Source organism: Simochromis diagramma, unplaced genomic scaffold, assembly GCF_900408965.1.
Source record: "Simochromis diagramma unplaced genomic scaffold, fSimDia1.1 OVJJ01000816.1, whole genome shotgun sequence".
Taxonomy (NCBI): Eukaryota; Metazoa; Chordata; class Actinopteri; order Cichliformes; family Cichlidae; genus Simochromis; species Simochromis diagramma.
Window position 1 is genome coordinate 11785769 of NW_024386908.1, and position 572207 is coordinate 12357975.

Sequence of the window (572207 nt, forward strand, 5' to 3'; positions counted from 1 at the left end):
ACACAAACACACACCCACACACGCACACACACGCTCGCTTCACGCACACACACGCTCGCTTCCACAAAGGCACACAATGCAGGCTGAATTGAATTCTGTGGTCTGAAAAGTTAACTGCGCTACTTTTTCTGTCGACATATGTGTCCGTTTAACATAACAAATGTGGCATACATGTGCTTAGCAGTTATTTTGAGACATTTTTCCCGAGTTTTGTCTAGTCCAAATGCGATGTTTATTTTCTTTTGCGTGCAAAAGTTTGGTCTTGGGGTAATACCTGGCTCTTTAGTGGCAAAAGGTTCTGCTATGTTGACCATTTATTGATTAACTTTGTTTTTCCTCTCTTGGGCGAATTTTTCGAAAAAAAAAAAACTTACTAAAACAAGCTCTTGTATGTTATAGATCATCAGCGCTGGATGCACTGTTTTTCATGCTGTACTAACAGAGGAAACCACAAAAAGAAAAAAGAATATAACAGGGATGTTGTGTTTCAAGGTCAACGACTTGTTTTGCAGTGCTGCAGCGTACCTAATAACACTGGAGAATAGTTAACTGGGCCCAATGACCCACATCACCCGGCAAAACACTGTGGATCCATCTGTCTCTGTGTCCCGCTTTAACAATACAACTCCTTTACGCTGTGTGCACTTTTTTCCACCCACATTTTTGACACCTGTTGCCTGTGAGGACAAAGAATCAATCCAAGCTGCCCTTGAGAATTAAAAAGATTTTAAAAAAAGCATATACATTTTAAATGCACAGAGCCGAATATGTATATACATGAACTGACACATGCATTGTGCGGCATATGGTGAGCTTTTCTTGGCTGATGGCATCAATAACAGCTGTCAAAAGTGGCTTCGGTAACATGAGTCACTCTAGATGAACAAAGGGGTATTTTAAAGGACAAAAGCATCCGCTCTGCTACAGTGCTTCAGCATTGCTTTTGTTTCATCTTGCAATATGTGGTAGCCAAATGTCAAAGCTTCTTCAGATTGTTGCTTTTACACTCTATTTTTCTAAAAAGAACAAAAACCTAATGGATAAGTTGTTTTCTCCATGGGAAACATCAATTTCAAGGGTGTTTGTAAAGGCCTGTACATGTGAGTCTCTGTGTGTAAGCAATCAATAGGCCTTCTGAGTTGTGTTGCTGTTATAGAGATGAGTCTTCTTCAACAAAGGAGTGGGAATGTAAAACAATTTCAAGGTTGAATGTCTAGGGCCATAAAGAAAAATCTGCTAGTATGAAATTGCTGTTCCCTCTTTTCCCACAAGTTAATGAGTTACTAATTCAAACACAGTATAAACCCATGTTGAAACCCATGTTGATGACTTTCTTTGAGTTAGCAGTGCCCTTGTCATTTTAGACCTAACTGTGCTTTGATCAGTCTGTCCTGACCGTTGATGTGATGTTTATGAAGAACTGACTGACCCACAGGTTAGATAAGCTTCATTAACACTAAAGAAAAATATGTTTTTTGCCAGGGTGAGGCTTTCACTTCAAAGGCCTTCTTCCTTCAACTTCAAATTAAAGTGTAAGGAAAGAGCCAAAGTCCTACTTTAATCTATGTTTTTCTGCCTCAACCTCCTGTTTTACTTTCTAAATCATTTTTATTCTTTATCCTCATTTCTCCAATGCTTCTTGCCATGTTGACACAAGAACTAAAACAAAACCACACATTTCATTTGGTGAAGCTATTCTAGGCAGGGTTAAGACAACAGTGTTGTGGGGTGCTCATGATTACTTCTATCCTTTTTGGCCAGAAGGACGAGAAAATATTTAGAAATTCTTAAAAAAGTATGCAAATGGATAACTAAAGTACAATCTGTGCACTTCCTGTTTTCATGCTCATGTAAGCTCATGATTTTCCTGAAATTCCCCTTTTCTTTTTAGTGCACTTTTTATATCAGGAACACAGTCTGGAATTTTTTAAAGAACAATCCATAACCTTGAAAAATTCCAGTCACTAAAAATCATTAACCATCTACGACAATATCAGATCTTCATTTTGGTGCCAAACAACTGAACTGGACTAGTCAGTGTGTTAATGTTTACCTTATGTTCTTCTGCCTGATAACAGAACTGCTGACATTTATAAAAGGAATAGGAAATACACCACAAAAGGCACAACCTTCAAACTGTTCTTTTCTCAAAGTTTTTCTGCAAATTAGTTATGTTAATGAATTGGCATAATATAGCAATAAAAACATCACATTATATTTATATCCAAAATACAACCAGATCTAATACTTCCAAGAAGAAGTATCGGGGTTGGTGCCAGGGGAAGTGAACTGTGCGGTCAACCAACTTTGACAAGCAGTACTTGGCTCAACTTGCTTTACTATTTCATTTAAAAAGAAAAAAAATGAGGGGCTTCGTGCGCACACTTGCACTCAGACTATGCCCATAAAACAGAAGTTATAAACTAAGATGCACAGTCACAATATACAAAATAAGAGAGGCAATCCTATAATTCTATATAATAACCTATACACTGGGCCACCGTTACAGGCGACACAACAAATTTAAGGATAAACAACCTACTTTAAACCACACCATGAACGGGTATGCATAATTACAACCATACACGCACAGTATGCTCATAGTTTTAAAAGTTTAAAAATATCTGTCTCAGAGGCCATAATATGCAAAAAAGTAGACATTTTTCTCAACTGTTAGCACAGAATATCCTCACCACCTTGTGAATGAGTCTAGCACTAGCTCTAATTATGGATACTCTGGTGGTTGCATGTATGACTTGAGCAACTAGAAAATCTGTGCTCAATTTTTTTGTGAGTGAAATTCTAGTTGGCCTATTACTTCAATGATTTATTAACAAAAATTAGCAGATATGTATGTGTCTGTGTGCTAGCTAGACATGCTACTTATTGTTAGCTTAGCACTCCACCCTGTTGACCAAATGTGTCACTTCTGGCTGCAAAACAAATAAGATGGTTAGCCTACGCTAAATATGCTATTAACTGTGCTAACTTTCAAAGCTGGCAAATAGTGACCCCCAACAAATGAATGATGAAGGAATATAGCTTGGATTCATCCTATTTTTATTACACCATCATAGAGGTGAATATATAACCACAGTATATGATCCTATACATTCAGGTAGTATAGATCCAAACACATGCTAGGTTTACACAAGTAATATCATTTGCCCTTGAAGGATAAGAGTGAATGTCAGTTGTGTGTTCTCCATTGCGTCATGCACACTGCACAAATATGGGTGCGACACATTTAGTGGACAAATTGATCACAGTCTGTGTCCTTTGCCCTTTTTTAACCCCCACCCCACTGGTGCTACTGCCAGCAGACAGGCTCCAAGCAGATGGGATAGTTTGAGGGGGGAGGGTTTATTTTTAACAGGCTTGTTGTCACTCAAGACTTTTTCTTCTACTTCTTATCTCTCACTATTTGATTTTACTTCGTTCTTCTCTCTCTTGGTCACTTTCTCCCTTAGTTTATGTCCTCAAGTTACACAGTATTGATGTTTGGTCTTTTTATTGTAAAAGAGACTGTGCACTAGTAAAAAACTGGGTTGAAAACTGGGTTAATATTCTCATCTATCACATGTCCAGTTGTCAACCAAGATCAGAAAAAAGTCCACTGTGGCTCTGCACAGAGAATGAACTGAAATCATACATCTTTATATGTGACATTAATTCAGTCATATCTGTGACACACATGCAACCATTCAGACCAATACCACACCGGTCTGTGAAGCTGATCTCAACTGTTTTGAGACAAATACGTTACACATACCTGTCTTTGAGTTTCTTCTTTTCCACTAAAGCCAAATTTAAAATAAATAACTAAAAGGATAAACTTCAAACCAAGCATCTGATCATTTGAAACCTTATAGACGTTAAAATCCGTGACAAGGTTGAAAAAAGTACGATTAAAAATGGTAAATTAAAATGATATCTGAACATCTGTTTTTCATTTGCTTCTTTGGGATTTGGAGCATACAACAACAGTAAGGAGTAACTGGTGAGGCTGATGGGCGGCTTTGAGGATACACTGGGGGAACAATCATTCAACTGTAAAAGTGATTTAGCTAGGAGGCAAAAGTCCAGACAGACAGATTGTGGAGTATATCATACGCTTTGTCTGTGAAAGGGATTTTTGAAGCTGTCGATGGGAGAGACAGATAGAGAAAGGCTTTGAAATCAGTTGAAAGGGAGGAGGGGCAATGTTCTGTATAAAATATCATTTCATTTAAACACATACACGCATACAGCAGGCCCACATGCTGTACAGTGAAACACTCTCCCATATTTATAGCCTAAACAGGTGCAACCCTACGATACCACCTCCACCTCTGTTCCTTCCAGTATTGCTGCTTTTCACACCTACTCTCCTATACATTACGTCACCTCTGACAGGAAATGAGCCACTACTATTCAAGCAGCTGTAGAGACTGCTCTCTTCTTATGGGCTTTCATTTAGGTCCCCTTCCATGTCATTTATTATTCATGTGTATTAAAGTCGATATTGTTTTCTTCTCATGATCCAGAAGAACAGAACTGATCTAGACCCATACAAAACATTAAAGCCCATCTGCTGTGTTTTTTCAGTGCAGTCTTATGCAATAGGAGGCTCTTTTGGGGCAACTTGAGCAGTTATGTGTGAACATGCTGCCACTTTGTGGCCTTGCAATGCAACTACTATCAGATTGTTCTTTCACATGACATATTTCCTACACTAGAGGTCAGCATTTTAAAGGCGTGCTTGTGTGTGACCATAATAAAGTAGTGAAACTGCTTTGGTTTGGTACAAAAGGGCATAGTCCACATTTCAAGTGTTTTTGGCTTCTAGTGAGGAAACTCAGTAAAGCTGTTTCTCACATTTGGATATTGTTTTTGAACAATAACCAATTTGTAAAAAGTTTCATCATTTATTCTATCTTGTCTAGTGTGGTTCTATACTCGTGGATAAAACTGACTGAAAAGCATTGTTTGTCAGCTCGGCCTTTGTGTATTTTCATGACCATTTGTGTATCTGTTTTTTTTTTAAAGATAAACATAAATACTCACATTCCCACACATAATAATTCAATGGAAAACTGAAAAGCAGTGTTCACGATGCAACAAAAACACATTCACAGATTATGTGTTTTAAAGACACACATCTAAATAAATAAATATCTGAACACCGAAGGGGAACGAAACCATCTGTTTGACATTTGCAGTTCGGTTTTCATTATTTTTAAGATGTGTTTTATACGGCATGGGAAAATTCTGTCCAAAATATTTACAGCATTGAAAATTGGCCCTGATTTTCAGGCCCTCGCTGAGCACGTTGTGCTTTAATCCACATGTTCTTAAAAATAGTCTGGTAATGAATGGTTGTTTTTGCACAACACAACTTTGTTCAGCTAAAGAAATAACACAACACAAATTGTTTATTTAACTGTTTCTATTTGAAATACACATGTAGCCTGATACAGCGCTGTTCTTCTAAATGTACATTAATTCCAGTGATCGCCAGGACAAAAAAACTGCATGTGTGGAATTGTTTGTCAAATCTGATTAACAACAAAAGCACAAGCTCCATGATTTGTTGCTCCCATTGCAAGTGAGATTTCTACTTTTTTGACATTTAATGAGTTGCAGTTTTTTCAGGGTTGATAGCAGTTTAATTTATACTGAAAATAATGAGTTGCTGCCCTTATCAGCACTCATGCTGCATACCTTAGAGAGTTATTATCTCTGTGCACTGTGGGGCTAGGGCATGAGTCATGAATTGGGTTGTTTTCTGTCTAAGCTAACATTGTTGCTGTTAAGGCAAAACCTATCATGGTCTACTACAGCAAGTATACTAGGACATCTTAGCCAAGTTCAAAATGAAACCAGACCAGACATTAATTTATTAGAAGTTTGTAGGATAAAGCCTTGATTAACCCTTCATGTCTTTATATTTTGCTGGGGAAAATAATATGCACGTGTGTTTTGTGGCAGGCTGCTCTTAACAAAATGCCTAAAGATAAAATTTTAAATCGGATCTTTCCTAAGTTGTGTGTTATCTGTAGAGAAAGGTCCATCTTTTGAGTTAGGTGATGTTTTTATGGTTGAATTATGTAAAGGTCAGTGTTAAGTGGCTTAAGAAACATTAAAACATTCCTCTAAAATGGTCAAGTACACAGAATGAGTGAAAAAGCATCCGATGTCCAAAGAAAAACTTTGCTAGACCTCCAGGATACCTAGAGAGTTATTACTCTAGACCGAGTCGCAATATAATCTGGCTCCTTGGCTGCAAAACACAAGAACTGAAGGCTGCAACAAGACTTTTGTGCAGTACTGTAACCTAATGCTGAAGAAGAGAATAATACATCTAACCATTCATCATAATCAAATTGCTATAACTGGTTTTTGCACTCCTGGAGTACTTCAAAATATTAGCATATGAGTGAAAGGCCAAGCAGTTTCCAGGATCCACTTCTCACCCTCATATAACCTCTTAGATGCAAATGCCTTCGCGTGGCAGATAGTAGCCACTGTAAAGCGGCCATCACCTCTGACCTCTCTTCCTAAAGTTGCCCCATTTTCCCACTATTGATCCTTCAGATTCCTCTGACATTGAGAGTAAGTGTGACAATCCTCTTCCAGATAAAGGCATTTTAGGAGTTATTACCCATGGCTTACCCAGAGCTTATGTGTGAAACCTCTCCATACAGAGAGGGGCACTGAAATGGACCATTAAAGTTAACTATGCCGGGGTAGTGTGTGGTTCAAAGGTTGCACTCTTTCTCCTGGAGTATTCTGTTCAGTAGCTTTTAAGTCTGATGTCTGAAGTCTGATGCTACAGATAGAGGCACGTGAGGGTCAACTGGAAAAGGCAGACAATAAGGGAATTCAGCATGATGGGTAAGCAACTCTCATACATCAGTTGAGCAATGTCTTTGTTGTGCTGTCCTTAACCTTCATTATTTTACTCTATTATCATATTTAATGTATTATTTTACTGTATTCATATTATCCCTTTATAATTTTGGGATTCTGCATTCTATGTGTATTTAATTAATTTATTTAATTTTTTAGTTTTTTCACCAAAAAGTTATTTAAATATGAAGATGTGTAAATTGTTATTATTTGATATCGGGGTTTTCTTAGAATGTGTTTGAAGCCAGAAAGAGGTCAGACCTGTTAAAAGGGAATGAAAATCAAAACCAAGTACATGTTATGGGACCTAAAATGTAGCACACATACACATGGTCATTTATTATATTGTATTACATACAGAAGCCATTCGTAACTTTCTAGGAAACTGGAGATTCATACAATCAGTTCATGTTTTTAAACCTGTTAAGGTTTAAAAGCTACTGGTCAAAAATAAATGTTTAGCACACTTTAAATATCTGTGGCTCAGGGTAAATTTATCAGAAGGGGTGAATAAGGCTTGTACAAAGAAGTGCTCAAACAGATTAGAAAAGTGCCATTTATTGATTCAACAGGTTTATAAATGTAACCAGATTTTATTTTTAACGCTGAGAATGTTCTTATGACTCTTGTCTGAAATTTGTTTTACTGATATTTGTCCCTCAACAGAGAAAATAGAAGTGCTGACACTCACACTTGTCCTGCTGTGCACTGTCTCTGGATTTTCACAGAGTACGTATTACATTCCAGTAAGTTAAAGCTAGAAAGTTTTTAGCATTTTTGAGTTGACATTCTTTCAGTAAAGATAATCGTTTACAGACCTAAGCCCTGACATTCCCGTAAACACCTTTCATGTTAATTATGCTAGTTGTTGTAACGTGAAAGTGTAGCTTTTTAGTGCTTATTTAAATGTATGAACTTTCTGTCATTGCATTGTACAACAGGACTGACTTTCGCTCAGATAGACGGATGGAACAGCCATGACCAGTCTGACTTGAGAAATAAGGAGCTTAGCGATGTTTTTACATCTGCAGAGATGAGAAAAAATGGCGCCGAAAATATTACTGAGGAATCCACTCAAATGACAAAAACTGAGGAACAGAGGGGTGAAAGGAATACCTCAGAGAGGAACCCTACTAGAGAGCTTGTCGAGAAAGTAAAGACTGTGAAGGAAAGAAGGGGAGATGGACTGACTTCACAGATAGAAACAGAAATGGAGGAAAACACAGAGCGTGAAACGACCACAGCTGGCAGTATAGAAGGACTCTTTGTAAAGAAAAGTGATGAAGGGTACACCCCTGAGACATTTCTCACAAGTAGTCTTTTACAAGAAGCAACAAAAAGAGAGATCTACTCTGTACCAGACACAGCTGAATATGTAGATACAGATAAAGAGGTTGCATCGAAAATGAGAGAAAATGGACCGAGTTTGGACCCTGCCTCAAAGACAGAGATACACAATGAGAGCAGGAGACTGACACGTACTGGGAAAAAATGGAAAATAGATCATGATCATGATGCAGTGATACCAGAGGAAGCAAATCACAACAGGATAGATGTGAAAGTGAAGAGAAGTGATCAAATAGAGAGGCTAAAACAAAAAATGGTTGAAGAGGAGCAAGAAGGAGAGCTAGTTGCAGGGATCAGTCATCAGGAGAAGAGAAGAGCGGCACAAACTATAAAAGAAATAGGAGACAAGGAGAAGGGTGCAAAAAAGAGTGAGGACATAGCCCATGCAGTCTATAAGGAATTAATAGAAAAAGAAGATCAGGTATTAATTAACAACATTGCATCTCCTTTAAGTATATTTCCTGCTCAGGTAGAAAATGCCACAATTCAAATTATCATCCGTTCTCAAAATAAGCCTCCTGCTTATCACATCTCCCCTTCACTTCCTGTCACACCCACACAAATTCCTCCAGACTCCTCTCACCCTCCCACCCTTTACACCACGGATAGTTTTCAGTCTCCTTCTGTCAATATTCACATTCCTAACTCAGTCAGTCACATCACAGACTTAACAGAGAGTCTGGGGGGCCATCTCAAGCAGAAAGAAATGGAAGTGAAGGCTGCCTCAGTTATAGAAGATGTAATGGCTAAAAATGTTTTGTTGAAACCAGCATGGAAAGAGGTACAAACACACAGAGCAGAGGACAAGGGGGAAATAAACAGAGTTGTGCAACCATATGAGGGTGAATTTATCTTCTTGGTCCAAACAGCAACAACACAACCCAACGAAGCAAAGTTTTTCACCAGAGAGCCAAACTCAACATCAAAAATAAATGCCGTTTTATCTGCTGAAGTGCCTCGGCTTGCACACAAATCAAACACGTTGCAGTCGATGGGAAAATACCGAAATGTTGAACTGATGGAGAATTACACCAAACTTACAGGGAAGCAAAATAAAGCATCTTCTCCGCAACCACAGCTGAACAAACCTTCAGCCAAACCACAGCTCGGAACTGCCAAAACACCTTCACCGAGGCCAGTGAAAAACAACAAGCAAAGCAAAAATAAGACCATCAAGAAGTCCAAGGAAAAGAGAAGGAAGAAGAACAATAAAACCCAAAAGCCACCAAAGAAGAAGAAAGAAATCTTCCCACCAACGCAGTTTCCTTACTTTATGGACAACTATTGTCCAATCGAGTGTGCCTGCTATGGAAGGTAAGACAAAGGATACTAAAATGAGACTAAGATACCCTTTCAATATTCTTAATATTAAATCACTAATGATTCTTTAATTGTATGTGTTGTTTTTAGAGTGGTCCAGTGCTCAGACAAAGGTTTGGATAAGGTTCCTTATGGTATCCCCTATAATTCCCGCTACATCCTCCTTATGAATAACTACATCAACAGCATCCAGCTGGACCTGCTAAATCAATATGACTCTATGGAGTTCCTTGTACTAAGCAACAATCGTCTCACAGATGGTTCAATTGAGGGAGCTTTTGAAGGGGTCCCAGCTCTGAAACGCCTCTACTTGGATAGGAATCTCTTACAAAGGGTGCCAGCAGACCTTCCAGCTTCTCTGGAGGAGCTTCGTCTGGACAACAACCGCCTGACCGTGATGTCGAAGGCAGCCTGGGCATGGTGCCCTGGCCTCTTGGTTCTGAGCCTCAGCAACAACAGCCTTGGGAATAATTCAGTTCCTAATGGCGTGCTCTCCCCTCTAGGGAACCTGCGCACTCTAAACCTGGATCACAACATGTTGATCTCAGTACCTCTGGGGTTACCATTGTCAATCAAAGAGCTCTATCTTAAGGGTAACGTCCTTGAGAGTTTTGGCCGAGGAGCTTTCAACGGGAAATCAGGGTTGGTGGTGTTGGACCTGAGTGCAAACAGACTGATAAACAAAGGGCTAGATAGGGATTCCTTCCTCAATACAACGTTCTTGGAAAGCATCAACTTAGAGGGGAACAGACTAAAACAGGTGCCACAACACCTTCCTCTATCTGTTAAAACTCTAAATTTGGAAGGAAACTTCATATCTTCCATAAAGAAATCAGCTTTCAGAAGTTTGAAAAAGCTAGAGCACCTAGGCTTAGCATGGAATAAAATCTTTAAAGTGACAACAGGTGCATTCAGGATGCTGCCTGTACTGCACCAGTTAGACCTGAGTCACAACACACTGAAGCAGGTGCCCAGACAGTTACCTAAAGGTTTGCACTCAGTAGCACTCAAGCACAACAAGATTCGGTCAGTGCCTCGCGATGCTTTCTGCTGGGGCAATAAAACTCTCAGCGGACTTGTGAAAGTGCAGTTGGAGCACAATTTCATTGATATGGCAAAGCTGGATGCACATGCCTTCAGATGCTTACGGGGCTTCCAGGTGGTGCACTTCTATTGAGCATCTGAAAAGTTTCATAGGCTTGGATTTTTTTATGCACACAATTGAAATAAAAGTTTATAGTACTGAATCCTGCTTTGAAAGTTTTATCCAAGACCTGAGGTGAATGCCACTATTACAAGAAACCAATGATGAAACTCAAAAACAATATTTATTGTGTGTGAAATTCAGTTTATTGTGTGTGACCCACCAAAGTCTCAGTGTCCGACTATTTTTATGACTCAGGCTGCTTTTCCCAAAAGCCCTTATATGGTAGGAAAACATCTGTTTGCATGCAGCATGAGCAGCCTAAGGTACCTAGAACCAGAATTGTATGACTGCAAATCATCATGTTATTACTGACAGTTTTTATTTCTGGCAGTTTTTCCATGACCAACTAAAGCAAACATTATTATTTTATCCTACAGTAATTAGGTTTAAAAAAAAAAAAAGCTGCTCTGTTTTATTAGGCTAAAAGTTAAATTAAGACTACTTATATGAAGGTAACTGAAGGAATGAAGGAATTAGAAATTTAAAAAAAAAAAAGAAAGAAAAGCAATTATGTTGAATGTATGTAAACTTGTTTAATTTAATTATTGGATCCAAATTTACTTTTCTTTTTAACATTGTCAGCATTGTTTTCATTTGTCCTAGTTTCTAGAATGTGGATATGTCAGATATGCTGACAGTGAGAGACTCTCTGTGGCCTATGGATTCATATTTGTTTTGGGTAAAGTGTGAGCTCACTGATTGCAACCATCTATTCTTTCCTCTGTGTGTACCAACAATATGTTTTATGAGTCACTGAATAACAAAGATTCTACTGATTATATGCCATTGTCATGACACTCTCTTCGCCTTTTCGTCTCCACTATAACATCTTACTTAACTAGATGTCTGTTTTCCTCAAATCTTCAACGAAAAAGTTTAATCATATAAATTTGTCAGACTCAATAAAAAACAAGTTAAAATAAAGAACTCGTTTGCTGGTGTATTTGATTGTTTGTTGCTTTTTCCCTGTTTGTAACCATTCCAGCTTTCTGGTTCTTAGTGAAAGAACAAAGACAGTGTGATGGGGCAGTTTAAAGGTTCAGTCTTAGTTATCCTGTCGGTTGACTTATTGTTCCACGGTAAATACATGGCCCAAAAATGTAAATACATTCCTAATAAACTAGCCACTAGATGGCAATAATGTATAGAAGAACGTTTCCAATGAGGACAGCCTTGGGGTATGTGTGCAAAACTAAAGACAGAAATGTGTTTTTACCTGGCACAAATACAACACTGTGGCAGTTTAAATGCATATGCTTCAGGAAGCTCATCCTGTCAGGAAAATTATATATTTAAGGTTATTTATGGCTTCAAGGCTCACACTACAATGGGAACTTAATGTGAGCATCGTGCACAAACACAGACAGGGGCAAGAGTCATAAAAAGATTTTCACTCTGAAGCAAATGTGTTTAGGATTTCACTCGCAAAAATTAGAGAGGATTCAACCTGACCACAGGCCTGGAAAAAATATACATGAGAGAAGATAAATGAAGAAGGGGAATCTTTTCTATTAGTGAAAAGTAAGACAGAAGGCAAGAATGGGGTAAAAGCATTAGCCCACGTGGAGGTGCTTAGCACTTTTCTCCTTTTTCCTTCTTTCCCTCAGTCTAATAAGTTCAGTCAGCAACGTGGCACTGCACCCATAGGGCCTGGGAAAGAGGAGCAGGAGGAGGGGGCAAGAGGGAGAGCCGGGATGAGGGGGGAGAGAAGTAGAAGAGAGGCTGAAGGAGAGGAGGGAGGGCTCGAAGAATGGATCCAGGCTCCACTGGTTCAGTGCGTGTCCAGAAGGGAAGAGTTTTGGCTGCAGAGCTTACCAGCACCTCCTTACGGTCCAGCAGGACCCTGACCCTGAATCTCACCACCATATCTACCTGGGTCTTCTAGAAATCCTACTTATTTCTTTTTATACCTTTGTGCCTTTCTCTCCCTCCATCTGTCTCGCTCACTTTTTTTTCTTTGTTGCACATTATGTTCCTGCACCCACTCACCTTTAAACCAAAGTGCATATCAATTTATGCATATGTGCATGCCTGCGCGCATGCATTTTTCTTCTCTGTACTTGTGTGGGAGTCAGATACGTCATGGTCATGTGAACTGCTCCCTTGACACAGTCTGAGCCCGTGTGCTCATTTAAGCAGTTTGGCAGATGGTTGATTTGGCAGATTTGTGTACGTCGGTATCCTGTGCTCGATGCTATCTGATATTTAAGCTTATCCTAACAGGAGGAATGCAGGAGTAGTAGTAGTAGTAGTAAAAGTCGGGGCTTTGCCATTCTTTATTAAGAAAAGCTTTTGCACTGATTGATTTTCATTCAAACATGACTTATAAGGCAAAGCAATCATGTAATATTTGACTAAAGCCCCAACACCACATTTACTGACTTAAACATTCTTTCTATTTAATTTAGCATTTCAATTTTACACTTATGTACAGATTTCACTCAAACAGTCCCATAGGTACAAATGCTGTGACTGAGAACACAAAATGTGCAATTTATTTAATTTTTTTTTTCACTCTAATGCTGACCAAAGTCATGAAACTCCTAGAGGAATCTGACCACAAAAGAGAGAATAGGAAGACAGAAAAGAACAGACTGAACAGGATATTAAACCACACCCTAGATGTGATCCAGCCAGACAAAACACACAGGCTGACTGGACTGAGTTGTGGTACTATTCAGCTGTTCAGTCTTTTCCTTTCCCATATTTGTAAAACTTATGAAACTTGTATAAATTATCAGATGATTTATATTTTATGCTAAAAGTTTTATTAGCTACAGCAACAATTTTATGGAATACGTATAAACGAAGTGATGAAGTGTTTCAGTGATGGTTGACACTGACAGCATATCATTTGTGGCTGGCCTTTTTCACATACAGTAATTGAATGCAGTTCTAAGAAAGACACACATAAAGAAATCATTTTTGCTGTGTATATGTGCTGGGTTTAAGGGTGTCTTGCACAAAGACACACATACACATACACACCCATCTCTCTCTCTGTTTATCTTGCTGTTCGGCACTATACAAACCAATGGCTGAATTCATCCCCTAAGCCGAGCTCAAACTCTAGACTCCACTATAATTCAACCCCTGTCAACCCTTAACCTTAAATCAAAACAAAGATGAATCCTAACTCTAACCTTAAGCCCACACTCTGAAGATAAGATTGACCAACATGACCTCAGTTCTAAATCTCAAACGTAATCCTAAAGAATATAAAAGTCCTCGTGGAGATTCAAATAGCAGCTCGGTCCAAGCACGGTGACATTTCAAAAGCCAAAGGTAGGTGGCGCTTGAGTTAGCCCGGAGAAAGGGAAGGCAGAGGGAAGTAAAAGAGGGAGGGCAGCAAGTGAAGGAGGAGGCGATACAGAGAGAAACCATGGGAGCCAGAGGGACCTCTAGACACACACATACACACAAATACAGCCCATCATATGGCTCTGCCTCAGGCCTGTACTAACAATACACACAGGCATGAGCACAGAAGTCACACACGCACATATACAAAATGCTAATCTGCTCTGCACCATCAAATTTTAGTTACACAAAGCTACTAAGGAACATTTAACGAAGACACCCATTGCAGGGCATTCATTACTAACACATGTGTGCACACACTGTGCACATATGTTACTCAGACTCCACAAGGGGGCCTGTGAATGTTTATCTTCTGGAGCGAGACCGAACATCTTGATCTAAAGCAAAGCACAGTGGTATAAGCAGTCGTTACACTCCAAATGGGCCACATAATGTTATCTAAAGTAATTCATTTGTTGGCCAGTTTGAGAAAGCAGAGAGTGGTTTAGGTGGGATGAGGGAGTCTCTAGAAATGTCACACAACAGATACGAAAACTTGCAGCAGGAAAGGATTTCCTCTTCTCTTCTTTGTTACAGTTGAAAACGTGTCTTACATTTGCTATCATTGATTTAACATTTTACTACTGGCATTAAATCCACCTGATACAGGCTTCTGACCAAAAAAATACTTTGCAGGGTTGGAGTATGCAGAAATATAATTGCCTGTGAGTTATTCCCAGCCTATAAGTACTCAGGAAACATGCTCACCATAACCTGATTTATCAAGTCTTCTTTACGTGTTCTATCCCAGACCTAAAAAGCTGGTTGACAATTCATTTCACATAAAATAAATCTTCCAACTCAGTCTCCTAGCATTAAACTTGATGGTTGTTTATCATCAAGTCAATGCCTGTTTAGCTTTCAGCTTTCCTGTAGCTGGCCATTTGTTTGAAGGTGTTTGCACAGGGATTCATGCAAATAGCAATTACTGTACGTGCATGGAGCCAATCAGGGGTCCCTATTCTCTGTTCACAGTGAGGAAAACTTTGATCTTTTCCTCCCTTTTATCTCTGCCAAATAGTTAATAAGCATATTCCATTGCATCTTACATATTCCCTCAGCCTTTTTAAAGTGATCCATATGATCCTTCCAAATAAAAGTAGAGACAGCACGGACTTGTAAAGTTGTCCAATTTCCAAGCTGTTCTGTTTTTTGAGAATTGTAAAATCACCAGCCAGTAATCTCCTGCAGGATTTCCTGGAGCACACAACTATAAGACCCTGTAAATCTGGTTTTGGAGCCAATCAAAGCACCTTGTTTGTCTCATTCCCAGTTTGAGGAGCAATAAACAGTCTGACTTCATATCCATTCATCGAAATAAGTTTGAAGACATTAATCATTGCTTACTATTACAACAGTGATAACTGGGTTTTATCCAAAAGGACCTCCTGGAATTGGTGTTTGTCAAATAGTCATGCATAAGATACAAACCAACCAGAAGCCACTTTCGCACAAATACTGCAGCTTCCAAAATTTGTATTATCTGATGCAGATGCAAGGGAGAATTAAAATGTCTGACACAGATTAAACTCTTTAAGTTGCCAGCTCACCAGTCGAAGGTCCATGTGAGAATATTGCAGGTACATTCACTTGGATCAATACCAAGTGAATGGGTGCCATGCTCAGCCTCTGCTTGCTCTAACCAGGCGGCACCTTACCTAAAACCACACTGAGTATTTCCAGTATTTGGAATGCAACCAACCTAGACTATTTCATGCTTTGCGCTTCATGTTAGAAAGGGCATCTGCAAGCAGCTAAATATGCAATTTGAAACATACACTTATTACATACGTATACATATTTTGTTTCCAAATGCGACATGGCTTTATTTCTTGTAATCTTTTAATCCTGGACTCAGACCAGTCCCATAACAATGATAAATATTGAGATTTGAATACATATTATAATGCAAATGTGGAAATATTTATTCTAAAGCCCAGCTACATTTTCTACATTTCTGTGGTCTAAATCCATCTTTTTAGGTGTCTCAGAAGTCTGTTGTGCTTGGTTCTACATCAGCAGCGATAATTTATTCACCAAAGCCCACAAAGCAACCTAAGAATGCACCTTTGCCTTCAGGCCTCTAATTCAGTAAAGAGGCAGTAACACTCACGTTTAGTTCATGAACTGGAATCTAACTGAACTGACTTTTGTGTTTTCTCTTGGTTCAGTCTTGGGTTTCGATCATTAGGTTGGTGAGTCAAAGGTTAAACCTGACTCTTGGAAAATTCCTCATTTTAAATTGAAAACCCGCTGAGCTTTCAGGTGTAAAGTAAATGAAAACAAGTCAAAACCACAGACAGGATGCAATGGCATTCCACTTGGAGCTTGTAATATAGTTTAAAGACTTCATTAGGGGACAGACGTTTAGCAGCTGAGTCATGTAAAGATCACTGAATGACAAGATTTGTGCCGATCATGATACTCGGCAACCCATCAATCCATCTACGGTTCCAGTGATCTTCTGTGTCTCACTTTTTTATTGGTCCTGAACCATATGTCTGCCATCAACATGGGAAATCTATAAACCAGGTCACCCTCAGGAAGCATGTCGTTTGTTTCTCCAGCTTCCTGTGTGTTGGCTTTTGACATGGGCTTCAAACAGGTTTGTCTGAGGCAAATCAGGTCACAAAAAGCAAAAAAAAAAAAAAAAAAAAGTAATTCAAAGAAACCTTAGAAATATCATGGGCTAAAAAAAAGCCAAACAGTGACAGCTGGCACTTTAAATAAATAAAGATCAAGTAGAACATGGGGTTTTCCATGGTAGCAGACATTACCTAAGAAATTGTTTCCCCACCCCAATTTTACTGATGTCTGTTTTGAATGTCAATGAGCAGAAAGTACGACAGACAAAGCCAGTGGTTTTATTAAAGGGCAAGTAGGGAAAGAACTACTAGGAACTCTCCAAGGCCACTTAGTGACATTTTTCTGGACCTAATCCATAACAGCACTATATTACATGACGCAAATACATTCAAACAGTAGTCAACAAATCACCTGACACCACAAATCATCAACCAGCATTAAAACATCTGATAACGCTGTTTCTCCACTTCCTGTTTTGCCTCTAATCTAACAGCTGTAAAGTAAATTAGTAACACTAGCAACAAGATGTTAAATTAGAGGTAAGTTCATTCTCAGCAGGTATTACACAGCTTTAATGTCAACAGTGGGGGTTGTGACACACGATTGGATGTTTTAAATAAGAGGCAAGTCTAAACACATGACGATGTGATGCAGACGTGGAGTAGAGCGGTGTGTATAGACACACGATTGGTGAGTGCTCAAAAACACTGTCACAGCTAATTTATCTCCCTCGCACACTTCGGTGAGATTAACAAATGTGCCACTGCACGAACAAAAACATGACTGACAAATTAGATCATCTGATTATGTTAACGTGACAGCAAGATGAGTTGGCTGGATTTCAATAATCAGTTCACCGCTCATAGCAGACATTACAGTCAAAGAGTGACTGGCAGAAATGATTCAGACATTATCTGTGTTCCCTGCAGTGTTATTGGCACTTATAATCTAAGTGGCATCTACTATTTTTATGTGAGAAACACTAAGGATCTAAGGATAACCATACTGTTCAAAGCTGTACTTGAGCAGCATCCTAATTGGTTTTGCATGTATTTTTCTCATAAAATATCAAATAGGTTATAAATTTGAACCCAATAAAGAAAAGACAAGGATTAGCACGTACATTATAATTGACTTTTGGGAGAAAAATGATGTTTGTAAACAAATATCATGGCAATCAATCAAGTTTAAAGTTTATTATTAAGTATTCATGTTAATATTTCATTAAGACCCCAAAATAATCGCTCCCATACACTCTATGATTCATTTCCTTGCAATCCATAAAAACGTTGTGTATGTTTATAGACTTGCTGGACCCTTTCTTAGGTGCATCTTGTTAGTACTAAGTTGGACCCCCGTTTGCCCTCAAAACTGCCTTAATTCTTCATGGCATACATGCAGTAGGCTGGAAACAATGGTAAATGGCCTGTATTTATATATAGCGCTTTACTAGTCCCTAAGGACCCCAAAGCGCTTTACATATCCAGTCATCCACCCATTCACACACTGGCGATGGCAAGCTACATTGTAGCCACAGCCACCCTGGGGCGTACTGACAGAGGCGAGGCTGCCGGACACTGGCGCCACCGGGCCCTCTGACCACCACCAGTAGGCAACGGGTGAAGTATCTTGCCCAAGGATACAACGACCGAGACTGTCCAAGCCGGGGCTCGAACCGGCAACCTTCCGATTACAAGGCAAACTCCCAACTCTTGAGCCACGATCGCCCACAATCCACAATCCATGCACACCCTTGATGAATCTCTTGTTCCATCAGATCCCAAAGGTGCTCTGTTGGATTGACATATAGTGATTATGGAGTCCTTTAGTGACATGAATGAATAAATTAATTAATTAATGTACTGGGATCATAAAGAGATGGACTTGGTCAGCAACCGTACTCGGATAGACATGCCTGTTTACATGCATGTCCATTTCAAGTTTTGGAGAGGCGAAGCGTGAGATGGACACCCTTGCAGAAGTTTCATTGCTGCATGCAGAAATTGCATTACCAGCAAGGGGAGATAATGTATTTAAAGCTATGATGTTGGTAGTGAGCAAACAGCAAGTTAAGTATATTCCAGCGTGTCTATTACATGCTTTGTCGTGATGTGGAACCATAAATGTCGTGACATGGGTTGTCATATCACCTCAGACCGGCCATCCTCCTCGAACATTTGTGAACAACCAGACATTTTCGTCCATAGAACGGCTATTCGCTGGCTATTTTCTCCTTCCTGGTGCTGTACAATTCCAGCAGATCAGCAGTTTCCGAAAAATCTATCTGGAAGGTTCAAAGTCATTCAAATCACCTTTCTTCACCATTCTCGCATTCAGTTTGAGCATTGAGTTGGTGCCATGTGACTGGCTGAGTAGTTATTGAACTGAACAAGCAAAGGCTTGAAGAGGCGTGTCTAATAGGGTGATTCTAGTTATTTCAGTTGTAACCCATATGCATTATTGACAGTCTAGATGCATTAAAGCACAATTTTTAACCAAATGTTTAGAAAATAACAAGCAAAAAGTTTTGTCTTACACTTGACACCGTCACCCTAATCAAGGTCATGTCGACTTTGGTCTTCAAAAGATCCCTTGTCCTGCTGCATCAGCAGGGACTGAAACAGCATTTGGCAACAACATAATACACTTAATTCCTCGATCCAGGGCAGAGTTTCCCGGAAAGAATGAGCTGTTACATAGAAAACAGATGCACTAAATTTGTGACATTGAACTCTGATTTTCCACAGTGAAACAAAGTTATCCATCCGGGTTTAATTAGTTCGATTTAAACTTAAGAAACAAATTGAACCATTTAAAAAGGTGGGCAATAGTTTCTCTTATTTTGTTTTCCATAAAAAACTAAATAACAATGGAAATTTCCACACAAAAATGGATTACGATCATGTTTTTTTGTTTATTTGTTTGTTTTTATAACAGCACTATGACATACAGTTATTAAAACAAAGTATTGCATCTAAATGTAAAATCCAAAATCCAAATAAAGAATATGCAAACTATAACAGTTACTTTACCAAAAAGAAACAACTCCAGTTAGCATATTTTAAAAAAGGATTTATGGACCAGTCAACTGTTTGTGCCAGGTATTGTGAAACAGTGACTTCTTTGTTGCCAGATATTTTCAGTTGTGCAACAGTTCAATGACTGTTACTTAAATCAGATATTTCATCCATGTTTTTGTGTGAAAATACTACCGCCAACTTTAACATCTGCCCATTTTTCACTGCCAGGGTCATCAATGTGTCTGACAGAGAACTACAGAAGGATTATGGGAAAACACCCCAGTGGGTGACTTGGATCTGTGAACAGCTAACACCGATGAATCAGTGAATCTTCCTGACTGTGACTTTGATGTGGTTCAGATCCAGTTTTGTAGTGAGTGCTACATGTGTTGTGTAATTTCAGAAAGATATTATATATTCTTGTTGTAATACAGATAAAAAGAGGACTAGTGTCTGAAACAACATCAGATTTGGTTTCCTTAGAGAACTGCTTCCTCTTATTGCTTGAGCTTTACAGACTTTATAAACAGTCATAACTGAAGAGGCGGAGGTCGAGACGTCCTGACTTTGAATCCCTAGAATGGAAAAATCTTCAAAAGAAAGAATTGCAAATTCTGTGACGCAAACAATGTGATCTTTTGTTCAACCCAAGCTTTTAAATGTTTTGTCGTTGAAACATTATGCTCTTGCCTATCAAAGACTTTCTGCAGTTGCCAGCTTCAGACTTCAGCAAAGCTCGTCTAGAACCTTTTATACAACAGTCTAAAGGCAATTATGCTGACATTGGCAAGTTATCGCTGCCTGGAAACTGGAAAATCCCACCACACAAGTCGTTCATTGTTGTTAAAATTTCTGTCTGTATTAACAAATGAGAATTTTAGAGTGATATTTGCGGAAAAAAGATCACCGTGTCTGTCAGAACACAACATTAAATGATCTTCTTCTTACTCTAATCAGCTCTTATAGTACATTTCCAAATTTTCTTGCATTTTAATGAAAACATGATGATCTGTGACTCAGCTCCAAAGCCATCAATCACCCGAAACTCTATGGTCCAAGGAGCTCTCATGATGCACATACCTGGGAAACTGATTCATTTAGTTCAATAATATGACTTGCTTATATTTATGTCAAATGTGTTAAGCTTCTACTTGCATTTGGTTGCCATGTGGTTACATACTTTACAGGCTGGCAAAGCAAGCCTGCATATCTGACATTAGGCTTTCATTGCCAGGGTTACTAATACAGACCATTTTAAAGGTGGAAAAGTGGTTGTGACTACACCCTTGTTTTTGTGTGGTCATCTTTCCCATCAGTAGACTCGAGACACTGTAAAGCTATGCAAACCTGGATGTGAAAATGTGAAGTATGTGGAAAGAATGGGGGCAGACTCTAGAGTAAACTTCAATTGATCCAAGAGTAACTGAATGATCTTTTGGCCTGCTGGTAAAATATCCTGGTTCAATCAGTCAGGCAGAGGTTCTGTACCAGAAATGATGGGCTCTATTAGTACAAGATTAGGCTTAGACACAGAATTCTGACCCTTTGCCACAGGTTTTCTGCTGCAGCAGCATTTAGCTGATCAGACATGGCCACTCCAAGAACATTTCATTTCATCCTAGAGTGAAGAACTCCATGAAAGAGAGGTTTTTCTCTTTTCCTTTTTTGTGTTTTTTTTGTTTTTTGGAGAGTTCAGTGCACTTTGGAAAGCTTCATGAGAATACTGGGGAAAACTCCGACCACATCTCATCCGTTCCATGGATAGCCGGTCTGCCATTAACCACGGATAAATTATCAGAGTCTGGGAGAGAACAGATGTGGCCAACACCTAATTGGCTCCACCAACACTCTTTTTGTGTGTTAATCCTTTTCTCCTGTCGGTCTGTATTGTCCTTTCTTCGAAAATCAACTTTGCTTTCTCCCCTGCACATAAAAGACAAACACAACAATATTCATCATTGTTTTGAAGTTGACCTTAGCATGTGTTTTGCACATGACAGGTACTTGAAAGCATTTTCCATCTTTCAGTGAATGCTCCCTTCAGTTCCTGTACAAATTTTTCCAATCACCTGAAATGCATTCCCGTGGAATATCAAGCATTCATGCCAATTCTATTTCTGCTCCATGTGATTTGGGCAATCTACGAATGCTGACGTGTGTGAAGCAATAAGTGAGATAGGATATGTTTACATAGTTATGCTATGAGGTTATTGAGGAACTGGGAGTGAAAAGTAAATGTCTCATATGTCATTAAAAAAACAGAAATAGAGGACTACTTCCTTCAAAACTAAAACATACAAACAGCAGTTTATTTTGTCAGTTTTACTAGCAATAAACAGTAAAATTAACAAAAAATCTATCCACCGAAGTAGCAAGCAACAATGTTTGTGTTTTCTTTCACATTCTGCCTTTTTCTGTCACATCTGGTCCAGTAACAAAGTACATGTTCCTACCACACCTCGATGAAATAAACTTAAACAGCTAAAATGGGAAGTTGGACTGCAGCTCCTTTTGGCACACTGAATTATAAATGTGGATAGAACAGAAAAACATTTCTCAGGAGGCAAACATCGCCATTAGTCTGTTTTACTGTCATTCTGGTTGGGAACTGCCATCCAACATATACAAAGGAAGTGTTTTGTCTGGTGAAGAGACAATTCCTCTCAGTTTAATTACAATCCACGTTGGTACTTGAACTTCATCTGGCCTGAATTCTTGGTGAAGATAGATGGTTGACCCACTATTCTACAAAAGCCCACATGCTGCTGCCAAAGTAGGGTGTGGACACTGTGATGGCTCATGAGGGACAATGTGGAGACATAACACATGTAAGTGTTTTCTTATGGACGTGTCTGAAAAAGGGGGCAGGAAATAGGTCAAACAAAGTTTCCAAAGACACTGTACAGCTGTTACTGAATAATTACTAATGAAAAGCAACACAACAAGATTTAACACCATGCTGCTCCTTTACAGTAACTGTTCTTTGTTCCAAGAGCACACTCAGTTGTTAAGGTCAATGAATAGATTAAGACTCTTTCCCTGTTGTGGTGATGTTCAAGAATTTTCCACTGGATCTGCTAAAAGTTGCACCAGTTATGTCCAGTACTGGCCCAAGTTGGTGATAAAATCAATAGAGCCTGTAGCGGTCTGTTTGCAGTAACTGGGTAGGAACACTTAGTCATGGCAAACACACAGAAACCCAAGTCTGAGGTTCCCAACAATGTCAAAGTCCGAGCCAAATGAAGGGAAGGTATTTGAAAGTCCTAACTGCATTCCAGACTTTAAACCTGTGGGCGTAGACCTGGAAAACGTGATAGCCGGAGGATAGATTTAAAGTAATAATCAGATATTTTGGGAAAAGCATGTATTTGCTTTTTTGGGCAACATTTTTGTGAGTTTACTTTAGCATAACTACTAAAACCACTGAAAAAAAAATCACAGAAAAAGGTGGAGTGAGGGCGATAACACTAGCTTTTAAGGTTTGCAAGCTGCACCTGTAGACTGGGTGTACCACATAGATCTATAGTTCAACTGAAAGTGAAGAAAACTTCAGCAGGGACTTTTTGCAAGGTGTTAGTACAATTAAAGGCCCAGAAAGTGATATTATCTGTTAGTTAGTCATATTAAAATGCTCCAAAAAGGACTAGTAATAAGGGGTCGATTTTAGTGAATTAAAATTAGCTAACTTAAGTCTATAAATGCTAGCAAAAATATAGAGAGGGATAGTAGCTACATATCGGCTATTTTACTCAGTCAAAGGACTCGTGTTGGAGTTGGCATGTCAATATCTGTGGTAAATTTTGTAAAAAATTACTTTTTTTAAAACCACCAATAAAATGCACGCAACTGATTGGCTAGTTACTAGTGTTACTTGATTAGGCTGTGTCCTTCAGGAAAAAGTAAAAACGCCATTTTGAAAGCTGGCAATGAGGGAAATGGATACACAACAGCAGCAAGTATACCATCGACTCAACGTCCTCCTTTGTTGTAGCATTCATGTTGCATACCAATGACATTATGGGACGTTGCTATAACGACCCATTAGGTGGTAATGGAAAATGATGAAAACTGAGTCAAGTTGAGCCACATTAAGTAGGTACTAGTGGAAAAGGGCTACTAGGGCTGCACCCTCTTTCCAACTAATTTCACCTAGCAACAGCTAGCAACCACCATCCACTTGCCAAGTTGCCAAGACGTCACTGACCTTTCCCTAGTTTTGTGTGAATCAGACAGCAATTGGTGAGTTTTGGTGTGAAGTGGATGGATTTTGAGGCAGAGTGAGGCTCACAGTGTGTGCAAAGCTAAAACTGTTGACAAAAACCAGCTGTTTTTGAGCAAAGCAGTGTTCCAGTATATACTCTGGACCAAATGAGAACGAGTTGCCCAAGATTTTGACCTGAGGGGAGCAGTGGGACATTTTTCCATTTTTATTGTAATCATGTTTGCAGCCATTTGGCTTCTCTGCACAAATAGTGTTTTTCTCTATCAGCATCCTGCTGTGTTTGGGCCTCCTGTTGTTCAGATTCAGGAACATTTTAGTCTCATCTTGCTGACAGCTTGTTTATAATCTGCCCTCCACTGTCTGGCGATGCTGATGGAGATACTCTATTTCACGTAACGCTTTATTTGGACTATGTTGAAAAATACTAAAGATATTTGACATTTTGGGAAATAACTGACCCCCCATTCACATGTGCGCTGGTCAAACAGGATCTGCTGCATTAAATATTGCTACTATCCATTACTGTGTCTGTGTATGTGTCTCAACATCTGTTTATCTCATTACTTTGCAGATGTGTTTTCTCCAAAGTAACAGAGTTGGCTGACTAACACCCAAACTTAGCTCATTATGTCCTGTTGTAAGTTCATATTCTGTGTTTTCAGCTGATGAATCACTTTAAAAAACTACATCCTCGGTAACTTAGAATTTTCTGTTTTCCTAATATTGCTATATTAGAGCTCTTTACAGCTATAAACACTCTTCAAACGAATACAGTGACAGTCAGGCACAGACTAGTGCTTATTAGGTGGATTGTCTCTCCCATTCTAAGCTGACAATGCCACGGCAGGGTTTGACTGTTAATGTGTTTCCCATGCACACACTTTCTGCTTCAGCCTTACCAAATGACACTCGAGAGCCCTGGACTGCCTGCTGAATACATCACCCATTTTACAGCCACTCTTTTCCACTAAAACTCTCATACTGATATTATTTTCCAAGGTTTCTAAGTATTAATCTACATTTAGTGTGAATAAATACTGCATTTATACAAAATAAGTTAATGCAACATTTGAGAAGCAAGTAAGTTAGACATGGCAGGATAAAGCAATGCAATATGTATGGCATTATTATTAGTTAGCATCTGAAAATCAACATTTTGTTGATGGATGGCTTCAAAGCTGATACACATTGGCAGTGCCTACTCTTGTGCAACAGGACAAATTCCAGTTTTACAAAACACACCTAAGGAAAAATGTCATAAATCTACCAATCTGTAGCCCGATCCATCCCGGCCTTGCTTTCTTTTGATATCTAACCTTAACACAAGCCAAGTTTTGTGTTATAAACACTATTCAAGCATCAACTGCGCCAACATTCCCTTCAGTCGCATCAAACCTTTACCTTAATTCATCTCATGATAGCTGTTAAGAATACACTGAAATGTTAGGACAGATTCACCAGCTCTTAGGAAGAAAGACTGACAGGGCAGTTTAAACAGATGGTGCAGAAGTCCTGGACACTCCCTTCAATTTGGTTTGGACAGACATCAAAATGGACCGTTGGGAACATTTGAATTTGTAATGTGGTTGTAATCGGTTTGTACATCTTCACTGGTCATTGAATAATTCATTTAGTAAGAATTCTGCACATCGTGCCTCATACGCTCCTAGTATTTTACTCCCGATATGTTTTTTTGTTTGTTTCTTTTCCTAGAGGAAATTAACAAATCTTCGCATGCAAACATTAATTCTTGTGCTGGGATGAATTGCAAAGTGCACTGCCATGCTTATTTGAAATGTGATGTGAGTATTTCTGTCAGAAATACTTTTTGTGGTTTACCCATCCTCACGAATTGCTGACTATATCTTCTGCCATAATGGATTACTGGAACATCCCAGTGAATTACCATCATTGGATTCAGACCATTAGAGATCATGTCTAATGTGCTGCTTCTTTGGGGGAAAATTAAAGGCATACATTTAAGGAATAAATGTTTGATATATATTAAAAAAAAAAAAAAACTGCTAGATAAAGCTATTGCTGCTGTTTGTATTTCACCCACCATTAAACCTTTTTATACTAAAAAAACTTAAACTTTACTATAACTGCCTTCACTTGCTGCTTGTTTGTGGGTCTTTCTGTATTCAGTATTGTATTTAATAAAAGTATGCTATATTATGGGCTGAATTTGAGCAGCCCTGTATACTTCATACTTCCCTGCTGTTTCTATCAGCAGTCACATCATCGATATGTGTTATGATGTGTTATTCATCAGATCATAAGCTGTTTCTCTCCTTCTCCATTACAAGTTAATCTTGGTTTTGTCTGTCCAAAGAATTCTTTGCATAATCGTGTGGCTCTTGTAGACGTTTAGTGTAACCAGTGGTTGGCGCCTAATTGTAAACCCTCTGTATTTCATCCATGGAGGTACTACCTCTTGATTGTAGACCTTTACAGTGATACACTGTATTTCTTCAAGAGTGCTCTTGAGTTTGTAAAGTTGTTTTTTTAAGTATGAAAATCGGACATTGTGCACGTTAGTTGTCTTCTGTGGTCTTTCAAGCCTTTTGGTGGTACTGATCTGACTATTCCCTCTTCTTGATTTGCCCACTCCTGAAGTTTTCGTGTCTCTCCTGTCAAATTATTTTTGAGACTCTGAAAAAAGGAAATGCATTAAACTGGTTCTAGTACCTAAACAGTTAACCTAAAAAAAAAAAATCTGTAAACCCCCAGTTTACAGATTAAAGCTGAAAGTCTGCACTTCAATCACATGTGGATTATCTGATTTAAAATCTACAAAAAATTGTTTCTTTGTCCAACACTTTTTGGGCCTATCTGTATCCCAGGCTACTTGATGCTGTAGTGTTATGAAAGGTTTGTCCTCCATGAATATTATCTCACGCACACATAGTAATCGAGTTGATGAATATTAGTCCTGTGGGCAAAATAATGAATTTCAACCAAAGGTAGAACAATATCGGCAACATACAGCCCTTACACATTGTCTGGTGTTGTGTGAGGTTAATGGTATATTAATAGAGCTGTCACTGAGACACACCGGCATGTAGTATTTAGCTCATACAGTGTTTTGTGGATCATCTGACTCTGTAAATACACCACAGTGTTAACGCTTAACTTCATTTTGTTTCCATGAATTGAAGGTTGAGCGGAAAATATTTGTGTAGCTCTCAAAGCTTGGTTCACTATAAAGCTTGGCAGCTAACATATCTGTTTAAAAGCAAGCGGCTCTGGAAGGGTCAAACTTCGTTGGCAGACAAGAGAGCTGCTTGGCTGCTCACCTCAGCTCAGTTAATCAAAAACAGACTGAAATGGAAAGAAAAAAATGCCCACCAAACACATGCAAGCCCATACGAAAGATTAATGAAGTCTCTCAAACACCCAGTGGCCATTTGTACTTTGAGAAAAAACATTCAAGGCGGGACGCTTGCACATAGTTAACCCTGTATCCACTGCAGATTTGTGGATGTGAGTAATAGCCACTTATATTCCTTCACCATTATTTAAAAGCAGCACAGATTACACGCCAAAAAAGTGTTCACCCTGTGAAAATGTTGCTAATAGTTGAGCAGAAAATAAAGCAGCTTTGGTCACGCTTTTGTTTAAGCTCACAATGAACTCAAACCAAATTCGACAAAATAAAAGTTAATTGTGTAATTAACGAAGAAAAACAATAGGTCAGCTTGACCTCCTCACCACCACAATATTTTATTGCCTTTTTAATGACACCACCTTGATACACTGGTGTGGTTTAAAAATGATAAAATCTTTTCCTTTGTTTTCTACCTCAAAGCATTGGATCAGAAAAGTGTTTTTTACTGTTCTTTTGTGGTGTTCCACAATAAAACACCTGCCAACTGATGGGTGTATTTTCTTCTAATGAGCTTAAACTCTGCTGAATCAAACCACTAAAATCTAGCCATCGTTGCTATTGTTCTCACTTTTTGCTGCAATAGTCAATTTAAAACTGCTGCCTTAGTAGAAATGCATTGGCTTTTTAAAAAACATCAGTGTACATTTGTTGAGACAAAGATATCCTGTCATTTAAAATACAGTTTACAGACAGGCTTGTCAGTGCTTTTGTTTTTAAGGAAAAACAAATAAATTTAGTCTAATCCCACACACTGTCAGGAAAAAAACAACAGTAAAGTTCATTTTCTATCCCTACAGGTGCAATTTACCCCCCAGGGATAATTATTATTGAACAACAATCTTATTTTTACATTTCCAAAGGCTAAAAGGGCAAATATTTTATTCCAAGGCAACAAATGGTACATTTTTGCATTATTTCTTTTAGCAAAAAATCAGAAGAAAAATCAGTCTTTGACTTAATACAAAAGAAATAAATAAAATCTGTTAGTTTTACTCTGAAATGATCATTCTTTACAGTAAAAAGAAAAGAACTGAATCCATAGCAAGCTTTTGTATCTGTCTTTTATATCAGTGGCCTGTCAGCTCACAGCACCGTGTTCGTGACTTGATGAAGTTGACAAAGTGTGATGATGTGAGAGACATAAAGATGTGATAAATGTGAATCAATTTCCAAGTGTTTAAATTATATAAAATCAATTATAATTAAATATTTTTGATGCCATTTGATTAAAGACTTGGCTTTTTGTAAAGTATAAACTGTAAGGGAACAAATCAGAATAGTAGCGGAAAGTGTTTTGCCCACTGGTAAGCACCTGCACCCCTAAAAGTATGGTGAGGTTCCTTATTTTCACAGATTTCTCAGCACATCAAACATTTGTAGATTTACTCATTAGCTGAGCTCAGCCACTACATTCATCTACCATAATTGATTAATGCTCACCTGAAATTAACAGGCTGTGATTTGGTTAAATTCTGAAAATGCCTTCAGTTCTGGTTGTGCTGATAAGACTGGACGTGTAGCTGGAAGTTCCAGCCCAGCCTTGCGGCAATACAGCCGGCGTGCCCTTTTAAACCTCGAGGTTCAAATTCAGAATGCATAAATGTTTAATTTGGCACGAAAGCAAACTGAAAACACAGCAGAATAAGCTTTGTTAAATATCAAAAGATCAAATCAATTAAAAAATGGATTTGTTCCCAAGGTTCCATATGAATAATCCATTTTTTATGCCATATGTTGCACTTCCTTAACCTAATTCCGCTTCTTTCATTTAAAACTGTGTAATGCAACTGAGTCAATATTCTAATACAAAAGCTTTCAGCAACTTTGTGACAACTTTGCAACTACAATACACGAATGATTTTATAAATCAAAACCTGAGCAGTGCAGAGAGTACTGAATCTCTGCTGCACATCAACTCTTATTTGTCCTTTTTTCTCCTTTATTATACAGAACAGGTTAGTAAAGGCTTTTTAACCTAAGAAACAAAACTATGAATGTTTTAACAGCACTGCTCAGCAACCAGGCGTCTGTGTTTGCCGATTCCATCGTATCCCTCTCCTCTATTACAGGATGTGATGTAAACTTGGCTGATCGCGTGTTCCGTCTTTCACTTCATTTTCTGCCACACAGGAGTCTGTCTCCATGGACACCGAAAGTCCTGCCGGCCCTGAATGAGCACGTTTGTATCAAAACACTTCTTGAGCATGTTTCCGTTGTCTGTGTGACTCATGTGAGGGCCGAGGTGAGATGCAGAATGAAGGAGACATCTATTTGAAAAGACTTGTGCATTGTTGTGACGATAGGTGGCTCACCTTAATATGGACTAATTTGCAAGGAACATGAAAAAAAAACAAAAAACAAAAATCTGATTTAGCACCCATCTCTTCTTTCAGTTTGTATTCATCCATCTTAGTTTCAATTTCCCACAGTACTTTGAGGAACAACCTCTTACCAAGAGATGATAAATGACATCTTCCCTCTATACACTACCAATGCCACAGTTACTCACTATTTGTGCAGCGGCACAGCACCCATCTCACCATTAAGGCTGGCAACTGAGTTGCCCAAGCTTTGTGTGTAGCTCAGAGGAAAGGGTGCAAACAGTGAACCAAAGTGACAGGATTCCTCCACAGCAATTATCATATGAATAAGTATCAACACACAGCCTTGCTTTGATTGTACCAAATAAGGTCATTTCCCACAGTACTGCTGACCCACAACCCGATTGTCTGCCTGTCACTGCCATCACTGGTGCCTCGACTCTCATTCGTGTGTGTGTGTGTGTGTGTGAGACAGAGAGCATGCATGTGTGTGGAGGGTCTGTTTTGTCCATTACAGCTGAGATACTCCATTCAGAGCAATAGGAATGACAGCTCTCCTACACCTCACTGCTGGTGAATTACTTAGAGAACCTGGGATGGGATTTGTGTGTTCAGTCCTGCACTTTAAGGACTTCCGTTGGTTTGTCACTGAGAATGACAGAAAAACAAAACTTTATTTGAAAAGGAATGTCACCAATGTGTACAGAAGCTGTAAATCTATAATGCAGGAACAGGTACAGTATTCAATTATTTATTTATATTTTCTCTACCATTCAGAAGAATTATAGAAAAAAAAACTATTTCATGAATTCAAAAGTTTCCTAATTTGTTGTATTAATTTCCTTAAAAATGTAACTAGAACCACAATGGTGCCGGTATTTCACTTCGTGCCATCTGGTTTTGTAGTTTTACACATGCAGCGATTCAGTCCCCCCTCCACTTGTAAATCAAGCCACATTAAGGCTTACTGAGCGCTGGCTCTCTAAATGAAACATAATTTTAGCTCATTATGGTGAAGCAGAGTTTGCTGTCCAGCTGACCACAAACGACACTCAAGGTCATTCTCAGTATGTGAGAACATGACAAAGATTTTTCTTCCCAGAGTTGGTTACGTGCAGGTTACACACATCTGTCTTGTCACAGAATGTAATATAAAAGCCACTTTGGTGGCAGTGGCACCATAAGAAGCCGATAAAATCTTGGAACGATAAAGATATGTTCCTTTACCCAAAACTTCCCACCAGAATACCCCTCATTAATGCTGTAAGGTTGCACTGTAGTGTAGTGCATTATAATTTCTATAACGCAATATCCATCCAGCTTCTTACAAAATATATCTACTAAACCGTTTTCACTATTTTATGACAGTAGAAATTTCTATACACACCTACTACTACTCTTCCTTGACAGACAAACACAGTGGAGCACTATCAGTCATGGATTGGCCTCCCCAGAGCCTGGACCTCAACATTTTTAAAGCAGGTTGGGATCATCTTGAGAGAGAATGGAAAAATAGGCAACCAGCATCCAAAGAAAAGCTTTGAATGTTCTTCAAAAAGCCTGCAGAACTATACCTGAAGACTACTAAAATTACAAGAAAGCTTGTTTAAGAAAGTTTAAGCTATGTTGAAGAATAAATGTCATACAAAATACTGACTTTCAAAGTCATTTGAATTTCACAAACTCTGTTTTTAATATACTGTATTTCCAGTTATGTTTCAACGTGTTTCAATCAATCAGTCACCACAGCAATTTCTCATTTTCTAAGAAAAATATAAAGAAATGTGAGCTTAGCCAGATAGTTGAAGTGATACCAAACAGCTTTTTTTTCTAGTACTAAATACTTATGCTAAGTACCTAATAGGATAAAGTTCGAATGGACTTTTTCGTATTTTCAATTTATTCTCAAGAACAGGAATAGTGACCGCCACATATGCACTTCTTCAAGTTAAAAGAAAACAGTACTCAGGAACTCAGTGTGTGATAAGCAGTGATCTGGTAGCCAGATTAAGCCCAGGTTCAATCAGCACTGCTGTCAAAGTACAGTTGATAAAATGGCAATCATTCTAAACATTAAAAAGGCAAGGTGTTTAAACAAGTTGTTCATCTAGACATTACCCAAGGCTACATTTCTTGCTTGAACCACACCCAATATCCATCTGTCATACTTGGCCAGACTTAATGATATAACCTAAACCAGCCTCTTAGCAACAATATTAAATGTTTGCCTTTAACTTTATCACGCATATTCGTACTTTACAAAGTCTGAGACTTTCAGCACAACCCTTTGTTACCCACTAGCAGAGGTAGAGTACGTGTAAGAGAGGCAGTACATGTAAATGGTGTAGACTCCCTGGAAAATGTATTTTTAAAGGAAAAAATGACACAGTGAACAGGTTGCATGAATGGTTGGTAGATTGCCAAAATTGAGAGAGACACAGTAAATACAGAGAGATGAAATAGAGCATATATTTAGCCTCCAGCTCTCTGCAGCAGATCACGTATGTGTGTGTTTGTTTGGTGAGTGACGGATCAATGAATCATCACTCCCGTCACTGAATATGTTAGCACAGGCAAACAAACCTTCACATGCCTGTGTAAAAAAAAAAAAAAAGTAAAACATTTCTAATGCCATTGAAATGTCTGGAAATGGTGTTCAAACAATCTCTGATATGAAGGGAACGAATCCAGCCAGTGGCTTTCTTTAAGACGGAGATCAACTTTTTTTCTGCCCAGAGAATTACAACTGTGAACGGTTATTATTGTCTTGGAGAAAGGCATTGTTCTTTTGTTTTTGGCAAATCCTCTATGATTTAAAAAGAAAATAACCCACTGCTGAGGTCACAACTTGATGCTGAGCTTTTGACCTTTCTTTCTGACTTCTCTTTACAAGAGATTAACCTGGCCACCTTCCAATCTCTTTTTTAGACACACATATATAAAGCTATAGGCTACCTGAAATCCCACTTGTAATAGTGTATGTGCTTTCTGCACTCCTCTTCCTTAAACCTATCTTCTTCCTTCATCTCTTTTTTGACTGCTCCCAGCTTATTCTTACCTCTAAGTCCTATCAATATTTCTGTCTCATGAAACTTGTTCTTTTTATTTGCGTCTGCTTTTGACTTTAATTAGTGTTTGTAATCCGACCCTCCTTTGAGCCTGCAGAAGTATACTGTAGTCTGCCTGAGGGAGGTCGGATTGAGCTGCAAGGTTCAGCGTTCTATATCAAAGCAGAAGACTTCATCAAAACACCCACCCTGTAAGCATAAGGTCAGAGGTTAAATCTTCTCAACACATCCACATCTCCACAACAGCCACGTGTCACGGCAAAACCACCTTCTGTTTTCCATCATCTTCCAAAGATTGAAGGCCGCAGACAGGTTGTTTGGGGTTTTTTTCCCCTGTCTTCATCCAGTTATTGCTATATGTGCCAGGTATGATCTCAGCTTTTGTGCTGGACACCCGATTTTTTTCAGTTCCTCACACAATGCTGTAATCTTTCTGGCCTCTGACCTTTTTCCATGCTGGTGTTTGGCTTGTGTCCTTCCTCTCTCCTCTAGTTCAAGTCTCATTAGAGCATAGATCGTGGATTTTAGTTAAGGTCATTATTTTGTACAAAAACCAGAAAAATCATGGTGCTTCTTCCTCCAAAGTACAGTGTTAAGACAAAGATGGACCATTTCAACACACTTGGGGGCCGCACCATGTGTGGTCTGCCCTTTGCCTTTTGCAGTGAGAGAGTAAGCCAGACAGGATAGAACTTGCTCCTCTGCTATCTGATACTTTTTCAAAAGGAAGAGCCGGAGACAAAGAAAAGGCACAGGAAGAGTGTAGAGCTGAGATGGTGGAACTAAAATGTATCCTCCTAATGTCTTTTTGATTAGCTGAGTTTTCACAATAAAGACTTCAACAAAGACACGAGAAAAGAAGAGGAGAGACATGAATTTGAGAAAAAAGAAAAGTAACAGCTTCAGACCTTCATTTAAGGTCTTCCCAGATGTTCATCTCTGCACTGGCTTATTTTACTTAATAATATATACTCACTTAAAAAAAAGAACTGGGTAACACCTGAATAACACCAAATATAGTCGTATGAATAAAAAAAAAGTACAGTACAGCCTTGAGTTATGTCTAGATGAACAATTCAAACTAAGCCAATATACAGAAGCAGTGTGTAACAAATCAACATGGTTTACAGTTGGTGTTTGCACTGATATGCTGTATTTGGTTTTCTGTGCATTATGGCCACACATCTCAACTTCGGTCCCAGACGTTTTGTGGTTTGTTCAGATGCAACTTTGCAAGCCTAAGCTGGGGAACACTTCTAAACAAGCCACTTCAGCTTTTTTCTAATTGTTTCCAAACGCATTTTAAAGTTTAAAATGCTACCTAAGGTCTGTAGTCTGGCAGTCGTATCTAAGATCATTGCTCCCTTCCTCAATGGGTTTGTCTTAACAAACTTGAATGCTCCAGACCAGCAAACTCCCAAGATTTCTGCTTTGTAGGTGGACTTACTTGCTGATAATCAATTATTCAAGTGTATTTAGTTAGCAGCACCTGGCTACTAAATACCCTCTTAATTCCTCCCTTTCATTTTTCCATGGTGCTGTGGTGTACTTGTGTATGCATGAAAACCCAATTTATAAAAAAGCGGGAGAGAAAAAGGTGTGTTTTCCCTTTTAAATGAGAGATGTAAATACATCATCTTAACTTATCTGCACTCTCAGTAAATCAGGTTATGGCACCGGTGAAGCAAGGCCTGGTGCCATAAACTGATTTTGGAGGGAAAATTGAGATTTCATTATTGCAATCAAAGCAGAAATAACTCTGCAGGGATAAAATTAGTGGCATAATGCTTTTATCCATGTTTCATCATTTCCATTCTAAGTACAATAGCTACTTTTATGACCCAGAGTAAATTACTACAAGGAAGCAGATAGAGGCTTGCCAACTGAACACATGGCTGCACATGGAGATATTGGGTAATGCATAAGTTGAACTTAATGCGACCTTCCTACAGCAGCAATACACTTTCTCTAAACACCACATTTCTGCCTTTCAGTCATGATTATAAGATGACATCTGCCTCACCTGAAGTTGAAAAACTGAACCGCTCAAGCCCCGATGAGAGCATGCTTACACTCATCCAATCAAACACGAACAAAGGCAAGATTTAACACAACCTCACTTATTAGAAGTTTTCTTGAACCTGATGGCTGATTTGGCACTCAATGCTCACCACCCTCTGCCAATGGTCAGTGCATTGCAATTTGGGAACCAATGAGTTCGTCATCTCACTCAACGTTTGGATACTAAAACCAATATTTCAGTGTTTTAGGTGTAGTCAGCAGACATCAAGGCCACGACTTCACCTTCAGCTGACCATTCTTTGCTTATTAAAACAATCTGAGAAGCTCAGCCCACAGCTTTCGGGTAATTTGGGAAATGTTATATCTCTTTACTGTGATTATTATTGACTTTGTAACAATTACCCTTCTCATGGTTTTTCCCTTGCAATGATATTGAGTACTTATCGACTAAATGGTAAATGGACTGGTACTTATGTAAGGCCTTCTGACTAAGTTTGAGCACTCAAAGTCTTCCTGCAACATATCTCATTATTGCAAAGGTTTTATTTATGTCTAAGTGCTTTGTCTAACTTTCACACGTTCACACTTTGATGGCATGCTTTGGGGGCAGCTCGGTATTCAGTATCTTGCTCGGGGGACACTTCAACATGTGGACTGGAGGATACTGATCCACCACCTGGGACACAGTCGCTCCTGAAAGAGTGAAATAGTTCAATATCTACTGGTTGGATTTTGTACAGACATTTGGGTTTCGTTGCTAGATAAATGAAAGCTAATATGTCCTTTACCTCAGTCTTTCCCCATCCATAACCACAGCAATAGGTGGGCTGCTGTGGTAATATTTTAAAATAACACTATATGAGTTTCGGGGTATTTTTTTGTTTTTAATAAAAATATATTTTAAAAATTTAATTTTTTTTTCTCCAAGGACTAAGATTGGAGGGCTCCTCCTCTATTTTTGTCTGGTAAAGCCCAACACACCCTGATTCATGACGGCAGCCTAAACAAACCTCATTAAGATTTGGGCAATGGGGTTAAAAAGGAGAAAGAGGTTTGTGTGTGTGTGTGTGTGTGTGTGTGTGTGTGTGTGTGTGTGTGTGTGTGTGTGTGTGTGTGTGTGTGTGTGCGTGTGTGTGTGTGTGTTTGTTTGTTTTTCCTGGAGGTAGTCAGTGGAGTTTGAATGAGAATGAATGACAGAGCGTGAAAGAGAGAGAAAAAGAGTTTGTGTGCAGTGTTCTCTGCTGAGCTCCACAGACGACCTATCATTACCAGATGTCTCAGTAGTTTGCTTCCAGACGAATCCCTGCTCACCGCCTTTAATTCGACTCTGCCTCTTTCTCTTTCTATCTTCCCTTCTTTCTTCCTTTCTGTCTGCTCGCCCTCTTTTTCTCTCTCCTTTTTTTCCTTCTTCCCTTCTCCATTCCCAGCTGTTTTTGGAGCACACGAGCACGAAGGAAGTTCTCCACCAATTGTTTCGGTCCTGAGAGGAGCTCCGCAGTTGGACCCCTCCCCCTTTCTGTCTCACTCCCCTTTCCCTCCTGCTACTCTTTTCCTCTCTCACCCTCTCTCTCTCTCTCTCCCCTCCCCTTGTTGTGACAGAGCACACCTGCTTGATCTTGGCTGCATGCGCTCCGAGTCCAATTACCCCATAGGCCCTCTCAGCCACTTCACAGTCTCATCCCCTTGCTCGACTGGATTTTGGGAGTCAAGCTCATCTCAACCACTCTCTTTGCCTAGCTTCCACTGAGAACAGGTAGGTTAATCTTTTAACTCTGATAAAGGATGAAAATCTGAGGATGAATGAGTGATCTTAGCTCAAGAACAACGACTTAGGCTTGACTGTGAACAGATTTGTTTAGTTTGAGAATAGTTTTGAGATAACTCTTCAGATTTTTGTATCATTTAATGTCTTGCTTACACATATAGGGATGAATTAGGAACATCTCTTTGTCCATTACATAAAAGTGACATTATTTGCTGACGATGTTATTTTCTAAACATGTGTCTACATGTGAGGCAAAGTGGGTTTAAATGTGCCTCCTTTCATACTTAATTTTGCATCTGTGTGCATGTGTGTGTTGTATATATTCCAGATTTGTTGCCAAGCCTTGTTCCCACAGCACTCTTGGCTTTGTGATGAGACTTTAATCATTCCCAGTCCAATCTCCATACAGCTCTGAAAGCAGCAACTAGGGAAGGGGGTGTGGTAGTGCTGTTGATACCAGTACCTCGCTTGTCTGCCAAAAATGTATTATTTTTTCCCCGTATTTGATCTCCAAAGTATCCACCAGTGAGGACTGTGTGAAGTTCTCTCACTTTACAGTTTTAACTTGCATTTCTAATTTGTTGGTTTTTGTGGCAGCTGACCAGAGAAGTGTTTGGCCACTTATTTGTTGACTGTTTAGATGTAACCCATATGTCAGGGGATTATTCAAATGTGTTGTATTTTTACATGGCAATAGAATCAGATTTGCAATGCTTATGGAAGGATTTAAGAGAGGAAAAGGGAGAAAACTTGGGCTTTCTTTCTCCTTAACTTGTTTAATTCTTTTTGTCATTATTTGCTAACGTCAGTGGAAAAGATTCTGATTTGTTGCATTCATTTTTCCCTCTCCCTCTCTCTTTCTCTCTTTGTTTAGCTTTCTTTTTCTCTCTTTTTTTCCTTTCCCTGTGGCGTATTGGCCAGTCTACAAGTAAATGAGTGGAGAAAAAAAGTTGAAACGACAACAATGAGGATTTCTTTGTGTTTATTCAGCCCATTACTGCATGTCAAGATGTTGATTGGAAAGGTTGTTGCTGGTGCTTCTCACAGTTTCCATTTCAGTGACTCATTTCAGGCCATTTTAACCCCAATCCCTTATCTGTCTGCTCAGTGAGCCTGTTTCCTTTCAGTACATACCTCCTCTGTCCGCCGTGGCATTTGCAACTGTGTTTTCACAGAAGCAGAGCAGCGCCCAAATTGCTAGGGGCAACTTAAAGTGAGAAGAGGAGATGAAAAAGGAGGAGATGAAAAAAACCCTCTACCTGGCAACACACAGCACCATTAATCCTGTAATGGTACAGCTTCCTCTATCAAAGAGGTCTGAAGACTTCCCGGCAAGCCACCACACAACTCTGAGCTAACTCATTACATCCTTTCTTTGCCAGCAGGGAAAAAAAACTTAATAAGGCTCAGCTGCACTGAATGACACTGAATGGAATGGAGTAAAACTGGGGAAAACTTAGAAACAACACAGAAAGAAAAATGTCACTTAGAATAGAATCGAAGCCAAAAAGAGGCATACACATTGTGCTAAAATACACCCAGAGCAATAAAAGTACTCCTCCAGATCATAGTTTCTTGGGCTAAGCAGCTGTTTAATGTTTGAACCAGAAACCAGAAATACCAGATTTTAAACTAAAAGCTGGACGGCATTTTTTTCCATTTGGAATTCAATTGTTTGGGTCAAAAAAAGGAAAAGAACAATGGAACTTGAATGGACATCAGCCTTGAAGTATTTTCCCCCTGTGTGTGTTGGAATACCAGAAAGTTCCACATGTCAGTCCTTCTGGCCAAAGTTAAGGGGTCAGACAGAGAAAGAAAATACCAAAAGCTATGAGAGAAAGACTTGGGAAGGAAGGAAGAGAGCACAGAATGGGAGGAGGAGATGGAAAGAGAAGAAAGGTGGAGAAGGTTGGGCAGTTCGTCCACGTCTGTACAGCACAGACGTTTGATAATGGGACTGAGGCTGATGGCAGGTTGACAGCTCTTCACATGGAACAGCTGAAATGTGGTTTAACCACTCACTGGCTTTCTCATACTTTGATTCCAAACACCAGGCAAGGTTTTAAGACCCAAGAAGTTCTTTCAGTTATATTTTTTAGTCTGAAACTTTTAGTTTCTCTATGAAGAAACTACTTTGAATCATAGTGGTGAAAAACCCCTGGGTTTTTCTTGGAGCCTAAAACATCCCATCATGCAGATATACACGGAAGGAAAGACTGATTTGGCTTTACTCATATTAATTTTAGAGAACTCGTTGGCACTGACATTGTTTGTTGGCGGTGTCTGTGCATATTTTCAGATGTTCATGTTCTCCCTCACAAAATCCCCCCAAATATGTATCAGAAATTCGTTGACTGTAACGACCACTGACTTGTTGGGTAACTGCTGAATTAAAAGTTCTCAGTAATTTTATCATAGTCATCAATCAAACATATGTGTTTGTGCAATCATGTGGGAGGGGGAAACATATTCATTTGCTGATAGGTTAAAGGGGCCACATGTGTTTTAAATGTCCTGTGGCCTTGTAAATACCTTCCAGTGATTCATGGCCTGCAGACACTCTGCTAAGTCAGGAGCAGGCCTGTGGAGAGTTAAGAGGAGAGGAGCGAGGTAGCAGACAAGGGTCGAGAGTGGCAGTTAGCGTCTGCTTTATGGTGATTGGTTCATCATGGTTTGATTTGTTCAAATTAAAGCTCTGTGGTGTTTAAAGCTCGAATCTGTTTCTGTTCTGCTGTTGCACTTTGGTCGATCGAAAGTGACGAAGCATAGAAGGGAAAATTGCTTTACTCCCTCTTGCAGACTCCGTTTCCTGTCTGGGATTCATTAGTAATGCTGAGGCCAGTTTTGGGGGAGAGTGGAGGGAGGGAAGGGAGATGAGACAAAAGTTGAAGACAGGAGAACTGACAAGGATGCCACCGCCACAGGAAATGTCAAACCCTTCCCCCCCTTTTTTTCATCAGACATGGACTGATGAATCCCAGGTTTCAGATACGTAAGAAAATATTGTTGAATGGTAACCTTATCGATTAAAGCTTTTCACAGCTGCCCGAGCTTTTCACATTGCTATACCTAGTTTGATTCTTTGGCCAATGCTTTGAGAAGCCTTTAATGATCACTGGAAGGCCTTTCAAAGTCTTTGGAAGTCGTTAAACCATCAGTTAGTTAGTTAGTTAGTCTCAGTGCAGTAAAATACGACGATTAAAAATTGCTACTACACCAGTATCTTGATCCAAGTGTGTTTTAAATCTCACTATAAAGCCAAACATATTTCTCAAGTTAGGTTCCAATGACTGGCTATATATCACTTCTGCACATGCTAATCTTTGTTTTACTGATGATGACATTTTTTGCAGCCCTGTTTCTCAAACATGTGTTTGTTTTTAAAGTGCAAGTGTTTGCTTCATAGCTCAATAACAGGAAACCTTTTGTCTAGCAGCTTTTGCCAATTAGTTTCTGTCCACTTTTTGTCAACAAAGAATTTCTCATTGTCACCTTCTAAGCTGGCATACAGCCACACCATCAACAATATTCGTCATGTTCCTCGAATAAAGCCACTCTGACCTGAAAGATCAAACAGGGAGGTTTGGAAGTTTAATGCGGTTACTATTTGTTCACACGTTCATGTACGTTTAATTTGAAATGTAATTTAGAGATTTTACAAACATCAAATCACTGAAAAAATATATTAAAGTTGGGGTTTTTTGTTTTTATTTTAATAGAAATAAAAGATGTTTTCTGCATTTTAGGAACAAAATGATAAAATTTTCTAGTGTTATGTTTGTATCTCCAGCTTGGTGGTGTCCTCTGTAAAACTGGAAGTGATAAAGTGAATCACATTTATCCTGTAACAGAAAGCTGTATCTTCTTAGAGGGAATTAGAAATGCACACACTGGTGTGATCTGGGGTTTTGCAGGGTCAAGTCATGTTCCTGCATGCTGTTCAGGGCTGACAGCCCTTCGGGTTGTTTGAGAAGCCATATTTTAGATTTGCAGGCCAATCCTTCGGGGCCTGTAGATGCATCTGAGCAGACTGGTAATTAAGGAAGCAATGCCTGGGGTGCAGCAGGTTGAATTTTAACTTTTTCATTGTGTCTGTGGGTTTTTAGAGTAAACATTAATGCTTACAGAAAGACTTTGGGTGACCAAAATTTTTAGTTACTAGTTACTAGTTTATAAATTTCTACACCTCTTGATCCAAAAACGCCTAACTTAATAATGCTAATACCACTTAAAGTTTATTCTGCAGCTATGGTTCCAATTTCTTAGTTAACGTCCCAAACAACAATCTCTGTCTGAAAAGCTTTTAGTTTTATTTTTCTTGGGTTTGTTTCAAATAATTTTACTCTCATCATCAGCAACTCCTAAATCTGAATATAACTGAAGTAGTAAGCAGTAAGCTTTGTGTTTGCAGTATTGCTGCAGCGGTTAAAGGCTAACAGAGCTCAGTTTGAGATTGCTCTCATCTCGTTCTTCCTTTTGCATGTCTGGCTTCCATTAAAAGATGCTGAAGTGTTTATGGACACTGTCTGACAGATTGATGGCAGGGAAACTGAAATTCTGCACCAGTGAACATGTTCATGTATATCTAGTTGTGTGTTTTTGGCCAGAGGTCAAAGCAGACAGATAAGGTTCAGTAGTCCTTGGTTATGTGTGCCCATTTCTGTTCTGTTCTGTTTAATAAACCTGGTTTTGCTGATTAATTTGAGTTTTCAGCCTCTGAAATGTGCCAGATGTAAGGAGTTTGCAATATCAGTAGTTCACTGAAAAGATTGGCAAAGTGGCTTGAAATAGTTAAACTATAATGCTTTAGCAAATGAATTATCATGCAAAACAGGTCCATCCAATTTGACATAGATACTTTGTTATAGATACTGTGTCAACAGCACAACATGATGTTGGTTATAGTTATTTTGGTACCATATGATCTGGCATCCACTGGCTCACAATACTCATAATACTGGCCTACGAGTGCCTTACATCCCAAAATCCAACAAAATTAAAGAACACTGCATTCAGTTTTGTAGACGAGGTTTTTATTGGATTGAATTTTCTGCTTTGATTAGATATGAGAGCCTAACACAGCCAAGATTACGCAGCCCTTGGAAGACTGGAACAACTTGTCCTCTGGATCAGATGTTTGCTGAGACCAGAGCTTTTTCATTCAACACATTCAAGTAAAACAAATGCAACATGTTTTTAAAGCACAGAAAGTTGAATCTGGACATCAAACACATGATCATGTGACACAATTCCAGTTTCTCATTTCCAACCTATAGAATCAGCTGCTTTGTTTTGGGGGGGTTTCTGGTTTTTGCACTTCATAGCAAAACAAGGAAAGTTAAGAGGCAGAAACGAACCTATCGAACTTGATTCCCCTCTGAATGGATGTGATTTCAAGCTTGGTCACACTGTATGAAAGCACTGTAACCGCTGGACTGAAGCTGTACAGTGTGTCAAATCGGTGGCTGTTTTGTGGACAGAGACTATAATTACTGCTCATGTTGAGAGTCACTTTGAGCCGTGATCCCCATGACCCAACACAACCTTAACCAGGATTTGCACTACGTCAGCACTCACTTTCACTCCCATTCTCACAAACACGCTCTAAAAAGCTTACAAAATAGTTTAAGCAACAAATCTAGTATTTTCATTGTGACATGCCTAATAATAGAATAGAAAAAGTACTACAGTACAAAAAAACAACACAGGCACCTGTGTTAACACACATTAAAACAAACTTTTTGTTTCATCCACACTTGAGAAGACCTTAACATGAACCCAGTCACACAAAAAAACCCCAATAAAATAAACATATGGGCCACTAACATCCTATGTGTGCTCAGAGGCCATATAAGCAACCTCGGAGTCGCTTTTAACCCTGGCCAGCTGATGGTTTTTGTTAAGTTTCATCATCCTGGTCATGATGCTCAGGTCAAGGTCGGCTGCAGACCAGCAGCTCCAAAATTGTTTGTTAGCAGCTGTGGCTCAAAAGCGCCCTTCAATTATTGTGGCACCACGAGGGAAGGAGGAACGTTTGGCTTTAAGGTTGACAAGCAGATTGCTGGGTCTTTGAGACTCTGCATGCATGTGTGTGTGTGTGTGTGTGTGTGTGTGTGTGTGTGTGTGTGTGTGTGTGTGTGTGTGTGTGTGTGTGTGTGTGTGTGTGTGTGGTTATCTTTAGAAATAGAAAAAAAAGGAAGTAGGATTCTCCCAGCGACTCCACTTGTACTGTAGATATAGACCCATACAGAAGATGAAGTGTTCGACAAGCAAACGCTCATTAAATATGATATACAGCTGCAGCCATGAAATTTCTTGTCATGCATCTTCTTTGAATTACTGTAAAAACGCAAGCAGCTGTTAGCTAAAATGGTTATTAAAAAAAAGAAACAGGTGCATAAAATATGAAACATGCTTAATGAAAAGGTAAAAATTAATGGAAAATGAGCCTGTAGAGGTAATCCAGGACTTCTTTGATGCTACATACTGGAACCAGAGTACTTGGTTCACCTCATGGACAGGACATTAACAGTTTTGCTGGCAGAATCACAGAACACATTAAATTTTGTGACCACACTATCTCCCCAAAAAGGATTTCATGTTGATTTATGAACAATCCTTTGGTCATTGAAAGAAATGCTTAATGAAAAGATGAAGTCTTCATGTCTAGGGATAGGGTGGAGCTGAAGGTTAAGTTGAAAATGTAAGAGCTCATAGAGGAGGAAATTCAGAAACTCTGCCAAAGCACAACAGACAGCCGACCAGTGGGCAGGCTGGAGAAAGCATATGTCTTGGCCCACTTGATGCTGCTCATGAAAACATCTCTTGACCCTCTGTAGTTTGCATATAGACCAAATCTGGGAATGGATCATGCAGACATCTGCAGTATGTGCTGCAGAAAGCATACTCCCATCTAGATAGCAACAGGATCACCTTCTTTGATTTTCCAAGTGAATTTATCATGAGAAGATACAGGAAATGTCAGTAGACTATCTCAGCGGTCCCCAACCTTTTTTGCACCACGGACCGGTTTATGCCCGACATTATTTTCACGGACCGGCCTTTAAGGTGTCGCGGATAAATACAACAAAATAAAACTAGTACCGGTACCGAAAAAAAGAAGATTTATTCATAACACACGTGAAAAGACCCAGGAAAACTGAGTTAACGATAAAAACGATAACAAAATAAAGCTGAAAACCAATAAAAAACCCTGAAAAAAATACATTTCACACCTGAGCCTCAACTCTCGCGGCCCGGTACCAAACGACTCATGGACCGGTACCGATCCGAGGCCCGGGGGTTGAGGACCGCTGGACTATCTGACAGCCAGGACTCTGTGTGAGTTTGGGTAGTGCTCTGTCTGAATTGGTGATACAGTATGAAAGAGACTATATTGTCTCCTGTTCCTGTTCACCTTATACACCTCATAATTTCAGCAAAGTTTGCAATACAACCTACAGAAATACTGACAATTCTGCAGTGGTTTGCTGTATTGGTGATACAGGAGGAGAAGCATGGAGCACTACTGGATGTTTTTTCTAGAGTGGACTGGGAGGTATCATCGTGTGAATATGAAAGGCTACGTGGGCCATGTTTATGCTGGGATAGGATGTTGATGTGGTGTAGGTGTTAAAGTACCCAGGGATCCACATGGATTACACAAAGGCTCTATGTAAGAAGGGGATAAGTGGATGATTTTCTCTTACAGACTGAAACTTAGGTGCCAAAAGGACAGATAAAGGAAATCTTTCATTTCATTTCATTTGTATTGTATATCTCATTCTATAAATGTTTAAATGTTAAGCCTTCTCTAGTTCCAGCAGTAACAGTAGAAATGCAAACTTGACCATGGTCACAATAAGGCTGACACGTGGATTGTAACAATGTAAAAAAAATATTTATAAAAATATGAAAATGAAAATATATTATTTTATATGATTGTTATTTTTAACAGTATCTGTAAGGGAACCCTCAGTCGGATGACCCTCACTAATCTCTTTAAACTAAAGGTGTTTTTACTTCTACATTTCTTATTCTTTTTCTTATAAACTGCATTCTTTTGTCTGCTTTTGACTTATTGCAGCATTCAACAGCATCCAATTCAACAGAATTTGGTATTTTCTAAACTTATTTTCTAAACTAAAAGACTATATTCAAAGTGTATCCACCCAAAACCTTCTGTGTCATTTCAGGCTCCCTACTATCAGCACCATGAGGTCTGCCTGTCTCTCTCTGCTCCTGGTCACCGCCTGCTGGGCTCTGCCCTTTCGCCAGTCTGGCTTCTTAGACTTCATGATGGATGAGGGGTCAGGGGACCCTGTTACTCAGTCCCCATTGCCCCCCGTGATTGGAGGCCCTAAATGCCCCTTCAGATGCCAGTGCCACTTGCGTGTGATCCAGTGCTCTGACCTTGGTAAGGCAATACACTTCCCAGTGGTGGTTTATATGGTTGTGTAGACTTGTTTTCTAGCACTGATTAAACAATATGAGAATTATCCATGGTTAAAGTCCAAAATCTGCAAGTTTCAGTATATATAGACAAACAGAACTCCATCACCTGTAAAGATATGCTTTGCATGTTTCTTTTGGATTTGCTTGAGCACAGCTAACATCTATTTTAGGGCCTAATTCCTAAACATTTGTGAAAAGAAATGTTTTCTTCATTCAGTCCTTCATTTGCAGTCCTGTTCTAGACTCAAAATGCCTGAGCTTGTTCCACTGTACCATTCATGCCATTACATTTTTTAACTCTTTTCCTCCTCAGACACCTACTAGGGGTAACCATAGCTTCTCTTTTCTGTCATATTTCAGGCCTGCTTCCTAAAAAAAGATTGGGTGTGCATCAGGTAGTGATGGTTATTTCTCCCTGTACAGTTCACTAGTGCTACCCTATTAGTTGCCAAACCACATCTTAATTTATATATAGAGGTGTGAAAACTCATCATTAAGGGTACTGGAGAGATCACCAAATGTTCTTTATGGGGGAAGGAGTTAAGAGCCTGAAAGAAGTCACTTGCTTTCCTCGCTCCGCCCAAACCCAAAGGGTCATTGGAAGGGTGTATTGTGTTACTCATTCTTGCACAGTCCTCCAGAGAACTTGTTTTGATACATTAACTGCTTCCAGATGCTGCAAGTCTTATTTCATTTCTTGTAACAACAAGATTATCTTCTTTTTCTGGATAACAGCTTTTCTTTAATTGCAGCAGAGATTAAAGGTTAACCTGGACTTCATAAATATATTCTAGTACCTTAAATTAACCAAAAAGTGCTTCTATACGTTTACATGGTTTATTTACCAAGGTTAGAACTACTATTAGTTGGGTCTTTCATTCATCACACTCACAACAATTTACTCAATAGTCATCTTCTTTGTTTGGACCTCATCTGCCATGTTTGTCTAATCTCATGTATGGCATACACAAAAGGTTCAGTCATCTTTCAGAATCCAACACACAAAAGTCCCTGACCTCATTTATATTTGGTTATTATGTAAAAGTGCTTGACTAGGCAGTTCGGTTTGACAATTCTTTGGCCCTGTTTTTGTTTGGAAAGTATGAGCTTCAAGAAGGAGGAGGACAGGGAGGAGTGTCACTAATGGAGGATACTAGGATGAGGAGTAGAAAGACATCGCATAAACAAACAGAAGATGTTTCAGATTCTGGAAAAGAAGCATAAGGAGACGGGCAAACAAATACGAGCAGGCGACTCAAACGGTTAAGGGACAGACAGGCAGTCACAAACACAGACGGTCAGAGAGACCAGTTCCATTATGTCATTACTCCAAGAGGGGCCGTGAGCAGCAGCACTTTCCCCAAAGATGCAACTCTAGTCTCCACTCTTGCATCAGCACTATTTTCCAGATCCCCCATCTGCTCCGCAGATCTGCTGGCACATCCACAATAGACATTCAAATGCTCAGATACACACACACACACACAGGAATAAACATTACATGTGTTTGGACACACACAAGTCTGGCCATAAAATGTCTGAAAGAACTCAGAGATTTGGATTTTTCTCAGTGAGGCTGATTGCTGCTGGCACGATGACAGTTAAAACATTCAGGGGGAAAACCGGTGTAAGGGTCAAAAGTTGCGATTATATCTGTGAGAAAGAGGTTTTGCTGACAGGCTGCAGAACAGCTTTTCTTTTTCCATTACAAGTAATAAAATGGCGCAATCCCCCATTAAACCTGTAAAGCTAATTGTTTTTTAAAAATATATGACGGTATAAAGTGAGCAACTTGAGCATCACACCCTTCTGAACAACCCAAAAAAGTCCCAAACTTCCCAAGAGCCATTTGGTTCTGTGACAACTCATCCTTCCCAGACACAGTTCCAGAAAACGACAGGAAATTTCATAAATAGTGTCATTAATTCTTTGTAAGGCTCCAAATTAGTCCAGTCTACTCCAAAGCAATCATGCACTTGAGATTGTAATCACTCTGATATAAAACTGAGTGATTAGTGAAGTGAGGACAAGACTCGAAGCCCAGTTTTTTCTTGCTCATTTCCCGATTGCTAACAGATGAAAACCAAGAAATGAAACATTCAGTTAATTTATGCTGTAATTTTAAACATTTTTTAACATTAGACTTTTGCTATTGTGTAATGAGGCGTTTTTCTTTCAAGCTTTGCTTTCGCAGTACATTTGACAGCTTGGCTACAGTTCATTAACCACATGAGGTTAACTTAAAGTCTCCAGTCACACAGGCTTAGAGAACGATCAGAGACCCTCCGGTAACCACCTGCTTCTAGGGGAAAATGTTTATTCCCAAGCTAGTTGACCAAAACTTCCTTGTTTTGGTCGCTAGCGTATTGGTGCTCTCATAGTATGAATGGAGGTAATAAAGTTGCCTACTGGCCAGCTACTGTCCAAGCTGTAGTGAAACTGTGAAAACTAACCAGAAATGAAGACTGTTTGCCTTCAAAGTTAAAGCTGCAACTTTTGAAATGTTTTGGCTGCAATGCCGGGGCTCAGATTTTATTTTTAAGGCAGCTAGGCAGCGAGTATTTGCAGACCAACATGAAAAACTACAGAAAACCACGCCAACTCATTTCACCCACGAGAAAGCCAGCAACCTTCAGGAATCACTACTAACCAGTCCGGGGATACAGATTTGTCCCTAGCAACCAGTGATTGTATCACATACAGGGCAGACAGCTCTCCAACAAAGCGTGCATGACATCACATGGAGAACATTAATTAAGCCAAACTTCGTGTCCAGAAAACAACGCATTTGTTGGGCCTTATGGAGTTCATACTCAGGTCATTTATGGCTCAACTACTTTGAATCACATCAGATTGCATGATTATTGCACAACGCCCTTTATCTTGAATGTTTTTGAGTTTCTTGCGAGATTTTTTTTTCCACACATGAGAGGTCAAATCATTATTCACACTCAAATAGAAAACATTTCTTTTTAGCCAAGTTTTAAGTTAAATGTTTTGAAGGGGTGGTTTTTAATTAATTTGACACTCTTATTATAAAAAATGAATCTGCAGATGAAACATGCCGTCATAAAACCATGTATTTTGTTGGATAGTCAGCACCACATGTTCCACCCATTTTTCTTCTAAACCTCCGGTTACATGGAGTACTTATTAAGCTGTATTTGTCACCAGATAGTTGAGTGTAAATTGTAATAAATAGTATCTAGCTGAGGCAGATGACAGATGTTGGAAACTAGGTTAAGGCCATATTTTTCAGCAGTTGTCATTTGCCTGACATATTAATATATATGGCGTATTTTTTGCTTCTATTAGAAACCACAAACACATCCTTTTGAAAGTTTTTCCAGCTGGCTTTCTACAAAATTGTTGCTTTTACAATAGATGCATCAAAAAATGAGTTTTAGGCCCGTGGAAGCAGGGATATTTTGACTTTTTAGAAAAGAATAATAAAAGGTGTGTGTGTGTAAGACTAGAGCTATACAGTGCAGTGATGTAATGATGACCACAAACTGCTGTGTTAATGTGTCATGCACTGCCAAGTTGGAAAAGCTGACAGAAAAACAAACCAGCAGGAAATAATGTTTGGGTGAGCCAAACAGAAGTAGTCACAAGTTATTGAGCCAAAATGTGTCAAGACAAGTGGAGAAACAGAGTGTAACCTTTTTTGTTAAACAGTTTATTCTACGCCTCTTCCTCTCAAATGTAAACTGCCCATTAGGAATCTCGCCGTATGTTTTTTTGTATCACCACAGAAGCATAAAAATCTCCTAGATGTCTTCATTCAACTTTTTTGAAAACTGTCTTTCACATCAGATGCCTTTTTTTTTAATTTGCTCATGATGTGCCGCGCTAAAGTCCAAGCAAAAGGATTTCATGTGACCTCAGTGTCCAGGTATGCAGTTGCATTAATGCCAAAGGAAATTTGTTTCAAGGTCCATTTCCACCATGTGTGCCTCGCAGCACATCAAATAGTTTTTCTGTCCCTTTGGAATGTCTGTTCTTAAGATCTTAAAGTCAAAGCACCATCCTGTACTGTTAGATATTCCCAAGCCAGTATGCAACAGACATCATGGAGAGGCTTTATTCAGTAACACTGCAAGGCAGACAAACACACAACAGTTATCACATGTGGATTTGTAAGTTTAAAGGAACTAAAAATGAAATGTGTGAAATTGTGAAAAATTAGTTTTTCTTGGCTGTTCAAATTAAAAACAAATCATCAAATCAGCTACACCTGTTTTTGTTTATTGCTTTGAAAAATCGAAATCATCGATTCATCCACACTATCAAAAAAAACTGAGTGATGCTCAAAAAAACATGTTTTTCAGTATCAATCTGATTATTTTTATGGGATGGTTTAAAAATCCACACATGTTACCTGACAAAAAAAAAATCCTCCTTCCCAGGATGAAGACCAGTAACTCAAAACATCGAATTCAAACATCTGCGTCCAAACTGTCTTTCCTGCAGCTCATGCTGAGCACACATTGCCTCTGGCAACAGCACAAAGTTCCACAAATACACACTACACATTTTCACACAGTCGGACAAAGGCGGACAGAAACCAGGGAAGAATAGCGGGTAACCGTTTTGTATCCATTTCCTCTTGGGGTCAGAGTGTGGTTAACCTCTCAGCACCTGAACCACCACTGTCACCGCCTTACTTCAAACTCCACCATCCATCATTCTGATAGGTTTATTGCACTTGTATGCTGCTGACTGTCATAACCACACATGCAGTTAATCAGGTTCTTATTGAAATCGCCTCCCTTAGGCCTGAAGGCTGTCCCTGAGGATATTCCAGATGACACCACCCTGCTGGACCTGCAGAACAACAAGATCACTGAGATCAAGGAAAATGACTTCAAGAACCTTAAAGGACTACACGTAAGAGATCATTCGCTTTCACAGGGTTGCGTGCCCATGAACCATTTGTTATTCCCAACATTATATAATGTCTGAAGTTATGTAACTATAAAACTCACCACAGCTGTCTTTCAACATAAAACTTGATTATCCACACTGGGAAACATCTTGTCCATCCATCCATCCATTTGCTTCCGCTTATCCTTTTCAGGGGCGCTGGAGCCTATCCCAGCTGTCATAGGGCGAGAGGCGGGGTGCACCCTGGACAGGTCGTCAGTCTGTCGCAGGGCTAACACACAGAGACAGACAACCATTCGCACTCACGTTCACTCCCGCATTCATACCTATGGGCAATTTGGATTAATCAATTAACCTAACCCCACAAATTGCATGTCTTTGGACGGTGGGAGGAAGCCGGAGTCTTGCATTAAATCAATTTTTTGATGTTGGATAGATCCCTCCATAAAGCACCACCTCCATTTCCCTATACAAATAGTAAATACCACGACTGCCCCTCTCACAGTCCCCCAGTCCATGGAAAGTATTATCCCTATAGGCCTCACAGCCTTACACCTCTGAACTCTCGTAGCTTTCCTTCTCGCAATAAATGCCTCAGTCTGACAGCCAGAGCTGTTTCCAATGTAATGTAACTGGCCTCACAAGGGGATTGGTCCACATACCACATATTGCTTCATGTCTGCTCCAAGAGAGGGCAACAGCAGGAGTGAGATTCCTCTGAAAATGCATTAGTAATAACACCCACCACCACAACATCTGCTGGGTTCAAAATATCTTTTGTTTTTGTTGCGGTTTTATTCGGAAAGTACGATTTCTTTCACAGTCCTATGGTGCATATAGCCATGAAACTTTCTCAGTGGAAAAACTAGAAGCCACCAAGGTGTAAAGTTTCAAATAAATGTTCAAATTCCATATAAATAAATATCAAACAGTGATCTGGATGTGAAACGCTGCTGCTGTATTTTCTAGACTGAAATGTTGCTGTTAATGCCTTGAACTCATCATTTCATGCATTTTTAATTAACTTTAACACTGTTATAGACACTAGACAGCAATAAAAACATTTTACAGTCAAGAATATCATATTATTTCCCTTGTATTCCCTCTTACAGGCTCTGATCCTCGTGAACAACAAACTCACTATCATCCACCCCAAGGCCTTCAGCCCTCTGACCAAGCTGCAGCGCCTGTACCTGTCAAAGAACTTGCTAAAGGAAATGCCGGCTAACATGCCAAAGAGCCTGCAGGAGCTTCGCATCCATGAGAATGAGATCACCAAGATTAAAAAGGCCTCTTTCCAGGGCATGTCCCATGTCATCGTCATGGGTATAAAAATTTACTGATATAGTTACTACATTATATTTATAGATATTCTTTTGCTCTTCCCTCAAGTAATTACATACAGAGGAATAGCTAGCAGGTCTGATTTTCATTTGAAAAGAAGCAAACTTGCTCATGTAAACACACCCAGTATGCAGCTGGTGGCTTGACGGCCCCTGGGAAGGTTGATTTAATGTTTTGTGTGTGACCTTAAAATACAACCCCCACTTCTTTTGCTGAAATGTACAGTTTACAAATCAAATGTGCATATTTGGGCAATGAGCTGTACTGCTGTTTATCCATCTAGATTGTTTTGCTATGAATTGATCCAAATTTTGGAGCTAGTGTCTCCATTCTTCTGAATATTCTCTGCAGAAGGATCTGTGCTTTTCCCTTGGCTCGGTTCTAATGTTAGCTGATTGCACGCTTGTGCAAATTTCATACATGAAATCGCAAAGTTGTTCAGCATAGTGAATCCTACAAGCAAGATAAGGCAGCGGCCCTACCATCATATAAATGTAACAAAACTCCCTGCGTTCTCCTAAAATACCAACACATCTTCCCAATTTGGTGTGACTCTTTCCCAATCATATATGTAGAAAATGATGAGCTTACAGTTTTTATAGCTTAGAATTTGGTGTTTAGGTTCAATTATCAATTCTTCTGCTGTAATAATACAATATCAAACTTAAGTTGTTTGATTAAAATGTACTGGAACACGAAAAGGCAGGAGTTGTTTATCTTCACTATATTTGCAAGATTAAAGAGGTTTTCACTACTGAAATCTCCAAATCTGGGCAACTAACACCAAAACTTGCTGTGAATTGTCCCATTAATTTCCTCCTCCCTTTGATAACTCATATCTAACTCTTAAAATTCCCTGTCCCACAAATAAAGTATCAGTGTGTCACTGATTAAACTAAAGCCAGCGTGTGGATTCAATCAGCTGAAATACAGTGAAAGTGGTATGAGAATGATGCTCCGTGACAAACCAGGAAATCTGGCATGGAGAAAGATGACTGTGCAAACAGAACTATTTCATAAGTCAGCCCTTGTTGTTCCCGTAACACATCCAGGGAGGAACTAATTTGGGATCCATTTCTCTTTTTTCGTCATGTGTCCTCAATTCCATCTTTTTTTTTCAGAGCTTGGATCCAATCCTCTGAAAACTGCAGGAATTGAGGCCGGTGCTTTTGCTGACCTGAAAAGGGTGTCTTACATTCGCATTGCAGACACTAACATCACAGAGGTCCCCAAAGGTATTGCTCTCATCTATTACCACAAATAACTCCTAAAAGAAGATTTGTGCATGCGACTGGGTTTTAGTTTACAGTGAAACACTTGGTTTAGTGTAAAAAGAAAAGAAAGAAGGAATACTGCATATTCCTAGACTAGAAATATCCTCTTCTTGCTTTTGTTCTGTCACAGAAGATTGAAGAAGTCATAGAAGTTGCTACCTCTTAATACCACTTGGTTTTTGATGTGCATCTATTGTCTTGTGGGTTCACAGGTCTGCCCAACTCTCTCTCTGAGCTTCACCTGGATGGAAACAAAATCACCAAGCTGACAGCTGATAGGCTCAAAGGCCTAAATAACCTGGCAAAGTAATATGCATATGTTTATCATTTTAAACTGTGATTTCCTTTGCATTTTGAGCTTTAAAGTGAGTGCAGGTGGGACCACTTCTTCAATGCAGTATTAACCACTTGCAACTACATGGCTGTGAGTAGTTGTAGTAGTTGTAGATTTAATGCCTTATGCTTAGAAAAAAGGAGAAAAACTTGACTATCCAGAGTCCTGAATTTAAAAAAAAAAATGCAGATGCCCAAATGGATTTAAGAGTAGAGCACTGGCACATATTTACGTGTAAGAGGGAAAAAGTTTATTATGGGGTTTGTAATTGAATGATAATTAAGCTGAGGGTGCCTGCAGTCGCTTGCAGACAGGCTGGAGTGCAGTCAGAAGGGAGCCGAGTGAGTGGGGCACTCACTCTCCTATGGTTTGGAGTTGGTTGAGTTTTGCAGAGCTAGGTTTTTCTGCAGTACATAAAGAATAACAGTCTGGGGAGGTTCACTGGAGACTGAAGTAAGCCTCTTAAGACACGCACTTTTTTCCATTAATCCTAGGTCATCTGAATTTGTCAGCTTCAGGTCTGAATGTGCACATTTTGTCACATTTCTCACATTTCTCTGCAGTCACTTTTGCATCATTGCCGCTCCCTTTAGGCAGCTTTTTTCTGATTGGTTGCCACTCAAAAAGGTTTGGACAGCTGGTGGGCGTGGCTCCTTGAGTGCAGCTCTATTCCTGACATGAGTACTACATCAAGAATATCTGCTATCCCTGATATCATACAGAGCTACCAGACATTTGTACAGCAGGCTGAAGTCTAAGCTTGTGGCTCATAATTTATGATACTGTACCTTTCTGAATGAGTTACCTTTTTGAATTGTGTTTCCACTCTTTGGTTTGGCTTGTTGACCTGGAAAACTAGCTGCAGTGTTACTGTTTAAGCAATTTTCTGTCTGGAAAACCCTAAAGCCTAAACAGTGGTTTCTGGATAATCAAAATAAATGGTTTGCTCATAAATTTGACTAGAACGTGTTTATAAGATCACTGCTCAGATTATGCCAGGGATGGCATACCAAACCAGAACAAAGAACACTTTGATGCAGAAGTTGGGGGAAGAGGAGCATAAGATGCTTTTTGTTTTCCATTCTCTCATAATGAAGTAATTGAGTGGGAGATTCTGGGCTCTGCAGCAGGTGTGGATATTTTCCTGCATGCGCATTTCCTCTGGTAAATCTCTCTCACTTCCTTTCAGCTCATTTTATTAGCTATTGAGGACTTTGGAGTGAATGTCACTGGCTTAGTTTGCAATGTACTACTTTTTTCTACTTCCTGATTTTTCTTGCAGGCTGGGTCTGAGCTACAATCAGATCAGCTCTGTGGAAAACGGCACATTGGCTAACACACCCCACCTGCGAGAGCTGCACCTTGACAACAATGCTCTGACCAGCGTTCCTCCTGGCCTGCCCGACCATAAGTACATCCAGGTACATACTCATCTGATTAACGTTAGGATTATGGCACTTTTCCAGTTTTCAATACACATCTTAATCAAAGGAGCGTTGTTATTGCAACCACTTATTTCCAGCACTGTAGTTATGTTTCTCATTCTCTTATGGTTTGATCACACACAGCTCCTTTTCTCTGATGTAAACCATGCTGAAAAAGTTTACTTTGCTGCGTTTTTTCATTTGGGTTGTTTAGGTTAACAATGCTCGATTACAAGTCAGCCAAGGCTTTCATAACTCAAGTCATATGGATTCATTTTTTGTTTGTTTATTGACTGTTGGTAGCTTACACTGATACAATCTGATCTGGAAAGTAGGGGGAAAGTAGACGGGCCATTTAACGTTTAGTTTGGCACTTTGATATCTCAAATGTGGAACTACTGCTTCAATCTTATCTCAGAAGGCTCCTTCATTTAAGGTAATTCCCTGAATTTCTCAATAGATCAAAAAATATTAGATTACAAACTACCTTTTTCTGTGAATGTTGTCAAGAGCAAACATCCCAGACTTTTGGAAGAAATGAACCAGATTGTTGATATAACTTTCAAATTTGGAAACTATGCACAGTCTGCACAAATCCTTTACTTCCAGCACAGATTGGGACACTTCCATTCTCTGAGTCAAAAAGGATATTGTGTGATTCATCTGCAATTCCTGTTCCTGGACATCCCACGCAAGTCTGTGGAAAGCCCAAAGTGGCATGGTAATAATTAAATGACGATCAGATACAGTATGAGAAGGAGAAACTTGCAGAGGCAGCAGCAACTGTAAGCATGCTGGAGCACATTAAATAGCACACCCTCTATGAGATTTACCAATAGAATGAGCAGAAATGTATCAGCCGATGGGGACTGATAGAAGTTGCATAACAGAAGGTTTTATTGCAACTGTAAGAATATCTACACTGCAATATTTAGGGTGTTTTTTACATAAAAAAAACAAAGAAAGGTGGACAACAATATTGTTTTTAGTGAAACCAGATGTTTAGAAAAGGTGCCACATACAAAGAAATTATTTATAGAAGTCTCTTTCATGCTTTTTGTTCTGTCTTTTGACTTTTCCATTGTATATGATGACATATTTAGCAGGGTGACTCTGAAGTCTGTAATTAACATTATAATGTTATGCCACTTTCCCGCCTTTGCTCCTAGAGCCTAGCAGCTTTGTCATTTTCCTGAGTTCTCCATATTTTTCACACACCACTTGATTAGCATGTATGCAGTCCTTTTCTCCACTGTTTTTAGTTAAACATTCTGAAGAGAGAAGGAAAAACAGCCTGGCTTGGTTGTTGCTATCATTCATTTTGAGACATATTATTTTCCTCTTAATCTGCTTTATTCTGGAAAAGCCAAATTATTGCCATGCACGTTCGGTGACCGAATGTTGTTATTATTTTAATCCCTGCTCTAGGTGGTCTACCTTCATGCCAACAAGATTGCTGCTGTGGGAACAGAGGACTTCTGTCCTCCCGGCTTCAACACCAAGAAGGCCATGTACTCTGGCATCAGCCTGTTCAGCAACCCCGTGCCTTACTGGGAAGTTCAGCCAGTCACCTTCCGCTGTGTCTTTGACCGCTCCGCTATCCAGCTCGGCAACTACAGGAAGAAGTAGAGCGTCCTACGTGCCACTGCAAGGAAGTGTGTGTTTGTAAATGAGTGTGTGAGAGTTTTGTATGTGTGAGTGTTTGACAACAGCCCCACAACACTGACTCCCTACCAACACTGCCTTTCCACAAATGATGATACAGTTAATTCGCATACTCATTTCAAAACTCTGTGGACCTCAAACACAACATATCAGATTCAATATTCAGCTTCAAGGTTTGTGCAACGATAGTACCCACAGCTTACTGCAAATACTAGCACACTACGGTGACGCTTTCGTGCACAGGGCACATCATTCACGGGACCAGTTACACAAGCATTAATATTGCATATATGTTCACATAAGTGCTGTAACATATTAATGTGTATAATATGTGCAATTTATTCAGTGGACAACAAATTAAAAGATGAACCCAAACCAAAAAAAACACCCAACAACAACAAAAAAATCTCACTCAGTGGAAATCTCAATTTAATCGCCTTTTAGACCTGTAGCATTGTATGAATTAGCTGGCCTGTAGAGCAGGCAGCAATGGGTTAACTTGTGTTTTACCCTTTAACAACCGGTATACTAGAATGTAGTAGATATTGCCTGTGTACTAGGAATAGACTTCAAAGTGTAATATTACCAAGCTGCATTTCAAGAACACAGAGTGTCTATTTGAATTGTTCTCAATCCAAGTAGAGATAAAAGCAGCAGTGATTTCATTTGCTTTGTGATATCTTGTGCTTCCTTCCATGTTGTTTTAGCTCTGGATCTTTTTATATATTTTCTCCATCACATTCCATCTCCTGTTCTGTTCCAAGTGTGTGCTTCCCATAAAACAAGGTGAAAATAGCTTGTTAAATGTAGAATAAATCATATATGTTTTAAACAGAAGCCATGCCCAAAGATTTATATGCATGCTCTTAATTTTTCCTTTCAACTTGAACCTGATGCTTTCTTTATTGTCGTGTTAATGCGTGTATGTATCTACTTCATGTTTACCTTCCCTTTATTTTTATTTTTTATTCTTTTTGTTGGAAGTTGGAGGGTCTATGTAGACTGACATGCCAGCAGCAACCATATTGGTGTGAATGTTGTATGTATAGATGCTGTATATAAATGCTGTATAAAAACCTCTCATTGCTTAAATGCACAAGCACTTACCATAGCTCAGACTTAATATATCAGCAACAAACGTGTTCCTCTTTTTTTCGGAGCAGGGGCTCCAGCTAAGTTGTCATGAACAAAATAAAAATACTAGTGGAAACAGTAGCAGTTTTTAATGGTTACAATGACCAGAATTAGCATTATTATCTTTGGTGTGAATGGAGAGTTAGCTCCAAGGTCACTGGATAGCACAAATGATCAAGCGAACGTACTAAACATGAGAAATCTTCACTTACATAGAACATAAATTCACATCAAATTCGAATGCTAACAGGAGGCATGTCATTGAGAGAGAACCTTGGCAAAGACTGGATATGTGCAATGAAAGCGCGATGAGTTATCAAATGAAAAACACGTGCACCCAAACACTAAAAATTTCAATTTCATTATTTCAGCTGACTGCATTTCAGAATAAAACCAGACTAATAAGCGATCTAGGTTTGACTATGTTTCACTTTCGATTATTTAAAAGTCATCGATTGCTTTCACTTTTATCGCAGCCTTTATCTGCTCGCGCTAAACATCAATGCTTTCTTGCCATCTGGCAACAGTAAGTGAGTCACACCATCAAAACTGTACTTCTCTACAGTTTTAATTATTTTAATTATAGTATACAGGCCTGCAAGAGCTCAACATATCATGACAGAATCAGGTGGGTTTTAGTGACTTATTACATCAAATTAAAACAGCACTTTTCATTAAAACAGTGATTTTGAACTGTTAAGTATACTGTGTTACTCACTGGTACAATATATTACCAGTAGGGTATGTAATAGGTGTTTTAGTTTATTTTCTACATTTACTTATGCTGTGTATAGTTCCGGGGGTTGAAGACATTCCCAACAAGACACTTTGAGCAGATCATCAGTCGTTATATTTACATGTATGCTGCAAATGTTGCGTCCAGAGTGCACCCAGCCTCTTGCCCTATTACAGCAGGAATAGGTTAAAAATCCAAACTGCAAATACTACACAGTGCAATCACCATAAAGTCTCCTGTGCGGTGTGTTTGATTCTTCAGAGGAAACCAGAGCTCAGACACAAACACATCACGTACACTTCACACAGGTTACCAGGTTTGATAACGGAGCTCTATAATCACCATCACACAACATCCAGATCCCAAGGTGAGTGAAAACACTGTGGTGAAGGCTGTAAAGAGCCTTAAAAATCTAACTTATGGTAGATTAATTTGCTTCGAGCTACCCCAGCAGGCTCTAACTCATTTTGATGGGTTTTGTGGTCCGGGATGAAAAAAACAGTATTTGCAGAAGAAACATTTCTGGCCTGGGAGCCATCTGAGATTTATAGTCAAGGAGTCATTTGGGAGACTTTAATGGGAATATTTAGGTTGAAGAAGAAAAAAAACTGGCCTCCCATGAGATATATATAGTGGTTAAAATTCCTGACTCCAAAAAAGGCTGTGACAAGAAGTTTTTTGTTTTTTAATATAGTTACAATATCTTATTTAATTCAAAACTGTGGTTTTATCATTATTTTTTGGCTTTTTTGAGCACTTTTCTTGTTCCTACTACACACACCTTCAATTCATTCAATTCAATAATGCTTTTTTTTGTACGGTATTGACAGTAGAACTGTCATAGCATTAGCAGCCTGCCTTTTTTTATGATCAACACAGTGCAAAACGTCTCGCATCTTTTCCATTCAAACAGCCGTCACTATCATACCCAGTAACATAATTAGTAAATATGAAATAAGCCAGAGAAGGCCTTTAGATCATCGGATATATTGCAACGTATATACTGCTGTATTTCCTATAAAGGGAACTTACCCATGAAGTTCCCAAAAATGTAACACAGATCAAGATTTTTTTTAATTAATCCACCTTGCAGTCATGTGTATCAGTGGAAAGTCTACTTCTGTCATACTTCTGTTACAATCAAGCCAAAAAAGCAGTTTACCATGCCTTTACACTTGGACTGCTTATTGTAAAGGCAACTCTGAGGACATACATGGGAAAGTAGCAGCAGCAACAAATGCAGTGATCCCTTTCATTGGATAGTTGTTCAGCAGTCCATGTAAAATAAACACTGAGTGAAATGTATTCAATGACTGAATGAATATGTTAGAACAGAAAAAAAATATAATTGGCTTAATGAAGTAGAATGAAACATATAACTCAAGAAACACAATAAACACAATTTTGTTGTACATGTACGATGACAATAAAAGACTATTCTAATCTAGTCTTCTGTTCTAAAACACCAGACACTATTTAACCTGATGAGTTATTCAGTTTTCATGAGATCATCCAGTCATGAAAATGTTTGGGGTTTTATAATAATTTCACTTGGTAAATTAAATTAAAAACATGTTATGAAAAGCAAAGTATTAACGAGTTGCCAAAAGCTCAGAACTCTCTGCCTCTGATATGGCTTGGTTCTTCTATTTTCTTTAGACAAGGACAGAAAGCATCAGTGTTTGAGCTCTGGCGCTCATCCCAGGACCTCAGAGCGGGTTCAGCTAGACAACATGAATGCTCTTCAATCTGTTGCCCCCATGTGGTGGCTATCGGTAGAGCACTTTCTATTTTCCATCCGCCTTTCTCCCTCAGTCTCACACACACAGACACATGCCAGAGCAGCATGCAACTTGATCTTCTGCACAGTCGTCTGTCTTCTCGTTGCCAGGACTTGTGTGTGTTTAGGCATGTGTGTCTGGTGCTTTACTTCATGTGCTGGAGAACTTGAGAAGCACTAGTTGGGCTGTGAGCATGCACAGATCACACCGATTGCTAAGAATAAGTGTCTAGTGTTATGCAATTGAAGTAGCCTGTGCCCTTCACCATGTTATGAGAGGAGAGTCGTGAGATCCTGGTGAGAAGCAGATGTGCCAATGATCCATGCAGATGTTTGTTTGAAACTACATTTATCAAATCCAGTTTATAGAAAAAACCCTGAGCTTATATCTGTCTGACTGTCATCAATGTGGTATTCTCCTTAATCTACCTATCAACACCTTAACAATGTGTTAAACCCTGTTATTACTGCACGAGGTATTTTACACGAAATGTGCCTAAATTGGTCTACTTTACACTAAATCCTTTAATTTAGGGATTTAAAGAAAATTAAGGCATGTTTGTGTGTTACAAATAGACGCGCAAAGCTCTGTTTTGTTAAGTAGATCCTGTCATCTAATTTTGTTGCCGGGTCACTCTTGGAGCACATGTGAGCCCATGAGACACCAGGTGAGAGAATCACTCGGGCTGCCAGGGATGAGTCTCTCTGTGTTAAGCACAGCCACATGACCACATGGTAGGAACAGAAGGTGGTGTCTGAGTGCTGTCTGAGACTTTATTAGAAGCTTCTGTGTGTCGGTGCCAAGAAGTCCAAGAATATCCTGTTTGCTAATATGCTTGCTTGGATCTCCATCCGTGTACCTGGCAGTCCATGTGCATATGTGTGTTACTTTGTTCAGTGTTCTCTTATTTTCCTATCCCCCTTTATTTTTATGCAATTATCTGTCTGAGTGTGCTGTTGATCAGAAATAAGGTCTAACATTAAGTAATGCAAATCTGTTGATTAAAAAAGAGAATAATATGCAATGTTTTGTATACAGAAAAAAAGGTTAGTTGAAGGTTAGATGAAGTAAAAATGTGCAGACTATATTATATGGTGCACAAATGCTGTGTAAGATCCATGTGGGATTCAAAGCAGTTAGGTGTCCATTAAGGTCTCTTTTTATTGCAAAGCTTTCAAAAAAGGTCATTTGCACAAAGTTAGCATATGTACCATTTGGAATTGCATGCTATTTTTGAGAGTCATGCAGCAAGTACTTTTAAAATCTAGATCTACCAATATCTTGCTAAAAGACTGAGGCTAGAGTTATATCTTCATTGCAGAAAATCCAGCTTCATCCCCAGTTAGTCTGAGTGACTATAGCCAATCTATGATGCTACTGTTGTAGTGAATGTATTTCTTTTTTGTGTCTATTTCACATTTAATGTTAAACTAATGTGCTTTACCAGATGCCAAGTGAACTATTCACTAAAGGAAAAAAGAAGGAAAAAGGTTGCCCAGTGAATGCTCTACTTTGCAAACCGCTAACTCATATATTTTTTGTCAAACTACGTTGTCATCATTGAGCAATTTTTGCAACTATCATGAAGAAATTAGCTTGATATGACAAACAGTATAATTATGAGGAAAAACAGTGTTAAAAGTCAACAAGAACATGTTTTATAGGAGCAAGTAAGCTGACTAAGGATAATAACAAAACAAGAGCATAATTTCAGATTGGTTCATAAAACCATTGACAGGAACACAGCAAAGACAATGAGCAACCAAAGAAAAACACTTTTTCTAGTTAGATTTGAAGAGTATTCTGTGATTTGTATGTCCATGTTTGGATGCCTTCTTCCTTTTTGTGATTTATCTGATTTTATCTGTAAAAAGAATCAAGTTCCTGTTTTGCTGCCATTTTTACTGATTCCAAAAATATCCTAAACCTCAGCCATATGTAATTTACCATGAAATTAATTTCAAACATACTAATAGAAAACCAACATTAGGATATGTGCTATGTGTGAATATTTCAATATATGATCACTAAGGTGGACTCCATCTTTTGAGCCTCTGCCATTTGAAGCATCAGTATTAGAGCTTTGTTACCACCATATTGACTGCTAGCAGTGACCAGAAAATAGAGTGTTAAGTTATTGGCTAACATTAACTTAACTGACTGCAAGCACTGAACTTATGATCTTGTTCCGTTTGATATGGTGGCTTCAAAGATGGGGACCAGGTCTGTTCACAGCCAGTAGCTGTCTTGATGTCAACTTTGGTGCATTAAGACAGCAACGAAACAGGAATAAGATGCAATTACATGCACTTTGTTTGTCATAACGCAGCCGTTAACTGCGACAAATGAGTAGCAATCCCATTCCTGTTACCGTCTACAGTACAAAGAGATTAACCTTGGGTGGTAACAATAAAGGTCAAGGAGAATTGCTTTGTCAGTCTAGTTACACATGTCCGCCAAGGCCTAGTATATTGTTGCGAAGTTTGAAGACGATCCATAAAAAACTGTAGGCAGGTTTTCACATTTTGTGTGACCTGGACCTTTAACTCCACCCAATTGTCACCTAAATTAAATCAGCTAGAACTGTTATTGGGATCTTCCATCACACAACATGTGAAAATTATATCCTGAAAATTGTGGACACTAGACTGCTAACAAACAACTTGAACTGATTAGATACTCCCTTCCTTCAAAGGGGGAAAAAAAAATCACAATAATTGCTTACATTCATCTAGATTTGTAGATTTGATAGATAAATTCCTCCACCAATAGTAACATAGTTGCAGGATAGCAGTATAAAATGGCTCAGACACTCTGCAACTTCACATTTACACAGGAGTTCAATTCGATTTTATTTATATATAACCACAACAACAGTTGCCTCAGGGCACTTTATATTGTAAGTTTGAACTACTCTTTTTCCAGGGTGGAATGATTACACAGCATACTTTTGTAATGACTAAAAAACATAAGAATAAGGTGCACAAGTTTGAAGTTAATTTGGATGTTCTCTAATCCACATGGCGTCAAAGGTATGTGTACAAACTGAGTGTCATTTTGTAGTTAAATAACCATCCTGCAGCAACTATATCACTATTTGTGGAGGAATTTCTGCTTCTGTTGATTTCTACTGTGGGCACAAACCTGGTCCCCCTTTTCAAACCAGCCACTTCAAATGTAACAAGATTGCAAGTTCATTGCACAGAGTTGCAAATAAATTTGGTTGTGCCATATTGTCCAACCATTGTTTTCCCTAGTGTGACTCTAACATAATGTGTGCGAGCATTGTGACTGGTACGTCACTACCACATGGGCGTAAAGTGCTCCTAGGTTTCTCAGTCAGTTTCACCGCTCTGCCATCATGATCAAAAGACCAAGATGGCAACCAGGAAAATGCTGCGATAAAAGCTTCACAATAGGACCTTACCAATTGGATGATGTCGGGTTGGTTATGGCCATCTTTTACATATAGTCTACCTCTGGGAACCAGTCTCAAGAGGCCAGTAGAGGTTTGTAACACTTTCATGTTACTTTCATTTTCAGCCCCAGCGTTTTACGCTTTGCCATTAACTGCTTGCATTCAGTTTTACATCTGCATCTGTTCTGTCAGACACACATGGGATGTATGAATATGTCATCCAGGTTAGAGTGATTCATTTTTAGCTTAAGCCTTTAGATTAATAAGTTTTTAGTCAATATATCAATATATAATATTTTTGGAGGAAGTAGGGATCACGGTGGCTTTTAAATGTAGGAAAGGTATGTTATTACATTGAGCTCTGAAAGAAAAATGAAAAAAAATAAAAATAAAAAATACTTTGGCACAATCTTGTCATTCGAATTTGATGAAGAGAAAATTTATATATGTGAGCCATATAGATAATATTTCACATAAAACAATGTGTTAATTGGAATGATTACTTAAGAGTTACACAAGTTACAGTTAATAAAGCATTAGGAAAACTGTGGTGAGAGCCAGTGTCAGTCCTCTGGTCTAATGGAAAGGATAGGACAGCATAAGGCAGACATCAACACATTCAAAAAGAGACATAGTGACTAAGCAAAATGACTAAATGTCTGTTTTCCAGCCTCAACTAAAAGAACAGTCTGGAAAAACTTGAGTCTGAGTTCATACAAAACAGTTCCAATAACAGGGGTAAAAGTACAAACGCCTCAAAGAAATAAACATTTTGGGCAGCTTGTAGCAAATATGTCAACTGTGCTGAGACCATTGAAATAATATTTTTATTCAGTATATAATTTGGAATATGCAAAGACAGTTGTTATTATCAAGAGGTTTTATTGTTTGTGCACATTAGACTATTGGCTCCAATTTGCAGCAACAATGAATTAAATGTGAGGTGGGAGGAAAGTCACTCATAATGAGGAAACCAGTGAGAGGTTTTTTTTTCGTATCTCAGCAGAACTCCTCAGCATTTAAAGATCATTGTTTAGGTTTTATGGCCTACAACTTCTACTAATTTGCTTTATTGTCTACAGCCACTGTTTCCAGTAACAGTAACAGTGTTTTTACCTGACGCCCGTCGCACCAAACGGACAAAAGTTACCGGCTCCTGAACATTAACTGAAGCTGAGCAGCTGCATGGCTACATAGTAGTGGATATACATCTGTCACTTGGACACCACTTCTGGTCTGTGTCCACCTAAACACAAAAGATCAGTGCAGGTTTCTTGGGAATTGGGTTCAAAATCCAGTTGTTGGGGGTTTTTTTGTTTTGTTTTGTTTTTTTCAAGGGAGTATGGGACTGTAATACATAATGTGTGACAGATAAATCACAATAAAGCAGTTAATAGATTACTCTTCCAGCAGCACAGAGAGCATCAGCTAAAATATAGTTTATAGTTTTTGATCAATTCTCTGTTCTTTATAGATTTATATCACCTGTTCCTCTGCTGTTGTCTCTGGTTGGGGTAGGGGAGGCTCTGTTGATGATTTTTGTGTGAAGGATGAGTCAAATAACATGTCAAGTCTTCCCTTTTATGTGAGTGTGCACAGTACCTGAAGATGAAAGCCTGTTGTTATGAAGAAAGTTGATAACCACCATCTGGACATCTCTTATCTCTGTCTGGAGTTTGAGGTTTTGCTATAACAGCTAAGCCATTTATATCTACTAAAAATATGGAGGCTCTAAAAGTAGCCCAAATTTACTGCAAGTTTTATCTAATAAAAGAACATTAACTGGAACTTGAAAGCATCATTAGCTGTCATCTATGAATCATCTGTGTAAAACAAAGATAATCCAGACTTTTGTGAGTTATGTCTTTCTGAATTTAGACAGGTTCATTCAATTTGTCACATGTTAAACTGGGTTGTTTTGTCTTAGTTTTGTTTACTGAGTGACCTATAGTAGGATTTTTAGCATTTTGGCATTTCAGTGAAAACTTAAGTACACCATTTGTGACTTTAATTAAGAGGGTATAACACAGCGCTGCAATCTTCTCTGCAGATGAATATCCCAGTAAATTGTCCCATGCAGTGCTCAGAGAAACTTAAAAAAAAACATCTTAGATTCTACTTGCCTTAGTCAGCATTTTAGATGTTGAATTTCATGAGTACAATTAGAAAGACTGAACAAGGATGGCTTTTTTTGGAAGGTCTGCCAGTAGAAAACTTCTTGTCTCCAAAATAAAAACATGGCAGCATGGCTTAGATTCACAAAATTGCATCTGGACAAACCACAAAACTTCTGGAACAGTGTCTTTTGAATAGACAAGACCAAAGTGGAGATATTTGGCCAAAATGCACAAACCGCGTTGCAGTCATTGAGTCGAGCATTCTACTCTAGGGGGAAATGTCAGGCCATCTTTCCGAGAACTAAAGCTTGGTCCAAACTGGGTCATTCAACAGAACAATGAACCCAAGCACAACAGCAAAGTCCAGACCTCAACCCACCTGAAGATCTGCAGTTGCATCTTAAAAGAGCTGTGCATAAATGAATGCCCCCAACCCTCTGTGGACTGAAGTAATGCCGTAAAAAACAGTGGGCCAAAATCCAATGTGAGAGACAAAAAACAATTTTTTTCACGTTATTGCTGCTAAAGGTGCTTCTGCAAGCTTTTGAATCAAGGTTTTCACAGGACTGTACCCTGACTCTGACCCCTTGCTAGAAAACGTGATCCCACTGTAGGTGCAAAAGAATTGCAGGATGTTTTTTAATAAATCACATGGAGCGAGTGCCTAAACATAGTCGTAAAAAATATCATCCAATAAACATTCTGTTGGTCCCATTTCCTAGGTCCCATCAAACCATTCAGTATGAGCTCCTTGGAGACACATGAGGACCCTCTCCAAACTCTGCATATCTGTAATGCCTCATTGGCCTTTTAATTTCTTAAATTGCATACAGTTTAAGAAACTGCATACAGTCCTTTGCATTAATTGTAGAACCACATAGCTTTGTGGAAACCTTTGCATGTCATTATGTGTAGCGAGGATCCAACTGTTAAAAAGAACTCTGTTGTTAGAATTTAAAGGTGGGAGTTTTCTCTGTGAAATTTAAGGGGTGTGTCAAGGAAGGTGTTTATGATTTATATGCGAGTCGGCTAACAGGCTGCACTGCAACCAATTAAATCCAGGTGCCAATTCCTGGAATGCATTGATGGTATGATGGATGCCCACCAACGAATGAGAGAAACATTTGGCCCTTTACTCCCCTAAACCTCCTTATTCAGCTGCAGTATTTAGAGAAGTTATGGCCACCACGGGCCGCATTCTTCTTTTGTCTTACTGTTTGTTTATAAATGAATATGACACAGAGATTCACTGTAAAAGAATGTGGCGAAGCAAAATAAAGGGTGCAAGAATGAAAAGTACAATAATTTACATCGTAGACATATGGGATCAATTGGATCTGCTTTGACCTGCTTTTTTGGTCAAAAACAGAGGAGAAGAAATATTTACGTCAAGTGTTATGTAAGTCTGTTCTGGCTGTTTTTATCTTCTTGGTCAAATTTTCCAAAGCCTGATTCACAGCTCGAGGAGAACAGCTGAATTTATTCTTTTTCATGACCAGTGTCTGCATTACGGGTCTGCCAGAGATTGTGTTCACATTTTTCCAGACCTAGCTTCTCCTGCCCTTTGAAAATTTCCACGCACAACCTACTAAAATTAAAGTTTGTTTTTTCCAGTGTGAATAAATGCAATGACATGGTTTGACTGTAATAGTGACAGGTAACAATAATAAGGGAAAACTACTTTTATTTTCGTCGTATATGGTGCAATATTTCTGTTACTTGATGCACCTGCTCTTGGTTAGTTTACAAAACTTTTTGGATGATGCTCTTTCAGAAATTCATTTTGATGACATCTTCAATTTATCTGATGCCCGGACTCCAGTTATTTGAAGAAGCCTCCTATCAACCCTCCCTCGTCCCCTCGTCTCCTCTCCTCCCCTTCCTATTCCCTCTCTGTGTCTCTCCATCTACCCCTCTCTCTCCTCCCCCTCTCTCCTTCTTTCTCTCTGTGTTTTTCTCCAGAGACTTCCAGTTTTTGAACACCAAACTCTTCTTACCTACTGGCCCTCCACCCCACACGCACACTGAGAGAGAAGCACAGGTAAGCTTGCGACTGAGGGCATGGATTTGTGATTTCCTGTTTGAGTATTCTTCCATATTTCTGGGATTACCAAGTGTTACTACAAGGCTTTAGGGCACTGGCTGGTGCTGCAGCAGAGAAGGAAAAAAATACATGTGCACTAACAATTAATGAGTAGAAGTAGGAGTTTGATCATTTCCATTTGGGTGTGTGAGCCTTAGTTTGTTACTTGTTTACATATGTCTGCAATGCATTTTAAAGACTGTGTGACAGACTTTGGTGACTTTAGACTTTGGAAAATAATCTTCTGCTCTTGGATCCAGTGTCTGCATTTTTCATGGGTCTGGATTCAATTATTCTGGTTTTCCTTTGTCTGCAGACTTGAGTATGAAAAGCCATGATTCTGAACGAATATAGATTTTTGTTTTTATATGTGTTAGAGTCATTAATTATGTAGCCAGAAAGCATGTATTTTTAAATGTTGAAAACGTAAAGCGTGCCTTCGAAGCATCTACATCGGCTTTTGTGTATTCTTGGAACATCCACATTATGTTGCTGCTTCAATTCATGTTTTAAAAAACCTCTATCATCCAGTTTGGCTTGTGCTGCAGCTATAATGATGTGATTCAAACAGATTATTAAAATAATCTAGGGTTCAGTGCTCTCCAAATTAGTAATGTCTTCCTTGACTGATCATATAATATGCTTTAATACACTGGGGAGTGGGTGTGGCATTCTCTTGGGTGGGTGAAGAGTTATCCTAACAAATTTTCAACTTCAAAGTTTACATTTTATTCTTACTTTTTTTTATTCCTTTTTATATATTCAGATTTTCAATAATAACATTTTGATCTTATTTCCTACCTCCCCTTCCTTTCTGTCTATTGGATCAGCAGACACCATGTTGCCTCTGCGTGTACCCATCTTGGCTGTGCTGGTCACACTGTCCCTCTGCCAGTATTATGACTATGATTACCAACCTAATCCAGTGATGGGGCCCTCATCGCCCAACTGCAATCAAGAGTGCGATTGCCCATTCAATTTCCCCAGCGCCATGTATTGTGACAGCCGCAAGCTCAAATTTGTTCCCATAGTTCCAACAGGGATCAAGTACCTGTACCTCCAGAACAATCTGATTGAGGAGATCAAGGCAGGAGTGTTTGATAATGTTACTGACACACTGCGCTGGCTGATACTTGACAATAACCAGATCACTAATGCTAAAATAGCAAAGGGCACAATTGACAAACTCTCAGGCCTGGAGAAGTTGTTCATCAGCTTCAACAACCTTACAGAGCCAACCATTCCTCCCTCAAAGTCCCTTGAGGAGCTGAGAATTATGAACAACAAGCTGTCCAAATTTCCTTCTGGACTCTTGACTGACAAGGAGAATTTGACCTCCATTCACCTTCAGCACAATGACCTAACCTCTGAAGCCATTTCAGGGGCTTTCAAAGGGCTAAAGAAGCTGCTGTCACTGGATGTAAGCCACAACAAGCTGAAGAAGCTCCCAGCTGGTGTTCCCAGTTCACTGGTAATGCTCTATGCTGACTACAATGTCATTGAAAGTATTGGAGCAGGATACCTGAACAAGCTGCCCTCACTTCAGTACTTGAGAGTCTCACACAACAAGCTGGTGGACTCAGGGATCCCTGCTGGAGTGTTCAATGTGACATCACTGCTGGAGCTTGACCTCTCTTTCAACAAACTGCAGTCTATCCCTGAGATCAACGAGCAGTTGGAGCAACTCTACCTTCAGGCAAATGAAATCAACAGTGAGTGATCAGCATTTTAACATCACAGGATTCTAAATGTTTTGCCTTTTTTGTTAAAGTTTTTTTAGAACAGCATCAAAGTTCGAGTTCCTGTGTTCTCAATGAAATATCTAAACATGTGAAAATATTACGGCCAAGGTTAATTGGTTAGTTAGGCCAGTTTTGTGCCAATTATACACACATGACTGGAAAGCTTAAATGTGGGCGTGGCTTAGCAAATATAAAACCAGAGAGAGGTTCTAGGTTGAAGCCATTTAGTTTGTTCATGGGTATTGGCATTACCATTTTCCAAAAGCAGAGTAATTGATACAAAGTTCAGAACTTTCCAAACGATCCTTTTTAAATGTTTTCTAACCAGATGAAAGATTAACAGGCTAGCATGTCCAGTTCTCTGTGCCAGTCATGTGAAACCCAACTATGCTAAACATCCATATTATTAGATCAGGAGGAAGGGAGTAATTTAAACTAACTAACCAATTTAAACTGTAAATATAAATAACTTATTTTCAGCTGAAATCTGAAAACAAAAACATTGTGTAAAACAAAATGACATTAAGTAGGATGCTGGCTACAGCATGAGTGGTTTTACATGAAAAGAAGGGTTAAACTGTGTATATTTATGTGACCTGAAATGGAGAAGAAATGGAGAAGAAGTTTACATTGCTAACACAAGGCAATGTTTTGTTTTGTTTTTATTTCACTTTATATTTAAAGCCACTGATATTTAACATTATTATTATTATTATTATTATTATTATTATTATTATTATTAAAAGTGTGATTCTTAGTAGAAGCAGCAGTGTGATTGCAAATGCACAATTCCAACTCTACAGCATGTGCAAACAAGCATTGTAATGCAAATGTTCATCAAGGTTCTTTTAAACTATAGACTGCAGGCATGTAAAGGATGGACATAGCGACTATGGCATCTCTGATTAGTTATTGACAGTTCTGAAGTCTTGAAACTCTCGTTTTTAGTCATATCACTTTGGCTTTTTAAAAACTGACATAGCCAAGTTTGGGGCTAACATGCTAAGGCTAGCACTAGCTTGTTAGTTATATATTTTGGGATGCCAACTTTAACTAGCTAAAAAAAAAGCTTAAATGTACTTAACATAAAAACTGAACAGTATTGTGTTTTAAGTATCTTATAACTCAAATTAAGGGGTGGATCTGAGCGACAAAGCAAAGGCAGTTAATGCACATATCAGCAACATGTCAGTTAAAACGTCGCCATACCCCAATGCATTCTCTGCTTTATCATCCATTTTTCTCTCGATATAGCCATAATTAAGAAAAAGAAAATTCCCCCTATGATGAGGGGGAAAAAGCAATTGAGGAAAATGAAGGGTCCTTTTCTCAAAGACTTCAATGCAGGTGCAACCAGAGCAGTTGAAGGAATGGTGATTTGGCACATCTCCAAGGCACTTTTGTCATTCTCTTTACCAGGTTAAGGGGTTGAAAATGTAAAAAAAATATATTAAAAAAATCCCTACTGGCAGCTATAACGATCTCCACTTTTTATCATTTGTAGAGTTTGACCTGTCAAGTTTCTGCAAGCACATGGGACCTCTGAACTATTCACGTCTGAAGCATCTGCGTCTTGATGGAAACAACGTCACTCACAGCAGCATGCCAGCTGACGCTGTCAACTGCCTGCGCCAAGCCTCAGATATCATGTTCGAATAAGGACCGGCTCTTCTCTATCATCATGACAAAGCTCAGCCCATAACCTTCTGGATTCACATGTCCTAATAATACGTCTTTCGTAGTACTGCCATGCCTTTGCATGTCTGACATAGGTACTAGATAATCTGGGAAACATTGGCCAAGCTTTAGAACAAATCTATAGCTTAGCCAATGTGTGATACAAAAGAAGGCATGCACGTGCAATCAGATCAATAAATTCAACAGGCATTAAACAAATATTCCAAATAACTCATTGTCAATATTTCTACATACCAACCAATACTAAATCACGAAGTTTAAAAAAATTGAAATGCACACAATCTAAAAATAACCGAAAACTCCATGAGATGAATAATTATTATGCTTTGGTTATAACACACACTTTAAACATTCCAAACTTGTTTTTGAGCACACTGAATAAAGACACAATATAATAATACCGAGAGTTTTCCAATGTCTTAATTCAGCCCTAGTGTTCTCTTTTTCCTTGTCTTGTATGTTTCAGTGTCTAGCATGTATAATATAATCAGGGGGATTTTATTATTAATAATAATCCATTGCTGTGCAAAGGACCAGCACATAAGGACTGCATACTTGGATTTAATGTGTAGAGTAAGAAGAAAATGGGGGTGGGTGGGTGTATAATAGCAGCTACGTTGCAGTCGTGTTTTCATCAAAGCGGTTTTAGGGAATATATCAGTGTTGTGAACGTGTCTGCCTTTATATACTGCATACTTTAAACTGGTTTGAAACAAATTTTTATGAAGTCCCAATGACTGACTTTTGTTTTGTTTTTTTTTACTGAATAAACGATAATCGACTAAGAAATGTCTGTTTTCTCCTAATAATTAACTAGTTCTTCAAAGGATTAGAATTCTGTTCAGAATAAATTACTATTAAAGCTGATATGTTTCTCTGTTTAGTTGTACCTTGTGATGTTAGAATGATGTAATCTTGAGATTGTGTTAGATTGTTTCTGTATACTAACTAAAGCCTAACTATTTGCTGTCATTCACATTACTAATTTGTATACAACATTTTCTTTACTTGCATGCACCCTTTGGTGCCACTCTTTGAATAAACTACAGCTTTTGCAGTTAAGGTGCTTTCATTACTATGTTGTTGTTGGTGGTGTTTAATACTGATAAATGTTTCTTACCAGCATTACATCAAAATGGCACCAATTTCATGTTGATCGAATGGTGTGTCTATTTTATTAGGTTACTGCATCTGTCTAGTATTTTCTTTCCTTTTTTCATGACTTCTTTTGACACCTTTGACTCAGTAACTGTTCATGGATTCACTGTAAGAAAATTAAACACAGTTGAACGAACTATGTTTGAACATATTTTCATGATATCATTGGTAAGCCTGCCTATATGTAAGCCTATAAATAACTTACAAGTCTTACTTAGTGTAAATGTAAAGAATTGAGTTAACTAATCTGACATCCTGTATTTGGGACTTATTTCCTAGAAATGCTGGGGGTGTGTCCCAGCAGCAAGGGCAAAAGGGGAGTACATGAACTGGTTGCCAGTTTGTTGCAGGGCTAATACAGGAAGACAGATAATCATTCATACCCACATTCACGCCTATTGGCAGGTTAGTCTAAATTTCAATTTTGTAACACTTGTAAAAAATGTATGAGTTTTATAGGACTCTTTATAAGTAAGTACATGACCACTATTGAGTTATGGAACTGCAAAATGAGTGGAAGAAGAAGGACTAATGAAATAAACCCTTAAATAACATCTTATAAGATTTCTATACTAGTCAGAAGATTCTTTATTTATTCTCTGAGGCCTGCTAGTGTTCTTTAAACATACTATTTACATTCAACCTTTTTCAAAGCACAGTGCATAGTGGGCTTCAAGGTCATCTTGTTTCAGCAGGTTTCTCTCTAGCCATTAATTTAAAGGAGCTGCACAGTCAACCTATCGTGTATATTTCTATTCAGCTGTGCAAAACAGCTGTGCTGGTCCACGAGGTATGCAGGGGTTGCAGGGTTTTGCTTGATATAAGCTTAAGTAGAAATAATTTTTGCTGTAAATCTACCCTCCCAGCTGTCTCAAATAGAAACCACAAGTGGCTGAAGATTTCAAAATTATTGTTTTTACAGTAAAGGTTCCTTGTGGTCCTTCAAAACAAAAAGGGAGGACTCACCACTCTTACTTATCTCATTGTTCAGTAAGGTCTATTTTTAACTTTCTATTTTCCTATCAACTGTGATAAACATGATTATTATTGTTATTATTATGATTACATACCCTCTGCAAAGAAACTGTAGAGAACAAAATAGGCATCACGTTTTATGTTCATCTTAAGAATGATGTGCTTTCAGACTAACAGTGACTCAGAGTCTGAGAAATGTGGGATTAATGGTATGAAGGAGGAAAAAAAACATAAAACCCACACATTCCTTTCCAGAGAGGTACAATCCATTTAAACATGCTGACTGAATGTTAATATAAAGTAGATGTGTTTGGAAAGTTGTATGCTTTCTTTTCCTTCACAAGAAAATGTATCATTATTAAATATGAGATTACATATACAGTCATGTGATAAAAACTGGACTTTATTCAGTCCTGTGAAAAATAAGTCCAACCCATGATTCAGTAGCTTGTAGTACCACCTTTAGTAGCAAAGACTTGGAGCAATCCTCGTCTCTAAGACTATCAGTCTCTCACATTTGTCGTGGCGGAATTTTGGCCCGCTCTCTTTACAATGTGGCTTCAGTTCATTGGTTTGTGGGCATTTGTTTATGCATAGAGGTTTGTTGGCATGCACAGTTCTCTCATGGTCCCACCACAACATTTCAACCATACTGAGGTCTGGAATTCAACTGGGCCATTGCAACACCTTGATTATTTTCTTTTTCAGCCATTAGGTTGTGTATTTTCTGCTCTGCTTTGCATCATTGTCGTGTTGCATGACACAGTTTTGGCCTAAATTGAGCTCTTGCACGTTTGACTGTATACTTCGGTATACAGAGGAGCAATGACTGCAAGGTGACCAGGTACTGTGGCTGTTGAACAAGTCCAAATCATCACCCCTCCACCTTCATCCCTGATATTGTTGTGCTGATATCCTGTGTTTGGTTTTTGTCAGGCATAGAGCAAACGTGTCCACTCTGGTCTGGTGTGTCCAAAAGACATTGTTTCAGAGGCCTTGTGGTTTGTTCAGATTCAACTTTGCAAACCCAAGCTGTGCTGCCATGTTCTTTTTAGAGAAAATAGTCTCTTTTTTTTCTGGTGACCCTTCCAAACATACTCATTCAGTCTTTTTCCTTGTGCTGTCATGAACTTTAACATTTTGCTAACTGAAGCCTGTAGAATCTGAAGTATAGCTCTTGGGGTTTTTTGCAGTTTTTCAGGTTCTACATGGTCTGACCTTGGGGTGAATTTGCTAGATGCCCAGTACTGTGAGGTTGTGGCATTATATTAACACAATTCAATGCTCCATACCATCAAACTGACAAAGCCTCTATTGTCATTTAGGTGGTCACACTTTTAATTAATCAAATGCATTTGATTAGCTGCTACTTACCATCTTAATTTCCAAGGAAGCAGTAAGGGTGTGCCTGTAAAGTCCTTCTTTTTCGCATGAATATATGAGATGTTTTCAAGGCGTCAAAGACACAGCTACAAAGTACACTTATTAACATATTTACTTTGTATCTAATTCAAACGGTCGCTTTAATAAAAATGTAACCTTAATTCCTCAATTACTTAATTGCATATTGTGTTTGTATATTCTTCTCACCATGAGGTTAAACTGCAGATCTTAAAAGGACCAAAAGGTGCCTATATCACCAGAAAAATTATCCTCAGAAGAGTCTTGTCAGAGGCTAAAATGCCAATTTTCATTATCTGTTCCTGTTTTAGAAATTAAAAAAGATTGTTTATAAATCTCTGCAAGCCTCAACACAGCAGAAGTTTCAACATGTACAAAATATGACATTTTTTTCAATTCAATTCAATTTTAGTTATATAGCACCAAATCACAAAAACAGTCGCCTCAAGGCGTTTTATTCTATTGTAAGGTAAACCCTACAATAATACATACAGAGAAAAACCCAACAATCATATGAGCCCCTATGAACAAGCACTTTAGCAACAGTGGGAAGGAAAAACTCCCTTTTAACAGGAAGAAACCTCCGGCAGAACCAGGCTCAGGGAGGGGCGGCCATCTCATCTCATTTTATCTGAGAACATATACAGTTTACAGCCATATTTTTTTTTGCAAACAACACCTACGTGAATAATAATTTAAATACATCAATTTAACCGTTCTGGGTAATAATCAGGTCAGAATTTAGTCAGATTTTAGGTTTGCATCTACAAAATTAACTAATATTTGATTCCACTTCATTCTAACTGCACATTCTGCTCATATGAGATCGTTAACATGGCAACTATTACAGCTGCTAAATATCATTCTGAACATGTTGTCAGACTTAGATTAAGCCTGAGGTTTGGCTGTTTTTTTTTTTTATTTTGAGCCTTGCTTGAGTAATAAGCAGCTGTAGATAATTTCACAGTGATTAACTCTCTCATCTATAATGTATATAATGCACACACCTCATTATCAATGTGCATAATAAATTAGTAACACGCATACTGAGTCTAGGTATGTACTTAACATTCACTTATTACAACTTACACAGGATCACCAGCGCCTTTGCAAAGCTTTACACGAACTGTAACAACACTGCTAATCCTGGCTGATAAGCACCATATGCGCTGGAACAACGTCTTTCTTGGTGCATTAGTCTAGGTTTTCTTATTAGATCAGACACCATTTAAAGAGAGTAGATTAGTTGATTATACGTGGCACTTATAGCTATTATGTAAACTGATTCCAGATGTCCCATTTGACTCATGCTAGGCTCTTATAATTCAATCCTGCTGTAAACGTCAGTTTGACCCAATTATGAAAAGTTATCTGTCTGTCGTTGGGTGCTGGAAATACACCACCTCCCAATGTCATCCAGTCTGTTTTAGCTATTTTTGCTCAGGTAAACCTGATACAAGTCTGGAGGTAAAAGAGTTAGCTGTTGCCTCACCGCTACCACCATTACAAAATGTAACATGTTTACTTTAACAGCTTTTTCACATCTCTAATGTTTTTATACAATCATATTCCAAGTGTAGGACAATTTCCTCCTTTTCCTCCTGTGCCGCCCCTATTTAAATCTTAGGTAGAGCTCCTGCTGCCTATGTCTAGACAATAAAGTCTTTTATAAAACCTTAAGCCTAATATCTTCCTGCTTGGGATGGAAGGTGAAAGTATAATCAGCTGTTGTAGCCTGGCGACCCAGTTTCATAGATCATCCTTCAATCCAGACTGTCTCCAGCTGTTCTTTTTGTTTATCGCTATTTTTACTCATAAACTGTGTCAATCAACAATCACCCCAGTTGTTGTAATTTCCACTAAGCTTACACACTATAGTTCTCTTAAAAAGGTTTTTTTTTTTTTTCACCTTTTGCCATTTAATAGGAATAAATAGAACGAAGTAGCATACCTTTTCATGGAAAGCCTAGTATTGCAAAAAAAAAAAAAAAAAAGAAGAAGCCCAGCTAGAACTGCAAGAACAAAGTGAGTTGAAATGTGCACACCTTTTGTTTGATTTAAGTCTTCATGCTTGGTTTGGATACCCATGGATAAATATTTGCCAACATCACAGTGAAAAATGTACAAATGCTTGCATTAGAACAATAAATTGATGTGTATTATGTCACATTTACTAAAATTACAGTTTTCCCTGCAATGTCTTTCTACTTTGAGTGGTTAACTTTAATTGCGGTTTGAGACACAAAGAAAATCTTTGTCTTCTGCAGTTGTTTTTGCAGTGAAACAGTGTAAAATCTTCTCTAGTACAATCTAGGTGAGTAGAATTGCTGAGTGTAATTATGTTATTTTTGTAGATAGTGCCAACAGTTGCATCAAGGTACTTTATAGTAAATATCCTATAATACCCTATAATATCCTATAATAATACAGACAAAATGTGTATGTGCTTGTATCTGATTGTATGAGCAATGTAGGGGAAACAAAAACAAGACTTTTTCTGTGAAAGGCTGGGTGTAAAGTACCATCTAACCTTGCACCCTAGAAAATGTACCCCAAGGCATTTGAGCTGAAATGAACCATAACTAATCATGTGTCCATCCCCCAGAGTTATGAGTAAAGAGCAAAACATCCATTTAAAGGTGGGGTGACATCAGCTTAACTGTCAATCGTTCAAGCATGACTTCATGTTCTATAAAAAAAGGAAAAAAATGGGGGGAAGACAAAAAGATGCAGAAAAAAAATGCTGGGCTGGCAAAAAGTAGGCAACACAGACTTCTGAAGGGACATCCCAGCTCGCACACAATCGTCCTCCCACCAACAACACACGCTCCATCTTCTCGGTTGCACCGGTGACCAAGGTGCAGCCTTGGGGGAATCAAAAGAATAACAATACAAGAAACAGGGCTAGGCTGGGCTTTTGCTTCAGACCACTGAGACTGCAGACAATCATCAAAGCTAATCATTGGAGGAGCACAAGAACCAAAACTCACCTGGTCGAATGAAAAGCAGGTAAAGATGATTTTGGCTTTCATTTACAATGAGTCTGTTTGAGACAGTAGTGGAAAGAGTTCAGAGAATTTGCAGATTTCTGATGAGATTGCTCTTTATCTTTGATATGGCTTCACTTTACTAACCTCTATTTAAAAACCTACACTTATTATCTCTTCTTATGATCATGATTGAGCTGGGCACTTTTTAAACCAATTTAAAGCCGTTTTACTAACACACTCACACCTAGAAAGGACTGAACCGCAAAGAAACAACTGTGGTACTTTTGAAGTTTCCAAATAAACATCTTGGAAAGTCGCATTTACTGCCAAACCTGTTTTTTTTTCACGTAACAATTACCCATAAAAACATTTTTTTTGTCCTTTGTGGACACAGAAAGTCATGCCAACTCTTCCAAATATTTCAAAGTCATGAAGAGGATTTCAACAAATGGAAATAATCATGCAAAACTCATACATTGCAAATAAAAGCCATTGTGTAATTAACATAGCTGGCTCTGACACAAAGCCCCTGGCAGGAAATAAGCATTATCATATTCGCCTGCATGTGTTTCCCCTTAGTCTGTCGGGCAGATATTACCCAACATTTGTTTTTAGTAAATACAGTTTCCATTTTGCAGATCTATGAAGCCATGACTCATTAAAAACTAAAAACAAAATAACAATAGACGACCTCTTAACCTTTTAATACAGAGAGCATTTCTGAGACCTTAATGTGTTTGGCTTCTCTCTCTTTGGGGGATCCTGTAAAATAGCACATTTGTGTGTAAAATGAATGAATCAAATTGACTTTATCCCCATGTTGCTCATTGGCCATAGTAAAGTAGCACAGGGAAAGCATATTTAGAGTACAACATTAACAGACTGTGTCGCACGTAAATCAATTTCAATGTCTGCAGTGTGTGCAAACACAGTAGTCTGACAGAAATGCATCGAATTGGACAAATTGGACAGCTCAACATGCCATTATATGTCTTTTATCACAAGTAAAGGAGCTGCTTTTGGCTAACCCAGCAGGACAGTAAAGGCACTGCTAAGGCACTGAAATGTGTGCCCTTTCAACTATTCTAGATAGCAACGTGTCTTTTATGCATAATTCCTCCGAATGTGCTTGGGACAAATGTCTGGCTGTTTAACTGATCGTAGAGGATCACAAACATGTGTTAAGGAATAATCACTGTGCACAGGTGCACACTGGCAAACACCGGAGGAGCTCTAATGGGTTTGCATGGCTGATCATGGATGAGCGTTGCTCCTATCCTCACAAGTGAGCTGGGATTATCTTGTTGTATTCGAGGCTCTGCCGTCACTGCCAGAATTGAGCACAGTCTTATGCTCGCATGTTGAAAGGTCACCAATTCTGATGTAAGCGAGCTTCAGCAAAACATTTTGCAAGGCCAGCCTGCAGTAGAATCTCCTCAGCTTAAGTATGACTTCCCTCCCATAACCTCTCATGTCTTCCGGCAAGGTTTTGTACTTAAGCAGAGTGCGTCAGCTTTGTGCTTGATGCTTTAGCAGTAACGCAGAAAAACGTGCCTCCCTCTTAATAATGTCAAATTTGCTCAGGAAAATCCTCATGTTTTAAAATTCAACTGGATTGTGGCATTTTCTATGAGTATCACCTTTTGTTCCTTCTCTATGGTAATTTCAAAGAATTGTCCGATTCCTGCAGGTTTTTTAGATAATGCTCTGTTCCATCCCAGTATTTTTGATTAAACTATGGATATTTCTATCTTAATAAAGGAGCATTATACTTCCTTGAAGTCTTATACTACTTGAATTATTCAGAATAAGTTAAACTGAGATTTATATCCCCAAGCAATTCCCTCCCACATTCTTTTTTTCTGCCATCTGTGCAGACAGGGTTGACAACTCTTGACTTTCTGTACTTATTTTAAACATTGATATGGAGGTGGAGATGATCATTTGTACATGACAAATATACTGAGCTGTATGTGTGTGTACTTTTTGTTTATCCCACTAACTGCATTCACATAGTGGACAACCAATGAATAAAATTAGCACAAAAGGTTGATTAAGGACTCTTAAAGTGGCATTAAATCAATTATACCAGCAATGGTTTTACATGTTGAAGTCAGCAAACTAAGGACAGGTATATTTGCATTCTAAGTGTGCCATGGCTCAGGTACTGAAAAGGCTTAGGACAGTACACATCTATTAAGGATTATGACCATTGATCCTGGGAGACTCTAGCTGGCCAAGAGAAGCTTTAACGTCATCCTGAGTGACAGGCTTGCACACCATGAATGAAAAAGCCAGCAGTACAAATAGAGGGACGTAAAAGCCATCCTCATCATTTGAGACCACACTTGATAGGACTCCACAAAAAGAAACTTTACGGGCTAAAGGTAAGATAGACTGGACTGCAAGGCAAAGACATGTATACTGTCTGAATTATAGGGTTGGTGGTTGTTAGTTGTTAATCTTGCAGCTTTAGTAACTGGGTTTAAACTTTATAAAAGCATGAATTACATTGCTGCCAATGCACTAAGTATTCTACTCCAAAGCTAATTGACAAAGCTTTGGCTTTTCTACAGTGAAAAATGAGGGGCACATCTCCGAGCAGAGGTTATCCGCCTTTGTCTTTGAAGTGTGGCCATCTATGGAAAGCAACCCGAAATGAGTTCCAGACAAACATGGAGTGCATCAAGAATTTAAACAAGCACCAGATGGTAGCTGAGAGGAATCAAGTTGTGGCTTAGAAGATGAGTGGATAGAAGATGGCAAAGCTGACTTTGGATTTTTGTTTGTTCTTGTTTTCATTTATTTTTTACTTCTTACTTGCAGAGCTTTCAATCTATTGCTTTTCTGCAACATCACACCTTTAATCTTCCTTTACGCCTGTCAGGGGTTAGCACCATTTGCATGTTTAGTTGAATATGTTTTTATCTGCATGCATCACTGCATCAGATATGCAGACTGAAGCTGGCATGCATTGACACCTTTACACCTGAGCTTCTAGACTGGCCTAATACAATTAAAGTTGACCTGGATTTGCTTCCGGTGTTTTGAGACTTAATTGGAAGGCAAGTAAACCCCCGGATGAGTGGACTACTTCTCAGCTGGCTGCTTGCCTTCATAAATGAATTAATGATGGAGTAGGTGGTGGGGACTAATTTGGGATTTATTTCAAACACTTAGTACACTAATCCAAATGTATTTGATGATAGCCATGATTTATATATTCTACCTGTTATTAGACATATTGCATCAAACATCTTACAAAGACCGTTGCTAGTAAAGGGGGTCAGAAGTTACTGCATTCTTAAGGCAGTGTGGAATAACTGCTCAACATTTTTTAAAGGAAAGACATTTGTCTGTAGGGCTTCCTGACTGTAATACTCTCTTCTTTTTTAAACACTTCTAACGCAGGCTGAGCAGCAAAATGGAACTTCTACTGAAGCTTCTCAGCATCTGGTGCCTGATTGGGCTAACTGTCAGCCAGGACATAACTTACGAGGAACATATTGCCCAGATTCAAGCCTGCCCTAAAGAGTGTCGCTGCCCAATGAACTTCCCTCGTGCTGTTTACTGTGACAATAAAAACTTGAAGAATATCCCTAAAATCCCTCCATACACATGGTACCTGTATCTGCAGAGCAATATGATCGAAGTGCTGTCAACAGATGCCTTGCAGAATGCCACCCAGCTGCGTTGGCTGAACCTTAACCGCAATAAAATCACTAGTGAAGGCGTGGAAGAAGGTGTCCTCAGTGCAATGACTCACCTGGTGCACCTGTACATGGACGATAACCTCTTGTCTTCAGTGCCATCACAACTCCCAGCCAGCCTGGAGCATTTACGTCTGTCTCGCAATCGAATCTCCAAGATCCCTGCAGGTGTCTTCGTCGGCCTGGATAAACTTACTCTTCTGGACCTCCAGGGTAACAAGCTGATGGATGACGCTGTGACTGAAGTCAGCCTAAAGGGTTTGAACAACCTGGTACAGATCAATCTAGCCAAGAACCAGCTGAGTACCATGCCTCTTGGGCTACCACCTTCTACCACCCAGCTTTTCCTTGATGGCAACAACATTGAGAAGATCCCAGCTGGCTACTTCAAAGGTTTGCCAAAAGTGGCATTTCTGAGGCTCAACCACAACAAGCTTGCCAGCAGTGGAGTCCCCAAAAATGTGTTTAACATCTCCAGCATTTTGGACTTGCAGCTGTCCCACAACCAGCTGACTGATGTTCCTCTCATTCCCTCAGGCCTTGAGCATCTTCACCTTGACCACAACAAGATCAAAAGTAAGCCTAGGTGTATTATTTTCTGCTTAATCAGAAATTAATTTAAGCTGGAGTTACTTAAAGGAAAGTTCTTTAGAATTTTTCATTTGGAATCTATCCATTCTTATTACATTAACTCCCTTTTTTTTTTTAATTTACAGCTGTAAGCGGCTCAGGTGTCTGTCCCGTGTCTGTCGAAGATCTGGGCGATTCACTTAATGAAAGTGCTCCTCGACTCCGCTACCTCCGACTGGACGGCAATGAAATTCAACCACCAATTCCCAGAGATGTCATCATGTGTTTCCGTCTCCTTAGGTCTATTGTCATCTAAACAGAAAAACGAACATTGTTTCTTAGGCCGATTCTTATTTTCCACAAATGATGACTTGACCTTGAAGTTGATTTGGTAAATAAGAATTGTGAAGCCATACATATTTGCATGTTTGTAAAGTATCTGACATTAGTTGGCATGAACTTATTGTATTGTTGTGTCTTGGAAACAGCTTTTTTAGTTAAGTCTGAATAAGATCTAAAAGACACTACTGATGGGTTAGAAGCTTTAATTGTGGCTATTGACCACTAGCTGTGCCTTATGCAGGTGTAAACAGCTGCATGAATACTTCTGAACCAAAATGTAACTGTACATGAATAGGAGGACAATATGTATTTATGGCATGTAAAAAGCTTGGAGACTAATTGTCATTATGCAATATTGAACAGAAGCTAAAGCTTCTAAATGCAAAATCAAAATACAACTTTTATTTTTTTTTTCTATGACTACTTTATATCTTTGGGCTTGAAGCCAAATAACTGGTCTTGTGTTCTTATAGGTGTGTGGTCTTGATTTTCTTCCGAAAATTACTCTATTCTAGAAATTTGCATATTTACTGTAGGTAATTTATTTTTATTTAATACTGGGGGAATAAAAGTGAAATCCTGTGAATATTCCTGGCCAACAGTCCTTAATGTTTTGTACACAACAATGTGAGAACTGTTTTTATAAAAAAAAATACCAAGACACTTTTTAATTATGGCCACTTCTTTTTCTGAATAATTTGAGATAAGATGTCATTTGAATTGTCTTCAATTTAAATAAAACTTCTAAGAACAAATTTGTATCCTGGTGTTCCGTTTAACATAATATATCAAGCACTTTGGATCACTATAACACTGAAACAGTAATAATAATATATCCGTGCAAGGGTTTTACGTAATAAAGTTGCTAAATTTAGTACGTGAATACCTAATATAGTAAGACAATGGTTATGGGGAAAGATGAGACATCTCATTAATGAGGCATTTTGCACAATGTATTTGTCATTGTTAGGAAGGTTAAGTCTGCTAGCATGAAAATAACAAAGGTTGACATGAAAGGAAAATGTTTCTTTTGCCTCATTCTGAGCCACATTATTATAGCAAGACATTAAGTGGAATAGGGAAATAACGAGTTTTTAATTCTTTCCTCATCAAAATGTCACCAAGGTTTACCAACCCCTGGATCCAACAGGGCTTTGAGGGTAAGTCAAATGAGAGAGATTAGGAACCACTCACATAAATGTTCTAACAGGAGACCAACTTCAACACTTTTTAGGGTACTGTCCCATGCTCCCTGTGTGATAAATCATTGTCTCAGGTATGATATTTTGGGTAAAAGTTCATTGTGTTCTTTCCTCTAAAGAGTGCTTGGCAGAACAAAAGCTGTAGATATAAATCCCAGCATATATGGCAGGTTAGAGGTTTGCCTGTCATTCATCATAAGGTCTAGAGCTACCTCCTGAGGGAGAAGTGGACAGGTTCAGACAAAACTATGGCCAAATAATGCTGACTTGCTCTCTGTGTTTGCATGTGTGTATGTGTCCCATATTTATTTTAACAAGGGACATTAATGAGCCAGGCTGTCTTTGCAATGTCAGTAGAATCCCCTTAAATCTACATCAGGACTTTAGAAGAATCACTTGCCTTGGGGGTCTGAACCCTGATCAGAATATTTTCCATCAGTTAAGACATCCATAGTTCTCCTACAACTAAAATCAGGCTTGTAGTTAAAGCAGACCACTGAGCAGCTGATGGTGCAAAGAGAAATTTTCTTCAACCCAAAAGGAGGACAGAGGCCTTCCTTAAATCAGGGACTTCCTCTCAGCACTATGCTAACAGGGGCTTCTTACAGAGGTCCCATTGTGTATAAGGTCCCCGTGGATCCCCCTCATACATGAAAGCAACACATGCCAGAGTTTCACCTGAGGAAAACACAGGGAAATATTTCAATCTGACTGAGCCAACTTCTTAGAAAAATAATGCATATTCTTAAAAGGGATGGCCGGATATTTTGCCAGTGGTAGGCCTTTACTCTCTGTTTCTTTGTGTCTGATGTGTGCGTGTGTGTGCATGTGCGTGTATAGTGTGTGTAATGTTTGAGAGGGTTGTGCATGTGGTTGTACAGTGTGGGGTGGGTGCACTCTGAGTGACCAAAAGCAATCTGCTCTGGTCCAATCAGTCTCAGTGCCTACCTTCACACATAAGCGGCAGGGCACTCAGGTCTGCCAGAGCGCACAGACCTATACATACACACACGTCTACACACTTGTCAAATTCACACACACACACCTTTCACACACTTCACACACGCACCCTCCCTCTTCAAGGCACCCTGTGCGACCTCTCACCATTGGCCAAGTCCCGGAGCCCTCAGCATCTCCATCACGGCTGACGGGACCATTCGGGAAAGCAGGAGACGGAGGTAAGAGTTTTTGGTGCTATCTTCATCTTGCTGGTTGAATGGCTCTTTGGTGCAGAGGATTAGGCAGGAAGAGTTGCTCAGCTAAGCCTTCCAAAAACACTCCTATTCAGGGTTTTTAAAATGAGCTACAACACAAATAAGATGGTGTGGCAGGGGCTTTAATTTCTCTCCTGGGTTTACTTTTGAAGATATGCAGGTGCTTTCTAAGGGATTTTTTGGGGGGTCCATAATGTTTTACATGTTTTTCAGTTGTGTTAGACAGGTGTTTCACAGTATCAATTTAAGGGTTTTGATTTTTTCCTCGTTTCTTCAAATGTCGTTACGTATTCCTGTAGTGTATGTATTTGTGAAAAATGACCTTAGTCTGTGAAATAACAGCAGGTGTTCATGAAAAAGTGCATAAATAGCACCTTTTCATAACATCTTTTGCTCAACTTCTGCAGAAAACGTCTTCTACTTTGCTGAGAATCTTAAATAATTGAAAACTTTCTGCAAATATTCTCCCTCAAAGTATAGTTACATACAAGTGCATACCATACTTTTCTCACTGCCTAGTCACCTGCTTTGATAGAGGATTTTTTCAATGCAAATTAAACCTTCTTGCAGTCCAAATAACCCAGATTGTTTTGCACCAACAGCCAAGTGGGCATCACTTATTTGCTTGTGGGTTTTGAGGGGAAAAGGCAGAATCACTGAATATCAGGAATGCCCAATGCAAAGCCAAGCATAACAGAGAAGTAGTCTGGAGGCTCCAGTCTTACATACATACAGTTTCCACACACTGTACACTGTGATGGCCTGAGTAAAAGCACACCTCTGTCTTTAGTATAGTTCGTTCAGTCTAGCTGTGCTGGATTGCATAGCTCCATGACGGGCGGTTTGTTTAAATAGCAATGATAACCAGTCAGATCAAGTTATCTCAGCAGAGTGCACTAAGTTGATGTTGGAGGGACAACGAAGAGACTGATTTGCATATTAACTCTGTCCCTCTCATACTGACAAGGTTAGATTCATGACTTAAATAACCTAGGAAGCTGTTTTTTTGGTTTTATATCTGTCCTCATCCCAAAATAGTAGCAGCAGAGGTTTCTCAGTTTTCTCTCACTGAAAGATAGGTGTGTTAAAACAGAGTGTGCATCTGTGAGAGGATTGCGTCTTTCCAAGTGTGTGCATGAACGTGGATCTCTGTGTGTGTGTGTGTGTGTGTGTGTGTGTGTGTGTGTGTGTGTGTGTGTGTGTGTGTGTGTGTGTGTGTGTGTGTGTGTGTGTTTGAGTGTCGTTGCTGCTGAATGAAGCTTTTCCTTGCAGCTGTAACTCGCTGCCATCCTGTCCACAAACCTCGGTGGAATTTGGAGTTTGAGTGCTGAGACAGGCAGCGACCGGCCCTCATAAAGGCCCTCTGTGAAGGGTGAGGGGTCGAGTCAGCTTAGAAACCTGTCTCTCTCTCTCTCTCTCTCTCTCTCTCTACACACACACACACACACACACACACACACACACTTGTTGCTCTCTTGCTGCTCTCTTCTACTCAGTCCTTTCCTCGCTCTCTCCATCTAACCCTGAGGGCCAACATCTTGTCTACTCTCTTCGTCAAATTCTTCTTCTTCTCTTCCCTTGCGCTCCTTTTCTCTGTGATAGCCTACAGGACTCTCTTTAATCTGTAAAAATATATCAGTTCCAATGTGACTACACCTGCTATTAGTGTGTTTCGAACATTGACACACTAGCATACTGACAAACGATTAAAGTCGTAAGCCCACTGTCTGTGGTGCCAGCTAATTAAGCACTAATTAGCATATGTTAATCTTATTAGTGCTTCCCACTTTAGAATAATACTTAAGAACTGACCAACCTTGGTGAACTAAGTAGACCTGTGCAGAAGATTATGAACAGCAGCTATCGTATCTAGGCCAGGGCTAATGATAAAAATTACACATACTAATTTTGATTTTTAGAGTATGGGATACTTTTGGAGTATCCCATTATATGATCAAATATCCCCAAAATCTTTACTTCAACCATAAATACCACAGGCTGAAAGTGAATTTCTAAAATTCTTTAGCCTTAATGAGACTAAACAAAATCCTCTCCTGGTTCATTATCAGATCAACTCTGACTTTTGACCTTTGACATACCACAGACGAGTACCTATTTAAGCCAAGATGATTGCTCCATGGAAAAGAAAGCCTCTGGCTAAAGCAAAGCAGGAGGCCCTCATATTTTGATCCCCTGAGCTGTCTGCACCATGATAATGAATTCATTGACCTTACAGATGGAACCCAAAGTCAAGCTTTGGTGTGCAGCACTGTAGACTGGTTATCTTTCCAGTATCTCGAACTGGTTATGGAGTAAGGTTCAAAGGCATGCTCTGCTGTGCACCGACAGCATATGGAACTATATTTTACTACACACCATGTTCACATTACTCACAACAGATGTCTTTGTACTGTAAAAATGAACCAGTTTAAAAGGGTTTTATTTAAGGAAACCTCTTAAAATTTGCTGTCCACGTCTTTTTTCGTGTCATTTTTTACATTTTGCAAGTGACAATAAACTACTAAGTAAAAAAAGTCACCATGTGAATGTGTAATTTCCCTGTAATGTGCTATACTTCACATACGTCTGTAAAATCTTTTAATCACACATTCCCCACTGGCTTTGTGACTCTGCCCTCGTCAAGGTGGACTATGAGGATGCTTGTGCGGCTTCTGTTCGGACTCTTCGCCCTCAAAGCGGCGGTGGCCAGCCCCAGATTTTCCCGGCAAGCGCACTTAGACACATACAGTAGCACTAACTATGATGACAATTTCAATTTGGAGAGTGACTATGAGGATGTCCTGACAATTGGTGAGCCTCAGGTAAGAAACACAATTTCTTTTTTGAGTTTATGCAAGAGAAAATGTATGTTTCTGGTTTTTAAACCCCTTCCAGACTCTTTTGCCTTTAATCATAAAAATAAATAGGTCACCTTAAACTTTTTACTCTAGAGCAACCGCTATAACTATTTTAACTAAAGGCATTTTCACAGACATGGAATTTATTTCATTTAGCAGCATGTGGTCTGTTGAATTTATTGCCGATTCTCAAAAACATTTAGAAGACACATGTCCTCTAGTCTGTGTGTAAAGATTGTGCGACAAATTTTATGCTGATTGATTACTGAAAAAACTTGAGAAGATAGACAGAAAATATGAATCATATTTTATCACATCAACATGACAGACAGCTGATGTTTTAAAATATAAAGGCTGCTGGGACAATTTGATTTGAGGTCACCAGGTTCACTGAGCACAGAGGGAACCGGCTGCTGCCCAGGAGCCACTGGGAAGCTAAATGTTTTCCAGATTTATGCGTCCAAAATAATTTTAGACATTGCAGCCACCAGTTTTACTTACATATTACTGATGTCCAACTGCAGCTGATGCACTTTGAACTGATGCACTGTTTTGCTTATTCAAGGTTCAAGGTTCAAGGTTCAAGGTTCTTTATTTGTCACATGCATAGTTATACAAGTATAACACACAGTGAAATGTAGCCTGACACGCTCCTCGACATGTGCAAAAATTGGGGGGGGGGGGTGTAGAGGAAGAACATTATATATATATATACAGACATATAGTATATACACTGGGTGAATGTGCAGTAGTAGCAGCAAGCAGGTGAATTTTGTACATTAATATGAATAGATATCTGACTATTTTACAGGATAGACAATATAAACATATTTAAAATTAAAGGAATTGAAGCTGATTTCAACCTTATTTTATGTTTGCCTTTTCAAGCAGATACATGTAAGTAACAGGTAGAGGGAAAGGGCAAACACAGCTAAAGCTTTATCTGCTTCCAACAGATCTTCATACAGATTTCGCAGGTGCATGTCAGTCCTCTGGAGGCTAGACAGCTGGAATCTTTACTAAAAGCAGTGACTACATGACCTTCAGTAACGAGAAAACCCCTAGGTGTTTTCTCGTTACTGGAAGTTTCTATGCGGGAGAGCGGCTTTTAAAGATGAATGGAGATCGGTAATGGCTACAAAGGAAAGAAGTGAATTCAAGAAGTGCCCTTCAAATCTCATATCACAGCTCAAGCTGAGAGTGATGTGGCAAGCCTTGCAGACACAGTGGGATTGAAAGCTATAGCCAGAATTCATGTCAATTTATTGTTCTTTGTGACAAGGAAATTAGTCCAAGGCAGTGTCAAAATGACATCAGATTTTCAGCTGGCTCCCTCTGAGCCAGTGACTTAAATCAAACCTCATGTGAACTGCACTTACAAAACTGCTCTTATCTAAGGTCTGCTCCACAATCCAGCTTATGAAAAGTTTTTTGTCATCCACCTCCACAGAAACTAGTGCCACCCAAGCTTTTTAGCCTTAATCAACTTCACTGGCATATTTTATGTGTAGTTTTACAGCTCAGAGTTACATATGGAGCTGCTGGGTGTGAGAATGTTTTCATGTGTTGTAAGAGAATGGCTTTGATAATGTCTGCGTTTAATAAAATCGGAAATTACACAGCAAGTTTCAAGAGGTTTTGTGGAAGTCTGCGTGGGTAGGAAGAGGAGAAGCAGTACAAAGTGCATTTAGAGTAACTAGAATCTTTTTTCATGCTGTCCACGCTGAATAAACATAACGCTTTGACTCATAATTGCAGTTTTTAAGGGTCTCTCATTTAGTTTTGTTGAGAGGGCAGATCATCTGAGAGAGCGCTCTTCTAAAAAGAGTGAAGATTTAGGAGAGGTTTTTGTATTTTTCACACAAACATCAGATCTCATGGGAGAAATGGAGCGATGATGAGCTCCATGCCTCTGGAATGCTGAGTCTTTACTTTCCACGGCCAGCTCTCGTTTGGTATTTCTCTCCTTTCTCCTCGGGGCTTGTCTGTTTTGAGAGAAGTAAAGGCTCATCTACTTTGTTATCCAAGCCAATCTTGTTCAGTCTGCTGCATTCAAATACTCTGGACATGCTTTAATCACCAACTTTGGATTCATGCAGGCACATTAGTTTCATCATGATCTTCAGTCTGCCTCTTATCTATTTTCTCTTGAGTTTTATAACATCTTAGGAGCTGGATGGTTCACTTAATTAGAGATTCTATTTATTTGTTTTGTTTTTTGTTACCATCCAGAGGTTGGATGTAAGTTTTTAACAATGGTAAATGACACATAACTGTTCAGAGTGTAAAGAAAATATGACTTATTGCTTTCATGTTTCATGTAAGGTAAGAAAACCAATGCCAGGCTAGGGCTTAACCGATTTAAGCTTTTTTGGCTATTGTCATATATTTTTTTAAAAACCATGGAACATCCTGGAATATGGAAACAACATAGTGAGCAACATTTTCTCATTGACGTCTAAACAATCAGACCTCTTTTGGCAGCCAGAGGTTTGACCCCTGCTGGCCATTAGAAACAAAGCAGGTTTAATTGAATTTTTGAATGCACTACCTTGCACAACCTGTGTTCTCTCCACGTTTCAGACCCCATGTCCATCTTTAATATACAGTCTATGTGGCGCTCCCAGCAGCTTGTCAGGGCAAAGACGACAATCGGAAGAGTAATAGATGGCATAGATAGCATAGCTCTGTCCAAAAGTAGCACAGTTTTACCAACCTGCACTCTAGAAGTAACTATATGAAAAATGATTGATTCAAAAAGTGTAACTAAGATGGAGTATTATCTAAGCTTTAGAGAATAATCCAATTTCCCAGAATGTGACTCTGCTCCTTTAATAGACATTCTGCATGTAGACGGTGTGCTATCTTTTTCACTCAGCAAGAGTTTAAGTGAGTTTAACTCATGTGGCTTTTCGAAGGACTAGATATTACATACATACATATATATATGCTGCACCCCATATGACTAAGAGCCTATGGCTGGTGTCTATGGAGTTTTCAGTACTTTTCCAAACTGCTCACTTGTTTTGTGTCGATAAGCTGGAGGACATTGGTGAAATTTGTTTGGAAAGATTTCATCTGACTCTCAAACATGTTTTACTTGCCTATGAATATATTCATATATACTAATATAACAGTAATACCCTTAATTTTGGCTTGGTCGGTAATTTTATACATTTTGGTTTTGGTTTAACGCTCCACATTTCTCCTTTCACATCCCTTATTCCCCAAAATCCAGGATTTCAGAAACTTTTTTTCAGTGTTGTTTGTTACCCCCTCTTTCCCCTCGGGTGTATATGTTTGGGGGAAAGGGGGGGGGGGGGGGGGGCAGCAGTTGGATTTTTCAGTGCAAGACGTTTTAAAGGCCTACCTCATTGTAGTATCCTCAGCTTTTTCTCAGGCAAATTTTAAAATGCAAAATATATGAATGAATAGCTTTTCATTGGTACAAGCCTTTTTTTCCTCAGTTACATTTCAGGTAGTTAATTATTCTCATTAATTTGACTGCATTCACTTGACATACATTTCCTTTGATGCCTCTTAGCTTACAGATATCTGATTACTCTGGTTAAAACTAGATAAAAAGGCTGAGAAATGGATCTGTGCAGCTACCATGTGAGTCTTGGTTCCACAAGGACCATTCCCTTTTTGGAGGATTGACTCAGCCTTGAGGGGCGTTGTACAGTGTCAGGTACTACCTGTGTGAAGTGTGTGGGAGTTCACTGCCCTCATCTGGAGAAGGATAGAACTGCAGGTTTCTTGAGCTGTCAGAAGAGCAACTGCAAAGACTGTAAATATAATTAAAATAGCAAATGGCTATACCCGAAGCCTTTAATGAAGGAATCAAAAGGCACAGCTGTGTATAAAGCTTTCTTGGTTTGACAGAGCTGTATCATTTTTATAATTTCCCCAATTAAAATTGCCTGTTTGATCAACAAAGGTGCTAAGTCTTGGTTTACAAAGTAATTTGGTATTGTGAAACTTGTGACATTTTCAGAGTTGTCGCTGCATGTTCCTGTTTCAGTGTTTAAGCTGCCCAGTGTGCTGGATTATGTAAAATATGCAGTGCCTTTTTACCATGATGTAGTATGTGATGTGTGTGATGTAGTATGTGATGTAGTATCGCTGCTTTACTGGTCACTTACTAGCAGATATAAAACAGAGTAATTGGCTGAATCTCTATAAAGTCTGAGCAAAGGTTATTTTGCATTTTACACACTGGACAGCACTGGATGTTTTTTAGTTTTTTTATGAATCGGAGCTAGATAAATAGTGCACGCTGTGCAGTGGATAGTTTCTTCAGCACAATTTGCTGCCATCTAGTGGTTAAAATTTAAGGTTATGAATCAAAAAATACTTTCCTGTTCATGGAGATCTTTGTTGGTGTCTTTTCTTAAATCTTTGGATCATTATTTTTTTGTCTGCTCAACCTCTCCTCTAAGTTTCACAGAATTCGACACTGCTGTCTTTACGCAGTCTTGTTAACAAACAGGCAAACAAACAGCAATTATCAGGTGCCTGTGCGCTGACTCTGAGCTTAGCACAGGAGTACTAAATGTGAAAGTAACTGGGAAAAATATGAGTGCTGAGATAGTAAACAGAGCAGGGTTTGCACATCACCAGTGCTGAGGCATATTTTGTATGCTAAAATGCCAAGTACAGTTAGGTCCTTGATTTGTCCACAACAGTTGTAGTTTTGCCTCTTTACACGGCCACAGTGGAATTTAAAACAAACAGTCAATATGTGATTGCAGTCCAGACTTTCAGCTTCTTTTCAGTAGGTTTTAGGAAAATGTTTCATTTAAATTTTATGAATTGCAGCTGTTGTTATGCATAGTTTTCATAGATAGGCTCAGAAATCATTAGAAAATTAACTGATATGTGACAAATGAAGAAGAAAAATAAACATGATCAAGAAAGAGAGAAACAGCTCATGATCCAAATATTACAACATTATGTTTCAAACATGGCAGAGGCAATCTTATGCCATGGGCCGCTAGTTTGTATTGATGATGTGGCTGCTAATAGAAGTAGCAGGATGAATTATGAGATGTAAAGGACCATACTCATTGCTCATATTCAGACAAATCCCTCAAAACTGGTTAGACAGTGCTTCAAAATAGACGAAGCCTCAAAGCATAATTCAAACCAAGAGTTTCCCGAGGCAAAGAAATGGGATATTATTTCAAACGAACACGGTATGCGTTTCAGTTATTAAATACAAAACTGAGTGAAAACCCCACAAACAAGCAGCAACTAAAAGTGGATGAAAAGGGGCCTGTAGATAATCTCATGGGAGGAAACTGCAAATGATTTTCATCCAAGCATTCAAAACTATTTTTACATTTAAAATGATGTATGTTCTGTCAATTATATAACTATGCATAAGGTGACTGTAAAATTCCTGCACAGTTAATATAAACTTTCTGTTAAACCCCCTGAATTAAAGTTGTCACATATTGATTGTTTGATTTAAACTCCAACAGCTGATGTAAAGAGGCAAAACCTGAAAAAATTTGTCTAACAGCACTGTACAGTTTTGTCCCCATGCAAGTTTTTGTCACATAGAGCAATAAAAATTAACTTTTCTAATGCTTTATTTCATCTTTTATCATGTTTATTTTAAAATGCAGTTCTCATATATTTTTAACTCACTGCTGTTGTCTTTCCCTCAGATAGAGATTGGAACACTGCCCCCACCTGAATATGAGGGCTCACTGGAAACACAGAACGAAGTGGAGCAGCCGAAGGAAGAAGAAGAGTTGCCTCTAAAACCCCAGCTAGTCCCTCAGGGTTCGGGAGGATCTGGGGTTCTCATGGGCCTAGACACACAAAAAGGTCTGAAAAAAGGAGAAAAAGTCTTTATCATAGAACTACTTCATGAGTAAGTTCAGTAAATATGAAAGAGAAAGGGTCTTGTCCAGCATTGGGCCGTTGGATGTGTGAAAGCAGCATTACTTAACTTAGAAAGAAGGCACTAATCTTTCCTCGAAACACATCATCCTCATCGTCTACCTGTGATAATCAGTTCCATGTGCATGTCATCCATTTAACTTGCAGTCAGTGGTTAAATGTGCCCATTTGTCATCTACTGTTGCATCTAATCATCATCATTGTGTACTGTGTTAATCTCATCTATCTGTTCATTAATACCTAATCTTGTCTCTAACAAGAGGTGGAGCTTCGTCTGACACCCACTGATAGACCTCGTATCATTCAGGATTTCTGGATCTCTGTAGAGTCTGGGGCCTCTGGGGCCTCTGGAGCTTCTGGGGTCTCTGGGGCCTTTGGAGCTTCTGGAACTTCTGGGGCCTCTGGGGCTTCTGGGGCTTCCGGAGCTTCAGGGTCTGGAGGCTCAGGAGAGATTCTGGTCTCTAGCACCTCAGGAGGCTCTGGAGGCTCTGGAGGCTCTGGAGGCATTGTGCTGATCTCCGGAACCTCAGAGGAGCTCCACATCTCGGGAGAATCCAGCCAGTCATTGATATCTGGCAGTCTCTTGATATCTGGGGATCTCTTGGGATCCGGAGATTTCATGGGATCTGCTATTTCTGGAACCTCGGCCGATTTTGCCTCTGGAGGTTCTGGAATTTCCACTGAACTCCATTTGGGTTCTGGAGGGTCAGGAGACCAGTCTGGCTTTGAGGTATCCGGAGATCTTTTGAGCTCAGGGGCTTCTGGAATATCTGGGGTTTCTGGGGACTTTGAGTCCGGGGACCAAAGGATAACATTTATATCTGGAGGTTAGTATCGTTGCACCATATTAGTATCTAACTTGTCATTCTTTGTGGGATTTATGTTGATTGTCCTAAATTTCATTTAACTGCTTTGCTTTTTAATGTAGTTAAATGTTGTTCATAATTATTTGTGCTACTGGACTTTTTTACTCATAATCACTTTCTTTCTAACATTTTATCTCTCAAGAATGATTGATTGGTTAATGGGTTGATTCATTGTCCATCTTACCTTTCACCTCCCAACGTTACCACTCCTAACACCAAACATTGGCTCTAACAAGAGGAGGAGCTGCCAATCACTCCAGACATTATTGCCCAGGAGACACTAGGTACTTCTGGGGAGTTCTCAGGAATCCCAGAGGTTTCGGGAGATGATGGAGTCTCTGGAGAAGTATCCGGAATCTCTGGGATTTCTAGTGTCTCTGCATCTGGAGAAACTGAGGTCCCTGTAACTCTGCTCCCCACCACTTTTGAAGGTCAGTACCAAATCTAGACTTGGGGAAGACAGGCAGTGTAGGTACTAAAGGCTATGTCTCACATTATCAGCATTCTCCGAAAGTTGATTCTGTTCATCTGGACTTAGCGTTTTGTGGGAGAAACGTTTCGTCACTCATCCAAGTGATTTCACCAGTCTCTGAAACGTTTCTCCCACAAAACGCTACGTCCAGATGAACAGAATCAACTTTTGGAGATTTACTTTCCTGGATGACTGAAAATGCATCAAGACATTATCAGCATTGTTTTTAGGAAAAGGATAATTATCAGGGCTCAGAACCCCAAAGCAGAACAGAAACAACAAGGATATAAAAGTTTACTTTAATAAAAAATGTTCAAGGTTCCCATAAACTATGCAAGGTTATAAAAAAATGGGCACAGTTGTGCAGAATGGGAAAATCGATTATAGAAATACTTCCTGTGGCTTTCCCTGAACGTTCTTTCCTTCATAGCTTAGTATCCCACCATAGAAGCCATCTGAATTTGTTTCTGTCGGTTTGTTCTTTACTAACACCCACACTGTTTGCGACCACTCTGCAAATCATATTTCATGTTATTAACATCAGAGTCTTATTTTCATTTGTCATTTAAATGTCATAAACTCTTGCTTAACACTGCTAAAACACTGCGGCAAACCATGGGCTACTGTTTGCCAGATGTCTTGTCCCATGTCTATGATCTAACCTTTATTTTTAACACCTAATCTTGTCTCTAACAAGAGGAGAAGCTGCTTCCACCTACAACACAAAGCCCTCAAGAGGGTGCTGGCACTGTAGAAGGGTCAGTGAGCTCTGAGCTGCCAGAGCCCAGTGAGCCTGATGAGCCAGACAAGCCTGAAGAGCCTGTGGTTGACAGACGAGGTCAGTATAGAACAGATGGGAATGTTATATAAAACCTATATCCCCTTTGGACTTGGAAAGTTCTGGTGTGCTTGGACCTGATTTTTATTAACTTTGACCTGTGGATTACAACGGTTGTCTCTGGAGGATTCGGGAATTTTTAACAAGCTACTATGGCATGTCTTCCTTTTTCTGTTTTCCTTCTTCTTGTCCATGTATTCCAGGTATGCCCATTTGCTTGCTGTGCACATGCCTTGGTGGTTCAGTCTACTGCGATGACTTGAATCTGGATAGTGTGCCCCCTCTCCCCAAAGACACCACTCACTTCTATGCTCGCTACAACAGAATCAAAAAGATCAACAAGTCTGACTTTGCCTCCATGAGTATGTTTCCATTTTGAATAAAAACACATCAGTATTAGTTCAGAACCATACGCAAACTTAAATGCAAGCTTAATTTTTCTTCCGATGTGTTTTCCCACCTTCCTTCAGACAAACTGAAGAGGATTGACCTGACCCACAACGAGATAACATCCATTGAGGACAGAGCTTTTATGGGTCTGCCTGAACTGGAGGAGGTGGTGATTCGAGAAAATCACATCTCCCAGCTGCCGTCTTTACCAGAGACTATGACCCTAATTGATGCCAGCCACAATAACGTTGGCTCAAAGGGTATTCATAGAGAGGCATTCAAAGTACGTACACCTCTTTTATTTACAGTTGGACTTTCACATATCAAGTAAAACTGTGTGTATTTGCTCACGACAAGAAATGAAAATAACATTTTCTTAGTCATTTGGAAGGAGCAATAGTTTGTCAGCCACACATGTATTATCTCAGCTGAATGCAGGAAACTGTGTTTTTGGATGGAAACAGAATAAAAGGAAGATAGCAGGATAAGAGTACAACTAAATTAGCAAAATTCTAATGTTAAGCCAGTGTTTGAAATCTAGTATTGTCATGAGTGCCTTAAAATGTCTTTCACAAAGGTAATATCTAAGGTTCTTTGCCATTAATGATTATATTTCCTTACATTAAACAGGATATGACAGGCCTGCTGTACCTGTACCTAACAGACAACCACATTGATTATATCCCAGTGCCTCTACCAGACACCCTGCGGTCTCTGCACCTCCAGGTATATCTTCTGGCCAAACCAAAAAATCCATCCATCCATCCTCTTCTCTAATTCAGCAGTTTTAACTCGCTGCTTCTGCATTTTGACTTTGTTCATGCTCTTGTTGTTTATTTCAAGTAATATTTATCTAATTTTAGGACCTGATCCCAGTGTAGTGTAGCTCAATGACAACAAATCACATCTTTAAAAGTTAACACTCATACTAAACTAGTACTTAAACCACCAAAATGAACTCTAAGATTATGCTGTTATTTCTATTTTTAGTTCTATTTCTATTATCTTTATTATAATTGTTAGCTTTAATATGCATAAAGATTTTATCTTAGTTAAGGGAATTATTGACCGTTTAAAAAACTCTGTTTACGACATTCTCCCATTTCGCATTATTAAGGAGGGATTTAATGTAATTGGGCCTAGTATATTATCACGAATCAATCTTTCTTTGTCACTGGGTTGTGTTCCGGCTGCCTTTAAACATGCCGTAGTGAAACCTGGTCTTAAAAAGTGTTCCCTAGATCACTCAAACCTCGCTAATTACAGACCTATCTCCCAACTTCCGTTCCTGTCAAAGATCCTTGATAGTCCTATCACAACTTCAGACCTATCTGAATGCGAATAACATCTGGGATCAATTCCAATCTGGGTTTAAACTGTGCCATAGTACGGAAACGGCACTCTTGAGGGTCTTCAATGATCTTCTTTTAATTACTGACTCTGGGCGCACCGTGGTCTTAGTTTTGTTGGACCTGTCCTCTGCTTTTGATCTGGTGGAACATAATATCCTCTTAATGAGGCTTGGACATCTGGTTGGCATTACGAGTATAGCCCTTAGTTGGTTTAAATCTTACTTATCAGAGAGGTCCTTCTCTTTCACGATGGGTACCTACTCCTCTTCCATTGCCCCCGTTACCTGTGGTGTCCCTCAGGGGTCTGTGCTGGGTCTCTATGTTACCTCTTGGTCGTATTATTGAAAAGTACAAACTCTCTTATCATTGCTATGCAGATGTTATTCAAATTTATTTTGAATTGACTGAGGATGATACTTCATTGATGCTTCGCTTCTTCCATTGTATAAGACAAGTTAAATACTGGCTGCAGAGCAATTCCCTTATCCTTAATGACAAGAAAACGGAAATTGTAATCTTTGACAGTCATACCCCTAGAGCCCATCTAACTGGTGTCCTCGGGCCCTTCACTGATTATCTTTCCGACTCTGCGAGTAATTTGGGTGTTTACCTGGACGGCTCCTTTTAAGCTTGTAGAGCATGTGTCCTCTGTGTTATTAAATCTTGTTTCTATCAACTTCGTTTAATTTCTAAGGCCCAGACATACTTACCACGTGAGGATGTAGAAAAGCTTATCAATGCCTTTGTCACATCCAGGTTAGACTACTGCAACTCCCTATACACTGGGCTTCATTCTGCCCTTCTTCATAGATTGCAACTCGTCCAAAACGCCGCGGCTCGCCTTCTAACTGGTACTCGTAGGGTTTGAGTCTATCACCCCAATTCTCACTGGCCTCCACTGGCTTCCAATTAAATACCGCATTGATTTCAAAATCCTACTGCTTAATTATAAAATCATAAATAACATCGCACCCAGCTACCTTATTGATCTCCTTAGCGTGTATACCCCCAGTAGAACACTGAGATCGTCTGACTAATTGCTCTTGGTGCAACCTAGGTCACGGCTGAAAACTTGTTTTTATCGTTAAGTCTTGCTTGCTTATGTGCGTACTTGTGTACTTGTATGCTCGGTTAATCAATGCCTCCCAGCTGCTAGCTTATCTGCCTTTGTACTTTACTACTGTTAGATTGGATTATGTGAAGCACTGTGGCTACCTGTAGTTTTAAATGTGCTATACAAATAAAGTTGTATTGTATTGTGTTCTTCCCTCTGTTTCAGCGTAACAATATTCAAATGATGCACGAGGACACGTTCTGCAACCTCCAAGATTTCAGCTACATCAGAAGAGCACTGGAGGACATCCGTCTGGACGGCAACCCCATCAACCTCAGCAGAACCCCACAGGCATACATCTGCCTGCCCCGTATACCCATCGGGGATCTCATTTAACCACACAAATACAACCACACGCACACATATTTGTACATATTAACAGCCCACATACGATTCATTCACTCGTCAATCCAAAATCTCATTTACAACAGTGCCTTACCAATAAACTGTCATACATGCTGCTGGATATAACACCATTTAGATTAATTATCAGCCTTAAAAAACAGAAATTAGTGAGTGTAATTCTGCTGACCAAGCACATATTCACTGCTCTACTCCATCTTCATCCCGTTGTTCGGATATTTATCCCAGGGCACACAACAGCACGCGTACACACCAAAAGATATGGATACTCATATCCATATCCACACACACAGACATTCACACAAGAATGTTGTCAAAAGCCAAACTGTCCCACAACTTTATTAAAAGTGAACAACAGGCAGTATTCACAGAAAAACAAATCTGTTAAAAGCCCTCAAATGTCATGTATGTGTTCGTTTTCACAGTTGGCAGAAAAATGACAACATTCTTTAAATGTATTTGTTTTGTAAAAAAATATAATGTTATTAATAATAAATCTAATAACTTTCGGCAATGTATACTAGAATATAGTTATCAAAGCTGGAGCTTGATAAAAAGTCAATTGAGTATCTAATGCAATAAAATGTGCATTTTAAACACACTCAGTGGTTGTAAAGTCTGTACTGTAATATAAAAAAATATATATTCTGATCATGAAAAAGGTGTTTTTTTTTAAGTGAACTGCAATTTTTCGGTATATTACACTACAAAAAAGTGATGTTTTAACCATGCACAATAGCTGATACCAACAACTCTGATGTGTAGAGTCAGTCAACAAAACACTATTGTTTAATATGGGGATGGGAAGCTGTTGATTTTGATTGTGGATGGGGTAAAGAAAAATGCTAACAGGTTGCTATTGTGTGCTCTGTATGGAATAACCACAAGTGAATAAAGTCATTTTGAAGACCTCTCCAAACTAGGAGTGGCTCAACGTTTTTATTGATAACTAGTAGGTGAATTATTAATGTGGATCTTTAGTTTTATGAGGGCAAATGAGAACTGGGAACTGCTCAGAAATGTGCCAAAAAAGGGGGAATTTTTGCAGATAAAGCCAGTGTATGCAAGGATTTTAGAGCTGAGATTTTCTCAAAAATTGTCAATAAGCTTCTCAAACAAATGAATTAGCCTCTGTTTCCTGTCCATATCGTTTGATTCTTTCACATTGCTGCTGTTGCTGTTGCTGCTGCTTTCTTCTGTAACCTCTTCCTCAGACCCTTCTTTTTCTTCGGAAAGGCTCATCAGTCTAGCTTTCTCCCGCTCCAGAGCCAGCCGGTCCCTGCGCAAGGCATCCCTGTCCCTCTCCACCATCGCCCTCTCCCTCTCCATTACTGCCTTTTCTCTGTCCAGCGCCGCCCTCTCCCTCTCCAGCACGGCTCGGTCTCGATCCAAAACTGCGATCTCCCTGTCCAGCACTGCTCTCTCCCTCTGCAGCACCAGACGCTCCCGTTCCATCACTTCTTTCTCCCTTTCTGCCACCTGTTGCTCACTGCACGTCGTCCTCCTCTCGTCCTCCACCTCTTGTAAGATGCAGTCTATATCCTGAGGTCCCTCCTGTTCCGCCACCACCTCCCCATCCTCAATCCCATTAAGTGGAAATTCAATCTCAGTTGGAGCAGCCACAATAGAAGACTTCACCATTGCGGCTAACTTCTTCTTTTTGGGTTTGATCAAGAACTCCCCATTGTCTTTGTTGTGGGGGAAGGCCTTGAGAATGGGGGCGCTGCCCTCCAGCCGACCCGCCATTGCATTGTCCATCAAGGAGAAATAAGGCCATACATCAGGAAACACTTCCACCCCTTCTGGGGGATGCTTTAGCTCCTGAGGAGACAGAAAGAGGGCAGGAAGTAAAGGGAAAGCTTTGTCAAAAAGCTTTATTTGTCCAAGTGAAAAGAAAACAAACAAACAAGATACAAGATACCTTGTATCTCTTCTTCAGGTTTTCCCATTTTTTAGACGCTTGATGATGGGTCATCTTACGGTGTAAGCCCATATGTTTCAAAATGGTCCTAAAAATATAATACGCCACGTCTTGTGATTAAAACAATTTTTATACTAACATCAAAAGCAACGATGAACCATTATCACAGGTAGTAGTAGTAAGATGGGGCAAAGACAAAGGTGCAATTTTTTTTTTAAGTATTTCTGGTTCCGAAATCTATATAGTTGGCATTTTTCAGTGTCTGGGAACCTGAAATTATTGGCATACCTCCATGCCCACATAGAAGTATTTCTCTTTCCAGAGAAGAGGTAGGTATTTGAAACCCTCAGCTTTACAAAGTCTTCGATTTCTTTTTTGCTCACTGAAAACGACAGAGAGAAAAATTATATAAGTTACAAATGAATATATGAGAGTGTGTGAAAAATGTATAATACTATATCACTATTTATTAATTAAATACACCTATTATTTAATAATATTTAATAGTATTATTAAACAGACTTTTTATTTTTATTTTTATTTTTTTTTTACAAATGCTGCATTCATGTTACATCGGAAAAGGTAAGCCTTTACTTGGACTTACGTCATTTTAAACGTTCGCTGGAAAAAGAAAACGTGGCTGCTACCAGGATTGCGTTATTGATTTTCTACAAGAAAAACCTTGTCAACAGACATGTAATTCACTTAACAGAAAGAGGAAAAATAATCGAAAGGACGCAAAAATCATATCAATAATATTTCAGCCTTTCGACTCAATGATGAAGAGAAACAGAAATATAAAGTGCCGAAGTCGTATTTAAAGATCATCTTTATTTTGGTTCTTCTATTAGTCGGAGTTCTTGAATTCACACCCTTTTCAGTGTCCGATGAAGGCAGCATAACTTGTACTTCTCACTTCCTACGTGCGCAAGCTAGCTCCAAGCTATAGTTAGCTTATTTAATCACTTTCTGTCGTTTGTCCTTACTTTTATATGTGAAATCCACGGGCGTATGCATATCGCAAGTGCTGCTGGTGTACTCGTGGTCTGCGTACTCCATTTTTCCTATTTCTCGTACTTGGTGTCAGCCCGTTTATCGAGCGTTCTTTGTAGGAAAAGACTCCTTGCCCCCGTTGTTGGTTCCTTGCGAGGGACCCTACATTCTTCCTCCCGTGTTTGAAAAGAGCGTACTACCGCCACCTGTAGACAGGGAGACTCCAGGGACAGAGTCAGCTCACTTTTATTTTATTTTATTTTATTTTATTTTATTTTATTTTATTTTATTTTATTTTATTTTATTTTATTTTATTTTATTTTAGTTTAGTTTAGTTTAGCGTTAACAAAATGTATCTCATAGTACACCATAGGAAAAAAATCTATGATGTTATGTTGCAGATTTTAATACAGAGATAAACATTTTGCACAAGCAAAGATGCTGTTCCATTGTACAATAGATCGGGAGAATTGCATATTATTTCAATTCCGCACCTATCTTTATAGCCTTGTAACGGTGTTTGTTTATTGTTTGTTTCTCATCAGTTATCTGCTTCCCAAAGTGTAGAAAATACCAACACATGTTTACTACTGCCCATTAAACCTAATTCTCAAAAGCTGCTTAACACGTTTACTCTATTTTTTGGCAACTTTGTTGCATTGGGTAGGCCTTATTAAGATCACATTATTATTCTAGCCTAGTATATATAGTGCCAGCCTCTTGGCAATCAGACGTGGGAGAGGCTCTTCCAAAGGAAAACGAAAGTGTTTTGCAGAAAGCAGAATGGCCTCCTCCTGCAGTGAGTATCTTTCGCGCTATGTTCCTTGTAACATTTCTATATTTTACTGTTCATATATTTTATAAAGTCTGGTGGTATTTTGTTTATTGTTTGTTTATATTTCCCTTTAAATCACATGCGAATTATTTTTAACAGCTCTCATTCTATCAGAGTTTCCATAAAGATTTTCTGTGAGGTCAAACATGCCTAAAATGTGCAAATGTGCAGCATATTTAATATTTTAACAAGACCAATAGTCTAGATTTGAACTCTTATTCTGAGACACTGATTGTCATTGTATAGAATTAGACGTTTACTTTCTGTTTCATTTACTGTGAAGCTCGATTGCATAGAATGCCTACATAAAACCTGAAAGCTGGACTTTAATAGTTATGTTTTAATTCCTCATTTACATAATTAAATTAAAGTTAGTATGCATTTTTTTTTTATTTATACGTTTTTATAAACGTATATTATTAACATGTGTGAAACTCTTAATAGCATGTTTAACTAGCCAGCAGGGGGCAGCAGATAAACAAGTTATTAATTTGCAATACAAACCGGCACAGAAACTTAGTTTTCAGATTTGTAAATGTTATTTTATACATATATATAAAATAATTAACATACATTAGATAGAAAGGTGGAGCAGGTGAAAAAATAATAGCTAAACATAGTTCTAAAGTGAAAGGGACAAAGCAGCTCAACAACAAGTGAGGGAATGCAGCTTTACAAGTTTTCAGCCTGCCTTTATTACCAACATATCGAAACTATATTGTCATACGTTATTTCAAAATAAAAAATACCGTAGTGTACAAAATTATTGAGCCACCCCTCACTTCTCAATAGTTTGCTTCCAAGGAGCCAGGCTGTTAAAGCGGTATTGAACAATGCTACTCTAGACTTTCTGATGGTTTTCCTTTGGACATTGGCTGCTTTATCACTCATTTACAGTCCAGGGCTTGTACCTGACCATTGTTTTTGTTTGTTAAGCCACAAATGGTTTCAGTGGAAGAAGAAGCCATTTTTAAAGAAGGGAAACAGTGAGAAAAGCCTGAGGTATGCCAAATTACATAACAACAGGGACTGAAAATCAGTGGCAACGGGTCTTAGAGAGTGATGAATCCAAGTTTGAAATCTATGTTTCTAATCATCATCAATATGTGCAAAGATCAAGAGAGAGATACAACTGTGAATCTGTAAAATATGCCGGAGGCTCTGTCATACTTCGGAGCTGCATGTCAGCCAGTGGTGTTGGGGATCTTGTCAAAATTGTTTCATCAATTTGAATTATGAACATAAGAAAAGTGCAGTCAGATTTAAATCCACCATGCAGTACCAGCTGATTGGCACTGGGTTTGTTTCTCAGCATGACAAAAAGCCCAAACACACTCAGTGCAGTAAAAGCATAGCTGGATAGAAAAAACACACAATAGACCAGCATCCCCAGAGCCCGGACCTCAACACTTTTGAAGCAGTGTGGGATCATCTTGACAGAAAATGGAACAAAAGGCAGACCAACATCCAAAGAAGAGATGTGAATGCCCTTCAAAAAGCCTGGAGAGCTTTTCCTGAAGACTATTTAAAGAAATGAAAAAAAAGCCTTCCTACCAGAGTTAAGGCTGTGTTAAAGTATAAAGGTGGTAAAATCAAACATTGACAATTTCCATGCGTGTTTTCACACATTTCAATAAGTTTCTGGAACAATTTCCCCACTCTACTAGCAAAAGCTAAACAAATTAGGGGTAGCTCAAGACTTTTGCATAGTATCATATGTACTTTAACATCCTCAGCTCTGACAAGAAAGGTCTACCACAAAGCCCTGAGCATTAGTGAGATCAGATGTTGTTTCTGTGCCTTCAGAGTCTGGCTCAGAGTTACCCTTTGTAGTTGAATTCAGGGCTCAATGCAGGTCGAGTTCCACGGTGAACTGTATGTTTTGTTATGCTTTTCCATTCTTGTAGCAAAGTTGCCCAAAAATATGTACCTGTATTTGTTCATATTACTTTATATATTCAGGGATGTATCTTTAGTAAATAAAGAATTTAGCTGTATATCGAAGGAACAAAATATGAAAGCATATCATGCATTTTTTGTTGTTGTTTTGTCCAGAGGCTGACGATGAAAGCACTTATGGTTCTGATGTCAGCAATGAATCAGACAGCACTGAACCATCAGATGAGGAAGACAATGAGGAAGACGATGAGGAAGACAATGAGGAAGACGTTTTACCCTGCAAGTTTTACAACAAAGGAAACTGTAGGGACGGAGAAAGGTGTGCTTACCTACACGTTTGCAAGTATGCTCTTAAAGGAAACTGTCGTTACGGCTCCAAATGTAGACTAAACCACACTGTAAGTCAAGGTGTGCCCTCCAGTGCAAGCGGCAGGACTCCGGATCAGTCATCATCTAGTCATGGTGAGTATTTGCTTTTGGAGTTTTTAGTTGTTTGTTTTATCGCCACAAGACGTTTTTTCTTTTTTTCTTTTTTTTTTAAATTTAAGTGAGAAAGATTATTCACAAGTGAAAAACATTCAAGACAGTTTTTAGTCTTCCCAGGACAGGATGTTCCACTAAATTTCCCACAATGTCAAACTGTGCAATGCTCAAAGAAACCAAACAGCTACATTTCAGGCTTGCAGGCCTCTACAGGCCTCAGTAAGCATGTTAAATGTTAAATTTCACGAAAGCAGAATTAGAAAAAAACTGAATAGTATGGGCGTTTTTCAGGAGAACTTCTTCTCCTGTGGTGGAGGGCTGATAATTTGTTCTTGTTTTACCGCCACGAGACCTTGGGCGCCTTGCAGCCCCTGAATCGACCATGAACTCCTCTGTTTATCAAAGTATTTTACAGTCCAGTGTGAGGCCATCTAGCTGACAGTTAACACTTTGGTCTCCAACAATATCAGCTAGTTCCTAACAAATAGCTGCAAGAGCCACATTTTACCTTATACGGTACATATATTTACATGTTCGAGCCATATTAGAGCAGCTTTAATGTGCAGTAATAAGTCACCAATTACAATGTAACATATAATGTCTTTTTGTTTTGTTTTTCTAACCAGACCAGAGGCTTACTGATGGCCGACGCTACCAGTGGCAGCTCAATAACGGAAGAGGCTGGAAAGATGTTGAAAATGATCACATCCTTGAGGCCCAGTATTCGCTGCCCCACACCAAAAGCATCAAAATATACAACACATCATACGGGTAAGCAATGAGTTTATGAAGAACTTTTTATTTCCAGGCACACTGTAGTCACTACATGCTTCAACTTTCCTCTCTCTACAGGGCGGTGAGCATAGACTTTAAAAGGATGAAAGTTCTTGGGAAGAAATTGAGAGTGAGACGCCTGGATGACGGTAACACTGCGTGGATTTGGTACTGCATGTTGGGTCGTCGTTGGATCAAGTATGGAGCCAAGGTAGATAGCAACTAGATCTTTGCTTAAGTTAACGGAAATTGTTCTCCTTTGTCTGTTTGGTAATGATTCTTCTCTCCCTCGCGGACAGGATTCAAAGGGCGTCTCCACTCCTCTGAAGAGCTCTGACATAGAGGAAAAGTTTCAGAGAAATCCAACAAGCTCCTTTACTTTTAACGTCAATGGTGAAACTTTGGAGCTCAAATTTAAAGGTGAAGTGTATTCACTAATCTGTAAATTTGTAACACCCTTCCAGCTAAATTCCAGCTTTTTCTTAACAGTCATTGTTCCTTATTTCTGTTTGTTTGCTTAGAAATGCGACAGGTGAGTAAAAACAGAAAGAGGAAAGTCACCCGTCGACCTACGTACCGGCAACCACAAGCAGTCGGGGGGTGAGTGTTCATTTTCCTCAAGGATTTTTGTTCAGTTAAAAATTGTCAAGAAGATAAGATGAGAGAATTTAACATAGTTTTCTGTTTTATGAAATATTTTTGATTTTGTTGTCGCAGAGTTGCTCTAGCATCCTCAGGTTTCCAGAATCTTAGCTTGGGCACTAAGCCACAGTGGGAATTTGAAGGCGACAGTGGAAGATGGCACAAGTTCAAACACAGGGTATGTCATCTGTGCAGTGGATGTTATTTTTAAGATTATTAAAAGTACAATTTCTGAGTTATTGCATTGACATAAATCATCACAGTTTGTCTGTGGATTTTGTCTCAACAGAAAAGGACTTCCACTGACTGCTCAGTAACCAGTGATGACATTGAGAGCAAGTACCAACAAAACAACAAAGGCACCATGCTCTTCACAGTGGCAGGACAATCCTACAATCTTGACTTTGGAGGTTGAGTTTTTATATTTTAATCCTGTAGTAAAAAACTCAAAATAATAATTAATTGTTGGCTCTTAGAGGCATTTTAATAAACAACTGACTATCCATATCTACCTGTTCCAATATGAAAAAGTGATGTAACATTTATTTAACATTAGACTTTTGTTGATTTGTTTATGATTTTCCACAGCAATGATCCAGACCAACGTCAGGACCAATCACACACGCAGGGTGAGACGTGTGCTGGTGTGAGCCATCAAGATGATTTCCTGACCTCCAGAAGACTGTGCAGCAACGTAACCACGATGCTGCCGCGTCCCTCTAACTTGAGATTTATATGAGATTTATTTTTGGATGGTTAACACATCCTTTTTATTGTTGAATTTCAGAATTTACCTCATTGCAGGCCTTGTCATGGGTGAAGTTTACAAGTACACTTTTAAATGCTGCCTGACAATCTTCCACTCCAATAATGCATTCTACCAACTTGCCTTTTAGCATCATGGTTGTTTAAATTATTCATCTTATCAACTCAGGTCACAGTGAGCATTTTTTTTCCACACTTCCATATGGGGATGGAGGGGAAAATTTGTTCTTATAGCCAATAATTAAACAAAAGGAAGTGTATAACAAACACTTTGAATTCATGGGATATGATACATTTGCCTTTTTTTTAATGTAGAAAAATGAGATGTAACTGAGCAATACTAGTTCGAGGTCTTTTTGCACATTACCTTTGAGGTCTTTTTATGCTTTTAACACACAAACTGCCTTGAAAAGTCTCCGTGCCTCTTTGCATTGTGCCACAATTTTTGCTTTTTGTGGTTTATTTGGCTTTGCACAAATGCACCAGAAACGGGTTTCACTGATTTGGGAGAACAGACTACTGCATCTTTGGTATTCTCTAAATGTAATAAAAAATGTTTGAAAATCACAACACACCAAGACTTTCCCCTTTTTTGTATGCAAGTAGGACGCCAGAACCTCAATGACCAGTTCTAAACAAATACTTTTTCAACAGCTTGCTTACATTTACATTTACAGAGGGCGATCGTGGCTTAAGAGTTTGATGGGAATTAGAAATGTCTTATTTTCTAATTATAATAAAATTTGGATTCATGTTGAGTCAACACTAAATTAGTCAGAAATGTAAATGAATATAAATATTTCTTTGGGGTAGTGTAGACCAAGTGGTGAGGAAGGTGATAAGTAGACAGCATCAGCATCAATTTCTTTTAATTGTACTTTATTTCTGACATCTCCATTATACAATTTTTAAAAACACCCAGGTAGGCAAAACCTCACTTGCTTTATACAGGACTTTACATACACCTGAATCTCATTACTCTCTACCATTGAAAAATAGGTTAGACCAAACAATATGATCTAAACAAAAAACAGGAATAAGATTATGCATCTAACTGACAAACTCATTTACACAGCTAAATGGTTTGAAACGTAAAACACTGCATACAATACAACTCAAAATGTTACTTTAAGGAAAATAAACAATTCTATACACAATGAAAAACCCTGCATTTGGTTGCACCCTGTGATGCAATCAATGACGCTATATAAGTAGGAAGTACTGGGGTGGCCCCTCCCACACATACAGAACCTCAACAAATGGACAAAAATGGTAAGTATAACCAAAGCAACGTAACCAAACATAATTTATTAGAAATTTACCTGTGAATAGAAGAAAATTCAAATGACCTGATGGTTAGTAGTATTTGCTTTAAAAACATATGCATGGATGTAATGGATGTAACTAATGCTACCACAAACACACCCGGGATAGTATGTCAAGCAAAGTTACACCAGCAGTGTCTAAATTAAAGCATTATGGCCAACTGTACAAAAACAAAACAAGAGATTAATTATCGATATGATCAAGAGACAAGTGGTAAATGAGTAACTTTCGTCATAATTTATGAATAACTTATAACAGAACACCTATATAAGTGTACAGAATAGGAACTGACCTCACAGCCCATTGTCCCTTCAATGGTGCTAGTTTCAGTCATTGTGCAAATGTACCAATTTATAAGGTTGGGGAAACCTGCAGTCAGCTGAGACTGAAGAAGTCGCTCCGATGCATGACGAAACGTTTCACCCACTGAAAACGCAACGTCCAGATGAACAGAATCAGCCTTTGGGAGCTGACAGCGGGGGGTGTGACATATAAATGGGGAATGTTACATATGACGGCACTCACACATAATTAAGGGCACATTGTACCAGGCCAGTGAATTATATTTTCAGGCATGAACGAAAACGTTTACGAAAATATGTTAGTATTATAGTAAAATGTGTTAGTGTATATTAAAAAAAAAAAAAAAAAAAAAAAAAAAACCACCACGTGTAGGTTGCCGCTCAATTTTTGGCATTTAACATGTACGGTGAATGTAGCTACACCCATCAGACTCTCTGTACTCGAGTCAACACTCCCCTATCAGGTTTTCCCAGCCTGACGTAAAACAAATGCTAGGACACTGGGATATATTCAGGCAAAGCGAGCAGCAGGCAAACACTTACAGATTTTGTCTGTGAAGGTAAGACAACTCTAAGCCATTGACAAAACTCAGAGGGTGGGGTGTTGTTTACAGGTAGGTGTTAGTGAGAGAAGAGATGGGCAGCAGTGGGCTGACAGAGTAAGGAAGGGAAACAACGAAGTCTCATGCACAGTTAATTGATTAGCAAGGTAAATAGCAACTGGATGGAGAGGCGCTGTTTCATAACAGTCATGTTAATTAAACAGCATCACAATATGAAAGAGTCAAAGAACTCAGTCCTTCTGAATTTCTTCAACAACCAGAGCCTTTTTGGTAACATGTAACTTTCTCATATCTCAACTTTGTAAAGCAATAGGAATATTTTAAAGTTCCTGTTCCTTAAACTTTGCCACATTAAGTTGCAGGTAGTTTTGTTCACACCAAATATCAGCGTTGTCTACTCTTTCTCATAACATTGTAGGCCACAGGGAAGTACAAAAGGGTAATTTTGCGGTGAACTGTTCCTTTAATACCATGAAAGAGCAACTCTACAGTCATCTGATGGCTTCACTGTGCTTTAATTTTTGTCGCTGTGAAAAGAAACCAAACCACTGGAATCAGCTGTAGTGTACACTCTCCAGAGACAGCCTTAGGGGAGCGTCATTATCGGTACTTTAGCTCCACCTAGCATTTCCTATGTACGCGCTAAATTGCATTAGCTGAAGCCCAGAAACGAAAGTGTAAGCCATCGTTTCAGTGAAACTATCCGCCGGCTTCGGTCCTCGATCGCAAGTAAATACAGCGATTTAACGAAACTATTTTTTTCAAGTTTTAATCTGGAAGTGGCTTTTTAAGACTGACTGATTGTGTTTTTTCTGCTTTCATTCTGTCACAGTGGATTTTTATTATGAGATGACGGTAAGTGTGTGTGTGCTATGTGGAGGGGTTTGACAGGGTCTGGAAAAAAACAGGCGAGCTTGTGTTCATGGCATCATTTCTATTAATTGCTTCCAGGACAATAATGAGGAGGAGCAGATTCCCCAGAACACCCCAGGTCTGTTTGACGTGACAGTTTAACTTCCTGCTATACTGCCTCTATCACTAGAAGGCCATAGTTTAGAACACAGAAGACAGTAAAATGAGAACATGTAGCATTTTAAGAACAAAAAATGTCTAGTTTTGAATTTAATGGCACTAACACATCTCAAAAGTTGGGATAAGGCCATGCTCCCCGCTGGATGGCATCTCCTCTTCCTTTAACAACAGTCTGTAAACAACCAGCTGAGTGCTGATAACAACCCAGACCGTCCATTTGTTTTTTTAGGCTGATGTTTTCTAGAAAGAATTTTAAATTTTGACTAGTTCGATCACAGAACAGTTCTCCACTTTGCCTCAGCCTAAGAATCATCTTAGCATCCCACACTGATTTCAGACTTGATTTCTCTAGATTCATGTCACTGACATGTTGCCATTTAAACTAATTAATTGCAAAATGTTCCTCCAGCAGTTTTTTTTTCTTTTTAGTACTACTTAATTTTCCTTTTGTTGCCCTCATTTGAAATGTTTGAAATGTGTTGGTGTCTTCAATTTCAAAATAAGCTAATATTGCTCTTAAAACAGTACATATTCTCTTTTTAAACACTTGATGTATTGTGAGTAAGATATTGGTTTATGAGATCACTGCATTCTGTCTAACATATCTTTATTTCAACAGTCAATGGGAAGTATTATGAGTGGCAGCTGTCAGTTGGCCATCAGTGGCTGAAAATTGAAAATGACCATGTGATTGAGACCCACTACTGCCAACCAGGAGCCAAGGGAATCAGTATCAATACAAGCCATGGGTCAGTATGTTGTGATTATATCTGATAGTATCAGCAACTTTAACGAAGTGAGAGTTGGTCAGGGAAGGGAAATGGAAATGTGTCAGATGCCATTTGAAATTTTACAAAGGTAAACCGAAACTCAGTTTTTGGGCTATTATTATAAATTAACTTTTTACTGTAGGGTGGAACAGTCCTGTAAATCCTGTACGCTTACAAGAAAAAGGGTTCAGTCAAGTTGAGCCATAAAATGAAATGGATCAGCTGATCAAACACAACATCACCCAACATCACTGGAAGACATCAGTTCTTCTATGCATCCTAAAGTTGCTTTAGCCTGCACATATGCAAGCCACTTTTGAACCCCTCCTCACGCCATGTTTACGCCATGCAAGGCCATCATGTTAAATATAAACGTTTGACCACAGAGGTCCTGTCTATAGAAAAAAATATTATTTTATCAACAATAAGTGTTGATACAGATACACAGATTTTGTGTCAGGACAATGGAAAATAAATTATTGCATCAATAATCTTTTTTAAAAGGAGCACATTCAGAGAAGTACACTTTTCATTTTAATCTTTTATGTTTCCACAGGGTGGTGTTCATAGATTTTGATACGTTACAGGCTAATAATCCAGGTATAAAGGTGCAGAGACTAAGCTTCCTTCCTCGGGGGCAGGCGGAAGACATAGGCTGGTACTTCAGAGATGACCAGCTGTGGTGTGAATATGGAACACAGGTGAGGAAAATTGCAGGAATTAACTCCTTAAATTCACTTGAAGGTTTTCTTTGAGTATTCCTTGTCATCTTCCTCTTCAGGGTTCCAACACCATGTCATCATCAGTCAGCAGTAGACAAGTTGAACAGCAGTTCACCACGAACCCTCAGGGAACCTTCAGATTTACAGTGGGCCGTACACCCTACTTGATTGATTTCTCCAGTATGTGGTGTTTATAGTGATATATTATTGTGAGCTTGCTCTTTTATACAGCTATGTAAATGTGTTTTCATTTCACCTTGTAGCCATGACACAGAGAAACCTCATCACAGGCTTACAAAGGAAGCTGCGCAGGCGTCCAAAATTATCCTCCAACACTGGAGCGTAAGACTTTTTTTCTTTTATTCCTGTAGTTTAGACAGTCTTTGTACACTGAGCAAGCTTAGTATACAGAGATGTCAGTAAGAAAAGTATCAAAAATCCCCAGAGAATAAATAAAAAGTTTCTCTGAAGAAGGCTAATGGATGTCAGGGGAAAAGAACACGAATGATAATCACTTCTTGTCTCTGCAGAGTTGGCTTGACCTCAGACTTGCCTGCAGCTTCCTCCTCGCAGACCGGTTCTGTGGGCTACAGGTGGGAATTCATGGGAGTCAGAGAGCAATGGACAGAATACCAAGCACATGTAAGTAGGTCATCCAAAAACTGCATGGAAAAATTTTAAAGACTTGCACTAAGCTGCATAGTAGCATCAAAGATATGTAACTGTCCTTACCTCTGCAAAGGAGGTTATGCTTGCATGGCACGTGTACGGATGTCTGTAAACAGCTTGAGAAGTTTTAATGAATTCTGATAAAACTTTGTAGGAGTATAGAGTGGGGTCATGTTAGCAATCCATAAAAATTTGGATTACATCGGAAGAGCTCTTCAAGGTCAGATTAATGATTTATTGGTCGAAAATTGACAGAAAGCCTTGTAACTCTGAACTTATGATTCTTACAAGTGTACTGTCAACATATAGAAAGGGCTGTAAGATTTCAAGTATCATGTCACATCTGACCTCTGACCTCTCATTAAAGGAAAGGAAAAGTTTCCACAGGACTCTATAGAGTCCTCTTGAAAAACTAAGTACACCCCAGTAGCTTGTAGAACCAATTTGAGCACCAATAACTGCTTTCTATATGTGCTGTGTGCAGATATGTTCATTTGACAGCGCTGCTATTGAGAGACAGTACCAGCTGAACAAACAGGGCACACTGAACTTCAAGATTAACAGATATTCATACACACTGGACTTTTCAGGTATTGTACACACTTCAGAACTGCTCTTCTGTTAAGCCAAACAATTCATGCTTTTTTTTTTTTTTTTTAAGCAAATCATATGGCCACTGAGACATTATCTTCATTAATTTATCATAGGTATGTACCAAGTCAACAACAATTTAGGGACAAGAAGATCAGTTAGAAGGACTCCTATATATGGTGTTCAGCAGAACATCAGGTAAGGAGAAACATTTGGCCACACAGTGACCACATCTCTTATTTTGTGCTAATTAATAACATGAATTAGGTTAAATATTATATTTTGAGGACATTTACTGATGTTAACACTAAAAGATTGACTAATGTTAAGATTGTTTTGCCTCAAACACACCAGATATGCACATAAAGATGTATATGCTGTGAACGAATGAATTTCAAATCTTTTGTTGTTTTTGTTTTTTTTAGTTCAGGCCCTCAGGCACAATGGCAGTTCCTAGATATGGATGGATCATGGAAAGATTATTCCAAAGTAAGCCACAACTTTCTTTTTATTCATGTGTAGACGGTGCTCTAGAAAATCCTATAGAGTACATTTAGTGCATTCCATCCATCCGTCCAGCCGTCCATCAATCTTCTGCCAGGTCTGGGTCATGGGGACAGAGATGCTCAGACCTACCACTCCTCGCCTCCTCCTCTGCCTGAAAGTCATGGCCTTGAAGTTGGAGATGCTAATTATCATTCCGGCTACTTCACACTCTGCTACAAACCATCTCGGTATGAGCTGGAAGTCATGGTTTTATCAACCCAATGAAACCATGTCATCTGCAAATAAATAAAGAGATAAGAACCTGTGACCACTGAACCTTCTGGCTGTGCCCAGAAATTCTGTTCATGAAAAACAGAATCAATGACTAAGGACAGCCCTGGCACGGTCAAGCTTCCTCTGGGAATGAGATTGTGTTAGTGTGGGCAATATGAACCAAGCTCTCATTGTGGTTGTACCACAATACTCTATACTCCTAAAGCACTGTCAAAAATGCCCTTTTTAGATCCACAAAACACATCTAGAGTTGCTGGGCAAATTCCCACATACCTTAAAATTCCTTGGTGTCTTTTTCGGGTAGAGGGAAACTACCACTCCAGTCTGCCAGTAAGGAATTGGGAAGTGTGTCAACCAAGAGAGCTCCATAACATCCCGAGCTTTTTGAGAAACCTGGGGCCTTGTCCCTTAGAAGCTTCATGTGCCTCAGTGAGCAGAGCCCCAGTGGCATGAACCATAGTGAGTTCTCATCCTGGTCCCCATAGTCTTGTTACTTTACAAAAGGCCAATAGTGGGATTCAGGAAAATTTCAAACTACTCCTTCCACTACCCCACAATATCTTCAGCTGAGATCAGCACTCCATCTCTGCTGCCTCCCCCTCCCAAGTTGTCTGACTGTATATATGTATAATATAATATAATTATGGTTATTCATCTATAATATTTCTGTTGAGATGTTGTAGGGTTTGGGGTTAATTCCAAACTGAAACACAAACAATCCCTCGCACAGTTTACATGCTTTAACATGGAATTATGGTAATTTGAGCAAAGTATTGGGTGACCTAACCAGAATTTAACAACATTGCCTGACTGTGTTTTCTCTGATGTGTTGTTGCTCTGTGTTATTCAGGGAATATGCAGCACATCCAGTCAGGAGATTGAGTTCCAGTACAAACTAAACCCATCAGGAACTATGACATTTTCCACCAGGAACTTTAGCTATGAGTTAAGCTTCTCAGGTGAGCAGCAAACATAATCAGAAACCTTTAAAGTTAAAAGCCATATTCAAAGATTTGTATAATTGAAGTTGTGAATAAATGCACTTTTTGTCTTTTATAGCCATGACTCAGAGAAACCTGAGCACGGGCACAACCAGAACGGTGAGAAGACTTAATCAGTGACTGAGCGGACAACAGATTTGTAGGTCGGGGGTCAACTTAATGATGATCCTACCAGTTGTGTCACTGCCCACCTCAGGTTGGCTCTCCTGTCAGAAACTGCCTCCTGCCTTCCTCCTTCCTTTAACTTAACACAACTGATAGACATCTACTTTGTCCCCTCTGAAGACATGTTGTTTTTAATGCAAGCGTTATAAATTTTATTTTTCCACATTTAAGATGACACTACGTCTAGTGTTAAGCAGTAAAATGTATTTCCTGTATCAGTTTTCTACATTTCTGGGTTTAGGGCTGGTTTTAGCAGATTATTCCATATTTAAATAAGTGGAATCGTTTACAAATAAATCAGTGGGAGGAAAAAAAAAAAACTCAGTTAACTTTAAGCCTTTTGTTAACTTAACTATGGTTTCATAAAATGCAATATGCTTTAGTAAATCTTCAAATATTCACAAGTTGTTGTAATGACTGGAATTTTTAAAAGTTTCCCCTTTTTATCCTTTGTCCTTAGTATGCATGTTTTTAAGAATTTATTAAAAGTGCCTTTTAATCAGTGCACTTTGCTTGTGTTTACTTTCCTTAATTGAGGTTCCTTACATTTACATTCCAAAATCTAAATTCGTGTTTTAAAGTCATCAAAGAAATAACCACCATATATGGTGTACAGATGTGTATATGTAAAAATCTTCAACCTAAGAGACCAGCACTGTGACACATAAAACAAAGCCGTATTACACATGCAGGACAGCAGCTGTATACAAATAATCTTGTGGAAGAATAAGCTTTCGGTTTCTCCTTTGAGCTTCTGCTAGGATGCATCCACATGTTGATCGAAGTATAACAAACGTCTACTTGAAGACATTTTTAATCTTGCATGGGAAAAATGGGGAAATTAACAGAACACAAAGATTCAGTTGAACAATTAAGACTCCCATTAGTAGCATTTTATACAAAAAAAGGTAGTGTAATAAAAGAGAACACATTTCAAACTGTTAGCAACAAATCATCATCTGAGGAATCGGTGTGACAAAGGTCATTACAAAATGCTTATGTCACATAGCATTCTGTAATAACTTTTCCTCAAATATTTTATATTCCATATTTGTTTTTGGTGTTTATAGGGATGGCTCATTAGCTGTTTACATATTTGCAGGAACATATCAATTTAAGGAAGCAGGAAAGACCAGAAAACCAACACAGAATACAGCCTTTGTGCATTAGCGTAGTAATAATATATCCTAATATAGATTATGTAAATGTTGTAGTGCAGGGGTGTGAAACTTGCGGCCACCCCTACTTGCAGCCCGTATATAGATCTTGAAGTTACTTTTTTTGTTAGAGAGGATTTGCGGGGAAAAACTGCATTCACGTTTGCAGTTTTGTCTTATATAATACTTGAAATTTAAAAAAAAACACAAAACACTCTCTTTTGGAAATATTTGTGGGTGTTTTCTTGTGTGTTTCTTTTAGAGTGGCCCTCCAATGAGATGACAGTGCCAACAGTGGCCCACAGCTTAAGTTTGAGACCCCTGTTGTAGCGTGTTGCAATGTTAGAATATAAAGCATCTGCAGAAGGCTGTTGCTGTGTAAATGAAACAAAAACGATTTCTGTTCATCTATAAACTTATGTTGACAAAAAGAATACATCTACAATGTGATGAACCTTACCATTGACTTATTTTATTGTACTGTGGGAGTTTTTTTTATTTTATTTATTTCATTCTATTTCTATTACAAGGATACTCAATTCTGCACTTTAATAAAGAAATGCCCTAAAATTTCTGTTTTTGTGTGTTTTTGTTTTATTCACAAGCACTCATACAGAGTCTTGCCCTCTCTCCATTCTAGACTGGCACATACAAGGCTCTCTAAAGGGTAATTGCAGGTAACTAAGACAGCGATAACAGCATTAGTACGTCTTCCTCATAGGCAATTGAGGGAAATTTTATCTTCTCTGAATCATATGGACCAACCAAACCCTAGTCCACACACTGGATGAACTTTAGCCCACCAGCAGAAAGTGAAAGCAGTTGTTTGTGTGGAATGGCACGTTTAGGTCTGTCTTCGATCATAAGTAAGTAAACCGGTGTTTAACAAAGTTATCTAATTACATTTTTATCAACAATGCAGAGAGAGGTGATTTTCTTCTTTTTTGTTTTCACAGGTGGTTTTTCTGAGTTGACGGTAAGAGTGCTGTATCAGTCTAAGCAGTGGGGGGAAAGGGGATAAAAAGGTTTTGACCACAATATGTTTATTTATTGTTATTCTAGATTAATGAAGGAGCAAAGGTCTATTGGCAGGAAACTGTAGGTCTGTATGACACATTTACATGCATAGTCAAAGGAGCTTGCAAAGAAAAGCGTCTGGACTTCTTTAAGTTGCTTGAAGACGTTTCACCTCTCATCCGAGAAGCTTCTTCAGTTCTAAGGTCAAATGGTGGAGAGTCCCAGATATAAACCTAGTGGGAGTGTCCCCCCACAGAGGGACAAAAGGACCCCCTGATGATCCTCTAGTCGCCTGAGCCAAGGTGTGAAACTGGGCGTGGGTCCAAATCAGCCAGAGTTTCGGGTGTGTTCATTGTGAAACCTGGCCCCACCTTATCATGCGAATTCCTGAGGTCAGATGGCCCAGGATGTGAGTGGGCGTTAAGGCGTCTGGGAAGGGATCTCAAAACTGGATTATAGATGGCAGAGAGTTGGTGTCGTAAACCCCCGCCTCTGTTCAAAGATGGTCGCTCACAGTGGACATAGATGGCTTCTTTCACTCCTCTTTCAAACCATCTGTCCTCTCTGTCCAAAATGTGAACATTGGCATCCTCGAAAGAGTGTCCTTTATCCTTAAGATGCAGATGGACTGCTGAGTCTTGTCCTGTGGAGGTGGCTCTTCTATGTTGTGCCATGCGCTTGTGAAGTGGCTGTTTGGTCTCTCCAATGTAGAGGTCTGAGCATTCCTCGCTGCACTGTACAGCATACACCACATTGTTAAGTTTGTGTCTTGGCGTTTTGTCCTTTTGTCCCTCTGTGGGGGGGAAACTCCCACTAGGTTTATATCTGGGACTCTCCACCATTTGACCTTAGAACTGAAGAAGCTTCTCGGATGAGAGGTGAAACGTCTTCAAGCAACTTAAAGAAGTCCAGACGCTTTTCTTTGCAAGCTCCTTTGACTACAATGACCTGGATGACTGAGAACCTTCACAGACATTTACATGCATACATTCATTTACATAGGATTGCCTTTTAGTCCTTTGACTTAAGGACCATTGATTTTTCTATCTCATCTGACTGTGCCAACAGCAGCTACTTAAAAAGAACAATATGGCCTAAAATAACAACTAACCATAAAAAATAAATACACTACACACGAAGCCATAGCCTTTGTGCAGATTTGCTCAAAAACACATATTAATAAGTGGAGTGCGTACGATAACATGATCTTTGCTTGTGTTTCACAGTCAACAGGAAGAATTATGAGTGGCAGCTGTCAGTTGGCCATCAGTGGCTGAAAATTGAAAATGACCATGTGATAGAGGCACACTACTGCCAACCAGGAGCCAAGGGAATCAGTATCAATACACGCCATGGGTCAGTGTGTTGTGAGCATATCTGATAGTGTCAGCAGCTTTACAAAACTGAAAGTGAGCATGTCATTGGTCAGAAAAGGACCTTTAAGTATTTATATGGAACTTTTTACTGGGGGGTGGAACAACCTTCAGAACAGTGTTATAGAGTTCAGTAAAGCCATAAAATCAACAGATCAGCTGATCTCAGTGCCAGCCCACATTACTGGAACATACCACTTCCTCGTCCATGCATCCAGTATGCAAGCTGCATTGGACCCGCCCACCTTAGCTCCTCCGTTTGAGGGTTTCCCCTTTGTTATATGATGTAGGGAAAGGGAAAGGTGGGGAGGTCACAGAACATCATGTCAAATATAAACTACTCCTACCCATGTTGTTTAGAACATTAACAAGCTTCACACAGATGACTGGATTTTGTGTTGTCTTTCAACAGGAAGGTGTTCATAGATTTTGACAGGTTACAGACGAATGACCCAGGAATGAAGGTGCGGAGACTAAACTTCTTTCCTCAGGGGCAGATGGAGGACATAGGCTGGTACTTCAGAGATGGTCAAGTGTGGCGTGAATATGGATCCCAGGTGAGAAAAAAAATTCTAAATAAACTCACATTGAGTTTTACATGAAGGTTTGATCCCTTGAGTGTTCCATGTCATCCTCCTCTTCAGGGTTTAAGCATGTTGTCGCCATCAGTCAGCAGCAGAGAAGTTGAACGACAGTTCACCCTGAACCCTCAGGGAACCTTTGCATTTTCAGGCTACGTGATCGATTTCTCAAGTATGTGCCATTTACAGTGATGTGTTCTTGCTCGTACTTTTATACAGTGATATTTTTATTTATTTATTTGGTTCATTTTGTAGGCATGACCGAGTTCCACACCTTTACAGGCTCTTATAAGAGGGTGCGCAGGCGTCCAAAATTTGCATCCAACACTGGAGTGTAAGACTTTTTTTTTTTCCTGCAGTCAGACTGCAAAGTCTGCAGCTAGCTGAGTAAAAATAAAGACTTTAATCCACCGAGATGTCAGTAAGGAAAGCAAAACCTCTGTATGATTGTGTATGATATTCATTTCTTCTGAACTGCAGACTTGGCTCCACTTCAGCCCTGCTCACAGCCGCCGCCTCCCAGACCTACAGGTGGGAATTAACAGGAGATTGCCCAAATTGGACAGAACACCGAGCACGTGTGAGTAGGTCGTCCAAACATTTCATGTTGTTTTAGCAGAAATGTGATGCACTTAGAGTGGACTTGAAAGATAATTAGCTGTAATTGCTTGGGTTCCCACAGACCTGGCGTGTCCACCACGTCCAGGGGCCAATCATGGCCCTAGGTCAGATTTTATATGTATTTATAGCCCTCCACTGCAAACAGAATGAATAAAGTGTAATTCCTCTTTCCATCTCATGGGCGTGAGTTTTTTTATACACTCACGCAATACACACAAAAATTAGTCAGATTTAAAATTAACCTGAGATGACGATCTTCAGCAGCTTCACTGAAGTTTCAGGTGTTCCAAACAGCTTGATCTTATTTTTTATTTCACCCTCCACATGTGACAGAAAAGTAGAAAGGTGAGAAGGATTGTTGGCCCCTGGGTGATTTTCCATTAATAAATATGGAAATCTTGGGGAAAAAAGTTTGGACACCATTCTTTCTAATAGTGTGTAACTCCTTCAGTTATTGTGACTGTAAAGATTTCTATAATTACACTATTGTTCAACAGGCTAATAGATGAAATCAGTAAACACTTTCCTGATATGTTTATGGTCTCAGTGGGTTCAAGTCCTACTTATTTCTCATAAATTATGGTCCTGTTTAGAGAAGAACAGATTTATCTTCGTTTGTCTTAATTTTTTTAACTTTTAATCCTTGCCCCACTGAATTTGCACTAAATGTACAAAGTGCATTTCTCTCTTTGTGTTTCTTTCTATATGTGGTGTGTGCAGATATGTTTATTTGACAGCAGTGGTATTGAGAGACAGCACCAGTTGAACCAACGGGGCACACTACACTTCAAGATGAACAGATCCTCATACACGCTGGGCTTCTCAGGTAATACACTCACTTCAGAACTGTTAAACCAAACAATAAGGCTTTTGTTGAAGCACATATGACCACTAGTATATCACAGGTATGTCTAAGTCGATAACAATACTGGGACAAGAAGGTCAGTTAGGTCTCCTTTATATTCAGCAGAACACCAGGAAAGGAGAGATATTTAACTTAGTCACCACATATCTCTTATTTCTTGAGTTGTTAATGTGGATTAGCGTAAATGTTACATTGGGAAGTGAACGCTGCCCCCTTACACACTGATTACTGATTAATAATTTGACTAGTTATTCTTTCTTGATAAGACACCTGCGTAAAAGCTGAATTTCTGTGAAGGTGTATATGCTTTGAATGTTTATAGTTTAAATCTACAGTCCTGGCTAATACACCTTTTGTATTTTATAACAGTAACTCAGATAAACCTGAGCACGGGCACAACCAGAGCGGTGAGACTTAATCAGTGACTGAGGGGATTTGTAGGTCAGGGGTCAACTTAATGTTGATCCTACCAGTTGTGTCACTGCCCACCTCAGGTTGCCTCTCCTGTCAGAAGCTGCCTCCTCCCTTCCTGCCCTCTTCACCTCAACAGGCTGATCGACATTTATTTATTCCTCCGCTGAAGTCATTTTGTTTTCATTGCAAGTTTGAATTTTTATCAAGCTACACTAACATGCAGAGATGCAGTAAATTAAGCCATGTACGAGTTTTCTACATGGCCGGGTTGAGCACTTGTGATAGTGGCTAATGTAGCCTATTCCATATTAAATAAGTGGAATCCTTTACAGATAAATCTTTGGAGAAAAACTACTTACAAATCTTTTAACTTAAAATCAGTTATTTTTACCAGTTTACCATAAAATACAAGTAAATTCTGTGTTTTAGTAAATCTTCAAATATTCACAGATTTGTGTAATTATTGGACTTTTTAGATGTTTTCACTTTTTTAACCCTAGTTAATTTGCTTTTTTCGTGTCATCCTGATTGTCTACAAGCTGTGCAGTGTAAATCTTTTTAAGAATTTATTAAAACTTCCTTTGGATTGTGCTTCTCCTTAATTTCTTAAATTTACACTCAAAAATCCAGTCAAAGAAATAAGCACCACCCTTTGACAAGATTAGATTGTGCACTTTCCTTTATATGTACAGATTTCCACCCTCAGAGACCAGCACCTTGACACATGAAACAAAGCCCACACTACACATATAGGACAACAGTCATATATAAATGATCTTGTAGAAGAATAAGCTTTCAGTTGTTCCTTTGGGGTTCTGCTAGGATATGTGAAACACTCCAAAAACTACATCCATTTAGCAATGAAATAATATGTGCCACATGTCGACTCAAGGTTGAAAAACATCCATTTGCAGACATTTTTAGTCTGGTATGTGAAAAGCAGAGGAATTAACAGAACCCAGGGATTCAGTTAAATGAGTAACACTGCCATTTGTGGCATTTTTATACAAAACCAAAAGGGTTTTGTGATAAAAGATAAGACATTTTAAACAATCATCATCATCATTATTATTATTATGGAAAAAAAAAAACAACCTGTATGACCAATGTACACCTAAAAACCCTAAAATTCTGTGATTCTTGAAAAATGTAGCTTTAGAATGAGCACACATTAATATCTAATTCTTTAGAAAATTTCACAGACCTATGTTATAAGAGGTCAAAACAAAGTTTTAGTTAAGGAGAGAGATGTTCGAGCCAATCGATATGCACCCTTAACAACCGACAGTGATTATTGCACACAACTCAGCTAAGGCCTCTTAAACATTACCACAACAACAACAAAAAAATAAAATAAAAAAAAAAAAAATGGCAAGGCCCTCTCAGAGCAACCCACTTTTAAATAAACTATTTATCTACACTTCATAATATGCCACCAGTACAGGTCTGCTGATAGCTGAAAAGTGCTACAATCAAAATATATTGTGATAATCTTTATTTCATAAACTGATCAACATAAATGGTAGCGCAGAAGTCCCTTAAAGATCTCATCAGTAAAAACGTGTTAATATATTTTTTCATTGGTCACTAGAATCATGAGGAATCATAAGAAAAGATGTTAATTAAACTTCAGATCTTTTGTGGTCAAGGAGAGTAACATGCAACAAAGCAAGTGGTTAGAGAAGCAAGTGCCAGACAGCTGATAAAGATGGAAAACATTAATACTTGAGTAACAGATGAGTGCCGTCTAGATTTAAATATGTACCCACGTAAGGCACAATAGCTAAAGCAGTGCATATGCTCTTTTATGTAGTGCCTTTTTAAAAAGGACACTGCTTCAATGGTTACTCCACACATCCGACACAGGTTAGTCACCCATACTGCAGTTACAGAAACTGGTCTTGTTACAAAAGAAGGTGCCTGGGCGGTCAAAACTGTTTACTTTAATGTAGCAGCAGAGAAACAGACTACAGAGGAGCTACTTGGTTTTCTTAGCCTGAACTGCAACGGTGGGGCTGTCAATTCGACACCCTCTCTCAGACTTCCTCCACAGAGGAGCCTCTTGGATGCAGATCAGAGACTGCATGCTTCTCAGAGCCAAAATTCAAGCTACTGCCAGTCTACATTTAGATTACATTTTGTTGTTTGTGGCATCTGTTTCCGAGCCAGCTCTCTGATCATTTTAGACTTGCAGCAATTCTAAAAAACAGTCTGGAAAAGCAGTATAGTTCGCATGGATGTAATCAGCCCACTGACAAGCCATTATGTGTTGTAATCAGTCCCATAAATATAGTCAGCATGCACCCATCTCCACCTACTACCATCATATTGGCAATAAGCAGAAAAGGCCTCAATTATGCAGGAGCTCTCTAGTGACTGTGTAAAGAAGTGCATTCCTTCTTTTCCTACCCAAGTAGTTTTTTAACTTAATATAATCAGCACAAGGACGCCAAGAAGCAGCAAATTCAAGTAAAAAGTAAGTGAAAGTAAAAATCAAGCCTAGAAGAAATGAGAAGAAGAAGATTATACCCCCACTTTCCTGCCTGCCTCTTTATGCACTATTTTCCTTTTGAGCAGCCCTGTTCTACTGAGCCCACTAGCAGTGAGGTGACTACCTACCATTAACAGTCATAGGAATAATAACAACCGATAACGGCAAATTAACGGGGTGATTACAATCCAAACAGGATTAAAGGTACAGAAGCCTGAAAATGACCAGATGAGAGACACAGTAACCACTTTTTTAAAATATTTTTCCGCCAATTGTGTTGACTCAGACGTCACATGTTCAAGAAGTGAATTGCAGTCCATCCACTCGATCATTCATGTTATAAACACAAACCCTTCCTGAATAATCTGAGTTGGAATTCAAGTCAACCCATCAAGAATGTTAAGTACAAAAGCAGTAGGAAACCCCCAGCATAGAAGAAGAAACTTCACCTCGATAGTCTGTCCTTCTAGTCAAGTAAAAATGGAATTCAGGTTAGTTTGCCAACAGAGAGAGTCAGAACTTAAGCCAGGTCAGATTAAAAATGCCAACAGTTAAGACCCTTGAAAGGACTTTCAATCTTCACATTCAGTCGGCCTTTCTGTGAGAATTCAAGGCTCTTCTGTCCACAGTCATTAAAAGAATATACTTAACCTGGAGTCTCTCTTTAATTCTTGTTTAGCCAAATAAGTCTTTCAGATCATTGTTGACAGATGCACTATGTTTTATCCCACTTGGGTTCATGCTAGGGGCAGCAGCAGGTTGAGCAAAGTTCTGAGGGCTGAAAAAAGGGTTTGCTTGCATCCCAAACCCACCGGGCACCCCTCCCATACCAACTGGCACACCCTGCATCTGAGTCTGAGGGTTCTGGGGTGAATTAAACTGACCAAGCCAAGGGCTGCTGGTTCCAGATGGAGCTTTGGGACCGATCTGGTTAAGAGTGACTTTGGGCTTGTTGGATGTAAAAAGATTGTCCAATGCTGACATGTCAGGAGGTTTATTTGTTTGTCCAGTTGTTCCTTGATTCTGTGTGAGGGATCCAAAGTTTGGGGTGCTGGTGGTGGTGGCCATTCCACCGTAGAGGCTGGGACCTGCGGGTCGCATGCCCATCCCCATGCCTCCTGCCTGGAAGCCCATAGCTGGGTTAAAACCATTTGAGACCGAGGTTCCCATGGAGCCGACCATTGGACCGGAGGAGGGGAATGTAGACATGGTGGATCCTTGCACTGGGGCTGGTCGTGCTGTGTTTGCCATGGACATAGATGTCATGTTGCTGAGAAGGCTGCTGGTCAGATCCTTAGTCTGTAACATAACAAGTAGTATGATTAGTGTTTGAGCACGAGTGTGTGTTTGTGTACGCAGATATTGTCAGGATTTACCTGTGAGTTGGAGCCAGCGGTGGCTGCTTTGATCGTCTGTGGCGCTAACGGCTGCTGGTTCCTCAGTTTGGCTGCCTGTTCCTGCTCTTTAGCCAATCGCTGCTTCTCTTCTAGCGTGAGAGACACCTAGAGGTGTGCAAAGGAAGAAAGGAAATAAGCAAACCAGGCTGCATGCTAAATGAACAAAGAAGAAAGCGGGTGGAAATTAATCAAAAGAATTAACTGCATACTCTGCTAGGCTGTGAGACTGGTGCTGCAGATCCATTTTCCTTCCCATTAACCCCTGTGCCACCAAAGATGTCATCAATCTGAAAGCAAAAAGAAGAGATTTTAAGAGAGGCTAACATTTACAGTCACGTTGTCAGAGCCGATGACTGTCATGAAATCAAGCAATCACCTGGTTGCCAGAATTAGGTGGGCTCTTGGTCTCCTCTGCTTGGTTGAGTGGATTTGATATGTTCATGCTCCTGTTAAATGACATTTGTAAGTGCTTATTTAGTCATAACATTACCAACAGTACTGTCTGTTAATTGCTCTCTATTAAAGATTAGAGGTACTTTAAACATTCTAGGACATTTGTAGTTTTAAAAAAAATAAAAATAAAAAAAAAAAAAATAAAAATCACAATTAATATTCACAGTCATTTAATCAAAGATAATTAGGAGGAGTTTTACTGTACGTGGTGAACTAAATTAAGAAAGACACCTCTGCTGCTCCTGCATGATGTGTAACTGCTCCAGCTTGGTCTTGTGCTCTGTCTCCATGCGGCTCAGCATGTCACGGATAACCATCATGAAAGAGTTAAACTGGAAGAAAGCATATCAATTACCCTATGTGTTATATTAATATTTATATAAAGTTTTCTGTTGTTTTTAGAAAGTTACAGTTAAATAACACAAATATTATATCAGTTTGACTGTGCAGTACTTGATTGAGATTGAGGTTGTTGTCTATACTGAGGGAGACGAGGTGGGGCAAACTCTTGGTAGCAAGATGCTCTTTGGGGATGCCCAGCTTCTTGTGGTTGAATGTACACTTATAGATCCCTAAAGTAAAGAGGAAGCACGTCAAATAAAGAATTCTTAAGAAAAACAAAATGTGAAATGATATGGTAATATGTGTAACTTCCTCTGAGGAGGGGAGACGCTACGGTTTGTTTACCTAAGATGCCCATGAGTACTGCTGGTTCTCTAGAGGGGATCTGTTGCAGGAAGGGCAGGATCTCATCAATGACAAACCACTTGTCTAGATATTCTAAAATCTTCCCCAGGCACACGAGAGAGTTCACTCGCACCTACACATCGAGACAAGACACACGGTGACACAGCAAATTACAGAATTAAACAGGAAACACATTTATGCATTTCAGTCAGTAGCTAACAACACTGAAAACAAGAATGTGGCATTTTTAGAAAAGAAAAGGCAAAGTAAAGACTTTTAAAAAAAAAAAAAAAAAAAAAAAAAAAAAAAAAAATCATTTTATTGGAGGCAAACAGCTCGAGAGCAGAATGACCGATGTAGACTCACAGCAAGTGAGGATGTCTGTAGGCAGGCTGATTTGATCCGAGGGATGAGAGAGTTCTTCATAGATGGGTAATCAATCAGGTTTGCAAAGGTTGGGATGATGTTGAGGCACAGCTCCTGCTCAGCGAGAGATAATGTTATTAAATGTGACATTTTGATAATGAGTTGAAATGCATTCTTACTGTGCTTGCAACACTAAAAGGAGAACTAAGAGTACAGGCAAAAATGAATGTCTCAAACTGACAAAGCACAATTCTAAAAATAAACACCAATGAAGTAAAAATTAGCAACTACTCTTATAAGCTGTGTCCCAATTCCTAGGCCGCATCCTTCGAAGGACCCGGCCTATGCGATCTACATGGGCCGAGTCCTTCGAAGACCGAGAACGCTGGAAGTGCGAGGCTGTGAAATGGGACGGTCTAGCCTTCAGATTTGCGTCACCAGCTGTCTCGGTAGAGTTCAATAAACTCAGCTGTCAGCTCCCTGCTTCCTAAAATATAACAGGACACTGGAGTAAATTCTCTACCATCTCACACTTCTGTGAGGTCTTAGGAGGTTCACCAGTTTTCTGTTTGACATTTATTAGGCTGTGTGAAAACTATAACTTTAATCTCAGCCAAACCGATTTACTCAGGAACAAATAAAACACTGAAGAAAGCCAAACAATAACATTTTTAAATGATCTAACACCTACATTCACTCCTGAAAATATGTTGAAAGTTTATTTTGTGACCCAGAAAGAGTAAAATTAAAGCACAGTAGCTGCCGCCATTGTTGGAAATAGGTTGGGCCACGAAGGATACACTAACCCATCCTTCAAATCCGGTGAAATGAAAGACGCATTTGTTGGGCGCACTGGGAGCAGCCTTCGAATTGGGACAGCCATTGTCACCAGGCTGTGACGTAATAAGCCTTCAAATGCGGCCTCCGAAGGATGCGGTCTAGGAATAGGGACACAGCTATAGTGTTTCTAATTTAGACAAAGGGTATCTAAAGCAAAAAACAGAACCAGACATACCAAGAATATCTTAGAATGTTTATAAAACTGCATCTATGTTTTTTCACAAATTATGTGCACAGTAACTCCTTGAATCATAATCTATTTCACCATTCCCGTTTCCCCTCTGTACCTGGATCTGTACTGAAGGGGCTTCCAGAGCTCTGTAGACCATGGGCAGCACACTATTCTTTATATCATCTGGTGGCGTTTTAGTCAGCAGTAGGTCCATCTTTTGCAGGAATATCAGCAGAATCTGCACAACACAGAGACTCAGTTAAGAAAACAAGAATGAGGAAATACTAGCCTATGTTCAACAGGTGAGTACAGTGGAAGATGGAAGTAAGAGACTCATTCCAGTGGTTTTAGTACAGCTTTTAGTATCACTAACAACATAACACATACACTAAGCCGATGCGACGAGAGAATATTCACAGCAGAAAAACCACTCACCATATTGCTAGCCTGAAGAGGCATGGGAAGAAAAATACAGAGAAGTCTTGATAATGCGACAGAACAAGACATAAAGCACCATGCGTTTAAGGCAGGCTAAATACAACTGTTCAATCACGTATCAAATATTAATTACACACATGTCTCAAAATGGGAAAAAAATATATCATGCAAACAGAGTTTTTAAAACAGATATACCTCCATACCTGAGGATCCATCCTAAGGCGATGTGTATATTTCAAAAGTGACGTTTCTTAAAGCACCAGTTGTTGCAAATGTGCACAAGTTTAAATTAGTGTATGTGTCAGGTTACATTTCTGTATACCTGAATAGGCTCTTGCTGCTTGAAAACAGGCGTGAGGTCAGGCAGGATGAGGCGAACATATTCGTCCTTGGTGCACTCTTCAGCAATCAGCAGCACGTTGGGAAGCACAAAGGGAACCATGTCCGGATTGACGAACTCAGAGGTCAAAGCTGGCAAGATGCGATATACAACCACTCTCTAAAGAGAAGACACAACAGAATAGGTAAAAGATGAAATGACATGACTAATATGAGTCATAAGATCGAGTGTAACACAGTGATACTGCTAACTCAGGCGTAAACCAACGTGTTTATACAAATCCTGAAAATGAAGGTGAAATCTCCAGTATTCACACTGCAAACAAGTCTTTGGGGGGGACTTGTTTGCAGCATTTACCTTTGGTAGCTTGGGTAGGACTTTGGGGAGTCCTTTGTAGAACTGGGACTTCTGTAGGTTGTCCCTCTGGAAGAGGGAATCAAAGTACTGCAGAGTGACTGCACCAACATCATCAAAAAATGGGATCTGAAAAACACACACAAAAAAATATTTTTCCTCAAAGGGAGGCCTATGGACGATGGAATGATATTCTTATGCAAGCAATGAATATGCAGACCTTAGTCATCTGGTCGGCATCAGGCCGGACATTAGGTGTGACACTGAGCAGCATTTTGACATGCTCCCGCACCTCCTCTGGGATCTTGCTCAGCACCGCTGGACTCATGCTGCTCAACTACAATTGAAAGATAAGAATAAACCCCATAACAGTAACATATACCCAAGTTATTTGTATTATAGCTGTAATGTATTCCATAATTTATCAATACATTAAGTCCACATTAGTTTAGAGGAGCTTTTCTTGGAGTTTAGACTGTTACTGTCATGGTTCTCTTGTGCCTGAACTATGAGTTGGTAAATGACTCAGATCTCAACAGATGACAGTAGCTGAGCATAAAAACTAAACAAACCAGGCAAGCTGGAGTTTACATCTATACTGCCCATACTAATATTTGTGATGAAGACTTTGAAGGAATAGCTGGAAACCAAATAAGTGTATTTGTTCCCTTTATTATGGTCCACTTTTATTCTCAAGGCAACATTGTTATCTTGGCACAGCTGCACATCATTTTTTGTTTACTTCAAACATCTGCTCTCTAATGACTGGTGACAATCAAATCCCGTTTCACAGGGAAATCAGCTCAAGTGGAGGGCATCAAGGAACAAAGGCAAAAATAAGAGGATGGAGAAAGACTGATGCACATGCCACAAAAAAAAAACAAAAACAAAAACACAAATGCCTACAACAAGCATTTTTGAAAATCAAAGCCAAAGACTGTGCAAAGGTTTGGTTTTTTTTGAGCAGCAGTCATTAAAAAACAAAACAAACAAACAAAACAAAACAAAACAAAACAAATAAAAAACAAAACAAATAAAAAACAAAACAAAACATGTCTACAGTACAGCTTCACTTACCTGGTCCAGCTGCCTGCTGAAACTCTTAAAAATGTCATGCTTGTTGACTTGGAAAACAGGCTTCCCCTCATTGAAGACAGCATGCATGACCACGCCCAGAGAATACATGTCAGAGGCAGCGTCACAGCTAACTGACAGTATGTACTCAGGAGCCAGGTACTCTGGGTTGGGTAGGCAGAGTGGAGGAAGGTTGGGCTGCCACTCTTTACATGTGTACTTGGGCTACAGGAAATTAAAGTAAGACGTCAAAAAGTTGCAAGATGTTATTCTGGTAGAGCTTCATCACGGCAATAAGCCAAGCAGGCTGAAAACATACCTCAGCATCTGACGGGTTGTTAGAGGAGATGCTGAAGTCAAAACCCATGATCTTCCACGCACCACTCTTGTTGAGGATAATGTTCTCTGGACACAGATTGCCATGGACCATTTTCACCCCACTGTGGAGAAAGGACAAACCCTCCGAGATCTGAAGAGAGAGAAAACTGAAGTTATTGGGATATCTGAACAAGATAAATTAATTATTAATCATGGTTTGCCTCAAACAACCAAGATACACCAGTATTATCAGTTTAACTGGGTCAACATACATTTTAACACACTGTAAATGAGTTCCGGGTCATAAAGTTTAAACACAATTCTGCACTGCTGCAGTAAAAGTTGTGTAACAACCAACTGATGCTAAACACTGCAGGCATTTCTTTTAAGGTCTTTCAGCTTCAATCCCCTGCTTTATATAACAGATGAGAGATGCTCTGAGGGAAAACAAATAGAAGAATTAGGACCAATGTGGGTGACAGAGACAATAACGGAGGTGGAGGTGAATGTAAAATGTTCCCTGGTATTACAACCTGTCATAAAACATAATTCTATAAGGTGACAGGCAAGGCTTGGCATCAAGCAGGTTCAACTGGCTTTGAGAAGAAAGAGCATAGAAAATGTTTTGGATCTCCAAGCATAGTACTAAGAAAAAAAAGAGAAGAAAAAAGAGAAGAGGAAGTGTGCACTAAATAAACACCAGTATTTCTTGCTCTGTAACCTGTAAAGAAAGCCTGAGAAGCTGATTATTGCAACTACATTAATAACCAGTACTGTTGTGTAAATAAATGCTTAATTAAAAGCTTTAAGAGTCTAGTTTGCCATGTGCTTTGCTCAGTCTCAAATTAATATAGTGACTAGGGATGGATATGGCACCGGATACCGGTGCCATTATGTCAGATATCTGACAAAAGTACCGGTTTGGCACCGGTATCGAATGAAACCTAAACAATACCCATCCCTAATAGTGACAGTAAATTGATCCCTTTACTGTTTAAAAGTCGTAAGCTACCCTTCATTCCTTTATATTTTAATGGGAAAATGGGAAGCAGATGTAGACATTTATTGATCTATTGTTCTGATTTATTGTTCTGTACTCTGTTAAGATGACCTCCCACTGCTTCAATAAAGTTTAGGTCTAGCCTCTGGGGAAGCTAATCTATGACTGATAGTGTTTATTGTGGGGGTTTTTCTATCCAGGTATGCTTTTTTTTTCCAAGTCATTGCCAACCAGATGCTTTCCAGAAGGTGTTACCTGGTGGATAAAAATCTGATGGTAATGCTCTGGGTTTATATTTCCATCAGTTCTGACAAGATCCCCAACACCACCGCCTGAAATGCAGCCCAAAACCATGACAGAGCCTCTACCGTGTTTTACATACATCTGTAAACACTCATTATTATACCTCTCTCCTGACCTCCTCCATACATATTAACAATGGCTTACAAACATTTAAAGTTTGAAATCTACACTTCACCAGACCAGTTGCTAACAATTTTCAGTTGTGTAATTTGGCATTCTTCAGCCTTTTCTCTGTTTTTCTTCCTTAAGAATGATTTCTTGACAGCTTCACTTGGATGATCTGATATCGTCGTGTTGGTGTTGTTCCCAGATCATCATGAAAATGTTGTTCCAGGATCAACATCGCAAGTGACCAATCACATTGTTGTGACGTTATTCTTTTGCGCGCCAAGCCATTTGTGCATTTATGAAATTCCAATGTTGCAAGGACAATATCAATTCTGCTTACCGTTTATTAAAGGGTTACGGTTAGGGTCAGGGTCCGTTGATTGGCGGACAGAGGCGGTTTCTCGCAGCTTAAGTACAGTTTTTGGTTTTACGGCGGTTTTTCCTGAAGTCGCAAAAGTATGACGTCACAACATTCTGATTGGTCACTTGCAATGTTGATCCTGGAACAACATTTAGTATGATGATCTGGGAACAACACCAACACGACGATATCAGATCGTGCGCTTCACTTCCACTGACACCATTTCTGATGAGGCTTCAGTGAACAGCAGATGGATCAAGTGAAGGGACACATGAGTCTCTCAGGTCCTGTGTCAGGTCTTTCGGTTTATTTATTTTTTCTTAAGGATATAGCTTTCAGATACTGACAATCTACTGTACATAGTTTTTTGTTAGGAATGCTACTTCTTTTGTCCTCCACTTTCTCCTACTGGGGTGAACTGAAAATAAATGTAAAAGCAGCTTTGACTGACCTTTTTCTTTTTTTTTTTCTTTTCTTTTTTTTTTTTTTAATTATTCATCAAGAAACATGCAGCCATACAAAAAGAAATCTATTCTGCCTACATGCTCACCTGTAGCAAGCCATACTTTGTCTCCACATCATAGAGCTTGTACTCCTTGATGTCGCTGGGCACAGGGCTGGGCAGGTTGTCCCATTGGCCAAGCACGTTGGACAGGCTGGCAAACACCGGCTCTGTACAGAATGCCAAGCAGTCTCTGAGGGCCAAATAAATAAATGTCATCAGTTCAATTCAAAGCAATAACAGACAGAAAATAAACAAAACAGAAAGAGTAAAAACAGAAGGAAGAGAATTATGAATTTAGAGCTGTCATGGATGAAAAGAAAGAAAGCACAAGGCCTTAACCTTTACTTGCCATGATCCATTTTCATCTCAAATGTCAAGATATCCTCTGAGCAGTGACTCATTCAGTTTCATCCATGACATACATACATGTGTGAATTTGTGTGTGTGTGTGTGTGAATCACCGTGATTCTTCCAAGGGATGCTGAACAGTCAGGAGTCGAGGGTGACGCAGTCTGGTTAGCTGTTGCACTCCTCTTTTCAGTGAATCGATGATTTGGTCCTTCTCAAATTTCTGATACTTGTCAATCATTTTCTTGTCAAAAACAAAAACTGCTACTTCCTGGAGGGTAAAAGACATACAACAACATGGTGACAGTGCAGTTTTCAGTCTCAAATTAATTCCTTTTCCCCTTTTAGCAAAAGTCGGGTAAATCATTTATGAACTTGGATCAAATCTAAACTTGTGTCAAGAGGTGGTCTGGTCAGAGAGAGACACTGACACACACACACACACACACACACACCTGTTTGGTGGACTTCTTGGTGCCATTATAGATCCTCCAGCTCAAGCCGGGACCTCCACTTGCAATGTGTCGCCCCACCTCAAACTCCCGTGTCACAGGGTTACCCATAACAGCACTAGTGACATCGGCTGTCACCTTAGTGACAGTGCTTTTCAATTTGTTCAGCATGGACTCCATGTTCAGGCTCGACCTGGCAGCTGAGATAAAACATTGATGATGATCATTAAGGAATGATCAGAGGTTAAAGACATAAGCTACAGTCAGTCAGATGAGGAAATTCTTTGCAGTTTTTGCAACCAGGCACTATGTTACATGCACAGTTACAGTATACTCCACTGTTATTCTTAATATAGCAATTCCCCAAATTGCAAGTTGGCCATGCAAACTGTAAATTCAGTTTGTATATCACGCATCAGACCTTATTCTGATGATATAATTTTTCAATAAAGATGTGGAATATGGTGGTAATATTAGATTCAGTACATTCAGCATGTACTGTCTGTGCTGTACACAAACCAACAATAGTTTGGCAGACTATAGTACAGATGCATGCCCAAAAAAAGCCCACAACTCTGGTCAGTAGGAGAAAAAAAAAGTTTCAATGATATAAAGTTTTTTATATCATTGAAACTTCTTTTCAATGATATAAAAGCCTTGTATATCAACAGGTCTTTGGATTTCTGCAGATACTGAAGAAGCACCTTTTAGAAAAAAAAGACAGTGGTTAAAGAAATTAAATAGGAAGGCTGTGTTTACACAAAACCCCCAATAATGAGATTGATTAAATCAGTTCCTTTTGCAAAAGATTATCAGTAAACTGCAGCCACATATCAATAATTTAATCAAAATATGAAGCTGTTTCAAATGCGTTTCCTTTTCCTGTTTCAGAATAGGCCTTTATGGTGACCCTACTAAGAAGCCTCTAAAAATGCGAGTGTGCATTCCCAAACCCGTTCCCTGGCTTTCACCCCATTCTCCTGTTTAGCAAAAACTTCTACTATATTAAGCTGAAACTGGTGGAAGGCTTCGCAAAAAGGTTATTTGCTCATTTTGTCAGCTTCATGGGACTTGAAACACAAATATTCTGTGTAGGTAGTTGGTGAAAGAGACATCTGTGTGCTTCTGGCAAAGCAAAAGCCTTCAACAAACCATTAGACATGCACTAATGCACCTGCTTGAAAATTTGCACATCAAAGTCCCCACCAGCATCCTCCCTGTGCTGGCTGAGGAGAATAAGCATAGTAACAATCCGCGCTGTCCCCAGAAATATAAAATGACTCAGAGCAAACTGAGCCACACCACATTAATGCTCTCTTTCAAAATAGTCTAGAGTAAGAGCAAGTTAGGCAACAGAAACCTAGACAAAAGAGCATGACCGATGATTGTGAAGCAAGTTTTTTTTGTTTGTTACGTTTGTTTTTTTAAAATGCAAAAACTTCCTTCAGTGTTCTTAATCTTTCTTGAGAAGCCTTCTAGACCTTTGATGTTTGAACCGAATAAGCTCCCAGCAAATCCATACATTGCCACGTAAGCTGCAGTTTTAATAATTAATTCTTTACAGAACCCTACATTTAAAGTGTTATGGATGGGTTTGAAATGTTCAAAATACAGTGAATCTTAATAAAACGTTTTTTAAATGCTTTCAAACTTAAATTCAATTTTGACTTTGCTGTGGTTTGCTGGAGGAGCAGCATCGGAGCTGCTGACACCAACAGACTGAATAAAACAACTAGGAAAACCAGGGTCTGTGACTGACTGCAAACTGGATGTTTTTGAAGCTGTGGTGGAGAGATGGTCACTGAACAAATTTTTATCCATCCACGGATAATCCAGACCAGCCTGTTCACTTCCTGGACAGGCAGCTGCCAGACAATATTATAATTTCCTCATCATTTCAACTACTGTAACAGCAGAATTTTCCTATTAAGGGATAAATAAAGTATTTCTCATCTCATTATATGCAGCATCACATAGCATCACCTACTTTTGAAGCTGTTAGCGTTCTAGAATTTGTCCCTCAGTTTAAGAATCGAAACCCTAAAGCCCTGATGCTTCATTTGAAGATGTGGCAGTGCTCTGAAAAATGCTGCAAAACATCTAAAGCACTAAAGGCAATCAGATTTGAAGATTTCATAGAACAGGCAGCATCATAGCCTATTTTACCACGCCACTGCTTCTGCCTGGAAAGAGTGGAAAGGCCAAAAAACAATGGCAAAAATATCAGTATGCATGAATAGAAACCCATGACCCTGTTTTTCTTTGCAACAAGCGTCCTGACTGTCTGCTGACGAGTAACTAAATTGAAACGCGTGATTTACTTGACTGTAATCTATATTAATACCAGTTGCTAACCTAATAAAGTCGTTAGCACCTTAGCAGCTGGTCCCCAGAGAGCCTGTTAGTATCATGGTGGAATTGTTTATGAAAACTGGACGTATCTAATAACAAGTAAGTAACGTTGGCAGGAATTAATAAGTTCTTCATATTCGACACGATCAAGCCACATGTTAGCATGGGTTTCAAAGTGTTATGGGTCACTCGGCGTGTCTGTCAGATCTGATTGTGAAATACCTTGATGTTAGCCAAGTTAACCATCTTGTTTAGCACACAGCCAATGCAAACGAGTACTGAAAGCACGGCTGGCAGTCAACAGATATCTTTCCAATTCTTCTATTAACCCTTTGCCTACCTATGTCGCAGACATCATCGTTGCAATATGTTGCCTTTTTCCCCACATGAACACGGTAGTCACCTGCCCAAGCTAACTAGCCAACAATGCGCAAGTAGACTGACGTTCCAGTCAAACAGCGATTATTTCTATATAAAACTTTCACTCCGAATGCCTCCAGCTACTTACCTTAATATTAAAAAAGGGTCTCCGCTTTACTTCCTATTGTAAGTGGGCTCTCAGCCGTACCGCTGTCAGTAATGGCTGTGAAACACAGCCCCCATGTCTTCCAGTAGCATACGAAATGAGTTAGCTTGGTACGCTAGTGAACGAAGAGCTCTACTTCCGGGTTTGTTAACGGAGTCAGGTGCGTCAACGTCATCAGGTACTCTTTTTCTTTTATGTTTTTTTTAAATAACCACTTCGAGGTCGGTTTTATTTTAACTAAGTTAAAACGTAACTTTTATACACGGTCATTATTTCACACTTTGTCAATTTATTCAAACAATATGTTTATAATAAATTATTAGAAAAATATAAACCTATGACTACAAATATGAATTTTAAGGATTATTATGTAGTTAGAGGATAATTTAGGCTTCAAACGTGGTTTAAAACGACAGGAATCAATTTGTATTATGTATTTGAGAATAATAAATAATAAACCATCGATGTGCGGTGCAACCCTGTTACCAGTATTCTAAAAAAGTAGATTTCAAAAATGTTTTTTCATAAATTCTTGACCAATAAGTCAAAGAGTCACCCTCATACTGAACACTTGAATATTTATTAAATTTCAGATAGGAATTAACTTAATGACAAAACATTTGCAGTAATAGTAGTGTTGAAAATCCTAATCAGAAACAGATGAAGTGTGTCAAAAAAAAAATGATAAATGATAATTTATATTTATCCTCACTATTCCATTACAAAACACTGACTTCTAGTTTGCACTGTGGTACATACACTGCAACATCGAAAGTTTTAGAAAGGCTTTATTAAACATGTTAATCTGAAACAAAATAAAGTATGTTTCAGCATCATAAAGTGCATTTTTTAGATGATTTCAGTGTTTCTGAAAATAAAATGAGACCACATTTTTTATTACGACCATGTCTTCATTACAGTGATGCTTATAATTTTTAAAGAAAAATTACATCAGTAGCATATCCAGTTAGAGTACCGCACTTTTTCCAATGAGGTCATAATGTTTATCTTTCAAGTAAAAATCCTAAAAACTTCCAATTAGAATATTTAAATTATGGCACTAAATACAGTCATTAACCATAAAATTATACATAAGGATAGTTATCCTAACACCCTTCCTGCTTTCATTTAATAATAACATTTTTTAGAATGTTCACAGAAAAAGAAATTATTACAACAATTAGTATTTTTCTTTCAAGTACAGCTACCAAATCAAGGCCTCAAAATGGATAACATCTTTACATCTTTTTGTGATCTAGAGAAATTAATGCTTAATTAAAATGTACAGCCCCAGAAAAGCACAACACTATTCTTAAGGCCTGATGCACAGTGAAAAAATAGTTTAGTATTACACATACAAATAGAGCACTTCAATCTAGAAGCACAAGCTGTTCACTTAATGTTGCCTCAAAACAACCATTTGATGGCTGTGAGAATTCATTTAGTACTGAAATTTAAGTATTCCCTTTACACCCTTTTAACACTTGATTTTATCCTGCAGTAAAGCTAAATTGTAGAACGTAAAATCTGTGCCAACAATATAGTTTTCAAACTAGTGCAATACTTTTTACAGCAGTTGTTGACCAGATGTACTGAACTAAAATTTCATTGCCTTCAAGTTACCAGCAAATTTAAAAATAAAACTTCAGCTATCATTACCTCGTGATTTATTTGGATTTGGAAAGATTACACCCATGGTAACATGCCGTTTGAAAAGCATTTGTAGTATGTATCCACCTCAGAATGCCATCCCCACTCTGCATACTACACATTAGAGGTGTAACCATATGCAAGTCAGTACTTCCTTGTTAGTTAGAATCATAAAATGCATTCAAGTTTAACCTTTTTTTAAAATCCTGAAACTACGTGAATTTGTAGGTACACCCATGAAGTCAAACCAGTCCCAGCTACTTGTGTGTTTCAGAAAGTGCTAGAAAAGTGCTGCAGGAAGACCACGGGGTGATGCTTTTCAAACTCTTTGAGCATCCTCCTCTTCTCCTTGGCAGACATCCTCTTGCTCGAGGAAATGTCATGAAGAAGTTGTTTGAGGCTCTCCAGGGTGGTAGCCTCGCGCTGGTCCTCGTATTCCTGTGGAGTCACCTGCTGGCAGAAGGTGAACGCTGCAACAAAACATGAAGAGGATTTCATGGTTTTCATGGAGGATGCACAGTGCTCAGGAACAAGTGGGGTTTTTGTTTTGTTTTTTTATTGTGGATCTGGAGCAACAGTGTTTCCAAATAAGATAGGTACACAAAAAACTGAAGTACAGTGTATCTATACATAGTGAGCTGTTATCTCATCTGATGGTGTACTGTTTGATGGTTTGTCAGAGTGTAATTAACATTGAACTTACTAGCAAATGAGTCAGGATCTTTTCCCTGCTGCACAGTCCTCAGTGTGCTCCTCACAGCTTCAATAAGGGTTGTAGGTGTCTATCATTATTGCAAGATAAGACCAGAGAGTAAAAGGAAACACTGTAACAACTATCAGGTACTTGTAGAGACATTAAAAAGTAAACTTAAGGCTGGTTGAAATCCAGACGGAAACGCATGTTTGTCTAAGAAGACTATTTCAATGTAGTTCTGAGAGCACAGAATTTTACCTTGAAGAGCTCAGAGTGATTGTCCATGAGAAAGAACACCAGAGCTTCACTTTGTGATCGAGTCAATTCATGATTCTGAACAAGAGCTCTCTGAAATGTGCGGCACACCAAGGATCTGTTATCAGTCTGAAAGGACAAAAAATAGGTTTCAATTCAATTTCATTTATAATTTTACAAAATAAAGCTACGGTACTATCAGATTATTCAGTGAAACAGATTCAAACATGTTCAGTTATTTTCTATATGGACTCTTTGCCTTTTATTATTCTATAAAAGTGCAAAAAAATGGAACTGGCAGTGTGGTTTAGAGGATGCTGCTGACCTGTTTCTGCAGACGGCAAGCATCTGAGCGAGCTGCTATCGCCATGAAGGCCAGAAGTCTTTGCAGTTCATCTCTCAGACTTGTTTCCAGCAGCCGCAAACACAATTGAGATGCTTTGATGGCATCCTGTAGCTTCCCTTCATCTGGAAATTAAAAGACACAAGCAAAGTATTAACCTTCATGACTGGAGAAAAAAAAACAAACAAAAAAAAAAAAAAACTGTGGTACAGATCACAGCCCTATCACTTAATGCTCCACACCATGAGTCAAAAGTCACTATAAACTTAAACTTAGCTCTTTTGGTTCTTACCCAGTAAATTCAGAACTGCAATATGTATGTCCAGGTAACGCCCTGAAATGAGTGGAGATTTTTCTTGTCCACTGTAGTATTTGGCGATGGTATCAAACAACAGCCTCTTCTTGCTTGTCATATGTTCTGCACTGGGATCCTCCAAAGACGCATTTCCACATTGCAGGCTTAGCTGTTCTCCTGCAACCACGATCAGCTGGTCGGGAAAGAGTTCCAAACAGTCTGCTGCTGCTGACAGCCACTCATCCAACCTGGAAAAAAAAAAGTATGAAAGAACATACTACAGGTGTAATGGAATACATGAACAAATAGGTCTCAAGCCAAAGTGCATAAGCCTCAAGGGATGAATCAGAGGACTGACTGGGGTAGGGGAAGGGTGTCAGACAGCTCTCGTTCCAAGCATGTGTTAGAGATAACCAGATCCTGGTTGGCCAGAGGAGCTTTGCAGGTTTGGGGATGAACTCTTTCAGGAGAGGTAAGAATGCAGTCCAACACTGGCAATTCTACTAACTGCAGCAGCTGCAACACGGTTTGCTGCTTCCAAACCTGATCTGACACTATGGAAGGAAGAAAGAGCAAAATAAACAAAAACAAAAATATCTGTCCACTCGAAATTACCCCCCCCTTACTATACACACATTTGCTCATTACCGGTTTTGGAAAGAAAGGTAGAAGATGTGGTGGTTCTGTTGTGAGCTGCAGACAAGGATGGCTGCAGATTGATGGCCCTTAGCAATCTTTCCACCCTTCTGTCTGAAGATCCAACAGCAAGAGGATTGGCAATTGTTCTTAATTCATTCAGCCTCCTGAAAGAACAGGAAACATTTGGATGATAACAAACACTTTGGTTCTGTGTATATGTTTCTTTTTTCTAAATAAAAATCTAAATACAAAATGTTGTAATACTTAGCATGAGTGTTTATGTTTATAATGTCTTAGCTATGAAGAAACTGAAATGAGAACATTAAGATAAATGCAACAAATTTACTAAAAAAAAAAAAAAAAATCATAATACACCTATTCTGCAAAGATGAGAGTTTCAGTGTTCAGATCAGCACTTTCAGTGGTGATTCACATGCTTTAATACTGGAAAATAAAGGTAAATTAAGCACCAATGTAACAGAACAGAGAGGATTTTATGTAAAACTTACCTTGAGCTCCTCTTCTTTTTTATCTCCTGTTGTTCTGGCAGTATGTTTTCTGCATCAATGTTTCCCTTCACATCAGAATTCGAAAATCCTTTGTATTCCAGAAAACGGTAAAGACTGCAGCTGCTGTCCTCAAAGGCCACCTCCTTGTCCCTGCGAAACAGCTTTGTGCCTACTGGTTCAAATACCTTCGCCTCCATCAAAGCCTGACAGAGCCGAGCAGCTTTGAGACGAGAAACTTCACTTGTGCAAAATGCCACGTTCTGCATCAAGTAACTGAGAACTGCGTCCACAGCGTCTGAGCCTGTGAAACATTCAGCGTAAACACGTAAATGTCTCCTGCAGCTGCGTACTTCCACTTGAGTCTGTAGGGCTTGGATGATGTTGTGCCACAGCTGGGTGGCACCAAAGGGCCCAGAGAAGCCTGTTGGTAATTAAAGAAACAGAGGTTTGAAGAAAAAGTGACTCCAGTAAGTTTAAACTAGAACTTGCTTAATTGTATCCAAAGGTAATTGTTGGATGTTAATGACTTGTTTAAAAGTTTGAAGGATAAGGGGAGTTTGTAATATTTCCTCCATCTAATTAGAAAGGGTTAGGGTTACAACTGTTGTTGTGATGTGGCGCTGTATAAATAAATTTTGAATTGAAATGAAATGAATTGAACTAGTAAGTAAAAGCTACACTGCACGTCATTATCACGGTGTTTATGTACTACGTTGAAGTACTTCACGAGACTATTTCAATTTAATACTTTATTTTATAAAACTACAGTTGAAAGTTAATTTACAAGCCCCACTGATAACGACGTGTTTGTGGTGGCAACCGTATTTATAATTATCGCTAGTTCCATCTAGCATGTGTATTAATTGCTATGCTATGTTTGCATAGTCATTTCTGTAAATGAGAAACTCGTTAAAACGAAACTCATATCTTACCATGCTGTAGATTTTCACGAAAGCTTCGAGTTTGGCTGTTCAACCTTCTAAACCGAGGAGTCAAATCAAGCGCCATCACGAAATTCTATATGTGACGTAATCACGTTCTTCTTCGTCTAAAATGAACCGACTCAACCCCGCTGCTGCCCCCAAGAGGCTACAACAGCCACACGTGCAAAAGACCCCGAAAGGTTTTTGTTTTATTTGTTTTGTTTCGTTTTTAAATGAAATTTTTATAACAATGCCTAAAGTCGAATAAAAATAAAAATTTTGCAGTTTTTATATTTAAGATGTGCTGCCATTGGAAACATGCTGAAAAGACTCAATTTGTCACAAGTTAAGCATCTGGATCTTTTCTCAAGATGTCATATAACCACACAATGACCATACTGTAGTATTAATATAATAAAAACCTCCCACCTAAGACCCGTATATTTTTAGGGGTCTTATGTTAAGGGAAATAATAGCGAGCACAGGCGTCCACAGTACCACACAATACTGTGAAGGTTCTGAGGTTACATCCGTAAACAAAACAACCCACGTGAACACAGACGTTTTGGAAAAGCAGGGCGGGGTGTACCATTTTTCGACAGCTGTAATAATACGGGCTACATTTTAGCCCGTATTATTACATTACCCTTTTCTGAACTAAATGTCTGCATATTATTGTATCTGCTCTCTTTAAATTGCAGATTCTTTTTAAATCAATTAGATTCTTTTTTTTAAAAAAAAGACAATCCTTAGAATCGCCTTTATTTTTGCAGTTGAACACACCCGTGTGTAAAATGGTTTCGCCCGCTAGTTCTCAGAGCCAGCTGGGCTACTGAAGGACCTCTAAACAGAGAGGCAAACGCAAGAGGAGACAACTTTATTTTCCTCTTTTCTCGTTTTTTTCTTTTTTTTATTTATTATTACTATTATTGAACACTTGAATTCCCTTTGCACAGCTCACTAATTCCAGTTGGTGCTGGTAATGCACCATTGCCAACCACCATAAATATAATCAGAACAGGACCTTTAAAAAAAGGACGACGGCGACTTTTCTCTTCAGAGCGGGGCTGTTTTCGCTGTCAGCTTCACCTTCTAGTGACTTGAATGAGGTAAACATCGCGTTTCTCGAAGACATTTGTGCTTGTGACTTAGTTTATGGTGTCTGCTGCTAAGTTATCCGTCGCTTTGTTGAGAAACAGGAAGAAGAGTACAGTATTTGACGGTTCTGACATTTAGCATACCAGTGACAGCTGGTGTACGAAATTAATGACATTTATGACTCATATTAAGCTGTAAACCAGGGGATTTAGTCAAGTAACAAAGACAATTATATAACACTGACATAGTGCTGAGTTTGACGGATGCATCAGATGTATTTTGAAGGGAGAGCGTAACGCATTATTGTTTCCGCACTTCTTTTTCTGTGGATTCTGTCATGATCAGATACAATATACTATTTGTAATGTACACGGAGTTCTTGTTTTGGTCTGCACCTCGGATCACGTGTACCCACTTCTTACGCGTGTGTGGATATTTTTTTTTATCCACGTTTGTAGCTGTGCAACCAAAGAGTTTCCATGTAGGGCTGAGAGACGGGGAACTGCAACCAATAAGGAGAGTTCCCGTGGATCTAGCCCTGCCTTCCTGATTCACTGCTTTGTTTACATTATACCGCAGTCAGATCTGGACCCCAAAAGGCTGTCTTTGTTCCTGCAGAAGTTGATGTAGCAATATGCCTGTAGTGTGTGTGTGTGTGTGTGTGTGTGTGTGTGTGTGTGTGTGTGTGTGTGTGTGTGTGTGTGTGTGTGAGAGAGAGAGCGCCTGTACCTCTTATTCGATCACATATTCGCTCAGATATGTTTCCAAAACATCTGGGAAAATTATACGATATGTTCATTTATCTTAGATTGCATCCTTCTGGTTATAACAGGACAATGCATTTTACTCTACCTAGCATCTGAACTGCTTAAAGAAGCTTTCTCATAAAGAAGCTGCAGATGACAGAGTACACCTAATCCGTAATCAGTTTTCTGGATCACTCTGCTTTTATCCCTCTGGATAATCTCTGAAAATTGGCCTGCTGCATGGCTTTGACCTAGCTGTCAAGTCTAGCATATGATGTAATAAAAGGGCTCCCCACACCCATTTTCCTCGACCCTTGAGCTATCTTTAAACTGCAAGCGCTGCCAGGGAGTGTGCATTCATTTTTGGCAGCAGATAACTGAGCCAGAGGGTAGGAACACCTATGGGTCCTATCCTGCCAGCACTGTATGTCTTAGGCTATATTAGAAAGGCCTGCAGGCTTAATTTAACCTGTTACAGTACTCAAGTAATGTTTAAGTGGGTTACTCTTTTTTTTAACAGTGGTAAACAGTCTTTACAATAATGTTAAAAATGTGCACATCCGGTCATCTTTACCTTTCTTTCCTATGTGTATTTGTGGAAAACAAACAACAGCACAGTGAGAAGTGTAACACGATCATCTTGACAGTTGCGGAGCCCTCTGTTGTCCCATGTTGCCCTGGAGACACAACTGACATTGGATAGACAGGCACAGGCATAAAGGCTTTTGTGTAAACCTATATGGAAATGTGTTCTGTTTATGTCTAGACTTTGTATTGTGATTTAAACCCTGGTGGCAGTAAACAAACACTGAACCACACTATACACTATTATTATTTCTTTTTATTTTTCAGTGACTTACGTCATGCACCATCATTGACTTTAATAATATGTTGAAAGTGTTTGCAACAAGGCAGCTTTGTCTGTTTAATGGTGCCCTCCAGCTGTTTCACTGAGTATGACTGGTGTTTTTGTTACACTCTGCCTTGGTAACAAAAACTGCAACAGTCACACACTATCTCACTCTCAGACGAGCTCAGGTAAAATGATGGTAAGATTGTGTCATGGAAATTTTGGTTTTCTAATGAGTACTTTGAGGATAGTTTATGCAGGATTCCCTCGAAAGTATCTCAGTAATTATCATTTAAATGTCTGGATCTTCTGAACATATTGAATTAAACTCTGTGGTAGGAAATCCCTTTTAAGTTATTACTGACTTGTTATTTGCAGCTATAATCCAAAATGCCTTTAAATGATGAGCGGCCTAACTCCACATCCAGCGGTGAGGACCAAGGCAGTGATGTGGAGTCATCGTCAGAGCGCTGCGACAGCATGACATTGAACAGCGACCTGGAGTGCTCACGTGATAGCTTCACCAGTGACTCCTCCAGCAAGCATTGTAGCCCATCCTGTGAGTCTGTCCCCCTCCTTTCTCATTGATCTATGCATAAGCTCACTGCATATAATAATAATAATAATAATGGATTGGATTTATATAGCGCTTTTCTAAGACTACAACCACCATTCACTCTCATTCATCATGGTGGAGGCAGCTAATCTGCCTGGGCACTGACAGAAGCTCACTCACCATGATATACACATTTTTTTTTTCTTTTTGGATGACCCCATATCCGCAGTGGCACCCAGATATAAATATAAACACATATACAGTGTGTTTTTTCTTTTTGATGACCCTGTCTGAGTGGTAAAAAGAAAAAAATACATTTAATCTGCTGTTTTGTTTGCAGTTGTTGTTAGGGGTTAATGACTGTATTTAATATAAAGGCTTGTAAGAAAGCTACCACCCTCTACACCAGGGGCATCAAAACATAAGGCCCGGGTGCCAGAATAAGCCTGACAGAGACTCCAATCCAGATATAACAAATAACAATTGTATAAGAATCTAAGATTGAATAAGAATATCTAACATGTTCAGTTAATGAACTTTCTGTTTTATAATTGCAGGACAGTCTGGGAAACTTCATCTGTCATTTTACATATTCATTTCTTACAGTTTAAGTCCAAAAAGTCGTACTGTTCTTTTACTATTGCATCATTCATTCTTCTTCATCATGTGGAAAAACTGAAACATGCTTATTATTATTATTAGACTTCTCTTTATTATATTAAGAAAAAGAAGTGTGAAATGCCAAGGATTAAATGTGTTGTTACACTTCAGTTCACTGACATAAAGACGGACTTTTACTGGTTACCTTTAGTGAGCTGTATGTATGAACAGTGTAAATGGAGTTTGACATCCGTGCTCTATACTGTCATCTTTAATAGTCGGACATGCTTTTTTCCCCCAATTTATAAATCAGCAAATATTTGATTCCCACAGCAAGCCCACCCAAAACCCTAACGCTGGACGAAGTCATGGAGTCTGCAAGAGACCTTTTCAATCTCAGCCTCTCCCATGAGATTGTTATGAACCGCAATTTCCACCTGGAGCCAAATAGCCTACCTCAGGACAGGTAAAATATGACAAAAGCCTGTGCTTACTAATGTGAAGTTTTGCAATATTAATACCACACCAATACTACATTTCAGATTTTTCCATAATGAAAAACATGTTAGGTATCAGGGAGAGCTGATGCTGCTTTCTGTGCTTTGTACAAACATAGAGATTTTGCAGTGTTTAAAAATCATGTTTACCTTTTTAAACATGGTTATAAACTAAAATAAATGTGAGTCTTGTTATACCAACTGTCTGTGTCTGATGATAATATGCGAGAATTTAGAGTTAGAAAAGAAAAGGGAGATCCAAAGACTCACTGTTATTTATTCTCAAGCTCCCAGTGGGTAACACAATTTTAAGTTGACAAGTTTATCTTCAAACATCATAGCATCCTGTAACAAACACACACTTTCTGAGCAGAAAGAAAGATTTGAATTTGATCATTGAGGACATGCTTTCATGATTTGCATCTACAGTATATTTGCAGCAACTTGTCTGGGAGTGTTTATGATTGGTGTACAACCAGAAAACACCAAATGTTGCACTACTGTTTAGTTACTTACTAAATAGTAGTGTTACTTAGTTATATCAAAAGAAAGGAAGATCCAAGAAAATCATTTTAGTTCCTTCAGAGAAAAAAAGTTAATTTACCAGTCTAATACTCTCAAGATAAGTTAATAAAATAAAACTCAAAATCAAAGTGTGCTTTATAAATGGCAGTTTTACTCAGATAAACCCCCTATTATTTATTTATTTTTTTTCTTTTAGTTTATTAAAGGCAGTGAGAGATAATCTTCAGAAGGCCTTCTGGGATATCCTGGAGGCTGAGCTGAATGACGACCCTCCTGAATATGGACAAGCCATCAGATTAGTGGAGGAGATCAGAGAGGTCACCACATGCATTCAAATATTTTTCTGTAACTAGTGAATATATATAGTGAATATATATATATATATATATATATATATATATATATATATATATATTCTAAAACAACTTTTTTTTTCCCCCTCTTGACGAACAGATCTTATTGTCATTCCTTAATCCGGGTGCCAATCGGATGCGGACCCAGATCATGGAGGTGCTGGACATGGACCTGATTCGTCAGCAGGCTGACAACGATGCTCTAGACATCCAGGGACTTGCCTCTTACATTATCACAACCATGGGCAAGATGTGTGCACCCGTGAGGGATGAGGAAATCAAGAAGCTACGAGAGGGCACAGATAACATAGTGACGCTTTTTAAGTAAGCGCACACATATACATTAACAGTGACTGTATTTACTGTCTGACCTGTTCTGTTTAATAATAATATTTTTAATTATAAAAGAAAAATTTTCATAGCATCTTGGTTATTTCTACACATTAGGGAAATATTCCGTGTGTTGAGCCTGATGAGAGCGGACATGGTCAACTGTACAATTGAAAACCTGAGACCTGTGCTGCAGAGGCAAAGTGTCGAATATGAGAGGGCAAAGTTTCAGAGCATCCTGGACAAAACACCCAGTGAGTGAATAACACTACATTCTTCTTTATATATAACCTTTAGCACCCTTTTATACACACAAAAATACAGAAAATATGCCACAGTTTTATTGAGGTCTACATTTGAGAATTTTTTTTTTTTTTTATATTTTGTGTGTGACTTTCAGACTGAAATGAAGCAAAAACTGTCATATTGACCTCCCAGTACATCTATTTATAACAAAACAAACTCTAACTGCTCAACTCAAAACTTTAAAAAGAGAGTCCAAAGTCCAGTGGAGGATGTCACAGTGGCTATGCCATCTTTTCTTTACAGTCTGTGTCAAAGTGAAAAACTGAAACCCTGCTAGACTTGCACTAATATGAAACTTTCTCAGGTGCTTTAGACCGCACTACCTCCTGGATCAAGTCTGCACTGGAGGAGCTGCAGTCATCCATCGCCCCTACAGAACAGACTAATGGTCCTGGAAAAGGACAACCAGTGGTGCCTGGGCCATTTCAAGTTCTCAACGCTGCCTTCATTCGCATCCTCACATGGGACTACTCCAAGAGCCCACCGCCTGAGGTAGTGTGTTGTAAATGTAGTTAAGAGAAGGATCTTACGTTTATGTCAGCTTCTCTCCTTGTTATTTTTAAAAAATATTTACATAGCTGAGAGATTAGAGATTTTACAGACAATTTGTGCTTTGGAGATTTTATTGGTGCAATCTTCTCCATTAGACGTGGATGACAGATGAGATCCGTCTCCAAGAGATTCAGTGGCAGCTTCAGCAATGTCAGGCTGTGAATGAGGTGCTGCTCATTGTCTACAGCACAATTGGGGGGCCTATCCAGGGTCTACCATCCTTGTCTGACCGCCTGAAGAGGATGATCAGTGTGCTGCTGGATGGGATGCACAGATCGTCAGTACCTTTGTGTCAGACTATTTTCAGAAATATCTGTCTCAAACTCCATCTTAAACTGATTTTTTTTTTTATACCTATAGGGACTTTAACCTAGAAGAGTCACTAGAGGGCATCAGTGCTCAGATCTGCTGTGAGCTTAACAAGTCTTTAACAGAGAGGAGCTACCCTGCACTGACCCCAGCGCTGCAGGGCACCCTCACAGGCCAGATTTGCAACATTACCCAAAAGGACAATCCCATCCGAACCCTAGTTGGTAAGAGAGAATAAGTTGAAAGACTAACTTCTTAAAAAAAATTTAGTTGAGAAATTGATGTAATTGACTAAACGCTTGCTGTGGTTTTTCTGCAGAGGACCGTGTGCAGCAGTACTTCATGGCACTCATTTCTGACCCAAAACCTCAGTCCAAAATTGAACAAGTACCAGCTGGTTTGACTGCTATCAAGCCTGAACTAGCAATAATTGGGGCAAAGTTCATCTCCCTGGTCAACTACAACAAGACAGTCTATGGCCCTTTCTATGCTGACATCCTGAGGAAGCTGATGTTCAGCAACAGCCAACCAGCAGCAAACCCTCCTCAGAACACAGCTCAGGACTCTGTCACCCACAATTAAAATGAAAATATCATGCAGTTGAAGAAGACTGTTTTTCTACTAGACATAGGTAAAGCAAAGGAGGTGGGGAGTATCTGTGTCGACTACAATGTATTTGAGCAGCATCAAGCTGGTTGTTAATACACAAAGAAAACAAGAAAAAGTCGAAGCTATAGGAGGAGGAAGAGAAAGATTTTCAGTAATGGGATGTCAATGCATGGAGTGAAAGAAAAAAAGAGAAGAGGAAAGTGGGTCATTGTGTCATGCAGGTTCTGCAGCTGTGGTTTTGTCATTACATTTGGCAGTAAAAGCACAGCAGTGTATTTATCACATGCTCAGCTTTAAATGTGACTCCTTACTTTGCGAAAATGCTCAAACTTATTTTTCAGCAATATTTGGACAGTAACACAGTTGTTATAATTTTACCTCAGTACCCAATCAGTTTAATTTTATTTTCATTATTTGATTTTTTTAAAAAGTGCTGACCTAAGCTGAGCTTTTATTCAATGGCTTGAACAAAAATATAGTGTTACTATATTACATAGCCATATACTTAACAATTAATCCAGCTGCTTATGTCCTTGGTCACTAAAGCAATAAACACTAGTGACCCAGTGCCATTGGACTGCCTCCACCATGTTTTACAGATATAATAAACTTTGGAAAATGAGTTGTCCACAGATTGACTTCAGGTTCAGCTGTCCAAACAATACTTATTATATTTATTACCAAGCTAAATTCCTGAACCCTTTCTCCAGTTTAGATGTAAAAGTTCCGTAAATCCTCACTTGAAGCCCGGTAAACAGCAAAAATAACAAATACCTTGTCAGTGCTTCCCTGTGAACATTTAGGACTTCAAACCAGAAAACCAGTATTAGCTACAATAATCCATTTCTGTACCTAATGTTGACACCCTCCATTTGATCATTGTGTCTGTAGTCAAACTCCTTGAATTTTGGAGGCAGTATATAAGAACAGAAGGGCATTTTAATATGTATAATGCATACAGCAAGCTTTATAAAACACAGATGGAGAGGTTTATATAGAAAAGTAGCAGAGTAGAATTTCAGATTCTTTACATATAATGTTATCACCGTTAAGTACTAAGGTAACAGTATAACTGTTAACTACAGAAAAACTGACAATAAGAAGTGCCACACTTGAAGGTAATGCAAAACATGAGCCCTTTTCCTTGGATTTATTAGTTTAGTTGTTGTCTCTTACCTTTTTATCAGCCAGAAAATGAAACTGTTTGTATCATTTTTAATCCACACTTAGCTTTGACTTCTGAAAGAAAGTAATGTCAGTTGTCTGCATGAGTTTCTTTGTGTTGGGATTTGTGCATTTTAGTTGTTGCTTGAGTAATTTGTTGGGGTATTTGTTGCTTGTTGTATGTTCTGTAATTTTATTTGTTAGCTGCCAGTGGAATATTAGTTATGTTGATTGGTTATATTGTTATTTGCTTGTTACATTTTAACGTGCTGTTTTGTTTACAGTACATTTGCGCTGGATGTAAGAACACAATTGTGAGATGAAAGGTGCTGAACACAGAAATGAATTTTGTCTCAAAAAGTTTCCAGCGGACATTTGTATGCAGAAAGAAAAACATGTGTAGTTTTACATCAGTTTACATAAGAACATGGAGAGTTTTTGTTTCCCTCTGTATCAATGTTAATATAATAAAACAACAAAATTGAGCATGTGGTGTTTATTTAATGATGAAACCTTATATACAGGGTGGGCCATTTATATGGATACACCGTAATAAAATGGGAATGGTTGGTGATATTAAAGTCCTGTTTGTGGCACATTAGTATATGTGAGGGGGCAAACTCCTCAAGATGGGTGGTGACCATGGTGGCCATTTAGAAGTCGGCCATCTTGGATACAACTTTTGTTTTTTTCAATAGGAAGAGGGCCATGTGACACATCAAACTTATTGGTAATGTCACAAGAAAAACAATGGTGTGCTTGGTTTTAACATAACTTTATTCTTTCATGAGTTATTTACAAGTTTTTGACCACTTATAAAATGAGTTCAATGTGCTGCCCATTGTGTTGGATTGTCAATGCAACCCTCTTCTCCCACTCTTCACACACTGATAGCAACACCGCAGCAGAAATGCCAGCACAGGCATCCAGTATCCGTAGTTTCAGGTGCTGCACATCTCGTATCTTCACACCATAGACAATTGCCTTCAGATGACCCCAAAGATAAAAGTTTAAGGGGGTCAGATTGGGAGACCTTGGGGACCATTCAACTGGCCCACGACGACCAATCCACTTTCCAGGAAACTGTTCATCTAGGAATGCTCGGACCTGGCACCCATAATGTGGTGGTGCACCATCTTGCTGGAAAAACTTGGGGAACGTGCCAGCTTCAGTGCATAAAGAGGGAAACACATCATGTAGCAATTTCAAATATCCAGTGGCCTTGAGGTTTGCATTGATGAAGAATGGAGCCACTATCATTGTACCCCATATACCACACCAAACCATCACCTTTGTTGTTCCAACAGTCTTGGAGGGATCCATCCAATGTGGGTTAGTGTCAGACCAATAGCGGTGGTTTTGTTTGTTAACTTCACCATTCACATAAAAGTTTGCCTCATCACTGAACAAAATCTTCTGCGTGAACTGAGGGTCCTGTTCCAATTTTTGTTTTGCTCATTCTGCAAATTCTGTGCGCCGATCTGGGTCATCCTCGTTGAGATGCTGCAGTAGCTGGAGTTTGTAAGGGTTCCATTTGTGAGTAGCTAATATCCGCCGAAAGGGATGTTCGACTAATGCCACTCTCCAGTGACATGCGACGAGTGCTACGCTGTGGGCTCTTGCTGAATGAAGCTAGGACAGCCACTGATGTTTCTTCATTAGTGACAGTTTTCTTGCGTCCACATTTTGGCAAATCCAACACTGAACCAGTTTCACGAAACTTAGCAAGCAGTTTGCTAACTGTAGCATGGGAGATGGGTGGTCTCGTAGGGTGTCTTGCATTGAAATCTGCTGCAATGACCTGGTTACTGCGTTCACCAGATATCAACACAATTTCGATCCGCTCCTCATGTGTTAACCTCTTCGACATGTCAATGGCTGTGAACAAAGAGAAACTTGTAAATAACTCATGAAAGAATAAAGTTACGTTGAAACCAAGCACACCATTGTTTTTCTTGTGACATTACCAATAAGTTTGATGTGTCACATGGCCCTCTTCCTATTGAAAAAACAAAAGTTGTATCCAAGATGGCCGACTTCTAAATGGCCACCATGGTCACCACCCATCTTGAGGAGTTTGCCCCCTCACATATACTAATGTGCCACAAACAGGACTTTAATATCACCAACCATTCCCATTATATTACCGTGTATCCATATAAATGGCCCACCCTGTAGATATATTTTTTCAAAGGGGTATTAATAGAGGAAACCTAATAGTTTAGCCCACGAATAGGAAGAAAACCAGGTTTGAACCTTTATCTTTAATTTTGTGTTGCTTTTTTCTCTTGTTGCAAGTTGAAAACACAAAGCTATAATGTATTATTGCTATCATTTGGCTATCTGGGGAATGCATGAGACTAACACACAACTGTTAAGAAAAAAAGCTATTTAAGTAAGGATGAAAATTATAATCACCAACCTGCATCCTTAATTAATTAAATACAGACAATAATTTGTATAGATAATAATTTTAGCTTGCATATACTTCATTTGAGTCTCATTGCACGCAGGTCTGACAACAAGCCTATATGTCCACAGCATTATATAGGTAATCTATTCACAGCTACTTATAATTGTATTATCAGGGCATCAATGTGTACTGGAGTAAACAAATGCTCTCATCACTTGCTGTCACCAGGCAGTAATGTTGCCTTCAAGTGCGGCCTGGAGGTAGATAAAAATAGAGTTGTCAAAGGATTTTTAATTCATAAATCTAATTTCGTCTAATGTGGCGTCTAATTGTGCAAAGTGTTTGAACTGTATCATGAATTTAGTGGGTAATACCACACACTAAAGTGTTTTTGATTAAACAAGACAGAGAAAGTAAATGATGGTCGTTTCTATGTTATGTCTTATAGTAACGCATAATAACTCTTATGTTACTCAAATTTACCATGAAAACACCGCCGCTGGAATACATATTCATATGACTTTATCGTTGGAAAATATTTGTAAAGCCTAACCGTTTTAGCTGAGCGAACGCAAATATTTACAACACACGAGAAGTACATAAACGCCGCATCAGTTTGCCCAGCTACACATTCTTCCAAAGCGTGAGCTCATCGGTCACGTGAGCTAGAGCTTGCCAAGCAATTGGCTGCTTCACGCCGAGGCAGTTGTTTTTGTTGTGAATCAGGAAGCTCTTCTTTCAAAATTGGGTGTGTAGTAACACATTAAGACAGAGAATTAAAACCTCTGTTTAGTGACTGGGTTCTTAAATTGTGACCTGATATCGAAGCCGCATACAACTAAACAACCACCTTCTTCGCTGAAGACTAGACGATATTCGTAAGTATCAGCTAGTGGCTACCTGACTTTCTTTGTTTCATTTACTTCAAGCAGTCTGAGTAGGTTGAACTTCCTAACAAGTGCTGGATTGGGCTTGGTTTGTGAATATAACGCTAGAAAAGATGTCGACTAAGAATAAGAAGAGTCAAGTTTAGTCTTCATTAGCACTAGTGAAAGTTCATTTTGAGCTGTCAAAACTAAGTACTCCTACTATTTTTAATAACAGATGGTAACCTATACCCCAGTGAATGCGTTATCAGCTCTTGTATTTTCACTTTTGATCTCTTCCTGTTTCGTATTGGAACACAGATATCTGGAGATTAAAGACTGTTTTCACACACTTTTGTGGCTTTGAGGGTATTTTTAAGGTTTTAGACTACATTCTGCCGTTAAAGCCTGCTAACAAATTTTATTTTTAAACAGCAGGAAACCTTTAAAGCTTGACGAATACATAACCTTCAAGACTGATCAGTTCACACATATACACAATCACAAATACATCTGTATATAGCAGGGGCATGACGTATTGAGGACATATGTCAGGCGAGTTATAGGAAAAACAGTACATGTATTACAATAGAAACCAGTTGACTCACAGGCTTGTAAACATCCAGTCTCATTAAACATGTCCATCAGTGCCTCTACAACCATGATGTGATTTTTTAAAATTTTTTTTTTATTTATTTATTTTTTTCCAAACTAACAAATACTAAAACTAACAATATTTACTCTATGTTTCTACTTTAATTCTCCTTATTAAAATATATATATTATATATATAAAATATATATATTTGTATTCCCCATGTAAATGGTACAGTACCAGTACTTGGATTGGTACTTATTTAATTTAATTTAATTTAAACTTAATTATTATGTTTGGAGGGGAGGGGGGCACTATTGGATAGTTTGAGTAAAGAGAAGATGGCAGAAAGAGGAAGAGGAAGACATGCAAGCCGCTGCATTTGGCCTTGTAGCATGTGGTTTCCTGCTCAACCACTGAGGTAACCGAGTGCCCCCATAAGTACTGTTTAACCTAAAATTCATTCAGTCACATTTACATGAAAGAGTTGCGCAAACTCTGGGGTTAGTATCTTGCTCAAAGATATTTTGACATGCAGGTTGGAAGAGTTGGAGATCTAACCACCGACCTTCTGATTAGTAGACTACCCACACTACCTCCTGAAGATGGAACAATAAGAAATACATGCCATGCCAAAAAGGATGGACAGATCCACAATTTATTAAACGCCGTATTTTTTTCCAATAGCGTGCAGTGCACCGAGATCCTGTATGGTTGGTGTGTGGCGCAGAAATGGCGCTGGAGGAAGGGGCACGGAGCTGTCTGCTGCGCTTCCGCCAAAAACTGGAGGAGGACATTAAGCCCACCTACCTGATGGATCACATGATCAGTGATGGTGTGATGACTGTGGATGAGGAGGAGAGGATCAGGACTCAGGTGAGCTTCTGGTGGTTTCTACATTTTTTAGAATTAATACTGTGGTCAATGAAAATATTGCTCGACATTACTGAAGCCCTGTCCTCCTTTCCTCCTCTCAGACTTTATTGTCCATGTATTGAGTCACCCTCCTCCTACCTTTATTTACTGAGTCAAGTCTTTGTTTTCACACTTGTGTTGACTTTGCCATTTTCTGTGGACACAAGACATGACGATAACTGTAGATAACTCATTTTCCCCTTAAGGTTATTTAGTAATACATTACCTTGGATTTTGCCATAGAGAAGCAATACTGTGTCATTAAAATGATGTTCCGTTAAGTAACTGAGGCATACATGAACAGAATGCTTTTTGGCTGCTGTAGAAATCAAACTAACAGCAAAACCAATAAGTGTGTACAATTTTAATGTAACTTTACATTCTCTTTTTAAATGATTAATAATAAAACTGTATTCCAACCTTTGCCAACATTTTGCCAACATGGGATTTTCCCACTAGATGATGCAACTGGTTGATTTCTAGAATACAGCTGGCTTAAACCATGCACAAATGTTGTAACATGAACAATCTTTTTTGTGGAATGTATCTCAGACTCTTAACATTTATTCAAAACATCATCTGGTATGGTTTCTACCAGATCATAACATTTCACATCTCATCTCTGATGTTTCTGTCTTCAGCTTACCAGGAAGGATCAGGCTGGAGCACTAATAGAGCTTTTGTTAAGAAAGGACAACCTTGCCTACATTTCTTTCTACAACGCACTGGTCAGAGAGGCATATGACGATTTGGCCAGTTTGCTCCATAGGGACCTGCCACACATCTCATTGAATCCACATAAGGGCTCTTCTGATGGCTCTGCAACTTATGGTAAGAAGTAGGAAGCTGTGGGTGAGGATGGTGGAGGTTTGATAGGTTGTGCTGTTAGTGTGTGGGAGTTCATGAGTGCTGGCAGAAAAAAAAAAAGGATGTGCAGAGTCTGCTTGTTGTGTGGGAGTTGATCTTGATCCTGACTGAGCATCTTCTTAGTATTAAACTTAGTGTTGTTTTTTGTATGATAACTCTTCAAACACTCACAGTTTTGCTTTGTTCAACAGTTCAGTCAATGCTTAGTGAAGGTGGCATCCCACAGAGGCCCGTAGTGTTTGTCAGCAGACCAGAACTGGTGAACAGGGCCAGGGAGAAGCTTTACCGGCTCCAGAAGGAGCCCGGCTGGATCACTGTCTTTGGCATGGCTGGCTCGGGGAAGTCCGTCCTAGCTGCTGAAGCTGTTAGAGATCATGGAATCATTGAAGGTGAATATTTGACTGATATAAAGCACTAACTATCAATATGAATTAGTTTGAGGCAATGAATGAAACTGAGAAAGGAAAAGCTTAAAACAAAAAAGTTTTTGTAATCGTTGATGTACTTTTCTGGGTCTCTTACTATCATAGATTACCGATGGACTCAGCTAAGATGATGTTGTCGCTAATGATCCACGAACTGACAGATAGCAGTTACTTCTCTGTAGTTTGACAACTCTTGCTCCTTTAACTCTTTCTTCCCTCTTATTTCCAGATTGCTTTCCTGGAGGCGTCCACTGGCTGTCCATCGGCCAGGTGGACAAGCCAGACCTGCTGGTTAAAGTTCAGTCATTGTGTTTTCGTCTGGAGCAGAGCCTTGATTCTCAGCCCCTCCACCGTCCCCCAAACTCTCTGGATGAAGCCAAGGAGCGTCTTCGCTTCCTCATGCTGCGCAGATATCCAAGGTCACTATTTAGTAATTATATGTGATCTCCCAATTTTTTATTTATAATATTGAGTTTAACATGAAATACTTTAACTTTAATCAATCAATATGACAGAAGTAATATGTATATAGAATAAGTTAGTATATCATTTACATTAACCATGCCATTCTAATATCAACATGTACAAGTAAAATAATAAAGGATGTAAAAAATAATTAAAACAGAAAGATACAGTATACATGTAAAGTATTTTTAAAGTTACTGAACCAGATGAATTGTGTCGGTCAACAACGCTAACATTATTATTTAAGTCAAGTCAGATGTAGTTTATTGGTGAATTATGTTTTATGTATATACCACTGATTTAAACACAGCAGGAAATATAAACTGAGACATTTGAACTGCAATAATGCATTAAAAACAATTCAAATTTAAGTTAAAAGAAAGTTTTAAAAAGTTAAAGACAACAACTTTAAAAATTCGACAGACATTTTAGGTAAAGATGAATTGTTTCGACGGGGTGGGGGAAATAAAATAACTGTGTAATAAATGTATCCTATGTCACCAAACAAAATACCTTGGAAAGTTAAAACTTTTACTAAAGAAGAAACTTGGTTACATAGAAAATATAAAAAAATGATGTGTTCAGTAACTCTAAATCTGCGTATGGAAAAATAGAAGCTTAAAGGTAAAAGGAATGCAGATGGTTTCATGTGCTGAATGTTGTCTAACTGCTCTGCTGCGACAGATTGTTCATATGAAAGTGAGTAAGTGGTGCAGCCACAGTCATTTGGATGGTATCTACGTCAGCAGACGTAAACAGTCAGCTGATTTAAAAAGCAGCAGCTGTGACAAATTCCTTCTTTCTTTTGTGTTTTTTAGATCTCTGCTGATTTTGGATGACATCTGGGATAGTACAGTGTTGAAGGTGTTTGACATCCACTGTCGTGTTCTTCTCACCACCAGAAATAGAAGCCTCACTGATTCTGTTAGTGGTATGTGCTTTGTTGTTTTTCTCTGGTCACTGTACAGACTTAAGTGGGTGAAACTTCTGCGATTACTTTTCTGTATACTGAAAAATACTCTGTATTGACTGTTTTTGTAGGTGCTAAGCACGAGGTGGAAGTTGAAAGCGGGTTGGATGAAAACAAGGCCTTGGAGATCCTTGCTCTGTACACTAGAATAAAACTGCAAGCGCTACCCGAGGAGGCTCGCAGCATTGTCAGAGAGTGTAAAGGTATGTATCTTGACACTGACTAATAAAGAAATCTAAGAGAAGCCTAGAAGATGTCTTTGCTAATATGGGTGATGTTATTTTTTATAAGAAAACATGGCTAATTTCGATTTAGTTGTTGCTTTCTGGGAAAACAAATCAAGCTTTGTGACGATTTAGGTCTCATATCATTTTTAGGGTCATGTGCTTTAAAAAAAAACACACATTTCTGTTTCCTCGCCCCTCATGTCAGGCTCCCCTTTGGTGGTGTCTCTGATCGGAGCGCTGCTCAGAGAAAAACCAAACCGCTGGCGTTACTATCTCTGCCAGCTGCAGATGAAGCAGTTCAAGCGTATAAGGAAGTCATCATCTTATGACTATGATGCCCTGGATCAGGCCATGGCTGCTAGCATCGAGGTACTTCCTGATGAGCACCGAGACCTCTACAAGGATCTTACTGTTCTACAGAAGGATGTCAAAATCCCCGCTAAGGTTTGTCTGCACAAAAGGAGATTGTTTATGATCCCTGTATTTTCTGACACAGTGACATGACATTTTAAATTTTAATGATTTTTGCAGATTAATAGCATATTATTCTACCACAGAAGGTGAAGAACGGTTAATTGTGTTGTTCTTTCTTCTCCCAGGTGCTGTCTGTTCTTTGGGATCTGGAACCTGAGGAGGTGGAGGACATCCTGGAGGAATTTGTTAACAAGTCTCTGCTTTTCGTGGACAATAACAGTAAACCCTACCTGTACTACCTTCACGACCTCCAGATAGACTTCCTGTTGGAGCAGAACCGAACGCAGCTTGAGGTCAGTCTAAAGGCATCCTTCAACTGAAGTGGGCAGTGATTGTCAAATTAAGCTACAAGTTTTAAGAGGCCAGGCTAACTAATTAGCTATATTAGGTTTAAATTAGCTCTAGCATAAAATCAAAGCTATAAATCCAATGTCATTATCTTTAACCCAGCAAATATGGTTGTTTGCTGTTGTGTGTGTGCTTATTTGGGTTTTCTGTGTTAAACAGAGCCTTCACACTAAGGTGGTGCGTCAGTACCAGCAGCATTACAGAGACGGTCCCCCCACTTCAGGAGACGAGGAATCTCTTTACTGGATCCGATATTTGACCTACCATATGGCCAAAGCCAACCTTACCCAGGTAGAAGTGATAATTATTTTCTTTTTCTTTTAAGTGTGTTTGAACCTAGTAATTCATTACAGTGCTGAACAATGAAATGGCTTTCTCATTTTCTGTTCTACGGTATGGGAAACCATTTTTATTATATATATATATATATATATATAGATAGATAGATAGATAGATAGATAGATAGATAGATAAGTTAAAGTAGACCAGACTGCACAGCCCTATGCAGTGTTTTAAGATGACGTATAAGTGAGAAATAATAGCAGGGTTTTATTTCTTCAGTCTACCTTTTTTCTCACCATGTCTCTGTCTCTCTGTGTCTTTTTCTCTTTTGGTTTCTGATCATCTCTGTCTAGGAGCTCTACTCCCTCATGTTCTCTCTCAACTGGGTGATCATCAAGGCCAAGATAATGGGTCCAGCTCATCTCATCAATGACTATGTGGAGTATGGATCCATTCTGGACCAAGAGGTCAGGACATAAAAAAATGGCCACTGTGTCTATTGCCCTTTTCACATATGGGATACACATATGTGTTCGGATATGTGTCACTTTAAACTTAATATTTATCACTGCCACACAAACCTTTGTTTTCTATGTATAAGTAGTTTTTCAAGGCATAAGATTAGTTGAGTAGCATGACGCAGAGCCTGAAGATAATTGTTTTTTTTTTAAATTTCCAGTCATATTTTCAGTGAGCGAAGCAACTCACAAAGATGCATGAGAGATATGTGCAGACTGCAGGAATCATAAATTTGTGCATACCTATCTGTTGCATCAAATTAGTGAAAATGACAGTGTCCTTGATGCTTAAATTTCTGATCTTCATGTACAAAAAGAGTAATTCAACAAAGAATGAGAGTGCAGCTCATTCTACCTCATCCCGAGGAAAAATACAGGTTTAGACTCCGTCTGTCTTTCATGTACTTTGTGAATTAAATAAAAAGGTTGACCTTTAATTTTCCTACCTTCATTTTCTTTTTAATTATCACATTTTCACTTTCTAATTTTCATCTTTGCAAGAGAACATGCCATGGTGCATAATAGCAATTACTTACCAATCAAACTTTTGCGATTTAAGTTCTTAGTGAAAAATAGTTATGATAACAAGCGACAAGCTTTGGGTAGTTTCCCTTTAATGTGACCTGGTGTTTGCAGTGGACTCAAGTATGCTTGTGTTTTCTTTGCTTCCAGAACAGTGAAGTGCGCAGTCAGTTCCAGGAGTTTCTGTCTCTGAATGGCCACCAGCTCGAGCAGCGTCCTTTCCCTGATGTTGTGCAGCTTGCTCTGTCTCAGCCGCCCAACTCCGAGGTCTACAAACAAGCTCAACTGCAGGCACAGAACCGGACCAAAGCTGGGAAACTCTACTTTGACTTGGTGTAAGAAAGCAAGCGTTTAATATGGTGTTCTCTTTATAATGGAGATATTTCAAGTTGCTTTTTACATCTCATTATTAGTTAGTTTGTTAATGAATTATATGATAACTAATTTTCGTTGTTAAATCTGTACTCCCTTCTTTAACATGTAAGATTTTAGATGACATTTGCTGTTACAATGCAATTAAAATGAATATTCAATATATAATATATCTGAAATTGTTATTATTTCCATTTTAATGGTGTGTACAAGCTTTGAACTCCTGCTTTTACTGTTTTGTGTGTGTCGTGTTTTTGAATACAGGAATAAGAGCGGTGTAGACAATCTGTCTCGTTTGGTGATTCACCCCCACCAGGGCTCCATTTACTCAGCCTGCTTCTCGCAGGATGGAACCAAAATTGCTTCTTGTGGAGCTAGCAAGACACTCAAGGTACCATTTCACCGGCAAAGCATCAAAAGCAACAGCAGAATGGACCAAAATGCAATCATTAACTAGAATTGTTCAGCTCTCTGGAATCTACAAATAGCTTCAGTAACACTTTGTCGTAACCATTGTTAAAAGCTGTAAATTCATAGTTTATTAAACTTTAGTCAGGAGTTTTTAGTGTTACATGAGGAACTCAATATTGTACTGATGAAACGTGGCTTCGCTGCCATCTTTGCAATGGTGTGCAGGTGTTTAAAAGTACCTCAGGTGAGAAGCTCATGGAGATCCCTGCCCATGATGACGAAGTGCTTTGCTGTGCCTTCTCCCCTGACGGCCGTCTCTTAGCAACCTGCTCTAGTGACAGAAAAGTCAAGGTACACAGTCCACAGCACCATTATGACTATGTTATGATTAAGAAATAAGCGAGTAAAATAACACAGAAATCTGCCATGTTATCCTGATGTTCTTGACACTGCAGGTGTGGAATGGAGAGCGAGCAATGCTGCTTAGGACGTTTGAAGAGGAGCACGAAGAGCAGGTCAACCACTGCCAGTTTACCAACACATCAGGGCGCCTCCTTTTGGCCACCTGCTCCAATGACGATATTCAGAACGTCAAGGTTTGTCTTATTTATGCTTTCGATTTTGTTTTTAAACTTCTGACCTTTCGTGTTCTACTTCCATCAATTCATCTATTAATTTTCATTGTTTATCCAGTTCAGAGTCTCATTTGTGTTAGAACCCAGCTGTCATAGGAAGAGAGGCCTGGACAGATTGCTAGCTAACACATGCACATAAAAACACAAGGAAAAAGGGGGCTAATATGTTATGTAATGTGTTAGCCATTTTTTTTAATGCCACATGCATTTTCTTTGCTTCATTAGTTGTGGAACCTCAATAAGCCATCCTCCCAGAACACCATGTTTGGTCACTTTCAACCAGTCAACCACTGCTGTTTCTCTCCTGATGACAAGTATCTGTCAACTTGCTCCAACGATGGTACCCTTAAGGTGACTGCCATTAGTCCTGATACTTGCTTTCTTTTTGATACGGTAACACACACTGAACTAGAAATAATTATTAGCGGGTGAAGTGCTCTGACATATACACTGTTTTTGTTTAATTAAATCTGAAGTGACGGATTTAAATGGTAAAGATTTGTTTTTCTTAAATACGTTTTTGTACTTTTGTTGGACAACATGTTTCCTAGTCATGAGTTTACAGTCCCAATAGTTTTATAATCCCTGAATTAAAACATTTGATTCTAGAAGAACTTTACTGCAACAAAATAGGCAAATGATGGTACTCGCTTTCTATTTAGATCATTTATTAGTAACTAAATTTAGAAATACTAATATGCTTTACATACCTTGGTCTTGTAATGCACTGACATGCATGATTCTGCATGTTTGCAGGTATTTGAGGTTTCTTCTACCAATGAATGGAAGACGATCAATGTAAGTGACATGTTTACAGACAACAAGGAAGACGTCTTTGTCAAGTGTAGCACCTGGACTGCCGATGGCAAACGCGTCATATGTGCTGCCAGAAATGCTGTTTTGGTGAGCATTTATCATTGTAAGCATGCTGCTGTATGATCCTGTACGCTGGGTTTTTTTTGTAGGTGGTGCTAAATGTTTGATAAAATTGGGTGCATATGGTTTGGATATTGTTCATTATCTTAACACTTTCTCGCTGTACTGATTAAAAATTGAAAACACATTCACTCTATCCTCTTTGCCCTTGATGTTGGTGTGCTGTTTCATTGAAGGAGACAGGAAAGAGAGCTTGTTTGTCTTCTAGAGAGTCTAAATAGTGTGTCTTGGTTATAAATGTGCATATCCCCTCCTCTCCTGAGCTTTCCAAAGTCAGCCAGTCTTGTCTTGTTATCAGCCTCACTCTGTTCCCTACATCTTCATTTATTTGTATTCTGGGAACCCAAACACAGTGAAGATTGGATAGGTTCTTTTACTCTAAGGTGACTGAAAGGAGAGGCTTTATAAACTTTAACATTAATCCTAAGGCATGAAGAAAATCTTTTTCTTTTTTTTGATGCAAAGCACAGAGTTATTGTAGAGCACATTAATACCTTGGTATACTTGATATTGTCAAATGACCTTTGAGCTTAACACAAGTTGCGTAAGTTGTGAGTTGGGGCCTCCATGGGTCGGACTTGTTTGCCCAGCACATCCCACCGATGCTCGATTGGACTGAGATTTGGGGAATTTGGAGGCCAGGTCACGGACCAGCCTTCGCCTTCTAACATAATGTTATGTTTGATTGGTGTAGCTTGTTCCCCAATAGGCATTGAGTTTGATGTTTGCCTAGACCAGGGGTGTCAAACTCAAATACACAGTGGGCCAAAATTCAAAACTGGAACAAAGTTGCGGGCTAACGTTAATATTTATTGAAATATATTTATTCCTCCAGATAAAAGAATGAATTTTTTCTTATGTACTCAAACACGTTTTGCTGAAAAACTGAATATGGAACAAGCAAAGCTTAATACTAAACAATATATATATTGTTTAGTTCTAATAGTAATTAGGTGTGGCTTTGCGGGCCAAATGTAATTAGGCTGCGGGCCAAATTTGGCCCGCGGGCCAGAGTTTGACACCTATGGCCTAGACTGAATACTAAAGATGGCCATGGCCACCAATTGACTTGTCTTAAGCTTGGCATTTTGGCCTTTGCTGTTTTAGGTTTTTCGAGCCGGGCCTGACCTATTTGTACAAATTGGTCGACCGCTAAGTTCTCAGCTATTTTTAGCATTGCAAGGGATGCATGTAGGTACACTGCAGAGATACAAATATTTGCTAATTAGTGCTAACATATAAATGAATGAAATAGTCAAAGAATCAAAGAACTCACTGAGAATAAAACCAGGAGAGACAAATAACTGGGAAAGCCACGTTTTGTGCTTCTCCTTTCTTTTAATTTCAATGTGTTATTTGTACAGTCGTAACAGCTTTTGGACATGTTGATGAGACAGCAGGTGCTGATTTGTTGTCTGTCTTTTATTGTTTCTCAGGTCTTTGATGTAGAGACATCAGACATGTTGTTTGAAATCAGGACCAATCGAATGAGCACAGTTCAATACTGTCACGCCTGCCCCACCAGTAACCTGCTGGCCATTGCATTTTCAAACTATGCTGTTGAGGTATCTCACTATATATTTAATGTCTCCTTTTTTTTATATAAAATTCAAAATTTTGTATGTAAGTATGTAAAGAAAATTCTCAATAATACTACTACTAATAATAAAGATAAATAAATGTTTGTGTTCCAGCTGTGGGATCTCGAAGCCAATAAAAAGATGGCAGACTGCAGTGGCCACCTAAGCTGGGTGCAGCGTGTCCAGTTTTCTCTTGATGGCTCACAGCTGCTCTCCTGCTCTGATGATCAGACCATCAGGGTAAGACTGAGTGTGTGTGATAAAGCTACAGTATAACAGTACGGAGAGAGGCTGTCAGTGTTGTTCTAATTGCTTATTCTGACAGTAAAATTAACTTCACAAGTTGACTAATTACACTATGTTCCCCCTTGCCAGCTGTTTCAGTTCTTAATGAGCAGTGCTCAGGGATGGTGATGTAACTGTAGTACAAAAGGTATCTGGTCTTTTTTTTATGTGAATGAAATCAATGCATTTAGGCCATGGCAGAAATAAAGATCTAACAGTTATTGTGCTGTTTTATGAAAGAAAGAGTCCTCTATAGCTGTTGCTTTGACTTGCTTTTAAATTACTTCTCTGTTATTTGGGTTACATAAAGATGGCAAAATAAATTATTTAACAGGTTTGTCTTGACTCATTGCTCTCTAAAACAAAATAATATGTATCATAAACAGCTTGAAGACAATGTAACATGAAATATCTCTGCAGTTTAGCCTTTTGGGTGGTTTTTTTGTTTGTTTGTTTGTTTTTTTTACAGTTTTTACAGCTGCTGTTTTTCAAACAAGGTGGCAAAACTGTCCCTGACAGTCCACAACTACAGCAGAGCCTTCTGTACATACTGCTTATTAGGGGTGAGAGAAAAATGTCGATACTGCAGTACATCATCTCACTTCAAACTGAGATCGCTATGCTGGCACCAGATATTGATCGTGACACACAGCCACAGACTCACAGCCACAGACTCGCAAGATGAAAAGCAGTCACTCCTGTTGTTATAAACTTAACAGGGCAATAAATTGCAGGTCACACTAGGGAAAAGGTGGGATAAACAGACGTGTTTACAGTGTCCTCTTTCATCAAAAAGAAAAATCCTGACCTGCCGTGGCAAATATCCTGCAAGAAAAAAGAAAAGTACTTTGTGGCTATGTGTGGATTTGACTTGTTTTCACCAGAAACCCTCATCTTAACTGCAAAGAAGATTCCAGTGACTTAAATATTGCCACAACCGTCAATTTATTCAGTTTTCTTCTTCCTTTTTTTGTGGTGATATTGCATATATTCAACTCTAACTCTGGGTTATTATGTTAGATTTGCATATCTTGTTCGTTCTGTTTTAAGATATGGGAGACCAAGAAGGTTCACACATCCTCAGCCATCTGCCTGAAGAGAGATTCTGACGTTCTGTTTAATCATGGGGAAATCATAGTGTCAGCTGCAGATAATTGCAACAGACTGCAGGTGAGTTGTTAGGAAAGTGGATATATCAAAGTGCATAGAGTTTTTTTGTGGCAGGAACGTGAAGCTGTAGTATTGTTGGTTGGTACAGTGATTTAAAAAAATATATATATATGCGTGTGTGTGTTTTAGGTGCGTGATGGTAGAACAGGATCGGTGCTGTTCCAGTCAGAGGAGAAGTCATCCAGGATCCGGTGTACCTGTATCTGTCGGCAGCCCTCTGCTGTTGTCCTGGGGCAAGAAGATGGCACTGTGCAGGTAGATTAGACAGATTCTTACATTACTGAAGGACATAATAAATTGCACATAAAACAAGCATATCGAAAGTACGCTCACTTTCAGCTTTATTTGGTACAAATTGCTAGTTCCAGGTTGAACTCTCTTTTCAGAGATTTTAGTATTCATAGCTGACCGGAGTGGCATCCAGTGTGGACTTTTGCTGCTGTAGTCCACGTGCTTCAAGTCTGGATGTGTTGTGTGTGGTCCTTTTTTGAATTCTGTGTAAACCCTAGAGGTGGCTGTGTGGGGAAAATCCCAGTGCTGTCATGCACCAACAACCAGTCCACGCTGTGTAATGAGTAAATGAAATCACCTTTCATCAAATAATAATCTATAGTGTAATGTTTACTAAAAAGTAATGTTTCTCCTCTTTAAAGCGAGTATAAGTACTCAAATACTGCAAATTTCCTATATCTTTTTTTTCCTAATCAAAGAAGCACATACATGTATGGGCAGGTGTGCGTGTGTCTGTACAGATGTAAAAATGTCGAGCCTTTGAGTTTAATCTTCCATTCCACATCGCTGTAGGAGGTGTTCTTTCAGGCCGTGTTGAGTCATGAGATCTGACATTATCGCTGTCACTTTTTTTTTTATCTGTCCTATCAGCGGTGTGACAGGTCAGCACCTCTTTCATCTCCTTTTCCCTTGACTTGTTTCAATTTTTAGCCTTTCCTTTTACCTGTAATTTATATTCTCAGTCCTTTTCACTCCTGCTCTCTGTATTTATTTCTTTTTCTCCCTCTTTTGTTTTATCTATCTTTTTTTCTCCTTTGTTCTGTCTGTCCCCGTTCTCTCCTTGCTCCACTGCTCTTTGTCTAGCTGATAAATTGCTGTTTGCAAGCAGAGAATGAGATTGTAGTCTGGTGCTGGTGTGTGTGTGTACTTAATGCATATTCTGCAGCAGTAGAGTACATCCCCCAAAGTTACTGTCCTATATTACAGCACAAACACTCACTCAAACAGGGTCCCCTGACACATCAGAACTGAGGCCAGTCCAGCCCCCTGCAGGAGAGAGCAGCTCTAATTAATTAAGAGGTCCTGCTGTCTTAATGAATACAGGAGCTAACGATTTTAATTACAGCTCCTCTCTGGCCCTTCATATGTCTCCCTTCCTGTCTCCTGGGAACAATTTTTCAACCAGAAAGTAAAGAAAGAGCGATGATTAGTGATCCGAGACAATACCTGGAGAGAATTTTGATAAATGCAGATGCATACAAACAGTGATATAAACTATATTGCCAAAAGTATTCTCTCGTCTGCCTTCGCACTCATATGAACTTGAGTGATACGTCATTCTTTATCCATAGAGTTCAATATAATGTGAGCCCGCTCTTTGCAGCTGTAATAGCTTCAGCTCTCCTGGGAAGGCTTTCTACAAGGTTTAGGAGTGTTTATGGGACGTTCTTCTTCCAGAAGCGGATTTGTGAGGGTAGACACTGACAAAAAGGCCTGGCTCACGGTCTCCACTCTGTCATCCCAAAGGTGTTATTCCACACCAAACTTGCTCATCCATGTCTTTATGGATCATGCTTTGTTTACTGGCGTGCAGTCAAGTTGGAACAGGAAGGGGCCGTCCCCAAAATGCTCCCACAAAGTTGGGAGCAACCACCGCAACTCCTGAAAAACGACCCTACACTATAATCCTCCTCCAAACTTTACACGTGGCACAGTGCAGTCAGACAAATACCGTTTCCCTGGTAACCGCCAAACCCAGACTCGTCCATCGGACCGCCAGATGGAGACACGTGATTTGTCAATCCAGAGAACTTGTCTCCACTTCTCTAGAGTCCAGTGGCGGCGTGCTTTACACCACTGCATCCGATGCTTTGCAATGCACTTGTTGATGTAAGGACTAGATGAAGCTGCTCACCATGGAAACCCATTCCATGAAGCTTGCTGCGAACTGTTCTTAAGCTAAACTGAAGGCCATGAAGTTTGGAGGTTTGTAGCGATTGACTCTGCAGAAAGTTGGTGACCTCTGTGCACCTCAGCATCCACAGACGATGCTCTCTGATTTTTACATGGCCTACCATTTTGTGGCTCAGTTGCAGTCATAACCAATCGCTTCCACATCATATTTATATATATTTAGCATCTTTTCACAGTACCACGCAGGAAATTACTGTGCCCCTGAGAGCGACCGATTCTTTCACAAGTGTGAGTCAGTGGGTTGGGCATTATTCTGAACACTGAATATAATCCGATTCCAGAATCTCTGTTGCAGACATGTTTTCTATTCTGACACATTAAGAAATGAATGATTTAGGGGTATTTTATTGTTGCGGTTCTAGCACCAGGTGGAGCCCTAGTGTAAGCTGGATAAAATCGTGGCTCCTCAGACTGCTGCAGCTCATTCATATTTTTTTTCCTTAAACGTGTTGTTTTATTTATAGCCAGCGTACTGGAGAAAAATTAGCAATGATCTGTCAGTTTGCAGCATTGTGAGCTGCCAGCTTTGTTATGCTAATGTAAAAAGTTGAAAGTTTGTGAAATACGTGCAGGAGAGAGAACATAATGTCACTGTGTGTTTCTGTATGATTGAAAAGTGCAAATGTGTGTTTGTGTGCACGTGTGCATTGTGTGCCAGGCGTCAGGGCTGACAGTTAGTCATCTCCTAAGGATGCTTGGCTGCAGGATCCGAAGACTCCTGACCTCCCACAGGGGGTTGGTGCTGGCAGTAGCTCTGTGCACAGGCAGCGTGCAGGTATGGTAGGGAAGGAGTATGATCTGTGTGTGAATGTGTTTGCACTTCAGAGTGTTCAAGAATAACTAATTGCTGTTTGTGTGTGTGTGTGGCTGTTTGTTTACTTTTTCAAAGGGCTTTTAAAGCTAATAATAGAAAAGGCAGATTATTGTTGTCACTGTGCGTATCAGCTATCACATCTCACCATGCAGGACCAGGCTAATTATTTGGCCATCTCACCACTTTTGTTCATGTGTCTTTGACCACATGAGTCTTAAAGCGAGTCAGTGGCTTGTTTATGTCTTTGGTGATGATATTAAAATGAGCAGTCCCCCTTTTTCCCTCTTTACATATTTCCCCTTATATATTTATTTATTCTTTTACCAGATCTCCATGGACATTTCCATTAAAACCCTAGCCCAGAAATACTTGAGCCTGACGTTTAATGCTTGCCTAGGTGTTCTCTCACAGGCTGTGAAGCTCGCGTGTCAGAACATGGAGCTTGACAAACATGGTCAGCACACCCTGAGGCTTGTTCTGCTCAGACTTTTCAACCCTTTCTCCTGAGACATAAATATTTTAGTGCCTGCTAAAAACCCCAGGTGACATCAGCCTTTACTTTATACCTTCAAAACCGACAGGTGATGGGATGGACTGAAGTTTATTTTGTGCTCTAGGTCTTTAATTATTTATGTATTACTTTGTTGTTTGCGGTTTATGAGGTTTCGCAGATCGCAGATTCCATAATTTATCACAATTGTTGGATAGCTGCAGTGGGGACGGACAGAGATGGGGCAGGAGGGGAGGGGAGTGACATGTAGCAAATGTCCGGTCTGTTTGGAGTCAAACTGGGGGACTTAGCTGCTGAGGGCATTTCTTTTCCCCATGTGGTGTATGCCCCAATCACATAGCCATCTGTCTGCTCCAAATCTGAATATTTCTTCTATTACTGGATAAATCTGTCAGATGGTTAATTAGAAAAGTAAAGTTTTTGGATTAGTGTTACAGTAGATAATAAATCAAATTTCACCTCAAAATATCCTAATTAAAATTCACTTTGTTAGTCCTTGGCAAGTAGAATAATTAGCTTTGGTGATCAACTAAACATGTATTATATTATACAGTTCTGTTCCACTTTTTCAGTGTTGCCTAAAACCACAACAGTTTCCCAATCAATATAATCTGTGATAATGATCTTTATTCTGATGTGATTTGTGATTGCTGATCAGTCTCAGTAACCAAACTACCAGTTTTGTGTTGTACTTCTATAGCACAGTCCTTAGTGCTAACCTGCTCGTTTAGCCCTTACAGTCCTGTGCAAAAGTCTTTAGCCAGTCATTTGTCATCTGTCACTTGTTTATATTCTGCCAGGAAAATGGGAAATGGGTGTAATGACTTACGGAAACATCTGCAAATAAAGCTGAAAACCCCTCAGTATATTTTGTACAATTCTAATAACCTTGAAAGTCAATATTTGGTATGACCACCTTTATTCTTCAACACAGTCTGAACTCTCTTAGGAAACTTTCTTGTAATGTCTTCATATAGTCTTCAGGAAAAGTTCTGCAGATTCCTGAAAGACATTCTTTGGATGCCGGCTGCCTTTTCTTTGCGAATCACATCGTTAGTGCAGAAATACAAATTTTATGCCCGTCTTTCTTATACTTGCTATGAATAAGTAAAGAAATGGGTAAAAATTGGCTCTTGGTTCTTTGCTAAGATGTTGTTTATATGTAGACACAACACTGGTTCATCTCTTAAGTTGGGGGGTTCTTTCATTTTTGAATGATTCATAGGTCGGTGTTCAAGCAAAAACCAACATTCCTCTGAAAATGGTCAGATACAAGATGTAATTGGAAAATGAGTGAAAAAGCAGCCGATGTTCAAAGAAGGACTTTCACAAAGCCTGGAGAGAGAACTGTTGTTTAAGACCACAGTAACAAATCACACACCTGGGTGCTTGGAAGAAAAATACATAAAAGTTGGAGGTGGCTTGAGACTTTTGCACAATATTGTATATTTTGTACGTTTCAATCACAGTTGATTGATACATCTAACAACTAAACACAAAGCAGACTGATATGAATGTGTGTCATTGTTTTTACAAGATTTTCATCACCGAAGTATCTAAGACATTGCCAAAAAGATAATGAAATGAAATAAATGGATTTCAATTTTTTATAATGTCTGCTGAGTACACTCACACTTCACTGAATCCCAGAAATGTCACCCACACAGAGGTGCTGGAGGAAAATAGTCCAAGTCTTAAGGACTGGCATTTGTATTTCATGACAGTTTCAGTTATTATCTAACACCTTTCTCACATTGGTTTACTTACCTGTAAACTCATTATGGATCTCTGGAAGCCTCCAGGATTTAATGTTCCATCCAGTTGACCTTTAGAGGGCACTCACAAAATCTTATCTCTCTCTCTCAAATCCAGCTCTGGCTATTCTGTGAAGGGTCTCAAAGTTTTATTCAGAACTCAAAAGTGACAACACACGGTGATTTTTTTTTTCTCCTTGAATTGGAACTTTTGTGCATCAAAGCTGTTTTTGCCCCCCCCCCCCCCCACACACACACACTCTCGTATCGACGGGGCTGTCAGACCTCCAGCTGCCCTTCATGGTCTTGACCAGACTTTGCTCAACTCTTTCCCAAACTCCACTTTCTTTTTGATGTGCTTATCACTGTTAAGCCAGAAGTGGTGCTTTACATCTCTTCTTTTAAGTTCTCCCTTAAAGTGTGACTTTCTATCAGGATTTATTTTTTAAAGAAAACCTTCAGAGACACTTTTGCTGCATAAGTGTATCTTTAGACCCGTTTTGGAGCAAGCCATTAACCATTAGGTCTTACTGTTTACTTGATTATTTATGTTTATTTCTTCCTTCCAGGTGCTGGAGGTGCCCTCTGGGAAGCTTCTGGCCACTCTGCAGGGGCACACTAAGACTGTGCTGCACTGTCAGTTCAGTCAGAACGGCCAAACACTTATCACTTCATCTGAGGACGCCACCATAAGAGTAGGTTCCTCCTCTTTCTAGGTTGCTCTGTTTTTGTCTTTATCCTGTGTGTCTGTCTGCTTTACATTTCTGTTTCTCCTAGTCCTATTCATCAGTATGTTCTCCATCCTCACCTTCTTTTCCTGCTAAGCAATGGCAAGTTTCTTTCACCTCCCCTGCCAACCTGCTTCCCATTTTTCTTCTCTGCTATCGATTACTCTTTCCCCATTCCCATTCCTCACCTTGAGTAAAAATGCCTTCCATGCTCAATCTTTTAACCTCACAATATTTCAGGTCCCTGTGGTGTTTTCACTTTCCCCTACCTGTTACACTCTACCAACTTCTCTGTCGGCCTCTGCACCTCTCCATTCTTCATCCCTCTTTTTTTTGTGTCCTCTCCTTCCTTTTCTCTTTCTCTGCCTCGGGCTGTGCCGCTCTCGGTAGCTCTTTATCTCCGTCTTGCTCATGTGTTGACCGCGTGCAGCTATCTGTTATGTGTTATTGTTGTGCAGTGTGTGAGTATGTGTGTATTGTTCAGGCCGTTATGCTCTGTCAACTCCCAACGTTCATGCTCTGCTGCTCATTTCCCCTTTCCTCTCATCTCCCTCTTCTTCGTCTATTCCCTTTGCCGACAGACCTGTCCACTGCAGCACTTCCTTCCCTCACCGACAGCACAGCATCTAATTCCATATTCATACAGCTACTCTCTGCACTGTTCTCAGTACTCTCAAACAATCCCCACTTATTCAAAAAGAAACTGAGATTTATGCAGTTTAATATGTGCTCACAAGAAGATGGATATCTGTGTTTAAATGTATGCCGATTTAGTGACACTGATCTTAGTTAAAAGTTTTAACCTTCACACCAATGACAGATTCTTTGCGGGGGGTGGAAAGGCAGCACCTTGCACACAAGGCCATGATTGATAGGATTATCTGGATGCTTCTCTCTGTCCTGCCCTCCGTCTTTGAGCTCAGTTGGACTCCTGTTTCAGCTCATTTCCTGTAACTCTCTGCTCACATAAAACAAACACTCTGTAGACTCATGCACAGGTCCAGATTTCTAACTTAACAGATTCATCAGCATTTAGTGAGCACATTTAAAAGGAAGGGGAAAGGAAAGTAAATCAATTAAGTACTATGATATTATGTTGTAAAGATGGATTTATCCACTTAATTTTATGGGGCGCTACACTGAGGAAAAGACTGCTTGAAAATACTTTCCTATGTTGTGTTAGTTAGAAATGTGTTTTTTAAATTCAGTTAATTCTCTTGAGTTTGACCAGTTTGATTCTTCCTTCATGTATAGATACTTAAGAAACGCATCACCGATTCAATTACTCATTAAATACATAGGAAAGGCAAAAATGGCAACAAGGGGTGAAAAGTGATTTTTGATATCTCTGTCACAAAGTGGCTGAAAGACTTTTTTTCTGTTGTCCCCCGTAGTTGTGGGAGTGGCAGTCAGGAAAGTGTAAAGTACTGCACGGTCATAAGGAGCAAGTCAGATGCTTCTCTCTACTCTCCGACTCACCAAACGACTCAAGACTGCTGTCCTGGTCCTTCGATGGTACTGTGAAGGTAAAACTCGTGCTCTTGCACATTTATAATATTACATTTAACAGCCGTGTGAGATCAAATGGTAATTTTTTCTTCTTTGCACACTCTTAGGTGTGGGACACCGAGAGCGGAGAGAAACTGCAGGACATTGAGGCTCATCATGGAACCATTCTGTCCTGTCATGTCTCGCCAGACGGATTCTTCTTTGCCACCACCTCTACTGACAAGACTGCTAAGGTTCAGCGCTCTCTCTCTCTCTCTTTCTCTCTCACTCACACACACACACACACACACACACACACACACACACACACACACACACACACACACACACACACACACACAGAGAGAGAGAGGAGATGAGACATATCTGTTTCTGCCTCCAGTAACAACATGACATATTACTCATCTTCTCTCAAGGCTCCTTCTTACAGCACAAACACATGGATGCACTGCTAGAGGTGATATCTTAAGAAACAATTTTTTTTCCAGCAGTTTGGTAAAAGACCTTAGAGGTTGGTACGCAGCAGAATGCCCCAATGGCCTTGGAGACTTAGCATCAGATCATCAGATCAGTCTGTCGTTCTGCATCCATGTCCAGTCTAGCTGGCAAACTACCCTGGCAGACTGGCAGGCCCACAATCAACTAACATCCCTGTCAGGATATTGCGTTTGCCAGGTTCCCGTTTGCCGACACCACTGCGCCTGACTTTGGCCTGACTTTGACTGACTCTGTGGACTAGAGGTTTTCTGCAAGCAGCTCTTAAATCATCACTTTCCCTACTCATCATTCAAAGAGCAGCGAACTGCACCGCGTAATACAAGCTGAACAATCCTGAGATGTCATGCTCTTTCACATCTTTGTGTGTCATTCCTTTTCCTTTCCTTGGATTCTGAATACAGCTGTGGGTTCAGTGTTAGATATATACTATCAGTTATCCACTTACAGACAACTGGTGTTCCTGAGTGTGCACCATTAGCAACTATTCAAAGCCACTCCGTCTGGCGTTTGTTGAAGCCGGTGATCAAGAGTCACTGCCGCCGAGTTTCACACGGGAATTTGGATTCGGTTGACACTTACTGTAGAGAACAGGCATTGGGTCGTCAGCCAACCTGGCTTCTGTCAGTAAACGCCAGTGAGAGAGAATGTGTGTTTTATGGATTTGGCAAAGATCATAATTGAGGTGTGTGTGTGTTGTGGGGCTGGTTAGAAGCCAGTGACATAGTGCTTGCTCTCCAGACCGAGCAGGAGCTAAAAACACACACAAACACTGAAGTCCCTGGCTTCCCTCTATCTGGAGGTCAAACCAAAAGGCTCAACCATGACTTGCTTTGTGGAGCACCACAAAAAAGGAAAGTGCTCTGTTCTGTCTGTTCCTTTCCCTCCACCTCTTTCTCTCTCCATCCCCCTTTTTTCTCCTTTCTTTTCTTTTCCCCTGACCTTCAGATGAATTGAACTTTGTGTTCAGACGTAGCTAGTCGACTGCCAAATGAAGTGTCTAATTATGAGGCGTGTTATTTTCAGTGCAACGCAGGATGTGGAGTGAGGAAGGAAGGAGTATAAAAAGAAAAGATGTGGAGGAGGGAGTAAAATATGAGAGACGGTAGCAATGAGGGAAAGATTACTGATGAACAGATAATGTTATTGTAACAACATTAGCTCTGCATTTGGCATGATTGTTTGCCGTCATAAGATCTATCAGTGGGTGATGATTTTTCTGAGCAACAGAAATTAAACTTCTGTGTCATTATTACTGTGTTCAATCTTCAGTATTTACAACAGATTCTGTTCTGACAGATTATTGCTAGGCAAACATTTCTGAACAGAGAGATTTATATTGAACATAAAAAATATAGCAAATGTAACACACTTTAGCTTATTCATCACCTATAAAGCACCCTTCAAGGTTCAAGGTTCAAGGTTCTTTATTTGTCACATGCATAGTTATACAAGTATAACACACAGTGAAATGTAGCCTGACACGCTCCTCGACATGTGCAAAAATTGGGGGGGGGAGTAGAGGAAGAACATTATATATATATATATATATATCAGACATATAGTATATACACTGGGGTGATGTGCCGTAGTAGCAGGCAAGCAGGTGAATTCTGTACATTTAATATGAATAGACATCTGACTATTTTACAGGATAGACAATATAAACATATTTAAAATTAAAGGAATTGAAATGTTACATTGGGCCTTGGTTTAGTGGTCTGAAGAGTCCTGTCTCAGTCCATATAGATGATGTGAGAGGGCGGGTGTGTGTGTTTAGGGCCCGGATGGCTTGGGGATAGAAGCTCCTCTTGAGTCTCTCTGTCCTTGCCCGGAAGATGCGGAACCTTCTACCAGATTGCAGAAGTTGGAACAGTTTGTTGCCAGGATGGGACGGGTCCTTCAGTATCTGCGCTGCTCTAGTCCGGCATCTCCTGGTGTAGGTGTCCTGAAGCGGGGGGAGAGCAATCCTGCAGCAGCGTTCTGCTGTACGGATCACTCTCTGGAGAGCTTTTTGGTCCTTCACACAGCTGTTCCCAAACCACGATGTCATGTTCTGTGTGAGGATGCTCTCCACAGCGCCTGTATAGAAAATCCTGAGGATCTTTGGAGAGACCCTGAACTTCCTCAGTTGTCGTAGGTGATACAGGCGCTGCCTAGCCTTTTTGGTCTGGACCTGAATGTGGGCAGCCCATGTCAGGTCTGAGGAGATGTGGACACCAAGATACTTGAAGGACTGCACCCTCTCCACTGGAGCTCCATTGATGATGATGGGCTTGTAGTCTCTGTGCTGACCCCTTCTGAAGTCCACCACCAGCTCCTTGGTCTTGCTGACGTTCAGCTGGAGGTGGTTGTCCTGGCACCACGATGCCAGATTCTTCACTTCATCCATGTAGGCCGCCTCATCGTTGTTGGAGATGGCACCCAACACCACTGTGTCGTCAGCAAACTTCACAATGGTGTTGGAGCCATGGGTGGCCACACAGTCTGAAGTGTAGAGGGAGTAGAGCAGTGGCGAGAGGACACATCCCTGAGGTGCTCCTGTGTTGATGGTGATGCTGTTGGAGAAGCACCTGCCCACCCTCACCACCTGAGTTCTGCCAGTGAGGAAGTCCAACACCCATGCACACAGACGGCTGTTAAGTCCCAGATCCCTTAAACTGTGATTTAGATTTCTGCAGGAAATCTACATCCTAACTTGTGTTGCAACTGAACACTCCTTTTATCTCTACACCGCAACCTTCCACGCGATTCAAATTGTTGTGGTATTCATCGACCCAACGTGTACTTAAATTTCTCAGTAGGTGTGCGTCAGGTTATGTAGAAGGTTGCAGCATAGGGTTAAAATGGGGTTTCAAGTATGGCGTAAGTTACGACATAGATCTGATGCAGAATATATTTCACATAAAAACCGACACAAAATTCAGAAATTTTCAGATCTAAATTTACTTTATGTACAGACCGAACAAGTAGCGTTTTTGCCAAAAATTTGTCCCCAGAAAATACACTGTGGAATGAAGTCAGTATCAAGCAATGCTGGTCCTAATGTTTCTACACAAGAAAAGGAAGAAACGGACAAATGGTTTCATCCAGTTGTCTGGAGAAGCCAGCAGCAGGGAGAATTTCATGGTTTGATCCAGGATCTGAAGCTGTATCTCGACTGCTTTCGTACATATTTCAGGATGTCAGTGTGGCAGTTTCGAGATAGACTGGGTCAGTCGGCTCGGAAATTATTGTTTTAACTGTGAGTACGAGGTAAAATAGTATTATATTACTTCCATATCATATATTTACTTTCCATAACATTGTATTTGCAGTACCAGTGCACATTTTGATGCATAAATGTTGCCAAATGCGACATTCTAAATGTTGTGTTTTGTTTATTCGGATCTGAAAAATGGAGCTTGGTTCAAAAAAAAAAAATGTCGGCCACGTAAATTACACGGTCGGTTTAAACGGCTGCATTAAGAACAGCTGAGTCTAAGAAATATTTTTAATGCACGAAACATTTGCACGGATTTTACGCGTCCGATGTGTAAAGGCCTTTGTCTATCTTGACTAAATGATTTTTGGTCGCAAACTTGTGTGTGAAAGTGTGAATGTTAAGTTTAAAAAAAAAATTCTATATGTTTTTCTTTTCTTTCTCTTTCATTCTGCTCTTAGTTGTGGCACTGTGAGTCCTGGCAGTGTGCCAACACATTGATCGGCCATCAGGAGTGTGTGAGAAGCTGCCGTTTCTCGTGGGACAGCCAACACCTTGCAACGGGAGATGACAACGGAGAGATCCGGGTGTGTTTTCAAAAATACTCAACTTTTGTTTTGAAGTCCTTTTATTCTGGTTGCTGTTCTAGAAAGAGACTAGTTAGGCATCTGCTGCTGATGTAAATCAATCTGATACACAGAGCCACACAATGTTTTGTTGGGGAGGGATGATGCAAAGTAATATGGCGGTGTCAACACACTAGCCTGCTCTATGTTACCAATATGACAACGCATTAAACCACCTAATTTGCTGTGGAACATACAAAAAATGCAATTATAGCAGTCGACATTTATTCCAGAAATCACTCTGTAATTACGTCTCATCACTCATTTAGATAAAGTGCTTACTAATGCATCATGATTGCTGCGGTGCACAGAGGAGGGGTGAGATGAAAGGGGGGAGCTAGGGCTCCCTCTCACGAGGGGGTGTGGGAGCTGGAAGAGTGTGTAAGAAGTTGGGATGAAGATAGCAGGAAGAGGAGGAGACGTCTGACAGTGGGAGGTGAAGGAGAGGACTCAGGCTGCCAAATTGGATCTCTAAGGCTTTGGAAAATGAAGCACTTGTACACAATGTACACAGAAACTCACACATCCAAAGTAAATATGAAGCCATACTGTGTGAGAGGTAGAGGAGAAGATCTGCTATTCAGCCAGCAAGCCGTATCTGGTTAATAAAGGGTTAATGCCCTCTAGTGGCCTCTGAGCAGAGCAGCTCCATTATTTAGAAATGACCGAATCCATCAGATTCAATTACGTAAACTACAGCGAAATCTCGCCCCGGTTTCTATAGAAACAAATGTGAGTCATTCAGCACAAAAAGCATGCAAAGTGTTAAATATAGCGGTACGTGTGATGTGTCACTGTCAAATGAACATGACATGTGAACAGTTGCATAACAGCTGCAGTAGACTCATCATTTCATTATATACTGTATGTTATATATTATATGGTTTTACTTCAAACTATACACAGAAATGTCACATAAAGAGCAATCCTCATACTCTTCTGTGTTTCCTTTGTCATGTTTTTAGGCTCAAGAGAAGCTTATAGCATCAAACCTTAATATTGCCGTTTCAACAGAATTCGTGCACATCATAAAGTCTTAGTGGCAGGGGGCCTAGAGAGTGCAAATAATCCCAGATATACGTGCATATTTTATTAGAGATGTTTCAGTCCTCAGACTGTCATCTTCTAAAGTTCTTACTTCACTGGCATACATATATATACAATCATGTGCTGCTCTTAAAATACTGAGGGGAAGCCAAAGATCGGCTTAGTACGTATAGCAATGAAATTAATGAGAGTATAAACTACACAACATAGTTTAAAGCCGTCAAAGATTTAGAAAAAGATGCCACAAAGAGAATAGAGAATACTTGAAATAATGTCAGTACTCCTGTGTCAGCCTGAGAAAAAGTGTATCTCAAAGACAGCGACTTAAAGGTAAAGAAGCTTACCTCTAAATCTAATGAATGAAATCTACAATTTTACTCTACCAGCCACTACATCTGTTTTATTACATAACAAGAAGGAAACATGTATTTAAAACTGACAGCGTAAAATGTGTGTTAGTTGTTTATAGGCCCTAACATTTGTTTATTGGATGATTTATAATGTGTGACTGTGCACCACAGCTCTGGAGTGTCAAGGATGGGTCCTTGCTGAAGGTTTGTTCCCGGGACGGTAAGGATGGCATGGACTCGCTGCATGGAGGCTGGGTAACAGATCTGCACTTCTCCCCAGACAACTCTCTTCTGGTCTCAACTGGAGGTTACATCAAGGTATGCTAATGCATTCTGCACATTCAAACCCATTTGGTTTTCACAGCTGGCAATGGGTGCGTCTGTTCTCAAGGGAGTGAAATGCAGTTAAGTTGAACTGAGCTGTTCAAATCCATGCCGTCTTACTTGTTTTTTCTTCTGCCTCTGCATGGACAAGGTTCTCAGAGTTGTCCGTCCACCTGACATTGTTAGATATACGCCAATAAGTGTCATTCAAGTGACAGAATCTCTTAAACACCTTGTGGAAATGTATTCAGATCTAGCACAAACATTCACTCGAACCTAAAGAAGAAATTATTATATATGATTGTCAAGATTCTAAGGTCAAATTGACCTCACTTTTGCCTAAACCTCAAGAATCATTATTAATTTGGCAACCTTTCAAAGGATAGATTGCAAACTGATGACATTTTAAACTGAAAAGGTCAAAAGTCAGTCTCTCAGTGACCTTATGTAATTCCCAAACTGCTTTGTGGGACATTATTTAATGCCATAATTTGTGAGCAGGAGAGATTTTGATCCTGTTAGTCCTTGGTGAATTAATGACAGGTCTTTGATGCCCACTTGTTATTTTTCCTCTGTGGTTTCCTTTACTTTACTACATTTGTCGTATAAATGTGCACAGACATGGATCTAAACTTCAGCACTACTGGCCAGCAGAGGCATACAGTCACTGGACATTTTATGTCTTCATTAAAACACCAGTTGGAAAGATGACAGGAAATAAAGGGAGAATGAGGTGGTTGATAATAAGCAACAAATGTCTCCATGAGCTTGAGATATTGCAGTTTATGGCGAGTGCTGAATAATCACCTTCATTTTTTTACATTGTGGGTCGTTTTTTTTTTTTTACGTGATTTTTCTGGGGGATGAGAGGGGGGCAGTGTTTCATTTTCATGGTATGCAACCCCGATGCTGCCAGGACACTACAAAATATTTACTTTTATAAGGAAACAAAATTAACAGTGTTGGCTGGTCACAAATCCTTTTATTAAGTGATGAAAACCCCCACAAATAATAACAAAGGATAGGTAGTAATTTACCTACTATCACCCTAAGTAGTAATCACATCACACACACTCTGTGTAATGTGTATTTTTATTGCCTTGTATTGAGGTATACATAGGTATTGTCCTGCTTCCTGCTTACTAATAAACTTGAGTATATTTCTTTATTGAAAATCTGTTTATGGATGTATGCAGAGTGCATTTCTTGATGCCTCTATTTTCAAAAATGTAAGGTAGGTAGGTAGATGAACGCTGATTGAGAATCACAGTAAAATCAATGGAAAGATGCTTGCCAGCATGTGTCATCTCTGCATTCACTAGACAGCTGTTGCAATGCTGCAGGTTTACATAAAACACAGAATGCCTTAGAGAAAGATATCAGTGTCTCCTTGTGACGTGACTGGAATGTTCTAGGTCTACGGTCTCGTTCTTATTGCCTTTACTTTACAGCAGAGGGGTCACAAAGCGGACAGTCTCAGCTGAGCTCTGATTGGCCATTTGTTCAGCAATGATGTAATTCTCCAGGGAGAGCACTTCTGATCCATGAGGCTTTATATCTCGGATTACTCCTGATACTGTGTGTGGGGTAGTGCCGTGTGCACGATTGTGTACAAGTGCGCATTTGTTTATACCTGCATGTGTGGGTCGACAGAGTCGTTTCTGTCGAAGGCAGAGAGTGCTGCTGTTCAGACTTTATATAGACAGATGGCCAAAACGCATCATAATCTCATCTGGTGCAGATTGCTGTTGACAAGATTATAAAACTTGGAAATTATTTCAAAAGTTGAAATAATCGTTGAATGTACTCATTTTAATTAAGAGTCTTTGGTATTTAGAATATAAACATTTAAAAAAAAAAAAAGCTCTTTCAGACGTATTTTTGTGTCCTCGAGGTATAAAGTGAATGTGCAGAGTAGTCGAAGAATAAAAGTCCTCACCAGGCGGTTCCAAAAGACCATGATTGTAGCATGACATCATACATGAGAATATTTATGATCTTTAGATTTTTTTTTCTGGATTTAGATAATAAGGGCCATTTTTGGATGTTGAGTTATTCTGTTGCAGCTTTTGGAAACATGACATAAGAAATCACAATAATGGGAGTCGAGCAGTATCCACTATAGTAAAGATCAGCAACTGAACAATAAAAAAATAAAAATAGGTTCCTCTGTAAAAGTCCCTTTCTTTCTCCTTGCATTTGTTTGTGTGCTGTGGAGAGTGGGTAAATACCCCTCAAAGTGGCAACCCATCAACTTGCACTTTGGGAGAGAGGATCCCAGTCTCCAGCCAAATCACTGGTAAATAGAGTCTGTAACCCAAAAAATCCTGCATTTTAAAGACTTTGAGTTATTTTCAATGTTTTCCATCACATTGTTGGCCGCTTGATGTTACAGTAGAACTGGACAATCTGATCTGGGGGTATGTATATATTCATTGTGGACAACTTTGTGTATGTCAAAAACAACTGTAACACTCCTGAAGTGATGCACTTCCTCGTAGCCTTTCTTGTAGCTGGAGACGCAGTTTTCATCATCTGGGGTAGTTTTCGACATCAAAGTCATGATCAGTCGCAGACATGTGCATCAAACCATGATCGGAACGAGTCTTTCATTAAGTGTCCAGAAGTGCAAATTGTTATTTTAATTAATTGATTTTTTTTTTCACCACCTGAATTTTAAATGCATAAAGGCCTTCCACTAAACTGCAAGTATAGGTTACTGAATTACTGAATTGCCTGATTTATTACATCAGTGAATTTAATTTCTTCTCTGATGGCACAGCATATTCCAAGATGGCAATGCCAGGATTCATCGACTCAGATTATCTGGTTCTGGATATTCACACATGGATGGGCAACAACAGCATCCAGACCTTAACCTCTTGAGTCTTTGGAGTGTACTGGAAAAGATTTTCATAGTCCAACTCTCTTCATAAATACAGTTTCTGAGTGAAATATTAATACATATTAAAACAAGTCGTGCATAGACGGTGAATGTGCGCCACTATCTAAGCTAAAGGCAGTTTAATTAAAATATGTGTATGTGATTTTTTTTTTTTTAAGTACTTATTTTTAAGCTGGGAAGAGAACATTTGTTATACATTTATGAATAGATATAAACAATATTCAATAGATTTTTTACAAATAAATAGCTATTTACTGTTATCCAACTACTTACTCATATTTAACTACTTAAATATTTCTTAAACCAAACATTTCCTTTCCCCTACAGTTGGCAAAAATTTGCATGATGTATTTGATCATCCAAGATTTGTGTGTGTGTGTGTGTGTGTGTGTGTGTGTGTGTGTGTGTGTGTGTGTGTGTGTGTGTGTGTGTGTGTGTGTGTGTGTAATTTGTGTAATCCACATAAAGACAGAAGTGTAAAAGCATCTAGCTAAGCCAACTGATTATCAGCCTGAACTTCACAGTTGGTACACAGACATGATAATGGTCTCACACCAAAATTCTGGCAACAAAGCCGTTTCCTATATTTTCACCAAAATAAAAATATTCCTGTGATCATGGTTTGCTAGCAACAGATTAAAAACCTGAGAAGCAAAACAAAAAACCCCAAAATAAACTTGTTTAAATCCTTTTTTCTTTCTTTATCTCATCCTCAAACTTACCTGCCAGTGAAAATCTAATAGTCATGTGCTGTAATCTGCTTATGTCGCGCTTAAAACTGTGACAAAATTATTAAGAAAAGCATTAGATGTCTACTAAAACACCCTTTTGCTTGTTTATTAATAAACATATACAGACAGGGGTGCTCTACCCGCAGCACTAATGCAGACCTCATCTGCTTCATCTTGCGTCACATCAGGATGATGGTCATAATTATTCTGGGAATCGGATCACTCTGTTACGCCATTTCATAGACCCTCTGTCTTCTTCAGCGAAGCGTGTTGACGTGATAGATCAGCGAGTGGATTTGAGGAGAGGCAATGGATTACTCTGCCTGTCTTAAAGGGTGAACCTCCCTCAGCCTCAGGCTTTGATTGATTAATCACATAGTGTGTCAGCTGGACAGCGATGAGAAGCCATCCCGTCTGTCATAGTAATTACCCTGACAGAGTGAGTATCTCTCATGACAGATAATATAGCCCACAGACTGAGAAAGCACAATAATAATCTGTTTTAACGATTATTGTCAGCGTGTCTCCACGCTCGCCCATTCTGCAGCAAATGTCTTCAATTTTACATGGAAACTTATTAGTAAGTAAGCTGATATTTAAAACCTCTGTTTCTGACATCTGGATCTGACAGTTATGAATAAATATAAAGCCAGATACTATTTACTATCACTCAACTATTTTCTCAGATTTGAGAATGATTCATGGAGTCTTTTTATGTGGTAATCATTCTTCTGTCAGTCTTGGAAAAAGGCCTGGCGATCATTTGAGCGTCCTCATAAGGGTATTTGGTTTGTATTTCTCCTCAGCTGGTGTAAGGGAAAGATTTCATTATGAGGGATCAGTGGGATTGTGTAAGATGTGCGTTTGGATCATAGATGTAGGCTGATATCGAAGTCTGGCTTGAACACCACAAAAGCTCTAAATAAAGGCTTAGCTGAGGAGCATGAGGGCTGAGTAACTTGTTTTTTTGTTAATTAGAATTTAGAATTAGAGTTTATAACCATCAAACCTGATAACAGAGTAAAGAAAATGACAATGCAGTGTACTGTAAAACTATACCTTCACCATAATAACAAATTCATTCTTCGTGGTTTCAATAAACAACTGTAAAATGCTTAAAACGTTCCTAATATGTTTGGTGTCAGAAGTCGACCAATTTGATTAACTTGGCTAGAAAAAAATCTGATCCAGAATCAGGATGTGATCGCAGTCTTTATTGTTTACGAATTTGAATAATAATCAGCACATATAAATAGCATTAAGGGCTCGGAACTCCTCTGACTCGTAATGCTACACGACAGATCTAAACCAATGTGTTTATGCAGAGAAACAGCAAACCAAAATTTAAAGAATGCAGCAAATGTATCTTGGGGGCAATATTTGGAAGTAGTATTAGCATAAGAACAATTTAGATTAGGTTTGATATAAACCAAAATGAACCCTTTAATCACTGTTTTTGTTAATTCTGCTGATTCGGATCGAGATCGGCTCACGTTCACACCATAAACAAACCGCACTGGAGTTTGTTTAGATCTGCAATGAGATCACCTCCTTTCAAAGGGTCTTGGTCCGGTTGTTTTGGTCCACACCCAAGTGCGATTACTCAGTTCCTATCTGAACAAACGAACCAAAGTTCAGTTTAAACGGATTAAAAACAGCAGGTGATAACACTGCTAAGACCGAACCACGTTTCATTTGTGCGACAGCGTTTTGGAAGACAGCTGTCATAGTAAGCAAAGCGGAGCACACCCGAGAATGTTTTCCTTATCGCGATGTGATTCAGTGGAGAGTTTTCAGCTATCAGATCCTCTCTGATCACAGCTGTAAACATGAGAAGCCCTTCCACGGTGTGACTCGGTGTGTTGATGCTAGCAGAATGATGATGTTGCTGGCCGGATAAGAGCCAGAGCAGTGACAGCGGGTGACGTCTCCCATGGATCTCTCTTAGACGATGGCTTGATATGATACAACACGAGCCTTGTAGCTCTTATTGTTTGTCTCCTTCTATTTGTCTCCTTGGCCACCTGTGCAGAATGATGTTTTCTTGTTTGTCCTGGTGCTTTTGTGTTTTCTTGTCTCTGTCAGTACTCCTTCCTTAATCATCTCTCAAGCTGCTGTTTTTCCACGTCTGTGCTGCTCTCATTCTGTGCGTTTTATCACGCCCTGCTTCTCTGTATGCTTGGGTGAATGATGCGAGTGTAATTAAAAGCAGCAGGCCATTGTGTGAGGGTATGTGTTAGTCCAGTCCCCTGTTGTGGGTAGATGCCGGTGTAGAGTGTTTAATTAAACTTCTCGTGCTCCTTGTCACCAGTGTTTCTTTTTCTCTTAAAAAAAAAACAAAAAAAAAACAACACATTAAATTGCTTGTATTTCTTACAAAACAAACGCCTTCAGGAATTGTTTGGGGTGTGTGTGTATGTGTGTGTGTCAGGATTTGATGTAGTGGCGTGGTCCAGCCCTCAGAGAGAGGCCGTTACATTCTACAGTGACTCCCATCATCTCTCCCTTCTGTTCTGGGTCCTGCCAGGAAATGCTGTACCTGTCTCACACCTGGCCTTGATACACACACGAACACACAAACTCTGCAAACGGCAATGAGACAATCCGTCACAGTGCCATGGTCCAACAGGGAGGCAGCAGGTGTGAAAAGGCTCATCCTGACTGCAAGAACACACACGCACCCCCACCAGCCCAGAATAATTCACACCATTATGTTACAAACAAAACAAAAGCACTCAAGTGTCTCTTTGTAAATACTGACTCAAAAGAAAAAGGCCTGTCCTATAGTATTGAGCCCTAATCAGTAACTGTGGGTACTCTTTAGGAGATTTTATACTTTCTGCATCCGTGAGTCAGCTTACTGGACGGTGAGTTTAAATTACAGTCACCAGCTACGCATGCACCCGGGCAGTGGACTTCAAAGAAGTATAACCCAAATGAATACTAGGCTGTTGGGTCCCCAGCTTTGCGTGTCCATATCCTCAACAGAGTTTAACCCAGGCTTCAGGTTTGTTCTGTGTTACTAAGCGACCTGTCATAAACCAGGCTTAGGAGCCATGTCGTTAGCAGGGATCTGAATCCTGTTTGGTTGATCATCTTGCATCAGTTGGATCAGACTTGTTTTAAAATTAGAACCCAAGAAACTCGTTGGATAATCTAGCAGGCCCTAATGAGAAGTCTTCTTCCTATTTCAGCTACTCCATTTAGGGGTCGCCGCATCAGATTATCTGCTTCTGTCACATCCCATCCTTCGTTTCCTCTTCTGCCACACCAACCCTCTGCATGTCTTCCTTCACTACATCTATGAATCTTCTCTGATCTTCCTATTCTGTTCCTGCCCAGCTTCAACAGTTCTTTTCCATATCTTCATGATATGGCAGTTCAGCCATATCCCCCTGTAGTTACTGTAGCTCTTTCCATCACCCTTGTTCACCCAATCTCCAAGAGTCCTCTCTCCCAACCATCTCTCTACCTGCACAGGTATGTCATCTGACCAACCACTTTTCTACTGTTCATCTGCTTTGTACCACGAAATGATAGGAAGTAAGACTTCTGTAAAAGGCTACTAATGTGAGAAAATAACCTTCAGCATCGAGACTGCGTTGAAAACTCATTGAATGTGATTTTTTTTTTTTGCATTATTGGGCGGTGATTGTACCAACTAACTTTGATTAACTAACTAAATTCCACCTTAAATTAACATAGTCTTCACTAGAACAGGACAATAGCAGCACAGAATTGCCAAACACATAGTAAATCGCACACAAACATACATATATACATACACTTCTAAAAGGTGTAAGCCCAGATGGATACGAGTATTTCAGGTGATGGTTCTCCCCTGCTACTTCTGTTGTCAGCCATCACTTATCAGGCGAACGTGTGATGGAGGAAAAAGGGATAAACACAATTTCACCTTTTTACTTTCTTGGACTCCCCTTGCTTTCAGTCCCTATTTTTCTTGGGTTCCCAGAAGACCTGTTCGTCCTGTTTCTGTTATCTCTGTTTTACACCTTCCTTCAGTTGTCATTAGATTTTTTTTAATACAATCACACACTGTGGTTATCAGTGTGCCTTTTTAGCTTTCATCCATCATATCAAAATCCGTCTCTTTGCTGTTTCATCAGCTCAAGCCAACATTATTAAGCGTCCTAACAAGTCCTTGGCGGCCAGTGAATTGTTAGAGCCAGTCATCACTCCAAGCAAGACTCAAAGTGAGGTAGGAGGGCGGGGAGACTAGATGAAATGAAGGAGTGAAGGTTGCGCTGACCTTCCCTCAAGAGACAGTTGATGGATGAAAAATGTGTCAAAGATTGAGAAAGACTTGCATAGCAGCAAGTTGCATAGGTCTGAGCAAAAAGAACTGTCCAGAGTAATTGCATTCACCTCTCCCGGGGGATGGGTGAGGTATCGAGCAGTCAAGACTCTCGTATAATGAGGTTGACTAAGCCATGAGTAAATGTGTCTCATGTTTCCTCACCGGCAAAGCCGATCTTAATGCTTTCTCTCAAGGCTAAACATTAGTCATTACAACTATTCATTCTTCTGTCTCTAGATCCTGTTGTGTAAAGTCTTTTTTCTTCTTCTGCATAAATAATACTTGTTGTATATGTGATTTTTTTTTTTTTTTTTTTTTTTTGATTGGCCATAAGAAAAAGGGGGCGGTGTGTTTCAAATTGTTTAATATTTTAGAATTCACGTGTCACCAAGTGATTTAGTGAGCCTCTATCCCAGCCATTATAGAGTATGGGGACGCCACTCCATTACAGGACAGACCTCCACACACTCACATCCACAGCTGCTTCCAACTTAGAATCACTTGTTAACATGGATGCCTTTGGACTCCAGATGGTATTGCATTGTGGATCAAAATTTGACTGCACTTTTTTGTTTTCAAAATTTCACAATGACAAAATCCTCAACAAATGCAGCTCCAAACCATGAAAGCACCTCTACCGTGTTTTACAGATGATGTAGACTCTCACTGTTGTCCTGAACTTCTCCATACATACTCCCGACAGTTTTATCCAAAAATTGGAAATTTGGATTCATCACTCCATCAGACCTCTTGTCTCTGATTTTTCAGTCTACTTCTTTTACAATTTGGCAATTTTCTTATGATTTCCATTATTTAAAAATGATTTCTCACAGCCACTGAGAACATTTCTGATAATGCTTTAGTGAACAGCACATGGATCAACTGATGAGCCAGATACATTTTTCTATCTCTTAAAGACATAACTTTCTACAGAGTCCTGCAAGGGACATGGGAGAAAAAAAAATTACGATGAACTTTTGCGAGATCTCGCAAAACAAACTCGGGATCTCGCAAAAGTTGAATTCCAACAATGGCGGCAGCTACTTAGTTGTAATATTACTCTTTCTGGTTCTTCAAAATAAACTTTTAAGATATTTTGAGGCGTGAATGTAGTTGTGTAAACGTCGAATATCTGCTCTGTTTACAAGACATCACATATTTGCAAAAGTGCTGCGACGTTTTCGGAGATCTGACACCCACCATCTCGAAGCTAACGGGAGGTCGAGACCTACTACAGCCGGGAGGAACGCCGCTCTCCCGGCACATCGTGCCTCGACCTCCCGGTCGGCTTCGAGCTGGCGGCCTCCGAAGAATGCGGCTAAAAGTTTTGCGAGATCCCGAGTTTGCTTTGCGAGATCTCGCAAAAATCCGTCTTAATTTTTTTTTTTCTCCCACGTCCCTTGCGGGGCTCTGTAACTTTCAGATCCTGTTCATCTGCTGCAGATGTTTTATTCTGTCCACTATTTGCCCAGTTTCCTTAAAATATTTTGATGGTACACTCCAAACTGTGCCAGTTAACTTTTAGCTAGTAAAGGGTGACCATAATTTGAGGGCACTTGTGCCAGTCATGAAGATCTTTAATAATACTGTTTACTTAAAGAAAACTTTAACATATTTAAACGATGCCTTCTCTGTGCGGTAAATGAATGGTGAAATAAAATATGTCATATAGGCTTTTAGAAGTAAACAAGTGCAAGAGGACGGTTGGTTAACAACTGTGTTGTTTTGGGGATTTTTCCTGGATACAACTACAAAAAAAATGTTTCTGCAACAGGCAGCCGATTGTCTGTTATGTGTATGCACAACACTGGTTCATCCCTTGAGTAAGGTGCTATTTTAAATGTTTGAATGATTAACAAACCAACGAACAAAACAAACATTCCTCTGAGAATGATCAGAAAACAAGGGCTGGTACAAACCAGCCAATGTTCAAGGAGACCTTCAGAAAACTTGGAGAACTACTGCTTAAGACCAAAATATAAATAGAACAGAATAAGTGGGCTCAAGTCTTGAAAATGTTGTTTACTAAGTGAACTGGCACTCTTTGGCACCTTTCGCTGCTGTGTCACAGGGACCAACGCTGACTGAGGAGCTGCTATGTTTATTTCCAATCCTAGTGTGTCACAGGTTATTACCTCTCTCCTGTGATTCTAATTTCAGCCCTTCATCAAATGTAGGCCAACAAACAAGTCCCTTAATTGCGAAATGAACTGCAGTTCGTGATGTTTTGTCTGTGTCCTTTATTCTGACACTGGAAGCTAACTCTGTTACACTAATAAATCATGTAGAGCTCACTTTGGTGCTTATTCGGATAGAAAAAAAACACTTACATAGGCTGCCAGTCATACTTACAACTTTTGAAACAAAAGCAGGCCTAGACAGAAATCTGAAGATGGCATGACTACATCCTGAAAGAGAACAATAAATATTTGGACTGAATGATGCTTATCGTGAGAAAAAGCATCAAGATCTGCTATGCCTGTGTTTTTTGTTTTATAAAAGGATGGGATAGGCCCATGGGAGAGCGTTCACACTTGCCACAAGCCCTTGGTCAATAATCTATTAATACAGTGAATCGCAACTTTATTTACAGCTGCAGTTTGTGTGGCTGTGACTTTCTGGTTTTCTCTTTCTGTCGTTCCTCTAATATGCTTTGAGGTTATGTTATTTGCAACAACAATGATAACAATTAATTTCTTCATGGGGTTCATTTTATCTCCACGCAACGCTTGTGTGTACTTCGAATCTTTCTTTTTTTGTGTAGCAACAAAAAGACAGCCACCTTTAGTATATTTGGAATTTGTTGCACCCCTTGGCTTTCACTTTGATCAGTCCACTCCCACTCCTTCAAAATTGGTCCAGAGATGGAAATAACACATTTTTATAGCCTTCTAAGAGTCAGTGTAATAGGCCACCATGTTGGTTCAGGCAGCGTTTGCAGCTTTGCTTTCATTCAGTGGGTTCGTGCTTCATGCTGTTTCAGAAATAAGCATCCCGCAGTGCTGCTCCAACGTAGAAGCAGACCTGGCTCTAAAAATAGCTGCACACACTCACAAGATGCAAAAGACCCCCTGAAAGCCGACTATCGTTTTCTTAGACAGAACAACAGTTCTCCTTCTTGTTTTTTTTAATGCATATTTTAACATGCACATGCTCTTCCTCATGTGGTCAAAATACATCCAGAGCAGACACGTACTCCCTCGACTGTCTGCTTGGGAATTTGTTTCTGTATGAGATAAAAGAAGAGCGAAGAACTTTAGAGAGAGTTGATATCGGAATGAAGATGGCCTGGTTTCTGTACTCGTTGTCAGGCTTTGGGTATGAACACAAGCTGGTGAAATATTTATCTGCCTCTTGGAGGCGGTTGTTTCCTCTGCGTTGCTCATTAAGCCAGGGTTAATTGTCTCGCTTGCTGTAAAAGAAGGGTCTCTGTTTGTTGTTAAAAAAAAAAAAGGAACAGCAAGACGAAATGAGGCAGGGAAGATGTGTTAGATTACTGATAGAGGGGGAAAGTAGAGCTAGGTGGTGTGTGCTTTTCAAAATGCAAAGACGCTCGCTCACAAATGAGCTTACTCAAGCTTGTTCTTTAAAGTAAGCTTTCATGTCACATATATATACTGTTACTGTGGTGGGTGCTCATAGGAAACAGCCAACGTTTCACATAATGAGGTCGGCATATGTGCAAGTGATCCCTGTGAGCCAAAAACTCAGCTTCAGTCTGCAGTTTCTTCCTACTCTTGGCTCTATATAACGGCAATAAGAGCAAGGTAGTTAGTTGGTCATTTTCATCCCATGTGGGTCATAAGGCTGCAACAAAGAGAGTGGGTATACGTTATGTGGTCGTCTCCCAACACACAGCAAGGTGGTAAGCGCAGAAGCCCCACCACCTCGCTGTTCAAGTCTTCTTTTTGCAAGAGAGAAGCAATCAGGCGAAAGTCAACTAGAAAGGAACCGTTTGTGTTAGACAGGGATGTTCTGAGTGGCTACGGCAAGGCATAGATACAGAAGGATTGTTTTGAACTGTGAATCATGCAAAGCTATTGTGATGTCAAGAAGAAAAATACATTTTGAAATGGCGCATTCCTACTGATTTTATTTATTCTGTATCTTGATATGTTTTTGTATTCTTTTTATTTTGTTCTTTATTGCTTTCACTAAGGAGGTTATGTTTATTGTAGTGTTTGTGTGCATGCGTGTTATTCTGTCTGTTAATAGTCCATTCACATTGGCTTCTATCCACCAAGGTCTTCAAGGTCAATTTAATAATTTTTGGATCAAAAATTGACAGAAAGCCTTTTAGCTTAGAAACTATGATTCTTACCAGTGTGATATTGTCAACATATAGAAATGACTGTATAAATATAAGATCAATCGATTAATCTGAAGGTCAAAGTGATGAGACTGCCGTATGAGAACAGGTTATCACGCTGACAAGAACATATTGGCATGGGATACTTTGTGAGTATAGTTAGGACTTTGTTATGCACATCAGAGTAACAGGTTATAACAATTTAAATGCATAGAAATACGAATATATGTAGAATATTCTGAAATAACTATTATTGTTTATAACTATTATATTGTTTTATTATTTTTTATTTATTACTACTACTACTACTACTTTATTACTAAACATTTAAACAAATTTTGCCAAACAGTGAAACAAATGCTACACATGGATCATGTCCACATAATTAAATCAAAGAATAATAAACAATTATGCTTTAAAACGGAGCAAAAAACAAAAGCTTGCACATTGCTCTTGTTTTCACTGCTCTAGAAAATTCTTAGAAAGGAAAAATAACAAAAGTTAGTTCAGTCTTTTTTATCTTGTTTGAATCACAGTTATTAACACCATCTGTCCTTCCAGCCCTGCTGGTTGGAGCTATGATTTCATTGTTGTTTACTTTTTCTAAATTAAGTGTGGCCACTTGTTTCTGTTGCTGTAAAATCTGATTTTTATTATTTTTTTGTAATAAAATCAAGATTTAAATGGTCACACCTGCCCTTTCCTTATAAACCCAACAAATGATTTATTATAAATGTATAAAATAGCTGTTACATGTATGTGTTGTAAATGTAACAGTAATTTTATGATTAAATCAAATGAAGCTCACTCGTCACAGCTTTCTAGCTTTGGGCCAAACTGTTAATGTGAAAACAAGATTTTCTGTTGAAGTTAGCTCTCCTCTTTTCACTCGGTGTTTCTTTGCCAGTTTCACACATAATCTAAGTGTAAATTATATATTTGTCTTCTTTTCTTAATCCCCAGCTGCTCTTTTATCCATCAAGTACATTTTTTGTCTCTCACCATTTCTTTTGATGTTTCTTGTTCTTTCCCTGTTATGGAGTCTCTTGATCTGCATATATATTTTTTTCATTTATCTTTGCTACATTTTTAAATCATAAAATCGGGGAATACATGACAAAGAACAATAAGACACTGAGGATGAAAAGAGGGGAAAAAATTCAAGGATGTGATGTGTCTTTGTTGCTTTTCATTTTTTTCTCTGCAGAATCCATATTCATTTCCATTTTTTGGGAGGGGGGGTGGTTCTGGTTTATCTGCAGTGAATAAGGAGTAGCTGGTGGGATTGCTGGTGAGAGAAAAGTGAAGGAAGAAAGCCAGCGTGTGAGGGAGAGATGTGTAGAGGATTGTCTGAGCATCAATATTTCAGCAGCGGAACCTTGGATAAATAATTCAGCCTCAGAGTCGCGCTGTGTCCCTCTCTGCTAGACTCATGACCTGCTCACACGCTAAATCCCTCACTTTCTCTTTATGAAATGGAGGTGGCCTTACAAAATCACCTCTGGTTGGTCCCTTTTTTTTTTCTTCTTTTTTTTTTAATCTTCTTCCTCTCCAGCGTCCACTCCTTGTGGTCTGGCTCTAGATATTTTCCTTCTTATTTCTACTTAGCATAGAAACTGTACTTATTCCCCCTGGACTCTATTTATGTAAGAGGAAGATGAATTACCTCCTTCCTCCCTTCTAAAAGACCCAACTGTGTTCACACATAAGCATCACTCTGGTCCTCAAATGAATATAAAAACTGTTTTGTTTTTTATTACATAAGCAATCCTGACTTTCCCTCAGGTAGCCCGAATAAGCAGACCTATTTAGAATCACCACAGCTAATGGTGAGGGCCTGTCTGAGCCAATCTGGTTCTCCTCTGTTGTTGCCTGAGATGAACTGGGGTTACTCACATTCACACAGACGGTATCAGGCCTTCCCCAGATGTCATTCTGACCTCTGTGTATGTGAGCTTGACACTATCTGAATCTACAGAATGCTTTGGCTGTATTGACAAGGGGATCAGTGGCCATTGTTTTGACATCACGTTTTAGTCAAAGGAGATGCCATAAATATTTGTGCTTTTCATCCAGTGCCATTTGTACTCCCTCCGATTGTTGGTATAACTTCTATCATTTGCTATCAGGGATAATAGCTTTTGGACTGCTGCTTCACTTTCCCTTGATGGTTACAGAAGGAAGTTCTTTTTGTTTTATGTTCTTTTTTGAGTTTTTTATTTATTCATTTATTGCATAACACCTTCCCCCTGTCCTTCTCTGGCAATAAAAATGTACTACAAGCTCACCGGTTTTACCCAGAAACTGATGGTTTCTGCTCCTGTGGCTGCCTAAGGCCCTCAGGGACTGGAATGAGACGTGCCAGCTGAGTCCCTTACCATGATTTTTTTGCTTCACCTAACACAGTGGTGTAAGAAGCCACGGGATGCCAACTGAGTTCCTGATTTCCAAAAGCTATTCCAGAAGTCAGTCATTTAAAGTGCACAGTTTACAATATTATACTGTACTGCACCACCACGGCTCTCTTCTCACATATTCTAATGTCAGGTGATGCTTTATTTGTACCTCAGCCCAGTAAAAAGTGACATGACAAACCCAGGATCTTACCACAACACCTCCATGTTGGCCTTGTTTGGCAGCATTGTTTTGTTATAATTTTGTCTTCAGTGTAGATGAAGGTGGTCTCCCACTAGAAAACTTTGTTCTTAGCCTGCAGGCTTTCTTGTGGTTTCTAGAGTTTTTCGAAATAGAATGGGAGACAGAGCTTTCAGCTATCAGGGCCCTAGTTTGGATTCAGCAGACAGACACCTTCTCTAAAGTAAAACTAGGCTTAAAACTTTCCTTTTTAATAAAGCTTTTATTTTAGTGAGAATTAAAAGGGAGGTTTTTTTTTTATTTTCTTCCCATTGCCACCAAGAGTTCATGAGGGATCGCCTGATTGTTGGGATTTTCTCTCCAACATTAAAGGATAACATGTGATTTTATGCTATATAAATGAAATAAAATTAACTGAATACAAATAAACATTGACAACTGAACCTGCTGCTCCTCCAGTATGCATAGCAAAGTGTCCTTGGGGGGGTTCTGTGTGATAGAAAAAGAAATATATTAATGTGTCTGTGGTCGAAAGTGTCTTCAAACATTGCTAACCTCCTTTTGGCACAACACTGCCTTCAGATCATAATTCTGCTTGCTAAGCTGCCTGGCAGGCGGATGCTATATAAGTGAAGTCCATTATTAGTGAATAATCCCCCGTGTTTTTAGTTGTAGTATTTGTGTAACCTACACTTGGTTTTGCTCGTATATTATTTCCATGTTGATGCACTGATGCATTCTCTGAATACGCTGAATTTCCACTTAGCCTCACCTGTGCGTTGTCTTCTTTGCATTAGCATTCACATATTGTACATGCAAACATTGTCACAAACCCATTCTCCCTCCGCTTTCAGCGGCTTCACTACAGACTGCGTTGTCTTACATCTCAAAGAAGACCCAAGGTGGTCACCAAACACACACAGAACACCCAGCAAGCAACTCCAGTTTAGTTATTTAGCATCTACACGCATCACTAGCTGTCTCCCATATATCAGTGGTCTCACGGAGATGGTGTTTATGTCAGCACATCAGCCATCTGCTCCGAGGATATGGGCCCTCCATGTGACACACGAACGCAAAACCCAGCTGCATATTCCCACGAGAGAGAATAAACAGTTGTTATGACAAATGTGAAATATGTTTTACTGTTTTCAGCATCTTTTATCTGTCTGGATTTGCTCACCTATCATTTACCTTTCTCCCGTCTGCAGCTTTTGGAAAAAGCTCACTTTCCTTCCTGTCACATAAAACTATAAATATGCATGCCACCCAGCATAGTCTCATCCTCATCCTCCTGTGTAAATGATTAAACATAGCGATTTTCTGGCTAAGTTTTTTTTTCCTCCTAGTAAATCTAGACTCACTCTGAAATGATTTTCACACTTTCACTCCACACATCTCCCGTCGTCCTTCCTCAAAGCCAACGGGCTTTTTTAAACATTTATTTTGCACCAGCTCTTTTCTCCATACATTGCATCTCTCTGCTAATCCCCTGTTTATAACCACTTGGAGTTATAGAGTTTTTACTCCCCTTATTATCAATTTCGTCAAAGAGTTTCATCATTTGTCTGCAGCTGTTGTTTGCTGGGAGGCTCAGTCTTGTTTTTTGACTCTGTTTGCTCTCTTCCTCGCCTGTTTCAGTCCATCTATTGGTCTGTTTATTTTCATATATGTGTTTGTGTGCTTGCGCAGCAGGCGTCTCAGTATTATTTCTTTGTTTGAGCTGTCAGCTCTTTGACAGGCAGCAGCCATCTTTGTTTCATTTCAGATGCAATTAGGCTTTAGCCAAGTGTGTCTCTGCCCTCCTCTGGTATCTGCGGTATATACTCAGTTTGTCGCCTCACCAATCAAATTGATCCCACCTCTATCGTGTTTTTGTGTTGTTTCATGGCTGTATTGTAGGCATCATGGTTTGACCTTGAAAATCTCTTTGCTGAGATACAGGATGAAAGGTCATCGGTACTCGAGTTTAAATCTTGTTAGCCAGACTCTCTCTAATGGTAATTTTCCACCAGTTTGCTGTAGCTGACCTTTTTACACTAAGATTCCACATATACAGGGGTTTCCTGTCCTGTAGTGTAGATTCCAGGCGTTTTTGGGGGGTAGTGTGATAAGCCCATCATTAGATAAATGTGTTGGGATCTGACTGATTAAGCTGTATTGATGATTGAATGACAATTCTGCTAAGGCCGCCTGATTTTTTTTTTTTTTTTTTTTTTTTTATAAAGTGTTGAGTGGACTGTTTGAGGTCTCACTATTTCGGAGAAGTTTGAAGTGGGTCAAGTACTCTGGCAGCTTTTTGTAAAATGAAACCTAACAGTCTTCTGTCAGGCGTCTTCTGTTTTTTGCCTCCTTAGAGGTCTCTAGCACAGCCTGGCTGCTTGATTTCAAGTTTGGGAGATAACTAAAGAAAACTCTCTGAGGAGGGATAACCTGCACAGTGGGGTTGATCGTGCCCTTGCAATCTGGGAAGCCATCGGGCAGTCTGCCGACTTGTCTGTGGGGGCAATTTTTCTGGGCCTCTCGTGTATAGAATAAAAAAAAAAAAGGTAAATAAAAAGCTGAATTATTGTGGATGATAGCAGACAGTTTTGGGTGTGCAGTCCGGCAGTCAAAGCCCCACTTAAACAGGGCTTTGGCTACATGTAGAAATTGTAATTTGCCTACAGATTACATAATTTAGAATGCAGATAGCTGCTTAGAAATATGATTCCTGCTGTAAAAAATGTGCCCAATAACTTCACCTTGATTTTAATACTTCCCTTTATTATATACTTTCTGTTTCTCCTGACTCTTGTCAAAGACAAATTCAGTTTGTATTGATCATCATCAAACCTCATTTTATTCAACTTAAAAGCTAAGGTCAGGCCACACTTGTAGCTGGCCTTGTATTAAATACACCCTATATGCATATGCATAAACTGCTGCCACTGCGTATAAGAACAAAAATAGGAGAAGCAAGGCCGTTGCTCCACATTATATTGATGATATACCTCCATGACCTCTGTATCAACTTCAGTTTTTCTTGTGCTATCTGAGAGGAAGGTATTTTGCATGCTTATTCCTGTCTCTGACTATTCACATTCATTCTTCACATTTATGAACCATGTAGGAATTAATTGCTTTGACATAAAGTCATGTTTACTCGCAGGTCACGTTTAGCCTTGAAGGCTGTAGCAAATTACATAGCATAGCTTTGAAGTTCAAGGTAACAAATCTGTACTAATAGCTTTTATGTAAAGCAGCCTTTGCATGCAAATGTTTTGTTAGACAAAGTATGTTTAATATTATATGTTGTGAAATATTTTCTTGTCTGATTTATGGCTGAATATAGCCGAAGGAGATGGAGACATTATTTCCATTTCCATAAGGGTTCCTTGTCAGATACGAGCTGTGTAATGATGTGAAAACCACAAAAAGGGGGGCTTAAAATAACCTAAGTGTGACCCGACCTGCTTTTTGTTCCATTTAAACTCAGTAGAAACCGTCTCATATTCACCACAAATATTTCATAGTAGTGTGTCCAGGTGCTGGGCTACCAGGAGAAGTCTGGGCATGAGAGAGAAGATTATTTTTAGCAATTAAAGAAGGATGTTAATGGAAAAATGCACCACACTGCACTATATTTAAAAAAACATCTTTAATCTTCTGGGTCACAAATAACCTAGATTTAAAATTATTCACCCTGCAGACAATAAGTTTGTTTGTTTGTTTGTTTGTTTGTTTGTTTGTTTTAATACCAGATACTCCTGTCTCCATTTCCCCCAGTGCTAAAGTAGTGGATACTTTTTCTTTTAAAGTCAAAATCCTGACACGGGGGCTTAGTTAAGATGAAATCATCTGCCTGCACCATATAGGACATTAAGTAGGACATTAACTAGTATAGGCAAGTGTCACCAATTTAAAGCAACTGCTTTGATTATAAATTATAAATATGACATTTTAGGCGACTATTATAGGAGTCTTCTCTGTTGTCTTTTCTACCAAGATCTTAGCAGCCAATAGTAGCGGTGAAGGAAGTCTAGTGAACAAGTATTGCCAGTGCCTTGAAGCAGCAGCAGCAACAACAACACACACACACACACACAGTGGTACAGCATGAAAATCTGAACAAAAGGAACCTTGCCACATTTTTTTTGCGATGCCTTTTTGGGGGGTATGCAAATGAGCTCACTTTAAAGTTGCTGTAGGGTTTGTGTGATTAATGGGCTGTGTGTGTGCGTGAGTGTGCGCACCTCCTATAAGCCAGCAATCTGCTGCTGCCACCTCTTCTGTTGCAGTCTGTCTGTCGATAGACTTAGGGATTGGCCTGCTTTCCTTTATTAACCCACACTCAGAGCAGCTAAAGGTTCATAACAAAAACATGCTCAGCTACTAAAGATTAAACCTATTAAAAAAGTCACGCCGTCTTTATTTAGCTGGAAGGGGCATCGTTTCTTGTTTTGATGTGTCATCATCGTGCCTAATATTGTAAACGTTGAATGCGCACACGCGTGCACACACACACACACACACACACTCGTGCCAAGCTATTAATGATTGACTTGATGTGCCTTTGATGATTCATCCCAGTGAGAAGGAGCTTCAATGGAAAATGTCAACTTTAAACTGAGATTAAAGGGAATAACTCAAAAAAGCTGCAGGGGGTGGTGTGTTTATGGGTCTCCATCGAAGTATTTGAGAGAGCCTGTGAGTGTGTGCGTGAGTTTGAGTCTGGAGATTTTAGAATATTAAATTCGAAATGGTCTTCTGGGCAGCCATCGTAAACTACTGAGTCTTTTTAGTTTTTGTTGTTGTCTTTGTTTCATGAATCAGACAAATCATAATGCACATTACACGACTTCTGCCTTGATTTACTTGTTCCAGAGAAATGTAACTAAATACATATTTTCTTCAATGGTTTGTACATAACTTCTTGTTCTTTCAGATACCCTTGGGTCAAACGTAATGATTTTAACATGTTCTTGTTTTTTTTGTCCTTCTTCTTTATATCAAGTGGTGGGAAGTGAAGACAGGCAAAGCTCTGCAGACCTTCTATACAACGGGAAGCGCTTTAAAGAAGATACACGTGTCATCTGACTTCTCCACCTTCGTCACTATCGACAATATCGGCATCCTCTACATCCTCCAGAGAGTGGTGTGACGATAACGCCGCCGGCACCGCTCCAAAAGATGACAGAAACAGACACCATCATCCAGCTTATTGCAAGAACTGCTCAATTGCATAATGTATGCAGACTTGTCCAACGCTAAACGCCCTGCGCGTCTAAGAAAAACAGTTTACATTTTCACTTTGCACAGTCAGTAACAATAGCCTTGAGAGCATTAGACAAATACACTTTGCTGGGGTCACATGACTAGTTTGCGCCGGCTTTAAATGATGCACTGTGAAATCTTCTTCCTTGAATCTGCATTACACACATCTTTTTAAACACAAAGAGGTGCATTTAAAAGGTAACACTGATTTCTAAAAAGCCAGCAAACCTGATCATCGGTTCTTCTCAAACCCATTTTTTTTCTATCACTACTATTTACCAACAGATGAAAGATTTAAATGAAAAATATGTGTTTTTTGGGGTTGAGGATTGCACATGTGCAAGAGATTTTCCACTTTTGTATGTATGTATGTAATCGTAAAAGCTATCATAGACGTCCTATGATTTGTTAGAAGTGATGAAGTGAGTTTGGTTTGTCTGTGCTGTGATGCTTTCGAACTTCTGCATTGGGTCAGTATTCATCATTGACAGTTTTAAACCGTTTCTAGACACTGCAGCCTTTTCGTGAATGCACATACTGTGGGTAACAGAGGGTATGTGTGCTTTGTGTCAACACTTTCTAAACATACCAGCACATTTGGAGCTTTTGGTGCACTTTGATGAGCATTAAAAATGGATAGCATGATAAAGTTTTTATAAAGTAAATTCTTTTCAAAGCTAAAGAGACTATTTGTATGTCAGAACTGTTTGTACTTTTGAACGTGGATCAAAGGAAATGTTTTCTATAAAATATAATCACAGCATGTGATTTATAATTTATACTCGAATTTCATGTTGCCAGTCTTAAAAGACATTTTTCTGCTTTAATTGCCTTTTTTTTCATATAACTATATAACTGTTTTAACTTTAGATATTACTTATTACTGCACGCTGTCTTACTACTGAGCCTTTACTTGTTGAGAGCACTTGGAAAAAGTAGTTACAATCTTTAAGGATGCTTTTCTTAATGTGACTTGAAAAACAAATCCTTAATTTGAGTGAAAATTCTGAGGTTTTACTGAGAGAGGCAAGTGTCCCTGTACCTTTATCGAAACCACTCACGTCAGTGAGAAAGGTGTGGACTCCATGTGCAGCTGGAGCAATAAGCACAAAAAAAGAATAAATCAAAGTAAGGATGAAATTCAATAATGCTTGTGTTATTCTCACACTGTGCCCTTCCTGACTGGTGCTTTTTTAAAGTTGCTGTTCAATCATCAAATTTCCTTCTAACTGATATGTTGATATCAGCTCAGGATGTAAACTGTTATATGATGTGGTTCAATGGAAAATGTAATTTATTAAGAATAAATCACATATGCTGTGAAGTTGTATGTGTGTGTGTTTCCCCTTTCTTTTTAGTTGTGTTTTGTTTAGCAGGCGCTAAATTTATGGTTAAGACCTGGTGTGCTCTGCCCTATAAAACCTCCTCCTTCCTGCCGTCTGACGCTCCCCATGAGGAGCGAGAGCCCTGCTCTCAGGCACAGTGACAGCATGATTCACATGCACATCCGCACATGGCCTGCATTGTAGGGACGAAGGATTTGCTTGACTTGCTTTCCAGAATGATTCAAAATCAGCTTCTCTTTATTCAACTGTCTGGAATCACATTTATTTACCCATTTTTGTTTTTCTGCTCATCTGGGGGGGAAAAGTACAAATACTGGTGATTTTTTTCTTAGCAGAAGATATGAAATCTTCCTCTTGAGTTCATTATTTTTCATGTGCAGGAAAAATTCCCATCTTTATATCTAACAGAATAACAAACTGGCTCAGTCTACCATTGTCCAGAATCTTGAGGCATTGTAGTCAGTGAGGGACAGGAGGTCACTGAACGAACCATCACCTCTCCATTTCACACTGTAGAGGTAGCAGAGGCTGGTTCTTATTCGACCGTGCTGCCATAAAGAACGCTGCAGGAAATCATTCCAGCCGCTTTCTATAACACTTCACAAGAGCTCTTCTTATGTGACAGGTAAACACACCTGTCAGGACATAAGACTCCACAGACACTCCTGTATCAAGCCTCTTTGCTGCTCTCATATTTATAGCGCATATGTTATGAAGGACCTTTGCCAGAATTCTCTTTTTCACAATCTCAGTTTTATTTTATTTTATTTTTTTTATTTCTTTAACCTTTTTATTATTTTATCACTGTTGTATCACTATATACATTTTCACACAGCCTTACATTATAAGACCTTCAGTGTAGACCTGTAGCACTTTTAACAATGTTGTTTTATAAAAGATTATACAATTTTTATGATTTATGCTGCTCCTGTATCTATCTGTTTTGGATTTATAGATCTAAAACCTGCAGGACACCGGCCCTTGAGGCCTGGAGTTGGACACCCCTGCTTTAAGATTTCCATTCATCAGATGACTTCAATTTTACTGAATGAGCTCAGTTTTAAAAGTGGCTAAATACTAGATAATTAATCAGAATCAGGTGGATCAGGTAGAATATGTACTGCAGTTAATAAACAGTGAAACCTAAGAGACTGGAGTTAGAGGACTGGCTGTTCATAATATAGTTGGTAAAGCAAATGTTAGCATCATGCGTTAAAGCGCTATTTTATGCAATCAAATATTCTCTCTTTTCCCAGCGTTTCATGTCTGCTTTAAATATATTGAGTGCACAATAGAAGCATTTTTGCTTTTGTTCACATCAATTTCAAACTCACCTCTCAGAAATTTTGCTTTGCTACATAATAAAATCATTCATTTTTCTCATTGTGCTGTAAATCAAATTTGTAACAGTTTTTAAAATCCAAAACTAATCTCTGTTGTGAAAGACACGATGCACTGAACTCTATACTTTTTCTTTTCATTGAAATCTGCCTGTAGTCCCGGTTGCATAGAAAAAGCAGCAGTATATTTCTACATAACTTCCCTCCTTCACAGAAATGATGGAGGTCATTCGGTCTCTGTGGTTATATCTACCGATTACCTTTCATCACTGAAATCCAGTTCTCAGTTGCGTTATGTGCAATAGATAAAGCTGTAGGATGATTCATCAGTGTTTAATTAATGTGATTTCTCTGTGATGACAGATGTGCATAGAGGGCTAACATGGGATTTTACCTTACTGGACTGTGTGTTGTCAAGGTTTGTTGAACATTTTCAAAGTTCAGGACATTTTGCCTTCAGGGAACATTATTTTTTATGATTCCAACACTTCTAATTATGCTAGAAATTTTTTCAGGGTGTGTAATTGGTACTAATATATCTTTGTTGGGATAAATCTGGCATAACCTTTATTATATATCTATATATTTTAAATGTGTTCATTATTTTTTTCCTGCCAGAACTTTTTGTGCATTGAATATGAGTTCAAAAATGCATCTTAGTAAATGGAAATAGAGTTCTTGTTTCAATGAAAGCATTTCAGACTACAAGCCACATTTCAACATAAGTTCATGCAGTTTTTACCTCACATCCATGGCCAGTTTAGAATAATCAGTTATCTTAACAAATGTGTCCAGAGACACCACCAAGACTTTTTTGTACTGATTGTGAAACGTGGGATTTCAGCTTTTCATCAAACTAATTGGAAATATTTAGTCAGCATAAAATCGATGTGGTACAATAGATAAACATCAGCAGTGGTTAATGAAAGAACTCAAAGCTGATGTTAGCAATACTGACATTTGGCCAATACTGGTGCGCACATCACTCAAAACGCATGCCAAGGTTTCATAGGATGCATTTTTTGGCACACATTTCTTAGTTTAAACATCAATGTGTTCTGATGCAAGGATGTAACTGAAATATATCATGTAAAGGTGGGCAAATTGGACAAATAACTGGATGGGCAGTTACATTAGATTTTTCAGCTGAAATCCCCCCTCAAGTTGAACTCTGGTAGGTGGAAAAGTCACAGAAAAAACATAGCTCCTGTATCATCACCCATTGGTTTGTGCAGTGCAGTCTCGTGTTCTGAAGTCTTGACACGAGCATCAACTTTGTCACTGACATGGTGTTTTCAAATCGGATGTGATGAGCAAGAGGTGTGTGACTAAGATCATGAACTCAGAAAGAAGGTTTTTACAAAAGGTCTAGACCAGGGGTGTCCAACTCCAGTCCTCAAGAGCTACTGTCCTGCAGCTTTTAGACGCATCCTTGTTCCAACACACCTGAATCAAATGAATGGCTCGTTACCAGGCCTTTGCCAAACTTGATGGCATGCTGTAGAGGTAATCCAACCATTTGATGGTCTATAGATTTAAGAGCATAAAGTCTTTTTGACCCCTGCTGGACTTTGTAAATAATGTAGGTGCAAAAGACTTCCACTTTGGCTTCACTTTTTAGATCAGAAAGTTAGGATTGTCTTTTATATTGTATTTAGAAATACTATTCACTGTAAAGTTGTTCCACACACTCATGTGGAAATAGGTCGTAATTGTTAGATATTTCAAAATATGTGTTCCTTGCAAGAAAGAAGAACCCACAAAAAGCTCTGTATTTTAAGTTCACCTTTGCCTCCTTGAGTCCAGCATTTTGGGTCCTTTTTTCCTGCCTGCCTGCACACAGCCATGACGGTTCATAAGTTAGCTAATTGAGAAGTTGAAGTTGATGTAAGTGCTGTCAAACAATTACGTCAAATTATTTTGAGCAAAATAAAATGAAAATTAAATCGTAAAATAAGGCAGAGGCAGAAACCATCAATTCAGTTTGGAGGTCATGAAACATCCTCCAGCCATCTTTTGCCAAGTTCTGTTCATTGGGTAAATTTTCTCTGCCATGACTTCACCGCCTGTTTTTCATCCTGAGAACCAGCTTTGAATACTCATAGTAAATCTGTCCTGTCTATAAATTTACTGAGCTCTAGCTTGACACAAACACAGCCCTCGTTATCTGGCCAAAAACATGACGACATTACCTACTTATATCCTGACTAAACTTGAAACCATTTGTCTCTGGGTGCTCAGTCATTCCGTGTGCTGCAGTGCATCACGGCTGTCGTTTAGATTTGGGAACAGGATCAGTCTTAGAGCAGCCATATGACATGCTATAGCATCGTTGGCAGCTGTCTGTCAGACTCCAGCGCTTTCTATTTATATGCTGTCGTTTTGTGGGTGATGTAAACACTCGAGTTTTCTGCTGCACGAGCCTACTTATCAGGTTGTATATTCTCAGCTAACCCTGAGCTGGATATTTCCAAGAGAAAGACAAAATTATTTGGAGAGGGTTTTAATCATGCTCAAACTGCAATTACACGCATTGTCTTAAGAGCCCAACTGTCTGAATTTAGCATTCAGTGAGCTATAGGCTAATGGGCATCTTAAATTGCTGTCGATCGTATCTTGCTCGCAATTACACCTGGATGGAGTAATCAACTGTGATCCCTATGCCTTCAAGTGCAAATTAAACATTCCTGATACTGTTAGCCCCTGAAGGTAGGATTACGGTTGGGATTAGGTCACTGCATGCTTTGAAACAGCCTTACTTTCCCTCTGAATGCATATTTATGTAACAACAAAATGAGAAACGGGGAAATATTAGTGACTCTTGCAGTCTCTACGGCAGTGGTGTGAAGTTTTTAAAGTCTGGTTGAGGTGTGTGCTAACCTCATTAATTCTGCTCCCTCTTGCTTAATTAATCTTTGTCGTCTCCTGAAGTAATTACAGCTATCTGGCTGTCTGAGTGTCTACAAACCACTGACACCACCTTCCCCCTCATGGTTGCAGCAAGGCCGGGGCTTCCTTTCCATATTCTTGATGCCTGTCATGCTGTAAAGTACTAATTCGATACAGCATGACTCGGGGTAAAGAAAGGCAAGTTGAGGCGTCATTCTTTTTCCCCTGAATACTGGCTGCTTTTTAATGTCTCAGGAGCTAAAAAAAAAACACTCTCCCGCTGTGCTACTGAGCATGAAAAATTGTCAAAATCTCTCAAAAGTGTGTCCTTGCGTCATTTTATTTTCACATGCATTTAGATTTAATTAATTTTGAAAGGAACACAAAGAAAAGATGTGATAAACCTGATGTGGATATCCAGATTCAGTAAATTGCGCCCTGAATAACATTATCTCCTTTAAAAAGCCATTCAAATGTAAAGTTCATAGTCCTACAGGCTATATCTCCTTAAGAAGCACTAACTATTCAGAGGTGTAGGCCAATGTGAGGGTGATATTTAACCCCCCCAGTTCCCCAGTGAGAGGTCTGCAGTCGCACGTGGACTCCCAGGAGATTTAAAAAGGGTCCGTTTCAAAAGAACCAAGCTCCCCCCCGGCTTTCTGTCTGCTGTCTGAGACTTTCATTTTGTTTTCTTTCTCCCTCTGTTCTCTCGCTTTACACGTCTTTCATCTCATTAATTTTCTCTGTTTGCTATTTTTCAAGCTGGTGGCTTTGCAACGTGCAATTGTGCATGCAGATTTTTTGGGTAGCCAGCCAAACATACGCATGCACACTCGGAAAAGTGAGGAATGGGGTAGCCTAAATAAAGTCGCACATACGTCCTCGGGAAGGGAGGTGTGAGGCACGTCTGAGTGTCAGCTTGTGTTTGTAGGCTGGAAATGTACGTGTGACTGTGTGTGTCATAAGACTTAAAGTGACCACAAGTTGCTATTTTAGAAGCTAATTATGTGATGTTTTTATATATATATATATATATATATATATATATATATATATATATGATAGGGTGAAATATGGGATCCCATCTTTCACCAGTTTCCTGCATTAGTTCAAACCACATGGTTGACAAAGTATTTAAAATCTGGTCACAGATGTGATCAGAAGTTTACCTGTGCTTCTCAAGGAGGTTGACTTTTATGGTAATTTGGGGCTTTTAATAATTTCTTTGCACTAAAAAACAAGATTTTTGGCTGGATGTTTGATATTTTTATTTATCTATGTATGTATTTCTCATTTTTGTGATGATATGAGAGCAAAATTGTCCAAAGCAAATTTCTCCCAAAGACGACAAATAAAGAGACTTTTAAGTGTAGTCCGCATATTCTCAATAGAGTTTAAGGTGGAGCTTTGCAAAAGTCATTTTAGGAGTTTATGTTTTGGACTTTCTGAATCTGGTTAAAATGATATTCTAAGCTGTGTTATATTCTCTGTGTGGTTTATGTTTGGTTTGCCTATGAGTGCTTATTAGATCGTTTAGTTTTTGTTTAGTTTCTAGCTCTAAGTTTCTTGGTAATTCTTTCTTTCTTCATGTTTAGAGTGGGTTTCGGTTAACCTTCAGTCCTTACTGATCATCGTTCTCCCTTCCTCAGTGTCTAAGCATCTCCTGTGTTTAGTCAATCTCAGCTCTGTGTTTATGCTTGTATACTCAGTCTCTCAATCAAGTGTGCGTGTCTTGAGTCTGGGTTTCTGTCTGTGTGTTTCTTGTCTTATTTTGATAGTCTCTTTTCCTGTATGCATCGTGTTCAGTTTCACTTCCCTTATCTTGTTATGTCTGATTTATTTCTGCTGTTTTCCCTCCTGTTTCCAATCCCCTCGTTATGATGATGATGGGGTGGCTGTAGCTCAGGTGGTAGAGCAGGTCAGCTATTAACCGGAAGGTTCGGGTTCGATCCCAGGCTCCTCTAGTCTGCATGCCAAATATCCCTGGGCTAGATACTAACCCCATGTTGCTCTCCGATGCATCCATTGGAGTGTGAATGAATGATAGATAGTAAGCTTTTAACGTGCTTGTGTGAATGGATGTGATTGGGTGAATGAATTAGTTGTATAAAGTGCTTTGAGTGCTCAGGGTAGAAAAGTGCTATATAAGAACCAGTCCATTTACCATGTGTGCATTTCATCAACCCATCAGTCTTTTCCTGTCCATTGTCGCGTCCTCCACCTTAGCTGCGTCTAATGGTCTTGGGTTCCTTAGTTACCAGAGCCTTTGTTTCTAGTTTATCTTATGCATGCTTCTTTTAGTGTTCCTTTCTTTTTAGTTTGTTTTCTCAGCTGCTGCTAAAGTCAATTTTTCCATCTGTAAGTCCTGCGTTTGGGTCCTACCCCTGCCTGCCACACAGCTCAACCTTAACACTTTATTCATTCCAAAAGTTCAGAGTCCATCCAGTTTTGATGTGTGTTTGGGATCATTGTCCTATTGTAGCACCTAACTCCGCCCAAGTTTTAACCATCTAACGGTAGATTTTTAAGGGGAAATTGAGGAATTTGGAGGTACTTGTCATTAGTCATGATTTCATCCAAATTGTGCTATGTAAAAGCAAAACAGCCCAGAATCTTGATGCTACCACCACCATGCTTAGTTGGGCAAATAGCTTAGTCTTTGTATTTAGAAATAGCTCCAAGAGACAACTTCTGTAGCTCTAAATCTCCTTACATCTTCGCTGAGTTCCTTGGACTTTCTCAATATTCTGAGTGCTGTCAAACATTTTTTATGTTGGCAAAAAGAAACTAGTTGTAGTCTTGTTGTTGATCATTAATTGGTTTTGCCAAGTTAGAAGATAATGTAAATCCTTCAGCACCACTTATTAAAAGATGTATATTTTTTGAGTATCCATATTAGCCCTGTGTGGGTTAGACAGAATCCAAAATCAATAAAAATAGTGAACACAATTCTTCTTTTGTTATCATTGGTGTACAATTATTTCACCTTGGAAAAAGAACACGAGTGTATGTAAACTTTGATCACAGCTGTACGTTAATGTTACTGTGAAATTTGTTTTCGCTACTGAAGATCATAAATAACAGCAACACAGAGTACTGTAAATACTGCTATTTACATGCAAATAGTATACTGTGTATCCTGCTCTGAGACGTCTCCGGGGCTTCTGTGGATCAACTCTCTGATTTTTATTGCTTGATCATTGTTTTCCCTCTTTTACTTAGAAAAGAGAGACAGATGGATCACATGATTGCATGGAGCTGAACTGTACACAGAGTGTGCATTTTCAATCATTTTTTTAACTAACATAAATAAAAACCAGCCTTGTACAGCCAGGAGGAGTATTTCCTGTCTGCCAGATGGGCCAGAACCTGTCCTCCTGTGCATTGCTAGATTATGCATTTGCAATGTTATCAGCAGGGGAGCTGTTAGTCCTGTGGCCTGGACTAGCTACCCTGCTGTCAGCAATAGTGCTTCTAGCATCCTAGCCATTGTTGCCAGATTTAGGTCTCATTTAAAAAAACACTTTAACTATACGTTGGAGATTAGCTGGGAAGTGTTTGTGTATAAGCTGGATAAGCAGCCTGGAGTGCACACATAATTATATAAATTATCAGTGAAATATGAACATGGGTTAATAATTAAGAGTAGCTATTAGCAAGTTGGCTGTTATGGGTGTGAGCATTTCTAATTATTAGCGCATTATGTATGTTTAGATCTACATTGTCATTCCATCTACTTGAAGCTGATCAGTCAGAGACTGGTTATGGCCAGTCATTCTACAATTTTTAGTCTTCCTCGTTTATCTTGTTAGTGAAATTAAAAGAAAAAAAAACAGTTAAACGGTTATAAAATTGGCTTTTCAATTCAACAAACAGTCCAAATTGCTATGATTATTTTACTGAAATTATCTATATTTACTTTGACTGCTAATTTATCAACTAATTGCAGCTTCTATCCTAATAATTTTCTTACACGAACACACCAACATTTAATTGCTTTTTTTGTCATTATTAACACATCTACAGGAAAAGACAAATGCTGGTATAAGCTAAGGTATAAGCCTGCCACTGTTCATTAATGTATTTTTAAATAAGTTTCACACAGTGTGTTTAGAATTAATCTTGCACACTGAAAAGCCCTTTGTATTTGTTTCTGTGTGTCGACTGTACCTGCCAGCAGAGCTCGTAATGTCTGCCAACAATAGCAGGTATGCTGATTACATGACTCTCTCTGATGCCAGTGTTCAGACAGACAGACAGACAGACACACGCACACACACACACACACACACACACACACACACACACACACACACACACACACACACACACACACACACACACACACACACACGTGTTGTCGTTCTGCTCTATGACCCTTAGGTGTCTGACACCCATTGAGTACTGGGTCACCACAGTCTCATTCCCATGTGACTTTTGACCCTATTTTTCTGTTTATTCTCTTACCCTATGTGGATGTGAGTGGTTTCATGTGTGTGCTCTGATTTTACTGACCTTGGCCAAACATTGGTTCCTGTTCCTGTCAGCTGTTGGCTCAGCTGCGTGCCACCTTTATTGCTTTCCCTCGCTGAGCCAGAGGGCTGAGAGCCAGATCTCGTTCCTTGCTGGGCCTCTTCCCATCTCTCCTTAACTGCTTCACCTTCTCTCACCTATCTGCCCAGTTGGTTTAGGTGACTTTAGGAAACGCAGATGTGGCTACGTAATGGGGAACTATGCTGGTTAGTGGCATAAATGCAGACTTAAGTTTTCATTTTTAAGGAGAGGGTTTGAATTTGAAATGGAAGAAGGCCCAGAAACAGCAGATGCTGTGGTCACCCGAGCCTCACCTTGTCCTGCTGATCACCCAGCCAGACCAGCAGCATCCATGCTAACAGTCCACAGGAAAATGGAAGCGAGGAAGAGGAGGTGGAGGAGGAAATTGTTAACTCTTCAGCCATTGAGCTGAAGAGCATCAGTGAATTTAATAACCATGTCTGTCATAGTTTAAAAAATATCCACTGTAAAGTCAGACTGGTGGTGATTTTCTAAACTTTTGCAAAATTAATTAGGATTAAACTGGAGAGAGGACACAGGATTGTGTAACAGGAAGTAGCTCTGGATGTTTGATTTGGTTTTAATGAGTTTTACACAATGCAACCCAAAAGATTTGCCTCCAAATGGAATTGAACCAGTAAGGTGTTGCACACTCAACCTCTAGTTGCGCAGATTTCAGATAATTGTAGCAATCAACTGGCTGGTTACTGAAACTACTTGTTATTGATCACTGATCGCAAACAAATAGATCCACTTGTGACTGAGCCATGAGATGGCACTCCACAGTAACATGGGGGTAAATGGTAAAGGGCCTGCATTTGTATAGCGCTTTTCTAGTCCCTAAGGACCCCAAAGCGCTTCACACTACATTCAGTCATTCACCCATTCACACACACATTCACACACTGGCGATGGCAAGTTACATTGTAACATGGGGGTGTAACGGTGTTATGAGACCATACTGTCTGCATTTAGCTGGAATCTTTCTGTTAATTTTGTGAGATTGTCATTTTCTTTTTTTTTTTTTAAGATTAATTGCCTCTTATACTCAACATGCAGACATTTTACTTTATTCAATAAAGGCATGTTCAAAATATTAGATGTACTTCCTGTTTGTGTTTTTGGGGGTTTGTTGTTGTTTGTTTGGTTTTATAGTGGGAATAGGCTATGTACTGGTTGGGTTGGTGAAACCGTATGGCTAACATAGACACTTAAGTATTTCTTTAATCACAAGTCATGTGGTCATTGCAGATTAATGTCATTGTCAGTTTGTCAGACCTCAGTCTGGCTCCTCTATATTTAGGGGTGATTAGTAGAGTGTAAGAACATTTATTTTAGCGTGTGCTGTTTATGTGTTGGATAATAATAATAATTATTATTATTATTATTATTATTATTTTTTTTAACTGTAAGTTGTTGGTGGTCTGTGTATCTGACAGGTGGCAGGAGGGGGTCCTGAAACAAATTATTATCCAGAAATATATTGTCAGGGCAAACTTATTAACTGTTTTGGGTTTTTTTCAGTTTACATGTTTTCACTAACAGTAAAACCTGTAGTTGCTGTGACTGCTGGAAGTCTAGAACAGGCATTATGAAAGCAGTGAGAAGTAGACATTTATGATCTACTTGCCTTGTGAAAAAGTTCACTGTGTTACTCATTTCTACTTCAACCAGCCCATGGATGATGCACCACAGGCTAAGCATTTCTGCTTAGCAACATAACCATAAAATGACCAGACATTCAACGTGCTCAGGTAGCAGATAAACCACCTTGCTTGACAGGCCATTTGTCCCTGTCGAGTCAGTCTCCTGTCACCACATGTAGTTTAGCCCAGATGTCTTGAATTATAATGCAGGGATCATTCAAACAGTCAACAGAGCAGCTTTTGGGATAGTGCTCCCAGAAAATAAGCCCTGAACATGCACACAGGTTTTTTGGGTTTTTTTTTAAAATACCCCAGTCTACTCTTTAATGCCTTGAATCTTGTTTTGCACCCATGAACAAAATTCATGGCACCTGGGAAAGTACACGCCAACAGAAGTTAAGCAGCAGTTTTAAAAGCCTCTTAAGGCAGAGTGCTGCAACAGTCAGTTTTATCTTACCAGCATTATGGCTGGAATATGCATATGGTGCACTGATCAGATTATAAGGTCCCAATTTACAATCCCCAGTGTTTTACAACATGTGTGTCATCTCAGGGACAGATAGACAAAACTGCACTTAAAATCCAACTCCCACATAAAATCTGACCTCCTTAAGCTCTGTATAGTAGTTACATAAAGAGTTTGGTGGGATGTATAAAAATGTTTTATACCTACAATCAGATACTTGGATAGGTTCAGTTACTCAAAGTAAGTCCAAAATGTAATTTATGCATTAAAAAGAGAAGTTGTAGCCCTATAAATGTTTAATTTACACAGATAACACACTGACAGGTGAAGAGAATAGTATTTATAATTTCAGTAGAGTATAACTCCGTCCCACAGACCAAGAGACCAGTCAGCAGCCCCCTAGCAATCACCTGTCACTGAGTAAAAAAAAATACATTCTCAAACTTACTGGCGAGTGACTGCTACCTGTCACTGGGAAATTGGTTGCAAAGAAGATGTTGCACGAAAAACCGCCTCATAATTGCTTTGGTCACTAGCTCGGATTGCCATAGTGGTCCATAGTTTGCATGAAAGAAGCCAACTTCTCTGCAACCACTTGCCACTATTAAGCATTTATACCTTAGGGCTCAACCAACATTTGTCAAACGGGTAAACTTTTATTTTGGAGGATTTATCTCCAGTTTGTGTTCATTTAATGATTTCACTACAGCTTGGTGAGCATATGGTGAGTATTTGCAGACAAGTTGGTGTCTTTAATGGCAATCTCCTAGAACCAAAGCAATCGCAAGGAGATTTTTGGTGCAGCACTAGCAAACGGTTTTACCTAGCGACTAGCAGCAACCTTCACCAACTGCTCAAGGAATGAACATTTTTCCCTAGCAAAGTGTAGTGTCACGGAATCACTAACTGTGTGATTGAATCCTTACTCCATTTAAATGAGTGTATTTACCTTCATTCATTCTCGTCTTTGAGTTAGCTTCCTTGTATTAAGTTATCAGCACTTTTTGCCTCTATCTTTGTCTCAGTCTTTGTGAACCACACTGGCAGCTGTGCCTCTAGTATCACGACGGAGTATTGTGTTCATCAGCTAGCGATACACTGGTAAGTTTTACCAAAGAGACTTTGTGGCAGATTTGTTCTTTCGTGGCTAATGGAGAAATCTGAGTTGGCTTGATGCTGCCTCGTGCAATACAGGGTCTTCTGCTGTTGAGTAACAGTTTTGATGGTTAAATTGCTGCAATCTCATTAGATACTGCAATGGCAACTTCAGATACAGTCTGTGTGCGTCTGCTTTTTGTTGTCTGATAACAATTCAGTTTGATGGCTTCTTTATAGACTCATTCACCGTAAAATATTTACACTTTTTAACAAACGTAAGGGAAGACTCGATCATCAGTGTAAAAATTGTATAAAACCACTGTGTATCAATTTCACCTGTCCTTAACACTCTGCGTAGCTTTGGGTTGTTACCTGCAGCCCTTTCAGATTGTACAGGTAGCCCGGCACATCCATAGGCATTTTGTCGGAAGGAGGTTTTATTTGTCTCTGTTCAGTCTCAAGAGTGTCATAGAGATACCAAGAGATGGGCATGAGGAGAGGTGGACAGAGCCGTAGAAGGGTCTCAACTTGGCATCGGGACCAGTATCTGCTCCTCTGTGTAAGGAGAAACAGAAGGAACACTGTGAGAGCCCTACAAAGTGACCTCCAGCAGCCTATTAATGTTTATGTTCCCAACCAAACTATTAGAAACAGACTCTATGAGGGTAACCATATGTTCCAGTTGTCCTTTAGTGGAACCTGTGCTCACAGCGCTGCACTGTGTAGCTCAGTTGGTGTTCTCCAGGGAACATCAGAACTGGCAGCTCTACCACCGATGTCCTATTCTCTTCACACAAAGAGTTTGGACACCTGTGCCAAATGCTGTCTGTCTGTACATGGTGCACTTATTTTTCTGGTAGCGTTTCATTACGATGCCTTAAGAGGCTCTGACTCGACTGACTCCACTGATTGTGGGCACACTAAAAGCTTTCAAGAGAATTTCTTAGAAATGTCGCAGAATTGTATTTTTAAATGACATTTAGAACATGAGAGGCTAAAGCCGTCATCACAGCAAACTTTTCCGTGGAGCTGGTTGGTGGTATTGAAGATGAATCTTGTTTTTCTGGGTTACAGCTGAGAGAGAGCTGCTGTCTGTGGCTGTTAGGTTGTGAGGCAGATTTTCCTTTCTTGTCCTAAATTTTGGATCCAAAGAGTCTCTCTTCATCTCACATCACTACCCAGAGTTGTTTTTTGTTCTTTTTTTTATCTCCCTTTCTCTTATTTGCAATTCTTTATTGGTGTTACTTTTATCTTCTCACTCTTTTTCCAACTCCATTTACCAGCGGATCGCATTTTACAGTATTTATTTTGTGCTACACTTGAGCTCTGATTACTGAATTTGTGTAAACTGACACGGTGCTTTGTGTTTGATGGGGTTTTGTTTTATATTAGTGCCATGGCAGTATCTGAGCTTCAGTATCAGTGGCAAAACAATACAACAGATTTATTAGAGGCACCAAAATGTCCTGAACCTTAACATAGCCTTACTTTATGCTAGTACGAGTTTACCCAGCCCTACTTGCACAAAATTGTAGAAAAAAAACAAAACAAAATTAACATAGTGAAATTTTAAACCATAATTAAACTAGCAGGGAATGAGAAGCACCAGACCACATGTGGTCTGTCCCATAAAAATTACATTATATAATCATCCGGCTTCTGGTCTTCATTGTTGTCTTGGCTACCTTTTCAGTTTGACACAAAACAAACAAGCTTAGTCGTGCATAACTTGGTTTTCTAAGGAAGAAATGACCAGATTTACTTGTTCTAACTTTCTCGCAACATTTAGCATTAATCATTGGTTGTCCCAGTCAATTAGTGTTGCTGCTGCAGAGCTCAAATAAAGGCAGACAGATCTGGAGCAGAGTGACAGGAGCAGGCTGATGAGCGCTGGGTTTGTAGTCTGTGTAGCCTCAGGAAAACTCTGCATCTGGGCTTATGTGCACTTTATCTGGTTATTTTCTTATGAGATTTTATTTTTATTATAAAATAGTGAAAACAAACCCCCTGAAGACAGAAACATGCACACAGGCTTTGTACGTGTGTTGTTTTGGAGGATTGAGAGGGGATGGAAGTCATTAAGGTTTGTCACTCGCCTGATACTCCTTTTATGGGATTTAACAATTTAAGATAGCAGATGGCTTAATTTTGCTTAAGTGCTCTGAGGAGTTTGTCTTTGAATATAACATCTTTATGCGTCAGCGACTCTGAGTGTTCAGCAGATACTTGCCCTTAAAGTTGTTTAACAGCATTGGACTGAGAACTAGAAACACAATACTGAGTGTACTTATTAGTGGTTTAATGACCGCCTCCACTAATCAATTAAGCAGAACAGAAGGTTGAGACAAGTGTACGTTTTAACAGAGCATAATGGAAGGTGTTATGTTATATTTGTTCTTATGAATACAAGTAATACCACGGCGGTGGTTAAAAAGGCCCAGCAGCGTCTCCACTTTCTGAGAGTGCTCAGGAGGAACAACCTGGAGGAGAGGCTGCTGGTGACATTTTACAGAGCCACCATAGAGAGCATCCTAACGCACGGCATGACAACATGGTATGCAGGGTGCTCAGCTGCGGATAGGAAAGTATTGCAGAGGGTCATCAACACAGCCCAGAAGATCACTGGCTGCTCTCTGCCCAGCCTGGAGGTCATTGCAAACTCTCGGTACCTCAGCAGAGCTGGCAATATCATCAAGGACCACTCTCACCCCAGTAATCAACTGTTTGAACTATTACCGTCAGGCCGACGGTACAGGTCACATAAAACCAGGACAAACAGATTCAGGGATAGCTTCTTTCCCAGAGCTATCACCGTAGTAAATAAGCACAAAACAATTGAACCTGCTTAGCTATACCATACCGTCACTGCCATTATATTATGCTGCTATTCATACTGTCATTATATTAATGCTGCTATCCTGTGTATATCTTACTTACTATTGTTTGAATACTTGTTTTATTGTACTTTTTATATTTTACATTTATATTTATTATTGAATCTTGCACCAAGGGAGTGGCACTCCAATTTCGTTGTACTCTGTACAATGACAATAAAGGCTATTCTATTCTATTCTATTCTATTCTATTCTATTCTAATACAAGGTGTGATACAAATAGCCTGATATTCAATATTATTAAGAATTAGTCCTGTGGTTTTTCATAGCAAACCAATTATGAAAGTCCAGTCCTGCAAATATCTTGGTGTGCACACTGATAGCACCTTGAGTTGGCATATTCATATTGACTGGGTATGTTCTCAACTCCTGCAGAGGCTGTTTCTTACACATACTGGATGTGTATGGAGTTGAGGAAAAAAATAAGTTTAATAAGAAGTGGGATAACCTGCATGGTTCAGGTACCTTTCTGTGAGATTGAAATCAAAGTTAACAGGCTTGGGTCAGGCTGCAATGAAAATGATTGGTTCAAACAATATTCGACCAGCGTGCATTTTAAAAATCCTTTTGTGAGCCATTCTGCATTTGGCACTCTCAGTATGAAGTAGTATTGTTAGACATAGGGTGCAGACCTCAATGCAAACTAAACCAGGTTACAAAATATAATAAGATGAGGCTATAAAGGTTGCAGGGGAGTCGACTATGTGATGTCTATTGTTTTATTTATTTTATTATTTTTTTTAATGCCTGTGTCTGCTGGTGTTGTGTACCCATATGTGATGATAGGTGTAGCTTCAAAGTCAAATTTAACCACGGAGGTCTGTCTATAGCTATCTATGACCCATTCAGATAAAAACTGTATGTCATCGTCTTTAGTGTACTTGTGAATACCAAACTCTTGTGCATGAAGTAGTTTCACTGACGGTGTTCTTGATAAATACCAGTTTGTCTCCCTGTGGCAACAGTAAGGCCATGAGATGCTACTGCACCCCACTTTTGTTCATTAAGAAACAGCTGGGTTAGGAGTTTATGAGCAGACCCTATTTTCAACCTGGTATGCTAAGATAATCCCCTTTGGGCTTAGGGTCTGTATGTAAATGATGCAATGTTTGCTATTTTTAAAAGCCTCTAGAAACAATAATCTGGTGCCAGTATTTGCCCAAACATTCCTTGTCTCCATGCTGACCATTATGACGTCCCTTTCCGATGGGCCTTCCAATAAAAGTGAAAGCTGGAAAATCCACAGCTCTCATTTTGTCTAAAAATGTATTTCAAAGATTATCTAAAGCGATTCCAAGGCTTCAGCTGTCTTTTGGAAAATTGGATAGAATTACAAGTTTGATTTCTTCTTCTCTGTTGCCGCTCCACTTTAATTGAGGCCAAACAGATGAGTAGATTCTTATATAAAAAGCTTTTCTAGTGCAGCTTAAACCTCTGATCATCTTTCTTTCATATTAACGTCTGTTTCTCTAAATTCTTTATTGTGTAAAAGGTATGTTTGTGATCTCTGCTTTACCATTTTGGGGCATAAGAAAGGTGACATAAGAAGCTTTCTGTGATGGTTTGGTGTCACAAAATCATCATCAGCTGCCTAACAACTTACTAGGAGTAAGTTTAAGGTGTTTTGGGAGTAGACATCAGACTCGGATAAGTAAGGCAGGCCGGAACGTCAACGAGAGCCTGTCGGCTCTTATCGCAGTCGTGCCAGTTGTATTTTTTGTGCTCTTCAGGGTAGGTCTCCCACATGCTTTAAAAACCACCTACCTTGCGTGAAACATTTCCGTTCTTCATCCAGTTGTAGAAAATTGTTATGTAAAATACTTCCTCTGAGCCTTTTTGCAGTGCTGTCAAATCTCATTTTGCAGTAGCACTTAACCTACATGCTTATCCTCTGCCCCGTTCAGCACTCTGAGGAGATTCCAGCAAACAAACACAGATTTAGTTTGTCTGGTGCTGGCTTTTAAACAAATGTAAACATTTAACTGAATACAAAGTTGATGCACATCTAAAATTATTTTCCTTCATCTCCACCACCACTAATCAGGTCATGCTTCAACTCTGTTTCAAAAAGTTCAGTATGCAGAGCCTTAGTCTTTGAGCTGTAGTACAGATGATAAACCATATCTTGTATTTTACTTTTTAGGCTTCATTATGAGGTTCTTGCTTTATCTTAGATTTGTGTAGTCAGCTTGGTAAGTATTTGACCACTGCTTTTGATTTTTGTAATTTTGCCTTTGTACACCACAACAATGGATGTGAAATCAAACAGGCACGATGTGATTGAAATGCAGACTTTAATCTTTAATTCAGGGGATTTCACAAAGTATTGCATTAACTGCTTTTTATAGTTTATATAGTCCCCTATTTTCAGGGGTATTTCATGTCTTTCTTTGGGAAACCTTTCCAATTCACAGGCTTTGTGTTGTCAGACAAAGCCTTCATCTCTCCTTTCCAACTGTCCACCTTTGTGGATAGTTTGACTTCTGTCTTTGGGCCAAGTTAAGAATGCAGGGTTTCCACCAGCGTGTTGAGATTTCTCATGTGACATCATAAGCACAATGCTCAAGAGTTATCCACCATAATCGACATAATTAAACCATCGGTTGCTAGGGGAAAATGTGTATTGTGTATGTATTGAATCAGGCCCATAGATGGATTGTTCTCAGTCATACTTGCCTTTTCATCAGTCAATCAGGCCAAGCAAAATATAAGACTGATGCTGCTTTTTAAGGCAAATTTAAGTCTAAATAGATGGATAAACATAAGATAAGATAACCTTTATTAGTCCCACGTGTGGGAAATGTGTTTTGTTACAGCAGTGGACAGTGCAAAGTTGCATAGAAAAATAAGAGAAAAACACTGGAATAAGATATCAATAAGATAGAATAAAATACTATATACAATCGAATAAAATAGAATACAAATGCTATATACAACTGAGTATAATGCAACGATGCCAGAAAAGAGTATTGCACTTAGTGTTATTGCTATTGCACATGTGTGGATGTGTGTGTTTGATCAGTTGAAGTCTTTGTTGTGGAGTTTGACAGCAGTGGGGAGGAAAGACCTGCGAAATCTCTCCGTCCCACGTCGTGGGTGCTGCAGCCTGCCACTGAAGGAGCTGCTCAGTGCTGTCAAAGTCTCCTGCATGGGGTGGAAGATGTTGTCCAACAGGGATGACAGCTTAGCCACCATTCTCCTGTCACTCACCACCTCCACTGGGTCCAGAGGGCATCCTAGAACAGAGCTGGCCCTGCGGATCAGCCTGTTCAGTCTCTTCCTGTCCCCAGCAGAGATGTTGCTGCCCCAGCAGACCACGCCATAAAAGATGGCTGAGGCCACCACAAAGTCATAGAAGGTCTTCAGGAGTGGGCCATTCACTCCAAAAGACCTGAGTCTCCACAGCAGGTACAGCCTGCTCTGCCCTTTCCTGTAGAGGTCGCCTGAATTATGAGTCCAGTCCAGTTTGTTGTTCAGATGAACACCAAGGTACCTGTAGCTGTCCACAGTCTCAATGTCCATACCTTGGATGTTCAGTGGTTGCAGTGGAGGATGTTTGTGCCTGTGGAAGTTAGCAGTCTACACAACTGCTTACGTCAGTTACCTCATATTTCAGGTGTAGTCCAGGTCAAATTATATGTGAGGAAAGGGCATTCTGTTTTGCCTATAGTTGTGTAAATGAGTGCATAATAAATATTGAGGTGAAGATTACATTTACAAAACCTTTTCATTTCTTAAATATAAAATTTTATTTTCATTAAAAAAAAGAAAAAGATTAAACTGGAGGCTAGCTCTGACTCTGCCTAGCTTTAGCTTTAGTCATAGCAACTTTTCCATTGTCAGCTTGTTCATAATATGCATGTTCAGCTGTTCGAAGGTGGTTTAAGTAGATTAGGTCTGTTACAAAAGGTTTTGCAGTGGTTCCCTTCGCAGTTTAGTTTGGTTAAAATTGTGTCATAAGTCACTAAGAAGAGCTTTTACCATGCTAGCCTGTAGCTTCCATGTTTCTCCTGAGGTCTGTATTTCAAAGATTTTTTTAAAGTACATTTCTATTCAGATAATCAGCTTTTTATTTGGATAAGTACATTAAACTTTAACTTGTCAACAAATGCCAATGTCAAATCCCGCACTGCATTTGTGTTTTTCATTTTGAGAATCCAGGTTGTTCGCTCGGGTGTTTCTGTGTTAAGAGAAGGTGATAGTCTGTTTGGTTTTTGCTTCTTTGTTTTTTGGACCAACACTCTTCATTGTGTCCAGCTTTATCATGTTGACATCACAAGCTGCTGCTTAGCAGTGTCTCTCTGTGTGCATGTGTGTTGATTCACCTTTTGTTCAACTCTTTTGCAAAACCAGTTGATTTCTCTGTTGCACACTTTCTAGCAAGCCCATTTCTATGTTGAGCTCATCCAGGACATTATGTTAATGCCAGTGTTGCTGCAAATCTGCACAGGTGTAAAAAATGTGTTTTGTGCTCAGCCAGTCATTTACCACAAGCAGCAAATTGTCTTTTATGTAAAACAGTTTCTCAAGGCAGATACTAATCCAATTTTTTGGTTCTGTTTGCATATTAGAGGCATGGAACGGTGGATTCAGGTGTGTCCAAGGAGCTGAATCTAAATGTCCACACAGACCTGTTTCTTTTCTCCCTCATTTCCATTCATGACTCCGTAATCTTGCTTGAAGCCGTCTCTGTTTAACGAATGCCAGATATAATTGTGATTGTTACATGAGTTGTTTTTCTAAAGTATTCTCATTTTAGTTAGTGGCCGTGGGAAGAACACACCATCTGGGATTTTGGCCCTGTCCCACAGTCTGACACAGACACTGAAACAAAGCGTGCACTCTTCCTGCTTAACACTTCGTTGCAGACAGTACAAAATTTAAAAAATTGGTGTCAACAAATAGAACCATTTTGCCATTATTGGTCATTTTCTCGTAACAGCAAAAAAACCTGCCATGCTTGTCCATGTGTTCACGTCCTCCCCCATTATTGTGTCCTCGCTGTATCTCTTTGTGCTCGGTTAAGTGTCTCCACCGCTGCCAGCAGTAGAAATAAAATTGAGCTAGTGGAGATTTGGGAAGCCTGCATACAGCATCCACTGCACCACTTCCTCCACTCTTAGTATAATCTTCCAGAAATAATATCTTGAATTAACTCCCACTCTCCTCCTGCAGTAGTGTCCTTTTATAAAAACAATATAATGCATTGTCAGTTTTCAACAGAATGCACCAAATTGCAGTTTGACAGTAAATCTTCTGCAAACGAATGTGCCACAGCACCACGCCTTTCTCCTCCGATCTCTGAGAACGGCCCAGCGGTCTGTCGGCTTCTTTCGGCTGCAGATTTGAACTGTCCAACCTGCAAACAGATTGCGAGCCATTTTGCTCTGAGGTTTATAGCTCATGGCAAATGCTTGTTCAGCCTTTCACAGACTTGCTGTAAATGTCAGTCCTCTGTAGTTTCATAGATAATAAACCACATCCACTCATCCATACGTCTACATGAGTTGGTAAAAGACGTTGACAGTGATGTAAACAGTGCACTAAGCCCTTGTTTATATATTTATGGAGCATCCCGTTGTTTATTTTTAACGTTTTTTCTGAGCCAGCACCAACATTTATGCAGCGTTGGGATTTAAAGCAATTTATATCCCTTAAAATCCCCCATTAACTCTCATTTTATTCTGCTTCTAACAGCTTCTAGGTTGTAAATTGCAAAAAAAAAAAGACTTTTAGACACCTTTTGCTGACTGAGAAGGCAGTTTAATTTTCACATTACTGCAGCCTCAAAATGTGGGAGATGGCACACAAGAAATGCCAGTTAATTACACAGATCAAATCTATCACTTATTTTAAATAGTGTCTCTCCACATAGAGACAGTATTTCAGCTAGCATAGTGCTACAGAGTCAAGTTACTTTACCTCTGATTTCCCTGAAATTGATAAGGTTTACAATTTGGACATATTATATCATGTTTACTGTGAAATTTTAGCTTTATATATTTAAAAAAAGACTCATCTACTGACTCTCAGGCTTTTTATTTTCTTGCACATTTAAATCTGAGGCAGTGTTTAAACATTCACTTTAGTTTCATTTATATAGTGCCAAATGACAACAACAGTTCTGTCAACGTGCGTTATATTTATAAGGTAAAGACTCTACAATAATACAGAGAAAACAAAGAAAACAGCAACAATCAGATGATGCCGTATGAGCAAGCAATTTGGTGACAGTGGGAAGGAAAAACGCCCTTTTAACAGGAAGAAACCTCTGGCAGAAGCGGGCTCAGGGAACGGCGGCTATCTGCAGCGACGGTTTGGGAGTGAGGCTGAATTTTCTGTGAATAATTTGGAGTGATGCTGACTGTATTTGGATACACCATCTACTGATATTTGTTTGTGATACAACTTTTTAGTAATATTTTCAGGATCCAGCATGAAAGTTGAATGTAAATCACATAACTATTTAATTTAATCTATTTGTGAGGCTAAAATTGTAATAAAGCTTGAATAATACATAAAACATTTTTGCAAATCAGAGATTGTCAAGCAGACGGCCCACGATGATATGAAATGGAGTGACCGAATACTTACATGATTTGATATAAATGTAGCAGGTGGCTCATTCAAATAGTACTTCTTGATCAGAAATACACTCACCTTCAATAGAGCGGATCTTTGCAAACAGCTGCAGATCCAAACCCTACCAGCCTCTTCATGTAGATTTTCTTTTTTTAACTGCACAGTTCTCGTCTTTTTGTTCTTTTTGAAAGACTAATGTTAACATGTGAGTTTGAACAATAAGGTGAATATTTTATTTTTTCACCTGAAAGCATGTGGTGCACCTCCATTCCTTCATTTTGCACCTTCAATTTTGTGTCAGATTTACAAAAAAGGAAAGACATCGGATAAAATCATGGTGTGACTTCAGAGACGTACCTTACTCAAATAGACTGCATGTTTCTCTTTAACTGCAAAATTTGTCTGACACGATGTGCAGAACGGTAACTCAGTAATGGCCAAAGGCCTTTGCCTTCCTGTCACAATCTATCTGCCTCCCATTCAGTGGTTGGAAAACCAGAAAAATGCAAATGAAATGTGGTTAATCAGCTGAGAAGTGAATGTAATTAGGAAGCAGAGGGGAGCGGTCATTTTTGAAAATGATTGTTTCTGTTGTATATGCAGAGATTTGTTGCTCGTTATGATTTCATATTGTGAACACTTTACAATAGGGAGTCTATCTGCAAATACACAGCAGCTGCAATGGTTCACTGCAGACGTGTCGTGTCAGTGTGTGTGCGCTTTTTCTACATGCAAAGAGGCACGCAGTAAAGTTCGATGATTTGGTTAATGAGGAGGCAGCTAACTGCTCACCCTGCAGTGACCTCAGTGTCAGAGCAGGAAGTTGCTCATCTGATCAGTTCTGAGCTCATCTGCGATCTGTTTTTAGTATACTAAAAGATTCCTATATATAATTGTATACACCTAATTAGAGGTTTGTAGTGCACAGCAGTGGGTTTTGTTCTTTTTCTCGAGTACAGCTTATGTCTTTTCACTACAGTCTTGATGCTGAGTATAACTATCGGTGAAAGTACACTTTAACAAACTCTTGGTCTGTTTCACTACTGTCTCAACATCTTTCTGTCCAGTGGATTCACAATTGTTTTCACTTTCACTAGCTCCTTTTACACGACTGCCCTGAGACCTCAGTGATTTTCACCACCTGAAGGTATAAATAATCCACCAGGATTCTGTGAGGAACTTTCTACAAACCAAAAACAAGCTGGTGGAGGAGAAAGTAACTCTGAGAGCTCTGCAATCAATATTGTACTGATTTATTAGCTACAGCTTTTCCCATGAGTGTTAATTTGTGTTCAAATTGTTGAGCAAGACTAAGAGAAGAGCTCTTTAAGAATGAATACAAAGAGAAGATTTGTAGAGATCCTTAATGCTTTGAAGCCTGGAGGAGACAAATGATTCTCCTCTCTTTCTCAATTTCCTTGGTAGAAAGCGGTGAAGTTTTGAAGTCCCTGACATCACAGCTGGGCAGCAGGTCCAGTTTGAGGTATGTGAAATATTACACACACTATAATGTGCGAGTAAGTTCTGAGATGGTGATTGTTGTGCAGAAATGGGGCAAGACCCAGATGGTAAAAGTACATTTTGCAAATGAGAATCAGTGCAACGTGATTTGTGATACTTGGAGATGCATCCTTATCATCTGCAGAAGCTGCACCAAGGGTTAGTACTACAAACAGAGTAGGATTTGCAGCTAAAGCTTCATTGAAATATTCAGGTTGAAAAGTTGCAGACACTACAACAGAGGAACATTACTCAAATATCTCCATCTTTGCTCTCAGTCACAGTGGTAACCAATACCAAAATAAGCCACTATTGTCAGATAATGTGTGTCTAGGAATGTTTATGTTTACTCTGGTATTAGATCTTCTATGCAGTGATTGAGAATGGGGGGGGAAAAAAAAAAAAAAAAGATGTAATAACAACTTCATCCCATGGATAAATATGGTTGTACAAGTCATATTTTATTTAATGTGATTTACAAGGATATAAATAATGGCCAAAATTACAAAAATCAGTGTGCTGGAAGCCCAAGCCTATGTACATTAGTTGGTCAGCAGTGATGACACCAAATAATTCATGTTAGTTTGCACTCAAAATACAGTCTCTACAATCTACCACTTTTTTTTAAATGTCCAACCTTTATTTTGGTACCATGTTTCCAGTGCCATTTGCTGCAAATCCTTTATTCTTTTCTTTTACATGTATGAACAATGAGTTGGCAAAATATCTATGTACACTTTATAACTGGATGATTTCTCATCCAAATAATACAGTAATACTGCGTTTTTAAAATAGTACATCTGCTAGATAAGAGTAGAGCCCCGTGAGAAATGATGGAGAGTTGACCTGACCTAAAAGTTAGCTAGCCACCTGCGACATTCGCTCTCTGTGTACAAGTGTGATCGCCTAGTTTCGGATTTTATTTTATTTTTTATTTTTTTTTGTTAAAGGATTGCCATCATTCTCAGGCCCAAGGTTTTCATTTCAGCATATCATAGAAAAATAATGTAACATTAAGACAACAGTAGACAAGAATTGCACAAGTATAATCATAATCCTCATGGTAATATAATACTCTCATATTAAACATTAAAATGTCAGGCAATACGAATAGAATACTTTTTTTTTTTTTTAGACTCTAGATGCTTTGTTCACATAGGCTCTTCATCCATTATGAGACACCCGTTGCATCTTGAGCGTGTTGCAGCTAGTCATTTACACACTTGTGCATATATCTCTTTATTATTTTCTGACATTAAAGAAAAAACAACAACAAAGAAATAAAATAAAGAGGACCAAAAGAGCCAGCCAGACATCGTGGAACTCATGCCAACACTGACACATGCCCGGGGATGCCCTTTAGTCAGCCCGCCGTCTATTACCTAAACATGCCCTGTAACCATACTCACAGTCTCCATGGAGATGCTGACCTGCCAAAAAGTTCGAAGGTCATGCCTCCCAGTTGGGCGCATAAAACGGATCCTGCTGGAGTTGCAGAAAGTTGAGGCTGCTTTCAAATAAGTGTACATTCAGAGCAGACGGTCGTCTGTCAAGATGCAGTCCTGTCAGTGTGTGTGTGTGTGTGTGTGTTTAATTATTAGTTGGTCCGATGTTTACCGTGTCTAGCAACACGTGGATGAATGACGTTAAAATTTTGTAGTCAACTTTAAACACTGTGGAGTAGCATCCATGTTTGTAGTCCTTTTGAAAAGTGAACAAGAGGGTCCTTTGTAGTCCTTTTTGCATTGTGTGTGTGACAAGGTCCATGTTTAGGGCTGGCTACATTCTTTGCATTCCACAGTAATAGACATGAGCATCCGGCATTGCCCTGCAAATGAGATGACATCACTTATCGAGAGAGCCCTCACACCCCGCCTCTCCACTGGCCCCCCTGCTCAGCAAATCCAAAATGGCCACCATGCGTTTCACAAGCCACATGCTAAACCTTTTACATACAAGATTTATTCCCCCAAATAAAACAAGGTTTATGGGCTGGGAAAAAAAATGAAAACAAAGTAAAAAAAAAAAAAAAAAAAAAACTCCACGTGATTAAAGTAATTCTGAACATATACACAAACATGTGCTGAAAAAAGGTGCTAGAAAAGCAAAAGTTCACCTAGATCTTCCTGTGTCACAGGTCAAGTTTAAAATATAGTTTGTCAAAGAAATTTACAAGTTTATCTCCAAAAAATAATCTGATATAAAGAATCAAAAAGTTGAAATACATTCTAGTAGCCTGCTGGATGAACCAGTTTGAGTCAAAGTTAGACTGTGCTACATCACCTCTCCCAAAGTTCAGCTCTCCTCTTTGATTAAAAAGTGTTTAAAAAGTCTAAATTTCCCTCCAGTTGTCAAGTTAGGACAACATCCCTCCTCACTGTCAGCTCCCACACGGTGCTCAGAGACAGCTAAAACACTGTTTCGCCTCTTAGCAGTGCTCTGGTTTCAAATCTTGTTCAAGTTATCAGGGGCAGTTGGACAAAAGGGCTAAAATGAATAGTAAAGTGAGGGATGGAGGCAGTTGGAGGAGAAAAGGAGGAGAGAGACGAAGCCAAATGGTTGCACCCATAAACAGGAAGAAAAAGAAACAAAAAAAACAAGAACTGGAAGCAGAATAACCGAGTGGTTGACTGCTGACTGACCGACAAACATGAAGTGGAAAAACAGAGCTGACCATTCCCCCTACAGGTGGAGACAGAAGTGCACCACAGCCCTGGGTTCAAAGGTCATGCGCCAGCCCTGCAGGCAGGAGGATGTGGCCCAGGCCAAAGAGAGGGGGGGAGAGCAGAAATAAAAGAGAGAAGAAGAGACAAGGAGAAAGAAGAGAGAGACAACGCAGCGCCAAACGTCATCATGCAGTGGACAGGCTCGGCTATCGGGGGCGGGGCGAGATGTTTTTTTTTTTATTAAATTTTTTTATTTTTATTTTTTCAGCCGGTGAGGTGGCGCGGCGGCGTGCGTCGCTCGTGCCCAACTCCGGGGCGGGGCCCCGGTACAGGGCAACCTCTGAAAGGCACACACACACAGGATTGGACAAGGCGGGTGTATGTTAGAAAATAGTGGTCTCGTACTTGGTGTTGACTCCTCTTTTGGCCTCCTGACCTGGCTCCACAATCCACGGCACGTTGGCATGGCCCTTCTGATCCATGGATGGCTGCTCCATCTGACACAGAGAGTCGGAGGAGGAGGAGGACGGGGAGAAGCAGAGTTAGAAAAAAAACAAGAGGGGGAGAAGCAGGACAAACGGCCAATTTATTATATAGTATCGCTGTGTTGAATGATTTCAAACCAAACAATGCAAAAGTCTGTGTTGTAGTTTTAAAAAAATCCTCTTGAGGTGCAATTTTCAGATATTATTTCATGCTGATAGTCGGTGACATCAGAGTGATACAGTAGAATGAATGAGATGGAGGTGGAGGATCGGCTGCTTACAGAGAAATGAGGTGGCGGGAGAAAATATTACAGATGAGAAAGCAGAACTGAGAATATACACATTTTTTTTAATATGAATAAATGTCATGTCTGTGTTCACACTGAGGCAGTGCATCACCTATAAGCTGTACGAATGGTAAATGAACTAGTTCTTATATAGTCCTGTCCCACTCTAAAATGCTATACAACCTTCTTCATTCACAAGCACTTTGGCCTTGGCTTACCCAAGGATGCTTTGGCACTTCCAGGGATCGAACCACAAACCTTCCGTTGAGCAGACAACTTGTTCTACCTCCTGAGCCACTTCCTGCAGTTTTGAAGACTTTTAACAGAGATGCTGTCTGTAACTGCAAAGCCATCGTGGTGGCTGAGAAACAAACCAAACAATCTAGAGCGCTTTCAAAAATAACCCCAAGGCAACAATCAAGAGGCGTATTGCCGAGGGTGGCTTTCCTCCAGTCTGTTGGTTTGTTTTCAGATGGTTTTGGGGGATGGCAGCGGCGGTAAAGTTGACTCGGTACAGGAATACGCGTGTTTGTAAACTTGAATTGCAAACACATATGAGCAAATTATTAACTGCATCTCCATGTAGTGTTAACATTTTATAATAAAGCCAAAAAAGATCAGCTTTGAAAGGTGTCGTAGTGTTGTTGGAGGAAACTGGATTAACTCTGCGGTGCACTGACAGAGCCATGGTTCTGTTATCTTCTCTTAACACACTGCTACAGCAACAGTACTGAAACTAACTGTAATTTTAATATGGTTCTCTATCCTCTTCTTTACTTACACACACACACACACACACACACACACACACACACACACACACACACACACACACACACAGCCAGAGCAAGACCATATAATCCTGTTTTGGGGTTATAGGATTAGGGCAAACACAGACACACTTTCGATCTCGCGGCATCACAACATATCACGCTCAGTAAAGAGCTCATCCAGAGCATCACCAGTATCAAATTCATCAACCACACATGAAGACGCTGAATGAATCGTCTGCCTTCAAAATGAATTTTTCCCAAGGAAGGGGTGGGAAGAGAAACTTTAAGTGATGCTACCGGGGCGTCCAATGTTTGATTTGGCTCCGAACTCAGTGGTCCAAACCGATGTAAAACATGCTCTTTGTAGTGTGGGTCTATTGAACTTTTGAATAATTTCTTGGCGCACTACGTACACTGTGGAACGGCAGTCGTTCTTTAATGACCCTTTATAAAAATCATATGCTTTGTGTGATAGATGAAGATGTTTCTGGGCGAGTGTGAGGTTGGGCCAGAAGTGAAAGCACTCCAAATATAAAAGTTCAGTGCAAGCATTTAGTTCTGGAAGTACTGAACCTACGTGGTTTTAAGTGTGTTTAAGCATTTAGCTCATTTTTAAGCATTTGTTATAAAGGGTAGGCAGTGTTTTAAAATGCTCCAGCAGGCCACTCTGAGTCCAGCGTTTGATTTGATGATTCGCATGAAAATGACTTGTGAAGTTTTAACTACACATTCATTTTCCACATGAAATTAAATGAAAGAATCTGTCAGCACTCTTCAGGCTTAAACACGAAGGAATAAATCTGTAAACTGCAGATTTATGCTGTAAAAAAAACAAATAACACATTTCTGTAGATGTTGAAAAAACCCAGAAACTTTTCTCCCATTTAATTCTTTATTACCTAATTACATTGGTGTATGAGTATGAAGGGACCCATGGGGATCTTTATAAAGGAAAAATACAGTTAAAAGTCCAAAATTTGTCCCTTGTTATCATTTTCCAAAGCTATCCAGTGAGGCAGACTGGAGTCTTTGCCAGACCGATTCTGGCCCCCGGGACTTATGTTTCACAGCCTTGATCTAAATGAAGTGCAGCCTCTAATGTTACAATCAAACTAGGGAAAACCATAGTTGGAGACTGCAGGACGACTACAATTATTGTGAACTTCCAGCCCTATTGCCTTAGTTGCTTCAAAGAACAATCTTCAAAGTAAATTTGACATGTGATAAATTGGCAAGAAGACAAATTTGCTCCAATTGAATGGAGTCAAGTTGTTCAACTGTAACAAATCAGTAAAAAACGCAAATCTGTTGCCATCTATATACACAGAAATTCACATAAAATTCTAAGTCCTGCCAGACCCTCATAAATTTAAAACAGAAATTCAGAAATTCATTCCCACATAGTGATATAGTTTCTGCAGAACGGAAATGTAACTGCAAAATGCTATAGGCAGTCTAAAACCTTACTTTTATATAGGAATATAAACGGAAAATAACCAGTTGAATCAAGTCCCCTATTGCGATGCTTTCCTGCTGAGTTGCACTTGTCGGTGAAGACTGACTCAGGGTGATTACAATATGCTGGAAATCTGTCTCCATTTATAAATTAGATGGAAATTATTTGCAGACTGCTGCTAGTCTATCTGAGGGTGACTGCAGTCAATCTGAGTCATACTGCGATGGTGTGGAGACAGGTTGCCTTCTGCCAGTTGACCCAAGCAATCACCATGTGATTGAAATTGGTTGCCCAGAATTTGAGTGTGTTGCACGTTCAACACACTCAATATAATATATAATATACTATATAACTATAAATAAACGTAGTCTTTGGGCAACCACCAGTTTTTTCCAAATCGGAAAGAGGTTGCGGTCCTATTTTCACTGTAGTATGACTGAGCCATGAAAGAGCAAGTAAATGGGGAAAATTTATGCAATTCAGTATTTAGGCCACACAACCTGCAGCATGTGCCACTGAAAGGCTGACAACACTTGTCGTAGCTGGCAAGCTAGGACATACAAGGTCACTAATGATGAGAATCTTTGGCAACTCTAAGAATTTATTAAACACAAAAAAAGAAAGGAAGGAATTCACGAGATAATTATTGACCGAGTCGAATTCTCAAGAGCCAGACCCTTTAATTAGCATAATTTAACAAAATTTAAAAAAGACCAAAAAAAAATCCCTCATCCTTCAGCTCGGTCCAATTACTGTTAGCTGGTTTATACGTCCAACCGCTCAACTCTACTGTTTATTGATCAAAGCGCTTTATTTATATTAATTTACCATCTCAAATATACCACAAAGAAGGAGGCGGTGCATCTCCATCCAGAGGCTGAATTGGTACAGACAGACACGTAAAAACTGAAGCACTTATGAAATGGATTGGCTCTGCAAGATTGGCTGTCTTTTTAATACCAGCGCTACTAAAAGTGATATGGAGCCATGGGGTAGTAAATGAAGAAACACACACGCGCACACACACAGCAAAGAGGACACACAAGGATGCAGAGTCAGTTGAGTAAAAGCAACAGAATTCAAATGGAAGCACTTACAGATGGCGCCTTCTCCTTGAATAAATGAAAAATTATGTGAAAACAAAGGATTTGAGAAGGAAAAGCGTGGAGGACCTGTGACTGAGCTTTGTGAGGAAGATGGAAGAGTCGAGAGGGAGGAAGAGGAGGGTGAAGAGGAGGCCGGTGAGGGGTGTAAATGTGGCCCAGTGACCAGCGGCTGGAGGGGGGCATGATGACCTACAGGGAGGCAGAGGTCATACACAAGTCAAAGTCGGCCTGCTCCAAAAGCAACAAAGCAGCAAGGCAAAAACCACAGCCAGGACAGAGCAGCTACATGGCAACAGAAAAAAGGCAACAGCGGTCTAAAACCAAGAGCAAAAAAACCATGGCAACAACATGGCAGCAAATTCATTGCCCTGGAAACAGCGGGGGACAGCAGCATTACCACAACACAGCAAAACTCAAACTGGAGAAGGCAATGTTACGCCACACTTATATAGCAACTCCTGCATGGCAACAACACTCCCACTAGTATGAATATGCCACAGCAACTGTACAAAAAAAGCTCTGGAAAAAAAAATGTCTCTAACACTCAGGCTTAGTTTATTCAAATGGATTTAGACAATTTTCCCCAGGTTCATGACGGGTTTCCAGTTGTTTTAAAGGTTGTTAAAGGGTAAGGGTTTCCTAGTCTCTCAGTTTGTCAGTTAGATTTGTCTGGTTAAGTAACAAAAAATATAGCAACAGCGAAAACACTTAAAAGCCCGATTTTGCTAACCAATTAGTGAAACCACGACTGCTATGTCCATCTTTAATATACAGTATATGGGGCGGAGGCATTTTTCTACACTCATAGTCTCCATCTTCCATAAGGACTTCTAAACAGCTGTTATAATCTGATACGGCCCAGGCCTATTGTAGACCATCTAAAATGAAATCTGTTGCTTTAAAAGTGTCACATTACAGTAACATACCAGTCTTGGTTAGTTCAAAGTTCACCTTTGTAAGTTAAGTGGAAGTTGGGGGGGGGATTTGCAAGCTGATATGCTCACAGGGGAAATATGACAATGGGAGGTTGTGGAGAAACTGTTACTGGTGCACAGAGAAACAAAGCTACTGTATTTTAAAGGACATGGGTTTAGAGGTGCTGGAGGATGGAGATCATTGCTGGCGGGTGGCAGGAATATTAAATGAATCCTGCAGTATCTTTGCCCTGCTGCACACCACAAGCCATTAACTACATCACACACACATACATATACATGAAGCAGGCAGGAAAAAAGACAATTAATGGTTAATGTAATGGTTGCCGACTAAGCAGATTGTGTGTACACATGCCATCATCCATCATCTCTGTAGGCACTCTCCTTTCCCATCTTTCCTCACCATCTCACATCTCACACTAACTTTAGAAAGCGAGAGCAGTCCTATGAAACTGCTGTTCCACTCAATCACCTTTTTTTTTTTCATGACTCACAGTATGTAAATTTGGTCCAAGCACACCGTTACAGCAGCAACTATAACTCTGTACCAGGCCTTTTGGACTCACATGTGTGCTGCTGAGCCTGAGCTGGTGTTTGTCAGTGGAGGAGGGTAGTGAGTGCAGAGTGGGTTAGGGTGACTATTTTAATTGTCTGTTGTGGGGTTTATGGAAGGGCTGCAGGTTTATTGATAGACTTTGTGACGCCGTATTTGATGGAGGTATGACACATGCTTTTATGATACCGTTTGGGAAAGAAGCTGTTAAACAGCGAGGGCTGGGTATTGATTACCATAATTTATATGTATCAATATAAGTTGCATAACTGTTAGGGGCATATAGAGTCCACTAGAAGCATGACTGATAAATTTTGACTTGTCTGAGACCTATTAAGCTCATTTCAGCTTCAGATTTTCAGCCTTGGACTCAACTCGAGAGGCTTTGAATGAATGTGTCCAAAGTAACTGCTGCAGACTCTTAGTTCACCACCTGCCTAAAACAGGCCATTTTACTTCCTCTCCTTTTTAAAGCCACAATCCCTTTAAAATTTCTTCTCTTTGCCGTTTGCAAACAGGAGGTTTGACCAGTGGGTGGGTGCATGAGATAATATCCTCGCTTTGGTGTCATACAAGAGTACAAGAGTACATCCAAGAACAGAAAAACACTCTGAAATTGAGCCATTGGTGCATCTGCAGCCTGAGCTTTTGGAACACTATAACTGTAATATTTGAAACCTTGGACACTTTTAATATGACCATCCGTCATTGTAGCTTTTGCCTGGGCTCAGACGTTGGACTCATCCCGATTATCGAGTTGACACAAGACATGAAACAGTTTTCGTTTGCAGAACGATCTGTTCAATAAGCACTATTGAAGGGCTATCTTTTAGCCCATCGATGCTACAAGCTGGACTAAAGCCATTGTCAAGCTACTATACAGCCACCAACGAGGATATCTATTACACTTCAGGGAATGTCAGGCTAAAGGAGGAAACAGAACAAGTTCACAGTTCTGAATGATATCTGTGAGCAGAAATAAGGGCAAAAATGGAGCACTTTGCTCTGCTTAACCATCATCGTTCTCTAAATCCATTACGGTTACATTCAGGTGCTTTCCTGCAGGTTTGAGAGAAGACTAGGTCTTTTCCTCTTTTGCTCTGTATGCACTGATGCAGCTTAAGTGAAGCTCCTCAGCTTATCATTTAAACCATCAAAGCATTTGTATATCAGCATTTGTATTTATTTCTTATCATACCCAGCCCTACCTTAAGCAGATTACTGCACATGAGCGAAAAGCTCTTCCCTATAATGCAGTCCTCCACATGAGAATTCTTTATCTTCTTTTACACAGAACCACACACACACACACACACACACACACACACACACACACACACACACACACACACACACACACACACACACACACACACACACACACACACACACACACACACTCTCATGCACACCCGGAGAGAGAGCGGGCAAGCCTCCCTGGAGCTTTATGCAAACACGCATCATCAATCAGCCAAGTGTGTAAGAGACTGCAGGGACAGTAAGACTGAGTGAACGCTTAACAGATCAAATATCCACCTACACCTCTGCCGCTTAGTCCGCTGGGCCAAGGCGCACGCAAGCAAAGAACATGAGCAGATAGAGCTAGAAAACCAATCTCAGATGTTTAGAAATAATGTAAATGAGTGAGGATGATACTGGTAGGGTATTATGGACAGAGTCCAGTGAAAATAGGAGTGCTTTATTGGAATGAAATTCAAAAAAATTTGAAGCTTTTTCACTTTAGACCAAAGCAATCCAATCTAGACCATCTGGAACATGTGGCCTCACTATTGTGGAACTTGACAGGGATGGATTTTTTCTTTGAACAGTAGTGCAGCTGTGCAGCTGCGTTACTTACAGACTTGCGGATGTTGATGCGTGGCTTAGGGACGGGTTTGCTGGGTTTGCTGTCGAAGCTTTCGGGCAGTGTGGATGATCCGTGGCCACTCTTCCTAGCCTGTAGGGCTAGCTGGTAGGCCACCTCGAAGGCCTGTCCAAGCGTCAGGATGATCTCGTAGGCCAGGTTCTGATAAAAAGGCAAAATCAAATAGGTTAATGTGATCTTGGACAGTGAGTCTGATGTTCGCCTGTGAGCACAGCAGAGTGTCAATACTGACCACATCAAAAGCAGTGAAGACATGGCAGTAGTGGTGACTGGACTTGAGGTCTTTGGTGATGTAGGCAAATGTGGACAGATCCTCTGGATCCTGAGCTGCACACGAGATGTTACGAATCTCATGCTCCGCTATGATGTTCTACAGAGAGAGAGCGAAAGATGGAGAGGAAGAAACAAAAAGAGAAAACACAGAAGCAGAACGATAAAGAAGCGCACAGAGAGATCGCAGATTATCTCCATTGAGCCACTTCACGGAAAAACAAATCTGATTTATTATTCATCTCAAACTCATAATCACTGTAGCACACTTTTCAGTTTGAGACGTTTCTGGAGTCACTAAGTTGGAATTTGCCCTCTGGTAATGTCACTGGAGAACGCTCAGACTTTGTGTTGCGTTAATTAAAGCACATCTCAGCGCTGTGAATTAAAAAAACATCAAAGCCCAAAGAGAAGTTTTAGCGGGGGCCAACATCAGTAAACATTACATTTAAGTTAGAAGTTGCTTTGAGCTATTATAAGAAAATATGCTGAAAATGCATTAAACTTTGATCTAGAAGAAGTGGATTTTTTTTAAGGGCATGAAAATGAAAACATTAAAACGACATATTGTAGAGATAAAAAAAAAAAAACGGTGCAATGCAGATGATTCCACCTGAGAGAAATCAAAAAGAAGTTGCATAACATTCAACCAGTGAAATGCCAGGTTAGTCATACAGGACAGAGCTGTCTCTCTGCACTGATTATATATAAATAGGCATATTGATTACTTGGTTTAAGCTAAGAGAGGAATCCTCTCCTTGTAGTTGTTGTTTTGGGTGAACCCACACAGCAGGTAACCACAGAGGACTAATAATGACTTACTATATTTGATCTTCCTAATGGATTTTGTACTTAATACTGTTTCTTTCCGTCTGTCGTTCGCGGTTTAGTACATTAGTGAAAATCCACGAGGACGGCTGCACAGATAGTTTTATTATTACATTTTAAAAGATGTTTTGAGGATGCTTTTTATACATTAAGCGCTATAATGGTGTCAACAGGAAGACGCATAATCATTTTTCCAAAGTCTGTGTAATTTCCCTCCACAAATAATTGCACATTTAATTATCTTTATATTGTGTTGGAGACAATCGCAGATATACGTAGCAGCGGACGTCTTCACGCAGCCCATTTTAGTTTCCAGGGCGTGGAGGAAACCTTACACTAGCCTAACGCAAAATGAGTTGTGGCGTGCCGTTGTAGAGGGAGCTGCTGCACATTTCATCTCCTTCTGTGTTCTATAACAACGCAGGACCGAGAGAAGGCACAAGCATGTCTGTGTGACTAATTGGAGAATTGAATTGCCAAATACAGATTTACTTGGGATTTTTTTTTTAATTAATTAATTTTCTGGTAAGAATCACCAGCTGGTCTCCTTCTCATCACTGTTGGGTAACTTTAATATCTAAAACTGTCTCTGTATATTTCAGTGTGGATGACCTACTTGAGCATACTCTGTTTTAGTGCAATTCAAACAAGAATCCGAATATGTACCTGATTCTTTTCTTATATATGTGCACATGAAACTCAAATACTTCCATTCTGTTCTAGACTTTCAGCTCATCCCTTTTCATCCTGATTATTGCTTGTTTGTGCTCTGTGTACATACCGTTGTAAATCAGCGAGGCTGCAGCAGCACAGAGCAGACACGAGCACTGCAATGCTGTGCGGGCTTTACACTCGGTGTGTCATTTACACCGGGCCTCACAGGAAGCGAGCCGTGCGCATTGCTGTACCTTATTTGTGGCGTCGATGAACTTCACTCCTTTGTAGGACACGGACAGCACGATGGTCGGCACTTTCTTCATCTGTTCTGTCGACTTCTTGTGCAAAAATGAGAAGGTAGAGACAAAAAAAAGAGGAAAAAAAACCAGCAGTGACTTTGGAGGCAGCTCGTGAAAGTAAACTTGACAATTTAACTTGGCGTATTTAATGAGGATTTCTGTTCTGCTTTGATTGCCAAACTCTAGTCGCACCATTCTCAAAGGTTACGAAAAATAAAATAAGAAACGACCTTTCTACACTCAAGTCACTGCAGCGATTCAATTCAATAAGTCTATTAACTTTTAGGTCATATCGGGCTCTGACAGTATATCTCTCCTCACTCCTTGTAATTACATACCTATACTGAACTCATTATGCCGAGAGGTGCTGTGAAGAATTGTGTGATTTACAGCGATGTCAGCGTTACCCTCCCAGCTGTCATTCTACCTGACAAAAGGTTTAATATATTCAAAGCTTCCTTCTCTGAACAACTTTGTGTTCTTCATCACTTGTCATCTCCTCCTCCTCAGCATCCATATTCCTATCACAGCCCGTCCTTTCTTTCTCCTCCCTTGTCGAACACGCGAGCTGCTATCCCATATCTGTTTGTCTTTGTTCTGTTCTTTGTTCCCTTCCTGCAGCATGTTGCTGCTACAGTTCGACCCTGTCACTATCAGGTAGTGTTGAAAAACTGACAAAGGCAGTTCGCTGGCAGTGAATCCGAGCCGAGAAGTGAAGTTGGATCTTAAACATCCAAAACTACCTCAACCGTGGAGGGAAGGATGAAGGAGTGGTACGTTAGCGATGTTACAAAAGCTGGGGGTAATATGACGTGCATCTCTTTGCACCTAATTACAACCACAGTGTGCAGGAAAAGGTTGGTAAAACTGAGGAAAATGAGAAGCAGAAGAAAAATTTCCCTCTGATGATGGTGGCATACTGTAAATATAGAAAGTAAGAAAAGAGAGAAGAGGAACGAGAGCTTTGCATACGAATATTAAATTTCTTCTTCACACCGCAGCAGCTCGGGGTGAGAGCCGGGGGCCAGAGGAGTGAGAGAGTCAGCGTTAAGAGTAAAATATGGAAAGAATGAGCAGGATGAAAAGACATGGATAGTAGGGCACATTCCTCTTTCTCTTTGTCAGTAAGAAACAAAGGAAAGGAGGAATGAAAAAAAGAGGGAGCAGCAGAATGACACAAGGCGTGAGGAAGAGATAAGGTGATTAGAGGTAAAAGGGGGATTGTGAGGAATCAAGCAACCCAGGCAAGGATATTAAAAATAAATCCCTCAACACACTTAATCCACCGCTATGATATTTTAAGTTTAAGTTCAAGTGAGAGCGTGAGGGCATTCAGACTGTGTCCCAGATTTAAAGGTTTAGTAAGCCTGCTCTCATGCTAGCTGCTATAGTATAAGCTAGTAAGCATAGCTTGGTAATAATTTTACTTAAATTTGACTTAGTTAGTTTGGGGCCTTAGTCCATGGGGGACTAAGGCCCCCATGGACACATGGGGGCCTTAGTCCAAAAAAGGGACATGGGCCCATGTTATTGTAGGCCCACCACCCACAGGAGGCGCAGTAGGGGTCAGGGGTTAGGTGCAATGTGCGTCAGGCGGCAGCCAGGAGCAGAGGCCCTGGCAGGGCGATCCCTAGCTATCAAGGCTAAATTTGGTCGAGTGAGTTTTAATAAATCAAAATTATCCAGATGTTGGCTTGAGGTTCCAGTACCAGAAATAAAGTTAGATTGAGCTTTACCCTCATCTTGGCGCAGGCATCTTGTGTGGACTCCGTCCCCCTCAGCTCCTTCACCAACATTGAGCCCAAGTACTGTTGGAAACACACAAACAACACGATGCTAGGTAAATACGTGAACTTTTGCATCAACTTTGTGACTGCTTTTAAATTTCCAATACCAGCTAACTCAAACGGAAATGATGGAGACGAAGTCTAGCAGCAGGAAGAGTCATCTGCTGTCAAATTTCTTAGCCGTTCTGATGGTGACTGATGAATTAGTCAGAGCCATCCTCTCAAAGAACGAACAGACCATCCTGCTGCCATCAGTGCTGCTCAGTAGGACATTGCTGTTTCTACCATTACTGCTCCTGTCTAGGTCGGGACTGGTGACAGCTGTTTTACTGCCTCAGCTGCTTGCAGCGGTGACCCTGCTCTATGGCTTGATTATGATAAAATGGCTTGAGCCAACCTGCCAAATGATCAGCAAGCAGTGCCGTAGCTGAACGCTACACTGATCTCTGCTGAAGAGGATACCACAACCTCCAACAGCAGCCCTCTCTAATCACGTCGTAAGTTAAGACACCTGCTTCATCAATGTATTTGTAGACTGTATATCAAAGACAGAGCATCTGGGTCTGAAAATCGAAACTGATACATAGTTCCTTAAACCTGCATTCTTAATGATAGCTAGCCTGGGGCAACTGGTGTCTCTCCTGATCCATGACCTCAGTAAAGGCTTTCCCAATCAGCTTAGTCATAATCAAATAATCAAAGTTTTATTTAATTAACATTAAATAAAACATCTTTTAAACTTTTCTTGTGAGAAGTGTGCAATGTCTCTACGTAGCTCAGTCAAGTCCACCCCTCAGCTGTTGTATCTAGTTTTAAAATGCCAAGATATGGCTTCCCAAGAGGACATTACTAAAACCAGTGTCTGATGTCCCAGTGGCTAGTCAAGCTTGCATATACAGTTTATCTGCAGATCCTTTTTTTTTTTTTTTTTTTGCTGATAAAAAGCTAGTTCTACCCTTTTCTAGTAGCAGAGCACTTCATTTTCAGTTTTGCAAATGAGATTAGATCTGGAACCTATTGCAGTTTGGGGGAACATTATAAAAATTATATTTTCCACTAAAGATAAGTTGACTTAGTTTTAGTTCTTAGAACAAAAATCCCATCCCATTCATTCATTCTCAGGATAAGCAAAATTAGGGTCACGAGGGGCTCAAGCCGAATTGGCAGAAATCGGTATCGGCCAAAGAAATTGGAATCTGTGCATCTCTACCTCTAACCATTGCTATGTGTGTCTAGTTTAGCAGCTGGCCAGGTCTTGACTGTCAACCAGCTCAGCCTGGATGTAAACAGCATAAACAATGCAGAAGGCACTGAGTGGATGGCTTCCTACATGGCTCATATGGGGTTTCATTAAAGGCGCACAGCAGTGATTACATCAACCTTGAGTGGCTCCCTGAGGTACATTAACATTGCTGTCTGGTAGATCCTTCTGTCTGGATGCAGTTAGTAATTTTGCACACGTAGTATCAGATTTAATAAAGAAGCTACTAATGGTGACGGTGTTTTACAGGGACAATGTTTATGTTGGCATTAGAGCACTTAATGGGCGTGACATTCACTGCCTCACAATGACTGACCAGCTTCTTGACGGGGCTTTATTCCCCAAAGTGGGACCTTAAGCAGGCTTTTAGTGGATTAGGAGAGAAATATTTACAGCTTCATTTATCTCATCTATTTAACTCTACAATAAATGACTCGAAAGTCAAGGACCACACGTGATTTGTCTTGAATCTGATGGACAATATATTTGCTTAAAGTCACGAAACATCATTCTGGGCCAATTGCTTTGCATGATGAGTTGCTTTTTCGCAGCACAGACACTGACTCAGTCATATTTTCATAGTCTAGTCCTTGGCAGATCAGAAAGAGGTCGTCTGGGCATGTTAATACTTTGTCTTGACTCAAGCTAACAACGTTAAATCGCTGTTATGGCTGGCTTGCTGGCAGTTATCTGAGAAATTGCATTATAGTTGCACACAAGACCAGCTGCTGTCTCCTATACCATGTCGCTGGCAGTAATTTTTGGTTTTTATTAGTTTCAAATAAAATTCAAGGCATCATAACAAAGCTAAGACTCTACAGCCATGCTACTAGCTTTGTAAGTCTGTATCTGGGTAACTGTAACATCCGCATGCAACGATGAACAGAAGGACATTTTTAATGTTTAGCATAGTTTGATGGTTTTCATTACATGTTAAGTGGACAGTGGACCTCTAAGCCTGCTGGGATTGTCACCAACAAATGTAAACTTCATGTTGGTGTTGGAGGAAAAGGTCGAGAAAACTCTGAATGACAGTACTGTCCAACAATCTTGAGCCACCTCCCTATTTTTTTATATTTTGCTTCCAAGGAGCCAGATTCTTCTTGCAATTTCTTTTAAAGTGGTCTTGAGGAACAGAGTTCTCCAGCCTTTCTAATCGTCTATCAAAGCCTTTCTTTGCACATTTGTTGGATTTCACAGTCCAGCGCTAACCCCTGACCATTTTCAGAGGAATGTTTCATTAGAGGGGCCCACATCCTCATTTTAGAGGTTTGACAGCGGTTTTTAGTGGATAAAGTCGAATGGCTTAAACATGAACTGAGCTGCGGTTTGGGGAAGGCCTCGGAGGGGACCGGCAGCGACTTTTGGGCCTGGCAGATCCCCATGTACTAATGGGAAGTGAAGAAGTGAAGGGATTGAAAATGAGAACAAACTGCTTGTAGAACTGAGGATGTCATATATAGATAAGAACTGGAAGTGTTCAGAGGCATAGTCCCACTCCTCTAATTCATATAATTAATCTCCAATTAATCCACTTAACACTGACCTTTGAATGATTCAAGCACAAAATACGCACCCAATGCAAGGAATGAGTCAGTGCTGTCTACACATAACAGACAACTTAGCATTTAAAATGGATTATTTCCTGTCTTTATCTTTCGTTGATAGAAGCCTGTCACAAACAAATTATTTGTTCTTCTTTTTTTTAACTGAATCTGTGTAAATGTCAAGGATTTTTCAAACACGGTTTGAAAGAAAAGAAAAAGTATTTTGCACCAACAAGGTGATTTTCAAAGAGCTACAAGCAGAAAACTTTTATCTCAACACGGTGCCATCGTGCTCTTAAAAATTTGAGAAAACTAATCAAGTAGAGGACAAAAGAAGAATTGTCACGCCTAAAAACTCAGATGAATAGTACCTGAAAGTCAAGTTCTTAAGAAATGAGAAACGAGGAGTAAGGGCTGAGGTATCCCAAATGACACAAGAACTGAACTGAAAATCACTGGCAACAGGTCTTATGGAGGGATGTGTCATGATCGAGCCACAACAGTGAGTGTTTACAGCCAAACATCCCAAGAGGAGCTTTGAATGTCCTTCAACAAGCCTGGAGAACTTTTCCTGGAGACTATTATAGACATACAAGAAAGCTGTGAAGCATTAAAGTGGTCACACCAAATATTGACTTTGAAGGTTGTTAGAATTGTACAGACTTTATTTGCCTTATATACTGAGTTCCCATTTGTGTTTCCAAATGTTTCAGTAAATCACTGCTTCCCATTTTCCTACTAAATACAAAGCAACATGAGCAGGTTTAGCTCACCAGGTTGACCCATATGAAAGAGCGACATCACAAAACATTCGTGTCTGAGCCCTGAGTATTACTCAAAGATATTTTGTATTTTCCTATCTTCAAAGTTTTTTTTCATTAATAAGAAAGAGTAGGCAGTCTGTGCTGAGATAATATTGGCTGTTAATGATGTTGCATGTTTGGTAATAATGTCAAAATGTCTGCAGGGTTTTGCGGGAAGTGGATCTCTAATAACTTCAGATAATAATTTCAAAATCTAGTTGTAAAGCTGACATAATAAAGTTGCAATGTTACGCGAGGAGCCGCTGAAAGTAGAGAGAATTTTGTTTGTTTGCAGTCTGAGCTGAAAATGAGAACACCGTTGATGCATCGCATCTATTGTTCTGCCCTGGTTGCTTTCTTCTTCTTCTTTTTTTAGCAATTCCTCTTTTTTTTATTAAAACAAATACAATGCGGTCCCCTTCAGTGTCTTATCCATCTAATTTATTCTTATTCACTCTCCAGCTTCCGTCACCTTGCCAGTATTCACACTGAGCGCTCTTGCCTGGCGCTCTGTTGAGGCTCTCCCTCATTTATCTCACTCTCTGAGCTTTCTGGAGCCTGTTGTCCTGGGACAGATAGCATTAGAGATCTTGTCATAAATGGCTCCATGAAAGCACAGCCACCACTTTTCCCCGGTGGCCCACCCGTCGTCGATTCCTCCCATTTTCCCAAACACATTGCTTGTGTAGTTATACAACTGTTGGAAGCCTAATGGTCCAAGCTTCTGCTATCAATCTTCTAAGGTGTAAAAAATAAGAAGGGTGGGTTTCTAACAGAGGGATGACACACTCTTGGGAAACTTCTTGCACCTCTTTTTCACAGCCTCCATCTCATTTTTTTCCCTGCTTTTTTTTTTTTCAAATTAGACATCAATTTAATTTCCCAGCTTCTTTTTTTCCCCCTCTGTTACATAATAACCAAGCTCATAACTACTCTGTCTTCATCTCACTGCCATCAAACCATCCAGTCTAAGAGATCCATTTATATTGCCTGTCAGTGTTTCTGAAAGCAAATGGCAAATTGGTTTCTGGTTAGCAAGTAAGTAATCGCTTCAGCCTGGAAGCTCAGTATGTAACCCGTGAGAGGTGCGAGGCTGTATCTGTGGTAACGTGGATATGTAACATCCTTTATGTAACTGGCAAAGGTCTAAATTTACCAAAGTACTGAGAATAACCGAGTGCATTATTGACTGAGAGGTGAAGCTGAGGGTCACTGATCTTTAATAATGTTATATGCAGTAGGAATTGACAGCATTCAAATAGAACCGAAACATTTAGTCAGTTAAGCCACGAATCAATCAGCAAAGATTATGACTAGTTTTTCAATTGGTAGGAAAAAATATAGTTATTTATAGTGCTTGGATTCAGGGATTTTACTGCTACATTATAGAGAATTTATAAACCAAATGATCAATAAAAAGGGAAAATTTAAGAATGCTCAACAACAGTGTATGACTCACATAGGCTTCGTAGTCGCAGGACTGAAAGATGAGCTTCTCGGGGTGATGCTGCCAGTACTGCACCGGAGTGGATGAGGTGGCCTCGTTTGGCGGACGCAACGTGATTGGCTCACACCACTCGCCTGCCTGAAAACACAAGCAATTGCATGTCGGGATTACACAGGAGTAAAAGATGAGGGCATGACATTGCGGTCTGTGCTGCATATCCCGTGTTGACCTGATAAAAGTGTGTAAGTTTGTAATACAACAGCTTTCATGACTGCGTGTGGACACGCCATCAAGGGGACATGCTTTGGAGAGCATCCAAAAGGAAATTAAACTTGGATGAATTATGCTCGGCTCCTGCATGTTCACATGCTTCAGCTGAGCCGCTCGCTGCTTTTTCACCCAGTAAAGTATCCAGCTTTTTTTTTTTTAAAACAGAAAGAAAATGCCCAAATCTTGCCTTCATCCTTCTCGAATGTGTCAGGATAATAAGCCTGTTTTTTTTTTTTTTAGTCCTCCTTTTATAAATGAAACCAGATGATTTTTGCCTGAGGAGGTATTCACACATCCTCTGCCAAACACTGCATTTTTATGTGTCTGTTCACATCTGACTGTTTTTGTTTGGCGGAAGGCTGATGGACCGCAGAGGTGAGATCTTCTATTCCAATGCAAGAACTGTTGAATAAACAGCTCAGGGACGAACCTTTCGAGAGAGTCCGCGAGAGTCAATTCTATGCTATACGCCACCGGTTTAACCACATTAAACTGTTTTTCCCTTCTGAGAGAGATGATTCAAAATATTTAGTCGGTAAAAGTTTGTAGTTTTACCACTTTAATGGCCAAATGTGTCTAGAAAGAAGCGAGCTGCAGTAATTGTTCTCTGGGGAGGAAACAAGGAGAGCGAAAACAGACGGTGAGGGAAGAGCTGGCGTGAGAAACGTTTGCGGCAACCAATCATGGAAACATTGTGACAGCCAGAGAACAAGGGTAATGACACAGAATAAGGATGTTTCCTCCTTCCTCTAACAGTTGTCCTTCTATTCTTGCAGAGATGATTCAACAGAGATTTGCTTTTGGAAAAGGGGGGGATACACTGTGACGCAAACACACAAAAAAGAGATTTATCAGGGCAAGCATACCGTGTGCTAGTCTGCACTGATGGGCTCTCTGATTCACACGGAGACACCAAAAGACCCCAATCATACTGAACCAAAACACAGCTGCTGCTGCCTCCGATGTAAGCCGGGATGTGTCTGAATCACTGTGCTGCTACTGATTGAAAGCCATAATGTTCTAATTTAGCATTTCACATGAGATTACAAGTGGCTGAATGGACGAGATGCTTACTTCTTAAGTCTATATATGTGTGTATATATGTGTTTGGTATTTTTAGTGACGTGTCTATGCAGCAAACACTGCTTAGATGGTCTGCTGTAGATTATTAATGATGACTTATGTTAGAATAACTAAGCAGACAATATTTTTATCTCCCATCTCATATTTTAAAGATTGTCATTTGATTACTAATATTTCATCTGTAATTAAGATATATTCTGCTGTCCTGATTACAAAATGCCTGCCATGAAGCTCATTTGTTTCTAATAAATAATAATAGATTACAGCTTACATGTAGACCTGAAATCAGATTTGCATTTATATTACTTTACATAAAGAAACGCATTTTGGTATGAAAATGAGCTTTTCTACTATTTCTTATTCTGTTTTCTTAACTCTCACTGTTCAACAGTGAGCAACACAATAAACCTTGAAAGGTTTTGATGAGACGTATTCGATTTGATTCAGTGTTATATTTCGGCTTTTAATGCAACTATCAGAATGCTTATGTATTCAAGCAGCCAGGTCTGCATCTATGATTATGACCATTCATAATACACTCCTTGAGTCCATCCCTCTCTCCCAGTTCCCATCTTCATTCATCCCTCCATCCTCTCCTCCCTTCCTCACCATGCTGACTTGAGCCATCTGTCGCTCCAGCTTGGATCGCGGCACGTCCTCAAAGTAGTTGTCATTGCTGCGCTGCCTGCGCCGGGCGTCCGCCTGCATCATGAGGTGCTGCACGTCCAGAGATCCACCTGGGACCCCTGCTGTGTACGCTGCCTGGCCTACCGACGGGCTGAGCTGGGGAGGAGTGTGGTTTCCTCCGGGCTCCTGGTGCAAAACAGACGTGGGCAGATTGAGAGGGGTTAAAGGAAGCAAGTCAGGTTTTGTATATCATATTATAATGTGCTATGTCACCGCTGCAAGTGTAAAAGTAGGGCAATGCAGTGCAATGTGTCACATTACATTTTTCAGCTACAGTGATGCTTTTCTGCTGACTACCCAAAACCACTTTGCAAACTTGAGGACGAACAGCAGTGTCCTGTTACCAGGAGGTCTCAGTAGATCCATCAGTGTCCTTAATCACAACAGTGAACCCTTGCCTGCTCACTGTAAGTCACTTTAAGCGAAAGCACCTGCTAAATCCCTAAAGTGGAAAATGATGTTCATTTAAGAGGTTTTCAAACTTGAGTAGAAACTCAAATCCCCAAAAGAATTAAAACTTCCATTGGCACAAGGGTCTTACAAAGTAAAAGGTCAGTTATTTCTCCTGAGAGGCTGTTCACTTTCAGCTGATATCGTACGAGAAGACTCTTGAAGAAGCTTGGTAATATTTTCTTGCCTATGCAAGCTCATGCATTGCATCTCAGTTGCTGTCTAAAGCTTTGCTGTGTTCCTTCACCCATTTTGTCCATCACACAAAACTATCTGCTCCTGTTTGTGCAGGATTACTGAGTAAACACAGCCCTCTGCTCACACACTGGAAGAAAAGGGGCTTGAATACATAATTTTTCCCTGCACTAAGCCATTCAGTATCATCACGCTTTGCTTTAATTACACATCATTGTAACACCTTTAGGGAATTTTGTGAAATTAGGACTGATATTAAAAGTCTGAAAGTCTCGTTTCAGACTAGACTATTTGCTTGCTCTAGTTTGGAACTTTTTTCTGTTTTATATGTCTTGAAATGTGGACTTTAAAACGTTTAAAATTGTTACGACATATTCAAGCAATACCGCATACTATACACGCTGGATCTAGCTGAAGCTAACAGCGCTTGTGCCTGGTTAAGCATTTCAAACTTTATTAAAGGAGCCAAACAAATTCCTTTCCCCCTGGAAACTAACAAGGATTATTGTTGTAATATTTTTCAACCTATTTCATGACTCAGTGGTTTACAGGAAGACGTGTTTAGGAACAGCGGGCTGTTTCAGCACTGCCTCCAGATTTTCAGGCTTTCTCTGGGCTTGAAAAAACCGAGATATAGGAGTGTGGCTGTGATGGGAGAGGGAAAGCCAATTCATTGTGAGTAGCATCCAGGACAAATCAGCAGGGAGGAAACGGCGGTGGGACGGCCATTTTGCCTCTCTCCGAGAGATTTGGGTAATCATTTGGGTGGTAACTGCAGCAGTGGGGAGGCTGAATTTCCCTCAGAGAAATAGAGAGCCATCTGGGAAGGGAACTACTGTCTTATAGAGTCATGATAATTTGAATCCTAATTGGTTAAGATATTGCTCAATATCGTCATGGGTAAAACCGCATACTGTCAGCTCGCAGAGACTCACTCACCCGTAAGGAGATGGCCCGTGGAGGTTTCTGTGGGGTGTCTTCGTGTAGCCGGTCCCCCAATGAGGCCAGAATCCGTTTTCTGTGGCCGATAAGGTTGATCTTCAGTACCTGATGAACACAAAGATATTCGTTTTCATGCATTGTGCACAAAGATCATTCATCGTAGGAGACCTGAAATAGTTATTTGACGCATGTCCAAAACATCTGTGTTGGGGACAGACATCAACAGCTCAGGGATTTCTACTATAGGTCTTCTCCACACCAAGTTTTATAATGTACTAAAACACAATAAGTGCATCCCCCACAAACGACTCTGCTGGCAAAAAACGATGACTCTCCCTTTCATTTGCATAATTTAAAACAAATTTTAGCGACAGCAAAAGAGTTCAAAGACTTTTAGTCGGGATGATAACAAGATTATGTGAGTGTTTAAAAAAAAAAAATGCAAAAAGGTAACAGATCATCATCATTAGCCTAAAATGGAGAATAATACTAGTTTTCAGAAAAGGGTTTCGGAGACAAAACCATTGGAGAGCACTAGCAGAGCACTCAGGGGTGCGCTAATGAGTGCATAATGATATAAAATGCCCCCGAGAACACGCATGTCATTGTTGTTATTACATAACCAACATGGCTTGGATGGCTTCATTCAAACTGGTGCCTTTACCTGAATAACAGCACAACTGTACCTTATATACAAAGAACATCAGGTATGTATGAGACTTACGCCTAAGAGAAACGGTGAGAGAGACAAGGGTATAAAAAAATACATTTGATCAATTAATTATTGCTCTTTTGTAACGTTGATCACATTGGTCTGATCAATCTGAGAATATGACCTTAAGAGTAGCCACATCTGGATCACGGTTTCCATTTTCATCTACCCAGCTTTGTTTACAGAAGCAGGTTTATTTTAAAAGGCTAATAAAAACCCAAATCCTCATTAGATTGTAGCTGATGGTTATTCAAAGCATTTTGACAGCAGCATATCTCTTGCAACCGAAAACTGCTGACTCTCAATCGGTCTGTTGCTCGGATGACAAATGGACAACAAACAAAAAAGCATAAAACAGAAATCTTCAAATTTTGTCTTTTTTAGAGATTACATTAATGGTAGATGAAAACAAAAAGCTGTTTTTGAAATTTTAACTTGTATGATTCTTCTTAAAATTATATATAAAAAAACAGAAAGACAACAGCAAAAGGTGAGTCTCGTACATCTTCATTAGCCCTTGATCCTGAAAGGACCTTGAAGCTATAGGCACACCTTTTGTTCTCATGTACATCATTTACAGATCCAACCTGTGCTCTTATGTAAATAACACTGTTTATATAACATCACAAAGAATTAGCTGTTTCTTTGTAATTCTAATGGAAGATAGGCTAGCTATAGCTTTGTATGTGAGTTATATCAGTCCTCATGTCTGACAGCTAGCAAAAGAGTATTGAACAAAATGTTAACCTATTCTTTTAGAGAGCTTTGAAAAGAGGCTAGCTCATCGTTTCAGTGACTAGATTTGTCTCAAAGATTCGCTTTATGAATTCTAAAGATCTTTTAGCATTCTTTAAGCTAAGCTAACCATTGCCTACCTGCACCTCAACAGCAATTCATTAATCTTCCCTTCTGATCACAAAAGCAAATAACTGCAAGTCCCTAAACGCCTGTTCTAAACTAGTACTACTGCTTAACAAAGTGTTGTTAGTGACAGCTGAGAGTGTACTCTGAGATTTTGCTCTGACAGCAAGTAATTGCAAATTCCACAATGAGATTGTGGCAAGTTTGTAACTGTCTATTGGGTTTTTTCCTTTTTTCCCCCCAGGTTCTCATTACACAGTCACAGAGAACAAAGAAAAGAAAAAAAAAACATGCACTTGGACTCCAATGAAAGCGTTCATTCTTTCTCTGGTCACCAGGCGTCCACTGACTGTGCCAGTTACTGGGTTTTCTAAAGAGGCGGCCTGGAACATGGCAGCCTTCTGCAGGGATGTTCTCTTTGCACCTTCTGGTACCAAACTTCAGTACACAACAAACTGCAGGTTTTATAGAGCTGCCTCTGGAGAACTTCGAGTAAACGTATTTATGAACATGAGAGAATTTGAATGTGTCCTCAGGGCAAAGGGTGGTAATTAGCCTCATGGCACGGTCTTGCTGTCAGTCTAATGGCCTGCCTCTGTTTGAGTCAGCACAACATAAAATCTCCCTCACCAATTACTGCTGCACATCTGCGGAAGAAGCATAAAAATACAAAGAAACAACCAAACAGGCGCTTAGGATGCATATGGTACGATTCTACCTACGTGAGCGCAAACCTAAACAATCAAAGAGAGCATAAATAAAAAAAATCATATTCCTTGCATAGTAAATGGAGCAGATATGCAAACAACTCTTGTATAATTTATCAAGCAAGTTCAGAAGTGGTAAGTAGGTCTTATAACTTTTATTTCATTTCATAAAATAAAGAATACACCGTGGCCAGCAATGTGTTCATCTCCACTGGTCTTCACTGGATGCAAACATGTTTTAATTGTTCATTTTAGACCGATCAAAGGGCAATCAAGAGCACACAAGCTGATATTATGTAGTAATAATAATAATGGATTGCATTTATATAGCGCTTTTCAAGGCACCCAAAGCGCTTTACAATTCCACTATTCATTCACTCTCACGTTCACACACTGGTGGAGGAAAGCTGGGGCAGACTGACAGAAGCGAGGCTGCCATATCACACCATCTGCCCCTCTGGCCAACACCAGTAGGCAGTAGGGTAAAGTGTCTTGCCCAACGACCAGGATAGAGAGCCGGGTGATCGAACCGGCGACCTTCCGGATACAGATACGCTTCCCAGTCCCCTGAGCCACTTAGTGAATTTAGTGCAGTAAAAATCAAGTGATGTTTGTCCTTCCTTCAAAGTGTCAGTAATATTAGAAGCAAAAATAATGTGGGACTCAAATAATAATAATGAACGCAAGTGCAAATATGATGTATTCTCAGCTTTTTAACTTTTGGCTTTTTTTTTCTTTTTTTGACATTAGAGATGATGATAGAGAAATTCTGGCCAGATACTAATGTTAAAAATAACGGTAAAAAAAATCTAAATTTAAAGTCCGTTTTGCTTGTTTTCATTTATTTGTGCAAACAAAGAAATCATCAGTATTAAAGCCCTGCTGATGTTGAATTTTTAAGAGCATTGTTGGTGGCTTAAAAAGTATTATTCATTCATTTGTTGTTTCGACATATTGGCAGAGATTCTTTGTTCTCTCCCTCAGATACATGAAAATATGAAAAAAAATGTTCCTTCCAAAAAGGTGCTTTTCTAACAGGGAAGCTGCAGAGCGCCCTCTGGAGGACAAGCTATGCAACATCAGCACTTATAACACAGCTGAAGGGTGTTTCTTTCTTATCTTCTTTGCGTTTATCGTCCTATTTATCAGCTAATTATTATAAAATAACTGACTGGATTTTTAGTCTTGCAGCTCTTCACACTGTTTCTGAATACTTAACCCAGAACTGAACACAGAAACATCAGCCCTTTATGCTGGTAAATGCCAACTTATTTGCTGATGTCAGCCCATACAGTTTTGATGGCCTTATTTTGGACTCTTGACTAACTGACCAACTGTTGCATTGCACATTCAATAGTATGGCGCCATTATTCTGCATTGGTATTCATTTTTGCTTCTTATAACTGACTTGCGTAACAGTAAATAGTCATTACATAAAAATGATGACTCTGCAGTGTAAAATGTGACATGTATGTGAGTTTTCCTGCTATACGGAAAAAGTTATGAAATATTCAGCCTCCTGCCGATCTCCTGAGGGGCAACAGCGTGGCACAGTCCTCACATTGCTCTTTTGTCAAACACGCACACTCGAGAAAGAGCGCAGTAATTGCCTTGCATGGTGCAAATCTGTGTTATACTTTACCTTATGCAACAGCATCTACTTCAAATACAGTAGAAGCCTCAACCTCGGCCTGAAGTTCAGCTGTCACCATAGCAACACAGAGCTGCAGCAGCAGTTGCCCACTCACGCTCATCCATGAAATAAATAAATAAAACACACACACACGTGGATGAGGATGTGTACTCACACACACACAAAGAGCCCAAACAGCTGTTTCAGAGCTGCTGGGGAAGATGATTATATTGTTATCCCTCAATGGATGCGAATTTAAACGAAACCCAGCCATTATTGTTAAAACACACACTCACTCCCTTCCTGATGGTTGACTGCAACACCAGCCCATTTGCATTGAAATTATATTCAGAGCAGGTGTATATATACTGTCAGGAAAAGTGCTGAGCTACCGCAGCATATACCCTCTTCTTCCACTTCTGTCTTGTGCTATTGCGCCAGATTAAGCATTCATTTAAGCACAATTCTATTCAAATCAACTCAAACACAGAGCTCAGATGATATAATCTTGATAAGCCAATGCTTGTACATTCTGTTCCAACAGCACATTGAAGGTGGGAAAAAATGCTCAACAGATATAGACAACATTTCTGTCACCGCAGGTGCAGCAAACATTTGATTGATGCTGACAGTAGAATAAATCTGGCATTATTCTCTATTTTATCACTGTCAGCAGATATCCTGAAAAGACCCAACCTAACACTGTCTTAGTCCACCTCTCAATCATTTTCTCACTCCATCATCTGGTGTAATTTTAAGAATACTGGTTCTTATTGATAAATAGTAGAGACAAAAAAAAATTGATTCATCCAAGACTTTATTGACAGTTTACCAGTTGTCATTTCTTGATTGAGCTGTGGTAGATGCGAACTAGAAATAGACTTATTTACTGGACTTGTGACTGGCTGGGTCAGACTAATGCACGCGCATCAACAGCATAGCCAGGTAGTCGTGCACTCACTAGCAGCGATAGACTAAGCTGTTACGATTAAAGTGAAAAAATACAAAAAGTTCACTGAAGTAAAACTGTGATAGAACGCGCAAAAATGCAACAACAAAACCAATGAGACACTTAAACACGGACAAGTTAAAGAAGCTAACAAAGGAAAAGCGGCTAAAGCGGAAAGTGCCATCCAGAGCTAGCAACAAGCCAGCAGCCTCGGTATCAGCAAAAGGTCAAAGCAGTGAGGAAGATTAGGAAGACAAATGAAAAAGAGAGAAAGGCTCGATGGGGTGTTTTCTGATAAAATTATAAAAATGATGGAAAATGATGTCCGTGCCTGACATTTGTTTTCTTCTATGAATCTGGCGCACCTACACTTGTTTTATAAGCAGCGTTGGGCAAGTTACTTTGAAAAAGTAATTAATTATAGTTACTAGTTACTTCTCCAAAAAAAGTAACTGAGTTAGTAACTGAGTTACAATATTCTAAAAGTAATTCATTACTTGAAAAGTAACTATTGCATTACTTTAAAAAAAAACGTTTAACCCTCTGGGGTCCAGGGTATAATTGGCCATTTTTAACTACTTTTGATTTTCCCTCTACATTTCACCTTTAAAAACTATTTACTTTGCCTTGTTTGGCATCATCCTTTTCAGCACAACCCCACGTGTCTAAATTTACAGTTATGTTTTCATTTTGACATACTGTATTAACACAATTGATCTAAAATCAGACAAAAAACATAAAATCAGACTAGAAAAAGTTCTATTTTTTTACTGAAAACTCATTTTCAGTCAAGTATTTATATCACTTTCCAGCTGTAGAACACTTTATTTTCAGCTGTTTAAGAGAGCAAAGATCCTGCAACGTACTGCAGTCTGCGGGAAAATTTAAAGTTTAACAATCTCTTTGAAGAAAAGCGGATTCCACGGGAAGAAAAACTAGTATGTTCAGGCAACAGAGAAAATCTTGAAGCACCCCATAAACTTGCTTTGGAGATACTCACAATTCACTTCAGTGTGTTTTTAAACTTAGATATAATTTAAGTTTTGCACTCCTGGCAGACCAGAAAAGCTCAAAACTACGAACCAGAAGGGTTTGTAACACAAGTCATAGCACTTTCGCTTGCAGTGAGACGGTGCTTGAAAGTGATGTCAGATATTAACAAAGGGTCCTGATTTCAGAACTTTGCTGCTATGATTGTGTTTTCTGTGTGTGCGTCTCTGTGTGCCGATCAATGCACTAATCCTGTTAGCAGTCCCGTTAGCCCAGATTGAACGGGCTTGATTAACGGATTAGATGACACACATACGGTTAACAGAGCCACACTTTCTCACAGCCATCGCCGCTCTGTGGCCTCTGTTCCCTGCTACATCTTGCCAGCTCCAGCTTTAGTCCAACAATTACATTTACAAATAACAATGTTAATTGTAAGTCTGACTATTTCTAGAAACCTTTCCATCTTTCTCTCTGTCATCAGAACTGAACGAAGTGTGATGTGGAAAGAGAAGAGTGTGTTTTTATTATTTTCTAGTGCTGGAAGGACGTCGTGTTGTTTGGGAGGATGAGAGAAAAAAGGCAACAAAGGTGTGCGATGCCATTAGAAATACCAGTGTGTTGACCAATGTGAAGAACACTTCTTTTTTTTATGACAACCATCATTCAGTTTCGCCCCTCCTGTTTGAAATGATGACAGAAGGATACAGGCTGGAGTGACAGCATGTGAGATGCACACCTGTCTACACACCAGCCGCTGTTAAGAGCTGTATCACCCACAGCTCATGCAGGTGATGACAGGCATGTCATATAAAGCTTTTTAGTGCACTCATTTGTGAAAGATGCAGTGTAACAAGATCTGAAGCACAGTTTACACTTTCAGGTGTGAAAGCTGCCCTTAAAATATTTTAAGTAAAAAGAAAAAAAAAACCCAGTGACCTCTTTTAAGCACAAACTGTGACAAAATGACATATTTGAAAAGAAACCAGTGACAATAAGTAGAAAGCGTCAGCGATCGTGGACATTCACAGCGACTGCTCTCATTCGGGACACTGGAGACAAAAAGGCTTTTCTGTGACTCTTACTGGAGGGGAGGTTGGAAGCTGGTTGGCTCAGTGGAGCATGAAACCCAGCGAGAGAACCAACAGTCCAGTCCCTGTCTGTGCTCAAGCTAGCACATAGTTTTAATGACAGAGCGGGAAGAGAGTAAAACTTCTTTTATCAGTCTCTTTGCTCCTTTTTAATCTACATTGACTTGGCTAACAACCCCTTTCACTGCCCTCCAATTCTTCATCCTCACTGCTCCCTTCACTTTCTGCCCATGGTCCCTTGACCCGAAATTACCTCTCATCATCTGCTCTTGTGTCTCGTTTCCTGCAGGCTTTGTCCTCATTTTCACTCCGCTGTCCCCTCGTTATTCAGACGACAGAGAAAAACACAAAGTCAGAGAGGATAACTACTGTGTCTCGGGCTAATAAAAGAGTTAATTGAACTCCTTCAGTTCAGCCATGGCAACTGCATTTGATTGGTCCATCTTGGTTTGTTATCGCGTATCGCGTGCATCTACCTTCTCCGAGCTCACTCGTGTCAATATGACCGATCACCTGACCCCTGCAGACAGAGGTTGTGACCTTTGTGATATCCACAGACTTGTGCATGCCTCAGGGGTTGTCTCCTAATAGCACGATCGGGGGTTCGAGAATCCTGCATCGACTCCGTACAGATCAAAGAATCACTGGCCAAAGCTTACTTAAATTGCAGAGGTCAGAATACATTACAGGCTAAGTGAGCAGTAATATCGATCAGTAAAAGGCGCGTGCCTGTCTGAATGGCATCTTAGGGGATGAGTGCAGGACTGCAGCTAACACTGAAAACACAGAGGTCATATCTTTGTTGTTGGTGTATATCACAGATTTTTGCACATTATGTTTATTCTTTAAGTGCTGTTTCCAAATTTTTCTTAATATTTGGCAAACCTGTTAGCGATTTCCATAATGGCTTGGAGTCTGGATGAGAGAAAGGTGTTTAGCTGTCTGTCAGAACATACGCAGCATGTGTATTTAAGGCAACACAAGGCTTTGTGCCTAATTATTTCTTGCCTCGAAGCAGTTGCCAACATTTCTAAAGTCCTGGCTGCGAAGTGTGCATAATGGTTTGTGGAAGAAATATAAATTGAAGTTAAGAGTCATATAAACACCTGCCAAAGTGTAGATTATGCTTAAGTAGGTGGCTCCAAGAGCACATTTTGATGATGGCATCATTACAATTTTCAGACACACATACACTTGAAAACAATACCAGCCACCCTGTCGCCTCCTTGTAGCAATCAATACAGGTTGTGATAGAAAAGCATTGATGTAACGTAGATAATGTGCACAGCACTGAGTTTATGCAACAATGCTTTCCTCATTTTCTCTCCAATCATTGACATTTTTTTCTGACCCTGAATACTTAATCACAGCCAGCTGCCTTCCTCTCCCTTGTTCTCTCTTTGCTCCATCTCTCGCTTAATGTGTTGTTTCGAGGTGGAGCTTTTCTGCAGGGATGATTAGTGTTGATTTGCCTGGAGCTCCAGGCCATTAAAACACACATGCTTAAAACAATCACGCCCAGGCTTAATGTAATCTAAATAAGCAAACAAATAAATGAATAAAAGGAAACATAGCACCACTTTTTGGGGGTGGGTGGGTGGGATGAAGCAGGGGAGGGAAACTGGAGACAACTGGTTGCCTAGCAACCAGTTACGAGTGATGTGTTGAAGTTGATGTCCAACCAAGACCAATAGGACATTTCAGTTCTTTTCAGTGCTGACAGAAGTGGCAGCCAATGAGAGGGGGCTGTTTAATAAGCCTGCCTACATGGAGACAGCTATATCTCCATTAATAGCATAAGAACTGTAACTATGACTGCAAGCACAGACTGAGTGAGTGAGTGTGTGTGAGTGCGTGTGTGTGTGTGTGTGCAAACAGAGCCAAATGCTGCAGGATCAAGGCTGAAACAAGATCTCTCAAATCTTGCTTCTGCAGGCACACTCGTACACGCACACACACCCTCATTCTTTACCACACACGGAGGCTCATGAATTGAATTCCCAATAAGATGGGAGAGGAAATGGTGGATGATATTTTTCTGGGTTAATAAATACTTCAAAGCCCCAAGATGGAAGCAATTTTCACACTGCAGAGAAGCACAAGCTCTCCTAAGGCACCAAGCTGTGCACATGACTGTGCGTATTTGTGAGTGTACAATATTGTCTAGGAGGGGAGGGGTTCAAAGAGTTTATAAACCTCTGTATTTTGTGCACACACACAGAGCATATATCTAGATTACATTACAAAGAAACACAATGAAACAGCACTTAAAATATTAGATCTGGGTCTCGTGTTTTAGGTATTTGCTAATATGGTTGTAAATATTACAATGGAAATTGGCAGTCCACGACTGCATAGGTATATTTCTTTGAAAGCACAAAGGCAATGTCTGTCTATTTTTAAGATATATGATATTTTACTTTTATTTATTGCGAAGTTAGGACCCAAAATGGTAGACTTTGCCCAATCCTTCAATGGTAAAGAATCCTTACAGAAACTCACGTGTCCAGATCTGGATTGATTCCAAAATCTAAGCTGGGCCAAGTTGTCATGCAAATCCAATCATAACTTTTTGAGAAAAAGGTGAACGCACAAACAGAACGCATCACATAGCTTCCTCTTAACTGCTTGTAAGACTTATTTTCCATTCTTCTATCAGGTTTCTGACATCAGTACTTTGCTGAGGTAGTGATTGTTTCTAACAGCTGCTTGTAGTCAGAGTCAGTGAAGCGTGAAACGTACAGTACGTGCACTTTTTGGGGCGGAGGGAGAAATAAGACAAGATAAGGTTAATAGGATGCTTGTAGCAGCCATATGTGCATCTGTGGGCTCTCTGCTGAGTGACAGCTTTGGATGGGACCCTGCTGTGTACTCTGTCCTGGTTCTCTGTGGCGGCTGGGAAAACTTTTAAAACAGTTGCTTTTCTTTGTTGTTGAATCTAAAGTTTTGTAAATTCGATTTTTTTTTGTCCATTATAAAGTCATCGAGTATGCAAACAAGAACTGATGCATCAGCAACATCCCTTTAAGCTTTACATTAAACTTAATTTTATTCAGTTTTGCTTATATAGCATCAAATCACATCAACAGTTGCTTCAAGGCGCTTTATATTGTACGATAACAAATCTTCTATATGTGCATGTACAGACAGAACAGACAAAAGTGAGATGGTACGATCTTCTGTCTGCTTTGATGTCCCTCTTTTTAATGCATATATAGGGGGTATAAGTGTTAGCCATTTAAACTGCTGATGAATGCCTAAGGTTGGGATATAAACAGCTCATTTACATAGAAAAATGGCGATCTTTAATGTGAGCCATTAAAATAAGATAAATAAACTTGGACAGAAGGGTGCGGTATATACCCATTAACGATCTGAATGGTCCACTAATGAAACGGCATAGAGTAATATGTCCTCTTGCAAAGCGTAGGAGCATAACTAAAGAGATATTAAGCATAAAAACATTTGTATCAGCATGTAAAAAGTCTTTGTCTGTGGAATGCCTCTCGCGGCATCATTCATCACGCCGTGGTTTCTCTGAGCTGCATACTGATTAATGCCCGTCACTGACAGGGAATCTATTGCAATGAGTCGCTGTGGTGACGATTCGATGAACAGAAGGCGAGGCTGGGTTTTTGATGGATCTCCCGACGTCTGAGATAAACAGCATCAGGCAGACACTCCAACTCAATCTTTCTGTCCATCCAGGCTCCGGTTATCAAACAGCTGGGCGAAGAAAGAAATACTTTTAACTTTTCTTTCTTTCACGCCACATGCTGAGACCCGTCTCACTCTTTCCCAAAAAGGACCTAACCCATTATCCTGCACTGTCTTGTATTTTCATTTTTCTTTTACTTGTTTGCGTGCGTACTTTTTGGAAAACAAGTTTGTACAGGCTAGAAAATATTAATTGGGCTGTTTGAGTTTTAGCTGCCAGTGGATTCAAGGCAGCTGAAGTTTAATTTAAGCCGGGGTAAAAATAAAAAACTTAAAATAATGGCAATCACGGCTGGAACAATAACACTGGTTTAAAAAAGATAAGGGTTTAAACGCTTTGATTAAAATAGCTGAAAACAGTCATCATCTGACAGCAAGCTTAGCCCCCCTGTTGCTAATCAATGTTTACAGTTTATCTCATACATGCTGATTATCGGTTGCATATCACTCGCTGTGTAGTCAAGTCAGCTGTGCAAACCAACACGAAGCCTTACAGCATCTCTCTTCTAAGCTACTACATTCCTTCTCAGTCTTGTCCCACATTTCACTTCTCCTACCATTTTTCTAGGAGTATGTTAGGTGAATGCAAATAAGGAGAGGACATTAAATTAGGGCAGCAACTGAACTGGAGTGTATTTAAACGTAGTGGCTGATCTGCTAGACAGCGGTTAGCGTGTTTTCTGACATTCCGACTTTTCAGTGACAGCTAGGTCCCCTCTCTGAATGATGCAAGCAAACAAAAGTCACACAAATTTCTCTCGTTGTGCAACTAAATGGCATAAATTCACCATTGTTGGCTGTATTTGCTTAACTTGTGGACAGAGACCCAGCGGCTCTTTAATCAAAGCACAATCAGAGCTTTAAGTACTACAACATGAGGTCAGACTCTTACTCTAGATGCACAAAAACACTCCAACACCTGCGCGCACGCACGCACAGTTACACAGCCTGTAAATTAGCCCAGTCAGCAGTGTTGATTGAGCGCCGTGGACTCATTTCTTGTGTTTAAATCATCTCTGAGCACAGAAAGCACGAAAGCTGCATTAAAAGAACAGCTAGCGAAGAATAAAAGTATTAGTGTTCATCTCTAAATCCCCCCGCATGCTTTATAGCTCTCATTTTGTCATCACCCTTTCCACATGCCGTCTCAAAGCAAGCTCACCTATTTCTCCACAGGACGTGACTCATTCCAAAGGTTGAGGAGTAATCTTGACTCCTGCTGTGATTTCTTTTCTCGCCCTCTTCTCTTGAGCTGTTTACTGTTGCTTTGTTGCTGACCAGTACAAGTGGTTTTCTTTTTTTCTTCTTCTCCCTTCTGCCTCTCTCCTTTCTTTATCCACGCTTTCCTCCTCGCCTCCTCAGCACCAGCTTTTGTCTCCCTTTCTCTCACTTTCTCTGCAGATTTCCAGCGCCCGAAAACTCCTCCTCCTTCTTCAGCTTGCGGCAGCCAGACTACATCTCCTACATGTCTCTGCCTGAGCTCTCTCTCTCTCTCTCTCTCTACACACTCTCTCTCCCTGCGCTCTCCCGCTTTCTACCCAGTTTACATTCACCCTCCTCCTCCTCCTCTCTATCCCGTCACTATGGAGACACACTGAGCCTATACCAAGACAAGCTTGTGCTCGCAAGAAGTCTAAGTTTATGTGTTTGTGTGCTGCTTGAGTTGAAAGAGTTCAGCAGTGATGTAAATATTCAAAACAAAAATTACATTGTTAACAATAAAATGTGAGATAACTCCTGATCACAGGAGTGTCTTTATCTTTTATATTTATCTATATCGCTTCTAATTATATAATAATTATATTTTCATAGGGTCTATTATGGACTGGTTTTGTGTTTAGCACAAAGCCTGGAAACGGCTAGAGTTAGCTTTACAGCAGAAATATACATTTTATGGCCTTTTTTGCCTCCTTTCCGCCTTTATAATAATAATGATGCTTAGGAATGTTTTAATAATATTATAAAATACTTTACAACACCCCCACTTTTTTAAAGCCTTGAACTTGTGCTTCACTAGAAGCATAAGCAGATAAAATAAAATTCAAATAAAATTCTCATATTCCATTAGTGTATTGGGCTATTTCCCAGTAGACAGGCTTCGAGCCCCAGGACCCTGAACTGGGCAAGCAGAAGAAAATGGAGGGATTTATGCTAACCAAGCTAGCTAGTGTTAGCTTCCATTGCATTTTCTATAAATAAATAGTCTATGGATTCCCTCTCTTTTCTGTGTTTATGTCAAGTTAAACTTGAAAAATGAGCATAATTGATTTTCCGCAAATGTAATGATATCAACATTATCACCTAAGAAAAACCAGGTGTCTAATAATTGTTCTTTTAGCTATTATTAGTTATAAAATATGTTGTTAAAGAGTCTGGAAAAGACTAGCCTCAAGTCTGAGCTGTAACAAATTCAGAATAGTTGCAGTTTGACACAAAACACCTTAAAGTCTTTAAAATGGATTTAAATATATCCACTTCTTTGTATATAAGATCTAAAGCAATTGTAAACCTATTATACTGACCTGAACTCCTGCACAGTGAATGCAAATATTAATGCAAATATGGGAGTAGTAAAAAGAAAAGAAAGAAAAACGGGGAATCTCATTTCTAATTGATGCGAAAAAGTATTTTGTAGTTTGTGATCATCTCAGCCGGGACAGTTTGATACCAGTCCGACCTTTCTGATTGGTCAAACTTAATGCTATTAACTGGAACTTCAGAGCCCTCTCGCAACCAAAAATAAAGCTTTAGTCTCTGGCTGCAGTTCTAAACAAGTTTAGACATGTGACAGGAAGTAGCCTAGAGCACAGAAAATTCCCATTCATCTGATCATTATCAGTTTTGCAATTCTCCTTCGTGCCTCATTTCAGAGAAATCCCATCACTGAGGAGGCTTTCGTAATATTCAAATATCTACTATTTACCAAAGAATGAAACATTTAGAAATGACTCGCCTTCTCTTATGTCTCTTAGGTCAGGACAACACTAGTCCATGTGGTTACTTTATATATTGAGCGGGTACATGTGTTTATGTCCGTATTAAAGTGTCACATAAATGAAATCCAAGCTACAAAGCTTGACGTCATTCTAGCTATTTCTGTCTTTACAAGCGTCTACTTAGGTTATGCCCGTGGATCACATAAATAGAGTGCTTGAATCCCTCACACTGGCATCTCCATTAGAAAACAGCAACAACGGTTGAGTCTTAAATCTGTAATTTGATTTTTTTTAAAACCTTTAGACATTATTAAGCATTTTAAACTAATTTTAAAGGAATAGATCCCACGTGGTGACAAAATAGTCCCCTAAAGACCCAAGTAAGCAAAAAAAAATGCAAACTTCAAGATCTCAATGCACAATTATCAAAACTGAAGTAATTCACAATTGGGATATTAATGTAACATCTAGCAAACATATGCTAACATAAGCTAACTTTTTCAGGTGTAGGGAAAGCATATATAAACAGTGTAAAACATGGACGTAGCTTCTAGCTCAGAAAAAGGAAGCCAATGCGAAAGTGCCTTGTAACGGCATTCTGTCTGTTCTATCTGTTAGTGTTGATACTTGTGTTCTTTCATATTTATATTTGCTTTGTTGTCCTTTGTACGTCTGCTGCTATGGCGACTCAGTTTCCCTCTGGGATTTATAAAGTTTCTTTGGTCGGCCATCAGATGGCAATAGCTGTGACTGCATGTGAATGGAAGTCTACGGAAAAAACAGCTTTCTCTCTTGACCTCTGTAAACACTTTCCTGCTCAGTGTATGAGCTCAGTCACTTGTTTTTGGTCAATAAAAAAAAGAATGTCTATTTACTGCACTACTGTTTAACCATTGGTATGCTTGTAGCTGTCTATTGTGAGCCATTTCATTTACTTATCAAACGCTGTATATGTGCTTTTGTACTGTCTATAGCCTCCTTACACATGGCAGTCAGAGCTACATATAGTAGAAACTTGCTACTCACATTTATGACATATTTATGACATATTTCCAATTAGAAGTGTAATTTCAAGGTTTAAAGGGATGTGATACTAGTAAAGCTAGTCAACTTAATGGCGTCACAAACCACAACACAGACGAGAAATTATTAGTAATGCGTGACTAAATTGAACCTGGGCTCTGTATAGATGAAACAAACAACAAAATCAAGTAAACTCATCCCCGTTTTTACAAACAGATTTAACAAGTGAAGATGTTTCCTGTGAAGAAGTAGTAGACCGGGATGTGCAGCGCTACAACAGATCTGCCAACCGCAGGTTCATGAGCCACCGAGGGGGTCACACATATTCTCTCCTGACACCTCCTACACGATCTGCAGCACGGTGAGCGCTATGACAGGAGGTTGTTTTTTTTTTTAAAAAGAAGAAGAAAAACTGCAGGAAAGTGATATCAGCAGTAAGCAGTGACGGTGAAGTACACTGCAGTCCTGAGGCAAATCTGCCCACACAAAAATTAACACCAGCTACTACTCACTCCCTTTTCACACATACTGTATCCCTGCACATTTCAGCACGCCGGACGCAAATACACATATGAAAAACAAATGTTCCTCACTGGGCGCAGGCATGAATTTTCGGTGCGAGAACTTGTGAATAGGCAAGATACCTAGAAGCATGTACTGTACGTGGCGCTCGCTTAATGCTTGCGTGTCTGTGTAGGTTCTAGTTTATGAAGTATACGATCCGGCGGTGTCTAACGAAGGCAGGAACCATCTGGTGTTGGGATGTGAGACAATCTGTCCATTTGGAGAGGTGACAAAGAAGGTGATAAGCACAGAATAACAACACACACACGAACTATTTAGAATAGTGTCAGGAAAAAAAAGCAATCCAGCACAGACACACACACACACACTCACATACACTCATGTATTTCATTCCATTTATACCAAGTGCACAGTCTCTATGGTAACTAGTAGCCATCTTCTACAAGCTGTAGAAGAAAAGCTGAACTCTCATGACTCTCCTCAATTTATTTTAGACCCTTCATGCAGTTCGCACACACTTAGTCACTTTAAGCTTTTCACAAAACATTCCTAGCATATTGGGTGTACACTTACTGAAATTGCACGTTGTAAAAACTGAGGAGAATGCAGGGACAAGTCCGGCCCTGTGGGTGAATCACACACACGCACAGATATACGCCCACACGCATACACCTACACGATATGAGCACACACTAACAGGCCTTCACATGCAAAGGACGAGTATGAAGAGGCAAAAGCTTTTCCTCCGCTGCTCTATTTTACAAGAGCAGATCATGATTATATACCACGAAATCATGAAAATCAGTCAGAGAGATGTTGCACTTACTTCCTGTATCTATTTAATACATAGGGTTGGTTTAGGTTAGCGGTAGTTAACCTGGATGTTAGGAGATAATAAACAAAATAAGTGCAATTAATATGTGTGTGTTTCCACTTGGTGCTGCTTTATACTCACAATTCAGCTTATTTTCCTAAAGGTGGAAACAATGTAGCTTTTACTGATTTACTGGAAGGTAAAACTGGAAACACATTACACATCTTCAGAGTATTAAAGTCAAAACAATCCAGCTGCTTATCATGCACATCATCTTAGTGGCCATGGGTGTGAGGGGAAGTTGAGTCCTGGAAGTTAAACATTTATGTCCATTCGACTCAATAAACTGCAGTTCCTATATTTACCTTTAGTTTTTTCTCTATAGACCTCCTAAACTACGTTCTTCTCACACACTTAGCCTCATGTCAGGCTATAAAACACGAGAAACCTCTTGTGATTAGACTTAATGAGGTCATAAAAAGCCATATATATTGATGCTATAGTAATTAATCAGCAATTAATATGTAAGATGTTACTCTTTACCCGAGTAGAAGATTTTGTATATACTTCTTGAATTACTCTCATTATGTTATCTGTGTAATTTATTTTTTTAAAGAGGAAATACTTGAGATTTATAACTACGTTGGAATATGAACTTTCCTCTCTGAACCTGTGAGAGGCTGTGAGTACACATACTTTTGCCTAAAATGCTCAAAACACATCACAGTGATTATGATTAGAAGCTTCTATTTTAAGCTATTGTGGGTCTACTACTACTACTACTATTCGATTATTTTTGCTACCCTCAATTTTAATCCGATTACTTGAAATCAACTTGAACATATCAGAATGGGAAGACGGTCCTTTCATACCCAGAAGACCTTAACGACTCAGCTTTCCATCCTCTGTGAACATCAATCAAACACATTTCCAGAACAATACACAGGTACGCTACACTTGTACACACTTGCAGCCGCCCTCCCTTGATATTAGGAGCCACTCATCCAGAAAACATTAAGGGAATCGTTCCTTAAGGACCAGAAACTATCTGCACTCCACCACCGTGAATGCGGCTTTCCAAAATGAAATCCATTTCTAATTGCTTCACTGTGGGCTCTCAGAGGACTCGCTTTAAATGAGAGCAATTTGGGGCCTTGACTCAGTTATTTTGTACTTTCTTTCACCTCCAGACGAGATCTGATTCAAGCGAAAGGCAGCAGCGCCACCGTGTGGATTCTTAAAGGATGTGCCTCTATGTCATTGCACTGCAGGGAAATGAAACAGGGGTATCAGAGTAGCCTGGTAAATCGGCAGGTAAAGCTGGTGATTGTTATCAAACAGTCATTTTTACTGACACTTTCATGTTGCAGCACCTCCCGATAAAACAGCTCCCCCAGACTTTAACACAACAATCAAGACTTCTTTTCACATAATCTGATGAGCCTGAATGTATTCGTGTTCCAGCTGCACAGCTTCACTTTTTAAAGTTAAATTGGATCCATTTAAACAGGCTTTCTCACAGCCTGGAGAGCTAAGCAGAGTAAGGATGATCACAGTAAATTATTCTTGAGACAGCAGACAGATTTTACCAGGAGACTTGTGTTATTAAAAGGAGGCTGATAGAGTTATAAAGTCTTCCCCTGATTGCATTCTCAAGTATCTGAAAAAGCCCTCAAAATCAGTTTGGCTTCTGGGGAGAAATTAAGGTTGCAAAGCAGCTTAAAACGGCACACAAATATCCACAAATATTCAAAAACCTCTGGCCTCCCTCAATCGAAAACACACAAAATACTCTTCTGACATGAAGGAATCCAGGAAAACATGCATTTGGAAAGCTCTAACCACCAGTTTTTATTCACTCATATTGCTAAAAAATAATTGAACTGGTCCCATTAAGTATTTCATGAGTCAGTTTGGTGATACAAGGCGAAGCAATTTATCTTGAGTACGTTCTGTGGAATATGATTTGTTAAATTTGATCGGTGTAAGAAACTCCAATTATAAGCCACGTGTGAAAACTTACTCTGTCAATTTTAATAATGAATTCCTCTAAATTTTTAATAGCAATTTCATATTTTAAAAATTTAAGTCTGATTTAATGAGTTTTCATTTCAGGTCTTTCAGACTTTTGGTTCTTTTGTTACTTCGCTTTTCAACGTCACAGCTAAGTGAAAATAACTAAGTGCATGTGGGGCCTACGTTAGCTTTATGTGTGCTTGTTGTCCTTTATGATGCAAGACTGACATGGTCTCTGTTCTTAATGCAGCTCCTGGATATTTAGTCTTCTTTCATATTACAAGAATTTTGTCCAATTTTAGCTTTTCTGTTTCCTGCTTGCGGACAGAAACGGGACCCGGTGTGGTCTTCTACTGCTGTAGCTCGTCTGTTTCAATGTGTAATGACTTCACAGATGTTTTTCTGCATACCTTGGTTGCAACCAGTGTTTGTGTGAGTTACAGTTTCCCTCCTATCGGCTCAAAGCACTCTGACCATTCACCCCTGACCTCTGCCCTCCGACATCAACAGTAATTTTTACTCAAGAGAACTGCCGCTCACTGCATATTTTCTCCTTTTCTAACAATTCCCTGTAAACCGTGCCATGCTTAAAGTCTCTTAAATCGCCTTTCTTCATCATGCTGATGCTTGCTTTGAACTTCAACAGCTCATCTTGACCATGTCTACATGCACTGGGTTGCTGCCATGTGATTGGATGGTTAGATATTTGTGTAAACGAGGAGTTGAACAGGTGTAGCTCATGAAGTGACCAGCGAGTGTATCTTGACAATGTTTTAAAAAACCATAAGGTTAGATATAAATTCATATGCAATTATATTTTTTAAATATTTAGTATTGGACAGTGTTATTATAACAGTATCTTTAACAAGCCCTCATCCTCTTTATTTAAGCAGTCCTAAGTAGTGCAGTGTGCAGCAGTCTCTAGCACCTGGGACCAACTTCAGATTTAAGCTGGGGCCGTTGCCAAGGGCACAATGATGGGAGAATTAAACACTAAAATACATGTAAACTAGCAATACCATTTTTGATGCCAGAAGAAACCTCTGGATCCCACAAGAAAGCAGAGCAAGAACACAGAGAACACGCTAAATCCACCTAATCTTGTACCAGCTAACGGCGCTAAACACTGGAACATCATGCTATTGTTGTGTGGGAACAAAAGATGTGCGTTGCCCCATTGTTGTTTCATATCCTGCTCAAAAATATGATGAAAAGAGATGTGTATATTGTTGAAAGATTATCAGTCAAACACGACAGATCCATACACACTCCCAAGCTGGTTTGCTCCTATACTTCTTTAATTTGGTTTCTTTCTTTATTAGTTTCAGTCTGCATTATGTAGAAATGTGCCATTTGAATCTTTTTTTTAACATCATTAGAAAATACTTGCTTTGATATGTTTGTGAAATTGCAAAACAGAAAGATATAATTTAGTTATATACGAATATTATAATAATAAAAGCAAGTCATGAAAGAATTGGATTATCCAGTAGCGCCACTGAGACTAAATCTAACAGTTAACTTGGACCAGGTGTGACTCCGAAGACTCAATCTACTCCGACGTTATAAACCCTGAATGCCACAGTTACTCTCTCTCTCACACTCACACACACACACACACACACACACACACACACACACACACACACACACACAATACTGCAGAGAGAAAGCTGCACCTGCTCTCTGTCTGCATTGTATTGTGCACGAATGAGGACCAGCAGGCTTAAAAGGTGTTTTGAAATACTCTGCTAATCCCACAACAGCAGGTATCCACATATGTGCCCAACTATACACACACACACACACACACACACACACACAGGCCTATGCCCCCACCCACACGCACTTATATCCCACTTTAAAACACTTCAGCAACGCTTCACACTCCTCCCCCATCTCCATGGACACCACTGCATCTGTTGCCCACGGCAATTACCTGGTGATTACATGAAAGCAGTGTCCAGATTCGATTTTTAAAGATTCGTTCTTATCTCTCTCTCTCTCTCTCTCTCTCTCACTTCCCACTCCCTGTCATTCTCTTAAACCCATATCTCCTTCCCAGCATCACTTTATATTATTCTCCCACCACAATACATTGTTCTCTACACCATGTCCGGACAAACACACACCTCTCTCAGGTGCAGAAGTGACCTCTCCAAGTCTCCAGAGACTACTTCAGTGACAGTGCGCTGCTGCAGTGCTGTGCAGCAGACATACACGTACACTCTCTCCCAGTCAGATGTGCTCACAAGAGATCGATAAGAAACACTACATCCATGAGATAAGGCCAGCTTCACAGTCTCCCTGCAGACTGCGGACTAGGCAAGAGTAACACTTCATGTTATTGGACCCATGACTCCATTAAAATACTGCTAAGATTATTCCTTCATATCTATTTTAGTACAGGGAAAACATTTGATTCAAATACCTTGTGCTTAAAAGCAGATGTTTTCCACTATTCAATTCCATTTTATTTATACGGCGCCAAATCACAACAACAGTCGCCTCAACATGCTTTACATTGTAAGGTAGACTCTACAATAATGCATACAGAGAAAAACCCAAAAATCATATGACCCCTATGAGTATGAGGAAGGAAAAACTCCATCCACTGTAGTGATACCTTCTCTGGAAATCCACGTTTCAATTCAATTCAATTTTATTTATACAGCGCCAAATTACAACAACAGTCGCCTCAAGGCGCTTTACATTGCACAGTAGATCATACAGAGAAAAACCCAACAATCATATGAAACTACAGTAAATACTTCTTTTTGAACACGTTCAAATTTAAATTTGCAGTTTCCCCAGACTTCATATATGCTGAGTTGTCCAGTAGCCTGCAGTTATCTTTAAAATATATGGATGTGGATGACGGGAACTCTGATCAAGGACAGACTACTGAGTAGGCCTAGACCAAGGTGCAAGAAGAGTAGGAACTGACAACCCTCACTCCAGCTGCAGTGATTGCCCCACCATGTTTCTTTGATTGCCACCCTCTTACACTAATGGTTTTCTATCTGCTTTTTTAATCCCTTATTTTCATTATAATACGACATCAAACTGCACAGCGACTGTGGATGTGAATTGATGTAAATTAGCCCCTTGGCTATATCTGACTCACACTTGTGTTTAAGTTCACAACAAAATGTATAAAGGAAAAAATACCTCCTGGCACACTACCTAGATGATACTGTCTTGTTTTGTCCCCTAAAATATATGCAAACTATGTTACATCCAGTAAATGCAAATTATAAAATCAGACACCAACATGTACATTACACTACGGAGGCACACCATCTCTATCACCCAGCTCTATTCATTCTATTAAAGCTCCTGAGTTGAGTTAAACATCAGTTCATTCTAAACATTTACTATGAGATATAATAACAACAAAAGGAACTGATTATAAACATAAACAACTTGGTCCTTTCTTTACGGGTGGTCACATCGGATCATCTGCCTTCATCCACGGAAATTCAGGAACAGATGAGAAACAAAGTAACTGAGCTTTATATTAGCATATACAGCTGTGGGACTCCAGCGAACCAAAATTACCCCAAGAGTGCGACAATAGCTCATCCAAGAGGTCACAAAAGACCCCAGAACAACATCCGAAGAACTGCAGGCCTCCCTTGCCTCAGTTAAGCTCAGTGTTCATGACTCCACTATAAGAAAGAAACTGGGCAAAAATGTTCCAAGACAAAAACCACTGCTGAGCAAAAGGACCTTAAAAGGTTCATCTCAGTTTTAAATGGAACCATGAATTCTGCCGTCTACCCAAACACTCTAACGCGAAACGTCGGGCCATCAGTTTGTGACCTTAAGCTGAAGCGCAAATGGGTTCTGCAGCAGGACAGATCCAAAACACACCAGCAAGTCCACCTCTGAATAGCTTAAGAAAAAAAAAAAAGAAGACTTTGAAGTGGCCTAGTCAAAGTCCTGACTAAATCCGACTGAGATGCTGTGGCATGACCTTAAAAAGGTGGTTTATACTCGAAAACCCTTCATTGTGGCTGAATTACAACAATTCTGCAAAGATGAGTGGGCCAAAATTTCTCTTCACCATTGTAAAAGACTCACGGCCAGTTATCACAAAAACTTAATTACACTAACATTAATTTAGAAACTGCATGTTGTGTTTACTGGTCTTATCTTCGTCTAATATTTAAATTTGTTTGATCTGAAACATTTAAATGTGACAAACATACAAAAAATACTATTGTATTCATTTTTAACCCTGTCCATCCTGGTCTATCCAAATAAAACTCCCTCTTCAGCAACACTACTTTCAGCTCCACCTCCTGTCTTTTTGTCAGTGTCACTAGCTTCAAACCATACATCATTGCAAGTCTCACGCTTTACACTTACAAACCTTCCCTTTCACTCTTGCTGCTATCCTTCTGTCATAAATCACCGATGACAATCATACCCATCTACTTGACCCTCCCTGCAACCCTTCTTCACTCCCCTTATATAGAACATGAACTAAAACCCAAAATAAAGCATTGGGTAAGTTTTTATACTAAACTAGGGAAATCTCTTTATCCACAGTCATGTTGAATAAGTGAAGCATTGTCACCAAAGCACTATGATAGCAAAGTTGGGGATAGTACAGTCCAAAATAAAAGCAAGTTTCCTGAAGCAAAGAAGCCCGGTGCAAACAGTGAAATGCAATCTGAGGTCTTATAGGGACATGCAGTACTTTTGGCTATACAGTGTACGTGGGCACCCTCTAGTGGCTGCAAAATGTGCTGCACTGCAGTTTCAGTTAATTCAGAAAATCTTTTGATGCTATACAGTATTCAAATTTACATGAACAGGTCTAAAAATTAATATACATCCATGCATGTCATACATTGAATACAAATACATAAACATACAGGAATGTATTAACAGTTTAACTGTCTCACATATGCATCCAGACACACACACACACACACACACAGAAGTGCAGCATGTGGGCGGTATCCCCGGCGCTATAAAACATCTTGCATCCCACATGCTTATATAACTCCCTCTCCACCTCCTCCAGCTGATCACTCATCACTTTATCCTCCGCAGGGAAGGAAAAACACCCCTTCTCACTCTCTCTCATTGAAATCAGCCAGGCAGGCGCCCCCTGCAATTGAGCATGATTTCGTTACACTGCCAGCATCAAAGAAGCACATCACTCCAAAGAGATCGGCCTGCATTAAACTGCATCTCCGAGTGAAGATTTTATGTTGGTAAAAATTGAATCATAAACCTGGACTATCTGTGACAACACATAAACCCAAATGTCAAACCTTCTTATCGTTCCCCTTTACTAATATTTACAGAAAGAGAGAATTCAACATTCAGTAGCTCCTTGTTGTTGTTTTTTTTGTTACTGCAGATATCGGACCAGAAATCTCTACACCGAAATGAAGAAAGAAAAAGACAAAGCAATGTTATGATTTAACAGTAAAAAAAATGCACCTCCCTCCAGTTAGTTTTCTCAGCACATATTGCACAGTAATGAGAAGAAATGCCTGATGGGCCTTCTTTACAGTATGGCCTCTGAATCAACTTCAGCCTTGTTCCCGAGTAAGAAGCCAAAGGGCTAACAGTAAGCCTGCATGGCTACTGAAGTATGACTTTCCGGGGTTATAATATGTACACTCACTCTGTCACCAAGGTGAAAGATGAGGACAAGAACCAGCAAGCATCCAGTTCACAAAGCACCAGCTCAGTCAAATCTATAGATAAAAGTTGTTTGTGGTTCCCTTCTGCAGTAATCTGTATTAATTTTATGGCTCTGCTCTGGGACCTCAGCACCCTTCATAGAGCGTGCACAGCAAGCCACAAGTGGGAAGAATGTAAGCGATAATATCGGACACAGCATGTTAGGAATGGGGGAGGGAGGGGGGTTGCCAAGTGGCTTGCAGCAACTTTAGGCAGGTTAAAGGAGCCTGAATAGCAGCTGGAAAATTGGATGGAATGAGATCAACTTGTGGGATGGTGGGTGAGAATTAGATGGTGCTTTGCCTGAACCAATGCTATGCTTGAGAATATGTACAGAAATAAAATCTGACTAGATATCTGACTATTGACGGGGGTGTCTCGATGTGTGCTCAATCATCCAGGTAAGGAAATCCCAGAAATTGCAGCAATTTTCCAATTTGCATATTAATGACTATGAAACAGCCTCTTGTTAGTCAGTGGTACTACTTTCGGCCACTATGTAAATGTATATAAGGCAGGTGAAACCTGCAGTGAGCTGAGACTGAAGAAGTCACTTGGAGTAGTGATGAAACTCTCACTGTGAAAACGTCCAGATGAACAGAATCAAGTTTCTGGAATTGGTTGAGGGAGTTTGACCTCAACCAATTCATACCTGTATTCATACCTGTCTTGTTTGAACATATTTTCATGGGTTCTGCCACAAATGTCTTTAGCGAAGAAAAAAAAGAAAGAAAAAGTAATGAATTCAGAACTCTGCTACCTTGACCATTTGCCCGAAGTTTTAAGACGGGACTGAAATTTATGGTTAAAAAACAAAAACTCAGAGATTCCCTGAAACAGCTGAGTGCTGCTGTTTTTAGCAAATGTTCCTGGATTAAATGGTGAACTCACTGGGCACTATTTTCAGCTGCAAATTGATTTTTGTTGTTTTTCTGTGCTCTAGTGAGTATTTATGGCCACAGAAATGTAATGTGGAATTGACTCAAAGTGAACTGCAGAGCTCATTCTCTTGGGAAAAAGTAACATATCACCCAGTGGCTAAATTAGGTTTTGGCTTCCCATGTAATCCTTTGTGCTTTCATTAGATTTTATCTTTTAATATGGCTATTTTTAGCACTGTAGACTTACATTGATGAGCTCAATTTCCCAGATCTTTTTGACCAGCTCCATGGAAGTGTAACCATTGACAAGGAAAGATTTGGTGTAGTCCCCGAGCTCCAAAGACTCCAGCCACTCTGCCACTGATGTGGGGTTGTTGCCATCGTATCCGATAGGTCTCACCTTAAGTACACAAAGCAGAAAAAAGGGATTAAGGAAGAAGTTTGTCTTTGGAGCGCACTTTTTATTACTTTTCTGTAGTTCTGTTTGTTCTCGCTGCATGCTCTTGTACATAACACGAGGCTGTGAGCACAGCGGATTATCTTTCTTCTCATTTTCCACATTTTAGACCTGGAGTTTAACTGCATAAAAACAGCTGCTATCTGAAGCAAGATCTGGTGCGAATGCTTACTGCCTACATACCTATTACTAATTTCCATTTTATTCCTGTGCCATGCTTTATTTTCAAGATGCATTCCATATTAAAGGCTTTCCTCAGTCGAAAGGAAACAGGTGAGGAAGCTAAACGAGTACAAGAAAAGGAAACACGAGCACAACTGTTGAGAAGGTTCGTTAAAAAAAGACACCAAAAGCAGACTCACTGCTTGCACTGAGACACTTTGAGTGTAGCAGATAATACATAATTCATTCACTTTTCTTTTGACAGTCAAAAGCGCTTCAGAGAGCTTATGTTGCTTCAAGCAAGCGTTCTGCAACCTCCACCTTAAGTTAAGCATGTGTTCGCCTACATGTGTCTGCACAAGTGTGTGCGTCTTTTTGTGAGAGGGCAGACAAAAGTTAAAAGGTTCCATCTCTTACAGTGTTTTGAAAAGTTTATTGGGGATGAGAGGAGGAAAACGCTGACCGGAGATCAAAGTTTTCTTTGGAGTCTCTATGAAGCATGCTTATCTCCGAGCTCAGACTCTCCCCTTTTCTCTTAGCTCTCTGTTGCAGACTCCTTTCTTCTGCTCGCACTGTGTGCAGCTGGGCACTTTTGATCTTACTTTGACTCTTGCACACTCACACAAAAGTATTTGACCTCGCTAACATATAGCAGCAGCCTTTTTTTAAAAGAAAAAAAATCGACTTCCGGTCTCTTTTCAGCAGCAAATGTCGGCTCAAAGCGTGTCGATATGTTTTTATTGAGTGCATTTTGCAGATGCGAGAAGGTATGGATTTAACAGTTTCTCGCATCATTTAATTTTATGTGCTTTCAAAGCTGTGATAATGTGGCTCGGTGCACCTTTCTCTGCATGCTTCTTGTTCAAGTGTTGAGCAGAACATGCAGAGAGATACCCAGCCACCCACAGAGAGTTATATCACACGGAAACAGATGTAGCAGAAGATTTGCTGAATTTTATATGAAACAAAAAGGACTGAGTACAGGCCGGCTCAAGATTCTCTCCTTCAATTGGTCATGAATTTATATAACTTCATTGAGATGGATGCTGCAATAAACCCAGTCCAGACTGACTAAATTATCCACTTTGTAGACTCTGTGGTATTCTTGTGTGATAGTGTTACTATTTGCAGCGCTGACCCTGGGCAAGAGCCGTATGGCCTGCAGGAGACGTTGTCTGTGGGCCGAGTTGAGGATTCCAATTTCCAGCAGGTCTTGGTCCTCCACCACATTGCTGCCCTGTAAAACACCAAATAACACACAGGGTTAGAAAACAGGTTACAGCACAAACCAACAAGGCTCCACTACAGATACCTCCTTTGAAAAATAACAACAGAAGAGCCACATCTCAAATTTCTTTTCAGTGTGAAACGCTTCACTTCTGGTACTTATAGCCTGACCCCGTTTAGCACTGCTTCTGATAAAAGTTTGCACTATCAGCAGCTTTCGTGTACAGCGCATTGGCAATGCACCACAACTCATTATTCTAACATAAATACAATGTGGTTTCTTCTAGACATTACCCGATGGAGCTGCATGCAAGAACACAAATGTCCACATCTTTCAGATCTGACATTAGGTGGTTGCTTCCAAGTGCAAAGTCTGTGTAATGTCTATTTGAGGACAGTGCAGGTAATTGTCCTGTAAATACCCAGCAAGCTGGCCAGACAAGTCCCTGCCTTCCTTCCTGCATCCTGGTACAGGTCAAAACGTTGAGATAATTAACTTGACATATTGAGATAATAACACCCAAATTTTATGGATGATGTTTTTCCCCCAGCGGTGGGAGAAAAAAATAAACGTGCTCTAGCTCGTTGCAGTTTTCTCCTCATGTCATTAAGTAATAAAATCCTATTTGCAAACTCATCAAGTTTTCTTAAGTTTTGTAACTCTCTGACACAGAGTGTGCATTTGGTTTAATAAGGTGGGGTAATGATGGTAAAATCCGAGTTTAAAAATCTTAGTATCATCTTATTTATAGCAGATATTATGAGTTAGAATGTTTGAGAACATCCAAGTCCACAGGTACATCTCTCTTTGAATCATCACGCCTTTGCAGTCTTATATCAACACTTCTATCTTGCTCCCTCTTCTTTTCTACATTGATATGAGAATGTTTTAACTACAGATCTATAACAAGATAGCCATATGAAGCTAATGTGTAGATTTATATTATCTGGAATATTAATACCACACTATTAAGAATGCCACATATAGCTGCTGTAGTTTACCTTTAAAAACAGTTTTTAGACCATAACATTAATAAATCGAGTTTATTCCTCAGATAATATTGCATTAAGATTTCATTAGCTGTGAGGAAAAAATATCATAGGAAACACAACAAAGAAAAAGAGATTTTCCACAACCAACAGAGCGTGGCAGACAGCAGTACGATGGTCTTTTATTAAGACTAACAAGAGCCTATATGGGTATCATACAGCCTCACCTTTAATTAATCCAATGGGAAGCCATAAGAGAGTTATCAGTCATTCTCCCGCAAGAGAGACAGAGAGGGAGTCTTCATGCAGACAGATAATTACAGGAAAGAAGAGATGCGATGTGCAGGCAGACAGCTGTAGCACCGAGAAGCAGCGACTCAGCCAGAAATATGGTCAGAAATACAGATTGTGACAGAAGTGAAAAGTAAAGAAAGGTAATCATCAAAATGATGGCAAAGAAAATGGGAAAGGAGAGGGACTGTGTACGCAGCCTGCAGGCAGTCTCAGGGCCATCCATACACTCCCAGCACACACGGGCAGCGCGCACTCTGTGGTACTGAAGGATTACACTTGTCATTCCCTCCACATCTCCTTTATGTCAAACTAATAAGAGCTAACTAATAACACAGAAGATAAGAAGTAAAAAAAGAACACAGGCAGATACCAGATAGCTGCTGTTTTCCTCCATCTTATTTCATTTCTGCGTAGAGATCGATGCTGGGAACACTCTGCCCTCGAAAAGGACATTTTGCTCCCTGGCTGTGACATTTTCATTCTAGGTATGCCATTGCTGCAGTTTAGTTTTCACTGCAGCTTCCTGAAGAGTTTCTGCAGTCATGCATGAAACATGCTGCGCTTTATGGCTCTCTCACGCAGATTCCTACGCCATTCTGCGTCCAGCTGTGTATCTGCTAATTGCATCTGCTTGTATTTGCATTTAAGAAGGAGGCAGCGTTCTGCATGCTGAATTTTAAATGGCTTCCCAGGAAAAGCGCTGCACAGTGACTACTGCGGCGCTCAGGTCTGTATATGCTAAAGTGAATTTGACTCCGTGTTAGACATGTACGCTCGGCGTAATGGCTTTGAACAGGTGCAGTGTAAAAAAAAAAAAATGGCAAGGGAGGAAATATCAAATATGAAAGAAAAGTGGAACGACATGCAAGAGGCTGTATTAATGAAACGAGGAAGCAGTGCTGGAGTTAGAACTAAAAGATCAATGTGTGTGTTTTAAGAGATTTGAATCTTTTGGTGCAGCAGCTGAGCTTCTGTTGTGAACTTGTATAATGCATATCAGGGGCTTTGGTGAGTTAAATAACAGGTGGGTGCCATTTTGCAAGTAGCATTAAAAGACACTCTGGAGTTGGCTGTTTCCACCTCTACGATTGCTAAGCAGGAACACATCCCGAACTCCAGCTCCAGGCTTCAAGAAGCAATTCTAAAAGGTAATGAGCAAACTTTTACAGAGTCTCTTGAGCAATTTCAAAGCTAGATTGTGCTTGGACAAAAGTACTGAGTTGCACCTCTTAACCTTCCAATACACCCGCTAGCCAGGCAGTCTGCTTCTACCAGCATTTGTGAAAGATTATGTCGTTCTAAAGAGCTCGCTGAATTGGAGCACGGTGCTGTAATAGGATGCCACCATTGTAACAAGTCACTTTGTGAAATGTCTTCCCCTCTAGATATTCAACAATCAACTCTGAGTGGTATTATCGTAAAGTGGAAGCGCTTTTAGCTCAGCCACAGAGCAGCAGACCATGGTAAGCTACAGAGCAAAGAGAACTATGCACCAGCAGCTTCGTGGCATAGAGGTCCATGACTGAGGAGCTCCTCTAGGTGTGGCTGGCATAATTGCACTAAACAGCAATGCGATGCATGTTTTAATAATAAAATATGAAGTCATGATGTTTTGTTTTTGCCTCAATAAAATGAAATCTCTAACCATTTTGTTTACACCACAGTCTAAAAAACAACTGCAGAGCAGATCATATAAAAACAGATAATACAATATCTTATATGATGTCGTTAGCAGACTTTAAAGGTGTGTAGCTGTGAGGTAGATTGGTCCATTTTGAAAAGTTGGATGAATTTAGGACCTTACAAAGAACAGTAGTTTTATTACAGTATTATTGTATAAGAATTCATTTAAAGCTTTTGAAATTAAGAGTGGCATTTTGCCATTTTATCCCCAATAAATCCAGTACTGAATTCCCTTTTGTAATCTGATTACTTCTAGATCTCTGAGTGAGCCTACTTCTGCTTTGTGTTCAACCTTTGAAAGATCCAAATGAAATATGCAGGTTGCAAAGACATACAGTGGGGCAAAAAAGTATTTAGTCAGCCACCGATTGTGCAAGTTCCCCCGCCTAAAATGATGACAGAGGTCAGTAATTTGCACCAGAGGTACACTTCAACTGTGAGAGACAGAATGTGAAAAAAAAAATCCATGAATCCACATGGTAGGATTTGTAAAGAATTTATTTGTAAATCAGGGTGGAAAATAAGTATTTGGTCAATAACAAAAATACAACTCAATACTTTGTAACATAACCTTTGTTGGCAATAACAGAGGTCAAACGTTCACTGTAGGTCTTTACCAGGTTTGCACACACAGTAGCTGGTATTTTGGCCCATTCCTCCATGCAGATCTTCTCGAGAGCAGTGATGTTTTGGGGCTGTCGCCGAGCAACACGGACTTTCAACTCCCGCCACAGATTTTCTATGGGGTTGAGGTCTGGAGACTGGCTAGGCCACTCCAGGACTTTCAAATGCTTCTTACGGAGCCACTCCTTTGTTGCCCGGGCGGTGTGTTTTGGATCATTGTCATGTTGGAAGACCCAGCCTCATTTCATCTTCAAAGTTCTCACTGATGGAAGGAGGTTTTGGCTCAAAATCTCACGATACATGGCCCCATTCATTCTGTCCTTAACAAGGATCAGTCGTCCTGCCCCCTTGGCAGAAAAACAGCCCCATAGCATGATGTTTCCACCCCCATGCTTCACAGTAGGTATGGTGTTCTTGGGATGCAACTCAGTATTCTTCTTCCTCCAAACACGACGAGTTGAGTTTATACCAAAAAGTTCTACTTTGGTTTCATCTGACCACATGACATTCTCCCAATCCTCTGCTGTATCATCCATGTGCTCTCTGGCAAACTTCAGACGGGCCTGGACATGCACTGGCTTCAGCAGCGGAACACGTCTGGCACTGCGGGATTTGATTCCCTGCCGTTGTAGTGTGTTACTGATGGTGACCTTTGTTACTTTGGTCCCAGCTCTCTGCAGGTCATTCACCAGGTCCCCCCGTGTGGTTCTGGGATCTTTGCTCACCGTTCTCATGATCATTTTGACCCCACGGGATGAGATCTTGCGTGGAGTCCCAGATCGAGGGAGATTATCAGTGGTCTTGTATGTCTTCCATTTTCTGATGATTGCTCCCACAGTTGATTTTTTCACACCAAGCTGCTTGCCTATTGTAGATTCACTCTTCCCAGTCTGGTGCAGGTTTACAATACTTTTCCTGGTGTCCTTCGAAAGCTCTTTGGTCTTGGCCATGGCGGAGTTTGGAGTCTGACTGTTTGAGGCTGTGGACAGGTGTCTTTTATACAGATGATGAGTTCAAACAGGTGCCATTCATACAGGTAACGAGTGGGGGACAGAAAAGCTTCTTACAGAAGATGTTACAGGTCTGTGAGAGCCAGAGATTTTCCTTGTTTGAGGTGACCAAATACTTATTTTCCACCCTAATTTACGAATAAATTCTTTACAAATCCTACCATGTGAATTCATGGATTTTTTTTTCACATTCTGTCTCTCACAGTTGAAGTGTACCTCTGGTGCAAATTACTGACCAAGTGGGGGAACTTGCACAATCGGTGGCTGACTAAATACTTTTTTGCCCCACTGTATCTCCTGAAAATGACATAATGCGATCAGATGAAAAACTAAATAAATGCCCATGAAAAGTGATCGACTTTTGTGTGACTGGTCCACCTGCCTGTCACTGTACCGGGCTGTGAAAACTAATGCAGCAGATGATCGGGCTCATTCTGTGGCTAAACCTTAGCTTCCACAATGTCTTCACCTACTTGTACACTGGGACCTCTGTGGGAAGAAGAAGAGTGCAGTCCATAGATCAGCTCCCAGGCTGATTAATAGAGCACAGAGAGGAGCTGGTGTTGGAGCCACAATGCTACAACTTCACAGCAGAGTAATGACTCCGAGAGTCGGAGCAGAGTAGATTGGGGGGGGTTTAAAGAAGCATGACTAATTGCTCCCTGTTGGGCTCCTGATGCAGAGAGATGGGGTTCCTCAATGTTTGTTCTTTCTCTCTCCAAACCTATTTTGTCCTGTTTCTCTTTGTCTGAACATTATGTTTGCCCTACGGTATGGCTACCACTTCCAAGTGCGCGTGATGGATCATGGGATCAGCTATCACATGAATAGATGAACACAACAGCCAGCAGAAATAAGTGAAAGCAACTAATGACGGTGTTGTGCTTTTCCTCCTCCTGCTTCTACTGCTTATCTTGTATTCTGGAGGTAAACATGAGCTCTGGTATGGACTGGTATGAGCTCTAACAATCCATTATGGAGGTTTTTAGCATCCACAGAGTTGATACAATTGCCATAGCCCGCAGTTATTTTGTGACACTTAGACCACGCCGCTTAACAACTGTGCCAGAGAGGGCAAAATCTCTAAATGCAGAAATTAAAATTCATGTGCAGTAGCAGGGGGTTGAGGCTGAGATTAGAGATGGAGCAAAAAACGATAGTAGTGACGACCATTATCGGCTCCAGCAGGCCTGGGCGTGTGCTACAAATCATGCTCAACCTACTGTGTCTCTTTGCTCTCTCTCTCTGTTCTTTCCATGCCTGTGTTCATCCCTCTGATCTTCTCTCTTTGCGATTCTCCGTTGCGCCGCTTATTTCAGAAGCGTTCCTCTTTCCTCATTATTTTGTTGCCTCTCTCTCACTTACTAACTATTCAAACCCTCTCTTCTCTGTCCTCACTTGCACTTTTAGTCTGTAATTCATATTCCTTTTGGTTTCTTTACAAAAGTTGTTGCTCTTAGATTTATCGCCTTCTCCCATGTGAAGAGGCAGTGACTTAAGTTTCTACAACTTTGCGGCAGTTTGAAGAATTTCGGTTCCAGAATAAATCCCTTCATGAGCTGTATTAAATGTAACCACCTTATGAAATATGAATACTGAGATTGTGTTATTTCTAATGCTGTTGTTTCCTAACTTCACTATCAGGAGAAGCTCAGGGTCAAATTAATTCCGCTAGCTTTGCATGCTTTTTTTTTTTCTAATTCAGCTGCTGTTTCTTTATTATACATAATGCTTTACCTCTCCATTTCTTTCACTGCGGCCTCATTCTTCTGCAGCTCTGGAGTCTTTTATCCTTCTTTTATTTCACTGTGTTGAATGAAACTAAATAAAAAGCATCATGATTAAGGAGGTTTCACTGCACATGGCATTCTTTTGTATTAGTGTGTGTGTATCTCAGTGCCTCCACAGTCCACTGATAACCAGTTTATGTGGCACTTAGTAGGAATTCTCTACTATTTTCTATCACAACTGTGCTTTAAAAAAAAATCAGCTTTCTTCACTATCCTCTATTCATTCGGATATTCTCAGCATATATATGTGCTGGCATGCAGTGTGTGTGTGTGTGTGGGTTTGATTGTAATGAGTATTAGCTGGGACAATGTGACTGCAGTTAGAGGGCTAAACAAGAAGAATGAGCTTCTCGCTCCAGTGATCCCATAAATATGACGTAGCTTTGCTTTCAATTCTCCTCTCACTAGATGCATTTGCATCTTAGAAAACATATGAAAGGCTGCTGCTCGCCATGATGAACAACTAGGGAGCGGTAATATCACAGACTCTCCAGTGCCCTTCAGTTTTATGAAGCATTTTATCGTCCTTTGTCTCCTTGTTTTAGTTTCACAGCACACATCTTGACCATTTAGGTTCCCTGCACTCATCGGCATAACTTCCAGACCCGGGAGGCGGCTATTTTTTGTGAGATAGCCCAGAAACACCCGCTGTACATTACTTGCCAAGCGGCAAAAAAGCAACTGGATAATGTATGCAGATGAGCACCTAAAAAAAACTCTTTTAAAAAAGGGTAGGAGGAAAAAAAAAAACAGATCAGAGGAGGTAAACAGAGAGTGACTACATACATTTGCCAGGTGGCCACTATCTGAAAATCTATTCAAATATATGCTCTTGTTACACCCTGTCTGCCGCCTGTACCAGGGTCCAGTATCTGTTATGAAAAATGCAACCAGCACTATTTTTTGAAGTGTAGCACATTCATGGAAGAGGCCACCGCATGCTGCTAGGACTACAGCAGATGCAGCATGTGTTGTGCTTAGTTTCTGTCGCATGAAATTTGTTACAGTTCCAGCTGAGAATTTTTAGCACAAGGTTTAATAAATGGTTCATTGTTGTAAGGACATAATTTACTCTCTATTTGACCGTTTTGTCATTGCTTTCAAACATTCTTTCAAAACTCCCTCTGGATGTGATCCTTCCCTCTGTGATCATGTTACTGTACTCTTGCATTACAGAAGTCCTTTAATTTTCTAAATGATCGAGAGTTAGAAAGAAAGAAATGGTGCAATTGCCCCAATAATAAAAAGGACAAAAACACCAGAGTAATCTGCAACTTTTCACAAGAGATGATATGCAAGAAAGGACATGAATGTAAGCGTAAAGGTAGAAAACTATGCAGGTTGCAAGCACTATGAAACCTCTGCAAAGCTCCTGCTATTGCAGCTCGCTAACATAAGAGATTTTTCGCATTAACAAACTAGAGATGAACAGTCTTGTAGCATCATTTATTGCATCATATGAAGTGAACTTTGGGGTGTGTTTTCCTGACAACTTTACTGTTTGCTCTAATCCTTCAATAATGAAACAAAGGTTTAGGGTATGTCCTTTAAATTAGAATGGGAATTTGTACTGATACGTGGACATATATACAGTAAGGCTTATTGTTTATTAAGCTGCAGAATACCACAAAGGTAGTGTCAAGTATACAGGAATTAAATAAGTAATGCATTGTTTTAATAAAAAAAACCCCAAACAAACACTGAAGAAGATTTTACGACAGGCGATAGCGAGCGTAAGAGGTTAAGCTACCAACAAATATCTTAATGAAGAATCGCTTAGTAGCTCATTCAGCAAGTCAAAGTGCAAGACAAGACATGAGGGCCTGTTTGGATCCAAACAGAAACAGCTAACGTGAGTCAGCCTCTGTCTGTCTGTGTCCGTGCTCTTGCATGTCTCTCTGTCTTTAAATTTTCCATACATGAACGGTCACTGAAGTGGATGTGATTAGCCTCTATCCAGTGTCCTTCGTATAAAATTCTGTGTCCATAACAACCGTTCTACTCCTCGCCATTTGTCCATCAATCCGGCAGCACTCGTCCTCTACTGGGTGGTTAAGGTGCCCGGACACACCCACACTTATGACTCCTATTAGCAGTAAATGATAATGGTAGATTGGAAGGCCCATACTTAAACAGTATTCATGCCTATATAGATGTATATATTCTTGCACGCCACATGGGGCCTTTCACAGTTATGCACTGACGCAGATCAAACTCGAGGGCAAATTAATTTGCAAACCAATCAGCTGTACAAATGAACTGGCCTTGAAACGGGAAGGGGAAAAAAAAGCTTTTATTTTGTAATAAGCAGAGTCGCGGTTTGAATCATCCACGCCACTCGATTTCCCATACTGAGTGAAATGAATGTGGCACAAAGCTCTCGTTCAAGAAGCCAGTCAACAATAAAAAAGAGCTGCTCTCGCCCAACACAATGCCTGTAGCCTGTGCCTAAATCGCATTAATATCAATTTGTGGTGGACACTGATTTTTTCCCCCCTCTAGGTTGAAAAATATTAGCAGCCTTCTTGTTTAGTCAAGACTGTTAAAAAGCATAAAAGGAGTTACAAACTCTACTCAGCATGGGGGACACCAGCGAAACTTTAACACCCGGAGAAAAGCACCACTTAGAAAAAGAGACTTTGAAGTTACTCTGATGTTTGCGAGGCAGCTTCATCTTAGCTCTTTTCAATATTAATTGTATCTAAAGGCGTTTCAGAGGAGACGGTTGAGCTATTGAGAATACGTTTTTAAAGAGGGGTGATGGGATGGAGGGAGTAAAGCCAGGAAAACAGATAATCCCAGAGTCTCTCAGAAACAATGTTATTGACAATAAACTAGGTCCACATGAGAGTAATCCAGATACATAAATGGTGGTGCACAGCCATGGGCTTAAAAAATACATGTGAGTTCAAAAACAACAAAACAAAAAGCTGTGAACAGCCTATGTGTGACGTTAACAGTTGCCTGGACACTAACAGCTGCTGCAGTGACTCCTACCTTCTGCTCATTAACTTACCAAAGGAGGATGTAAACAGAAAAATAATGTAATGTTCTGCAGACACCCATGAAACTCGATTCATTATGAGAAAATGGATTTATATAAATTTCCAATTAAAATTAGAAGTTGTGCTGAAACTCCAGATGGCAGGTTGGTTTTAGATAAATATCTTATTAAAAGATAGTTTGAGATAATGCTTCTGAATGAATCTGTATGCCAATAAAAAATTCAAGTATGCTTTATATGTTGAGCTTTATTAGGAAATATCTGCTATCTTGCCATCATCACTGCGTTGATGCATCCCCTAAGTACACAAGGCAAGAATGGTACCGTTTCAGCCACCCTGACACAGTAACCATGAAGGTGCTCCAGGTTTTAACTTGCAACTTGGGCTGACTTTTGAGAATGGCTAACTAGATCAAACTAAGATCAAGAAGTTCTCCAAAACCGCATGTGCTCTCAACAGTTACCAGCTTAAGAAAATCAGGAATTTCTGTCTTTCTCCATCCCGATATTGTACTTCATTCTCAGAGCATAGGCTTACTCATGGTTTTTAGGAAGTCCAAGCCTTCAGTTATCTGGTTCCCATCCAGTGGGTTCAGGAGATGAGCACCATTTCTACTTGTGATGCTGAAAACTTTACTTTTTGATCAATCTTATACTTAAGGATGCTCTGTCGACCCTGAACCATGCCTTAGATATGTTGCTATGTATTAAGACTGCTAGGGGACCTCCAATTACTGACTTTTTTTCCACTCGGCATGGGTTTATATGTCTATCACTTTGATTATGCCTCCTTTCTCCTGCATTTTCAAAAGAGGAGCATAGAAAGACTACGAACAACTTAGGCCTCATAGCTAAACTGGTCACAGCAGATGACTGCCCCTCTTTCAGACTCGTTCTGCAAAAGGTCTCTTCCTGCTAAAATGAAGTTCTTCCTCCCTGCTTATAGAGCACCCGATTTTTGAGGGTCTCTTTCTAACATTGTTGAGTCTTTACCTCACAGTGCAACATACATTGAGCTAACTGTTGTTGTGAACTAGTCCTATACAAATAAAACTGACTCAGAAAAAAGGGGAAACTTATGTTCTCTCTAATGGGTAGAATTGTACATTTTGAAGACAGTGCGCTGCAATTATCACCATGTTTAATTCTTTATCTTAGACGGCCCAGATACACCTACTGCTTCTTCAAAACCGTTTCATCTGTATTAAATACTTTAACCACAAGATAAACTGTGACCACGTGTGGGAGAAACACACAACAGAGAGATGGTGTGATTTCATCCTGTTGCCAGGGTAACTAAAGGAACAGATGCAGGTCACACTGAGTGTAGGACCAGAACGCTCACACAGGCTTACATGCATCCATAAATACTTATGGTGATCCATGCATACCCTGGCGATTGACCTGATGTCAGAAACATCAACATTTATCTGCATTCTCTCTTCTGGATGTCAAGAAGTCAGGAGAAAATAAGAGGCTGTAAGTCAACCAGAATTAGAGAACTGGATAAACCCTCGAACCCCTTTATATCTGCCATTTTTGAGATATCGCCCCCCTTCAGTTGGAGATTATTAGTAATAATAATCTCCAACTGAAGAGGAAGTCATCCAGTCAGCATCTCTCTGCTTTGTCTCCCATCTTTCTGCTTCTGCTGCAGTTTTTCTTGATCGAGCGTCATCGCTTCTCTACTGCTTTCTCTCCTTGTTTTCATTTCCCACTTTCCTGCTCATCCCTCCCTCTTCCGTGGATATCTTTCCCACTAACACACACATGCAACCAAAAGAATGTCCAAAATGACCTAGCGAGTTTCTCTTCCTACGTCACTGCTTAAGAAGAGATTGCATAAACTAGAGGAGACCATCAGTTTGGATCCCGATCCGCAGGCTACAGGTGGTTGTGTGCACAGTTTTTCCTCTGTGTGCAAGCGGATGCATGCAAAAACCGTAAAACAACTGTGATTTCAGCATGCATTTTTATTGCAGCATGAGCACGTATGTGTGCAGCATGATGCTGGAGCTGGATTTTTTGCTGTGGCAGAAATGTGGTGTAGGATTTCTGTGCGTAGGAGGACCTCACATGGCATCAGATGGGAGAGGCAGTAATGATGGGAAGGGAAGAATGAAAGAAAGAGAGAAGATGATACAAAAAAAAGGGGAAATTCAATAAATTCAAACTAAAAAAAATCAGAGTGACGGAGGAAACATGCTGGTCATGCAAATCCCTGCACAGAAATCGATGACATGATGAGCTCGAGGAGCAGAGAAAGCTTGAAGAAGCTTTCTTTTCCCTCAAAACACAATGAAAACACTCACCATAAACTGGACGTTGTCAAATCCATTGGCCAGCAGGTGGTTCTCGTACTGGACCAGGCCGATGGAGTCTAGCCACTGGCCCACAGACTGCAGCGGGCAGCGGGGACCTATAAGGGGGTGGAGGGGCAAACGTTTCAGTAGGGAGTAGCCATCCACGCGGTAGCAGCGGCAGTCTGGCTGAGACAGCTGGCACTGCCACATCATGTTGTGGCGGGCAAAGTGGCTGTCGAAGGAGCCCGCCATGCTTTTGAAGAGTCTTTTGGCAAGGCAGCAAGACAACAAAGATGAAGGGAGGGCAGGTAGAGGGGGGAAAGGGGGGAAGAAAAGGAGGCTAGGCAAGGGGCATGGTGAGTATGAAGGGGGTCAGCATGCAAGGGTGCAAGCAGGTAAAAGTGGAGGTTAAGACGTCCAGACGCTTCTTTCTCTGAATCCAGCTGGAGGAAAGATGGGAAGGGGCTGAGGGCTGAAGTTGTATCCAGAAAAAAGCTTCTGTCATGGAGGTTAAATCCTGCCAGAAATGGGTGATGGATAAGACTGGAGGTATAGATCCGCAAGCAAAATCGACTGTGTGTTTGTCGTGCACAGCACAGCAGCAGCTTCTTTTCAGCTGTTGCGCTCGCTTGGCTGCTCCCCGGAGCTTGTGTGTGTGTGTGTGCACGCAAATGTGTGTGTGTGTGTGTGTGTTTCAGAGAGAGAAAAAGAGAGAGAGCTGCCCGCGTTGTAGATTTCTCTTTATCAAGTACTCCCACTCTCATCTGTATGCTTCTGCAGCCTCCTCTCTCTCTGTCTCTCTCTCTTTTCTGAGCGCACTGCTTTCCTCCTTCGTTCCCTCACTCTCTCAGTCTCGCTCGCTCGCTCACTCTCTCTCTCCCTCGCTCACTTTCCCCTGTCTACCTCCAGTCTCCGTCTTCTCTCAGTGTCGATCATCACCCTGCTCTCTCTCTGCTGCTCTACATATATCTGGCTCGCACTGCTGATAATAGTCCTTGCAACATCTTCAGCTCCTTTGTCTGCGAGCTGAGCTGCCGACCGCTCATACCAGCACCATGCTGACTGTATCCATGTGGCCATAAATATACACACACGTCTGTGTGTGTGTGTGCGTGCGCGCGGTGCTTTGTATATGTTGTTGGTGGGAAGAACTGGTGTGGCATAAACTGGATTTCTCTCTGTGGTAACCATGGATAAAAGCAGCTTTGCATTCACAGATGAAAAGAGAGAGAGAGAGGATCAGGAGGTGGAGGATGGGGGACTTAATACAGGGAAAGGGGGATGAATGCAGTAAACAGAGATGACTAGTGGAGACTTCAAGGTATGCAGGTGAGGAAACTGGCAAAAACAGTGCTTTTCTGTGCAGAAAAAAAGTTCTATTTTTCCTGTAAGAACCACACAAGATCACTTACAAAACCACCCACATGCTAATCAGATAAATTCTTAAATTAACAACGGCAGTCTTAATTTCATAGTTTTGGCCACCATTTCTATCAACAATATAAAAAAGCTTCTTAGCTGAAAATAAAACAGGAAATCAATTATTCAAATTTTAGTATTTCCTTGCAACTCCACCTCTATCTAATATTCTATATACAACCTATATAGATTTTACAAATCCAAAAAGATAATAATTTTTTTTTTTTAAAAATGCAAGTTTAACATTACTATTTTAAGTGACTTCTTATCTGAACTGCTATGCTGTCGCTTTCCCCCCATTATTTCAAAATTTACCACATGTGGGGTCTCTCTTTTGTTTCCTATAATGGGTCTAGCTGACAGGGTCAATGCCTCAGTTCAAGTTATGTCGGACCCAGTAAGAGCTGAGCTCCTATAAGATCTGTGGCACTTGCTAATTCATCATTAACACCCATTATTTCAATTACAAATAATGTGTTTTTAATGCGATCAATAAGCTTAAAGAAACCTTTTTCTAAAAGATCTATGCACAGTATAATGTTGTGTGAATGGCACTTTACCACCAGGGGGTACAGCACATTATTTTGCAAACATTTCTTGTTAAAAGCACACACAGTATAGACCATATATCCATGATGGGTGTAGCCACCCTTTGGTTTTTGAAGCACTAACTTAAATCAAAGACCTATCCAGCAGGCTGTGAGTATATTTTTACCACAGCAACAGAGAAAGCACCAGAGCATAGTGGTAAAGTGCAAACTGTGTCCATACTGCATCATAACGTTGACACAAAGCTAGCAAAGAACTGACTGTATGCTGAACCCAGTCCGGCAGCCAGAGCCTGAACTTCAAGAGGCACTCTTCAAAGCAGCATTGCTTTGTGTTGTTGGCTTTCTGTTCAAAAGAAAGATTGTGTGTCCTTATTACTGTAGGGTAGGGATTTGTGTCGGTGTATGGGACTATGGAAATGCATTAGAGGGCATATTAAAGAATAACACAAAAGTAAGGTAATGAATAGCATAAGAAATTCCATTCTCAGAAGTAAATAAGCAAATTAGTAAGTAAATTTTTTAAAGTATCAAGTTATGTGTGAGTAACACTCCAACACTGCTAATTTATCTCATTACCCAAGCTTTGGTAGTAACAAAACTCAGATTCTAACTTGTCATAATCTCTTAATTACTCAGCAACTGCTATGTTAAGTGCAATACTATCATACTATGGAAAAATGGTGCCCAACATATGAGCATATGACTAAAAATTTAATTGATACGACTTGCCCTTAAAGTCAGATTCACACACACTCACTCATACATGCGCGTGCTTACCTGAGGTATCATCCTTAATGTCCAATCCACTGCTTATTCCTGCCCCAATGGAGCTCATAATCTTGTCAATCTGATCAGATCAGAGAAAGAGAGTGAGGGAGAATCTCAGTTAGAGAGATGTACAGTGTGTGCAAGGAAAAGTCATTTCCCAGTAATAAGGCTAACCCCTATTTCTAGATCCGAGTGTCACGTAGCATGATCATTACGCCAGCCTGCATGCTCAATGCCAGTCATTCCCCCTGTGAATTGGAAAAACTTGGAGGAACGGGAAATTTAAAGACACCAGAGCAGAGATGAAAGGAGAAGGTTGGATTGGAGAGAGCTAGTGTGGCTTCATTAGTGTCTGACTACCAGCAGTAAAATGATCATCCTCAACCCTGGACCTGCTGATAACCACTTAACTATGCAACCTGCACATCCACCTACATTTCAGCACCGCTGGCTCAGAGGTCAGAGAAACCCGAGTGTTTAAGGAGTCAGGTCTGACAAATTCAAATGCTGTTTACAAGCTGACAGACCATGAAGGTGGTCTTTGTAATAGGATAAACTGAAAGTAATTCCTGCATATGTCACTACACACCAAGCACCAATGCAAATGCAAGCAATAAATCAAGACTCAGAGTGGTAGATTTAAAGCTGATTTAAAGTTGATGTGACATTTTTCTAAACAACTTTATTTTGAAGTAAAGTAAAGTAAAGCCAATGAATCGAAAATGCTGTTAATGATACATTATTTAAAAAAAAGAAAAAAAAACTATTTAAATGCAGTTTATTGGCAAGGAGATCATCTGTAAGTCTAAAAGCAGTTGGTTTGGGTCAAGTCGAATCCATTCATCCACCCCAGTATCAAGACATCAAAGCCAATCTGCACAGAAGTGCCTGAGATGTTCTGAATCATCGTTAAACAACAAAGAAGAAGATCACTGGGTGATGGACCAATTAAAATTTGACACTATATTATATAACACATCAGTCATGGACTATATTATCGGTAATGCCAGAATACGTCTTTGGAGTCCTGTCACGAGGGTCCATTTTTCACAGGCGTACAGAAAGTTAGACAACAGGAAGCACAGCAGGTGAATTTTGGAGCACATACAGATAATCACAGGGTGTTTAGCCAATGTAAAAGTGCAGTTTGTTGTTTTGGTTTGTGAACTTAAATTGTTTTATGTCTATATTGTATATGAGTGTAGACTTGTATATAGTTAAACATGTATATTGTGGGATGACATGTCGAACTCTGAACGTTGGAATTAGAAATAAGGTGGTAGGAACAAAAAAGTGTAAACTTAGCTGGTGGTCTTAAATTTTGGTATTTCAGCTGCTGTCTTTACCAAAATCTCAAGTTTTAAGCCTTTATCTAATATCATGCAACCAAGATACTTGAAGGTCTTCACCATTTCCTGTCTTGTCCCACTGACTTTGAAATCTAAATTGATACCTTGGATATTGTTGGTTATGAGCTGGGGCAATGCTTTATCAAGATGTTCCAGCATCTTTTCTTGCAAGTTCATCAATATCATCTGCACAATGCAAGTTCTAGCAGATCTACCATAACAATGCACAGTCATTCAAAGCAGGGATAGAATGGTTACCTTTGAAGAAATGTCAGATAGTTTGCAGGTCCTAATTCCAAATATGATCAGATGCATTTACTAGATCTACAGCAGATCTCTGGAGTATTTAAGCTTGACATTTTAGCTCCCCTACAAAATAAAACGAATGCAACCCATGTTTCATGTGCCAGGCTCAGATTAAGAGACTAATCTGGGTCACTTGAGTTTAGATTTTGACCAAGAAGAACCCCCCAAATAACCATATTTTTTGTATAAACCAGCATATTGGACTACCTTTCAGCTTGTTGCACTAAAGAGAATGATCTTCAAATCACTGACTGTTATGGAATGTCCCTTGCCACTTCTCTCTTCTCAATAATGCAACACTTTCCTGAGCATGTGATAGATATAGAGCAGCTTTGTTATTTTTTCCTCTGAAATCCCTGTTTACCAACCTTAAATTTCCCCGGGGCCAATCTAACCTTATCTCTTCCTCACGCAGCATGCAATTATCCAGAAAAAGAAATATGAGAACTGTGGAAAATTCCATATGGCAATTCATCATCATCAGGAAGTCGTGAGCTGCGTGGAGGAATTAATGAACATGTGCATGCAAATGTGGAAAGGCACGCACAAATGGACTTCCACTGACATGCATTAGAGTTACTTTAAAAATAGAGAGACTAATTAAGGCATCCCCATGATTACGTGTGATGGAACTTGCTTGTCATTTTCTGGGTGTGTCAGGGTGCAACGAGTGCTTTTTTTCCTGAGGCGTGAAGAGTGAGCGGAAGTCAATGTGTCTGTGACCCCGAATGGTTATAAGGATCCAAACAGTGGTGTCCAGTCAATACATCACATCTGTGTCAGAGACCCTTTAATATTGAAAGAACCCCGGGCACAAACACACCAAGACCAAAGCACGCAGCACCCTGGACCGCATCTCTTTAATAGAAACTAGAAACTGCCTTCTCTCAGATACGTGGGTCTTCCCCGCAGCTTCATTGCTGGTTACAGAACAAAATCAATATGTGAGCATGTTAAATTAGCACTTGGGCTCCTTCTGCACTGTAGTAGCCGAGTGTATTTCAAAGGGAGGAAAAATTGAAGCAGCTCACTGCTGTGGGTGCGGAGTTTTCAACTGTTTCCTGCTGAGACGGTTCACTTGACCAAAATAAATGCAGTGTCAGAGCAGAGGCGCTGACAACTTGGCTTCTTCTTTAATGTTGCAATTGATGCTAAATGTTGGGTGATAAGCTGTGCATGTCAGGAAAACTGTCTTCTTACCTCTTCCCACTCAGCAGTGAAAGACGGCGTTCTCTCCAATCTCCCCTCCGGGCTGGCGCCTTCACGTGGGCTCGGGCTTCCAGGGCCCTGGCCCCGTGATCCGGACCCCCAGCTGTGCTCTTCCTGTAAGAAAAAAAAAACAAAATAAAACCCTTTGTGCTTAATTACTGCACAAATACGAGATGCAGAACAAAAGTTGCCAAATATTTAACCTTAAAAATATAAACAACTAAAACTGAAAATAAGTCCGTTCAGTGCTCATCAAACTTTCAGCTGTAATGGCACTATTTTCATCAAACAGATTATGTATTTAGCTCATGATTTATTTACAATGAATTACAGAAGTCTCATAAAATGTGCTGCGGCAGAGAACATTGTGACCCAGATTGATGAGTTATCCAATTGGCTGGACTGGTTTCTGCTCTGTTTATGAAGTCACATGACACAGCAAGATGCAAATTATTTTTATATAAGTGAATATTTACGATATTTGCATTTGTGCTCAGTACAACAATACTGGAGACTTCTTTGCTTGTGCAGACGTTTAAAAAGAGTGAAGTTTTACTTATGATGTCAAATGAATTCTCAGAAACACTTAATAAGAAAGACTCTTGTTAATAACTCTTATTGATCTAAATCGCAGAATTCATGTTCTTTTTAGTGCTCTGGCTGCATAGAGAATGACACTTTTAAGGTAGCGAGAACTTACCTGTATGGGAGACACTGCCACTAGGTTAGAATCAGACTTGGAAAGAGATTTCGAAAGCTGCAGGTCCAACACACTGCGTGGCATGGACCTCATCCTCCCAAGGGTGCAAGCCCTTTCCTCGTAGCCAATCCCAGGTGAACTGTCTTTGGATGTCGCTCCTGTCTGGCTTCCCCGTAAATCTGCAACTTCTCCGTTTTGACCAGAGGAACAAGAGGGTGGGTGGCTCAGGGTAGACCATCCACGAGGCAGATCTACCAGTTCACAGTTTCTGGGTTGGGCCTGGTCCTGGTTGACCTTGGTGTGGAAGATAGTCCGGTACACAACCTGTGGCTTTCGAGTGTCGTTGGCTAAGCTCTGAGAGTATGACTCACTCCCTGGCCGGGAGAAGACCTGACTGGCTCCTCCGCCGATCACAATGCTGAACTCTGGGGTCTGCAGAAAGTTGCTCTGGACATCTGTATTTTTAAAGGATTTGGGGCTGTAAAGGTGGTAAGGTGTATCGGGGGGTTCACAGGCTGGAGAAGATCCATGAAGCAGGCCTGCAAACTCCTCTGGGATGTGGCTCTTCCTGTGGTCCTGTGACAGAGCGTTTGATTTGGAGGACAAGCAGGGAGGAGGAGGAGGAGTCGGGTCTCGCTGATAAGGGATGTCGTCTGCAGACAGGACACATGCACAAAAAAATTTGATTACCATTAACTCAAATTAACCTAAGCATATGCATTGTATTTGAGTCAAATGCCAAAACAATGATACAAATGAATGAATTTATTCCAAGAATACAAGACAGCAAGTATAGAATAAAGGACTCATTAAATAACAGAAAGAGAAAGAAAAGTAAAAACTACACAAGCTGCAAACAGGAAGATAAGAACAGGGTAATGCATCTTCTGCTTCCCTTGTAGAAGACTGTTTGTTTCTCAGAGGAGTAAAAGGGCTCCAGACTTGCATTTTGCACCTCTGCGCCTTCACTGTGTGGGTGCAAATGGCATGCTTGTGCATCTGAACTTACATGTATGCATGAACTCGTCCAGACAGATATTCTCAGACCATCGATGTGGTTTGAGTATTTTTTATTTTATTTTAAAGTGTCAGGGGATGCTTTTAGACGTCCACTCACTCTGTCTGTGTGCAGCAGTTGGAAAGCTGCTTCTGACTCTTTATGTGTGTGTGTGTTTGTGTGCGCACGCGTTCTATGTATACTTGACTATTATTGTATCAGTGAATGCTTATAATTACATCTCCATTAGTTACAACTTAAGTCGTGTATGTTTACATGTTCTTTAAAAAGATACGCTCATTAGGAAAAATGTAATTTCACCAGAACTGCCACATTCTCAGACTCATGACAAATCTTACACTAAATATGAGAGTGTAGTAAAGGAGAGGCTTAGAATCAAACAAAAACTAGTTAGTTAATTTCTCAGGTTAGAAAGGAGCTGCTCCGCCCCTGCACTGACTTTACTATTAATACCGAGGAACTATAATCCATCTTTCATGTTTTTACACCCACTGTGAAAATAACAGACTTTGACATCCACCAAGCATCTGACTGGCAATTACTTCATTACTGCAAATGCAGTAAAAGCATACCTGTATACAAAAACACACAGATAACACAATCAGTCATGGACTGGCCTCCATAGAGCCCAGACCTCAACATTACTGAAACAGTGTGGGATCATCTTTACAGGGAATGAAACAAAAAACAGTCAACATCCAAGGAAGAGCTTTGAATGTCTGAAGGACTATTCCTGAAGACTGCTTAAAGAAATGACAAGAAAGCTGCCTAAGTAAGTTCGGGCTGTGTTGATGAATAAAGTCATACCAAATACTGACTTTCAAGCTCATTAGAATTGTACAGGTTCTGTTTTCCCCTTATAAACTGTATCACTTATGTACTGTTATGTACCGTAATTGCTGCACCTATTTCCCATTTTTTGAGGGGAAAAAACCCAATAAAAACAACTGATTTCACTGCTTTCCATCCAAGGCAGGTTTCTAAAATCAGATTTCATTTTCCATTCATTTCCTGATTAAACTATAATACTGGTAAGAAAAAGGGTTTATTTCTTGTGTTAGTCGAGCCCCGACCCTCCTTTCGTTTCCTTATCGGTCACTTTGTGTTAAGATTGTGCACCAGGCCAAGGAAACAGTCTGACCATTGATTGAAGTATTTTTTTTTCCCTCACACATAAACACACACACCTAATAAATCTTAACAGTGAAATACAGTTGTTTGAACAAATAGAAAAATTTTACACTCTTGTAATCAAAACTGTCACTGGAATAATGGCATGTACCCTCACTGGCCCACACACACTGAATTTACAATCATTTGACTGCATACCCCCGCTGCCAGCCACATCCTCGACCCACACAAACAGACAGTCAATGTCTTGGTTTGTCAGCCAGTTTTTGCAAGCATTCTCTGATTGCCTTCTGCACAACAAGCCACACATCAATATGCAACAACTGCATAATGGAAGAAGAGAAAGAAAGAGAAAGAAAAGAAAGAGGAAAGAAAGCATAAAGTTGCCAACTAAAATTGCTCACTATGATTGAAACAGGAGATGATTCAGTTCTTCTAAAAACATTATTAATGGGGCCCCTCAAACACAGACATTTTGACTGCACCGCAAAACACACCCATCCACATTTCAGGTAATGAGGGATGAAACCATGACTCATCCTTGAGTATTGCATCTACTGAAAATGTCATTATTTCTTACACAACTGAAAGCATTTCGGATTATTAAGCCCCATCATTTTTCAGGATAAATGGGACAAAGCAGCCAAAAGATTAGTAATCCCCCTGACCTCTGATCTTAATATTTCTCTCTCATTGTCCACACTGTGTTACTTTGACCGAGCAGAAGCATCCATAAGAAGACATACTTTGAATGGTCTTTCTGAGGGAGGCTCCAAAAGCGAGTCATTCCCCATAGGCCTAGCCATCTCTTATCACTATCTCACACACAGCGAATGCTTACAACATGAAACATAAATGCATCTATTTTAAATTATGTGTCAGAATATTCACATGAGATGCGGTAACTGAATTGGCCCTTAAAAGGCATCATTAAGATCATTCTCCCCTCGCTTTTCTTTCTGTACGTGCCTTTCTCAACCCTGTTATGAATTTATTTTGCTCCCTTCACTTCCCCTCTTTGTAATAAAAATGAAAAAGTTGGCAACAGGTGAGTCTACCCGTAACTATGGCAACAGCGAGCTCCAGCATCTCTCGCAGTCATCGGGCAGCTGAGTGCCTTTGACCTCCAGGAGAACAAGGGGAAAAGTGTACAGTGGATAAACACGGCAATCAAATCAGCAAGTTGTTTATCGAGACAGAAAACAAACAAAAAAACAAAACAAAAGCCGAGCAGAAGAAAAAACAGAAGAAAAGTTCTATAAAAAAGTATAAATAGACCAATACGTCTAACAGGCAGCTAACTATGCTTTTCTTTCTTCTTCTTCCCCTGCAAACAATCGATAGATTCCCCCTCTGAGTTGTTTTCACCTTCATTACTTATCCATTCCTGAGTGTCCAGTCTTCACTCACCATCCTCAGTGTCTTTGAGTAAGGTTGTGTGTGTCCGTGTGTGCGTTTCTTACCTGGAGATCCAAGGCTAGTTTCAGCTCTAACTAAAGAGCCGTCAAACTGTGTGCACCCTGCCCTCGCTTAAGTACAGCCAATATCTAGGAATCGCACAACAGCTGCATCACTGCATACCTGCTTTTTATTGCGACACTAGTATGAAAACACACAAATACACACAAGTTGTGGCATGCAACGGGACAGCCCAGGAACTAATCTTCAACTGAAAGCAAACAGCAGCAGCAATGTAAATGTTTGTGCAATAAATACAGATTTGTCATAATTAGAACTAAATGCCAACAGTAAAGGCGGCTGCTGACCGACTTTTAAACACTAAAAGTCTTCACTTGTGCACGTCCTTCTATTTTTCCATAGAGAATAAGCAAAAAATAGAGAGGGAGAGAAATAGAGCTGTATTTACTGTATGTAGTGTACGTTACGTAAATGCTCCTGCTGTTTCTACTACTTTTCATTTATCGGAGTTCTTTAGTGTTATAGCTGCCCAGCACATCCTACAGGTTGTAGATCAATTCAACACACTATTCTTATTCAAAAGAGGTATTGAGTGTATTATGTATTAGGACTGAGAAGTGACTAAATTAAGCTTAATGTAAAATGTCAATATACACACTAAATGTTCAAGATAGCTGGGAGAGAATCCAAATAAATTCATTATAGATTTTTATAGCCAACAAATCACCAGAAAATGTTAAATTTGTCAACGTCTGGTAAGGAGAAGGCTGGAGTAGATCAACAAAACACTGGAACAAGGGAATTAGCTTTCCTGCTCCAGGCAGACAACAATATTATTGTTGCTGTGGTAAGCACAACCACAGGTAACCTCCAGGTAACCTAACTCAATGTTTTAAGTGTAAACTAAACCTAACCATGTTATTTTTGTGTTGTAATTTTACCCACGGTGTCTGAGAGCTTTAATTTACTTGTAGGAAAAACCCTTTACCACCTCAAAATGCAGCTGCTTGGGGATAACACTTCCTGAAAGTTCAAATACTTTGGGCCTGCAGCACTGATTTTCTGCAGCACTATAAACAGTTTGCATTGGGTTAATTATTCTTTAGAACATACACATATTTACAGAATGTAGCAGACATCATATGGACCAGTAATGAGTTATTTTAAAGTTGTTCATCTGGCTCATAATCCATCACAAGTCACATGTTATTGTAATGTTAAAAGTACATAAACAAGTCATTGTTTGGCCATATTACACAAACTAGTGGAACTGAAAACCCACTGAGAAGTTAAGGTAGCTCATAGACGCTCACATCCAGGACAAATGAATCCCATTTCACTATATACTTTGGAAGGAGGAGTGATTCTTGAGTGCCTGTAGAACGAAGAAGAAGACCCATTAGGTGATCACTATGTTAAAGGTTCTTTAGAAGCTTAGCAGTACTATGAAAGGAGTAGTAATCCTTGTGGGACTGTGGAGGGACAGATGGTCAGCGGATGCCTCAACAGTCTTTGATGAGCAAAGAACCTCAGCTGATTTCGTTTCAGGTAGAAATTCAGCAATAGCTTGCTTTTTTGTTGTTGTTTTCGGCTTGCCCTGCTATGTTGTCAGTGTGCGGGTGGCGGGTCAGAGTGGAACATGGAGCACAATAGTAGAGGACAGCCAGTGAGAGGAGAGGACAGAGTTACTCAAGTTGATGACAAATTGTCAACCTACTGTAGCTAACACTGAGCATGGGGGTAGTGGGTGGTGAGTAGGGGTGTGTGAGCTACCCGTCTCTCCGAAGCAGCTGCATCACGGGAAGCACTGGATAGCACACTGCCTGACCAAAAAACAAATTGCCACCTGGATTTAACTAAGCAAATAGGTACGAGCCTCTTATAGGTGCATAGGTGATTATCTTTCAGCTGGCAACAAGTTATTTGCCAACTGGTGCAATGAGTTGCTTCTCATTTCATAAACAATCATGTCGAAAGACACATCTCGTGGTTGTGGAAAAGATGTTAGTGTGTTTGAGAAGGGTAAAATCATTGGCATGCATCAAGCAGAGAAAACGTCTAAAGAGATTGCAGAAACTACTAAAATTGGGTTGAGAACTGTCCAACGCATTATTAAAAAGTGGAAGGATAGTGGGGACACATCTTCCAGGATGATCACGATCAGCGATCACTTAAAGTTTTGGTGAAATCAAATCGTAGAAAAACAACAGAAGGGCTATGTTTAATAGTGAAAGTAAGAGCATTTCCACACGCACAATGCGAAGGGAACTCAAGGGATTGGGAGCGAACAGCTGTGTAGCCATAAAAAAACCACTAGTCAGTGAGGCAAACCGGAAAAAAAAGGCAATGGAAGAAGGTCATGTGGTCTGTTGAGTCCAGATTTACCCTATTCCAGAGTGATGGGTGCATCAGGCTAAGAAAAGAGGCAGATGAAGTGATGCACCCATCATGCCTAGTGCCTACTGTACAAGCCTGTCAGGGCAGTGCTATGATCTGGGGTTGTTGCAGTCGGTCAGGTCTAGGTTCAGCAACAGTATGTGTTCCAAGAAAGAGGTAAGCTGACTATACTGAAGGACCAGGTTATTCCATCAATGGGTTTTTTCTTCCCTGATGGCACAGGCATATTCCAAGATGACAATGCCAGGATTCATCAAGCTCAAATTGTAAAAGAGTGGTTCTGGGAGCATGAGACATCATTTTCACACATGGATTGGCCACCACAGTGTCCAGACGTGCTGGAGAAGGCTTTGCACAGTGGTCAAACGCTTCCATCATCAACGCAAGTTCTTAGTGAAGGTTTAATGCGACACTGGTTGGAAATAAATCTTGTGACATTACAGAAGCTTATCGAAACAATGCCACAGCGATTACGTGTTGAAATCAAAGCTAAAGGTGGTCCAACGAAATATTAGGGTGTGAACTTTTTTTTGGTGGTGACTTTTTTTGGGCCAGGCAGTGTATCTGCTGTGAAATTTTGAGACCTCTTTGGTACCATGCTCTAATCTAAAACTGACATGTGATGAGTGAAGAGAAGATATTAATGATATTAATGATTCAGTTTCTGAACAGCTTGTTATAGCAGAACAAACACAGGCTTAACTAATAACACTAACAATGGCTCTGTTTCAACGAGGGAACCCCGTCGGGTATGACTCCGAGCCTCCTTCAAAGGTCTGGAAGTGGTATAAATTAGCATCATTAGTTACACCTGTGCTTTTCCTGCTATGACATCAGATAATCTCATTAAAAAGAGGTACACATGCACGTGCAACCAACCAAATAGGACTCCAAATTAATCTTTGCAAATAAAAAGCAATATTTTTGTTTCCTAAGATCCTCTTCAAGCCCAATTGCAGTGGGTTGTAATGTTCAGCGGTGTATCGTGCATGCATTAGCACACTCAGAAGTCAAGTGTTTTTAGTGTGCACACTGACAATTTTGAGTGTTCCCTAAATTCATTGCTTATTCACTGTGTGCACACCGCAAACTCAAAACCTGCTTAGAGCTACTAACATCATATCGAATTTGAAAACTTTTTCCTTTCACCAGCTCATATTAGTAAGTAAAAGTAAGCGTTCTTCCTTAAATGAATATTCTCTTGCAAGTAATCACTTTATAGAAGTAAGATTCAATTCCACAGTGGTGTATAATGCAACCCCAGTCTAAATTAAACCCTCTCTACAGTAAATAAATCTAGTTAAAGCTGAAACAGCTGGAAGACTCAGCATAGCTTGACAAAGAGGCAAGACAATATTCTTTCATTGAGGCATAACAGTTTGCAGGCCAGCATTGAAAGGGAAAAAAACCTAGAGCACGAGGCTGAAAAGGTGAAAAATGAATTGCAGAAGATGGAGATGGAGATGGAGATATGCGGTAGAGAGGTTGAGGGAGGTTATCTAATAGAAAACACATTTTAAAAGGAAAGGCAAATGAGTAATCCACAGGCATACTATCGCAATAAAACAACTAACCAAAACAGAAGAAAGGTTGACAAATGGCAGCGAGGCTGGTGTAAAGTGAGGGGGAAGGCTAGGGGCACAGACCAGTGACTGACAGGCAGACAGACTGTGTGAAAGCGGCTAGAGAAATAAGGGAGTGACAGAATGAAGGATTGAGTGATTGAGGGAGGAGGGGTGAGGGAGAGAAATGAAAGGGTAAGGATACAGGGCTGGAGGTTATATATCAAAACTGCAGAAAATAAGAGTAAGGCTTGATCTATCATAATAAAGTCGGCCAATCTACACAGTATCGGAGCAGTCCACTGCAAGTTGAGTTTCTACTGCAAACTCTATCAGAAATCTAAAAAAGCCTTTTTCATTATTGATTCTTACACGGACAGGTCAAAAAAAGGTGCGGCGAGAGGTCTCAACATATCTTATTTTGTTGACTAATCTCTACAAGGGACAGTGGAGGTGTATGCAGACGGTCGCACAAATTCACCATCTTCTCATACAATGGGGTGTTTTTCTTTCTGTGTGTGAGGTAGCAGGAGGGGCTGGGAAACAATCCCAACATCTGATAGCGTTGCGTTCATTGCTCCATCTCATGTGGCGCCGCACTGACTGTTATTAAAAACTACAGAGTAATATCTGAACTGTCAGTCATTCCTGAGGTTAAAGACTGAGCCCTACTTTCTAAGCACCACAGGCCTGGATAAATCATTATCAGCTCCCGGAGCCTTGGGTACTAAGCTTACATTAGGTTAGTCTTAGGCTAGGCGAGCAAACCCCTCCCCCATCTGAGTGGGACTGTAAAAGTCTGCTCGGACTTATGATGATGAAAGCAAATGATTTGATGCCATTGATTTAAGAAAATATTAAAGCAACATGGGATTCAGTGGGTTACATGTGAGAGCTAGATAAATGTTTCCTTCAATGGTTGTTGGAAATGTCAGAATCATTAGCTAAGGTCCCGCAAGTACACTTAACAAGAAATAGAAAGGTTTCAGTTGTACTCTTCCAGCTTTACACCAAATGTTTAAGAACCTGGGGATTCAAAACCACACAAGGGATTACAAAGGAAAAATGACCTACAGTGTTTGCTTTTAACTCCTACTTGTGTCACAGGATTGAACATAGCATAACATAATGACTAGTCTCCTGACAGGTCCCATACTATAGGATGACTCTTGACTCTCGGAAAAAAAACTCAGAAAGGTTACATTGTGGTTTTTAAAATATGACTACATTTTGCTCAAGAAAAGGTCTGTTGTTGAAAATATTCACCAGTGTTATTTGTGGATTTATTGAGATGGAACATCTCTCGATTATGTTTCAATTAGCTTCTGGTCCTCGCTCTCCAATGCACCTGTCCTTCAAACTCAACTCAGCCTGATTCACTATCCTACAGAGCTAATATCATCCTATATGTATTTACAGTGCTTTACAATTTTTTTTAGACAACCTGTCCTTAAAAAAAGGCAAAAGAAAAAATGTAGAAATTTGTCAAAAACCTGTTTAAATTAAAAATGATATTGTTATTTATTAGGCAAATAGCAGACTGAATTCACATTTTTATGTCAAAATAAAAAATGGCACACTGGTCCTCACTTCAAATAAGAAATTAATCAGGCATATCATTCACCACAAAAATATTATTTTCTTCAAGAATACAATAAATAACTGTAATTGGGCATCTTAATTAAATAGTAATAATAATGCTAATAATGATGATAAATTCACAGATTAAAAACAATAATTATATTTTAGCATTTATATTATAATTTCAATTGAAGAGCTGGGAAATTACACAAGCATAAGAAAGATTTTGGTAATTACCAATGCTGTTCATTTAGGCCAGCTGTGGGATAGACCTCACACTGGGTGCTGGTCTAAGAAATGTGTTAAGCACTGTATATAGTCATTATAAATGCATTATACACTTGCATTTTAAATGGATTATGGCAAAAATAACTTGTCTTACCAAATTAACAGATACTTATAAGTCACTGTTACACATATTGATATAAAATGTATTCATTTACTTCCAAAGATACGTACTCATTAATATAAAAGAATAGGAAACTCATTTAGACGCTTATTTAGAGATATGCATGTGACACTTGGACACAAGGTAGAAAGCACCCAGTAACACCACTCTACTCTGGTTATCTTGGATTTAAGCAAATTTAGTGTTTGTAGCTCCTTACATGGCTTATTCCACGTAATATATCACACAAAATCATGAGGCTGATAATCGCCTTTATCTTCATCGTATTTAACTATTTTAGTTCACCATACATGGCTAATTGGTTTTAAACCACACCCCATTAGGTTCGGCTGTTCGGCTGGACTTTTCTTGTTCTCAGTGGAGATTACACCTGTACTGCATTTTTTGTTTGTGTCAGATTGACCAAATCTGAATCCCAAATTCTGTAACAGGCTTGTCACCATCATTTCCTGCACTTTATTATAGCTGGCTGTTCTGATGTGAGTATTATTATTATTATTACACTGAACACAACAGTATTTATGATTTCCAGCCTAAGCCTCCGTGGTGCAGGGTCTCTGAATTCCACCAAAATCCTAAATTGTCACGCTATCACGTTGTCTGTAAAAATTAAAATCATCACTATGTTTTCACAGCTTGTGAAAGATGATGCCTGCTGCCCAGAAAATTAAAGCACCTCCACGATCCTAATCAACAAATTAGTTTTTAGGTTAGGTGATCGCCAATTTGGTACCTTAGGTGAATTTCAGTCTATTACACATACTAAAAAGACTGGAAACTACCGAGAGATTGTCATGGACAAGTGTGTGTGTGTGTGTGTGTGCATGTGTGAGGTTTCTAACAAACACGAATGTCAAGTTAATATTAGACTGTATTTTCAATATCCTCTTTATTTCTCATACACACCCAAAAGCAAGCGAGCAAAACAATAAGAAGACAATGAATGGCAAACAGTTCTTATCTGAGTTATGGGTAAAGGGGCATTTTCCTTATCTTCATCTTTTCATGCTGAAAGTTGGCCTCAGGTTTGTGACACTAGAGCTAGCGCCACACTAACAGGTGCAAACAGGTCAGGCTAAACTCTGCCCCGTGGCTAGCGGAGAAGCGATAGGGATTCCCTGCTGAGAGCGTTACTTCATTACTGAGAGCCTGTACGTATCTAAACCCAGCCTTAAGGCAGAGAGGGGCCAGTCTGGAGATATTGAATTCACACTTTCACTCGTAACTCAAATATGCAGAGGGGTTTTTTTTTTGCCACAGCGACTGTCTTTTGTCTGCTAAAACCCATTTTTTCAGGTCTCCTCAAGTTGAGAATGATGGCAGTCACTGAAATTTCATTTATTCAGCTTATGTGAGACAGGAGGGGATGGTGACAGGTAAATGACTAATACGAGATCAGCAGTGATTAGAAATTTAGATTTTATATATACGTGCTATCCAAAAATCACATAAATGCTTAACAGCTTTAGAGATTTTCAGAATACAAAAGGAAACTTCGCATTTTAAAATGTAGTCAACGATCATCTTAGTGTTTATATAAAGAGATCCAATGGTCACAAATTCACAAAAGGTACCGATTTTTCAAGTCAAGCTTTCTTTACCACCCTTCAAAGTCAGCACATTTCCAGGCAGTCTAAATGCTGCCTTTCTTTCAAATGCTACAGGACTCTTTAGTAGGTACAACTTACTAATATCAGGCTGGAAAGCCTTCAGAACTGCCTTAATGCTTCATTCTATAGATTTAGCAAAGTGTGGGAAGCAGCACACCCATGATGAGAATCTCCTGTTAAACTACATACAAAAGTGTGTTGTTGGATTGAGATCTGGTGCTTGTGGAGGCCATTTACATACTAATGTTTCTGAACTCATTGTCATGTTCAAGGAAGCAGGATCTGGACTTTCTGACATGGTGCATTGTGGCCATAAAGGGATGGAAATGGTTAGCAGCAACACTCGGGTCCAAGGTCTTCCAAAAAAAAAAAAATCCCCCCACATCACCAGTTAATACAAGGCATGACAGATCCATGATCTCATGTTGTTTACGCCATTACGCCATTATTCTGAGCCTAATATTGAAATGTGCAGAAAACATTGAGGCTCATGGCGAGACTGGCAACATTTTCCTGGTCTTGGTGTCCAATTTTGGTGAGCCTGTGTAAATCATAGCCTCGGTTTCCTGTTCTGACAGGAGTGGCACCCAGTGTGGTCGATTCTTCAACAATTCTTGTGTACTAAGAGACGCTCTTCTGCTTAGCTTGGTTGTAACAAGCGCTTATTTACGCTACTGTTGCCTTCTGTTGTTTGGTCATTCTCCTCTGGCTTCTTTCATCAAAAAGAGAGACCATGCCAACACTGGCCATGAAATAACAGCATTTTAAAAAGCTATAAATTACAAACTGTCAGTGAATAATGCCCCATTTGTGGACATAAATCACCAACTGACAGTTTTGTGCTTTGCACTCTGCTTCACTTCATTTTAACTTGCTTTTTATTTTTGCTGATACTTAGTTACCAAAACTTTGGTAAGTTTAGGAACAGACTGCAGCTTGAATAATAATCTGCCCCTTCACAACCCTCCACACTGAGAGATTGCCCAGTGAATGTGACGCCAAGGGAACTTTAACAAGGGTCCAAATGTTCAAAGCTGGGAGTGAGAGAACCACATCACTACTGACTAAACCCAGTGTGTCACAGGACAGACGCCAAAAGTGACTTTCTACATAACTTTCCAGCACCAGCACCTATGACGAAATAGTGTCTGAGACTGTGATTAGAGGGTGTGCAAAAACACATATATGAAATGTAACTCCCTGTTACCCATTTCTAAAGAATTGTGCTGCTTTTTCTTTATCTTTATATATATCTTATAATGCCGCAATAACGGTAGCATGCCAAAAAAACCCAAAACACTGCAGACCAGATACAACTTCTCCATAAAGCTTCTCTTAAGGCGAGTTTCTCTGTGCATCTCTCTAAATTCTGCTACCTTCTGTCGAGCTATTTTGAATATTGTCTGGGTATCAGCGTGAGCCTCTTTTGTGTTCAGAGCTTCCAAACATGACTCATCATCACCTCAGGTCCTTCTATTCAAAACCCAACCACAAAGTAGTGACAGAGATTTAAGCCCGAATACAAAGAGAAGAAGGCACAGAAGAGGAGTTACATAGCAATGAGGTGTTTTAATAATGTTCATGCACATTGTTGATTTCAGTTTGCATGGATTTTCAAGAGGCTTGTTACTGAAAAGACTCAATGAGAACTAAAAAAAAATAAAGAAACAAATAAAAATCACACAGCCACATTCAACAGATGCAAATGCGAGAGTCTGCAGTCACAGTGTCTCTATTAGCCAGATGAGATTTATGAGTCATCCGTGATAAGAAGTAACCCTAACTCTAAGTTATGCATAAAATTTTGTGTGAGTTTTGTGTGCCAGACAAAAAGTGAGGAGATCACAGACTCCTTAATATTCATCCCTAGTATCATGACTCCAAGGAGAGCTATTGACTGATCTTGTAATACACTTCCATCTCAATAACTACTTTTTATATTTGAGTATTTCCTGTTACGTTTCTTGTATTTTTGGGGGACAAAACTCATTTTTATGAAGAAAAAAAAAATAACTGTCAATATATCGGCTGATATTCTTTGACACAGGGTTGACACAGCTTCAGAGTTATGCAGCGGTGTGTTTGCCCACTTCCTGATTTCCTATTTTTTTGCATGTTTGTCACATTTAACTGTAACTCCTGAGAAGGTTCACCACAACACATTACAGTTTTGTTGAAAAGGGGGGGGAATGAAAGACTCAGCGTTTAATAACTTTCCATCAATATTTTTCAAAAAGTAGTTAACACCTTATTGTGAAGACTTTGAGTCACTCAACAACACCATCTGCCCAGATGTGATCCTACACTATACTTCTTTGCCACATGTGTTGCAGTCAATGCAGCCATTTTTGCAAACAATGAAGCTGCTCAGCTGGAATAACAGCTAGCATGTTAGGAGACATTTTCCAAATTACCCACTGTATATTTTGCCGTTTTATTGATGTTTATCATGTTTTAGGTAAAAAAGAAGGCTTTATCTTGGTGAATATGAGTACATATGCTGATACATAGGGTTGTACGATATGACCAAAATCTCATATCCCGATATAAGAATTCTATCGTCTGATAACGATATAAATCACAAAAATGTAACATTTTCTGTAAATTCTGTGAATCTCTGGCAGCTCGACTTGCGTGAAGTATTTCCAGCTGCGCGTCATGTAGCTGGAGTCGAGTGTTTTAACAGATGCATGAAACTATACATTTTTAGACATAGGTTGTAATGGCCGCCGTTTTCTTTGTGAGTATTTATTACACAGGGTGCTGCGGGGAAAAGCCTGTTCCAACGTTTGAGTGTAAGGTTTATTTTTTAGCACCTGGCGGCTCTTTTTTACTTCTCATCCGTAAATAATCTGCTCTTTCACGTGATTCAGTTTATTTTGAAAAGTCTCAACAGGATCTTGAGCTTTATTGTGAAAGGTTTATGTGGAACATAAACAAGCGGACACGCGATGCTGTTACCGTTGTTGTTGCTAACCACAACGCATAAAAACAGGCACTTGTCCATCCGTAGTGTGGTTATATTAAATATAAGAGAAAGAGAGAAGTTTAAGAAATTAATATAGCCACTACAGTGACCATCAAAATAATGAAAAAATATTGCCATAAACAGCTTATTTTGCGAGACCAAGAAACAAAACGATAGATGTTTTTATATCGTCATCTGATATATATCGTTATATTGAACAGCCCTACTGATACATATGTAGCTGCAATAGGCTGAGATGGGTTAATATTATTAAAATCCCCTTCGAACACACAACATCCACATTTGTCCTGAACCTGTTTGGTAGCAAAACTGCCTAAGGCGAAAAATAAATTAAAGACTGAGAGTGAATGTGTGATCAAAACTTTCCACCTCATTAATGAAACTGAGCAGTTAATTAGTGCTGCACCCTTAGGGCGGTACACTCTACTACCAAGACTGTCCAAAAACTCACATATGATCCCACTCTGTGTCAAACAGTCTGTTGATATAGCTCTAATAATTTCTACTCAGACCATGAGTACAAAATAAAAAGGATTGCTGCACTGCAAGGCTTTGCACTGGATTGCATCAGTGCACCTTATGAACTTTAGTGTAAAACTGCATGTATGGCATAAAACCAAATCACGCACTTATTAAAAAAAAAACTTTACACACACGAGAGAGAAGCAATACAGCTCAAACTGCATAACTGCTAAACGCTCTTTCATCTCTTTCTTCCTCTACCTTTCAAATTTGACTGAACAGCTTTTATCTTTGATTGATCCTCTCTCAAACCTGATTGAAAAAGTAACAAGAGGAGCACTATACTTTCACCACTTCTGCCACACAACAGGGGACACATTCAGCACATTAAACCTGGCCAGAACAGCAGGGAAAACTTGCATGATGTGTCTCTGCTTCTGTTTAGCTTAGGTCTTGATTAAAATATTAATGAGATGTCAAGAACCTCTTTCTTCTTATTGAGGTTACGTCAGAAGAGATGCAATAAAAGACAACTCTTTCAAATGTGTGTTGACAAAGGAAGGTGAGGAGAAAGCTAAGGTAACTAAGGTGTGTGTGTGTGTCCATGAGTATCAAATTAGTGCTCCAAACAAAGGCTTTGCTGACTGTGACGATGACTTAATAATTACGCGCAGCAGGCCGACAGACCTGCATCTGTGCAGAAGAATGTCCTTATACAGGGAACAAGTGGAGTGTGTGATAGTTCACAACAAAGGACTGAATCAAGCAGTGGAAGTCTAATGAACTTAAGTCTTTCAAGTAAACACACAGCAAGCGCAGCACTCGCACACTGAGTAGTTGATCGCTTTGCCATTTACGGCTCATTAACTGATGGAGATCATCGATTACTCAGCTGCTTTGTGTGTCAGCTGCATTATGAGGAGAATATGAAGTTTTTAGGCAGGATTTTTTTTTTAATTTTTATAACACACCAAAGAAAATGTAATTCTTTATACTAAATCGGGGCAGCTTCACCTATCTCAGAGAATCCTTTTACAAACTAACCTCAGTTTATTAAGATAAGGTCATGAAGGCAGAGTGATGAAAAGAAAAAACCCTTTACAGATAATCTAGCAGCTGCATAACAGATCTGCTCTTTGGGTAATTTACCATCTGTCTTAACATGAAACATGGTTCAATTTTCTATTTACTTTTTATAAATGGAACAGAAGAAGCTACGAACGCGGTATAATGACTCTTGCTCCAGTTTCTTCAAAAGCTCATGCTTCATCAAACGCATATCTTATGTTTGCCAAAACTTTGCTGTAAACCAAGCATTTCAACTGCATTGTGCATCATTTCTAAATAGGAATAAAATAGGATAAATAGGAACAAATAGGAATAAAAAGCAGAGGTATGCCAAATTACACAAAAACTGGACTGAAAATCAGAGGTAACATCTCATATGGAGTGAAGAATGACTGAGTGTCTACAGCCATCTTTAAAATGCAGTGGAGGCTCTGTCATGGCTTTGGGCTACATTCGGCTTTGGGCTACATTCGCCCAGTGCTGTTAGGGGATCTTGTCAAAACCGATTAAATTATGAAGTGCCGTCAGATTTTGATCCACCATGGAAAGTGTCTGATGGGCAACTACTTTGTTTTTCACCATAAATATGATCCCAAACACAGAGCCAAAGCAGTAAAACATACCTCAGTAGGATTACACACCATCAAACACTATCATTGATGGACTGGCCTCACAGAGCCCGAACCTCAGCATCACTTAAGCAGCGTAGGATCATCTCGACAAACAACAAAACAAAGAACAAAAGTAGTCAGACTGAATATTGACTTACAAGCAGGTTAACCTACAGAAAGACTTTATCTTCCCCCAGACTGATCTTTCCTTTGGACTGATGTACTATAAGTCGGTATATATTTGCACATTTTCAATACATTGCTGCACCTATTTCCCATTTTCTTAGCAAAATGCACAGAAATAAACTAAAATAAATTAAAGCATCAAGGACTACACTGAGTGTTTAGCTGAAGTCGTACTTTGCCCTGTTTTGGTTTACACCACGTCCCGAGCAAAAAATCTGAGGGAAACAGCAAGATAAGGTCTTTGTGGGTTAATCACTTTTAGTGATTCCTTTTAACACTACATGAATCACCTGACCTAGCGTTGGTATAATAATAGTAATTACTGCTGCTTTTAATGTAATGACAAACTTCTGCAAGAGACAAAAAACAACTGCCATTTAATTACATGGAAAATAACAAAATAAGGAGTGCATAAAAAGCTGAACAGCTCTCAGAGGAATAAATAGAGACCTGAAGATTTATGCCTGTTTGCTGCTGACTTGTCGCAGGGGGCACTGCATAATTCATTAAGGACAACTGCGTCGACAGTTCCACTGACTTTGCTTAATACTGAATTACACTTGGTGGTCTGCGCTGGAGGAATATCCTCTCAAAGCAGTGTCCAGCACTACATAAACTTTAGTTATGTAGTGTAACAGCAGCACCAGGGATGGATCGGGTTATAAATAGGAATCCTTATAGTCCAACTGCCCACGCAGGTTGCTGACACCTGCATACTTTGCTTTGGGTTGAAGGAAAGTACACAGTGTTGAAGGGAGGAATGAAAGGAATAATCAGAGGACATACAGATGTGTAGCAGGAGGAAGGAAATACCTTTTATGGAATGCCAGGAAAAACGTGTTCCCTTCACTTTCTTGTCCTAATTTCTCAAACCAGCCCCCTGAAATCTCACATTTCATTCTTTCTATTTGCCTGAATTTTGTTCATCACCAGGCTCCCCCACCCCCTCTGCAACATTAGACGCTCATTCTCTCTCACCCACTCTTTTTCACTGGCATCCTCTGAATTCTGTGACTTTTTGCCTTCTGTACCCACATACATATATACTCCTTTCTCTCATTTTCTCTCTCTCGCTGTCTCTCTTTCTCTCTGTAAGCCACTTGTTACCATGGCAACCCCACAATAGGCCTTATAAAGCTAATAAGTAGAGAGAGCAGGCGGGATGAGCAGCGTAGCAGAAGAAGACGGAGGAGGGAAAAAAAAATAGAGGAAAAAAAATGAAATAGAAAAATAAATGGGTGCCAATCTATTCCTGGTATTGGAACTTCAAGCAAGGAGAGTGAGGGAGACACACATCCAGAGAAAGAGTGGAACAAATAGAGGTATACATATTTAGAAGGCATTACTGGCAGCATCTATAAAGTGCTGTAGGACTTATATAATAGGTTTTCATAAGCAGGATGATAAGGCATTACACATCCATTATAAGAAGACAATCCCTCCCCCAGAATGTAAAATTTTAGTATGTCTGCATCAGCAGCCAGTTTTTATAACAAGATTTTTTTCTATATGCTCTAAAGGTTAAAATAGTAATGTGATGCTTCCTCCTGAAAAATAGAGATAAAATGGATTTATTGATTCATGTTTTTATCTATAGCCAAAGACTAAGTTGCAAGGACCAAATCAAGAAAAGTAAATTTAATCAAGTCTTTAAGTAAAAGAGCTTGAAATTTTAGAAAAAATGTTTTACTTGTTTTCTGGAGAACAGAGTTAAAAGTTGTCACACCCATCAAGACATTATATGACACATCAATCCTGTAAAAAGAATTAGAGGTTAACGGGCTAATGTATCAGCTATTAACAGAGCCAAGCTAGTGAGTCTCTAATATATACTCTGTCTTTAACATGGACTGTAAATAAAAGATGTATCCGGCCACCATGATGTCCTGCACTTAACAAGGTCCATCCATAGACTGCATAATACTGGATAAATAGAGTTATGATAATCATATCAATAAGGTCATCAGAACGGCTTTTTGTCACACTCGACTTGCTGGACTATCCAAACCATCACTAGTACAACTTTGACAACAGCAGTCAAAGTCCTTACATGGAAATTTGAACATATTACCCCAGTGTTAAAGTCATTTCTCCCATTTCAACACATAATTACCTTTAAAATGCTTCTATTAGTTCATAACGCTCTCAATAGTTTGGCTCACTATTACATCTCCGACTGGTTCAGTGTCTATAACCCAATTAGACCTCTCAGGTCACCAGGTGCAAATCTTGTGACTATTAGATCCAAGTGTGCTGAGTGTTTCAGTTACTGTGGTCCTTTTCTTTGGAATACATTCTCTGCAGACGTCAGGTCAGTCACAACTGTGTCTTCATTCAGAAAGAAACTTTCTTTTTGGGAAAGTCTTTCTGTTCTCACAGGTTTAAGCTACATCCACGCTGGGAACCATTTGCTCATTGCATAACGCATTAAAGCTGACAGTTCGTTGCTTGCAGATATTCCACGCTCCAGCTGCCTAGGTGACCATCTAATGTATTTATGTATTTACTACCAGGTCGCGTATCAATCAACAGTAATCTTTACTCTCACTGGTAGTTGCTTCAGTTGCCCGCCTGGAAGTTGAGAAAACTTTATCTCAGGTCCGATGCAAGTTTATAAGAACTGACTCGTTTTTGGAACCAGCACCAAGTGGTCACTCAAGGAATTTCAGCCTTTAGGTACTTAGGCAATAGGCAATAGTAGTAGTTACAGTCTACAAATAAGGACATGAGTGGTATCAGTCTACTCGTGCCTATTCTCCAGGAGAGTGAAAAAGTATGTTTTCTAAAATGAAAATAAAAATGTATTAAAAAGTTTGAACAGCTCATGATTAAAAAAGGTTACAGATACATGATTAGCCACTTAGCTTACTCCTTTTTGAATATGGTAAATTCTTAAGATTGTTTACAATTAGAGTAAGTTAGCCAATCATGACTGTAAATAACCTGGAATGTAATTTAACTGATTGTTCGTTACTCTATTCATCTTTCAATATTTATGAACAGAGCAAATATCTTACATAGCACAGTATATGTTATTGCATCCATTCAACCAATAACTGGATGCATAATTATTAAGTACAGGATCAATGCATTGATCCAATGCACTGAGAAGTGGGATGCCTTTTAGGCAACAGTGTCCAAAAGACACTTTAAGTGGTTGTGCATTCTAAATGAACCACTGATAAGCTATTTAAGCACGAGAACCTTCTTGCAAGCCATTAAATTTTTATGTATCCACTCAGCAATTCAACTATGAACACTATCCATGCCCGATATATTTACATAGTGTCAGGCAATGTTTTCAAAAGTCAAAAAGAAGAGATTTTCGAGACTGTGATCAATAATTGCTCCTCAGTTTCCGTCCTCAGAAGTCATCCACCAGATATCAGTGACAGGCCAAGGCTCATTATGTAGCTTTAAGAGGGAAATAACACAGTCTTGTAACATAAATACCACCGCAATGCTTCAATAGGAATACTAGATGAAGATGTCTCATTCAGTTTTACGCCTGTGTGCATGTGTGTGTGCGCGCGCGAGTGTGTCTGTGTGCATGCACCTGTGGATTGATAATGAATGTGTTTTTCCCCTGCTGAGGCTCTACTCAGATCAAAGTCTAGCAGGGTCTCTGAACTGCTCCCGGATGAAACACACAGACACACACACAGACAAAGACACACACACACACACACACACACTTCGAATATGTCTCCTGCCTGGACAGCTTCCCTTGCTTTGCCTCTTTTGTTGGAAGCCCGATAGCTGCGGGTGTGAGGGACAGTTGGACTGAAAGCCAGGTGAGAGAATGAAGTATTACCACGTCACAAGCTAACCATCGCCAAGGCCACCACTTTTCCATGACAACAGGGATTTTATCACTATGGTAACACAAACGAGGTTCTAGGAAATGACACCAAGGAAATGAAGGTCAGAAATAAATATCTCATAATACAGAAATACATAGAAACATAACGATTAGTGTGTTTTATTAAATATTGAAAGCATTACATTGTGTCGACATAAACGTACAAAAATTATTTTTTAATAAAAAGGGGATTTACTGTAGGACTTGGTATTTCAAGCAAAAATAATATTCAGTGTTGACTTAGAACTATTCACTCACCCACTTCTAATCTCCAGTGATGGTGCATATTTCTGGTACATCTGTCATGCTAGCTTTACCTGGTGAAGTTTGAGCGGAGCCTCATTTTTCTTTATTTCTCAGAACATTTTGACAGCTGTAATAGTCTTCCACTTTTGACTTTTCTCCTGTTTGCTAACTACCATCAAACCTTAAAGTGCCATTTTTACATTATAGCCATCTTATACATACACACATAAAACCAGGAGTAGAAATCGTCGCATGAACGACTTGATTTTTTATAATTTAAGGAATATTCAAAAATATTCCCTAATTTACACAGAGACATACATGGTAATGGAAAGTCCATGATGTTAAAAATGTGTCAAACTCATAAATATGCAGTCACATTTTTTAAAAAAGGGGCACATGAATAGTAAACATGCTTGCATCAATTAGCATTTATGCTACTTTTTTATTTTGTGAGCTTAAATAAATGCAGCGAAATGTGCACGTGTGCAGATTTAAGACTCAGATGCACTGATTACGGGACTCTTATATGAACACCTCATTCATTACTCCGAATATTCCTTTTGGAGAAGAAACTTTGAAACTCAGCGGGGGAGAGCATCTAATGATGAAACAGTGTTTCATCTGGTGTGACAGTAAAAGCGACTCCCCACTGGACTAACAGAGAATTTTTTACTGATGTCTCAGAGCCTAGTTTTTAAGATAGCCAGCAAGCTTGCATCCTGATTTGCATCAAAGCTGAACAGATGTGCGATTCATCTGCTATATTGTTACCCTAAAATCTTGCTTTTTAAATGCCAGACTAAAAAGAATATATTTAACATGATTTATTCAGTAGTAATAGTTTAATCTCTAACATTAATCTGTTCGTTACATCCCCACAAGCATTTAAAATGGTGAATATATCAGGCTAAATACATTCATTTTCACTGGCTTGCCATGATTAGTGGAGTTCTCTGCAAAAGCAAAGAAGATTTTTGGTGAATATTTAATAGTAAGTTTAAAAAAAATGTTAACAACTGCAAAGCATTGATGCATTTAGCTTTAAGGGAAAAGACAGAGGAAAGTCTGAAGTTTGTAGTCTCCAGATCACCTGGCTGATTGGTTGCTCAGATGCTTTCATCTGACTAAATTCTCACTGGTTGGAAAATTACCGGTGTTTCTTTGATGAGGAGAAAATCACGAGTCCTCTGGGAATCCATTATAATCCATTATTTTTGCCAGTGAGAGGAACACGCTGCTTGTGGAAAATGGGAGTTTTGAAAATGTTGCATTTTCATAACTGTGAACCTGCATTACCCGACAGGTCTAACTAACCGCTGAACATTCGGTGTCAGAGCCAACCTGCAGTAACTGATGCTGTGTAAAAGTAGCTGGTGTGGCTGTATTCGTCAAAACAAAGTCTAGGGCAGATTATGCAAACACAGTTTAACAAGTTAAAATGGCATAAAATCTAAAAACATCATGCTAATGTGTCTGTGTTGGGATGTGCTGATAACTTTGAATGCAAACAAACCCAAACTGGCATCTTTCAATATGTTTGCACTAATAATACGACTATCCTTTCAGCAATAGCTTGAGTGGCTCCAGCACCTGCAAGTAGTAGCAAATAGAGATATTATTCATTTATTTTGATGAATGAAGTCAGCATTGCCTAACTGAAAGATAAAGTGTTCTCCTGCTGTTGCTAAACTGTCTGCCTGCCTAGTGTAGCCTGGATCATGATCTCTAATTCATCTCAGTCAGAAATGATCCAGCTTTCATGGTGCACTCTGTACACCTTCCAGCTGTTCTCAGACATGTTCTTAGCCTCTAAGGTGCTTGCCACTTGGTTATGGCCACTGGAATAGAATGAGTAGAAATATGATTTCAATTTCCTGGGACCCAGGACAAAGAGATTAGGGTTTTATTTGGTTCCCATGCAGTCAGAGTTTAAGCATCACTTAAACCAAGGCAACAGTGACAACATGTAAAAGGAAAACATGAGGGGAAAAAAAAGGTGGGCTTAGCTATGTTATAATGAGCAACCCAAGTACAAGAAAAATGATGCACCACATGGCGAAACATACAAGCAGTCATTATATTCACTTTCAGATAAAATATGTGCGTTATGCATTATTAGAGTAGATATTTAGTAAGAGAGGCAGTCACCAAGACACCAGCTGGCTTATACACATGAGAAATGTGGCATTTTAAATATTCTGAACAGATTTTACATTCCCTTTCATTTTAGCTCAAACCACATTTCACTCCCTCTCTACACATGCTTCACTGAGAATAGACCCCTCTGATGATAAAACACCACTAATCCAAAAATAAAGAATAATTCAGGCAACATGTTAGTGAATATCCAAAAAAAAACCACATTATTCACAACCATGTTATTTTTCATCAAACTGATATGACAGATTTTTGGTCAGGCAGCAAAGAATGAATAAATCTCTTTAATTATTTTTCTTAATTGACCAAATGATAAATTAGTTAGGAAAGACACTCATAGAACAATAAATAATTAAAACAGCCCTTTAGATGCCACCTTAAACTTGTACACTTCCCTTTTAATTCCAAAGTTACTCAGTCTTAATTTGCATCTATTAAAACAGGAAGAAGTGTTTTAGTAGCTTTGATTGCTGCCATTACATTAATGCAAAGGGTTATATAAATAGCACAGCATTACTCCTTAGAGAAGATATCTGTGTTGCTTCCCCCTCCTTCCCCTCGGGGAAGTGAGATGTCATTACATTCCAGGTAAAAGACTTGTTCTCACTTGAGGCTCAGGCCTTCAATAATGATCATCTTGTTTTGTAACTGGAAAACTGAAGGTAAAGGGCATTTAATGCTTCTTACCTGTGAGCTGACAGTCGTCGTTGGAACCTGCAGAGTCCTCCTGGTTGGGGCTGAGCGGAGGGCTGGCGGGGGGACTGGTGCTGAAGCTGGCGTAGCCGAGGGAAGAGCTCACCTCGCTGGGCTCACAGCTGTGGTTGACCGGCCTTTGGACATCCAAGGATGAAGACAGAGAGGTGCGCTGTTTGGGCTGGGAGAAGAGAAGACGAAGGGTTTGAGAGTCCAAAACTTTTTTGTTTGAGTGTTTAGTTTTGTTTGGGTTGCTTGAAAAAAGGTTTGCCAGACAGATTTTTTTGCTTCCCGCCTGAATAAAAAACTTAAAATTAACTCTCAGTATGGTTTTGTATGTTGCGATTTCAGTTTCACATTTTCCTAGTAGCAGGGTACTTATTCGTATATCTTTTGATTACTGTGCTATTATTACCTGTTTCTGTTAGATTTATATTGTTGGATTGTCATTTATGCTTAGAAATATCTACTCATATATGCTTAGAGTTTTATAATCAATGTCATCTTGGTAGAGGGTTGATCCTTAACAGTCTGCAAAGACTTTGTGTGCATTCCAGAGTGTTCTGGCATTCACACCCACATCCTGGGAGCATGGGAGAGGTCGTACCTTCGCTTATTGTTTTGTGGTATGATAAACATATCTATATCTGTTTTAGTCTAAGTGCCTTTTGTTTAGATGAACTGCTGGGCTTCCAGACCAGCAGGTTTAGGGAAGTTGTTTATAGGGTCACACTCTGACCACACACACACACACAGCAGTGTTACGAGGGAGCGGACGAGAGCAACTGGGGTCAAGTGGAAGGAACGTCACTTGGCTCGGGCCTCCCTCGCATACGAGAAATATAAAGAGCTCTGCTTGGTGTTCAATGCTTTTTGCTGTGTAACTGAACTGTCTTGAACGTTCCAGCGAATAGGTTTATGCTACAAACTTATCAGTTTCCTGTTTATGAATGAGGTTTTTTAGGTTTTTACTAAGTCAGATCCTACATTACATTATGTTGTGTTGCAGCTTTATGTTGTTCATGACCAGATCGCCACTAAAAGGGAACCATTGCAAGAATTGCAATTGCAAGAATTTACAGCTTCAGAGAAACACAGTTCTCTCTGAACAAACAGCCCCTTTTTGATGTATACCAAAAATAAAATGCAGTTGCCTGCAGCTCAATAAATGTTCCCACTCATCATGAGATGTAAGAAGAGTTATCTGTTTTTCATCACTCGTTTTACCACAGGGACCAGCTAATAACTTTAATTACCAATAAAGCAATTTTCCTTATTTTTGTTTTGATCCTCTCGCCCTTTATTTTCATTTTCCTTTTTATACGACAGATCCACTTCTGTTGCTGAAAATCTTGTGCTTTCTTGTAGTCAAAAGCAAATCCCTTTATTATTTTATTTTATTATTTTCTGGATGAGTTTATGGGTGGTGCAATCACTGCTAGGAAAAGGAGAAATGGATGCAGCAGTTTATTGAAACATGTGGAAACATACATGAAAATACACCATATGAGGCAAAAACACAAAGGCATTGTTTTAAGTCAAGGCATGTATTCCTATTGTTTCAAAAAAATGTGTATAACATAAGATATGGACATCTGTTTTTTCCTCATGTAAAACTGGGATGCAAGATAGCAGATGACAGAGGTAGAACAGGAAAAAGAAGCGAGCCAAAATGGCTGCTTAGAAGACGCAAATGTGAGTGATAAAGTGAGACAGGGGACAAATGAAACTGTAGACTGGCATCTGGTAAACACATCTTACATAATGAGGCATTTGCAGCTCTCAACAACCTGCTGCTAAGCTTCACAAACAACTCAGGCAGTCAAAACCCTGCTGGTGCATGTATATGCAATCACAACTCAAAGGATGTATGCTAAGGGAATCAATAGAGTGAACTCTGAACGCAAAATATCATCCTGAAATATTGAGAGACAGACACACACACGCACAACAGAACAACCTTGGTAAGACCTTCACGGTCTATTTTGTGACTCAAGGTATGAAAACTAAACCTTGAAAGATGGGAAAAGAATATAAAAGGAAATGAAAGCAGGAGGAGGAGAGGACGCTCTTTTCTATGCATGGCGCATTCAAATTGGGCTTTGAGATATTCGCCGAACTAAACTGGGATGAAAAACACAAAAGCAGAAAAAGAAAAGGGAAAAAGGCTGAGTGAGGATGAAAAAATGGAAAAAGTGAAGACACGCTGACTGAAAAGAAAAGCAATTAAGAAATAAAAAGGACAAAACAAAAGAAACAATGAGTAGAGGTAAACATTTGAAACAGGATAGGGAGGATCAGGCCAAAAAGCAAGCGATCACTGACGAAAGTAAGAGGTACGAGATTGAAATACAGAACAAAAGAATGGAAAATAGAAAGAGAAGACAATGTACAAAAAAAGGAAGGACAGTGAAAGAATGATTAATTTAACATAAATTTGAAAGCCTGGATATCTTTCTCTATTCTGGGAAATAAGTGCTGTTGGGTGAGAATACTAACGCTAACCCAAACTCTCATGTCTGTGCAGTATTTATGAAGCTGCAGCCTTTAAGCTAGCTTAGGGGAAAATCTGACAGTTTTTTTCTGCTTGTTTGCATCGATTAGACAAGGTACACCATGCTGAGTGAGCTTTAAGGGTGCAGGTAGGCTGGGGTAGAGCTGTTTATTCCATTTCTTTAGTGAATTACAATCATTTCCAACTAACTTTACCAATAAAAGAAAGAAATCCACCCCAAAGTACACCGCTACTGAACTTGAAGATCAATTTGGTGCAGTGTGTTTGGTCTTTTAAGTTGAAGAATGAAGAAGAATTTTTGCACACACAGAGAGAAAATGACATCCAGCTAAGAGTGAACACTTCAGGATACACCACTGCTCAAGTCCAAGCTAAAAGAACCAAATATGGCACAGAGTTCATTTTAATTTTTTTTGTGGAAAGTCAGTCACCAGGGAGTTACACGACAGCAGCAGCAGAAACCAACAGAGTCTAAGGATGTTTAAAGGACCAATGCATCAACCAGACAAGATCACAACAACCCAGAAAGGGTACAGGGAGTAAAGACGGTGATGTATGAGCCCAACAGGGAAACACACTGACTGGGCAAGGGGGGAGGGACATTACAAGAACTAGCTGTCAAAGCCACGTATTCTCTTCATTAGTCTTTCCATTTGTCTTTGGTCGTGTAACAGAAGCAATTCTACACAAACCGACAACTTAGGCGTTGTTATCAGGCCTCTGCGATCTAAAGCGTACATAATCTGTGGAAAATAAAGACACTGCTACAAGCCATGTGTGACATGACTCAAAACGTGTTACTGGAAGCTTAACAACAGAACACCGAGGGCTCAAAATGAGATTAAGCAATCGTGAACACAGAATGAGTGAACTCCTTCAAATGTGACACCGTGGTATTTTAAAGTGGCAATCTGAGCCTTTGTGTGTCTCCGTCTTCAGGGAGTTTAATGGGTACATCAACTGCTCCTAAAGCATCCCTCCCTTACTGTACTTATCGGCAGCTCATCTATGTGCATTTGTCTTCCTCTTCTTTCAAACTATTAAATGTGTCTGTTCTCTAGACTTGTGCTTGTTAAGAGCCTGCACACGCACACTCATTAACGCATATAAGAAAAAAAAACCATGCACATGTGCCATAGCTCTGGCTGAGGCTTAGCGTTAACAATGCAAACAGGCAGCGGGCTAATGAACATGTCGTGCCCGATTGGAAGGGGATTAATGAGCATAGGCACACGGGAACACACACACACACACACACCCCATGCATGACTAAACATTAGAAGAAACCATTTTCCTTCCTTTAACAACATAGCAAAGGGGGGAAAAGGTCATTTAACAAGCTACGTGTGTTGAAATCCTAATAATTGACACTTTTGCAACCCAGCATTTGTGCTGTAATTAATCAATAACATGAGAATCTGATCTCATGATTAGAAGGTAGAAATATCACCACTTCTGATGAATGAAACTCCCCACAGAAATATTTACTATGCTTCTGAGGGAAGCAATGCAAAAAAACCAAACATAATATATGTCAAATACACCAAAGAATGAGGCTTATTTGTCTCTATATGTTGCTTTTTGTAAGTGTAACGTGAGCAGTAGACTCAAAGTTAATTATGGTTAGATTTTAATTGATATTTTCAGTTGCTACAGCAGCTCGTCCTCTGTTAACATTAGCTTAGAGGTAATGATCCCGAATGCGGAGCATTGCAAATAGCATATGTCTGTCTTTTATTTCAGCTGCCACACACGTCCACAGAAAGATGTGAGCGTACAAACAAGAAGGCAAAATGTTCAAAAGAGCCGAGCTGACGATGCTTCTGCTTCCAGAGGGCAGCGAAGAACAAGAGAATAGAAAAGATAAAGGAGTAAACATCTAAAACCTCCTTTTTCCCCCCCAATTCCAAAACAAACTCTTAACTGCAACTCTTACAAGTAGCATTCCGCTGCTCATCTCTGGATTTTGTACACTTTCTTTTGATGCATGCTGTTTTTGCCCCATTCAGCTATATGGCTCTGTTTTCTTGTGTGTTTCTTGTAATGATCAAACTTCTTTTTCATTATTTGCCTTAAGAAATATGTCATATGTCAGCCAATACCTTTTGATTAGCCACAAAGCAAGAAAGCATGAGATTAGCCTTGTCTCATGCTTTCTTGCTTTGTGGTAGATCTTTGTTCTGTCTTCACTGAGATATTTGAATGCTAATCAATAAAAAATAAAATAAAATAAAATCATGTACTGAATTTAAAAAGCTGCATTCAGTGCATGACATATTTCAGCAACGTATACAATTTGAAGGTGACACAATTGCTGGTGCCAGACAAGGCAGTCTGAGTATTTTAGAAACTGCTGATCTTCCTGCTGATTTCCCATAAAGCTATTTCTAGGGTTTACATAAAATGCATACCTTTACAACCAAACTATGCAAAAGGGCATCTCTGAATCCTCAATATGTTGAACCTTGAAGCAGATGGGCTACAGCAGCAGAAGACCACACTGGGTGACACACCTTTGGTTCAGCTGAGCATTGTTTAAACAACGCAGCCTACCCGAATACTATTCCCAACCATACCCATCCGTTTACGACCAATTGACCAATCTGCTGATGGCAGATAGCATGACAACGCATGCTCATTCAGTTAATTGCTCTACTTTTGTTCCTCCATTAAAATACTGTAGATGTTCTCTGAAAAAGTAACACCATGCTAAAGATCTTTTTGTGAAGGGATTGTTCCTTTCTTCCTCTGTGACTCATAAATGTGGACGTAGGAGCACTTACATCTAATATATAAAATCTTTTTCAACATTTGAACTAATTACATGCGCTACATACTATCTATTTATCTATCTGCTAAACATACTGCTCACCTGGTTGTTAAACATTTTTGTTTGTGGTTTTTAAAATGGGCAAATGTGGATTAAAGGTTTAGTCTATTTTAAAATTAAACCTAATAGCTAATGGAGAAAGTTTTAAATTTCAGGTGATGGCAGGTCCAATTTTCCAATCAATGATTTCCATGTGGAATAAAATATTGTTGGAATTTGGCTCTCCTACTCTTTTATCCCGGACCTGTATCCAGTTGAGGTATTATGTGCAGACTATTAACCTTTTAAGGTTATGGTTAGGTCTTAGCATAAACCTAACCATAACCTAATTGTTACCCTCACACTAAAACCACTTTTTGAGCCTCAAAAATGCCTTCAAATTCGTGGGGATGGGCATTTTGTCCCCACAAGTATAGTAAACTTCCAATTTTTGGTCCCCACAAAGATATGTAAACATGATACACACACACAAAATAATCTTCCTAGAATTGTAAGTGTCCTCCCCACCATTCTCTGCTATCGCTTGCCATCCCTTGTGTTTATTTGCTCTATCCCTCAGTCAGATGAAACAGTCTTTTATTTTGTTCCATCATCTAAGATTGTGAGGAATCCAGGAAGTAATTTACCTTCTGTTTGTTACCAAGCACTGAACTTGTTTTCCCACCAAATCTATTGTGACAGATGATTTAAATGTGATGCAGAGGCCAGCAGAGACTAGCAGTCCTCTTGGCTCATAACTAATGATATGTATGAACTGCATCATTTATTGAAAGCATCCAAATCCCGGCTACAAATCCTTTTAATACAGGCAGAAAACGGCAGGGAAAAGCTGAGATGTGCAACTCCCACTTGAGAGATTTTAGTATTAGCTTGAGTCACTTCTATTAGCAGTGCATGACCCAAGTCTGTCCTCTGGGGCCACCGGCTGGGAAAGAAAATCTCTTTAGCCACAAACACAGAAAGGTCTCCTACTTGTTGCAATAACTTGAAAATGTTCAGGTGGAGTAAGGAAGGGTTGAGAAAAATGAACTGAACAGTATAAATCGAGGGCCCCATTCTCTCCATTTTCTCTCGTCTTTTGTTACACAAACACACGACAATGTGGGCCATATGAAGAGCTGGCACAAACACTTAGATGTATTTATGGAAATATAAAGCAAGTGTTTACTGTAATTACAGACAAATCCGAGCAAATTTCCTGTGAGATTAACTAACAGGAGCAACACTGTTACAGCAGCCGGCAAGTGGCACAAGCAACAACCTCAGCATCTAACTGACTGATGGGAGTGAAAGGATGAATGAGCTCTAAACGCCAATGCGATTCGTAATCAGTCTGTGAGGTGTTGAGTGAAGATTCTAGAGGTTTGTTTTAGTCAAGAAAATGTGATAATTCTAGAAGTTCAAAATAAATCAATAAATATATAGAGAAATAGAGAGAGCATTTAGATCCCACCAGCACAAACGGTGACAACAATTCACAAGCATGTGTTGACTTTGTACAGAATACAAGGTCAGTGTCAGAGCATATATAATGGATGAGCATTCAACTTTGACAGGGGCATTTGGATAAAGTAACTTTGCTATTACACATTTTATTTAAAAAAAAAAAAAAAAAACAGGAATACATTTATGCCCACAAATCAGAGACTGTAAACTAAAATACACGGCATGTTCTGTTATTTTAAATTTACATAAATTTCCATTTAAAGCTGAGTGAATCCCATGAGACTGATACACCTATACACTGGGCCTACAGCCAATAATCAGTTGACATACATTTCAAGTCTTTGGATGTCACAGTCTTAGACCGTGGGAGGAAGCGGAAGTCCACCCATGGACAGAGAAAACATGCAAACTTGACAGCTGGGAAGTGGATTAGAACCTAGGACCTTCTTGCTGTGAGTCAACAGCGATAACCACTGTTTTGCTACTTTAAACCAAAATCATTAACCTGTCTGCTTGATTACAACCTTCCACACATAGCACACTCACAGAAACCAACTCAGAAAATGCAGATATATCTGTGTTAGATTACAGATGCAAAGCGGTTAAATGAATTTACCACATACTGGGAAAGTTGCATATATATGACTGTGAGTGCAGAGTGCCCTCAGCACAGTTCCATTTGTTTTGCAAAGTTCAAGTAGGGTCATCAAGACTAGCTGCATAAGCTGATGAATGACCTCTCCTCAGTTCCAAAGAGACATCAAGGATATTTTGCAGAGTCTGACCTGCACAGGCTCATTGGTGACTGCATCAGAAACACCAACTGAATAATTAACCTCAGTTTGAGCTGGAACAACTTACCAGCAATGTGCTATTTTATGTTTTTCATTAGCGAACAATAAACTTTAATTTAACTAATACTTTAGTTATATCAGCAGAATTCAGCTGAGAGGGCGCAGTGATCTTTTTAGATGGGCCTTTCCATAAAGCTGACGGTGACTACACCAAAGAGCTTCCTTGTCAGTTCCAACTGCTGCTTTTTCTTTGTTGAAATTCAAGTGTGATGGCTGAAGTGGAATTATTAAAGCTGTTGAGCAACAAAAATGATCCTTGCAAATATAAGTTAATACCTACAGTAAAACCTGAGGTATCAGCAAAAGCAATGTAAATCTAACGTACACACTGAGAAAAAAAATACACATGTCAGATGTTGTTTATATGTTGGGTCCTTTTATCTTGTTGGTAGGTGGTTGCTAGGCAATGTGATGGGCGTCATATGATGAGGATATGAACTTTTTTAGGATATAAATGAGGTCTTAATGTCGTGACATTAAAATGATATGTTTTTATATGTGTTATATGTGCATAAATGGCATAAATGGGTGCCACACATTATCAAGGTGGTTCTTAGACAACACAATGACATCACAAGATCTTATTATAGATCTCCTGATGGTCTTTTTCAGTATGACGCTGATTAAAGATGTATACCTAGGCGTGCAAACAACACTTTAAAAATGGATGTCATGCTACTTTGTTGGCAGAGACCAGTGAGACCAGAGAGACCACCACCACCACCACCAAAAAAAAAAGACAAAAAACACACTGCATAAAACTTCCTGCCTTGTTTACAAGCCACAAGCTAGCAGAAAGCCTACAATTATGTGAGCATGGGAGTTGTAAAGCTAGGTGTTGATTCACAGTGGGGCTGATAATACTACTAAATCTTTTACACATCTTAGAAGAGTGATTAAATTTGAGGCTAAAATCAACAAAAGCCTTTAAGACAATCTCTTTACTGGATAGATTGGTTGGTTTATCATCTGCTATCACAATAATGTCTGAGAACTTTACCTCCATTTGTCCTGAAGAACAACACGTTTTCACTGTTTTTAACCTTTTCACATTTCCAATGAGATCTGTCCCGAAATGGCAGTTTATAAGTGTGTCTTTGGTGCTAACAGAGGCAGGCAGTCTTTTCTGTGACGGTCCTGTTGGTTTGCTGTAATTATGCTGTCATCTTAAAATTACTCTGCACTGATGTTGAAATTACACATATCAACTTGCTCCGGACTGGTCAAAACAATCCACTATCCACCACCAAAATCAACACCCTTTCCCCCCCACTGAGTTACAATAAGGATCTTTAGGTCCCTTGTTCAAGAGCACTTTAACTACAATAATTTGGAAAGGTGGGACTGTACAGTAAGTCATGGGGTTTCCACACAGGCACATCATCCACATGTCAGGCTGACATCCTTCTGAATGCTCTGGTGATGTTTTCAGAGTGACAGCGGTGTCATACTTGGCGCCTTTATTATGGACTTTGTGTGCGTCTGTGCATCCTCTCAGCCTCTGTAAGGGGAAAAGTATTATCTCCATGTTTCAGCATCAGAAAGCAGTTGGCTCGCTTTATCTACTCTCTGAGTGTGTTTGACTGTCTTCATGTGGCCAGGGTAGCTATCAGCTCAATCAAGGAAGTGTTGAAGTGTGACAGATCCAGGGTAGGTAGATCTGAATGTGTGCAATGCATACTGTATTTCCACATATTCTTCTGTGTGTGGGTGGGTGTGAGTGTGTGTGTGTAAGAGAGAGATCCCAGTATTGCAGACATTCACATTAGGTAAGCAAAAGAAAAATTAGAGCCTGAGCTTTAGTAATGGGTATCATTTTATTATAGCCTCATTTTACCCTGCAACTTTACTCTGTGTGTTGGATAAAGTCTATGTCATTAGTTTACTGAGATTGTGTTTTAATAAACACTCACCAGCCACTGTAATAGATATACCCGTTCAACTGTTTCACACAAATATCTAATCAGCCAATCCCATTGCAACAATTTAGAGCATTTAGGAATGTACAAATGGTCAAAAACGGACCATCAGACCACCAGAATGGGGAAGAGGACTTTGAACATAGCATGTTTTTCCTGCCAAACTGGTCTCATTCTTTTAGAAAGGGCAGATCTACTGGGATTTCCCCACACAAGCATCTCTGTGGTTTACAAAGAATAGTTTGAAAAAGAGAAAAAAGTCAGCAGCAGTTCTCTGAGAAAACCCATCAGCTAAGAGCAGAAAACTAAGGCTACACTTCACATGACCTCACCAAAATGGTTTGTTGAACATAACAATGAGTTCACTGGACTCAAACGTCCTCCACAGTCACCTACATCTCAAAACAACAGAGCTTCTCTGGGATGTGGTGGAAGAGGAGATTCACATCACGGATGTGCAGCAGACAAATCTGCAGACACTTTGTGATGCAGTCATGTCAATATGGACCAACAATCGCTGAGGAATATTTCCAGCACTTTGTTGAATTCATGACAAGAAGAATTAAGGCAGTTCTGGTGATAGCAAGGTGTACCTAATAAAATGACCAGTGAGTGTATTTGTCAGCTTGGCACGTACAACTACAGCTAAAGATACCAACTCAGCCTTTGTGGGCGCAAACACAAGTTCTGTCATGTGTTCTCAATAACCAAGAAGCTCTCGTAGGCAAGTAGCAGTTATTAAAATTTACACACACACACACACACACATACGCGCACACAGCAAAGTAGGACACTGAGCCAGTGGGTTTAAAACTGATAACCCCATGATGCATGGATCTCTGTCCTTTTTACATCTCTCATCCCCTCTGTGTTCCACATCCCATCTGGCCATGTCTGTGATCAAGAGCTTGTGGAGATCTAACATGTCCAACTGACAGTTTTGGAAAAGTAGCAAAGGAAAAAGAAATGAAAACGGTCTGAACATTAAGCCTGTGGATATCAGTCAGCATAGTCTTTGTGATCTCCTTCCCCATTTACAAAGTGATCACATATGTTTTTCAGTGACTGGCGAGGGGTCTATGACAAAAGTATACACTTTGAGTCACTCCACAGAACTGGAGAGGTTTTTGTCTTGGGGGATGGCACACTGCAAAAACAGACCGTGGCAGCAAATCACTTGATCTTGCACCATTATGCAATTGTTACGTTGCCAGTTCGGCAGAAAATCTCACCATCAGGGTGAGATAAACTGCTTGTTTTCAGTAACTCTCACTGAGTACTCAGTTTATTAACTCTTCATGATGTCAATTATGCTGAGTTGGTTCTTGCCAGATTAAGACTTCTCTAGGAAGTCTATATCGTAATTTATGCCTTAACCTTCCGCGTTATTCAGTCGTTGGCTGCGTCATTCGGACATATAGCGACATTTCTCAGGAGGTGCATGTCAGTTCACGTGGAATGATCTGGTTTATGATTAAAAAGAATTTATGGCTGCATCTTAACTTATGAAATAGACTTCCCATAGAAGTCTAAATCAGGGGCCAAGAGTGTGCAAAGAAAACATCCTGCACACCAAAACATCAGAAATCAAAACTCAGACCAGGCAACATTTTTACTACCTTCTAGTGACCATTTTTTTAAGCCAACTGTAGCCTCAATTGCCTGTTTTTAGCTGACCGGACCAGGACCCGATCTGGTCTTCTGCTGCTGTTCTGCTTCAAGGTTCGATGTGTTCATGTGTTTTTTCCTTATTACTGTTGCCTTCCTACCAGCTCAAAGCACTCCAACCTCTGCCATCAATAAGGCATTTTTGCCCAGAGAACTGTCGCTCACTGGATATTTTCTCCTTTTGGGACCAGTCTCTAAACTCTAGAGATGCTTGTTTGGGGGAAAATCAGTTGATCACCAGTTTCTGAGATACTCATATGAGTCTAGCATCAATAACCATGCATCCTTCAAAGTCACTTAAAGCACTTTTTTTGCACATTCTAAAGCTCAGTTTGGGCTTCAGCAGGTTGTCTTAACCATGTCTGTCTGCCTAAATGAATCGAGTTGCTGCCATTTGAATGGCTGATTAGAATTTAATTTGCAATAATGAACAGCCGAACACCTGATAAAGTGGCCGGTAAGTGTTTATTAAAACACAATCTGATCAAACGAATAACACAGAGTTTTCATGTCTTTATCAAACACACTGAGTAGACACTGATGGTGCAGGTCAGAAAAAGTAAAAGGTTGTCTGTGCTTACAGTTTCCCCCAAAGCTGCTTGGAGTCAGGTGTCGCAATTAAGGAGATGAGACTGGAGGTGTTGGAGAGGTGCCTTTCTCAGCAAATAAAGGTGCCTAAAGTGTGGTTACTCACAAAATTTGCTGTTTTTGACAAAGAATGGCCAGTGTGAGTCATATCTCAATAACATTCACAGGATTTTAGAAAAAAACATTTCAGAGATGCACACAACAGCGTATTACAAAAGACCTACACGTTCCTTAATCCTCAAATCCTTCACAAAGAGAGCAAATTCACAAGTGCTGCAGTACTCCTCTGCTTAGAAGTAATTTTACTGCAAATATGTAACATACAAAGTATAGTCCTGCAAGAAGTTAAAAAACACCCTCAAATGTAGGAACAAAACTGCAATCTATGTTTCCAATTTAGAAAGAAAGAAAAAGCTGAATAAGAATACTGTTAGCACCACAGAGGAAACACCTGGTCTCAATAACAACAAACAAAAAAAGTTAAGGTAAACTAAATTTTGAAGCATAAAGGCAAATCACACAAAACTACTATCACTGCTTTGAGGAAACATGGTGGAGGAAGCATCATGATTTTGGGCTGCTTTCTACTTCAAGGTCTGGACGCCTTGCAAATACTAAGAGAAAAACTGAATTTCAAACTGTACCAGGGGAGAATATCAGTGCAGAAAAAGAAAAGAAAAGAAAAGAAAAGAAAAGAAAAGAAAAGAAAAGAAGATGCAATAAGCCACTGACCTGCATTTTTCAAATAAAAATAACTAAATGAGATCTTGGATTCAGATTCCTGACCTAAGCTTAACTGAGATGCTTACTGTTTTCATAATTAGCCATAGGAAACATCTAATGGATGTTGTTGCTTATTCCAGCCTGCACAATGCGATTAATCAGTCTGAAAAGAAATGAAAAGCACCAGTGTTTGGTTGTTTTAACCTCACAAGTCAAATGACGATTAGACCACATAATATGAGTAATCATTGCAGAAATCACGGTAATTCCAGAGGGTTCACTAACTTTTTGCTTGCTTGTGTGTACTGCTGAAATAGCCAGCGGGAGCACTAAAATCAAATGAAATGAATTCTAGAGAATTAATTAAGCACTATAAAATTGAACTCTGGTGCTCCTTGATTATGTGCGCTTCAAGCCGAGAGGAGGCCCGCTGGGCGCCGCATGTGATCCCTCTACGCACATTAGTTAACATGCCAAAGATAGACCCATGATAATGGGTGGGGGTGGGTGAAGAAAACAAGGCAACAAGAGAAGATGCTGTGGTGAGTAAAGGCCATTCAGAGAGTCAGAAGGTCTACTTATCTCACGCCATGTCTTAATCTTCAACAAGAATGAAAATCTTGAAAAACACTGACATGATAGTTACTACACTACACTAAACAAGCAGATGAGTTCAATATTTTTTTCAGTGTTATGTCACACATCATCTGCTCACTGAGAAACAACTGCCTTTAATTATCAAGGTGCGAAACGCACGCGCTGCGCTCGGGTGTCTGATACTATCTTCCCAGTGACCGAAAAAGCGAGGAATAAATTAATCCCAAGTCTCTAATGAACTTAATTTGATGTTGCGTTTGAATCGCCGAGTGTTGATTTGAAGTTATTCAAGATCAGAGGCATATTATTATTAATCAATTCTGCTGCTGGTGTACACAGAAAGTGAAGTTTTGAAAGCTTTGTAATACAGGCAAAGCATCTATCTGTGATATAATGATGCTGATACACATTTAATACACATTCCTTTCACACTTCAGTTGGCTCACAGGAGGTTCCTTCACTGAAATAACCCTAATGAAGCATTTTTTAAAATTTAATTTCATACAAATATCCATAAATGACTCTGTTTCTTAAGCAGTAGACGATGAACTTCAACTTCTGTCTGTCTGGGTTTGACTTTTTCATCTAGATCTCATTAGACCTTTATTATAGTGAACAAATGATTCGCTACAACGACGAAAACGAATCTGTCTAGATGGGGAGTTGTGCTGGGTTAAGGGCAGGATCGTTGTGTTTAGCAATGACTGCTTTTTGTGTTTCGGCAATCTTCATCATTATTTTTCCAATATAATCACCAGGTGATCAATGTTGTACCATCTGTGCCATTAGCATTAAAAAATAAACAGTGAAGTTGCATAGATTCAGGTACAGCAGCTACTGAGACAGTGACACAAAAGGAGTTTTTATAACTCCTAGCACGAAAAGAAAGTAATATAGGCCTATTCATCGGGGGACCTTTTTTCACAATGTATCATATAGTTTCCTGTGTTAGTGAAGACAGTGTGGCAGATGCAGGCTGTACAGGACCGGCTGTGGCTCAGGAGGCAGCGCAGATCATCTACTAATTAGAAGGTTGGTGGTCTGCAAGCCAAAGTATCCTTAGGCAAGATAGTGATAGTGCTCCTGAGAGTGAATGTGTGTGTAAATGTACTTAGACTAAGAAAAAAGTGCTTGTATAAATCTGTGTGTGAATGGGTTAAAAAATACATGTCGTAAAAAAGCCCATTAGGTGCTTAAGTAGAACAGAAAAGCACTACATAAGAACCAGTCTATTTACAAGTAAACTGGGACATCACATCTTTTTTTTAAATCATCTTTTCAGGTCAAACAGGAAGAAATATGAATAACATACATTCACCAAATTAACTGTTTTAGCTTATGTCTAAAAACCACCTTAAAAACACATGTGACAAATATGGAGCAGTCTGTAATTGACAAAAATCTAACGGTGAAACAAGGAGCTGATGAGATGGGATCAACTAGCATTTCTAACAAATGGATCAATGCAGGCTCTCCTTACACACACATTAATTTCAAAGAGGCGCAAGCGTAAACTGTCAATACAGTTCAAGCTCATGCACACTGGTGCCTCAATGAGAGAGAGCCAAATTAAATAAAATCTAAATTTTAAAATCATATTAATTTAATGCGCCAGTGGGAAAAATCTGTTAAATAATGCAGTGACTGGCAAGCTACTGGTGCGCATTCTGACCACAGTCAACGCACAACCCAGCTGCATGCAACATGTAGATGCTGGTGAAAGGTGAAAGTTAACATGAATCAACAACTGAATTATTAAAAAGAGTGTAGCTGGTGCAGGCAGCAGACCACAATCTCTCAATCGCACCCCATTATGTCAGCGTGGAGGTTCACAGATGACACAGCAGATACCTGTCTTCCAAAGTTGTTTCTTCAAATACAGAAATTTGACGTTTTTATACCTGCGGTGCAAAACGTGCCCCCACAGGCTAGACTTTCAGCAGGTTTTGTGACTAAAGAAAATATTCTAAAATAAGACCAAAATAAGACACTGAGAATGGAAGTTAAATCACATTTAGAACAGAAACACAGCAAACACAGTCAAACTTTCCAACCCTGGTTTAAAAGGACCGTCTGAGTTTTTGCTACCAGAATATGATGCCTATAAGCACAAACATAATGGAAAATTTAGATAATCTAAACTACTAGAAACAGAAACAGAGAGAGGAAGGTAGATGAAACGAAACAGAGAGACAAACAGAAACAGAGAGATGTTTACCATTGTGTGTGTGTGTGTGTGTGTGTGTGTGTGTGTGTGTGTGTGTGTGGGTGCAGGTGTTTAAGCTACTTGTGGGTAGATGCTCTGATGTTCAATAATGCATCAGGTGCTTCTACAACGCATTCATTAGTGTGTGTGTGTCTGTTAGTCTTTTTGTCTGTGTTTGTGTGTGTGTTCACCTGTGGGCGGATGACTCTCTCGATGCTCTTCAGGGCTGTGTCAGGGGAGGGGGGCGAGCAGTCCGGTGTGGGTCCTGTTGAGCAGTTGCCATGGTTACCATGCTCCCCCTCACTCACCGTTACATGGGACAAGTGACCTTAGAGGGAGAGAGAAAGAGTGAGAGACAAGTAAAAAGAAGAGGGGAAGACTTGCCCTTTGTACCCCCTTCATCATCCACAGGAGGGCGGAGTCTAAAGCCAGATTACCATTTCTACGATACTTGCAAGCAGATGTGTTTGGATTTAAACTCTGCATGTAAACACAGTCACAGTTAAAGTCAAGGAACAAAATAACACAGAATAAATGTAGTATTATGGGACAGACATTTAACAACAGCCAGTCAAAATACTGCAATATACACCGATCAGGCATAGCATTATGTGCACCTGCCTAATATTGTTGGGTCACCTTTAACTGACAAAACCATCTTTATCCATTGAGGCATGGACTCCACTAGACCACTGAAGGTGTGCTGTGGTATCTGGCACAAAGAAGTTAGCAACAAATCCTTTAAGTCCTGTAAGTTGTGTGTGGATTGGAATTGTTTGTCCAGCTCATTGCACAGATGCTTGATCGGAGTATCACACCGACTTGCCTTCTTGCCATAGTGGATCATGGGTCCAGGTATTCCCCAGGTAAGCAATGCACCCGGCCTTCCACGTGATGTAAAAGAAAACGTGGATCATCAGACCAGGCTACCTTTTCCCATCCAACTCTGATGCTCATGTGCCCATTGTTGGCGACAGTGATCTACACGGGCACCCTGATTAGTCTATGCCTATGCAGCCACATACCAACAAACAGCAATGCACTGCTTTTTCTATCGGCTTTCTATCAGAAACAGCATTAAATTTTTAGGCAATTTGACCTAAAATAGCTCATCTGTTGGATCTGACCACACACGCCAATCCTAACGCTGCACTTGCATCAGTGAACCTTGGCTGCCCTGGACCCTGTCGCTGGTTCTCCACTGTTCCCTCCTCTGACCACTTAGATGGATAACGACCTCTGCAGACCGGAAACACATCACAAGTTCTGACCCAGTCGTCTAGCTATCACAATTTGGCCCTGGTCAGACTGTCCCAAATCCTGAATCTTGCCCATTCTTCCTGCTCCTAACACATCAACTTGGAGGACAAAATGTTCATTTGTGCCCTAACATGTCCCGCCCACCGACAGGTGCCACGATGAAGAGATAATCAGTGTCATTCACTTCACTTGTAAGTGGTCATAATGTTATGGGTGATGCATGTAAATGTTCTTAACAAAGCAAACTAGATTATCGCATCTCCCCAGTGCTCGGTTTTCAGTCTTTAGAAAAAACAGGTGAGAGCTTAGCCAGTCTTTTCAGACTATATCAGTTGCCAGTATGAAGCAGTATAGACAGCAAAATAGTTTATGTAGGAAACAAAACATAGGTGGTGTAATAGCGTGTTAGCATTTTCTAGTTCCCGCTAAACACATGAGAATTCAGCAAAATGGCTAATGTGTCATATTATGTACAGTACTTCCGCCTAACAGTGACCTGGTAGTTACAGTTGTTTTATCACTGAAGAGAACCAAAGAGAGGTGAGTGCCATTTTGTAATTTTACAAGCTTCAGCAACAACCACAGCAGGAAAACGTGACTGCTGTCCAGAGCAGTTTGATGTCTATCTCAGTTTTCTATACACACACTCAGTGTGTGCAGTTGATTACAGAGTATCTGAGCTAATTTCCCCAGTGCATGATCCTTTAGCAGAGAAGAGGGGAGGAAAAAGGAAAAGAAAAAGACCAGAAAGGAAGGAAGAAGAGAAAAGTGCTGAAGTCGACTGAATTAACTTTCAGTGGGAGAAAGCATTTGTCTTAATCAACTGGAAGAGACACAATACCCAGACTAACACAGCTTTCTCGCAATATTGTCATCAGACACACACACACACACACACACTCGCTAGATGTTTTCTGTCAGTTACCACCTGCCTACACGGACTCGATCAGATGCCAGAATATCATCCAATTAAGGTGTGAGACCCAGTCGGGACTATTACCTCACAAGTGTGCATACATGTACACACTGACACAACAGCACTAAGAACAGAATTATATATTTCATCTGATTTCTAGGGATTGTTTCTTAACTAAAGCGACAACATTAAAACCACGTGCCTACTACATGTATGTACGAACCCCCTACCCCCCCTTGTGCCACCAATAGAGCTCTAACATGTTCTAAAATGGGCCAGCAGCTCTGTGGTGGTGTCCTGTGGCATCTGGCATTGGACCTCTGGTAGTGTTTCAGGCTTGTTCCTGTGCATCCTGGATTGGATGAATTAATTAGTTCTGCAGATTGATTATTTTTGCTCCTATGTAGGGAGAGTGCTGCCATCTGCTTGGGCTGCAACAATGTTAAGGTGGGTAACTTTGATATGAATGCCCAGACGCACGGTGTCCCAGCAGAACACTGCATTCTTACAAGATAATCGCATAACTTTTAATTATGTGGCAGGTCCACTTAGCTCATTTCAAATGGAAACTGAAATAAAAGCAGTGCTCCCTGTTGTTGTTTCAACTTGGATGTCGTTGATGGTGTGATTTTTCACAACTCCCACAAATCATCTTCACCTATTCAAAAAGAACAAATGTATAAAAAAGGGAGAAATGTGGGGCTGCTGCTGATGTTTTGCATAATGACACATACAGCGTCCTGTAATTTAATGAGCGACAAATGCCTTTACTTTACATTTACCAGGATGTCAGCCTGCAGAGGAGGAATTCTAATCTTCATGTGGAAAAAAAAAGCAAGAAGAGGTACCAAATTATTTGTGAACAAACTGAAAAGGATAAAAATAAAGTTGTATTCAGATTTTCTTTTTACTGTAATTGAAAGTAAACTCTACATTTTTTGTTACTTATTATGACAGAATTTCTTAATAATTAAAAAGAACATGGTAACTTTTGAGAGGAAAAAAAAGGATAGCAGCAGATGCATTAGATCCCTGAAGACATTCCTGGTGGAACAATATTCAGTCTAAAAGGTTGAAATCAGCCCAAAAATAAAATGAGCCAAATAGAGAAGAAATAAAATACAGCAGATACGGGGTCTGCTGTATCAAATGAAGCTTCTGCCCTGGATTATAAGTTTGAGATGAAGCCATTCATTCAGTGTAGCTGGTCTTAGCAGACAAACACTGTTGCCATCTGTTTTTAAGTCAACATTTAACAACCACACAGAAAGAATATATAATTTCTTATATGTTCTGAGAAACTCTTGGGATCCTTTTTCAGTACACTTTAGGTCATTATCCATTTGGCTAAATCTGACATTTCATCCAGCTACCGGTACTTCTATCAGCAGTCAGATCATCAGTAAATACTAGTAAGCCAGTTCCACTGACAGTAATACGAGCTCACGCTTTAACATAAGATCTACCACACTGCATTATATCCACGCTGTGGGTTGCGCCACTTCTAAAGCTTTGGCATCTCTCTGATTGAAAATGATGGCCTCTCACTCTTATCAACATCTCTCTGGGCCTTGTATCCAGTAAAAAGCTGCCAAAAGCAAATACACTTGGACCCAACTTCGGATCTTCAATCAGTTCAGTCTGTCGTACAATTATAGAGCAGGCCTCACCTTGCCACACAACTGCTTATCAGTCATTCGTCCAATTTATTTTAAGCTCCTAAAAATGAAGCACTGTTTCTTGTTTGGTTTAAAATCTACTGTGATGGTGTACAGAGGTAAATTTGCCTCTTGTGGAAATAATTGCATATTCTTTATTGACATCTAACAACTTAAGATTTTTCAAAAATCTACCAAACAGCATTTTAACAAAAATCCAGAAAAACAGCAAGTAGGACCAATTTTCACAGTAACACAAAAGAATGAGGCTCATTAGAGAAGAAATCATAAACACTGAGAAAATGCTAGCAGGAACAATAATCGAGCAACAGAGAGAAACACGATTTGCAAAGATGTAAACCTCATAAGAGACCATTTCCAGACGCAGCTAAAACTCCCTGAAGTCCTTAAATACTAAATAAATAAATAAAAGAACTGTATTTCTTTTCATGGAAGATTTTCTGTATACTCCAGCAACCTGAAGTTACCAGTTTTATTGTGAAGCAGCTTTAAAACCAAAAATGTCTGATCCTGGTTTAGAAATTGCTACCATCTTCCATCCTATTTTGATTTTGATTTTTCAACAGTCTGGCTGCAGACGTGAAGCCACACAATCACGCAGGCACATCTGTCCTGCAGGGGGAAAGTGACACAGCTTCACAGCATGCTCTCACATCTATCAAACATGTTTGCAAACACACACGAGCATGCGCATGCACACATACACACGCGCATGCACCATAAAAGAACTGCCTGGAGCTGAATCAATGTTTAAATGTAGGCGTAAATAGATAAAATAAAGAGTGAAAAAAAATGGGAGAGAGAGAAAAAAGGAAGGAGGGTTATATATAGATAGGGATTGAGGTTTTGTCCTATTGAATAAGCCTGTCAACACTGTTTTTGATGATGGATGTAAGATGTGTGTGTGAATGTGTCCGTTTCTGACTCTGCTTCCTTTACATGTGCCTTGGGCTCACTCCTGGGAAACACTCTTAGCTGTCCTTGCCAAAGAGAATACATGTTTGTATGTTAGTGTGCATACAAAAGTGCACATGCATATGGGTGTCGAAATGTAATCTCTGATGGATGTTGTACCTGTTCACATCCTTGATACTGGGAAGCACCGAAATGTTTCATTGTACAGTTTCTGTGTCTTATAATAGAGCCTGGATATATTCAAATATAACTCTGTGTAGATCCAAGACCAGCTGCCCTGCTCTTTACAGCACCCTGTAGAGGACCCGTGTGTCTAAGTGAATGCTCGGTGTGCGCAAGCGTTCAATCAGCTGTCCACTTCCTGGTCATCTAACAAGACAAAAACTGTCAATTTTAGACACGTTCTTTGGGCTGTCAGTTCTGCCTCTCTGCCACTCTGGGGGTATTTCATATGTATAGTGTATGTGTGTGCATGCAACCTTGCAAGTCAGTGTCAACTTACAGCTGAGCTTCTGTGTTTTTTTAACACTACAGTTGGAATCGAAAAAAAGAGGAAGTTTGAAAGTTTTATTTACCCATGCACTACAGCAAAGACGCTTTAGCCAATCCCTATGGTTTGGGGTTTCAGCTTAGGATAACTTTAAATCCACACAGGGAATTGAGAGTAATAATCTTTAAGATCCTCATTAAATCGAGGCCAATTCAGTACTATTTTTGGTCTGTATCTTTAGTCATTCAGTGTATTTATATTTTGTGAATAGCCCTTTTGTACAGAAGTTGCCATTGTTCCCACCTTGGGTGGAAATTGTGTTCATGCTGAATTTGTGAGTTCTACTATAAACAGACATCAGCTGATCTTCTGTTGCATTTCAGACAAAGTACAGTTGCTGCTCAGGTTATTTATTTATTTATTTATTTATTTACATACTGACTATACTGATACAAAAATTAATAAAAGAGATAAGAACTTTATTAATCCCAAAGGAAATTCTTGTGCCTTTTATATGCTCGGTGCAATAAAAATAGAAACAGGAGCAGAAGCAATAAGGTGTACAGAGTCAGATAGCAAAAACAGCAAAAACAAAGAGCACTCAGCATGCAAACCTCTATCAAGGCAGCTCACTCTCTGGGCAATATTTAGCTTTATGGAAACAGTATTATATTTTCTATATATTCATTTTGTCTTCTTTCTTTTTAAATGTACTTTAAGAAGTTTGTTGTGCAGTATAAATCATATATTGGTAGCACATCAGATATTTGATTAAACAAACATTATTTGGGGATCAACTTAAAAAAATTGTTGAAATGTAAAAGTGAGATCAGACGCCAAATGTGACCTCATGTTTGGATGCAAACTATAATGTCTGTAAGTTATTATATTCCAAACATTTCGTAAATGTTTCCGATACAAACCAGGGTAATACATTTAAAAACAACATTATAAAGTACAGCTACTATAAAACAAGAAAAATTAGAGGAATAAATATGCACATGAATAAAATACCAATATGTACAGTATCTTACCTATGAGAAATTTGGCTTAAAATTTTAATTAGATTAATGCTATTAACAAATGCAGTATAAAATAAATTGCATGTGATGGTGTAGTAATAATAATCCTTCCATCTGGTAATGAACAGATGGGATGGAGTAAGAGTATAATATGATAAAATGTTGATGTGCATGTGTAGATTTTTAAAATATCAAGTTACACCATCTAATACTATAGCTCAGTAGTAAAAAGGATCTCCTCTACCGCTCATTCCTACACCTTGGGCCAATGAGACTTTTGCTATGAGTGCTACGGTGACCAATCAGGGAGGCATGCACGGCATAGGGCAGATTGTCCATCATGCTGAGTAGTTTCTCCAGCAGGAAGTTGATAAGGTTTGATTCACTACTGGAATCACCATTTGAGGGCGTGAAATGAGTCTTCTGTGAGCCCCATATAAACATAATGTCTGCATAAATATTGAAGAAAATCCCAAATCGAAACTTTTTAGTAATATTTTTGACTAGAATACCTACAACATTTAGAAAATAATTATATGTTTTAAAGATTATATTGTAAGATAAGCCTCCACAATAGGGAAGTCAGAAAGTATTTAAAGATCTTAACTCACTGTTGATCTTGAAAGTATGGAAAAGCCACAGAGTCTTCTTTACTCCTACAATAGAGCGCAAACAGAACTATATGACAGAAACAACCAAATCTAAGTAAGTCAACAGAAAACTCAAGGCTTGAATGTAAAGCTAAGACCAGAAACTTAAAAAAAAAAAGTGTATGACCATATCAACAGCAATTTCCTCTGGGTGTCAAAGAGGAAGACACGTTATTGCCTTTCTTTCAACAAGTCAATGGGCCTCGACCCTTTTAATGGCGAAGCCCTGGGCAAGTACATGGTGCCATTAGCCACTCTAAGCCTCCAGTGCCAACCAAAGTGCGATAAATGGGGTGAGACGCAGCAACATCACAGCTTTATCCACCAGAGAGCAGTGAGGGTGAAAGTTAATATGGGAGGTGGAATAAGAAACTAAAAGACCGAGTACTTCATTCATTAACCTGTCAGGTAGCAGGGCTGCGGTGTGCATGCCTGTGACTGGCTAATGTGAACTCATTTAAAAATGAAGCATGGCTGTGACAAGACCATCATTAAAACTGCCTCTTTCTGTAACATAAGGGGAAAATCATGAAAATCAACACTGTTATGAAGTAGCAATCTTTATATATTAACCATCCAGATGAGACTGTGAGCAAGTTCAGATTGAGGCTGCGCTCACACTGCGGGATAAAAAGGACCAAAATCTGAGCTTTGTTTAGTTTTTCCTCCTCATATGTGACTCAGAGCAGCCAGGAATCTAATCTTTTCAATCTGCCTCAGGCCACTTTCACATGACCTCAGTGTGAACCCTCAAATCAGAATTCGTGTGACTTTCTGTGTCCTGAAATTTGAAATGAAATATGATGTAACTTAACATTGACATACACCTCCATACAAAGCAGCAGATATACAGTATGGGTAAAAAGTTCTCACTCAACCTGCTTACACATCTGTTGTTAGACAAAAGCTTGTGGATCAAACAGCTTCAGGCAACGAGGTTCATCGCTCAGCATCGCTGAGAGTTGAAAAACTGTCTAAATTCTTTCATCTGTAATAAAATTATCGGTGTGGCTGCTTTACCAGGGGCGATCGTGGCTCAAGAGTTGGGAGTTCGCCTTGTAATTGGAAGGTTGCCGGTTCAAGTCCCGGCTCGGACAGTCTCGGTCATTGTGTCCTTGGGCAAGACACTTCACCTACCGCCTACTGGTGTTGGCCAGAAGGGCCGATGGCGCGATATGGCAGCCTCGCCTCTGTCAGTGCGCCCCAGGGCAGCTGTGGCTACAACTGTAGCTTGCCTCCACCAGTGTGTGAATGTGTAGATGACTGGGTGTGTAAAGCGCTTTGGGGTCCCTAGGGGGGACTAGTAAAAGCGCTATACAAATACAGGCCATTTACCATTTAATAATTAAGTTTAACATCCAGGCATCCATGAAAACAGGATTTATAAAGTTTAATTGAGTTAGAAGCCAGCAGGAAGTTAGCACGTTAGTTTCCACATAAACATGATATACCATGTTCTGACTGAGAAATTTTAATTCAAAGGCTTTATGGCTTTCCCTATAATACCTGGTGGGCCGGTCTCTAGTCAAAATGCCCTGGTCAATTTTTTGTCCAGCCCTCATACCGACCTAGTACTGGTAATTTTTCTTATGCAGATGAGCATTATTTAATTCCAGAGGTTTTTAAGTTATTTTTTGCACTTGTTGACTTGTAAAAGCCTATATGACATATTTTATTTCACAATTAATTAACCGCACAGAGTAGGCATCATTTAAATATGTTAAATATGTTTCTTTAAGCAAGTTCTTTGTGACTGAGCTAAGTGTCCTCTTTTTTGGAAATCAGAATATGGTCAAACTAGGCTAGCTGGTATATAATGATGTGCTACGTGATCGCTAGCAGCACAGCTATGTTAGCAAAAACACAGTGAAGCTGGAGGACGAACGCTAACTTTTTTCCACTCGATAAAAGTTGACACGAGGATTCCAGACGATTAGGGACAAATGCAACTGCATGGCAGGATGCTGTAAACGGACCAAACTTCAGTCAGGAGAACAACATAGATAATCCATCCACAATACGAGGTTAGTCATTCATATACTGATGCACGGGCTAGCGGCAATAAAAACTGAGAGAGGCTTGTTGAGATTAAATAGAACAAGATACAAAGCATTAAAACATGTTAAAAATACAACAGCCTTAATAAACACCGGATTCATCACATCCAGACCGGATAGTATAAATTAAAAAAATCCGAGATGATTTTCCGAAACGTTGACCTCTGAGGTCAAAGCTATGATGATTCCTGTGTCGCCTCATTCTAAACGTATTGTGTTTTAAGATTTGCCACACATAAGTCAGAATTTTGAGTTATCTCAAAACTTAATAACTCAAAAAGGTTCATCTCCAGTTTGGAGTTATTTTCTTAGAAGTTTGACTTAAAATGTTGAAATTTTCAGACATCTAATTCAGAATTTTCCAATCATATCCCAAAATTTTAACTTGTGAATGGAAAACAATTTTTTCAGTTGCACAAACATGCTTCAATAGAAAGCAGTTGAGGATCCAGGTTAAAATTGGTCAAATGAACGTATTTCATAATTACAATTATGTATTACAAATTTCTCCAAGAGGTGACAAACCAAAGAAAAATTCAAAGAAATTCAAGATACCCATCCTGCATGTTTATTGGCTGATTTTGTCATTGGAAAGTTTACAGAGATCCTGTATATAAATATAGGACTGTGAAGTATTATACACATACACAAGCACATACATAGGTACAAACACCAAGTGTGTATTTACTGTATCTTAGGAGAAGTCAGTCAATAGCAGAAAAGAAGCACTTTTGCTCTTACTGCTTGGCAACAATCTGTACTTTCTGTCTGCTCCATACGTGACTGGAAGCTGGGAAGCTTCGCTCGCAGGTCCCTCCTCACCACTCTGCTGCCTGTTTTCCTATCTGCAGGATCGCACTTTACCTGCAGTGCTCCTGTGCGTTTCTGCAATCGGGCTGTTACAGCAGCATTCCTGGAGTTCAAATCTACTGATTGTTAAACTGATTACCAGTACTGCAGAACTGTTTAACTGGTTAAATGTCACAGTTACAAATACTGAGTAACTTAATAAATGTGCTTCTTAGTAGCAGAGCAAAAACTAAACAAAAAAAAGAATAATTTAAGGTTGAGAAACTGCACAAAAGAAAACTGAGACATCTGATGGTTGAAAGTGACACCAGATATGTTTCTGCCTCTCCTACTAGCTTGTTACATTCCACTCTCTGCATGAGTGTTTTAATTTACACTTGGCAAGCAGTTGTATTTCTATCTGAATCTGTATACATGTAAAAATGAATAAAACGAATCTGACAAATGTACATTAAATCTATCTGCAGGCAAACAGTGCAGCAGAAATGTATTCTCTCGTTCAAAACAAAGGAAATTCTATCAGAAAGGAATAAATATAATCCTGACATAAAATAAAAAATGACTTGCCTTAGGACTCAAAGAATAAAAGGATTAAGTGCGCAACTATATACTCCATGTACTTTGCATTATAAAGAAAATAATTCAGCCTCTTCATTGTCAAAAGTGACAGTTTTCATATCAGAGGGCATATTGTGCAAAGGGACACCGCGTTCCCATGAATACCACAGCATCAGAAGGAGGACTGCGCCTCTAACACTCTGTGGAGAATCTCTTGACAAGTGCTTTAGGAGACAGAAAAAAATAAAGTTAAAAGTAAAATAAAAAGAGATGAAAGGTTGGTGAGGAATTCAAGAAGCCAAGACATGAAATGCAGGAAATTGTTTGGGATGGCATTCTCAGTGACAACAGGCCCCTGGTGTTTCTGTAGCGGCTAGGCTGAGTGACAGTCAGCAGATGAATTTTGATAAAACCGCCCTGATTCTTTGAAGCTTCTGAGTGTATTGTAGCATCTTCCCCTCCTCAACTGTGAGACTGCAGCAGCCCACACCTGCAGACCACTAACCAGCAATAACAAGACAGGTGGCTATCAGGCAGGGTTTACACTACAAAAAATATCCAGCTAGACCCTCCAATTTTTTTAGGATGAATATCTGGTACTCTGACACTATGAATATGGACATTCAGGAGTGTAATATTCCCCAGGTATGTATGACACCATAAACCAAATCCAAATGAACCTTTTTAGAAAGATCGAGTTTCTGGTAATACTTAAATATAAAAAAAAAAAATGCAATAAGTTCTTTGTCATTTTCTAAATATGAGTTTATGAAATACTCCTATTTTCAGATACCTGCTTTCCACTACAGGCGCTGATGATGTTAACTTTAAAAAAATTTCAGATGTACAATATAGGCTAGTAATTATGCACCATTTTTGACTGTGACACAATTTCACAAACTGTAAATGCACATGTAACATCTGATCCGTCTGTGTGGAGATTTTATGTTGAGGCAGTAGCGTTCATTTCATGTCCCCAGTTTAACAAATCTAGAACCAGAACTTTTTATAGTGCTGTTAAAAAATTGTCTCTTCTGCCGTTGTTACTGTGGTCAGAAAACAGGCCTAACCTGTTAATGTTGCTGGCAACATTAAAAGGCTCATTACAATTTTATTAAAACATATCAGCAAATAAATGCTTTTTTGATAATAAAACAGTATTTAAAATAAGATGTGGCTTTTTAAAAAAAATGAATAATTATCTTATAATACCTTTATAAACCATCTATATAGAACTTATATTTCATCCAGTGACTGGCATCCTTCTAAATCCCTGTACCTTGTGGAAATTATTTCTTTATAATGTTATGTTTGGACATTGATTTAATTCCAGAGTTAAACTATTCCACAATCCTACACCACATATGGTATAGAAAAACTTCTGGTTGTCCAAAAAACTATATCTTTAAATTTAATGCAGCCCTTTAACTCTAACCCCTGTCTATCCCTCTAGAAATCACAACACATTGTTCCTTAACTTATGCATTGGTGGTTATTGTTGTTGTTAAAGCTCTTTTTTGCAATAAATACAGTGGTTGTAATGAACTTTTCTAAGTATTTTCCCAAAACCTCCACACAGTAACTTAAATATGATAACACCAAAGAACAAACCAAATTTTTTGCAGTGTATTGCACCAAGTCCCACTCTGCTCTTCCTTTTCCTCTCATCTCAGCCCTTTCCTCCTCATGTTCCTTGATCACCACATCCTTCCTCTCAGAGGCAGATAAAGGGAGACTGACTCACACCCATGTCCAATTAGGCTGACATGTGACTGGACTCAGAGCAGGAATCCAGGATTTTCCCTCCTGCTGTGTCATTTTCATGGAGATGGCTCAGCCTGAGTCAACCTTTGACTTCCTCTACTGAATGTATAACCTGTCCATGGTCCATCTCAGAGTCTTTCTTACCTTTGGTCTATCTGGATTAACACATTATCTGATACCTGGAAGGAGTTATCTATGTTATATGTAAACTATCTCAATGTTATAGGTGAATATGTCCTTCTTGTCATGCTTACCTATACCATAGATATGTAGTCAGCTCTGCCTCACATCTCAGTCTTATTCCCAATCTCTGTATGTGTGGCTCTCTTTCCCTCTCATTTGGCCAGGTAACAGCACTCAGAGAGATGAGAACAAATATAACACCCACACTATTCCTTTACGTCAGTGGAGCAATTCTCCACCCAAAAACACTTTGACATAAAACAACTAACCTATCACATGCACGCACACGTGCACAATCTAGAGTGTGTGCTGACAGTTCAACTCTCAACTCTCAAACAGTCGATGATGAGCAAGATCCAACAGTCGAGCACGGGACAAACACACAGAAAACAAGGCTCTACAGTAGCCTCTCGCTGCTCCTCTGCTCAGGAGTGGTGGGGAGGGGGGTGTCACTAGCAAGACAGTTCCCATGGCAACATTCAGGTGACTCACCAGCCGGTGATGCAGTTGCCGTGACAACCTGCAGCAGTGTGTAGTCGAGTGAAAGGGGTGAATGCATCCGTGGGTGTTTGTTGTCGTGGGTGCAGAGGCACAACGCCGCAGACCAAACAAGCGGTGAGCAAACAGAACTGACTGAAAGGTCAAAGGCCGAGGGATTAGCTCATGCTAGAAACAGATTAGAAAACAGTGTGGATGACAGTGAAAAGGTACACCGAATCAGGTATAAATCGCTGAATGGTTGCTTTAGTTATAAACGCATTTTTAGACTGAAAGAAGTTAGAAGTTACTCAGAGAGCAGTGCAAATACAATATTTGCACTGCTTCTCAAGAAGTACACCCATGCCTGAAAGAAGATTTTTTAGCAATCATTAATACACTTTCAGTTCAATTCAGTTTTATTTACACAGTGCCAAATCACAAGAAGGCACTTTATACTGTAAGGTAGAGACCCTACAATAATACAGAGAAAACCCCAAGAACCAAACAACTACTTTTGAGGAACCATTTGGTGACAGTGGAAAGGAAAAGCTCCGTTTTAAATAGGAAAAAAAACTCGATCAGAACCAGGCTCAGAGAGGGGCAGCCATCTGACATCAGCAGTTTGAGGTGATGGGCAGAAGAGAGAGATGCAACGCGATCAATATTCTACATCAACTATTTCGTTTTAACACCCAAATCTAGCAGCTGACCACTTTCTATTAATGTCAGTATTGAATGTGGAAGATGCCATTAGATATTTATCAATGAACCCTAGTCAATTCATTTTAATTATTTCAGTTGTTTGCAGAAACAGTTATTTAGCTCACGGATAAAATATTTATTTCCACCTGCTCCTAGACTAAAAGGAACCTCAATATTTAGGAATGTAAACGAGCAACTGTTTGCATATGATATTAATTAGTTATTAATTTGCTCCAACCCACTTTTTTTTGTAGATTTAAACTACAGTAACAGTAACAGACTCTGGGTGCTAATCTGGCAATGAAAACCTCTGTAATATGAAAAGATGGCAGTCCTAAGCTGTTGAGTAGTTGAAATTATATACAAAGCAAGGCAACAGAAGCATCTGCTCTCCATGCACAGTGATAAACAGGCCTCTATTCTAACTTGGGAATATATTTTAAATTAAAGTTTCAACTTTTGATACAATGTCAATTAAATATTGAGTTCCAATCGTTGGTAAGCTTTTTGTTGACAAAGCTGAAGCAGCAGCAGGATCTATAAAGATTTTAAGGTGATGTTTATGAGGTGATAAAGACAGGATGAAAATGAAGTACACAAATTAAAAGTACGTTTTAGGAACTAATTATTACTGGGGAGTGGAAAATTAAAATAGAAACTCAGACCTCATCTGTATATTACCCTGATACTAACATCTAATCTCGGTCATCAATTTTAAAAATCAGCTAAGCTGCCTTAAATAAATGAAGACCAACAAAAGCCACCATATTTTTAACAATGCATGTATCCCAAACACTGCTGCTCTCACTCTCACCCACTGTCTCCACACTTGTTTACTGCCATAAAACTGTGTGTTCATGTTGAATAGGCAATATGTTTGGCTTTTAGCTGGCTCGTTTCTGCTACTGAAGTCGTGATCTTCACAGCAGTGGGATTTTCATATGGATCATGGCTTGTACTTGAACGTACCATATGTTCCACTGTCAAATTATTCTAAGACCATTCTAAGATTTTCTGCAGTGACAGACTGTACATTTTCTGTATGACATTAACGCCATAACGCAGCAAATCTCCGTTAACGAGTTACCGCGGATCGCCCCGTGCGTGGGGCTGGACGGCGTCAACACGTTAACAAGCTAACTGCGCTAACGCACTAATTCCCACCAATTGAGCATTGCGTGGCACATCCACCATACTGTTTTACTTTTGTCGATGACGCGCTTACCATCAGGGTCATGCTTCACATGAAAACCAAGATAGTTCCAAACGCCAGATCTGAATGAGGGTGGGGGAGGTTCAATTTCGAGATTAGCTTCTGTCTTGCTAGCTTGCGCTGCGCTCAGCGGATCTGCACTCGACAGTGCAGCCTAGGCGGAGTAGGCAAACGCAGATTCACTGAGCGCTCAACACAGACAGCATCGTCAGAAGAAAAGTTGATAAAATAAATAAAATATTTTGTATTGTTCGATACATATGCGTACCGAACCGAAAGCACTGTATCGAACGATTCAATACCGATACGAGTATTGTTGCACCCCTAAATAAAACCTACACTTACTGGCTACTTTGTTGCCCAAATATCCAATCAGCCAATCACATGGCAGCAACTCAATGTATTTAGGCATGCAGACATGGTTAAGACATCAAGTTCAAACAGAGCATCAGAATGGGGACTTTAAGTGACTTTAAACACAGCATGGTTGTTGGCACCAGACAGACTGGTTTGAGTACTTCACAAACTGCTCCATCTACTGGGATTTTTCCACACAACCATCTCAAGGACTTAAAGAGAATGGCCTAAAAAAAGAGAAAATATCCAGTCAGTGACAGCACTCTTGGTAACGCTTTAACCCTCTCGACCCAGGCGTTGCCGATTTGCAACAGTTAAAAACTAACAACCCGATTACCCCACATACATATTTTATGAGTTTTTTTTACTCAGAAGTACCACTGCAGGACTTGGTTGTGCATTAGCAACAAAAAGTTTAATTTGAGCCTGAGAGGGTTAAGAGTGCAGAAGAGAATGTTCAGACTGCTTCAAACTGATAGAAAGAAAGCACTAGCTCAAATAACCACTATATACAACCAATGAATGCAGAGGAGCATATTTGAACACCAGGTGCCACTCCTGCCAGCTAAGCCTTGAACTGAGCCTTCAATTCACATTGCGCAACAGAACATTGAAAAACTGCTGCCTGGTCTGATGGGTCTGATTTTCAGCATGGGCACAATTTGGTGTAAAGAACAGGAAAGCATGGATCCATCATGCCTTTTATCAAAAGTTCATGTTGCTGGTGGTGGTGGTGTAACAGTGTGGGGGATATTTTCTTGGCACATTTTGGGCCCAAACTGAACGTTTTTTACCTTAGTATTGTTGCTGACTGTGTAAATCCCTTTGTGACCACAGTGTGCCGGCAGAATAACTTGCCATCTCTCAAAGCTCAAATCATCTCAAAATGGTTTCTTGAACATGATAATGAGTACACAGTACTCGCACAGTCACCAGATCCCAGGGGTGGAATAGGATATTCACATCACGGATGTGTAGCATCATGTTAATTCAGACCAAAATCTCTGAGGAACGTTTCCAGTACTTGAAAATGTGCCATGAAGAATGAAGCCAATTCTGAAGGCAAACTTGGGTCCAACCTGGTACTAGCAAGGTGTATCTAATAATGTGTCTAAAGTCTTAGATATTCAAGTAAGTATTATATTTACATAACCTAAATAAAAGGACACCTAAGTTTATAAATGCAAGTTACAGGACTGTTTTAGTATTTTAGGTGCCAGATACATGTGTAGCTATCCTACCATTGCGTGGACAGGCGTTGAGTCGTTGATTGATATCAAGAGAGGAGGGTTTGCGTGTGACAGCGGTGGTCACAGACTCATACGGGTTGTCCTCGTCTTCTGGAAGGAAAACATCCAGCGAAGGAGAAGTGACGATCTCTGCCGAACGCTTTGAATCCTGGGAGGGAGAAAAAAAACACGGAACGAGAAATGGTAGGGTAGTTTGTTAAACATATCATAATAGCCACCAACAAGAAAAATCTGATAGCTGTTTTTCTTTACACCACCATAATTTTACATGTTTTATTCAAATGATTCCACTGGAAGCTACCAGCCGCACTCCATTCATTATAAGACAAACACCACTAATTACATCATTAATTATGTACTTCAGCCAAACTGGTATTATACCCTTCCAGAGACCCATAGATGATGTGTCATGTTAATGAATGGTCTCTGAAAAGGGAAGTGAAGAAGCCTCTGATTGAGTCCAGCCAGGAATTCTTATTTTGTGACTTTTTAAAAGCAAGAGAGGGCAGATTTTTTTTTTTTAAGACAAAAAGAGGTCTGTTAAGGGGCTAAAGTTCTTTTTGTTTGCCTTGGCCTGAGGTGCTTCATTACAAACAACAAAGGAAAATAACCACATCAGATCAGTAATGCGAGTTCAGCTCAAGGCTATCATTCAAGTCCAAACGTGTTCACACAATTGGATTATCATCAAAGGTTTAGGCCAGTCTTCTCTTAAAATAAAGGGTTGGGAAAAGTTTGAAGTTTCCTCGTTTCTTTAAAATCCGAAAGTCACTTTGGGCTTTTGTCCTCAATGTGATCGACTTTCCTGGAGCTTTTCCTTAACACAAAAGAGACAACTTTTCTCCCATATAATTGCTGTAACATTACTGCAGTTTTTACTTTAATGTTTGAAGGCTTAATGTGACGAATCTCATGAACGTGATCAAAATCCTTTAATAATAGGATAGGATAACCAAAGCCAAACCCTAACCTTGAAGTACAAACATACAAGGGGATACAAAAGCTTTATTTCAACTTATTAAATGTTGAGAGAGCAGGCTGCTGATCTTCTGATGGTGCAATAGCTTCAGGGTATGATCACATGGCGTGAAAATATTTATGCGTAAAAGAGGAAAGGAGTCACTAAGAAAAAGAGGACAGAGTTCATACATTAAAGGTAAAAAAAAAAAAAAAGGCAGAATTAACCTGGAAATTTTTAATTGTTAGTTTTTCTGTTTGAAATACAAATTAAATTAATAAATAAATCAAAATCCAATTATTTGCAGGGTAAAAATAGCAGCGAAGTAAATGATTATCTTGATAGGCAAGGTTTTTAAGATGCACCTTGTGCAAGGGTTTACCCCTAACCCAGCTGAGGTTTCAAGTGTGAGAAACGAAATCAGCAAAACTTCATAACAAAGACAAAAAAGTTGTGTGAAAAAGAACAAGATGCATCTTAACTGCTTTCACAGGAATTAAGAGCGCAAGCAGCAACCATAGTCAGCAGGTGTGTGTTAACATAATGCCACAATCTTCCCAGGAGTGAACATATCAGCAAAGTCACCCCAAGGTTAGACAATGCTCTGAGAAACTGCAAAAGTGTGTAAAGACAGCATTATGGGCAGCCCCCAGCAGCCAAGGTCTATTGGGTTTAGTCACCTGACCCAGCCCTGACTATAAGCTTTATCAAAAGGAAATGTTTTAAGCCTAATCTTAAAAATAGAATTCAAACTGGGAGCTGGTTCCACAGAAGAGAGGAGTAAAAGCTGAAGACAGCACGGCTTACGTTTGAAAAGTTGGATTTAAACAAACTACCTACTATTTTTGGAGTAATGTCTATAATGTTTGGCCATAATGCCCAGCACCATATACAGTAAAAACAAATATGAGCATATTAAAACTATTTAGCAAAATAACGAAGGTTAATAGAGGAGGACACAGGCTTGTTTGAAGTCCGCTATATACCAAAGTATTCTAGTGTCAAATGTGAGGCCATCTGTTTAAAAGCCAAAGCTTGGCCAAATTTGGGTCATGCAGCAGGACAGAGATCCCAAGCACAGCACGAATTGCAATGGCAAAGTTAAACTTATGACCTCAACTTCATGAGATGCTGTGACGGGAACTGTGCATAAATGAATGCCCACAAACCTCAATGAACTGAAACAATGCTGTAAAGAAGAGTGGACCAAAATACCTTCACAATGATGTGAGAGATAAGTTCAAGTCGCTATTGCTAAAGGTGGCTCAAGGCTCAAGTGTCTTAAGGGTATTTGCAAACATTAAACTTTTGTCATTGTAACATTTTTAACTTATTTAACGGACAACTAGTTTAGGTCTAAGGAATAGGGGAGTTCTTATTTCCATTCACAAATTTAACTTCTATCCTAATCAAACACATGAACTTGTTTGCCTCTACTTTCTCTCTTTAGGTTTCTCTCTAGTACATTAACAGAGCCAGGTTGGATTTTCTTTTCCCATTTCCCCAAAATAAAAGGTTAGAAATCCAAACTTTCACAATAAACTTAAAAGGTTCTTCTTGATTATTTCTTATCCGCCCCTTAATAGAAATTACAGGATACTCTTCATTCAATTCTCTCAATAAGTGCTGTTGGACACATTTGTGAGCCTTATTGTAATTCACTCTGACTAAACTGCAGACTGCAGAATGCCTGAAATGTCATTTGCATATTAAATGAGACAGATCATTGATTTTTAGCAAAATTGGGCTTGCAGCATTTTGAAAATCAGCTCTCATTTGAATAATTTAGAATCATAAATAAGGAAATGTTTCTGTGGGACCTTTATATAACAGCTTTGCTCTCTGGGTATTTCAGGAAAATTTGAGATTGCACTTTGTTGCGGCGCTGGTGAAAAGGTTGAGCCCCAAAGGGCTCAGATAGAGAGCTGAAGCCCAAAAGGTCCATTATCTGTGAGGCAGATGTGTACCAAGAAAGAATGAAAAACAAGAGAGAGTGATGTGAAGCAGGGGAAAAGGTTACAGGGGCGAGCGTCATTTCAGCCAAAAAGACAAAACATTTCTTTCCAGCGACTCAGCCTCTGGATGTCTGTCCTTTCCCTTAGACTCCATCATCATTTCTGAAGTGTCACTTGGCAACCTTCTCCAAGTTGTACTCTTACTAATGAGATCAGTGGTGAACGCTTCACTGTGTGTGTGGCTGCCCCTGTTCTCACCATAGCTTCATACATATTTCTAAACCCAATGACTTCATCTTTCCGTTCCTCTTCTCCTAATCTCTTTTCTAAGTCAGCAGCCATTACTCTTCTTGTCAGCATCTGCTACTACATTACCCACACTGCACCAGGCCATCAATCACACACTGAGCACACTCAAAACTGACTAATCATTCTAGCTTACAGAGCAATCAGTCCTTTGATGATTTCTCTCGCTCACACCTTCTGCACTCAGTCTGGGATTTATTTCACACCCCACTTCATTAAAAGGCCCACAAACTCAAAGTCCCTTGTTTTTTCTCCCCCTTTTCCATCTCCATCAGCACTCGATTAGGCCGCCATTACCACTAATCCAGTCAGACCCAGTCAGACTTATGCGCCTTCAGTCCACAGGTGGCCCCGTCTCGGCTGACAGATTTGACGTGACAGCCTGGTTAGCTAGAGATTTCCCTCACAGAGCTGAAGGAAAGGTTGAGAGCACTCCAGTACAGCCATAAAGAGCCATTTCTGAGACATAAAGATTATTTTGACCATTAAAGGTGCAACAAATCATGTTCACATTGATTTTAAGACCGTACCAAACCATAACCACATATGGGTTTACACACCTCTATACCCCAAACCTTTATCAGCTTCACAGTAGAGCTGACACTTTAATTTTTTTCTGATACGTCTCAAAGGTTATTGGATCAATTCAGATTGCAACAGCTATAGAAGTATAAAGGTGTTTTTGGTTTTTGTGATAGATTTACAGTAGAAATAAAAGCTTGTTTCATAGAAAACATATAACAGTAACATATTCTCCCACTGAAAATAACTGCATTCAAAACAAGGCTGAGAACTGTTTTAAAAAGTAGCCTCTAAACGTTTATGGAAGATTCCACTTTTTATCTATTGTAAAACTCATTTTTGTCACTACACAGTCATGAGTAAAAATCAGGAAGCAAAACTTGTCATTATTACTGCAATAGCTTCCAAAAGCACAACCTGACTACTGCCTTTCTGCATGTATACATTGATTTACAACCTGGGGCCTCATTTATGTCACCGCATGTATGCTTACAGCAATCGGGCTGATTACTTCACAGCAACAATCCGTGGTACCCCTCACCCCGGGCTATAATATGAAAATGGAAGTTTGGTAGATGAATGCAATTTATTTATTTATTTGAGATTTGTTATGGTAAATCTCACCTTCCTTGTGATTGGTGCCCATCACCAGCATATGCATTGTAATGACTGTATGAGAGCTGTCACTGGATTTATTTCCAGACTTGGCTAATTCACACAACCCATTTATTCATGATCCAAATGAGAATATGGCTGAAATGATTCATTTTTTTTACTCATTGTTTGTTTTCAAATCACAACTGAGATTCCCATTAAAGCTGTCACTTTCTGTTATAAAGCTGATGGCTCCACTGCTTTAACTTGGAAAGATTTGCCATGTTTTCTGAAGAGCTGCCTACTCTCCCAGATTTGGGAGAGTAGGCATATATAAATAAAGAAATAACTGGGATTTGAATAATGGGGAGCTGCGCTCATCTAGCACTGTGTGTAGCAACAACCCTGGCTTTACATGTAAGTACCGGTCACGGCAGATGACCGCCCCTCCCTGACCCTGGTTCTGCTGGAGGTTCCTTCCTATTAAAAGGGAGTTTTTCCTTCCCACTGTCGCCAAAGTGCTTACTCATAGGGGATTATTTGATTGTTGGGGTTTTCTCTGTATGTATTATTGTAGGGTCTACCTTACAATGTAAAGCACCTTGAGGTGACTGTTGTTGTGATTTGGCGCTGTATAAATAAAATTGAATTGAATTGAAGTATATTTACAATCACATAAGGCAGAAGTTTAACATATGCTTCTGTTGAATCATATAGAGAATTATAGATAAAGATAATTTTTTACTGTTATGTGACTGACAGCTAGTAAACTTACAACTTACGGATTTAAATTTAAGGGGAAAAATCAAACATCAGGAATTCCTCTGCTTGCATTCGCCATTGCAGGCCCTGTTAGCTGTTCCCATAGCCGGCATCATTACAAAAAGAATTTGGGCACTTTGTGTTAGAGCCCTGCAACTGTGGATGTCTTTACAAGAAGAACTGGGGAGAGCAGACTTTGCATCTTCTTATAAAGCCATGGCTGCTGGAGACACCTAGGTGGAGTAGTCATTACTGTCATACATGTTTAAACTCTGGAAAATCAGGCACATGCAAAGTTGGTGTAATAAAATGTAGCATCTCCATGGATGAGCTCGTGCAGCCACAAAAATCATCTCAGCAAGGAGCGATCAACATCGGACCATTAGTCATACCTCAAAACGTATTTTTACGTAAAGTTGTTCTTGGTTGTTGTTTTTCTATAAGGATTGTTTTCTTATTCATTTATTTGTATTGTATTGACCTCACTGCCATATTATTTACCCTGTTTGTCCAAGTCTTATTCTGCTCTTACTTGCTTTTGTTTTAACTGTGTTTAATTTTCTTTTTGATTCTTGATTTTCAATCAGTGGCATTTCAATTTATTCTGCAAAGCATTTTGGATCTATGTTTTGAAAATTGAAGCATTATCATTACTATTAGTAGGAATGTAATCATACCAAAGGGGTTTTTCAGTGGGTCAGATTTGCCAGGAAATGCATGAGATTGCTCCAAAGTGCGAAGCTGGGAGGGGGCAGTACTTTAGAGCGAACGAAGATAAAGCTTTCCGAGTTACTGTTCACTTCCAGTGAACAGAGGTCCAAAACGAAACAGAGACAAGTGGAACCATTGTCTTTTTAAAAGGAAGTGTCAGAGTTCATAGGAAATTCAGTTGTGATCTGAAAATAAATGACTCGCATGGTAAATTTTGGTGGGAAAAGTTATGAATAATCTCAGCTACTGTCGCCATTGTTCACAGGAACAACGAGGATGTCATTCTGTTTTCCAGAGCTTTTGAAACGCTACGAGCGGAGTCACACTGATTAATAGATGCACTGAAGAAAAGCATATGACAAAATCTCCAGAAAGAAATAATGAAAGCTTTGCCCCACTAGCATCTGAAGGGAGGAAAAAACAAAATGAAAAGCAGTGATGGTGAAAACTGAAAGAATGGCAATAGTTAGAACTGTAACTAAATGTATTCCTTAAATGAATAAAGGTATAAATAATCAATAATTGTATTGAAAAAGACCTATTTTTGTGCTGTAACTTGTGCTATACCCTTTGCTACCAGGTATAGCTACATTTCTCTCTTTCACTTCTACATCACCTTTTATTATTCCTGTTAAATCTCCAGCGTCCACCCTGGCTGCTTTGGCAGAAACAAGGCAAAAGAAAGGAGGTCAAATCTGACAGGTGTAATAAAAACCACAGCTTTGGATAAGACTAGAAACAGACAGCGAAAAGAGAAGGGAGAGGAAAACACAGGTAGATCAAAAGGACGCCAGGATCCTACTCAACACTTACTTTGGAGTTTGTGTCAGCGAATCCCGAGGAGATGAGCACGAGACAGAGAGACAGAGCGGGAAGAGGAAAATGACTTTGTGCTCAGGAACGGAAGCAGAGGAAGTGGGAGTGCGGTAAGTTAGGAGAAAGGATTTCCTCACGCGCACAGACGAAAAATGCACAGAAATGGGAGGCAACTCAGACAACGTGCTTGTTTTTTCTACACTAAAGTAAGCCAAAGGGAGACAAGAAAGCAAGCGATCCGGCTTCACTGAAGAGAGCAACAAACTTAAAGTTTGAGCAAGTCTCTCTACAGCACATGTCCCACCTATCTCAAACAGGACAGTCGGTGCCGAGAAATCTTTCGACAGAAGCCTAGGAGCACCTGAATGTGGAGATGAAATTAATCCGGCAGGGTGACAGCAGGTTTAGCTACCTGATATTCTGATGGTATCCTCCCGCTTGGCCCTGGAGGTGATGGGGGGGTCAAAAAGCTTTAAAATGTGGTCAAAAAGGCTTCACGCAGAGAAGTGTGTGCTGTGCCTCCAACAAACAGACACACTCGGTCTTCATTCATATCCCTCCCTCTCTCTCTCTCGCTCTCTATCTTAAAGGGAAGAGATAGGACAGAGAAACTTGTGTCTGAGCTGAACAGGAAGAGAGCAGACAAACAGAGGCCTCCTCTGGCCACTAATTAGCAGGTCGTATGCAGCTCCCATCCAACTGCCAGGCCAGATTAAACGTCTGACAGTGTGCGTTTTGGGTGTGTGTGTGTCTATGTGCCTCCACATGTGGCCAGAAGATTGTTTCTGATTATATCTGTGTAATAATGCAGTGCGGCATTTGTACGTGTCTGTCTGCTGCAGATACAGTTTGGTGGGGGTTTTATGCGTGTGTGATCATGTCAGAGCTTTCATGCATATTTTGTGTGTTTTTCTCTGATTGAGTTTACTCTCGTTATGTATAGCATTTGTGTGTGCGTGCCTGTTTGCATGTGCGCAGGCCTGATAACCCAACCAGGAAATGTGCTGTTGCTTCTGTTACATCCGAGGAACTTAAATCCCAAATCTCTCTTTTTCAGTTAAACCCAGCGCTGTACCACCCAACAGCCAATCCACCACCCCACACTGTACACAGAGTTCACAGGCCATCAGATATGAATAGACGCTATAATTTGCTGGCATTTCCTCATGGAGACCATTTGATTAGAAAGAAAGAGGAGGGGTGAACACAAGAAAGGACAAAGGACGCTCTGAGGGCCTGAGGGGTGCGGTCAGTAGAGGATACCAATAAAGAAAAGAGACAGAACGTGAAGAAAGATTAAGGCAGTTCAAAACTGAATGGGTATGTTCTTCTTTCTTGATAATCAAACATTGACCAAAATCCCATCTGGCAACCTGCAGAATGCTGTAAAAAAAAAGCTGTATTTTTATTTTTTTTAATCATTGCACAGGCACAATTGTATCCATTCTGTCAAAACTTCATCTCCATCTATGTGTTCTGTTGTGGGTTATGATTTGGGGGATTTGTTTCCCATACAATTCTACAAGAAAGCAATTAAGTACATCTCTAAAATTTCTATCCGGTTGTTAAGTCTGACGTCACTAGCCATGTCTGGACCTAAACTCCACTGCAGGTCCATATATCAAACGATCACTATGGCATTACTGAGAGTTGAAAAATTCTCTAAAGTCTTTCATCTTTAATAAAATTATCAGCGTTCTGCTCTACCAGGTGTAACAATTGAGTTTAACATCAAGGCATCCATGAAAACGGAATTTATGACATTTAACGGAGTTAGAAGTTAGCAGGAAGTTAGCTCGCTAGCTTCTATCTAAATACAATATAGCATGTCCTGACTGCGGGGTTTTGGAAACAAATTAAAACATACAGCTCTGTTATCATTTCCAACATAAATGACAACAGAAAACTAAACAGCAGTGACGTTTGTAGGGTTACTGAAGTTTGGCTAGCTGGTTTAAAATGATGTGCTATGTGACCGCTAGCGACACAGCTATGTTAGCATAATATAAACAAGCTAACGTTGCTGGATGCTGGATGCTGTAAAAGGACCAAACTTCAGCCAGGAGAACAACTGAGATAATCCATCCACAATACGAGGTTAGTCATTCATATACTGCTGCATGGGCTGGGCTGTAGTTACATCCTAAGGTTTTAAAAACTGAGCTTAAATAAATGATTAGCGGTAATAAAAGCCGAGGGTGGTCAACAGTGATCACTGACTGTTTTAGGAGCTTTTTGAGATTAAATAGAAGAAAATACAAAGCATTAAACATGTTAACAACACAAAAGCCATATTAAACGAAGACAACTTCAGGCCCGGAAGTAGGATTCGTCACGTCATCACTTAACGACCGGATTACTGTTTGATCTCGGGTAATCACAAAAATAGGTAAGGTATAGGGAGTATTTGATTGAGAATTAAAGGACAGAGTGAAATAAATCTGAAACTGGAAAATAGAAGAAAAGGAAAGAAAAAGTCAGAGGTGCAGGTTGGTCCGATCAGCGAGCAAGGACTGCCTTGCAGAATTGGATTTCCCTCCATGGCTGGCTAATCCCTCAAAAATCAGCTAGCTGAGCCACCCATGGGACACCGACACTCACTCCACAGAAAATTACACCCTTCACATTCCCCATGATGGCTACTGTATTGAGCAAAGCTCTAACTGCGGCTTCCCTCGGCTCCACGCTTAATCCCACAGACACGGCAACCAGCTGGAGCAAGAGACTGCAGACAGAGAGCCACTGCTGTGTGACCAAACTTTTACTGCATTTAACTGCAGGTCCCTCAACTTTGGAGGAAGTTCTGAAGCAACAAAAGGCTGCTAAGGTGAGTGTGCGTTGCGTAACGGTGGGAGAAAAAAAGTTTGCAGCAGGAAGCACATTTAGTTTGGAGCTGAAATTAACTTCCCAGTTATTATTTTATTTCCCATGGCTGCATTTACACAACCTTACTGATAAACCAGAAGCAAAAACTGAAAGCTGATATCCCATTGTTTTCAAAGCTGTTTAAATATGAACAGATTAAAAAAACAAAACAATCTTTAACCGCCTAAGACCTGAACTCTTTTATGGCATGCATTTTCAATTTGTCTTTGCTATTTGGGCTGTTTGAGACCTCATGAATGTAAAAACAAAGAATTATGTGATTTTTTTTTCCTGATTTTTGTTTCTGAGAAAAATTAGATCCACATTTTTACATTTCGATAGAACAGTGGCAGTATAATGTCCTTGTAAGTGGAAATCAGGCCCTTGTAGAGCAAAATTTAGTATTTTGGTCTAGACAACCCAAAATGTGATGTCCACATATGTGCACTCTAGGTCCTAGGAGGTTAATGTAGTAGTTGATTTAAAAGTCTGATCTTGTGTTTGTTAATCACTGGCCAATATTACAAACATTTAAAACTACTGAAAAAACAGAATTAAAGGCAATGTATATGTCAGCCCCAAGTGAGGCAACCATGCAGACTATGCCTGGTTTTTGCAGGGACTCATGGGAATGTTAATGTTGAAGTTGTCACGCTAGCAGTATTGTTATCATTCTTGCAGTGTTTGCTTTTTGATTGTTATGTTTGTGTGTAATATGTTTTTATGGCTGAGTGAAAACTGTTTTCTTCAAGCACAGGCCACCATGACTGAGGTTACCGCAGTGGTTGGAGACCACTAACCAGCCTTATGAAGAGCCACGAAAAAAAAAACATCCCTCCCAAAAGAAGGGCCATTGGACTTGACCTCTGTGAACACTTTTCCTGATCAGTTTATGAGCTCAGTCACTCATTTCGAGTCATACTGAAGGCTACGTCCACACGTACCTGAAAACGCAGATTTTTTCTATGCGTTTGCGCCTTTCGTCCACACGTAAACGGCATTTTCGGTCACTGAAAACTGAGATTTTTAAAAACGCCTTCCAGGGTGGATATTTTCGAAAACTCCGTTTTTGCATTTACATGTGGACAAGGAAAACGGAGAAAACGCAGCGTCAAAGGTGTGCGCATTTTTTTACGTCACACTGTGCGCCACATTATTGTTTCAGTGAAATGAATTTCTACAATGGCGGACTTACACCAAATACTGTTACTCTCTGCAGTGTTTAAATGCTTACATATACACACACAGTTACTGTCCCTCCACACAGGACTCAGTTCTGTTTCTATGTGCAGATCTATCTTTGTTTACTCTTTCCCACCGAGGCTTCTAGATTTCTGATTGGCCAACATTTCTACATGGTTAGGAATATATCGCCACCTGTTGCTTTGGCATGTTCCTAGCAGCGTTTTCCTTCGTTTTTGCGTTTACGTGTGGACAGGATTTTTTTTAAAAACAAAAACGGAAAATCTCCGTTTTCAAAAATACCCGTGTACGTGTGGACGTAGCCAAAGTCTATTTTGTAGATTTCCTGAAAGGAGGATAATCCAAGGATACGTTCATTGTCTAATGAAGTTGGACTAACAAAATGTCAGTTAGTAAGTGTGTGGTTTCACAGTCAGTTCACAGTCACTTCCACCATACAAAACAGGATTTTATTCACCAAGGTGTCATCACAGTACCTATGTCCATCCTTTATACTGCCTATCAGCTTGATGTTTGCTTTATTACACTTAATTTATTTTAGTGCACAAGAATGATTTTCAGTGCAGACCTAAAATGATGTGAGACAGGGGCACAAAGTAGTGGAGCCAGTGGCTCCTTGGCACTGGCTTCACTACTTGGCAGCTATATTGGTGAGGATATAGCTGTCAAACACTAAATCTTTGTATTCAGACTGAATTAGCAAACACTATATCCATTTAAAATCAGCATGCTGGGTTTGGTATGATGGTATACTAAGCAACTCCAACCTCATATAAATATATTTATGTAAAAATCAAGACATTCCTTTAACAGAGAGCGGTTCTTTTCCAGAAACTCATAATCTCCCGAGATTAGACCAAGCTAAACATGATGAAGCATCATCTGCAACTGCCTCACATCTCTCGACAAAGTTCATTCCCCTTTTTTTAGCTGAGTGTAAATCGCATAAAATGACAAATACCTATCATCATAGGTTTTTTTAGCATAACTGTGCTGCCAGAGGCAAAATAACAGAGACAGACGTTTCCTGCCAACATCATTAGCCCTCGCGTCATGTGGGGCCACAACAGTGTTTCGTATGAAAATAATTTCCATCAATATGTTACACAAATACACGGATACAAATGATGTTTGTTTAAATATGAACTCGGTACGATCAGTCATCTTATTTGCCTGTAAATCCTTCTAACCACATCTTTAATTCCTTTGTAAACAAGAACACAGAAAGCAAATTTACCCTTATCTCGCTCTGTCACCTGTGTGTAGGATTGTGCCTTAATCTCTTTAACGCGAGCTCATTTGAACTGGAACACAACATAATTTGCACACATTTAACAGTCTCTGCATAAGCGTACTGTGTTTTCAATGCCTTGCTCAAGGGCATCAACACTACAGGAAGGGTTGCTGTGCTGCACCGTATTATAAAACCAACACTGCAGTAAAAAAAAAAAAATTCCTGCTGGTGGCTTTTCTTTGAGCTTCTATTCCCCTCTCGGCAGCTTTCTCTGCCTTTTCCTGTTTACCTCAAGAATAGTGAGATATGTGATACTCCGACGGGATGTAAAACTACACACAAACAAGCGCACGCATCCACAGCACATCTTCATGGAGTCAAGGGCATTATAGGTTTGTGCCAGTCTATTTTAGGTGAAATATGACAGCACCTATATGTGTCTTGTGAGTTATTTTGACAGCCTATAGCTGCAGTCTAGAGGGGCATAACGCCATTAACAGGCACCAAGTGTAAGCACAGAGCTGCGTCACGTCCCATAGAGAGACGGGAGCGAGAGCGGGAAATGAAAGCAAAATCAAATCAAATTAAAAGAGAACATAATAATAATCAATTAGTCTAATTCAATGTTTTGAATGACAGAATTTCTGTTTTCAGCCAATTAAATGAATGATAATTAACTGGAAGAACAGGATTAAAATCCACAGAGCAAACAGCATCATCCGCTATTCACTCCGAGCAAAAATTTCTAACACTTTTGTTCACATCTTTGTCTCAATTCATACAATCCTCACACACACGCGCACACATTTGCAGGCACTGCAGAGTTTTAGACGTCTCAGATACGGACTGCAAGAAGTAATTATTTGCTTGATCGTTTAGTCTGCTAATTATTTTCTTGATAAATTAATTTTGTCTATAGTAAATATCAAGAAAATAGCCACCACATTTTCCTGGATCTATTACTGACTTTTAATTTAATTTTACAAGTCCAAAATGAGATAATTTAATTTTCCCAAAGGTTCTATTAGACATCAAACTTCAAATCTGAAAAGCTGGAGCTGAAAAAAGAAATCCTACTAAAATAATTAAACACATCATCCAAATAGCTGCTGACTATTTTCAGTTATGTATTTTTATCTCATAACTGGCACGCTCATTTTCCTTCAGGAAATTGATGTTTCCTTTCCCGAGCAGTTATGACTACAAGGTTTATGTGAGTGGAAGAGAATTATACTACTAGCATATACAGAATGGCTACATATTAACAGTTTGATTTATTACAATGATATAATGCAAGATTAATTAATTTTTCCATTCAGTTCAATTCAATTTTATTTATATAGCACCAACTCCCAACAACAGTTGCATGATATTGTAAGGTCAAGACCCTAAAATAATACAAAGAAAGCAACAACAAAAAACCCCAACAATCATATGGCCCCCTATGGCAACCAATCCAGCGACAGTGGGAAGAAAAAACACCCTTTTAACAGGAAGAAACCTCATGCAGAACCAGGATCAGGGAGGGGTGGCCATCTGCTGCGACTGGTTACTGAACACTTAGGAAAGATTGTCCTGTTTTGACTTTGTAGTCACATCAACTCGTGCTGCCCGAAGTCCTTATTAAAAGACTCCAGGTAATGCCACCAAGAAAAAAACTCTGTACTCTGAATTTCTGTAGTATTAGTGATGAGCAAGAGGAGGAGCATAATGGTGTGGGTGGAGTCATCTTTGTCTGAATGTGAATAAGACCAGAGAGATGCAATTTACCTAAGTAGGCCTCCAAAATGACCAAGCACCTGGGTTTCCTCATCACGCGCACATTCTTTGAGTCATCCGCCCTGTTGGATGGAATATGACCAATGGTTATGAGCGGAAAAATGTTTCTCCCCCAAATGGTTGGCAGTGGGCGAGAAATTTGGGGTTGAGTTACTGCCACTTCCTATCACTTGTGCTATAACACCACTAACGGTGGACTGTGGAATATTTAATAATAAAATTTTCATGACTGGACTTGTTGCACAGGTGGCATCCTATCACGGAACCACGAAGGAAGTAAATGAGCTCCTGAGAGCGACCCATTCTTTCACAAATGGTTGATTTTATACACCCAAGGTGATGGAAGTGACTGGAACACCTGAAATAAATCACTTGGATTGGTGAGTGAATACTTTTCAGTACCTTTAGTCTTATTTGTACTCATCAAATCTTATCACCAGTTTGTTTGCATGACATTATGATACCGCCACTTTGCCTCCAAGAAAAACTTCAAAAGGCCAGCTGCTGTGTGTGATTTATTTATTTATTTAAACGAAGCATGTCTAATTCTGCACGTAAGATAAAGATACAGTTTCCATGGAGCAACTTCAACCTTGCTTATTTTAAATAATTAAATATTACAAAACATTAAATAATCTGAAAAAGGTCAATGATCTTAAACTTTAAACATAAGATGAAAACTCACCCACTCACACAAATTCTACTCCCTCATTTAGATGCTTTTAAAGCTCTGCACATAATTTCTGCCCCCTCATAAACACTTGCCTTTGATGTTCCTTAGCACCCTCAAAGGCTCTCATGGCTGTCTGATCTGTGACAGCACAACACTAACCTCTACAAGCTGATATCTACATATGAATGCACACAATCTGGAGTCAACCAGACCAGAAGCTTATCCTGCACTTAGTCTCACGAGTTTTGACCGATCATGTCTGAGCAGGCTTTGACTAAATGCTGTTTGTGTATCTAACATGCAAATCATGAAAACATCTGCTCTCATACAACTGTTTAAAACATATCTGTAAAGGTGGACTGTACTGGAAACTGAGCCTGGATATCACTTATCTGGATATTTGCTGGCTAAGATTCTCTCATTTCTCACACAAAGACACCTTACAACACACATCTTAAAACTGCGTCAGCTGTGAGTAAAGCCCTGTTTCCTAAGAAAGAAAATTAGAGCTTGAGAAAGAGAAATGTAAGAAGCAAGTCTGACTAAGTGTGGAGGAAGAAAGTCAGACGGAGGAAGAAAAACAGGAAGGAAGTAAAGATGGTGAAATGAGAGGAAATAACCTGGTAGAAAGTCAGGAAACGCTGACATGTGCAAGTGTGTGTGCAGCAGTCTGACGCACCTATGCTGTTGGTGACTGAGATTTGTTAATGGTGGACATCCCACGCCTGACATCTCAAGAAAGTCTGTGTTGCTTGGCAACACTCCAGACCTCTCTCTACAGCATCTCTTGTCTTTCTTGCATTTCATCATTACCTGTCTCCCTTTTCTTTTGCTTTCAAGGTTGTCGCAAATGAGTTCTGTAACTTAATTTTAAAAAAGGTGACGCTGCGAAGGAAAGCCCCGCACATGCTTTGGCGTCAAACTGCGTTCACATGGAGATGGTCAGTGGAAACCTGTAGCTAGTGACGACAATTCTCAACAGGAGAAACTTCGTAATGAGGGAGTGAGTGCCGTCATGTGTGCACAAAAAGCACGCATGTGACAGGCAGCAAGGATATGCTAAATTCATTACCTCGGGCCACAAAGGTACAAGGTACAGACACACAAATATGTATAGACACACAAATATTAAAACATAGGCAAACTTTATTTCATGCTTGCTTAAGACGTGCAGTCTTGCACAAACATAGAAAAAGAAATAAAACGTCCGCAGCTGCCATTTAATAAAGGTACATATTTACTTTGCTGTTTTTGTTTCAGGGTATGACTTCACGTCAGATGGCTATTTTGGAAGCTGTGAATTGTGGGCCTGTTGAAATACTTCAAGCAAGTTTTGACATTAGAGATCCATCTCAGTAATGCTACAGGGCAGCTTTTTTCATTCCACTACTCATGAACCTTCATCCAACACAATGGACTGGCAGCTGCTGGGACTGGATGTGTTATGAGAAGTAGGGGTGGGTTTACCGATTAAAATTGGTCAGGTTAAACCTCACAAAATTTCAACAACCACCAAACAACTAAAACTGTAAATGAGAGCAGGTACATGGATTCTGCACAAATTCGTAAACATAGAGTGCGGACCCGCCGACGCATCAGAATTGGTGAGATGTCAGCTTTCTATGTTTACGTCTTTTTTTTTTTTGCACTAGATTCTGACGCTGCAGGTTTCATCATCCTCCAACCAAAACTGACTGAACCATCAGCAAAAGAAGATCCAAACTAAGCTTCACCTTTTGCTTCACATAAACATTGTCATGAATTCCCTCTTACTTTTGCTGTTTTGCTTCCACCACGATAAAATGACACGTCATGCACAGCTCTCCCTCTCTCTCGGTGTACTTCAAGAAGAGTGTCACATCTAAAAATCTCTGTTTTCTGCATTATCCACTTTCTTATTACGCACCAGTCTACCACTGTGTACAGCGCTGTCGGCCGCTGTTTGTTTTTTATTTTTTTAATTTAACTAACTTACAACAAGAAGGTCTAATTTCTGCTGTTCAATACTGAAGAAATGTAAACTTTTTAAAATTATGCAAAATTGCAAAATGCTTAGCTGTGTCTCTAATTAAACCTCTGTAACTTTGCTCTGCTTCAATTTAATAAAGTTACGTTGAAACCAAGCACACCATTGTTTTTCTTGTGACATTACCAATAAGTTTGATGTGTCACATGACCCTCTTCCTATTGAAAAAACAAAAGTTGTATCCAAGATGGCCGACTTCTAAATGGCCACCATGATCACCACCCATCTTGAGGAGTTCGCCCCCTCACATATACTAATGTGCCACAAACAGGACTTTAATATCACCAACCATTCCCATGTTATTACGGTGTATCCATATAAATGGCCCACCCTGTAGAATGAAACGGTAAAAGGTAAAGAGTTAATAACATTTTTTTCAGACCAGACTTTATTCGTTTTTTTGGTCTTTGTCCTGGTTAGAAATTGAGACAAACAGGATAGAGGTACATTTCCAGGCACTGGAAAATTACACAAGTTCCCATTAATGATGAGAAGGGTTTCTGATAGTTAAGCTTGAACACATGTTGTAAAAAAAATCTGTATTTCTCATGCCAAATTCTCGTTGACTCCTACAACTAGTATATATCTACACACCAATACCTGAACACTCCCCGGCATCTTTCTACCAAGCATCCGTGGTTTTTGGAGTGGTGAGGTGTCTGATCAGAGTCCAGAGACAATATCCACCCTGGGCACATCCTTGCTCACCCTGATACCACCTGGTGGCAGAGGACAAAGAAGTATCCCCTGCTAAACCACCAACCCTCAGATGTTTCACCCTCAGGCTTTACTAAGGTATAGCTATGAATTTAACAGTGTTGTTTTTCAGCAACATAATATTTTAAAACACTTCCATAAACCCTTCATTGCAGTATTTTACATTTGCAATGGCTAGCCATCCTGTTTCACAGAAAATTATCAGCCAACACTGCTTTTCCCCTCGGCTGTACTGACCTTTCAGGTCATTGTTTTGGTTTTCCAGCCTTTTGGATGCAACAGGCAGCTGTGTTCAACAAAAACTCTCCTGTGAGCTCTCCGCTCAGCACCAAACAGAGCTGCCAGGTCTGTTTGATAAAACCAACCCCATGGCTAATCAAACTAACCTATAATAAACAATACAATATAACACCCAAAAGGCAGGCACCTGGTGTTGGAGAGTATCACAAAATAGTTTGTTTTCTATCTAAGCCTGCATGCTGGAGTTTGGCTTTTATGATTTTTAGGATATATTGGCAATTTTCATACACAACACGAACTCATGGACAAGAAAAGTTCAACCTGCAGAAATGTGGGCCAATTACTCAGAAAACCGCAGACCTCGCAACCATAGCAGCCCTGGCACCAACAAAGTCAGTAACTAGCTGGTGAAAAAGGAAGCATATAGCAGCTACTGTAAAGAGCTGAAAGGAGCACTCTTGCCAGAAATTCAAAATGTAAATGTTGCCTTACACATTTCTCAGAGATAAAAATGTACATGTGGTTTGGCACATGACTGTAAACACTGTTTATATGTCAGTGATGCTTTTCCAGTTTAGATAGATTCATGCATTTCTTTTCTGCAAAACCCCCCCCCCAAAAAAATACTCTGAATCGGGTGCCAAACATAAGGCCCAGGGACCAGAATCAGCCTGGCAAAGATTCCAATCTGGTCCTATGGAAGGTTTTAGAAAATATAAAGGAAGACATTGCTCTTGGATTTGTAACTGTATTTTCACAAGGTTTACAGTTTTTTTTTCTACTGATCAAGACCTCCCCCACTGGCCATTAACACAATTTCATTTTAGATTTCAGTCAGTTTACCTCTTGCAATTTAACCCCAAAGAGTCATGCTTATAGATTTCTTTCATTTACTACAGCAGCATGTAGAAAAACTGAAACATGATGTTGAAATTGTGCTTCTTCATCTTCTATTATTACATTTATATATTTATATATCAATATTATATAGTAAGATTTAATAGATTCAATGTTTAGTTCAACATCTTTTCACTGGCAAAAAGCGGAGTTTCACCAGTCTAGCCCACATAAGATGAAAGTGGGCTGTATGTGGCCCACAATGTAAAATGAGTTTTATATCCCCGCTCGAAAGTTTTTAAATGACTAGCTTGATAGGGCTGTGGGAGGTTCCTGACCAGATTTCAATTAATCAAACACATCTATCTGATTAATATATTCATTTGCCTCAAATTAAACAATACACAGCACATGAATCAATTTTTATTTACCAAATATCTGATTTACATGTTTATATGAACACTCCCTGTATATATTAGGAGGGCAGGGTTCTTAGTCTGGAGGATATTTTGTAATCAATTGAATTTGACAACGTCATTTCTGCTGACATAAGTAAACCAAAGAAATATGAATTTTCCAATGAAGAATTTGAATAATTTTAATGGCATTAAAGTATATTGAGGGGGGGTTAAAGAAAACTTTAAATTACACCGTATTTCACTTTAACATAGTGCTTTAAGCGGTTTATTTTAAGGTTAGACTTTCTGTATGACTCATTACAAAAATCAAGCACTTTGACTGACAGCTTTAAGTGACAGCTGACAACCAGGAAACTAAACACTCAGACAAGTGACAGAGGTTAAAACACTACTGCAGACATCTAACGGGGGAGAAAGATGACATGGGGGGACTGGTGAGCACGCATGTTAGCAGATGTCACGTGGATTGATAAAAACAAAAGATTGAGATGTAAACGATGGCGGCGACTGCAGCACAGCTATTTTTTTTTTTAGATCCTATTAATCCTCTAAGGGGATGCAAATGCTTTTTTTGTGTGTGTTTATGTTAACTCTGTTTATCCACAATGGCAGTGGGAAAATCACTGCAGTGATAAGTTAATTATTCAGCAACGACTCGGTCCTTCTCTCCCTCTGACACTCTGTTCCTTCCACTTCTACTTCTTCAATAAAACCAGCGCGAGCACGCACGCACGCACACACAAATCCTCCCACGCAAGCTCGAGATGATGTCACACACAAAAAGCTGATGATACCGAATACGCTGTGTATACCCACATGCTCGCATTCAAAGGTTTAAGCTATCATGCACAGCGCATTAGTACAAACGCACACACTCGCCCAGGTGCGAACATCTCCAGGCGGTGTGCCAGTCAGGCCGGCAGGCTGCCAGTATACCAGACAGAGGGTCTGTTGTGTTGTAAATGTCAGATGTCCCGCTGTTTGTGCCAGCATGCATCTCCCTGCTAAGCACTCATTTAAACACACTTAATACACAGCGTGTGGGGCTGAGGGAGCCGGAAGGAAGAAGTAAAGATGGAGCGGGAATACTGAGAAGTAGTGTGAGTTTGGATCAAGCCTGCTTGTTCAGTAAAACCCTAAAAATCAAGCTTCTGTCCTACACAGCCTTTCTTTGTTGTTGTAATATGCCCATTTTCCCCCACAGGGATCATTAGCCTTTCATGTCCCTTCACTGTATCAGATATTTCAGCTGAGAGTTATTCAGAGTTCATGAACTACTCGTAAAGGTAAAAGGCTTAAAAAAAAACTGGAGAGATAGGGAGGATTTTCAGAAATGTATGATAAGGAGATGAAGAAAGAGGCAGAAACTGAGCAGAGTATTTAGAACTGCCAGGAGAGCCGGTCTCTCTAGTGACGGCTCATTCACTGCGTTCCCAAGGTAACCAGTGAAAGTATTCGCTCAGAACAATGGCAATATCACTAGCCTGTAATTTGTGTGTTTGTGTGTTGCTTTACTCTACATCATGTATGTTAAATAAGAATTGTGATGATGATATCATTCTTTGACTCTGTGCACACCGACACTACATTATAATGCAAATTAGGAGTCAAAACATCATCATCATGCAGTTAGAGTTAGTTAATTCACTGCGTGTGTGTGTGTGTGTGTGTGTGTGTGTGTGTGTGTGTGTGTGTGTGTGTGTGTGTGTGTGTGTGTACCTGCGACAGGCTGGAGAAGCCCAGGTTACGACAGCCATTGCATGGAGTCAGTGCTTCCCAGAAGCCAGTGGGACCGCAGCTCTTTTCTGCCTCATCTTCTTCCATGGCCGGAGGGAGAGGTGGCGTCGGCCGCTGTGAGCACAAAAATCAGAACACAAGTATATGATTGTCATTATAACAAGTAACCAATAATAATCAGCTCAAAGATTAGAGGGTGTTTGTGTCCCAAGAAGATTAATTGTCAACCGGACAAAGAAAAGACTGATGGTACCGTACAAAAGCCATTTGTATACATCAGCATAGATTTAGAAGGACAGAGGGTGACAGCAGTTATTTTCGAAGCTGCTATGACCAATATATTTACAGTAACAGTGGCTCATGTAACCCTGGCACAGACAGAAACAAATTGGAATAAACAAGCTTTTACATTAAGACTGAATTAAAAGAACAAACGACATGGTAGAGGGAGACTTTGCTCCTGAAGGCTCTGCTGGTTGAGAGAGGGGTGGGAGTTGGAGGCTATTATGAAGCCTTTCCAGGTGCCACTTATTGGTCAGAAGCAGCTCACTGTTGATTTGCCTTCTGGAAAGAAAAAAGAAGCAAGTAGGACTGCAGAGACTGGTCACCCACCTCTGCCATTCTCTTTAGCTCTACACACAGAGTTATTAAATTCATCTTTTTGGCTTCAAAGCACAATGCTAACGTCGCTCTGTGACAGCTGTGGGTGCAAGTAAGTGGCAGTTTGCTAAAATTATTTAACTTATGGTGCTTATGGCTAAATGTGCAGCAGATTCACCAAAAACACTTTTATGGGATAAAAATCAAACAATCAAATACATTCTTATCTAGAATTTCTTTCCCTGACTTTCTTCCATTACTGGAGATTTTGATAATTACAGTAAAAGCCAGCTTATTTCCCCTCAAAGGCACCATCTTTATCAACCTCAGTATCTCTTTGTGAAGCTCTTCATGGGGATCACAGCAAAAACCCGCAACCCTTCTCATATAACTACTTGAAATACCTGCACAGCACTGCTTTGGGCTAGTATGTGTTAGTGAGAAAAGCCCATTAATAGCAGAACATCTGAGGCTCACACGCAGTGCCCTTTCCTGGGGGCTCTTTGGCTCTCAGGGGACAGGTGTGCGGATGGGCTCTGCAGTATGAAGCGTCAGAGGGCAGATAAAGCCCACCTGATATCTCTGTGAACCAAACAACGCAGCCGAGGGCGTAGACCACAGCAGATTACAAAGACAAAAACACATATCGGCCGTCTCTAAAACTGCATATAGCTTTTACCAGGAGTGATGAGGGTGCACAGACTGAGGGAGGTCTCATGTTCATCACGCGGTGATTATCTTTAGAACAGAGGTCTAAAAGATGACAAGCGAGAGGGCAAAAAGAACAAAAAAAGAAAAGGATTAAGAGCGGCAGGAATGCAGAGGGCATGCTAAAGAAGCAAAGAATGAAAACTGTGCACCCAAATGAAGTTACAGAAGGAAGGAGAGACAGATGGGAAGAGCCAAAGAACGGCAGCGAGAATGGAGACGGAGGCAGAAAATGAGGCAGAAAGCGAAAGGTCACCAATCGCTCCAGATTGCAGAGGGCCCTTTGCAACACTTGAATATTGATTGATCTAAAAAGGACTGCAGTATTCACATATACATACTGCACTGTATGCATAAACAATACATAACCTTTCATTACAGTATGAATGTGATGCCAGCCAGTGTTCAATAGAGAGGACACAGTTAATTATTCATACTGAAAGCTGCATAGCTAATCAATATTACATTAGTTGTCAATGGGAAAGCTTTAAAGGGATGGATTATGACTTAGGGAAAATCACCTGCTTAACTACATGAAAATGTGTCTTTTATGTCTGTCTGAAAGCTTCTTAACACAAATGAGTGTAGTTCATTTGATGGAGGAAACACAAAATGACTTATACTTGGATTTAAACTGACTCCAGTGTAATAAGTTTAAGTTACACGAGTTTAAATTTTACAGATCAATATGAAACCCAATAAACCCTTAGACATTTCCCTGCACTACATGCACATGGCTCTGATAGTGCAGCCAACTGGTTAGTGAAAACTAACCATGCATAAAAGAATATCTGTTGAAGAGAGTCTTTGCATGGATGAAAAACACAGTTTTTACACAGATTTTAAGTGGCTCGACAGATCCAGGCTCAAATATCTCTACAATGACTGAATGGGTTATGCTGCACTAGATTTCTTTCCTAATTGTTTGGACCACTAACACTGAAAAGTGTGATATGTCCCCTGATGGGAAGACAGGAACTGCAGGTGTGGCCACAAAATGCCATTTCCACAAAAAAGGAAGGAGTACATTTTCATATTATAATTATATTTAAAATAGTTTCTTTTTTTACAAAAAAAAAACAAAAAAAAACAATCAATCAAACTAATCAATTCTGGAGTGAATTTTTTATATTGTATGTCTCATGTTCAGAGTTTTTACTCAGGGCTGCAAGTATTGTACAGATTTCCAACTAGCATGGAGAAGTCTTAATTAACTGGTCATTATAGACAATCATGGTTAGCGATGAATAAACAAGGATCAACTCCTAAATCTAACTGACATCTACAGCAAGGTGACATTTTTGGTGCAGAGAACAATATCGTGGCAAAAATTACATTTCAGACCAGTATGAAAAATCTGATCAATATGCCCAATAATATGATTTATTACAATATATCCTTACTTGATTCTGTGCTTAGTGATAGAATGTTAGTATCGGGAGACAATAAATTTTATAACCTGTTAGTCAGTGTCCCTCAACATATAGCTTAAAGCAAAGCTGTATATCATTATAGTCCTGCAGGGTCGTTAGCATGGCTACAGATTGGCACCAAATATTAGAAATTAAGGAACACATTTGATTTTTAGTCCAGACAGTACTTGTAAAGGGTATTTACAGGTTCCGGCCTCTTAGATGTGAGGATCTGATTCTCTGCTCTATGCATCATCTGCACGCAAAACACAGAAAGAGTCCAAGTAGGGAAAAGAAAAGTGGCCAGCAGGGGGCGAGCTGTAGAAAGAAGTCAGAGTGCAAGTCCACAAGAAAGTTTTCCTCACTTGACTTATGACCTCATTAAACACTTTTCTGTTGGGTTTATGGCCTCAGTCACTACCTTAGCTTTAATTCACTTAACATGATGTCAATTTTGGTCCAATTTAGAGTAAAACAGACGACAAAGCATCCAAGCCTCATTTGTCACATCTGGTTTCCAAACACCAAGATGAAAATGGCCAGAACACTCTACTTAAAGCTCCACGATGACATCCACCTTTTATGTACAGTCTGTGCTTTTCCATCACGGTTATTGGGATACACAAGTTCTGGAATTCTGGCTGGAAAAAATACACAATCTCAGCTTTGATTTGAAATACTTAGATAAGCATGTGGACTAAATTATTTAGTTTTGAATTATAATTGAATAATAAAGTCTTGTGTAATAAATGTAAGCAAAGAATACAACCAGTGCCAGCAGACCAGTGGCATCAGATTATAACAAACACATGCTGGTTTAACCACACAGAATGCACATGCTAGTGCTCATTTGAACACAACTCACACACATTTCCACTCTGACTTTCTGAATTCACACTGTGCCAGCATTCTTCGTGAGTGTATGCAATCTATGTGTGAGTTATTGCGCATATTTGCATTGTTCATTTCTGTACTATAGAGACACTGAATCGCATACTAAATAGGCCCGGCCTCAGTTTAGACAGTAGCCTGCGGGCACATATAAACACACACAGACATACACAAGCTAGGAGTGTCAGTAATAGAATACAAATTGGTACTTATAGAGAGGGGCACAAGATGGATTCAGGTAATTACAGCCTGAGTAAGACGTGGTGTACGTGTTTAATGTGCATGCACGTGTGAGAGAGCCTCAGCATGAGGTCTGTGCACCTGCTGCACTGTCCATAAAAGCTACTTGAATTACGCTGAAAGTGAACTTATTAAAGAAATGGAAAAAAAAAAAAAATTGGACTATTGATCAGCGTCACAATATTTTTTGCTGGAGTGTCTGTGCATGTGTTACTGTAGGGGAGCAAGATGGAGAGAAATAGAAAGAAAAATAGAAACAGACGAGCAGTAATAAGTGAGAAGTGCAGGCACATTCGATCGCATTTCTTTGGACAACCCTGTGAGTGTGCACGCCTGAGTGTGCGCGCACGTGTGTCTGTGTGTGGTCTAAAGGTTCAGGTGTGATAGATGACCTGTGTTTCTGTCTTTCTGGCTGATGGAATTGAGCCTCAGAGCCTCTTCGTCACGCTGTGCTGGCTGTTAGAAATAAACTGCAGGTGTGATTCTCTGGTCAGCTAACACTGATAAAGGTCATCCACTTCCTCCTGAGCTGAACTTCAAGCCATTAATGTCTAATCAGTTTTCTTCTGCGTAAGAGTGTGTGTGTGTGTATGTGTGTTGTGTTAGGAGAGTGTGGACAGATACGGGGAAGGCGTGAACAATATTTCAGCATAAATAGGCACCAATTTAGAAGAAGGTCATGAAAAATATCTGCAGGCTGTGAACGGATCTTTGAGCACAAAGAATAATTACAATTGTAAATAAACCCTGGACCTGTTTTGTTTCTGTAACAAGAAGTGACAACTCAACAGGACGAGCCAACTCAGCGGCATCAGTCTGATACTGCCCTCTGTAGTCAAAATAGTCAAAGTGCAGTCTTTTTTGTAAGCCAGAAGTACACAAAGTGCCCATTTTATTAGGTGCACCTTGTTAATACAAGGCTGATCCCGCTTTGACTTTAAAACTTCCTTTAAAACTTCCTGAAGGCTTCATGACGCAGATTCAGTGAGCTGCTGGAAACACTTCTCATTCACACGGATCTCGAGTCTCAGACTGAGATATGCCAAGATGCAAGCCATGCTTTCATGCTGTTTACAGCTAATTCTGATCCCATCAACAGAATGTTGCAGCAGAAATCGACACCCATCAAACCAGGCACCATTTTTCCAATCTTCTCTTCCTGTTTTTGGGTAAGCATGTGTGAACGGTAACTTCAGTTTCCTGTTAGCGTTCTCTTATCTGACAGGAGCGGCACCCGGTGTGGTCTTCTGCTGCCATAGCCCATCTGGTTCAAGGCTGTGAACTCTGAGATGCTCTTCTGTACATCCTGGTTCTGACAAGTAGTTATTTCGGTCACTGCTGCCTTCCTATCATCTCAAAGCAGACATGCCCTTCTCCTCTGACCTCTGGCATTCAACAAAGCATTTTTGCCCAGAGAATTACCGCTCGCTCGATATTTTCTCCTTTTTCTCAGACCAGCCTAGCTGGCACAAACAACCACATCACTTTCAAAGTCACTCAAATCACCTTTCTTTCCCATACTAATGCTCAATTTGAACTTCAACGGGTCATCTTGACCGTGTCCGAATGCCTGAGTAGCTGCCATGTGACTGGCCGATTCGATATTTGTATTAACAAGCAGCTGAACAATACCCAGTGAAGTGGCCTTGACAGTAAATGAAGATCTGCAGCACAGCTGGGCCCTGTGTGCAGTAAGATAAAACATCTTGAAGGACTAAATAAGAGCTGATAAGCCTGCAGAGAGAAATTCTTTTAGATAAACAGAGAGCCTGCCTGCAGTCAAACATTTATAGATGTGGCAGAAACATTTTACTCAGAACCAAAATATTTTTCTATCGATTTTTAAGTCTTAATTTATTCTAGAGCAACACAGACATTATTGTAGGGACTGATTGCAATTCGGTCACTCCTGAAATTAAGACTTTCTGAGCCAGTGACCTCATACCAATCTTATCTGAAATTGCAACCATAAACTATCTAGTTTTTTTTTTTTTTTTCATTTGGCAGATTTGCACTGACATTTGCACTTTTGTTTTATCTGTTTACTAAAACAGGAGAAAAAAAAAAAGAACAAGTAAAACAGAAAGCAGGCCAGCACAAAGCAGCCAACTAAAGGGATATTTAGGGGCATAAATCAAACTCCAAAGACAGCAGGAGAAAAAGAAGTGCTGCAAAACCACTAAATTCTTGTATTTAAGAAACTGGAATAAGGCCCGGACATTTACTTTTGAGTTAACCATCATCATAGTCAAGTGTCAATTAACAGAAAAGTAGAAATGCATTACTAGTTTTCTTTTTGGCAAGGAGTTTTTCAGAACAACTTTAAACTCTGGTGTGAGAATATTTAATTACCAACGAGGTGTTCAATTGCAAACTACCTCAGTGCCCTTTTTTCCATTTTTGCCTGGCTCATTACTTCCCACAAAATGCATTTACATGAGCAGACCAAGAAAGGAGAGGCAAACACCACAACCAAAATGCACCACGCCTCTGTAATAGCCTAGTGGAGTACCTTGCTGGCTCGAGTCAGAGTGCCGTTGGGTCGATCTGGGCGCTCCTCATCGGACAGCCGCCCGCTACCGAAGCTGTCCATAGAGTGGGAGGAGATGGTGTGGCAGAGCTCCTCGAATGAGTAGTCCCTATCCCGGCACTTTTTGATCTCATGAAGCAGTTTGGACAGTTCGCTTGTCACAGCATCATCTGAGGAGGATGTAAGAAATGTGATCCGTATCTGTGAAGCCAGTTATTCTCAAACCGGGTACGCCAGCAAATATATTTTATCACCAAAACAACAAAGAAAAAAAGGTGGAAGTAAATCTTTTATATGCCTGTCTGATTTATTGTGAGATTAACCTGTTTGGCAGACACAAAACTCCTCCCCCGTCTGCTTCCTGCTTTGCTTTTGTGTCGCATTAAGGCACACTGTGCTAATCACTTCCTCCCGCTTCCCTCCACGACTCTCTAGGTAATCAAGGTAATTATGGGATCTGCTGACAATCACTGAGAGGAGAGCAGATCAGCACACACTCAGCAGGTTGCAATGTCATATTTGTAACACAGGGGGCAGTGCTGGACAAGGTAAGTGTGGAGTGGCAGTGACTGTTATTCTCCACTAAAGGAGCTGCTCTCCATGGCTTTATTCAGCCCATATTGCAAAAAGTAAACAATAGTTCCAATCAAGTTTAGTGGCGTTGTTCTTAGAGTAAACTGGACACACATGCATTTGGATGATGGACTGGTCTGTAATGTTCCCTTATATATAAATAAATGCTTTATATAAATGTCTTTGTAGTTGTTTGGGTATATTACTAAACATATTGTAAGCCTTTGTGCAGAATGCATAAAGGAATGTGCTACATAGGTTGTTATTTGTTGTTATGTCATCTGTCTACACCCAGTTTCTGTCTTTATTTCTACCACTTCCTCTTTTTAGAACTAAAAAAAGCTGTATTTAGTCACCTCAGAGCTCACAGTCCAGTACTTCAGTTGTATTGTGTCACATGAGTCTGTCTGCATACTTACTCTTGTGTCTCAGTGAAGGGGACGCGGAAGGCGAGGGAACAGAAGTTCGAGGTGTAGGGACAGGACACGTGCGGACAGGCTCCTCCAGGATGCTCAGCTTCTCCATCTCATCCATCATATATTCTACAGACACGTGGAAACAGCGGGGAATTAAGAAGATGGACGATGAAGCAGACAAGATGAAAGCAATGTGAATTAAGGGGAAAGTGAAAATATGCCAGGAAGACGGGAATAATGAGCAGAAAGGGCACAGAGTGGAGGAAGTTTGGAGAGTGATCGAGGAGGGAGAGCGAGAGAGAAAAAAATCATTTCAGAGGCATTTTACCGGATCAATATAATAGCACAGCCATCAGTATTGTAAACAGCTTGAGCTGCATTCAATTCACACTTTTCCCCGCACCGCAAATTCACTTCACAGCTTCTGCTAATAAAGCAATCTGCTGTTCACGAAGGTAAAACAGAACAAATTATGTGGCTAGGGAAGGAAAGAGGAAGAGGAGGGGAGAAAAGGGTTCAGGTGAAGGGCCAGAAACAAAGTTCAACACTTGTTTAACTCAGGCAAAGCACACGAATACACTTGCAGACAGAAATTAGGTGGCAAATTCCCTGCAGAGTCCTAATGAGGGAGCCGGTTAATGTCAGGAGGAGTGTTCGTGCGTGTGGGTATATTTTCATTATTATGAATAGTGGCATTCAGCTCAGTAGTTATGACGAACAACCACATTTGCATACAACTACACTTAGTACTGGAATTTGTATCCGACTCAAAAAGAAAGACGAAATGCTTCGACAGATTTGTTAAGTTCCATAAACAGCAGAGAACACAAAGTGCAGCGTCTTTATAAAATAATAAAATAATCCACTGAACTGTAGTACACAAGCAGTTGCTGATGGGCAGTACAAAATGAACTTGTTAATTCAAACAGTCGGATGAATCGTGTGCTGTGAAACAAATGAGATTCTATTCATAATGAGGTGCCTACGGCAACCAGAAAGCCCCTCGACTGGTACAATTGAGTAAATGACAAGTATTCTGCTCTTTGCGTCTCTGTCTGTGCGTGTGTGTGTGTGTTTGTGTGTGTGTGTGTGCTTTTCCATCTCCTCTCCAACAGGAAATGGCATGCAGCTGATCTTTTCACTGAGTCACAGCTGCGTCCTTTCCCTCTCTCTCACACACATTCACTCTCCAATTTATGCTGAAGTCCAAATCTCTGTTTGCACTTCTAATTTAGAGAGACAAGCTTTTCACGGCTGTCATTTCTGACCAATATGCACAATGACATGAATTTTTGACTTTTAAAAAGCTACGTTCATTTCATAAACATATTTTCTAGCCTCACTTGTGTGCATATTAACAAATATTCCCCCAAGCTGTGATTCTATATGCACAGCTCGGGATGTGAACAGCTAAGGATGCCGAATTAAGTCCAGACAGCTGCACTGTATTGACATCTTCAACCCCAGTTATCCACATAATCACTCTTCATTCTTGTAAATACAAGTGTGTAAACAAGCAAATCCACAGAACTGTATTGTAAACTCTATCCATTCTCTTCTGCTTTTCCAAATTAGGGTCGCAGAAGTTATTTTAAACTGTAGAGGAAATCCCAAATATACCAAATAAAGCTAAATGTTAGGAGTAGGTGTACAAAACAGGGAGCAAGAATCTAGTAGGTGGTACTGCGACAGAGGCTATACGGCATTTGGTTAGCATACACTGACTGGTGAGTTACATATATCACTTTTCTGTCATTTAACTGTTCAATGAAGTTGGTTTAAAATGAATGTCAATGTAGGAGGTCTGTATCAGAGGGAAAAGCTGAAAAAACGTTTGAAAGTCCAAAATGTATGTCCTTCACATTTTCTAAAGGATTCTGGCCACCAGGCCTGGTGTTCGACTGTCTTGAATCTGAAGTCAATAACATGAACATCCTGTCTTGGATCAAAAATTCAAGCTGGTGCTGGTGTTATGATGGGGGGTCCAACTGGGCATTGTTTCAATTCAATTCAAATTCTTTATTGTCCCAAAAGGGAAATTAGTTTAGCAACAGGATAAAAGTAAACAAAAAATAATATAAAATGACAATAATAGTAGTAGAAAATCCCAGAACAGTTATATGGCATTTAGGAGACAGGATGCAGTAGGGATAAAAGAAGTCTGGAGTCTTTTGGTCTTCCTCAGAGGTACCCTAAAACAGCGGCCGGAAGGCAACAACTCAAACTCACTGTGAAGTGGATGGTTTGAACAATTAACAATAGAATGAGCCTTTCTAAGCACATTTTTATTGTAAATGGCCAAAAGTCCATCTTACCAGCGCCCTGAAATTTTTCTAGCAGTTTTTACCAAAAGACCCAACCTCTTCTTATTCTTCACCGTCAGGTTACCAAACCAGGCAGCAATACAAAAAGACATCACAGATTCGACAAAACTTCTATAAAACAAAGACAACATCTCAGATGAGACATTAAAAGATCTAATTTTCCTTAAAAACAACAGTCTTTATTGAACTTTTTTAGTAATGGCATCAGCATGAGATCCAAAACACAGTTTATGGTCAAGTACCACACCTAGATATTTGAAACTCTCAACAATCCCAATATCAGCAGTTTTAACGATAGTGGGTGATGAGCTATAAGAGGACTTCCTAAAATCAATAATCATGTCTTTCGTTTTTGACACATTTAGTGAAAGGAAGGAGTCATCACACCAATCCACAAAATCATGTTTAAACACCACAGCCTTGAGTATTGTTGCTGACCATGTCCATTCCTTTAGGACACAGTGTACCAATCTTTTAATGGCTGTTTCTAACAGGGTAACTCATCATTTCACAAACTCAAATCATATCAAACTGGTTTCTGGAACATGCACTCAAATGTTCACCGTACTCAAAGGGCCTCCGCCGTCACCAGATCGCAATCCAATAGAGAACCTTTGGGATGTAGTGGAACAGAGCAATATTGAATCTATGCCTCGAAAAATTCAGTAAGTGCTGAAGGCAAAAAGCAGGTGTAACCCACTACTGCTGAGGTGTACCTAATAAAGTGCTGAGTGTACATCGTGTAGTTTCAATAAAGGGCTTGAACAGAGTCCAATTCTGTTATGTAGCGGAGACGCAGACCATCTCTAAAGCTCACTGCTCTTCATTAGCAAAAAACAAATTACTCAGAAGTTTTAGATGTTGGGTTTGGGGGCCGCTTTATGAACTGAAGAAGAGAATTTTAGCCCATTGTTCACTATACCTTTAGCTGGTTAAGCCTCCAGAGGTAAGCATGTGCTGTTTAACTCTGCCTGACTGATGAGAATCACAAAAGAGAACTAAAACTAAAAAGCATTTCGGGGAGCAACTAGCTATGTGAAATCATTTTTCAAGATGTGTGGGTAGGTTCTTCGCAACAACAAACCACTTCCACTTCACATATGTAACTCTGAAGCAAGTAGAAGGATAATAAAGCAACAACTACATGTTAAGGTTTAAAACACAAGACAAATATAGACAATTTTCCCCGATTTTGTTATTTGTTTACGCCTCAAATTGTTGTCGTGCTAAACTTGAAATAGGAAACTTGAATCACTAATTACATCTAAATTGTTCTGCCCTTTGCATCGCTGTGCGTTCCCTGGTTTAATGTCAGCTTTCTGTCTGTTATTTTCTAACCGTGGACGATTTGTTACATTCCTGGGGCTCAGTCTCTGCTCCCCTTTCTATCTTTGTCTCCTAGTTAAGACTGTTTAGCGGTTAATTTAGGCTCTCCTCGTTCGCCTATCCCTCCAATCCTGTCTGTCTTTATCTCACTCTCTTTAAATCATGCGCAACAACACGCCTAACGTACACCCACAGACTACACAATGACAGATAGCGAAGGCCTCCAAGCCACAGATTAGAGCGTTCAAACTGAACCTCATAATCACTTCAGGATAAAACTGTCTTTAGAAGGTGCAATATGGAGAATCTTTGGGTCCGCGGGGACTGCGGCGCAAACTCACACAAACAAGCACTGGTTGCACACAAAACCCACTGCAGCAGGACAAGAGCAAAAACAGGGATCTTAATGGCAGGTGGAATAAAGTGAAGACACTGAAAATGACGGTATGCTTTTTTCTTTTTGGGCCATAAATTACAGTATAGCTGGATATACCTGCATTACTCCTCCAGCCACAATAATTTTGAAAACTCCTAAACATAGACTATAAACTGCGTATTAAAAACATTAATATTACCTTGACTTCACCCATTTGCAATTCCTGAGTTTAGTGTTATCACAGAAGCAGTTGCCATATTTAGAGAAGTGTATAGGTGTATTGCATATTCATCACTCTCCACCATTTGCACTTAGAACTGAAGAAGCTTCTCGGATGAGGGGTGAAAGGTTTTCACGAAACTTAAAGAAGTCCAGACGTTTTTCTTTCCAAGCTCCTTAGACTACTATGACGTGGATGACTGAGAACCTTCAGTTACATGTTTCAGATCAAAGACATTTTTGTATTAGACAAAGATAACCTGAGTAAATTGGTTATCTTTGTCCAGCATGGACAGCATGTCAAATCATCTTATTGGGATCAGTTCGGACTTTGCAAAGGCAATTCCAAAACCGTCTTCAGGACATGAACTGGTGGCCGGATTTTCTCCTTCATGAGCATAATTCATGGTTCCATCGATTATAGCAAGTCGCCCTGAAGCAGCCCTGAATCATCACACTACTGCCACCATGTTTGACTATTGGTGTGATGTTCTTTATATGAAATGTTGCGTCAGCTTTATGCCAAATGTAACGGGACTCAAACCTTCCTAAATGTTCAACTTTTGTCTCATTGGTCCACTGTCTGGCAGTAATTGGGCCACTTATTTAATGATTTAACAAGGGTTACTTCGGTTATCTTTATTCAATATTAAAATTTGTCTGATGATCTGAAACGTGAAAAAAAGTATGAAAGTATGAAAAATAGTATAAATCTGATAGGGAGCAGATGCTTTTTCCTAGCACTCCCACTTTTATTTTGAAACTATCAAAGGCAGAGTACACCAAGGACAGATCATCGACCAAATCAGCCACCATAAATATGCATTTCTTGTATTTCTTAGGACGGAAACTACAGCACAAGGGCAAAAAGTCCACAAAGAAAGGCATCATTTACTTCACTCATCATAGCTCGTGGTTCTAAATTTCACAAGAGTAGAAACTCTTGTCAGAGCAGATAATTTTTTAACTCATCAAAGCAAAAAAAGCAAAAATGAAACTGATGCCTGGGATGATTGTTGCATTCCAGTTAGTTGAGCCTTTTCCAAATTCAACCATCATTAAGGATTTTAACAAGGGATTTTCCTGCTTTGACAAGTTGGGATGTTTGAAACTACTATTAAATAGCAAAGCAACAAAATCCAATATGAAGATGTAAGTCTGACCTTTTATGGCATGCCAAGGTCTTGCTGCTCCTTCACAATGTGTGTCGATATTAGTATTCATTTATACACTGCTGGAGAACATCTATTATAAGGGTTCTTAAGTGGTTTAGATATGGACTTTATTGCACAGTAGTCATCAGAAATACCATAGTGCTATTTATCCACTGAAACTTCCAGAATCTTATTGATAACAATCTTATTTAAAATCCAGCTAAACCAGTGAGACAAAGAAAATAAGTCAAGGCTAACAGTAACAGTGCATTCACCCATTGTACAAACTAAACACATACAGGAGCTTCCATTGTCGCTGGTGAACTGTTAAATCTTTCTTTTTGTTGTTATATATTTAGTGAACTTATATAAGATTCTTACACCTGAAATGCCCCACTTTCTCAATTCATCTAAATCAAAAGTGTGTGCGTCTTTACCTTGGATGAGAGCAGTGATCTGCTGGGATTTTGGTGCGGGATGATCCCTCAGAATCTCCAGAGCCGTTCTTCCTTGGCTGTCTCTTAGATTGGTGTCGATCCCTGACACACAAACACACCCAAGAAAACGTGCATAAAATACAAGAAAAAGAGGGGAAAAAGTCAACACCCATTACTTAGTCTAACAATACAGGACCTACTCAGGCTTGCTCATGATAATTCACCTTCACCGCAGATACACAGAACTAAACACATTCAAGCGCAGTTTACAAAAATAAATATGAAGTCAGATCTGTAAACACACCACTCGGTCAGAAACACCAGGGAGCATTTTTTCCAAGATTATGACCCAAATGTTTTGTAGATGAATGCAAATTAGTCTCACACATGCACATTCTTGCAATGCTAAGTCACAATCTCAGACAATGACACATAAAAAGACTGCATTCAAAGACTGATGCACAATATCAAATAGGCCATATGTGAAAATAAATGTCGTTCCAATCGTTCTGCTGGGTACCATCAGAAATGTATCAAACTGTAATAAAAGGACATTTACACCTAAGCTGGCATTTCAGGTTTTTATTTTCCCTCCTTATTTCTCATGTGGTTTGTACATTTATGAATGAAGTCTGTAATGTGATTAGTGCTTCAAGGAACTGTAGATGTAAAAAACAGCTTCCCTGGCTTTTTTATTTATCAAAAATAACAAATGTGTTTAAAAGAAAAATGTATTATAATAATAACGGCTTGTTGTTTAATGCTCTTCATGTCTCAGAGTTGTGCTAAACTTAGCTTACTGTTTAATAGCATTCAGTTTTTATTTAGTTGTTCTTAACTTTCTATTTTTAGCCTTTTTAGCCTTTATTTGAGCGGTCAGTAAATAGCAGACCAGAAAGTAGCAGACACTGTAATGACTGGAGGCCCCGCCAAGCTCAGACGTTGCAATGCTCAGAGAAAGTACAGAAATAACCACATTTACCTACTCAACTTGAATGTCACATGATCCTTTTCTGTGATACTAAAGGTTATTTCTTTGGTCAAAAAATGACTGATGCTTACTTGATAAAGCAGTTACACCAACAAGCCATTCTCTACGCGTAGGCATAGAGGCCCATCCTACACCTCTACAGTAAACCCACCTACCGACAGGCAATATTTTTAGCTATATCGGGTTAGAGCTCAGTGACTCTGACAAGTACAGCCCTGCTTTGATCCAGGATGTTAATAAAATCAAGGCAAAAGGAACATGGCCACCCAGAGGAAATCCTGTAGGAAACAGGAAGTGCTGAAGGAAAGTAGGTGGAGGATGGCAATGATGTCAAAAGGACAACAGTGTCCAGGCTGTTTTAGTAAAAGTACTAACTATACCCACATGACTTCGAGCTACTAGTTAAGACAGGAGCTGTTCTACCTTCGGGAATCTTTTTCAGTCATTGCATAAGATGACATAAGACAACACATCCTAATTATGCAGTTGCAGAGAAACTGGCCAAAACAATAACAAAGCTTGAAGTGAGGAAGAATTTAGCAAACAGATGTTTGGAGTTCACCTGAGGGCAAACTGACTCACAATTTAGGGAAGGAGAGGGAAAACACAACAAAACAAAATTCCAAACATCTAGCCACAGGTTGAAAAAAAAAAAAAAAAAAAGAGGGAGAAAAAAAGGGAAACACACATATAAGGAAACACGCACAGTTTTTGTTTAGCCGGGGTATATTTATAGACTCACCTGAGTCAAGCAGAAGGCGAACAACATCCATCTTCCCAAAGAGAGCTGCCTCATGGAGGGCACTGCCATTCTCGGTCTACAAGAGACAGAGATAGCATTTGTGTATTAATATTAAGTCACTTTAACAATTCAAAGTGGAGACAAAAATAGACATCAAAACCAGAAAGCACAAGAGGCGTTACAGAAAAAAGAAAAGGGAACTGGGATTAAAAGGGAGCAAAAAGGCAGTATTTTGATTTGATACAATCTTTTTTTTTTCCCCCTCGCTGGCAGTTAAATGAAAGAGATTCAGAGAGATTAAAACAAGTTACATTCCCTCGCCTCCAAACAGTGCGAGGCCACAGCGATTTCAAACCATTACACAAGCAGCAGGCGCCTGTGTGGAAACGTTCCACTTTCACCTCACCCTACGCTGGCCCGTATCAGCCTCCAGTCCAACGAATAGAGATATTACAGATATGATGCAACACACTGAAACCAGCACGGGGATGGTGCCAGTAAGTGTCTCATCCCGTATCAGCAGTGATGAGAGAGACGATTATTCTGACAAGGATACATTTAAAAAGTCCAACAACATAAAGAACAGTTGTTTAATCACACAGCCTGAGGGTGAACAGGACCAAAATAGCTAGACTTAAAGGTGTAGAATTTTTATGTTACAGCATCCTTTGCTGATGCTAATGACTGATATCCTAGGATGTGGAAACACACACATCGGAATGTTTTCCATACCAGCGGGCAGAGTAAGCAGAGTAAGCAGCTCAAGAACAAACAGCCTCCAAACAGTTCCATCGAGCACTTAAAGCCTCCTCCACTAAAGCTCCACCCCACAGCCAACAAGACCCAATATTCACTATCAACATGCCAGACACTAGAGTACATCCACACAGGGTCTTTTCATAACAGATTCCCTTCCTGACAAAACCCAACAGATTTTTTTTATTTAACTAAAGTCAAATCTATTTTAAATAACCTAAAGTTAAAATTTATTGGAGGGCCAGTATTGGGCCGATATTATTGGCCAATATTTGGTACTTGTTAATATATCAGTAATGGCATTTATTAAGGCACTCTGCTGTTGCAAACACACGTACAGTACAACTAGCTCCATCCTCCATGCTTCTCATGAAAAAGCGACAAATTGTCAGTGCTTGGGAGGAAGCGAAGCGTGGCTATATGTGGACAAGTTTTACATTTGATACCAAGGAAAACAGGATGCTTTGTAAACCACGTTGAGCAACTCTCAAGGTTAATAAAACAACAACCTTTTACACTTTATTCTACTATAATCTTATAATATTTAGTCTAAATTCTAACTAAAACGAAATAACTTTTTAGTCAAAGGACTATGACTAAAAAGTCAGATCTATAAATTGTCCTAAAAAGGTCCTACGTTGGTCGGACTCTACCAAATAGCGCGCAGTGAATTTGTCCACTGTATTTCTGCTTCAGTCAATTGTTTCCATACAATCAGAATAATTAGCAAAAATAAGCTACAAAAATAGATCAGGTCAATAGGTAGGGATGCTATTACTATGTTCATCATCATTCAGCTACTTGAGACTCACGTCCTGCAGTCCAGTTGACTCATTCTGCACTTGAGATGAGCAGCAAGCTGGAGGGCCACTCCAACCAGAACCAACGGGAGGTAATGAACTGCTACTGCTATGCCTACCTCAGCAAGGACTATTAGGTGCAGCTGGGAAGACTTATACACACACACACACACCCCGCTAATAAAGCCAAAAACACAACGTATATATATATAAGGGAAACGCTGTAACTAGTTTTACTTTGATGAAGTTACTGCTATATAGCTTAACAGGACATCATGATCCTGAAGGTCTTTCTGGAACATTAAACATACTAATCTGTGCATGTTGCTGGAAGCAATAGAGCCCATCGAGGATACTAAGGACTTCAACATACACAAAGACACGTGTTTCACACTCGCAGCCACACACACACACGCACGCACACACACATGCTGAACACGTTGCATCCTTCATAGCTGGCTTCCTGACAACACAGATGAAACCCTGGACTGAATAGAAGTCCCAGCCGTAATGAAGACAAATTATCTGGACGACAGCCGACACTGCCAGGAAATTCTGCTCGACGCAACACTACACCACATCAGTGTGATCGTCTTCTGCAGGAATACTCAACTTTTTCCGTTTCCCCTGACACAAAGGTGTTATCGCCACAGAGAAGGGATTGATGGCAAAATGAAGCTATAACACCATATGCGACAGCTCCTCTGTCTTTTGAAAGTTAAAAAGGTCAAAGGCCCAGATCCCTCGGAAAAATCCCGCAGGTGTGAATCCAAAGTGGAAACAGACGAAATGTCAAATTTGTAGCGCCTGCGAGTTTATCACAATGTGGATGTCTCCCCTGCAAAACGAAATCTCTGCTGCCCTCATGCATGAAAGCAGAGGTTGTATCTCAGGAAGAGATCCACCCCCTATTCTAGTACACACATCTTGCCCTCCTGAACCTCCTTTACCACTTCCTGTCCTGTTTCCCATAGCGATTATGCAGTGATGTCATGAGGAAATAAGGAAGGCAGTTCTTACTCCGAGTTTCCTGGAATTGAAAGGCAGATGAATCGGTTTAACGACAGCACGCAGAAATGTAACACTCACTGCTCATGATGGGACAACGAGGTAAATGTCTGAATGTGAATGCTCACATCATCCCTCTTACTTATGCTTGACAAAAAAATAGGACTCTATATTAATCAAAACAGCTGCACTGCAGGCAATAATGACCTAAAGCATATTTTTGTGCAAGACAGTGTTGGAAATAGCAGTCAGCTGTGTTTGTGAACAAAGATGTGTGTATCTATACTAAACTTTTGCCTTGTGTTGGCTATAGGTCACTCAGTGGCACGTTCCTCCATACTGTAGGGATTTCCCCTCATTATTATGGGAACAGACAGAGGATGAAAGAGTGTGTGAGAGCAAGAGAAAAAGAGAGGAGAAAAGAGAGAAAGTGCGCTGCATGTATAAATTATTCATCCTCACTCACACAGACCTATATGGCATGACTCCAATTACTGACCTGTACACACACACACTCTCTCTTTTACACACACACACACACACACATGCACAATTTGCTTTCCATTCTTGGAATGCCATCTGTGAGTCACCCACAGCATCCACTCTGCACCGTCAACATTATAGTACAGTTCTGACAGTGCGGCCTTGCAGAAAATACAGAGAGAAAGAACGAGCGAGGCAAGAGGAGGGGAAATGGAGAAGAGCGGAAAGCAGGTGGGGAAAAGAGGACAACTCGACACTCGCTGTGTTTCTCACCTAAGTGGCATTAAAAAAGCCTTTGCTCTTCAGGGAAGCCATTAAGTCTGCTTGTTTACCTGATGTTATTGCAACTGAACATCAAATGCAAACAGCCACATGGGGCTTTTACAAAAGCAAAAACTGTATATTAAAGGGAGTAAGGTCCGAAAAGTGTAGCCAATGCTGTGGAATCATTATTGCTATATCCATCTTTTACGTGCAGTCTATGAGTAAAACCAGGAGAGTCCAATTACCGTGCAACACGGAGATTAAATGAAAACCCAATTTAACAGAAATGCCTACCATTACAGTCGAGCAGTGTTTGACCCGTTCCAGGTCAGGTGACATGTGTAGGCTCACTCTAATTGACTATCAAGTTTAACCAACCAAAGAGCCAATTTTACTCGCCAAGTGTGCAACAGCTACTCTCATCCAACGTATGATAATGATAGCTAATAGAGCAAAAGAGAACTTGATGCCTCTATGCATTATTTTCAGCAACAGACACGAGCGGAGCAAAAGTCAAGGGTAAACTGAGGAGACGATTTGAGATATCAGACTTGCAGTGCTCTTGATCAGTAGGTAGAGAGGAAAAGTAAGAAAAGGGGAGAGCGGAGGATTTGCAGACGTGTGAAGAGAGATGAGGCAAATCAAAGGCGTGTAGTGTTCATCTGCTCTAGACACATGGAGCCTCAGGCCAAATCCCTGTAGAGAAACACAGCCCTGCTCTTCAGATCTGAGCAGGCATGCACACATTCGGGCATAAACAGACACCGCAGCGTGTAACAAGGACAGAAGGCAGAGAAGATAGGTGCAGTGCCACTGAGTCATGCATATCCTCACTGTGAGAGCCTCACAGTGATTCTCATATCCAAGAGGTCAAACTGTTTTCATCCTTCCAGATATGGAATCCACACAGACACACATCCACGTCCGTGCCCATCAAATTCTTCTTTGCTACACATTCTAATGGACGCTGTCACAGTAGGGCAAAAAAGCTCATATTTGTCTTGTAGTCGCAGACCCTCCTCCATCCACATGCTATTTATACTGTATATAAACTGTACTTTACACAGCCAAAAAAAAAAAAAAAAAAGGGAGAACGTAGCATCTGTTACGCCATATGTCTCAGCAGTGAATGATAATAGAGTCAGATCAGATTTTGGCACCAGCAGAAGTTAACTTCTAGAGTCTCTCAGATCCACATAGCAACAGCTACACGTTTTAGATCCATAAAAGCTTCTGGGGCACTGAAGGAAATTTCCTATAAAGGCTTTGAAGGATTGTTTTGTCGCATGTGTGTACAAACTCTGATCGATCCCTGTTTCTATAGCTTCTAAGCAGAAATGTCCCTTAATTAAGAATCAGCAGCTTTAGGGGGCTTTAGATTCTGACTGAGCTCTGAAACTCCTGGAGCTGCTTTTCGGCTTCGATTCTTCAATCCAACAAAACCAACTCCAGTAAAGAAGCGTGAAACAACAACGTCCAACACTGTAAAACAGAATTTTGAGCCTTTTTAAATAAAAACTTTCAGTTTTATCGTTGCAATTATTTAATAAATCAGCATTTCTTTTTCATGTATAGATGTATTATTAAAATTGTGCATTTCTTTCTTATTTTAAGACACCTCAGGGATTAAATGTGTAGTTACTGATACTGACAGAAAAGTGGCATTTCACTAGTACAGCCTACGTAAGATCAAAGTGGGATCTATATGCCATTTAATGTAAAATGAATTTCACATAGCTGTTTAGACCTCTGTCTTGTTTAAAAGCTCGTACCTGGACATTGTTTGCAGTGAAGTAATATTTCTGGTGAAAATGTTGAATTAAAAAAAAGTTAATTTGTTTAATAAAATATAGAAATACAAAATATGGACTTAAAAGTGGCTAATCCCAGTAAATTATATCCATACAGTGTCTGACGTTTATCTCCGATCAGGTGATATTGGCAGCAGAATAAGCATCAGTACTCCTCCTCAGGCATCCAAAGACCTCCATGCCATTTAAGATACAGCGCATGCAGTAAGTTCTGGGTCTACCCTGGGGTCTCTTAACAGCTGACCACACCTGGAAAGACTCTAAAAGGTACTCAAGAGGCCTCCTGAGCTGCTGCCCGAACCACCTCAGCTGGCTCCTTTCCATACAAAAGAGCAACTCCTGGTTAGTGTAATCTCTGCCAAAAATCTCATAAGCCTTGTTCTAAACTACAAATTGTAAAAGGGAAATGAACTTTAGCTGCAAAGTATGCGTAATCTCATTCTTTTAGTCATCCATAAGCTTGGAACATAGAACAAGTCGTAAATCCTAAGCCTTGTCTTCAGTCCACATTCTCTCGTCAAAAAACAATCCAATTAATGCTGACTTTGCAGGACTTCAGAACAAATACAACTGTTTACCAGCTGTTTTAATGAATAATGAATTTAACCTGGTTCTAAACTACACAACTTCTGTCACAATGGCTTGCACATTAGACACCAAAACCCCCAAGCCAGCATATAATGAGTGATGACCTTATAACAAGCTGTGAGATGTGAAAAGTATCTATAGTTGGTCAGCAGGTAGCTGCAGCAGTTAGCACTGTTGCCACATGAGAACAGCTGACAGCTGGGACAGGCTCTTGGATAAGTAGTTAAGATGCATGGATCTATAGTTGGACAATGAATGAACAAACAATCACAAGCGGTTTTATATTTTGAAATAATAGCGCCATTATTGGTACACATTGATGATCTGTCCAGATAAAAAACGAATAAGCCCACTAAGCCAATGATCAGCTGTGATGTTCTTCTGTGCCGGGTCAAAATAAAGCTTGTTGTGTGAACAATCCAGTAATAAGTCCAAAGAGACCCGTTAACACAGTAAAGGGCTATATTTCTACATTTAAGACAAGTGATCAAAGTCAAACAGTTCAGCTTTTCTCCAGAGAAAGACAACAGTGCTCAAGAAATCAGCAAAGCGTGGCTGCATTTTGACAAGACTTCACAAAAGCAAATGGTCCAGAAAGGGTCGGGACTAAGTTGTATTTGAATCGCCCAGACAACTCAGAATACACAAAAAGACAAAATATAAAGGTGAGAAGAGCGGAGAGGTCCAAACATCGCATCAGAAACAGAGCAGTAATGAAGCTCCACATATTGTAACCGACACCGCGTTTCCCTTTCCTCTAATGAAAATATAAAGAGATGTGTAAAAGGAGGGCCCTCTCTGGAACACCCTGTCCTCTTTCTGCTTCTTTCTTTCGCTCTTACAGTCTGTTCTCCCAATTAATTATACATCCTTCCCCACCACCAAACCATAGGACCCATGTAACACATAAATATACATACAGTATATGCTCTCTGATCAGATGAAGGAAGCACATAGAAGAAAAAGAAGAATTCGGGAGATTAAGTTTAAAAAGGAATGTGGTGGTGCCTTCTTACCACGCAGTTTACGTCCATGCCGGCCTCAAGCAGAGTCTGGATGGTGCTGTGGTGTCCGTTGCGGGCAGCCAGGTGAAGCGGAGTGTGTAGCCGAGTGTGACTGGTCATGAGATTGGGGTGGGCACTCACCAACATGCGCACCACCTGCCCACAAAAAACACAGCCACACGTTAATGACAAAAACAGCAAACATATAAAAACTAGGCCACTTGTCACCTTCTTACACCTGCTAAAAGCTAAATTGCACCAAACACGAATTTCAAAGTGAAGGTCAAAGGAAGGCCTTGCTTCATTTTGTAGCCATGTTAGCAGGATTAAAATCCAGAGCAGCCACCTTGGACCTTTTATTAATAAATAAAGCAATTATATTATTTGTCATCCAGAATTAGCGCACATCAGGCTTGTGTGGTTGGGTGTGGTCATTTAAAACAAGGCTTTGCATATCACAGCACATACAGGTCTTTTCTCTGTAAACCCTACAGATGATTGAGTGGGAAAATCGCAGTAGATCACTAGTTTGTGAAATATTAATAGACCCAGTCTGCAGAAACACTCATGCCCCATCCAATCATGCACCTTGGTTTCACATCATCCACTCGTCATTGGATCATCAACTGGAGAGGATGCTTGACGATGAGTTAGTGATGCTGTCCAGAACAAGCCTATGACTTAAAGTGTGATAATACTTTCCAAAAGGTTGATTCTGTTCATCTGGACATAGCGTTTTGTGGGAGAAACGTTTCGTCACTCATCCAAGTGACTTCTTCAGTCTCAGCTGACTGCAGGTTTCCCCAACCTTATAAACAGTACATTTGCATAATGACTGAAACCAGCCCACTGAAGGAACAATGGGCTGGGAGATCAGTTCCTTAATCTTAATTATGCAAATTCTCATGACCATTGATCAACAACCACTGACCAAAACCCACTGATCAAAGACCACTGATCAATGGTCATGAGTACCATTCACAGAGAGTTGGGGAATGGCTGCAATCACAGCATTGTAAGATGGTGAAAGATGTACCCTTAGGTCCCCTCCTCGATTCAGAGATGGTCTTTCCCTTTTCACGTAAATGGCCTCCTTGACTCTGCTCTCAAACCAGCATTCCTCCCTGCCCAGGTTGTGTACATCCTCATCCTTGAAAGAGTGTCCACTGGCCTGTAGGTGTAAATAGACTGCAGAGTCCTGGCCTGACGAGGTAGCTCTTCTGCGTTGTGCGATCCGCTTCGCCAGAGGTTGTTTGGTTTCCCCGATGTATAAATCTTATCAATCCTCCTGGCACTTAACAGCATACACCAGGGGTAGGCAACTCCAGGCCTCGAGTGCCGGTGTCCTGGAGGTTTTAGATGTGTCCATGATCCATCACAGCTGATTTAAAGGGCTAAATGACTCCTCAGCATTTCTTGAAGTTCTCCAGAGGCCTGGTAATGAACTAATCATTTGATTCAGGTGTGTTGACCTAGGCTGGGATCTAAAACCTGCAGGACACCGGCACTCGAGGCCTGGAGTTGCCTACCCCTGGCGTACACTATGTTACTCTGTTTGTGTCGGGGGACCCGATCCTTGGGGTGGACCAGTTTTTGGCGCAGCGTGTTTTGGGGTTTAAAAGCCACAGAGACCCGGTGTTTAGAAAAAATTAGTCTCAACTGCTCTGATACTCCTGACACATATGGGATCACTACAGGTTTTCGCTTGGGCAGCGGTTGTCCTTCTCTCCTGGATCGGCTGGAGCTTTCTTTAGGTGTCTTTCCAGCTTTGACAAAAGTCCAGCTGGGATAACCACATTTACTCAGGGCCTTCTTGATGTGCCGTTCTTCTGCCTCCCTGGCCGCTGTGTCAGTGGGGATGGTGTTCGCTCTGTGTTGTAGCATCCTGATGACACCCAGTTTGTGCTCCAGTGGATGATGAGAGTCAAACCTTAAATACTGATCCATATGTGTAGGTTTACGGTACACGTCAGCTTTTAGTGGTTGTTGATCAATGGTCATGAGAATTTGCATAATTAAGATTAAGGAACTGACCTCCAGCCCATTGTTCCTTCAGTGGGCTGGTTTCAGTCATTATGCAAATGTACTGTTTATAAGGTTGGGGAAACCTGCAGTCAGCTGAGACTGAAGAAGTCACTTGGATGAGTGACGAAACGTTTCTCCCACAAAACGCTACGTCCAGATGAACAGAATCAACTTTTTGGAGATTTACTTTCCTGGATGATTGAGAATGCATCAAGATGTGATAATACTTGTACTTTGGACTGCTTTATAAGTTTCTTCCTTAAAACAAATTTAAAATGTCCTATTAGTTGTTTAAACCTGCTACCAGCAGCTGTCATTTTACAGGACAAAATCAACAGTCCAAAAATGAGAAGTCTGCTTTAGTATCACCAAACTTTCTGTAAAATTTATTTGCAAAATTCAAAATCATAAATTCAAGCTTGCAGTTCCTGATCTGCTTGACTAAGTGGGATGCTAAGTAAACACTGAAGATGGATTATCAGCAGGTATTTTTTACCTTTTTCAACCAATCGTGAAAGAAAATATCCTTTAAAACTCCTCTCAAACACGCCAATATATCTGTGGTAAGAGGCTCCTGTGCTTTTAACTGATAGTGAATGACGTTTGTTTAATAACTCAGCTCGCCAACAGGCAGTTCTCTCGAAAGCTTCCTCCCTTTAATGTGCATCTTTGCGCGCGCGCGTGTGCGTGCAGGTGTGTGTGTCGTAAACTTTTGCCCTGTGTTAGTTACATCTTCATGCAGCAGGAGCTTCCACCACAGGGATTTCCCTTCATTATTATGCAGAGAAAGGAGAGGAGAGAGAACTACAGTGTTGCCTTTATAAATTATTCATTCACTCAGACAAACCTGTATGGCTTGACTGCAATTACTCACCACCTTAGCAGAAAGAATGTGTGATTGCATTTGAACATCAGAGGACACACGCCTCTGTGTGGGATTGCGCTCGCATGTGCACGCTTTTTGTCACATTTTTGTCACACTTCTTTGTGTCTGCCTTTCTGTGGAGTAAAGGCAAGATTTGAGGGTTTTTTCCCCCAACACATATGTATCAGTTAAATTGAATTAGCAGTAGAGGTATGGAAGGTCTGATTCCTTTGCCCTGTTAATTCTTCACCTGCTGCTTCACTTTACCTGCCAGTGAGGAGCTTGGACAGGATACACACTGCACGAACAGGTTAAAATACAGTAAATCATCCACATATCAGCCTCCTAACCAATAATCAACAAAAACATGACCTAGACTGAGAAACCAGTGTGCATCTTTGGGGGAGAGGATGCTCTTCAAAAATCTTTACAAGAACAAATACCTGCATTTAACCGCGCTTTCTTTTAATTACGATCCCTTCTGCTGCCTTTTGAGCAAAGTACTCTGTAAATAAAACGCAGCTAATTTATTCTTCACCCCAAATTGCAGAGGATTTGTGCCTCCTGTCAGCTACATTAAAAGCTCAGCTAATTATATTTTTTTACCCATTTTGTCACTTTGAATTTTTTTTTTTTTTTTTATTAATGTCGTTGGAGTTTCAATTCAATTTTAATTGCAAATTAAACTGATTAGGGAGCAGATGTTTGTATCACATTCTTATGCATGGAGTGCCACCTAAGTCCTCTATATCGAGCGGCTTTTATGGAAATTAAAGCTTCTCCAATGTAGAAAAGGTCAAAACCTAAACAGGTTGAGGTATGTTTTTATATCTGTTTTGACTTCAAGGCGTTGCATGCTCATTATTCAGGAGAAGATGCATCCGTTAAGTAAATATTAAAGTGCTGGGAAATCAAGGTGATGACGTTTTAACCATTTATATCTATATTTTATAGACGCACCTATACACACACACACACATACATACATACATACATACAAACACACACACGTATGTATGTATGTGTGTGTGTGTGTGTGTGTGTGTGTGTGTGTGTGTGTGTGTGTGTGTGTGTGTATTTATGTATGTATGTATGTATGTATGTATGTATGCATACATACAAACAAACACACACACGTACGTACGTACGTACGTATGTATGTATGTATACATACAAACAAACACACACACGTACGTACGTACGTACGTACGTACGTATGTATACATACATACAAACAAACACACACACGTACGTACGTATGTATGTATACATACATACGTACGTACGTGTGTGTGTTTGTTTGTTTGTTTGTTTGTTTGTTTGTTTGTTTGTTTGTTTGTTTGTATGTATGTATGTATGTATGTATGTATGTATGTATGTATGTATGTATGTATGTATGTATACATACAAACAAACACACATACGTACGTACGTGTGTGTGTTTGTTTGTATGTATACATACATACATACATACATACATACATACATACATACAAACAAACACACACACGTACGTACGTATGTATGTATACATACATACGTACGTACGTGTGTGTGTTTGTTTGTTTGTTTGTTTGTTTGTTTGTTTGTTTGTATGTATGTATGTATGTATGTATGTATGTATGTATGTATGTATGTATGTATGTATGTATGTATGTATGTATGTATGTATACATACAAACAAACACACACACGTACGTACGTACGTACGTACGTACGTACGTACGTATGTATGTATACATACATACATACATACATACTGTGACGGAGTTACATCGCCCCAGCCGCAGATAGCTGATCGGGGCGCATATACGCACCGCCACCATTAGTTCTAACAGACACCAATAAATAAAAAGGGGGTGAGGGGGGGATTTGGAGCAGCATAGAGGGTGGCCAACTTATTTCCCCTTACCTTGTTAATAAAGTCGGTCGAGGAGACGCGCTGTGATCTCCAATGATGCGGGATGATGCAAGCCGATGGTATGGTGTTCCGGGGTTTAAATGATGGGTTCACGTGGGCTTGGACGGTCACGTGAACTGCATCCTTTGTTTGGATTGTTTTAATGTTTTGTGAAACATTGTAGGCTGATTGGAAGTGGCCTAAGAGTCTGTAAATAGATGTGTGTGTGTGTGTGTGTTGTGAGACTACAGCGGGAAAGAAGCTGAGGGGGTACAGTGGGGATTAAAGTAATAATAAAGAAATGATTGTTACGCCTAGGGGGAGGGGCTATGGGATATAAGAGACAGGTCATACGGGGTGGGGAGAGAGCCCAGTGAGCTGTTACAAGGAGGGTAACGTGTAGGCTGGGTCGGGTATACAGACGTTTTGTTGACACTGACCTAAGTCAATTCTATTTGCTGTACATAATAATTTTCTGTGCACTGGGGAGGCCGGCTAAATAAATTATCCACCCTAAAAGACCTTACCGACTACGCCTGAGTTTGTTGTCCGGGAGAGGGTTAAAAGAGGACCCCGCGACATATGGTGTCAGAAGTGGGATGGCTAGTCGGAAGAGGAAAACGCGCCTCCCAGCTAGGCGCACAGGGCTGCGGTCCCAGCAGCATGAGCTTCCGGTGGAGAAGACAGCAGCAGAGGAGTTGGCGTGGGACACAGTGCCGGCGTCGTCTTCTTCAGCAGAGGAGGAGGAGATTTCCGGCAGGATTGGCCCGGAGTTGCTTACCACCTCGACCGCAGCACGTGATGGAGAACTGATTGCGATGATGAGGGACTTCCTGGCGGGACAGCAAAGGAGAGAGACTGTGTTATTGGCAGAACTCCGGGGACTGAGGACCGTTTCCCCTCATAATGCGCCGCTGCCCGCAGATGTGGCTGGTCAGCAAAGCCCAGGTCCCGCACTAGCCGGAGCTAGCACCACGGCAGCAACGGCTACGCCAAGCACGGCAACAGCAAGCAGCCCCCGAATGGTACTGCCTACACCGGCGCGGCAGAGGGAATACGGGGAGTCGCCAGCGGAGGTTCCCTCTCGTCAGTCCCAAGGAGGGATTAGCAGTATCGACCCGTCAGGGGGAGAGTGGAGGCGATCGGCGGGGCCGAAGATCCCGCCTTATCAGATGGGGGAAGATATTGAGAACTATTTGTTGCGTTTTGAGCGGGTGGCCAGGACATGGAGATGGCCAGAGAGCGAATGGGCCTGTCGGCTAGTTCCACTGCTAGCGGGGAAGGCGTTGGAGGCTTATACTGCAATGGATGAAGAAAGAGCCCATCGGTATGAAGATCTCAAAACTGCCTTGTTAATTAAGTTTGACATTTCACCGGAAACGTATCGGCAGCGGTTTCGCTCTAATATAATTCCACCTGGTGAGAGCCCCACCGAGACCTATTATCGCCTGAAAGGACTTTATCGACGCTGGCTCCGACCAGAGCAGCACACGAAGGACGAGATGGGAGAAGCGATAATCTTGGAGCAGTTAATTCGAGTACTGCCAGGGGAGGTGAGGACCTGGGTGAGGGAGCATGAGCCAGCAGATGGACTGGCCGCTGCTAAGCTGGTGTCACAGTACTTCAACGCCCGTAAAGGAGCACCACCTACACGCTCATCTGGGACGCCACAGCGACCACCACTTCCATCGTCGGGGTTTTTGAAGAGGGAGAGCAACCCCGAGCCACCCGGGATCCCCAAGGTATCTAATCTACGAGGAGCGGGTAAGGACTTTCTTTGTTATTATTGCCAGCAGCCAGGCCATAAAGCCTCGGTGTGCCCTATTCGAAAGGCCAAAGTCACGGGTGCCTGCTATGCACCCCGACTGGAGGCGGAGCCTACAAGGGTCCAGCCAGTGGATGTGCAACGCTATAAAAAAGTGATAGTAAATGGTCAGCAGGTTACTGCTTTGCTGGACACTGGTAGTTTCATGTCATTAATTAAGCAAAGCTTGGTACCAGTGAACTGTGTGGATTACAGCAGACAAGAAGAAGTGTTATGTGTGCATGGTGATAAACACCCATACCCAAAGGTGGAAGTAACAGTGACTATTAATGAACAGCCATACCTATTGTCAGTTGGGGTGGTACAGAATTTGCCGGTAGAGGTTATTCTGGGGATGGACTTGCCTGTGCTTATGGATTTGTTGCAAGAAAAAGAAGAACGGGCCACAGAGCCTGAGAGGGGGGAAGCGGGGAAGGTTAAAGTGAATGTGTTAGGCCCGGTGGTCACTAGGGCCCGGGCGAAGGCTGAATGCCAACCCCTGCCAGACTTTGACAGTAGTCTGTGCGAGGGTGGCACGAAAGGGCCAAGAAAATCTCGCCGCCAACGCCGCTTTGAGAAGCAGCTATGGTCAAAAGAGCCGGACACTAAGAACATGAAATGGGATGTGCCTGAAAATATCTCTGTGTTGCAAAGGGAGGATGAAACGTTAAATGTGTTGTTCGCTAATGTGATTGAAGGGGGAACGGGGAAATGGGGAGGGAAAGAGAAGTTTGTTCTTGATAAAAATGTGTTGTATGCAGTTGACGGGGACCACCAACGGCTTGTGATTCCTGCTAGTTGTAAATCCCTCATTTTGCACTTAGCACACACCCTCCCCTGGGCAGGTCATTTGGGGCGCCAAAAAACTTATCTGCGAGTTAGCTCTCGTTTCTTTTGGCCGTCGATGTACACTGATGTACAAAATTATTGCCGTACATGCCCTGTATGTCAGAAAACATGTCTAGCCCGCAAATCGGACCGGGCCTTGCTACAGCCCCTTCCAATCATCTCCACACCCTTCCGTAGGATAGCTATGGATATTGTGGGTCCGCTGGTAAAAAGTAGCCGGGGTCATCAGTACATTTTGGTGGTGTGTGATTATGCGACCCGTTTTCCAGAAGCGTTCCCGTTGCGTGCGCTCACGGCGCCTAATGTTCTGCGTGCACTGGTACAGTTGTTTTCCCGGGTGGGGATACCAGATGAGATTTTAACTGACCAAGGGACTAACTTTACCTCTAAGTTGATGCAGCTCTTCCACAAGCAGCTAGGCATTTCTGCCATCAGGACGTCACCTTACCATCCACAGACAGATGGGTTGGTGGAGAGGTTCAACCAAACTTTGAAGAGGATGTTGCAGAAGTTTGTGTCAGACACTGGGAAAGACTGGGACCAGTGGCTACCCTTCCTGCTGTTTGCATACAGAGAAGTTCCCCAGGCTTCCACCGGTTTCTCACCATTCGAGCTACTCTATGGTTGGGATGTGCAGGGGCCATTGGATCTCCTCCGGAAGGGTTGGGAGACTCCTGCTTCAGCTCAAAATGATAAAGGAGTGGTGCAGTTTGTGCTGGAGATGAGAGATCGGTTGGGGAGATACCAGGCAGAGGCCGAAGTCAACCTGCGAGATGCTCAACGAAGCCAGAAGATCTGGTATGACCAACAGGCCCGGCAACGTGAATTCCAGCCCGGTCAAAAAGTGTTGTTACTTCTCCCCTCATCCAACAGTAAACTGCTGGCGAAATGGCAAGGCCCCTACACCATTCTGCGCAGAATGGGACCCGTGACTTATGAGGTTCATCATCCGGAAAGAAGGAAACAGAAGCAAACGTACCATGTGAACCTCCTGAAAGAATGGGCGGAGCGGCCCCATCAGGCCCCAACGGAGGCACTGATGGCCAGGAGTGTGCCAAGAGAAGGACAGAGCGAACCTGAGCAGGGAGTCGATCCAATGTCTCCGGTATTGGCTCATCTGACCCCACAGCAGGCTGCTGAGCTACTGGAAATCTTCCGGGAGACTCCATCGCTGTGTTCAGCTAACCCTGGCAGGACTACCTTGGTGGAACATGTGATACGGCTAAAGGAGGGACATCCCATCCGCCAACGGCCATACCGGGTTCCACAACACTTGGTGGATAAACTGCGACAAGAGGTGGAGCAGATGCTGGAGCTGGGAGTGATCGAGCCGTCCTGCTCTGAATGGTGTAGCCCGGTGGTCATTATCTTCAAGAAAGATGGCTCCCTACGTATCTGCATTGACTTCCGGAAGCTTAATGCCATTTCTGAGTTTGACGCTTACCCCATGCCCCGAATCGAGGATTTACTGGAGAAGATCGGAGCAGCCAGATACATCACTACTCTGGACCTGTGCAAGGGTTACTGGCAGGTGCCACTGGAGGAGTCATCGAGACAGTACACCGCCTTCAGGACCCCTGCCGGCCTGTTCCAGTTCACCGTGATGCCATTTGGCTTACATGGGGCACCAGCCACCTTTCAAAGGCTGATGGACAAATTACTACAGGGGTGTGACCCCTATAGTGCCGCTTACCTGGATGATGTAGTGATCTTCAGCAACACCTGGGAGGAGCATCTGCAGCACTTATCCGAAGTCTTGGGAAGAATTCATAAGGCGGGATTGACCCTCAACCCCACTAAGTGTGAGTGGGCACGGCAGGAGACCCGCTACCTTGGCTACCAAGTGGGCAGGGGTGAGGTGCGGCCGCAGATGGATAAAGTGGAAGCTATCCAGAACTGCCCTCGGCCTCGCACTAAAAAGGAGGTCCGGTCTTTCCTGGGGCTGGTTGGCTGGTACCGAAGGTTTGTGCCCCAGTTTGCAACCATTGCGGCCCCTCTTACTGCGTTGACCGGTAAGAACCAACGGAATCCGGTCATATGGACCGCAGAATGTGAACAAGCTTTCCAGGGGCTGAAAACCTGCCTGTGTACGACCCCAGTTCTCTGGAGCCCGGACTTCAAAAAGAGGTTTTTGGTCCAGGTGGATGCCTCCAAAAGTGGCCTGGGAGCAGTGCTGGCTCAAGGGGACCCTGGAGAGGAACATCCAGTCCTATACTTAAGCCGCAAGCTGCTGCCACGGGAGACCAACTACTCGACGGTGGAAAAAGAGGCCTTAGCTATTAAGTGGGCGTTGGAAAAGCTCAGGTATTATTTACTTGGAAGAGAGTTTGAGCTGGAAACCGATCACCGAGCGCTCACCTGGATCCAGTCCATGAAGGATCATAACAGTCGACTCACCCGCTGGTACCTGTCACTGCAGCCTTTCAGATTCACCATCCGTCATAGACCAGGCAAGCTCAATGTGGTGGCAGATTATCTTTCCAGGTTGCCGCACATCGGCCACCTCCGGGTGGAAGGGGATGATGTGACGGAGTTACATCGCCCCAGCCGCAGATAGCTGATCGGGGCGCATATACGCACCGCCACCATTAGTTCTAACAGACACCAATAAATAAAAAGGGGGTGAGGGGGGGATTTGGAGCAGCATAGAGGGTGGCCAACTTATTTCCCCTTACCTTGTTAATAAAGTCGGTCGAGGAGACGCGCTGTGATCTCCAATGATGCGGGATGATGCAAGCCGATGGTATGGTGTTCCGGGGTTTAAATGATGGGTTCACGTGGGCTTGGACGGTCACGTGAACTGCATCCTTTGTTTGGATTGTTTTAATGTTTTGTGAAACATTGTAGGCTGATTGGAAGTGGCCTAAGAGTCTGTAAATAGATGTGTGTGTGTGTGTTGTGAGACTACAGCGGGAAAGAAGCTGAGGGGGTACAGTGGGGATTAAAGTAATAATAAAGAAATGATTGTTACGCCTAGGGGGAGGGGCTATGGGATATAAGAGACAGGTCATACGGGGTGGGGAGAGAGCCCAGTGAGCTGTTACAAGGAGGGTAACGTGTAGGCTGGGTCGGGTATACAGACGTTTTGTTGACACTGACCTAAGTCAATTCTATTTGCTGTACATAATAATTTTCTGTGCACTGGGGAGGCCGGCTAAATAAATTATCCACCCTAAAAGACCTTACCGACTACGCCTGAGTTTGTTGTCCGGGAGAGGGTTAAAAGAGGACCCCGCGACAATACAAACAAACACACACGTATGTATGTATGTATGTATGTATATATATATATATATATATATATACATGCGCTAGCGAGACAGAAGTTAAGCTTTCCTTGCAACATGGCAAATTGAACCTCCCCCACCCTAATTCAGATGTGCCGTTTGGAACTATTTTGGTTTTCATGTGACGTATGACCCTGAGGGTAAGGGCGTCATGGACTAAAGTAAAACAGTATGTCGGATGTGCCACGCAATGCTCAATTACATTGGTGGGAACTAGTGCGTTAGCACAGTTAGCTCGTTAATGTGTTGGCCGTCCAGCCCCACGCACGGGGCGATCCGCGGTAGCTCGTTAACGGAGATTTGCCGTGTTGTGGCGTTAACGTCATTTCAACGAGATTAACGCTGACAGCACTAGTGGGAACACAACGAATATGACTGCACATTTACTCCGACAGCATCCTCGTGCAAAGACAAGTGGAAGCACGCATGCTACAAACTTTACCCGAGTCATTTAGACAGCCGTTAGCACATGATTCTCCTTATGGGGACCTGATATGTTTAATATGCTGCTGAGAATATAGCCCAGAAGAAGCGTATAGTATAGCTTTTATTTTGGAAAGAGCCATTTCTCTGTGATAAACTCTCTTTTCCAAAGATGAGTGATTCCTCAATCAGATATATATTTTTTTTTATTACTTTGTTGTTTCAGCAACATTAAATTTAAAAACTGTACTTTTGAGTTAAAATATATATTTATAATTTTAATAAATGACAAATTAAAAAGACATGAACATTTTTTTGTATCAAAAAAATATCGAACCGTGACACCAAAGTATCGAACCGAACCGTAAATTTTGTGTATCGTTGCACCCCTAATGTGTGTGTGTGTACACACATACACACACATACACACACATACACACACACACACACACACACATATATATACATACATAGATATATTATTATGGAAATGCTTGGACCTTTTCTATCTAACAGTTCCAACTGTCTTGTATTGTATGTTGGATTAAAAAAAATCCCTTTGTCTTTGAAATCTTTTATTCTCAAATTACACTCATCAGCCACTTTATTAGTTACATCTTGCTGGTACTGAGTTGGACACCCTTTTGCCTTCAGAACTGCAGTAACTCTTCAACGCACAGATTCAATACGGTGAAGGAAACATTCCTTACCTCTGACATCAACAAGACATTTTAACCCAGAACTGCTGTTCACTAGATATTTTCTCCTTTCCTACTCTGGAGGGGGGTTGTGTTGGAAAATCCCAGCCGATCAGCAGTTTCTGAAATACTCAGGCCAGCCCATCAGGCACCAACAACCATGTCACATTCAAAGACTTTAAAATCATTTCTGATGTTCAGTTTGAACTTCAGCAGGTCGTCTTGCTACGTGGCTAAATGCACTGAGTTGACTTATTGGCTCAAACTAAAACTAAAAGATTCAAAGCAGTGCTTCCCTTCTCGTTTTTCTTAGCGTCAAGTAATGATGTTTTCATTGATCAGATATTCTCACAGACCTGCAGTCGGCCGTACAGTGCTGCCAAGTCTAGAGGACTCTCCTGTCGGCTGTTTCTCATTGTGGGGTCAGTCAGCTCCTGCAGCAGTACTGAAACCACCTCAGAGTGTCCATACTGGGCTGCACAGTGGAGTGCAGTTTCCTTCTCGTGGTTCTGTGGAAGAACACGAAAAAAATGGATATTGAAAAGAGTGAAGTTGAGGGAAGGTGGGGGGTAGTGAACTTAGGAATTATTGGAATAATAAAGAGTCAGAGACACGAAGTGAAGTGAGCCATAGAAACATGGCGAGATCCAGGGAAGTGATGAGAAAGGTGATGAAATTTTGAGAGAGATAAGGTTAGAAAAATGGAATGTAAGTTTGATTGCAATATAAGATATAAGAAGGTGGTGATTTATAAGTAGGGCACATGTGGGTGAAACGATTGAGATATAAGGGAAGAGAGGAAGGAGGAGCAGTTAGCTTTATTTATTGGCCCAGTGATATGGGGAAGCTACATTTCACTGCAGAGATTTCTGCTACACATATGAAACACATATCTCAAGTACTATATCATTCTGCATGTACAAATTCCAAAAGGCTATCGGGATTGAGAGACCTGCTAGGAGAAATCTATGGTGTCCTGTCTGTGTAACAGAAGCAACGGTAACTCACTGTGCCTTTCAATGATTAAACGCATTATACGCTGTTACGTACTTGGATGTTTTTAGCTTTATATCACCTCACTGCCAATTAATCAAGCTCCACTGTTAATACACATTTTAAAAATCCTTAATGCATCACATTTCTCACCTCAAAACATTTACTTCTGTAAAATAATTTCTCAAAATGTTCCCTCAGTTAATTACACTTTGCCTCATCATGTATTTTGGCTATCAAATGTGATCTGATTAAAGTAGATGCAAATATGTAGGTAAGTGTTTTAAAAAGCATCTGGATTTGATTTGGATATGAAATAACTAAAATGGGGCCTCAGTTCATGTGCACCGTTAGGATACATTCATTAGCACATTTGTTTGTCAGACGGCGTGCTCAGTTTTGCTGGGGGGTGGGGGTTCTTAGATAACACTGTGCAAGCTTTTTGTTTGTTTGTTTGTTTGTTCTGGATTCCTGAACATTCCTGTCAAGAGAGAGAAAGGCAATGTTTGGAATTCCAGTCTTGAATTGCTCCGATTGACTGGGTAGGAAACAACCGGCAAGGGCCCGCCACAAGCCAGCAGCCTCGGGATGAGCAGTTACGAGAAATAATATATAAAAAGCATCAATGTCTCTTTTTCTGGTAAATTTATTATCGCACTGGAAAATGCATCTGACAGTAGCTGACATTTTGTTTTGGTATATAAGTCTGCTGCTTTTGTTTGACAAGATTAAATATGTGAGGTAAAGGTGGGTGAACAGCAACTTACTGTTAGTTCAACATTTGTACTCCTTTCCAGTAGCAGATCACTGTTTACAGTTTAAGTCAGAGAAGATCCTGTAACTTACTGCAGATTGTGGGAAATTGTCAAGTTTAATCATCTCTGTTATGAAAACAATGGTTTGCATTGAAAAAAAAAAAAGTATTTCTATTCGCATATGCTGCGAAATCAGAATCAGGAAAAATAGTATCGGCAAATCACACACACACAAAACAATAATAATTTGCTTTTATCTCAGTACAGCATACAAATGTATATATGTTTTGTCTACTTTTGCTTATCTTGACACTTTTGAATGTAACTGAATTGAAAATATGATATGATATATATATATATATATATATATATATATATATATATATATATATATATATATATATATATATATATATACACATACATACATACATACATGTAAATAAAGTGACATTACTATACTGTAAAACATTAGTATCATCAGTATGTCCTGTTGCCTGTTTACACGTTATTCAGATACCTGATTAAGTCTGGCTATTGTGTTATTTTTAGCTCAGGCTTGGGTATGAACGATTTGTGTTTTTGAAACTAAACCATAAAATATGGGTGCCATAAAACCAAAAAATAGAAAAAAAAAAATAGAAAAGCAACTAAACATATGTAAAGTTCATCACTACAGGTGAGTCCTCGCATGCAAACAGGCGTATATTCAAAATTTCAAGAGCTTCTATCTAGGAACTATGAAAGAAATCATTTTGATTTATGATCCATTTGGAAAGGTGGAAGAAAATGAGGCCAGCTGTAAGTCCTCCAGACACATAGGGATGCAGGTTCATTTACACTAGACAATGTCCTTTTCAACACTTCAACCATGGGATCACGGGAGTTTCTCATGTGTTCTGTTCTGGGAGAATGCGGCCGTTTCCTTGCTGGCTAGGGGCCCCTGTCAGACCCTGAACCCTTGGTAGTTGGGAGCCCCTTAGGGATCCCTGGGTAAAAATAGGACTCATTTACTTAACAATGACTAATCTGGCTCCCGTATATTTCAGATATATGAATTGTGCATGCAAAGTGATCTGCATTTAGGTTTCTGTTTATAATATCACACATAGAGTGTAGCTCCAACATGCTTTACTGCAGTAAGCACAATTAATAAAAAGCAAGTGAACTTTACTTCTTAAATAACTGCAAACACATTTAGCTCAAAGCCCTTAAAAATAATGACTCGAACTTCCGTTTTTAACGGAAAATCAAATCAATGAGACAGAAATGTCACTGGCTGCTGATTGGACAGAGAAAGGCAAACAAAACGTGAGAGAATGTTGTAACATGAAAAGGCAATCAAGCGTGATTATCAAGATGTTCTTTAAGAAACAGCTTTTTATCACCAGTTGAAAACAACACACTCCAAACATGAAATAATAATAACTGTTGTGTGAATCGTTTTTGTAATTGATATTTCCCTGTCTTCTTACGTTGTTTCATTAAATGTTTTCATCATCCAATTCACCTCTAATATTTCCATGATGAAAGTCCAAAACACAACGGCCACACTCCACTGCTCAGATCTCATCTCCTGGCTTTTTCTAACTCACTTGCTCCCCAGAGCCAGAGTCACCCCCGCTCTCGCCTCCCTCTCATGGCTTTCTATACTTTCATTTATGCCTCTGAGAAGTGTATGAGAGCGAGATGAAGAGATACTGTATCTGCGAATAACAGAGGGTAAGAAAACCCCGTGAAGACACACACGCACACGCTGTAGCAGCAAAAGAACACCACTGTGTGATTTAGAGCTTTCCCTTCTCCTTAGCCAATCAGATCCATGCATTTTCCCCTGTGGACTTCACACCCCTCCATTCATGGCCGAGTGGAACCTTCCAGAGCAGGTCTGATTGCAGATCCACTGTACTGTAAGAGCAATAATCACACACTCAGGCGCTCTGTAATTCACATTCATTACAATATACTGGTATAATTGGTGCCAGAGTTGTATTTAATAAACTCCATTTGCTTGGTTACTGTGTGAATATTCAACTTGGAGTGACTCAGTCTCCCCTATGGATAATTTGAGTTTCAGCTTATCTAATCAACTGCATATCCTGCCTTCATAAACTTCTACCAAGTCCCAAATAACCAAAAATGCAGCACAATCATTTGGTCCCGATATTATTAAGTGTCCAATTACAAAGCAACGTCTGGAGACAGAGCCATTCTTTCATTAAAGATCAAAGACAACATGACTTTGTAAACGGTAAAGGTGAGAGAGTGGTGGCACTCTCCTTCATAGAATACTTTATTATTGGAACATCTCAGTGTCCAATACTGGAATATCAACTTCTGCAAATGGCGAGTGCAGAAAGAACCACCATGTGTTAGAATTTAAAAGGTGGATTGTGTAAACTTTATACTCACCAGCCACTTTGTTAGTGCTCATTGACACAAATATCTAATCAGCCATTCACACAGGAGTAACTCAATGTATTTAGCCATGACAGCCTTCTCTAGAGTTTATATAGGCTGGTCTGAAAAACAGAAGGTATACTGGGCCCGCTTACTTAAATATTGCTGTTGACCACGTCCAACCATAGTGTACCCATCTACCCAAAAAAAAAAAAGCACTTTGCTGAATCTATGGCCTGTATTTATATAGCGCTTTTACTAGTCCCTAAGGACCCCAAAGCGCTTTACATATCCAGTCATCCACCCATTCACACACTGGTGATGGCAAGCTACATTGTAGCCACAGCCACCCTGGGGCGCACCGACAGAGGCGAGGCTGCCGGACACTGGCGCCACCGGGCCCTCTGACCACCACCAGTAGGCAACGGGTGAAGTGTCTTGCCCAAGGACACAACGACCGAGACTGTCCAAGCCGGGGCTCGAACCGGCAACCTTCCGATTACAAGGCGAACTCCCAACTCTTGAGCCACGATCGCCCGCGTAGGCCTCAGCAAAGGCTCTGAATGAGTCACTGAAGCTGCTGAAGTCGCAGTCCCCTCAGACAGCTGCGATGCTCTTCACTGTAGACCCAGATTATTAGCACAGACGCATTGTGATTAAATGCTTCCTGGCTCCATTTAAAGCTCATAATGGCAGAGTCATCACAGTAACAGCATTTAGGACAAAGCCAGATGAGGAATCTATGCCATTAAGAATTAAGGCCATTCTGAAGATAAATGGGGTTCCAATCCAGTACTATCCAAGTAGACCTAATAAAGTGTCTGGTTAGTATACATTTGTTTATTTTCAAGAAAACCAAACAGGGTAGCAAGTTATGGTTTTAGCAACAGTGATAAGGATGATATCTTCATATTCAACACAAAACAAGCATCAGAAAGTCATGAAGAAGCAGCATCACACACTGATGACATGGATGTGATAACCACTGGGATAAAGATTGCAGACGTTGCTGCTGCCGCCTGTGGCCTATTCCGTCTCTGCAGCCTTAAATGGACAATGAAGCTTTGTCATTCCAAACCGCCGTGCCTCACGCACGCTGCTTAAGATAGGAAAAATGCAATTTCCTGACAGAAAGAAGAGTGACTAAAACACGAGCAGAGACTCAGAGTGACAAGACAAGAGCAATAGAGCCCGAGATGTGGCGAGAGAGCAGCAGGCGGAGAAAAAAAAGATCCTGCCTCTGTGTTCTCGGAGTGGCCATATATTCCTATTATGCTGCTCTGACAGCTTTCCGATACCATCTAGCACTCAAGTGCATTGTTGCTGATTGGGCTCTGAGCAACAGCCGTCTACTAATGCTGCATCAACAGGCATGGCAGCACATTATTGACATGCCCATACAAATGATTGTGTCACAGCCTTTCTTTCAGCAGCATATGCAGCTGATATTAATGCTCACACAGTAATGAAGCCCTGGCTTGATAAAGCTCACTCTACCATGACAGCTATATGGTTTTATTACTCTTTAAAGAAGGATTTATTCTCATATATATTGATTATATGTGGCGCATCTTCTGCATTCTTTAAGTGAAGGACACAAAGAATCAACTTTTGCTCACAGAATGATACCTACACACATACACGCACACACTTCCCATGGTGCACTCTATCAGTGCTCTCGCAGTTCATCTCCCTGGGACCAAACAGCTACATCCATGCAAATAAGCAAGCCTTATCAGCGAGGCCAGGTCTGAAATGAAACCACAGCGGAGGAAGAGCAGAGGTATTTGTTTGAACATGCACTGCGTTAATGCTGATGGACTGATATGCAGGATGAGCTCCGTCTATGTTACAGCATCGCATAATCCAAGCAGCTCAGCTCGCCGCCCGGGGAGAGCGGGGTAAATGAGGAATGAAAAAAGGCGAGGCTTACAAGGTGAATGTCTCTGCTACTCCCTCTTATGTTCTGTTATTAGAACTTGTGCGTTGCCTGTTCAGGGAGAGTGTTGTCTTTTGATGTCACCTAAACGCAGGTCTCGGGTTTGTGTTTTGAAAAATAAAGAAAAACAGCTTTTAGATTATATTTACGAGCTGTTCAAACCAATAACTTTTAAGATATGAGATATTTAAGGTTAAGATATGATTTTTTTCAGGCTGATGGGTCATTCAATGTCTTCCAACCAAATGCTTCCAGCCTGACCATCACGAATGATACTTTTCTTGATAGGAAAACGTTAAAATCTCAGATCTCTGCAGTTATTAGTTGCTCATAAAAAAATATTTTTGTGTTGAAGTCAGGTCCATTTTCAAGGCTTTACTCTGCAGTGTTTTCTGTGGAGCCAGTTTCAAACAGCTAGATAAAAAGAGAACTACTTAAGCTATGTCATTCAAATGTTTCGGGCCAAATATTTGCTACAATGACTTCAGGAATATGGCGTTTCAAAAGTGTAGCTGAAGTTCAGCATAAAATTCTGAGAGTTTGAATTTTCTTGAAAGTGTGATAGTATGGCCAGAGAACATTTTTCAGAGGTAGGTTAAAATTTCCAACACTGGTTCCATTACATGATGTGTGCATTTACCATGAAACTACTCAAATCATTTGAATGGTCAAAACGATAATAAAGCTTTAAAATGGGGAAAAAGTATTTTCATGCAAGTTCGTTCCAAAAAAAATTACATTGTCTAAGAACTTCAATTTGACTTTTCTAGAAAGATTTGGTGTCTAGCAGCAACATATTCGAAATGTGGTGGTGTAGGGAAACAAAGAAAGAGAAAGACGTGCAATTTTTAAGTTAAAGTGAAATGCATTTTCAATCTTTGCAGTTCTCGGTGCATTATTAAAATCTCTGTGTGAGCTCTTTTCAGTTCTGGGTGATTGGTTTTAGTCAGTGATGACAATTTGTGTACTGAACACCAATTCAAAACCAATGGTTCCCCCCCCGAAAAAGCTACACTCAGCGCCATGACTGAGCGAGGTCGGGATATTAGGATGCTGGATGCTGGCAGGCATGTCTAAGCTATTGGAGCAGCCTTGCTAGTTAATGAGAGCACCGTCTCTGATCTGATTGTTCTTGGTGAAAATCTGACCGTACAGAGGTACAGTGATGAGGTGTTAAAACCTATACCCGGCTGTTTCAACAGGACAATTGCACAGGCCTTTCCAGATCATAAGCATATCCAGACACTTCCTTGGCCAGCATTTAGTCCACATATGTCTCCTTTTGAACAATCCTATGAACATTGAAATCAAATGAGTCAAATTGCTGAGAGAATCTGTTTACAGAGCAAATTAATAACTGGGTCACAAAATAAAATAACAATATATTGCTATAGTGATATATTACACCCCTACTCAACAGCTGTAACAATTCTTTTTAGAGAAAAATGTGGATAAAATCTGTTATCCAGACAGAAGAACATATTGTAGGAGCTGAGAGGTAGACTGAAGGACAATAAGAGAGAGATAATAGGTGGTTTCTGTTTCTTTAACTCCTTTTTGTGCACTAAATAGGTCAAACTGGGTACAGAAACTAATTTCTAAAAAATGAGCCATAATAACTGTGAACATAATAACTTAATAACACGTGTGAGGACAAGTGGAGTGATTGCAAAAGATAGCAGAGAAGATGAGACCAGATCAGAAACAACAAAGATGGGAAGCGAGACAGAATAGACTGCAGTATCCACATTTCGCAGCCGACTGACTGATCACAGACACTTTGGCAAGAAACACATTCGTTCGCACAACCCTTTGGGGTTTTCCACAGGATTCACAGCAACATCAGCTGCAGACACTGATTTAATTCCAAAATAAAAGCACTCAACTGAACACATTTTGAGGTAAATGGTGCCAGGAGTGTTTCTTGCAACACACAGTTTTATAACCATTATTAATTACTCTCTTAATATTACTTGGGGAAAAATTGACTTGTGGTTTTCCATTAAAATACTGAAAAATGCACATCACGATTACTGAGAGCCCACGCTGCAATAAAGAAGTAAAAGCCCGAAGATATTGAATCTGCAATGAAAGGCAACTGTCATGATGTGAACTGCAGCAACTCCTCACATCTGAGAAGCTGAGAGCATCTTGACTGATTGAGTAAAAGACAAACTTTCCCACAGTCAAAGTTGCAAATAAAATACACTTCATTTAATATATTTGAAACTCAAACCCCCAAAAAACATGATGTATGGCATTATCAAAGTGGACTTCTCAACACCAGGGGCAGTATGCTTGATCCTTAATGCTTACACATGGGCATCTCCAAATTATCTCCTTAAAACTAAAGCGTCCTTGAGCTAGACACCGAACGCCCTTCTGCTCCAGGGTGGCCGGTCTGCGGTTGCCATTGTAAACTCTGACCTCCCTGAAGCGTTCCCCAGCTAAACGTCTTAATTGACAACCTCAAAGAAATCCTAGAAATCTGTTTTGCAATGTTTTTTTATAACACCTCAATTAACACCCTCGCACACAATCTGCTCTGGGCTTGCTTTAATCGCTCAGGGCTAGAGCTTGTTTTGATTCATGGAGAGATGAATCTGTTTACTTTTGCTAAACTTTAATTAGGAATCCCACTGCGGGCAGGGAGTCAGGCTTTTAAAAACATGTGATATACAGTAACATATCGTTTTTTAAGAGATTACTCATGAGAAAGACCTGTGGCTCAGTGTGTGTCTTGGCAGCAGTGGGCATCTCAGTGGCCGAGGACTTTCCCAGGGCGGTTTGTCGCAGCAATAGTAGCATGTGTTCTCAAGTTGATCACCAAGACACATATGGTTTCATTTTCTTGTGTGGAAGCAGCATGTGTGCATGACCGGACATCGAGTTACCAAGACCGAATAGACACAAACACAGAAGCACTCTCATGGAAACACACAGCAGGAAAATGGCCTTGTGACCTGTAACATTTGCCTCAGTTCACACAGTCTTTAAGCCTTCAGAAGTTCTTGCTGGTGAGAGGCCTGCCTCTCTTGTGATCTTGCTCAGTGTCTCCTCTGGGAGGACAAAGAGAGCAGGAAAAGAAGAACGATGAGGGGGGGAAATGGAGAGGAGACGGGATAGAATAACCCTACATCCTCCTGTTGTTGAAGAAGAACACATTCCTACAGCGACACATAGTTGACATACTGAGTCACCCACACGCATACAGTACACAGTGTACGCACAGGATAACCCTAAACTGATGAGTCCAAAGGTCCCACACAGAGAAAGTAGCCAAGACGGTTCTGTGCTGGTTCCCACGCACACAAACCACATCTGTCCTCCATCAGTGGGCAAATCTGCAGGACACAACTACTGTAAGGATACACACCTAGCAAAATTTACAGGCTAGCTTTTATCTGTGCAGGTACGTTGGAGTAAAAATGTCAGAATTGGTCAGTAACTGTTCAAATTTCCTTCACGTTTCATCAACAATACAGCAATACTACAACAGTTTGAAAAGAAAATGTTGTTAAACCCAGTCGCATCGTGTTTTTATATTTACAACCTTCAAAACAGACTGAAGCCAAAACCTCAGGCATCTTTTTTCTGCTCTTGGTTCTGTATGATGTAAGAGAGAGGGAATATCGCTATGGTCATATTGGGTGCACAGCTCCAGCTGTGAGCACAGACACAGACATAGGCATAGGCAGTCAATCAGAAGAAAGGTGGCTTATAGGCAAAGGAAAGGAGCTACTGTAAAAATGCTTGTTTCAGGCCGGGGCTGCCGGGCTGTCAAGGTCCAATATATGATAGAATTATAGAACTTTCTACAAAAATATGAAACATTACTGTTTTTAAAAATGTGGTGGTATCTGTTTTCTTACCGGTTCATGCAGAGTGCACCAATTCATAGGCCATGAGTCTATACTGGCTTTGTTCACTGCCATCATTCTTTACAGCATTTTTCAAATGGCTGGAGCTGAAGCTTGCAGCCTTTAGATCTGGTTTTTAAATGCAGTTTAGTGTTAATCACAACCCTGTTAAATAAATGAAAAGTGAAAATGAAATGAAAGCTGTACCACATGTAAAACCCACTGAAATGACCTTTCAATTTCAGAGCTTTACAGCAGCTTATCTTTTATAGATAGGCAATTATGAAAATCTCTTTTAGGCCTATAAAACTTAAATACAGTCATTAGATATTTAAAATTGTTAAAATAATTATCAGCAGTTAATTTAAAGCTTGTAATTTACGTACAGATCAGTGTTTTTGCATGATTCCTTGGATCATTTTTTTACCTGCAATAATGTTATTTCCACAACACATACCTGCTTTTGCTCCGTGTGTGGTCCCAACACACTAGTTATGATAACTAGATTCATCACACACACAGGATGATCATGCTTTACACTGCATGTGGCTGATTTTCCATCCACAGTGTGAAGACTATGAGAATTAACTGCCTCACATGTAAAGGTGCAGCATGGATACGTTTTTTTAAAGACATCCATATACAGTAAGATACCCCTACTACTGGTTTGATGCTTCACTCTTAGGTCATCAAGAAATCCCCACTCTTCCCACTTCTCATCTTCCTGATGTGCATTTAAAGAATCGGAAGAGCTTCCTTGATGGAGGAGGGGAAACATTTTCGTGTCCATGAGGATGGAAAGCCCCAACCCCCCCCGCTACAGTACAAACTCCTCATGTCTTTATATTTTGCTAAGACAATAGGAAGCAGGTGCAGGAATGTATTGGAATGTGTGCAAAAATACATGGAAATACAGGCAAAAACACAGCTTTAACAATTCTAACAAGCTTAAAAGTAAATATGTGCTTTGAACACCTTTGTTCTTCAACACAGCCTGAAGTCTTTCAGACAAGCTTCCTTGTAATTTCTTTAAGCAGTCTTTGGGAATACTTCTTGGAAAACATGAAAGCTCTCCTCTGGTTATTCGCAGCCTTTGGTTCCATTCTCTGACTAGATGATCCCATCCTGCTTCTAAAATGTCGAGATCAGTACCCTGGGGAGGCCAGTCCATTGTGCGTTTCTATCCAGGTATGTTTTTACTGCAGTGTTTGTGTGTTTGGGATCATTGTCATGCTGAAAAATGAAGCTGTTGCCAATTAGATGCTTTCCAGATGGTATTTCATGGTAGATCAAAATCTGATGGTACTTTTCTGTGTTCATAATTCCATCACTTTTGACAGGTTTGCCAACACTACTGGCTCAATTTTTTTCATTTATAGCTCTTTGGAAATTGTCTTGTTTTGATGGTGCATAAGTAAGATTTTATGCCTGTCAAACTGTTATCTTTAGCTTTCTTTTGTAGATTTGACTGAACAAAGCAGGAATAAATTATAAATTATAAATACATGTTGCGACAGGCTGCTAGTAGCAAAGTACAATTTGAAATTGGTCTAAGTTATTAGGTTGCCTGTTATACTTGAATGATTCATAGGTCAGTGTTAAGTGGAGTTCACAAACAAACAAAAAAAAAACTACCTCTAATAATCGTCAGGTTTGCAAGTCTCTTCCAAGATTAACAATGAATGAAAATGTCAAAAGAAAAACTTTGAAGGACCTTCAGAAAGAACTATTGCCTGAGATCACTTTTAAAAGATTACAAGAAAGTCTGCTTGGAAGAAGAATACAAACAAATAGCGGCTAGCTCAAGACGTTTGCACAGTACTGTACCTCATGGAGCACCTTTTCACCAGCCTGGCTGTATACGAGATTTCCACTGACAATATTCTCCCTCTCGCCTTTCAGGCAACTCCTTGGACTTTTCGGGTAATTGCATCTATTCTTTGATTTAGCAATGTGTATTTTGGCATTGTTGACCCCGTTAAAATGTCCCGAACAAGCCAGGTGTAACACCTGGTCCTTACTCTTCCCTTTTCTATCATAAAAACAAAAAAAACAAAATAAAATGAAATTAAACTCCTGACTTGTCTTCTATTCATTCACCCAGCCGTTGATCTGAGTCAGTCTCAGTGGGAGAAAGAGATCACAAACAGCCACGTGTTAGTCGTCAAAACATGCATTTGGCCTTGCAATCCGAGTGCAAGCTTTGAGCAAACAAACAATCTCTCGCCATCAATCACTGTCTCACTGTCTTTCACACATACACGCATAAACACGCACGAACACGGCATGTATAATCATCTCCTCCAGTCAGGCGGCTTCCACCTCTCTCGTGCGCACACGCTCCCGCAATAAACAAAAGCAGCTGCGAATGGGAACTACTGGGACCAATTAGACAATAAACAGTGGGCTGGAACTGGTTTACCGCCAACTAATAACACCCACTAACCTTGAATAATCTTCTGCTGGCTGCAGAGTGGAACTGGCCCACAAACTTCCCCTAGCTCGATTTTTGTCAACCTCTCTCTCTTTCTTTACACTCTCAGGACCTTTCGCACTCATTGCAGTTCTCTCCTGCTACCTTTTCCACACTCCTGTCACCATTTCTCACGTCGTGCACAAAAGCAAGCACAAATGTTGAGTTTCCCTTTCTCCTGTAAGAAAAAAAAGATCATATTAAGGCAAATACTGTGCCACCAGAGCGAGCCTATAAAACTAAGCACGCGCACACATAAATACTCAACCTCTGACACGAGTAATGCTGTGTGTGTGGGCAGAGTAATATTGTTGAGAATGGGGTAATGTGCAGCCAATGGCTTGCTGCTGTACGTCTTGATGATGGGTGTGAGTGCGCGTGAGACTCACTACATCACCCAGACTAATGTATGCAAGCCCTGCTCTGTACTGCAGACACGACAGACAGCGGGGAAATATGGAGCTTAGGCATCGTAAACACACCAACACTAAATAAATCTTACCCACTGATTTATGCTTGCAACCTGAAAACAGCTGTACCCTGGCGCTGATATAACAACAAGAATACTGTACAAACATGCAGCATGCATATAAAATATAAATAGATATAAAATACACAAATAAAAATGCCCAAGTACCACATTTTCAGTTTTCAGTGTTTGCAAACCTGAGTGCTTAGGAGAAAACTAACACCTTTAAGGACACTAAAGAGCAGACTAACATAACAGTGTTCATAAAAGTGGGAGCGTAGTGTGTTTATCTTTTTTAATGTAACAGCTTATTACACACAGAGGAGGATGGAAGCTGATGACAAGCATCAAAGTGAGATATAGCATATGAAGAGTGTTACAGAGAAAGATGATCAGTGTAATTAGATGATTAATTGGAGATTATGTATTGGAATTTCAGGAGCGGGACCACGCCTCCAAATACGCTCCTTCCGGCTGTCATCTATATAGGTTCCCTCAGTTCTACAAACTGGTCATTCTCGTTTACATGCCCCACCCTCCCTCCTTGTTCTCCATTCTTTAACTTCTTCACTTCTATTTAGTGCATGGGGATCTGCCAGGCCCGGGAGCCATCGCCAGTCCCCTTCGAGGCCTTCCCCAAACCGCAGCTCAATTCATGTCAAAGCATTCACTTTTACAGTTTTAAAGATAAACTGGAAATATTCTGTACAATTATAAAACACATTCATTTGACAAATATCAGAATTTCATTAGGAAAAAAAAGCAATGACACCGACACAGCACATTTACAGTGCAGCGCAGCAGATTTAAACTGAACTACAAACTCAACTTGTGTGCTCATTTTCTTACATAAAGTCACAAATGATGACAGGAGTGTGGAAAAGGTAGCAGGAGATAACGGTAATGAGCAACTTTATTTATAGACACAAGAGAGTTTCAGTTTAGTTAAGGACAAGCAAAAATGTCAAGACACACCTTTATTCACACCTGTGCAAAATATCGCCCACATTACCTGACATGCTTCTTCTAATTGCATTGTCAGAGAAAGGCACATTAGCAGAAACTGGACCTGCCATGATAGCCACAACTTTTCTTTCTTTCTTTTTTTTTTGCAAGAGTATCCCCACTCACTCGCTTATAGTTCAACCACCAGACAGTTTCACAACACAGCAGACAGATTTTCCACCTCCAGTTCAGATCCAGTGCTCCTTTGAAGGACACGCGCTTTTTATCAGGAGGGATGTTTGCTTACCGAGTGCCTCCTTAGCCGTTTTGCCACCGTGCTAGTATTGCAAAAAAGGGAAGAAAGTCTCACTATTCAAACACTATTAGGCTCCAAGTAATAATTTAATCCTTAAAACATTTGTACAAAAGCAACATTGGTTTATGAAGGATTTTCTTTTAGGGCAAACGAGTACAAAAACCACTTATACAGGATTCATTTTTCATTTTCTGTGCAGCTGTGTTAGAAAACATAATGCATGGTCGTCCCAAAAATCGCATGCCTCACAGCATATCATTTGGGAATCCCTCCTCCGGAGAACACATCTGTATATACAGTGTCAACTGATTTCTTATGTCTGGGTTTTAGGGCCAGAAAAAAGGGGGGGGAATTATTTGCACAGGTTATCGGCTCAGTATCAAGAACAAGTCTTCCAAAAGTGCCACAAATTATATTATTTATATTAAAGTCATTTTCAATTAAACTCAATAGCCTACACATCACTGCGTGCTCAGAACTATTTTGCTTGAGAGTTCAATAATATTTTGTCGTGAACTGATTCTTCAGCTGCAGTGGAGCCAGAGCTATGCTTGCAGCATATAAAATTCACAGTCTTTGGGTTTTTATTTGCACTATGCGCCAAATACGGACACAATAAACATAATCTCTCTTCTGTTAACTTTGTCTTGCTAGACTGGATTACTTCTCATAGAAACCCATTCTGGCCTCCCACATATAAAAAGCAAAGAAAGAGAAGCCGCTGCTGCTTTGGGGGTTTGCTGACGAAATTCCAGGAAATTTAAGAAAGCATTAAATAAATGTGCTTGAAAACATGAACGCATAGATAAGTGGGATGTTTTTCACTGTGTGTGTACTTAATAAGAGGTACAAGAGCACAGTCAAACAATGCCAAGAAGTCAGCACCTGTCCACAGTACTCTCTCCATCAGCAGCTTCCACTCAGTGTGTGTCCACGCTGCCCGCACAGCAACTCAATGACAAGGTAAAAGAGAAAATTGCCCGTGTTCACTTGCTGACGAACCTCTTCATTTATGGGGAAAGGACATTATTTATCACAGCAAACAATTAGGTTCTAACAACTCTCATGGGGAAACAATCTGGCTAATGGTGACAGAGGAAATTGTGCTTATTAGGCAGAGTAAATAACGCTCTGATAGCCAGCGAGGTCCATTACTATGCCGTCGGCAAGTGCAGGATTTGATTTGATTTTTTTAAAGAAATATCTAGGGTATTTACATTTTTGCCAACACTTCTGATTAAACAGCTTCCTGTGTTTTGTTTCCTTATCTTCAGATGCAGCGCATCAGCGAGCTGTGACATCACCAATATGCTGCCAGCGAAGATGGACAGAACAGGAGTGAGGCAGGAGAAGAAGGTCATTTTTGCTGATAAGGAATGACAGCAGAGGCAGGCTGAATGCTCCCGGAGCTGAAACGCTCACCGGGCTGTCAGAGAGAGATCTCTGGAAAATGCAAATGATCGGCTCTGTTGGACAGAAGCCGTAATGAGACGACCAGCGGCAGCACTGGTTTACATGCCCCGAGAAATCGGGCTAAAGGACTTTATTTTAGTGGAAGAGGACGTCCTTGTTCAGGAAGAGCAACGTAATAGTTCTGCAGCGATTTCAAAAACACTTGCGTGTATTTTGCTTCAGAAAACACGGAGAGGTGGTGCATGGGGAAAGGAAAAAATCCATTAGATTTTAGTGCAAATCTAGATCACTTTCTTAGAAAGTGGAACAGAGGTTATTGGCCTTGGCACAAGAGTCCCTTCTCCATATCCGAGTACAGATTGTCAGTCTGGGGAACTAGTCCAACTTAGTCTAGACTGACTTGGCCTCTGATGAAAAAGCCAAATAATCCAAGGCTTCCAGTGTAGCTGGTGGATATGCCGGCCAAGTTCTTTTGTTCTGAATTCTCTATGGGTCACCACAGCAGATTATCTGCCTCCATTAAACCATTAAACCTCCTCTGTCACACCAACCCTCTGCATCTTCTCCTTCATGACATCGACAGAAGCCCACAAAGAAGCCTCAGCAAGGGGGCTTCTTTGTGGGCTTCCTCCTATCCTCCTCTAGGCTCCTTCATATTCACCATCCATTTCCCAGAATATCCAGTATCCATCCTCTGCACATGTCCAAACCATCTCAGCTTGCCTCTCTTTACAAATAAAAACCCATTTTAAAAAGTAAGGAATGGACTGCTAAAAGATTCTGCAATACAAAAAATGGCAAAGTAGCTATTCTGACCTGTAGTAGCACAATCAATAGATTTTATGTTTGCTCTGTCGAGTCCAGTCAATTAACATTCATTACAAGAACATGAAACAGCATCGCAGAACCACATGTACTTTTATTTTGAAGACAAAGAACCACAAGCTAAAGCCTGCTGCCTGATTAAAGGACACCTGAGAAATCACTTTTTTATTTAGCATGACCTCTAGGCCTGCAGTTGATTGAGCCTGTAGCCTTTTGTTGGACCGAGGAGAGACATAGCGGAGCTCAAACAAAAGCTAGACTTTAAGGTGACACTGAAGGTGAAGTTTCTTAAGAGGATGATGAAGGGATTATTGCGTGTTTACCTGTTGGTTGACACGGCAGTGGGATGGGCCGTGGTGGATGAGGATACGGACGATGTCTACATCTCCCCTCCAGGCAGCCAGGTGTAGCGGGAAGCAACCTTTGCTGTCAGACACATTTGTGGATGCCTCAAACTGGAGCAGTTTCAGCACCACCTCTCTGAGAGAGAAGCAGGTACACGGATATCAATACATTAACAGGGGAACAAGTGGAAGAACAGACAGTTAGGAAGTTAAGGCAGCCAGGTGCTACAAAATCCACATGATGGTAAGCAGTCAACTTTATTTGACAGCAACGATTCTTTTTTAGCACTTTTCACTTTGGAACATAATTTGCAAAGAATCTCTTCATCATATTGACCAATTAATCATTTTTAGTGGTGGAAGAAGTACTCGAATCCTTTAGCAGTGCACAGACAGCACCTAGCAAAACATGCTACTTTCCGAGAATGAAGTTTTTACTGACTATATATAAAAACAAAAAGTACTTGTATAAATCACTAAGACCTTGGTAACAACTGGCTAAATAAAGGTTTTATTATAATAATCTTCAGGCTTAGTAGATGGAAACATAAATGCTGCATGTTCACCTTCAAATGCTCAGCTATACTAAAACGTTCAAGCTCTACAGATAAATGCCTTTCTTTCATTTAAGAATAATTTTTTCTCTTTTTTTGCCATTTTCATCTTTGCAATATTTGCTTCGGTCTAAAAAAAAAAAAGTCATCCTTTCTCTTCTTTAAGTAATATTTTACCTAAGTTGACTTGGGGGAACAAACTCAAGGACAGCAGTATACGAGGTGCTTCTTTCTTTTCTTTTTTTTAAAAAAATGCAAATTCTCCACTTCAAAACTGAATGTGCAAGAAATGAAATAAAGCTATGCCTACAAATCGTGGGTCACTTTGACACTACAATTAAAAAGATGCTCAATAAACACGGCTGTATCGTAATGAGCTTTTCTCATATTGTAGCTACACAATCTTAATTTCGCTGTTCCACCATCGTGGTATTTATTGTGTTTCTTTCTGCAGTAGATCATCTTTTATGCAGGTTTTTATCCACCTTATGTGATAATAAACTTGCACTTCCTACTAAACCCTAGTTAAACAAAGCCTTGGTTCTGAGGGATTTACAGGAAGCTCGCTGCAGGAGGCACTGGAAAAAGTACAGCTACAGAGAGCAGCATTGCTGCTTTGCTGCTCTTGATAAATAAAGCAGTACACAAATTTTTAAAGCAGCAAATCACAGAGTTGGATTGGGCTAAAAAAAAAAAAAATCCATTTAGCTGCTGCTGAGTAGTAATGTCAGTGATAGTGTTTTATATTAGGGGGACTCCAGCTGAAGAGGCAAGGCGAAGTGCTTGATTTGCATTGAAAATGTCAGGAGGGAGCAACAGAGGGGACAGAAGGGCAAAACCTCTCTCAGGAGAGCACAATGAAGCAGCTCTGTGCTGCTTCACGAACTATTTACTTACTTATTTCTGTAGTTTATTATATCTTCTTATAATTTCATTTCAGTTTAAGGAACAGTTAAAACAAGGATGGCGTAAGGATGAAAAATATGTATTTATCACCAAAGCGCCTTTGATGTCATAAAGTTGTGATCTTTAAAAATTCAATTCAAACCCAGCCTGAAGAACAACTCTCTGAAAACAGCTCTGCCTGTTGCCAAGTCCTCTTCCTTCTCTCTTTTCACTCTCCCACCTAAATGCTAAATCACTCCTCTGAAGCTTTTTGTTGGCAGCCTAATTTTCACTGTGAGGGTGCATTTTTCTTTCCCTCACTTCCCTCCCCCTTTCCCCGTTGATCTGAAGGAGGAAATCCACATAATTGCCCCCAAAACACGGTGCTAATCCTTCAGTTCCGCCAAACCGGGATAGCAGTCAGGCTCGCAGCTAATCCAAAGTGTGTAACGGATTTCTCAGCAGGACCAGGTGAAGAAAGGGAGCTGCACTGTAGTTCTGTGCAGCTGTAGACACTCAAATCATTCACATATTGTACAGTTTGGACGGAAATAATGTAGGAATTTTGTATTTCTGACTGTAGGCAACTATTTTACTGCCCAAAAATGCAAGATTGTTTTCGGTAATGGCTTTCATTTTCATTTTCATAGTTATGCACTAACTTCTAACTTTGATTTAAAGCCTCTATAAGCAAAGTTATTAAGCATCAAATCTCTATGTGACATCCCTATGAACAAAGCAGTCGATAATATCTTCAGACGTGTTTTACAGCCAGAAATGTTGCGTGACAGCATTCAGTGCTGATTTCAAAATTACATTTAGTCTAGTCCAAACAGTCCTTAAGTCATGATGCAAACTACAACAGGAATGTTCAATCAGTGCCACCAATCACAGCATGATACAGGATCACAGATCAGTGTCAATGTGTGAATCAGCTTTATTTAAACAATAGCAAATATATATAGCAAATGTTTCAGTGCAGAGAAAATGACTGGCGACCTGACAGCTGTCCTAATGTCACGAGAGTTAGTGTTTTGTGTTTGTTAGGCTACAGATTTCATTCTAAATTTATTATAAATCCATTATTTATGATTAAATCAATGTCAAATTGATCCCAAAAGCACTCATGATAAATATATTGGGCTAATATCAAACATATGGACAAAACCATTGGACCACCTGTTAATTTTTAAATTCATGTATGTTAGAAGTGCTTCACCCTGCTCTCTTCTCTGAATTACACCTGGTGATGATTGGTTGCTGAAGGCTCACCGCATGCATGTAAAGCCAGGGCAGGAGGAGCAAGTAGTGGTACCAGTGGCATTGTTGCAATAAATTTCCCTCATAGGTATTCTGTAGGTGTAGCTGTAAGTGGTATTATCGCAAGCTGGAACCACAGCAGCTCAGTCATGAAGTGGCATTAATATCAGCACATGAAATGTGTGCTGAGAGCTTCAAGGCATGGGTTTACAGTACCTTTGTTCATACAGTGTATTGTACAGTGTTTGTACCAACTTTTAACTCAGCCGATCAACATTTTCATTATGTGCTTTGATATTGACTGTATGAATGAAGAAATCAGACATCTGGTTCAGGAGCAGCAGGACGGGAACACAACTAGTTTAGCTGCTTCAGTTTTCACTGAAGTTGTTTACTGGAACAGGCCCCTGGATGTGTAACTACCTTATCAAGTTAATAGGATGTGTTTGCAGTTAAGACTCCTCCCTGCAGGTTTATCCAGAGAAAGGCCCGTTCAAACTCAGTTTACACTGACAGCATGACATAAGCACAGTACAATGGCCTCTCATCATGTCACAGCAGAAATGTGAAAACAATTAAATAAAATTTATGACATTCTGACTTCTTTTAGATTCTTTTCCTTTGGTTATGGTAATTTATTTATATATTTATTTATTTGCACAGAATTACACTTTTTTTTTTAAAGAATAGAAAAATCACAGAGTGCAATCTGTAGAAGAAACTGTCAGACTTTTTTAAAGAAACCAATCTAAAGATATCTCTGTGTCCCCCATTTATTTGCATGCAAACACATAAAAATCCAGATAATTAGAGATTTGCTGATAATGGAAAACAACATTTAGCTTCAGCTCTACAGCGTACAAAGAACAGAACAATTTGTTTCCAGTGCACTGAGTAGCACTTGCATTTATAACTAATTTCTATCCAGCAGAAATAGAGTGACAGAAACACTCATTAGCAGGCTTACCTGTGTCCATTGAGTGATGCATGGTGTAAGGGTGTGTATCCTGAGCTGTCTGTGCAGTTCACGTTCAGGCCCTTCCACATGCTGTGGAACAGAGAAATGCCTCAATTAATCAACGCGCACACACACACACCCACGTTTATGACTGCTTTTAGTTGTACAGATTTACCACCTTTATTTCATCAGCTGGTGTAAGTGTGCTACCAGCTGCGACAGTCTCTTTTAGTTTAGAAGCAGGAAATGACAAGCCAGTCCCGACCAATTAGGATTCACATTCCTCAAATGTGTCAAGCATGGAAAGCAAGGACAGGTGGAAAGTGGCTTGTGGTGTTTTCTTGAGAAAAATGCCCTTCAAGACAGAGATTGCTCATTTTAAAATGTTTAGTGACACTTTTCCCCCAAGTAAATTACGTATGAAGTCGTACAGGTGTTGTTTTACTGAGCAGTTTCTTTGTGTAACAGTGTGTTTATTAGTTTGTTTTCATATTGCGCTTTTCTTCACACAAAATAATCTAGCTTTATTATGTAAGGGTCCCAGGGTGAGGCTTGTAATTTCTCATTCGGAGGCAACAGTCAGGAGATCTTAAGTTCTGCTTCATCACACTGGCAAATAATGGGAGCGAATGAGGTCAATTCTTGTACTTGAGAAACGGCTGAGCATGCTAATAAAATTACACAAAGACAGAAAGTTACGAGGAAATCCAGCTCCACAGAGGCTGAACACGCACCGAAACACACCCGTATACAGATGACACACAAACACTAAAATCTACTTACAGCTCAGGGTTTTCCCGGGGCTATAATTATATGACCTCTCTTTTTCAAATGAACTCGTACAAGTGAGAGAAGTACTAATTAGCTCAATTCGAGCCTGAGCAAATCTTAGCTGAAAAGCTGCACCAAGAAACTTCTAAAAGTGACTGTTGAGCCTTTTTTATTATACACACACACACACAACACACACACACACACACACACACACACACACACACACACACACACACACACACACACACAGCTCTAAATCTCACTGGTTTTATGTATCTAATTGCCAAAAACATGTATCTAGTCACACCACCCTATAATCTCTATAACTCCATGTCTCCCTCTTATTGATTTTGGCATATGTGCATCCTGAAATGAAGGATAAAAAAAATCAATGCTTCCTTTGAAGATTTGCTGTACAAAATAAAAGCTGCACTTTAACACTTAATTCCTTTTATTTCATTGATCATATCTGTAGGGAACCGAAGGAATCCTTCCTGTAGTGAAATCTAATTGAAAATAAATATTATTTCTTTATTTCTTTCTATTTTTTTAAAGAAAGCATTTAAATTTCACTTCTACTTTCACTCTCACAGACAGATAGTGTATCTCATGAGGAACTTTCTCCTTGGAGACACTGGAGTAAAGCAGCAACAGCAGAACATTCACTGGGTTTTGACAGGCATCAACACAATGATCAAGGTCAGGGGAATTATGCAACAGCTGTGCACACAGAGACACAACTAAACGTGAATTAAAAGTGCTATTAAGGGCTGGCTGCACACGCACACATACGCACACTAACAGAACAAAGTGCACGACTAGGCAGTCTTATTTCCTCTGAATTCAGATTATCATTCATTTCAGCACTATTTGCTCTTAATATGGTACACACACACACACACACACACACACACACACACACACACACAAAGACAAGTAGTAGATCGTGAGGCAGAAGATCAGAGATAAAAAAAAAAAAAGAGAGATACAGCAAGGCTTGTTTCTAATGGTTCAGCTGATCAGTGCACACTGTGACTGTTTGAGGCCATATCGATCATGCTGCTCTGCTGACCCCTTCTAGCACTGACCTATCCAGCCAGCAGGATGGGTTGTTAAAAAGAGCCGACTGACAGCGAATGAGGAGAGAGGAGGAAAACCTAAATTCAATGCACGTAGAGATAAAGACACAGTGTCCAGTTTCGAATCCGTTCTGAAATAAATGTAGATAGATTTGACTCACAAAAAAAAAAAAAAAATCTGCAAAAAAGTATCAGATAAATCAGATAAATTTGTGCTGCGTTTAAAAGCTAATAAATACACTCGATATACTTCTAAGAGGGAGAGACAAGAGAAAAATTTGATTCAAGCTTTCATCATTTAATTCCCTGGAGTAGTCGTCACAGTATTTGGGTGATTTTTTAAGCAAGACAACAGCTGGGAAAATGTAAGGTGACAGATTGTAGCTCAACAAAAGGCCAAGCAGCTTTGTCAAGGTAGTGGTTTTGTTGTGTAGCAGCTTCTATACCTACAGTTTCTACATTCACATAAGTACACGTGTTCAGCTGCTTGTTAGCACAAATATCTAACCAGCCAATCACGTTGCAGTAGCATTTAGACACACAGACATGGGCAAGACAACCTGCTGAAGTTCAACTGAGCATCAGAATGAGGAAGAAAGGTGATTTAAATGTCTTTGAATGTGACTAGTTGTTGGTCCTGGAAAGATTGGTTTGAGACGACAGTTTCCACAGGATCACCGAAACTGGACAATAGACAATTGGAAAAGTGTTTCCTGATCTGATTTCTGCTGCGACATGCCAATAATGGGGTCAGAATTTGGCATAAAGAGCATAAAAGCATGGATTATTGGCATAGTTTGAGCCTCTTAGTATTGCTGCTGACATTCATTTATGTGCACATCTTCTTATGGATGCTTCCGGAAGAATAACACACCATGTCAAAAAACTCAATTCATCTCAAACTTCCTGAACTTTGTAATCAGCTCACCGTACTCAAATGGACTCCACGGTCACCAGATCTCAATCTACATATATAGAGCTCTTTTAGGATGTGGTGAAATTGGAGATTTATATCATGGATGTGCAGTTAACAAATATGCAGCATCAATCCTTACGTTGGGTGAGTGCTGAGTGTTTGTATATGTGTGCATGAGGGTGGGAATGCATGTTTGTGTCTGTGTGTGCCTGTTTGTCTGTGTCTATATGTCAGGTCGGGTCTTACACTCCACCTCTCTGGGAACTCCCAGGCCCTCCAAAGTGTGGAGGCCTATCTCCCCTCACCACACTCCCTGCCGGTGACTGATGCCCTCAGGGGTCGGTGCGTTGGTGGTTCTTGGTGTCCGGGGCTGGGCACTCAGGTATGTACCAGCTCACTCCCGGTGGCTACTTGGCGGGGCCTGGCGCCTGTTGCTCGGTCAGGCCTCTTCCGGGGCGCGGGGGGCCCTCGGGCCTCCGGCATCTGGGCCTGCGGCTCGGTCCACTCTGGCACAGCTGGCTGCCGGCGGAGCCGGCGGGCACGCCGGTGCAGCCCCCTCTAGCTTCTGCTCGGTGGCTACTGGGTGACCTCTCGTCTGGGGATCCTCAGCCCTTCCCATGAGGGTGGCACAGATGCCCCTCCGGTGGTCCTCCTTGGGCTCTCGCACTCTGGGGCCTCTGGATGTCTGGGGCCTGGATCTCCTCCATGCCTGCTTCATGCCCTGGGGGACAGGGCTATGGCTCTCTACAATCTCTTGCAGACCATTACATGGGGGATACAAGCGCGCTGATCCACACAGGTGTGCACACAGGTGTTCACTCTTCGTAGACTTAAATCACACCTTTCTTGGCTGCTACTTCAAAGCACATTGTGCGCTGTCTGTCCTGCGTGCTGCACAACAACATTCAATATTTAGTATTTACTGCTGTTTACACTTAGCTAGATTAATGCGATGGTGTTGTGTTTAGTATGTTGCTTTGTTTTTTTTTTTTGCTTGTTTTCTATTCTTTCTCTCTCAACAGGTGATCCAGGAGATTTTTTTTCCCCCTTTCTCACTGTCCCTCTCCCCTTCTGTTTTTCTTTCCCTTCCTCTTTCTTTCTCTCTTTCCTATCCCTCACTCATGTCTGTCCTGTCTGTAACAATTGAAAATAAAATAAAATAAATAATAAAAACAAAGGTCGATCAAATGGACCAATACGGCAATGCCATGATGATCCATTTGGCAAAATAAATCCATTGGGTATCCTTGTTGGTCTTCAGACAACAATTCTGACGGCTAAAGAACCAAATGGGACAGGCAAAAAAAACAAAAAACAAATATGCAGCAACTGTGTGATGCTATCATGTCACTATAGCCCAAAATCTCTAAAGCAGGGTGTGTCTAACAACGTGGCCAATGAGTGTAATTAGTAGCTACATGCCATTTTTTTTGTTAAAGGTACACTGTTTATTAAAAGAAGCATTTTTATAATATTTTATCACATATTTCCTTTATTTAACTCTAATCCCAGTAATACAAGCACTAAGCTGCCAATGTGGGTTCACTGGGTTTGAACAGACTTTGAAAGCACAGAAACAGATATTTACCACTGGTGTTACCCCAAAACAAACATGTACACTGAGTCATTAAGCCCTGCAGTACAAAGAATCTCTGGAAGTGACAAACTCCCAAAATCGCCGTATTAACGCTAAAACACAGCAGTCATACACCGAGGCATATTACCATCATAAAAACCTGGACAAACAAATTTGTGTAGCTACTTTGTGAGGAAATGAGGAAATCTTGTTTGCAGCATGCGTGAGTCTCATTGTAAAGGCCAGAGCTGAACAAGTTGTTCTGTTTATGGCACACTTCTAGGTTGTGGAGCAATGGCCGATGTGTAACACTACTGAGTTCCTTTTGCATTTGGGGGTTGGCCTAAAGCCGACAGAGAGCTCTGCATAGTTTTTCTGGCCTCTTCTAGAGCTTTTTTCCCCTTTGCAGATTCCCTTCAGTCACTTACATTTCATCAATTTTACATTTCAAAGTTTTAGAATCAGTATTTGTATTTATTATTATGCCACAGAAGGTTGAGGAAGCTTGCAAATGACGTCTTATTTATATCACTGACAAAAAAACAAAAGCAAAATAAAATTAGAAAAATAAATTTTTGAAACTATATTTATGATGCAGCGTGGCAGATCAATTCAATAACCTCACGGCCCGAGGAAAGAAACTTCTGAAGTCTGGTGGTTCAGCGGGTTGCTGGGTGGCAGCAGGGTGAACAGGCTGTGGCCTGTGTCCGTCGAAGTGTACTTTAGTATGCTTTAGGCTCTGAGCAGACACATAGCAGGGTGCCAGTGGTGTTCTGGGCAGATATAATCAGATGCTGCAAAGCCTTGCGGTGTTGGTCTGTGCACATCTTTTAATAGTTGGTAATGTTTCCTGTTAGAATGCTTTTTATTGCTCTTCTAAGGACGTCAACGAGAACTTGCATAAGAAATTTAGCCTAACACTCTTGCTCCCAACTTGATACATACCAACACTTGGTCAGGACCCCCTTCTCATCATATTTTAAAGATACAAGTACCGCCTTAGGCTCCTCTTCTGATATACTTAGATATCCCTTTAGTCTCATTTGATAGTGTGGAGAAGAACAAATACATAGGGTGTTGGTTGACGGCACAATCAACACAAGCTGGAGTCCTGTCTGGAACATTTTACTCACAGTTATTGTCCACATTAGTATTGGTGATGACACCAGCTGTTTACTGTCTCATTTCGTATATTCAAACAATGCAGGACCTCCATTGATTGTACTGGACTAACCCTGCATGTTAAAAAAAGTTGGCTTAAATAGCAGCCAGCACATTGTGATGTAATTAGTGTCCAACCTATAATAAAAACCATGCCACGTGTACAACGCTCTTAATTTTTCATACACGTTACATAATTAGTCATACTTAGAAATCAATATGTTTTGCACATTTCATGCAAATGGAAATTTCTTTAAGCTACTCATTTAAATACACATGATATTGGTTCAGCGTATGTGTAGATGAGCAGGTAATAATATTGTTGTCTGGCATTCTCTTAGAAAAAAGCATTATAATGTGCAGTTTGACCATCAAGGGAATTCCCTCAACCTCTACGACCACAGCTAACTGTTAGAGGCCTGACAGATTACAATATTATTCTTTGTTGTCCTATTACTTCTTTTAAAACTCATGCATATTTGATCTGTTTCATAAGCTCCACAAGGGCCTCAACTCTGAGAAGGTGTCTCAACCCCATTGATAGATATGTATTTATATTCACTGCTGCCCAGTGAGAGAACCTGTGAACGTTGTATTTAATGTGTAAACCCTGCCAAAAAGTACAAGACACAGGCGATGCGCCTTTTGAAAATGAATGCCACACACACTGGATAACAACTTGAACTTTGTAAATCACTTTGTAATGAGGCCAGGTCTCTTATCACAGCTGTTCTGTTCCGCTCTTCCACGTTCAACTTAAATTCCCGAACTCAGTCTGTTGCCCTGTCACTCCTCCATTGTTTTCTGTTCTTTCACCAGAAGCATAAACCGAGCCAGCAGAGCTTAAATAGATTTAGAAGACAACTTGCGATTAGATAATGGAGGAGAGGTGCTGCTGCAGGAATGCAGACTCTTGGCGGATTAGTCAAATATGCAGACGACGTCCTACCTAATTAACCTCAGCAATGTGAAGGGGAGCTCTGGGTTGAAATGCTGTGTCTCTGCATTCATGTTTGCATGCAACTACTGCTCCTGTGCTGCACATTTACATTAAAATTTAATAGTGTGTTTTCCGGTTTCTGACAGATCTCTTTTCTCCTTTGTATCAGGTTCTCCTTAAGGTCCAAACCCTCTTTTTGATCAAAGCAGTAAAGGTAAAGAGGTCAAACGTCATGATGGGCCTCCCCGCAGGCAGAGCAATGCTGCCCTCTGTTTGAACCCTTCTTTAGTTACACCCTGACAGTTTCTCCCTCCTTGTTCATCACTTTTGCAGAGAACTAAGCAGACATGATATAGCCAAAAAGGTGAGAGTACAGTACAGTAAGCAGTTTCATTTCACCAAGCCTGTTTAGGCATTACAAAATGATTTTCTTTTCTTTTAAGCTCACCTTGATGTACTGGATGCTAATTGGGGATGTGGTGAAAAGCAACACATACCTCGAGCAATTTAAAAAAAAGCTGCTGCTCAACGAGTGAGAGCTAAATTTGGTCTCCACTTCTTTATAAATGTAATTTCTTATCAGTCATTAAAAAACAGAATATGTAATGTCCTTCAAGTGGGAAGACATTTCCCATTCTGGATGCAAACTCGGAAGCGAAAGCCTTCATTTGCTGGTTCTCACTCAGTATTGATACTGAAGCTGGCATCACGCTGCAGCAAAGTTCAGGCTACATCAAAGCGGCAAACTGTCATCAAAGGAAAAGGAACGAAGGAACTGGGAAAACCTTTGTAGTTCTGGATTCTTTTTAAAAAGGAACCTCTTCTTTGTGGGGAGGGAATTTAAGTTAACTGAATCCAACTGCCTGTTGAAATTCACGCCGCCTGATATAGTGAAAAATCAAAGGGCGTTTCAACAGAAAGAGAGGACTCAACAACAGCAATAACTTCAGGGGAAATAAAAAAAAGGAACCAATATGCGCTGAGGTGCACTTGCCATCACAACAGATAAAGTCAGACAGGAAGTGGGCTTGCTTCATATCCTGTTTTGAAGAAGAAGCAGAAGAGATACCTGCTGATTAATAGCAGTGCTGCAGAAGCTCACTAACTGATATGACCTGTAGGATGATAAAAAATACACACACGTAGACAGACTCTTACATGTGAGCATTAACTTCTCTTTGGAACTGGCCTTTGATGTTTGAAACCGACTCGCACAGAGAGAGTCCAGCCCCCATGATGCTTTAGGGTATGAATATGCTACTTTTCACGCATGTCTAATGTAGCAGATGCGCCCGTTTACATAACTGAGTTTGCGCGGTGTCATAGTCGAAATTAGCTTAACCACAGAGAGAGAATCAAAGTGCAAAGTGTGTGAAAATTCTCAAAAGGCAAATTGTATTTCTGGAGAGAGAACAGAGAAGAAATCTTGCTCCACGATCTTTAATACAGCTTAATTTCTGAGGCCCCGGTTTACTTCTTTAGTGGGTTTATGTAAGCTGCACAAAATGTGTGCATGCATTTGCAGCTGTATAGTACATGTATGCCCTGTAAATACAGGGAGAGGTGCTACTTTAAAGAAAAAAGCAGAAACAAATGAGTTTTTACGCTCATGTATGACCAGTCAGTGACTGCAATTGTGCATACTATAGGAAAAAGTAAGTAAAGATCACTTAAATGTTTTGAAGGAAGGCTGTTTTGACACACAGTGAGCCCTGTTTCCTTCACATTACTCCATGCTCATAAAAGAAGCAGGCAGTGATGGCGGAGAAGCATTCTACCATTCTTTAAATCAGATAAATCAAATCAGATAAATCGGTGGTAACCAACTAATTGAATTTTTTTTTTTTTTATTTAAGTAGCAATTTCAAGTATTTCTGGCCTCCACTGACTGCAATCACTCTCAGACCAACTGGCAAAGGTTAGGAAACAATGGCTAACTGTCTAATTAATAAACTCAGACTCAGAGCTCATTGCAGCTGACGGCAAATGTTCACAAACCTGGTTAGAGATGTCATCAGAACCGATACTTATGGTACCATCAAGTACCAAAATTCTAAAAACACGATGGTACTTGTTTTTCTTCGGCACAGTAGGGACTACAGCGTACCAAGTGTGTGCCAAGGAGGCAGTTCCTCTGGAACTGAAGTGGGGAGCATACAGCTACAAGTGTTCTATATTTAGATGCTGAAGAAGAAGTCAATAACACAATACTGTACCATGGTACAGCGAAACATACACGTGGAAGATGGCGGCTGACGTAATAGCTCTGGTCTTACTCATTGAAAGGTCCACTATGAAAGTACTTGGGTGATCAACAAATAACAGATTAATAACTGATAACTGATTCATAAATATATATATAAATATATAAAATCAGTAGAGATCCCTTTTAAAGACTGCTAAGGTGCATACTTCTGTCTTTAATCTAGAAATTCCTTTTTTCTCTCCCGTGTACAGTAACACTGAAAATCTCGATGTTTCTCCCGGAACAGAAAAGGCAATTAGCTAATGCAACAGGCAATAACACATTAGTGACATATACAGTGTGGTGTCTTTTTATAACAGGAATTTCAGTTTCACCTCATATTCTCACAGTGTCAGGAAGAAAATCCCATTCACACCTACACAACTCTAAAAGGTAGTCCTGCTCAGCTTTTTCAAGGAGAGGTGTTCCCCCTGTCTCTCTCTTCTCTCTTCATCACCAATCTGTCACTGTCTACTGCTCCATTTCTGCACCACTAAATCCACACTGTGGGTGACACAGGGTCAAAAAAATAAAAAATATCTGAAGTCTCTGTATGTCAAACTTCAGCCACTCACTCAGCGTGTGGATACAGCAGCTATTCAGCAATACTTGAAAGTTTGCAAAGGGCATCATTTTTCGGTTTTGCAGCACAGATTTAAACTATTTAAACTATAAGTGTCATCTATTCTGTACATGAAGTTATTTTCCTCACCAGCTTCTGGCCTAATTTGCTGATTAAGTTCTTGCAAAACAGCCTTCAGTTTTTAGCGTATTTAGCAAAACAGCAGCTTCCTACAAAACTCCTTTTTAGTAATTTTGCTAATTTGAACAGCATCCCCCCAGCACTGGACTATATTTGTCTCCTTTATGTAGCTGTTCATCCACTTTTAACAACTCTAAAAAAATTAATTCAGTTTTTAAAGGAGAAGACTGAATTTTACATGACAGCGAGGAGAGACAGGGGAAAGCACAGCTGGTAAGCTGGTCGATATAGCAGAAAATGTGTACTGAAACCATTTTAAGTATGTAGAATCAATATATACAATAGAATCAATGCCAATTCTGAGGTTAGAAGCTGGAGTGAATGGAACCAGAATGAGAGCTAATAACAAAGACACAAAATACAGACTGAACACAATTAAAACATCTTGCTCTTGTTTTGATCCTGATAAATTACAAATGCCCTTTCATAATTTTTTGGACCGAATTTCTAGGAGCATCCAAGTGGAGGAGGGCGTCGGGTTTAGTGGTCTAAGGATCTCATTTCTGCTTTTTGCAGATGATGTGGTTCTTTGGGCTTCATCCAGCCAAGACTTCCTGCTCGCACTGGAGTGTTTTGCAAGCCAGTGTCAAACAGCTGGAAATAGGCAGAGTGTCCAATTTTTGGTTGGTGAAGTGAGGGGAGAGTGGAGCTGGAGATTAACAGACTAGACATATTAATACTGGTGTAGCATCTGCAGCAAAATGGATGCTGTACCGATCTGCTGTGGTGAAGAGAGAGCTGAGTGGGAAAATTTACTTGTTGATCTACGTTCATACCCTCACCTGTGTTCACAAGCTGTGTTTGGTGATCAAAAGAATGAGACTCCAGATGCAAGTAATGACAATGAGTTTCATCTGCAGGGTGTCTGGGATCAGCCTAGATCATTCTGAAGGGACTCGAAAGAACCATTACTCCTTCAAATTGAAAGGAGCCAGTCAGTCTTGGGTCAGGCATCTCACTAGAACACCTACTTTCAGGCATGTTCAACTGGGAGGAGACCCCAAAGCAGACCCAAGAGACACTGGAGAGATTACATTTCTCAGCTGCTTTGGGAATGCCTCACAGTCTCCCTGGAAGATCTGCAAGAGGTGGTTGGAAAAAGCCATATTTTTCCAGCAATGACTATATGATACCAGCAGCCAGTTCACTTAGCTTAGCACTAAATGGGGAAACAAATACTCGGTCTTTACTTAAACAATGGTGTCGATAAACACGTAGATTTATTCCAGTTTAGTTTTTGCTTTGTGTCGGGTGCTTTTTGGAATTTTGTCATTACTGGCGTTGCCACTGTTTAGAGTCAAGAAGTAGTCAGAAAAGAGCAAACTGTCAGTTGGACACAAACACACAAAGCTTTAAGCAGAGCCAGGCTTCCCGTTTCCTCCTGTTCCCAGTCTTTATACTAAGCTACGCTAACTGGTTGCTGGACAGAAGAATGCCATGAATCATCCAACGCCCCACTGGCATGCAAATATAAGCATAAATATGCAGAGTGGTATCTTACTGAATAAATACATGCAGATAATTTTGCAGATGATTCGTGAATGAATATGCAGTGAGTTACTGACAGATGCCCTAAAAAGGCACAAAAATTAAATTACGTGTTCAACAGGTCAAGCGGTCACCACTTCCCAACGCAGGAAGTAATTTATCTTTGGGTCAAACTGATCTCTGGTGCACAAAAGAACTTTGAGGTTTGCTATCGGAGGCAGTGGGTCAAACACACACACGCACGCATGACTGAAATTGCATCCGACCCCCTCATTTCTCACCAGTAATTAAAACAAGACACAAGAAATCGATAGTTGCACAACTTCCCCGCGGGGATTTAGGAAGTCTATTGATGAAGTTTGATCGTTGATAATTTGCTGGTCCTGTGGGGAGTTACTCAGAGAGTCTGGAGGGAGGAAGTCACATAAAATTCACAAAGGAAAAGTGCCATCAATATTGGGCATAAAACAAAACAGTAGTCTACATTGTTTTAAAAATAAGTTTAAGGACTGTGTTGGATTTGAGTCCAGGTCAGTGCAATGAGCCTCGAAGGGCTGCAATAACTCATGGACTGGTTATCTTTAAATACAGTGCACAAGGCAAATCCCTGCAGCTGTTTTGAGCTTGTTTTATGCTGTTTCACGCATACTTTACCTTTGCATTGAGTGGATGTTAAACACACAGTCTTAAAACTCACTGTGTATTACACATAATACAACAACACTACTTTAAATGAGGCCATTACAAAGATTTTGGCTTAAGAAAATACAATATATTTTAAAAATACACTAAATTAATGTAGACTTACTTTATAATTATTATTATATGAATGTTCAACTGAGTATCTCAGAAAACTGCTAATTCTTAGGATTTTCCCACACTATGATCTCCAGGTTTTACAGAGTAGTTGTCTGGTTGTAAACACCTTGTTAATGACGGAGATTAGAGGAGAATAGGAGGCAGCAGTAACTCAAATAACTACTCTTTACATCACTGAACATATGAGACATCAAACCTTGAAGCAGATGGGCTACAGCAGCAGAATAAAAAAACAAACAAACACATACTGTATTTTCACGACTATAAGGCGCACATAAAAGTCTTAGCACCTATTGTAATTCTTATGACACAGGACATCAAAGAAGGAAAGGAAACGGTAAAAGCTGTATACATTTTCCACTTAAACACACACAGCTTCATCAGAAAGATACATGTACTACTCAGTCTTAAACAATCTGGCAGTTTATCTCTCACCCATCTCCTTAAATATGATGGCAACATCCCTCTTCTGTCCTCAGCTGACTTCCAAAACTGCACAATCTGAATACAGAATCCACATCAAACTGGCAGCTCTTTGAAACAAGCAGCATAAAGGTTTCAAGTAAAAAGTAGCCTCTGTAGATTCAGATTTTTTTAGTCCTGTAATTTCCAACCTTTTACCAAAGCTGTCTGATTAAAAATCGGCAAGCATTCCTGTTACAGCCTCCTGAGAATAACTGAAAACAAAGCTGAAATTCCTCATTTCCACTGTGACAAAAACTGCAGGGCAGCAGAGAAACCACTTAATAAAGCACAGTGTAAATTCACACGGGGTCACAAGTCAGCCGCGCAGTCCCTGCAGTCCCTGCAGTCCCTGCAGTCCCTAACAATCCAAATACCTATGCTGCCGTCACTGCTAATCACAATAAAGGCCACGCTGCCAAACACACAAATCTATCACCAGATTCATCTCTGCTGTTGTTGAAGGCTTTTAATTCCCAAATATTATCACCCTCAATATCACTTGTGCTATATGTGAAATACATGCAATATTATTCTAAATGTGAATGAAACAAGTGATGAGATTCCATCAACAAGAAGAAAAAAATGATAAACATAAACGTCAGCAACAACAAAAATCCTCTGACACAAAGACAGAAAGACAACAAGCAGCTGATGACATTCTCTTTTCTCTTCAACCTAAGCGGAGGTAAAAGAAATGACCACAATCTGCTTCGCCGCTGCTGCTATTGATTACACAGCTGCCTTTCCAATCAATCACAATCTGGAGCGCTGCAAACAATCTGTAAGCGTGTGTATTGGACCGTATGTGTGTCTTCCTCGGGCACTTCTCCTCACAGTAAGTAAGTGACAGAAAGCTTTAGATTTCTACTTGACCACAGCCAGCCACAATTCCATCTGGCCGACCATCAATATAGCAGATCGGTAGCATTAGGGATGGGAAACATGAGGTCCAGAAGTCCGTCTAAATGAGATAACCAATCTATGCAGTGGATTGAGTCAGTCAATGTATTGATACTGTAGAGAACTCACACTGAAGCTCTTCAGAGCGACTGTGACGGGAATCATTTCATCTGCCGTCATGCTTTTTCATCTTTTTTTTTTTTTAAAGAAGGGGTAAGTAAGAAAAACAGGAAGTCTTTTTACCACAGGCATGGTTGCTTAATCATTACTTGATCATGAACTAAAAAAAAAGACTCCATTATTCTGTATTTTCAGGTCTTGCTTCGCCTGCAAAGCTTTTTTATTTTGAAATGCGGCTTCTACCAGAGTAGCGCACTTTAACCAGACATTAACAGCTTCCCATGCCCAACTAGCACAAACACAGTTAGCGCATGCTTTTTGGCACAGCATCACTGATTTGTCATGCATGGAAATTATTACCATAATGCAAATTACTGAAGCCATTTCCAAACCGCCCTTATTAAGCTTCCATTTAGACATAAAAATCTTAATAAAAAATAAATAAATCTCTTTAAGCACACAACCCTCCAGAAGTTCTTATGCGTTTACATTCAGGGACCATGTTGCCGCCCTTAACTATTGTGGTACAATGTCTCTATGTCCTATTAACACATCTATAAGCAACTTAATGACAGCTCAACATTGGTGGAAATGCGCGGGGCGGGCAGATGGAGGAGAAATATCTCACATGGAAAAATGAAAAAAACAGACCATGTTTGGATTAGTTTCAGAATTGTTACACTCCTAATTATGACTCAACACAAAAAACAAATGGGTGTCTCCAGCACATCTGTCTAATAATTTACTTAATGAAACACTAAGGAGCTGTCAGTTAGCCCATCAAATGAGCTAGGGATCATTTACTCAGTGATCAAGTGTCTGCCACGAAAAACTATCACATGTTAAATGAACGTGAAAAATGCTCCTTGTGATTTTCCCTCATCCTGCGATCACAAATTTGGAAACAGATTATATTTTGCATTTATGCATCAATTAATACTGAAATGGGAAGCACAGACTGGCAACCTATCCAGTGTGTACCCCGCTTCTCGCCATAACAGCAGGAATAGGCTCCAACCCATCCGTGGCCCTGATTTGGATAAGCTGAAGAAAATGGACGGATGGATTAATCAGTAATCAAAATACTTATCAGGTGATGACTAAGGCACTAGTGAGGCAAGCCTAGAGACCAGTTGGCCTGGCAACCACCAGTCACTAGGGAAAACAGACTATTCTCTGACTGTTTGGCAAGTGGTTGTTTGGCAGTTGCAAAGTGAAATTAGTTGCAAAGAGGCATACAGGGCTGCACCAGAAATGTCTTCTGGTTCGTGCAGTCGCTTGTAGTTTGCATTTCTATGCAAATACTCACTAAGCCACAGTGAAACTGAGGAGTCTGATGCAAACCAGAAAATTAAACTGTCTTCCCTTAAATAAAAACTGCACATTTGATTTCAGCAGTAAGGCAAAACTTTCACTTTTTAACTTTTACTTGAAGGCGAACAGTCTCCGTTTCGAGTTTGCAACACACTTTTTCAAATTTTACTACAGCTCAGCGAGTGTTTGCATATAGGTTCCTGGCATTCATGCAAATTAAAGTGACCATGAAAATCTGTCAGCAACCATGGTAATCACAAGGTTTTTGGTGCAGAACTTCTCTGCTTTGTTTTCCTTTGCCGAGTGACAGCCAGCAACATCCAGAAACCTCTCACACACTGATCAGAGTGTGCACGTTTTTCCCGGCAAACGCCAGCAGGTTAACAACTGGTCTCATGGACTGTGTGACTGAAGCCTTTGAGTGTTTTTAATGCAAAGGGAAGCCATTTCATATCTGATGACTGCCATAACATTTAAACAAAGCAAAACAAAAACCCACCAAACACATTTTTTGCTATTGCTATTGCTATATTTCCCTGGGCAGTCTGAATATTCAAAAGAAGGGACCTTTGCCATAAGCCGCCTGCTTTGTTTTCATTTCCCTGCCAAAATCTTGCACTGAAAATACAAGACACACAAAAAAAAAGTTTATGAAATGTGTGACCCCAGACGCCTGCCTCCACAAACTAAACCATTACCTTTAAAGGGAGTTCAACTTTACAAATGCATTTTAATCCGTTTCCATTTCCTGGTATACAGAACATGAAACCTGAGTGATTCTGCAAGTCAGTTCAGGCTGAATATCATCTGGCAACTCATCAGGTTAGTTACAGCCACGCCAAGTCCATCTTCATTATCTACTCTGCCACGAGGAAATTAGCCATGCAGGCTCAATGAAAATGGTGATAAAACGATATCAGTGGGAGTCATTATGAAGAAAAGCAGGGTCCACTCTCACGCGCTCACTGAAGAAACAAAGTAACACTTCTGTTTAGTCCCAAACTAAACATTTACACTCCTGCTCTGTGTCTGTGTTACACTTACAAACATTTTCAGACTGTGCCTGTACTGATTACAGCTCTGCTGTGTGACAAAGCATGCAATATATCCTGTGAAAGGGAGGGGGGGGCAACATCAGTGCAGTAGCAGGGAGCCATGGCTATATAAGGACTTCGAAACATTTCTAAACTTCTAAACACTGAATTTAAAAAATGTTTCTTGTCCTTTTTTAGTTGATTCTAACTTCATAAATGCCAAAACTGGGTCATTTTAGCCTGTTGCTGGGTGGTCGCTAGGCAATATGATGACATCACATTATTTTATATAGATAAGGACCCTCAGAGTTACATGATGTACCTGCATGCCAAAATGTGGCTGCTCAAATCTTGATGTTTGCACACAAAATAAAAATACATAAACAGATACACAGAGATCTGTCTCTTATCATAGATATATAGATATAATATGTATATATTATGTTTATTTATACACTGGAATCCAGGCAAATACAAAGAGTAAACGTCCTTCTGCTCTAACAATCTGTCCACTATGTGTTTTACCATGGTAGCCAACACAGTACACAACTCCCCAGGGATGAAATAAGAGCAACTGCTACTGTGATATCCGTGCATGCTTGGTATGTAAACAGCTGACCAGTTTATATATTGTTCACTTTAAATAATTTTTTTCATATTTTTGCCATAACGAGCTTCTTTTTTTCTTTTAATGACGAATGCTGCGTGCTCCTATGCTGGACAGCTGTGTCTCCTTATGGCTTCCCCCCTTTTTTCTCCTCTGAGTGTGTAATAGGCCTGTCAGCAGGACTGCCGCATCCCATTTAAACTGCTCAGACCACAGGCTCACACATCTGCTGCTGCAGCAAGCACAGGTAAACAAGGCTCAAATCGACACTGAAACGAATACCAACTGCGCTGGGGTCAGAGCGCATTTGTCCTCCGCAGCTTGTGGTATTAAAGTATTAGGGGGTTATTTTCGGGAAATTTTAGATAGTTGTGCACCAACACTTATTGTTGTAAAAAGCATGCTCCAAATTTGGAATTATCCACATAAATTGCAGGTTTAAATATGACTTAGTGAGCTGAGGAAAAGCACAAGAGGTTGGCAATACGGCAAAAGCATTCATACAAGACTGAGAGAATTAAATAAATTAATCAGAAATACAGTCAAAGAAAAGAAATGTGGGCCTTTAAAAAAAATACATGAAGAAAAATACAATAGAAAAGGCACTCGCTATCTGATTTTGTTAATTTGAACTGTTAATCTGGGCTGCTTTAGTCCCTTTATACAGTTTCCTGATAGAAGTCTATAACTCAGCAGCTGATCAGATTACTCTGGGTTAAACAAAAAAACAACAACAAAAGAGGCTGAAAACAAAAAATGAAACAAAAAAAAACAAACAAAAAAAAAACTGTTGGGCTCATTTTCCAGGATGGATTTGTTTGTTTGTTGCTCATCATTTCCTATCTACAGCTGAAAATTATATTGTGTGCATTCTCAACTGTATAAAAGGCTGAGTAAGCAAGCATTAAGGCACGCAATAGAAATGTCAGGTAAAAAATGATATGCTATAGCAAACAAATATAGCCTTCCTGTTCCTTCCAATAAACACAAAGGCCAGCAGTCTGTTGGGGAGGCACAAAGCCAAAAGAGCACCAGCTAATACAGATACATTGCTGTTGCTCTGGGACCATCAGTGGAACTGACCAGTCAGGTTTTTGCGATGCTGTGGCTTTGCAACGTGAGGCAAAGACCACAGGGGAGGGGTTTGCCTTCAGGGCTTTCTGCCAGAGTAAAGAGTTAGAAAGACTGTTTCAAAACGCAGTGAAAGTGGGATATTTACCTCGTGAGTGGAAGTCTTGTTTTATCATTTCATCTACCATAAGCTCATCTTTATGTAGCCTTTTTGACAAAGCTAGGATAACCACAACATTATGACTGGTCAGCTGCAATGGCACTCCTGGATTGGTATCTACAAGGCAGCACCTTGTATCTCATATTGTGATGTTATGTCTACAGCTGCACATTCAGATTGTGATTACTTATCATGGATATTAACTGGATTTAGTGAGAAAGCTGGGTTTACTGCCTTTACATCCATGTTGTACCAAAGATTTACATTAAATTAAATCAACACTGCTTTCGCTTTTATATTGTGTCATATTCCTGTTAATTAAAACATCTTTTCAGACAAATAAAGTGCTTATTTACTCACATAAGTGGCTCTAAAACAAGCAAAATAGAAGGTCTTTCAGTCCTTTCATTGTACCTGCATGCTGGACGTGGGTAAAACTCAAAGCAAAAGTACTCGACTGTGACATTTTGCATTGAGTGCAACATTTGCCACTTTGGAAAAATAACTACGCAGGGAGATATAACATCTTTTCTCCAGTGTGCCAATCACTCTCCTCAAGCCCTCGGTGCACACTGTGTTACTGATTTGCATGCGTCTTTATGAGCTGACAGATACAGCAACATCTTGTACAGGCTAATTCTTTTGGACGTCCAAGTTGATTCATGTCAGCAACAGCTGCATTGGTTTTCTTGGCCCTGGTGTTTGTTTTCAGGCAATTTAATGAGATTGCAGACAACTCCTTTGCATATGATTTGTTTTTGGTTATCTATCTATCTATCTATCTATCTATCTATCTCTATATCTATATCTAGGGTAAACATGAAGCTGGAGGCAGTTACTTTAGCTCAACAAAAAGACTGAAAGCATATTTAGAGGTCAGCACACCTGAGCCTCTAAATCTCACTAACTGCTGTCTGCTTTCATACAGTTTTAATTCTGTCAAACAGCATATGTATAAAATAAGTGATGCTTTGACAGAGCAGGGGCAGCTGTGTGCTACTGTTCTTAAGGCAGACTAATCGTCCCCTGACTCCAGCCGAATACTGAACAAGCAGTATGAGAGCAGTGTAATATTTTCTCATTTAAATGCAGAAAAAATCTGTTAAGTATATTTCAATTTAACTCACATTGGGAAATTTAGAGAAGAAGAAGTGGCTTAAACTCAAACAATGCTTTGATTGAAAAAACACAATAATCCTTTAAACCATGAAAATAAATACAGAAAAGAAACATATGGACATTTTTGGGTTTAGACACAAAGCAGGGATTCACTCTCTCTGTTTAAATAAATTATGCATTTTTTCCTAAAAAGGGCTTTAATGAAATCTCACACTTACGTGTTTCAGACCAACAAACAATTTTTTTATATTAGTGAAAAATAACCTGAGTATTGAGGAGAACAGTTATCCAAACCTACCTGGCCCAGTGTGATAAAATATCTACCACATAAACCTAATAGCTGGCTGTGCCACCCTTGGCAGCAAGAACTGCAATCAAGCATTTGTGAGAACTGGAAATGAGTCTTTGACATTACAGTCGAGGAATTTGCACCTCCAGGACCAGACCATTACACTACCACCACCATGTCTGACTGTTGATATGATGCTCTTTAATGAAATCCTGTGTTAGTTGCCAAATGTAACGGGACTCAAACCTTTGAAAAAGTTTATCTTTTGTCTTATCAGTCCACAGAAAATATTTTCCCAAAGTCTCGGGGCTCATCAAGATGTTTTTTGGCAAATATGAGACGAGCCTTTGTGTTGTTTTTTGACAGCGGTGGTTTTCTCCTCGGAACTCTCCCATGGATGCCATTTTTGCCCGTGCCTTCTTTATTATTGAATCACGAACTCTGACCTTGACTGAGGCAAGTGAGGCCTGAAATTAGATGTTGTTGTGGGTACTCTGATGACCTCCTATTTGACTTGTTGATGCACTTTTGGACTAATTTTGGAAGTCCGGCCACTCCTGAGAAGGTTCTCCGCTATTCCAAGTTCTCTCCATTTGTGGATAATGGCTCTCACCAGGGTTCACTGGAGTCCTAAAGCCTAGGAAATGAATCTGTAACCCTTTCCAGACTGATTTCAATTACTTTGTTTCTCAGCTGTTTCTTTACATTGTGGTTATATTCACCTGATTTCTTGATTCAACAGGTCTGGTAGTAATCAGGCCTGGGTGTACTAGTGGCTTTTTCCCCCTTAATAAATAAAATGATCATTTAAAAACTGCAGTTTGCATTTACTTTAATGTTACAATTTGATGATCTGAAACATGTAAGTGTGACAAATACACAAAGATATAAGAAATTAGGAAGGGAGGCAAAAACTTTTTCACAGCACAGGTTTGATTATTTTAGGCAAATTGTCCCGTAAGGTCAAAGCCAACACATCCATCACTCCACTGACTGCAGCAGCTCATCAGCTGAACCTTATTTGTCCCCTGCAGACGCTGAGTGTAAGCGCAACGTTCGCTGTCTGCTTCTATCGCACTCGTTTTCTCCTTTTCTTTCTTTTCGTAAACAAAATTATACTTTCACAAGTTTTCCCATCTTAGCAGCTATTCTCTCCTCGCTTGCCAATCACGCGCGCGCACACAAACACACACAAAAAGCCAAAGAGGGCTGACACATACGCATACATGCAGACGTGCACTGCCAAATTGCGTTCGCACACAGCTGCATGCAATTACCCGCCACAAGAAGGTATTTAAACCATGAGGTTCTCTGGCCTGTGTTATTTATCAGATCGATCAAAATAGCTCTTCCATGAATGTCTATAAATCTGCCAAGTGTGTGTGTGTGTGTGTGTGTGTGTGTGTGTGTGTGTGTGTGTGTGTGTGTATACACATACATGGCGTACGGCAAGTGGCATCAGCCAGAAAGGATACTTTACTAAAAATCAAACTGTCTGTCTTGGCTCTCCCAAGATTTTAGCTTCATTTTCAAATCCATAATGTGAATCTTTAACCTGCACATATTTGATATCATCTAGGACCACTTTCTAATCTTCCTGCCTGCATGCACAAGAGGCCAAACATATACATATACAATTGCTTTGAAATTGCTTTAAGACTTTCAAATGTGAAGAAATAAGCAATTGTTTCAAATCCCATTAAGAAGGATTCAATCACTGACATAGGTGCTTCAAAGTCAGAACTCCCAAAACAGAATTATAAAGGGAGACACTCATTCAATCTAGAAGGTTATTGCATGAGAGGCAATTAATTTACACCCAATTATGTCCACAGTGAATACTCGCCCTGTGCTTTCATCCTCTGCTGCTCCGAGGCTAGAGCGCATTCTCCAAAACACATCAGCCTGAAAAGCGCATCTTCGCTGCTGCATCATACTGTACATGTGCATGATGGAGGTGTGAGGTGGTCTCTGTGATTTCTTGCAGCTAAGTTCTGCTCTCTCCACTTTGTCCTTGAAAAATGTTGTCTGCACCACAGGTAACAGCTCAACACAAACCATGTCCACCAGCACGCTTCTTTTAAGGCTCATTTCAAAACATTTCAACATTTTAGTCCTACAGCCTGGTAACTGTTTATTTATGCATTTGCCACATCCTGCACAGACTATTGTAATCTGCTGTACCCCCATGCCAATTGTGAAAAAGCCTGCAGTTCAGTTGGAATGGAACAGCGAGGACAGCTGAAAGTAACCATCTACTGCACCGACGCTCGAGTCTGTTCGCAGCTTGACTTCTTTGCTACTTTAGATGCATGTACGTCTGTCCTCCACACACACACACACACACACACACACACACACACACACACACACACACACACACACACACACACACACACACACACACACACACACACACACACACACACACACCAATTTTTTTTAAATGCGATTCACTTTTGAGTCACTGAACACTCTTTTCCAAAGACTTGCTTTTGTGTAACCTTTGAAGGGCAATATTTAAAAAAACGTCCATTTGCCCACTGTCATCCCAACAACTGGCAAATGCTGATAATGTATGTAGATGCTTTATAGGTCGGTCGCTCAGGGCAGCTAATAGATCACGGAAGAGTTCGTTGTGAAGGATTATATTAAGTAGTTTAAAAGTGTTTTAAACTACAAGCCAAAAGATGAAGGACACTCAACACACAAAATGAAGAGGTACTCAGCGTGTTGTGTAGTGTTGTGCACCAATCCAACAATCGATGAGATAGCAACCACTGTAGATGACTTTGACAGATGTAATGACGTAATCGTGATCATAGCTTGTAAAAGTAAAAAAAAGAAGAATGAATACATGCATAAGAGGCCAAAATAACTGACTGAATAACATAACACATTTTAAGAAAAAGACTCACATTAAGGTCTTTAACGCTTTCATGTCTACTTTCACATTCAGCCTGATATCATTAAACTGCATGGGAACTAGCCAGTTTCCTTCAGTTGTTTCAGATGCTATCAAAGCACAACTTTTTTCAGTTTGCATATCAATTAATGTCATCTGTTTGTAACTTATGGCATCCTAACCATAACCACTTAATTTGTTTGGTTAGAACGTGCTGGTGCAAATGCGTCTCTGTTAAATATAACCCAGCATTATTGCAAGGAAATAGAGAGAGATAGGGAAATCACATGAATCCAAACCGCACTCAAACCAGTAACATTGTGGTCATGTTACATTCATATTAGAACATCTAGGACATTAGCATATTTATCAGTTATAAATGATTAATGAACAACACCGATGGTACTTTCCTTGTCTGTAAGTGACAGAAAGCGTGCTTGTGCAGCGCTTTTATATTCACAGCCTTTCAGCAACTATGCAATGTAGACTGAAAGCTCTGGCAGTCAATTCACTGACCTTAGGATAAGTGGGCAACTTGTCCATTTCCTGAACCACAGCTGCCCTAAACCCATATGATGTCTGCAGAGCTACTTGTAAGAAGCGAGAGCAACGGATGCTTTTCAGCACCAAGCTCACGAGATGCAGAAAACAGATGAGACAGGCTTAATTATTTTCTGTCAGAACAACTCTTATTTCACAGTTTTCTACTTTACTGAACACACCTGCCAATGCGCAAGCCCGACGGGGCGAGTACAGAGACAACAAATGCCTCTGCCCCAGTTCACGCCGAGTCACTTGTAATCCCGCAGTAGCTCTCTCAGGCACAATGGTGGAACAGCGTGCAGTGCAATTTAGAGTGCACAGGGTTGTTTAAAGAGAAAAACAAGGACACAGCCCAGTCATAATGATCACTTCTCAGATTCACACAACCACGCACAAGGCAATGAGCGTGTGCACACATGCGACACACAGCCTGCCTCCTCCATCATTACAAATCCCTCCACTTACAGTGTGAAAGATGCCTCTGAAAAAAGGTGCAGACAAACAAGGGGCAATTACAGACCAGCATATAAATCTATGGCCAGCAGCCATATTGAGGTAGATTGGAGACAGCCATGCAAAGCGCATGCAGTGTGAGTACACTGTGTTATTATATATGCAAACAGCCCAACAGCTTTTACAAATGCTATAAATACATGACAGAGCAAGACTATAAAGGCCAATGCTTGTGCAGGAAAATGCGTCCTGTAAAAAAACACATCCTCTAAAGCTCATAAACAACAAATTCCACAATGTAAATTGGTCCAGTTATTAAGATTACTAAGGTCTCAGGACTGTGCCCGCACAGCATAATAAGCAAAGCACTGCTTAACTTCAAGCCTCCCACAAAAACTCTGCTTTAAGACTGCTTGTCTCTGTACATTCAGTAGACAGTTATGTAATAACGAAGTGGAGACAAAGAGAGAAAGCAAGGAGGGTCATGTTTCTCCATGAATTAAGTCATTATCAGTCCCCATGCTTCAATAAATCTTGGTAAGAGGAGAGGTGCACAAGGCCTAAAAGGTATTTATGAAGCACTCAGAATCAAAGAGAGCTGACTGTAACCGTGTTTAATGTGCTCCTTGGTGGTAGAGACTTTTAAACTCACTAAAGGAGATTGCAAAGAAGCCACAAACACACTCTCAAAGAGTGCGTGTTGAGAAAACACGTCAAGAAATCTCAGTTTGAGGAATTTATTTTTTTTTTCAAATATTTGCATGGGACACTCTCCGTCTCATCTTTTTTTTTTTTTTTTACCTCTTTTATGCAAATGCATGAACTGACTCAGCCACATCGTGGCTTGCACCAAAATGCCCTCTTGGTGCAAGTCAAGAGGGTAAAAATTACTGTGGGAAATTCCCACACATACACTCATCTGAAATGATGTGCTTTCACTAACAAGCTGTACTTTAACACTGGTTATGCTACATAATTCTCAACATACAGGAACAGGATAACTGGAGTCTCCACCTAGTCTGACTTCACCCCATGTCATTTCCTCTTCTGATGGTTGCGATTTTCTACTTCTTGTCTGACTCCCCTTATCGAACATCCTGCTGCTTATTTCTTTATCACTATACCAACTTCCTTCCACCTCTTTGAAATGTGAGCATTTCGTTGCATTTTTATTTTTTTAATGTAAAATGTGGCAACACTGCTGAACAGAAGATGTGCTGACAAAATTTAAATAGAGACTCAAATTGAAGATATCAACAGCACATAAGCTCATCAAGTGCCATCAAGAAATATTTTGAAATTTCCTATATAATATATTCATCCATCAATCCAACTCTGGATTGCAGCATATCAGAAACTATTTCAGCAGTTTTAGGGAAAACGTGGATGTGGAAAGGTCATACATCCATCAAAGGGCTTACACAGAGACAGACAACCACACACTGACACATAAAAATTAGACATCTGATTGTGAAATTTAGTAACCGTTTAGAAGGTTTAACCAGCTATTAGACAAAGCAGCTCCGGAGGGATAAGTGAGCACTATTCTACAACGACACCACATACTGTGTTTCAAAGTTTGAACATCTGGTTAGTGCAGGCTTAGGTTCAGCTCTTGCTGCTTCAGACTGCAGACACATGTCTGTTGGGGTGAGGAGAGACAGGAAGAGGGAATGATTCAGTCTGCTGTAATTAGGGAATTTAAGCGGATGGATGTCAGCTGAGCAACTGAAGGTGAACAGTTTGCTTGGTTTTTTTTTTTTTTGTTATACAGTTTGTAAATTTCTTTTTGTTGTACTCTTTCAGGCATTTTTTATATGTGTAAAACATGTGTTCTGTGCCATAACAGTAGGTTGATTCCATACATAATAGAGCTAAACAGTTGTGGCAGAATACGGATGACGGCTGGATGGAAAGATAGATGCATCCACTATAAACTGTAGCCAGACTAAATTCACAGTCTGCACTGGCTTACTGACAAGTTGGACTGAAAGAGATGCTTGCAGCACAAGGGAATCCTCCTACAAACTGGATCGACATAAAAAACATCTCCAAAACATCAAAGATCTTCTCAAACAAGCCAAGAAGGGACAAATAGAAGAGCAATGGAAATAAGGTCAGAAAGGCAGCATCTGTTATAAGTTGACAGACATGTGCATTAATAACCTTCAGTAAGCACTGTTCTCGCTGAACCTTTACATCCAACTTATTAAAAGAGTGGGAATGGACACAAATACAGAAATTAAGCAACCATACACTCCAAGCTCTACACCAAGAGTGAATAAGAAACTGAATCGCTGATCCACTTAACCGTTGTTTAGGATTTTGGGGCACTGAGACTCAGTCATGTGGTGGTGAAGAGGTGGTGGACAGCTCTAACTATCTGGGTATCACACAGGCTAAAAGAAACCGATGAAAGATGAAAATGCAAGATGGTCAGCTACAGCCAAACACCTTCAGAGGGTAAAACAGGTGCTCCAGAAACAACATCCAAGCCCTACCAGTCATCAGATACCCAGTTGCAATAGTACGCTGGATATGTAAAGAGATAGTCCAGCATCCTGAAACTCTTTGGGCACTGACAAGAGGAAAGGAGAATTGGTGAGTGGCAGAGCCATAACCAGAATGAAACAATGAGCATCCATGAATGCACCAGGAAGTATCTAACTTGCCACAAGAGTGCATCAGGCAGTAGAAGCCAGACAATGACAGAAGAGAAAATACTGTAAAATACCAAGCCCTCCATGGGATGTACCGTTGGCAGATAGAGGAAGTGGTTGACATCAAAAAAAATCCTATCAGTTCCTAAAAACAACCAATTTGACTGACAGCAAAGACAAGACCCAAAGCACCAGATCTATAAATTTCAGAGTCTACCCATAGCTTACAAGACCTAAGATGCACAAAGTTTCTCTGAGAATCTCCAGGACACAGTAGCAAGGTCTACATGCATGCTCTGAGACGCATAACTAAATGGTTGCGATAGCATACAAGAACATCTGTGTTGCGTATTAATCCACACTCAAATCCCCAAGTCCCGATGAGAAACAATTCACACTACAATGGCTTTGGAGATCAAAATGAAACATGTCAAATAAAACTACAAGCACATTATGAGTCATTTTGATCTGTTTTACAACACTAGTTGGCAAAGCCCTTAAGAAAGCCACATATTGAATGAACCATAATGAACCATTAATCTGCAGAAAATTGTTTGCAGTTGGTCCTAATAAGTTTCGCCTCACAGCGCTGAGATTTTTCGCCCCGTCATGTGGTTGTGTTTACGCCCGCAGGATTGCTGCAAATCACATAAACAGACTAATTTTAGGTTAAATATGTCAACAGACAAAGGTCCATTTGATTTACTCCCTTTTTCATCCCTTTATCCTCACTCTCCCTCTGCTTCCCACTGAATGCACTGCAAGTTTTATGGGTATGAGTGCAAAAAAATACTTTTCATACAGAAAGGTCTTTGTGTAGTCTTAATTCGGGGAGGTCAAAGAGGAAAACTTAGCCCACAATTATAACAGGGAACAGCTGATGTCAATGCCAGTCCACAACAGCAAATTATCATACAGGATACATTATTTAGGCTAATTAAAGTTACTGTGCATATGCAAGCTGCTTTGCAACCCATTCATGTCTGTGCTATTCTGTGCAACTCTGTCCTCCTCAGGGTTCCTATTTATGCAAGCAGAGGGCCAGAACGATCCCATAACAGAGTCACACCACCATGTACAATTTGGACCAGATGAAAATAATAATCTTGTAGGGCTCCTGACTTTACTATAAACGAGTAGCAAATTTTGTATTTTCACTCGAAGCGTACAAATAAGATCCTTAATACTCGCTCATACTAAATAATCCCTTGCGCAATGCCCCAATTTCGCCACAGGGATCAATCAAGTGTTATTCCATGTTCTAATTTGCAAAAGGCTTTAAAGCCTTTTACGTAAGTGTCTACATGAGTCAATGGAATTGGTCAACATTTAGATTTCTTCAGCATCCTTCATACGTCAAGAAGATAAGCTGCAGGTCAGCAGCAGAGGTATGAGCTGAGCTGGAGGTTAAAGTGCAAAAAACAATGTTATTGCTCAAAGAATTAAACTGCATTGAGATTCTCGTCATCAAGATGGCTAACTTCAGCTGCAAGTGAGAGGCTGATGGAAGGAAATCCCTCTGCTTACACACACACACACACACACACACACACACACACACACACACACACACACACACACACACACACACACACACACACAGCAGTTTTCTCTTTCTACCTCCAGCTTCTCACTGCCTTCTTCTCTCATCCCCTCTCATTTAACTCCCACCACCATCCCATCTCTGGGTTTTCTGTGCCACGCTGCAGGCTCTCCAAGGCTCCTCCATTCAGTCCTTTCTAATTAACAACACAGGAGCAGAAGCACAGAGAGAAACTTCCAGAGGAGACATCCCTGCTTAAAGACAGAGGCAGCACACACACACACAAAAGCACACAAACCTCTCAACACATACACACTGAGACTCATGAAAAATGCATACACATATGGATAGATAGGTCTGTACTGTACTTCCAAAGCACATACTGTATGACCTACTTTATATGCAGCACTGAAGAATCCCAGGAAGGAGAAATGATATACATTTGAGGTGGTCGTAGCTTTATTCTAAAGGGGAACTCTTGAACTGTCAATGTTAGTAAAAAGCACAGTCGCGTAGAGGATGTGAGAGTTCTCTGTGGTTTCAGAGCAACTGATTGCAGAGTTGAAGTCCACAAATCCGTACTTGTGATTGATGTGGGACAGCTATGCTAAATACACTTAAGAAGCAAACATAATCAATCACAGCCTTGGCTACAGATCCTCTGCAAGCTGCAGTCTCACTCCTCACTATAACACTGATAGTCTGCGAAGTCTGCTGAGAGTGCAAAGTAGATAACTAAGGTTTTCTGTCTCAGTTGACCAACTCGGGTCACGATCAGGTTAACAGCATGGGTCAGACTTGTGGTGGCAGTAGTGTAAAACTGATAATGGCTTGACTGAAAGGGAGCAAACCACATGCTTGCTTCTGCCCCAGCAGTTTGAAAGCTGAAATTTAACAATCACAAATATAAAATGCAAAAGACTTTTACCATTCTCATGTCTGTTCATTAAATATGAAGATACAGGAGGTAGTCGACTTTGGCCTCAATCACACAGGTCTAGAGACCAGTCAGTGACACCTTGTCAACCACAGGCCACTTGAGAAAATGTGTATCCCACAGCTGTTTGACAGAAGGTTATAACTAGGTGACACTGGTCATAAAGAAGTCCAAGGTGGTGCACCGAAAACCTCCTTGTGGTTGCTTTGGTCATTAGCAGATTGCCACAGCTGAATGGAAAACCCAGACTTATCTGCAGACACTTACCAACTATTCTTGGAGTGGTAGTAATATTACGACCTTTATCACCATCAAAGTAAAAGGTGGGCCTTTTGAAGCAGTAAAGCACAACTTTGGTTTCCATTTCTGGTTTAACTACATACTGCTTTGTGAGCAGTTGTCAGGTTTTTCCAGACAGGTTGCCAGGGCACGAGTCTCAAAGCCTGTTCGACTGAAGCCTCAGATTTGCATTAATGCTGTGGCCATGTTAACTTTTGCTGTGTTTATTCTATTTGGCCTGACTACTCCAGAAGACTTTTGAAAAGTTGGGAAAAACTTTGGTTTTTGGAAAAAACACCCAGGTTCACTGGATGATTACATGCTTGGCCTTCCCACTGTTGTCATTTGTCATTTGCCAGCAGAAAACATCTGCCACAAATGCCAGTGGACAAAAAATTATATAATATCAACTAGAGCAGAGCGATATGACCAAAAATATTTATCACAATATACATTTAAAAAATTTGCAATAACGATATAACTGACGATATAATTGACACTAGACAAAATACTACACAACTCCACAACTTTATTAGTGCAAAAAAACCCCATCAATGTATTTTCACTTAAACAAGCAGCTGTTTTTTATTTGCATTAAAGTTGTATAAAAATTTAACAGTGCAAATGCAAATTCCTTGCTGACAGTTTAACCAAAAGGCATTTCCAGTGGAAATTGGCCGACATATCCTCAGCATAACCATGTATAATATCCACAAAACCTAAGAGGTTATACACACACAATACGGTAATATTATGTTGAAGCACAGTACGTATCACTCTGCGAGGCTCCTGCCTATGATAGCCGTAATGCTCTGACAATCCATCAAGCGGTGCAGCTTCGTAGCTTAGCAAAGTCGTACTAAAACATTTGACAGATTTTTGAGCGCCGTGTACCACATAAAATCGTTTCGAGGTCACTAAACACAACCAGAATTCATACATAAGGCACACAGGATTATAAGGGGCACTGTCGATTTTCAGAAAAATCAAAGGATTGATTTTAAGTGTGCCGTATGTTCCAAAAAACACGGTAACAACGACAGCCCGCTAGCATGCTCTACCAAAAATAGTGCTTTGTTGTGTATCTGACGGACGAAAGCTAAACCAGTCCCACACCACTGAAGCTGCAGCATTTTTACAAACCAATTCTGGTTCATCAGTTTCATTCAACGATCTGCTTTCGTCGCCATGCTTTTTCCGCCGTGTGCGTATGAAAACAAAGGCACTGTGTATGCACGTTTTACCCATATTCTATCGCGATATTAAATTTTTCTATCGTTGCCCAACATTATACCGGTATGATATGGCCCAGCCCTAATATCAACTCTCTTGTTTGGGAATGGGATCATCTCAAGTATCGAAATGTGTTCTTTGCTGTGTTGTTCTGAGCATGTTTTACTTTAGATTTAACATTTAGGTTTAACTAATAAAATGGGAAACAAAATAATAAGGTGATTGGCTGTTAGTTCAAAAAGACACACACTGATACAGCAGTACATTTGTGCAGCAAGTGGTACTTTCATAATCTAATTTGCACCTGGATTTCTATTGATTTTTCAGATCCAATTTCCAACAGTTTGCCTTCTGGCTGTTTGTGTTTGAGAGTCAGCAAACAGGCAAAAATAATCAGATTTTATAGCCTCTTAAATCTCATTTATGGTAAACAGTACAGGCGGTAAGCCAAAGTTTTTAAGCATTTAGACTGGCGGGCCAATAGATCAGATGTTTATTCAGCATGTAATTGTTTTGAGATTGGAGAGACTGTGGAGCACAAAGCTTTTACATTCACTTTTGATGACATGAACATGACCGTGCTGGGATTTGAGACACATGCTGAGTCAAAACTTTCAGACATACTGCTCTGAGTGCATTAACAGCTTGGTATAGTCCAGCACTGACCCAGACGAAAACCACACCAGTGTGCCATGCTGAAGGGAGGTCTGTGTGGTACTGAAAGCATTCTCAATATCATTTGATATACTTCCATTTGCCACACATGGCCTTGCTGGCATAACTCTGCAGCATGTCTTAGGTTCCTGTAGATTTACAGTAGAAAGGGGATGGAAATGTGGAATGTGCTGCCCTGAAAGTGAGTTAGAACATGAGTAGGTGCAGAAATGTTAAGCTTTCAACATTCAGGCTACAAAATGTGACCTGTGGAAAAAAATATACACAGTGATACACAAAATACTGCTGTGTCACCCTCCCATGCAAACAGCCTTATGCAATTCAACACCTGGCGTCAGTAAAAATTGCATATACATGAACTCAACCATACATCCCAATGCAGAGGATTCATCAAAATTCCTGGTATATACCTGTACAGTACAGAGCAAAAGTAGCCAGCCACTCACTTCTTTTTATTTCTCACAGAAAACAGGTGCAGCTGTTTGTTGAAATGTGTGAAAGCATAAAAGGAAATAGAATATATAAGGAAAAAAATTGAGTTTGTATAATTTTAGTATAAGATAATATTTGGTCTGACCACTTTTATTCTACAATACAGCCTGAACTTTCTGGCTGACAGACCAACAATAGCACAAGCAAGAGTAGCTTACTGACTAGTTTTTACACCATAGTTTGTATATTGCCTCTACCTGACAACAGAGCCGACTGCAGGCAGACGGGCCATGCCCAGATGGACAGCGCTATCCCCACTGAACCATAAATTCTGCTTTAGGTGCATTTTTTAAATGTTTGAACAAATCATAGGTCAGTGTTAAGATTCTTTTAACAAACATTACAAGACCTACACTGAAAATAAGTTAAAAACCAGCCAATATCCTATGAAAACCTATGAAAGACCGCCTAGAAAACCTTGAGTGTTCAAGACCACTTTAAACAGGGCTAGGCCAAGACTTTTGCACACTACTGTACATGTTTTGTCCTTTTCTTTTCTATAAGGCTATTTGGACTAGAGGAATACAAAATTTGGGATGAGCAAAAACAAAAATGAAGCTGCAACATAGCTATTGCTTGACTTTTGCCCTTTCTAGGATGCCACTGGACCATTTAAACAAATATCTTATCCTTATTAGGGATGTCAACAACAAATCGTAGATATGACTTTTCACAATTCTTAAGACTAAATATTACACCAAAATTTAAAAAGCAAAAAACAAAATAAAACTCAGTGGCTTTGAAAATTTTTACCAGATTTTTAAAAATTGCTGAACATACAGTGTAAGAGCACATGAAACATTATACAGACTTAAAGCAATGATGGTAGTGCACTAATGTTATGAGCAACACTTGCTAAAGTTACAAGCTTTTGCTTTACTGTCTCTAGGCCAAATTATCAGACATTACAATAATATTTCTTATCACCTTTATGCTGATGATATTCAGTATAACCATTGCAGAAATCAAGCAATGGTTATATGACAACTTCCTCCAGTTAAATACAGGTAAAACAGAAACGTTGCTGCTGACCATATGGTCTCAGAAAATAAGCGCTATATCAGCTTCAACTATATCAACTTCTTAGGCTTCTTTGGGAATGATATTTGACAGTTCATTGTCACTTGAGAATCACTCCAAACAGCTGGTTCAGAATTGTTATGATCTAAGAAATATTTCTATATTCAGACTACTAGTGTCAAAGGTCGAACTTGAGATGATTTATTGTGTTTATTCAGTTTAATTCAATTCAATTTTATTTCTATAGTGACAAATCATAACAAGCCTCAAGGCACTTTATATTGTAAGGTATCCTACAATAATACAGAGAAAACCCAAACAATCATGACTCCCTGTGGGCAAGTGTTTTGGCAACAGTGGAAAGGAGAAACTCCCTTTCAACAGGAAGAAATCTCCAGCAGAACCAGGCTCAGGGAGGTGTGGCCATCTGCCAGTTATTTGGATTACTGTAACTGCCTTTTTACTTGTTCCAACAAATCAGCTTTGGATCACCTTCAGACTGTACAGAATGCTGAGGCAAGACTTTAACTGGCACTAACAAAAGATCGCATTTTACTTCAGTTTTGGTTTCCAGTATATCGCTGACCTGTTGAAAGCTCATGCTTCTTCCTAAACACTTCAGTCTTCAGGTCAGAGGTTGCTGTTGGCCACACGTACTAGGTTCATAAAACATGGAGACTGAGGTTTTCAGGCAGGGGCACCAAGGTTGTAAAATTCCATAAGTCAGCAGACCCGTGCCTGAAGCTTTGCTGCATGTTGCTATTATTATCCTGTATCTTGATGCATTCAGTATCAGTTCTACATTCAGGAAAACAGATGCCTTCGTGAAACCCCTACTCCTTTCTGTGACCCATTCTGGAGGTCATACTAAGCTTGTCAAGCTGGGCTTGACAGACTATAAGGTTTTCTCACTGTGGTTTATTAGCTCCAGCTGGCCTTTTATACCATAATAACACAGTTAAAGTCCTATTACTTTGGATTTTTACAATCCATCGGCCAGATATCATGGCAATCTGATAATGTAATTTACTTGTCATAATTTTTTGTAAATCTCACTAAGCAGCCACAACCCGTAGTGTGAAGCTACTAACATGTATCGCCTGTGTAATCAAAGCCTGAGATGTATGACCCTAGTATTCAAGTGGACGCCATCATTGTTCAAACAACACCCCATCAGGATTTTACAGCTAAGGAGTAAAAACATTAACGAACTTAATCACTGCAGGACACAACTATTACAAGGCCATATATAAACTACCTCCCAAATAGCAAAGCAACTTACTTTACTGTTCTAACACCAGATGCCTATTAGTTCTAACAAAACTACCATTTGCTACAAACATCAGTGACCAGTCAGTGTTGGAATGACATAGATAGATTTCATTTCTAAAGAAAAAACTAATATAGTCATACTATATTAGTTTAACGGTGGCCAGCTGGAAAATATCGCCCAACCTTACTTCAGAGAAGCCATTAAAGTCGGAAAGTAGAATGATAGTCTAGCACATTTTTGGCGTTCATATGGAATTTCTTGTTATTCACCAAAATATCACCTGCCAGTTTATCTAAGACTTTTAACAGGTATCACGAGACAAACAATAAAGCCAAGTGACGTCTTCCAGCACTAGCTGGCAACAAAAGGGAGCCATTAAAGGGTGTGAACATCTTCACCAAACTTGGTACCACATATATTAACAGTTAAGATGTCACTCTCTGTTTTAAGCATTTTACCAACAAACTAACCAGCATGTGAAATATGAGCACATGCACACCACAAATGAATAGAAAAAGCATGGGTATACTGTTCTAAATTGGGCCTCTGAATCAGCACCAAAACATCCTTGGGACAGCAACACACAAACACATACACCCCTCTCACTCTCCCTTGCCCTATCCCCCTGACCCCTCAGTTTCACCCCCAGTGGTTGTCCGGGAGACAGATCAGACTGTACAGCCTGTCTAGTTTGTGGGGCTTAGAACGAGACAGGATGTCGCAGCTGACGCCAAAGACCTCTTTGGCAAAAAGAATGACACACGCACAAAGTAACGTCACAAAGGTATGAACACACACATTCAAATGCACTCTCTCTTTCTCTCACACACACACACACACACACACACATGCTTGGATGTTCTGGAATATGTGACTCAGCAAGACCCACAGGGGCGCAAAACAGCAAAGACGGATGGTATCACTTAACAACTCTACACACTGCAAAAAACGTCTGAAGTAACAGTCTTACCCCTTTTGCTAAGTTTTCTTAAAGGAAACTTTATGCACCTATTACATGCCATGTGTAGATTAGAAAGGTGTTGACCACTAAAAATCATTCCATCTGTCTAAAGCCCTTTATGAACAAACATACAACATAGCAAATACGGCCCTCGTTACTAACCTTTTAAGTAATGAGTTTTGATTTTCTAGGCACAAAATTAAGCACCTTCCAAAGTCATTAGAGTTTATGAGGGCAGAGTGAATCTGTGTGCACGCTTTCACGGTAATTGATTCAAGATTTTTCAACATATTGTTAGTAAAAAGCCAGGGGATCACCCAAAGTCAAGAGGTGCCATCTCCTAAAGAACATAAATGTCTCTCAAAATGGTGATTAAAGCGCTGACCACTGGGACTGATCAAGCATCTGTTAGAAATCCCTGAAATAAAACACTTCTGAGCTATTTTCACACATGATCTCCAGGAAATGCTCTTAAACCTATTGGGACATTTAACACAGAACAAGGGATTGTTTGATTCAGATGCATTGCCACAATTTTAAATATTCTATTTCTTTGGTAATGGCCACAGATTTGTCATTTTCATCAATTTATCATTGCTATATTTTCACAAGCAGACTGCATGCCAACTTGACCTGCCTCAGTCGTAATGTGACGACTCCATCTCGCTGCAGTTTTAGCGCGCTCTGGATGCACCAAAGTCCATTTCAAAGGCCACAAGATCACAAGTTCATTACACATGTTCGCAATAATTTTGATCGTGCCTCCGCCTCCAACCCCCGATTTCCCTGGTGTGACTCTAATGTAAGGGAGAGTGTGCGGGATTATCAGACATGACGCCCATGAGCTTGCTCCAAATCCAGCAGGCACTTAGATGCAACGTTCTCACTCGAGCACAATCGAAAACCACACAGAACAGGGAGCTGGCAGGCTAGAGACCAATTTAATGGAAAATTAGCATTTTCACCTGCTTTCGTGTGGGTATGACCTGTGTGGGATGTTCAACAATAGATGCAGAAAATAGATTTCTAGCTCTGTGACTTTTATTCTGTCTAGAAAAAAGAAGAAGAAGAATGTACACAAGCGGTGGGCGGTTGTTGACCAGGATGCTACAAATTCAAACTGGTAACTCTTTGCATTTTCTTTCTCCTTTCTCATCTCATCCCCATCTTCCCTTCTTTCTCCCACTTGCCTGCTCAGCCTTGCATGGATGTCTTGAATACTAACAAACTAACTGGCTCTGGGCTGCAACCAAGCATTCACTGAGAAGGGAAGCATTTACCAATCCTGCAATCGTCAAGCCGAGCTACATGTTTTGTGATTTAATTGAGCTTGTGTAGCTGGTGTAGCGCATTTGAGCGTGTGTGAGCGGTGGAAGCAGTCCTCCCCCCCTTCTGCTGCCCTCCGTGCTTCTTGTTGACTGGGGTAGCTATTATCACAAGCAGGCAGATGTATGAGGGCTACAGATGAGAGAGAGGGGGGCAGAAGAGGCAGGACACCGAGTATAGCGTCAAGCTGAAAGAGAGAGCAACGGATTTTAATTTCTTTGAGCAGGATCAATGACTGTTACTCACAAGGAGTAATGTACGTCACAATAATTTATTATTTACTTGGATTTAGAATTTAAATTTGTCCTCGTCACAAGGAGCCGCTTCGCAGCGAAGCAAATTTTTAAAAATGCATTAACTTGAATTTATAAAAAAAAATTATCAAGCAAAAAATATTCACTAGATCAAGTTTCATTACTCGTTGCATGGTCCTGAGGCATCCCTTTAGTCTCTAAGGAGGCTGTGATGGTCACGTTATCAGATTTAATGGACTAATGCCAAAATAATCCCTTGATTAGTCATTAGTGAAAATAATCTATATTCTTTGCTCAGTGGCATGAAAATTAAGCACTGGAACATGCAGACGCAGTTACTTTTCCCTTTAGACCAGCTAATTGTGTCTTAAGCGAAATACAAATACACTGAAGCGGCATTTAATTAGTGCAGGACTGCAGAGATCACTCTCAATCTCAAACGTTATGAAAATGGTAAGAATCACTGTGTAAGGGCTGAAAGAAGCTAAAAGAATACTGTAAAACACACTTTCTCAACCAATATGTAAATAAAAACACAGCTAAACTACTTTTCATTCACTCACATGTACACATTTCTCATTCATAGACAACATGCAACACACCAAGCTGCAGGTTTGCTTTCAGATGATGCTGGTAGTTCCCGTGTTGTGCTTCGCACCATAAAATCAAACTTTGATGAGCACTGCTGCAGATGGTTAGATGGTTAGAACTGAGTATCAGCAACCAACAGCAATCACTGACAGAGGAAAAGTGTGACAAGCTAAAGAATAAGAGTGATCTTTTTTTTATTATTAATATTTTTAACTTTTTGCATCAGTGTAGACATAAAATTCATCATGACAACGCTTTCTGTCTGGCTGGTGCATCTTTTGCAGTCATTGCTCTCCCATGCAACATCCTCTTTTGTGCAATTAGTCAAATACTAATTCATTCACGGCCCTATTCATTTCATATCCAGTGCCTCAATTGCCTGCTCAACTCTCCCTCAAAGTTAAATATTGCTAGTGTGAACAGGGAAATTATAGCTGTAATCAATTCTTTTGTCACTCACATTAATGAGAGAGTAAAGTTGCTATCATGCCAGCCAGCAGAGCAGAGCAATTATTCACGCTCAGCATACCAACAGGAGCTCAAAAAAGAAGAGGGTGGGAGGTTATGTGGAGGAAAACTCCGTGTACCATCAACACACCTTCTTTCAGATCCAGTTTTTCGGTTTTACAGTGCGCTGGCAAGCCGATGCACCACACAGTTATCCACATGATTCATAGGCAGCAAGGAACGCTGCCAGGGAGGACTCCTCCATAACAGATCGATAAAATCCTGAGCTGAGCAGCGATTTAACTCCCACATGGCCATCACCACAGTAGGAGGAGAGGAGGGAGAGCCCTTTGGATTGTGGGAGAACATCACAGGACTGTAGGCATTCTGTTTCTGCTGTATCATACATTTACATTAGATATTTTTATATCCTTGTTAGAGCCAGTTAGTGTAGATGGTCCTTCCAATTCCATCACATTAATTGCTTCTTGTGAATCTAAATCATAACATGACCTATATCAAACCTCATGGGGGGTCTCAACTATGAATGCTACTAAGTCCCTGCTAATTCTACATACACAACAGCTACAAGCACTAAACAGTTAAAAAAAATCTAAACTATGTTTAGATATTTTTAACCTTTAGCGTGGTGTACACAGCATCTGTGTTCTGTATAATACACTCCCTATAGGAGGATCACTGTTGACCACTAAACTGTCACATGCTAACAGCTAACTGCTGACAAAAACAGCTGCAGGGCAAAAACGCGCAGTCATACAGCGAAATAAGCGAACTCACTTCCTCGGGGAAACAACTGGATGTCTGCTGTCATGAATTCACAGTCTGGGGAGGTGGGTCAACATATGAACTGCTCTCGGCCTGGGGCTCGGTCACTCAGGCACGGCTGGCTGCCGGCGGAGCTCACGGGCGCGTCACTGCAACTCCCCCTGGCTTCTGCTCCGCGGCTGCTGAGTGATCCCTCATCTGGGACTCTCCTCAGCTCTTTCTGGGACAGTGGCGTGGCTGCCCCTCTGTTAGTCTTCCTTGGTCTCTTGTGTTCTGGGGGCCTCTGGATGTCTGGAGTTTTGATCTCCTCCATACCTGCTTCATGCCCTGGAGGACGGGGCTGTGGCCCCCCCACACCCTCTAGCAGATCATTACATGAAGGAACCTTTTTTTAAAAAAAACAAAAAAAAACAAGCGCGTCCATGCTCACAGGTGTACACACGGGTGATCACACCCACAAACTACACCCTTTTTGGCTCCTACCTCAAAGCACACTGTGTTCTGTTGATCTTATGTGCTGCACAATAATGTTTAATATTTAGTATTTACTGTCATATTCCCATATATCATTGTGATGTTGTTTATTCTATTACTCTTGTTCTCTTCTGCTTGTTTTCTTTTTTCTTTCTCAGCAGGTGATCCAGGTGATTGATATATGCATTTTTTTTTTCTTTTCTGCTCATTCTGTTGGTTTTTGTCTTTTGTCCTTCTCCCCCGTCCCTCTTCTCAGCTGTTTCTCTTTCCCTCTTTCTTTCTCCCCTTCTTTCCCCCAGTCAAGTCTGTCCCGTATTCAGTAAGTGAAAATAAAATAAAATAAAAAACAATAAAAGGTGAATCAAATGGACCATTACGGCAAGGCTGGGATGGTCAATTTGGTAAAGTAAATCCGTTGGGCATCTTTCTTTGCCTTTAGACAACAATTCTGATGGCAAAAGAGCCAAACGGGACAGGCAAAAAAAACAAAAACAAAAACATATGAACTGCTCATTAGAGAGGTCACGACCTTTCAGGAGCTATTATGCTCTGCTAAGCTGGGAGGGCATTCGAGGAGACAAGCATCGATCTAGGCAGGCCACAGCGCTGCAGAATGAGCCCCAAGAGAGACAGACAGATGCAGGCTGACTGTATTCACAGAACAGATACAGTATAAGTTTATAAAACTAAGCACAAGTGATTGTTTTTACATTTACATGGTGCTTACAGTCAAAATTTAAGAAAAGCACATTCTTAAAAACGGGTTGCAGTCGGTTCAGACATTGCTAAATAAGAGTCAATAAAATTGAACTGCAGGAAGACATTTAAAATCTGACATTACATTAACAGCTCTGTCTGCTTCAGGTAACCTTTAAAATAAGTAGGAGTACCAAAGTAGAACTGAAGTGTTCCTAAAAGTTTTGGTTTTTTCTAGAGCAAGACTTCATGTGATACTTCTTTTACGGTTTTCTGAAATGTCTCAGTCTTCATTCTGAGGCTACTAAAAATCAATGGAGAATACATCAGCTTACCGGCGCAGCTCATCTATACACAATGGAAGGAAAAATTGTCTGAATTCTTTATGACTATGTATTTAGTTTCATGTGAAACATTGAAACATGTGACCTGAGATTTTATTTCTGCACACTCATCATTTGGGATCATTTTGGTTTTAAAGTGAACAAAGCCAGCAAACTAAGGAGCTGTAAATGAAGCTATGAAAGATACAACTGCAGCCACGGATAGCCAGTCCACTATTTGGACTGGCTATCGTGGAAATGTGCCGAACTATGGGTGAACTACTCAGCTCAGTTCTTTTCTGTGTTTACTTTGGTATGCCACAATAAACAGCTAGGGGTAGAGCTAATGTGGCATGACTGCAGCAACAGTTTGGAGGCATTTCACGCCTGTTACACCAGCAGCTTTTTTTTGTGTTTCCAAAAGTTTTTTACCTAAGCAAAAACTACGGCCAAGCTGGCACAACTATGAGCAGATGCCTAAACTCAAGGCCTTCCTCTTATTTTGGCTGCTTCCTTTAGGGGCCGTCACAGAGAGTCATCTGCCTCCATCTCACCCTTTCCCTAGCATCCTATTCCAGCACACCCACACTCTGCATGTCCTCCTTCACTAGACCCATGAATGTGGTCGTCGTCTTGTCCTCCAGCCTGCCAGCTCCATATTCAACATCCTTTGTCCAACATATCCACTCCCCCTTCTCTCCCGGTCATTCCTGATCAAAACCTAAAAAAACCTAAATTCCTGATATCAGTATTTAATCGGAAATGGAAGAAGTCAAAACTGTGCATTTCTACCTGCAGCCTGAATAAACAAACAGGTGGGGATAATGTGATGATAATTATTAATGGGCACAACCTGTCTGCTTAGAGCAAGCAAATACCTTACCTAACGTGGGCTCTGGGATAGCGCCCTCTGTGACCACTCAGGTCTCTACGGCACTACATTTGGTACCAAATACCCCATAAAACTGCTTAAAACATGATTTAAAATTCAGCAAGTCCTCATTTTTTGAGTGTGGACAGACATCGTGCCTTCATAAACATGCTCCATAACAGTATGGTAGCTCCACTGAAGCACATGATCTAACAAAATGCATTCTGGTTACAAGCACAAAATGTTTTATTGATTGAGTGGTAAAAGTAAAAAAAAGAAAAAAGAAAAAAGCCAAACACCTCACACATGTTTTGTTTTACTTTTAACTGGTGTCCTCCTTTCTGCCTGTAATAAAAACTAAATCCTCTCGAGTCCTTTATTAACTGAATGTAAAGATTTCGTGTTTAGACTCAGGCCCGTGACCAACAGTAACAACGTCCGAAGCATACTTTACACGTGAGCCACCCTGTAGAGATACTATGGTAAAAAGCAGGCAGCGTGACGCCTGCTGGGACTTGCTGGTACCCGGTTCTGCCCCTGCCAGTGGCTTCCGTGACATCAACAGACGGTCAGACACCCCCTGATCCAGACAACACACCTCGGGAAGCAGAGCGCAGAGATCCAGGCTGACTGCTCCTGCCGAGAGGAGGTGGCACATGACATGTGGGATGCGCGCAGTTGGCGGTGTGTGTTACTAAATATGTGTGTCCGAGCCTGGTGGAGAGACACGCTATCGTGCAAAGAAGAGCTCTAGGGGAGATAGAGAGAAGAAGTGATAGATCACTTGTGAAAGCTCCATTCATTGGTAAAAATGGCTGAGATGCCAGTTACTATCAGCATGCCTGCGATGGCTGTCTCAGCTGCCAGGGAAACAGCAATCTGTGGTTCACATTTTAGTTTAGGAATGAGAGAAAGAAAAGACAGCAACTGTGAGAGCATTACTATAAATGATTCTCTCTCGCTTCTCCTCTATCAGCTGCAATCTCTCCACACTGTCAGCCTAAACCCGTCTATGAATATCAGCTGTTTATGTAGTGTCTAACATATTCATCCTAAGAAATATTTTCAAGCCACGTTGCATTTTTAGCCTCCAGTGGAACTGATAAGTTCGGGGTTTTTTCTATTTAATATCAACCTATTTAAAGAATTTGCTTTTATGTTTATGATTTGGTGATATTCACAGAGCTTATTCAGTGAATTTTAATTACATTGACTACGTTCCCTAAAATTTTGAGCAATAAGCAAAGTTGCACTTGCTGGTTTTTCAAACAACAGGGTCTGGCTGGTCATGATAATTCAAGACTTTACTTCTTAGACTGGGTTTGATACTACGAACTCTAAAAGACTTGGTGCATAATTTAATCAAAATAGCATACAATGATCACCTAATGTGTCTTCAACCTAAATGTTCTCAAGGTAAAGGTTACATGTGCCATTTTTACAGGTAACTGTAAAATGTGATGGATTATGAGTTGGATGAGCTACTACATCACTGATGTTTTGGGCATGTTACATTTCGTTAACTCATCTTTTTAAAGGACTTGCAGTTTTATGGTTGATGTTTGATTCTTTCTTTGATAGAAACATTTAATTCATCAGGTATAACTTGATGTTTCTTTCTGATCTCAGGGCTAATATTATGATATTGAATCAGGTACGATCTGCACCTGACTTATGTATCTGCAGCCAAGTTAATTTTCTTCATGTAGTAACTAATGGAAAACTTGCCATTTACCTCCAGGCAAAATGTCAAACAACTTTCTCCTAAAAGTTTCTTTAAAGCACGGCTTCTCCATTTTCCATTTTTCTTTCTTGCTTCCTGAAATTAAGTGTATGACAGACGAGTATTTAGAGATAAAGCAGACAAGCTGTTTGGCTTTCCACTGGGTTAAACAATGCTGTAATTGGCAGGTGTGTACATGAAGAAGAAAGTGAGCTTGTCTGATCTCATTAGGGAGCTTTTAATTCTCCTCCTCTCCACTGTCAACACTCCTGCATCATTAGATGTAGCTGACAGGTCCACTTTGTATCTCTAAACACAAGGTGCTCCCCTGTGATTTTTAAACCATTTTTCTGTGTTACAATACTTAGCTTTGGCAATTAAAACAAGAAAGGAAAAGGACTGAATATATGTGCCATAGCTGCGTAATTTCAAACTCAAATATTGATACAGATGTGACTTCATATTCTACTTTTTCCACAAACCGATTTGGGATTATCTTGCTGTTAAACGAAGAATAAAAACAGTTCAAGGACTTAAGTGAAGCAATCAGGACACATCTCAGCCTCCCAATGAAAAAACAGGTGATTGCAATTTTTAGATTTTACTCATTTCGCTCATCTCTTTTATGAAACTATATTTCAGTCAAGACCTCTTAACCTAAATAGGATTGTTATTTTATTATATCTAAACCATTTTAGGCCAATGTTTTTCCTTCTATTGTCCAATTTTGGTGAGAATTGTAGCTTCAGTTTGCTGTTCTTACAGGAATGGCACCTGGTGAGCTCTTCTGCCGCAGTAGCCCGTCTGGTTCAAGAGTCAATGTGTTGTGCGTTCAGAGATGCTCTTCTGCATGCCTCCCTTGAAACGAGTGGTTATTTGAGTTACTATTGCTGAGGTATTGTGGCTTCAGTAAGGATTTTTTTTCGTTTTTTGGGCCTTTCTCTGTAAACCTTGGCAAAAAATCAACACTGTCTGAAACACCCAGGTCCACCTGTCTAACACCAGCAACCATGCCACAATTATGTCTAAATGCCATGTGTTACAACCATGTAACTGGGCTAATTAGATATTTGCATTAATGAGCAGTTACCTAATAAAGTGGAAGGTGAGTGTACATAAGTCTAAATGGGCAAGCACAGAGAATACATGATTTAATACTAATAATACCATTATATTATTATATATTAGAACACATAAAATCATAATAATAAATACCATCCAAAACATTACATGTAAAATCCACTCATAAAAAAAAAAAAAAACATTTCCTGCACAATTCTGCCTCCATGGTCTGTGAGAACTAATGCAATGCTCACTAAACCGTTTAATGACAAATCTAAAATTAAAGGTGTGGCCACTTTTTTAAAGCACGAGCATGAGGGCCAAAAAAAAGCTGACCAAGGACACACAAATAATTGCACCCACAATCAATAAAAAGGTTTAATAACAAAGGAATATCACGGTCAGTACCAAGACGTGAACACATAAAATGTGAAAGTCAAACAATTATATCAATCCCACAAAATGGTCTATCTCACACACACACACACACACACACACACACACACACACACACACACACACTCTCTCTCTCTTAGAGAAAACATCACATAAGAAATCACAAAACTGTTAGAACCCAAACCACGGTGTGATTTCTGGATTCGCATCAAAACCCCATCAGACACAGTGAAGGTGGAGCCACTTAATTACCACAAAGAGAAAAGGGGAGAGAGGGGGGGGGGGGGAGGCGTGCTATGTGAGAGGATAAAGGGATGAGGAGAAGGAGAGCTTTACTCACAAGCCAAAATCTCTGGATGCTGAGAAGAAAACATCCAAAAAAGCATTTATTTGTGTCCTTGTTCCTTGTTCGGTCCTGTGTGTGTGTGTGTGTGTGTGTGTGTGTGTGTGTGTGTGTGTGTGTGTGTGTGTGTGTGTGTGTGTGTGTGTGTGTGTGTGTGTGTCTTTCCCATGGCTATTTACAGCCCAGTCAGACACTGGGGACTGTCTGGAGTTCACACACAGGATTAAAAAAAAAAAAAAAAAAAGATAGAAAGAAAGAACACACACACACACACACACAAGCAATACACACAGTCTCAGAACCATCTCATCCTCAGGCAGTCATAGATACAAACACACTCATTCATATGAAAATATTATCTCTCTTTCACTTATTAAGTAAAACTACACACAGTGTATCAAATTGGCTGAAGATTTTGTGTCTCAGAGAAACCAAAGTAAACTACAAAGAAGTAAATAACTCTACTTTAAAGCAGAGAAATGTGGCTCGCTAAAATTAAACCCATAAAACCTTTTTTCCCATGGCAGGTTTGAGGAACTGGTGGCATTTCAACTATCAACAGGTCGTTAGTTTGTATCATCATTCAGCTCTAACAGTGTAATTTAAGTTTCACACTGCAGAATTAGAAACTGAAGAAAGAATTTGTAACTTGAAGTAAGTAAGTAAGTTAAACCCGCATCTCTAGAAAGTAAAACTTAGACTAATAGAAAAACTGCAACAAGGTTGTGTCATTTGGTTTTATTTCTGCAAACAGCAGTGCCATAGAGCTGCTTTTTTACTATGTTCTAAATTACCTCATAATCGACTTCTAATACAGTTACCATGAAAGTGAGATTTGAGAGTGAGATTTATCTGATCACTATCTGATTTATATATTGTGCTCTCTAGCGCCGCCAATAACTCTGGTTACAGAGTAAAACTGATGTTAATAATATCGCGGCTTTTGGACGCTCAGTCAACAAATCACTCTGAAAAATGAAATTAAGTTATTTGGTCTCAAAACTAGTCTGAGGGTACTCGTCTGTATCAGTGTATTAAGGAAATAGTTCATCTTGAGTGAGGTTAAATAAATATATTTATATCGTTATTACAGTATAATAACTTTTTCCAAAGAAAACAAAATGCGATCACTTCCTGCCAAAATGTAGCCTAAAGTCTATCAGATCAATTAAAATGTGCTATTTTTATACAAATATAAGATGTTAATTAACAGAGTTTAATGTTGGTTATAAATGCTTTCTAACTTTAATAAAACTATTTTAAGTCTTTTTCCAAAGTTAAGCTAACGAACAGCTAGCAGCAGGTTATTGCAACTAATGAGTAAAATTCAGCCAGAATCACTTTTAGTCATCACTTCTTGCAGCCAAATAGCTTGCAATTGTATTCTCTTTCTTGGGATGGATTAGATAAGAATATAAATATCTTACTTCTGTAGTATAAAGTAACAAGTAGCAGTCAGTTTGATTAGCTTAGTTAGCACTTTAGCACGTTAGCTTTTTATGATACTGTTACTGACAGTATCTCAAAATCTGAAGTTAGTTGTCTCAAAATTTTGAGTTAATTCAAAATTTAGCAAATGTACATTTTGAGAAACTTGGAATTTTGCTTCATTAAATTAAAATTCTTATTTACTGATAGCAATAAATTAATTACTTAAAAAAAACTGTAGTAGAGGAAAGCTTCTAAAAAAAAAAATTAATAATAATCCTTCTTTTTCCAAAGAAAACAAAAATGTGTCTGCATCCAGTCAAGAAGTTGCATGCAATATAAATCTCATGTGATTTATAAATGCACCACATTTTTAAATTCGTTTAATCCTAAACTAATCTAACCAACTTCGAGCACTGTTTAGCCTACTGTAACGAAAAAAAAAGTCCAGCTAATCACACTCAGTTATACCAAATTAAATTCTAGTCTAGCCTTGTTTTATGAAAATAAAGGACAATATTGGCAAAGCTTCTTTTTGTGTCAGCAAGATGGCAAACAGCATGCCATGCCTGTGTTTGACAGCAGTGGAGAACGACAGGAAGAGTAAACAAACTTGTGCTGTAGCTAAATGTCTTGAACAGACAGTGTGTTAGTGTTGCTGAAGAGGAAGGAAGTCGTCAGCACCTACCGGAGCAAACTGACATTTGCAGGTACATTTATATGCTGTTTAATGTGCTGCAGCAGAGCAGCTAATTAGCTTTCTAGCCTGCAAAACTGAATCAGCAGTGCACTTTCCCCCAGTGAACGGAGAACGGGTTGAATAAAGTGTCCGTCTACGAGTTTAATAAAGTGACGGTGCCCTCTAGTTTTTCCATTAATTGGACAGGATACAGTTATATTCTTAAACATTTAAAATATAAATTTATTCCTTAAGGGTTCTTTTTTCCCCCCCTTTAACAAAGGCGACTACATGAAAAATATTTTTAGAAAGAAAATATATATATTATATAAAATTATTTTAGATTATAATATCAATGACATTTCAAAGACTATGGATTTTCAAGTAACATGCCACAACCGATTCCACCCACATTAGTCTATGCTGCCACAGTCGCACACAGGTTATACAGTCAGGTCCATCGTTTGTTAGGAGTTTTGTATTTTGCCTCTGTACACCACCACAGTGGAGTTTAAATCAATCAATCAATCAATCAATATGTGAATCGAGTGCAGGCTTCTGACTTTAATTAGAGAGGTTAAAAATTAATATTTTAACTATAAAAAAATAATTTGACAAACTAATTAGTACAATTTTAAAGACATGAACTGCTGTTAATGCCTGGATAAAAATCCTTTGCAGTCACCAACTGCAGTTTTGAACCCATGGACGTCACCAAAATTTAGCATTTCCTTCCTTAAGATGTTCTGTCATCCCTTCAATGCATTTGCTGCTGGAATATCCCATGTCTTTGCCCTGAGATGCTCATGGGTTGCTTTTGCATTATCCATTGGGTCATTATCCATTTGCGCTGTGAAGTGCTGCCCCATCAGTTCTGCAGCAGTTTGCTAAATCAGAGCAAGGACTATAGCTCTGTTACTGTCACAATTCACCCTGATACCTCTATCAGGACTCATGTCATGGACACAGTAGTGGCACAGTTTCACTGGCAGCCACACATGGCCATTGCCTCCGCCGTGTTTGACAGATGATGCAATAAGCTTCAGATCTGGTGGCTGGGATAACCGCTTCAATGATAATAATAACAATAACAACAACAACAACAGTGCATCAATGGGAAAATTAGATCACCTTGACTCAGCTATCGCCATAAACTTTCACCATTGTGAATTCCTGACACCAATGTCCATTGGCACAATTCTTCTCCATACTTCACTCTTCCCAATGTTAAGGTGCAGGTTAAACTTGATTTTATGTATCCAAAGAGCCTTCTTCAGAGCTGTGCAGATTTTTTAGAACTTATAGATGTTTTCTGGGAAAGTCAAATCTTGCCTTCTTTATGTGGAGTGTAACCAGTTTGCAGCTCGTTGCAAACCCTCTAGATTTACATTCATGAATGCAGAAGAAGTTGCTTTTCTCTGCAATTTACATTCATATCCACTTGTTTTTTCCCATGCACTGATGGCCTTCTTCACTTGTACAGACATCTCTTTGGGCCTTATATCAAAAAGTCCAGTGAAAAGCTTTGAATTGGCTCAAGATAGCATCTCTACTTCATCTGTCATAAAAAAAAAAAAAAAAAACTAAGTAATGGACCTCACCTCAATGAAACTTCTTTTCAGCTAGTGGTCCAATTAACTTTGAGCCTCTGAAAATGAGAGACTGTGTCTGTAATTCCTACACAGTAAATGCAAACTTCTACAGTAGAGATGTACAGAGGCAAACTACACAAATTGTCTATATCTACCAGATTATGGACTAAACTGTATGAAGTCACTCTATCGTCTACCTTTTATCTGTCACTCATAAAAACAATGCTTCATTTCAGTAGACTGACAACCTAAACTCTGCTTGCATAACGTTGAGATTTAGCAGTACTAAAAGTGCTATTACTGGAGTGCAAGCTGACAGACACAAAGCTAGCTGAAGGTATGAAGGGCATTGCGATAATATTTTTTAAACAGACCAGAGGGCTGACACATCTGTCTGCCTCTGTGTCTCTAAGCCTCTTTGTGAGCTGAACAGACTGAAATGTCAGCATTATTAGCTGCTTCAGATGAAGTGTGTGTAAACACTGAAGAGTGAAATGAAACCAAAAACAGTGATACATCATAAAGATGGCAGTGAGGTCAAGTGTGCATTTGAGCAAGAGCCTTTTTAAGAGTTTAAAAGCAGTGAACCCAAGAGGACAGATGGAGCGTCAGCCGTCCAGCAAGAAAAAGAGAGAGGACAGTGACTCAGCTGTGCAGATGGGCCGATAGAGGAATCACGGGAGACGCGCCAAAGAGCAGGACAGAGAAAGGAAGGAGAAAGAAGGGAATAATGGAAGAGGAAAGATTAACGCTAATGAAAAGGGCAGCACTGAGGATGATGAGTCACTGCGCATCTTTATGTAAACCCATTCGCTACTTCACTTCCACTTCAATAGGAGAGGGACTCGTCACTGCAGGTTTGTTGTCAAACACAAGAATCCATCCAAACGGTAAATTAGCACACCTCCCTGCCTAAAATATAAAGGAGCTCACATCACAGCTGTGAAACATGCAATCTTTGTAAACACTGAAGACACTTGTCATTACGGACAGATTTTTGTCACAAACAGCCACAACGCTTAAAATGAGGCTGAAGCATGTGGTGCTGTGCTGAGAGGTGAGGAATGGGGGTAGACTGGATTTCAATGACACCGAGAGTTAAATAAAAATGAATTTTTGCTGTTCCAAGCAACAAAAATGATAATATACATGTATATATTTAAAAAGCTAGTTTTATTTTTCAGCATAACAGACTCAGGAGTAAAAGATGATTACAAAGCAGCTTTCAGAAGGGCTGTTTGCTCTGTAGAACGTCGTTCCAGCAAAACGGCTTATTTGGACATCGATGGAACTTTCTGCAAGAAATCTTTGAGATGAATGTTTAAAAAAAAAAAAAAACTGGTCCAGCTGTGAACATCTCTTCATGTTTATTTCTAAACCAGTATTCATTTTATTCATGTCTTTGAACGCCTGGTTTCCCTTTGCTGCTTCCTTTTGCTGTTTCCACCGAGTTCAGCGTGCGTAAATGACTCCCGCTTGATCCAGATGTTGTGCGACTGTTGTGATGCTTTCAAATAAAATTAGCAAAGCATGTCACTTTGCTTAATTTGAGTGAAAATGTCAACATCAGCGACAGTAACGATGATGAGATGTCATTCATCACACACATTCGTGCTCAGCCAAAATGATAATTACTCCTAATTTTTTCATAAAAGTCCCAATTAACAGCTGAGCTCTTTTACTGTAGTCAGAGGCTGTGGCTTTGTTTAATTGGCATCGTAACCCATGAAGACTTATACCCAGCTAACAAAGCAAAATGACTCAGACTACATGCTACTATGTTCACGAACACCAGAAGATTTATGCTATCGATTCATCCACGCTGTAAATTAATAAATGCAAATCTAATCTTGAGCGTAAATTTGGCATCTTCCATTATGAGCTGTAGGGGTGGTTGTTTTTGCCAAACAATCCATCTGCTGGCCATGTTTTCAAATCTGCATATGAACTGATTTTTTTCTGACATCTTTTAAAATGTTAAAGCCAAACTATGAATGCATTTCAAAATACTAGCACCACTGTATTACAAACTATTAAGACGTCTTATTTCCAGCTCATTTCCTCGTAGCTACTTGGCTTCTCTCCTTCTCTATTAACACCTCTTTATGTCTGCTGACTGATGAGCTGTGGGATAAACTTTGAGGTTGTTTGCGGTTGTGTTTCTCGGTTGAGCATATTCGTGGTATTTCTTTGAGTCATCCCGGGAGTTCCCCTGCACACTTTTTTGGCAACGACTCTTCTTTGTCTATCATGCTTCACTGATGTTCACTCCAAAAACGCAACCAGCTATTAACCAATTTGGTTAACACTGTTATTTATTTAATAATATTTAAAATCTATAAGATTCACCAGCAGATCACATGTCATGTGAAGACTGTTGGTGATATAAATCCTCGAAGCACCTACCCTTAACAAGTTGTTACCTTGCTAACCACCAAATAGCTTTTTAGTATGATTAACATACAAACATAACAGAAGCACCTCTTGCCACTAGGCAAGGCACACATCTGCTTGGAGCCCCAGGCCAGTGCTCCCCCCTGCCTAAAGGGTCACCAGACATAGGAAGGGGTAAGGGCCAGCTGGTTAGTTGCAACTTTGAAAATAAATAAATGAAGTGCCTGTGTGGCCCGCTATGTAAATTCACATATTTGAAGCGATATTTTGACATTGTGTATTATTCTTCAAAATCAGTGCTGTTAATTATGACTGACATAAGCTAAAATACTGGATATTGTTCTAAAACCTCAAACCCTTTGTCAAGTGTGTGATGTTGTCAACTGTCAAGGACACAAAGCCTCTAATGCAGAAGGGCAACATGGCAATGCATATTAGATAATCTGCCTGCCTGCCGGTTACAGTGACGCACATACGCAGACACGCACAGGGGCAGGGGGCATATTGACAAAATGTCAGTCTCTGCTGTCTGACACATTTCAACAGCCCGTTTTCTGTTGTTAATCAGACCACACACACTCTGATAACAAGGCCAGATATTACAGAATCCATACAATGTCCATTTTTTGTTTTGTTTTTAATCATCTCAATAAAGCTCGGTTGAAGTGAAATTTAAATTTAGTACAAGGGCAGAGAGACAGAAATAGACAGAGAGAAAGAGACTAAATGAAAGAGCTGCAGAAGAGGCCTGGTAGAAAATCCATAGCCTGCCTGTTATCTGGACAATAATTGGTTTTCCCCCCTCTGCATCCCCCCCACCCACTCCTCTCACATGCTTCCTTCTCCTCCTCATCATCATCCCTCCTACCCCATCGTTGTCTACCTGCACACACACACACACACACACACACACACACACACACACACACACACACACACACAGGCAGGTAACAAAGAGCGTGGCAGGAGCTCGCCATAAACACATCATTTCCCACATCCGCTTTGTTGCATTTTTGCATTTTTGCACTTGAATGTCGAACAATGAGCCGACGACACCGCGGAGAAGGCTTAGTGTCAACAAAATGCCCCTCGCCGTTTTTAAAAGACACAATGACACACTCGCAAACATGTTGAGCATCAAAAAGGCACCGCACATGCACACACACAGTCAGACACACGCATACATGATTAGCGTTAAGCGTGTAATCAGTGAATGGCCTGATTAGTCGGTTACACTACGGTGCGAGCCAGAGATAGAGACAGAAAAATGAGGGGGTGTGAGGGTGGAGACACAGGGGAGAAGCTATAAAAATCATTTTGTGGAGGAGCCAGAAAGACAGACAGGGAGCAGACAGACACACATGCAAGGCTGCCAGACGCAGACAAAGAGGCAAAGAAGAAGAATGCATCGACCGACAATAAAGGAGTACAAGGCAGCACGGTGGCGATGGAGGGAAGAGAGGAGAAAGAAGGAAAGACACCAGAGGACACAAGCAAAGACAGGCAGGCGTTTAGACAGCCACACACATAATCATACACACAAAGGGTTGGCGCGTAGGTTGAACTCTACGGGGGGCGGTGGGGGGTGGCTCTGCTGTATTCACAAGTTGAAGATTCGGGAGTGCTTACTCAGCAGATTTACAGTGTCTCCCTGTTTTATTGAGAATGAGTCAGAGACGAGCAGGGACGAGGGGTGGAAAGGAAAAGGGAAGTCCTTAAGAGGGTCGGATTTGTACTAATGCTGCTTTTGAACTTCTGGGGAGAATGCCAAGAGACATGAGTGAACAGGCGTACATGCTGGGAATACTTTTTTTTTTTTAAACTTTTACGCTTTTAAAGGGGCTGAAAGTAAGTATTTTAGTTCAAAACATAATACCATTTAGTAGCTGAAGAGGAAAGAGTGAGTCACTGGAGCATCAAGTCCAACTTTTTTTTTTTTCGTCTTTATTAACCAGAAAAAGCACCCAAGCAGGAAGTGTAAGAAATCTGAACAACCATCTGCTCGATGTGGAAGCACAGTTCAATACAATCCATTCTACCTTCACAAAAGTTAGCGCAGATGTCTCTCTGGTGGCTCTGCTTCCATTTTCTGTTACTAATGAGGTAAAAGCAGGAATTCACACAAAAATTACCAACACCATCAAAGCAGAGTAAGGAATAGTTACACATAAAACCAGCAGTTTTGCATCATGATAAAACAGAAACACAATCTGTGAGGAAACTCAGTGTTAATTCAGATATCCACGTGACTCTTTTAAAGCCAGTGGTTACAAATGCACTACCCGTTTAATAGGACATGGTTTTTATACCCATCGCTGCTGATCTGGTAAAAAACCAGGCATGTTTTTAGATGGAAGTGTGCATCAAAATCTTATCATTCCAACTTTTTAACTATGAACAAAATGTTCAAATACAGACTACAGACAGGCTCGAGTCTTTGAAGGCAACACCCTCAACCGCTCAGCGAAAACTTTCAGTTGCAAGACGACTGCACAAGAGGCAAGCCATCTTCTAACAATCACAATCCGGCTCGGACTGACTGTGTACACTCCCAAACAGATCTGCACCAATGAACAAAAATCGTTGGATGGCAATTTAACTGCAAAATGACAAAGGTGCTTTTAAACAGCAATGCAACTAGAATACAACCAGCTGAGTTGAGTCTTCTACTGCACAGAGATGTGGTTGAGCCTATGTCATTTTGCATTTAAAATGCCATCTTACTGCAACTTTGTCACTATTTGTAGAGGAATTTATGAATTTCTGTTAGAAATCTGTGAGGTTCTGTTAGAGCTCTGGATGCAAGTAAAAGTGAATTATTTCTGCAGATGAAAAAAGATTGGAAAAACAGGCAACAGATTTGTGATTTTCACTGATTTATCACGGTTAATTGTCTTATCACCACAAACAGATTGGACACAATGGCCGACTTTACCCCATTCCATTATAAACTGATGGCAGACTGATGTTAAACCCGGTTTCAATCTTTGAAGGAGCCATTTCAAAGGCAATCGGTGTGATAATGGTTGCAAAAATGTTGGTTTTGCCGCAGTCTCCATGACTGTAACATTAGACCTCACTGAAGTCGTCACTTAAAAAGAAGATTGCAACAGTATACTAACCGCAGATCTGAGTATACAGCTACAACAGTCTAAACGGATTGCTAGCTACATCTGTGGTTTAGACTGCTAAAAGAAATAAAGGCAGTGGGTTGAAAAGCTCAAAAATTCAAGAGTCCTCTTCCAGTTTACCAAAGCAGTACTGTAAAAATGTTGGACAGTTCAAAAGAGGCTCAAATTCAGTGCTGTAAACCGACAGATATATTCCTTCTGTAATTCCATACATTCTTCTTTTAAAACCGCACACCTGCATTACCCATGATGCTAGCTGTGACTAACATAGCCTCAGACTGCTAGCTTCAAGCTGATGATAAGAGAAAGCTAAAGCAGTGTCCAGAGCCCAGATATTTTTCTTTTTCAAACTTCACAGACATTATGCAACTCCCTTGGGCACTTTTTGCTCTCATATATAGTTAGAATCTGATCTGAGACTGTAAACTTTGAAGTGTTTTATCATTAACATAGCTATAAACATATTAGCCATGTTTTAGAATAGCATAGAAAGGCCTTTATTCTCATGCTACATGTACAATGAAATTGTGGTTGCCAGGAAAAAACATTTAAAGGAAAAACAAAGACAAGACAGGGTGTCATGATGCAAGGGGGGTCTTCTCACAGATATATATGTATATACTTATGAGGAAAAAAAAAACAATTGACAAAAAAGTAAGAAGCAGAGAAGTGGATGGAAAGGAAAAGTTGGGGGAAAAGAAGGGAATGAGTCAAAGGATGTGTGCAGGTTACAGTTCTACTTTGCAGACCTGTCCCTCAGGGTTGCCAGGTGTGTGAATGCATAACATGCACTGCCTGAACCCATAGACATATCACCTTCATACCCAGCTCCAGACCTTTCTATCATTCCTTCTCCTTCCTCCCACACACAAAAGCCTTTTACCCTTCCAGATATTTTTTTCCATACATATTTCTCTGTTTCCTTCCCATTCTTCTTTTTTTCCAGGGAGGGGGCTGACTACCTCCTCCAAGGACTCAAGGAAAAAGCAAAACACAAAATCCTTCCCTTCCCCATCCCCCGGGTCTCTGCCTTTTCCCCAAAATAATGCACCACAGGCAAACCTAATCATGGCAAAGAAAGCTTTTTGGGATACTGATTTGCCTTTCCATCAGTCAAAAGAATCTTGCACTTAACCATCATGCATAAAACAATCTGCAGGATAATTCACACCCGGCTGCTTTCTGAGCCTCGGTGCTTGTAGGAGATAAGTGAATTCAGAATTTAGTGGTAGTGGAAAGCAAAATGAGGACTAGGTGAATGATATATTCTCCATTTTCTTTTAAGGGTTTAAGGCCAGCTGAATATTTTATAATTTTTTTTAGAAGACTCATTCATCACGTAGTTCACATTGGCCAGGGGACTGTTGGAATACGAGGGACGATTCTGTGGCGAGAGAGAGTTATGGAAGGAGTCCAGATATCGGGGCTCATTATCAAGAAGATGGAGAACGCTGGTGATGGAGTTAGAAATGTATGGGAGAAGAGAGTTGAATTGCAGGCACCAGATGAGGCTCCATCTGCATTCAGAGTGGGGTTAAGTAGGAGAAGTTGTCACCATCGAAAAACGAATATAACTTTTTGAATTTGCTGGTCAACTTCTTCAATAAACTTTTAAAAACTTTGAAAGTCCAGTCACCTCTTATGGGTGGAAGTAAAACTGCGTTACAGAACTAAGTTATTATCTTATGTCATCCAGGCTTGACCCTGGGGTGGGTGACACCTACATGCTCTTTGTTTTGAGACTGTAGAGTGGTTACTGCTGATGTTGTAATTAGATTTTGCACATATATCTCTAGTCTCCAGAAGATGACTGATTTGGTAGCATGTGAAGGGTCTCCTCGTTACCCAAAAAGTGATAAAACTTAAAAGCTTATTTACATAAAGGAGCTGCATAATGCAAAGTAAAGACCCTACAATAATTCTGAGAAACCATCCAAACTGACCCCCCTAGCAAGCACTTGGAGAGAGCGGTAAGGAAAAACTCCCTTCTCACAGGAAGAACCCGACGGCAGAACCAGGCTTAGGGTGTGGCAGCTGTCTGTTGTGACCGGTTAGGGTGAGGGGAGGAAGACCGGATGAAAAACGCATTGTGGAAGGGAGCCAGAGATTAATGATAACTAATAACTGAACATTTTTAAATAAGCAAACATCAACATGGTCTTAAAATATCATTTGGGGTCATGCATTTCACTGACAGCTAGTTTGCGCAGATTACCAAGAATTTGCATTGCGCTGTATATCATTTCTTGCATCCGCTCAGGGTCTTTATGGTTACAATGCAAGGCACACCCTATCATTCTTCACTTCTATTTCAAGTGTGAAAACAGCAAAAGCACCAACAGTGTACTAAAATAACCCTCTGACACAAAAAAAATTTAATACATTTAACTAGGTAAAGCTCCATTATTCTGCCTGTCTAAAGTTTAACTATTAATAAACCACATCTGATTACAGGTTCTATATTATCACAACTACAACATATGAAAGACTATTGTACACAAGGACACCCGAGTCACTTCTGGCCCACAAAATCCAACGTGTGTGTCGGTTATGTGTGGGTGGATATGGAAAGTATACAAGTGCCTGAATACATTATATCTGTATGTACAATGATGATGCATCTACCAGCCGGTAGCACATCACACACTGAGTGCACCACTTTTGTGTTCCTATGTGACACAGAGACCATGAGAGAAAAAGACAATAAAAAGGCAACTGTTGGCATCCTTCTGGGAAATGTGTGTATCCCATGGGAGGCTATCAGCTCAAGGTAGTTCACTTCCTGGTTGCATTCCCTCACAGTTAGCACCAAGGAGAGGAAGATGAGTGGGGAAGCAATTACACACCATCACAGCCAAGATAGGTATTTCTGACACACACACACATACACGCGCGTGCGCGAACCATAAACTCATCACACATACAGGTAAAGGCCAGTGTTATCCACACATATGGTGACAAATTACATAAGACACCTGTGAGAAGCAATATGCCAGGAGAGCACACAATCTGAATTCATATTTAATATTCATACAGGGTCTTTTTGTGACAGGCTGGGGAGGTGTTCAGTCACACACTAATCTGAGGTGATTAGCTGTGGGTACGTGTGTGTGCGGGGGTGAGAAAGAGAAACCGAGGGAGCGCAGCATAATTGGGAAAACTCCATATTTGCATAGACTGGAGATGAAAGAGTTTCTGGAGTTTTTTCATCAATGAACGTGCTAAAGAGCGGTGCAATAGGCTTGAAATCACACTCTACCGCTCGCCTTCTCCGTGTCATTTCATATGTATTTTTCACATGTGCGCTTAGTGCATGTGTGTGCACACAGATAATGTGTACATTAGTGGTGAACATTCATGTTTCTTTAATGTCTATTCTTATTTATACTGCAGTTGAGACACGATATCGATCTGCACCAGTTCTGAGGGATATATATGATTATAAAACAAAAATCTAGACACATTACTAAATACATTTAAATGTAAATACTACATTTTTCATTTTGTACACAAACACACACAGCATATGGTACTGAAAAAACAAAACAAAAGTATCTGTTGAGTATACTACAATAGCAGAAGTCCTTCCCCAAATTGTGGTGTTAAATTAGGAAGTGCAATACTAGGCTAAGACACAAAATGAAGAAGAGTTAGTTTTACAACTTCATGTCTGTAAAGAATATTGTAATTCTAAAAACTAAAAAAAAAAATAAAAAAATTGTGCGACGACATTTGAACCAAAGCTTCAAACAGCCTCATTCTGTGTTGTTATCTAACCACATGTAAATCTGGCTCTCAAGCAAAGCTAGTGCCTAGTTTACCTAATTTTCACAGTTGCAATGAAAATGCCAACTGGAATGTGTAAAGAGGTTTTCGGTTCCTGAGTGCTACTGTCAAAGGTCTAAAGTTTGCAGGTCTATTTGGACAGGAGCAGACAGGAGACATATACAGTAAGTACAGCAGGCCAAAAATACCTAAAAGCAGCACTGCCAATTCTAATGGATGTTTACAAAAGAACTGAGGATTTACTTCCAGAGCAGTGGTTTCGATCATATGTCTCACTGTCTGACGCCTAGTTTGAAAAAACTAAATGTTCACGCTTTTAACACCAAAAGCACCAAAGATACTGAATATATGCACAAACATTTAATTTAAAAGCTCCATAAAAAAAAAAAATCTATGTCCAAAGTAGTTCAAACCAACAAGACACACGCTTACATGCATAATTTCCCTGCAGTGCCCTCCAGCGTAGCCCTTGCCCTAACCACATAACAACATTAGCATTTCTAGCCCTCTTCTCTCCACATCTTATCTACTTCAAAAGCAGCGCTTCATTAAATACTGCCATCTATCAGAGAGCGGGGAGCCGAGTGGAATGCGTGTGTCTCCACAACACATGCAGTGTTATGTGGGGTCACACACACTTGTAGATTAGTGTGACAGCCTGGACGTCACACCTCTCCCCCCCACTCGCCTCTCCTCTGGCTGCTGCCTGTGTGTCTTCTTCACTCAGTATCACCGCGTTTTGCCCTTCAAGACGAGACTCAACATGACCAGAGGGGCAAGTGTGCAAAATCTACTTATGTAAAGGGGAAGTCGTGAAACAATTAAATTAACTCCTGGTAATGGATTTAGCATGCGTTACATTTTTTTCATGACATATTTTTATAGAAAGTTTACTTGAACAAATAACTAATCTTCCAGCTGGCGGTGGTTAGCAGTGTCGCTTCCCAGAAAAAAGGTTCTGGGTTCGAATCCGCTGGCCGAGCCTTTCTGTGTGGCGTTTGCATATTCTCTCTGTGCAAGTGTGGGTTCACTGGCAGTCAAGGGCAGTGAAAGGAAGCATGTTAGGTTAACATTTGAGTCTTAATTGAGAGTAGGCATGAACTGTCTGTCTCTAAGCATTAGCCATGTGATGGGCGAACTGTCAAAAGTGGGCACTGGGATAGGCTCCAGTCGATGGATGAATTTTTCTTTCATCTCAGGCTACATTATGTTTATGTATTTAATATGGAAAGAGCCCAAGTGTCCCAGACTAAATCTAAATCTAGCACATCTTGTTGCCAAATTTGTAATTAATAACTCACTAAATCCCCAAGAGTGTACTCGGGCCCAAAGTTGGCCCGATCCCGCTAACCAAAGCTAGATCTCAGCCAGTATTAGTCCTATCCTGCACAGCCAAACTCAAATCAAATCTGGCAGTGATACTACTGTATATTTGCCATCTACTGCCAAAAACACTGCACTATTTTAGGTCTGATTCAGTACTTATCATCTCTCTGCTGAGGTGAGACAAGGTGAGCCTATCATAGCTTAATTACTGTGCACATAATCTTGATTCGTTTCTGCACAATATTAACTTTATTTATGTCCATTTCACTTTCTTAACTTTTTTGCCATCATGTAGTTACAAAAATCCAGTGCAGCAAATTGTCATTAGGCCAGTTTGGAATGTGCGCATGAAGCACATTTTTTGCTTGAGATCTCAAAAATGACCTGAAACTTCGATTTTTTCTTTTATATTTCTCCATTTCTCTAATCTCATTTTCATTATGTTGTTACACACTTCACCATCAAATTGGAGTCAGTAAGTGTCAGGATAAGTGCTTAAGTTCAAGTGGGAACAGCTGTAGTCTGAACACATCTTAACAGATCTAAATCAACGGCACACTGCAGTGCTAATTTACTTATTCATAGTGCTGGTGCAAAGCTGCTAATTCTTAATGCTCAATTTTTGTCTCTATTTGCGGTTTAGCATGTAGCAATCATCATCTGGAGAACACAGCTTTGACACATTTCTCTACACCACTTTATCACCGTTTCACCGGGGACGACACAATGCTACATTTCCTCTTCGAACAGAGGACTCAACCAGGACAACACTAATAAATCCCAGTTTGTACTTGTAGTGGCAGGCGGTGCAGCGGATTCCCCGAATTCCCCATTTGCCACCGTCAACCAACACGATGTTGCACCGACGAATGATGGGTAAAAGATGCTCCTACATACTGATAACAGATGTAGAGCGGCATGAGATGCGAGTCAGAGAAAAAGCAAAAGAGACATAGAGAGGGGGAGGTGGTTTTTGATAAGATAGGAGAAGGTAGGGAGCAGAGGGAGGAGAAAACAATAAAGGACAACAGTAGGGAGGCTTGATCGTCTGTCTCTGGAGTGGGATAGAGGGAGGAGAGAGATTGTGGAGTGGAGTGAGTGATTGAGAGGAAGCCAGGAAGATATTGACAGAGAATCCAGGGCACCAGATGGAGTGAGCGAGACAAAGGGGGGAAAAAGAGCTCGGAGACTGAGAAAAAAAGAGATTTGAGACAAAAACCAAAGATTTAGATAGAGAGAGGAACAAAGGCAGACAGAGGCTTAGAGTGCAGCAGAGAAAAATCCAGTGTGTGTCTGTCTGACTTAGTGAATATGGAGGTCTCAGTTTCTTGGCAGAGCGCTGCAGCAGAACTTGGCCCGGACCCTAATGGAGATGTAAGAAGTCTCTGAGTTTGATCTCTCTCACACACACACACACACACACACACACACACACACACACACACACCCACACACCATCTCAATCAGTCTGGCTCCGGACAGCCTCAATGCACTGACACCACAGTTAAACCAAACTTAAGCAAAACTTCACTATATAAGTATAGTGCGTAACACAAACGTAGCAGCTTTTCAAGGTCGTGTGGCAACTGAACTTTTTTTTCCAAAAGTAAATACTGACTAATTAAAGTAATAAATAAATACTTTTTGTAGCACATATAAGCTTCATGTGGGAACATGTGGGAAAATAAAATCCCAGTAAAGGTTAAATATCTGATTTGGTTGCCAAAATATCAAGAAACAGTGTTTATTAAAGGGAACCCCCTAATTTATGTTTTTTCTCCCACTAGCAAACTATGACATCACTGTTGGATGCAATTACAAGAGCGACCAGAGACCCATTTGACCGCAGCCAGTCTCACCCATTAGTGGTGCTGGGTGTGGTCAGAGGTGAAGCAGGTTGAATCTATGAGACTCAAACAGTCTGGTGCTAATTACTCTCTAACCATGTTCATAGCTGCATTCATTTGTTTCTCTTGCTTTGCCACAGTAAAGCGTAACAGTAATTATAGAAATATGAAGGCAAATGTGTGGTTTTCATACATTTTTCCATAATTAAATTTAAAAAATGAATACATTAAAAAATAAATAAAAGTGCTTTCTAAAAGCACCACCGGTCATTGCCTCGCGGAGTGATACGTACTGTGCTTCAACATAGTATTACCGTGTTATGTGTGCATAACCTCTTAGGTTTTGTGGATATTATACATGGTTATGCTGAGGATATGTCAGCCAATTTCCACTGGAAATGCGTTTTGGTTAAACTGTCAGCAAGGAATTTGTACTGTTAAATTTTTATATAACTTTAATGCACATAAAAATAAAAATAAAAACAGCTGCTTGTTTAAGTGAAAATACATTGATGGGTTTTTTTGGTTTTTTGCACTAATAAAGTTGTGGAGTTGTAAAGTATTTTGTCTAGTGTCAATTATATCTCCAGTTATATCATTATCGCAAATTTTCAAATGTATATCGTAATAAATATTTTTGGTCATATCGCCCTGCTCTAATTGTAATGTATTATGATAGTTACACTAATATAATACCTGGCATCTTTTGGAAGAATAACCTTCATACCACCAACAGGATTCCTGCCATTTGCATGTAAATCCCTTTAATATTTGATCAGTAGCAGCAATTGCACACATCAAAAATTGTTCCTGGTCTAATTAGCATTCGAAGCAAACATATTCAAACCATAATTTTGACTGGTAAAATTTTTAATTACAAAAACGTATAATTCAGTTTGCACAAAATTAACAATTCATTTCTAACAGCGAGAAATGCTCCTTTCAGATGTGTTTGTTAGAATGTCAGTTTTTTATTTCAGCAATTAAATTCCTACTCATGCGATCATTCGAGACATCAGCAATTTTTCATCAATAGAAATCTAGATAATAAAATAATAATAATTCTGGCCAGCTAAAATTAAATTATTGACATGTTGCTTAAATTTGAAATCTAATTTCATATGTTTTCAACACAATTACAAATCAACCCAGATTGTTTTTTGTTTATCATCCAGTCACAAGTGCTAATATATTCAGTTTACTATCATATTTAGTAATGCAAGCACAGCTATTGTTTGCAAAAAGACACAAATCCAATATAAAGTCAATAAGATCAACTGTTCTCAATAGCATAACTATATGTTCTAGCTTTATATGGTTATATAACTATTGTGGGATTTAAAATTTTACCCAAATCTTCTAAAATATCTTGCTAATGCAATTCTATAACACCAACTGTGATCATTACAAGAGTATTTCCTTCTTTGTGTTTTCACTGATTCATTGCTTGCTGAGTCTCCCGTTTTCCTGCATTGATGCAGTTTAAAACAAGTGCAGGGTCAGAAAATAGCTCTGTAAATGAAAGATAATCTTTAACTTTAAAGTTAGTAATTTCACTTTTTTATATTATTGATGCCATCAGCACTATTGCCTCAAAGCAAGAAGGTCTTGGGTTCAAATCCACCAATGATTTCTCTCTGGATATTCCTCCTTCTTTCCACAGTCCAGAGACTTCCAGCAAGCTTTTCAATATATGACCTATGAATAATTTAAAAAACTGAGCAGACCAATCAGCACAAGCACTGCTTAAGCCAAGTTCCATACAGCATCTGGACAAATATATCAATATCATATCTGCAACTGGCAGAGTCCAGCGAGTCTCCTCATTTTATTTTTCTAATTTAGCGTCTTGCCTCTTTAAAAATTCAACTTGTTAAATCATTTTTTAATTTACCTGCAGGTCCCTGAAGACCTGCAGTAGCATGGGTCAATGTTATGTAGAACAAAGCCCTAGTGTTGAGGTCTCCATGACAACACACACATTCATGTGATGGGAGTTTCTCCCCGTGAATATATTGGTAATCGTTGGCCTCACTGTGGCTGGATGAATATTTAGGACATGTTAACCAACTGCTTAAACCATATGCACAACAACTAACGACACACAAATACTCTTAAGTTGTGAGTCTGTATGTTTGTGTGTGTGTGCATGTGTGTCTATGTCCTTAAATGACTTGCATTCTCCAGAATTAACCTTTGACCAGTCCAGGTCGCCTGCACCACATGCAGCTCATCAATTCCTCCATCAGCTCTCACTCTTACTGCTCTGCGCACACAAACACACACATCTGTGAATGCTAGCAGTGATTATGCAAGGATAATGGTTATGTCACACACTTAAGTCTCACAAAAAGCCACATCCAAGCACAAAGGGGCTGCTATCCACACTTGGGTTTTGGTTGTGTGATTTGCCGTTTCCTGAAACAGAGAGCCGAAGTGCTGCGGCTGTGAAGCAACTTGAGAAAAATAAACAGATTTGTGGGTTTCTTTCTCACTCTTCATCCTCATTGGACAACATGTCATACAGCTACAGACACACACACACACAGAGCCCCATGCTGAGTGCTAAAAAGAGTGATCCGCCTAAAAACTCCAACACAAGCACGGGAAAGAATCAGAAAATAAAAGCCAGGGAGACCGCCTGTGAGGATGCCAATTAAAACAGACAGCCCATACAGGAGGAGTGTGTGCATGTGTGTGTGTGTCCTCTGGGAGTCACTTCTCTCCTCTTATGGGGTGTCTGTTTGCTAAAGAGAAGGGAAGTAAACACACCTATCCCCCACCCCCCTCACAGAAACACACACACACACACAAACAAGAAGGGCTTTCCCCTAATGTTATTGAGTTAGAGCGAGCGAGAGTGAAGAGGGATCATCCGCCATCTGCCGAATCATGAGTCACTCTCTTTGTGCGTATCAGCTTTCAATCACCATCACCCCATCAGAGTCAATACTCTGTCTCGCATGCATTTATCCTCATTTCTTTTTATGAGGCACCGCACAAAGAAAATGATGTGTACAATAACAGCATGTCATCACAAATTCATCTTCAGTGCTAATATCAGCCCATGTGCAACACTGCTTGAAGTAAAAGTACACATTCTGATACTTTATCCCCTCACAGCAGTATCAGGGACTCACACACTATCATTTAGATTTTTTTTTTTTTTGTTCATTAAAAAATAAAGACTGTCAACCTGTTTAAATAAAACATTTACAATGCAGCATCTTACTACTTTAAAGAAGACAGTCCAATATAATATAATATAATATAATGAAGCCTTGTTTTCGTATTCAAAAATACTCCAAACGGCTCTTTAATTTATGTTGCTCACCCCCAAAAATCAGCCTTATGGAAAAAGTTGGGGTTTTGCTGTTTAGAAATATTGGCCAAATGTATTTAAACCAGTTATTTTTTGCTTTCTCTTCCTTTTTAAGTTCCAATTTCCTTCGGGGCCAACATTCGGGATCAATAAAGTTTTATTGAATTGAACTGAATAAAAAGGAACTATCCACAAAAAAAGAAGAAGCCACCTTCAGAACTTAGCATTGCCATTATCTAGAGATAGTTCTGCTTTGGGGCATTTGATACGCACAGAAGCTGCTTGTCTACCACTATTGAATAACACGTTAACTACATACGTGGCGTGATCAGATTAGATGCTAATGCTCCAACAGGACAAAAATGCACAGCTTCAGCGAAATATATGAAATGAGGACCAGCGCAAACTCTGACAAGTGAAGCTGGCATGTCACAAGTCCAACAAAAAAATGCACAATGAGTAAGGTAAAAAAACACCAAAGAATAGGTTTAAAAGCCAGAAACCAGGACATGGCATTTCATATAAAAAAAAAAAAAGGATATGATAAAAGGTTTTGTCTTCTCTGAACAACTGCCACAAAGAGGAGGCACATTTGTTAAAATTAGACATTGGCCACTCTGAGTCACTGGCTTGGTGTCAGTGCCAGGACTGATTTGATTAAGCAGCTCAGCTTTCAACCAGACATGACCAATCCCCGAGGTCTGTTTTTCATATTCACAAAACTCTGATGTGCCACTAATACAGGATCTCTGTAAATTATGCAACATTATGTAACGTAAATATTACAAGGACGTGCAGCTGTAAGTGTTTCGGGGATGGTTTTTATTATTTATTGTTCCCTCCCAGCACAGACAAACAGCCACCGTGTACAGTACGGGTCATCTAGATGAGAATGTGGCCCATTAAAGAGTGATGAGATCATCCACTATTGATTTTCCACCGTGCACGTGTGTTCATATGGAGCACTCCACGCCACAAAACTGCAGCAAAGGATCGCCTTCTCTACATCCTCCTCTAGTGTGTTTATACAGTACGTGTGCGCCTAATGTTCGTGTCCCACTTGGCGGTTTAGTGCGATTCTTTCAGAGGAACCTCATGACTTAGGAATGCCGTGAATGGCTCAGAGGCCTTAAGATGGGAAAGTATGCATCGATTTTGGAGATCATTCCCACAACATTAGCCTGCACTCGCTCCTCCAATCACTATGACCTCTCTGTTGACTCATTCATCTGCTAAAGCACAAAAAGCTCTCTATTAGGAGGTGTGTCACACATCTGGTCACACACACATGACTCTAACAAGACTGCCACATCTGTGCGTGTCTGCGTGTTTGTGTGTGTGTAGCCTATGGGAGTTTTCAGGCATCTCCTCAGGGGCCTGTGTCTTGACTGAATAAAAGTCAAGCATGTGTAACAGCAGACATAACTCACTGAAAATGACCTGTAGACATACAGTATTTCCACCCATAATGCATCTGACTGACCTCGACTTCACCCTTCAAATTAATCATGTTTCATTCTAGCTACTGCGCTTTGTTTCTCATGCTGTAATGACCTAAACACTCCACCTCTTACCACCCCCGCCCCCTCAGTGGAAAATCTGGCTTTTCACCCTTCGATAAATTAAACTCCCAAACCTAATTCATAAAGTAAACACGATACGGAACAATGTGTACAGTTCTAGGACATCAGAGATGAGATACAGACAGTAACAAACTGGGTGTCGTTGTTTAGTTAAATCCCTTTTATCAACACACATTTTTGCAGACAGGATAAAGAAACGCCATCGCCCAAACTAATGTTAATTTACTTTTAAATATGACAAAACGAAGAATCCATAACACAGCACCACGAACAGGGTTTCGGGCATACGGGGCCTAAGGGAAAGTCCACACAGAAACAGAGTAGCAGAGATGCACTAACCAGAAAGCATGGAAATCGAATCAATCAGTCAATGAAATTCAGTGACGTGTAGTGGCGACAACCAAAATAAATATTAGTAATGTGAATTGGGTATATCCCAAGTTAAACTTCTTAAATTTACCAATGTACAACATCCCAACTCTCACCTATGGTCACAAGTTCTGGGTAGTGAAAAGCAGGAAAAACTCCTAATTTGGCAAAGCAACTTAAAGCCCAATATCCAGACCTCTTCAGAGAATTCAAGGGGAGTTTTAATTCAACATGATCAATGAGCTTCTTCTGATGGATGGCCGAGCTCAACATTAGGGATAAGGTGAGGAGCTTGGCCATTCGGAAGTACAGCTGCCGTTCCCCAACATCGAAAGGAGCCAGTTGAGGTAATTCGGGCATCTGACCAGAATGGTGCCAGGTGCCTCACAGGTGAGGTGTTCTGGGCATGTCTCACCTAGAGGAGGCCTTGGAGCAGACCCAGGACACGCTGGTGAGATTATATCTCATGGCTGGTTTAGAAGACTTGGATAAGTGATAGGAGGAGGATGGATGGAGGTTATGTTTAAGTACACTGAGTAATCATTTTGTTGAAGTATCCGATTGGCTATCGAGAATCATGTAATTCTACTGGCATCCATAATGACTACATTTCTGGTATCGCGACATCTCTTTTGCAGATACGATCAGCTGAAACGAGTTTCCTGTGTTGGTTGCTTGGCTCAGCATTAGAGATGAGATGATGAGCGCAGACATCCACAGGGAGCTCAGAATAGAATCACAGTGAGAGGGTTTGGGCATCTGATCTGGTTGCCTCCCTGATGCCTTCCTTTGGAGATTTTCCTCACCTATCTAGAGAGACACCCCCAGAACTCACTGAAGAGATTATATAATTCATCTAACACTTCATGGGAGCACTTTGGGATCCCCGAGGATGAACTGGAATAGCATGTAGCTACTAGAACCAACTTTGCGTAAGGAGAAGATAATAAATGTATGGTTGTGTGGATGGATTACTCTAACGAGACAACATCCTCTCCAATTGTGAACGTTCAGTCAGCCGGCTCTCTACTACAGAAGTCTTTTGCCACCAATGAACCAAAAAGAAGAACAAGAGCGAGCAAACAGGTTCACCAACTCCTTCCTCTACCTAAACAAAAATTCAGTTACTTTATTATCTCAGAGAGGAAATTAGCATCCAAAAACAGAAGAACACAAATACATGGGATCAACTAAATGCAGAACATGACCACAGGTATCATAATGAGGAGTGAAGCAAAAATCTGTCCTGTCTTGATCACAACTTGTTGCAGCCAGCGGGGAGCTTCTCTCTCTTTTTCTATTACATGTATTATTCACACAACAAGGGCTGCAGAAATTATCACCAACTGCACATAACAGACACCATGTGCTGTGATTCCTCTCTGTGCTTTTACACTTGGGCTGAATGTCTCAAAGCACGGCTGTCTCTCCCATTTCTTTGGGTTGTGAAGACACTAATCTTCAGATCTGGCTGTCTTCGAATGTAGCTAACGTCTGACTAATTAAACAGAACTTGAATCACGATGTCTCTATTTGAATAAGGACTCTTTAAGACCCTGACAGAGGTGCTGACACCTGTAGTGGACTGGTTTGTCTTCCCCCTGCAAGCATGCGACCTTATCCCAGTCATGAGACGTTCTGCTCGGGAAGCCTGAGGCTGTACTCTTCCCAAACGCCCCCCTTCTTTGATCTCCTAATCACCTGGCTCAGCCTGGGCCCGAAAAGCGAGCAGGGAGCGGCTGCAGGGGCAGGAGGAGGACAATAATAACCACAGCAGTTGCTCTGGAAGGGAGATTTAAACCTTTTTTTGGGGGGGGGGGGTCATTTAAAGGTTGTAGTTTCACGCTACAATGTGATCACGCCCCAGCATACCGAAACTAATGAATTTACCTGTTATGCATCATTCAAGGTTACAAGGTGAAATCTGGAGCCTCTGAACACAGTGCCACCTGTTAACCTGACAACAAACAGCATTTCCTGACACCGCTCACGTACCTCTTCGTGTTTGAAGAAGCAGCCAGTTCGAGTGAAATCCACATCCCCTTTTGTTAGAGGATCCAGTGTTTGTTTACCATTTGTCTTCTCACAAAGAAGCACATGAATGCTGCAGAGCAGCTTCAAAGCCAACTTGGACGCTGTGCCTGTCAGGCCTTCCCAGCATCATGTAAAAAAAATAATAAAAAGCCATGGTGCGATATAAATACCACACCGGCATCAGTTTAGCAATAATAATATTTTCCCGGAAATACCTCATAGCTGCACAAAAACATATATAAAACAGACTGAACTGAAAATTACAAACACTTGCATTCTGTCAGTGTGTGGAACTCTCTCTCCCTCTCTAAACACTCGACCCAGTCGTGGGATCAGCAGAGGACAGGAGCTGACTCCCCATTCAACTGTCACATATCGACAAATTCTGCCTGGGATAACAGGGTGCTGTGTCTAGTTATGATTTGGCCTGATGCCCGTTTGTGTGGCTTTAAAAGTGCACTTTGCTTCACATGCTGGTCTCTGGACTTTGCATAACATTCCTCTTCCCCTCCTGTGTCAAACAGGGTTTTGCAACCGAACACGAAGAGCCCCCTAAACACCCCTATTGTCTCCGAGAAGCCCTGTGGTGGTACCGAGCAGCTGACACAGTGTTCAGTGCGGAGGTCTTTTTCTGCAGCTCAGAGGAGGGCTGGCTGACTGGAGCTGCGGTTTCTTGGCTCATTTCTCGTGCACTGACCTGAGATGAAGCTAAAATGTGCCTAATTTTTACAGTGTACCCCTCCACCCTGTGGAATCCCCTCCAGCACTCCCCCCTCCGGGGTTCCCCGCCCCTCCGGACATTGTTGCGGTCATGGGAAGCAAATTCAAGCAGGCTGCTTACCTTAGTAGGTTGGGCAGAGGGATGGAGCCGGAGCCTGACCCCAGTATTCCCTTCTTTCCGCTCAACAATTTCTCCACCAAGGCGACATTCCCAGTCCGGGCGGCTTCCAGCAGCTCCTGCTCCTTCCCCATCCCGGACACAAGTTTGCAATGACAAGGAAATAGAAATCCAACAAATCTCCCATATACGCCTCCTTTCCTCCCACCCCCGACACCTTTCTTCACTGTCTGGTGTGGGAAAGCATCAGAAAGGATTCCTATCACTGCATGCTGCTGCTGCTGCTGCTGCACGGTGGAAAAAGGTGTTACTGATGCTGCAGATCAGCTCTGGCGCGCACTGCTCTCCTAAGTTCACGGGCATCCACGGGTCCGCTTCACTGCACTTCTCCCCGGTGCAGTGCAATCAGGAGCAGCGGGGAGAACCGAAGCGAATCCCTGAAGTGTGAAGTGAAGAGTAACCAGGGTTTAAAAGAGAGAGGGGGGACAAAAAGGAAAAACAAACTCCTTCTCACTCCCAACTCTCACTCCCCTCCGCTTCTCGTCTCTGACGCTCCTGCCGGTAACAGCCGGGAGGTGAAACTCCATCCGCCGCCACAACAAGCTCTCCTTCCCCCAGCTGCACTCAGCACTCCTCTCCTGCGAACCAAGCGCACTGCCCGGTGCTTTTCTGTGTCGCCTGAACCCCAACGTCAACACACCTGTCGTCAAACACTGGGCTTCCTTTTCCTGCTTACAAAATAAAACAACTTTTTTTAGGTGCTCTTTTTTTATTCTCATCCTAAATTCCTCTACATCTCACACTTGAGTGGTTTTGGATCCAGATGAAGCTGGAAGCCAGCAAAAAAACATCTCCAAATCGAGAACATTAACTGCTGTTATGGGGTACAATAGCTACATTATGGAGACAGAATTTCAGGTTAGGTAGGTTGAATAAATACTGACTTGTTTAGATCTATTTTGAGGCCCGGTAGATACTTTATGACAGTATTTAGGAGAGCAAATTGCTATTTAGCTTTCAATATAAGCAAAGCACAATATGATTATACACCCTAAACAAAGCAGAAGAACTCATTTGGGGCTAATCATTTATACAAATAATCACTATTATTTCTGAGCCATGTTTACTTCTGCTGCACTTATTCCCAAACACATTTACTGCTAAATTAGTACTTTTTTAATGGCCCCCTGGAGTACTGGGTCCCCCCGGGGTAATCGGCTGTTAATTAGAAGCCTTCTTTCAAATCATTTTTGCTTCTGGTGCTTACTAATAAACACTCTGGAGATAAAATAAGCTAAAATCATTATGCTATTCCTGTACTGAAGAGAATCTAATTAGATTTTGTCCCTTATCACTTATGCGATGCTAAACCTTTATTTTGAAAGCACTCCTGCTGTGCTTCCTCTGTTACCACGGGTTACCTGACTGGCAGACTTACTGTACAGTCTGGGCGTGGATGACGATGCTACAGCACCAACGGGAGGCTATGCCTTTGTTAGGTTCACACTCGCAGCAGCCGCCGGCAGTAGCAGCCGCTGCCGCTCTCACACCTCAAACTTATTCTGGCACACTTGCACATGCGCACTCCTCCTCTGTGCGGACAGTGTATTCTCGTCACTGCTGAATAGATTTAGAAGCAGGTGAGCTCCTAAAATATCCCGCAGTCATGCTAGAGCAGAGTTTGTGTGAATGCAGAGGAGGGATTTGTCGTTTTTTTTCTCTTATGTTTGCTGATGTGACAGCCTGGGAAACTGAGACTCCCTCCACCCTCTCCACTGCGCCCCCACTCTGCAGGTCGGTGCAAGCTTGGACCTGCTAAATTGGAATTTAGAAGCAAATGTTGCCTTTAAGCACTCCACCTGCAGCTGCAGTTTTCCCCCCCGAATTTTATAAGCGCTTTTAGGCAATTCAAATGATTAGTCTTGAAATTAAAGAATAATTTAAATATGCATTTATGATTTTCTTCATTAGTCAACCTTGGAGCAAATAAAACTTTACTTTTTCACATCTATGCGAAGATGACAGTAAACTACAATTCAGCTTTTATGAATTTCAGTATATTAGGTAAGAATTTAATATCTAACAACCCCCAAATTATCCAAATGTTTTTGTTTTCTTTTTAAATTTTTTAATAACCTGATTATATTTCACAGAAACATACACCCTCAGCTGCTGCTGAGGCTTCAAAGGCTGTGTGTGCTCGCTCCAGGTGTTTCCAGCTGTGGCAGCATTCAGATTAAGGTCCTGCGTGTCACCTGTTGATCTGAAATCAGGTCAGCAATAGCAGATTTCTGCAGCGATGGGGGAAAAAAAGCTCTTTGTTCGCACAGACTTATGATATTACTGTCATCCTCACACCCACATGTTAGTGATTACATGATGCTGCTCAGTGAGAGAGCTGGATCAAGCCTGTGCTTGCACAGGTTACTACTATTATTGATTATACAGTATTGATGTGACATACATATCCCAGTAATGTGTAGGTCTGCAGATGCGAAATAATCATTTAAAAACACATGTCATCATGATCACGTGCTGTTTACTTTGTGAACATGTAGAAGCTTAGGCTGGTGGAAATGTATGGTGGCCCTGAGGTGCCAAATACATACATAAATTGCTTTTTACAAAAAACAAAACAAAAAGTCATGAAAATACAGCTGCTACTTCATGAGATATTCTCACTGGTCACTTCATTAGGTACACCTTATTGGATTGGGTCCCTTTTTATCTTTGTAGCTGCCTTAATTGTTTGTGGTACACCCACCCAACAAGTTGCTGAAGACACTCCTCAGAGATTTTGGTCCATACTAACACAATAGGATCCCATAGTTGATGCAGACTTGTCTGCTGCACATGCATGATGTGAATTTCCAAAGATGTCCCAAAGATGCTCTGTTGGACTGAGAGCTGGTGATTGTCGAGGCCATTTGAGCACAGTGAACTCATTGTTATGTTTATGAAACCAGTTTGAGATGATCTGAGCTTTGTGACATGCATGGTGCCATCCTGTTGGAAGCAGCCTTCAGAAGATGGGTACACTGATCATAAAGAGATACTCAGGTATGTTTTGGTGTTTAAATGATGCACAGTTGGTATTAAGGAGCCCACAGTGTGCTGAGAAAGTATCCCTCACACCATTAAATTACCACCAGTCTGAACCGTTGATTCAAGACACGATGGCAATACTTTCGTATTCTGATCTTAGAATGTTTTTCAGTCTCTTATTGTCTGCTGTTAGTGAGCCTGTATGAAATACAACCTCAGTTTTCTGTAATTAGCTGATGTACCTAAGTGGCCGAAGAGTCTATATTAATCTTGTTCAAAGTAGTGAACCTACCAGCAGACTGTCATTTCCTTCCTCATAAGAGGTGCCACTAGTATGACTGAAAACAATAGACTGCGTGGCACAAGCTGAAATCGAAATGCTCCTCTTAAAAAAGACCAAACAAAACCCATTTTTTCTGTAATACTATAATGCTTCTATAATAATTCAGTTTTTTTATTAAACCTGCACAATATCATTGTATAAAATATCACAGGATCGCTCCAACGCTGAACTAAAACCAGAGGATGAAACAGTGAAGAGGCAGCTGCAGCCACACTGGGTGTTGGACACAGATTTTGCACTTCGCACTCAGCCGAGACTCAACCTGATGCCTCTCTCGTTCATCCTATTTCCCACAATCCTGCCGCACATGGAGCTGGCAATCCCTGTACTCTGCTCCACACACACACACACACACACACACACACACACACTAGCAGTATATAAGTGAACATGTAAGCTTTGCTTACATAAATGGGTCTGCACTGTGACGTAGCTGTCATCACAGACACATTAAGCTGCAGTATGTAAACAGCAGAGGAGAGCAGAACTTTTCTGTCTCTTAGACACACACACTTGAACACTTAATGTCCTTCTATGACTCACTGCACTTCTCCAGCCATAAAATGTCATGACCATTTATGTTCACAAAGACCAAACGCTCTGCTGCAGCGCTTCAGTGCAGCACGTTTGAGCCGACAAAGTGGCTGCACTCTTATTTAAAGAGCTTCACCCTCCAAGCTTCAATATTTAGCAGTATTTCTTACACGCACACACACATACACATATATAAATGAATGAGCAGTTTTAAAAGTGTTCATTAATCTAGCTTTCAAATAGAAGTTTCAAAAGTAAGTTATGTTGCGGTTGTGCTGTCAGAATGAATTTTTATGCGTTTTTAATTTGTTATTTTTCACTTAAACTGCATATAAACATGTGTTAGATACGTTTGACACCAGCGTGCCTGTTGTATTCATCCAGCCAAATTTTTTTAGCACCTACATAAATTTACCTCTCAAATCAAGTCACATACATTTTGTTAAAAGCCATTTGTGTGAGAATCAATCAAAAAGGGGCGGTCGTTAACCTAACTTTGACCCTTGAAGGGTCACCGGTGTCTTGGTGATTTTTAGGAGGCCAACACTGCTGCTGCTGCTGCTGTGTAAATTGTAGATGTATGAGCTATACGGCTGTGCTTCAAAACAACACATTTTCACATACAAAAAATGAAATATTTAGTGCTCCTGTATAGGCTGAGATAAAGTGTAGAAATAGCAGAAATCGCTGAAGCACTAAAAGACCAGGAGAAACTGCCCATTTTAGAAATTTAAATCAGCCAATGTGGTTTTTCTCTTATTAGCCAACAGTGATTGAAGCCCAGCTTTTAAAGTTTGGTAGCTAAAGAGGGAGCCTCATAATAGTCTGAAGCTGAAGACGACAACTATTTGACAAGGGATAAGACAAAGAGGCGTACATATAAACATCTTTCTGCCCCTGCTGGATTCAAACTATCATACTGTAACAGTGCTAGGTTAATGCAGTGTTAAAGAGTCGGAGTTAACGTTTGGTAAAACTTTGTGCTATGGCGCTCATTTTCTATTTGTTTATTACGTAGTTGTCATACAATTATAATGCCCTACTAAGCATAATCATGTTCTATGCACACCCTCTGGGCCATTAACTAAATAGAAACTTCACCATCGAGCCAGAAACAGTCATAGAGACTGAAATAGGAGTTCTTAATGCTTGTAGTTTAGTTGCATAAAAATAGGCTGCGTTTTTTTTAAGCGCTATTAAAGGAAATATCTACTCTCACAGTTCCTCCACCTTATAAGGCCCAGACGGAGCAAAGCATGGTAACATTGTATTCTATGAAGGAACACTCTTATTTAATGGCCAAATAGAGTAAGCAATTAATATGGGATTGATAGTGAGTTTAATAAAGAATGAACAGGCAACTAACAAGCAATGAGGTAATGGTGAATATGTTGATCTTAATGTTTTAGATCAACATATTCACCATTATAAAAACATTTTAAAACATAGCTCAGCGTTTTTGTCTTTTTCCAAAACAAATGCTCACAGACCGAAGAACAACGTCAGTGTGTTTTGTTTGTTCATGGCAGTTTGTGTTTCACATTTTTAAGCTACTGACAGTAATGAGCTTTAGACGTAGGCACGGGAAGTCTCATAATGAGCCGAGAAAGATGTCTGCAAAGAACTTCACACCCGACACTTAGAAAAAGTGAAACCTTTTCAGTCGGATACCTTTTATTTATGCGAGTATTTCAGCAGCTTTGACAGACAAAAATACAACTTATTATTACGTGTGTATTTTTTCTTTTTTGTCTTTTTAAGATAGTTTTGTTTTTTTTCCCCCCCCCACCAAAAAAAAAAAAAAAAAAAAATCTAGGAAAAATGGGCCAAAATAAAGCAGACGTAAAGTAAAACATTCCTCTTTAAGAAGACAGCTCTGTTGAAAATCTAATTTCAAGTCTGAATCGCTCATTCGTGGAGGCAACTAGCTGTGTTTCAGGAAACCAAACAAACCAAAACATTGTTTTAAATTAAAAAGAAAAAAAAAAAAAAAAAACATCCTGAAATGAATAAATGCACCTTCAGACCGATTTAATGTTCCGAATCCACAGACGCCAAAAACTATCCTTTTGTGCTGTGCCGAAGCATGTGCTGTTAGAAAAGTCACTCCCCCTAAAGTAGCCGCACAAGCGTGAGGCATGGGCACATGAACAGATAGTCTTTGTGCGTCCATGGAAAATAAAATAAAATAAAATTACATTAGATGGCAGATTAGAAAATTCACATAAAGACACACACACACACACACTTAAGTAATCAGGCAGCTTTACGGTGCCCTAATTTTCCTCTTTTCTCAGAGTGGATGTTTATTTCCACTGTCTCTACTCGTCGGCTCAACTTTTCTCTCACAGTTCTGATTGTTGTATTTACATTGCCTCAGTTTTAAAAGTGCAGCACATGTTAAGGAGCTATTTACACATAATTAAAAAAAATTAAATAAATGGGAATGGGTGCGGGCGGGGAGGAACAGACTGGTGTCAAAGCCATGGAAATTCACACTTTACTTGTAAAGAAATGCTTGTTCTGACTGAGACATACACTCATTCAACTGAATCACTGCAAAATCATTCAAAGTTCTGTAGAAAATAGTTATGTGTTCCCATTCTTGCACAATATACACTGTACACGCTGCGAGGACGAGCAGGAACATGATTCGTCGCTCCCCTCTGAATATGAAAGCGCTGGATTACAAATCGAATTTCAGCGCAGTGCAAAGTAAGACATTCCTCTGAAGATACGACATTCAGCGTTTTCCCATGCCTACAGGTCTGAGTGAAGCTCACTGACGAAAAGCTGGGATGCTTTTTTTAATTGAAACTTGAACAACAGAAGGTTTCTGGGAATGGTTTTCTGTAGGCACGACCAAAGTTAGAAATCTCATCCTCTTGCTGTCTCACACAAACACACACAGGTGCGCTTTTTATCCTTCTTAGCGCTGCAAACGTGTGAATTGTCCACTATTAAAAGTGGAAAACATAAAACAGATGACGAGTGTGTAAAAATGCGTTTTCTCAGAGTCGTCAAAGACTCAGGATTGTTTTATTTGTATAAGTCTGAAGTCACGCGGTGGCTCGTGAAAAGGGAGCCCCCATTGTAGTTTAAAAAAAAAAAAAATCATCTTCTTTTCCTTCTTATTTTGCGAGACTTGTAGGGTCTTCGAGAGTGGCGGTCTAGCTGGTGCTGACTTTGAGGTTCTTCAGTCGGTGAAGCAGCGAGTCCTTCTCCATCTGAGCCTCAGCCAGCGCCATCTTTGCCCGGGAAAGCTCCACCTTTAAACACTCATTCTCTTCGATCAGCATCTGAAAGAAGAAATAAATAAACATCACAATCTGCCCCACATACAGAATATGGAACATTTCATCCTTCATTGACCGCTGACATTCTCAGCAGTTCAGTTGCTGTTAATCAGCCAGCTCCAACCATTCCAGTCTCAGTTTCCCTACAGGTATGAAGTCATTCAGGTGTCTCATCGGTAGGCTTATTATACCCCCCCAGGGATCGCTGCTTATACGAAAACTTAAGAGAAATACTGCTTCTTTGGAAAGTTGGGCTGAACAGAAAACCTAACGACTGCAGCAAGTTTTACCACAAAGAGGAAGAAGAACAAGCAACGGCTACAGTGAACAGTTTCAGGGGCTTTTCATGTCTGATTCCACTGAACTATAGTGTGGCTTTTGCACATAATGACTTCTGTCTTTTAGCCGTGACCAAAAAGCCAGATGAGACAATAGGTCTTAGCTGCCTACAGTATGATGTAAAAGTCTTGAGTCATTTCTCATTTCTTTTTATTGTGCTTGCAAAGAGACAGATTTTGTGGTAATATTTCAAAGCGGTCTTAATCAATAGAAGAAATGGACAGAGACCATTTAGACTCTTTGTTACTAACATCCAGTTTCAAAAACACAATGTGTTCATCAACAGTAGTTTTGCACCTACAGGGTGATCCCCAGAGAGCTATTAGCTAAAAGCTCAGTGTATCTCAGCATAGTGTGCAGTGTGTCTTTAAAAAAAATTTGAGGAACCTGAAAAAGTGGAGGACAAAGGGGAAGAAAAAAAAAAAAAGCTATCTATATATGAAAGTCATCATCTCCTTAAGAAATAGGAAAATATCCAGTCAAAACCTGAAACAGGACCTGAGAGATGCATCTGACCCTTCAGCTGATCCATCTACTGTTCACTGACGCTTCATCAGAAATGGTCTCACCATCCAATATCTGTATCTGGAAAGCACCTGATTGGCAGTGGGTTCAGACTGGCCTCCTCAGAGCCTGGACCTCACCATTACTGACGCAACATGGGATCATTTTGACAAAGAACAAAACAAAAGGCAGCTAATATCCAAGCAAGAACTTTGAATGTCCTTCAAGAAGCCTGGAGAACTATTTGTGAAGACTACTTAAAGAAATTACAAGAAAGTTTGCTTAAGAGAGTTCAGGCTGTGCTGAAGAATAAAGGTGGTCAATAAATTGCTGCACCTAATTTCCATTTTTCCAGCAAAAATAAATGCAGAGAGGCTCAAGACTTTAAACAGTATTGTAATTCCAAACAGACCCTCGCCGTGGGATAAAGTTTAAAAGGTAATTTAGCTATTTTGGTGGCAATGAATAAGCATCGAGTAGATTGTAGATCTGGCTGAAAACGCAATGCTTTTCCTAAGTTTCTAAATATCACTCCCACTGTGAAACAAACTGAAGCCAAACACAGAACTGGAATAGCTTTACCAAAGCAAAACCTGGCACACCATGCTTCAGCCTCCAGAATGATCAGAAAGAAACAACATTCTCATTTGGAGCTGTTTGTAGGAGAAAATGACAAAGAAGAAGAACAAAAACATGAACATCAACACTGTTTGCACATGTGGTGTTTGTTTATTTTTTGCCTCTATGCTCTCTATGCTCTCTTTCCACTGTGTTTTGCTGTATTTCTCACCTTCTCCTTGTCAGATGGAGGGGGGCTGGTAGGCGGAGCCTGAGTCTGCGTCGCCTTTGAAACACCACAGATGCCGCCCACAGTCTCGGGGACTGGACTCAGAGAGCTGTCAATCACTGAGGCCGCTTGCTTGGGTTTGGCCTCTCCTGCTCTATCCACTGCGAGGAAAAAGAGAGAGGGAGAAGAGGAGGGAGTTCGGATGTGTGGATGCAGCGAGCGTGGACTTTAAAAAGCCACTTAATAGGTCATCTTATATAACTGCAGTGAATCAGCGCTGGAGTGGAGGTGGAAATATCTGGTAGATGAAAATGCGTGCACGTTTGTCACCTCCTATAGAGAAAGACCCGTCGTCTCTTCTGTGTACGATGAGGCTGTCGATGTGCAGCATGACCGGCGAGGGCTCCGAGTTGGGATTATCACGAGGGTCATCATCCTGCAGGAGACACAGCACATGTTGTTGGGACTGAGTGTACCAGAGACAGAATGAGTGAGACGTTTAGTCCACATCCATTTTCTCAAATCAGTTCCACAGCAAAGCTGCTTGACCATGAAAGAACCAAACAGAGAGTAGAAAGGCCTTTTCTTTCTGTGTCATTAAACCTTTAGTTCAAATCCAAATGCCAATTAGGCCACTGTTCAAAATATTTAACTTGGTAACAAGAGGGTGCTTTAGTCTGAGGCAGTGAGTTATGGGCTCCGTTAGTAAAACTGGATTTGAAGCAATGAGACAAATTTCCCACTGAAACAGTTCTGTTGGTGTTCTGCAACAGTAACCTCGGGGTAAAACACAAACTTTGCAAAGTACGAAACTGAAATAAGTCTTTTCACCTTTAAATCAATGTGTGTGTCCCTGATGCTGATCTCCATGGGCAGCACCTGGGAGGCCGAGTCGTCCTCCAGGAAAAGGGAAAGGTTGCGGAGCGAGGACATCATGAAGCTCGCCGTGTAATCGTGAAGCTGCAGCTGGAGGAAGCCGTTACGTTCAGCCAACGGGGAGTGGGCGGCGGCCCAGGGCCCGCTTTCCAGCCGAGCCCGGACCGCCGGACCGTGAAGGCCCTGGATGGATGCAGAGCTGGTCTCGCCGCCAGCTGGGAAGGAAGACATGTAAGCTGTTAACATCAACGCCACATTTGTGAAGCTTGGAGATAAGACAAGTCAGCTTAAACACACCCGACATTAAAATCCACCCAACATGAAATAAGGCTGGTGTGTCTTTTGAAAGTGCCCAGGAATCTGACAAGAAGCAAATTTCACTTCTTGTCTAATTCAAGATTTGGACCGTTTTAATCTCTCTGTGTAATCAGGTCAAACCATCAGCTGATATTAGCTGACTGCAAACTTTTATCTCGAGATGCTTTTGAACCTACTATGAACACTGGTCTCAAATTTATGTCAGAGAAAAAAAGATGGTGCCAAAATCTCTCTTTTTTCCTTTTTCATTCCCTTTTCTCAACATCAGTGTAGAGTCACTTTATTAGGTACACCTTGCTAGTACTTGGTTCGACCCGCTTTTGGCTTCAGAAACAACTTAACTCTTCATGGCACAGATTCAACGAGGTGCAGGAAACATTCCTCTGAGATTTTGCTTCATACTGACATGACAGCATCAAACAGCTGCTGCAGATTTATCCAGTGGATGGAAGTAGGAGATATCTGAGTAAAGAACACTCATTTTCATGCTCAAGAAACCAGTTTAAAATGAGTTTTGTGACATTGCAATGTTATCCTGCTGCAAGCAGTCATCAAACAGTCGGTACAATATGGGCAGACATAGTCGGCAACAATACTCAGGAAGGCTGTGGTGTTTAAATGATGCTCGGTTGATACTATGGGGTCCAAAGTGCACCAGAAAAACCCACTATTATCCCAAACAATTACTCTACCAGCAGCTGTTTGAACTGTTGATACAAGGCAGGATGGATCCATGCTTTCTTGCTGTTTAAGCTAATTCTCATCCTGCCATCCGAATGCTGGGGCAGAAATCAAGAAGCATCAGACTCTTTGGGTGCTACCATTCACGTGGATGTCACTTACCACCCACCAAAACACTGCAGCAGACCAAGCACACCATGTCACACTACCAAAACATGCTCAGGAACCACTAAAAGAATGTCACAAGGAGCTTTGTGCACTGAACCTCGAATTATCTTCAACCAAATCTGAGCATCGGTGATTTCCACAAAGGTGTCACCCCGCAAACTACATCATGAAAAGGATCCACTGCTAACACCCACCAGGTGGGACTATACACTATTAGGCAGATGGTTTTAATGCTGTAGCTGAGCAGGGCATTTAAGACATTAATAAAGTTTAATATGCTCACATTGTTGTCACGGTGAAGTTTAAGGACGTTCCTTACTTCTTAAAATGTGTCAAAAACATCTCGAGGTCATCACGGTTACTTCTTCTAAATAAAGGGTGAATTTTAATATCAGGTTTACACAAGCTCAAAGTAAGAGGTGGGATGAATGAAAAGACAGAGGAAGAATAACATCAGAAAGACGAGTGGGAGACTGACTTGAACAGAAAGTTAAAAAGAAAGAAAGAACGAAAGAAAAGAAGCCGGAAGGATTTAAGAAGGTGGGCTGAAGGAGATCTTTTACAGTCCCATCGGCTCTTTGCAGCTGTAATGTTTAATTATTTCCAAAGCCTGGGGACTTGAGGGTTTGGTGGAAAATACAAGCAAAAGTTTTCGTTTAATACTTTATTTATTATATGAATAAAACACCTAGCACATCTAAGCTCCAAGGAGCTGAAAAGAAAAAGGTTTGCTGGTGTACCAATGGAAAAAAAAAAAAAAAGAGTTTCACCCCTGAAAGACTTGAATATGACTACAGGAACTACAAAATGTGACTGTAAGAATCCTATTTTTCTTTTTTCTTCTTTTTTTTGCTGTTTTTTTTTTTTTTTGAGAAACAGAAGTAAAGAAGACAAAAAAATGAGTACAGAGAGAAAGAAGACGTGAAGTGAGAAAAGTCTCAAGGAGTCGTCAACGTCAGCACACAAAAGGGGGACGTTCACTGGGCAAGCGCACAAATACAGGCAAGTTTTTGAACAGGTGAGAGAGTCGCAATAGGAACACTTAGCAAGGCATGAAAATGGCCACTTAAAGAAATCACTCTTTTTATTATGACAGCGAGAAGCGCGTCACTTCCCTTTCAAACGCTCTCTAAAGGACAGTCAGGAGAAGGTTAATACTGTAGGGCAACTGCACGCCTAGCAAAAACACTCAAACACACACACACACACACACCGAATTCTGTCAGCTTTTCCTCAGATAAAATTGCATATTCTCTCAATCCTGAGCAGCCAGGGTTGAGGCGAAGACAGGGAAGATGGGAGTGGGTGAGGAGAGAGAGCGAGGGAGCCGGCAGCCAAGAACTGAATGACTGTGATAAGACAGGGAGGGGAGGGAGGGGAAATGGCCTACAGAGGGAGAGAGACGAAGGAAAGGAAAGGTGAAGGAAAGGGAGGGGTGAATGACAGAGGATTAGTAGGAAGATGGAGTAGGACCTGGAGGGAAGAGTGAAAAGGAAGGTGGAGGGAAACAAAGAAGGAAGAGGGGGGGAGGTAGGATAGCTTTTGTGAGATAGGAGAAGGAGAGGAGGCGAGGGGTAAAGCTGGCATTTCTCTCATTGCCTGAATCACTGGACTGAAACTGCAAAGTCTGCTGCAGTGGAGAGATGAGGTAGTAGGAGGGAAAAAGAAAAAAAACAGGAGAGGATGGAGAGAGAGGGTGAAAGAGGAAGGATGGGAGGATTTGGGGTTAAAGCTGTCAGCACAAAAAGTAGCTGTTACCCTAAATATGGCACGAATGTGCGTAGATTTGAAGGTTGCAGGCCTAATGTTGCAAATAATGGGACCACTCACTCCATTACGGTCACATTTATCCTCTGTTAAGTGGATAACACGCACACACACACACACACACACAATACCACATCAGCACCCCGTGCTGCTGCTGCTTAAGAAAAAAAAGAAAAAGAAAAAAAAAGGAGCAAACACACACTCCTCATGCGTTGCAACACACGCCGTCTGCATCTGCAGCGCATGCCACTGAGCAAGTCCTGCAAACCGTAACACACACACACACACACAAACAAACAAACACGTACACAGATGGAAAAAGAGGCACCAATGCAAGCATGCACGCTAGGCTACAGATGGTGCATTAACACACAGCAGTTACCTTGGCTGCTTTGTGCAGGTATTGGTACTGAACACACCATACCTGTGGGGAGTTATGGAGGGTAAATAAAAAAGGTGAAGGGGGTGGTGGTAGTGGTGGGCTGTTAGTGTGCGAGTGTGTGTGTGTGCACTTGAGAAGATAAGTGGATTCAGACTCAGGCTGCATTCATCTACCAATCATCACACAGGGATGTGCCATGAAATGTCTGGCTTTGTCCCAGAAACTCCACCAAGGATGGCAATTCATTCTCAAATCTGAGAAGCACTCAAAGCCTTAAATGATCAATAAATCACTGCTGTAACTGAGAACAAACGTCTTTTTTCCCCCCAACACTCTCTATATATCACCTTCCTGCTTTCACTGGCATCTGCTGAGAGAGAAACGTGGATGTCCTGATGTAAGCTGCTGTTCACCCCATCATTTCAAATGTGAACAACATTTTTTTTTTTAAATGTCAGGAGGTGTCGCCTCAGTATCCTGATGGTCTGTTCCAGGACCTTTATCACATGTTCCTTCCTCTCCCTGTCCTAATGATCCCTCTTACTCTCTGAAACACTCCACCCTCCACCTCCTCAAAAAAAAAGAAGCTATAGCTGGATTGAGTCTAAATCCATTAACAAACACAGGTGCACACAATTTTACGTATTGGCACTGGTTTTGCTAATTATCAATTGACAATGTGGCAATATTCATGTGATAGTTTGGCATTTGTAACATTTAAATAAAAAAAAAAACACTCAAAAATAATTAGAGCTCACATGAAAAGCTGTTTGTCTCATGCTCATTCTCAGACAAAACTTTAAAACATGCGCGTAGCCGACTTGCATTTCTTACCCAGGCTGCGGTTGCTGAGGTACTGTCTGAGGCTGACATTTCCCAGCTGGCTGGGTGTGACCCGGCCCACCTCCAGAGCCACGGCTGTGCTCTCGCCCATGGCCTCCATGCCCACACACACCGACTGCACCTTCAACACCAGCACTGACACCTGGAGGTGAGGAATACATATCTAAAAATCGAATAAGCTGCGCATGCTGGCTTTTTATTATTCATCCCAAAACCACTCTCTGTTTCTTACTGTATCTTTGGTGGGCTCATCAATGCTCTGTGATGCTGCGCTGGCAGAGTCAGGGGACTCTCCCCCCTCGTGCTCCTGACCAGTCGCTGCCTCGATGGCGCTCTCTGCGGTGCTTTGTTCACTGATGACGTCCTTGAAGCCTGAGATGGACACGTCGTCTGCAAAGTACATAAAGGAATACAAATGTGACACACACAGACAAATAAACACATGTATGATCATGATAAAGAGAATCAGACACCCTCTGATGAACTCTAACGTTTTACATAACACATAATAAAAAGGATCTGTTATAAACTAAGTGCATGTCGTGATTCAATAGTTTGCAGAACCACCTACAAGAGCAATAACTGAGCTCACCTTTTTCTGTCTAACTTAATCAGTGTCTCAAAGTCCTTAAGAAGGAATTTTGGCAACTCCTTTTTAACAACACTGCTACTTTAGTTCATTGAAGTTTGCAGGCATTCGTTAATGCACAGCTCTCTTAAGGTCCTATTACAGCAGCTCAATCGGGTTGAGGCCACTGCAGCACCTTTATTCTTTTCTTTTTCAGCAATTCTGTTGTAAATTAGCTACTTTGCCTGGAATCATCGTCTTGTAGCATGATCCAATTTGGGCCTAGCTTTAGCTGGACTCAATGACTGCAAAAGGTGCCCATGTCCTATGGTTGCAAAACATGCCCAAATCATCACCCAGCAGTTGTGCTGATATGCTGTGTCAGGCTTTCTCCAAATATAGGGCTGTGAATCATGTCCAAACACCTCCACTCTGGTCTCATCTGTCTAAAGGACACTGTTGCAGAAGTCTTGTGGTTTGTGTAAGCTGTGCTGCCATGTTCTTTTTAGAGAGAAGAGGCTTTGTCCTGACAACCTTTCCAAACGCGCCGTACTTGTTCAGCCTTTTTTCTAGCTATGCTGTCATGAACTTTAAAATTTTAAGACATGAACCTGTCTTGTGACAGGCCTGTAGTGTCTGAGGTGCAGTTCTTGGGCTTTTACAGTTTATCTGAGCATTGCAGGGGTCTGAACTTCTGGTGAATGTGTTACATCATCCACTCCTGGGAAGATTGGCAACTGTGTTGAATGTTTCCCACTTCTAAATAGTCACTCAGTGTAAGACGATGGACTTCAGACTGTTTGAAAAAAATGCCCAAAACCCTTCCAGTTTACCAAAACCTCAGCTTTTACAAGTGCATCTGATTAACAGCACCTGCCTACTCTTTACCCTCTTAATCCCTATGGAAGCCTTAAGGCTGTAGTTATTTTTTCCACACGCAGCTTCTGCATTGTTGGCCTAAATTTTGTTGATGCAGTATAGTATATCATGTTTTGTATTCATTAGTGTAACTTTTTCCTTTCTCATGTAATCCAGTTCACCAACGCACAACCAGCACAATGCTGCCACCTTAAGGCCAAACAGCAAGCTGCAACTACACCTACACAAATCATTAAATCTTGATCCCTGCGGAGATATGCTCTACTCCATGAAACACATAAGAAGTCCAAAGGTCAGGATAAAATGGTGGAGCTTAGTGCAACTACACGATATTTTTACCTCTTTCCAGCAGGCTGTAAGTGTCTCCATCCTCCATCAGGTAGCTATCTATGGAGATGTTGTCCAGGGACTGCAGAGAGGGGCTCTTCTTCATATTTTTATAGGACACAGAGAAACTGGACTGGGAGCGATCCCGCATCAAACGACCACTACAACACACACACATACACGGGCGCATGAGGTGGTGTGACGGTAGTGACCATAATCACTCCGATCACTCTGTTTCTGCTTGAGGTACAATTTTCATGCATGCAATTAATTCTAAGTTATGACTAATTTATGACAGACTGAGTAACAGTGACATAAAAAAAAAAAGGAGTCCAGTGAAACTATTTCATCACATCTGATAGGAGTTTGTGTTATGCCGACACTAGCCGACACCACAGTGCTCTCTCTGAGCTGACAGAGCCTACTCGACAAGTCATGAATTAAATATCGCTTCATTCCTTTGTGTAGTGTTGTTTAAGGTCACGTAAGAACCAAGTGTGCTAGCCTCACCAGAGCGCCAGAAATAATCTCAAGAAAAATTCAGATCAGACAAAAAAATAAAGCTGCTCCCAACAGACTGAGAACACAAGGCGGGGGGGGGGGGGGGACTGTCACAAAGGAAGAGCTTCCCATTTCATCTTGACCATGAAGGGTTAACAAATAGACAGCAAACAGAGGGGAGAAAAAGATTAACACATACAGACATGCGCTCATGCAAATGCATGCCCACAGAGGATGCACATATACACATTTGCATTTGTGCTCATCCACAGACTACAAGCACAAGGACACACACACACAGGGTACATGTACACCCTCATTAGCACAGCTAGTCACAGATCCAGTGGCTTACATGTTGGACATGGAATAAAGGGAGGTGGATCTGCTGGAGTTTGAGGAGCTGAGGAGATCAGATACCACAGACAAACTTCCTTTCCTTGATAGAGAGAAAACACACACACACACACACACACACACGCACACCTCGCATGGGTCAAAGCAAAGGTCAAGAGGCAGAAAAGGAAATGAATGAGTTAAAACACAGAACATCCAAATGTCGACAGACGGCAGATGAGAAAACACATGTAAGAAAAGACAGCAGCTTGTGGCCGGCCAACATTCAGAAAGTGAGACAGGTGATGTGAGAAGACTGAACATTCAGACTGACGAGCACTCATGTGGGAATTCGACACACAGCTCTTGTGTTCAGGAATAGACATGAAATTAGTGAGAGAAAGACTCATGTAGGTCAATGACAGCGAGGCACAGAGGGCTTTCTGAAAAAGCTGTCTGGATCATTTAACAAAAGTCTGACAACTGTGACATACGATCACTTCTCTGGATTCAGCACCGCAACGCTATTTAAACAGGGTGCAAATCATCTAGTAGAAAATATGTTTGCTGGTTTACTTATAAAATCTAATAGATATTTGTTTTTTTTGACATTATGTTTGCAGCTAAGGGTGTACTCAGCACTTAGTACAGTTGTCTTATCCTGTGCCTACACACTCCTGCTCCCCATATTTTACTCCATTGCTTTTCTCTCTTATAAAAGGCACAACTAGTTTCATATGACGGTCACCTAAGGAACCACTTTAAACTTTTGGGCAAAAAAAGGGATTGTTTAGCCTTTTTCGTACAGAAATGACTTGATCAATTCATTAACTAACAACCCTGCCGTCAATTAATTTTCTGTCAGCTAAATCAAGTCATCAGCTGAACATTTCTGGACTACTTATTGAAGGCTGAACTAGTCTGGAAGTGGTTTAATTGGTATGTTTCAAGCTTTAAAGATCATATGGAAATTAAGATTTCAGCCCCCCCCCCAATTACACATTTGATTACTCTTCCTCGTCTCACCCAAACTGGTCAGTGCAGATGTCTGCCCATCCCTGAGCCTGGTTCTGCTGAAGGTTTCTTCCTGTTAAAAGGGAGTTTTTCTCTCCCACTGTCACCAAAGTGCTTGCTCATAGGGTGTTCATATGACTGTTGGGGTTTTCTCTGTTGTATTATCAGTGGTCCCCAACCCCCGGGCCTCGGACCAGTACCGGTCCGTGAGTCGTTTGGTACCGGGCCGCGAGAGTTGAGGCTCAGGTGTGAAATGTATGGTTTTCAGGGTTTTTATCGGTTTTCAGTGTTATTTTGTTATCGTTTTGATCGTTAACTCGGTTTTCCTGGGTCTTTTCACGTGTGTTATGAATAAATCTTCTTTTTTTCCCCGGTACCGGTACTAGTTTTATTTTGTTGTATTTATCCGCGACACATTAAAGGCCGGTCCGTGAAAATATTGTCAGGCATAAACCGGTCCGTGGCGCAAAAAAGGTTGGAGACCGCTGGTATTATTGTACAATTGACCCCACAATATAAAGCGCCTTGAGGCAACTGCTGCTGTTATTTGGGCGTTGTATAAATAAAATTGAATCAAAACTTTTTCAAACTCCACAAATAAAAAAGAAACATATCCCAATTTAAAGTTGCCTGTTGTCACTTTCAAGGGCCTCTTTTTGCGTTTCTCAGTTATATTTGGATTACTCCATGGAAGCCATGATCTGATCTGCAAATGCATATTTGCAATTTCGCAGTTTCCTCCCTGGTGACGAGAGCTCCGTTTCCAGCTACAAGCGCACTCTTCAGCACAGAAGAGAACAGAGTATCCAAATTGAAGGAAACACTTCAAGACTAACACAACCGGGGGCATCCTTTTCTTAATAAAGAGTCCTGCTGTAACATCTTGACGCCTGAGAGAGAACGTCCTGAACTGCGGTGCAGCCACACCAACACAATCCCCCCTCAGCCCTGTTCGTAACATTTGGCTCCCTGCAAAGTTACATTTAGGTTGTAGGGTCACTTTTAATAAATGAAAACCAGGGCAAATCTCAAATGCACATGAACGAGTAGTCAGATCGACCAGAGAGTGATCCAAACGCAGCAGGAGTGATGAAAGTGATAACACAAGGAGACGACCTTTCAGGGGATATGTTTGTTTTTGTTTTTTTTATGGGTGTGATTCTAGTCCTTGTATGGTAGCAAATTTGGGCTTTAGACCTTGGTTGGATAAAACAAGCATCTGTACAACATTAGTTAGGATGCTGACATTGTAATGGCCTCTTTAATATGCTTTCCCGACTGGAAAAGATTCTACAAAGATTAACTTGTTAATCAACAAAATCATCAGCAGACTAACCTTATTAAAATTATGCTTTGTTGAATCCTTAATATTTTTTTTGTTTATCTCTTGGTGTTCAGCACTAACTTAATAATGCACTTACACAGCCTGTACTGCAAGCATCTGATTCCTGGTAGAGCGATTCTTCTTCTGCAAATGTGTGAAACTGAACTGTATAAACAAAACTAATTACTGGCTTATCTCAGCGGAGTCTAAATGTTGAAGCAGCACAGTTCTGCCTTAACGTATTAGTAATGACTCTGTTGTGGAAACTAATAGCATTCGTGAGACAAACTGAATACCTGGATATTGACTGAGGCATCTTTGCAGCCTTGTCTTTGTCGCTCCAGTCTTTGCTGCTGAGTGGATCAGGCAGATGGTCACATGGTTGGTTTTTGGAGTCTAACCTAGATCCCATATCATCACCTCCAGACAACCCATCCATCAGCACCTCGCCACCTTCATCTGAACTCCCCCGCCCAGTCCTTTTAGCTGGAGTCCTCTCCTCCACTGACGTTTTGTGGTTCAAGTCGGGATGTGTAGTTGAAGTGGAAGCGGGAACGAGAGGTGCAGGAACCTGCATGGGTCCTCCCTCTAAGCCATGGCTACATAGCAGCTGGTCTACAGTGCAAGACTGCTTGGCTCCTCCACCTTCTGAGCCAGATCCTTCATTGCCTTTCTCTCCCCCGTCTCTCGCATCACTCGCAGGCTCCAGAGTTCCTCGGCTCTCTGAGGGCGACAGCTCCGAGCCTGGAGGAGATCCTGAACCCTCAGGCTGCGGAATGGGCTTCAGGAGCAGGGACACCTCTGCGCTTTTGAGCAGGAGGCCCAAGCAGACGGTGAACGGCTGGCGATCTGCCGGATGGTGGGAAGGATCCTTGCGGTCTCTCTTGGAGCTCATCTTCTCCATATCCTGCTGTAGTGTCTGCTGCAGGGATTTGATGGTGCGCTGAAGCTGCATCAGAAACACATACTGCCGATGGCTTACCTAAACACACGCACAGAATAAAGGCGTTATTAAAGATGTATAAATGTGTTAATGCTGTGAAGCTTTTTTCAGGGGGTTGTTAACTATCAAAGGTTTATTGTTTAACTTCTTAACTTTCCTGTCTCTTTTCAATCTGTGATGTTTATTCTTTTTATCCCTGTAAAGGTAACAGGTCAGGTCAGAACTGTTACCATTAGCAATTAAGTAGATTTTCCTTCCTATTTAGGTTTCAAACCAACCAAAGATATTGAATAAAAAAAGCTAATTAGATACAAAAGCCTTTATGAAAAAATACCTGAGCGCTCAGATGCTTCTGCACATGCACCAACACATGCACATCTGCATCTTTATCTGATGACAAAGAGGAGGATGAGGAGGGCAGACTGTCTAGTGAGAGGGGTTTATGGAGACCATTACTGGCTGGCAGTGCTGAATTGCTATTGTGAGGTGATGATGTCGTTGCATCAGTGCTGTAATACTCCTTTAATAATCGCTTCCTCTGTAAACGTGCGACAGCCTCCGCTGACGAGCTTCTGGACAGTCCTGGTCCAGCAGCAATCCTCAGCTTCTCCTGATGCTGGACGAGCTTTGCTGGCTGACACGCCCACACAGTTAGAGGGAAGGAGTCCACAAAGGGCTGGGGCCGCCCTTTACCTCCGCGGGTTCCTTCATAGTCCACCCAAAACTGGGCAAAGTGCAGCGCCCAAAAGTCAGTGGCAGCAGGCATCTTGAGGGCGTCCGTGCCCATCGTGGGCACCACCAGGCCCCGATAAATGTCGTGCAACTTGGTGTCCTGTTCGTGAGCGTGGCGCTGGAAGACGGGATGGAGGATGGGTAAAGAGGATGAGGAGCGAGGGAAAGAGGAAAAAGATGAACAGAAGAAGGGTTCCTCTTCAAAGGCCTGCAGAAGGGCTTCAAGGTGGGATCGTGTACAGTTGGCCGGGTGTCGGGTGTTAGTGGCTGCCATTTCTGAAGTCTGAATTGAGATGGAGCGAGGCAGGTCAGCAGGCGAAGAAGAGTCCTGATCAGTGGGAATTACGAGCTAGTGGAGAAATAATAATAATTTTTTTAAAAAAGGCATGAATCCGAGAAAATACAGTCCAAGCTTCAAACCAGGAAACGGCCTATCCCTCTGCAATCCTTCTTACCTTCAGCATGAGGCCGTCAACCCTGATGTCAACATGCTCGTCTGGTTTTTGAGAGTCATTGAGCTTGTAGATCTCCATGAACTGCTCCAGACTCTGCCTCAGGTCGAGGGCAAAGAGGTTGAGCCACACCAGGCTGCGAGGATCCAGGACCAGCTGAAGGGCATTGAGCTGAGCATAAAGGTTTGGACACGGAACTGGAGGAGCAGAAACATGATGGAAAAGATGGAAAGGTTACATAATATTTAGAAACACGTAGCAGAAAGTAATAAGACACTATACGTATTAAAAAAGAAGGAGGAAGGAATGGTACTTAATTTGCTAAATGTTATTTTCTTGGCTGCACACTCGAAGTCAGAAAAGTAAAAAACCTTTAGTGGCTCTCATAATGTGTGCTAATAGAGCTTGTGAGAAATCCATAAATGAATTAATTGGGTGATCCCTCATCCAGAGCACTGAGTGTAATTCAGAAAAATCAATGTTCTCTCAGCCACACAGGAGTCAATGACTAACCCCACAGCTCACTGATTGGACTAAATGGACTCGAAAGTGTGATGGGAGATAGAAAACCTCCCATGAAGCAGAGCCCGGGTTTAGAAAAATTGTTATTTACACAGCGCACGATCAACTCATTTATTTGTGAGGTGAGAAAATAAATGTATCTTGAGTATCAAGGCACAAAAGTCTTACTAGGGTAGTCTTTTCCATCAGGGAAATAGTATTCTGTGAACTCTACATGGATGGCCGGCATCTCTGACGGAAGGTACAAGGACTTCTTATTACAGGAGATCATGGTCTTGGGGCTGGAGCGGCGCTGGTCTGCTGTTGAGACCTGAAAAATGAATTAAAGGTAGTTGAGAAAATGTATACAGCCTCAGTGATTTCCTGCAGAAAACATCTGCAACATTACTGAACCTGATAGATGCTGAAGTCAGCCATCCTGAGAACAATTGAGCTGGACATGAGCTGAGCCTTGGGAGTCTGAGGCGAAGGAGGACTGAAGGAAGCGCTGGAAGACGTGTTTATCTTACCTGGAGGGAAAAGAAGAAGGTATGTGTAGGTAAAACAAGAGGAAATGACTAAAAACACAACAGCAGAGAGGGCGGCAAACAGTGTCACAACTCAGTTCTCCAATGAGAAACTTCTGTGCCTAGACAAAGGTGTGTATCACCGCACCAAACTGTGCGCAAACACACCGCGATACCTGGCTCCAGGCACCAGCAGCACTGCGCTGGAGGCTGTGCGTGTGGGCTCCAATCTAGTAGTGAGGAGTGTGTCTCACTAAGCCCTACTGCTCCTCCTCCCGCTCCTTCCTGACTTCCTAGAGAGCCATACACATCGTCCCTAAGGGACACTGGAGGACAGAAAACCCACAGGGGTGATGTGCTGTGGGTACAACAAAAATGCACCTAACACCTGTGTGTGAGCGTGTGTGCTTTTACCATGCTTTGGGGAACTGTGGGTGTGGCTCGGGCCTTGCTGGTCTCGAACTGTGCTCTTTAACATCTCCACGTTGGTCCTGAATTCATCCAGGAGGCTCCGTGCCCAGCTCTCTCTTGTCTTAGTGGCGTCGCTGTAGTGCATCCAGTGAGCGCAGCTGTCACCTATGAAGATTGAAATACAATTAATAAATTCTCTGTTTGTTTAAAGTAAACCGTGTTTATTTTGTTTGGCAGATTACTGATCTCAACAGCTGAATTCATACCTGCTCTGTGGAAAGGGTAGTAGTCCAAAGTAATGGAGCTAAAGGAAAGCTGCATGGCTCCACCGGTTATCCTTTTATTGACGACTATACACCAGAAGCAAAAAACAAGAGACCTCAAGTTGAATACAATCATACTTGTCATTTGTGTGCTTAATAAAGTAAACGCGTAAAGCTGCACATGCGTTACCTTTGTCCTTAGCATGGATATCATCGCAGATGTGCAGGTCTAGGTGTGTGATCTGGAGATGGTGCGATGTCTCGCACACATCATAGGCGCTGAACAGCTTGGCCATGGTTGCACTCTGGTCAGCAGCTGAGGACGCCTGTTGGGTGCGAACCTGTTGGGCTGAAGGGGGCGGCGATGACACCTGGAGAACACAGAACGTTTTAAGTGTTGACGCTTTGCCCGTGTTATAAACGCTCTGATAGATCATCCTATTCTTGTCACTGATGAGGTTTTCAGTTCATTTCCTACAAGAGTGACTCATGAAGATTGATGAGTCCAATAAAAAAGATGAGCGGTGAAGTACTCTGTGTTTCCACCAGGTGGCATATAAGGCCAATTTACGGGAAACAGATTCATTACTGTACAGTAAAGCTGCTGAGATATAGGAAGGTGTGAATATGAGTGGGCGATGGCTGTCTGTACATTTTGTGTCTTTGTGTGTGTGTAGAGAGCAGGAAAGTAGGACACTGACTGAAAGATGCTAAAAAGCAACAGTGAAAGACATACTGTGGGCACAAATAGGGCATCAGACGTGATTTTGACAAGCATGAGGACTAAATATTACACCATGGCTCATTCACACACAATTAGAGCATGAACAGGAAGAGGAGGAGGAAATGGGAAAAATGGAAAAATGGGGAGGGTGACAGAAAGAGGGGAAAAAACCTAAGAAAATATGATAAGCGTTCTCTATGTGTGGAAAAAGTCCCTGACTGGTACCTGGTCTTCTGTGGCCATGCTTTTCCTCTGCTGTGCAGACTTCTCCATAGCCTCACTGAGGGACTTGGCATACTGCACCATAGCTTTGAGCTGAGAGTCTGTCAGCACCCACAGGAGGTCATCCAAGATCAGAACCAGCTTGGAGGCCACCACGTTACAGTCTTTGATCTGAATCACACAGAAGAGCTGCTATAAACAAGCAATATGCAGGTGGAGGTTTGCCAAGAGTTTCCAGGAATGTAACATGACACCGAATTCACAAGAACATTTATCAGATTTAAAAAAAAAACAACAAACCGAATACAGGTTTTGCAGTTTAAGGAGCATCTGTATCTTTGTTTTTGTCCAATAGGAACTCAGCAGGCCAATTACTTTTGCTCAGCACACTAAAATCCCCTTTGTGTTGAAGAAACTGCATACTGGTTGCCATTTTGGCTGAAATAAACACCAGCTGTTTAATGAAGCACTGCTATTGGCCCTGCAGCCTGTGAGGCCACACAGAGGGGTCATTGTTCACAGTGGACAAGCCGATGTTGCCTAGAGTCTGGGTTTCAAGCCTGCTCCGTCAAATGTCATAGCATGAATATCTGAAAGGGCACATGCGTGGTTTCTAACCCGTCTCTTGAGAGTGACTCGGATCTTGGACTGGTTGGTGATGAGGCGGATGGGGGCGCTCAACATCTCGTGCTCGGCGCTCTGGATAGCGTCGGCCTCGATCCGGATCATCTGCCAGCTGATCTCTTTAAATGTCAGAATCTGAGCGAAAGAAAAAAGGGCAGTAAATGAGAACGTTGTGTGTCAAAATACCCTTATTTTGTTTAAAACTAACAAATACCGACCTCTCCTTTCTGGGGGTCCTGAATGCGAGTAAAGCGTAGGTCACCGATGCTCCAGCTGGTGTTGACGCTGTAGACCTGCAGCTGGGAGAGCTCAAAAGAGGCGTTAAAGGCCTTGGCACTGATCCGGATGATAATGGAGTTGATTGATAAGGATATGCCCTCTACCACCTTCTCAGCAAAACCATATTCACTGTAAGATGCACAGAGAGGGGGGGGGCAATAGATCATTAGTAGCCTGTCAGTCATCTGCGTCTTTCAACAAACAAAAACCTCACACATTATCTAAATAACCGCCATGTTTTGTATTCATTCATTTTTGAAGATAAGCTTTATTGATCACTCATAGCTGTATAACAAGCAAAGTAAATATTAGTCTTATCTCTGAACTTTGATTTGTGACCTTTATGATCAGAAATAAACTCCCATCCCATTGTTAACTCATAAAAATGACCCTTTTTTATACTAGTGGTTGAGTAATTAATATTTTTTTAGAGTGGGAGGGTTCCGGTTTTAGTGCTAGTACTCTGACACTGTTTTAGCTGCCCCTCAGAGTCATTTGATTTATAGTGGTGTATGGTGACACAACAGAACTGTTTTAAAAATGTCTGTTTTTAATTAGTTTTGATACTTTTTTGCCATTACTGGTCAGCACTATATATATATATATATTGCATTAATTCACATTCAAAAGGCAAAAATAAAACAAGCAAAAACTGGACTGTTGAAAAGTTTGAAAGCACTTCATTGCTGCCTACACTGCTCATCCGACTCATCCCAATGAGTATAACAGAAAGATAAGCCCACCTCTGTCCTGATGCTGTTGCAATGGGAGATGGGCCATTGGGTGGACGAGGCTCATCGCAGGTACTCATCTCCATCACCACTTTATCCAAAGTCTGAAAGAACAGGCGAGTCAAAGACTAGAATGTCATAGACATAGTAGCTCATCTGACTCATTATCGATCACAGTTCAGAAGTATATTGGTTGTCCTGTCAGGTCTTATCACTGATTGGTTGTACTGCACAATCTAATGAGAATAAAAATTCATTGAGAAAGACATATGACAAAATTGAGCATGTTTTGAGTGAAGACCATTAGGTGGTTGTTTATTTCAGTTTAGTTAAACTCGGAGCAGCATTACAGGCTGAGTGATTCTGCGATAAAGGTTTGGTAACCAGTTGGCGAAGGGACGGGTGCCTTGGTATGTCATGAGCTCAACAATCCTCTGGCTGCATGAGCTAAAATATGCAAAATAAGCAAACAGCCTTACTTTTATATAGTCTTTGTCAACGTATTAAAATTTGCCAATCCAACAATCGTCAGGAAGCGCTGGTGTGTATTTTATCTTTTCGTACTTTGATGCCAGACCTGAATGTGTTAAATCTTGCCCCTGACAAATGCCAAACACAGTATGATATGAAAAAGCTCAAATTAACACTAAAACTAATGAACCCCGAAGAGGAAATGCACATTAGAAAACACAAAAATGTTTCCTTGAGCCCAGAAAGTTCACAACGCTCAGAGCTGAAGGCGTCTAAAGGTTTTGTGTAGGCAGGTGTACTGTGTGTTCTTGTTGCTGGTTTTCACTGGCCCGTGTTCTGGGAATTGAAGCTACCTGGAGACTGGGAGTCTATCAACCTGACACCTGTGGCCTGCTCATTCAGGCGGAGGTCAGAGAAACACTGGCAGCCAGTGGAACAGACATAAACGAGCTTTTGGAAAAGTTCAGCACCAACACGAAGGCCAATTGACAGCATACTGAAGATAAAACGGGCTCAAGACGGGAAACTAAAGGCTCTCGTACGTCATATGTGCGAGTGCGTCAAAGGAAAGCTTCAGCAGTGCTTTAGGAAGCTTACTGACACATTTTGTTTGCCATTTCCTGCTCTTAACCTTCTAATAAAGTGTATCATATATCCTGGACATTCACTTATTGATTGAAAGTGGCACATCAACTTACCAAAGAGATCGGGTGAGTCTTCAACTTGGTCCATGGTATCTGTGGGTGAAAGCAGAGCAGCGTGTCAGCTTTGCAGCATTGCATGCTACACAGAACTAATCTTTACCTCACCCATTCAGATTTTTGGTTCACTGAAATGAAAAATGCAATTTCAATCAACAGGATGTACAAATCCATCAGAGTAGAAAGAACAAAAACGTAATCGATGAGTAGTATAGACTGACTGGCAGCTCATTCATTCATCTCCAGAGCGTCATTAATCCTCGACACGCAGCCTCCTGATTCAAGTCAAATTATATAGCAAAACAGATTAAATGCTTATGTTCGGATTCAGGGTTTTTTTGTCACAGAGCGACTCCTTTTTGGGAGACGTCATAAATCAAGTAATGGGAAATACTCGGGATTTGTGCGTCTAATTCAATTAAATCCATTTCATTTGCCTTCCTTCTGGTTTTCAAAGACATCAGGGGGTTCTAGCTCATCTTTTAAACTACTGAGGCAGAAACATCTACTACAGTATGTGAAGTTACAAATGAGTCTTTGCCCGTCTAGATATCGATTGTGTAACTTTACTCAACAGGACCATTCAATGAAGCAACCTATTTTTACTCCAATTTGTGTATTGCGGCCTTTTAAAGGGAAGAGGTGAATGTGTGAGGCTTACTGTCTCCGTAACAGGAAGATGCAAAGAACAGATGGGGATCTAACAAGTGAGGAAGTGAGATATGATTCTGCTTTCCGTTTTATTTAAAAAGCCGGTTTAATAGCAAACACAAAAATACCCAGCGAGCTACGTTAAGGCTGTAGTGAAGGTTTCAATTCACCAGCTCCATTGTTCACTCAGAAATCATATTCCCCTTACACTGACCCCAACTGACGGGACTTTTACAAGTAAAGACAAGGGAACAATGGTACATTGCATTTACAGCTGATCAGACATCAAAGTGGCAACCTTAAAGCAAATCAAAACAAGAAGAAAAGGCTTGAAAAATTATGCTATGAGCTGACGGTTCGGCTTTTTGAGGATAAGAGGGGAAGGTAGTCGGGTGGGGGAGGGAAGGCAGAGGTGGAAAATGGACCTTGGCCTGAATAAAAGTCCAGTCATGAAGAAAATTATACAGCTGCATTCACCGTTTCCAGGGTGTGTCAGAGGCTGCTCTCAGTCATGATACTTGGCTGATCACCATGACCGCATCGGAGTGTCAGACAGCTCCAGCAGAGAGTGCTTATGTAGTGCAAAGAGTCACTAGAGGTTACCAGTGTGCCTTCAACACTTGTATGATATGTTTTTAAGGCACACTGTTTGTATACACACATTGTGTGTTTATGGAGTATTCTAGGTATCCTTGACTTGAGTGCAAAATCTGCTTTGCACATCTATTTAAATATGACTCCTTAAAAAAGCACCACTGGAACCAGCATCATAACCCATGTCTCATTTTTCAAATCAAATCTATTTTCCTAAACCCAGTGTTTCCAGTCCTAATGTTCTCTATAAAAGCGTAAGGGTTGTTTCCATCTGAAGCCAAAGCTCTTCCCTAAAAGTCGTCATTTCCAGTAAATAGGTGACAAATTGAACAACCCCGAGTCTCACCCTGATGGCAGCCTTGTTGCATTCCACACGATTGATGGCCAGCCAGGTGGGCAGGTCCAGCAGGCTCTGGAGCACCTCCTCATCGAGCTCCAGGTTGGTGAGCTGGCCCTCCCCTTTCAGCGTGCTCAGGTTGATTTTGTCGGGTGACAGGTTCTTAGCAAACCTACGGGACACAGACGAGAAGAGTCCAGATATATTTATAGAAACAGGCTGTAAACAAACCGACAGGCCAGCCAAGCAAATCCCAAGAGTAGCGCTTACAGTGTATTGGATGTCGATTGCAACACACACACACACACACACACACGCTTGTGGTTTTAAAAAAAACGTTATATTAAATACAGAATAAATTATATTGAGAAACACTAAAAAAAATGTTTAAAAGCCCATAATTTAAGGTTATGACTGCTGTTGAATTTAACATTCCAGCAACAGGAATGGAAAGACATACGTTATAAAACCAAAGCTAGTGTTTGGAAAAGGTGTTTTCTACTTAATTGAAGCTGTATTTGTATTTGTATTGCTTATACACTGCTCAATCTACTGATGATGAGCTCATAAACAGATGCTGAAAAAGAACAGGGGTAAGTCTAGCACAGTAACATGTGTAACTAACACTGGACAAAGTGTACCCAGGCCTCACAGTCTCACAAAATAAGGTGCACATTTATAAGTATTTGCCAGTGTCCCATGCTATATGCTGAATCAGTGAGTCCCTGTTTGCTTTTACACAAAGTAAAGACACTTAATCACACAAACTTGATTGTCCATGACCTAAGTGTTTTCTGCCTCCATTCACAGTTTGAGTATTGGTTAATAGTTAGCAGAGTAGCCGCACACTGAGTGGATCATTGACGCAGAAATCTCCGTAGACCAATTCAGCACAATCTCCTCTAAACACTACTGTGATTTTATTGATTTCACATTCTTTCTTTTGCCGTCCGGAGCTTCACGGCCTTCCCTGTACATTCCCAATTTTGGTCCGCATCACATTTGAAGAATGCAGTGAAACCATGATAAAGCCCCACAAAAGCATTAGATCCTAGCCTGATATTCATTTGAAATGCTAAAAAACAATAAATAAATGAAACCTGACCATAGAAGTGTCCGCCACAGTTTGGGGTGTCATTGTTACTACTATGTGGAACATCAGAATCAGAATCGTGTTTATTGGCCAAGTATATGTGCAGACACATACAGGGAATTTGGTTCCGGTAGATGGTGGCTCTCAAGCACAGCAATGTAAATCACACACACACACACACACACGTACGTGTCTATATATACACATTACACATACATACACAAAGCTGTGTAAATCAACTATAAATAACTAATCTAAACTTATATACAGAAATGAATGAGGTGGAATGAATACTACAAAATGTACATAAGGTGCAGCTGCAGTCTGGCAGTGGGAGCAGTGTGACAGGTCAACTGTTAAGAAGGGAGATGGCGAGGGGAAAGAAACTGTTCCTGTGTCGGGTGGTCCTGGTCTGCAGGCTTCTGTACCATCTGCCAGAGGGCAGCAGATCAAAAAGTCTGTGTGCAGGGTGTGAGGGGTCTGCGATGATTTTCCCTGCCCGTTTCCTGGTTCTTGAGAGGTACAGATCCTGGATGGAGGGCAGGGGCGTGCCGATGATCCTTTCTGCTGCCCGTACAGTCCGCTGCAGTCTGCTCCTGTCCTGTTTAGTGGCTGCTCCATACCAGACTGTGATGGAGGAGCACAGGACAGACTCAATGACCGCAGTGTAGAACTGGATCAGCAGCTCCTGTGGAAGACTGTACTTCCCCAGTTGTCTCAGGAAGTACATCCTCCGCTGGGTCTTTTTGAGGACGGCGTTGATGTTGGTCTCCCACTTCAGGTCCTGGGAGATGGTTGTACCCAGGAACTTGAAGGTCTTCACAGTTGACACAGGGCTGTCTGATATGGTGAGGGGGAGCAGAGTTGAGGGATGTCTCCTGAAGTCCACTGCCATCTCTACAGTCTTAAGAGTGTTCAGCTCCAGATTGTGCTGACTGCACCAGAGTACCAGCCGCTCAACTTCCTGCCAGTATGCAGACTCATCACCATCTTGAATGAGGCCAATGACAGTGGTGTCATCTGCAAACTTTAGGAGTTTGACAGCAGAGTTCTTGGAGGTGCAGTCGTTAGTGTAGAGGGAGAACAGTAGTGGTGAGAGGACACATCCTGGAGGGGCACCAATACTGAGGGACCGAGTTTCAGAGGTGATCTCCCCCAGCCTCACTTGTTGCTTTCTGTCTGTCAGGAAGCTAGTGATCCACTGACAGGTAGCTGGTGACACGCTGAGCTGGGAGAGTTTGGAGGAAAGAAGTTCAGGCACAATGGTGTTAAAAGCCGAACTAAAGTCCACAAACAGGACCCTGGCATAAGTTCCCGGGCGGTCAAGGTGTTGCAGGATGTAATGCAGCCCCATGTTCACTGCATCATCCACCAACCTGTTTGCCCGGTAGGCAAACTGCAGAGGGTCCAGCTGGTGGCCTGTAATGTCTTTCAGATGGGCTAACACCAGTCGTTCGAAGGATTTCATGACCACAGACGTCAAGGCGACAGGTCTGTAGTCATTCAGTCCTGTGATGGTGGGTTTCTTGGGAACAGGGATGATGGTGGAGCGTTTGAAGCAGGAGGGAACTTCACACAGCTCCAGGGATCTGTTGAAGATGCGAGTAAAGATGGGAGCCAGCTGTTCAGCACAGGTTTTGAGGCAGGAGGGTGAAACGCCGTCTGGTCCGGGGGCTTTCCTGGGCTTCTGTTTCTGTTTCTGGTCAATGTCTGAAGCAATGTCCCTGGGGAGGGGAGGGTGGGGCGTGGGAGTCTGTCCGTCTCAAACCTGCAATAGAAAGTGTTTAACTCGTTGGCCAGGTCTTTGTTTGCTTCAATAGTGGGTGGGGGGTGTCTGTAGCTGGTGATTTCCTGCAGGCCCCTCCACACTGACGCAGGGTCGTTGGCTGAGAGCAGTTCTTCCAGCTTCTGGGAGTAGATGCTTTTAGCTGCTTTGATCTCCTTGGTCAGTGTGTTCCTGGCTTGGCATCTTTAATAATAGCAAACTGACACCAGAAAGAGATTTTCTTTCTGAGTTACACCAGAAAATAAATAAATTTAAAAAAAACCAAAAAAACAAACAAACATTTAACTGAGTGTAAACCAACTGAGCATAGATTCTACCAGAATGCCATGATCCACTGAATAGTACCATATTATCCTAACATTTGTATATCAACACTGTTAAGTCAAGATACATGCAGGCATGCAGTTTTATTGTAGCATGATCTAAATCGTGTGATTGATCTTTGTATTTATTGTCTATTTCACAAACAAATATTAATACATTTTTGCTTTGAATTACTGTAACTCAGACTCCTATTAATAGTTATTTTATATAAATAATATTACTGGTTGGGATCAGGTTAAAAAATAATTATTTATTATTGAAACTCTTTAGCACTAGCATAATACATCTATTGCTTTTTCAACCCACCATAGTGCTTACTTACTTGTACTTTTCTAGTGAGGTCAGCAGAGGTGACCATCCTGAAATAACATTAGGCGTGGACGCCAAAGCTACCATTAAATCAGGTCAACACTAAACCCAACCAACACTGGACACACTTATCTTGATATACCCACCTCCTAATTTAGAGCAAGCTAATAAAAATAACACAATCCATACGTCTATGCTCAAGACACAGATATGTGACACCATATGTGACTCTAAGAAGAAGCACAGCGAAACCTGAGGAAAGGTTGATTATAGCAGGAAGGGATGGACTAACTTGTGAGTTGTAGATTCATATGTGACTACAACTTAACCTCTGGGCAACCGCTTTCAATCATGAGGCCACTGCACAGGTCGCAGAGTGAGAGGCGATCCTGTCTCCAAACGACCACGGTCCAACTTGCACCATCTCAATTATAAATACAGATTTGCACGATGCTGGACTCAATCTGAGCAAGTCAGATTGGCGAACAAATGGCCATTTCAAATCTACGAGGTTCTTGCTTTGAATGCAAGTAGTTAACGTGAAACTTTCTGTGTAAGTAGATGCCAACAGATTTGCCATTTTCACCATTTTATTACAGTTTATCTTCGTTTTATTGCAAATAGATTGCGTGTAATTGCCAACTTAGCCTCATTCAATTTCACACTGTTAAAAGACTGATGGCAGAGTTGCTCCATGTTATTGCCGCTTTTTCGGCATCTTCACACACCAAAGTACATTCAAAGACGGCAACTGGCTGCGTTTGTTCGCAGACCATGTTGCCGTCTTTGTAGCAGCGATTTCAAAGCTCGCTCGATTGCACAAAGCTGTAATCATTTTGGTCGCGTGCATTCTTAAACTACTGTTTTCCATTGTGTGAGTTCGGCATCAGCAGGTAACTGATTGGTGAATTTGAATCAATTTTTCAAAACAATAGTAAAAGCTGAAAAATATAACAAGAGACCAAAATCAGGTTAGCCTAATAAGAAGTATAAGAGTCAATTAAAAACCTGAAAGCAAAGTCACATTGGTAGAGAAAGTCACGGCGAGCTCATGAGAGTCATGAAGAGCTCAAAAACTTGCACTCTCAGCATTCCCAAAATGGTGCTGTATGATTACGCAGCCATTAAGAAACTGGATAGTCATAAGAAGACAAAAGGTTTTTGTTTCTGTTCAGATGGTCTGTCTGGACCCAGACTATCAGGACACTCTGTCACTGCTTTGTGATTTGGCAGCTCATGTCTGTAATGATTCAATCAGTCAAATCCAGTTCCTTTACACCCAACACCTTCTCCTGGCAGCACTGGATTCTTCTCGTATTCGCCATCCGTGTAAATTATTCAGCTGTGGAAGCATAAACTGAGCCTCGGCACAGCAGAATGAGTCCAAAAAATAAATTAATTAAAACTCTTACAAGCAAAACACAAACAATTCACTGCACACATGGGCATACACATAGAAACAGTTTGTGTCTGAGAGATGGAGCGTCTTAGCCTTGTGACCAGTGAAATATTCATTTCTGCTGCTGATCAAGTATCAGCCAGCTAGCCAGCTAGTTTCCCCTCCCTCCTTTGCACCTTATCTGGTATATCATCCTCAGTCGGGGCTTCCTCTTGCCTTCCTTCAACTCCATAAATAAATCACTACTGTGAGCAAATAAAATGCTGTTAATCAGCTGTCTAATATCAAGGCTACTAAAGCTAAATTAAGCAGGTAGATCCCAGTCAACAGCAAGAGGTAGAGGGTATTATGTTCACACACACACTGTCATCTTTCTCTTTCATCTCTCCACACTAGACCTCAGCCATTATTCCAGTCAGCAGGTTCCAGCTCACCGGACCAGATCCAGGCCCATAAAGAGATTAGAGCAGGCTAATGGCTGCATGCGGGGGTGTCTGCCTCTCCAAAGGACAAAATTAACCACTCAGCACAGAGCTAATTCCTGCAAAACTTAACCAGATTCACATGACCCATTTGAAACGATTAGTTTCAAATGGGTCATGCCAAAAGATACACAAAGAAGGACGCCACTTTTAAATACCTTAAAGCGTTTAAAATTAATTTTTTTTTTTATATTAAAATGTGATCAAATAAAAGTGGCTGCACTACAGTGACTGTTGTACCATCTACCCCTCGGCTCCATTTGTAGTTTCTGCTCTGTAGTCGTGTTTGGAGAGAGCTGCTGTCTCCTTCTCTCCTGCCGTTCAGAATCTTACCCAAAGCTAATCTAACCTTCTGCTTCAAGGTTCACGTTTATGCAACATGCATCACCAATTTTTCCATCCTTCTTTTTCCATCTGCATGACTTGGCTGTTCAGTAAACACCTGCTGCTAATAAACATTTGTGAGTCATTTTGCTCAAACTCAGCTAAGGACGTCTCCAACAGTACGCTGATCCTGCAACTTCCCACACAACCACAAACCAAGAGCAGAGATTTGGCCCGCCACACTGTATGCTTATGTCTGCGGATCTGGTTGATGGATACAGGTTTTTCCTACTCTCCGACGATGCATTTGAGGCGCACCCTGATGACATCAGTGCCAGAAAGAGAGGCGGCAAAACAGCCAGAATGACTCAGAGGACTACCAACTCTATTTTTGTTTTTGTTTTTTTTAGCAACAAAGACTGCGGCGACAAAGTGAGAAACAAAGAGACAAACAGAAAGAGGATAAAACAGGAAACACAGGCGGCATCTTCAGGGCATTCCTGTGCAACCTAGAATTGCAGTTTACCGGAAGAGAAAGGGGAGTTCCTACATTTTTACTTGGCTCAACAAGAAAAATGTGAACGTGAGCTTTAAATAGCCCTCTAAATCCTTCACTGGCCCATTCAGTGTAAACAGGAGAGCGGGTTGAGCCTCCTGAACTGATAACGCCTTTCATTAGGGTCAGTATTCCTCAACAGATCACCAGGTGCTGGATGTAATTAGAGGCCAATTAGGACAATAAGATGCTTCTGGTGAATGTGACTTGCTGGGATAATTTGACAAGTCGCACATTAAATCACACTAAAGTGTTTCTCAAAGCCATCGGCTGGCACTATTAAAAGAAGGGCAGTAATCAGACTTGATGAAAAAGCTTCCCTAATGTTTCATACAAAGCCAGGTCATCGAGAATGAAAATATATTTTTAAGGCCATGCCTAAGATTAAAGCTTGGACTCATTAACGGTATCTGAAGGCTGCAAGCCACGGTCTGTCGCATCTCATCGTCTTCTTTGATCTGTTCTGGGTCACAAAATTCTGATAGCAAAGGTTAAGAAAAATGATTAAGCATTAGGCATCAGTCACTTATCCTTAGCTAGCTGGATGACAACCTATATGATATGAAAACCTGCAATTTACAGTATCACCATTTTTTAAAAAAAAACAAATGGCCCAAATTTACTATTTGATTTACTAGAATATAAATAATTAATGATCTGATAATCAAAATCTTTCGTTACAGTCCTGCATTTGGTTATATTTGTTGTTTTGGGGTGGCCTGACTAAGTATTAGGGATTGGATGAGGAGCTTCTACATCATGATGGATCTGATGGGAGCGTCAAAAGGAGACAGATGAGGCGGTTTAAGCATCTAATCACAATGATTCCTTGGTGCATTCCTTTGTAGGTTTTCCAGCAGGGAGGGATGAGACTCCAAGCTTACTGGAAAGACTGGCTTTCCAAGAGTGTCTCGGGATTCCCCAACAGGAACTGGAATCGCTGGGGTGATGTTTGTGTGAAATACCCTGCTCAATCAGCTACACTGCAACCACAGAGGGATAATGATATTATCTAAAGGGGAAAATCTTTATCAATTCTTTACCAATTCTGTGTTCAAAGGCAGCTAGACGGCGAGGTTTTAGCACGTGTCTCATTATTGCAGTGTGCAAACATGATGTAGACAGTAAAGCTGCACTGCTTTGAGTTTGACGTCAGTGTTTTGCAATGATCAACTGTCAAAAAGACATGCAAGTACTCAGAGAAGGAAGCGTTCGGCATGTTTCTCGATTCCCAATTGAAACCGCAACTTGACCTCAGTGAAAGAAAATGGATGGGTGGATTTTGGCTTAGTGAAAGTAAACGACTTGGCAAGAAAAAAAAAAGGCTAAAACAAAAAAAGCATTTGCATTTGTTTTCACTCCTATTATATAAATCTTCAGCGATTTTGGACTCATTTGCAATATTTGATTAATATTTACACTTATCAAAAACTTTATAATTCAACTCATCATTAACATTAACTAATCGCATGGTAGCAACTCACTGCACTTTGGCATGCAAAAGATCATGATGGCCTCCTGAAATTCAAACAGGAGCTTCAGAATGGGGAATAAAGGTGATGTCAGTGACTTTGAACGCGGTGTGTTTGTTTGCGTCAGACAGGCTGATCTTGGTGCAAATCAAACTGCAAAGTCAACCTGAGTATTGTTCCCTTTATGACTACATCACAAAGCACAGCTCATCTCAAACTGGTTTCATGAAAATGACAATGAGTTTCACTGTACACAAATGAGCTCCACAGTCCCCAGATCTCAAACCAAAACAGCACCTTTGGATGTACAGTCAAAAAAAAAAAATCAGCAGCAGCTGTGTGACGCGTTAATGACAACATGGACCAAAATCTCTGAGGAATGTTTCCAGCACCTTGTTGACTCTGTACCAAAGAATTAAGGCAGTTCTGATGGCAACACCTTGGGCCTCACCCCTTACTAGCAAGTGTGCCTAATAAAGTGGGTGATGAGTATATATTGCCAGTAAAGCTTCAAGCATGCTACCAGTTGGACTTTTAATTGCACGCCTGGAATTTTTGCCTGCTCTTCCTTTTTGAATTTGACATCAGGAGGTAGACCCTTTAATCCCACATACACAAACTCCTACTAAACGCCTCCACGCAAACACAACACAATGAAGGCAACCTGAAAAAGTTAGGCGAGTATGTGTTGGCACAGCACGTCTTTGTGGAATATTTACGGCCCCGTGGAGGCAGCGAAAAGGTTAGCGTGAAGGAGAAAACAATCCACCAGCCCAGTCACGGGCAGCAGAGGATGCCAAGGCCTGGAGGGACCCTGGCCAAATGTCGCTCTATTGCACTCGCTGCACAAACACAACCTACACACTAAGCACTTCACAGCTACACACTGATGAGACACCCAAAGCGAGGCACTTAGTCATGACTCAGGCCATAATAGCCTTCCCACCAGCAGAGGGAATAGTGGAGTGCATCACTATGGTGCATTATTACACAGCTACAGCAGAGGATGGGAAGATACTCGTGGTGATAAACACAGGAGAAGAAATGAATCCATTTCTCCCACTGCAATGGCCACTAAAACTCCAATGATGAGAAAGCACAGACTCAACTCAACCTCAAAACACTATATCGGATTCATATCGGTATCGGCAGATATCCAAATTTATGACATCGGTATCGGACATAAAAAAGTGGTATCGTTCCATCTCTACTTACAATTAGTGGTAGTGCTATATGACGGCCCTATGAAATTCATAAGCATCCATTTAACTCAGTCGTAATGACGTTATGAAAGGAAGAGGTCAAAACACAGCAAAAAAATATATAAAAAGTTGTTTAACGTGTCAAATCGTATGCTTCTTTGAGGAGGACTGAATTCAAGACATGGAAACAAAGAAATCACTGACATTTTTTGATAGCTGGACAAACAAAAACAAAACCTTGAGTTCTGGTATATTCTCTTGCCTGTTTTTTGCTATTCTTGGATATTTATTTGTATACTGAGGACAATAAACTAATAATGACAAAAGTCAGAATCAGATTAAGAGACTAAAGGTAGAAAAGTGAAGAAAGTGAGGACATTTTAAAAGGGCCACAAAAGGGTTAAAAGAATCACATGTGCTAAGAAATGAAGAAGCAACAAAAGGAGGAAGACAAGAAATAAGGAAATGAGTGCTCATTCATTAACTGGAACACCTGTAATTAAGCTCCTTTCCCAGCTCCGTAATATTCCTTTATATGAGAGTGTGACCTTTCACCTCATTGAGACAGCCTCTTTCAGGAGAAACATAGCGTTGCTACATCTGTTTTTGTGTGTGTGTGTGTAACTGGATCTCGCCGCGTCAGGCTCTGAGCCAGTGTCGTGTCGATATCCAAAGCGGTCCGTAATGCAGACAAGCAAACACCTTGCTGTTAACTCACCCCCGGGGGCTACCTGAGTTCGACCTTCTGCGAAACACTTTATCGACTAAACACTTTCACATTAGGGCAAAACATTGAGGCCAGCAGCTCAGCCAGTGCTCTCTCAGCATTCACAAACTCATTCTTGGGCATGAAAAGTAAAACACAAAGCTTCTTCTAACAGATCACATCGTGGAAACGGGGCTCTTTCAACTAGTTTAATATGTCATGCATGCCTCAGTGCACTTGTCCTGCCCAGAGGGGGAAACGGTCATTGCAGACGTCTTGATCAGTGAACTGTGAAGGTGTGATGCTGGCTCACTGTGACAGTCCTAGTCACAGACAGTATTTGAGAGAGGAATGTCCTCTGCAACAGTTAAGCTGTTGACACCCACAACATAAACTGCAGCTGTAAGCACACAGATAATGATGGTGATAAAAGCAGAGAGAATCTATGCAGAATCACAGCCTGCTGTGGCCAAACTCGTGCAGTAGAGCATTTAGGGCCACCCTGCTCCGGTATTCTGACACCAGCACCTCGATCGTGACATCACCTAATTGAAAGATGCAGGACTGGTTGACTGTCTTCTTCCGCTCAGAAACAGACCAATCAGGCCAGGACAAAAAAAAAAAAAAAAAAAAAAAAAAAAGGGACGGCAAGCAAAAAGACAGATGACATCACGCCTCCTCCAGTCATTTCCTGTCAAAGTAGATGCTATTTTTTTGCTGACAGCATGCACAGTCATATGTACATGCTCTTATCTCAACACAACACCACGTATGAGGATGCTGAAGGACGTGCCACTAATAAGTGGTGTGCAGCAGATCATTTTAATTTTTAACTGCAGCACTGTGCAAGAACATCAAGGGCACAGCAATAACAAATGCTGATATAATCCACAGGGTGACAAATTCCTCACAGTTTCAACAAAGGTTTTTATCAGTGAGGACAATCACCTCACTGCTTTTTTCTTTCTTTCCAAGCACCAGTCCACCTGCATGCTTGTAGGCTTTTCATGACTTACTCATCGGTGATCTGGATTAGAAATATGACAGCTGAACGCTACTACATCATTACTATTCCATGACGTTTGGAGAGGCATTAAAGGGCAACATAGATATAATATGGTGGGGTGTTTAACAGTGACGCAAAATGCTGTTAAATATATTGAGTTAGGGGGCAGGACAATATATTTCACTTTCTAAATGACCTTATCTTGAATAATAGGACGTTGAGGCTCCATGTACACTAAGTATGATGCCTGATAGGGGAACACAAAGGCGAAAAGTGCCAGATAAAAGGGGTTTAAACCCATGTAAACAAACCTGTACCTTGCACCTGTCTTCCCATTACTATATTGACTGTATGCCCACTAGCTACCTGCTAGGCAGTTGCTGAAGGTTAAGCTACCTTGAGGTGAACGCTGAGATTGTTGATTTTAACAATCTGACTCAACTACACAACTGGTTCAACCCGACTTAGCAAGTGTCTGGAGGATTAGCAGCTCGCGTGGTGCTAGCACACTTAGCTGGGTAGCCACGTCTCAGGTCCTGTGAGGGTTACCAACTCAAAAACGCACAGTGACAGTCAACGGAGGGACGTGTTAAATTACAGGACACCCTTCATCTATTTGCGGCAAGCATAAACTCATTAAAGTGAGGTTTTTGTGGGTGCTAGCTAACGCCTGTGACAGCTTGATCCATTCGTCGTCGCTTTATTTCCACTCCCTGTCTGCTAGCGTTAACCTCAACTCATCACTGACCTGGAGAGATGCTTCAGGATCTGCTTCTTGATGAGCCCCGCCATGGTTGCGCAAATCCGATATCCGAGCCTCCGCCGCCGGGTGTCACAGCTAGCTGGCTAGCCAAACCGCTAGCTTTTCCCACTCGAGGTTTAAACTCACAGCTCACAGCCTGATCCCTTCGCCCGCGTTCATGTTAGCGGTGTTCCCGCTTTATTCTCTGGGAGACGAGGGGCGAGATGGGCGGAGAGGCGGCATTTCGGACGTCCGAGTGACAGACAAGCTCGGAGACAAAGCATATCGCGTTAGGCCATTTCACGCAAATATACCGACAGAGGTCTGAAACGGTCCGGATCACTGCAATACCTCACACCGTACACCTGGACGGAGCGGCGTCTGCTGTCACGGCGTCTGGGCGGGGAATAATGCGGGGTTCATAGTCTGCTAGGAAATTCCCATTACGCACAGCCGGGTAAGTGCCAGTGTTACAAGTGGTAACATTTTACAGTAGATAAAAATGTCTTCTTTATGATTTTATCATTTCATCTAAAATGGGGCTTGTTAAACTATATTAAAAGTATATGCTGATCAAGCCAACACTTCAGTCTCGATTAATAAACGTTTTGGACGTACTTTCATTGTCATATCTACATTTTCTAAAAATGTAACTTACTTTATTCTGAAAATCTATTTTACGATGGTTTTTATAAAACAAACAAGTCTCATCTTTTTATTTCGTTTTTATTCTGTTTTTTTTCTTTCAGGATTTTTAAAGGCGTGATCTATTTTAAGGAAGATGTAATTTCAATTCATGTCTTTAAAATTAAAAATTAATTTTAATGAAAATGGTTTATCCATTTATTTATTTATTCAATTTCCTTTTTTTTTTCCAATTAACGTCGAAGATATAAATGAAGACATTTATCAAATTACTTTAAAAAAAAGTTAAAAAACTTTTTAAATGAAATGAAGATTTTCGTGATAAATTAATCTTTTCCTCATTTTGCATAATTTATACCACGTAACATCTGTCCACTGATTGAATTTAGCTATTTATACTCATATTTAAAAGACAGCTACAAAACTTTTCAACCAGCTATACAGGCACTATTGGGTCCTCTGGATGACGAAATATCATTGTCACTATTATTAACTTTCTTTCTTTTTTAACTTCGTAATTAAAAACGTCAGACCATTAAACAGCATTGCTTTGTAGTAGAAGTAAAGGATTGAAAGTGCCGAACTGGCCTGCCTGCAGTCCACAGCTTTAAATAACTGAAAACATTTAAGCATCACGAAACAAAACATAAAATGCAAAAAGAAGACAATGCCAATGCAAAAAGTAACACTGTGACTTGTTTTAACTGTCTTAATAGTCTAAACTTGTTGCACATTTGAGTTTAATACACAATTATTATTCAGTACATTTTGAAGGAACAAATCAAGGTGTGAATTGGATCACTTATAAGCTCTCCCTGTGGAATAAAACAGGGCAGTAACTCATTCCACTTTTTAAGTTTATAGTTTTTTTCACACATACATGCTAACATATTTATCATCTTCTGAATTAGTATTTCCATTTTCCTTCCTTTTATTGGCAATTCTGTTGTACTTTTCTATATGCAAAATTGTTATGTTGCACATCTGTGCTGAATAAAACATTTAGGGAAACATAGGCAGTTGCATTTAATTGAATTGAATTTTATTTAATACGAACGTCAATAATTTCATCAGTGTTCTGCACATGCAATGCTCTCATGTATAGAACAATGCTTGTTCTGGTTTTGACTTTAAACGCTCTCTTAGCGACATCTAGTGTTCAAACCGAGAATGTGACCATTTCGTCGTTTTTTACGTCTTTTTTTTAAGAAAAGGGGCAGAAAATTACTAATATTCTGTCTCAGAACGTTTTCGTTATGTGGTTTAAAGAACAAAATCCAGAAATAAAATAAAAGTCTATCAGTAAAGATGCAGATTAGAAAGCCCTAAAGAATAAAATGACAACATTATTAAAATATATACCATGAATGAGTAACGATGCCACAAAGATCATTAAGACCACTGAACTGTTGGTGATTTATTCACCTTTATAATGCGTTTACTGACTTTGACAGTTGCACACGGACTCTGTGACTTTTCTGATCTTTCTTCTCTGCGCGAACGTGTACAGTACGTGATTTGCTGCCGTGCCAAAACTTCAGCTGCCACGTATGAAAGGAGGAGCAAACTGGAAGGGAAGAAAGTGCCCCTCCCTGCGCTGCGCTGCTTCACTGAGCTGTGTGCAGAAAGTTTGCATCAGCAGAAAGAAAGAAAGAAAGAAAAAAAAAAACAGCATTAGGGGAAATTTGTAAGAATAATAGAGACAAAAGTGTGTGGATGGCACACCGACTGACACTTTGATAAATCTTTTCTTCTTCTCTCCCCTTCACGTTATTAAAAAGTCACAGTTTTTCTGCAAATGATGAGAGTATGACACACCTATATAAATCTGTCTTTATGCGATTATCACACGTGATGCAAAGATAAAAACATGCCTAATATAAAAATCTACTATAAATGCAGCAGCCCACTAATCATTCATTGCTTCCTAGTGTTTTATGTCACCGGACAAGACCCATTCAGAGCCTGGATTTGGGCATGGGACAACCCCCATCCGCATACCTCAGCGCAAAAGCCCCCCGGGGAAAGACACGAAGCGCTCACTGATACGCTGCTGGTCCAGTCAGTGGGACTGGACTGAAAAGCCTCTCCATCCACGACTGCAAAATTAGCAGCCCTCTCTCACACACACGTCTCAAAGCTCCCGCTAACCATGACTGCGAAAAAGCCAAAGAATAGCGACAAGAGCGCCGCATCCAGCCAAGAAGATGCGCCGAAGAAAACCCAAAAGAGCAGCCACAACGGAGCGAGTGCCCCCGGACCTCAGGGGTCGCCACGGCCAGGCAGCTGCCTGAGTCTTCTTGTGACCACGGTGTTTTATGTGGCGTTAATAGGTGCTGCAGGGTTCGCTGCTTTTCACGTACAGCAAGCGCTGGATGAAATCCGCCAAACGAGCGCAAAACACGGGGAGAGCGCACGGCAAAGCGCAGAACTGAGCGGCAAAGTGGAAAGTGTCGTTCAACAGGTAGGTAGGAAAGAATACGAATCAATGGATAGAACTTCCAAACGCCACTTTTCTTTTATCCAGGTATTTTCCAGAACTCTAAAAGGAAGCATCACCTTATAATAAACGCGTATGCACTTATATAGACGTGGATAATGTGGTTTTACTTCATGTACTCTAGGAGTCTGTGTTTGTGAGCTCTAAAATGTGAGTGGGTAATAAAATTTCAGACCCACTCAATAATACGTCATCTACAGTATTATGAATTTCTTTATCGCGGGTTTCTTTGAATGAGAACAAGTCGTTTCTGATTGCAAAGCTGGACAGGGCAGATTAGGATGGATTCACAAGGTCAGTCATTAATGCAGAGATTCAGCTTTCTCTTGCTTCACAAAGAACATGAAGTGGCAATATCTTTTCCAGAACTCAGCCCTGCTAAAAAATTCAAATTCATATCTAGGCTGTTAAAGTGGAGACTGAGACTCCGTTAAAGGCTTGTTTCATATATCATTTCTTCTTGTGCTTGATCTGAATGATACCAATAAGAGAGAGGAGACAGGATTCATCTCAGGCACATAAAAGCAGCCCACTGCAAACCTTCTGTTTGCTAGGATTGATAAATCAGAAGCAAACTGTGTAAAAAGGATGTGTGGCCTTTAGAAGCAAGGGACTGCACTGAGCCCCAGTATAAGATTATCTTACACTGTGAAGCTCTGATACAGTTCAAGGAATAACAATACTGAGAAACTGAATATTTCCTGCACCATCTTTTCAACCTTGTAGAGATTTCATTTTTATACTTTGAATTTGAGCTTCATTTGCACGGCTGTAGACTGTGAAATCTAACAACATCTAAATGCGAGAAAAGAGTGTATGAGTAAAATTTGTCTTTGTGTTTCCAATGTTCTTTGTAAAGGTGGAGTCTCTGAGGAGTGTTGTGGATGGGCTGGAGTCATCTCTGGGGATCACACGGGTGGAGCTGGAGGGGGCCATCAGTCGAATGAAGAGAGCCGAGGTGGAGACGAGGAGAGTGGAGGAGGCCCTTCAGAGGCTCCAGAATGATCTACTCAGGGACCTTTCAGAGGGTATGAATGACGTGAAGGAGGCTCGAGAGAAAGACTTCTCCTCTCTGGAGAAGACTATTGAGGAGCGCTTAGCTGAGGCCAGCCAGTCCATTAAAGCCAGTGTGGCAGAGTTCACTGAAGCTCAGAGTGAGGCACAGAGCCAGCTGGCTGATCTTAAAGCCCGCCTGGGTGACATCGAAGACCCCACTCTCATCAAACAAGAGCTGTCGGCCATTGTTGATGCTGTAGCTGAAATTAAAACAGCCAAAGATGCAGCTGACTCGTCAGGTGATTCCCTCAGACAGCAGATCAGTGCAGTGAGGGAAGAGCTCCAGACTCGCAACCGAGAGGTGGCCTCAGTGTCTCAGGAAATTGAGACAGTGAGGAAAGTGATGCAAGACACCACTGGGAATCTGAGGGAGTCTCTGTCTTCAACCGAGGCTTCGCTTCAGGCTCTGAAGGACAAGGCTGTGATGCTAGAGAGTGGCATGGAGCAGTTTGCCGATGCTGTTCGTAATGTGGAGGAGCAAGTGAATGAAGCAGCTACTCAGGCCCTGCTGAGAACTGATGACCTTGCAGCCAGAGTCAAAGCATCGGAGGAGAACGTAGTTTCAATGTCTGCCTCAGTGTCAGACATCAACTCCAAAGTACAATCGCTGTTTGACAAGCATGATGCACATGAGAGCAGTCTGGCTCAACAGGGGAAAGCTGTGGAGGACATTAAAACTAATTTGGAGCAAGAACTGGAGGCAGTGAAGAGCAGTTTGGAGGATCTCCAGTCTAGTATAGCTGCTCTAGAAGGAGACAAGACAGAGTTACCTTCAGCAGACTCCAGCCTGGGTGAGCAGGTGGAGGACCTGGAGAGGAGGCTCGCTGCTTTGGAGGACAACAGCAGCAGGATGAAGCCCGAGCAGCTGGAGAACTTAAGAGACATGGTAGCTGGTTTGGAAGGCAAAGCAGCCAAGCTAGAAGGCCACGATCAGGCTATCGCTGCCCTGCAGGAAGCCCTGCAGAAGACCACAGAGTCACTGGCAGGCCTGTCTGAACAGCCCGACATCACGGAGGAGTAGTTAGCAATGTCCCATCGGGATGTCAAAACATGCAACAACAGGGTCAATAATGAATCCAAACGGGTGACAAGCTTTTCCTAGTTTTAAAAAGAAAGGTTTTTCAGAGTTGATGGTTGATGCCATGAAGTTGCACACTAGAAAAGAACAAACATGAGGACAGTTAGAGCAGGAGTGAGAGGGGCAGAGACGGACTGCTGATCTGTGAATCCACACTCATTCTGCACTGTACTTTTCTATTATTTTTTTTTTCAAACTCACCGTTTTTGTGCCAGTTGGCTGTTTTTTAATCTTTCTAGTGGATCAATAAGCTCATTTTGAGCACCCCGTTTTTATTCACTTTGTTTTTTGTTTTTTAAGAATTAAAAAAAAACTTGTTAACTCAAAATTGTGAAGAATTATTTCTGGGTGTGAACTACATGATAAAATGATTTCTTACTTTGGTTCATTACATCATGGGTAATGTATTGACAGGAAGGGCGGGAATGAAAAAATAAGAGACGTGATTTACCCAGTGGCTGATGGGGAGAGGGGAAAAATCATAATCCGTCTTCGCTCCATTATTTATAACGTCAGCATCGTGTTATTAATAATATGTGACAAGGCTGTGGAGTCCAGGCAACGATTTTTCACCTCTTAATGAATAAATACCAGATGCTGAACTCTTTATACAAGTGAAAAATAGTTTTGCCTCTTTACCAAGTGTTCCATAGGAAGCCGCTTCCTTTAGCAACAGCTAAAGCTGTGGTTGGGTGACCACTTCATTGGAATACTTCAAAGCTATCTGTTTTGCTTTAAGGCATTTGGACATCAATAAACTATTTAAGTAATCTAGAGAGTACATCAGGAAACACTCATGTACTGCATATCTCTAGTGACAAACTGGATTTCCAAGTTTGTAGCACTTTAATGGTAAAGGTAAGACGATTTAGGACAATGTGTTAAGTAAAAGCTGTAAGAAGAACTGATGCGTGGGGAGTGATGTCAGTAAGATATTACTGACATCACTCTGAGCACAGTGTAAACACGGGGAACATGAAAACAGGCAGCACGGCCGTTTTCAATGTTCCAAACATTAAAAAAGGGTCATGGACTGCCAAACTAATCAGACACAACATTAAAACCATTGGCACTGAAAGATCATCGCTTTATAAAATCTTTTTAAGTTGGAAAACCTTTTTTTCTGGCATTCATAAGACACACTAGTAGTGCAGTACTCACACCAAATTCTTGTACATTGGGATATCTGCATCACTTATACTACTACAGAATAAGCCATGAAAGTGGTTGATTAACAGTTCAATCCTTTCCTTATTTACTGGCTTTGCATCATGTCAGTTAGGGTAGCTAATCCACTTAAACCCGATGTTGGTGGGTTAAAGGGAAAAAGAAAGGGATCTAAAATGGCTTATTTCAAAGGATGAACCGAGGGGGTGTGAAGCAAGTCCAAAATCATAATATAGCACTGGAAATGAGCATAACTGGTGGGCTTTGACTCTTAAAAGGTAGCTTCAACACTGGAAAACAATGAAAGAGCATGCTTAAACATGAACGCAAGTGGAGAAATATAATGGCACCATAAAAAAGGTAGAAAGAGAAAGGGAAAACAATTAACCGCTGCTTTTCGTTACACTTGGTTTCTATAGAAAATGTGTGGTGTGTGTGATGTAGTAATGGTGTTTAGACTGGTGTAATTTAAGCGTTATATTAATGGGAGGCTGGACTGGAGAGGATTAAAAACTGCAGTAATTATTAGTTAATTGACAGTTAAAACTATAAAGAGGAAGCGCAATAAATGAATAGAGAAGAATGACACAGCTTCTAAGGCCTCCGATTTCCACAGAACTTTAACTGATCGAGCATCTGTGAGATAAACCGAACAAGCACCCTGCAGGTCACTGGAGCCAGGGGTCCCACTGAGGTCCTTTGTCCAGCTTTGACAAGTCAGAGCTTTTCTGGTTTGAAGAGGGGGATCTAAACAATATGTGGCAGGTGGTTTTATTGTCGTGGCTACTTGCAATCGGTGATTGTGCCAGGGCTGGTCAGAACCAATAACTGGAGCTATAACTCAGTAATTCACATTTACCCTGGAGACACGAGAGAGATTCTGCAGAGCTCTGCTGGAACGCGAATAGGCACATTCCTCAAAATGTCAAGCTACTGTATCCCCTAAAGCTAGTATTATGTGGCCCATACTGAATATCAGGGAGATTATAGAAGGAGGAGGAGAAGCCATCGCACATGGCATGAAACCCGATGGAAATGTATGAGAGAATTGTGCAGGTAAAAAAGAGAGTTGTGTAAGTGAAACTTCTTCTGGGGGGCAAAACCAGCAAACTTTTCATGCAGTTGTATTTGTTTTACTGGGGATTCTTGACTTGGTAAGTAATGAAACTGACACATTTAGATGGAGCCAGGCAAAGAAAAACAATAAAGCGATCAAATCTTCATCCTCGAGGTCCAGATCATATTACGCCATTTAGAAAAGCTGACAGCCTCAGATCATAGTGATTGCTTCAAGAGTGTTCAGATGCTCACATTTGTTTTATTCGTAATAAAAAACAGATTTATTTCAGTATTTGTTCTTGTTCTAAAACAGCAGTATGACAGGTAATCGGGTTAAATCGATGAATTGAAGCCGGTGTCTGTTTGTTTTTCATGTTGGCTTGTGTATCTCTCCAATGTCTGTTATATCAGCTATCTCGTTGACCCGTTTACTTGTGACGCTCAAATCTCCCTCGACTGCGGTGAGGTTACTTAATGTCTGTCGAAGCTCAGCGATCTCTCTCTGTCTTTCCATGAGATCTTTTGCTAATCGTCCTATCCGAAGAGTCAGGTCTGACAACTGGGGCTCAAATGCGCCAAAGTCTCTCCTAATATTAGCCACCTTTGGTTTAAGGTCGCTGGCAAAGGTCACCGTTCTTATCACGCGGGCCCGGCCGCTCTCTAGCTCCACCAAGCGCTCCGAGATCTGCTCGTCGGCGCTGGCGAGTTCAGGGATGCGTCTGCGGAGCTGCTCTATGGCCTGAGAATTGCGTTCAGATGCGGATCGGAGGTTGGAAACTCGATCGATGCTGCTGGCCAGCACATCCCCGATGCGTTTCACCATGCTGTGCTCCACCCGAGCAGCCTCGTCTTCAAGCTCGCCCACCTGAGTCAGCAGAGACTCCACCTCAGAGTGCAGGCCATCCATCCTGCGCACATCTGTCCTCACTGACGACACCTAGATGGCCATAGGGAAAAAAGAAATGTTTGAAACAGCACTAAGAAAGCTTTTTTTTATTATTGCACAGCACTGTGTAAGTATTTAGTCTTTAGTTTTTATGTTATCTGTAAAAAAAGCAAAAAGAATCTTTTGCAGAGGTGAACATGCTTTTTTGTTGCAAATTTGGGTATCAACTGAACCAAATAAATACGCGGCCGTACTGCTGATACCAATACTGCTACTTTTAACCTATAAAGGGACGCGAAATATATAGCAGAGTGTGTTATTGTTTATGAGAGAAATTATCATCAACCTGCAATTTCCGAAGAGATTTTAATGATCACTAAATCACATTTTTACTTTCCACAATAAATAGTACAATAAAGCACCCCTATCAGCTTTTCATCTATTTTTAAACTTTTAGACCTTGAATGTAAATGTGGTGTAGCTGAGGTATAGTTTTTCACCCCTCCACCCCCAAAAAAGTATTTAACTGAATTCAGTGGGCTACATACTGAACGGCAATATCGATTGCTCTAGTATTAATCAGATACCGATACCAGAGTTGCTATCAATATGATTAGTCTCTACCCACGTACACTTGCACTCTAGAAAAAGAAAAGGCACGACATCAATAACATCATCAGTAACCTTGCTGGTAAAGTCCTTTGTGATGGTCGATGTCCGTGCTTCGATCTGACCCACAGCTTCTCTCAGTGAAGTCAAGCTGCTCTGAAGCTGAGCCCTCTTCTCAGTCAAGCCAGTAGCCCACTCCTTCAGCCGAGCTACATCCTGCTCCAAACCCTCCAGCTGAGACTTCAGAGCCCCACGCTGACCCCCGAGACTCTCTAGCATCAGCTGGACGCTCTCACACTGAAACAGGTGGTACAGGACATGTTTTTTCCCCAATGGAAAAAAAACCAAACACCTCAGGACAGAAGACGATTCACTGAGAGGAAAAAACAAATCAGACATTGTTCTGTAAAAACAAAAAAAGATTGTTTTATTAAATAAGCTTAGTGACACAACAGGTGACACCAGAACAAGATGGAAACGTGACATTCAAATATGTGGATTGTCTTGATATTTGCAAAGCTTCTTCTGTTTAAAATCTAATCTAACACTTAGAAATTTTATTGACCCTGTTCATTATTGCTTGTTTCCAACTGATCAGGGGATCTTTTGCTGTTTAAACAACAAAAACGCGCAAAGAAAATGGCCAACAATGATGACCTTGCATCAAAGGTGGTGATATGAAACTGCTTTGTTCTCAATCAAAACTTTAAAACCTAAAACTTATCCAGTTTACATTTGAATAAAATAGAGAAAAACAGAGAAGACTGAACAAAGACTGGCACATTTAATGCTTTAAAACTGTATCAGTGCATATGGATACCTTGAGAGTAGTCGGGCATATTTAATAAAATGGTGCACAAAGGTAAATGTATCCGACTTCTGTAATACAGTGCAGTGTTTTAATGAGCTCATGTTGACATCAGGCTAGTTTTCTGACATTAAAGTGAGGTACAAAGTTTACAGAGATACTACTAAACTCAACTTAAGGGGTTTACAGCCTACAGTTAAACAGGACATTCCTACTCATTTTTCCTAGTGGACAAAAAAAACAAACAATGATATCATTCAGTGAGGTCATCAAGAAAAGGCTCGGTCAATTTATCCTCTTCATCTTTCTCCCACTCTTCCTCCTCCTCATTCCATTCCACTTCCTCCAGAGCGTCAGAGTTCATTTGGCTGTCAACCCCACTTTCCCTCAACACCATGGTGAGTTCACGGACCGCCTCTTTAACCACGGACAACTCATTTTTCATCTTCATGATGCTGTTTTGAGCCTGCAGGGTGTCCAGCTCCTGTCTGATCTCGAGGATTTCATTTGTTGCTTTCAGCATGCTGTCCTCAGTGCCAAACACCTGCAAGGTCACCTCCTCCAGCCTCTTCTCCATCCCGCTCAGATCTCCACCCAGTTTGAGGATGGAGCGCACCGCCTCTTCTACCTCCGGCAGATGCTCTTCGCAGGCCCTCGCACGGGGAATGTGCTCCTGGAGCTGAGAGCTTAGCTCGGCCTCCCTCTTGTTCAGGATGCCGATCTGCTCCTCCAGCTTGTGGATCTGCTTGGTGTTCCAGTCCAGCTGATCCTGCGCTCGCTTGACGTCGTCCTCCTCTGTGCGCTCCAGAGCTCGGGCGTTCCTCTTTGTGCTGTCCTTGAGCTCCTCCAGCCTCTCCGCCAGTGAACGGATTCTCCGCTCGGCTTCATTCACCCGCTCTGTGGCTCCTGCATGAGTGTCCCTGGACTCGGACTTGAGTGAGGTGAGATCGGTGGTGATGGCTGCCAGACTCTCTTGCCACGTCTCGGTCACGTTGAGGAAGTGGGCGTTGACCTTCTCCAGATCACGGGAGGCAGAGCTTTCATCAGCCTGTATTGTCGTGACAGCAGCATGGAGGGTGGAGATGTCCTGCTGGAGTTTTGTCACCAGGGAGATGGTGGAGAGCGCATCCTGTAGGTCATCCTCAGAGGCGGCAAGCTGCAGCCGCAACACAAAACAGGAGTGCTGTTTCTGTGGGAGCTCTATGATCCTCAGTATTCATATAATACACAAAGTGGTGCAGTGATAACTCAACTTTAAAAGAATGAAATTCATGAAGACAGATTTTTTTCTCCCTTTCTTTAACTTAAAGGTACTTTTTGTAATTATCCCTGTAGTTATCTAAATCTTTCAACACCAGGGGGCAGTATTTGACATTGGGTGGACTTCCATGTTTTCAGAAGTGCCCATAATTGTAAATAACAATGCACCCCTAATGACTTGCTTTGGTAAATAAAGGCTTGCTGCACCATCTTGTGGTTCAAATCAGTATCACATGAGAATACAGGTCCTGGTTCAAATTCAGGTGACATCTTTTAAACAAAGAAAAATCAAAGCAGTTGTTTCTGCTCTACCTGTCATTGACTTTGGGTAATATTGGAAGGTTTTAAGGTGTTTTTAAAACATAGGAATTTACAAAAGGTATAGCAGCATCCTTTCTGACTTGATGCTTAAAGTTAGTTGCATATGTTTGAGGTGAGTAAAAAACCCCAGAATGTCCCAAGAAATGCAAAGACTAAGCAAGTTTAATTCTGCAAAAAATGTAACCGTAGTTTTCCCCTCCCTTGAGGTTAAACAAAATATATATAAAATAAATAAAATATAATAAGAAGACACTTTTTCTTTGCTAAACTTAAATTCAAATGGGCTGAAATGCAATAATCTCAAATGGAATTTAGGTGAACAGACACATTGGATTTTATGTGTCCAGATTTTGGAATATTTGTCTCACAGCTTTCCTTAAGCAACCCAATACAACACAATCATTGTTAAGTTTATTTGTTTTGCCCAAAGAACTAAATTCTATGTTGAAATAAAGAACATCTGGTAGCCATAGAGTCCAGTTAAAAACAAGGTAGCGTTTTATAATACAGTGTGTGGTTAAAAAGCAGTTCCGCTCAAATAAAATCTATTTTATCCAAAGTATTAATAATTGCCTACAAATACCTACTAGATACAGTAGAATAAGGGGCAACAGTTCACGTTTTTACAGGAGCCAATAAATAATTACACTGTAACTAATTTTCAGTAATGCATAACTTCCTTAAACCTTAAAATTACTTAAAACTAAGTTATTATTTCCTGTAAAATATCTGAAGTGCTGTCCTACTTAAACTTACCTACACATAGTACTTACAGTATAATAACTTCTAATTACATCTTCTCTAAAATACATGTTAACATACAAGCTATAAACTACTTAAAATTACTTATGGGCTATTTAAAATTACTTGGGCGCAACTTAAAATGACATAAAACTCAATGATTTCTTCTTTCCTGTGAAATACCTGGAGTTAGCACTACTTAAAAGTAGTTACGCTGATACTTACAGTATAATTATTTCTTCTTGCCTAAAAAAAATATTAATTATTATACCCTTATCCTACTGTATTTAGCAGTAAATATTTATAGATACATAATTACATCGTAATTTCATGTAAAATACACTTAAAATCGATTTAATTCTAGGGGAATTACACTCTTTATCGTCGGGCTAAATATTTAAAGATCGCTAAGTATTTGACATTCACACCCATCAAAATTTGCAGATTCATGGTCCAAACACGCTGAGGATCTGCTCCACAGTCAATCAAACGTACCTTTTCGGAAACTCTGACAATCTCCTCCTCCATGTCGAACAGACTGGAAGTTTTTCCGTGTAGAGATCTGTATTTTTCCTCAATCTGGGAAAACTTCTCATTCTGCTGCAGCACCAACCTGAAAGTCAGAAAACCTTCAGAGAGAAGTCCTCTGTAGTTCTGAAGAAAGCGTTAATACTAATATGTGGACTTACCAGCTCAGAGCCCCGCAAGCTGCGAGCGACAACAAGCACATTACACTTCTAATGTCCAGGCCCGAGGACGTTTTGCTCGCTCCTGTCTTGTCTCCTGCTTCAGTCTTCACTTTCTGCGTTTCTTCTTTCCCGTTTGAGCCTTCTGATGGTTCATCGCTTTGCTTCTGTGCCTGCGTCTTCCTCCTCTGCTTTAGTTCAGTAGGCATTTTAGCGCAGTAATAAACCGCTGGTTATCTTTTTATAGCCTATTTAGAGAGTTAAACGGGCTTACCAGAGTTTGTTACCTTGCACAGAAAAACAAGACTCCTGTTTTAGAGAGAAGTTCATAATGTAGAAATCAACTTCAAAAACGCAAAAAATAACGGACTGAGTGTGCGTGTGTTGGCGCTTTAAAAGGACTTTTTCTTTACCCCTGTTCCTTGGAAAAATGCGACCTTCAAGGGGTGCTTCGTAAGCTCGTAAATATTAATACTGTAATGTTTAACTAGTTAAAAGCACCAACGCTTTTAGTTGTTTAAATGCTATAAACACAATTAAAGAGAAACATTTTACTCCAGTAACTGATTATTTGTTCGTGATGAAACCTTTAAATTAAGCAACTTTTCGCCAGGTTTAGCAGTTTCGTTTGATTTTGCATCAAATTTCCGACAATGACCGCACGACTTTCAACGCAACAACCGGCCACGTAAGCGGTTGCCAGAATTTGCTCTGAAATTGGCCAAAGTGGATTAATGTCTGCAGAAGTAGATCAACATTTGATAGACTGTCCGATGTGGAAGAGAACTTTACTGATATAATTTTAAATTTTCACTGATTATTTAAGATATTTATCAAAAAGACGAGATCACGTTTCAGCTTTTAAAGTGAGAACTGCTGCTTTTATCTGGTTTACACCATTGACTTTTAACGAAGTGATATTTGCCCAATAAAAACACGCAAAGGTCTTGAGCCACCCTTTAGTCTTTTATATTTTTATAGAGAAAAATTGGAAATGAATGCATCAATTGCATGAAACACTGAAATTTACAAAAGATACGGAAGTACAGTAGGTAAGGGAAAATTGAGTGGGTGGGACAATAGAAGGGCCAGATGCATCTCTCAGGTCCTCCAGTTTTTTTTAGGGCACACTACTCACCGTGATGATAAAGGTTTTCTGCCAATAGCTCTTTGAGAATCATCTTGTTAATGCAAAAATATTTTATGCCTGTCAAACTGTGCTGTCATTGGCATTTTCAAAGATTCAGGCTGGGTTCTTGGATGTTTAAGAGTTTTGCACAGTACTGTGAATAAGATGTCTTAAAAAGAAAAAACAAATCCCACTTAAATCTAAAAAAAAAAAAAAAAAAAAAGTTTGCAGGCACACGGACACATTTACACAAATAATGAAGACAGTAAAAGTTTAAGCACAAACCATTTATTTGGCATATTCCCAAAAGTCGTACTTACATTTTGAGTGTCAAAAATGGTCAAAATCTATCTGTAAGTTTTTTCATTAATGAAAAACCCCTATACAAGATTGTATGTAGCAGTTCACAGCGGACTAGAGTTTTAATAAACAAGTTTCTTAATCCATCTCATATTCAGGATGTGTTGACATATTTATTTTGAGGGCTACAAGGGCCATGCAGCTTATACAAGCTCCTACATGTAACAATATAGAACGGCAGAGACACAATCTTACAAAACATATATGCCGACTTAGGGGCAAAAACTAGAGTGCAACCAAGCAAAAGCTGCCACACACAATTTCCAACACATGTGCAAAAGATACCTAGATTGAGACAACAAGAAGGTGTGTAAATCAAAGATCTCCGGACTAAGGCATTTACTGATGGGAATTAAAAAACAAAAAACAAAACCCAAAAAACAAATATATATTTGACCATTTAAGAACCTCTTTAGTGTTTCATATTTGAACATGTCAAATCAAACTCCTGGGATGTTCCAGCTTCTCAGAAATTAGTCTGTACTATTATGACGGAGTCCGGGCTTTAATTAGTCCCTTTAACTTTGCACAATGATAAAGGACAGAAAAAAGGCAAAAGCGCAAGCTTTACTCTGAACAGATATCAAATCTAACTCAAGCACTGCCTGTAGTTCTACTGTGTTTAGAAACAATAGCATATATAAAGTTAAAACCTTTTATGATGGCAGTTAAAGTAACAGAAAAAAATAACTGATGGTTTTAAAGGGATCATTCACATTGTTCTTTTAAAGTGGAAACGAGGCCTGAAAGCTACATAAAAGGTCTCAGCACATCAAGAAATCCTTCAAGTCTTATAGAGGCGATCCAAGGGCCATACTAAGTGTACAATTTAGAGATTTACCAAGATGATTAGGCATTTATTTCAAGAACATTAAAAAAAAAAAAAAAAACAATAATCTAACAAAAATTACTTCTTAAAATGATGACTGAATTCTTCATAGCATCTAATTCTATGCAACTGGAGCTTTTACGAAGCTCATTTGTTGTTTTAAAGAAATATTTATATCTTATAATAATTGTTTTTTTACTCCTTAAAACTTTGGCATATCACATTCCTTTTTTATAAGCATTTCTGCATGACTTCCAAAACGACAACAACAACAACAACAACAAATTGCGACTCACAGGATAATGACACTTATGTGCTAGTGACGCATCAGTTTACATAACTTACAGTACTCTTACTAAAAGTATATCTGTTGCCCCAAGGCCTCTGTTTTAAATCAGCTTTTGGTCCTGCCTTTGGAAGAGCAAATGTAAGTGCACTTTGGGGACAGAAAGGACACTTTCAACCCTGCATGAAGGGGCACAAAAACACAAAAAGCACAAAAACAACACTACAAAGTGCACGTGATGAGTGAGTTACTGACTTAAGTACTTACGGAGGTAAAGGAATCAAACGGATAGCCCTCCTAGCTCCTCAGACTGCTACATACAGCATTTCTATATATGTAAAACCCCGAAGCTCAAAGCAAACTTAACATAATGCAGGCTGAATATTCTTCATAGCTGTATATACACAAATATCTTCCTTCAAGGTGTTTGCAGGGGGAAAATAATTCCACCGAAAAATATTGTGCTCTGCTCATCTTGATTTGATCCCAAAGACTACGACTATGTATATACATCATCTAATAAAAAACTAGATATAGATATACAATATACAAGTACATTCTGCAGACTTGCTCATAGCATTGATTTATATTTTCCTCCCAACTCTCCCACGATGAGCACCCACTAGAAATGTCATCTAACTGGCAAACAGAAGATACCTATGGACGGTGAATCCGACATGTTCACTTAGGAACTGTAGTGATCCTGAAAAAAGGAAATTAAAAAAAAGCACCATGAGAAGTCGTCATTATTGATGAACTTGTATCATACGCTGGAATATATCTGACTGACCTGAATTGAGCTAACTACGCCGCTGGCCATGACTGAAAGTTTTCCTGCAACTGAGCGCACTCCATGTTTGAGCTGCGACATGTCGGGAGCGCTGGGGAGTACGTTGCTCAGACGGTACGAACTCGCTGTGGACACGAGGCAAAAAGTCAAGCAGACAGAGAGACAAAAAGCTTGAGGACTCGTGGAGAAGCCACTCGCATGTACAGTCATGTGAAAAAGACAGTTTTCAGGGGACTCTCTGCAGTCCTGTGTAAAACAAAGTACAGTAGCCTGCTGAGCACATTTAGCAGCAATAACTTGAAGCAATCATTTCCTGTATGATCTTACAAGTCTCTCACATTGTTGTGGAGAAATTTTGGCCTGCTCGTTAAAGCAATGCTGTGATATGATCATCGTCCTGCTGCATGACCCAGTTTTGTTTAAGATTCATCTCTTGGACAGATGGCCTCTCATTCGACTCTACAATACTTTGGTATACAGAGGAATTCATGGGGGTCTCTGTGACTGCAAGCCCCCCCAAACAAACATCCCTACTTTGGGTTTTATCTGTATGAAGGACATTGTTCCAGAAGTCTCGTGGTTTGTTCAGATGCAACTTTGCAATCCTAAACTGGCAATCCTTCCAAACAAACTATACTTGTTCAGTCATGACCATTAACATTTAACATGCCAACATGCTGAGGCCTGTAGAGTCAGAAACAGAGAAACTAAAAAAATAAAAATAAAATGCTACAAATCCTGAATGGTCTGACCTTCTAGTGACTTCCAGTCCTGATAAGATCAGTAATTATATTGAATGTTTTCCACTTGTGAATAATTGTCCTCACTGTAGAATGAGCGACTTCAGATTGTTTGAAAATGGCCTTATAACCCTTCGTAGATTGATTGGCAGCAACAATTGCTTCTTTAAGATCATTGCTGATATCTTTCACCCTGAATGCTCCAGAACAGGAAAACAAAACGTCTGCTGTCACAGAGGTGTTCACACTTGCTCAAAATCAATTACTCAAATGCCTTTGATTAGCAGCACCTGGAGGCTACTTACCTTCTTAATGCCTGTGGAAGCAGTAAGTGTGTATTTAATGTTTTCAGTCTTGTGAAACCTGCTTTTTCACATGATCATATGAAAGAATTTACGGTATTTAGATTTCCTCTGAGGTACAAGGGTTGAGACCAGCTCGACCAGTATGCACAGTCGGACTGGTTAATCACTCTGGAGCTAGTGCAAAACTTCAGTGTATGTGAGATAAATTACTCACAATTTCAGCACAGCTTCACAATAAACTCAAAAGTCAGACTTCTTTTCATAATTTCAGGGGCATAATATTTTATATTACAACCTGTATCACAGTTCAATACTTATTATGTAATTATTCTAGCAGAGATTCAAGGGTCATCAGACAGGTGGAATTTTAGGTGGAAAACCTCCATTCCACCTAAAATTCCACCCAACAGTGTAACACCAAGTAGGATAGGCCAAGATTGTCTTCTCAATGTGACCACCACCTAACTAAGCCTGGAACAAGCATCCAACATGTGCAGTTTCTCTCTTATGATACAGTTTTAGCAACCGGCATTAATCAGTGACCCGAAGTCCCCAATAAAATTAAGAACACAGCTGAATTTGTGGCGCGTTTGTCTACTCATTACTGACAAAATGACCTGGAGTTTGGAAGATGTATCAGAAAAGCGCACAGTTAACAGGTTGTTAAATCCAACTAAAGAATCACACAAGTGGGCATCTTATTAAAAACAAACAAACAATCATACTAAGATGTTCCACCGAGCAGCTCAACATACAAGCGCTAAGAAAAGAAGAGACAGTCATGTCTTACCAGTCTGCTTCTTTGGATCATCAAACAGATCGGCTGAACTTATGGATGCACTCGCAGAAAATCTCTCCAGTCGGGTTTTGGCTTCATACTGAACAACAGAAAATTTTGAAAATTTCAACCAAGTTTTATGTTTGACCATTTAAGAACCTCTATTTAAATTAAAGACCTTCAGGAACTAATGTTCAGGCTTATCTCAAGTTCCAAGGAACAAATACAGACAGTTTTTAATGTAATTTCCCAGTCTAGTATTCACCAAATGAAATCAAAGGAAAAGCACGGTTTAGAATGTGTGTCCACGTTGTGCTTGTATACCTCAGAGTTGTCTTGTTTTCCAAAGTACATATCAGACGAGATGGCTTTTACATCATCTCCAAACTTTTTCCGAGCTTCTCCCGTGTCCGAGAGCGCTGCTGCTTCTGGTTTCCTTCTGGTTGTGGGCCTGATAACAGTTACCAACAGAAAAAATAATAATATGACAACAGGAAGAAGTACTTTAAGCACAATTCGTGTATTTTAAAAGAACACGCTGAATTAAATTACACCAAACATATTTAAGACTGAAGAGTCTTACCTTTGTGTAAAAAGTATCTTAAGCTACAATTAAAAACACTGATGACCACCAGCACTACACCTCAGCCAGCTAGCAGACGCACTTATGCTATCATTTTCAAAGTTCTACTTTGCCTTCTTCTCGAGTTATTGCATGTCACCCATCAGCCTTTTGCGGCTGAGGTGTAAAAAATTTCTTTCTGTAAATTAGTAATTTTATTTGATAAAATAGAATAAATCTGATTATTCTATTTGATAACATAATCAGATTTATTCTAGAAAGCCCTTATCTTAATTTGCTGTTAATTTTGATTGTTGTATTTAACTAAAATTTGCTTTGAATCATTAAACCTAACCATAAAAACATGTAGAAAGCTTCAGTTTTGTGTTTAAACAACCAACCTGTCATCAAATGAAGTTATAGTGGAGGACAAGAAAAAGTCTGGCTCTGGTTTCTTGCTCTCTTTCATCCAGCCTCTTCCATCATCTCCATCGCCCCACCGTGAAGAGAAACTGTCTGAGGTTTCACTTTGGTCCTCAAAGCGAGTCAGAACCCTGAAGAAAGAAGCCAACAAGAACAATATAAGGTGGAACAAAAAGAGAGATAATGGACTTTACTAGTACGCTGACACTAAGATACCCAAATTTACACAGTCAGCACATTGTTTAGCATGCAAATGTTAGATTTATAGACTCCCATTCATCATGCTACAGTGTCAGGGAAGTGCTCACAGATCCCACATTAATCCTGTAACTTGAAAATGACTCTGAACATAAAGAAATATTAGAAACAGAAAGAACAAAGAGCTCTGCAACACATAGTTCAATATCAACACAGTCTGAATTGAAAGAATGAACTTTGCCAAGTTGTTCATTCGTCTATAACTGATATATTTGAGTGCAAGAGCACCAAGAAGAATTACTCCTATTTAAAAAGGCTATGGATGTTCACAACAAATGCTCACTTCAGGTTTCCCCAACTGTTAATCATTAAGAGCTACTACATTTTTCACACACCATATATATTTTTGTACCATACTCAGTTTTATTTATGATAATTTAGAATATTATATGTTTTAATCAAACTGCATCAGTAATTTTTTTAAGAAAAAACAAACATCTATCTGACCTATCACATTGACCCTCTGCATGTCCTCCTTCACTACATCTGTAAACCTCTTTTTTGATCTTCCTCTTTTTCTTCCTGCATGGCAACTCCATAGTCAGCACCCTTTGTCCAATATGCCCACATGTCCAAATCATCTGAGCATTGCCTCTCTGACTTTATCTCCAAACTTTTCAAACTGAACTGTCCCTGTGATGTACTCATTTCTAATCGTGTCCACCCTGCTCACTCCCAATGAAGACCTTGACATCTTCAGCTTGGCTTTTTGTCAGTGCCAACATCTCCAAACCACACATCAAAGCAGGTCTCACTATCATTTGGTAAACATTCCCTTTCACACTTAGTGTCACAAATCATTACTGAGACTTATCTCCATCCACTCCACCCTGCCTGCACTCTCTTCTTCACCTCTCTTATCCACTGTCCGCTACTTTGGATAGTCAACTCCAACTATTAAACTCATCTACCTTCACTACTGATATTTCTTACAGCTTTACTGTTATACCCGTCTCTGTCTCACTCAAAAGGAAAAAAAAAAAACTGTAATATTATTAACACAGTATCAAGATTTCATTTTGTTTATATATTATCAACATCAACTTTATCTGACCTAGAGCTGAAGGACCCTTCATCGTCATCTTCATCAATAAATCGCCGTCCTTTGGTGGTCTTTGCTCCAATTGGATTGTCCTGCTGGATGGTGTGCATGTCTGACATCACAGAGTGAGAAACTCCACTACAGAGAAGAGCCAAGAAAGAGTAAAAATGACAGTGAGACACATTAAAATGGGGGAAAAAAAAAAAAAAAAAAAATCTTAAATCTACTAGAGGTTTGTCCCCCCTCACTCCCAATTTGTCTTACCTCCTCATGCCCAGACCCATGCCCAGTCTCTCAGCCTGTTCCTTCTTTTTCCCCTCTAGTCCTTTCAGCTTCTGCTCTTCGATTTTCCTCTGCTGCTCAAAATCTTTGTAGGCCAGCCGCATGGATGGAGCACTGAGGAGAAAAAAAGTAGGTAAGCTCAGAGATGGAAACAGACGAGCCAAATGTGGTGCATAGCTTAAGTAATATACATGATTTAGCCCCTTTCTCCTGAGGTAAAGAGAAGAAAGAGCCATGGATTTCATCTTGCCATAGAGGACACAAAGTTACATTCGCTTTCCAATTAAGTGATTACAACAAGAAAGATGGAATGAAAAAGAAATAAAAAGCTATGGGTATTCTTACATGGACTCCTCAGTTGTAACGTTCTTCTTGGCACCAGCAAAGCTCTCCTCTTTCTCTCTGATTTTGTCAGCAGCCTGCGCCTTCTTCTCGAGCTCCGAGAAGCTCTGGCTGCTAACCTTCTGAGCGCCCAGACCGCCCTTCTTTGAGGCCAGCTGCACACAAACATACACATTACAATGATGTACCAAATAAAACAGATAACGGAGCTGGGGTAGAAGCTTGTATTCTGAGATAACATTCAGAATCTCCAAGATTAAAAACATATTTTAAAAGAGGAAAATTCAGAAAACAAAAAAACAACCTCTCATAATACTATACTATAATCTCTTATAAATGGGTCCATGTGGCAGCAGGGCAGTGCAAACTGCAGGGACATGTGGAATGGGACCCCAATTCATTATTTAAAACAAACGTGTAAAGATAATTAATTTTATTGGCAGTAAATGGTGCCTACTGTTGTTGTGATTCACCTTATTTACCTGTTCTTGTGTCCCCTCAGGTCAATCATGTGATGTGTGTGTATGCAGTGACTACTGCTGCACTGCCTAACTCGGGTGTAAATGTGGCCCTCCCTATGTGGCTGTGGCGTGTAGTACGATCAGGTTGACCCAAGCTTGTAAAGTAAGACAACGTGACTGGCTTTCTATTTGTCTTAAAATTTATCTCAGACACTACTTGAATTTTTTCTCTGAATATTACCCTCCTCCCTTAAGTAATTGTTTTATTGTACTTATTATGACACCAATATAAAACCTTATACATACTGTTTTCTTGGCACCTGCTGGCTTTTTCTTAAGAAGAGAAGAGGGCTCTGAGAAAACAACAGACAGAGTGAAGTCAATATTTAGACAGACTTTTACGGGCATTTAGGTAGAGTTAACTAAACCTGAACAGTATTGACTCAAACCTGGGTTTGCTTTTGGTGAAACACTGAGCATTTCCACATTGGGACCCTCCTCTGAGTTACCTGAAGTTTAAACATGTGATGAGCCACAAAACTATTTTAATATAAAACTGCAGTGAGTCAGTATAAATCAGATTATTAAGCAATGACACAAAGATACCATTACGGTCTTCATCTTTTTCTGGCTCTGAAAGCTTCTCTGATGCAGAGGGGCTCAGACTCATTTTGGCCATGTTCAGATTTTCAGGAACAGCCTGGCCAGGACACAGACACACGTAGTGAAATTAATAATCGCTGTCAGGCTGTGCAGCATATCTGTGGAAAGTTCTGGACTAAATCCCAATTGAAGAAACCACACACTTATACCTGTGTATGCAGACTGAAGAAATCCACCTGCTTGTCGCCTGGGGATGTTGGAGACAGAGGAGCCTGACTGTCCAGCCACAGCTGTGGAGAACAAGAGCCGTAAAATGATTCAATTATATGAGCGTTTATTATAAGTGTGATAAGCATATGGGTAATACCCAGGAAGCCAGTGTTTAACACATTTAATCTCTCAGCCCCAGGTTGGTTTCTCCCCGCCCCCCTTGAGGAGAAACGTGGAGGCGTTTCCAGACTGTAACCCAGCCTGTCAGTCTTACCTCAGTGCCATGGCGTCTGGTTGCTTGTGTGGCTAAAGTCTTTATCTTCTCTCTGTACAGCTGTGCAGCCCGGCTGTTGTACTTGGCATTGGCGGCATTGGCTCTGCAGCCATGTTGACTGAAAAATGCAATCTGACACCGAGAGGTCAAATAAGAAACAGGAAAGCAAACAGGTAGAATCACGCTTGTGTCACACACTGCTGGAGTTTTAACCGGATGATAGTGTGCTGATATTTTACTCACTGCGCTGGCGTTGCCTCCAACTTGCATACATCTTAGCTGGAACCACGACCAATTAAAATCCAGCTCGGTGGACCTGTGTGGCACAACAGGATCAGGGTTTGAAGAATGTGTGTTTGAACAAAGAAACATACACCTGAGGTTACAGAACCCTATCCACTCCCATCTCCTTGCTTGAGCTGCCTTTGTTCCACTTATCCTTATCCTGTAGCTTGCCATCGCCAGTGTGTGAATGTGTGTGTGAATGGGTGAATGACTGAATGTAGTGTAAAGCGCTTTGGGGTCCTATGGACTAGAAAAGCGCTATACAAATGCAGGCCATTTACCATATCCTTCACTGTATCTGAAGCGTCTTTATTCTGTTTTATTTGTTTTGGATGCTTAAGTCATTTATTTTTATCCAAAATTACAATAAATCTCTTGAGATTGTTATGTCCAATTAATGTACCGTATCCAGGATTACTGCTCGTAGTTTACACATTCGCCCAAAAAGTGAAAGATCCCTGGTTCAAGTCCAGGAGGAGAAATAAATCCCTTTGGGGTGGGGTCAGGAAGGGCATCCGGCATAAAAATCTGCCAAGTCAAACATGTGAAGCTACCTGCTGTGGTGAATGCTTGCAAAATAAGGAAGCAGCCTACAATAGCTTTACTATTAGATTACACACTTTTAATGTAGTCATTTGAAATGACAGTTTATTTTTTTCTTCTTTTTTTTTTTTTAAATTGCTTATCTTATTAAAAATTTACTTTTATTACACAGGTAACACAATCCTATGCCTTAACAATAAGAACACCAGTCATGCTTAGTTACCCTATAAAGGCCTGTTTTTGGCTGAGAGTATACTTCTGAGCTGTTCAGTCCATATTGCACTACATCTTTGCAGTTTGGGTTATAAAAGGTAGAGTGAATTTGATCAAAATACTGTGCATATCTTATCTTCTTTTCATTTCTATGACTGCTGTTGTCTTGTATTTTTTAAAGTGTTTAATACTATCCTAACGAGCTGATATTTTCACATCCTAATTTCTTATACTGCAAAAAAACAAAAACTTTTTATTAAACTCAATTTAATTAAAAAAAATAAAAAATTACAGCAACAGCGGAGTCAAGGCGCTTTTGTTTGCAAAAACGGAAAAATAATCATTCACATCCACTTTCACTTCAAAGAGGTGGCTACAGCGAATCATCTGCCTCCATCTCACCCTATTCCAGGGATCCTCTTAAGTCACACCAACGCGCACCAACACCTTCTCTGTTTTCTTCCTCTTTTCCTCCCATTGGGCAGCTTCATCTTCAGCATCCTTTGTTCAGCGCTGCATATCTTCATACTATCTCAGCCTTGCCTCTCTAACTTTGTCTACAAACCGCTCAGCCTGAGCCATCCCTCTGATGTACTCTTTTCTAGTCTTGCATGTCCTGGTAACTCCCAGTGAAAATCTGGAAGCTCTGCCCCCTGTCTTTTTGTTAATCCTAACATCTCCAAACAATACATCATAGCAGGTGTCAGTAACGCACTGTAAATCTTCTCAGAAAAAAAAAAAAAAAAATTCTCAGTGTTTAATCCTCAAACACAACCTTCCCATTGAAGACACTTCTGAACTGTTGTTTACTCTTGAGTTATTATTTTGTTAGAGGTGCTTGTGGCTCATGATGAAGAGGAGGCTGTCTGCAAACTCGCTCCTCTAGTCTGCATGTTAAAGTAAACTTGAACCCAAAGATCCCGATGCTTCTATTGGAGTGTGTGATGTTAGATAAAAAGCACTCGTACATTTTCTACTGTATTTGCGAACTTTCTTACAACAAGCCTCATTCACACATTGACATAAGCACCAGTCCATTTACTTCCAACTCCAAGGAAAATATATAATTCCTGACTTACCTAATAAATGAAAGGTGCACTCCCAGAGACCTGTGAGTCCCAGAACAATCTATACAGACAAAAACCCCATAGGTGATGCTGGCCCAGCTGGGGTTCTTAGCTGCGCAGTCAAAGCAAACCTGAGGGACAGAGAGCAAGAATATATACAAACACACGAGATCTTCATCATATTAACAAAAGAGACAGATCATTCTATAACTGGAGAAGACTATTTTTTTTAAAAATATAGATAATTTAAAGATATTTTATTTGATGTAAGTAATAAAAACAAATAATAAATTGATATGGCCAGTTCAGGCATCAAAGGTGCACTTTTTATTTAGTAAAAATTATATGGTAACCTGGTTAAAATAAGAGTAACAAGATTCAATCAATCAATCAAAATTTATTTATATAGCACATTTTAAAGACCGAAGTACACCAAAGTGCTTTCCAGTAAAATCATGGTACAGATAAAAATCACAATATAAAATATAAATTACAGATATAAATAAAATAAATAAAATATAAAATAAGTTAACGTGGCTGAAATATAGTACTTTTATTTTCAGTTATGACATAAATGTGACAAATACTCAGGACCACAGCAGTGTTGTTTAATAATATTTCATGATTTTGACATGTTTATTTTATATGTATGTCAACAGGGTTGCAAATCATAGCTATTATTAGTGTTTTCTTAGAAAAATATGCTATCTAGGGATAAATGTGGTCATATAAATAAAGGATACTTTGAACCTTTGGTAATATGAGTAACAATGCTGTATTGGTTAGACTAATGCACTCAATGCACTTAACTAGTCAGAAAAAATTGAAAAAAAGAAAAAAAATATGTCAGAGGACAGACCTTTGGTCTACCCATGGTGTTGGCACATGTACAACATGACATGTCATCTTACTGTTTTATCTCTTCCTTTCTAAGGCGAATTAGGTCGTGCATGTGTTGTTGGACACAATTTACAGAGCATAATGTTCTTTAAAATATGCTGATGTTAACAAAATGTTTAAAAACACATGTGGATCTGGAAGAAGTGGATTTCTAAGCTGGAAATTTGTTTGTTATATTTAACACGCGATTTGCTTATAAGGAAGTTATCAAGACGTGTTTTATAAAATATTTCGTAACCACTGTTTCAACAACTGGATTTACATTTTGTCTCAGGACTATATTTGGTATTGTAGTATTTTATGCATGGATTCTTTTCAAATTAACGCAGTTGTAGAATGGTCCACGGGTGGAGGCCAAGAGCGTGAAGAGTGTCCGACTACACGAAGCAACAGCTGTGAGGATAAACAGGAGACTGTGCTACTGACTCAAACAGCTGTTGGTGAAGCGGCGTTAATTTCGCAATGAGATCAACAGATAATAGTTACAGCAGCGAGTCGCAAACACGTCTTTGTCCCTGAAGATGTCTGTTCTGTCTTTTACATGACCCGAGTCGAGAAAAGGCCTTAGAAACTGAGCTTTAAACAAACACGGCTAATGTAAACTGTCAAAATGTAGCTAGCTAGCTGTCACCCCGTTTGCTAACGTCACGTCACGTCAGGTTACAATTTCTAAGTTTTGTGATATTTTGCTTCTGCACGTTTTAAAACACGTTTTTTTTTTTTTTAAACCCGACTTATTCTAAAGATGACACACGTCAGACAGCTGTTAAATTGGTCGCAAACTGAAGCCAGCTGTGGCGTTTCCCATAAAGTGCGACGTGTCAGATATTTAGTTCAGCGGACTTCCTTGTGCACCAGAATACACACGTCTTTTCTGGTATTTATTTAACTCTCACCTTATTCGTAGGGATGGAACGAAGTCGCTTGAAAATAACAGAAATGTCCTGCTTGCTGGGTTCTGCCATTTTTCTACCTGTTGGTGTCTGGCGGTTAAAGGAACAGCATCAAAAGCAGACCCGTGTTTTTTCTCTGAACTGAACCCGACACGTCAGTAAGAGAACACCATGGGCGGACGCTGATTGGCTGGAAATGATCCGTGGTCGTGTTATTGTCGCAAAGGCTTCTTGGCAATGTAGTTTTAGATCAAGTAAGCGATAGCTTACGTATCTTCGAATTTCATGCATTTCTGTGTGACCGCAGCCAAAACATTAAACACAACGCTGAACAATATAACTTTAATAACGTGTCTTGAAATAAGATACAATAACACTAAATAAAAAATACTAAAATATGATAAAATAGTTCAATAAGGTAAAAAAAAAATGCATGAAAAATGGATCATTTGAACCGAAAAAGAAATAAAGCTCAAATCTAATCTAATTATTGTTATTTTGGAATGTGGTAGGTCATTTCCTGTCTTTTGTGGCACCTTTTTATTATTAATATGATCATTATTACTAATGACAAGGAGAGAATTCTAGGAGTAAGGTGAAATGGAGGCAGATTATCAGCTGTGGCATCCCCTACAGGGAACGTCAAGGTATGTGTGTGTATATGTGTGTGTGTGTTAGATGTTTTATATTGATTCTTATGAGGGAATACAATAACACTTTTTTTTAGACTGTTATCGAGTTGCTCTGTGGTGTATTGCTTAAAAGGTTATATGTGAAAGGTCACATGTAACTCGGATTACTTGAGTTTCCCCGAGTGTGAGAAGAGACACCCAGACCCAGGGGGTCCCAAGCTAGTGTATAGAAAAATGGGAGGGTAGCCAGCTAAATCCTGTGCCAAATGAAATATGCAGATCTATCTGCTGTGGTGAAAACTTGGGAAATAAGGGAGCAGCTCAAGTTACCTTTCACTTTATATCTGATTTATTGTACACACATTAAGTTTTCTTTAAAACCAAACAAAGCAATGCAGTGACTCGGGGCTATACGGCTTTTTAAAAACAAACACACACTCAGTTCCCATTAAAACAATGTCCAATATTTTCTAAGTTTATAACATATCAACATGTGTGTCATATGAAATGTGTCTCTGAAAAGAGATGCAATTTGTGGATGCATGTTTATTGGAAACCTAAATGATTATCATACCAGCTGAAACACCAGGGAATACACCAGTGTCAAGACTATTTAATGGAGAGAGAGAGAGAGAAAAATAACTTTACTATAAATAGAAACCTGCAGTGTGTGGGAAAACTGCATCCAGTCTAGTTTGTCTTGGATGGATTTGATGCCAAACCTTAAAAACAAAACAGTCAGATTTATCACAGTATCCAACTGCATATTCCAGTTTGTTGAGATTTGTTCAACTTTCTGTTGTATTGTTTAAATCCTCGTCTTGCAGAATAGCATAAGGCTACAACATAAAACTTATTTTACAGTCATATGGTGCCTAGTAAGGATATACCCCCTCAAAACAAAAAACTATATATTAAAAGAAAAATTACAGCAACAGAAAAGTTAGATGCAGTCAAACTTCTTTTAATAAATAAAGTACAATAGTGATCAAATCTGTAACGTTTGTGTTACCTATTGAAACAGACTCAGTTCTGAGTGTCTTTAAATTCATTGAAGTTATTCAGACATTCAGTGAAAATATAAGAAGAAAATCTGTATATTTTCCCAGTAAATTATTTATTGTGATGTGGGACAACAATTACAAACCTTTCTGTGCAAGTATAACTGTCGCTGCATTTTGCTAGCAACACTCAAACATCTTTCCTCACTGATGTACAAAACAAAACTTTTTCCTCCTCTGCTGTAGCCTGAAGGCATCAAAAGTAATAGTTATTTAATTGGTGCACTTATAAATGCTCTTTGTGAACGATGTGCAGCTCATATTTGCAAACTGTGCATTAAGGCTGTGATAGCAATGGCATAGGTCCCAAAGAAAATTAATTTTTCACAAAGCATTTGGTGATCGAAGCAACTCATATGGCCCTCTGAAAGGAAAATATAAATCATATTTACAGATATAGCAGTAACGGTCGATGAACGTTTGCCATAAACATTCAGTTAATGTACAAACTGATTCTCCATCACAACATTTCAGCATCAGAACAACAGAAGCACTTGTGGCATCATAAATTAAGAATTTCCTGCACATCATCCAATCAGAATGTTTGATTTGTTCTAATATTACTGTATATGCAATACAATATTCAATTGTAGTTTTATTGCTAGAACATGAAATCTAAATCAAACAAAATATTCTCCCATAACCTGGCATGTGACAAGAATCGAGAACTGAACTTAGAAGATTCAAGTGAGAAACTTTCAGTGTTGCATGAAAAATATCTACAATCATCAGAAAGGTATGTGAGAAAGGGAGTGGGGTCAGTGGACGCAGTAAAAGTGAACAATCCATGAGTAAAAACAAATACATTCAGCTGCAGTCACTAAAGGAAGTCTACCCATGAATAAAGGTGAACTGAGGACCTTTACCATTCCTTTGAAAAACTAAATAACAACAACCACAACGGTTACAAACTGAATGGGGGGAAAAATCAAAACCCCGAAAGAAATGAGAATATAAACACTAATTTAAAATGAAGTTCATGAATCTCCCAATTCAGGCCAAATAATAAAAAACATCTATGGACTGGATTCTTTCAGGAGAAATGCAAGTACTGGTTATAAAAAAAAGGTTCAATTCCCTTGATGAATTAAAAACAGGCTTTCATATCAAGGCTGTGTTTCGCATGCAAGACTATTTGTAAGATCGTAATCTCAGCGATTTTTTTTTTTTTTTTTTTAAATGATCCAAATTCACACATTTCATTCAGTCTTATCTAATATGTACTTGAATAGCTATTTCTGTAACAGCATAAATGGGATTCTAAGTAACATCTTACACCAACAGCAAGTCGTCTTGGATCTTCCTGAAATCTTCTGGAAACTTGCAGTTAGTTTCCAACAGTGTCCACGGGTAAGAAGTGACTAAAGTGGTCCTCCTAAGCTCTACAAACCCTTCTCTTCTGTCCTCCACCAACTCCAATCCAGTCATCACAAATAGGGAAAGAGGGCTGAAAATAAGAGCCTGTCAAGTTTCATAAAACACATTCTTCACATTTGTTTCCATCTGTGGCGATTCATTACTGGATGTCTTCCACATAGTTAGCAGGATAGAGGCCTGTTTGTCCATCCTTCAGCCTGCCTTTGCACCAGCCCTGATCATCTTCTTCACCTAGTTTGGTAAATTCATCACCTGGAAACGGGGAGAGAGAAATATTAATCAATCTTAATCTACGTACATATACAGAAGTCATTCTAATTTGAAAGTTTAAAAAAGAAAAATAATCTCCTTCATAAATGATTACTTGAGGCCAAACTGACCCCTTTTAGTCATGTACCTGCTTTGAAGCTCAGCTCATCCTGCTCCTGTCCCTCATAGTCGTAGAGAGCTTTGACAGGCACCGATACAACAGGAGAGGCCGGCTCTTCCTCGAATGGATTACCCTCACCATTGGTGGAGAAAGGGTTACCAGCTGTGTCCTCATCCGACCAGTCTGGAGTCTTCTCCGTACTGCTTGCACTGGACAGACAGACCAACCACATAGTAAAAACCTGGTATTTTGCCTCACACGTCAAAGAAAAACCGTCAAGGCAGGTGGAAAGAGTTTGGTTAGGGCAAAAAAAAAAAAAAAAAAAAAAAAAAAAAAAAAAAGGGGGGGGGGGAAAATAAAACAAATACAGTACAGTGGAAACCCAAAAGCATAAAAATGCATCTCCAAATCCAGAAAAAAAAAAAAAAAAAAAAAAAAAAGAAAAAAAACAAAACAAAAACAAACAACTATCCTTTTGGGTCAGTCTAAACAACTGCCAGACTAAAAAGCAAGCATTTGGTTGATGCAGGATAAATGATTTCAAAATTGCTTATATGCCACTGACAACAAGAACTTGAAGTCTATGGAGAGGAGAGAAATAATAGGGGGCAAAGCAAAAAAAAGAAAAAAAAGAAGAAGAAGAAAAAAAAAAAAAGAAGAAGAAAAGAAACCATCAACGTGACATGTAAGAAAAAACAAAAACCAAAGCACAACAAGATGAAGCAAGGCAAATCACAATTGTCAACGCATGATTGGAGTTTGAACTCTGACCAGGAGAGGGAGCCACCTAAACATCAGAAGGGACTTGGCAGGCAAAGCTGAAAAAAACAAAACCAACAAGAATAATTTACAGTCAGACCAGTTTATGGTTTCAAGGCTATTTTTGGATCCCTCCACCCATTAGGTACAACTGTTATTCAAATGAATAAAAGTTGATACACAAAACTTACTCATTTTGTTTTAAAGAGCCTTTAAATTATCAGCTGGCACAAAAAAGAAAAAAAAAAAAAAAAAAAAAAAAAGTCCAATTTCAAATATCCAGATCTGACTGTAAGAGAGAAACAATGCATTTCCACAGCAGAAGCATGCGCCTCCATGCGCATACACTTAACGTTCTGCAAGACATGAAACTGTTAGGGATGAAGAAAAGACACAGGCTTTGTGTGCAATGCCATTCAATGACCATGCAGAGCCACAACATGACACCTGAGGAAGGAGAGAAGAAAAAGTAGTGGGAAGAAACCAAGAAAAGGAAAATGCACGAGACGCGACACCAACGACGCTCCACGTAGCAAAGGTAGAAACAGAAAATGCTGCAGGTGAGCGTTTCCGGTTCACCAACGTTTTTATTTCCTCTTTATTCACAACGGTGTTGTTGACTGTGATCTCCTGCTCCACGGCAGTCTCCCCCACTTCATCGTCATCTTCGTCAAACGGGTTCGTGCCCGCAGGTGCAGCTTTTGGTACAGTCAGGCTGACAACATGGGACACAGTGAGAGATTGTTGACAAGCATGCATACAGAGTCACACTTGGGATTTAAAAAAAAAAAAAAAGAAAAAAAAGAAAAAAAAGAAAGAAAGAAAAAGGTTATGCATAACAGGAAGCAGAAGATTGGATCATCGACCCATTCGATATTTTAGTCCAAAAGGAAACTAAAGGGCTATTGCTGTGATTGACTGACAGCCTATCCATGGTGTACAGAGCTTCTCGCTCAGCGACAGCTGAGATGGGATTTAAGTTCATAAGCATGTAAGAAAATGGTTGGGGAAATGAACATGTGTCCAGTGAGGTAACAACTTGAAGTTCATCAGCACATCACACAAGTTAAAGTTGTCCTATCAGCCTTTCACTAAACCCCTCAACCCAACAGTGAGAATCCAAACAAAACAAAGCTGGTCTTGCACAACATCATGGATTTCCCAGCAGGTTCCAGTAGTGTGCATGTAACTATAATGAGCTCTTACAGTCAGACTCCATAATCTTTTACGCCATTCTTTGATTGAAATGAGTTTAGACATCAGTTTAAGTATCCAACCCCAAACAAGGCCAGGCATAGTCAAAGACCATCTAAGTAAATATTCAAAACTGAGTTAGACAAAAGTCATTGAGCAAAGAGTTGTACAGAAGACTGCGCAAAGTCCCTCCAACAATGTGGGCTTTACTCCATTTTTAAAAAGATGGGAAAATACTGACAGCACTGAAGAAGCAACTTTTTCTGTAAGACTTCCTAGCACTGAATCATGTATTCCGTCAAAAAAAAAAAAAAAAAGATACGCTTGTGCACCTGCTTTTTCAGCAGGGCCGTCTGACAGTTTTCCCGTCATGGGCTACATTTTCTAAAGCCTGATAATAGAGTGTATGAGTCTAGATGAAACACAGGCACGCGCAAAAGGTTATTTTAGAATTAATCAGGTCATAGAATTAGTCAGCTGAAGGTTAGAGATTTCTGCCTCTGTTGCACATTTAGCAACAGCAAGAGAGGTGGGGCTATAACTGTAGGTTTAAGGACAGCTGGAAGACCCAGTAATTTTCATATTTATAAGAGTGACATCAACAAAGCATGAAACTAAAAAGACAGAAAGAGCATTCTAGTGTGACTTGTTTTTCCACTAATAAGTGCTGCATGTCATAATTATCACAAAGCTATCAAAAACATCAGTGAGCCCCTCCCTGAGCCCTTAATTGCCAGCTGTGGGTTGTTTAGGTGTAAAAACCCTGTGAAGTCACATGAGGGTTGTTTACTTCCTATTAATGTGATTGTGTTTCAAGGAGCAAAAAAACCAGAAGAAGGCCTGTATCAGAGGAAACAAGACTCCTACTCCCTGTTTATAGAAACATTTACAGAAGCAGTTATCAGTTGGCCCCAAGTACAGAAATGTGAACGCCTTTGTTTGCGTAGTCATGCTATGCTCTCCGAGTTAAGCCTGTGGCATTATTACAGCAAACACTTCTGCAGTGGGAGTCTGGTACAGTGTAACTTAGCTGACTGAAACCATCCAAAGTTGACCTCATAATCACGAATTAAAAGACTTGACATTGCTCTAAGCAAGCTCTAAGAGTTTTAAAATCTGTTTGATTCATGTCTGACACTTCAAATCAAGGACAAAAGAGAAGAAAAAAAAAAAAAAAAAAAAAACCCAACAACACAGGGAAAGAAAAGACAAGTCTGACACTGACTCAAAAACAAGTTTCACCATTATCCAATTATTCAAGTTGTGACTACAGATAGGGATCAGACTTGAAACAAGCACCCATACTCACTGATGTTCAAAAAGAACCAACAATAAGCAGCATATATGGGGGAGTGGCAGCAAGTGCAATGGTAGTGGTCAGAGGCCAAATACTTTCCATGCTTGGCATTCCCTCAATCAGCTCCTCTACACCCTCCTCCACAAGTTTTAAATGCACACATCTTCCTGCTTGTTAAGAGCAAACAGCAGGTGTTTGCACATTAAATTGAGAGATTACAAAGCTACAAAGGAATGTGAAGAGTTGAGGCCTCCCAAAACCCACAGGCCCATAAAAACCAATCACACACACACACACACACACACACACACACAAATCATTTAACCAAGTTTTTATAGAGCGTATCTAAATTAGTCTTTTGTCATCATTTCCATGACTTGTCAAGTCCACAGTACTGTTGCCACGACAGTTAACAGATGCCTGGGGACAACTACATTCCCATCTTATCGCTTTAGAAAGACTCCTTCATGTTATTAAAAACCGCCAGACATTTAACTTTGATAGAAGCCTTAAATCCCTTATGTATTTTATTAGATCAATGGAGGATTAACTCACTCACCATAAACTGAAAGAGGGTTTGTGTCGATATTTTGCTTAAATCTTAAAATGAGTCTGTTAATTACAGTATTAGTTGACATAACATCTTAGCCCACTTGCTTTAAGTACAGATGTCCGACTAATCGGCCCTTTTTTCAACTTGTCACTACCAATATGAATGCCTATAAAGCATGTGCGTGGGTTGTATTTTCACAGTACTTTTGGCATGCTTTCAGCTATGCACCAGCAGACTTCAGTCTCTTGACGATAACTTTATCCCAACAATCTGTATCAAAATGTTTACTGTTGCCATGGGGACGGCTGCACAACTGAACATCATTCCTGGAGCTTCCCTCATGCAAAGTTTACAGCCATTCCTTAAGAGTAGGATGCCATGCACAGGGTGCAGCAGCTTCCTTGATGTGGTGAGTTTGGATAGATGTGTGTATTAAAACAGATGTTCTATTCTCTGCATGTTTGACAAAGACAGTGAACCAATGAGTTATCAGACATCTACCTGTTGCTGGTTTTGGCAGGCTGAACAGGCTGGTCTGACCCAGCTGGACTGATGCCCGTCAATGTGATGCCCTCTGATGGCTTCTTCTTTTCTCGTCTAGTCAAGGTTCGGTTGAGGTCTACGGACCATTCCTGTTACACATTAAAAAAAAATTACCTATTAAAAATTAACCGTACAACTGTGCCAAACTTAGCCAAGTGAAAAGCGTGAATCAACAAGCCCATCAGCTAGTACAGGGAGAACATAAGCACAGCATCTTAAACACACACAGCCCCAGAGTCCCTGATCAGTTCAGCGTTTCTCAAGCTGATCCACTAATTCTCAATTTTAAAACTGTGCATACATGTCTGTTTATATTGGAGTGTGTAAAGGATATACAGACATATGCAGCATCCATATCCCATTGAAAGAGAAACAGCACCAACAAATTTTCCCCCTCAACCAAAGAGGAAGGTTATTACATAATTTTATTCTTCCTTAGATGGATGCAAGCATAACCTCAGAGCTCCAATTGTTTCTCTGACCCCTCTGATTTATAACTTAAGACCAAAGTCTTCCATGACACAGTATCATGTGACACTGCAGAGTCCACATGAACTGCAGGAATGCCTCAGAGGCTGAAATGACGGGTCAGAGTCCAAAAGTTAGAAAGACGAAAGATAAATTACAGCAATTCTGATATCGAGGAAAAGTAAACGTCAGGAAGCTTGAACCTTTGACTGGCACTGATAGTATTCATATATTGTCTGCATATACCACATGAAGTTTTGTCTCAGTTAAGTTTCACTAAGGCAACTTGAGTCAAAGGCACACACAGAATGAGAGAGGGTTAGTGGGAATAAATCATCTCCCCGTGGCTGCTGTGAGAAAATAGCCCTCTCATGCAGAACTCACTACAATGGACCATCTCTTAGAGGGACGATGACGAGACCATTCCAAATTCTGTCAAATATGCGGAAAGGAAAGCAGGGGTACAACAGGTTTAATGCAGATAACACTATGTAATCCTAAACCATGTTGCTGAAACAGTTGCACAAACAAAAAAAAGATCTCCATCTTGCAGGGAAATGAAGACACAGTGATGTTTTATTCAGTTTACTTAAATGTGCCATGGATAGCAGTTCTCAGTTGTGTAGAATTTAATCTAAGGGGAGATATATTCCTCTTTAACCCCCCCCCCCCCAAAAAAAAACAAAAAAAAAAAACAACCTAAACTTCCAAAAATAAGCACTATTCAGGCAGAAAAAGTGGAAGAAGTTGGCTCACGGGAACAACTATGCCTGCAAGAGTATTCAAAAACACTATAAATTGTATCAGTGGAAGCGCATGCAGCTTTACGCGCAGACAGATCTACTTCTACCTCTGGTGTCTCAATGCCAATAGTGACAGAAGGCTATAACTCCTGCTTGGGCCAAATGCTTTACTTCCCTTGAAACTTTTTCATTCAGATGTTTTCCCCATTTCTGACCTGTGGTGCTTACAGCTGCACCTCAAGAGTACCCGCAGCTCTTAAGATACGCTTCCTAAAGTACTTTAATTCATTCTTAAATTACCCTACTGAATAATATATAACAGCTATTAGTGTATATCATCATCTCATCAAGTCTGCAACAACAACAACCCACTCTTCAGAGTGACAGGAGTCAAACACAGCGTCCGGTTCGGATGTAAAAAACTATTTGGAAACCTCTAGCCATTGCTCTCAGAGCTCAACCCTTCCCCTAGCCGATTTACACTCATGCATTAAATACGTGTGGTCTTTAGTACATTACCTCAAACTGGGGCCAGTTCATTGCCATTCCAGGACCATGATTGGACCGGAACCATTTTAGGTCCTCTTCAGGATCGGTGCCAGAGATTGTGTCTTCCAGTGTGTGGTAAACTCCCTGATATCTACAATGACAGAGGGCAAGGGATACACTTTAAGCGCAACTATTCAAAGCTGCAACTTCTCCCACATCTGTGTCTTTCTGAAAGGGATGTTATGTCATTTCTGACCTGTGATTGGTTGAGAGGTCCAGGTGCTGCTTAACCTCCAGCAGCACCTCTTTGAAAAATTGAATGCGCTTGTCTTCAAACTGCTGGCACTGCTCAAACACTTGCTCCATGTTTTCCATGTACTGAGGGGTCAATTTGTTCAGCTCCTCGATGGATTTCTCATAACGTTCTTTAGTCTGAAAGGTAAGAAGGGAAGGAATGATAAATCACATTTAACAAACAAAAACCCCCAAAACAAACAAAAACTCACGCAGATTCCCACATTCAGCTAAGAAGGGGGGGGGGGCGGCGACAAAACAAAATGTCTTCCCAGTTACAAGCCTCCCTCTTCGTCTCTTGCCACAGGAAACTGTACCTTCTGGACCTCTTGCTGACACTTTTCCACCTTTTCCTGGAGTTTCTTTTGGGCTTCAGGGTTATTGTTGCTCTCGAGTTTGCTGTTAGTCTCCCTGCTGGCTGCAAGCTTCTCTTCTTTACAAGCAGTGTGGTAGGCCTTCTTCAAAGTCTCTACCTGCAGGTTTGATGGTTAAAGTAAAATTAAGCAAATGACACAAGTTGTGTGTAACCAGGTAACTTGAAACAGTGTGAGGAAGTGTGGAAAGAGTTGTTAACACTGGTATCTGAAGATATAACCACCTCTTTACCCAGCCTTAACTTATGTGAAAACTTTCAGTGAAGTATGTAAGCAAACAACATTTGTTATGCTTTCCAAAATGTTCAAGTGGCTGCCTTCACATTTATGTGAAACTGATGACCGCACTTGTTCACCGAAAAAGCAGAACTTTTAAATGTCATTTGGAATCATTACGCTAGATGGCTCAAAACAACAAGAGCCAGCCCTGATTTTTAAATTATAACAGACATTTGTGTGTTTTCCCTTTTCTGAATAGAAAAAAAAAAAAAAAATTTAATGTCCACAAAAACAAAACAAGAAGGCTCGGGCCTATGAATAAAATACTTCATAGTCAGTTTAGAAGGCAGGTCCGATACTGACACACTACCCACTTCCCCCATGTCAGCTAGCCAGTTAATTACCCTCATTTTCTCTCTGCCATTCATCGCTTGTCCTTGCCCATCTGGTCAATCAATAAATCTCCATCACAAAACAGTTTTGCTCAATGACAGGCCAGGATGTCACCATCCCCTGTGACATCATACTCACAGGAAGTAGTGGGAGCCTGAAGGTTGCAACATGCCCGGTCATAAATATGCCCAGGAAGAAGGGGGGGGGGGGGGGGGTAGGTTCCAACAAGTAAACAGGCTAAAATAAAAGTAGCAGTAGGAAATACATAGACCTCATTTTCAACCAAAGGAGTCTCCCTCTGTGCCCTCACCATTTCCTTTCCTATGCCTGGCAATAACCTTCAAAATCAACACTAACCAGATACAACTGTGCTTGTGCTCTGGTGTTGTTTAAGACATTGTTTGCTCTTCTTTCCATGACTACCACTGAGTCAGTAAAATGTATTCATGAGAACTGAGGGGTAAAATTTATAGCTGTGATCAGCAAGATGATAAATGACTTCCTTGCTTTAGATAAGATGGCAAAACTGGAAAGCTTGCTAAGCACCAAACAGTTTATTAACATGTGCTAACTGTATCAGAATTGTGCAGCCAAATTCCTGAAGCAGACAGGATTTTATCAACTGAATTTTAAGACAACAAAATCCACCGAGTGCATTTCATTTTTGACCCACAGACCATAGAAAGTGAATGACATTAACAAATTAAAGTGAAAATGAGCAAAATAATAGCCATCACTTTAAGTTGAGAAATTTTACTCTGCCCTATCCAACTTCAAAGAAGCATAATTGAAGAAACTACCAGAGGGATACTGCTGAATGCCATACGAGTCATAAGAAAGACTGTCCTTCCTCAGCAACAAAGGTGTGTTAACACCCTGTTTTTTGATCATCTGACATGCAACCATGGTTGCATATAAAAACCAAAAAGTTAAAAATGAACTTCACAAGAGAAATGACGTTCTCTGACTGCTGAGATCATCTTGTGATAAATATAGCAGTTTTTAAAATTGAGTAATTAAGTACTTCCACCTCTTGAGCTAGTCACCCTTAAAATTTCCTTTTTGTGACATTCCTTGTTTGGTAGCTTGTTAGCCTGTCTTTTCAGGCTACAGACCATACAACCAGAGGATGAAATTTAAAATGAGAACAAAGTGATGTGTGTACCAGACTAAAATTTGTAAAGCCCAATTTTGATTTGCAATCCTCAAATGTGAAGCCTGACCTAAATGTTTAGTTCTAGAGTAAAGCTGACGCTGCTCATGATTTATTAAAGCTAAACTACACTTTTCCTAACTCACATCAAATGTCCTGAGCTCATGAGAAGTTTGAAAGTCACACCTCTTTGAGTTTCTTGGCCCAGGGTTTTTGAGCCTTGCGGAAGCCATCTTCAGTCTCTTTAGTCTCTTTGAAGCCACCGATCATCTGTTTGTGGAAGGACTCTCTCTGCCAGTTCTTCAGCTTCTCATAGTCTTCTCCCATCAATGCTGCTTTCACCTCCATGTGAAGCTCGCTCACCTTCTCTGCCTCAGTACACAGAGCAGCCCACGCTCGCTCCAGCGTGCCATATTGAGGTCCTGACGGCAGAGTTATTGAGAAAATTCACGCTTCGATTCAACTTGAGCTCAAATTTCCCATTGTTGATGATGAATCAGCACATTGTTCTGAGTGATAAATATATTAGAAAGATTAAGATGCTACAATAATTATAATTTATTGTAGGTTTTTCACCCAAAGAGCCTTAAGGCAACTGAACCGGCACAGTATAAACTACACTCAATTTACTTAAGACAAAGCAAAATCGTTATGTACAATTTAATCTTACCTTTCTCTACAAGTTGCCGCCAGCGTTTCCCCCATTCTGTGAGCTGCTGTGCGTAGGCCTTTTCAATACGCGCCCGCTCATGAATGCAGTTCATGAGATCTGTGCAGAGCCGACTACCATCGTCTACCCGTTTCACGGTGCGCTTGTAGTTTCCAACCTGCAAACCAGAAAATAAAAACTTGATGGATATTCAGAAAGGAAAAAACCTACACAAACTACAGTGCTTGTTTTCTATTAAAGGGCTTTCTTTTGGAGAGCAGTTACACCCCTCCCAAGAATGATTTAGAGCATAATTATATTATAATTGATCCTCAATCATTTGCTTGACTTGAGCCATTTTTTTTTTTTTTAAAGTGTAAATAACCAAGTTACAAACTGTAGAACAGAGGAAAGATTTAATGCATCTCACCTCCCAGAAGCTGTCACTGGAGACATCAATCATGGAGTCATCATAGGTGCCTGACATGGCTGCTGCCCAAAGCTACACTTAGTGTGTGGGTCCTAGAGAAAACGCATGCAAAAATTAAAAGTCAGAATATCCATGTTATGAGCACAAACCACACTCCATTTAAAAAGGTCCAAGGCTTTTTACAATTAGTGTAGTTCACATGTTATTACAGTAACTTTCTCTTTCACAAATGTGTGGGGGGGAGACAAGCTGATGTTCATAAACAAAAAGGAGGAAGGGAAACATTTTAAACACTCAAATTTGTCTTCCCTCCATGCATTACAAAACCACCAAGAAAACAGCATTTAGTCAACATCACTGTTCTGTCACAAAATTCCACAGAGACTACAGCTGTGTTCAGACGCAGATAAGATGGTGAAAGATAAAAGGTTCAGAAGAGCAGTTCAGACAGATGCAGTGTGTGATCTGGTTCGATAATCTTGGCCAGCAGGTGGGTCCCCCACGCCCCCACCAGCACATATGACAAGTTGAAACCACAGCGGCTACTCACAGAACACTGAGTCTCTATTATCGCAGAAAGAGAAACCATCAAGAGGCGCACAGCGGGCAGCTTCCGTTTCCTCCAGACTAGTACGACAGTCTTTGCTCTGTTACTCCTTGAGTCCTCGCATCCAGCATTTCAAACTCAAAAGCCTCAAAACACAGGCAGTTTATTCTTCCCTTCACTCCTCTCTGCTAAATTTCTCACTCCTCTCCTTCCTCTCATCCTCATCAGCTTGGAGGCCCTTTTCATTCTAGTATCTCATATACATTTTCAGATCAGAGTTAAATCTAACCGATGTCAGCTGACAGTTTGCAAGTATCAACAGGATGCAAATGCTTCTCAAATGGGCACTTCAAAGTGTATTTGAACTTTCACCCAGCAAAGTCTGTGCTCAGCTGCACTTAGAGCAGAAGTAATTTGAAGTTTTTAATAATGCTCAGATGCTGAGGTAGTAAAGTCAAATGTGGCTTCAATAAAAACATAGCAAATTAAAGCATTCATGTTCTACCTCTATTTTTTTTTTTTAAGATCTGTAACTTAAAAAACAAACAAAAAACTACACACTTTTAGATGCAGTCACACCCACAGTGAGTTTAGCAGTTTTATCAAAGTCTTGTAAAACTCCTCCAGTAGTCACTTTTACTTAAAAAAAAAAAAAAAAAAAAAAAAAAACAAAAAAAAAAACAAAAAAAAAACATCAACTTATAAATCTAACAATTCTCACCCCCAATTGAGAGCTGTCCACTTCCGACTGGATCACACAAGATTCAGTTTAGTGCCAAGTATGAACACACTGGGCCCCTTTCAGCTGTGCGAGACAGTGAGAAGATGAGGCCCACTGCTCTGTGGGTCTGTTCATCAATGGTCAGTGGCCCATGGCCTCCAGGGCAGGACTTGGACAGAGGGTAGTATTGTGGTGTCCACAGGCCAGGGAGGCAAATGAACAATTTTCTCTTAAACTGTGAAGTTATGTCAGTCTAACAGCCAATACACACACTCAGAAGAAACTATGCAACAAACAGATGGTGTGCCACCATTTCTATACATTTTTTCTTTTTAAGAAAGGGGGAAAAAAAAAAAAAAAAAAAAAAAAAAAAAAAAAAAAAAAAAAAAAAAGAGGTGAACTTTAATTTTCTCATAAATGACAGCTTTAATAAGCTGTAGTTGTGGAGCATTTTGTCTGCATCAAAAAGTTAGTCCAGTTATAACACCATTCCTGACTCAGTTTGTTGTTAAACGGGTTACTTCTCTAAATAAGAGCACCATTTCAATTTCATTATTTGTGCATGTAAGCTACACACTATATAGAGAATCAGAGAAAACAAAAATACTGAGTTAAAAATGAGCAAAATGGGTCCCTTTTAAGTTAACAAACACCACACACCCTGTTCAGTCATCATACACTTTTGAACCAATGATGGGTGGAGAAGGGGAAGTAACCTTGAGCTCTAACTTGACTGATTAGACGTGACCGTATAGTGCAAAATTCACAATTTTCTTTGTAGACCATCCTTCATAAGCAATCATGTAAGAGGTATAGATGATCAAAATCTCAAAAGAGACAAGCCAGAAGAGTGTAAATGATGAGCATGTGATCATTAAACTTCAAACAGATACCTCTTCATAACAAAATTAATTAGAGCCAATTTCCAAGAATTAAGGGGCATGTGCAATCCTGTTGTCCTATCCCTCCTACCAGCCGTTTCAAACAGTGGACTACACAACACAAGCTACTTGTGTGGGTGACAGGAAGAGAAAAAAAAACAAAAACGCCCAAACAAAAACAAAGGTGATGTCACAGGGGCAAGGATATTTGAAACCAGCAAGAAAATTCAACAGAAACCTCCAATAACATCATAATGACCTAATATGAGTAAACCAATAACAACCGTAGTAATACACATACACATTTCTGTTTTGCTACTCATGGGAGGGGATGAAACTGAGAATATGACTTTGCCTTTACAAGATACATAAACATCAACATTTTGAGATGTGTTCATGTGCTTGGGGATATGAAAACTCAGTTTAAACTACATACTTATATTCTCAGGATACAAATATGTTTGAGCAGGTGATTGTTCTAGTAGCTACATTCAAAATAAACAAGGATGAGTAGGACAATCTGTTACACACTTAAAAGAAACTTAAATCGCCACAAAGACTGAATTCCTATATAGGAAAACCTCTGCACACCCTTGGCTCTGAAGGACATTGTGTGGACTGTGCTAAACAATTGAACACAGCTTGAGCCAGAACTGTAAACAATGGTGTTGACTAAGCTGGGGTCTGAAGTCCACTCAGTCTGTCACTGTAGGAGAACGCTGGAAATTTCAACACTATGCTGCTATGCCCAAGCGAAAAAAAACCCAAAAAACCCCCCAAAAAAAAAAAACCCAAAAAAAAAAAAAAAAACCAAACACTTAAATATGCGGAAACTAAAGTCGAGAGTGTTTATCGTTTAAATTTGAATTGAATAAAAAATGACAAGTGTCTTTTTAAATGTATGATTTAATCAAGACTATAGACTGCCTTAGATTACAGGCTTAGAAATTGCATAATCACTGAAGTCTGATAAGTGTATGTACTAACCACAGTGGAATTTAATTGCTGACAATAGCCTTAAGATAGAAGTGAACAAATACATTCCTCAGTGCCTGACTGAGCCATGGCATGTTAAGTAAATTCCCACACTGTCACTACTCGAACCCATTTTGCAAAAAACACACCAAAGAGCTGTTCTACGAATTGAGTTCAACACAGCCAGGCTTTCTTCGAGTTAGCTGGACTGACAAAACCCCAAACAGATAACAGTATCTTGATAGTGGTTATCAACTTTCTTTGCCAGCCCTGGCTCTCCAAGTGCCCACATGAAAGGGTGAATTTGACACATCATTTCCCTTTTTTGCCACATCAAAGACTCAAGTTCTACACTGAACGATACTGCATACTTCCAAAGAAAGGGGCAAATATACCAACACAAAAGATGCTGCATAAAATCAAGAATCTTTGAATGAAAAAAATAAAAAAAATAAAAAATCCCAGCATCGTTTTTCCAGGTTCAAAGAACTCTCTGGTGCGTGTTTATGTACACAAGTAGATAACTAGGGCAATAAGTCTTTAACTTTAATTGAAATCTATGCATTGTCTTTTTTGGGCTATTTGTTAAAGAAAATTTATTTTATGCTTGAGTAAAGGAAGTCCCATCATAATGAAAATATAATCCTATTGATTTAATTTTGCTTTCAGGAAAGACCAAAACCTTGCTTGAGGATGCATTGGGAGGGTTTGGTACCAACAGTTCTGTATGCAAGAAAAACCAGGCCAATGTGATGCACAGTTTGCACTATGATAACTTTACAACAGATTCCTTTGGTGCTACAGTTTTGCAGGCTGGAGATCTTATATTAATAATCATAATTCTATAATAAGCTGAATGTTACTGAAGTGTGAGTCAGATAAAGTGGAAATTACAGCAGACTTTACACTGGAAAAGGTTATGTGGTCAGCATAGGTTGCTATGGCGCTCTTCCCAGGTTAAAACAGAACCACCTTCATTACACTGAAAGACTTGACATAACTCGCTAACCCATTAATCTTGCTTTGTAATACACTTGTCAGGCTGTCTGTTTGGAAAGTAGTATTAGTGGTTTCTTTTGTGAATGGTTTAAAAAGAAGACTCCGAATAGGGTGAGCACAGCCTGATGAGGCATAGTTTACCTCTGCTTAAGTGTTGAAACAAACAGTAAAACAGGACAGGTTGAGCATATGATGTTATTGAAAAATAATAATAACAATAATAAAATCATCTTCCTTAAAATCATATTGTTTTAAATAGATATGATTAGTATAAAGCAAGCGCAAGTCTGTTCAATACTCTTATATGAATGACATTAACTTCTAAAACAGTTTACTGTTATTTTAGCTGCTGTTGTAACAGTTCTAAGGTTGTAAAGGTTCAAGGATGTATTCACAGACCACCACATATCTTTTAGGCATATATGTATAATTATTAGGAGGAGGAAGAAGAAGAGGAAGAAGAAGGGGGGGGAAGAAAAAAAAAAGACTCGTCTATCACTGTGTTCAACATTTTTAGTCTTTATTATAGCTGGATTTGCTTTCCTTCATGGGGCTTTCCATGATAATCTCATTAGTTTCCAGCTGTGCCAATTTATAATTTCTCCTCATTGGGCATAACAAAATGTCAAAATATGACATTTTGTCATTATGTAGGACACAGGGATAACTGATAAATGCTGTGCATTCCCTCAAAAACAGGACATCGACCAGTGCTGATGAATGGCAAAAGATGACCATTTTATTAAAAGCACATGAACACTTACTGTAGTATGCTGGCAAGAAGTGAGAAAGCCTGAGTCACGTCTGTAAAAAAGACACGAGCTCCCAGTGACTTCTGCAAATGGTGGGAAAGACTGCTAAGCAAAACACACCCTTTACCAAGGGCATATTCCTTTCCATAAGCTACCAACAGACAGACTTCTCATTGCATGTTTATGTTCCTCAGAGTGCCCTGCAGACTGTCACAGATAGTAATGAATGAAGCAGAAAAGCAGGAAACAACAGGACGTACGCACCACAGAAATGAGCACATATATACAGCCGACAGGCACACACATGCCTAAAGCAGTCTTTATATCAGTGGTTGAGAAACATAATCAGAACACCAGATGATGCAAAGCAAGTGGTTTGATGAGGATTTGTGATACGATGGCCATTTTCAGTAAAACAACATTTAATAGTGAAACACAGATATTGCTCCATTCATGTGACACAATCTCATTCTGCCTCCATCTAAATGCATTCAGTAATTGGAGGTATCCTGAGGGCTTCTGTGTCAGTTTTTGTTGCCTGACAAATACATGTTAGTCTGGATATCTGCCAGTATAAGCAAGAACCCACAACTTATAAAATGAAATGAAAAGGCACATCTGCATTTGCTATATTTTTTCCTCAGATTATAAGATTTGCAAGAATTTTTGAATGGGCCACTAATGACTCCAGGATTGATAGATATTTAACTGCCTGCAAACTGGGCTGCCACGATTAGTCGACTAATCACGATTACGTTGACTATCAAAATTGTCGACAACAAATGTAATAGTCGGTGCGTCGTTTAAAGCCTTGTAAGATCCTAAAAGCACGGTGGCACGGTGGTTAGCACTGTTGCTGCACAGCAAGAAGGTCCTGAGTTCAATTCCACCATCAGGCCGGGGTCTTTCTGTGTGGAGTTTGCATGTTCTCCCCGTGTTTGCGTGGGTTCCCTCCGGGTACTCTGGCTTCCTCCCACCGTCCAAAGACATGCAGCTTGTGGGGATAGGTTAATTGGATAATCTAAAGTGCCACTAGGTGTGAATGTGCGAGTGAATGTGAGTGTGAATGGTTGTCTGTCCTTGTGTGTTAGCCCTGCGACAGACTGGCGACCTGTCCAGAGTGTACCCCGCCTCTCGCCCTATGACAGCTGGGATAGGCTCCAGCGCCCCCTGCGACCCTGAAAAGGATAAGCGGAAGCGAATGGATGGATGGAAGATCCTAAAAGACGCAGGAGTTAGTAGGATTTAAGAGTGTAATAACGGACTGAAACAGAAGATGGTAGCATTGCATGTACAAGGATGCCAGCTGCCGTTAAACCCTGAAGTAGAAGAAGCAACTCCGGTTTCGTAGCTGTGTCCAAATTCAGGCCGCATCCTTTGGAGGCCGATTACGTTACAGCAGCGTGACGAAGGCTTTCCAAATTCGAAGACTCCTCCAAATGCGGTCGACAAATGCGTTCATTTCCCCAGCGTAGCTCAACCCCCAACCCATCCCAGGATTCATAGCGCGGCCCAGCTCAGTTTCCAACAATGGCGGCAGCTACTTAGTTCTAATATTACTTTTTCTGGGTCACAAAATAAACTTTTAAGATGTTTTCAGGCGAGAATGTAGCTGTGCAAATATCTGATCGGTTTATCAAGACATCACATATTTGCAAAAATGCTCTGACGTTTTCGGAGACATCTGTTACCCACCAGCTGGCTAGCTAGCCGGGGTTTATTAAACTCCACTGAGACAATCTGCAAATTTTATTAAAAGTTTAATAAACTATCATCTTGTCTTTATTTTTAGTTTGCACATACCTTAAACACTTCAAGCTGTAAGCTAATGATAGTTATACAAATCCAGACGCATGCTGGTGCAATAAGCTGTATGTTTTACGTCCAATGGATGCATGATCTGATTAGTCGACTAGTCGCAAAAAATAAATCGGTGACTAGTCGACTATCAAAATAATCGTTTGTGGCAGCCTTACTGCAAACCATAAGAGGTAAAAGAACCAGGAAATTGATTAGTTGTGAAGCTATGATACTTTTTTTATGTGGAGGGTAGACTAAATGTTTGAGCAACTTTAACCATTTTCATACATGACATACACAAAACAATGCAAAAAATGAAATATGTGCTGAAAGCTAATCACATGGAAGTTACTTACCAGAGCAAGGGTGATTT

At 40.1% G+C, this 572207-nt stretch overlaps 19 protein-coding genes and 2 long non-coding RNA genes across 41 annotated transcripts; 13 read left to right on the forward strand and 8 right to left on the reverse strand.

The window, feature by feature from the left end:
* The first annotated feature begins 6854 nt into the window (after positions 1-6854).
* LOC120735577 lies at positions 6855-11307 on the forward strand. The gene is made up of 3 exons (XM_040035010.1): positions 6855-7620; positions 7833-9552; positions 9649-11307. Exons 2-3 carry the CDS (start codon positions 7925-7927, stop codon positions 10733-10735), a joined length of 2715 nt encoding a protein of 904 aa, XP_039890944.1. The 5' UTR covers positions 6855-7620; positions 7833-7924; the 3' UTR covers positions 10736-11307.
* Positions 11308-36247: 24940 nt separating this feature from the next.
* On the forward strand, positions 36248-57117 carry dcn (decorin). The gene is made up of 8 exons (XM_040035430.1): positions 36248-36508; positions 44716-44936; positions 49752-49864; positions 50974-51187; positions 52327-52440; positions 52692-52785; positions 54096-54234; positions 55666-57117. Exons 2-8 carry the CDS (start codon positions 44735-44737, stop codon positions 55864-55866), a joined length of 1077 nt encoding a protein of 358 aa, XP_039891364.1. The 5' UTR covers positions 36248-36508; positions 44716-44734; the 3' UTR covers positions 55867-57117.
* A 5857-nt stretch (positions 57118-62974) lies between these two features.
* Positions 62975-71906, forward strand: lum (lumican). 4 transcript variants are annotated; one of them, XM_040035434.1, is made up of 4 exons: positions 62975-63062; positions 67051-67129; positions 68002-68883; positions 70418-71906. In XM_040035434.1, exons 3-4 carry the CDS (start codon positions 68010-68012, stop codon positions 70570-70572), a joined length of 1029 nt encoding a protein of 342 aa, XP_039891368.1. In that variant the 5' UTR covers positions 62975-63062; positions 67051-67129; positions 68002-68009; the 3' UTR covers positions 70573-71906. The 4 variants fall into 4 exon arrangements, with proteins under 4 accessions (XP_039891368.1, XP_039891366.1, XP_039891365.1 ...); XM_040035432.1 differs by having other exon boundaries at positions 62976-63062; positions 68005-68883; XM_040035431.1 differs by lacking the exon at positions 62975-63062 and having other exon boundaries at positions 67004-67129; positions 68005-68883.
* Positions 71907-76887: 4981 nt separating this feature from the next.
* On the forward strand, positions 76888-82512 carry kera (keratocan). 2 transcript variants are annotated; one of them, XM_040036126.1, is made up of 3 exons: positions 76888-77154; positions 80547-81421; positions 81562-82512. In XM_040036126.1, exons 1-3 carry the CDS (start codon positions 77144-77146, stop codon positions 81729-81731), a joined length of 1056 nt encoding a protein of 351 aa, XP_039892060.1. In that variant the 5' UTR covers positions 76888-77143; the 3' UTR covers positions 81732-82512. The 2 variants fall into 2 exon arrangements, with proteins under 2 accessions (XP_039892060.1, XP_039892061.1); XM_040036127.1 differs by lacking the exon at positions 76888-77154 and adding an exon at positions 79309-79522.
* A 222-nt stretch (positions 82513-82734) lies between these two features.
* epyc (epiphycan) lies at positions 82735-99268 on the forward strand. Its single transcript, XM_040035991.1, has 10 exons — positions 82735-84137; positions 86818-86995; positions 92707-92869; positions 93205-93771; positions 94047-94241; positions 94980-95120; positions 95324-95482; positions 95591-95793; positions 96141-96236; positions 98142-99268. The coding sequence occupies exons 2-10, from the start codon at positions 86825-86827 to the stop codon at positions 98310-98312; spliced, it is 1866 nt and encodes a 621-aa protein (XP_039891925.1). The 5' UTR covers positions 82735-84137; positions 86818-86824; the 3' UTR covers positions 98313-99268.
* si:dkeyp-38g8.5 (uncharacterized protein LOC568385 homolog) lies at positions 98663-101442 on the reverse strand. Of its 3 annotated transcripts, none has more exons than XM_040035998.1 (4): positions 101247-101442; positions 100549-100642; positions 100261-100348; positions 98663-100160 (listed from the first exon to the last, which is right to left on the reverse strand). In XM_040035998.1, the coding sequence occupies exons 1-4, from the start codon at positions 101317-101319 to the stop codon at positions 99429-99431; spliced, it is 987 nt and encodes a 328-aa protein (XP_039891932.1). In that variant the 5' UTR covers positions 101320-101442; the 3' UTR covers positions 98663-99428. The 3 variants fall into 3 exon arrangements, with proteins under 3 accessions (XP_039891932.1, XP_039891933.1, XP_039891934.1); XM_040035999.1 differs by lacking the exon at positions 101247-101442 and adding an exon at positions 100865-101239; XM_040036000.1 differs by lacking the exon at positions 100549-100642 and having other exon boundaries at positions 101247-101333.
* A 505-nt stretch (positions 101443-101947) lies between these two features.
* On the forward strand, positions 101948-107223 carry si:ch211-244b2.4 (uncharacterized protein LOC541512 homolog). Of its 2 annotated transcripts, none has more exons than XM_040035996.1 (9): positions 101948-102052; positions 104144-104449; positions 105097-105241; positions 105323-105455; positions 105544-105664; positions 105766-105844; positions 105962-106064; positions 106188-106296; positions 106475-107223. In XM_040035996.1, exons 1-9 carry the CDS (start codon positions 102037-102039, stop codon positions 106534-106536), a joined length of 1074 nt encoding a protein of 357 aa, XP_039891930.1. In that variant the 5' UTR covers positions 101948-102036; the 3' UTR covers positions 106537-107223. The 2 variants fall into 2 exon arrangements, with proteins under 2 accessions (XP_039891930.1, XP_039891929.1); XM_040035995.1 differs by having other exon boundaries at positions 101949-102052; positions 106176-106296.
* A 639-nt stretch (positions 107224-107862) lies between these two features.
* si:ch211-244b2.3 (uncharacterized protein LOC557230 homolog) lies at positions 107863-116299 on the forward strand. Of its 4 annotated transcripts, XR_005696408.1 has the most exons (14): positions 107888-107923; positions 109675-109697; positions 109794-109833; positions 110494-110623; positions 111201-111345; positions 111426-111546; positions 111630-111708; positions 111897-112008; positions 112520-112625; positions 112743-112824; positions 113052-113115; positions 113228-113360; positions 114257-114365; positions 114466-116299. XR_005696408.1 is itself a non-coding variant. In XM_040035992.1 (13 exons), exons 1-13 carry the CDS (start codon positions 107911-107913, stop codon positions 114525-114527), a joined length of 1086 nt encoding a protein of 361 aa, XP_039891926.1. In that variant the 5' UTR covers positions 107893-107910; the 3' UTR covers positions 114528-115874. The 4 variants fall into 4 exon arrangements, 3 of the variants coding, with proteins under 3 accessions (XP_039891928.1, XP_039891926.1, XP_039891927.1); XM_040035992.1 differs by lacking the exon at positions 113228-113360 and having other exon boundaries at positions 107893-107923; positions 114466-115874; XM_040035993.1 differs by lacking the exons at positions 107888-107923; positions 113228-113360 and adding an exon at positions 109419-109571 and having other exon boundaries at positions 114466-115874.
* A 1431-nt stretch (positions 116300-117730) lies between these two features.
* On the forward strand, positions 117731-120985 carry LOC120735880 (probable E3 ubiquitin-protein ligase DTX2). Its single transcript, XM_040035641.1, has 7 exons — positions 117731-118102; positions 118532-118676; positions 118764-118872; positions 118956-119034; positions 119181-119280; positions 120042-120147; positions 120556-120985. Exons 2-7 carry the CDS (start codon positions 118578-118580, stop codon positions 120609-120611), a joined length of 549 nt encoding a protein of 182 aa, XP_039891575.1. The 5' UTR covers positions 117731-118102; positions 118532-118577; the 3' UTR covers positions 120612-120985.
* Positions 120986-121261: 276 nt separating this feature from the next.
* On the reverse strand, positions 121262-135633 carry scyl2 (SCY1 like pseudokinase 2). Of its 2 annotated transcripts, XM_040035639.1 has the most exons (19): positions 135468-135633; positions 132611-132807; positions 132269-132426; positions 131853-131997; positions 129532-129681; positions 129216-129437; positions 128359-128475; positions 128142-128267; positions 127767-127943; positions 127442-127453; positions 127122-127244; positions 125995-126108; positions 125629-125761; positions 125395-125513; positions 125173-125273; positions 124865-124934; positions 124698-124775; positions 124468-124593; positions 121262-124390 (listed from the first exon to the last, which is right to left on the reverse strand). In XM_040035639.1, exons 2-19 carry the CDS (start codon positions 132785-132787, stop codon positions 123767-123769), a joined length of 2772 nt encoding a protein of 923 aa, XP_039891573.1. In that variant the 5' UTR covers positions 132788-132807; positions 135468-135633; the 3' UTR covers positions 121262-123766. The 2 variants fall into 2 exon arrangements, with proteins under 2 accessions (XP_039891573.1, XP_039891574.1); XM_040035640.1 differs by lacking the exon at positions 127442-127453.
* Positions 135634-136561: 928 nt separating this feature from the next.
* depdc4 (DEP domain containing 4) lies at positions 136562-140966 on the reverse strand. The gene is made up of 9 exons (XM_040036121.1): positions 140803-140966; positions 139871-140291; positions 139371-139525; positions 139081-139276; positions 138720-138970; positions 138410-138552; positions 138088-138213; positions 137839-137917; positions 136562-137605 (listed from the first exon to the last, which is right to left on the reverse strand). The coding sequence occupies exons 1-9, from the start codon at positions 140876-140878 to the stop codon at positions 137406-137408; spliced, it is 1647 nt and encodes a 548-aa protein (XP_039892055.1). The 5' UTR covers positions 140879-140966; the 3' UTR covers positions 136562-137405.
* Positions 140967-141604: 638 nt separating this feature from the next.
* On the forward strand, positions 141605-149773 carry tcp11l2 (t-complex 11, testis-specific-like 2). The gene is made up of 10 exons (XM_040036038.1): positions 141605-141902; positions 143866-144046; positions 144977-145109; positions 145862-145982; positions 146119-146342; positions 146466-146602; positions 146959-147146; positions 147302-147483; positions 147567-147739; positions 147835-149773. Exons 2-10 carry the CDS (start codon positions 143878-143880, stop codon positions 148095-148097), a joined length of 1590 nt encoding a protein of 529 aa, XP_039891972.1. The 5' UTR covers positions 141605-141902; positions 143866-143877; the 3' UTR covers positions 148098-149773.
* Positions 149774-152403: 2630 nt separating this feature from the next.
* apaf1 (apoptotic peptidase activating factor 1) lies at positions 152404-199572 on the forward strand. The gene is made up of 27 exons (XM_040035440.1): positions 152404-152579; positions 153849-154037; positions 154718-154907; positions 155135-155332; positions 155598-155787; positions 156652-156764; positions 156875-157006; positions 157236-157474; positions 157630-157797; positions 158012-158143; positions 158488-158601; positions 159325-159509; positions 159811-159937; positions 160183-160308; positions 160413-160553; positions 160818-160943; positions 161349-161495; positions 162965-163093; positions 163223-163348; positions 164444-164563; positions 164693-164818; positions 170417-170542; positions 171970-172101; positions 172192-172317; positions 176243-176368; positions 177976-178122; positions 197983-199572. The coding sequence occupies exons 2-27, from the start codon at positions 153894-153896 to the stop codon at positions 198127-198129; spliced, it is 3777 nt and encodes a 1258-aa protein (XP_039891374.1). The 5' UTR covers positions 152404-152579; positions 153849-153893; the 3' UTR covers positions 198130-199572.
* A 2662-nt stretch (positions 199573-202234) lies between these two features.
* Positions 202235-222626, forward strand: LOC120735781. Of its 2 annotated transcripts, none has more exons than XR_005696353.1 (2): positions 202235-202510; positions 222483-222626. It is a non-coding gene; the product is annotated as an uncharacterized LOC120735781 (long non-coding RNA). The 2 variants fall into 2 exon arrangements; XR_005696352.1 differs by lacking the exon at positions 202235-202510 and adding an exon at positions 202590-203637.
* A 371-nt stretch (positions 222627-222997) lies between these two features.
* Positions 222998-487032, reverse strand: anks1b (ankyrin repeat and sterile alpha motif domain containing 1B). Of its 5 annotated transcripts, none has more exons than XM_040035435.1 (28): positions 486381-487032; positions 418952-419032; positions 415265-415421; positions 398910-399062; positions 386715-386858; positions 379989-380064; positions 378256-378357; positions 372423-372545; positions 371413-371600; positions 365032-365163; positions 344687-344843; positions 328581-328717; positions 313038-313224; positions 289640-290292; positions 288931-289053; positions 286085-286154; positions 283347-283453; positions 271551-271649; positions 270041-270193; positions 245227-245334; positions 243565-243768; positions 241615-241740; positions 236494-236565; positions 234710-234796; positions 232936-233073; positions 232677-232844; positions 225629-225720; positions 222998-224385 (listed from the first exon to the last, which is right to left on the reverse strand). In XM_040035435.1, the coding sequence occupies exons 1-28, from the start codon at positions 486509-486511 to the stop codon at positions 224337-224339; spliced, it is 4017 nt and encodes a 1338-aa protein (XP_039891369.1). In that variant the 5' UTR covers positions 486512-487032; the 3' UTR covers positions 222998-224336. The 5 variants fall into 5 exon arrangements, with proteins under 5 accessions (XP_039891369.1, XP_039891371.1, XP_039891372.1 ...); XM_040035436.1 differs by having other exon boundaries at positions 224337-224385; positions 234710-234793; positions 486381-486511; XM_040035437.1 differs by having other exon boundaries at positions 222998-225720; positions 486381-487031.
* Positions 355611-360876, forward strand: LOC120735780. The gene is made up of 2 exons (XR_005696351.1): positions 355611-358780; positions 359914-360876. It is a non-coding gene; the product is annotated as an uncharacterized LOC120735780 (long non-coding RNA).
* Positions 487033-491943: 4911 nt separating the features above from the next.
* On the reverse strand, positions 491944-526200 carry uhrf1bp1l (UHRF1 binding protein 1-like). 3 transcript variants are annotated; one of them, XM_040035442.1, is made up of 24 exons: positions 525777-526200; positions 514379-514541; positions 512785-512823; positions 511628-511719; positions 510824-511013; positions 510600-510740; positions 509985-510152; positions 509226-509406; positions 509039-509122; positions 508776-508937; positions 508249-508364; positions 508024-508165; positions 507337-507530; positions 506484-507230; positions 505503-506188; positions 502888-502971; positions 502047-502195; positions 500493-500650; positions 500252-500402; positions 499418-499459; positions 496057-496316; positions 495556-495661; positions 495229-495386; positions 491944-493598 (listed from the first exon to the last, which is right to left on the reverse strand). In XM_040035442.1, exons 1-24 carry the CDS (start codon positions 525818-525820, stop codon positions 493470-493472), a joined length of 4386 nt encoding a protein of 1461 aa, XP_039891376.1. In that variant the 5' UTR covers positions 525821-526200; the 3' UTR covers positions 491944-493469. The 3 variants fall into 3 exon arrangements, with proteins under 3 accessions (XP_039891376.1, XP_039891377.1, XP_039891378.1); XM_040035443.1 differs by lacking the exon at positions 499418-499459 and having other exon boundaries at positions 525777-526199; XM_040035444.1 differs by lacking the exon at positions 502888-502971 and having other exon boundaries at positions 525777-526195.
* Positions 526201-528388: 2188 nt separating this feature from the next.
* On the forward strand, positions 528389-531377 carry ckap4 (cytoskeleton associated protein 4). The gene is made up of 2 exons (XM_040035446.1): positions 528389-528879; positions 529775-531377. Exons 1-2 carry the CDS (start codon positions 528568-528570, stop codon positions 530990-530992), a joined length of 1530 nt encoding a protein of 509 aa, XP_039891380.1. The 5' UTR covers positions 528389-528567; the 3' UTR covers positions 530993-531377.
* Positions 531378-533514: 2137 nt separating this feature from the next.
* On the reverse strand, positions 533515-539893 carry LOC120735787 (IKBKB interacting protein). Of its 2 annotated transcripts, XM_040035450.1 has the most exons (4): positions 538590-539893; positions 538396-538513; positions 534846-535067; positions 533515-534212 (listed from the first exon to the last, which is right to left on the reverse strand). In XM_040035450.1, exons 1-4 carry the CDS (start codon positions 538793-538795, stop codon positions 533646-533648), a joined length of 1113 nt encoding a protein of 370 aa, XP_039891384.1. In that variant the 5' UTR covers positions 538796-539893; the 3' UTR covers positions 533515-533645. The 2 variants fall into 2 exon arrangements, with proteins under 2 accessions (XP_039891384.1, XP_039891383.1); XM_040035449.1 differs by lacking the exons at positions 533515-534212; positions 534846-535067 and adding an exon at positions 535181-536734.
* Positions 539894-539987: 94 nt separating this feature from the next.
* arfgap3 (ADP-ribosylation factor GTPase activating protein 3) lies at positions 539988-552344 on the reverse strand. Its single transcript, XM_040035445.1, has 16 exons — positions 552165-552344; positions 550381-550499; positions 548504-548576; positions 548261-548392; positions 547986-548066; positions 547780-547873; positions 547623-547682; positions 547480-547526; positions 546716-546867; positions 546353-546484; positions 546101-546226; positions 544767-544919; positions 544128-544254; positions 543816-543903; positions 541981-542105; positions 539988-541893 (listed from the first exon to the last, which is right to left on the reverse strand). Exons 1-16 carry the CDS (start codon positions 552231-552233, stop codon positions 541876-541878), a joined length of 1596 nt encoding a protein of 531 aa, XP_039891379.1. The 5' UTR covers positions 552234-552344; the 3' UTR covers positions 539988-541875.
* Positions 552345-553741: 1397 nt separating this feature from the next.
* Positions 553742-565257, reverse strand: pacsin2 (protein kinase C and casein kinase substrate in neurons 2). Of its 2 annotated transcripts, XM_040035447.1 has the most exons (10): positions 565160-565257; positions 564751-564907; positions 564267-564502; positions 562259-562414; positions 561904-562079; positions 561678-561798; positions 559906-560036; positions 556944-557075; positions 555629-555810; positions 553742-555483 (listed from the first exon to the last, which is right to left on the reverse strand). In XM_040035447.1, the coding sequence occupies exons 1-10, from the start codon at positions 565214-565216 to the stop codon at positions 555371-555373; spliced, it is 1461 nt and encodes a 486-aa protein (XP_039891381.1). In that variant the 5' UTR covers positions 565217-565257; the 3' UTR covers positions 553742-555370. The 2 variants fall into 2 exon arrangements, with proteins under 2 accessions (XP_039891381.1, XP_039891382.1); XM_040035448.1 differs by lacking the exon at positions 556944-557075.
* Positions 565258-572207: the final 6950 nt, after the last annotated feature.

Excerpts from the sequence above, each read along its gene's own strand:
- LOC120735577 (XM_040035010.1), top strand. The coding sequence starts at position 7,925 with ATGAGAAAAAATGGCGCCGAAAATATTACTGAGGAATCCACTCAAATG. Across the intron at positions 9,553-9,648 it reads GAGTGTGCCTGCTATGGAAG|AGTGGTCCAGTGCTCAGACA; the intron begins GTAAGACAAAGG and ends TGTTGTTTTTAG.
- dcn (XM_040035430.1), top strand. The coding sequence starts at position 44,735 with ATGAGGTCTGCCTGTCTCTCTCTGCTCCTGGTCACCGCCTGCTGGGCT. Across the intron at positions 52,786-54,095 it reads GGCCTAAATAACCTGGCAAA|GCTGGGTCTGAGCTACAATC; the intron begins GTAATATGCATA and ends TTTTTCTTGCAG. Across the intron at positions 54,235-55,665 it reads CCGACCATAAGTACATCCAG|GTGGTCTACCTTCATGCCAA; the intron begins GTACATACTCAT and ends TCCCTGCTCTAG.
- lum (XM_040035434.1), top strand. The coding sequence starts at position 68,010 with ATGTTGCCTCTGCGTGTACCCATCTTGGCTGTGCTGGTCACACTGTCC. Across the intron at positions 68,884-70,417 it reads TCAGGCAAATGAAATCAACA|AGTTTGACCTGTCAAGTTTC; the intron begins GTGAGTGATCAG and ends TATCATTTGTAG.
- kera (XM_040036126.1), top strand. Across the intron at positions 81,422-81,561 it reads TGACCACAACAAGATCAAAA|CTGTAAGCGGCTCAGGTGTC; the intron begins GTAAGCCTAGGT and ends TTTAATTTACAG.
- epyc (XM_040035991.1), top strand. The coding sequence starts at position 86,825 with ATGAGGATGCTTGTGCGGCTTCTGTTCGGACTCTTCGCCCTCAAAGCG. Across the intron at positions 94,242-94,979 it reads GCTCCCCACCACTTTTGAAG|AGGAGAAGCTGCTTCCACCT; the intron begins GTCAGTACCAAA and ends GTCTCTAACAAG. Across the intron at positions 96,237-98,141 it reads TGCGGTCTCTGCACCTCCAG|CGTAACAATATTCAAATGAT; the intron begins GTATATCTTCTG and ends CCTCTGTTTCAG.
- si:dkeyp-38g8.5 (XM_040035998.1), bottom strand. The coding sequence starts at position 101,319 with ATGGAGTACGCAGACCACGAGTACACCAGCAGCACTTGCGATATGCAT. Across the intron at positions 100,643-101,246 it reads CGTGGATTTCACATATAAAA|TGAGCAAAAAAGAAATCGAA; the intron begins GTAAGGACAAAC and ends TGTCGTTTTCAG. Across the intron at positions 100,349-100,548 it reads ACTTCTATGTGGGCATGGAG|GACCATTTTGAAACATATGG; the intron begins GTATGCCAATAA and ends TTATATTTTTAG.
- si:ch211-244b2.4 (XM_040035995.1), top strand. Across the intron at positions 105,242-105,322 it reads ATATACAACACATCATACGG|GGCGGTGAGCATAGACTTTA; the intron begins GTAAGCAATGAG and ends CTCTCTCTACAG. Across the intron at positions 105,665-105,765 it reads TTTGGAGCTCAAATTTAAAG|AAATGCGACAGGTGAGTAAA; the intron begins GTGAAGTGTATT and ends TTGTTTGCTTAG.
- si:ch211-244b2.3 (XM_040035992.1), top strand. Across the intron at positions 112,009-112,519 it reads GGACAGAATACCAAGCACAT|ATATGTTCATTTGACAGCGC; the intron begins GTAAGTAGGTCA and ends TGCTGTGTGCAG. Across the intron at positions 112,626-112,742 it reads ATACACACTGGACTTTTCAG|GTATGTACCAAGTCAACAAC; the intron begins GTATTGTACACA and ends AATTTATCATAG.
- LOC120735880 (XM_040035641.1), top strand. The coding sequence starts at position 118,578 with ATGAAGGTGCGGAGACTAAACTTCTTTCCTCAGGGGCAGATGGAGGAC. Across the intron at positions 118,677-118,763 it reads GGCGTGAATATGGATCCCAG|GGTTTAAGCATGTTGTCGCC; the intron begins GTGAGAAAAAAA and ends CCTCCTCTTCAG. Across the intron at positions 120,148-120,555 it reads ATACACGCTGGGCTTCTCAG|TAACTCAGATAAACCTGAGC; the intron begins GTAATACACTCA and ends ATTTTATAACAG.
- scyl2 (XM_040035639.1), bottom strand. The coding sequence starts at position 132,787 with ATGGAGTCCATGCTGAACAAATTGAAAAGCACTGTCACTAAGGTGACA. Across the intron at positions 128,268-128,358 it reads ATGCCGACCAGATGACTAAG|ATCCCATTTTTTGATGATGT; the intron begins GTCTGCATATTC and ends TGTGTTTTTCAG. Across the intron at positions 124,776-124,864 it reads CACCTAATTCTGGCAACCAG|ATTGATGACATCTTTGGTGG; the intron begins GTGATTGCTTGA and ends TTTTGCTTTCAG.
- depdc4 (XM_040036121.1), bottom strand. The coding sequence starts at position 140,878 with ATGGCGCTTGATTTGACTCCTCGGTTTAGAAGGTTGAACAGCCAAACT. Across the intron at positions 139,277-139,370 it reads TACCTTTCTTTCCAAAACCG|TGTCAGATCAGGTTTGGAAG; the intron begins GTAATGAGCAAA and ends TTCCTTCCATAG. Across the intron at positions 138,971-139,080 it reads GACACCCTTCCCCTACCCCA|GTTGGATGAGTGGCTGTCAG; the intron begins GTCAGTCCTCTG and ends TTTTTTTTCCAG.
- tcp11l2 (XM_040036038.1), top strand. The coding sequence starts at position 143,878 with ATGCCTTTAAATGATGAGCGGCCTAACTCCACATCCAGCGGTGAGGAC. Across the intron at positions 144,047-144,976 it reads CAAGCATTGTAGCCCATCCT|CAAGCCCACCCAAAACCCTA; the intron begins GTGAGTCTGTCC and ends TGATTCCCACAG. Across the intron at positions 146,343-146,465 it reads AACATAGTGACGCTTTTTAA|GGAAATATTCCGTGTGTTGA; the intron begins GTAAGCGCACAC and ends TCTACACATTAG.
- apaf1 (XM_040035440.1), top strand. The coding sequence starts at position 153,894 with ATGGCGCTGGAGGAAGGGGCACGGAGCTGTCTGCTGCGCTTCCGCCAA. Across the intron at positions 156,765-156,874 it reads CCTCACTGATTCTGTTAGTG|GTGCTAAGCACGAGGTGGAA; the intron begins GTATGTGCTTTG and ends CTGTTTTTGTAG. Across the intron at positions 172,318-176,242 it reads CTACTGACAAGACTGCTAAG|TTGTGGCACTGTGAGTCCTG; the intron begins GTTCAGCGCTCT and ends TTCTGCTCTTAG.
- anks1b (XM_040035435.1), bottom strand. The coding sequence starts at position 486,511 with ATGGGGAAGGAGCAGGAGCTGCTGGAAGCCGCCCGGACTGGGAATGTC. Across the intron at positions 286,155-288,930 it reads TCACTGCTGAGTGGGAAGAG|ATTGACAAGATTATGAGCTC; the intron begins GTAAGAAGACAG and ends TGATCTGATCAG. Across the intron at positions 243,769-245,226 it reads CACGGGCCATCTCCTTACGG|GAGCCCGGAGGAAACCACAC; the intron begins GTGAGTGAGTCT and ends GTTTTGCACCAG.
- uhrf1bp1l (XM_040035442.1), bottom strand. The coding sequence starts at position 525,820 with ATGGCGGGGCTCATCAAGAAGCAGATCCTGAAGCATCTCTCCAG. Across the intron at positions 509,407-509,984 it reads GCATGGCCACAGAAGACCAG|GTGTCATCGCCGCCCCCTTC; the intron begins GTACCAGTCAGG and ends TGTGTTCTCCAG. Across the intron at positions 508,938-509,038 it reads CTACCCTTTCCACAGAGCAG|GTGACAGCTGCGCTCACTGG; the intron begins GTATGAATTCAG and ends CAATCTTCATAG.
- ckap4 (XM_040035446.1), top strand. The coding sequence starts at position 528,568 with ATGACTGCGAAAAAGCCAAAGAATAGCGACAAGAGCGCCGCATCCAGC. Across the intron at positions 528,880-529,774 it reads TGGAAAGTGTCGTTCAACAG|GTGGAGTCTCTGAGGAGTGT; the intron begins GTAGGTAGGAAA and ends TTCTTTGTAAAG.
- LOC120735787 (XM_040035449.1), bottom strand. The coding sequence starts at position 538,795 with ATGCCTACTGAACTAAAGCAGAGGAGGAAGACGCAGGCACAGAAGCAA. Across the intron at positions 538,514-538,589 it reads GCTTGCGGGGCTCTGAGCTG|GTTGGTGCTGCAGCAGAATG; the intron begins GTAAGTCCACAT and ends TCTGACTTTCAG. Across the intron at positions 536,735-538,395 it reads TTGTCAGAGTTTCCGAAAAG|CTTGCCGCCTCTGAGGATGA; the intron begins GTACGTTTGATT and ends TTGCGGCTGCAG.
- arfgap3 (XM_040035445.1), bottom strand. The coding sequence starts at position 552,233 with ATGGCAGAACCCAGCAAGCAGGACATTTCTGTTATTTTCAAGCGACTT. Across the intron at positions 547,527-547,622 it reads TTCACCAAAAGCAAACCCAG|AGCCCTCTTCTCTTCTTAAG; the intron begins GTTTGAGTCAAT and ends TTGTTTTCTCAG. Across the intron at positions 546,227-546,352 it reads ATGGGTCTGGGCATGAGGAG|TGGAGTTTCTCACTCTGTGA; the intron begins GTAAGACAAATT and ends TCTTCTCTGTAG.
- pacsin2 (XM_040035447.1), bottom strand. The coding sequence starts at position 565,216 with ATGTCAGGCACCTATGATGACTCCATGATTGATGTCTCCAGTGACAGC. Across the intron at positions 561,799-561,903 it reads GACCTCTCAACCAATCACAG|ATATCAGGGAGTTTACCACA; the intron begins GTCAGAAATGAC and ends CTGTCATTGTAG. Across the intron at positions 560,037-561,677 it reads TGAACTGGCCCCAGTTTGAG|GAATGGTCCGTAGACCTCAA; the intron begins GTAATGTACTAA and ends AATGTGTAACAG.